The sequence below is a fragment of the Struthio camelus genome, chromosome 3 (assembly GCF_040807025.1).
Source record: "Struthio camelus isolate bStrCam1 chromosome 3, bStrCam1.hap1, whole genome shotgun sequence".
Lineage (NCBI taxonomy): Eukaryota > Metazoa > Chordata > Aves > Struthioniformes > Struthionidae > Struthio > Struthio camelus.
Genome location: NC_090944.1, coordinates 101,615,355 through 102,138,342, shown reverse-complemented (window position 1 = coordinate 102,138,342; position 522,988 = coordinate 101,615,355). Strand labels below are relative to the sequence as shown.

Below are 522,988 nucleotides of genomic sequence, written 5' to 3'. Positions count from 1 at the left end.
ACAGTCCTGTAAGTATATTTTGTTTAAATGACAGTAATTGCCTTTCATTTGTGAACCTCTACTCCAGTACTTGCTGAAACTGTACGACAGCTCAGCATATCAACAGACAGTACAACAGGAAAGGTTCAAGCAAGAAACTCTAGCTGTGTTACTACTGAATAACGATCCACAATTTATTTGGGGGACTCTCTTAGTGTAGAAGTTCAGGCTTGCCATTATAGTCCCTTGTGAGGCAGAATAAGATCTCTTGGGTGGACCGGCAGAAAGCCTGTCTAGATAGTAAATCTGTCTAAAAAAAAAAAGACTAGCTAATTGAAATAAATACTTTTAGAATATCATCATCATTTTCATAATGCTTTGTTAGGTTCCTTTATTCTGATAACTGGGACCAAGAGCAATGAAACCTTAGGGCTAGAAATTTAAAGGCACACAGGTGCTGGGTGCCAGACACAATCCTGATCTAAATATTGGGGTTTTGCAGCTAAGTGGCGATGTGACATTTGCCAGTGCTAGTGGAAAGCTGAAGGTCTCACAATAATCCCTTACCTATGGATGTCGATAGAAATACTCTGAAGTTTTTGGGCCCAGATCTTCACTTGTATTTAGGGACTTATTTGCCACTCAGGTAGCTTATTTTCCGAAATCTGTAAGCATCTATAGGCATCTATGTATTAGATGCCTATATAGCTTTAAAAGTCTAGGGTCAATAGCTTATCTGTTTTGGGTCTCTGGAGCCCAAACCAATTAAATCCTGAAGTGATATTATAAAAAACTGTGTGTCGGGGAAGGAGAAGAGGAGAAATGCTATGACGGGAGTGCCGAAGAGCGAGCCTCCCGCAAAGTGAGACGTTGCCAGGCGGCAAGTGCCCTGGCAGTGCCTGCAGCGCGCAGAGCAGCCCTGCGCAGAGCAGCCGCGTCCCGGCGCTGACTGGTGGAGCTGAGGCCTCCCACGCGACAGATCATCAGGACAACCAGCACAGCACAGGCAAAATGTCCTGCTGATGTAGCAGTGCTGCTCCTGGTACCTGAGTCGGCTCATTCGGAGCTGTCGACGTACACATACCCAACACGGCTGGCAAGATGTCAAAGCAACAGCTACTGTGCCTTCACTGAGGCCACCACGCTTCGTCCCCACCGCTGCGTGGCAGTTTTGCAAGAGGAACCGCTGACAGCTCCATGTCTCATTTTCCATGGCCGGATTATCTAATTTGTGGGTTAACTGTACAAAGGGCAAAGAGCCAGCTTGGACCTGGCAGGCCTGAGCCCAAAGGCGGTGGTGGGCGACGAACACAGCTCTGCTGCTTCCAGACAGGCAGCCGTGGTGCAGCTGCGGCCACGTAGCGCCCACCTGAGCAGAGGCGCTCGCCGGCCGGCTCCTCTCGGGGCCGGGGTGCGGGGAACAGCGCCTGCGGGGCCGGCGCTTTTCTGCATCACTGGCTGTGAGCTCATGCGTCATGCTGGAAACCAGCATGCTGGGAAGCGTGGTGCACAAACACTGAGTGGGCAGAAGAAGAAAAACGATCTTAGTTTGTCATTATCCAGGGTATTCAGCCTCTCATTATCTGGTGTAACGGAGAGCTGAAGAGCATCAAAACAAAACCCTGAGGAAGGCACTGGTTGTCTCTTTTTATCACAACATTTCGGAGTGCTGCCGCCCCTGCTCCTTCCTGAGAGGGGTAATTTCCAGCCACCGGTGAGGCAAAGTGCAGGGACCAGAGGCGACCTGCGGTGCACGGCTCCACTTTGGTGCTGGGGTCTGCCACAGGGGAGGGAGGGAGCTCTTCCCAGAGGAAGGGACTGGGCCATCAGGAAGCTGCTAGCTTGAAGACCGATAGGTATTGAGCACTATTGTCTAGGCCATGGACAAGTCCTCTGTATCTGTATGTGTTTCGTGTCACCTACTGTCACTTCTAACTTCCATTCGTGTTTTCTGTTAACTGGTAGTGTTGTGTGTGGTGGTAGTTTTTAAGTCTTACTATACCATATTTTCATTTGCTTGTTAATTAAAAGGATATTTAGCAGTCTCCAGTTGATAATGTTGTTAAATATGTGCATCCATATTTAAGAGCGGGTGACTAATTTCAGGGAATATTATCTTTACTACTTTGTGACATCTATGTATTTATATACACACTTAGCAAGTAAGACATATTATAGCCTCACTCCAGCACAGCAGCAGAAGCCTACGAACTCCATTTCAGTAAAATATTTTACCAAAATCGCTACTCATATTAATTTTCAAGTAGTCATCACTGACAGGCCAAGTAACTTTCTTTCCATGTAATATGAAGCAAGAAAGCAAAGAAACTCAGATCCCTAACCGGTTCTCTGAAGGTCTTAATGAAGCAGCTAATGAGCATGAACAGTGACTCTAAATACCTATAGATTTCAAAGAGAGTTTGATAGAGTTCTGCTTTATTGAGGAATATTTGGTGACCACACTGAACTAAAAGCTAGTCTCAGATTACCAGCATACTGAAAGACAAACTGCCAGAAATTCAGAGATGCAATAAGATGTATGTAAGTAATGTGAGCATGGAAAGGGGAGGCAATCTGGCCTGAGACTCAGTGAGGAGGTTTAGCATTTTTGAACAACAGAGTTGTTAGCAGTCCTGGAAGATGAGGCAATTGCTGTTGGTGGCTGGATCCTAGTCACAGACCCTTAATAACTCTTCATTTTGAATCAGCTGTCATGCAGGACTTTTATAATTTTTGTTTAAAAATCATTGCTTTGGGTAATAGCTGGGTAGATAAAATTTTGGGTAATAGCCGAAAATCTAACTTCATTGAAAGGAAGCTCATTTCACTTAATGTAATCCTCACTACAAATCTAACTTCACCATTTTTTAATGAAGCTTTTATTTATAATATAATTAGCATGTTTATGTGTTTCAGCCAACACAGAAAGGTAAGATCCCTCTTACGCAGTGGCTAGCCTTCAGGTGGCGCCCAGGGAGGATGCATGCCATTTTTTTCAGACCTCCCCTTTTTTTTCCTCCAAGCCTAAAACCTTAGGAAGGTAGTTGGCCAAGGACTGAATGATTTGTCGCTGGAAACCTTTCAAATATTGTATCAATTGTTAAGAAATCTTGTGCCTGAGGCTAGTTTAGCAACTGATGCCGGGCGCAGTGCCCAAAGGGCTCAGCCAGCATCTTGCAGTCGGGGTGCCCTCTAGTGACTGAATTTTTAAAGGTTGGCCTGAGTCCCTTGAGTGCCAGGTGATAAATATTTATTTGCCTTTTGAGAAGCTTCAGTGGAAGGAAAAGTCGGTTTTGTCCTAATGTGAAGTGAGGCGGAGGGGGTGAGCGCAGGAGCCCGATCCCGCTGCCGACGAGGTGGAAGGAGAGACTCGGTGGTGCTAGCGTCTCTCTGGTTATCCGTGTCCCTTTTTGCGTCACGAATTAACTGGTGCTGATAAACAGTGACGTGGCCTTGAGACCTGAATCTGGCATGGCAAAAGCTGGAGGAGGGCTCTGCCAGCCGGCCGCTGTGAAAAGGGGGTTTCTACATCCCTCTCTGCTGCGGAAATGGGAAGGAGAGGACTGTAGCAGCATCGGGAGGCTGTTTGCAGGTGTTTGGCAGCCCTGATGTGCTGGCCAGGTCAGGTGTTTTCAGGAGACACCTGACTCTCCGGTGGGACCTAGATCTGTAGCTGCTGGGTTTCTTGGCCTTGTCCTGTCTAGCTCTGGGCTTACTCAGTCACACTTCACTCTGGCTCTGGGGCACTTGAAAATAAAGAAACGATGAGGTTTGGGCACCATCAGGGACAGGAACAGTTTGGGACTCAGGTATCTAAATTCAGTTCAAGTTCATTACTGATCTGGCCTGTAATCTTTGGATCATAGCTGGCATTTCTGTAGTGATTTACATGAATAGGTCACACTTTTGTGGAAAGAGGAGGAGAGAAAAGAGTTCCCATGCTACTGCTGAACAGGTCACATAGTAAGTCAACACCTATGTGAAGGCAGAGGATGGTAGCTTCAAAGGCCGTGAACTACTTCGGAGAGGCCTGTGTGAGGTGATGAAGGAGGTTTCAATCCTGCAAAGCAGGTGCGTGCTGCAGTGCAACCCGCAGTGCTCATCTCCCAGCCGCACAGATAGGACTCCTGGGTCTAGCAGTGTGGGCGCAGGCAAAGAAGCTATGCATGCAAAATTTTTAAAGGGGTCTGAACTTCAGTTGGGAAGTTGTTAGGGAGAAGACTCAGTGACTCCTGCGCACTAGGTCTTTGTCCCACCTGTGGAGCCCAAGTTGCATGCTGCTTTTCTGGTACGGGACTGTGAACCACCCTTTTAAAATCGTGAAGCCATTTGCTCTCCAGGTTGCAAGTGGTAAATGTGTGAGGAATCAGAGAGAGCCACGGCCGAGCTAGCTGGCCTGTGATCACTGTGCAGAAACTATCATCGAATGTATCTTCTCAGTCAACCACTGCAGGCTAAGGAAGTACTGCAAAGTCCTGACTCTGCATATAAAGACATAAAGCACAGACAAATTAAATGATTTCTGCAAGATCACATGTAGCTATGTCACTTCTAATCCCATTCAAGTGCTTAAACAGCAAAGGAATAAGTTTTCTGCTCTCAAACAATTACCCTCAAGTCTTTCCACCAAACACTACCGCAGGAATCATAAAGCAGAATACTCTCCAAGTTATAACACCCCAAGATGTCATGCATAGCCTAGCAGTGCTGGCTCTGTTCAAAGAAGATGTGGAAGCACGTGTTAGTGCTAAACTACTAACAAGTGACAGCGGGGTTTAAAATCTGCAGTGCTTCTGGATTCCTGAAAGTCTGTGAAATAAAACATTAACTTATGCATTACTCAAGGCCATCTGTGCTTAAAAAGCATTTGTATGTGTAGAAAGCCAGGCATGAGGAGAACACAGGGAAAATTAGAACTATAATTGTGACCATAAGGCAACTAGGGGTTAACATTGTTTGGCTTCAGCTGCTTAAAGCACTTACATCTAAATTGACCTCAAGTAAATAAAGTAACCAACGTCCTGGAAGGCTTCTATAAAATACACTGATGCATTTGTCTTGTGTTTGAGAAAGGTACGAAGGCTGAATTATGTATGCGGTAGCTGTTGCCAGCACCAAAAACTGCTTTAAATAATTAGAGCAATCGAGTAGCCAGGCATCTGGGATTTTTTTTTTTTATGAATGAGGAGACCTCATGGGCCAAATGAATGCATAATGTTGGCATGCTTGGCTTAAATGGATGGATACCAGACTTACACAGGGTAAATTTGACCCATTGGGTGTTTCTCAGCTAGGATGGCAATGGTCGTATTTTCTGAGACTGCAGAGAAACTGGGCTCTCTCAGTAAACCTCAAGCCCCAGGTCCATTTGTACGCCCCACCAGGAAGAGGCCTGGGGGGTAGGGAGGAGGAACAATAAAATTAGCCTTTTCAGGTTTGCCAAGAGGAGGTGTTCAAGGGAGAGCTGAAAAGCACCTTGCCCTGGACTTCCTGCCGTGAACGCTGTGCGAGGCAGCAGTGCGGGGCCACGGGGAGCAGGAATACGGGTCTGTCTGGGAGCGCCCCCATCCCACCAGGCGTACTCAAAAAATGGGGATTCATAACGGGAAACAGGAAACAGACCTTTTTCTGTGAACGATATGTGAAGAGTCTGAGTATTGTCCAGTTTAAATTTCTGAGTGTCACAGATTTGAAGTGCATTTCTGAGTTCTGGGTAGTCACTGTGGAAACTTTTGACCTCATAAGCCTTTGTAATAATCAAAAGATGCAATGAAAAATGAATGTGTGTTTGGACAGAGAATGTAATAAGGTATTTGAGCAAACCCAGAAGTTACTGTAATCTGTAAAGAGTGTTTGTGTACTTTGAGAGTGATATAATAGGTAGCGCACGAGCTATAAGCATATGCACAATGCAGTTAGGACCAAGAAGTCAGCTTGGTTTGCTTGCAGATCATGGACTGTAGCAGAAAGCGGCAACGCTCAGATGTTGCTTTCCTTTGATTAGTTCAAAATATATCTCTGTAGACAAAAATAGAAAACAGACAGAGGATGCACTTGCACTTGAAATACAACAAAGAGCTGTCACGGGCGTCAGGAGAGCTTCATTTTTTTTTTACCCTGCAGCTGAATCTACCCATACCATGTATCGCCTGTATTCCCCATGCCAGATTTAGAACAGAGGCTGCCACAAATACGGTGTTGGAACATAAATAAAGCGAACAGTAAATGCCAAGGCTGAACAGTACCCGTTATATTCAGGATCAGGAAATTCCAAGGGTTGCTGTATGGGAGGAGGTTTGTACTGATCATGTCCACAGGCTTTTGAAACTGAAAGGATTGTAACCAGCTTTAAAAACTGTTATATTAGGGAGGTAGACTGTGATGTTTTGCATCTCGGCACTCTGCTATCAGAAGCTGAGCAATGACCACAATGGAATTCCATTTTAAGAACTGTTTTTTTCTGCCAGAATCTCCCGTTGTTGCAAACTAGAACGTATAGTGACTGAACAGAGCTCAGTCTGTAGAAAGTAGAGCATTCGGATTTTGTTTATCTCAGATCTAGTGTAGGTGCGGATTGAGTCTTCCCGGGATAAGTGGGATATATTGTATAGCTCATAAGAAAATGATTCATCAGCATAAACATCCTTAAACGAGGAGGCATGTCATCTGCTTAGGAGAGAGTTCTTTGTTAGTCAAAAGTTTCGGCCCTACTGAATTCAGTGAAAAAGTTTGCAGATGAGGATGACAGCTCTAAGAAAATACAAACGGCTTTTTCTGTTTGACTTGCCATAGGCAAGTACTTGCAGCGTGAGCCATGTGCTGTCGTAGCCACTGTTAATGCAGTTTCGCAAGCATACCAGGTCTCACTCTGGATCCTGGAGCACCTTACCTCGGCAGTAAAGCTTAACTATTCACTGCAAATCAGGCCTGGAAAATGCAAACCCAGTAACAGTCTTCTGTCTGTTCTTCCTGACCATTTTGCCTATGTGTTTTCTGTTTACGCTCTGTAGGGCATCAGGTGTCAGAGCAAGGAGGTGATGCCAGTAAAAGCCACTTCACAGTAGAGAGCTCGTGGCTGCCTCCCAGCAACGGACTGCATCCCCTCTGTGGTGCCCTTATCCTTGTCTTCTCCACAGCTGGCTCTTGGCACTGAAGGCCGTTCAAAGCGCAGGTTTTTTCTGGAGGCGACACGCAGAAATCGTAGTGCTGCTCTGGCAAGTTGAAGTGTCCAAACATGCACTAGGGCCAGAACTGCCAGTGTGTTTAATGGGTGGATTAATATATTTTCTTTACTGGTATGTATCTTTAGAAAAAAAAGGCATGTGCCAGAGCTCATAAAAAGCCCCTCTGCGTGCAGCCCTGGTGCAAAGGCTCCCCGTGCAAGGGCTTAAATCGCACTGTGACGGCTGAGTGGCAGCGGCTTGGCCTCTCGCCAGGGCCTCTCTGCCTCTGAAGCCGCTGTGCTCGCGGAGGCCCGTTTGCCTTCAGGGAGGCAAAACTTCCAGGAGGGACCTGGCTGGTGGAGGAGGGACTGGGCTGCATGAAGCTTGCCCCGTGTGGGAAGCAGCGAGGACACACAGGGTCCCCCCACCTCCTATAGGGTGCTACCCCCGATAAACATCTCCCAGTGTGGAGCCAGGGGCTGGTAACACCTCCCTGAGGGACGGCTGGCGTTGTGGAGACAGACCCTGCGGATGCCGCTGGGAAGCGGAGAAGAGAGATGGGGGGGTCCTGGCACTGGTGATGGGGAGGCCGTGGGGCAACGGGCAGGGGACATAGGGGGCATTGGAGGTGGTATGGGTCTGCTGCCCACTGTGAATGCAAAGCGAGGATGCAGAATAACGAGGTAGTCGTCTTCCCATCACCGCTCTGCTTCTGCTTTCCGCTGCTCGGCACACTGGCACGGTGTTTGTGAACAACCTCCCCATTTCCACCATTTTATCCAAGGATAAAGTCATTTTGGGCTCTTTCAGCCACATGGAGCAATGTGGTCTACCACAAGCTACAGAAGATGTTAGACACAATTTTCTGTACCCATATATTTTGTAAGTCGGTAATTTCTCACAATTCATTTCAATTGAAAAAAAAAAAAACAGAAAACAGAGAACATGGGTAAACCTCACTCCATGTTACAGCAGTTCAATTAATGATGAACTCAGAATGTAGAAATATAATGGCAAAGAAGAGCCATTCCTATTTTTTCTGTGATGCTGTTAAGTACCATAGAAAGATCCAGCGCAATTTTCAATCCTTCTTTGAAATCAAAGCTTGAAAAGAAATGCTGCTCTTCTGTTAGACGTAAAAGAAAAAAAACCTTTTCAAATCTTATTAGAAAAATAAGTCTTTCTGAATAAGCTCAGTCCTCTGTTCCTTGCCTCCAGTGCCACAACCATACATTATAAGGTGAGCTCTGCATTTTGATCCCCAAATAAGGTAAATTACTTCTAATAAATTGCTTAGTCACATGCATAGTTAAGCTTCAAATACCATGTGCATTCTTATAATTGCCAGCATTAAATCTTTGTAAAAATTGCCAGGGAAAAGCCTCATCATGCTTACTAACTCCTTGGAATGTTTCATACTGGGGAAAATACTTTCAAACTGCTTTAATAATTGACATTTTCCACCTTAAGTTCTCAAAGCTCTTTGCAAAGAAGGGCAAACACTGAGAGAATGTGAAAAATGCTTTTGGGAGAGAGTAAATTAAATTACAGGCATGTTCTTATAGAGTATCAAGAAAAAAGGCAAGCTGTTTTTGCAGATAAAAAAGCTGAGAAGCACAGTGCTTATGGAGCAGAGTTGGAAAAGGCATTTGGGCTACTGAAGATGCAGCTGAGCACATGCATCTAGAGAGATACTAGGAACCTACTTCTTAGCACTAGTTCCGCAAAAAGACATCTAAGGGGTTACTGCCCACAGCTGCTTGCACCATCCCCAGGTACTAATTACCACCCCCTTCCTCCAGTTTGGCCTGGTTCAGCCCTTTTGTTTAGGAGAGGCCTGCTGTCTAACCTAGCCTGGTTTGTTTTGAGTGATGTTAGTAGGGCAACTCTACACAAGTAGCTGAGTACGTGACTCTGAAAAAGTGGTAACTTCTGGCAGAAGAGATAGTGGTGTATGAGGCAATCACCTGTTTTTATCTAGCAACCAAAAGAAGATGCTGTGGACAGATTCTGGGTTTTGCAGCCCTGTGGGTGGTGCCCGCACTCTGCCTGGCTCCTGGAGAGGGTGCCTGCAGTCTGTGAATGGGTGCTGCAAAGGCAGGCTGGCCAACAAAGCAGCTGCTTAGGACCAGGCAAAAGGGAAACGCTTAGTGCTGCTACACCTACAGCCCTGGGTGCTGAGGTCAGTGCCTGCACTTTAATTTGCAAAACCCTGGGGGGTTTTGCTGAATGCTGGTAGGAGAAGGGGAGACCCAGGGAGAAGGTTGGGAAATAACTAACCTCGGAGGAAGGTTGAGCTAGGTGTCTATGGAGTTAATTTTGCTGAGTTACAGCTACAGCAATGCTGTGGTAAGTCCGCAGGCTGGTTCGACATCTGGGTGTTCCTGGGACAGTCAGGGACAGCTGGCTTAAAATCTCTAGAGCAAGTTAATCATAGCTGTTAAGTTCTGGTCATGGATTCTGGGGTCCCTTACCACAAAGTGCAAGATGTTCATGATCAGGGAGGAGCACACACTGCCATCTTGCATGTTGTGCTTGTTGGTGTAGTGTAATTGCAGTGAGATCAGAAGAGACAGTCGTATTGGTTAAATACGATCCTATATCCTCTGTTACGGCTCACTGATTTCTTTGGCTGTTTGCTTGGGTTTGGTGGAGGTGCTGGAGGTGCTTTTGACAACGCATTAACAACCCAAAGGAGTTGTTAAATATTCTCCATCAAGGCCTCTGGTGCATCGTGCAAAGGTTCTCCGGCTGTGTTAGCTGTACTTCCCTTTCATCACGTCCTAATTATGTAGGCTTGCTAACATCAAGCAGTCTTTGCCACTGATTTTTTTTTTTAAGCAGTGTTTCACAAGTCGGTGAAGGGTTCTTTTGGGGACACATTTATGGCTTTTAGTCAATGACAAAAATGTTCATTAATGCAGAATTAAGGTCACCTGGTGATGACTTGCAGCACTCAGACTTATGAGAACTTGGAAATGTACGTCCACCCAACCACTACGCTGCATGCTGGGCCGGTATGCTGCATCGTGTGCACACTCTCTAGCTGCCTCCCTAGCTTACACACTGAATAGCATAAGCCTTTGTTACAGCAGCTTGTTCGATCTTGGCTTGCGACAGGAAGGTCCTAGTCTTTCTCGTATGTGAGCCCGCGGTGTGATCATTCACCATGAGGTCAAAGTGCACCAGTCAGAGTGTGTTTTTGTGGATTTGGAGGCAAAAACATCCAAGTTTTTCCTTGCTTCAGTAGTTGCTTTTTTCCAAAGGATCTTAAACAGCCCAGCCCTGGGATTCATTCAGGAAAGAAGCAAAAGACCTCAGCTGGCTGTCAGGCAAACCAAAAACTTGCAGAGGGAGCTCTGGAAAGACAGAAGCTACCCGTGTGAGATGCTTTTGACGACATATGATTTGTGTTAATACGTAAAGGGGTTCATCTGCCTGATGGGAGAACATGAGAATCTCAGCTTGTCTCCTTTGTGTAATTGCATAGGAAAGCCCGTAAAGAAACCTACATGTGCTAACTACAATTGTTTTTGTTCAGCTAAGTTTTTGTCCACCTAAGCAGACAGTGATTTTTGGAACAACTACATTTTAAAGCCTCTGCTGCTCTAAAGTGAATTTCCTTGGACTTTCCCTAGAACATCGATGCTTCATAGCCCAGACTAGACCCAGATTAAATACAATGTCCAGTGTTCAATGAGGCTTGGGAGATTTTACCATAACTTCTTGGCCCTGTCAGTAGTGTTCGACCATGAGACCTCTCTGTTGCTACTTCACCAGTATGTGCCAGGCATCGAAAATAGTTTGCAGCAGTGTAACTGAGAGCATATGCTGTTTTCAAATGATAATGCTATGTCATGTGATGATATCTTTTATTCACTCTTTCACTGAGAAGAAGCATTATGGGATAAGTAGATCCATTTCTATTAAAAGGAAGAGACTTTCAGTCTTCCTCTTCATCACTCTCCTTTTTCACGTCTCTGCAGGGAACTTCTCCAAGACAGATGCGGTTGTAATGTTGTTAAGAGGAAGGACTTCCTATACAATATCGGCTTTCTGTTTTCTTTCTTTCCGTAAGTGAATACATTCCATGATCTAGTAGGAAGCCAACCTACAAGAATGAAAATGAAAATTAAAATAGGTACTGATTTCATGTAATAACTCAGATTAATTAACAAGAAGTAATTATTTGCTTTTAATTTGTTGTTCTGTTTTTTACTTTTCACATATGGGGGAAACAGGAATTGGTGCTACTGCAAAGGATTCTGTTTGCCAAACAACTCTGTTTAGTTATGGGAAGTCCTGGGTAAACTTCCAGTCTAGTTTATTTCATATTTCCAAGGCTGGACTTTCTGAAGGTCCCAAGCTTCAGGTCACAAAATTAGGCTGACGTCAGCTAAGAGATGCAAGAAATGAAAAGCAACAGACAAATGGGCTTCAAAAGAAAACCGAATAGTGCCCTTTGCGCACCAGCTTCTTCCATCATCATGTTTTCTCTTCTACAATGTTTGTCTTTGGAAAACAGAAAATCAAGAATTTCATGAATATAGCAGCATCTATAACTGAGGGAAATAGTACAAATGCTAATTTTATTTTAGCGCTCGTGCTCTCTCTCTCTCTCTCTCTTTTTTTTTTTTTTGCACATACTTGTTTGCAAACATTCCTCGGATCTTGAAGGGGAGTTTCTGAAAAAAAATCTGTGATGTTTTTGGTATTTCTTTTGTGCGAAACTGTGATAGTGCAAGAGTTCATCTTTCAAGTGAATCTCCATGGAGTCAGTTGCTATGAAAAAGATGGTGCCTAGAAACTAGATGTTAGTGCTTGGGCCAGTATCTCAGGAGAAGAGATTTGCCACATGATCACCTCTGCCCATCAACTTCTGCATAAAGTGCAGATCACCAGGTCACATGAAGACATTCCCAAAGACCCTATCAGTGGGATGGTAGAGATGGCGTGTCTGCCTTTCAAAAGCTTCTATGCAACAAAATTTTGTTGCAGAGTACGTAATTTGCTGCGGTCAGTGTGACTATTGTTTCTATTGTACAAAACTCTTAGAAAATCTGAGACCCATTACAGTGTTATACAAAACGACTTTGATAAGAGGGATTAACTGTGCATAGACCCTTGGCCTTGGTGCTCTCATATTTCACTTCAGTTTATTAGTTCTGTGACTTGGCCTCATCTTGAGACACTGTGGATGAAATCTTTGCTACTTACGATTAATCAGAGTTTTGCTGTTGCTTCCAAGGGAATCAGGATTTCTGTCTCATAACTAGAATGAAAAGAGATATATTTTTTCTGCCCCTGCTGTAAGTGGCAGACATAACACCATAGCAAGGGCATAACTGAAAAGGGAGGAGGGAGCTGGCATGTTTCCCCTCTGCTACCCTTTTTCTAACTCCCTGAGCAGCTGTAGGAAGCTGTAGGGAGGATGCAGGCATGATCCTGACTGCCTTGGTCCAGACCCAAGAACAAGTGAAGCCATCAGGAAAGATTGTGAGTTTTCCTCATGGCCTCAACGGCCGATCTTACGGACTAGGCTGTGTTTGTAAACTGCCATGAGCATAAGCACAAAAGTTAAGCCATTATGCAGGGCTGGGACAATTTGGCCCTGGATTTACAACGGATAGCGTATGTGATGACTCTTTCTAAATGAAAGCACGTATTGTGGAGTTTATTACAGTCATTTGGCTTCTTAGTCACAAGGTTTTACACAGTGAAGGTCAAGACTAGAGTAACAGTATAAGGACTTTGAGCCAAAACTCTGAATTTTCATTGCTGCAGGAGGCAGAGGAATTCTGTCTCCCTCTAAATGCTATTTAAGGATTTCTGCAGCTGAATGCTATTGTTAAGTACCACATTTCAGATGAATAGCCCTACGCATATATTCTACTACTGCAGTGTGAATAATTGTGAAGGTTCCTCAATTTTCCTCTTGCCTCCCCCAGCCTAAGCGCAAACACTCACTTCAGGGCTAAAGATATACTCTTAAATCCCTTCTGACGTTCCTTTGTTGTCGACCAACGAAGTCTGGTTTGACGGGCTAGGGAAAAGTTATGTAACCCATTGCCCGGACTTCATTGTAGAGTCGGAAGTGGGCAGCAGTTGCAAATGTTGCCATTTGTCTCTGGAGTTTATTTAATTGCAACCCTGAATGTCTGCATGGTGTGCAAGGCTCTGTTCCCCTCTCCCCACCTTGTTTTTCTGAGTCCCAGTGAAATGTCAGCGTCTCGAGTACCGCGGGGTTCAAAGAGCAGATACGCTACTGTCCCTGCTGAGTTAACAAGGAGCCTCTTTGAGCTGTTGTTCGAAGGGGACGGTCCACGAGGGACGTGCTGGCTGCTGCTCCGTGTTTTTCTCAACCATTTCCAAGCACTTTTACACTCTGCTTCTTTCATTAATTGGAGTATTTGTTTTTCAGCTCATTGCTGAGCAAGTCAAATTGTCTCACGCCTGGTTAACAAAGGCCGAAATAATTGTGACTAGGTCAAAGTAGTGTTTAAACGGGAGACCAGGCTCACAGACCAGGCTAGTTTCCTGGCCCTGCTGTGAGTACTTAATCCATGCTGGGTTTATCCAGATGTCAAGGAAGGGTCTGAATGGCAACCAGCAGCTCAGAGCGTGCCCCTGCTTGCCTGAGAGTCTGACATTTCTAAACTGGGCTAATATAGGGATTTACAGACCAGACTAGCGTTCTTGTGGGGAGTCCAGAAGAGCTCGCTCTGCTGGGTCATCCTCATCCTAAGGCATCGAGACAGCCAGTTCAAAAATGAGGACTTTCTTTGCCTGGTTGGGAGAGCATTTTCTACCGATAGTCAGTTGTAGGGTAGGATGACAGGACAGTTCTGCTCTGGCGATAGGTCAGTTCTCTATAGTGATATGCTGTAAACCCCCAAGGTCAATAGATGAGGTATATCTGCTGTTCTGCTTAAGTAGAGAAGAAAATTTCAACACTGTTCACTGATTGTGGCTGCCCAGACTACACCTGGTTTTCACTTTACTTACTGTGTAAGATCCCATACTAAAAGATATGATAAATCTGACTTACATGGCAGAAGTAATTTTGCTGTGCTCTGCTACTGAGAAAGTGATCACATTCTTCAGGATTAGAAGTGGCTGAGGCATGTCACATCCATTAAAACCCTTTGGGATCCCAGAGCTGAGAGACCGTAGTCAGGTATCCCTAGACCTGACTGTGCCAATTGAACTGCAGTAGCACTTGCTAGGTAAAGGGCAATTCTGGAATTTGTAGACAGAGGGATTAGGAAAAAGCCTCTAAGCAACTGAGTAGATCCCCTGAATGAATCTTATTTGTAAGATGTAAATTTATGAGGCCAGCAGTATTACCTCAGGAATAGATAGCAGCAATTATTTCTGTTGCATGTGGCATGGCCCCCAAATCCGGGTTGATTTTGCAGGAAGACTTCAGGGAGAAATACTCTTGGTAGTGGTTTTTGAGGCATATTCTTTGTTCTAATGCCTGAAGGGATTTTTTTATGGACTATCAGAACAGTTAACGTTGTAGGAATTCAAACCATTTCCCATATTTCACTACCTAGAATCTCATTTTATTCTATTGCTTGGTGATGCACCACTTACTTACATTTGTAGGTTGGATGAGGAAAAACAACTGTGAAAGTTTGTGCCTCCTTTCTGGTAAGAATTCTTATTAGAAAGTATTTTACTGTTGCATTTGCCTGTGCTAGCATTCCAGGTGTTTGTTTCTCCCTTCCTTATTTATTGTCAAGGAACCTTCACGCAGCATATTTTGGCACAATGCAGCAATAAAACGACCTGCAAACATGAGGTTTGGAGCCTGGATTTCTATTAGACTAGAGATGTGAAACTAGGATGCTGTTTCCCCTTAGAATCACAGCCATTCGATAGAAAAACAGGTGGGCAAACAGTGCATAGACAATGTCTAAAATAACTTGAGGAAGACTCAAGTCTGCTAAAATGTGCTGCAGCCCAAAAGCTGATAGAGCCTTGCTCTTCCTCTCAGTTTTAAGTTGTGACTTTGTGGTTGTCTGCCCATCTATCTGCAAACATAGCTGGCCGGTTCTCCTAGTGCTAGCCCCGTTTTTCTCACAACCCCACAAGAGATAGCTACTTTCTTCCACACTTTCTGAGTTCAAGTACTCCAGCCTCATGTTTTGACCTCTTGTAAATGCTCTGACTTCTTTCAGCAGCTGAAAGGTTTAAGATCTTCTTGTGAATTTAGCCAAGCCCTAGCTGTGACATCTGACTTCCAAATAAAGGATACTCAGTTCAAGCAAGAGCACAGTTCCTCCTTGACACCATTGTGACCTGCTCCTGGTCTCCCTCCTCACGTTCTTTTTCTGTATCAGATTATTTGTTCATATCATAAGTGCTGGTCCCATGTCCCTGTGTTGTCATGTCCCCCTGTCACGCTGCAGCAGACCCCTGGCACCTTGACCCCATGAAGGCCAGAGCTCTAGGCAAGCAGGTGCTTGGCCAAGCGAGCGTCTTTCCTCCCCAACTCTCCTTTGGCCTCCCTCTTCACATTTTGTCCTTCCTTGGGAGCCAAACTCAGAGACACACACAATAACATTCATTGTAAGCCAATCCTCACGCGTATAGAGTACAGTAACACAACAAACGGGCAACAGTTCATCTCCCCTGAGCAGGCACAACATGAGTCTCTAATCTGTGCTTACAAGATCCTAAAAAATGAAAGCAATTTGCAAGGCGAATGCATTGCGCCTCTACTCCTTGTAGGTGTTTGCACACCTCAGTTGGATTACATCATCCCGGGAAACAAACTGAATCATGAGATAATCACAGCAACTTTACATTCATGGTAGCTGCCTTTTCTTTATCCTTACGTATGTTGTACGTCCAATCCAATTCTTCCTTGACTTGCAGAGCTGATCTTGTTGTGCTTTAAAATTCAGATAATGATCAGTGACTTTGTTGATGTTCCACCCTCCCTCCTTTGGCCCACTTTCCACCTTACCACATTAAATATATTATCTTTCCAAGAACAAGTATTTCCAAGAACATATGTAATCTTTCAAAGAACAAGATATGTTTCCAAAAATAAATGCTTTCCTTTGCCATGACTCCCAAGGATGGAAAATAGTCTGGTAATAGCTCTCCCAGATTGTAGGGTGAGATGGATCTCACCTTTGGAGCTATAACTTAAACTCTGAAATTACTGGTCATTTGCCTGGAATGACCTTTTTCTAACAGGACACTTGGGAACACTTCTACACTTGGCTGTCCTTGAGTGAATGAAGTCGAGGGCTGTGTTGTCAGGTAACATGGTGCCAGTTAAGTATTAATTAGAGCTCATTTTCTGTTTCCTCTAAATCCACATATAGGCCAAATGTTATTACAGGGATTAGCTAGCTTGTTCTCAGAGAGGTTAGTGTTTTGTTCATTGCACAAAGGAATTTCCTGGCGGTGCTAAGCATGCAGCTAATTTACTACATTTCTCCCACTTCACTATACAAACAATTTTGTATCCTACGTGCAGGATTATGGCCATCTCCCACAGTGACAGGAACAGTTACAGATTGGATTTGGGATTTCCTTATGAATTCCTTTGAAATTTGTCTTTAGCACTTGGCAAGACTCTGCCAGATCACTACACCAGGACATACGTTCTCTCATTTCTGCTGCCAAACATTACTCATGAATTCATACTTTCTTTTGCAAATAATGTGGCAAATGTAACATGCAGGCAGCCTACTGCTTGGGTAGCTGGCCTTGTGTTGGGCCTGGCAAGTATGCCACTAGCCTGGTGGCTAAATATGCTCCCTCTTTGGTCATCCTATATTTGCTTAAGCAGTAGTAGTTCTTTGCAACAGTCCAGCTGACTGGTGTACAGTGTCAAAGGCTAGTCTAGACTGTCAGATATATCAGCAAAAGAACTGCAGTTATTTCAGTGATTTCTGTAAGTAAGTCCTACCACTCCTATTTTATTAGGATACATCCTTCAGCTACATAATTAAATGGTGTTTGTTCGTTATCCCCAAAGGTCTCATGCAGTGAGCATTAGAGATGATGCTTACCGGCACAGACTGCTGGTAGACAGTAGTTTAGTTTTTCCTCTCTGTCATCCAGACTGTGGCCCTGATTTTTGTACTGACAATTGGATTATTACTTTCCATATGGTAATCTTCAGATGTGTTCTTATTGTAGTACCATTTGGACATCTTTTGAATCTTGAGTTCATTCTTATGCTTCTCCTCCACACCAAGAAGGATGCATTTTTGTCACCCTTTTATGATGAGCTACTGTTGTATGGAGAGATAAAAGCCCTCCCCCCCCCCCCAAACCCCACAACCCATAAAACAACCTTTGGCAGAGGGACACTTACAACATTGCAAGAGAATCTGATCTGCAAGGCTGAATTCTATATAACGGTTTGCTCTCCGGGTTTATCCATGTTTTTGTTATTGCTGAGGGGTGAGAGCAGTCAGCAGGGCAGCAGGAGACCAGACTTCAAGTCCAGTCCTGCCCTAGTATCGCGGAGGAGTGGGAAGGGATGCACTTCACTCATAAGAGAGAAGCAGTGATATGTTTTGTTGAGATAAGATAGTGATTTAACAAAGTTCAATTTTAAATAAGACAGTGATTTAACAAGGGTCGATGGTGAGGTTCACTTGGTTACTTACTCAGTGGAGGACAGGCTCAGACAAAAGTGTCAAGGAGACTCTCCCGCTGAGTTACGAAGTTTAGAATGGACCCCCTTGCTTTCTAAACTCCTTCTCAGAGGAGTCTAGGTTCGGCTGGATCCAGTCTTAGTCCCAGACTTGGTCAGCCGTTTATGTCTAAGGATTATGAACACAATGAATCAAAGAGGTAACTTAGCAAAGCTTGCAAAGTTTCAGCACGCTATTAGTGGCTTACTGAGGATCTACTGTGGGTAAGGAATCTCTTGACCTCAAGGAGTAACCTTGAGAGGCATCTCTGCTCAAGGGGAGGTTCTGCTGTGCAGCCAGCTGCTGGGCAGCAGAGCTCAATGGGCTCTGGGCTGCAGCATTATTTATGGGGTAAGATGATTGACTCCTAGTCATATATGCATACCACCTGTACCTTGGCTGGTGCACGTTCAACTAGCCCTTGGCTATTGTGCCAGATTCCACTCTGATGCAGCCATCCCGACCACTATTGATGGCTTACAGCCTTACTGAGGACTATGGTCTGAGCAGGGCTACGTGCAAAGGGTCAGGTTGGGGCGGGGGAAGGGAGCCACCCTCACACCTAGGGATTTTATCTCCATCTCTCACTTCCAAGAAAAGTGCCAAACAACAGGACATGCCTGGATGGGCACATTCTGTATCTCTCTTATCTTGTCAGTCTGTGCTGCAAAGAACGAAGGGTTGGAGAGAGTATGCAAGAGTCTGCAGGCTGGTGTTGTTTGTACTGTAGTAAAGTCACTGTCCTAAGGACGGTAGGATTTCCTGTTTTCTGGTCTCTGCTACATGAAATTTGTTTTGCATGACTCATTAATTAAAAATGCATAAATAGCACTAAGAACAGGGACTGGACTCCATTATACCATCCCCACTCCCTCCAACTATACACACAAGTTATTCATGTTACCCCTAGAAATGTCAAAGCTATTAAGAAAGGTTCTCTGTGTTTCAATGCACCCAATTCAAAGGGTTTTTCGACTCTGCAAAAATGTCAGCAGGGAAAATGTGGGCCCAAAAGGGTTCCTTGGCGTAAGTAAACAACTTATAGCAATAGATTTTTTTTTTTTTAATAAAAACCAAAGAGGCTATTTTTAAACGGGGAAATAGAACCTAAGTAGTCCTGGGTTAACTTGATTATTTGGATTGTGCAATCCAAGTACTAAGGTTTGTTCAGTAATAGGAATGTTGATAATCCACCGGCAAGGGCAGGTTGTACATCTGCCTATGAATAATATATGCACTATTAATATCTCCAGTAGTTACAGTATAATAGTAATATCTTAATAATTATAAATAATAATGATAATAAATAATCAAATAAGAGCTGATGAGAGTTTGACATATAAGTAAATACACAGTTTGTGCAGCCATTAAGAACTCACCTGCTCAATATCAATAGCAAATCGAAATAAGCAATTTTTGGAAACAAATATGTAGAGTACATAAAGATACATTTAAATGGTAGCTTAAAAGCATCAAGCTTTTTACAGAGTGACTCTTACTGTCCTCAGGCATATCATTTTTGCCAGAGTGCTGTAGTGATGTAAACAGGGTTGTAAGCACAGAAATGGATACTGAAGAGCTATGAAGGTTTGTTGGCTGGGTTTCTTGCATCTAACAATAAAAGAAGGTTAACCTATGTCTCAGCTTCTGCTAGAATAAACCATCAAGTGCTGAGAGCATCCTTTGGAACTGATAGGATTGCTTGTCCTGCCACATTCTGCCAGAAGAAGCTACTTGTTTTTAGTATGTCATACATGAAACAAACCCCAACAATTGCAAAATCTCACAGTAAAATCCAAGACTGAGCAAGAGAGATGGAAGGAGCCTACATGCCAGAGTTTCTATGTCAAAGGGAGGAACATCTGCATACAACTCTTCTACCTCATGACAAGAGATTCCTGACCGCTTGGCAATGGATAGTAGTGGTGAGACCCCCATTAGTGCACGCTGACAGCAGAGTATCCAACAGAAAACACAGAAAGCGTGAACATATTCATTGAAAAAGGCACCTGGTAGAGGTAGGAGGAGACCTGGGTCCTATATGAAAGCCCATGCTGCCTGCTGGCCATATGCCTTCATGTAAGGTGAAGTGACAGCACTAGTACAGGATCTCTTCTCTCATGGAGATGAGGGATCTGGTCCCTGCATTTGACACGCCACCTGCTTTTTGCATTAGACTCACTAGATAAAAATGTAGTATTTCTAAACAGATAGCATCAGGGGCAGATAGTCCTTTGCTTCAGCCAGGAGTGGGGGACCTACACACTAAGATCACCTGAAACTGAAAAAAAGTTCAAAGCTGCAGCTTCTCAGGAAAGCTGCAGCTTCTCAGGAATCCTGGTCACCAGAGGATCACTCAGGACAATGGCCTTTTAATACCTCTCCTGTTAAAATTGATCCACTGTAAAAGAGAATCCAAGGTTTTGAGGAGCAGCAAGGTGCGGGGAGGGAGTAGGAATCTGGCTCTAGACCTATTTTTGCCATTTGCATTGAAGTGTTGGTAAGTAAAAAGCACAAAAAACATTGAACCTATGACTCCCTCATCCCCCTTCAGCACATCTAGATTATATCTTCCCTCACCGACTCTCTCAAGCTCCTGAACTTTTCATTCCTTCTTTGAACAGTGGCCCAGCTTTAACAGAAAGATAAGCCTCCTGTGGAGCCAGAAACAGGAGCCAGGCCTTCTCTTCCAGGCCAGTGTAGAATTACAGACAAGGGAGGAAAAATGGAACAAACAAGCGGGATGCAGACAAATTGATTTGAATCGATTCTCACGTTTTAAATCCTGAAGCACGTTCCCTTTCCTGCACTTAGGTGGTATCAGATTCTGGACATTTTTCCACCTTAAGTCACTTGCTGGCATCTCACATGCAGTTGGAGGATGTGTGTTGCTTTAGGGCTGGAAGCTTTTTACCTGAGTTACTGCATGCTTTGGCTGTTACTGAACCTGGAGCACAGGTTGGTGCCTGCAAAGGCATCCATCCTTTTTTTCCGCTGTGTAACCTGCAAAACCAGATATTCTGCTCTACTGTTATGCAGGCTTATGGTACTGCTGTACATCTACAAAGGACTGTAGCCTCAGGCCTTGCAGGAGGGAGGTCTGTTTTGGTGAAGTCAAGGCTTCTGGGGTATTGACTGTTTCTAGTTCACTTTTAGCAAGTATGCGCTCTTTGGCTGCTCTTCCCTCGCTCCCTTGTTTATCTGGTTCTGCCTCTCATACTTTTCCTCTGTTCTGCTCCTATTCTGGTTCCTTTTAACTACTCCTTCCACTTCTCCCTCCGCCCCCATCCCCTTTCATCTAATCTCACTGTTTGTATATGTACAAACTCATACAATCTAGCTGAGATTTTTGGTTTGCCTGCTGGGGGAGCGTTGTTCTCTCTGCCCCATGGACATTTTCAGTTGTCTGCTGGTCAAAGTCTGAATCCTGTAGATCAACAGTATTACTGCAATGCAATGGGACAGGAACTATCCCCAGCAATCCATAAATTAGAGGAAATACAGGTTAGATGGTAGCCTGTTATCAAGGGCCATGGAGGCTCTAATGATAGAGGTACAGCACATCTGTGACTACATATACCTCCAATAATGTATCTGATCAGGATGTGTGACACTCCTCTTCAGAGGAAAAACTGAGCACACTCAGCGGTGAGACAGCTCAGTGCACACTGGGTTTCTAGACTTGGTACTAGACATAGGCGCTTTCACAACTGTGCTCTAGCCTTGGCTATCCAAGCCTGGCTTCATCCAACCATGATAGGATTTTGTCCTAAATGATTTCATCTGTTTCTGCAGGTATGGCCTACAGTTTTATTTGGAAGCAAACAGTTTATTTATTTGCTTTTAATTATTTATGGTAATGAAATGGGCGGGGGGGAGGGAAGCACCCATATCTCAAAATTTTCCACAAAAATGAATACACTTGTAGTTCAGATCTCTGCTCATGAAAGAAAACACAGTTCTCCACTATTACTTATAATGTTTATTTGCTTTTAACTTCTAAATACAGTTGAATTTCTCAACACAAATACAGTAACGGAGGAAATCAAGGGGAGCTCTTTGTGTAATTTTCCCAAGAAATACATATTTTAAAATACGCTTTTGCAAAACAACTACATTTTAGTACACCTGCACAGTGAGAAATTCCAGTCACAAACAGCAATGCGGTTTGCAACTAATGTTCTCCCCGCTCTCCTTGTTTAACACACAAATGGCATTAAATGAACCCATAACACCTGCAGGGATAACACAGAGTCATTTTTATGGAGGTCTTTGAGCATGCAGTAACTAGTAAGATGGGGAATTAATGAACTTATACCTCCATACTTTTATTGTATAAAACAAACTTGATGGAATAGTGGGGTATTGCTAGTAACACCTGTTAGTCTTGCTACTGATCGATCCGAACCCTGCAGCTTAGGTTTTAAATCACTGTTCTTAACTCCTACTTAATTACATTTATCAGAAAGTCAGGTTTTTTCACCCATAGGCAGGTAAAAATACCTTTTTTAGAAGCAGCAGTAATGTCTGGGTTTGTATTTTATAAATAGCTCTGATGCTACACTTTATCAGTATTCTTGCAAGTTTAGCGTTGTTGTCTGTTTCATTGCCTGTACAATAACTGTTATTCCAGTTTAAGAGTCAGAAAACAATCAATTTGGAGACAGATGAGTGAAACTAAAGTCAGCTTTCCTGAATCTGAATGTTACAGCTGGGCCCTGCTCACTAGAAAGATCAGGAAGAGGGAAATAATTCCACAAACCAACAAAGAAAAGTGTGAAGTTACTGTTCTAACTACAGTGACCAGAAAATGCCGGTATCTACAACTCCTGGTACTTGCACAGACACACACAGAGTCAGGTACAGAAACATGCTCACGGTCAGGCACAGACGATCAGACACACACACGCACACACACACACACACACACACACACACACACACACACAGCTTGGGAGTGCCATGGCGGGCAGCCTTCGCTGCCCTGCAGGGAGCACATGGCTTTGCCTATCATCTAGCGACCAGCAGTGCAGCGGCTCCATGGCAATCTCACCAGGGCACATCTTCTCCTATGGCCAGGGGCACTGCAGTGCTGTGGAGCTAAAAAGGTCATCTACAGCTAGGACAGTTCAAGATTTATAAATATATTTGGAAATGTAACTTCTTAATAAAATTTGGATAAGAAAGTGTTAGATATTTTTGCTAGCTAATGCTTTTTCTTCACAAATGAGTTTTCCTTTTCTTCCTTTAGTCCTGCATATGAAAATGAAATGTTTCTGGCTCTGGGTGTGCTGTCCATTGCTGTAATGCGCTTTATAACATTTTGTACCCTATGCTGAAGGAAAATATTGCTTTATCATCTAATTTGCTTGAGCTGCATAGTCATCAGTGCTACAGTAAGAAACTGGTGGATTAGAAATTAGGAAATCACTTCAGCAGTGATCTGACGGGTCTTTCTGAACACAGAGTGGGTGCATGTGTGGCCACAGAACTTACAGTCTATCGCATTCAATATCAGGGTTATTAGATGGAGTATCAAGGATACCATAATACACTTCCTTGTTTACTGGAGGTGGGGTGTTGGTTGGACTTCCAACCCCAGAATCAGGGCTTGATGCAGGATGTATTTCTTCTGCATACTTCTCTTCTTTCTGAGTAGGTTCTTGTTTTGGCTTGAGGTTTTTGAAACGTTTGAGCTTCACAGGGTCCTTGACTTCCTTGGCACAATGGAACAAGATGAAAATGTCCCTCCGAAATTTGGAGCTCATTCCAAAGTAGATAATGGGATTATAGAAGCTGGCAGATTTAGCAAATAAACTGGCAAGGATGCTGGTAAGATTGGGCACAGAGTGACCACAGGCAGACCATATGGAGATGACAGCATATGGTGACCATGCAATAATGAAGGCTGTGCAAATGACAACAGAAACCTAAAAGACAGAAGAAAAATAGCTTTAAATATCTTCTGGAAGCCTTATAGAGAAGACTTTACCAGAGAAGTGATATACAGTGAATAGCAGCTTGAACCTTGGCTGGAACAGAAGCATTTAGGTTGTCCTGAAAGTCTGGCTCACAGCAGAGTTACAGACAGGCAATGGTTTGCTTGGATCAAGTCAGGAAGATCAAGAAGCTAATCTTAGGTTAGCACGGTGTTCTGCCTGAGCAATGCCTTATCTAATGGAAAATCACTACATTCCTTTGTATGTTTATGTGAATTCAGAAGCTTTAGGGCAGATTTAAGCCAATGGTAAGTAATTGAAAGTTCCACTGTAACCTATACGTATGCTCCGAAGTAATATAGCTCTGAAAGAAAAGAAAATATGCCAAACCAAGATTTTCTTTTTGTGCTGTACAGTGCACTCCAATAATATTTAGATTATTTTTCACATGTGATGTAGCACTGAATATTAGCCTACCAAAGGGGGAAAAGTTTTTTAAAATCTTTATGTTATTCTGAGCTCAAACTCTGTCACTACAGATTGCAGAGATATGAAACATGACTGATCTGTTTGGCTGTCTTCCGTCCTAGTTGAGACTAATTTTAAGATAAAATCCACCTATGTGAAACCCAAACTCACCCTTGTCACATCTCGCTCCATTCTCCTCTGTCTGTCTGTTGGATCACCCAGGCCTGTTAGCACATGGCTTAATTTGACAGTATTGATAATTGACACATATGAGAAAACCATAACAATTACAGGTAGGAAAAAACAGCAGATAAAAATGGAGACAATGTAGGACTTGTAGATTGTAGAGAAGTTGGCTTTTGCCCAGTCTATCTCACATGTTCCGTACATGCGATCTGGAAAGCAAAAGTAATTTGGTTAGCAATTTTAGAACATTCATCTGCTTTTGTGTGTTCATTTTTATCAGTTTAAATAGTGTGGTTTTCCTCTTTTAGAAAGTAAAGAATAGAGGGATCTTGCTGATTTTTACGAGCTGTGACATAATATTCTACATAAAGAAGTTTTCAAGACACCTAGACAACAAGTATTAATGAGGATTATCATCCTGTTCAGTTTAGATTTCTAGTGTGAGTCACTAATGAACAAACTGTTGTTTTAGAATAGGGAATTGTGATACTTTATAATAAGAATGAATATTCATTTGGTAGGTTTGATATTATTGAGGATTATCTTCTCTTATTTGACATCATCTTCTACATAGTAACTTCCTAAGATGAGCACTATAAAAAAGCAGTTATAAAGAGGCAATATGTCAAAGAACGTAAAAAGTCATCACCTATGTAGCAAAGTAGGAAACAAAAATATTAAGGTTTCTTTTAAAATAGAAGCCAAAAGGCAATGAAAATTTTACTGACTGTAGTAAAAGGGACATGAAAGCAAGTTAGTTCAGCTAACAATAAAGATTACAGGAAGATAAAACATAAATACTTAGATATGAGGCATTCTCTTAAATAGAAAGTGTACAATTCGACAATTACAAAGGAGCTGCAAGATCTTAAAAAAAAAAAAAAAAGTGGATTGCAAGATCCGCAGCTAGTGAGATTTACAAAAGGACCCTAACTGATCAGGCACCTAAGGGAAAGACAGTGGGAGTAACATGCAATCTCTACTTAAATACTTTTATGAATAACATTTGACCTCTTCAGATGTTTTGATGTGCTTGCTAACATGTCCTGATATCAAAATCTTGAGTTTGATAACTATACAGATTTTCTGTAGATTTTAAATTGTTGTTCCAAGTGGAACAGGCTGTTGTTTTCTGATCAGCAGTGGCAGCAACCTGCATTATAAATAAACGAAGCATGAACCAAAATTACCTAATCAAGTATTAACTGGTCCTGGAAATACAGAACAGGTAAAGCCTGTGTGATTTAACGACAGAACTCTCCCTGACATTCAGTGATAAGTCTGAAGAAAAAAAATCCCTTAATTCCCTATGGGTGATCTGACAAGTGGCGTTTGCAAAACTGAATGGGCTCCTAGGGACCCCTGCAGCTACAGCGCAGAACTGACACTTCACATGCAGCGAGGTGTAATGTCCTGTGGTCTGCTGAGACGTGTCCCACTCCACTGACTGCTGCATGACTTGGCATTGTTGGGCTCCCCATTTGCCATGGTTGCCCTCTTTGGTGTCAGGAAATGTCTTTGGAGTCGGATAGCCCGGGAATTGGAAAGTGCTGCGATTCTCAGTAGGAGAAAGTGCTCACAGATTGGTCTCGAGGACCACTGTCGGGTGCTGAACCCAAAGCACAAGCAGGAGCCATGGGCACTTGGATGCCCTGACAGGGCAGAGGTGCCCAAGAAGTCCCTGGCTCTGAGACTGTGTTTAGGGCCAGCAGTGGATGTCAGAAATCTTTTCAGAAATGAAGGGGTAATGAGGATTCATGTACTATGAAAACAGATTGCCAGAAGATACATCGAGAATGATAAATCCAAACACCCCAAGTTTTGTGACATATCCAGAGTACAAAAAACCCAACATAAAATTAGAACAGTTATCCTGGCTAAAACTGAAGATCCATTGAGCCTAATATCAGGATATCAATATCAGGAGCATCAGTCCTGATAATGGATTGATTTGGGAAGGATATAAGAGAGAACCATTATAGAAAGGGATGCTTTTCTTACATGCACCTTTCAAGGGTACAGCTTATGTATTTAAGTCAGAGGACATATTGATGTTGCTGTATCTAATAGACCTTGTTAGGTTTTGTGACTTCGCAAGGACACTTATTTAAATAACGTATACTTCGGCTGCCAAAATATCCTAAATGCCTAGCAACGGCCCCATGAACAAACTCTCCAGGGAGGAATTTTTCCACTATCATGGCGCAGACACTTTTCATCACCATAAGTGCTGGAGTTAGTTACAGGCTTTCTCCTGCTCCTAAATATAACCGTAAGCCCCATCCTCTGCTGAGCCTTAGCCCCCAGCAATGGCCCCCATGAACAAGCTCTTAAGGGAAAATTTTTTTTTGCAGCCCTTGCTGTTTTGCAGCCCCATATCAGCCCCACACCAGCTGCAGCTCTAGGCTTGATCTTTCTCCTAAACCTAGGCTTTGGACTCTGCTGAACCTTAGCCCCCAGACCCCTAGCCATGGCCCCTGTGAACAAGTTCTCAGGGGAGAAAAATATTTGCAGCCCTCACAGTGCTATTGCAGCCTCTCTAGTCCCATGTCCCCTTCAGCTCTAGGCTTTCTTCTTCTCCCAAACCTAACCCTAACACAAACCCTAGGTCTCAGTCTCTGCTGAGCCCTAGCCCCCAGGCCCCCTGCTATGGTCTACATGAACAAACGCTCTTGGAAGAAGACTTTTTGCAGTTTTCACTGTTGTTTTCTAGCTCCTTTTCAACTCCATGCCAGCTGAAGCTCTGGACTGTGTCGTTCTCCTAACCCTAACCTTAACACTAGGCCTTGGTATCTGCTGAGCCTTGGATCCCAGGGCCCCAGCAATGGACCCATGAACAAGCTCTGAGGAGAGAAAACCATCTGCAGTCCTCACTGTTATATTGCAGTTCCTTTTCTGCCCCATGTCAGCTGCACCTCTGGGCTTTTCCCTAACCATAACCTATGGGCTGGGTCTTGGCCTTTGCTGAGCCTCAGCTTCCACATCCCTATCCGTAGTCCCCACGAACACCCTCTCCAGGGAGAAATACTTATGATGCAGATGCTATTATTTGCAGACCATTTTCAGCCCCATGCTATCTGCAGCTCTGGGCTATCTTCTTTTCTAACTCTGACCTTAGGCCTCTGCCGAGCCTTAGCCCTCAGACCCCCCCAGTCTTTATCTGCATGAACAAGCTCTCCTTGGAGAGAGATCTTTTTGCAGCCCACACAATTGCTTTACAGCCCTGTTAGCCCTATGCCAGCTGCTGCTCTAAGGTTTCTGCTTTTCCTAACCCTAATCCTAGGTCTTGGAGTGTGCTGATTATTAGCTCCCCCCTCCCCCTCCCCCATTTTCATTTTCCCCATAACACACTCTCATGGGTAGAAACTTTTATTTTCTGCTGTTTCGCAGCCTCTTTTTAATCCCACGCCACCTGGAAATCTAGGCTTTACGATTTCTGTTTGTTTCATGAGAGTACTTCATGTTTTCTCTGCCTATTTGTCCCACTCTGAACACTATGCTTATATTTTCACAGACTGATACATGACCTGCATCAGCACATGCGTGCAGACACGGCTCCACATTCTCTTTTCTACTTGTTTGTTAATAGCTATTTTAGATGCACCAAAGGTAAGGTTGTTTTTTCCTGTATGACTTTGCATGTCTCGGCTCTGAATTCTGTGTGACTTGCTGCTGCCCAGCAGCTCAGCATTCTGCAGTCCTCCTGCAGGTCCTTGCAGTCCATCTCTGCTCTTACCACGAAATGAAACTTTCATCTCGTCTGATATTTCATGAATACGTTGAACATCACAGGTCAAGTAACTGTTGCCTATAGGATACAGGCAAATAATTGTTGGATAATTTCCGTTGTATGATTTCAGTTATTAGAATTCCTGTATAATTACCATTTGTTCCTAGAGATTTGTTAATGTTTGCTTTATTGATCTGTTCTACAAACTTAATTTGAGACAATTTCTCCAGCTTTTTCCCTATGAAGAAACTTTCTGGTGTGGGAATCTCCCTTAGCTATTGAATTACCTCAGTGTTCACAATCCACCTTTTTTTTCCTCTCTTTTTTCTGCTATGGCCTTATTTTGCACCCTAATCATTTCTTGTGTTGACAGACTTTCTGGCGTCTTTTTCTTCTTCCGCTATATTAAGTGTTCATGCTTTCAACAAACTGTTCCACAAAATTTTTGTTGGCATATCTTATTATAGTTTTATGCTTAACTTGCCAGAACTTGTGTTCTTTTCTCTTTTCCTAATTTTGACAGTTTTTGAAGGATTTCTTTGAATAGTTTCCTTTACCTCACGGCTTAACCATGCCAAATATTCCTGGCTCCTTTTTTTCATAGGTAATATACTTTCGGTCCAAGTCTCTGTTATGATATCTTCAAAAGATCTCCTGATAGCTGATAATAAAGCAGACAATGCTCTGTACGTAAGTCATGCATGATGAATGATTTTCCCAGTTCCACTGATAATCAGTCTGGCTTCCAGCAAGAAAGAAACGTAAATATCTTTGTTCAGTTAAGTAGAGAGTTGCCAAATAAGTACAACTGAAAGATATCTGTTACCTGTATAACTGCCCCAGCCAAGTAATGGAGCTGCTGACCAGAAGAAAGCTGCTATCCAAATGAGAATCAGAGCCACCGTCATACTGCTGTTGCTGATACAATGACCTGGAATGGCACGGTTTATTGAGAAAATAATACTTAATAAGTCAGCCATATCTCTGCAGATGAAATCTAAACTCATTCTTTACAGTTATACGAAAAAATGCTAAGGTGAAAAACACATAAAGCTTAAATTTGAAAGCATCTGTCAGACTTGTAAGTGTTCTAGACGATTACTGAACAGTGGAATTGAATGGCTAGTTAGAACAAGACAAAAATATGTTTGTTGAACACTGTAGAATTAGCAAGTTCTATGTTGGATTCATGTTTTGCAATTTTGTAAAAAGCAGGAAATAATTATAGGTTAAGTTTTACACTAAAACAAACAAGATAAGCCTAAATTCACAGCATTTTCTTGATCACTTCAAAGTTTTCACTGTTAAAAAGGACAAAAAAATTAGATGCTCAAACTACATTATTTCTTCAGTACAAGTGATTTAATCTGTCTTCCTGTTGCCATATATTGGGATTATTTTTTATCTAAACTGGAAATCTTCATACAGCCACCAAACTCTGTTCCTCAACACTTCTGTGAAGTTATACTGAACACTTACTTAGATTTGCTTAAGAGGTAGATTTAAATTATGCACATCCTCAGATTAACATATGATACAGCTTGCAAAAGAAAAAGTCATGTTTTACATGTGGCTTCATAAGATGCAAAGAATATGAGATATAGAATACATTACAGCCAAATTCTAACACCTCCAATAGCAGGTTATGTAGATAATGAGCTTCAACAAATACATCATTACGACAAACTGCAGAAGAACTTCCTGTGGAAAAACACGTTCCTGCAAAAGTTATTTTCACAGCTAATGAGAAAGAAAAATGCATATGATGCATCCAATGTATTTATGCATGTTTTATATTTAGATTTTGATAGTTTCCTACTTGAAAGATGGTGCAAGCTAATCATAACAAAGACAAGAAAACTGATAATATATGATCTACGGATGGGTGTAGGAATCACTGCTGCCTGGAAGACTAGGGAGAATTCATAGAAAATGTAAGTGTAAAGGAAAGAGATAAAGTAAGACTCTCAGTGGAAAAAGTTTTCAGCAAAACAGAAGGTCCAAGATGAATGGTAAGGAAAGGTTACCACTGATTTAATGAAAGGGAGTGTCTGGGATGAGTGTGGTGATATAAAGATGTACAAAGGCAAAAAAGGTAGGTGGCATGTTTATATTGGCTTGCTTATGAGAGCTACACAGTTAGCAGAGCAAGGAGCAGGAAACATGCAGAAGTTTTCAGACTAAACTTGAACAGTGAGACCCTGATAGGCCTTTCGAGAGGCATTTATACAAAAAGTTAAAAAAAAACCCCAAATTCAAAAAACTAGAGCGGGAACATTTAGTAGAAGGTTTTTAACACTGGAGATGGTAAGGAACAGCGACTGTCTGAGATGCTCAGGTTGCTGATCAACAGGGCATTACAGAAGGAAGAAGTGTGGAGGAGAGGCTGTGATGAGGACGTCTCACGGACCTGGGAGGCAGGCAGGACACAGCGGCCATCTGGACAGAGTAAGGTTGTGGGGGTAATTCTCGCCTCTCTCTCCACGAATCTGTCTGCAGAGGAGAGACTGGAGAGGCTTGCTGGGATGTCAGACTGCACCACGCCTCAAAGCTTGGGGGGCAGCTACGGAGGCTGAATGCCCCCAGTGCCATCTGAAGCACTCCACAAAGCCTGCTCTGAGCAAACCCCAGCAAAACACCACTAAGAGTGAAAGTATTTGCATGGAAAGCAGCCTTCCAAACCAGGTTTGTTATGAATGACTGGAAACTGTCCTCAATGTCATTTCATAGGTTAGACACGCTGCTTTCAGTGTGGTCCCACCAAAGATGTATGCATCACTTAGGAGTCATTTAAGTTGTATTTTGAGGAATACAGAGGAGCAGTAGGACCTGTGATATCTTTGGCACAGGGGCAAACTTTAGCCAGTGTGACCAAAGTGTGCTATTAATAATTTAGCTCTTATTTGGGTTAACTCCCAAGAGGTCTGTGCAAACATGTTTCAAACAGACATGAATGGGTTAGGTTATGGTTTCCAATGCATCTAATTTATATTTGATAAATCCACTGATTGAATGGAGTACAGATTTACACTGTGGTAAATGAAGGCAGAATTGGACCTGCTTTTATTGCTTACCTCTCTCAGGATGGCAGCCTTTTATGTAGCGAGTAACACTGATTACTGTAAGGGTATTAATGCTAGCCAGGCCAAAGAGAAGCGTCAGGAATCCATCAACCTAAAAAAAAAAAAGAGTAGTAGTGCAGGAGGTTCTCTTACTGCAGGGTGCCAAAGGGGAACTGTTTGCTCCTGTCATTTTCATATTCATGCTCTTAAAAATTGTTCCAGAAACCAAACTAGCAGGGAAATAGAAAATGTCAGGATCAGTTATCTTCTATAGGATCAGTGAGCAAGGAAATGTTCAAAAATTAGACAAGCGCTCTGTCACGTACATAAAATAAGCAAACACACCCTCAATTCTACGTTTTCCAAAAAATGGTTTGCCAAATGAAGGAGAAAAAGGATGAAATGAAAACAAGTAAAACCTTGAAAAGGCAAAAAGGGACTGGATGCAGTCAGCCGTTTTAGGTAGAGCAAATATGCAAAGTGAACCCATAACTTTTAGCCCAAAGTAGAAAGAAGGCAGGAGGTAATAGGCTTGGCCGGTGGGAGAAGTAAAAAAAAAAAAAAAAAAAAAAGCCCCCCTCTCCCCCCAAACATAGTTAAACTAAAAGTTAAACCATCCAAAGCTAAACCAGCCAAACAGACTGACTCCGAAGTGATGCTGGTGTTATTGATTGCATGCTGTTTGTTAAGCCCTCATTCTCATCTCTGACTCATACAGGCAGAGCCTTATGGCTGTGTGGACTCCTTTTGACGTCAGCATCTCAGCAATCTACGCACCGAACAGTTACAATTCTGCTAGCTTCGTTTCTGGGTATAGGAATGAATTTGCTGCTGAATGCAATGAAGATGGATGTAGCCATCTGCTAGGGAACACTACATGGCTGGGAAGCGATCCAGGCAAAACTTTGAAGGCAGTCTTATTTTTGAAAGCTTGGAGTCATACATCAAACCAGCAAGAGCTGGGGATCACTTGGAGGTACCAGTTTTACATTGAGTGAGGTAGAAACATGGAGCAAGTGTCACTGGATTGTGACTTGGCATTCAAGTAGTAAAATTATCAGAGGGAAGCCACGTCATTATTCTAAGGGAACAAACTGAGTCTTTGTGTGAATGGGCACAGCTCTCATGGAATTCAGTTTATTCCAGAGCTGAATCTGGGGCTTTAATCCAGGCTTAAAGCTGAGTCCATGGTGGACTGTATAAATTAAATTGGGTGAAGGGTTAGGAAAGGGGGACTTTATCATTTCTTCCATTGGTGTTTTTTCTTGCCATGCTTACATTGCCTCTATATACTTTTTAATGCTGACTTTTACAGACCTACGACATTTTAAATGCATGCAAGATGTGCTACTACAACAATCTAAATCCAATCTAAATCTATAACTATGCTCCATTTATGATCAATTGATACTTGGTGTATAGCTGTTACTATGCTTTTATCAGAAAAGAGGATTCCTTGGATATCTCAGCTGCTTACTACAAGCTGCACTTGATTGAATTTGGCCAATTGTCAGCTTTTGGGATTAGTGAAATACCTGGAAACACAAATGCACTCTGCATTTCATTAGCCTTATGAATGCAAACAGCTGCCACTTCCCTGTGTGCTCTAACTGTACTTTACAAATTCAGGAAACAGCATGGTCAAGAATTACCGAGTAACCGCATAGCATAAGATTAAACAATTGCATTAGTTGCTAGGTGAGAAAGGAAATAGTGTTTCAACAGTGATGTAAAGAAACACGCTGAAATTAAGCCTGAAGAGGTGTGAGATTTAATACTAAAGTACTAGGACAAGCTTCTTAGTGTATATCGATTAGCCTCTCTATGCTGAAACTTGCTGTTTTTTTTTTAACTGAAATGCTTACTGTATGTTTGGTCACCTGCAGCTGTGAGCGTTATTGTTCCATTTCCACTTTCCTGCTGTTAGAACAAAGGGAGACAATTATATTAAATTATCGATTCAAATAGTCCTTGAGCACATTTACAAAGGGAGGAAACTAGGGCTAAAAATACGCTCTTGCCCTTTATTATTTAAGATGAAACCATGTCACCATAACAAAGAACAAACCAAAATGTTTCCTTAGATTGGTGGTCTGCTAAAAAATGTAGTTTTACCTAAATCAACATATTTCATAGGACTGAACCATTGTCAGTGCCGCATGCCAGTTTCATAATATTTCACAACAGAACATTTCAGCCTGAGCATGTCAAAACACTATCGCTTCTGCTTGTGTGGGGGCTATTTGTCCGGGATTTAACCAGAGCCATACAATTAAAATGAGGCTAAACTGGCAAGAGTCTCCCAGATGGCAGTTGTGCTAAGTCCCCTCATGCTAACCACAGACCGTGTGATTTAGGAACAGGTGACAGAGTGAAACACCGAGGAGGAGGAGAAAACAGTCGGGATGATAAAAGCGTGGCGATGAAATGAAAAAAGGAGACATAGGGGTCAAGCTGCAGAGCAGTCCCCTGTGGGAAGCTGTGTAATTTGGAATATCAAAGCATCCAACAGGGGGAAGCGCTGCATGGAGAGCTGGACCCTCAAACAGGTATTTTCCCCGCCAAATTTTCTGCAAATCTACCAACGAAGAGTTAGCTCTTGAGCTAACGCTTACACGTATGCCACTTCCCAGAAAGTCAGTCGGTTTCTCAAATACTTTTGTACCGGTGTTACTTCAGCAGAAAAAGAAGGCTCTCACTCTGGCTGTAGCCAGCTTACTCTAAGCATATACAAATAGGTATGGAAGAAAGATCTCTTGCTATTGTCTCTGTTCCTAAAAAGACAACACTGATTGTAGCTAGCAACTAAGGCAGCTCCTTAGTATCCAAAGCAATTAGCAACAGAAAAATTAGTTTAGCACAGTGCCAGTTTCTGTAGCCAGAGATGCTAATATATGTTAATAACAACAAACTAAGATATTCTCAGTTTTTGCAAGTTTAAAAATATATGGAATGTCAGCCAAGGAAATACTGGAATTCTAGACAACATTTCATCACTTTGAAAGAGTGATGCTTTTTCTCTTCCCCAGTTCTGTTTTTCATTTATTTTACCACCAGCCAGCTCCTTCCTTCCACAGTTGTAACCTATCTGAGGATCCTACTCTCACTGCAGCTCTTCCCCCTGTTGCATGTCCCTCCATCTTTATGTAACGCAATGTTGTCCTTCCTATTATTAAATATGATCAAATAACAGCAGTGCTTATAGGTAATAATGAATTCTGATAAAAATAGGAAGTTGATCTTTCAGTAATTTTGATCCACTAGCCTTTCCTTATTGAGAAATAGTAGTAAATCAGCAATTTCTGAAAGCTTTTTTCTCAGTGCTATATCAACATTGCTCCCTTGGCTGTACAGATATTCACAGAACTCGCTCATTATCTTTATTGCTGTTTGAAGCTAAGACACAAATTGAAGAAAAGACTGGGTTTATTCTTTGTACTTCTTGTGCCTTGTTTTAAGTCTCAGTAATGCTCTTGAGATTTTATTTACAACCTTTGTACTTCTTGTGCCTTGTTTCAAGTCTCAGTAATGCTCTTGATATTTTATTTACAACCTACTGCATGCAGATTAGTTTTTTAAGGTTCGCTTCAACACACTGAAAGTCAGGAATCCCCCTTGCACCAATAAACTTTTTTAGCTATGGGCTTGGGTGTGCCCTGGTTTTATTACTTTTCTATGTATCCCATCTGACTTCATAAGGATTGTCTTCATCTAAAGCAGATGGAGCCTATCGTTCCTATCCTTGGATTAACTGAAATTTAATGGCACAAAAGCAGATTACAGTAGTAGCTATTGCTTTTCAATTTAGACTGAAACACTAACCTCACCAGCCAGAAAGGCTGCATCATTCCCTTCTCTGGCTATACAAGACAAAACAGACACTGGTGACAATCTGCTGCAATTTCCTGAAGTACATTTACTTCCCTTCAGAACCACAGTGTCTTATCTTTCTCCTCTATTAACTATAAGATAATGAGTAAGTAATGGAAAAGATAAACTTTAACCAGGATTATTTTTCCATTGCATGCGTTGAAACATCACAATAAGCTCACTCAAAATAGTTTTATGAATACAAATCAAATTATTCCAAGAACATAATATAAAGAGATAATGGTAATAAACCTCCTTCAAACCCAAAATACAAAAAAATACCTAATCAATCTTTACAGAATCCACTTGGGAAAAAAATAGGTAGGAACTTTAGACAATGACATGTTTTAAAGTTTAACAAGTTCTAGAAGTCTGCAGTAAGTAAATGAGAAAATATTCAAATCAAATCTAATGACAAGACTGTTCTCCCATTTCTCTGGCACATCAGTAGAGTGTCAGCGAGACGATTTTACTGTATCTAAACTCTTCTGTCACATGGAAGAACTGTCAAGGGACATGATCAAAATAAATCTTCACAGCAGACTACTCAAAACTTGCAATGTATAGTATTCCTATAGCATTCAAATTACTTTCTTAAAATTTACTATAATATAGAAAGTAAAAGAGTTATAATCCATTACAGTTTCCACAGTGCCTTTGATTCATGCCAGATAGCTGTGCGGAGCGGTTGCATTCTACCCTTTTAAAATATCTGATCAGTCTTTAAGGGTAACCGTTTAGAGATCATTATATTAATCCAATCCATTATGGGTCTCTGAACCAAGCAGCACTTAATTTATTGAAAAACAATGAGAAATGATAAGATATGTGATTAGAGAGTTTAAGCCATTAAGTGAGAACATCAGACACTCAGTGTTTTGCCTTCACCAAGTGATTGGACCTTTCTACTGATGGTACACATAGACAAATATTTTAAATACAGGAAAAATATTAATGCAATATTTAGGCTATACAGTTAAGTGTTCAGGTATATAGTCACACTGCACAATCAAATGTACAGTTAGTGCCAGCTATTCACATAAGTGGCAGCTAATGTATATCAGGTTTTGACCTTAGCAATGTTAGTGAACCCAGAATAAGTCCACTTGCTTGCATGACGTTATCTTAGGTTGGTATACTGGCTTAATCAAACCAGATTCAAAGTGATTTTAATTTGGGCTGGCTTTTAGCTGCTTGAGTTGTAGCCCTCTCATATCATCATTTATACTCATAGTACACTCATACCCCTATAAATGAGTACAGTTAAGTCAGTTCCAGATCAATCACATGAAGCCTAAGTGCATGCCCTTTAACAAACAAACAGAAATTTCTTTCAGAATTTCCTCACAGAATCTCCTTGCAGTATCTTATTGCAAGTCATGCTCATGAGATCCGGGCTTATGCCACGGGACCATGACAGGTTTCCTGCCTCCCCCATCAAACCATAGAGAATGGAGGAGGTCGGAGAAGAGGAAGCCACCAACCATGTCGCTCATACCACCCAAATCCAGATCCAACCTCAGGTTAAACGCTGTATTAGCTCCTCTCCAGGGAAGTTATGACTGGGCCTGCTTGTTTATTGTTAGCACCATCATTAAAAATAAATAAAGAGATAAACAGATATATAGATAAAAGGAGGAAACAGCCTCTTGAGTCATCTGTCTCATCTTTATGTTTCCATGGAAAGCAAGGTGGCTTTGTGGCCCATAGTGAATTAACCCTGATAACAGGATCCTTTAATGTTAGAATAAGTCCCAGTTTTATTTTCGAAGTAAAGAAGCACTAGCTTTTCCTTTTCAGAAGATTATGGTAAATGATCTGTAGTTTTACAAACCTCTCCAGGGAAGAAGGGGTCACACAGACTGTTCATGGGCTCTGCAAAATAGCCTGGAGATTACAACTGACCCTCCAAAGTCTCCAAAGTACAATTGTCTGTGTTGTTTCCCAGCAAGAGGGAATCTGCTTACGTAGTCACCATCAGGTTAACACTAGGTCATTTCTGATTGCTGGCTGAATGCCTACCACTGGAGTTATTTTCTGCTCACAAAGCTGTTAGGCACAAGGCAAGGCAGGTTAGCAACGGTGCTGGTTCAGCTTTCAACGGCCAAGAGTAGAACACGCTACATCCCTGCAAGTCTACAAAAGCACCTCTGCTACTTGGAGCTCTCCTGATACTCTTGGTTCCTCTAGATCCCTTACTCAAATAACTGGAGAAAGAGAATATAACTGAAAGAGTCCAAGAAAATGCTTATAATCCTAAAATGGGTAAGGGCTGTAAGGATCTTCACAAGCTGTATATGATAGAACCTAATAACTCCTAACAGAAGAGCCACACTCATTGCCAAAGTGTCTTAGTAGCCCAGGGAAAGCCCTAAAAAGGAAGTACAAAGGATGTAGATTATTCTTGGCCTAGTACACTTCATCTTTTCTCAAGGGACAGTTGTGTGGAAACTAAGTGCCACATACTGGAGGCCATGTCATAAAAAATCATCTTGTCATTGATTCAGTCAGCACCAAGTCTGGCTCTGAACCTGAGCAGGAATCACTTCCTACATGTTAGCAGTGTACTAAATTAATAGAATATATGTTTATGAGATAGAAGATAAGTAAATATGAGGCAAAAATATTTAGGATACTTATAGACATTATCATAGTGATTTTTATGTTTCACACGAAATTTTGGTGAAAGTCAGTGAGAACATGGCACACAGGCAGGAGCCAAGGACATGATTGTCAGTTCAGTCTTGTGGTGAGAAGATCTAGAATGATGAAGATAAGTGATGAACAACAGTTTTTGAGAAGACATTTAATCTCTTTGAAACACTCATCAGCATCAGAAGAATGAGAAAGACTGATAATTTTCCATGTAAGGAAGTGGAAACAAGGAAAAGATTCTTCAAAGCCCTCAGAGAGGAAAAGTTAGTGCAAGGATTAGAATTTAGGCTTTGGAAATTCCCAGCTCTGTGCAGTCACTACTAGACAACAAATGCCCTCTACTAGACAATAAATGCCCTTTCCAGGGCATTTACACTGTACTTAGGTGGCATGGGAGGGGCTGCATCAAACTTACTGAACAACCAAACAGATAGTTTCACAATTTTTCAAGTACCTAATACATAACTTCCCTAATTTGTCACAATAGGCTGCAGAAATAATAATCTACAGAAAAATGAGAGAGAATTCATAGCTAATGAAAACTGGCATAATTTCCCCGCAGTCGCATTAGTTACACTAAAATGATCTTCTATGTTGCTAATGATTGTTTGTGCAAAAGCACGGCTTTTTCCCCCTTCCATGCAGATGAAGTATTTTTCTCATTAACATTTACCTCAAAGATATCTGCCTGAGTTGCTTTTACCTCTTTGACTGTAACGTGAACACTCTTTAGATTACATCAAGGTGGACCGCAACTAAATAAACAGGAAAAACTCTTGACTCAGTTTGCATTTTTTTCTTTTCAGTATTCAAATCTCAGTTGTGAAATAAAACAAGAATGAGGACACATTCTGGTATTGATAGTATTTCAGATATAAAAATCATCCAGAAAAACATATCTGAGAGAGGAAGGTCTGTGTAGCACAGTGTGGGCAAAGCAAAGGGCACCTTTTTCGGACGTTGCTTTATAGATCAGTCTAGGTATCTGCCTTTTCACAGCCGCCAGGGTGCTAAAGTGAGCTGAATATAGAGCTGTTACACAGCTTTTCTTCAGCACGTTTAACAACTGTTTTATCTGTTAATGCTCTTAGTGCCAGTTCCATGATTTAACTTTAGCTTATTTTCATCTTACCAAAATGTCAGAAATGATAAGCAATATATAAGTAAAATCCCAGGAATATCATACTACAATACTGTGCTGAGATGTGCAATAATTATTGCTCGGTCCCTTTTTACATTTGGTTTAATTTTTTTGGCTCTTTAATTTCTTTGGTTTAATGTCTACAGCTCATAGGTAGATAGCTGACCATTTTTCAGCTAGGCAGACACTAGAATAGATTCCTGTGCTATTATGATTTTGGAAAAATATCCATTTTCCTCTGTCTCAGAGGCTGTAGTCCTAGAGCTACAGCCTTGGATGATGGGATATACAGTGATGCTGTGAGATTTTTACACACCAAGCAGGGTTGAGCTAGCTAAGTCTTTGGATCAGAAACCTCTACCAGTGTTAGTGAGCTGCTGAAAGCAGTACTGAGAATTAAGGTACTTGTGTTCTTGCTCCATCGTGCGCAAAAGCTAGTGAACTCAAGGTGTGTCTGTGCAGACAGTTCCCTAGAGAGAGAGAGAGGAAGAAAAACATAAAGGAATAGTGATATAAGTGTTGTCTTGTTGGCAAGGACAGTAATGGGAGCCATCACTACCTCTCCCTGTAGCCAGCTGGGAGAGAAGGAGGGAAGGTGTGAACCCTCACCCACCTCAACAGCTGTTGCTAGAGGTGAAGGCAAATGTCTCACAGATTTGTCTGGGTTTTATGAGCAAGAGCTCTATGGTAAATACCATGGCCATATGGTCAGCTGCTGGGGAGAGTGAGAGGGAGAGATGGTGGGGAGAGACATATGCAAAGGCTGCTTCGTACATATGAATGTGTTAAAAGTGAGATGATTTTGTGAAGGGAAAAATGAGTGGATGACTGGAGTAAGGTGGATGAGTGATTGTACTGGAGGATGTTTGATGAAGAACGCAATAGAGATAGTGGGATGCAGTGATGCTGTTTACTCGTTTTCTTCAGCAACCTCCCAAAATACCAGCAGTTGAAAGGAAGCCCATGAAGCTTACATTTTGGTCCTTTCCATCTGCCATTGCTTTAATTACACAGTCACATTGACTGCTGAGCTACCACTGCTCAGTCAACTCACCCAGAGCGTGAAGGAATATTATACCGCATACATAAACCCTGTCTTGGCTTTTATAAACACACAACATCACAGACTGAGTCAACGGAGTCAATAGTCTAGCTAATTCTCCGTTTCTTCAAACACAAGGATCTAGTGGGCAAGAAACGCAGAGCAAAAAGATTAGAAACATAGTTAAAAATATGCACAGTGAATGACCAGGCTGTCATGTATTTTTTCACACAGCAGGCTAACCATGCATTTTTATATCCACATGTTTTCCCTGCTATTTTGCTGTGCTTCTATAAAGTGTGCTGGGCACCCAGAGCCTCTGGGAGTCCTTCCCTTTTTAGACGTGAAAGAACCTTATGGCAAATATAGGTTTACTAATATGAAAAAACATCAGAAATGGGCCTTATGCAAGATTTTCAGAACAGGTGGCTTAGTAGGTAGCCACTGATTCCAAAGCGAGCCTTCTAAATATAAATGAACTGCTTTGTAGGCTACTGACCGCTAACGAAACCTGTTGAGTACAATGGAAACTGTAAGCCTTTGGCACGACACACAATCAGGCCACTGTTTTATAAGACTCAACAGAGCTTTAAGGACCTGCCGTTAGCCCATTTCGCTTGAAAATGTTGGAATGAATGCATTTTTAGAGGACTTAAGTAACTAGAAAAAAAAAGGCCTATGTAAACCATATGACCAAATAGCTCTTGTCTGCTACCAGTAAATGTTCTGTCAGGTCCAATATAATTTTTTAATATTTCCTTATAAATTCATAATACTTCACTCAGTAATGAGCACTGAAATGAAGGCTCACCTTTCATATCAGACTCTATAATATTATCATTAAAAATCCGGCTAAGACATACAAAGCTGTCAAAGTTCTGTTCTCAGGATAAATTAACAGGATTTGAGATTTCAGATCTCTATAGTTTTTTCTTTTTTTGAAAATATCAGACTGTTAGACTGTTGGAAAGGACAGAAATACTTGGTTTAATACTGGGGGAAAAGGTAAAATTCCATAACAACAATGAAAACAATAGGAGGGAAAAATAATTAATCATTAAAATAGGAGTTTCACGTTAGGCCACATCAAATTTTAGATTTATTAGAATGAGATTAAGTTTTAATTATTTCATGATGTATAGTCATAAATACAGATAATCTAGTAGTATGCTACACTGAAGCATCAATTCTTTTTGTTTATTTCAGCATTGTTAAAGCAGGGCTATTGAACATCCAGTTCTTCTTAGAGATCTACATTTGTCTGGGATTGAGCTGACAACTTGATCAGCTACAACATCATTCTTTTAAAAAAGGCTATTAAGGAGCTAAAAATCCCAGAGACTTCCACAGGTCACACATTCCTCAATGCACACACAGTAGACATGGCGCCTCTAGAAGATTTTGGACTTTCTGGCCATCCAACACCCTTTTAGGATGCACACATGCCACAGATCCGGTGCTTGAGGAGGAGTCAGACAAACTGTGCACAAGTGAGTTTGCGATAACAAAGTGTGCAGTTAAACAATATGCCCATGCAATGTTGGGTTCACTACACTGCCATTATCTGTGTCCTGGATACACCAGACGAATATGGAAGCAGTGTATAAAGCACTGAAACATTAAGGGCGCAGGAATCAAAACCAGGTCTCCTCACTGCTACATAAAGAAACCAGCCACGGGGAGAGACAGTCATCACTCTACAGCTCCCCTCAGTTGCTTAGAAAATACTTAATTATTCCACAACAGCAAAACAGCTTCTGCAAAAGAGGATGAAAGCATCTCCTTCCAGAATGGCCCTTGCTGAGATGGTTAGGGCAGGCTGCTGGGAGAGCCCTGGTATGGGCTGAACCCCCTCAGGCAAGCATAATAACTGAACTCACTGAGTGGCGCTCACTGAGCTAATAGATAAAAGTTGAACATTCGTAGCTGTTGTTCTGCAGGCGGTTTCTGTGCAGAGCCTGATCTGTTAGGATGCTCTGACAACACCCGGCTCGCCAGGTGGACAGAGGAGTACCTACACTGAAAAGCTTTAAAGTAAGGTGAGTATACTTGTGATAGTCACGCTAGCGAGCATATCTGTGACAATACAGTGGCCTGGAGATATCTACTCTATAACCCTTCACTCAGACTTGGTCCCCGCTAACAGTCAGAAAGTACATGTGCTTGCAACTTCATCTGCAGATTTCATTGTGACTTCTAATTCAGTAGAACATGAATGAAAAGCATATGGAACACGCAAAAATATATGCTGAGGTAGCTATTAACTAGAAATACGGTCAGTGGATGATAGATGGCTATGGGTCACTGGCTTATATTCACTGACCTGAACTTCACTATATGAACCTGTGGATTTAATGATAATCTTACCAGAGGCAAAAAAGTTAATATGCTAAAGCCTGGCTGGCATCCCTCTCTCCACATCAGGATTGACACACAATAGTAGGGTAGGGAAGGGATAAACAAGAAGTGAGAAATATAAAACAGTCAGAAAAACATCCCAGGAAAACTGTATCTGTACAGAGTAGTCAATGAGGGCAGTAGCTGGATATAGACCAACTATGCAGCCTCATTCCTGAAAAGAAGCTCCTTCGAATCTCCAAAAAGAAAAAAATTTTGACATGGGGAGGAACAGAAGTTCTTCTTCTGCACAAAGGAAGAGAAAACAAGCACTTATGTGTCCCATTTAGCAGGAATGCAATGAGGTGGTCCTTTTTTTCTGGAGACGCATCTTTTTTTTTATAGAGAGTTTGCACAGACTAGGCTGTTTCAGAATGAGGAGAAATATCTGTCGTTCTTATTCCTGCTCCCTCTAACTGAGATACACCAGTTATGGTAAACCTTACATTTAAAAAAAAAATTACCTGCGGGCAGAGAAGAAGGCCCAGGACAGAGGAAAGGAAAATAGGTGGATTAAGGCAGGTGAACTCTTGAGGTAAAGAGAAATGACAGGCTAGCTTGCAAAAGTAGTTTCCCTAAGTATACCTGACAGCAGAAGCTGACTAATCAAATAGGAGTGAGCATTTAGTGGAACAGACAATGGCAGAAGGCCAAAGTGAGGCAGTTCTCGGGATTCAGCAGAATGAACCAAGTTAGGGAAAACGCACTGGCCATGCTGATGAAATAGCTGTATTTGTGTGTGTGTAACAGCCCAAACTGTGATCCCAATTACTTTGAGAGGAATTCAAGAGAAGCAAGGAGACCAAACAGATATTGACTTAGGAAAGCTGTCATAGAAAGGATGGTCTACAGCTTCCTGGCATCTAGCTTGACCAGGGTGAGACAAACCTGCCAGCTCTGTAGGGCAGCCCCAAAGACAAAAAAAATATATATTTTTTTCTCCTGGACCTTAACCATGGTATCTTAGATCCGAAGTAAAATTTGATAACATGCACGTACTGTACCAAGCTTCTTGCTTCTTTCACTTATGTAATGAAGAGGAGCTGAAGCGAGCTAAAATGGAAGCCCAAAGCCTTTCTGTGGACTTCAGTGAGAGCCAGATAGGAGCGCCATCGAGGGCTTGCTCAGCAGAGCAGGGGCCACGGTTCTCATGCCAGAACCACCCAACAGAGGCAATACTCATTCTGGTAGGGCTATCAGGTTAATGTATCACATTTTATAAATACTAGAACAAACAAACAAACAAAAACCTACTGCTGTTCAGAGCTGAATATTTTTAGAAAGAACCTTTGTGCTGATTGCCCACACATCCACAGAAAGATACGCATCTTTTTTATGCACAGAAGCTTCCTGCTATTTCTCTACAGTACTCTTCCTAAAAACCTAAAAATAGCCATGCTGCTCCCATAAATTCTGAAATATCTTAACAAACATTGCCTTTCATCACTGGCTTCTGCTTTGACAAACTTACTTAATAATAAAGAAGATGGATGCCAGAGTTTAAACTTATTTTTGAGACTCCCGACAGAGAACAAAATCTTGACAGAAACAGGACTCCTGCCTGTTATTGGTGTAGCCTGCTTTTCACTCAGCAAGTCACAACCAGCTCAAATAATTCATTCAGACTGAAAATTGACTTTTCTAGATTTCTCTTAGCTTTTTAAAATTAAAAATTAATGGAGTTGTTCAATAAGCAGGAAAAAAGAACCTATTGTGTGATGCATTCCATTTAGCACAGTTATTTAAATGCAATAATTGTAAATAAATATTTATCCAATCTCTCACCCAGTGCATGCTTGTTTAAAACTTTGACAGTGAGTCATTTGTTTACTCATTCTGCCAAGAAAATGGGCTATATTTTGATCTTGTTGGATGATGATAAATGGATGGTGTAGGTCCACTGCAGGAAATAGAATTGTTTGGATTTACATCTGGTAGATGTAAATTTCTGGTAGAAATCAGAATCTGATCCAGTAATTGTAAATGTCCTCCTCCTTATATGAACTATGAGCTGAAAATTGCTCCTGTATTGCAAGTCCTGTTTTGCAAGAGAGAATTAGAAATGATGCTTTAGATGTATTTTTCCACTTAAATTCTGCTGAGATGTCTGGATCCTTTAAAAAGATTCTAACTATATCCATACATATGGTATATTATGCATATATAATATAATTTTCAAGTTAACACGTATTAGACTAAAATGCTCTAGGTAGGTAGGAAAAATTTTTTGTTTTTAAATCCCCTACTTTTTTTAAAACTTTTTTTTTTGGTCTAAAATAGTTACAACATTTACAACAGAACAGACTGTTGCACAGGTAAACCTAGAGTACCTCTGCAGAAGTAGAAATGTTGATTTCTACAAATGCAAAGATGATGAAATTTCTAGCCATTAAGAACAGTTTTATTAATCACAGGACAGATTATATCTTTATATACTCCAGTAACATTCTATATTCTGCTGCTGTATTTCTTTTTTTACCCTCCTGTAATTGAAATCAGTATTTTTTGCCCGTCTCTGCACAGGCCTCTGTTAATATATGGGGGAGAAAAAAAAGGTGCTAGTATGAATACACTGTCAGTTCCTATTTGAAATGATGAATTTTAATTTTTAGAGCCTATCGAGGATTACTAAAAAAGTAACTTTAATATTTTACAAATCAGAGTGTTTCTTTAGAAAAGCCAAGTGTCACTAATGTCCTGAACTAAATCTTTGGATCCCAATAGCTTTAAACTTTGTTTGATATCCAGATTTTGCAAATGGATGCTCTTTAAAATCAGGAGAGCCAAATAAAACTACTTAACATACCCATATGGTTAAGAGACTATATGGGTGCCCTAAAAATGTTAAGGACCACTTCCCTCCTTTAAAAGGCAGTTCAAGTACAGTAAGAATAACGGTTCTCATCTCCATCCCAGCCTTTTCACACCGGAAAAAAAATGCCAGAGCTCTATAAAGAGACTCTAAATAGTCCTAGTCAGCCAAAGAACTCCCAGGCACACAGTAGGATAAAGCCATAAGACTGCTGTCAGAAAACTCCCTTGCAAATGAAGAGGTATGGACACAGACAACCATGAAGTGTTGTTTCTTGTGAATGCTATGTTTTACATGGCAGCCCAAAAAAACAGCCATATCACAGACAAGACTACAAACTATACTAAAAATATCAGGGGTTTCTTGGCTTTTGGATAAGCTTTGATCGGGAAAGCTGAATGGTCATTTAAAGTTGCCTCTTCTCACCAGCTGGGTTGCAAATTTTATGTTATGCCATTGATCTGAGTTCAGGATTTCACCAAAGTGGTTTATCCTGTCTCACATAGGAAGTCTGTGGCAAAGCTGGGACTGAACCCAGAGAACCAGACTTCACCTTTCATTTCTTAATCATAGGATCATTCTTTCTGGACATACCGTGCAAAACAGGAATCTTTTTAATTCTGAGGTTGCATGTGAATTTTACTTTTTGCAGGTAAATCTCTTTTGTTTTCCTGATGACTTTCAGGATGACTTTCCTGAAGGCTTCCGTTAATAAAGAAAATTAAGGAGGTTTCCTGAAGTTTCTCCTCAATAGACCTTAAAATGCAATTGTAGATGCTCTCATTAGAGAAATGATGGTATTTTGCTGAGGAAATAATTACCTTCCTTTTGATAAATCCTTTTCTGCCTAGTGGGTATAGGCATACATATTTTGAAGAAGCAAACAAAACATTTTGTGAATTCAAGGTACAGCCTTTAGGTTAATCAGTCTTCTGTGGGAAATGTTGCTCTCTGAGCAAACTAAGCCTTTGCATTGAAGGGAAGGAGATGCAAGCTGTAAAAGTTCTCTCAATTATGTTGCACAATAGTTCAACCTCTTCTCTAAGCAAAAATAAATAAAAAATACAAGAGGATTATTTCTCTCTGCCTTCTCCTTCATCATGATTTTACTTCTACCTTGCCATAGGCTAGCTTGTCATTTTCAGGATTCTGATTCCCTCATGAAACAGAAACTCACACTGAGTATCATCTTTCTCACAGGTACTACTAAAAGAGCCAGTGAGCCAAGCTTGTGCCTATATATCTGTGGGACATATTTATATTCCCTCTGTGCAGGTGTGCATTTTTCAGAATTAGCAATAGTAACATTCTCCAATGTCTCCAGCAAAAAGCTGCCTCTACGTTCAGGGATGATTGTGTGATAAAGGAAGTCACTCATGCTACCTTAGGCCCTGAACCAACAAAGACTTTAAGCATAAGATTAACCATACGAGCAGTTACAACAGACTCAATATAAGTAGCTGCATGTCAAAATATACCGGTATACCCAAGTGCTATGTTTGATGAGACTGACCAGTATAAAGTGATTAGAGGAAATGAGAAGGCTTTGCTCTATACAACACCATCAAGTAGTAGCCTACATTGCTTTGAGTCAAACGTTAAAGTGCCAACAGTCAGGCTGGATTGCAAGGAGCTGAGGAAAAGTGGAGCCTACGTCTTTGCTTCTAACATGACTGGTAGCAATGAAATGAAAGCAAATAAAGAAACTTGTAAGAACTATTGCAAATAGATGAAGTTAGAATCCGTTATCATTCATGTGGAGAAAAAGAAAGACTTGTTAACTGTAGAGAACAAAATACTAGCTAGTGAATACCTGAGAAGTAAAGTAAGGCAGAAAGGAAGGAAATGTGTACGTCTGCCTCCAGAAACACAAACTCCAGCCAACTCACTGTCTTTTTTTTTTTTTCCTTTTAGCTTAAACGTCTAAAATACCTTGCAGAACATAACAAGTTCAAGTGCAATAATAAAACACTCTACAAATGTTCTTTTGATCCAAGCAAGATAAGGAAAAAAGGATATAATTTCCACTATGGAGAAGAACACAAGTTTACATAAAAGAAGTAGTATTACTGTTGAAGCATAAAACCAAGACTAAATCCCCCTGCAAAGTGAAATTTTAGGCTGATTTACTAATAAATCCTCTGTTATGGTATTTGTGGATTGAACTGATCGGTTGAAGAACACAGAGGAGACAGATTGTAACCATGCTGTAGTGAAAGACATTTTTTATGCAATAACTGTGAAATTTGCATTATACAAACCTTCTCTTGAGTTTACAGACCCTCTCCTACAAAACAAATAATGAATCACTGTTTTATAGAGTTCCCTTGTTAGGAGCAGAGCAACGCTTAAAGAGCATCAGCCAGCATGTTGGGAGGGTGGATATTGTGTGGTAGCAAAAATCACTGCAAACTGGTCAAGAAGTGATCAAACGTACAGATTTACCGATGCAAAGAACTCGACACTGCTCTTCGGAAGGTTACTCAGTGTTCATCTTCATTCATTTAGTCCTGCCTAGTTATTTATAAATAGCGCATATGCAGAAATAACTGTACTTATTTTGTCTAATTAAGTGTTCCTACATGTAATCCAGTCTTACCTGGCAAGTCCATATTGATGTGATAATGAATCCATCATCTCTAAAGACATTAAAGATTTCAACAATCCCTCGTGAATAACCAAACACTGAGATACTAGCATCTGATACCGCCAAGTTAAATGTGAGGTAGTCTGTGGGCTGGAGAAGAGCTCTTTGTTTATACAGGACAAAAATCACAATGCTGTTTCCAAACCAAGACAGCCAACCTGAAAAAAATTAAAATCCATGAAATCAAAAAGAATATAAAGCAAGAAGCAGTTCAGTATGTAACTATGCAGTGTCTCCTCTAAAATTACCCCTGTATTCCACTAGAAATAAATTAAACTGCTTTATCTTATCCACTGTCAGACCTGTGCATGAAGACTTTTTTAGGAGCCAGGTGCATTTCAGAAGCAGGAATAAGTGAATAACTCTGATAATAAAGTAACTCTGACAATAAAACCGACTAACCACAAAGAGCTGGTGTGCCATGATACATTTGTTTGTTGAAGAACCACCATTTAAAGGCTCGGAAAAGTGTTTTTTTTTTTTTTTCCCTCCCCTGAATGGACAGATGAGACCTATTAAACTTTCCCCTGCAGAAAAAAGAAGGGAGGAAAGACTGGTAGAGTGGAGCAGAGAATACAAAAATGCTACCAAAAGCCACAGCTGCTTAGGTACACTCTATAAAATAATGGATATTAAAAGTTCATGCACATGGCCAGAGAGTAGCTTTACTAGCCTTCTCTAGAGAAATACTGTCCTTTTCAGCAAATAAAAATTAAGTTGCTTCTCTCAGAACACTCTAGGATCTTCTTGTGGTAAGTACTGTCCGTGCTGGTCATATTTTTGTATAGGAACACACATGTTAATCTATACAAAAAGAACATTTAGAGCAGATCTTTAAGAATAGTTAAAAAAAAGACTTCAAAGCTTCCAGAAGAATATTGTGTCCCCTCTGACAGCCCAGGCACAGAGAGATGTCTGACTTGCACAAGTCTAGTTTCAAGAGGAAAATACAGGAAAAGGAGATGACTGAATCTGATACAAAACAGTCACCTACTCAGTTAGAGAGGCTAATTCGTCAAAATGTATGTGGCCATTGCTCTACTCATCAGTTTAAGACCTAGGCAGCTTGCATCTCACTTTCTGAAATGATGCAGACACGCGAAAACTAATGACTTCTACAGAACGTTTGCTCACAAGCATCTAACTCACTCTTGCAAGTGGGGCTTAGCCGGTTGTGAGCATGGCTCCAGAGCTGCTGGAGAGGGATGAGCAGCAAGCCTCACACAGCAGCACCAGGCTCCCTGTCGGCTCACACGTCCACCCTCCCAAATCAGCTCTGTGCCTGCAGCGCAGATAGCCTTGAGGTCACTTCATCTTTGTAATATAGAGCAAAACAACACCTCTTTTGGGCATCCACAACGCCCAAAGCTGGTGTTTTTTTCCCCACAGCTGGTGCCAGGGTACAGCATTACATACCAGATCAGGGAGAAAAGCATTAATCAGTAACCCTCTATCCAGGGACAAGCAATAGATAACTCAGCATATGGATGCCCTATATTGACATAGTAAAAGGTGAATGTATACACTGAAGAGGGAGGCATCTCTGAACATTCAGAGCAGGTCACGAAATGACAGACTGCTGATAGGTTTACTGTCTTAGCAAGAGGGCAGCTTCCTTCCTTGAGGAAGAGTTAATAATCTCCGCAGCACGGGAACCTAGTGTTTGTCAGCTGGGCTGCCTTGGCTAGGAAGGCTGTAGCTCAAAAGCAGGGGCTTAGGAGGAAATTATCTCTGTTATCTCCAGACCGTCTAGGAATATCACTAGCTGAAATGCCAAAGACCAAAGCCCTTGTCCTCCAAACACAGAGGTTACATACTTATGGCCTGGTCAGGGTGCTCTTTGCAGTCTGGAGTGTGAGGGGAGGTGGTTGACCTCTGCACTGCAGCATGAACTATTTCTTCTACGAACAGTTTCTATTCCAGGAACATTGCCGTACAAAACTGCCACGAAGCTGATGCTTGCTTAGCAAATGCTAATGGTTTACTATTGAGCTTTAGAGCATGGAAGGGCTGGCATGTGGTATTAATCATAGTCACTGATACAATGGTGCCTAGATACTTATATATATGTATGTGTACATACACCCTGATACATTGACTTCTATATGCATACATATACATATATTGTTATAAGGATAATGATAACAATAATAATAAATATATCTTTAGTTTGGCCACTAGGTGCCAATGTTTCTTAAAGGAGACTCATTTCCAATGAGTGCTGTGTGCACTTTAAGTTAAGAATTGTTTCTGCCACTTCTCTGAATCTGGTATTACAAATAGGCACAGCAGTGGACTGGAGGACTGCTTACTTTGGAAATATATTAGGATAGTTTGCAATGCAAATATGATATTTGTTTGTATATGTTAACTCTACCTCCTGGAATATATGGTAGTTTCAAGGCAGAAGGTAGGAAAGTGTTTTCCCTGTCAATATTAAGATACAACGCTAAATGGCAGACAGAAGATAAAACAGAACTTCCATTGTAAACATTCAAAAATTTGTCAAAGCAGTGTAACGGACAGGAGGGCTAGCCTTAAAATGTCTGCATTTCATACACGTGCAGTCTACTTCCTGGGAATATATAGACCAAACGCCTCCTAGTCTGGAGGACTAGGGAAGTTTTCTATTTAAGTATCTTAAGGAAAACAAGAGTGGAAGAAACTGAGCAAAAAGTCATCTAAAACAACAGTACAGATATTTTAAATGGAGATGACAGAAACACAAAATGTGATCACTTTCGAATATGTTCAGACATTGAGGGTGGGGGTGAAGGAAGTGTTGAAGAAGATAAAATTACAGAGCACTTGTGTGCATAGCACTTCTGAGGATAGGAACAATTCCTTCTAACAGAACCAGGCTGGTAATTTGCACTGCCATTTCCAGTCCTTCAAATGCAGGATGTGTCTTGGAAGTAGACCATGTTAATATTCTGATTAAAAAAAAAACAAAAAACAAAAAAAGGAGAAACTCAATTCTCGGTAAACCATACAGTAACTAGAGACAAACAGAGTGGTCACACAAAAGTACTACCAACCAGAGCAGTAACTATGGGACGTTGGATCTCTGTACCATCAGATAGATGTGCTCATTTGAGGTTGCTAACTATACTGACTTATTTACTTAAACAAAACAAAACCCCTCTGAAAGCATAGTAGAGAAAGTATTTAAAATATTCCTTAAAAAAGGCAGAGCAAATAGAGCAAATAGCTCTGACACTCTCAGTGAGGGCTGGAACTTCCTCAACTGTTCTGCAGGCAGTATGTGCATCAAGGTAGACCCCGAGCAAATAAAGATCCTGGAAAGAAATTTCTGAATCTTGAAATGCTATGAGGCATTGTTGTCACCAGGTGGCATCTCAACAAAACAGAGGATAGAAGAGAATCAACTGAAGGAACTAGTTTCCCTTTTTGCAGGCTGCCAGCAATGTTCCCTCCCAAGAGGATTTAGGGGGGAAAAAAAACCCAACAAACCCCCAAATCTTAAGACAGTCCTAGATAGAAAGAACAGGTTCCAGCTGAGATCAAAAAATGCTCTAGAGAGAGAAAAAATAACGGATAGAATGAAATTGAACATTTAACCCAACATAAGGTTTAGAGAGGAGCTGCCGCAGTTCCCCCATTAAGTGTGATGGTGTCTAATATGAGTAATATGCTCATCAGTGAGAGATGTAGATGCTTCCGAAGCAGCAAAATCTGCAGAGAACATAATTACTGAAGTTTGGTAACGCAGTACAGGATTGAGAGTAACTGCCGTAAGACTTGCAGTATCATAGTAGAATAGATTAAATGAGTGTTGATCATTACTAAATATTGAGTGATTAAGGAGTCACCTTCACTCCTCAGGAACCTGCTTAAATCTATGGACAGTTCTGTGAAGACCTTTTCTCAGCCCACAGAAAAGTATTTGGTACCACGTTTGCAAGCATCAGGAGGTAGGAGAAACAGGATGGAAAAAAATACTGTATTGCCCTTATATAATTTAGTAATAATCCTTCCCCTGGAATAATACCTCCTAATGGAGCTTTTTAATCCATAAGTGTCAAAAGCAATCCACAAAGGAGGTAGATGTTATTATCCTTGATTTGCAGGGGAGGAAGAGGAAGGTTGCCAAGCAAGCTGGTGGTAGTCAGGAACTGAAACCCTATTAGCAAAGTCCTACATCAGCATACTGTAGGTCAGTCCCTGCAAAGAAATCATCCAAAAAGCAGACAACAAGAGTCATAGAGAACACTGAAAAGAGTAAGACTGTTTAGCTCAGAGAAGAGCTCAGAGGAAATGTGACAAGGTCACAAACATTCATCCCAAATCACTCAAGCCTGAGCATGCAGACACGCTCTCTTTCTCTCATATACCTGAGAGACTGTGCAGCTTCTCTGTTTGCATTAGATTTGTCATTTTGCAGAGTTAAGTTTGGTGTAATGGAACTGATGGCTCTGAGCTGGTCATCCACATTTTTAATAGATGACAGTATTCAAAGCCCAGCTAAGTCAGTTTATTATGCTTTTTACTTAGACTTGTCCTTACCAGACAGATCGTTGCAGGGCCCATACTTGTAAAATCTTATAAGAATGCATTTAAAAAACGGAAATCACAACTCACTAATTTGCAGCTTAAGGTATATAGAGAGCTTTAAATGGAAGAACTGAAGAAACAACAGCAAAAGGTGAAGGCTCAGTGTCACACAACAAACGTGACACTACACTTCAAGTGGCAAATGACCCGATTTCTAGGGCAAAAATTGGACTGAGCATCTAGATGTAGAGCAGTCATGAATGAAGTCAATTGCTGATTCAATTGCCTGTACATAAAGACATAAAGGTCTATCTGAAGAGGTTTGCTGTAAGACATTTTCAGATTAGAAAACTTCATTTAAAATAGTGAGAAAATCAAGATAATTTGCAAAGCTGTCATTAACTGTTCCAATTGTGAAGTGACCCTGCCCTATTTTTAATCTTCGCTACTAATTATATGTACACAATATCCTATCCAGGGCACGTTGCCAGTTTTGGCAGGAAGAAGAGTCATCATATTTTAGACTTGACAAAGCGTGAAGAGATTATTTGTTCAATAAATGCAATCATTTTGTGGATGAATGTTCCGTGAATAGCTTGTTTCCTTTCCCACCTTCCCAGATTTATCTGTCAAGTAAAGTCCAAAAATAACACCTGTTCTGTCACTTGTCGAATAACAGTTTACTGTCACCATTCTGAAACACGTGCCATTTAAAGGCATGGGTGGGTGACATGGTCCGTTCCAATTTTCTGATCGGATGGGCAATACTATCAGCATGCCTTTCTGGTATAAGCATTCACAAGAATTTAGGATTTGTTCTCTGACAAATATTCTATTATTCTATTCTATATTAAATGAATTAATTCATAATCAAACAAATATAAGAGAATATTTGCAGAGAGAAAAGATTGATTAAATTATGGAGAACACATTTTGGTATTTTCTCAGGTCTAGGTTTGACTTAGCTAGTACCTGTGGACAGCACTTTTAAATTGTACCTGATGATGTAACCTACAAAAGGATTTTTTTACAATACTGTATAATTTTTTTTTTCTCTGAAGGACATAAATGCAAACTCCTTTTTCTGTAAACTATGCCACTTAGGGTAAAGGACATAAAGGGTCAGATAATGCTAGCAATAGCACAGGTTCCCATCTGTCAAAGCAAGCTCTGAACACATGTGAAAGAGCAGGGAAAACAGACTGCTCTGAAGGGGGATGCTGATGCTGACCCAACAAAAGGAGATGTAGTTGTACCGATCACCTTCAGCTAACCTCTGTGATTGCCCTGTGAGGGGACTCTGCTATGCAACGGTCATTGCAGTTTTTTCCCCACTCTGTTGATTCTCTAGCCAAAGCATTGGTGAGAAGAATGGTGACATGATGACTCAGGTGCCAAGTCCCACGCACTATAGGGATTGCAAAAGTCATTTTCATTAGCAAAACGACTCTTGCACTTTGATACTGGTTTGCTTGTAATGTTAGCATGCGATACCTATTCCAGTGTGGTCTGTGAAATCAGATTTCCATAACATATTCTGAGAAGCCCTCTATCTGGGTCTGATGGCTAACGTATGTGTCCATCAGTGTGCTTTCGTTTATAGTCTCCATGGTATCTGTGACACGTGAGAACCTCCAGAAGAGAACACATAAAGATGCCCCAACTCAGCAAAAGGTTCTTCAGTGCTCACACCCTCTGTTGAGATGTGTGAGTGTGGGAAGACCTGGCCAAAGAAACTTAGTTTTGGGGGATTTTATCTTATGGAGGTGAAGAGATTCAGAGGAGTCCCATCTTCTAGGTAATGCTAGCATCCCTCATATGCATTCCTTCGGTGTAGAAAACATACATTAGAATTTGCAAAAAGCTGCATTAACATATTTAGATTCAAAAGAGAAGGGGACTTTTAGCAGTTACTGACATATAACAGCTGAAGCACTGAAGCTGTTCTCCATAGGCATCCAAACAACAGAAGTATGAAATATAAACATCTTTGGGACTCTGCCTAAGTAAATGTCCCCAGGCTCCTGCTAATGCAGACTGCCTTTCCAGACTCCTTAGAGAAACGCAAAAACCAGAAGGTAACACACTGATTGTCCTTTGCTCTCTGTTCCTGAAGAGCAAGACGCTCTCTGTGTAATGAAGAGCAAGACGCTCTCTGTGTAATGGAGTATTTTGCTTTGCGGCATCCCTGCTCCCCACCTATAGACTCAGTTATTGGTGTACATAAAAATAATAGCTATAAATGTTTATTGTTAGTGCTTGCAGAAGTGAGGCAGAAGAGCTTTAAGAAAAAAAGGTGTGTAAGCTCTTCTGATTTATATACTACTAGCAGATTTTTTTCTTAAAGTTCCCATTGCAAAAAGGTGTATCTACTTCCATTGTCTTTTAACCAGATACTTCAACCACTACTTCAACTAGAGTAGTGTCTCTACTGGTTATATGTAATCTGCAAGGAATGCAACTTGAGTTTTCAAGCTCTAGTTAAGTGTCAAGACTAGCAGTTATGAAAAGTTCATGTATAAGGTTTACAAAAGGATCTAGAGCATTCAAGGAGCAACAAACATTCAACCACATAGTGGCTGTATTAAGGACTAAGTGGTTGTATTAAGTGGTTGTATTAACCACATACAGCCACATAGCGGCTGTATTAAGTTATCATAGTAGGACTGCAGTTTTACAAAATACATGGCAGAAGAACTTGGTAACAGACAAACTTAGGTTTCAAAAAGTAAGCTCAGGTAGAGGTCAGACTGCTTGCAAAACCCCTTTGATATATAAAGTATAAATAACAATATAAATAAAGTGTAAAAATATTGATTTTTTTTACATAGTGCGTAAGAGCCGTGGAATTACATTTTCTACTTCCTTTAAAAAAAAGCGTTATCTGACCATTCTTAAGAGATGCCTGGGAGAACTGGGATACTGAATTGCAACATCTTAAGCTGGAAAAATGAAAAAAAGGAAAAGATTGAAACATTCCTGCCAAAACTTACTATTTCCTTGTTATGTGTGTTTCAGCTGATAAACCCTGAAAATCATTCTTTTATCAGGATTATGAGGCAATTTTTTAAAAATTTATCTGTCATTGATTGTTTTCACCATCTCTCAACAGCAATGCTAAGTAGTCACTTGAAAGATAGTATGGCAGCTTATAACAGAAACAAACCCAACTGAGAAGTTTCAAGCTTTTCCTGTGACAACATATAAATTAAAACATACTGCTTCTGAAGAGGACCACTGACATAGTCCTATTGCCTCCACATATAAAACACTAGAATCAATGACATTGTAAGATGGATAAGTTGAATCAACAATCTTTAAGCAGACCTAGAAAATTTCGGGGTCGATGCGTGGCATTTACAAAGGCCGAAGAAAATGTGCTTTTACTTTTCTTCTTTCTGCAATACCTACTGCTTAACAAAACCTGCCATGATGCAGCAGTCAGGAGGAATACTCCCTGCATACTTTTCTCACAGTCTTTGCAGCTGAATTTTGGATCTGATACAATTTTTCTCTCACCACTTTAAGACCTTACTTGTAGATACTTTCAGTTATCTAACAGTTCAACATTGTGGCTGCAGGTCCTTTAGTCAAAATTTCAAGCAAAGATGAAGATTTGGCTATAAAATGGAAAACTGGATAAAAGGTAATAAGAGCTTCTGAAAAGTAGCTCATGCCATACTATTATTTTTCGAAGAAACTGGTGCAGAAAAACTAAGCTACTTTTTAAAATAAGTATTTCATAAGCCATCATATTGGAAATTGTTTTTTTCACTTGGATAGGTAAAGAATAGAAAGAAATTGCAAAATGGGTGTGGAACTGAAAGGGAACAATATATGTCAGGCAGAGTGTTAATGAATTGTCTCCACGTCAGCCGTAAAACTGAGATCTTACTCATGATATGTTTAGCACAACCAGAAGAAGCCACAGTGAGTGTGAAATTCCTAGCGAAAGCTGACAAGAACCATCAAAATATAGGATTACTGAATAGCATATATAAATAATTAGGTCACCTCGAAGACTGCAGTAATAAGGGAATGAAGGAAACTTAACAGAACAGCGTACAAGCTCAGGCACATAGGTACTAAAAATGTATTTGCTACAAGAGGTAGGGTCACCATTTGGAAGCAGCAGAGGATAACACCTCTGTTAGTTGACTGAAGGAAGAAGTATGAACTACCAGTGTAATGCAAAGGCAATGCTAGGAGGTATCAGGAGAGCAAAGGCAGTGTTAATATTATCATTAATGGCAATGGCAAGACCTTGCTTGGATGCTGTATGCAATCCTGCTTATGCGTTCAAGAAACAGGAACTCATTTTAGAACGGATAGGACAAAAGGCTGATAGCATGATAGTATAGAACGGTAGTGGAAAGGATATTATGAGAGCAGACGAAAACAGCAAACTCATTTGCGTAACAGAGGAATACAAAGGTTGACCACAGGGTTTGACTGTTCCTCTACAAATACAAGGTGGCTGTGGGAGACTAATTGCAGCCAGCAAAATTATTTCAATTAAAAGAAGTGACAAAAAGGTATAAACTGGGCATGTACCACTTCAGCTTAGAATTTAGGAGAAGGCTTCAAACCACCAAAATCTGAAGTCAGGAACAGCCTGTCAGTTGGAAGCGTGGTAACAACAACAACAACAACAACAAAACTCCTAGCCAGCTACAATGGGAGCATGATAGCTTTGTGAAGGGGATTATATATCATCACAGACTGGGACAGGCCTGTTGACCCAAGAGGTTCTTTCTAGTCCTAAATGCAAGTGACTAATGCATTAGCTGACGGTGTGGCCAATTCCCAGATATTTGTGAAGGGTTGCACACACTCGAACAGATCTGGGGCAAACCAGAACATCTCTGCTTTATCTTACTTGCACTCTTTTAACTCAGTTTCCTAAAATAAATACATACATTTTTCTACTAGAAACTCAGTTTTTTATTCCAAATACAACTCCTTTTTTCCTAGATCTTACAGGTAAAGAGGAAACTCTTGTATGAATACATGAAAATCCTTAACATTTTACGTTGCAACTTTCACAGATCTTTCTCCAGCATTAGCTGAGGGCTAGTAGGCTATTTGCAATACGTGATAGGCTTAGAAAAGAAAAATATACTTAGCTCATTTATTTAAAAACAGAAACATTTTTGTTTATGTTGTTTGGAACAACAGTTTTAATAAAAGCAATCTTTTCTGCTATTTTCCTGTGAGGTTGTATGGTTATAAATTTTGATTTCTGAGGAAAACTATATTCTTTGAAATTTCATGCAGTTTGCTTACATCTTGCAGTTAGCCTGCTCTAAATAAACAATATTTAAACAAACAAAATGAAACTATTCTAGGATCAAAGTGAGTTCATAGTAGGTTCCATTTCCAAGCCCTTGTTACATTATTTATTACAGCTGTCTTGCAATGGACCTGAAGTAAACACCTGGTATCGTGACTGCTAACAGGGGATGATGTCCTAGGACTTAAATCCTCAGTAGAACCCATTTGAAGAAGTTTTCTTTCCATGTCCATAGAACATATTTAAAGCAAGAGCAGTACAAATAGTTTAAACATTTTAAAAACTACCGAAAGGTATTTCCTGTCTCTGCAGGAGATAGTTGTAGGATGCCAACTGACTGGCAGCAGTCAAAACTCTGGAAATCACAGAATATTAATTCCGTGCTAATGAGACATAGGAAGAAGGCACAACAGTATCATGCATTTCTGATAAGGAATTTTTTTCTCTTCCTACATTTTAAATTCTATGAAAATTAGTTAAAAGTTTATAGACTTATCTTATTTATTTCTTCTCAATATTTTTGCATTTTTGCTTTTTAACAAAAGAAAGCTGTACCTTTGATCTGTAATAGCTGAAGAAAAGGTCTGCATTTTATAACATCTTGTTTCTTTATGGATGAAAATCAAAGGAATCACTTTGAACTTCATACCAAACTCTACTAGGAGCTTCATTTCATAAGCCAGGCAGAGATACGGTACATACCTAAAGCCAGTAGGTAGAAACCTATAATAGTCTCTCCTTGTTCTGTCACAGGAGCCTCTTTGTTCAGAAAACTGATGTTGTTGTTCCTCCACGGTGCCTGCGGAGAAAACTGGAGAGACATTTTCAGCAAAGCTTATGACCCAGAACTTGCCCTTTTCCCCTCGTATGTCCCAAATTCCCCAGTGAAATAAGATGGTTTCCAGCCTTTCCTTCAGTTTTTCCACTCTGTATTCTAGGAAGCTGTTCAGGGAGACTGATAATCTAAGGAAGGAAATCTCAAGGGACAAGAGCTTTGCAGCCTTCTGACCAGTTCTTATTCACTAATCCTATCTATTAATACAGCCTGTGAATCTGTGACCAGCCCAAGGCAGCAGATTTCCTCACATCCTTATTACTGCTACGTGTAGAAGCCTTTAATGATGAAGAATGTGTATCTGACAACACGATGACCTTTCTTTAAAATAGATTGATACCACATAACATGCAGGTTTACAGACACACTGACACACATAGTGTATATAGGTATATTGCAAAAATACCAGTACTCTTGCCTTCACTGAAGACCTTTATAGTTTTAGTTCAAACAAAGTTGGAGGAATAATTTATTTACAGGATGTGCTTTGCTACATTCTAAAATCTAAATTGATTTTCTTTTAAAAATAAAAAAACAAAAAAAAGGTGGGGAGTCACTGCCTGAAAAAGTGACTTTAATATAGGAGAGGAAAATGGCTATGAAGTTACTTTACAAGCAGAACAGTTCATAATTAGAAGGAAAAAAAAAGAAAAAAAAACACTTTCAATATGTACTGGAAATAATGTTAAGTACTGTGGATCTTGTTTTCACATTGCTAAGTACCTGCCAATCTTGTACATTCCAAGTACAGCTGGATTTTTCCACACTGTTGAAAAATGAGATTTTGTCTTGTTGAAGAGACATGTTATATGTGATTTAACTGAGTTAATCTGGAGTATTTTTAGTCTTTACTGAAGTACAATCTATCAATGGTTATATTTTGCATTCGGCCCCTCTTACCAATCAGGTTATGATCATAATTCAAATCCAAGTCTGAATTAATACTTCTGAAGCAGCAAAATATTCCTTCCATTTTTTCACCATGGCATAAGATTGATATCTACCTTGAGACTGCTCAAATTCTTGCTGTGATTTATAGTTCCCCCTAAGTGCATGGTGTACACTTTTTTCCCTGTCTCTCTCTCCCTCCTTACTAAAGTAGGCGTTTCTCACAGCTGCAGAACAAAACTCTAGTGGAGCTGCCGCAGAGGTGTAAACACTAGTAAAGATATTACTAATTTCAAACTGGGGTAAACAGAGGAGCAAGGGACACGGCTTTCCCCAGTGTGACGTTCTGGACTTGCAGGAAATGCAGCAGTGCGTAGGAGTCCTCCTGGCCTTATACGCTCACCTAAACCTTCCTTCATTCCCTGACTGAAGGAAAGCTTTGGACTCATGGACCTTGGCTTCAAAAGATTCAACTCCAGTGCTGAGAGGGAGAGCTGAGGGAGACTCTGGGTGCTGGGGAAAGGGGAGCCTAGATTCGGCACAGACAGTTCACTGCAGTTTCTGCCCAGCTGTGGGTACAGTCCTGTCCAGTCCTGACTCCCTCGCTCCTTTGCTGCCTAAGCCCACAAGATCTCTCAGGCCTGTTAAGCTAAATAACACATAAATACTCAAAGTTAGATTCTGGACAGACATTAAGCATCTTCATGGTGAGCAACACATTTTTATTCCCATAGCAGCTGTGTCGAAATTCCCCCTGCCCCTCTTGGTGCCCCGACTGGCTTATCTCCCACACCCAGAGGCATGGTCTTGTCTCTTCGCACTCCAGCCCTAGGCAGCAAATGAATGAGCCCCCAGTGTTGGGACCTGGCTGAGGGAAGCAAAGCATCTTACTGGGAAACTTCCAAGTCCATGAGCTGTTCTCTCTCCTGCTGCAGATTAACTCTTTCCCCCAAGCTTTTCCTTTGCTTATGATAGCCATCACCTTGAGAGGGACAAATAAAGGAAAAGTGACAAGTATAAAAGGGGAGAGCAACATTTTACAGCAAGAAGGGAGAAATAGCCACGTTATGGTTAAAGACAGGAAATCTCCCACGTACATGCTAATGATGAGGACAGAGACCCCTATACTCGCTTCATTAAATTCCTTTGCAGGGGTGCTAGGCTTGACTTTTCTCCAGCCATCCTCTGCTCTTGTACCAGGAGCAGTAACTAAAGTTATGTGCTTTTTCTCCAAGCTAAAGCCTGCCTCATGGATCTTGCATTTTAAGCAGCTGAGTTGCTTGATTCTTCCAAGCGGTAACCTCAGACCAGCTCCTGCTGACTTTTTGTGGAGTCCTCTTCCCAAGTCTATCTCGAAAGAGCTAGAGTACAGCTCCAGCAAACCTCTTAAAACATGTTGCTTTGCATAACTGTACCCAGAGGCCACACAAATGGCAACGTACCGAGAGGCCACACAAATTATACAAGTTATATCTGCTCCAAATTACAAATTACACCTGCTCCACAGATGCACACATGTAAGCCCCACATGCCCCTCCAGGCAAGAATTCATATCTGTGACCCTACAGTTTTATCTCAGGGTAGGAGCAATCATTATGAGACCTGTCCCTTTTGGCTATGCATTTCTAAAAACTACACATGTCTACGTGTCCAGGATCACAGGATCATAGAAAAATTCACATTGGAGATCTCAGGTTATAAGCTAAATGCATCAAGATTTCTTATTTGCACTTGAATCATTCCTCCTGAGAACCTGCCTAAAAATTCAACTTCTGTAGGGCTGCAATGCTGCCAGAAAACCGGTCTATCATCTCTTTTGGATTTTTTTTTAAACTGTAATTCCCAATAGATACTTATTAATAACTTTTAGCTCTGATCCTGGTCATGTTGAGGCTCAGCTAGCCAACTCGAGTTTTCTCTTCTTGTTAGGCAGCTAGAAGTTGGTGTTTTGAAACTAGATACTGATTTCCACCTAGCAGAAATTCACACTCATAGCAAATAAGAGGACTGCCCATCTCTTTCAAGTTACATCACAGGTAATGCTGAGATGATAGAACATGCTTGCTAACCAGTTCCCTTTAAGCACAATCAATTTTTTTCATGCCATTTAGCGCAGCTTTGCAAGTCTGTATTTGGCATCTGTTGTCACACAAATGTCAGGCCCTGTGCCTTTGACTAAACAGGGACAGTGGCAACCGGTGGAGGATAATTTTCATACAAGCTGTTCCAGAAAACTGTATGATTTACTTACTTGAGACCTCTTCAGGCATAGTCGCTTTAAGCGGTAATATAGTAACACTGATGGCCATTTCCATTTTGTTACAATAAAGGACAGATTGTATTATTTGCCTTCATATCCTAAACTTGAATCTTGAATTTTCCTAGCTCCAAGTTTCTTTTGGTTTTATATAAATACCACTGGTTCCATGAACACTTCAATTCAACTTTCTGCAAAACTCTGCTGAGGTCTGAAATGCAGTTTAGGGTATCAGAAACTTTAGGAAGACTTTCGTTTCAATGAGACAGTCTTTTGCCAAGCTTTGTACCCTGTAATTATAATGAGATAATAAAAATAAATCTTTTAATAACAAAGAGGAAAAAAATGGATGAACTGTTCTCCATAGTCAAGCATCCCTTTTGATGCCTTTTTTTTTCTCTCCAATCTTCACATACTGCACTGAAAGACCAATACTGCGGTCTGTTCTCAGTTTCCTCTTTACTCCCTCCAGTGGCATCTTTCAGTAAATGACAGTCTTTAACAAACTCCTGTGGTTTATCTCATGTGTCCACAGTTCTCTGTGCTTCTGAATGAGGCAAAGGCTCCCTCTGCAGATTATAGCCACCTTGTTCTCATGTTTCTTAGTACTTTAGTTGTGACCAATTTACTGGCCTCATGGAGATTATCCCTAAGTGCCTCCATTATCTTTACAAAGTGCTTTGAGGAGATTAGAGCAGTATATCCTGTAGGCAATTCTATAAAAAGGAGGAGGAAACTGAAAGGCAGTGGTAGTACAGAGAAATCAGTGTATATTCAACACAGCTATGACTGTGTGGGAAGGCACATGAAATAAAATGGATTTGGACATAAACAGAGCCTAAACTGGCCCTTTGCTAAATATGTAGGAGCTACAGACTAGCTCCGCAGAAAGGACATAAATGAAGCAAGCAGGCATTGTGAGACTTGTGCAGCAGCTTCTGCTATGTGGTCCCTCTTGTTGCATCCAAAGCTCTTATACATGCAGCTGAACCCTGCAGGATTTCTCTCCTCTGTGACCCTGCCTGCCAGATACAGCAGTGCAGCTACGACCCATCTAACATCAGCTCAGGTAAGAGAGGCTGTGGCAGTATCCAGAGACCTGCATGTATGTTTTCTCTCAGCAGACGACTTTACCCACCGCTCCTCCAATTCGCCTCAAGAGTAGGCATGCACTCATCGCACAGGCAGTCATCTCTAGCCGACTTGGAGACCTGGAAGTAAGAGAAATGAGTTGTCTGATCTGAGTACTGCCTGTCTGAGCCTGACTTTCTCACTCTTTGCCACACTGTGGGTCTTGACCTGGGGCTACCACTCCAGGGTCCTGGCACAGTGCAAAATGAAAGTGTAGTGCTTTAGAGCAGCAGGGTGCTCAGTGGAAAGGCAGCTCCACTAGCCACGAGAAAAGGTAGGAAAAAGAGTTCATGCCTGAATTTCATTCTCCACAGGAGGTAAGTGTCTAATAAACAGCCTCCTGCATCTCAGTACTCCCAGCCATTTACTCCCCGCTGAAATCTGTCAACTAAGACAGTGCAGTACTTTCTTGGAAAAAAAAAATGGAAAATGCCCAGTATGATATGAAGGAGACTATCCCATAATAATCAGCAACTGAGAGGTGAGAGCAGATTTGGGATGTGGGACATCGAATCTGAAATATCGTTTCTGTCTATGCTGCAGGCAGAGATACCAACCCAGCACATCCCTAGCCCAAACCAACAGGGTATTTCAAGCGGAACTTTCACTGTGTCACACTTTGGATTAGTATTCACCAGGAGTGAGAGAGAAAAGTGGGAACCATTTTATCGCTAGGCAGTTAGTGCATGTATACAGTAAAGTTTGCTTTAGTCCTATGATTTTGATTATTCAATATAAATTGGACAGTAAAGCAGTACATAGCAAGACCTCCCTCTCAAACATCGCAGACCTCTGGGCTATGTTGAAGAGGATCTGGGCTAACATCTCTTCTCCAGCTCAGGCAAATAAAGAATTGTAAATTTCCAGTTAATGCACTTACAGGACACAAAGGGCAAAGGAGCGGATTTTCTGATTTGTTTTCATGCATGACTAAAAGAATGTCAGTTGTGAAACTTCTTCGTCAGATCAAATAAGAAATCTGTTTCACTGAAAATCCTGCAGCCTAACAGATCCCGCTTCTTGCCAGAAGCATTGATACATTTAGTAGCTGGTAGTTCTTCCAAAATATCTTATTTCTATTACATTAGTTCTGTTTTTATTGATAAGCATAGTGGATACTTTAAAAGTCTCCTTTAAATGTGCAGAGCTTTTCTCTCCTGACACTAAGAAGTTGTGGATTTATTTCTTTTTATTTCCATACTTCAGTCTTTTCTGCACTCTCCCTTGTTTCTGCTAAGAGTTTTCAGTCAAATTATTATTATTATGCAAAGAAACTAATTAATAGGCAAGTCCTTGGCATAAGCTAATGTCTCCAGTATGGCTTGACAGTGTGACATGCTAATAGTGATTGAATATTGGCATGCTAGAGTGGCTGTGGATATTGCTGGAGCATTAGCAGGCTGCGTGTAAACTGCTTTGCATTTTTTCTTCATTTTAATGATACAGCTTTCTCAAATTTTCAGCAATGCTTCATATACCTAAACTGGCCAAAGATTTTGCAGTGCAGAGCAATGAGAAGGCCAAACGGTTAATCTCCTAACGGAAACATCTAATTTCTAGGAAAGACACTCTAACTGTCCTACCATTTGCAGACTTCACATTAATCTCCAGAAGCGTTGAGAGGTGGGGAGAAGAGTTCATATTCCCCCCTCATTTTCAGTTTTCTTTCCCATGTCATCTTTTATAAGTTTCACTGCATAACAGAGAATATTAACTTAAAATCAGTACAGGCCTTGTACCATAAAAATCTTTTTTCTCAACACAGGGTAGCATGGTAGGAACTGTGCCATAAATGCCAGTTTTAAAAAGTGAGAGACTATGTAAATTGAGCATAAAATCACAGTCAGTAAGACCTTACTTTGTCAACAGAGCTACTGACATGAAGAAACCTTATTTCATTGTGGTATTTCAGTCCTGACCTGAACTCATCTCCACAGACTTACACGTCGAGGAAGGTACTACACAATCTGTAAGTGGCAGAAATCATCCCTCTATGCAAAAAGCCCAGGCTATGAATGTGGACAGAGAGGAACCCTGTCCCCCACTATACCAGCTGAAATTGAATGACCTTACTGATGCAAGGAAAAGCAGAATTTGGATATTCAGCTGCTCAGAAAGACACACTTTCAAGACTGTCAGAAGCTGATTACTTCTATGTTACATATAAAAGAATACAAGAAATTAATGCTCATGGCTGCAGTTGGAGGTTTAATGTAGTTGTTACTGGAATGTTAAGGAAGGAAGAATCCTTCGGAAACCACCAGTACCTTAGGATAACTGATTAAAGTGGGTAATAAAATTACTAGGTTATGACATGACAGGTTAATAAAGCATTTTTAATGGGGGCTCGGATTAATGATCTCTGATGTGGCATGCAAAGACAACTTAGAGTGGCTGTAAACCAGCAGATAGCTCCTATTTGGGCTGCTAAAAACGTACAATAGTCTTTTAATCCCTATCCACCTCTCTAAACTCTGTTTAAAGTGACACATATGGCAGTGTAATAAGCCAAATACCACTGCAGTATTAACTGGCCTGAGAGAGACAGGCTAGTTACATCAGAGTAGTTTACCGGGTATTTCCAGTACCTCATAACAAGGAAACAAAACTGTAGCTTATGTGTAGCAAGAAGTTTATGATGTCTTACGATTCTAACAAGCACCTGTTTTCCCTGAATAGCACTGAGAAGTTAGGAAGTTGTCAAAGGAATGATTTTGTCAAGAAACTAGCATAAGTCCTCACTAAACTATTTTTGCATGATACTCGTTACACCTGAATTAAAGAAGCTGGAGTAGGGGGAAAAGAAGAGGGAGGACAAAAGAAAGCTATGCAAAAGAGAGGGGTTAGAATAAGCTATAAGCAGAGAGAAATCAGTGCTGCAGAATGAAAATGTGTTTTATCTCTGGAAGGGCATCTGGAAATCAAACAAAATTTTGTCAATTTTTACAGAAATATGAATCTAGGAGGATTTCAAAGCAAATCCAATCGTATTTGATTAGCAACATTGGTGCCTATTATTTAACACAAATTATATTCTTTTTCATTTCTCATTTTTCATTGCAATAGTCACTACAAAACGAAAATTCCTGTCAATATCTAACAATATGGCACTTGATCTTGCAAAGAATAATTTTGCAAAGATCAGTTATGGCTATTGATTTCACTGAGGTAGCCAAAAAAATCCATTTCATATCAGTAAGAGATGATTTTCCAGTATCAGATCATTTAGTTGTTCACTGCTTCCAAAAAAAACCCACTAGTTAAAATGACTTGTGTAGAGTCTTTTCTAAAGCTCACTGAATTCAAAGAAAAAACTCCTGTAAACACTAGATAGTCCATAATACTTAAAACATGCCAATGGATCGCTGTGAATGACTATGCTAGCTATGTGCCACTTGGAATATCTACTTTCACTGCATGGTCTCTGATGCTCAGTTAGGTGGGTCTACAGGTGTAATTCATCAGTGGCTGTATTAGACTGGGAAGATCGGGGCTGTCAACACTACAACACTAAGTACAAACGTTGTTCTCCAATTCCATCATCTTTTTTTGCATTAAGGCTTGACCATGACAACTACTTTTTGTAAGACAGTAGGAGTGAATATGCTGTTTCATTGCTGGGATTCCATTGATAGCTACTTAGTGGCCTTCAATTGGAGAGCAAAAAAACCCATACCTGACGTTTATTAATTGAAGACTTGTCATAATATGAAACTTGCTGGACAACATTTGTGATTCATAACTTGGCCATTTAATCCTAGACTATTCCCTTGCTGTGACATTGCAGTCAGTGCACTCTACAGTCACATGCCCAAATCTCATTTCAGCTCCTGTGTCAGGTTTCTTGGCAAATTCAGTTAAGGAAACTATATCATCATAATTAATATATCATAAAATCCATGCTTCTTCCACAATTTTATTGGAGTTTAGCCTGCCCTGCTTCATATTTTGCTCTTATTCTACTCAATCTTGAAAGCTAATGTTTCTTCAAGGAATTATGTTCTGTAGATGGAGACAAATCTGGAAAATCTCTTGTCAGAAAAGAGATTAGTGCTCATCACCACAATATACAGTTTGAAATTAACAGTTTCTTAGGAACTTTGTGTTGAGATTGATGCTGATGTGAAACTAGACTATCTTGCAACTTCAAATATGTCCTACTTGTATACTGTAAGATGATTCAGCAGAAGGGAAACTGCCTTGAACAGATTATGTGTCTGAGGCATTATTTAAACTCCCTGCTCTGAGCTGAACTTACTTTGAGTAAGATGGGTGATGCTAAACAAAACTAAAACCCTGTGGGAAGCTGAGTCGGTGCATGAAAGCTTACAGTGAGGAGCAGGGAACAGAAAGCCAGGTTTCTGAGACGAAAAGACCTTCTCAGGGAAGAGAGGGGACCAAGGAGTGTTGGCTGCCACTGACATAGAGTGGAAATTTGGCTGCAAGACAGGAGCCTCTCTGCAGGACACAGTGGTTAGGAGGAATTTTAGATATGAACTTCTTTATTTCTGATCTGTCTTCATAAGCTGCTCTGATTTCTCTGTTTAAAAAAAGTTATTGTAGTTCTTGCTCCAGATAAACTTGGCTTTTTGGCTTTTGAGGCCTTTCAGTCATCCTTGGTGAGCTCACTGTAGCAGCAGGTTTAGACAGACCTACTTCAAAGCTGTGACTGACTTGGCATCCTGTCATTGGGACACTTTTACTGTCTAAATCACAGCAGTACTTCGGTGCTCCAGTTGAGAGGGGAGTCCAAAGAGGATAATATTTTTCCCCAAAGATGAGCTTGCACAATGTTATATACCTGCAATTTTATGCAGAGCTTATGGACCCTGGCAACATTGTGAACCTTGAAAACTGAAGATGTTACTACTTACAAATAGGATCAAAACATAGGTGTTTTTCACAACCGGATTTATCCAACACAGAGCATGCCTGCTGGCTGCTACTGGTAAGTGACAGTTTACCTCCAAATTACAGTTAAACAAACTTTTTTTCTTTGAGGTGAAATCAATTCCTTACATGTTGGTTCACAAATGTAAAATGTTCTGTTTCCTTTCTGCTTACCAAACTCTGAAGTTTACTGTGAGAGGCAGCTGCACCATATGAGCCATCACCCCAACTCATATGAAGAAATACGAGTTCTGCCCCTTGCAGAAGGGCAAAAATCTAGTCTCAACAAGAAAAAAAAAACAGCATTTCACGTATCAGCAGGACACTAATGGCAGTAGAATCTTAAAATTCCATTCTAGTGCCTAGAATAAGCGATTGCAAATTTGGCAAATTAGGGAGTTACCAAAAAACTGAAGTTTCTTAACTTAAAGCTTTTCTAAACTAAACTAAATTTAAGGAGGAGCATGAAGCATCACAAAACGTACTTCATTTGTGAAAGAAAGAAAAAAACCCCCCAAGAATACTAATACAGGGAAAAGTCTTTATAATAACGCATTTAAAACACACAGCTCTTAGCATCTACCCTTGTCCCTGATGTATTGCTTGCCCTTCCCCTCTTTCCCTTGAGGTTGTTGGCTTCATCGGGGGAAGGGAGTCATTACAGTGAGTCATCAATTTTCCAAGTTTTTCAGTGGGAGGAGTACGATGTTGATGGTGCTTTTGCTCTTTCTCTTTTTAAGGGCCACTTGGGGCTGTTCTTCTACATTTTCTGTCATGCTTTACACCTCACACTTCTTCACTAGTCTGTAACTCCACATTACATCTGAATTTACTGTACATGTACATCTGTACATACTGTACTGTACATCTTATATACATTGGATACTAGTTATTTATTCTCTTTGCTACCCCTAAGCCAGTTTTGCCCAGCTTCCAGGTCTGCATTTCTTTAACTGTTTGCTGCTGAGCTATATGTAGCCTTGAAGTCTCCACTGACACCCTGTGCCTCCTTCTCTTATCACTCCATGCCTGTACTCTTCTGCAGTGCATCCTCTGTCGCTACTTGCAAGGTCTCCACTGTCATGCTGGGCCTGTATTCATATACACTGCAACATTGTGCCAGGATCATAAATATTCTGTACGGAATAACTACTTGCTACCACTATCTATTAAAAAAAATTACAGTTATACCACATGATTATAAAAAGAAAACAAGCTAGAAAATAGCCATTTGATCATTAAAAAAATTGCTGTTATAGCTAAGCCAACTAAAACAAAGTTCCAGGGAGGCCAAGACAATTTCAGAGAAAATAAGCCCGGCATACCTCAATGCTGCAACGTTAGTACACAGCCTGTAGCCTATTACTAGCAACAGCAATGATTGTGTTTATGGATTGATTGTGTTATGGAGTATTACATAGCCTATTACTAGCAACAGCAATGATTGTGTTTATGGAGTTACAGGTTACATAAGACCGCATTGCCAGAGAGCAACTTGACAAAGCTGCGTTAACTTCAGCTGAAGCTCAGTTCATTCATACCATGAAGGATCAGTACTCCATTACCAAAATTATAAAACCAAATGAACACCCTACTTAACTCCATCTTCTTTTCTTGCCTTGTGTGAAACTTCAAGCACAGATTGATTCTGATCACTTTGAAGAAAGTGTGACAGTTTCGTTTTTGACAATGCTTTTGCTTTTCATGCTCATCTCCACTAAAGCGCAGACTTTTATCTTAATGTGTTCATAGGAGATTATGTGCAGACTGTAAAAGTGCAAGCAAAAAAAAAAAAAAAAAAGGCACTGTACTTTCATTTCACTGTGTCATTCTGTCCAAGAGCACAGCATGCAAGAATTCGCTATTCATTCAGAAGAGACCTTGCTTTTAATTCGTGCTTGCTTTGCACAAAGGTCTACAAATTACAGGACATTAAGAATTACATCCCACAACTTCCCATTCAAACCTCTGATATGCTGGCTTCCTAAAAATCCCATTCAAATTGATGAGCTTTCTAAGTACTTAGCCACAATTAGTATTTAATCCTGGATTAAGAGAATACAAAGCAGGAGGAGGAAATCGCTGAAAATATAAATAATCTTACCTTGGTATTATGCTTCCTTCAGGTGATAGAAGTTAATTATTTCCAGGTGCTGGTTGTTACTATTATAAACTATATATACTCTAGACTACTAGATAGTCTAGTAGTCTAATATTAGTTTTCTAGCAGGTATGGGAGCAGATAATAGTAGAAGCCTGCCATGAAAACAACATAGGAGACCGGCATAGCAGAGAAGCCCTGAGACACACTGGGCTTTTTTCCTCTTACCTTTTCTGAACCTCCTGTAATACAGGTATCTTTTTTTGTACTTGAAAATCTGAAAGAGCATATCCTCTCAGGGCAATCTGATGCTAAAACAATATGTAATACATTATGCTTAGCGGTCTTGGCCTTGCCTGTGTCAACAAAAGATCTGAGTCGATGACACTTACCTTCTCTTAAAGGCTATATCTTCTCTATGGACCACAGAGCAAGCCGAGCTGTTTGCACCTTTTCAGTCAAAGAAGCTACAGCAGACGCTTTACTTGCAGTATGTGGATAGTCATAGAGAAGCCCCGCGGATTAATCTTCTTTTGTTTGTTGAAGGAAAATCAAAGTAATAAATGTGCCACATTATATAGTGTGAAAGAAAGTATGAAGGCAGAGCAGAGTCAAACCCAGCACTTCAGTGGTTGCCTGGCAAGGACAAAAAATTCACAGCTAGGCCAGGGTATGACCCACTAATGCCATAATGCTCTAAAGGAAAGATGTTTTTTCTTCTGGTCTCTAGTTCATCTCCCTGAACCTCCCATGGACTAACTGGACTAAGACGTTTCTAGTGTACCAAGAATGTGTTGTCAACCCTCCTTCTCCCCTTTCCCATAGAGAGATTAAAACCTGGAAAGTGTCTAGCATATTACTAGACCACCAGAAAACACTCACAGGTGGTCAGAGATCCACCCACGAGCTATATAACAAGATATAATCAAATCAGAGGCATAAGCTTTTTACAGAGTACCAGCCACTTGCCTCTTCTTCCATACATCTTTCCTTAGCATCAGATATTACCCCTTTGTCTTTCTCTTATGTCAGGCCTAGGCTCAATCACTAAAATATCAACACTCGCAAATCTTTATGTCTAAGCTCCCAAGGAAGAGGAAAATAGAAAACTGTTTCCCATTATGTGAATTAGTTTACTTCAGGATAGTACTTTTCCGTACATTGAAAAAAATTATTTAAAAAACCTCAAACACTGTACTTGCACTTTACATAATGGTAAACTTCCCTTGCTGAACAGGATATATAACACTAATGTCCATGTTCCGAAAAGTTAGCAGGAATGCTATTTTTGGACAAGCCACTCTACTTTCTCTTCTAAACACGAGGAAGGAATCATGAGTGCAATTTCTGGAAAGCAAACTGAGGTTAGGACTAATATTAGGTAGCAACTGGTTCTTTTGTGTGGCTGCCAAAGGAATTCCTTATAAATCTCAGGTATTTGGGCCATGTGGTAAAGAATAGGAGTTTTATCACAGACATTATTTCCTCACATTAACAGTTTTAACAGAAGCATCGTTATGTCACAGAATACAAGTGTTTTGTGTAGTGACTCCATCTCGACTCAGAATTTAGTTTGACATTTTATAGCAATCAGCTTTCTGCCAATATACAGTATATACAATATTTTATAGCCAAAGTAAAAATATACCCTCTCTGTTAGAAAGGAAGGAGTCACATAGACATATAAACAGTGGGATTTTACAGAAGAAACTTTGACCTCATTAATCTTTTATTTATTAAAAACAAGTCTCATGCTTATTTGCAACAGGACAGAAGAAAGAAAATGAATATATCACTATCCTTGTATATTTTATAATGGTAGGAAATTCTGTTAAATGTTAGGGTTTAGGCTTCCCTATCTCTGCCTAAAAAATACTTTGGAAGCATTCACTGATTTTAAAGATTGCTTTATGCCCTCAGAATATTACTGAAAACCTTGAGATGACAGATCTGAAGAAAGAAAATGGGGTCAAAAGACATACAGTTCTCTGCTGGTCCTACTCTCAGGCAAGTCAGATACTTTTACTTCCTGATATCCCCATTCACCACAATAATATGTGGAAAAAGATCAGTAATTTCCTTCTGAACATGGGAATTTTCTGTTGCCTTATGTAAGTGACTCCCAAATTAAATTTGGGGATACAATTCCTGTGCTCTCCACATCAGAGTATGACACTACTTCAAGGTCTGGTGTTTCTCATAGCAAGGGTACAAATGCATTTGCCTTTTCACTCCGAGTAAATTTTGACATTCCCTATTCCCAGGCTCCCCAAATTAGAAATCCTAATAGTTCATGGAAACCACCTAGTTATATTTTGCTGCTGTGCATGCTTTTTTGCATGCTTTGAGAAAGCAGGCCCCTGTTGTAAAGTCACTGCTGTCTCAAACCACTTTTCATCCTCGGAATCCCTCTGTTCTAATCATGTATTTCCTTGGGAAACTTGCTGAATTCTATAAGGCCTGCGTGGATCCTTTTCCCCTTTCTTTCCCTGCTCAGTTCCACCTCTCTCTACCTGTAGTTTCTTCTCCTGCTCTCCTCGCTCCATCACTTCTTCGTAGCTCGGTAAGCTAGTACTCAAGTACTCTTCTGACTCTTTGTCAAAAAACACAGATTTGTAGGCACAAACTAAAGGTAGCAATGTATCCTTTTGAAAAACTATAAATAGAACACAACCAAATCGATTATTTCAAATCAAGGCACCTCAGTGTCAGATGACAGAAGACAGCATTGCTGCTCCATCGACTTTCTATCGCCTGAGCCACAACACCATCAGTCAGCCATGCTTCAGCTCAAGCACCTGGAACAAGCTGTTCAGCTTATGCCACTCAGATTTGTGATATAAGAGCTCCAGATGCATACACAGGCATTCCTTCGCGTTTGTTTGGTAAATGATGGATTAAACTGTGCACATGACTGAAAAAGTTTGTCCAAGAAGCCTGAAAAGGGTGATGAGGGCACAAAAGTGGAAGTCTGTCTGTTACAGCACATGACCCATGTCTCCCCAGCCCATGCTCCACTCTCTCTTCCCTTTTGTCTACAGGGAAAGGCTTATTATCTTTACAGTCTGTTCTGTAAGGAATCTATGGAGCTGAAGTGCTCATTTATTTCCTTTCCCATTCAAAAACAAGAGATTTTTACAAAAACAGGAAACAGATTCTCTCATTTTGCTGGGGTTTTATTGAAGCTGACTGCTTTTCAGCTTGGTTTCCTAAAGAGATGGAATATTTGCCATCACTCTATCTATCAGTCTGTCTCTCCCTGGCAATTTGAAGCTATTAGCCATTTTCAACCACCTGTAACAGAGAAATAAAAGTTTTGGATATACGGATTGCAAGAAGTCTCATGGAAAGAAGTGGCCAGCTGAACAAGAGAGACTCAGTCTGCAACATGAGCTCACAAGTCATTGGTTAGTTTGCTTGCCAGCTGGCCAGCTAATGCACAGGTGCCAACCCTGCCAGCTGGAACAAGTGCAGACCCAAAACTGGGCAGACCATGTGCTGTTACCTGGACGCTATTTAGGAAGTGCAAAAGAGAGCCATGAATTGATGCTGTGTGGGGGAAGGATAAAGTGGAGGAAACAGCTGCAGAAACAGGTGAGGGAAACTGAATCTGTGTTTTCATCTGGAAGTTGATTTTATTACTACAGAAAACATCACTGCCCAGAGCAGAAATTATGGTAGGACAAAGTGTGCAAAAGCACTTTCCCCTAAATGTGACAGTTATCTCTGGCCATTTTGTATCCATGTGAGGAAAGAAGGAAAAAAGTGATCAGCACACAGGAGCAGGCAAGTGCTGAGGCTGGCTGTGTGATCTTTTGTAGCTTGGCTCTGAAATAACGCACACATCTCCTGGGACTCTCATGTGTTTGGGAGAAACAATAATTGCACTTTGTTCTTTCTCCTCTCTAGTGAAGTATGGCTACCCTGATTCCAAGAGCTGTGGCTTCTCTGCTACTCTTTAAACCGTTAAGTTCAAAAGTCGCTCTTGCTAGCAATTCAAGTGGAACAACATGTTGATTAAATGCGTTTTTAGCAAACGCAAGCTAAACACATCTCTCTCTCTCGCCAGAATAATAAGCATCATTGGATGCCCCAAATTGACTGCTGTTGATTATAAAGATGATTTCCACACCTATGCTTCTGTATGACTTTGCAGTAACTACTTTTTTGCCCAGCAGAATAACTGTGTGTTGCGTGAGGATGCAATACCACAAACTCTTATTTTGGAAGAAAAAAAGAAAAAAAAGAAAAGATTAGCCACATCTGTGGATACAGAGAGTGGATTCAATTAGTAAGCCTAAAGAATAAGTGTAGAGGGCATCTAGAAGTACATCCTTTAGAGCATAAGGCAACCTTTAACTTCTGTAGCCCGCCACAGGTATTCTGCCTCTCTTTCCACTTTTGGCAGCTGGATAGTGTGCTGCATGAAGCAACTATCATGGTCCAGAGAGAGCAATCAGTAAAACACTTCAGCAGACACAGGTGCCATGCAAGCTAAATGCAAAGTACCTCCCAGCTTTCAGGAAATGCATTGCCACTGATTGCAAGAAACACAGGATCCCCCAGTAGATAATGATCATGTCTCTCTTCGGAGGCCTTTTAGCCTAATTCTAGCAAGGACTGCAATTCTGGAGCTGAGAGTTGTATGTTGGAGTTTCATGAACAAGCAACATGGTCATTATGCATTCACTTTCCAATGGTGTTTACAGAGCAGTGGAAGGGAGAAGCCAGCAAGGCTGAAGACTACTTCTGCTGCCAACAGTAGGCAAGCTAGTTTGCCTAGGGATGCCCCCTGAGAAGTCTGAAGGGACCTCTGCTGAAAACAGCAGAAACTATGTTTTCTAAGACTCTTCTCTGGGGACGTGGATACACTAATGTCCCCTGGGGGTTGAATAGAGTCTCTAGCCTTTTCCTCAGTGGTCTCCCATCAATAGGGTCTGTGTTCTCCCACCAGTTGCCTATTTTTCCTGAAAGCTGGAGGAACATCTAACTTTGAATTTAGCTGAATTAATAAGAAACAGGGAACTCGCTGCGTTTTCCCTCTGCTGCAAAGTGCCAAGCTAGTAGAAGCCACAGACTGTCACTCAGTACCATGCAAAATATGGATGTTACTTACAAGGAATCTGCACATCATCTGTGACATCTGATGCTGGTCACCCAGTGTCATTTGTCTGAAGGAATTCTTGGACTGGGTCCATCCCGTGATCTGTGCAGACTCTGCTAAAGCTTCTGCACATACCTGAGGAGGAGAGAAGACACAGGGAAGAGTATCTGAATGGACAGGCCAGGAATGGGGCTCATCATCACCATGAACAATGAAACAAAAAAGCATAACTGCAGTAAGAATCAGGCTGAGTCCTTAGGTAGTCATGGGATATAGGAAAGCAAGTATATGAGATGTTAGAAACTCCTCTCTCTGCTGCCATGCAAGAGTTCATTTCAACGTTAAATCCATGCCATTGAGGGGATGAGGGACATTGCCCTTCCCAGAATTACTCCTTTGATCTCCCAGGAGGCAAGCACTAGAAGCTTTGCTATCTCAGTTCTACTCTTTGCTGTCGAGTGAGATTTACCTCAGTGACTATTTGGGTACTTACAGCAACAGGCTGCAGAGGGGTATCATCAACGGAGAAAATAACACTCTCTTTTAGGATCTGTTTCTCCTTCACCTTTTTTACTAAGACATGAAGAATGCTGAGAGCACAAAACACATCTGCATGCACTGCTCATATGATCCGTGCTTGTGCGTTAAATCCAGTATGGGCTGAAAAGTGCAGGATGGCTAGATCAACACAGGTGCAGTAGCTCTAATGCTTTCTACTGGCGGCACATATTTCTCCATCTAGTAAATCCACATCCTTTAAGGCAACTCTAGCGAAAAAGGCAACTGGAAAGAAGTTGCCATCGCTCTAGTAATTCTTTCAGCCTGTTTCCAGATTCCCTTTCTCTACTGCAGGCATCATATTGTTCTGGTGATAGAAGTGCACTTCTGGGTGCCATCTTTCCTGTGATCATATCTGTCTATGTCTGTGACATAAACAAAAGGGCACTGAGAGACTGAGTTGGCTGCCTAGTTTTCATATTCTTTTGTGTTATATTCACGTCACTAAAAATCAAATGCTCACAAGAGGAACTTAACGTCAAATGTGCATGCTGCAAAAGAAATAGCTGAAGGGTAAGTTTTCAGCAAGAGGTAGACAGGGATTTAACCGTGCTGCTCACACTTAATCCCACTGAAATTTCTAAGAGTAGAAGGCTGAACAAGCTGAACTAGTCTATTCTTTTTAAGAGAAATAAATCAAGAGAAAATAGCAGAAACAGTTGAACAGTCACCTGAGAGAAGGGAGGGAGGGCATACTGGGATCCTCGTGGGCCAGCTGTGCAAGTGACTTACACCTACCGTACTGGCTTTACATATTCAACTGGATTCAACCTCTATCAAGAAATGTGGGTTATTGAACGCCTACAAAGGGTCTGATGGAGTAAGAAAGCAAAAACAGTCACTGTAAAATGTGCTATAGGGAAAAAATTGGAGCAGGCTGACTTAAACTGCAATACCTTCACAGCACAAACAATGAAGGGGAGGAAATAGACTGGAAGGATATTTCCAGCTGACTGGAAAAGTCAGCTCAATCTGACTTTTCTAAAGTGTTTTTTGACCCTGATTTCTCAGGAAGGCAACTTGTTGCAATTAGTTCCTAGAGAAGCCTTAAATAATTCAATTTCAGAATGAACTGATTAAAACTTTCTTGTATCAAAGCCAAGTATTGCCTCAAGCTGGAGGAAGGAGGACCATAAACACTATTTTTCATAGCCAGTTCTAACCTGACATCTAACCCAGATGTCAATTCTGTGCCAATAAAGCCTGGCCTCCACAGTTTTTACTGTCATTACCTAGAAGTAGAACAATTCTTAAAGAATTCTCAAAGGCTTTTCTCAAGACTTGGGATGATGACCTCATGTTTATGTCCGGTCTAATCCTTCCTTATAATTCCTCAAATCACTGGTCGAGATCCCAGTACCACAGACATCGTCTTTACTGGTATATATGAAAGCACTCTACATGACAGCATCTTGAAGGCACTGAATGTTATTTTTTCAGATGTGTCCTCAGGCAGCTTCCTGGCTATAGTAAGCAAATGAAAATTTGACATTGACTTCATTTAGACCAGTTTTTCAGTTTTAGGAGTCCTGATCATCCTAATGACAAATCAGGGAAAAATTTCCTCCAGGTTGAAGGCTTGTTTTCTACAGTGTCCCTCCCTCTCTCCTCATGATCTGCAGTGGGTAAAATAACAGTGATATAAATTCATTCACTGAAGGGGTCTTCTTTCTCATATTCTACGCTTTTGATCCATACAAGTACCGAAAGAAATTGGTTTTCGGCTATTGATTTAGCTCAGCTTCTTCAGAAACAGTGAGAACTGCTACCGCAACCCTCTGTGAGGAAACAGGGCCTGCTGGTACCATACTGCCTTCCTGTTGATGTATTTTCCCCTTGCTAACTTTATTTATATATATACATATACACTGTGTGTATACAAATATACAATTTGTCTGTTTAGGACTTTATGTTACTTTCATTACAAAACTACATAAAAAAGGCAGAAAATCAATTTCATCGTCAGTGCTTACGCAGCAGGAAACAATTCATACTGACATCCGATACCTGCTGGCTGCTGTTTGCAATTATGCCAGATGTTGGAGAGCAGGACTGTCGAAATAACAGTGTCGATGGTGCAATCAAACTAGTTAAGATTCTAGAAGCGTGTTGTGCTTGTTTCAGAGCATCATCACATTCCCACCACAAGCGAAATGGTGACACCTACTCTTTTTTTTGTTAACTTCTTAACTGGCAATGAGATACACGTTAATTCAATGTAAAGCTGCATCTTTGGATATATAGCTGACTCTACCCTGAAGCTGAAAATCAAAAGATCGGAAGGAATGTGAATAAAAAGTGAAATAAACATGATAAGGATTTATAATAAGACATCCCTACTAGATTCTACTACAAGGCTACACTACAACACTCAAGGCAAGATCACGCATACTGCTTGTCCAATGTCTTGCAGTGTATTGGGGAATGCTGGGGCCAGCTTAGGGAAGATGCGAAAAGACTATGATCATGTATGTGTTTCCCTGGTACACAGACAAATCATAGTTATTTTGATGTGAGAATACACCACAGATATTGGTTATTTTTTTAAAATCCTACCAAAATGCACTTGCCTTAAGATTTGGAAATTGTTGTGACATCCACTCCATCACCGCCTCAAAGCCCCAGCTACCTTAGTTTTACTGCTTGTAGGCACAAGCCCACTAGCCTATGTTAGAGGGGGAGACAGTTCTGGAGAAGATTCAGTCTTTTCTTTCCTTCCTTCCTTTCCTCTTTCCAGCAGGCTTCAAGATAAGACATCCCTCAGTGAGGGGACTATGGAGGTCAGGCTTATCAGCCAGTCTTGTGCCACGTGGATCTCATTGCTCAAAAAGAAGAGAACAGAAGCACAGGACATCAGTTTAGCACAGTCCACAAGAGAATTCTACTCAAAGCTCCACTTCACCTTAGCTTGTGAGTTAGCACAGCCAGAGGCCTTCCCCTGCAGACACTTCATGGAAAATTGTGGACTACATCACTGACAGCTATCCCTAGGATTAATTTCTTATTATTATTCTTATTATTCTCTCTGCACTCAAAAAGAGTGCAGAGGATCCTACTGAGATGGGGAAGTGGACTAACCTCTTCACCAAAGCTCTCGACCTCCTTTGAGTCTTCTCTGAAGACACACAGGAGAATATATTAAATCTTCAAATTGTATCCAATTCTGCTCACAGATGTAGGCAGGAAAACGCACCAAAACTATTTAATTAATTAAATGTTGAGCATGTATTGCTCAACAATACATGCTGAGCACGGTATTAACGGTATGGAATGGAATCCATATTTCAGTGGCAGAATATAGTGTATATGTTCTGTGAACAATTTGTTAAGATGAGGACAACATATTCTGTTTAAATACCTTGACTGGAAAAAATCTCATGCATAGTTTGATTGATCACCCAACCAATTTTTCTTGTTCCAAGAACAAACATTATCTTGCTAAACATCAGTATATATTTGATTTTCAGACTTACTGCTACTAATAAAATTAGTACATGTCTTAGATCTGATACATAAACAGAATTATAGCACATCTGGGAGATATTCAGCATTTAACAATATCTTACTTTTATAAAATTAATCCGTTCTCTTTCATTTTCCTTTTCAAATTCTCTATCATACTGTCTATAAAATCATAATTTATTTCACCATTTTCACCATTTCACCATAAATTTTCAATCCAAATGTAAGTTAGTTAAAAATAGTTGGGAGTGAGGCAAAGAGGAGGCACTTTCATGCATGAAAAATTTTCATTAAAAATTTTTGCAAGAAACTCTCTAAAACAAAGAGAGATCGTAGCTTATTTTCCTTAACTCAAACATCATTTTCTACTAAAAAGAAATCTTTTCTAAAATATACAGATAACAAAGGAAACAAGATATAACTGTTCATTGTTGTCAGGAGTTCCATATAGAAAAAAAATTCTGTGAAAAATGGTTTCTAATGAGATTCTAGTTCTGTCAGACTTTCATTTTCATTTTTCTGTCAAAATTTTTGATCATTTTTAGCAGACATTAAAAAGTGTTAAAAGTTTGTTCAACATGTTTGTATCTGGTCCTTACACTACATCAACTTTTTTGCCCAGCATCTACACACTGCAGTTCATGCTTTCTTTAAAAAAAAAAAAAAAAAAAAGAGAGAGAGAGAGACAGACATGCAAGCACTTACTTCATGCAAGATTATGTTATGTCCAAAATTAAACTCTACAGAACAAGAGTAGCTACCAATATGTGGATGTGCTGAAAAAGCACAAAGGCTGCAGTAATAAGATCACATAGTTCATTTCAGGCTCCAGTGCCTTATAAGCTCTGTGACGCAGGACTTTGCCTGAAAAGGGAGAGACCAGGGAAGAAAGATCTAAGACTGGGCTGGAAATTTTTTAAGAACAGTTTCTCTCAATGTGTTTTGTTATTTATGTTTAGCTTCTCCTAGAACAACACTGAATAGAGAAGCAAAGATAAGGGAGAAGGGCCAAAATATATCTTCAAAACTTGTCCCTCCTGTTTTCAAACCTCAAAAAGAGGCAGAACTGTGTTTGGTTCTTAGGACAGTATTCAGCTCATCCTTCCTTCAGCAAGCTCAGGAGTTCGCAGTGCTTATGTACTTATTTTCAGACCTCTAAAAATCCACTGAATTCTGATTAATTGTCCAAAGACTGAATCAATGAATACATAAAAATAAAGTTAGACTTTCTGTGAATGCAGAACACAGAAATTTCCAATAAAAAACCAAGAGTCAGGTCTAAAGAGCATAGGAATGAATGTAAAATGAAATTAATGGGACCAAAGAGAAAAATACCTCACTCTCTCTTCCCCTCTTACATGACACAGATAGTTTTCCAGATGAGGAGCAGCCTCAGAGAGCTATCATTTAAAAAAAAAAAAAAAGTAGGCTCTTATTATAAATCACTTCAGCCTGTTTTTGCAATTCTGGGTCTTAAAACTGTGCTATGCCATACACGTGGTAGCCAAAACCATCTCTGTCCTTCCCAGGGCAATTACACATCCAAAACTAGACCCCAAATTTAGTGAAAACCTTTTGAAATGCTTCTAGAACTAAGATGTTTCTCATTAATTGTGGAAAATCATAGCACGTTATCGATTGGCTATAGCCCAGTAATAGTGCATGTTGTGTCGTTCTCTCTGCTGGCCCTGGAAAAAACAGATATCAATGATGTAAATATACTTCCCACTGAAAACGGTAAAAACCCTGCCATGACAAAGTTAAAATAAAATTGTTTTGAAAGAAATTTCAAAGTAACGCCTTCACAGACAGAACTAAGAAAAAAAGGTGTAGCATCTCTTCCACACCCAGGTTTTCCCAGCTGAACCAGGAGAAAGAAAAAAGCACTTTCCATTTCATACCCACTTCTGAGAAATCATTTCCCTCCCGTTCAGGTCGACCTTCTGAATCATACCTGGATATGATTGCCCTCTCAAGGACGCAAAAGAAATAATATACCATGCGCGTCGCACACAAATGACTAGCCTTTGCCTGGCCTGTCCCATTCAGCCTTGCCTCTACTATTGAGAAAAAAACATTGTTACAAAAAAGGTCAAAATAACAAATTGCTAGAGTATTTTTTAGAAGAAAGGCAATTTTGCTTTTGAAAATATGCTGAAAGGATATCTGCAATGCAGCTCTAGCATGCCAGTGTAGTTAATGAAGCAGCAGCACCTTGTTTTCCATGTCATTTGCACTTTCTCCTATCAACATCTTTTTCTTTTTTTTCTTTTTTTTTTTATTTGTTAAATTCCTCCCGTGGTTTGTACGCAGGGCAGGAAGTCCTGGCATTCGCAGTGGTGGGGCCAAAGGGAGGGCTCGTGAGCTGGCTGCGACCAAGCAATGCTACATGTTAGTCTGCTGGTGTGACTTTCAAAGCACGCGAGAGACCCACAACAGCTAATGGTCCCAAAGCAGCATCCGGATTTGAAAAGCCCAGACTTGAAGGGATACATTTCACAGCCTCTGCCGGCTGCCCTTGTGCGTGACAGTGTCAGGCAGCTAGAGCCTATTCAGCCGGCAGGTCAGTGGGTAAATTGAGGCTCCTGATACCTGGTCAAAGTGGACCCAGTTGAGCAAGCGAAGGCAACCCTTTTTGCACATCCTGTGAGTCTTACAGAGCTAACTCTGCAACACTGACTGGCACTGGCACCTGTCATTTCACATTAAGGCAGGGAACACTTGAGGAACAGAGTGAAATCGAGCCTGCAGTCTGACCTGAGCTGTGCCATCCCCCACTTGCACTGTTGAACAGTGCCTCCTCTGTACAGGACAAGCTGAGCTTTTTCAAACAGGGCATATTTCTTCCATGTGTAGATACATACCATCACCACAGCCTTGAGGGCTAAAAAGCACTAGCTTCACCACTACTGCCAGTAGATTTCAGCTCCTGCTTTTTATACACCCTTCTTTATACACCCTTCTCAAAGGGTATATAGAGACCCTGGAGGAGTTATCAGCTCAATTTTAATGTTAGCCAGATCGTACATCTCCAACTTTCCAAGTCCCTTTCTTCCTCACATATATAATAGAGAGAGATAGATAAAGATATATATTTTAAAAGTCTTCTGGTTTAGATGAATGCAGACATAAAATCAGTTTTTGAGTCTATGGTCTAACCACACCTTTGTATGGCTTAAAACAGAAAAGTCAGTAGTAAAATTAAAATTAACTTCCAAATGGCACTTTCTGTTGCTTTATACTTCGCATTACCAACCAAATGGGACTCATTCACTTTTAACAGTGGTTTTCTTTATTTTTCCTACAGTACTTCTTTAGTACTTTTTCCTTTTATATGACATAATGATACATTATTCAGTGGTTTTATGTCTCCCTGCACAGTCTGTGTGATTTCTTGTGCTATTGAACAGTACTATTTATGACCAAATGGCCAAAATATCTTTTTTTATTAATGTTTTTTGGTCATGGGTTTGCTTATTTGTTCTTTTGTTCTCTTGCCATTTTCTAAGCCTGCCAGAATGTTGAACTTCCCAGCCTCTGTCTGGAATGGCTCACCCCAATGGATCAGACTTTGTGTGTATACCAAAAACTCAGACGACTGACAGAGGTTGAAAACATAGCAGACCCATTAATATGCCCAGAGCTGTTGTTGGTGATAGTCCTGTTACATTACGCTCACAAACGAGGGGATACATATGCATGGCAATCATGGCAATCCAGTTCCCTCTTTAACTCTTGGGAACTTCTAGCCCTGAGTTCAATGCAAGCAAGGTATCAACCTAAATTTGGAAGGAGTCTTGCCAGACACTTACGCTTTCTATTTAGCCCGCTCCTTTGAGGATCTACCTCTCCCACTGGCTGGCCTCAATGCCGAAGGTGCCTGCCCCATCTTTGGTGGTCCACGGCGCAGCTACTCACACACTGCCCAAGACCAGCAGGTCCAGCCCCCGCTCCCAAACCTGCCTCCTGCCAGTGCCTCACTGGGAGGCTGAAATGAAGGTAGCACTGCACAGGCTGTGAGTCCAACTGCAGACTGCCTGCAGTAGCTGCAATTTAAAAAACCCAAGCATCAACGCTCCTTTGTAAACATTTGTTTCAAGCATGTACCACTTGGTTATCAAATTCTAGCATGCACTTCTTAACTGATTAATTATTTATCTATAGGTTAAGCACTCCCTGAATCCAATCATTATCATCATCACACATTCAGTACATGGTCTACATCCTTAAATGCCATTTCTGGGATATTTTCCATCCGTACATCCGCGTCAGGCAATACAAGAGGACATGTAGGACCTTCATTATCCCTTTGATGGACTACAGACATGCTGGTTGTTAGTCTAGTATCTAACCGCTTATCAGTCACATTCTCAAGCTCTCATTATTTTTACTTTCACATTGTGATAATTAGACCCTGTATTTTTCAGGCACTCAGTGACCTTGCTTTAGCCTACACGCATACTCGTTGTACAGAAATGACGTTCAAGTGCTGATGCCATAAACACAAACTTTTTGAAGGTGACCTGTAAAGGACTGCTTATAAGAGAAGCTGGAAGGTGTTTTTATATTTGTTTTCCTTTCCCGAGAGTAGACACATATTCTTGTACTCCAAGCTGTCTGAACATTGCCAGGGAACTAATCCTGCCCACCTGTCTGGTGCAAATGATTTCATTGATTTAATGTAGCTGCTTACAAAGGGTGAGCAGGATTTAGCTGGACTCAGGCAAGGAAGACACACCCTTACTTGTTCCATTCCTTCTAGGTATCTTATCTCTCTTTCTTTAGTATTTTTTAAAGACATGGTCTCAAACACTGCTCTTCAGAATATATCTTCCATCCTAGAAAGAGCAAGGGCGATTATTTGGAAGTATTAGGCGGAAATGTAATCTACTACTTTCTCCAAGGTCCAGTGCTTCCCTGTCATAACCAAGCTGTTATGACATAGTAAGACACGATGTTGGATTGCACTTTAGAAGGCCTGAAATGGTAATAACAAGAATAAACATTTGAGCAAAACTTTAACTATTATTAATTCAAGAGGAGTTGCTGCCTTACAGTCTGACTCTGTCAACCACCCTCTCTGCTTTCTTGTTGAACAATGGAAAAGCTAATAAGCAAAATACACTGCTGCTAAGGAACAGATTCAGCAGCAGCACCATGAAATCATAGTAAGCAAGAAAAGTAGATAAGTAAGGAGCCTGGATTCTCGTGAGTTCCTAAGAGTTGCATCCCAAGCATCCGGTGTCTTTCTTTCGGCTCCTCTGACTTCTTCTGCAAACTTTTTGGAGTTTTTCTAGGATCTCACCAAAACAGAGATCTATTCTCATCCTTGTTTTCCTCTCTGAATCCAAACTGCTTGCATCTTTTCAATGTAATAATTCTCTTCTCCCTACACTTTAACTCATCCCAGTTTATACAATGCTATGAACTGATATTTCTATCTATTATTTCTCTTCCTGTGAAATCGAAGTGATCTCCAGTTCATTTCACCAGCTATGTTTTGCCTTATTCAGCAATAAGCATCTCCCAGCACTGAGATTAAGGTGTAGAATATAGATAAACCCATGAGATGAATTCAGTTTTACCTCTCTGTATTTCAAGAAAACAAATCATATTTATTATTTCAGTTATATAAAGCACCCTCCCTACCATGCTCACTACTCTTTCACTGTTGTTAATACTATCAAAGTTAGCAACTTATGTTTGGGCATTCCAGCCTCATTGTACTCAAATTGTAGATGTTTTTTACGAAAGCCACTTGCAAACTGTAATTATGGTCTGCCAGGGAGGTCTTAATTAAAAATACCACTTCCAGGGGATTCATAACTCTGCCACAAAGATTTGCCCCAGGCTGAGCACAGCTAAGGGGTGTTCTTTTTTCTGCATCAACACCATGCAAGAACAGAGTATTAGCCTCAATTTATCACTCCTTAACCTTCTGTATATTACTACAGAACAGCAGAATTTGAGCAGCTGGCAACACCTGCAGCAGGGTTGCCCACTGTCTTCCATTCCACTTTGGTCTTCATCTTCCATAACTGCCAAATTTTACTTTTTAGGCTTAAAGATTCTGGAGGTGAGTTGCTACGTCTTAGAGACTGAAATGCCATGGAAAGTTTTAGCAAAAGTGATTTCAGTCAAGTAATAAAAGAAAACAGCATTGTTTTGCTAGCAATAACAATGATTCCTTCCTCTTGCCCCCCCCCTCCTCCCCCCCAAGAGGATGTGCGACTTCTCCACTGAGAGACCTCAGCAACACTCTCTGTTTTACTGCAGGGACTGGATTTGATAGGGATCGATATCAAAAGGGATTGATATCAAAAGGGATTGATAGTTATCATCAAGAAACAGACTAATTTAGTCAATTTCCAACCATACTGAGGCACCATCTGAGTGTCTGGAACAGAGGAGGGACAGAAAAAGTACTTGGTGGAACCATTAGTACCCAGAAGAGGATAAGAAAGAGTTCAGTAGGCCAAATGCAGCAGAAGCCACTGAGGCCCACATCTTCCTTCTCAGGAGCTGGTAGCCCAGGAGCAATTTTCAGTGTGACTTTTAAACTTGAAAGACAGCTTTCATGCTCTAGAAATGGCCACTTTTGTGAATAAGCTCCTCCTCCTGCTACTGGGACTAGTTAACATTGTCCCAAGAACTTCACTGTCTCTATATTGTTATAGCTACTGTGTGTAGTGTGGTGTACCAGTAAAAATATCAATATAGCATCATATACTGATGAGTTGGTCCAATCCTCTAGCAGAGAAAAAGAACGTGGGGCACCACAGTGAAGAAATAAAAGGGGAAGTTTGGGTTAATATACAACAGGCATGACAATAATCAAGGGCTGTAAGGGGACAATATAATTTTCTTGAAAAGTACTGGAGCTTCCTGAAATGCCCTAACTACTGAGGACCCCACATCCTTGTGCTTTGTTAGACAAAATAATAGTACAATGAGCAGGAAAGAGTAAATCCTTCACCTGCATCACACAAGCATTTCTCTGTCTGAAGCATTCTTTCTCTAGTTAGTTGGATCCCGCTAAGCAGTATCACTAAGTAAGTTTATGTCGCCACTCTTATTTCTCCAACTGTATTTCTGCAGAGGGATTGGAATTGGGTTTTTAATGACAAACAAAAGAAGGAGCCACCTCAGGTCTCTAGCTTTCAAGTTCATTTTTCTGTGAGATTCATGTCAGAACTGGTTTGCCCTTTCAAAAAAGCCAAGGAACACGTCCACAGCAGCATTCACTGTGATGCTGAGGCATAACAATTCCTCCTAGCCTAAGAACTAAAATGGCTTCTTCCTTAGAGGTTTCTGATCTGCCTACTGAATTGATTTCCTGCTAGATAACATGAGAAAAACTCAGTCACGAACTTCCAAAAGTTGTCTTACCACATATCTGTTTTCCTTTTTGAAGTGTGCCATAGATTGAATCAGGTTATTTTTCATGTGAGCCATATGAGGATCTGAGAGAAATAAAAACAAGTTTTACATGTTGTCTAGGAAGGTCCTCAGTCTTTTTAACCTCTGCTGCTAGAATTCTTACCTTTTTGTGACTGAGAGGAACAGCATAAGCTCTCCTTATAGCTTTTTCTATAGGACACAGCGTATTCAAACATGTAATGAATATAAGCACCTTCATAACGTGAAAGCATTGCATCATTTCCAGAAATAGTTCACTGAGGTCTCCCAAAATATTTTTCTCACGTGAAGGATGTGGAACTGCATCATCCAATCAACTCTTTCTGCTGAAATGAAATTATAGCTATTGTTTTTTCTGTCAGAGGATCTCAGTCTCTTAATATGACAAGAAATGTCAAGACTGTCAAAGTTCTGCCTCAGTTCAGGATTAAAAGATACTATTGTGAGCAAATTCAAACATCATCTTTGAATTGTAATTAAGTTCTTACAGTGCTGTGACTCAGCATAATGCCATTGAAGGCCGCCAACAGATTTGCCTGGGGTTTGCATTCACAAGCACAGTTCATTCCTACTTTTTCAGGATTGCAAGTGCCTCTGAAGCATGCGAAAAGGGAAAGCAACTGCTGCCTAGAGACTAGGCTGTGTCTGTCAAGTGCTGCGAGTCCCAGTCCAGCTCTGACAGCACATATTCCTTCAAAACTTACCCTCCTGGACAACTTCAAAACAGTAAGAGCTGCAGTATATTTTCTCTCTTCTTAACTCATTAGCCCTTTCATTAGGAAGGCCAAGATTTTCTTTTGATCAGTGGGGCCTAAGGAAGATAGGTCAGATCATTGACAAGGAAACAGAGGAGATCTAGCCTCCCCCTGCACTTCTACGGGATGTTCTCCAGAAATGTGAAGAACAGAGGATTTCATGTCAGTGTTGCTTTCTATTCTTACCCAGAATTCAAAAGGCTTGCAAAGCAGATTCTTAGTTCCTCTTGCTTTACTCATCCACTTTATTCTCAAAGCAGACCCAAGAAGAGAAGCAATCTTTTTACAGTTACATGCCATAGCAGCCAAAGGGATTTAAACATATTTAGAAGCTGGAAAATGTGACAGTGTGCCTCATCCTTATGCTCCCAGAAAGAGCATATTGGTGTTTCCTACACTTAGGGCAAGCGTTAGATATCTCAAGGCTATCTTTAAGCAAGTAGTTACCATGATTCAGAATGGCATTTTGTAGAGATATAAACTGGATTATGAAAGCTATGTCAAGACAGCACCGCATCTGGAGGCCAACTGATGCTCATGGCTACAAGAGCTGGCTTGCGATGTCAACAAAACAGCAGTCTGTGGTTTAGGACTCATAAATTTCTTTGACCTTCAAATTTAACTCCTCTCCTCCCCCCAAAAACATTAAGCTTTGTTTTTACATGTCATACTGTCGCACTATAGGTGCACATAAGAATGTTCTGGGCTTCAGGTGGATTAGCTATAACAAGAAAATGTAGCAGCACAGGGAATCCTTGAAAGAGTTGCCCAAAAATATTTTTTCTCATAACAAAATTCTTGATTTGAAAATGTTGCTGAGAAAGCAATGTTCACTTTCACTGAGAGCTAAACAAAGCCATACTGAAAGACACCCAGGTTATTCCAAGTGACAGAGACAAAAACACAAAAACGAGAGCAGTAGGTCATAGATAGAAGGTTGTGCCTCTGCTCTCTGACACATCCCCCCTTTCCTCTCAGCAAAACAACTAACCAAATCATTTATAGCTCTGCAGCTAAAACAGCTTTATGCATAAATGCCAGATTTTTCACCCCATTTGCGATCTCTGGGAAGAGAAATAGCTGCCAGCAGGAGACTGAGAATGTATGAATACAAAGGGGAAAAACAGCTGTTAACCAAGAATGAAAATCTTCTGACCTGTGTGAACAGTGGATGGAAAACATCTTCCAGACACTTTCTCAGCCCCCTCCCTATAATGCAGAGCACTGCTCAGGAGTGCACAGGCACGGAGGGAACGAAGAGCAACGAATTCAGGAACTCCTGACAGAACAAATCTGACTGAAAAATCTCTTCCCAAATCTGTAGATTTATAGTCTAAATTTGTACTATATACTGATATCCTCGAGCTCTTGACAATGGCTCAATTATTCCCTGTCCTTCTGTATTTTTGCTAAAATCTCAGGGATAAGGAGGAGGAATACTTTGTTAAAGAGGTCCTTGAACTTGCCTCTGGTCAACACTGAAAATGATGGTAGATCAGGGCTATGTCCTTTTTTCTCCCCTCAGGATTTTTCACATGTCGTTTTGTTTTCCAATAGCAAGTATCTCCATCCAGTTCCTTAGCGCTTTCTTACTTTAGATGTGAATGTGCCTCAACCTACCCCCAGCACACATAGCCAACACTGAGAAAGAAGAGGTCTCCCACATGATGTTAAAAAGGGTTCTGCAGTAATGAAGAGCAAAAGTAATTCTTCCCCAAATGCTATTTTTGTCATAGCCTTACATTATTCACCTCTGTGATATATACCAATTGTGCTATGCCAGTATTATACTGCCTCAGGATATTTGTCTTCAAATACTGAAAAGGACTTCTCAGACTCTGAAGAGACATGTCAAACAGTTGGGCAAAGACAGTGAGAACATATTTTGTCACCTGCACAAGGAAAAGAATGGACAAAAATGAGCATATTTTTTGGTAGGCAGCTCCAGAACAACAATTAATATATTACTATATGGGCTAGTAGAGGAAGCCACAAAAGTCTACCTGTCAGAATGCTGACCACTTAAAGATAGTCTTATGCCCTGTCTGGTGCTAGGCTTTCCAATCAGTCACACAAGCTTATTATTTTTGACTTTTCCAATTCACAGCACCCTTTTTGGCTCACTGTGAGGCTCAGATTCTTCCTTCATATTATTCTTCCCCTGAATAACTGCATTTCAGATTAACTCCCAATGTCAATGTGTATTAGTCCTCCCTTTCCCAATCTGAATCTTCTTCTTCCCTGTCTCTCTCCCTCTCTCTCTTGCTCTTTTTTTTTTTTAATTGGTCTAAATTCATTTGCATTTCCTGGCCAATCACCTGGCCAGTGATTGCCATACACTGCAAGTGCATTTCATACAGCACGTGCTCCAGCTCTGTCCTCACCTTTCTGTGTTCACTCTGAATGTCTTTCACAGGCTGAGTTCTTTCAAAGCACCCTCCACCCTGCTGGGCCCAGGGGCTCCTTGCTGCCTGAAGCAGAAGTGAAAGCCACGTGCAAACAGAGAGCACCAGGCTTAGAACTTGTCTAGCACTAGACTGGCACCAGAGCAACTCTCCAGCCAAGCTGCAAAAGCTGGATGAACATAAAGCTAAAGGAAAACACTGCAGTGAAACTATTGCACTGACTGAGAAATAGATTAACTGTTTCTACTGAAATTAGAGGAGGAAAAGTCAGGCGGAGACAGGTATCTGTGTGGCACTTGTCCAAAGAGATAAAGCTTACTACAGGTACGCCAGAAAACTCTAATTTACGAAGGAAAACATCAGCAATCTTTACTATAGCTGTCATTCTGAAGCTGAGCAAAATCCTAGAGATTATTAACCCAAGTATTTTAATAAACAAGTAACAGACTTCTGCCTAAATAAGTAACCTGGAACTAGCTAACAATATTGGCATTTGAGATGTCAAAGGCAGCAATACAAGAATTGTTACTGGTGGCTCAGTCCAGAAATCCATTTGCCCGCAAGCTTTGTCTCTTGCAGGCGTTCACAGCTGATGCCCAGAAAAGACTACAGCAACAATATAGTAAAACTGTTAAGATAAGGTCCCACATTTCAGCTACATACCCAGATATGACTGGGAGGGAAAGGATGAGAGAGAGTCCATTAGCCCGTATTTCAACTGGGAAATTGCTTTCTACCCTCTCTACAAAAACTGTAGGGGAATCATGTTTTAGGTGGAAGATGCCAAATCTTGATCGGATGTTTCTGCTTTGTTTTTCTGCAATTTGTTAAAAGTGAAGGTAAGAACACAATTTTACTAGGAAATGCATGTTTGTTGTGGAAAAAGGTCGAGATCCAGAAGATGTCACAAGCCTTTATTTACCAAAGGCACTTTACGATGCATTTCTTAACAAAGGTTTTCTTTCATCTTCTTGTGTTTCCCACCAACAGCCATACAGTCCTGCCTCATTCAGAAATGTCCCCTCCCAGCTGAAAACCTGCTCTCAACACCTCCCATGTCCCTGGCCATTGTCAGGGGCCAGGATTAGCTGCTGAAAGGGAAGGCAGAAGCACTAGCAGGGCAGAGACCAAAAGCTTAAGCCATAGGGCTGTACCAAGAATTCAGACCATAAAACAACATGCTGTGGAAGAGGTAGACTGTGCTGTACAGGTGATGACTGGTGCTAGCAGCACTGGGGATCTCCCTTGCTGTGAGAGTGTTTGAGAAGAAAGTCAACAAGTTACACAGTCCGGTTGGATGGTATAACCGGCAGGGGACTGGATGGGCAAGGGGGACACAGTCACTCACCAGGGAAACCGCTTGGTGGGATGCAACATCTGATACCTTCCAGTCTAATAGGAGGCTCAGTTAAGAGAAAATGCTGTCTCTTTAAGAAGAAACGTCAGACAATACCATTGTTTTGGCAGAGCGTCTCTATTATCTTGAAAATGTCACACTGAGGCATAAGCTGTAGCTTGAACTTGTCCTTTAGCACTTCTATGACATCTTCTGGGAAGCCTCTTGCAACAGTCACCAAGATAGAAGGGATGACATCTGCAAATACCTTGTTCTGCTCCTCGATTAGCACAGAGAAGTTCATGCCCCATTACACTCATTCGATATTAAACATTACCTAAAAGCTAATACAAAGACAATAGTCTTTGGTCTGATTATTAGGGAAAGAGAAAGGCAGCTGTAACAGTGAATTAGGAAACAGAACAATACTACTGTTTTGCCTATGTGATTACATACCGAATGGGCTGTGTCTTTTTGTCTTTGCTCATGTTTTGGACCAGATTCAATCCTTCTACTTTGTTCACAGAATGTAAGTAAATCTCAGTGCAGGGCTACTGGTAAAATTTCCTTCCCTTCAGTAAACTTGCACGAAGGAAGAAGTGGAATAATTATGCTAGTACGGATATTAGCCTGAAAATTAATTTAAATGCTTGTTTCCAATAACGATAATGAGATTTCAGTGCCAGCATTACAACCTTACAGCTAATCACAAGGAGACTGCATTCCATTTAGCTTCCTGAAATGTCCTCACATTCCCCAGCAATTATACATTGTAATACATCTAGAAATTATAGTAGTACCTTTGAGTCCACATATTCTAGCAAGCTTATAGTAATATTAAAATGACAGTTTTTACACAGTGAGGGAAAAGATAATGTTTGTAACCTCAGTTTATGGGTTGCCTTGATGATAAACTTGCAAAAAAAGCTCTATAGTTTTTCATCATTTCCTCTAGTTGCTGAGTATATCCAAGTACATTGAACTCATGAGAATGAGCTACTAAATTATGTTCAGATTCTGAAATAACATGAAGAAACACATTCAATAGCATACCTGTAGCACAGATGTCCACTCTTTAAGCTGCTCTTAAGAGTAGAGCAGCTCTTCTTTAGGTAGAAATGCCACGACCAAGAACTTTGGTCTAACATACAGAGGTCTTCTGTTCATACTTCCAAGCATTTTCTCTATTAAAATACTTTTTTTCTTTTTTCTTTTGCCTCATCCCAAGTTAGATGGGTAAAACTGCTTTTAATTATCAGTAGGACAGACCACAGGAGAAATCAAAGGAACTATGGAGTTTTCTCTGGAGTTTTCCAGAAGTCAATCCCTCAGTCCTCAGAATGCTGGAAAAAGGATAGAAGACAGAACGGGAAGCTAGCAAACTGACAGACACAGTGAGAAAGGTAGGTTTACACATGGCTTCCATATATTCCTTTAAATTACATGTCATGTACTCTATTTTCCATATTGACAGACAAAAAAAGTCAGCTGAAAAGTAATCAGAGTATAAAGTAGAGCTGAGAGAGAAAGATCATATGGAAAAGCAGGGGATGTGAAAGGAGAACATTTTATTTACGGAAAAAGCAGTAAAGCAACAGAAGTGGTCTGATTCATATTATTTTCTCACTTTATAAAGAAAATTTATACTGACAATAGATCATGTAGGTACTATGTTGAGGTTCGACGTAAAGGCAGCTTTCCTCTCACCCCTTTGAAGTCACTGGAGAAAAAAAACAGTGGTAGCTAGAGAATAAAACCATGCGCAAAAAGTATGACAAATGTTCACGGAGACAGTTTTAAGTATGATACTGCTGAGGGCATCCATTTATCTACAGATATTATTATTACCCTTTTAAGGGCAGCAGTTACAAACCACAATTCCATCAGGTCTGGCATTTCATAGAGATACTGGCCAAAATTCTTTAACAAACAACTTGTGAATCTTCTCCAGATATGTAATTACTGAGCGCTTCCAACAAGAAGCCTTATTAGGAGGGAATGACTTCAGCATCTTTCACCCACATGGAATAAGTACCATCTTCTACTGCCAAGTTCATTTTCTCAAGTTGAATGTGGTGGAGGAAAAAGAACCATTTGTGTAAGGGCAGTAGTACATGATTAAACAGAAAAAGTTTAAAAGCACGCAGTAAAGGAGACAAAGAAAAATAACTCAAATCAGGTGATCTAAATTAAGACAATAACAGGACCATAGCACAGGTTAGGTTGAAAGGACCTTTGGAATCATCTAGTCTAAGCCTCTGCTGAAAGCAAGCCCAATTTTGAAGTTAGATCAAGTTGCCTAGGCCCTTGTTCCAGTGGAGTTCTGAGCATCTCCAAGGCTTGGCTGGCCCAGATGCATCCTTGAAGACTTGCTCCTCCTCTTTACTCTCCAGCTGAACATCTGCATGTGAAAAAAGAGCCTTTTGCTGTTGGAAATCACCAGTTTCCAGTCTCCACCATCAATGGAGCCCTGTCTTTCCCCTGCCTCTTCCTCCTATGTAATGTGGGCCTTGGCCTCTTGCTTTTGCCCTTGCACCTGCAGGGTCTCTGTAATCTCCTGCTCATCCTTCCTGACCTTACACAGTCTACTCACTTCCTCCTGTAGCTCCTGTGGCTGGCAGCTCAGTGCCTGTACTGAAGCACAACTCCCACAGGTAAGACCACTGTCATCCCCAAGCCTGATTACATGGAGCAGCACCCAGCACTCCCTGCAGCCTTGCACCTCGACAATCAGATCCTCCATCAACAGCTCCATCTGGGTCAAGGCCACCGACGTAGCTGGATGGTTGCTCCCGGTGGGCAGGGGACTGTATTTTGCGGTACATCACCACTATGCTGGTCTCAAGTAGCACCTTCATGTCCCCTGCACACTCCCTTCCACACCAGCCATCACCTTGACTGCCTTGCACTCCTGTTTTCGTGCCCTGTTGGGAGTTCCTGGTCTCTGGTGCTCCCTAGGTGTCAGCTAATTAGGAAGACTCCTCCACCTTGGAGGATGTCTCCCATTGTTTTGTGGTTCCCAGCTGTGGCTCACTCGCCTCGTAAGTGCTGAATGTGCTTCATACTCCTGCCTCCTGGGCTGTGCTCCAAACAGGAAGAGCTCTGCCCCACTGCAACACTTCCTGCCTTTCTGACTGCACACCAAGGGATTTCATTTCAATTTTTGTAAAAGCATTTGTAAAACTTACTATTCCTGGGGAGGGAGAGTGGCCCTGCGCTCCAGAGTTGTAGCATGTACCTACAGCGATGGAGATGGAGTTGCAGATCCCTGGCTGGAGACAGCAGCAAACACTCTCTGTGCCAGGGCAGAGAGCTTATTGGCTAGAAATTCCATTTTTACCTCTGCATTTTTTATTTTTAAAATTGCATGTTTTAACAAAAAGGCTCAACTTATCACTAAGTAGCACTTTCAAAGAACTTTAATTTCACTAAATCCTTTTCTATGCGTAGTACTATAAATCCCCTTCAGCCTTCATATAAAGTCTTAATGAGCACAGTGCTTTTACCAGCCAGCGCCAAGGCACGTTTTGATCACAGCTGATTACACTGTTCATAGAATCACAAAAACATCTGCTAATCAGGGACCATTACAAGTAACTTAGAAGAACCCTGGATGTAAAAATGAATTTTAGAGTATTGTTATAAATGCTATGAGAAGAGATGATAGCAAACTAACTTCAATTAATTTTAAACAAAAAATAAAATACTAATGATTGGCTCCAGGCACTGAATGCCTTCAAATTGGCCCTGAATTCCAGGGAAACTGAGGGCATATTACAACTGGGCATCATACTGAAACGACCACACCACACTGCAAAGACAGACTCATTTAAATAACCTTAGATAACCTGGAAGCCCCGGTTTAAGGTGAGGCGTGTTCAGAGTTTGATCAGAACTAAACATACAATCACTGGAGATCCTGAAGAGGAGTTTATATATCTCACTCTCGGTATTTAATCCCTAAAACAATGAACTCTAAACCATTTAAACTAACATATGATATGCTTCTTAGAGCTCATATCCTAAGCAAGCTTCTAGAGTTAAGCAAATTATTATACGGTAATAAACTCTGTAAAACATAATTTTCTTTAATAATGAAGAAAAATACAAAAAGGTTTCCCTTTTTGTCACACCATGAACGCAGCGATTTACCATAAATAGATTAAAAAACAACAACAACAACAACAACAAACCTTTCCCCTTCATTTCGAAATGTAATATTCGGAACAAAGAGAGAATGCTTCAAATGTGCCCGACTGCTGCCATCCTGTGGCAGGCACGTGCATTTCAGATCGATACTTAGAAACTGGAGAGCAAGAAAAACGTCCTTTAAAGATGACATTTTACAAAGACCTGCTATTAACATATACTTAAATACTACAGAAGGAATAGAAATATACTCAGCTGTAAACAGCAGTATCCAGATCTTAGGAAGCTATGGGCTGTTACAGAACTTAGGAGAAGACTCTCCTAAGTAGAAAATAAGGATCAGATGACATGGGGGTCAAGTTTCCCTTCTAAATCTACGGCTACTGCACTCTACTTCCAGAAAGGATGCTAACCCTCACTGAGCTCTAACCCTAAACCTGTTGGTTTATCCTGAGGACCAAATCACAATGAACAGTAGAACCACATGAATAGTACATTTTCCGTAACTCTGAGTGAACTATATTATCTTGTAATAACCACAGTTGTTAAGGCTTTAGATTTCCAGCCTGGAGATTTCCTACCCTGAATACTCATATTAGTTATAGCGGTGATACTAATCTTGACTGGAAAGGATGACACAGGTTGCAGGTAACAAGAATCATCTTCCACACGGTAAAGAAAACAGCAATGCAGTGGTAGCTCTGAATGACAGATTTCTACAAGTTTAATCCTAGCTGTAATTTAACCCTGAATGCTACTTTAGGAAGCAAACTTTATTGAAAAGAAAGAAAAAAAACCCCACTGTATCTTGTCCCAGAGGGACAGCAGAACTTAATTGTATGAAGGAATACCACAGTCCTTGGAAACATTACAGTCCTTTATGCTTTTAGACATGATGCTACACATCAGTGAACCCTCACAGAAACTGCAGCTGTGGTGCTGATCCCGACTGAAAAATACAAAGAACTCATATACTGCAAGTATCATTTCCAAACCCTACTCTAATTCTACCCTACTCACAAATTAAACTTCATAAAACCTGTAACTGTGGGAGCAATTCCAAATGGGAGGAAATAGAAAAGAGATGCCAGGCCCAGTAACACGAGCTGTCTCCCTGTCTGCAGGCAAAGCAAAAAGCTACAAGGGACCCTCACAGCTGTAGATTTCTGAATCTTAAGCCTACCTTTTCCATAGACAAAAAGCATCTCTGCCTAGAAGTGATAACTCTGGTACCAGCCCCAGCTGGACAAGACAAGAGATGATAGATAGTATAAATTGTCTCCCTACATCCATAGGCAGAGTGGAACACTACAAACAAGGATACGCAGAGCTCTGCATATAAGCCCTCATGCTAATCATAAAGTGAAAGCAAAATATAAGCAGGAAACTGGCAAGGACAAAATACTCATGACCCCATCCCATCCCACGTGCAAAGTAGCATTTTGCTTAATGAAGGGAAGCATCGTGGCAAAAAGGGAGCACCACTCTTCTCAACTTGGGAAGAGGGAGGTGGAGCCTGACTCTTGGAAAAGAAAAGAGCTGAGGAAGCTATACATTGCAAAACACTATCTTTTCTATAGCTGAACACTCAAATAAGCTGCAGGTGTGGTACCAAGCTCTATCTGAGATGACAACAAAAGAAACTGGAAGACTTCTGTATACCTCTTCAGGCAAAGCAGAGGCAAAATCGCATGGGATCTTCAGACCTGCAGATTTCCTAACTTGAATTCTAAATTAAGTTATCCTGGAGATAACTGTTCTCAGAAGCAGTGCTATGGAGACTCTCCATTCCAGATCGCATTACAACTATCTCTCTTAGTAACAGCAGCCAGAGATCTAGGCATGTCTGGGAAACTGTCTGAGAGTTCAAGGTAAAGCAGTCATATTCTCAAGTTTGCATGCATAACACAACAGGGCTGTGTACGGAGGATGCTCCAGGACTAGATCAGTTTTTTTCTCACTAACCGGTACTAAACGTCAGTTTATCCCTGTGACCTTGGTCAAATTAGTACCAATGACATATGAGATTTGAAACCTAACTGACAATGACAAAATAGAAATACTTAATGTGACATAAGCCTACTTTGCTTGTGGGGCATGCAAAATGTGTCATAATTTGAGTTTCACTTCTTCTGGGTTTACACACCAGCCTTTGCCTATAGACCCCTGAGAGTGCGCACAAGAATTTACACAGAGTGACAGCAGCATCCCTTCTAATTCCAGATGAACTGGAGGCTCCAGAAACAGACAGAAGACAAACTTAAGGCTCTGAGATCCCAGTCTGAGCAAGACTAGAGCCTTCTAAAATAGCATGGATGATGAGGCTATCCTGAAGAAGCTACAGTCTCCAGAAATGACCAGAACTATTGAGGTTAGAGATTTTTAAATCTCGCCCTTGGCCAAGACTACATACGAAGTGGATCTCAGACACGAAACCTGAATGGAAAAAGGAAAAGTAGAGAGTCTGATCTTTCTCAGCAACTCTGCAAGCCCTGACAAACACAGCTACAACTGAGACTGAGATTCTAGTACTCTTTAATCTGTAGTCTATTCTCCTGAAAAAAAGATTTCATAGGGATTGGTCCAGGTAAGGAGCTGCATAACTCTCACTGAGCTAAGGACTCCAGAAAGGAACAGGGTTGAACAAGTTTTATGTTCCCAAAGCCTAATCCAGAACAGAACCATTGTAAGGCTACAAGGGGGTACTGAGACTTATGAGAAAGCATGAGACTGGACCCAAAAGACAGGAACCCTCTTAATGGTAATAGGAGCTCCCCTCTCAACATTTGAAATATTCAAACCCAAACTCTTTTACAGTAGCGAAACCAGCTCATCCTCAAGAGGGGAGACATCACAAGAAATTGGTGACACACTGCTTTTAACTCTGGATAGGCTACAGATCTGAGAAGAAATTTTGAGACTTAAATGTTCAACAGCTATGTTGGTAAACCAGCTAGCATCCAACACAAGGCAGATGTATCCCATCATTAGTTGGAACAGACCGTGGGACAGAACAGACACCTCAGGAGACTTTGTACCTAGTCACCCACACTTTCTTCTGGCAAGAAACCCTCCACCGCCATGTGCCCCTAACAGGCGTAACTTAAGCAAGGACCTCAAAATACTCCATAGGACCCTGACAGTCATTCACAGTGCTACAATACGCAACTCATGACTGCTACTGGTGTGTCTTAGAGCACAGGAGCAGCAGGGTCTTAATTTGCTTGTGCTGATTCTCAGATGCAGAGTAGCCTTTCTCTAGCCAGTCTCTGTGTTGCTTGAAAAGGCATACCCAGAACCTGCACTCACCAGGCACTGCTCTTGACACACTACTTGGGCAGCTGCTGCAGAGAAGACATGCATCTTGCCTAAGATGCATGCTTGCCACCACAGAGAGGGAGGTTAGGTGCCCTAGGGCACAAAAGTGGAATCGCACACTGTTATTCCACCTGGGGTGATCAGGGTGGGCACAGAACTTTCCTAAATGGAGTGATGTTCCCTTCTGGGAGTGGACATCCCTCACTGACTGCCAGAGCACCACCTTCAGCTGCTCCAGCACATATGTACAAGCATGGCCAGTACTCCCTAGAATCTTGCCGCCAGGCTCTCACTGGGGACTGAGCAACCAGTTTCAAGCCAAAAGGAAAGATGTAATTAGCCAGGATTCTGGTGGAGGTTGCAAAACCACCACTCGGTTCATCTCCTCACAAGCAGTTCACTAGTGCAATGTTGAAAAAGCCATGAATCCCTCTGAGGGATTCACAACCCTATGTGGCATCCTTTGCAGGACTCTCATACATCCTGCAGCTAGAAGGGCACTCATTCTTTCATAATGGAAGTCCTTGGATGCACCAGGAAAGAACCACTGTTGCCTGTACCTGTCCTACCCTTGAGGCTAGAGTCTGAATGCTCTGATTTCTGAGAGCAAGGTAAGTTGTTTCTCCCCCTCAACCCTGCAAATGCCAACCTTGCAGGGGAGGGGGTCTAAGCACCAATCCGCAGCACAGTAAATACCACTTACCTGCCGCTAACTTTAGCTGTGCTGTCCAATACCTCAGTAGAGCATTGAGCCAGATGCTTAAACCCAAAGGACAAGAAGGTACTAGGAAGGTTGACAGGATATGCATCATCTCTATCCTGCAAAGTCTGTACAAGGATGATGACAAGCCATTCCTGATCACAGCAGGACCGGGCCACCCAGAAGTACATGTGGCCTAACCTTGTTTTCCTCGTAACACATGATGACAGAGAAAGCAGAAAAAATGTAGGAGTCCCTCTGTGCCCACCTGAGAATCTGACAGTAACAGCCCCCACTAACAAACCAACTTACACCAATAATGACAAAATGGGAGTTTCAGTTCCCCTGCACCCTCTGAACCACACACACACACAACACCCTCGCTTTTAAGCAGATCTAATGCTTCTCAACAGCCCCTTCCCATCTTTGGCACTCAGGACTCAATAGCTTGCAGCAGCCAGGCAGATGGATTGCATTTCTTTGCGTTAACCTCACACCCACCGCATCAGCGGCTCCCCTCGCTCTGGCAGTGCTGCTCTGTGCTACCAGCCCCACTCAGTCAGCCAGCCAGCCCTTCAACTCATTGTTTTTCTCAGTGCTGCTAACACCTCCCAACACACACTCACTTTCTGAAACAGTTCCTTGTATACCCAGACATGGCAACTTCCCCAACACTCAGGCCCCTTATGAGCTGCCCTTCTTCCCGGTCATGAATATGAACTATTTATGTTCTACAAGGGCAAAGAGACTTACAGCCTATAACACAAACTAAAAAGTTTGGAGTAGCTGGGGGAGGCTGGTGGGCTCAACAACGTTCTTCACTTATTGAGGCATTAAGCAAGGTCAGCAGAGAGGTAGTCTCAGGCACAGGAGCAGAAGTAGGTGTAGGGAGGAACATGGACAAGAAAAGGGGAACGAAGGGCCACAGGGAAAGAAGCATGCACAGAAATAGGGAAAGTGGGCCACTGTGGGACTCAATCCTGCCCAGGGAACACAAGGTCATGAGAGGCAAAGGCCAGCAGGAAGCAATGAGGACCATCTTGTTGGTCCCACCACTTCATCTCCTGAGTCAGTAAGTCACTGCTGTGGATAACTGAGGATCCGGTCTTACCTTGTGAGGTCCGTTCATCCACAGCTGATCTCAACCTGCTCCTGACCGAGCTCCTCCAAATGGCAAGGAATACAGCTATCTCCTGGTCTCCTATGTCTCCCTGCTATGTCTCACAACAGAACTGTTTCCCAGCCCTTGAGAAAAGGGCTTTTACAGGAGGATGCTAAAGGTATGGCTGGAACGTTCTGGGGGTGCATACAAAGCACAAGGCCTTGTGGGGTGTTGCTGCAGGACCCAGGCCAGAGTGGCACATGCTCATCTAATGTTCCTGATGCTGCTTAATTACCAAACCATGCTTATAAATTGCTTGGGGAGAATGCTAATGGGAAGGGCATCTAAATCAATTCTGTATTCTAGACCTCAACTTCATGCTTGGTTCTTAAATAGGCTTTTCAAAACCATGATCTTTCCTTTGAAAAGAATTCTGGCTACATAGCTAACCTCCGTTCCGAGAGCTGCTTGTAAGAGAGTGCAGAATTGCCTGTAGGCAGCCAACAGAATTGTTGACTAACAGCTCAAATGAAAACGTCACCGTTGATAACTATTTTGATACTGAAGGGTATATGACAAAGAGTGATCATTAAGAATTTGCAAACTGAAGCATACAGAGTTAGATACAAATCTCTTGTAATTGCACTGAAGACTATGGGGCTTTATCCCATTTTTACCCCAAATTCCAACACATATTGCTCTAAGCCAGTCAAATCATGTTTAACTTTACAAGTCAGTCCACAGCAATATGAGTTTTTTTTAAATGGGATCTGCATTGGAAAAGCAATGTCTACAGAAATAGGAGAAAAAGACCTCCCTATCCTTTATGGCTGAAATGCCCTCTAGAAATCATAAGGATGGAAATGGCCCTATCCTACTGAAGCTGTCAACACTGTAGAATGCAGAGTTTCTGCAAAAACTTCCTTCCGTACCAAGCGAATACACAGCAGAGCGCTCTTTTTTTTGGCGCTATTCAGGGCCACAGGCAACTGGACTATCAAAGTCTGTGCTTCAACAACCAGAATTTTCAGAGGAATCACTCACTATAGCCAACACAAAGTGAAGCTTTCTAAGGCTGCATCTTTTACGATCTCGGATATACTTTCTGAGGAAGCAGTTGCTCAACTCTAGGCCAAAGTTTGGTGGTTCAGGCAACAATTAGGTTTTGTCTAGATCAGGCTGATGTGACTGTTTTCCCCATGCAATGTCAGATGCATGTAGAAGAAAGCAGCTCAACTGCTGAGTTTTCATGTTATTACTAACAGACAACATCTCCTTCTTCTGGAACTGAAAGTGACAGAGCTTCTTTATTTGTTTTTTTTCAGATTTAGCTCAAGAAGTTCCAGGACAATTTCTATCCCTCAGGTTGTGAAGAGAATAATATAGTATGTAACACTATGGAGAATTTTGATGACTGAATAGCTGGAAGGTCATCTGAGGGATCTTTCAACCCTAGATTCCAAAATTCATAGACAGGTAGCATGAGGTATGTGGGATTTAATGTGAATGGTTAATTTTCCTGTGAGGCTACGACAAAGAGAAGGAGAAACATTCCTGAGAGTGACAAATCATTTGTCTGCAGATTAAAAAAAAAAAAAAAAAAAAAAGCGACATTTTAACAGCAACAGTGCCATTCACCCAAAGCCTGTTCGAGCTGGGCAATGGGACTGCCTTCCTGAAGGCCAAGAAGGCAGTCCCTGGGAAAATCTATATTGTTTTACTTGGCTTGATTACAATTATCTGAGTATTATCAAGCCACAGACTTGTGTAGGACTGTTTATCAACATAAGCTCTGACTGCATATCAGTTTCTTTCCAAAAGAACAACAAAACACACCCACACATCAAACCAGGCATTTTCCAAACACCTTCCTGAATAAGGAAAACCCAAACACTTAACACGCTACCTTCTCTGCTGAGTTTTTCATCCTGTTGTACTGTATTACTAAATTATGGCATATTGCTTTCAAGAAACGTGCACTTGAATTTGGAAATTTGCATACAGCACTAGAAAAAATTAACATTAATGCTTTATTCCATAAAGTTAACAAAAACCCTGAACACAAAAACTGGTTTGAAAGTGAACAACAAAACAACTATGAGCTCTGCTGAAATTAGCATTCAGTGTAGAGGATTCTATTCAACATTTGCAGAGTACAAGGCAGAGAAAAACAAAATGTAGCTACAAAAAATATATATATTAACTAATTCTCCTGGTTCACAAAGTTTCTTCATTAGTTATGGTTAGGACTTGAGACTGATCGGCTAATGACAGCCATCACTAATTAATACATGAAAATAGAAGAAAAAATGTCCCGAGTCAAGCCAAGGCTAGAAAGAACATCAGCAAAGGAACAAGATAATACGTTTCGCCAGCAAAGCTAAAGCGTGTAAAAGCCCAAAGCGTTCCTTTTTGTTGTTCAGTTTAAGTGATAAGAAAACCTCTGCAAGGAAGCTTCTAACACCTCTCCATCACTGGATGTGCTTCATATAACCCTCTTATAGCTCACTACTATCTATCAAACTTACAATGCAATTTATTTTCAAGGTATTTACCTTAAAATTAGAACAGGTGGATGTACCTTTCTGACAATCAGAGTTTCTCTTTAGGCCTAAAATAACATCCCCTGTGCTCCTAAGAGAAAAAACACAAGGTTCACCTGACATAAGACTCATGATTCATGTCGCTTTGAGATTTCATTTTCTACTTGCTGATTAGAGTTTTTAAGGTTTCTGGAAGTACTTTATATCCAGGGATAGCCTGGAGTCACACATGAAAGATTAAAAATTAGGTCAAATAGCTAAATCTTCCTAACCTCCCCAAATTTGGTTACCATTTCATTACAGCCCCATTGCCCAGAAGATACATTTTTCAGAATGATGAAATGGTCAATACATTTTGGCTTGGATGGAACACAGCTGAGAATACCTCACTAAAAAGCTTTGCTTCTAGGCCCTTCCCGACTGAATGGGGCAGATGCTGTTTTAAGTGAAGCCACTGATCACCACTGCCCATTAATGCCGTAGCTAGATAAGTAGGCTTTGTGCTACACAGGCTCTGTACTATTTAGAACCTCACGAATTAAAACCAGTATCTTAAATTACCCTCTTGGGAAGGAGTAGGCAGCCACTGTGAGTGATGAAGCTCACAGGTATGAGCTTGCTTATGAACACTGTTCTCAAGTACACAGGATACCGTTTGCTGGACTAGCTGCAGTTTCCAAGTGACATGCATGCAGAAAGGATACCAAGCTAATCCAGTCTGGAAGCAACAAAGACATGAACTGCCGCAGTAAGACCTGTGCTCCAAGATAAAGGCTGCAATTACCTGCCATAGTTCACAGCAGATATTCTTTATCACTGATAATCTACACCAGCTGAGAGTCCCATTAGACCAGTATCTCTCACCAGAAGAGAACTGACATCAGTATTGTTCCCCCTGAACAGGAAAGCATACTTCTAGGATTCTTGACTATCTGGGACGCACTGCCCTCACTCAAAATGTAATTCTAGCTAGCAAATGAATGAGCTTATAAAATGAAATATCTGAATCCCATGAAATGGATTGGATAAAAAACAACTGCTAAATAAATTGATCTATACATACACATACCTAATTTTAAGTAATTTAAGATCTACTGATTTTAAGGAGACTTCTCTTCCAGGACTCTTCATATTAAAAATGCTTATTTTCAGCAAGGGATAATCCTTGCATTTTTACCAAATCTCTTCTAGTGTACTTGTCAACCACTACTCTTGGGTGGCCATTTGCAGCTATTGCACACTGAAAATACAGAATAACGATGAAATCCAGCTCCTTGGAAGAACAGAAGATTCGATAATGGATCTGGAAAAAGGATGCATGATGGAGAATGTGAAGTATATACAACTCAGTAGAAAAGCAGACTTACATAGCTCTTTTTATTCATCTGTTTTGATATATACTTTTATATAGGGGTGTGCGTATATATATAAAATATTTGCCACCGTTGGCAACCGCTGTTTAACGTCAGGGTTCTATGTAAAAGGCAAGCAGGTACTTTCCAAAGTGGTGTTTAGTCTGATGAGGGACATAATACACTCAAACAGATGCTTAGCTAGCCTAAGCTGCTTTTGAATTGTTTATGTTTGACTTTCTTTCAAATTTTACTACTTTTAATATTTTGTGACTTTAAGTCATCCAATTTGCTATAACACTACAAACTTTCTGTAAATGCTTCTGTAATTCTCCCCTTAATTTGCTCCTTTCCTGTTCTATTCTAAGTCACCTCAGGCCTCAACAGTAGGACTAGCCATCTTTGAATATATCTGATTTGGAGACAAAATGTGTTTCACAACATGCGCTCCTTTTGTAAAAAGGAAACAAAATGAGGCTACCTCCTTTAGTCGATTTCCAGGTGTCAACAGTCAAAAGAGCATTTCTATACAAAAAGCATGCCACAATGAGTTTATAACACCTCGGCTGAAGAAATAAATGGTGTTTTTCTTTTTATATAAACCACTAGCAAAGTAGAATGAAGCAAACAAAAAGTCCTTCAGATATGGCACACTTATTCAGGAAATCTATTATTTCAGGTCAGGCTGGCAAGTTGGTGGTGAGGTGGTGTAAGGGGAGAAGAATTTTAAATTCTAAAAATTTTGCAAACGGTTACAACAGTAAGAGGCACAAAAGACAAAATAGCGAGGCTTCTAGGAAAAAAAAAGAAAAAACAAAAAGTAGAGAAAGTGCTATTAAAACCATGCCAAGTGTTATTTTCAAAATGAATGTGTTTTATCAATCAAAATGAATACTTGTTATATTAGGCAGATTAAAAAAAAAAAAGATACTGTGAAAGTATTCAGGAACAAATTTTTCCTCAGTTAAAAAAAAAAACACTAAAGACTTTAAACAGAAACAAACGCTTGAAGAAAAGACATATGTTTATCTCTAGAAACTTATCTTCCAGTGTTCTTATACACACAGTAGGTAGAGCTGGGTGTAGAATTCATAGGAATTCGACCTAGAAAATAGCTCCTTTATTTTTATTAGTACTCTTTACATATCAATCTAATCTTTAAGACTGGCAAAGTGACTTGTGACAAGTTTTTAATGTTGAGGTTATGGGGTAGGTTTGTTTTACAGAATTTGTAAAAAGAAAAAACAAAAAAAAAAACATTCTCATCTGTTTGAATGCAGATACATCATCACAGAGGAGACAGTGCATACAATTTACAAGAGAGATTTGTAGTAAAACTTAGAGATACACAATGACAAAAGTCTCAATATAATACCCACTTGGAACCTCGGTGCATGTCTTTTTAACTGTACATATAACTTTAAAAAGATACAACCTTTTAAAATGTTTATACATTGAAGCTTTTTCATTAAAATCAAACACTTAAGAACAGTAGAAGTATAGCAGCAATATGGGAAAATGTCATCCACATGAACATTAATAATTAAAATAAAACCAATAAATATAGAAATATTATGTTGGTTTGAAGTTTGCGTTAAGCAACACGGGTAGGTAACATACCAGTTACTTAAGGAAAACTGTCAAAGAATCTGGATTTGTTCACTTTATGAACAACACTGTTGTATAGTTCAACCCTAAGTTACTATTTTAAAAGAAGTGTTGAATATCGATTTCCATCAACATTGTCCCGGAGTGCTTCCTGAAAAACTCACCTGAATTCTTAAGTGCAAGCTTGAGTATGATCCTTTTTGCATTTTTGCTATAAGAACTAAAGATGGTTTTAAATACAGATTCCTTAAAACTAGGCTTATTTTATTTACACTATTCAAAGTTTACTTTTCCTTCCAATAACAAAATGTGCAGGAGGATTTACTACATGCTATACAATGTAAAAATAGACTTTAAAAAGCCAGAACAATGTGAGTAAAACTGTACAGTGTTTGTTCCCTGCTCCAGTTCATTGCACTATTTAGTTTATGTGGACGAGTTGTCATGCCCAGAAGACTTACTGTAGGATCAGAACATCCACACACACACAGAGGAGGTAAACGCATACTGGCTTAGGCATAGTGCCAAATGAAAAAGATACTATGAGTTATATCCACAGAAAAGCTTCTCATCAAAGGAAGGAGCATGGCTAATTCTGAAGAAAGGCAGCCCTCTTCATGTTGGACACAGCACTGCAAAAGAATCAAATACATGTGGATAAACATCTGTGAAGTTAGCCTGCGTAAAAACATTGTATTGTGTAAACTGAAATACTTAACTGCCAAGTTCTACTCCAACAGTCACACTGTAAATCTAGGCTTCAACTGAGACTGTCAGATAGCATCCTCTTCTCAAAAGAGAATTAAGTGACAAAACCCACTATCTTTAACTAATATTACCCAGAAATGAGTTAACTAAAGGTCATGTCTTAAACAGTGCTTTTTGAAGTGTTCTATCAGAAAACAGAACATTCAATAAAAAGTGACTGCACGCAGCTAAGTTTTAAAATATGCACTGACAATATGGGATTCTAATTCTAAATTTGGTGTGTATTTGAATCACAGAGAGTGGTAAGACAAGACATGTCCTTCATGTGTTTCTCATTCCTTTCACGTGTAAGAGACACAAACCTCAGAACAATCCAGCTTTCAAACCAATGCTAGCACAACACAAAAGCAAATAAAGAAGTCAGGTGTAACAATTAAACAGAAAAATTTCAAAGATAAGAAAACAAATGTTCTCGTTATCTGAAATACTTGCAAAATTTAAAAGAAGAACAAGAGGTAAATTCTTGCTTCATTAATTTAAAACAAAAATCTGGGTTTTTTTTTTTTCAGCTTTTAGCAGAAAGTCCTAACTTTTCTTTCTGTCAAGCTGCATTGAAACTGGCAAACAGTATTTATGAGGCTGAAAAGATAGACAACATGACTGCATAGCAGCATTTTGTTCAGAAAGAAGTCTAGATGTGCATACTTCTAAAAACTACAGAAAGATGCTACTTTGCGCATTGTGATTTATCTGTCAAGTTCAATAATGCATCAAGGGAAAGACAGACAGTCTCTGTAAAAAAGTTAAATGCATACTGCCAATACACACGTGCTTTCATCTAAAGACCTGGTACCTGAGGTTGTCCGACACCTAAAAAGAATGCAACTAGAAGAGATATCTGTGCTCCCTGTTGCTTGTGTAGATCTTTTAATGGAAACAATGTTTTCAAAGCACATTATATTTGTTAAGCTATCAAAAAAGATCAGTAGAAAGACAAGCATAAACAACATTTAAATACAGGTAGCTCACTTAGCTGCCAGCTTCAATCTGAAAATATGTTTTCTAAATTAAGAATTTCTTAATACTGGTTTGATACTTCTTTCCTTATCAACAAAGGCATTCCCCCACCCTCTCTCAAATCTCAAATTTTCTACTTCACGATCCCTAGGGATAAGGCACAGTAGCAATATTAACACATTAAGATAATTATACTCAAAAAAATTAATGCACAGTTGCAAATACTTATCAATTCCATGTTACCATATAACCCTATTCTAAATCTACAAATTATAACATGAATCGTATCCTGGTGGGGGGAAGAATTACAATAAGCTTGCAAAGCAAATCACTAACTCCCTTTCATTATTACTAACTTCAGGATGAAAATGCTATCTGCAAAGTAAAAAGGCGTAAGAAAACTCCAAAAAGCAAAAACCTCCTCCAACATAAATTTAGGCTGCATCAAAAGCAGCACAAACTGTACAAGGCTACCTGCAATGTGTACCCGGTCCACCTTTGGGAATTTACATCTGAAGACACATTCCCTGTGGAAAAGATCCTGGGAAGAACTAACTGATCACTGGAAAAAAGGGACTTGAGTATGAGGACAAACGGAATGGATAGCATTTTTAACATTTTGGGGGACACAAGAGGGCAGCAGAAATTGGGAAAAGAGGATGCTTAAACATGTAAACACTACCAACTATTTTAAAACTAATAATCTCACTTGGAAATGCATATAGATACCCCTCCCCCAGCACAAACAGCATAATGCCTATGTGTAAACAGTGCTGAGTCGCACTGGCCTTTTTTGCTTCTTTATTATGCTACGTTTCTACAGGCAATTGAGCCTTGTTCTAAGGATTTTTACTTCCAGGTTTCAGATGCTTTGGCTGACGTTTTTACATACAACAGGTTATGGCCGGGGGGGGCGGGGGGGGGGAGGGTGAGGGGGAAGCATAAGAATAGCCCATGGTGACACGGGAGGTTGGCAGATCTCGTTATAGAAGTCTCCAGTTCCAGTCCCATGCCCTAGCTCTTTGACCAAACTGCCTTGCCTAGACAGACCGACTCAATCATCATTAAATGAAGATAGTGAACTTTAGGCAATAAACACTGTGGGTCTTCCTACATGATCCAAATTTAGTGTCTCACAAATTTGAGAATTGTATCCTCATTTAGATCTGTTCAAGATGTTCAAGATGGTGACATTTCTATAAAACGCTTCATGAAATTCAGAAGAGATAAATTTAATACACTTTTTGTTTCTATCAAAGCAGCAGTGATTTTGGCAAGGTTTCTTGTTAAACAAACACTCGCTGCTCGATCTTATGGTTCCATTTATTTTTCAATGTTCACAACACTTTATTTGTCCCATTATATTATGGGAACGATCCTATGGCAATTGTTAGAATCACATTTTTCCTCTCATAGTTTTCTTCAATGTATGATTCTAAACAATCTAAATAACTTCTCAACAGTAATTGACAGTATCTGGACAAGATCACTGCTAATTCTGTGGACAGCCATAACACACAGAAGGGATCAGCTTTAGACTAGCTTTAGACTTTTTTTTTTTTTGTAAAAACATAGCATTTAGAAAATTAATCTGCTGCTTTAAAAAATATGGTTAAGGACTTCCAAAAGATTCTTTTTTTCTTTTTTCTGTGTGAAATGCTAGAAATGCTAAAGCTAGAAAGAAGGCTGCAATTGCTGACAAGATCCCATACTAGCCGGAATTCCTGATAAAGCTACATCTGCCCTATTGTCATATACATATACATGCCCGCTCTTTTGTCTGAAGACTGGGAAGGCCTAGAAACGGTTATCTTTCTGCTTCTTTTGGAAAACAAATTCAAAACCCTAAGTCCTCACAAACACTTTCACCTCGCCAATACATCTTAAGCTTTCTCAGTGAAGAGAACAGATCCTTCAAAAAGCAGATCACTCATTTTACTTCGAATTTCAGTCAGTAAGTTGGAATTGCAGGTACAAATGCTGAGGTGAAAGTTGCTTCAAGCGATTGTTTTGAAACTTCTAATCCCCCTGCCCCTACCTGTCTTTAAAAATAACTTCCAGAAAATAAACAGGCGGCTATGCCATGTAGGAAGCATCAATGAGACATGAGGCTGGATGTCTTAGTGGCAGGAAGAGGAGAGAAGCAGACTGCAACTTCAGAAACAGCTGGAAGATTTTGCATCTTCCACAGGATACTCATGCACTGCAATGTAACACTGCCAGCTGGGCTAGCAGTATTTATGCAATCTAAACACAGCAACATGAAGCTCTGTGCTGACTATTTTGTATATCTGTGATGGCTGTAGCGCAGACCCACAGAAGAGCAAGAAAACATTAGTTTCGTTCAGTAATAAAACTGTGGTAGCAAAGGGGGAAAAAAAAATCCTTTTTCCTTTCAGCATCAAGTGACAGTGGCAAAAGGTTACTTTTTGCACTCCAGCCATTTCTGTTTTACAATTTAAAAGCAACATTGCTTCTCAGAAAGTGATGAAAGAGCCATCTGATCTGACATATTTAATGAGCATTATGTTTTTGTAATTGTCGTAACCAGCTGGTAGAACATCCCTGGTCATTTTAAAGTCATGAGCACGCAGAGGCAGAGGTAGGAGGGGACCACAATATCAAACTTCACTAGATCATCCTGTCATGGGTTCAGCTAATCTGCTCTTATAAAAAGTCTTCTATGCAGGAGATTCCTCAGTTTCCTTAGGCAGCCAGTTCCTTAGTCACTATCCTAGTAATCTGAAAGCTTTTCTGGATAGCTACGCCTGAAAGTAGGGGGCTCTATAAAAGGCAATAAGCAAAAACATCTATCTAACATAAGAAGGATTTTTAAAAGGGTAAGTAAAAACTAGAACAATCAAGGGGATCAACTGAAAGGATCTCCATCTCCATGCTCTTACTCTACCACAGTCATTCTGCTAAGCTACAGAAATGGTCCTCTTTCAAGAGGAAGCCTGTCAGAGTTTCTACAATACCGTGTAGCCCTCTTTTGGGTATTCTTGAGGCTAACAGCACACTAAATTTTATCTACATCTTTAAACTTATGGTACTTTCAAATGCCTGCAAGATGAGAGTGATTAGAAATCATACGGAAGGAGTAAGTCAAATGATAATATTTGAAAAAAATAATGAAACCTGGAAAACATGATACCAAATGAAGATAATGACTTAGCATCATACGAACTTGAAGCAGAACATAACGAATTTTTGGGCTGCAAAGCAAAAGGCATCCATCCTTCCTTTTGTACACCTGCTTGTCTAGACCTTGTGAGTTCTGATGCACATGCTAAGCCTTAAAAACTAAAGAAGATGGGACCATTTCTATGCCAAGAATTAAGCGAGAACATAAGCATTAGTATAAACTTGGTGAAAATGAAATCACAAGAAAAAATGCTTAGAAGTAATTTAAGAATGTGGAAACCATCTGGAACATTTCCTTAAAACTCAAGACAGCAGTGGTTCTCATTAATATAAGTGGTTCTCTCTGTTAGTATAATCGATACATCAGAGAGCAAAAAAACCAAAAAAGATTAGTAGATAAGCCTTATAACATGTAAAGTAAGTATGATTTTCCTATTGATCAGAAGGTATCATTTCTTTTTTTAACAAGGATATAAGCACTTCAGTTAGCAAATGCATTATTACCATAGGCAGTTTGAGTTCTGGTTCTGAAAAATCTGTACATTACATGTTTTTAACTAAACCACTTTACTTTGTAAATCAGACTGCTCTGCTGCTATTGATATCCTTCAGCTAATTGAAAATATGCCACATATTTTTGCTATTTTATACTATCACAAATAAGATCAACACAATGTTTCATTTATGAACTATATGCTCAGAAATCTCTGACAGGAATGTAACAAAATCTAAGTGAGAGCTCATTTGAAAAAAAGATAACATAATTCATGAGTGCTGCAGGACTACTCTTTTTCAAACACATATTGTATCCACATCAATTTAAAATAAAAGATCCTTGTTAATGACTACAAGCTAAGAATCACACTCACCTTTTAAAATATAGTCTGTTAACAAGCTTGGCACTTTCTCGCTATCCTCTTTCATGGCGTGAAGGACTAAAGTAGATAAAGACAAAAACAGTAATTCAGGTATTGACTCAGAAATCAAATACATCACTGTTGAAAAAACAACACAGTGAAGCTGTTTCAACTATTCATAGGGATATTACTACCAGATCAGCTAGAGAACACTTAGCTGCAATATCAGAACGTACCATGACATGCAACATCTGCACCTTTCACTTGTATAATTCTCACTGAACTCCACAGTAGGTGGATGCAAGCGACCCATTTCCCATGGTTAAGTAACTACGGCAAATGTCACCAACCTAAAAATACTACACTTAATATTTCATTGTTCTCTAACAGCTGAAGGAAACTACATTTTCTATTTCATGTATTTCCATGCACTATGAGAAAAAGAACTATTTAACATAGAAAAAAGGTATGAATATTTTCTCCTTGTTCTACTTCACAGGTGGCAACATTTAGGAATTTTAAAATAGGATACTTACAGTCAGAATTCTTTTTAACTTTATATTGCAATTATAAACCCATTAATGTTTTGTACTTCTTTGTTATTCTCCCCATCAGTTAATTTTATGAGGCCAATTTGTCCTCGGCTTCAAAATCTATTAAATTCTATGAGGTCTGCCAAGGCTTTAACTATTTTTACTTTACCTTACTATTTTCACCGTACTTCAGATTTGACTACAGAAAGTCAGTTTTCCAACACATTGACATTTAATCTTTCCTCACGTTTTGTAGTGAGGACTGCAACTCCATATCTGGCAATCAAACATTTACGCAAGGAGGGTAAGGAGAGAGCTTTCTTAGCATTTCTGACTGTATTTTACCAGAAACAAAAAAACAAGAAAAGCCCCTTCTCCCCACGAAAAACCTCTTCAAAAGAAAGTCACCGTATCCAAAACTGAATTGTACTAGCAACTGCTGGAAGGCTGGAGATCTCAGATAAGAAAAGCAGGCTCCATTACTTAAATTCTCTCTCTGATCTTCACTCCCGAATCATACAATAACATCACTTTTCTGAAGAAACACTGCTGTAAATGAGCTGATGAAAATGTTTTTTCAGCAACAGTGAATGTTACCAGCTGTAGCCTAGAAAAGCCTTAAAATACATTACTGAGTTTGGAATTTACTGAGAATAATGTCAGAGTGCCATTTTCGTGATTTATATGCAAGCATGATTAATTTTGAATTGACATTTCTGAAGGAGAAAAAGCTTTTAGAATAACTCTTAAGCAAGAACAAACTTGCTAGCTTGAACTTTCCAAAGAGAATCACGTCTGAAACAGAACATGATGGAAGTAAACAATAATCATCTAAAGACTGAAAAGGAAGAAGCATTTTTAAGACATGTATATATCTGTCACACTGTACTTGGCATGAAAACCTCTGTAACTGATGTTTTACGTGCATCTGTGCTTCAGTATTCAATATACCTAGTCTAAGCAGCCTTCTGAAAAACCCCTATCTCCTTCCAAACAGTATGCAGAAAACTGAAGTTTTCCAAAACTTTGACTTTCTGAATTGAAGCTAGGTTACATATGCCTGAAGTACTCTAGAGCAGGTGATGCATATGTTTTCCTACACAACAAAGAAGGTGATATAAGTAACAAAATTACCTACTGTTTTGAGAGTCTGTTCCACTGACCAGTTCTAGTCTTCTCAAAGACTCAAAAGAAGCTAATTCTGAATGTGATTTAGGTGCCAAATTTCCCTTTATGCTCACAAAAAGTTTCCTACTCCAGATAAAAGCCTGAAAATAACCTGAGTGAAGTCTGACTACTGAAGGCCATGAGTTTCAGAATGACGCACAGCTTCACTTAGTATTTAGAGTTTTTCTTTTCCACATATGAATACATTGCCCTTTACTGGTCCAGCAAAACAAGAACGAATCATTGCGGATTTATTTTTAAAGGGATCTGAGCTTAAAAAAAAAGAGAGATCTTTTGGTTTTTCATTTGTTCAAAACACATGGTGTGAATGATAAAAAGTTTTAATTAGTCTCTGGACAGTTCAAGAAGGTATAAAGAATACAACATTTCAGGAGAACGCTGATAGAGGATTCTTGCATAATACTTCTCTAGTCAGCATAGTTTTACTTAGTTTGCTATACCCAGTAGCAATTACTAAAACTAAGATCTTCCAGAATACATAAGACATTCGGCGTTGAAGAATTTAATTAAGACTGATCATAAACAGCATTCCCTTTTTTAAATAACAAAAAATGTTTAGAAAATACTGGGCTCTCTTTCTCTAAGAGGATGCTGCATTGACTTCAGCAGACTTTCCTAGTACCCTGAAAGTATTCTTATTTTGAAGCATTTAAAGCTCTTGTTCGTTCACAATTTTCAAGTATTTCAAAGGGATGAATTTGCCTTCTTCAACAGCTGTTACCAGCAACAAATATTAGCTCGCAAGGAATTAATTTAAAAACTACACTGACGAGCCAAAAAGCCTTGTAGATCTGGACAAGCACTCTTAATCAGAGTACACTAAACAGCTTACTGGCAAACACCACCGATCCCGTGTAATTGCCGGCTGTAGATCTCTCATGAGCATGTTCCACGGCTGATACTAGAACATTCTGATCATTAACAAGAAGATTCTCATTTTATATGCAATATCTGTTTTATGTTTTGAGAGAGACAGAATCACTTTCTAGGTATGCATGCTACAAAACATCAGGAAATATTTTTAATCACTAGTTTATGGAACATGATCTTTTTAATTAAGACGGTACAGCATTAAGCAACTCGACACGTGTAAGCTTGTCTGTCATTCCAATTTGTTATGAAATATTCTCAACGTGACTGAAAGAATCAAAAGCACAAAAATCATAGCACACAGAGATACTTCATAAACTCCAAATCTGTTTATAAATAAAACTGTTTTAATGCCTGCCTAACAGCAGCACAAAACACGAGTCTGCAACTGAACGCGAGGATCAAGTTTCAACCAATCCACCGAAGGCAATACTGTTAATACTCTTTACAGTGTATTTGTACAAGTCATTTTGTTAATAAACAATGAAACAACAGAATTCACTTTCAGAATGCTTTTGCCTTTTTTTCTGTTTAATGTCGACAGCTGGCAATAGCTTCAAGTGAAATTTAAATATAACGAAAGGATAAAACTTCTCTGCAGCAGTAAACACAAAAAATATATTTGTTACAGTGTAACTACAAACTCCCAGCTAAGAGAGCCTGTGCAGAAAGATATAAAGAATCTAAATTCTCTGTTTAAATGTTTCATTTACTTCAGAATGTATCCCATATTTAATTTATCTTTCAAGAAAACATACAAACAACCTTCCCCCATCCTTCAGCCACCAGTGGTGCAACAGACCTGTGTAGCTCGAAAGTACCTTAAGAAGTTCTTTACATCCAAAGCCCTGCACCGAAATCTGGTCAAATGGCGTTCCACCACCTATTTCTTTAACCTGCTCCTACAAACTTCAAATGAGAGAGATGCCATAATCCCAGAGATACTCTGCTATATTTAATCACCGCAATAATTAATGATTTTTTAAAAATAACCTTAATTTTAACGCCAATTAAAGTAACACAGAGAGGACTTAGATTTTATAAGTAATTTTGAGAATCTAGCCTAACGAATGCTAAAAGAACCTAATTTAACAGGGGTATTTAAAGCACTGTCAAAACGCAGGCTTGGTTTATATTCTGAAATTACTGTAATTTATTAACCCACAAAGCAGAGACAAGCAGGCTATTTTAAAGGTACCCAAATATAACCTTTAGATGGCTAATTTTAAGTGTCCCAACACCCATTTTAATTTTCAGAACTTGCTACTATATAATAACCTCAACAACACACAGTCAGTTTAAACAAACAGGAAAATATCAGCTACTATAGGGCAGCAGGGAGACAGTATTGCCAACTTGATGATATAGAGCGTTTCCAAAAAGCTCCAGCGGTTGAAGTAACATGAGAACCTTTGGTTTTTGATACATACAAGTTTCTAGCCTTCAGGGTTTCAAAGAACAGCTAGAAAAATATGATGAAAACAATCCCTAAGACAATTAAAGACCAGCCAAGATGCACAGTTAAAAATCACGCTATTGTAAGTAAATGACATAGGGTAGGAGGGAAAGATAATTGAACGATTCATTGTTTTTGAGCAACAACAGTTGGCAATACAAGGAGGAAAGAATGAGTGGGGAACATCATATGCTCACTTTTGGTTAATGTTTGAAGATCTTCAACAGATGGGGGTCCATTTTTCTTCTCATAAGGAATGACGGTTGTTAAATACTGTCAAATGAAAAACAGAGTTACTTGACAGCTATTTTATGTAATTTATGTTGCTTGAAATTTCTTTTTCAAAAATTGCAGCAATTAAAATTGTTAGCCACAAATAAAAGCTTTTCAAAATATCGTATTTTACAAGACATTAAGATTCTACCTCTCTCATCTCAAAGCTAATCTCACAGCAGCCAACTTCTGTTTCTTGGCAAATCATGGAAAGATCATTTTAAAATTCATGAAGTAAACATTAAATTTTTTGGAGCTTTTTACAGTAAGAAGTTTCTCTGTTGCGTTTCACCCTCAAAGCCTAAGCACACCAATGGCAAAAATCTCTCTTCTCTTACCCTAAAAATAAAGTCATCAACCAGAAGTCCTCCAGGAAATATTGTAAGAAGTACTTTAAATATACACAAGCTGAAAGAACAACCTTCCCATCACCTCCCACTCCAACAACAGCTTCCAACACTATAAATGTAGATGAATAATTTTCACATGTTCTCTCTCCCTCCTACTCAAAAAAAAAAAAAATCACCAAAAAACTTAAAAAAAAATCAAGCAAGTGATACTGGCCGTGCCAAAATCTGATATCAATTCCTTCTTTCCAGTAACCACATTAAAATAACATTCTTTCCATGGAAATAGTTCTTATTTATGTTGCTTTGAATTTGTTTGTGAAACTCTGATAACATTCAGCTTTTTAAAAGATAACAGGCAAAACAGATAGAGGCTATATGGGTGCATAAGGTAAGCTGCTCAGGTTTGTATAAGTGTGATAACAAGTATTTGAAAAAATCTTCAAACGTGGCATACACTGTTTGGACAGTCTCAAAACAGCCACGGGATTTTTCTCAATGATTGCTCAACTCTTATTAAGTATGTGAAACACTCCTAGGATTCTGACAGATCAAAGAGCATTCCCTACCACCATCTCTGAAGCTGTTCTATAGTCCTCATATACTGATCCCCTATACTTCTAACCAAAAGGAACAAGACAAGTCTAACTAAACCATGATAGTCCATCATTTGGATTTTTATTTAAATTCTCAATTTTAATAGTCAAGATGTATGCTAACAGATTGCCTCCAATTATCTCTACTTTTGTTCCATTTACCCTTGAAAACGTTCATTCTCAGCTTTGCCAAAGAAAATCAAAGTAAAATTTTTCTTAAGTCTTTCAGGACTTTCATATCTGGAGTGCAATTAAGAGTTGTTTTCAAATTACTGAAGCAACTTTTATTGTTATTTTAAGATTTTTATTAAGTGCATTTAGGCTCCATTTTACTTTGCAGCCTGTATGAATGCATAATCTTCTAAAAGAAGCATTTCAAAAGTCCTGAAATCACTGGAATTTTCCTCAGTGAAAAAAGCTTTCTGAAATCTCCCCGAATTTAATTTTCAGGGGAATTTCAGGGGAACTTTTTTCTGGGTTAAGAGATATAAGACAGAAGATAAAACAACCTTCTCTCTCTCTCTCATTCAAGTCAAGAGAGATATGGTTCAATCTCCATGTAACAGTCAGAAAATACATCTCCTTCTTCAGACCCAGTAGTAGCACTTCAGCAAGGGCAAGGGTAATTCAGACTCCTTGTGAATAGGTTCACCTTGCAGACCGAGAGTTAATGCCAACAGGGTTTAACTGTAGGCATATTTAGAGGGGGATCATGCACCTCATGTCCAGTCATATCCTCTGTCTAAAAGCCAGACAGACTCTGCTGCATATAACTTAAGGGAACATATTGCATGGATGTACTGACACCAAAACATTATGAAAACACATGGCTTTTTATTTCCTCCCTTTTTCTTTAGCATTTTCTCACATCCACTTGGCACTGCAGAGGAAAACATGCAACGCTTCTTAGGAAACTGTCCAAGAGGCAATTTTCAGTTTCTTTTCCCATGGATGTAACCAACAGGTATCACAAAATAGAAATTCATATTCTTCCCAAAATTAACTGAAACAAGAGCTAGATAAGGCTGTTGAATCTGCGTATGTCAGAGATGAAAGTAAATCTAACTCAGAAATCAGATATCAAAAAGCTGTGATTCCCAGCCTTCAGAACTAAGTGGCATTTCGTCCTTTACCTAGGCCATAAGTTACCGGGAAATGTTTCACTGCACCAAATACATATTCCCTATTTTCTTTCTGCTTTAAAAAATCCACCTTTCTCCATAAGTTTTCCTTTAAAATGAAAAAAAGGATTAAGCAATTTCTCTCTTAATTTCCAAAATCATCGTATTTTTGTCATCCATACTTGGATGCTGGGATATTAACAATGATAAGGCTTTACAGCAGTACTTTAAAACTCATTCCTGGAATAGCTATGTGAAGGATAATGTTATGAAAAGGAGGGGGGGGAAGGGTCTATCCTACAGCTTGCTGACACACTCAAGTGTTAAGTCTACTGTTATTTGTAAAATTTTGAAACAAATTTGGCCATACGATAAGCAGCACCTCCACTGTAATTTTAAATCACTCATAAGAAGTACACAAGATGCCTGAAAAGCAAAATGACTATCTTGAAATTTATTCTGGAAATATGATCACAGAAGGAACTGCCAACATTTCAGTGATTTTTAATGTATTTGGAAGTAAGTAATACCAATGGCATATCAGATGAAAAAGGGCTGTATTTTCTGTAACTGTCATTTCCTATTGGAAATTTCTTTTTAAATTTCACTATCAGTGCAGATGATGAAAAATTCTAAGTCAGTGTCCCTTATTTTTCAAAATAACAACAAAAAAAACCCTCCCACACACGAAGGCACCTACCAGAGTAATACTACCCAGAAAATAGTAAAGGTGTTAAATACCATTAAAATTAATGACAAAGAGTTCTGAAATAACCGAACCAACAGCATAAACTTTGACACGTGACTGCATGTGTTTGAAAGCCTAGCTTCTAAAGCACACCAAATGGAAACTGCCTGTACTTGTTAATTTTATCTTCAAATTTTTTTTTTTTTAATATTACTTCAGAGAGTTTATTAGCTAGCAGAAAAAACCTGGATATGAAGCTATAATGACAGCCCACCTAGAATAACATTCAAATGCATATTTTAAAACTAGCACTAAAAAAAATTAAGATGTTCAACTGTATCTGAGCATCTAATCATAACGTTTTGACTTTGTAACTTCCTGCAGTAAGAGAATAACACCTGAATTTTAAAAGCAGGGCCATGGTTTAGTAATGTGACCAAAACAAACAAAACAAATAACCTTCAATCAACAGACTTCACACAAATCCCATACAAGCCTGGCTTTCCAGGACTAAGCCAGGAAACAGCCGAATAACATTCGTTCCTACCTTTCTCCCCTATTTTTCATTTTAAGGCCTTGTTATATCCATGGTTGGCTTTAAGATACAGGAAGGCAAAAAACCTTAAGCCTTAACAAAGATATAGCACAAGGTAAATTATGGAAAAAGCATTATCATCATGAAAAAGAGCATTAGCACATTAGCTGGAAAACTGATCAGAACACTTACCAAATCAATGATAATGTTAATAAAAGGATTATCCTTACCATGGGGGGGAGGGGGGGGTGCATTTGCAGAAAGGCAGGTATACAGAAGTCATTGGGAACCAAAAGTAAGAGGGACTAGCATGGCTGAGCATATTCCCTTTCTGAAAATACATGATGCTTAAAAACTACTACAGATATAGGTAAATGGCTGCAATATATTATTATAATATAAAATGGCAAGGGAAAAACAAAAACAAAACAGTACAGCTAAAACTCAACCAGAACTGAGATTACGTAGAGCGCTAAAAACTCTGTTGGGGTAGTTCTGTGAATGTGTTCAGGTTCCCTGAAGTTGAGGACAAAAAAAAACTAGACCTATGTATTCATGAACCTTGTTTGAGAAAGAGGATAATCCCCTGATTTATAACGTTGTGATTCAGGAATGACTTGAGAACAGTCATTTATCTCCTGAACCCCTCAGCAGGATACTCCAGCCTCCTCCCAGGCAAAGGCCCAATCAGTGATGACGTTTAAGCTACTGGTAGTTTGTAGCCTCAACAGAAAAAAAAATCTAACCTACTCTTCTCACGCAATTATGCAAACTACAATGGGTAAGTACACGGATATTTTTTGAACACCAAGTAAACAATGCATCAAATACAAATACATGCTGTCTCATTTTCAGAATACTGAACAAGAACATGTCTCTGAAGATATCCAACGTCTGCGCAAACTTCTCTCTATATGATCTATTTCAGAGCAGATTCATATAAAATACATACAATTTATACTGCTGAAATGATAGCTGAATACAATAAGGTATCACTGAAATGTCACCACGTCAGAGCATCTCAGCATATCTGCCATCCCGCCACAGTGACAAAGGGCATTTTACAATCAACGATATAGCAGAATCATCTGGTTGCCTGACTTAAAGGTGCATTCCAGAAAATAGCAGCATTCCATAGCATGTGGCCATCTGCCTCCATACCTGCAATACAGGAAATTCTGGCAAGTTTGTCGTCATACCAAGTCAGCTATATTCGTTACTCACTGGGGGGAAACGAAGGCTTGAATATCTTTCTGGGCTTAAGGAACAGAAGTACTACTGTGCATTTTACCTAGTTACTAAAATTTGCATTTCAGGCACTTTGCAGCATTAAAACAACAGTTCTCTCCTGCCCTAAATGGTCAGATTGCCAAGATAAAAACATTTATGTATTCCTATTCTGCATTTGACTACTACTGTGATTACTGTGACTACTTGATATCGGCACTGTGTATTTTGTGTTGTATAACTTTCCAGAAATCTTTTTTTTTTTTTAAGCCACCCTAAACGATAAATGGATCCACTACTACGAACAAATATACTACATATGAAATCCAGAAAGCACAGTCTGCCTCATTTTCTTTTTATCAGTCCTACAGTTTTTGATGACCTGGGACAAACTGCTTGGTCTTTACTGGAAAATAGGACAGCATGACTAAGGGGAAAAAAAAAAAATCAATTCCCATAAAAATCTAACTAGAGATGTTTTCTACTACCAATGAAGCGCACAGACTAGCCTCCTCACAACACCCCATCTTTTTGAATACTTAAACATTAAATACCAACACTTTTAGTATGTGTGCCAAAAGCCTAACAATAGCATAAACATCAGCACTTTACCACAATAAAGAATGTACTTTATAAATATTGCAGTACTGAAACAAACAAGTATTACTTTGAAACACAGAATAAAAATCATGTTATTTAGCTATATGCGACATCTACACAGATATCCACTAAAGCTTGGCTTCTGTACTGCACATGTCAACATTTAATTAGTCAAGAAAAACTTACCTTTAGCTAATGTACTTATATTTTTTATATATATGTATGTATGTATTTCAATAATCTCCATTGCATACAATTGGCTGCTTTTAGTAAGACGTAGTTTTCAAAGACAAAAAGACATACAGTTCATGCACATGTGTAGATGCTACTGTTTTTAGAAACATCAGCTCTGAACATTAGAAGGGAGAAAACACAAACACACAAATAAGCCCAAAAAACAACCAAGCTCTGTTTTCCGTATCAGACATCACCCAAGTCCTCAGTGCTGAAGGCTGAAATGAAATCTATAACCTGATATATATCCTTATTTTGGACGTTAGATATTCATACATATGCAGTGTACTTTAAGCATGTATTATGCCAAAACTCACTTTTATTCTTGGGTAGCAAACAAAAGCTATTATTTCAGTGCATCAGGACATTAAGTCCTAATTGTCTCAAGCTGTTGAGGAGAGAAAGAGACTGTAGGCTGACCACAGTCTTGAGGCAGGGTAAGATTACATGTATCAACATATTTACTCTGTTTTTTCCCCTATTTCAGCATTTACTTTTGGCCTATACGTAATATAACTGTCAATTTTCAAGATCTCAGCTCCTACCAACAATGCAAGCAAAGAATGAAGAAAAGAGAGCGGATAGCCCAGCACCTGTTTCTCTCCACCTGAGTTTCCAAACGTGTGGCGGAGGCCATTCTGTATGACATTTGAGATCCCTTCCATGCTGAAGCGCTAAAGGTAGCAAGAACATGGCAGAGAGGAAAAAAAAGGGACAGAGAAAAGTTCAGAAGACTATTAGTGAGCACTTATAAAGACTACAAAAGTAAGATGATTGACAAAGACAAGCTGTAAGATGTATTTCAGCACATTTCTTCTGCTTGTTCATTCATAGAATCAGCTAAATTGTGTTTTTATATCAAGATTTAAATAAACAAAACCTTCACATTGAAGATCCAAAAATGTATTTTATTACTTAATCTGATTTGTGCTTTAAAAATGCTTTGAGGCTGTTTTGTTTTTAAATATATGAAGTAACATTTTTCAAAGTTTAGTTCTGAGAATGGTCTCTGTTAGCATTTGAGCAATATGCTTTCAGAGATATTACTGACACTAATCTTTCAGATTTTAAGCACCTATCAGAAACACTGTTTAGAGGCAGTCATTCTCACCTCTACCTCTTCAAAGAATTTTATGCTTTCATGCTTCTTTCTCCACAACAGAAACAACTATTAGCTACAAACTATATTCCCAATTCTTTCATGCTATGATAAAGCATGTAGTTAATTTTAAGCTCCATTAAAATATATGGCATACAAGTGAAGAAAAATTTATAATTCAACTACTGTTTTTCTTTTGCACTTTGTGATCATTTTTGCTTGGCGGACAAAACAAGTATAAAACAGATCCAAACAATTCTAAGGTTTTACATGAGATATAAGATTCAGCAACTGATAAGAGCATAAGAAGTTGTTAAGCTACTGACATGCACACCTCAGCATACTTATCCAACTGTATTTATTTTTGGGGAGAGAGAATAAAGTGCACTGAAATACAATATTCCTTTGCATTTTTGAACACGAGGTCAGTAAATACAAACACACGATGCTCTAAAGCCATCTTAACTCTTTTAGGACATTCTACTTAAAGTAACTGGTATCTTCAAGCCCTGAATAATTTTAATTGCTCCCCAATGTGCCCTTGTGAAATAATAAAAACATTTTTTGAAATAGACGGAAAAGCGATTTACCCAAAGCCTGCACCAAGGAAAAAGAATTAGAATAGCTAACTCTATTTGTTAAACTTCAAATATAGCATCTATAGTAAAACTGATTTTCTTAGGATATGAAATTTAACCCTGCTTCCAAGCTTTGTATTTAAATGACACTTTACTATAGAAATTCTGTTAATTGCAGTTACTAAACATTATTACTAGAACAGAAACTTTCTCAGCTATCTATTTCCAGCTGAAGGTTCCTGAATCTTTCTTTAATATTAGTGGAAGCTATTTTCAAAGGAACCATGCATGCTGAGCCTATAATCTTCTATGGGAGCTAATTTGTTCAATCCATCCGAAAAAGCAGATGATCTGACACATATCTTCAAGCAATCAAATTTAATAATGTCCTATAGTGGAACTACATATATTGATACTTCAAAGCATCAAATCTCTAAATTTGAAAATAACTAGAACAGTTTATGAATCGTTTGGTTCAAGTTCAAAACAAAACAATTTTTTTTTTTAGTTAGAATACCACTTTTTGTTCTTTCATGACTGAGAACCAAAAAGGAGAACATCTGACCTTTTCAATTTGTTCTTGCAAAGGAATGACAATTTTTTTATTGTTTTCCAGACGCACAATTTGTTTCTTGAAGTTCTGTTAGAACTTAGTAGGTACACAAGGGATGACTTTTCATTAAGCCTGGTATAGGTTTTCAAATCCTAGTCATTTACAGACAACTGGGGGATAAAATGCTCTCATAATGCCCTCCTTATGAATACTAAGATTCACCTCAACCGGTCTTCGCATCCCAAAACTTTTATGATTCTAAGGGCCTACCTTCACATAGATCTTGGAACACTTCACAATTCAGAGCACACATGAACTTCTAGCTAACAGCAGGTATGAGGTAAAACTTCTTAACCTCTAGAATTAAGTTCTGTAAGTTTTACTTTAATCTTTTCTGTTTTGCACACGCAATGACCTAATGCATTATGATTGAGTGATCACAATGCATTAGGTTACAGTAAACACACTGTTTGAGTTCTTAGGTGGCAGAATGATAAAGATTAGCATGATCCCCTGTGTGGATCAAAGTTTAAAAAGATGAACGCTTTAATTTTAGTAAACAATGTCTAGATCTTTACATAATGGTTAATAAACCAGGTCCACATTATTCTTTCCTTTTCACAAGTCACAACAAATGTATCAGTTGGTCTAAGATCAGCCAGGAAATCAGTCCTGCTTTCTGTTAGGACCTGTCTTTCAGAGGAGACAGACAAGATCAGAACTACATTCGGGTTACATCACAGTTATTTTATTCTAACTTTAGGCAAAGTTTCCAAAGAGCTAAAGTTTCTTTAAAAATGTTTATCCCTCACACTTTGGAATATCATCTTCTGAAGTTAAACTGAAGCATTCTTTCCGGGCTTCCTCCAGGCTCAAGACGAGTGCATCCCTATGAGTAACAAGTTGAGCAAAGGGGGCAAGAGACCTGCACGAATGAGCAGGGAACTCCCGACAAAACTCAAACATAAGCAGAAAGGATACAGAGAAGGTAGAGATACTGAATGCCTTCTTTGCTTCAGTCTTCATGCTAAGGCCAGCCCTCAGGAATTCCAGACCCTGGAGAAATGAGAGAAAGTCTGGAGAAAGGAAGACTTTCCCTTGGTCAAGGAGGATCGAGTTAGAGATCATTTAGGCAAACTTGACACCTACAAGAAGGCCATAGGGCCTGATGGGATGCATCCGCGAGTGCTGAGGGAGCTGGCAGACATCATTGCTAGGCCACTCTCCATCATCTTTGAAAGGACATGGAGATCAGGAGAGGTGCCTGAGGACTGGAAGAAAGCCAATGTCACTCCAGGCTTCAAAAAGGGCAAGAAGGAGGAGCCAGGAAACTACAGGCCTGTCAGCCTCACCTCCATCCCTGGAAAGGTGATGGAACAGCTCATCCTGGAGGCCATCTCTAAGCACGTGGAGGACAAGAAGGTGATCAGGAGTAGTCGGCATGGTTAAGCCTGATTTCTCCTTGGTGAAGCCAATCTGATAGCTTCTATGACTGGCTGGGTAGATGAGGGGAGAGCAGTGGATGTTGTCTACCTGGACTTCAGCAAGGCTTTTGACACTGTCTCCCATCACATCCTCCTAGGTAAACTCAGGAAGTGTGGGTTGGATGAGCGGACAGTGAGGTGGATTGAGAACTGGCTGGATGGCAGAGCCCAGAGGGTTGTGGTCAGTGGTGCAGAGTCTAGTTCAATGTATTCATCGATGGATTACCCGGAAGAAGGGACAGAGTGCACCCTCAGCAAGTGTGCTGATGATACTAAACTGGGAGGAGTGGCTGGCACACCAGAAGACTGTGCTGCCACTCAGGGGGAGCTGGAGAGGCTGGAGAAATGGTCGAAGAGGAACCTCAAGAAGTTCAACAAAGGCAAGCACAGGGTCCTGCACCTTGGGAGGAATAACCCCAGGCACCAGGACAGGCTGCGGGGCTGATCTGCTGGAAAGCAGCTCTGCAGAGAAGGACCTGGGAGTCCTGGTGGACAGCAAGTTGAGCATGAGGCAGCAATGTGCCCTTGTGGCCGAGAAGGCCAATGGTATCCTGGGGTGCATTAGGAATAACGTTGCCAGCAGGTGGAGGGAGGTGATCCTGCCCCTCTACTCAGTGCTAGTGAGGCCACACCTGCAGTACTGGGTCCAGTTCTAGGCTCCCCGGTATAAGAGAGACATGGAACTACTGGAGAGAGTCCAGTGAACGGCCACAAAGGTGATGAAGGGGCTGGAGCATCTCTTGTATGAGGAAAGGTTGAGAGAGGTGGGACTGTCCAGCCTGGAGAAGAGAAGATTGAGAGGGGATCTGATCAATGTGTACAAGTATCTAAAGGGAGGGTGTCAAAGGGATGGGGCCAGACTCTTCTCAGTGGTGCCCAGTGATAGGATGAGAGGTAATGGGCACAAACTGAAACACAGGAAGTTCTGTTTGAACATGAGGAAAAACTTCTTGACTGTGAGGGTGACGGAGCACTGGAACCAGAGGGTTGCCCAGAGAGGTCGTGGACTCTCCTTCCTTGGAGATATTCAACAGCTGTCTGGATGCGATCCTGGGCAATGTGCTCTAGGGGACCCTGCTTGAGCAGGGGAGTTGGACTAGAGGATCTCCAGAGGTCCCTTCCAACCTCAACCATTCCGTGATTCTGTTAATCAATATCTGTACAGTAACATCAATGAAAATGAATTTTCTGCAAGACTAATACTGCTATATACAGTATCATTCTCACAGCAAAACCAAACAGACAAATAAGTTTGCTTTGTCTTACAAAGGAGCACAGACAGCACTGCAACCAAAGACAATGTTTTGTTAAGAAAGGCATGCTGATTCCAGGCTAAAGTGCCAACAACATCTCAAAAGAAAGAGCACGAGCCTGACTGCAAATGAAGGCATGGAAGAAGGTGTACCAATATGTTGGTATAATCCAGGAGTATTGCTTTCCCATAGGGAAAAACAAAAATTTTGAATGTATAAATAGTTAAAAAGATACTCTTACCGTTCCAGGCATATGACCTCTTTCCTGTTTGCCATTTTGAGGACTACCATTTTTCAGCTTTTTTTTCTTTTTTGCTGTTTCTTTGTGCTCTCTCTGTTTATTTTGTACTTCAATGAGGACAGAAATGAAGCTGTTTTTCACTTCCTTCTCAAACTCCAACTCATCTCGTAAGGCCAACTGCTGTACCAGCTCTTCAGAATAATCCTTAATGGCAGTCTCAATTTCTTCTAGTAGTTCATTTAACTCAGCAACAGACAATCTTTTTACTCCTGTAAATAGTTCATATAAAAGCAATCTGTCAGAATTTTAAGCACGAGAATACCTGCAGGAATTACAAGAAGAAAAGTGCTCTGAAATTTTTCAAAACAAAAATTCAATTCTGAAACTACATAAAACAAAACAATTCTCCTAAAGGAACAAACTCATCACAAAGGAAACTTGACTAATAATCAGAAAACTGTTAAACTTTTTGCTTGTTTCTGGTAAGTCTGAGATAATCTGCAAATATGAAGAGTGCTCTGTACTTCAGGAAGCAGAGATAAGCATTCACCTTACAATACTGACAACTCTGTTAACTATTACTTTCCATCTGAACTCATTTTCAAAATAAAAGGTCCTCATATTTTCTGACAAAACAATTAATCCTGTGATATCTCCAGAATCCTTGAATGTATGGCCTGCAATAGTACAGAAACTACATATACTCTACATGTGAGGGAATCTTCTTAGGGATATTGGTATGGTGTACGTGCAAATTAATAAAAGCTTGTGTCAAACTTTTAAGACAAGCTTTTTAGATGCATTTAGTAGAAGAAAAAAAGTCACTTCTTTTTTTGTCTGGGAATTGTAACAAAAAACGTGGCCTTACATCCCCTGAAATGAGGGCCTACGCCAAAAGTAGCTGACATGCTCAAAGCTATGCCTGCAGCCTGTAAAATAATGGTTTAAAAAACCAGAATAAACATCCCTAGTTTGCATTTTAAAGGTACTATCATTATATGCTACAGACAGTGAAATCATTATCACGAAGAATGTGCTGAGGCTGAGTGAGAAAGTTCTTTGAAGCTACTTTCTGTTCTAGAACTCACTTGTTCAATTAAATGTGACATAGCTTATCTAGGTGTGCCAGATATTTTTTTCATTGACATTTGAGAAATAGATCGTCTCAAAGATCTGGTTACACTGAAGAGTATAATCTAAGGACACCGTATAGATGGTTGTAATTATTTAGTTATGTTCAATTAGCCCAGTAAACTTTGCTACGAAATTGTTATAAGGGAAAGCCCACGGACAAATGCTGGAAAATAGAGAAAAGCTCACAAACTACTATAAAGCATAGCTGTCAGAAGCATCAAAAGGTAATAGATGAAACAAGATTTCATCTCTTAAATTACAGCAGGGAAAACTGGTTGGAGAAAGCTCCTTTTCACTTATTTACTGAAGGAGAGGCAGCGAAACCTGCCTCTCCTGTGGCAACGAGCCACAGTTATCTTCAGAGTAGTTCAAGCCTTAAATTCTGTTACAACAATGTAACAGTATAGGATGCTTAAGGCTATAAATTTCAAATAGTTTGAACAGTCTGCTGCCTGTACTGTTGCGTAAACTATTCTAAACATGCAGCACGTGGGTTGTGGCCTCTACTTGTAACGCAGCATCTGGGCCATGTCACAGTTATTGCATGCCACAGAAGGTCTCACCACAGCAGTAACTTTTTGCAAAGTCAACTCTTGGTTGTCAGCGCTAGCAAACAGCAATGTCAATGCAAACGTAAAAGGGGGTGAGGGAGAAAGACAAACTCAACGGTAAGATTATCTGGTGCTCTCTGGGTGCAAGTAGCAGAACAGGCCTTCCAGTCTGTAAAACTCAGCATACTCTGTGGTAAAAATTAATACGAGTAAATGCAACACACATTCAGTATGCAGTTCAGTTAAAAACATTTCTCTTCACTTTCAGCATGCATTAAGTTGCACCGCTCTATTGTTTGACTGTTTGAAAGAGCAACAGAGAGTACGAGGGAGTCCCAACATTTAAGAACCAACTAGACAGCCTAAAAAGCAGTTGTTCAAAAAAGACAGAGGCAGAGTTACCCCATCGTAATCCTCACTTGTTCACGACAGATATGTCGGTAAAATTATAGCCTACAAAAGGGCAACACAGAAACTACTCACCTGATGCAGTTAATGAGGACAGAGTAATTCAAATGCAGAAAGTCTACATGGATTATACCTTAGGTTTGTGGGTTAAAGGGCTTATCTGTGGAACCAGAATTATGACTGTTTTTATTTCTGGAATGTTTTAATGCAAGTATTTTCCCATCCAATAAGAGAATAAATAAATAAATAGAATAAAGAGAGCTTTGATTTCCTGCTCTCAGTCCTAAAGATTAACAGCCCTGATTTGTCCTACAAAAGCCAGAGTAAGCTTCGCACACAGAAAAGTTAGCAAGAACTCTCCATAAAACAGTGATCTGAAAGATGTTAAAGCAGATCCTGAGGAACTGGTGACGCAAAGTTAAGACTATCTGCCAACGTAACTCAAGGCATCAGTTGGTCAAGACAGACCTTTCAGCCATAAAGAAGCAACAAAGACGAACCCCTGAGGCAAAGCAAAATAAATAAGATATGAAATACAAAGCAAGCTCGATTAGCTCAAAACCTAAGGGCATATGGAACTGTCAGAAAAGTAGGCAATCTTTTGGAACAAGCTGCACTTTGCTTTCACATTCCTGAAATGTATGTTTGAGACAGCTAAGAGACTAAACATGAAAAAGGAATCTCCTCCATAAATCTGAAATGTAGCAGAAATTGTGGGTCACGTCATGGAATCTCAGACAAGTCTTCTGCATCATCTGTACAACTTATTGCTAGGCCAGACTTCAGCAAAGAAAGCACCAAATTTTCTAAGACGGACCGAAATAGGAGGATCTGATAACAGATACTTTGTGTCACAGGTTAGTTAGCTACAGGTTTCTTTTAATTATATTTCAGCATATTACAAGGAAACAATAAATGTAAGCTCTCCTTTGTTTTTGTATAAGAAAGAAGAGATGTTTCTCCTTAGACCAGAAGATGATGCAAAGTTTTTTTTTTAAACCGTTTAATGTTTTTGAGGAAGAATGGAAGTGGAGAAGAGAGAAATGGTCAAGGTCCTTACACAGAAAAAGCAATGGTTTCCTTACTTCTGTGTTGCTGTGCATCAAGACAAGTGATTGAAAACCCCAAAGAAAAAATATTTTCTTCATCTACTACACAGGGAGATCAGCTAAAGCTCTTGGAAAGCTAAACACAAGTAGCATACTGCCCTCAAGAAAGTGTCTCACAGTGCAGAATATATACATTAATAAAGTTTAATGAATAACCTATTGTTAAGTCCCTTCATTATCTATGAAGGGACTTAATTCCAGGGAATCAAGCTTTAGCACATTTGCTTTCATTTTTAATTCTATAAAGTTTTATTTTTATTCTAAGGTGCATCAGTTAACAGAGGTGAATTTTTTATTTATGCTTTAACTACAGCTTAACTTTCATGGTATTTTGAAAATATTTTTGCATGCAGGTATTTCATAAGTAAGACTTGTTACAAATTAAGTACATGGCAAATGCACGCATTAAACTATTTTCAATAAGCATAAGAACAAAATATTAAAGAAATACTACTTACTTTCTTCATAACTGTTGTTTGTACTGGATCTCTTGAGCGTCTGAATTTCCTGGGAAAGCATGGAGAGCCGATCTGACTGGGTGGGTGTTTCATCATCTTCTGGATCAGGTGATTCCTGCATCATCTCCTCTATTTCTTCAATCACCTTCAGAAAAAAATGAAATCCTTATGAAACTCTCACTGAGGAAGACAAACATCCTGCAATTTGAAGTGAATCTGTTGAGAGCTTAAGTTTACTTTCTCTCAATTAGTGGAGATGCTGCAGGGTGGAACTAATGCTGAGACTAGGATTTGGGAGGATCAAAATAAAAACATATTGACATTTCTTCCGTTCCTTTCTCTCCTTGTTCTCTGAAAATGAGCCTACCTTATTAAGATAAATTGGTGATCTTATAACAAGCAATATGCTGAAACCACAGTTATTTCCATATGAAATTACAAATGGTTCTGCTCAAGACAACTGATTAAAGAATGAGCTTGAATACCTTTCTTGAATAGTCAGTTGAAGGAAAAAAAAGCAAAACAAAAAACAACAGAACCAATTAAAAAACTATTTTTTAATTTCACTACACTTTTCTAAGAAGAATTACTTTGTCCTTCTACAGATACTTCTACAGATACTTCGTTACATATAGAACAAAGATGATATTAAAGAAAGGCACCCAAAGACATTTAGGAGAAATGGAATTCCACGTTCTCAGGTCTTGTCAGTCTTTTTCGACTATTCTTCTCTGCATCACCTCCAATTTGGCAACACCTTCCTGTTAATCAGGCACCCAGACCAGAATGCAAGATTCCCATGACGTGATTATCAAAAGCAGTACTAATACCTTCCAGAGCAAACAAGATGCCCCATCCCTTTTTCTGCTACTATACTATAAGGCATATTGTATTTGCTCATTCAGATTTGTATTAGCTTATCATCATCTTATAACTATTTTATCATTATTATGAAATTATCTACAAATGCCTACAGGCAAGATTACAATGAGAGACCAAAGAAGGCCTGAATAACTTAAAATTCTACTGCGCTTGTGTGAATGGAAGTTTTATGAACTGCTCTGCTGCAAGTTGAAACTGATATTCATCTCTGGGCATAAGGATCTGAGCCAGATAAAAAGCATGAGAACAGAAATGCATAAAGGACTTATTTTTCATCATAGAAATGACCACATTTCCACAGGCTAAGCTATTAATTGAATACCTGAATAAACAATAGATCTACCTTTGCAGATCTGGAGGCTGTAGACCTTGCTAAGATCCATCTTGCAGTCAAGAAGAGCTGAGGCAGGTCAAGCTATCCCATCTCTTGTACGCTCAATAACCATGCTCATCAGAGTTCCCATTAAAACCACAAGAAAAAATACACTCTTGCATTTGCTTACTAAAGCAGGATCTTAACAGACAGCCATTCTCGTTAAAATTGCTCTGCTGAGTAAAGTTAACGTAAGTAAATTCACAGCTTTAGAACAGAAGCCTTCAGAGCCAAGTAAGTTCACAGCTTAATAGCAGAGCTGTTGATCTGCTCTAAAATTAGGCAAAATTTCCAAGGACTTCTCACTAACCACAAAGACATAGGGAGATGCGAGAATTAAATGTCTATGTTGTCACATCCGAAAACCCCAAACTCTACAGTAATACTAACATTCTGAAAATGTTTTTGCTACATAACATGCATCTTTAACCTAGCAGTATTTCTAACTAATTTATGGTAAGAAGCAACCAAAAAAATTTGAAGTGGAGAACTGACATAAGAAGATTTCAAAGACCCTGACTATCAATCTCATCTGAAGCAGTGGAACACTATTTTCACAACGAAATCTGAATGACATGGTAATATCGCATACATTATTATGTGCTTTTAAATAAAATCAAATAATTTAAAAAGCTTAGCTATTGTAAAGATTTGTAAACAGCAAGGAAGAAGAACAAAGCTGCACTAAAAAGAAATATAGCTACACTAAAAGAAAATATTATAACAACACTACCTTTTTGCTGAACATTTTACCTGTTCTGCTGTGAAAAGTGGTTCATCATTGATGCAGGAAACAATGATAGAATGCATATCCAACTGTTCTCTCAGCTCTTCATCATCTGACAGGTCAAGATTCAAGTTGTCATTTACCTAGGAAGCATGCATATACATAAAACAAAAGAAGAACTAGCATTAAAGTTTTAAGAAAAAAAAACAGGTTCCTTGCCCACAATAACAGAATCAAATGATTCCTGCTGTGAAGTACCTGAAAGTTGAAGTACCTTAATAACTGAAATCAAAAGTGTACCTGGAGAACGTTAAGATATCTGTTACCCTAAAGATAAAACCCCGCAGGATATAAAAACCATGTGCACAATGATAACACAGATATCTGCGGGGAAGGCAGTCAATCCTATATAGATATTTAAATCAGGTTACTGTCTTAAATGAAGACAGATATAGATCAATCAGTGTGGGGTGAAAGCCTACACAGAATATTTAATATTGCATAAATTTTATTTTACTAGCTTTATATACTTACTCCTTTGCATAATGAAGGACATCAAAAATGTTTTTTAAAAAACAGAAAATAGGTATCTGCTCTGATTATAAAAAAATGAAACTTTGTTAAAGATCTGTCTTAAAAAAAAAAAAAAGTAACACTCTTCCCACACAATTATATCTATCCTTCAAACACAAAGATGTAATTATAGTCTGAAAAGTCTTGAATTCACTGAATAAACCAAAAAACGTAAGTCCCCTCCTTTGTCAGTTAGGTTTATTTTACTCTCACACACTGATATACTCTAGTTTATTTACCGTTCCATTTACTGCTCATTTTTTCTGCACTTTGTCTGTTACCAGATTCCAGCCAAACCAACGCAGAAAAACTAAATTCATCTAGTATGACAAATGTCAATCTTAAAAACAATTAGAAAAACCACAAACACACAAAGCCCATACCCCTCCATCGTCAAAAAGCCCCACCCCCTACCTGTTGCCATTTTCAGTTCAACTGTTCAACTAATTTTTGGACTAATTTACAAACTTTGAAATCAGCTATATAAAGTCCACAGTCTCACTGTATCAGTTTTTAATTTTTTTGCTTGTGTAGTTCCTCCAATCTTCACAGTTTCCTTGGAAACTTACATAGCTCTCAGATTCATTTTGGAGAAGCTATTGAAATCCCCAGATAGCTAGTCTATCATACGCCACATTTAGGGGAACCCATACAATTTGTATTTCTTCAGATATCAGAAGGAAGTCAGATGTCCAGAATCTGAATTTCAATAACCATGCAGTGATAGGACTCCATGAAAAATATCTGTTCACCTACCACACGGATACAGTTTTGACAGTCCTTAATGTCTGCAGTCCTCAAACAGTTTTCCATTTATACAGGAATACGTTAACATCTATGAGATAGTAAGTGAGAATAACAGCTTATCTAGAAAGAGGCCAGATACCCTTCCCACCCGCCCAAGAAACAACATTCTGAGAGACCATCAGAACACATTCCGACAACTTATGCTAATAAATTACCCCAAACAGCCCAAGCTAGAGCTGATACCAAAAGGATCATCTGGCCTTCCATCCACACTCCATGCCTTTGTTTCTGCCCTCACATTCCTACTCGTTGCGCTGGCAATATGGGTGTTTGAACTCGCCTAGTTGATCGACTCAGCGAATAACCTGGTTAAAACTGACCTAACAAAAAATATAATAAAAAAATCGCACAATCCTGTTCATTGTACCACTCAACTACTTCTTTCAGTGTCGGAGCTATATAAAAATATTCACAGATTTGTAAGGTGAAGCAGCAAAGATTAGATAATCAACCTCATTAACCTTGCAGTTTTTCCCTCACAAAGCAGGAAGAGAAATATTTCAAGCCCAAGTCCAATGGCACATTATTAGTTTCAAACGCATCAAGGAAGTGCTGCTTAGCTGTTAGTATTCACTGTAGAGAAAGCTAAAACAAGCTACTAGCTGGACCAGATGTGCTGTCACATATCCAGAAATACTGCTGAAGCACAGAGAAGTAGAAAAAAATTGCGTCAAATGCTCCCAAACAGATGCACTTTACACATCAAAAGGCACACCAGGTGGAGTGAAAGCTGAAGAAACTTGAGATATGTTTAATCCATTAATTGATTTTCCTCTGCTGGCAACATACCTAAGATTCTTTCTAAGCCAGTAACATCACATTTTTAATGCAGTTCATGCATTGCTGTCTGTAAACAACTTACAAAAACTATATTAAACATCTTTCCAATATCATACCTAGTTCCTTATCAAGAAATCCATCAGTCTTCTGGTTCATCTTTTCAGTCATAGAACAAGGGAACAGGCAACTGTTTTTACTTTACTGTAAAGACTGAATTACTCTAAAACCACTTAGAAAATATTAACAAATCCTCTATTAATAAAAATCAGAATAAATCAAGTCAAATTCAAGAAAATAAATAATCAGACCCAAACAGAAACAGAGTTCCAGACTGTCATCCTCTCCTGCAGAAAAAAATAATTTTTTTTCGGGTATCCTTTTCACAATCTTTTTTTCTGTCACTGTAAGAAAAGTAGCTGTGGATTACTTAACGGATAGCAAAAGTCAAACACTCATTTATTTTCAGGTTTCACACAGGCACGTGTTTTTACAACTAAACTTCAGTATGTTTAAAAGATAAATAACCTGTTTACTCAGAAGACTTTGGAGACTGGAATTCCTCCCAGCTTTGCTTCCTAAGTGTTTTAACTGACTTTTCAGAAGATCACAGGACAACTGTTTCTTTAAATCTCTGAAACTTTTCATTCTGTACTCCCTCTTTAGACAACTATTTTGCTTGTTAAATACAAACTGAACTGTTGCATTTTAGTATCTCCTGGGTCTTCTTTCCTGCAAATGAATTCACTTTAGCATCTATCTGACTGTCGAATGAGGTCATCACTGAAAAAGTCCACAGTGGATTTACTCAATAAGAATACCCCCTCCTTCCTTGCCCCATCACGGACTACTTCAGCATGAAAGGCCAGGAGAAAGTTTTTATGCCAAACACTTTCACGATTTACAATTTTGCCTATCATGCTCTGCTCTGGCGAACGTTAGCTTATTCACTCATCTAAAACTAACCCTTATATACTTCATATTGAAGAAAAGCAAATACATATCAATGGTTATCAGATGGTTATAAATCCTCTCATACTTATGCCTAAGGCCAAGCACAAAAAATATTTTAAGTCATTTAAGATCAACACTATTTTGTACAAATATAAATTGTTTTATTTCCCCTGCTGAGCATAAAAGAGCCCCAACAGGGTATTTTTGATAGTCAGAACTTACCCCTTTTTCTGAAAGATTCAGTGTTGGCAAGTGCAAAGCTCTGGTGTGGGAAGATTTCCAGTCAACTGGCATTACGTTACCATAATTATCAGTCAAAGCATTCCAAATCCTGCAGAGAGGAATAAAGGAACAAAAATGCAGACCTTCACATGAATAGCAACTGATCAGCAGTTAACATATTTTTAATGATAATATATTTCTACCAATAACTATTTTTCTCTCTAAATACTCATCTACAAGTTACTGACAATATTTTAGTAATATTCTGAAGTCAAAGAAAAAAATGTTTTTGAAAGGCATCCTGTATCTCTCTTTTTAAATCTCAAGTTTATGCATGGCAGTGAAATAACAGAATAAAAAGACAGCTTCATCAAAAATTATATAACCATATTTGAAATCTCTTTTGGAAGTGGATGAGCCCTTCCTTTGATGAAATCTCAGGCAAGCTATAAGCTCTTTTCCCAGTGTTACTATTTTCCTTGCCTTTTGCACCTTGAAATTCGGAATTAGCAGAGGCTGAAGAGCAACTTCCAAGCCAAACCTCAATTTTTACAGCTTGTTTTAACTGCATCTGTAAAAGCTTCTTTTTTTTCTATTTAGCTCAGAATAACGAACAGGCACAAGTTATACTAAGATCCAGCAGAATTTCATTTTATCCAGACGCACTCTTGCTCAGCTCAGCTCCTCACTCTTGTTTACAGTTCATCTTAACCACGTTCACACTGTACAACAAACTCTGGCCTTGCATGTGCTGCAGTACTTTGAGACACCAGTTCAGATTTTGAAACAGAGCAGCCCTATTAGCAGGTTGCCTCAAGTCAGCTAACAGTTGATGCATACTTGGAGTGGTTGCCTAGCTGGGCTCAGAGGAGGTCAGAGACTCAGGCAGACTCCGAAGGGCAGGCAGACACCCTAGCACTGCACAGCCACTCTAATTCAGGGTTCTCTATACTTATCTCACTCTTTATACCATAGATACCTCGAGTGTGGTGTTTTTCTAGATTATTTTCTTAGGATAGGAGATACAGTCTAGTTATGTCAAGGTAAAAAAAAAAATGCTGCAGTATTACTAAAGAAGATAAGCCAACAGTGAGATTTGCAGCTACAAAATAACGTGAAAAGAAAAACAGCATAGCTCAAAAAGACTCTGTTACTCAGTGAATAAAACATAATTATAGTTGCGATTTTCTCCGAGATTCTCTTCCGCATCTAAACTGCTTTCCACATATGATTTCAGACAAACACTGCCCTGTGGGCATTTTACAAGAAGCTAAATAAATATTACCTTCAGTCACTTTGTGCTTCAGAACAGTTACCCAAAAGGGAAGAGACACTGAGATATGCACTTTTTTTTTTGACAGTTACAAGCCAAAAGGCTTAAAGCCAAACTAGCGCCAGCGGCTCGGCCAACCCTTCCCGGTTCAGGTCGAAAAAGCCCGTCTGAACTGCCGGTGCCAGGCCCGCCGGCCCCCAGGCCCACGGCGAGGGCAAAGACCTCAAGCCCTGCTCAGACTGGGCGAGAGCAGCCGACCCCTAAGGCAGGATAAAGGGCAGCGCGGGGGCTCGGGCCAGAAGGCCCCGAGGCGACGCTTTCAGACAGCAAGGGCTGAGGCCGACCCACAGACCCCCTACGGCTCCCTCCCCCCCTCCGGCCCCACACCCCTTCCTGCTGCCTGCGACGGCCGCCCCCGCGACGGCCGCCGCCGGGCCCTGCCCCGCCGGGCCGCACTCACTCGTCGTCCTGCAGGGCGCTCTGCTCCGTGAGGGGCCGCAGCGCAACGCGGCTCTCCCCCCCGCCGCCGCCGCCGCCGCCGCCGCCGCGGGCCTGCGGGGGCTCAAAGCAGAGCGACAACTTAGCCGCCAAATCCCCCGCTCCCCAGCCGCCTTTGTCGCGGGCCGCCTCGGGGCCGCTCCCCGCGGCGGGCTGGAAACCCGAGAAGTCCTGCCAGTCCCCCGGGTCTCGCTGCGAGGCCGCCATCGCCGCCGCCGCCGCCGCAGCAGGAGACACCGGGCTGCGCGCCCCCGGCAGCGACACTCGGCGCTGCGCGCTCCCGGCCCCTCCCGCAGCGCCGGCCGGGGACGGAGGGGGGCGGGGGGAGGGGCGGGGCGCTTGACGGCGCTGGGCGGCCCAACGGCCGCGCCCCAACGGCCGCCGCGGGGGGCGGGGCTTGGCGCGCGCCGCCGAGGGGGGAGGTGCTGGCGGCGGACGGGGCGGCGCGTTATCCGCGGCCGCGCTGAGGCGAGGTCGACCCGGCGTCTGCGCCCGAGGGTGAAGCGGTGCCTCCCGGCCACGGCGGGCACCGAGCAGCGCTGAACCTGCCTAGAGCGGCCGTTTGTAGCCGGCGTGGGCTCGGGTGCGTTGCCCGGGACCACCCAGCCTTTGCCCCGGTAGAGGCACGGGGCGCGGCCCGCAGCCTGCCCTGTGGCGGCGGCGTGGAGACTTGCTGCGAAGGGGGAAGACCGGTCCCGGAGGTGCTGCTGCCGCTAACAAAGACGCCTTGGAAACAGGCATTTCAAAGGATACCGCCGTGCTTCTGTAAAAACTGGAGAGTCGCTGCTTAATTTTACCACCGCTAGAGAAAGCGGAGAGATGCGTTTGCGGATTTAAGCTTCGACAATGAAAAGCATCGTTTCTGGAGAACTGGGGTTTCTCTCCAAGGAAGGTGATGGCTGTGGGCCTGAGGCCTAAACGCAGTGCTTCTGAACAACGGGGCAGTTCACTGGGGAAAAGGGAGGGAAGGGAAAGGAGGAATGTTTGCTGTAATTTCATTGTAACCTGGTAAGCTGGGGATGCGTGGGTTTCGGGTTATTTTCAGAATTTGGCCATCCACAAGCATGAAATGAACTTTTGGAAATACTTGGTTTTTATTAGCACATCGTCACTCCCCTTCCAGTCCTTTTCTGTCTTTTATGTGACATCTATTTGTACAATAGCTTATGACAGGCTTTTTTTAATCTAGAACTTCTTTGATCCGCTGTAAACTTTTGGCATCCCCAGTAGTACCTGGCAAGAAACTTCTCCGCTTGAAGAAGACTCAAAGCAAATACAAGATCTTAAGTTTCTTTTCATACTTCCTACTTGCTATTTTGAAAGAGACAGCAAGTGGAAAATCCATCCCTTGTTCAGCTTCTCCATGCCGCACAGACATTTAAAGACATTTAAAGATTTATCCTGTAACATGCAGTTACTGCTTTTCCAAGCTGACGCTCCCTAGTCTATGTAGGTATTCCAGATACGATCCTTTCTGATACTGTGAATAGTGTGAGGGAGACCAGGACTACTTTCAGTGTTCACACATGGGTGCACCATGGATTTACACATTGGCATAATGTTGTTCTTTGGTTTGTACCTGCTTCCTAACATCCTAGTTAAGTTACTGGTGATGACGTATTTTCACAATACTGTTTATAATAATCCATTTTTTTAGCAGTAAAAGCATGCACTGCCCGTTACTACGTACGTAAATTTTTTTTTTTTCCTACACATGCACGACCTGAGGAAATAGTGGAATGTTTGCGGGCAGGGTGAAGAATATTTAAAGACACTATTCTGGAAGACATATGACCTCTCAGAGCAAAAAAGCTGGAATAGTTAACTAGCAAGCGAAAGGAAATTACTGGACAGAAACAGACATCTTTCAGACAGTAGAGCTGCATCCAAATGAGGAAATCAGTACATAGTCTCCAGCAGGTTAAATCTAAAAATATAGCAAGGCAAATCAAGAATTTAAGAAACAACTTGCAAAAGTCAAAATACCATAGTAAACCCCTTTCTGGATTATATCTTGAGTAAAAAGTTTGCTGGAGTCCATAGGGCTAAAATGTGATGAAGGTATAAAAAGGACTACTTAATAAAATGATATCAAACCCCTGAATTTAGGTTTCTGCATCTGTTCACCTGGGAGAGGTGTGAATACTGGGTCTCCTCTTTATGGGTTACCACTAGAGTCCAGCAGGTATTCTCTACACTTGAGGACATGCTCTTAAGCACATGAAAGGATGTGAACAGGAGAGGGAATAGCAAAGAAACAAAAGGTAGTAAGTTATTCAGAGCAGTAAAAGTAAGGGCTGGCTGTGAGAATTTCAATATATTATGATATTGAATCATTATATAAAATATGGATGAAATTCAGCATCCATAAATAAAGGGATGCATGTGAGAGGGGAAAACAAAACAAAACCGCTGACCTGTCCTAGTCAAAGTCAGTGATGGGCTTCATTACTACTACTACTACTTGGGCATTTTCGATTATTACAGCTACCTCTGTGAGAACACTGACTCGGTGGTCAGTAGCAGTCAAGCCAGTATATAAAAGGCTATGTCCAGGGTGCAGCATGTTTAAACAATGTGGACATTTTCAGTCCTTCTGCCGTTGATCTAGAAAGGATGTAATAGCATGGGAAGTGATACAATGAAGAGCAAGGATGACCAAAAGGTATGGATGGAATGGCTCTCATACAAGAAGCCTAGGACTCTACAGCACAGAAAAGAGAAGACAAAACAGAGAGAAGATGGAGGTCTGTAAATTAATGGGTGGCATATAGATGCTGATCCACTCCTCTAATTAGATGCTGAAAGTAGGGGATACCAAATGAAACCATTAAGGGAGTACAGTCAAAGCAAGAAAAGGAGGCAGTTTTTCCACACATCATGTAGTTAAGCTGAGAAATTCCTTGCCTCAAGGTGCTACAGATAACCAGAACTTTCCATCAATTCAATTATTTTACAAATTAATAGAAGAAAGAACATTGTGGGCTAATATGGGTGTTCTCTATGGCTCAGGAAGTCCTTGAAATGCAAATTGCTGGAAAGAAACCATCATTTCCTCTTTTTACACGCTTTCCTACGTATCCACTACGGGTCACAGTTGGAGACCACGTACCAGCTTAGACAGACCTTTGGTTTTGTTGAGTATAGTTTTTTTTTTTTAAACATACATACGTTTTTGCTTTTCTGTGTTTTAATTGTGACAAAGCTAAGCTTCATTTCTTTTTGGCATGAGAAAACTTAGCTGAGATTTCTGGCCCTCTTGTTGCTGTTGTTCTCCTCGCTCCATGTTATTATGTATCAAAAATAAACAAGTAAAAAAAAACAAAACAGAAAAGGAGAGTTTAAGCATGGTCTCTGATTCTACAGACCTTCTATAGGACCTATAGGAGGGCCATTAAGCTCATACCACAGCCCCATATGATTATTTGTGACTCTGCGTGATAGTTGTGATTAGACCAGATGGCATGGCGGAGGCCTAACTTTGAGAGATTTTTATTTACTATATGCTGAAACTATCTGGGATTCCACAAACCCCTCTAACGTGAAGGTTCTTCTGTGTAAAATTCAGAACTTTCCCTAACTGAAGGAATAGTTGCTGAAGTAACTATTCTTTTCCTATAGTTTTCCTCAATTGTACTGGACTAAGGTCAGCTTGATGACACGAATTCTTACTTCAAGGGAAAAATAATATCAAGATAAAAACTAATGCCTCAAGGACCACTTCAGGGAAGTAATAAATACAAACATTAAAAAAAATATGCATCAGTAGGTTTAAAATTTTTTTATTGTGCTGCCAAGAGCCAAATTACAAGAAACCGCCTTACAGTTAAAAAAGTAAACAAGCAATCTGCTGAACCGCAGTGCACTCCGAGTGCCACATATGCATCTATTTTTCAGAAAATTATATCTGCATTTCTCTTACAAGAGCACAACAGGAACCAAAGTAAAAGAGTGTAATGGATACAGCACATAGGATAAATCATATCTTTAAAATAATAATAAAATAATAATAATAATAAAAAAAACATTTTACACCATGTCCTATATCCTGCTAATATTTTCAGAATATGGCCTTGATTGTAAAACAAAAGCAAGCATTTACAATTCTGGATAAAGACTGCTTACTCTTAATGCAAGGAATGGATGTTTTGTCTTGACAAAATCTTTGCAGTAACTGGAGAGAAACATCTCTGTTTCAGTATCAGATTGAGTACAAAACACTGGGGAGACTACATTTTTTCTTACGTGTGTTTGGAAACTGAAGTTATATAAGCAGAAAAAATGTTGACCCTTAATGATACACCTATTTTTTTTCTTTGATGCAAACAGCTAGAACACCTTTTTGATATTCTAAAACAAAAAAATTGTTAATCTTCAGATTAATAAATTAGGTCATTATAATAATAAATTAGTTTTTTTTTTCAGTTTTAAAGTTCAGCAACCTCTGACCAAGTATTTACAACAATACTTGAGAGTTCCTTTACAAAAAATACATTTTCTTTTCACATTAAGCATACTGGGTATCTGTGTCTTTTATGACAAGCATTTGTAAAAGAAAAAAGGCAATGCACAAATGGGTAATTAGTATAAAAGTGCCAAGACCTGTTTGGAAAGTTAACATTGTATTATACAGTCAGAGTTATAAATGAGGCAAGCTACAACAAACTTCCAGCTTAATGTGGACAATATTCCAGTAGTTGTTTCAAACAATTGTTTGAAAGAAAAAAAAAAAACAGAAAAAAAAAGAAAATCCAGGAGCTGATGGTGTTATTCTAAGGAGCTGATTAGTGCTGCATGTATATTGTCATCAGTGTCTCTAGCCAATGCATTCATTAAAAAGCCTTTTTAAGGCTAAGCAGGAAAAGAAAAATAAGAAACACCCTGAAATGTAGCAAGTAGCAAGAGCAACGCTTACTGCTATATTCGTGCACATACTGTACACACGCAAACACAAGAGTGCACGCGCACACACACACACACACACACACACAGACACTTTCAAATCAAATCAAACTGTAGGTAGAATGAGATGCTCTTTTCTTGTCTTTCCTAAACTCACAAGCGATTAAGCATTGATATGGAATGCCTGTTTATCTGTTTCTGCTCTGGGTAAAATCTCTCTCAGATAAAAATACATTCAACAAGAAAAAAAATAGAAAAAATATATACTGTATATATAGCATTTTATATATACAGTATATATGTATAGTGTATATACACATGCACGTAGGTAGACATATGTAAATTACATATGTCTACCTACGTGCATGTGTATATACATAATATATACACAAACATACAAATACTTTTTGTTGTTTTTAGCATAATTATATTTACATAAATATTCCTATAATGCTAAAGTTTAAAGAAGCATGATCTCCTTTTTTCTGAGCTTCAAAAAAGGTGCTTGAGTAATATACAATTAAAATTAAGCAGCTTCCTAGCATGGAAGTAGTTCTAAATCTGCATACCAGTAAATAAGAACAACAACAGGAAAAAAAACAACCTTAAAACAGTCTCTTTTTTACTCTCTTTTAAGCAAGAGCTTTGTCCAACAAAAATATTTTTCCTTCTCCTGTATGAACAACCAGAGATTGATACAAAATAACAAAACAAAACCACAACAGACAAAACAAACAAACAAAAGCCCCTGGAACTGCACGGTGTTCTTGACTTTTCCTTCCTTCCTTCAATACTGCTGTCAAAAGATCCAGTGCTCATATCAGGAATTACTTAGGCCTCAGTCATTTGCTAACTCTGCCAAAGTCTGGCTAATCTAGCCAATCAGCTTTGAAGAAAACAAAAATAAAAACAAAAAGCAGCACAAGGTATAATTTTATACATCCTTAATAAACCCACCCTTTATTTTCTGCTATAACCTTTTCCTCGCTATTTCATTAACTACTGCAGCTTCTCATCATATAGAAAAATATTTGCAGCTACACCACACCTGTGATGTGACAAATTCTGTTCTAGGAGTATATTACTGTAGCAACAGCTGGAAAAAAAAAACAGACTTTTTTTTTCTTTTCTTTTTTTTCATCTGGGGTTAGACTTTGCATCAACAGATGCCGTTTCAGAGCAGTAAGAAAAGCCACCATCCTGCTGCTCAGCAATACTCTTTACTCATTTTCTTCTCCAGCCAAGCATGACCAGCTTTTCTTCTCTGAAGCTTCCTTTTTTCTCACTGCCTACCCCTAGCTCCCGATTCCCCCTCCCAAGAAACCTCTACAGCTATGTTACAAGCAAATACATCTTAATAAGTTTTAAAACTTTGGTTCTAAGAAAACACTTGGTCAGTTATCTCAAGGAAAAGTGGGAATGCTTTTTCTGGCACATTGCAGGAGTCAGAGCTCATCCCAGTAAGGTCTTAGAGCTGTACATGTAGTCACAAATCCAATACAATCCACTAAGCAAGTGCACAATTCTAGTTTTATTTTAATAGCAGACTTAGTCTCTCTCTCTCTCTCTCTCTCTCTCTCTCTCGCTCTCTCTCTCTCTCTTGCTCTTTCTTAAATCCTTGACAAGGGTGCAATTCTTCAAACTGTTTGATAGAAATTATCTGCCTGTAGGTTGTTCTGTTTCTGCATGCTGTAAAATCCACTGTATCTTGAATCTGGGTCTGCAATTCTTAGCATCCTCTGAGAACTGTCCACCTGGACCATGGTACCTTTCTTGCAGTCCACATATACCAGTTGATTGTTCAGACAAGAAGGCTGTTAAAAAAGAAAGGAAACATTAAAACAGTTCAGAGATTTTTGTGTTCCACCCATAATTAAACATATGTTTGTGGTACAAGTCCACAAACACAAAGGAAATCAAATTGATGATGAAGCAGGCTGGCAAAGGTTTATGCCAGGCACAAAAACAGAGCAACACCCTCTTCTGAATCACCAGTTTTCATCCTCTGAGCGGAGCTCTGGTATTCTCACATGCCAGATGGAGTGGTTAAGTTGGACTGTATTAACCTAGCACCACACGAGGGCTTAACCTTTTTACTCAAGAATACTCACGCACTTATCTTCAAGACTTTAACAGTCTCCTTAGTGCTAATCATTTTCAAGAATGTTTTGATCCTGTTTGCAATTCCACTAACAGGGTGGGAGAGATGTCAGCGTTACAGTGAATTCTGCAGGCAGAGGGTCTCCCTGGGGGATCCTTCTATACTCCTTTCCAAGGTGGTTTGTGCACTACTTCCTTTATTAGGAATTCATCCACCTTTTTTCATGGCATCTGCTAGGCCTTACACCCTTGCAAAACACTGTACTATTGCAGAGATACCCAGAGGCGATGTGGCACTTTATCAAGTTGTCCTTAGTTGCCTCTAAGTGCAGAATTACGAGATTTAATTTCAAGTAAACGTAAGTGGGGGTTTGAGCATGTAGCGATCTACAAGCACGAGTGCACACACAAACTATTGCTCAAAGAGTTGAGCTGTGCCTACAGTCTTCCAACCCTTCTCTTCCTCTGTTTCAGAACCCTTCAGCTGAAAGTTTCTGTAGCTGAGCATAAAGGAGGGCAGGCTGCGAGCGTTCTCTGTGGACACCTCTGAAGATTAAAACAAGTGATTTTAGTGACAACGTGTACATACACTCACACTGCAAGAGTACACGTGGACTCCGCTTCTTAAATATTCCAGGTCCACTAATGTAGGTTCTCTTTCTAAGACTTTCACCAGAAGGGTTTCATTATTGAACACTTACATTCAGTAATCCTTTTCCACCCCTCCCCAATTTATCATAAAACAGTATATATTATATGCACATTACATTTAAAAAAAAATCTTCCCAGTTTACACCTTGCTCTTCAAAGAGTCTGTGAACTGGATTTACAAAGAAGTCCTCAGGTTCACTGAAGTTGACAGGACTTGGCACCGACAAAGTAGGCAGTGCGAGTAGCTTACTGCGGGCAATCAGCCCTAGGCATTCACAGCCAACTATCGTTACAAACATCTTTTCCATAATCTTTCTTTCAGTATTGATATGATGATAAACTTTTTTTCTAAACCTTGTCTTTCTGAAGGAGTGAGGCAATTAAAAAATAAGTGAGTTGTTCTAACTTTTTATACTGTTAATATCGTACATACTAATGCTGCACAACAGTGTGCATCAGGTACCTTTTTTCTGGAAAATCCACTGTGTACCTGATGTGTTGTCTATAAGCGGATAAAAAGCTAAGCAAATGAGAGAAATGCAGCATATCTAGTATTTCTCAGCTCCAGCAAGCTATTTTGACATCACCGTGTGCAATTCCCTCATAGATTAAACACAAAACCTTAGATTAAATGGAGCTATTTAAGACATAACATACAGCACACAGTAGTGGAGTACATAAACATCTGCCAAGTCAAATGACTTTGAAGGGAAGTCAGACAGCATTTGGCAGACCTGCAAACTATTTTCTAACTCTGCATAACTGCAGTTTCACAGAGAAAAAAAATGACAAACATGTATTTACAGGAATGTTCTGGAACCACACACCTTTCCCATTTTTAAAAATGATGCACTTAACACACTGTTTAAAAAACACTGCTACCTGAGAATGATTATGTAAACAAGTAAGAGTAGACAGCAAACAGTGATTAAATTTAAGCACAGTTGTTCATCTGTTCTTTACTGAACGGCTGGACTATTTTGAACAGGAAAAAAAACAAGCCAAAAGAGGTTCAGCTTGGCAAAAGTTATCACCAAGAACCATCAGCCACCCAGCAAGGAAGAGAAGAAATCAATTAGCGGCACCTGGTGGAAGAAACCCTAAAAGAAAGATATAACAAAGATTCACAAAAGAAATTTGAGTTTTAGTATATCCATAGTCTTATGCTGGATGATGCGAGTGGCTTAAAGTAAGCTTTCTTCCAGGAACGGGCTATGCCTTTTAGTGACACTGGAACAGAAATGTTTTAGCAACGGCAGCATTTGAGGTAAATGATGTTTCTTAAATTTTCTTACTGAAACTAGATTTAAGAGATCCCAATTGTTTAGCAAATATGAGTTGAATTGCACATTTTTTATTCTTTTATTTATGCGACTGAAGACAGATAGTCTCCCATGTTAAATACCAGATTCTGATACCTTAACTTAAGGAGGAATTCTGTGGAAACCAATTGACTCACACAGGATAAGGCAGTTTAAAACAAAACCAGAAATAAAAATGCGAAGCAAGGCCATGTTTTACAATATTTAAGGGGTATTTTATGTGACAGGAAGGTACAGGAACTGGAGTAGACAAGATCTCCCATTCATTTGCTAGACTAAATTTGAGACAGCATAGCACCAGAAATACAAATCTCTCCGTTAGTCACAGAAGAAACCTGTCCTTCCTCATAGAGAAGATTGGGCTCTAGCAGTTCGTTCTCTGCAACAATGTACCAGCTTCTGGCGTGTCTTATTACCATGCCTTAAAGACTGAGTCTTCTCAAACTCTTGAATCCAAATGATCTAACCCTGCAGGCTATTATATATTTTACTACTCATAATGTTGGTTTTTGTTTAATAGCAAATATATTTTTATCTTTTTTTGTTGTCTTATCGTATTTAAACATGTACAAGCTTCAAATCTCTCCTACAGCCGTCACTGCAAAAGGAGAAAGAACAACTAATGACACTAGACAAAACTACGGAAGGGAAAATGCACCTTTAAGAGCACAGCGTAGTAAGTTCCCCTCTGACGAAAGGTATTTCCCATCCAAAAATTATTGGGAATCACTGATCTTGGGAATACGTTTGCTCAAAAGACTAAATTAGGTTATCCCATCAGCATCAATTTTTAAGGGACGAAAAGCTACCTAGTAACATTTGATAATTTCAGTAACATTTCTGGAAAAAGTGAAAGTGATCACCCCAAATAATCGGTGTGCCAAAAAAGAAACTTCACGGGAACGTGTTCTCATTGGCAAGACTGAACTAAAGAGTTCAGTCTATGATATTTCTGGTATAAATAAATACCTATGTTGTTTCAAATTTATTAAACTTTTTGCAACCAATCATGAACATTCCACTAAAATTGTCCGTGAGGACAGGGGTATTTCTGCCTCGTGGAAGGAATTAAAAATTTCTGTCTTCCATGAAAACAATAAATGTTTTCATTTCCCTAAAGGAAATGCTTTTAAAAGTTTCTGTAAGTGTTATTCTAGTCAAGTGGATCATTTCTTTTATGCATGTCCTGCATTTCTTTTAGGCATGAGGTAACAAATGCAAATGCTAGTCAAAAAGCATGTAGAAGTATCGGCTATCGTTCCACAGTTAGAAAGCTGGGATTTTCACTTCAGCTGCAGTGATTTTGTTGCATATAAATAACGCCTCCCCAACATTATAGTACTTGAGTGGAGAATGGCTTTTCTGAGAGTTTAGGAGTAAATCTGTTAGAGCTAAAAATGAATTTTTCAATGCATTCCTTAACAAATTCAGAATCTGATATCACTTACTTGCCTCAAAAGACCTGAAATAGAATAATGCTGATTCTTCATGCTTCCTATTTAATTTAAACTCATTTAAACTTCATGTTCTACCAATATTTGTAAGCTCTTCAGAAATGAGTATTTTTCGAAAGTTTCTTTTTCAATGGTGATAAAAAGAACAGAGATACTTTTAAAAACAAAAAATTATTGTATTACTGTTCTAGGTGGAACTTTCAAAAAAGATACTACTCCCAAATCACATTCCAAACGCGAAATAATAACACGTTAGAAGTGAGGACAAAATCTGTTTGATTACAGACTTGAAGTACAGGTGGGATAAACTGGGTAACTGACAGAAAATGGAATTTGAATATGGAGTGGGGGCTTAGGCTGCTGATAAAAGGATTACTTAAAACAAAAAATGTTTTCTCACTGTTCATTTCCAAGCTGCCTGCTTCTTCCTATTTGTAATATCGGAACACTTAATAGCTACTTATTTCCTGAGATGTTTCTTTAAAATATTGATTCCAGAATCATATGATATAGTTATTAGAAAACGTGATAAAACACGGTGGTACATGCAGCACCTGGATGCTTCCTTGGATAGTGGAAGCGGAAGAAAATTAAGAATGCAAAACATGTTCTCTCAAAGTCTTTATGACTGCAGATATGAAAATTGCATGCATCTGTCTACATAAAAACAGTTTGGCTTTTGGGGGATTTTTTGCTGAGCTTGATTTCTATCTAGTGATCATTACCATATGGAATAGGAAATTACTGTTTTTCATTTGAAAATGAAAAAAATCATTTAGGAGACTAAATAAATACCAACAATCTGATCGGTATAAAATGGTTTAAGACATAAGGAGAAAATAATTTAAGAGAGTTCATGTGATATGAACTCAGTTGCACTCTACACCCTACTCTAGTTAATACTGTTGTCCCAGAAAAGTGAAAGCCTAGACTTAAGACATTAACACTGCACCTTTGTTGGAGCTTTGTAGCAGGACACTGGAATCCACTGCTTCTTCTGATTGACGAGCAGAAGGACTATGATAAGTAAGAGCGCTATCATGATTGGAATTGTCACCAAGGCAACAGAGCTGACAGATGCATCTTCACTTGGGTGCGGTCCACTGCCACTCCGGTACTCTCCCTGAAGATGACTTACGTCTGCAAGACAGAGGTTAGCGTTTGCTCACAGTGATGAATGTGCCTGGACCATACAGAAGAATACAGTTATAAAAGTACCAGTCACAGATCTTATCACCCAGGTGAATTTGTACTTTACCTCCTGAAGCGATACCTTAATTTATACTAATTGGAACAACTGCAAGCTAGCACCTAATATAGTGATTATATTATCCAGGAAAAGGCCCTGAAACAGAGAGGAAATAGAATGGCTTCAGTAGTCCACAGGCTAGAGACAGATTTGCCTGAAAGAATGCATAAAACTGCACTTCCTAAAATTATAGAGTGAAAATGCAGAGCAAGAAGCACTATCATCTAACTCCATTTTATATTAACTCATAGCATAAATAACTAGAATTTGAGAAAGAGTAGCTTGCTTTGTTGCATTTAGGTTTCCTGCACAGCAGAGAACAATCAGGGATAATAGCTGTTGCCTAGCATCTTACCTATGTCTGTGTTTAAACTAATCTTGGGGCTGACAGTACAACTACATAGATGGATAGCCTGATATGGCCCATACATCCTGTTTAGTTTAAACACTTAATATTAGATTTTACTAACTTGGATCATTTTGATGGAATCAACATATGTACTTATCCTGGCAAAACTGAGGAAGCGATAACAAGCAAGTCTGGCAATAACCTCTTAGCTCAGTTGCGTTCAGGTCATCTTATCTGACCATAACCAAATTCTTTAGCTGCTAAAAGTAAGGAAAAATAATACACTTTAACCTTCCACTTTTATTTCATTTGACCTCATTCCATGTTACCAGTGCACTTCATTATGAGGTATCTTAAGAGTTTTATTTCTTCAGTACAGAATTTCTGGGGCGACATCCCACCAATCTCTGCAAAAGGCATGACTTTGAAGTGCAAGGTGAAAAACAAAGGGAACGAAGGCAATTTTGACCAATCTTTTCATTTATATAAGAACCTTCATGACGTTCTGCTTGCATCTGCAGGACAGAATATTCTTATTCTGAAGGGATCCATTTTAACCTTCAACTGCCTTTTGTTACACTATATTTAATAGGAGTTGCCGTGAATTTCTAGATCTCTACTGGAAAAGACACATTATGCTGTGACCTCTTATCTCAGTATAGAGAAGAACTGGCAGCAGTTCTTCCACGTGTGGCTATTCTTCCATTTGAACTACATATTTGCATAGCAAGTTAACTTTCTGACTTCAGCTCCTGGGGAGCTTGGACTCTGGTCCAAGCATTCACAGAAAATCAGCCTGTTCTCTTCTATGCTAAAAAGGACCTTAGAATAAAAACAAATTATTTGTAGTATTTTTTTAAAACTGGTAAGACAATTCAGACATGTATACTCTCTGTGTGCTGTAATATGATGATGAAAACATACTACATTTGCATCACTCAGCCTGTGAAAACACATCAGACCACTAGTAGTCTATAGAACTTTCAAAAGTTTTTCAGGTAATTGCAAAAAATTGTAGTTTTCAGTGGCATAAACAATATTCCCATACAGTTTGCAGTGTGTGTTTGTACTTCCCAGGAAGGATAGCTGCAAGCCTGTTACGAGGGCCTTTGACAAATTAAATTGCTGAAATCATAAAATGGTAAGCTTACAATTTTGTAAAACAGTCATTTTTCCCGTATCCCTTCTGTCGGCCACCAAACAACACTATGCTATTAGATGAGCCTTGGTAGTCCTTTAATTAAAAAAGGTTAACAAAGAGTGTGTCACAGAGCATTTTTCCCTACCCTGGAATAATGATTTCAGCCCAGTTTTAAACAAAAGATGGATTTACCTAACTTTATTAGCCCTATGTCATGTTATACCTGAAGTGCTTTTCCCTCAAATAATCATTTTGTTAATGATGTATGTTAAATTGTGGTACACATTCTCCTGTTTTCGAATTTTTTCAATGTAAGAATGTCAAATGGATCAAATCAAGGTTGACCTACTCCAGTGGCCTGATAGCAGCCTGCTTCCTAGTTTTTGTATCAGAAAGCTACTGCAGAATCAATTCTCATTCATCACTTTATGCCATTCATAATTTTATAGAACTCTATCATACCAACACAGATGTCTCTTCCAAGCGGAAGATGTAACGATAATGAGACCAAATTGCAGAAATGTAGTTTAATAGTCTGACTCATCTTTACTCAAAGCCAAATGCATACAACAGTTACTGCACTGTAGAATATTCTAGGATACCTACTTTTTTTCAAAGCAGTACACAGATGCTACCTGAACAGAACAAGTAGATGCATTAAAACATGGGGAATAAACACAGACTGAAGTTAGCCCAGTTTATATCAGATCTTACCTCTATGAATGTGGATGATGTCATTTTCACTTGGTGTTGGCCAGTTTGGTACTTCTACCTCCATGTCTCCTCGATGATTTGTCTTCTCAATGGGGATGTTAGTAGGTTCAGGTACGTACATCTCTGCAAAATGAGATACACGTGTTTCACAATCTACAGACTTCTTACCTTTCTAGCGCTGCTTTTAATTAAGAAAATACATTTGGACATCAGCAGTGCTTTGTTTCTTGTTATAGGATTTTCACCGCTAGTGATATGGCATTTTGTTTTAAATTTGACATAACATCCTTACATATTGAGAACACTGGTAAGATTTTAGTTTGTGTTACAGATTTTCCACTGGTTCATAGGGGATGCAGGATATGTAATTGCTGCTGTTATCATTATCCTAATGTGAATGGAATGATATAGCCTTGCAAACACAAGTTTTTGAAAATTCCATTTCAGAATATATATATATATATATGTATGTATATACTGTACTACAGCCTTGCTCGTTTGTGATACTTTAACAACAAAAATGCCAAGGGAAGAGCTACATCTTCCCAACTGATACTTAATTGACACTGAGGGTTCCTTTGACTTCCTTTTTGTGTAATCCCCAAAGTAGGAGACATGCAAGAGAGGGTACTGCTGAAGCTCACTAATTGTTCTGTCGGAAGTTATTACCTGCTGACTGAAATAAGAGCAAACACCTGCAGAAATATGTCAGGAGTAGAATTAAAGAGGAGTTGCAATTCTTGGGTCCCCGGTGTCTGCAGTCAAGAAAATTTCATACTACGTTTAAGCCAAGTTAAAATGATAAATACAGCAATGAGTATCTGAAAAGTAACCAGACTCTGAAGGGACAGAAATGTTAATAACCAACAGGATCTGCAGAGGTGTAAAAATATTCATTTGCCTACTTCACTAATGTGTTTCCATAGCCTTGTGAAAGGACAGACGGAGAGCAGGGGCAAACAGCTGATTTTTGAGTCCACAGTTACGCATTTCTGCATGACTTCCCTATCTCTTAAAAACATTCATTTGCCTGAATCCTTATACTAAATACCTATTGTCTCCTAGACACTGTTCAACATGGACTAAAGTTTGAAAACCAGTAAGAAAACTCTGATTATCAGTGTTGGAAAATGGCACCACAATATTCTGGGTCACATCATATTACCTGGACACATGGGGCAGCAGCTTCCCTCCACGTTGATGGGTTCAGCACAAGGGAGGGGTGGGCAGCTGACAGTGGAGCAGAGAGTCTGACCCTGCAGGCAGTAGCAGTGTGTGCAGCTGTCGATGTCCCAGCGTTCTTCATCTGCGTATGTTTTCCCATTGAAGTGGCAGACTACTTTCTTTGGTACTGTATCTTCTGTTGAAGGAAAACAGTGAGATTAGTTGTAATGGCCACTTACGTACAAATACTGTCTTCTTCCAAAACAGAAAAGGGAAATGACAACTACAAAGAAATCTCAGCTATAAGTAGAAGACCCTTTCCACAACTTTCAAAAAAACAGAAGTGCCACTTAGCTTCTTTATGGATTATATAATTAGCTTGAGCTTTTTCTCCTCTTTTTCCTCATGCAAGAGGCTGAAAGAAATGATGATATCAAAAACACAGTTGATATCAAAAACACATTAAGAAAAATTGATTTTGTTTATGAATGACTGAGAATCCCAGCTCCTACTTCCTTTTTTCCTAATGAATCCTATTTAACTAAGAAAGGCTACTTTCAGTTATAAACTACCAAGGCTCAAAAAAGGTGAACTCAGTCCAGAATACTTAAATAAAAGACCAGGCAGCATGCTGAGGAAAATAAAGTAATTCTCAGATGACATAACTAGAGCTTAAACTATTTATTATGATAAAACAAAGACTCAAAGGGGATTTGATTATTCTCTATAACTACATCAGTGGAAAACCCCAGAAAAAGAAAAGGACAATGATCAAACTCAATATACAATACTAACCATGACAAAATTTAAGCTGGATGATATGATGATATGATCTTAATCCTCAAAAAAAGGTGAGGTTCCAGGATAGCTTTCCCAAAGATTTTGAGAGCTCTAACACAGTATGTAAGAGGGACCTAGACTTCATGAGGTAAGTAGGTCTTATGAAAACACTTAGAAGTGTTCACTTTCTGCCTAAGCGTTCAATACACCAATTTTTATGTTGCATCCTACCAAGCCTTTCAGGTGGTCTGCACTACTGTGGCAGACTGACAACATCCAGGATAACCAGGTTAGCAGTCAGCACAACAGTAATATGGATCTGAACCCAGCAAATTCAAGTGCAAAAGAAGAAAAGCAAGAAGCATTATGAGAAAATACTAATGAAAGTATCTGAAAAGCCTGAATGTTCCAGAGGGCTTTGGTACGAGTGTACAGTGGCTTCCATGGCCCTACGTATGGGTGCCAACCTCTCCAAGTAGAAGATATTGCAAGTGAATATGGGAGGGATACAGGAAAGGAGCAGTGGGAGAAGGCTGCAAGATGCAAAAAGCACATATAATTTTACTCCACAGATAGACTTGCAGGTTGGGAAGGTTCATAACGAGCCAGCAGAGCCCTTCGTTAGTTGGAAAGCAGATGTAGTTGGGGAGACAATGAGAGGCACAGCTTGAGCGGTCCTCTGCTGCTGTAAGAGGAATAAGATCACCAACTTAATTTTTCCCTTGTGCAAGCTTTGTTGTTTATTCTTGAAAACGTTGCTTTCATGTCTCATATTGTTCTTTTAGTTTCTTGAGCGCTGTGAAATACCTCTTGATAAAGTCTTCCTTGATATTTTTATGTAACACTTGATAGTATTTAGTATTTGAAGTATTTAGTAGGCAAAACCTGTAGAACAGGTCATCTTCATTTACTGCAGTTTCCTAAATGATGCTGGTTTTTAGCACTGTATTTTATTCTGCTTCCTTCTGGATCCAGATCTCGTTAACTTCTAACAAGTATAGCATAGATTTAAATATAAAATTTTGTGAGCCTTGGATGCTTTCTGCTGCTTTTCCAAATCTTCAAATTCATCCTGTTTAGCAGTCTTTTTTCATGTAAAGAAAGATTATTCTGGAAAGCTAACCTCCCTACTTTAAAGAAGATAAAGGGATATCTGTTTGATTAGAAAGAAGACTAGTCTTAAGCAGGAAACAGAGCAAAGACTTTTTTTTTTTTTAAATCAGATGTATTTGATTCACTGGTGAAGTAAGGGGAACCTTTGAGAAAAGACAGGTAGAGCTATGTGCTATCTCCTGGACTACACTTTTGTATATGGGTTTCTTAATGCACCTCTGCTTTGCTTCCACTGAGTTTGTTGCTGTTGCGGCCTCAATTCTTCTCCCGTGTTTCTGTTCTCATAGCAATGGACACCAAGGGTCAAAGGGTACAACACTGCTATTCTGATGTTATCTTTGTTCATTCTTCTAAAAAGCACTTACTGCCTCAGTGTTACATTGTGATGTGTTGTTTCCAAACTTGCAAAACGCGAGCAAGTTAAAGGGCTTTTCCAGCCAGCCCAGCTGCTGACTGGAAGAAGGTGTCCTGAGTGGGGCAAGGTAATACCACTGGGAGCAAATCAGCCCTGTATGCACAGGGAACGCTCAGCTGTAGTTATGCATAGGCAGTCAACATAACACACAGTCAACATAATACACAGAAAGCTTTCAAAAAGTATGTTCCCATGAATTTCAGTTATTTAGACCATAAAATATTCTGCTAGGGACAATATAGTCCAACCTGGATTAAGAAAGTGCATCATCATTGAAAGTCTTCATATACGAGCACTAACTAAAACCTTGCTTCTATATTTTGAATTGCTGAGTAGTTGCTACTAAAACAATTCACAGGTTTTAACTGCTCACACATTTAATTATTTGACATATTGTGCTACTAGATGGGATTCATACTAAATCAACAAAACGTGTGTGTGTATATGTATATATATATGTACATGTTACTTTTATACACACACACACACACACGCATCTATAAATAAAGATAGAAAATATAAAGGTTAATTGGTATCTAGGACTAGAAGACAGCCTGCTCTAGGCAAAGGAATACGCTGCAGATGTACCCTGACATATGCTGTGTCTGCAGTAGCAAGTAGTGTGATATAAAATAAATGGTCGCAAAGAGATCTGCAGCTAGTGCCTGCTGACCTGACACCTTGCAGGGACCTCACAGATCCTGCAGGTATTGTGCTCCAGAAGTTTTATTTTGAATTAGCTGTAGATCATGGCACTAGTTCGAGCAGTGCAGCTCTCCCTTGACCAAAAGAATTCTCTAGGACAGTATTAAGGCTTATGTTTTGACTATACCGGCTTGTAAATTGTGTGTGTGTGTGTTTTTTTCCTTTTTTTTTTTTTAAACTTTAAAATATAGTCTGGATTTAAATGTTCTTTAGTGTTGCAAAGTCAATCTTTGGAAGAAAAGGTTGCAGAAAGAGTTGTCAAAGGATTTTTAAATCCTCTCCCTTTTGTATGCAAATCATGATGACAAAGTAGTAATAAGATAACGTAATAGTTTCCACTCAAAATGTAGGAATCCATATATGGAGTCCTTCAGTTGCATGGGCAACTGAAATTTTGATACTTTCTGACTTCTCCAAGCTTTCCTTTGACGGAATTTCTTGTATAGCCTATAAAATTGTATCACCTACAAAGGTGATACAGACACAAGAAAGACAATTTCCCTACAGCAAATTAAAGATGTCAATAGCTTATCAAGGTTACATATCTGAAAGGACCTCACAACGCTCTGACAAGATGGCTCTGAGGAAGAATCATATTGTTTGTAGATGGGCAAGCTGAATCACATGTTCAATTAACAATCCTCAAAGCCCATCAATTCTATGGTATTCTTTTTCTATTGCATTCTTTTTCACTGAATATATCCCTACTGCTTTTGGAAATGAAGCTTATAGAAATAAGTTCTGAATGCTTTCTCATTAAAATTAAGTCTATGTAGTATTTGTAAGTCCATTACATCTTTTGCATCAGCAGCTTCCATTCTACAGCCTTTGCACATACTGCAAAGTCACTACAAAGGCACGTGTAAGTAAATACTCTTATTCAAAATATAATGACAGTAATCAGTAACGTCAAATTCTACAAAGCTAAAAATATGTAGCAATTTTCACCAACTACAGCATCCACTGTTTACCTCACTCCAAATTCAAAACCAGTGTTGTCCTTACTTCTTTATGCATTTTTAATGTTTTCAAAATTTTATTTTCCCTAATTTTTTCTCAAATATATTATTCTGTACTCTTCCATAACTATGTTTAATGAATTTCTTTTTTCCTTGTATTTTAATGCAGTTGCCTTATTAACACTTCTCTATTCCATAAAATGTACAGATTTCAGAATACGTCACAGTTTATCATCTTCTGCAGTTGTTATTAATGTTTGACTAATGTTATATAACATATATACCTAACATATATAACATATAACATATATAGCATATATATATAACATATATAACATATCTTTACCTAACATAGGCATTATCTTGCTTTTTTTTAATAAAACAATTTTTATGTAATATTTTCATCTACTAAGCTACATTACCAACTGTAAGTTTTTAAGAGGATGTTCTCTCAGGTTGATATGCAAATTACATTTATATTTTCTTGTGTTTCTACTTTAAAACCACAACACCTGATCCTCAAAACTCCCTACGCAGATTTTGCTCTCTGGTTCAACTGATGGCACAAACTGCAGCCCCCCCCCCCCGAAATAGGGAAACATATTCACATTTGGAAATAGAACTTCTTTCTTATTCCCAAGAAGGGAACATCAAGCTATCAAATATTTTTATTTGCTCACCAATACAGTAAGGACAACACTGTCCCTTTCTCAAAACAGGTCTCTCACAGGATACTGGTGGGCAAGACTCAGAGTAGCATCTAATCACCCCATCCATGCAAATGCAACTAGTGCAGACATTGGGCTTCCAAGACTCGGCTGTCAGAAAAATATCTCCTTCATCATTTTTGCAGTAGCTGGGCATGCTCTCATTGCTTGATGAAGAAGGCTGAAGAGGCTCATCTGTAAACATAAACAGAACAAGTTATTTAACTAAGAGTCGCTAGCTTCCCTGACATTTTCTCTCTGAAGAGTTCACTCTTGACATACATGTTTCTTAGGTGCCCAAGACTGCAGTGGAATCATAACTTAATACCTCACGATTTCAAAAGCACAGGAGAAAGGACAGACCCTTATGCCTGTTCTGTCCCTGCATCTGATACGGATCTCATGATGTGCTCTAGAATAAACACAGTTATGTAGACCTTTGAGTTAACTCAAAAAAACAGGAGGGCAAAGTTTTCTTAACAATCATTATCAGAAGCACTCCCTCAAGAAAAGTACTTTGAATGCTCTAAACCGAATGGAATAGAGAAGCTGAAGAAGAATTCACCTTAAATTAGAGAGATTAAATTTTAAATTTAAAACTTGAATCCCAGCTTCTGCCTTATCAGTTCAAGTCCTTGAACTGGGAATGATGCAATATCCAAAGCTATCATGCAGCTCTTGTCTTCATCAGTGGACAGCCATGAATTAATCATGAGCTGTTGAGAAACAGAGCTTGACAGGTCACCACCTTGATTCCAGTGGGTCTTGTCATGCCCACATGTGGGGGAAACACATTTCTGCAATAAAGCTGTGCCTTAACAGACATTACAGACTAAGAATTATGATTGCATGTGCACAGGGAACATGGAAGAAAAAGAAGAAAACAAGGATTTATAAAGGGACTAAGATCAGGTTTCCAATTTTACTGCGTAAGTTAGGAGACAAAACTCCTCATATAGCCAGTGAAGAAAGATCTACTACTCCAAATAGTATTTTGAGGTTAAGCAGTATGAATAGTCACTGTTATTAACAACAATAAGAAAAAAGAAAGTCAGGAAAACTGATTAACTTTTTCACTAAAAAGTATTTTGTTAGAGAGGGAAAAAAACTGTTAGAAACAGCAAAACTAGCCTTTTGAAGTGAAATGTTTAGATTTTGGTTTTAACAAAGGCAAACATATTTTCTCTGTGAGCTTATATACCACTCCTGAGGTTGCACTAAATTTCCACAATGAACTCCCATATTTGCTATGTAAAATATGAATTCACGCTTATTTATAATTGCATCTCTCTCCTAGGGGAAAGCAAATCTTGCTGCTTTCTTGACACTGTGAGGTAGTTTGTGAGGAAGCTGGCGTGCACCTGTAGGGGTGGAACGCTTTGATATTAGTCAGCTGCTTTCAAGTCACTCTCAAATCATGCCGGGTGAAGGTAAAAACAAGCCCAAGTATTTTTGTTACCAAATCCCATATAGGCAAGATAGTAATAAGAAAAGTATATAGAAACCAAAACATAGAGAAATGAAAAGAAACAAGTCTATAACTGCCTAGCATTTTGATTACTTTCACAGTTTCTTTCATCCTGTGTGTTTCCATAAACAAGCCAGTGCCTATTTCATAAACTTCCTAACACAGAGTGCTGGTTCTCATCCAACTCTACATTATTAGATTGCCTTCAAAGAGGAGAATTCAAACCTCAGGACCACAACTCCCTTACACATAATATAAATCTTGTACCTAGTCTGGTTTTGTGGCTGAAACAAAGGACTGCAGGCTCTCATTCCAAAATGCTAAGGAAAAAAGGCACCACAGCAATCAACTGCGTGCGTGCTTCAAACATTCAACAGTCGTATCATAAATTCCAGGTGCAAGAAGGGCTATGATGAAAGTTGGTCAATAATATTTACCTGGGCATTGTGGACAGCAGGAATCCTGTGTGCGGGTGGGGTTTTGACAAAGAAGAGGTGGACAGACTTCAGTCTCACACAGGACACGTCCACTGTGACACGTACATTGTGTGCAAGAATCAATATTCCACGTCTCTCCTTCTACAAAGTATTCCCCGCCAGGAGCATGACAAATAGATGGACTGGTGAGCTCTGGCTTCTGCACAATTATTTCATCTAGAATGACAAGCAAATGAAAATAAACAGAGATTATACTGAGTAACAAATGCACCCAACCATCATTAATTTCTCACTGTTACTATTGGTAATGCTAGGATCAACAAAAACAGCTATAAAGTCAAAAGAGTTTTATTAAGAGCGTATTTATGTCACTGACCTATATCTCATAGAAAAATGGGAAAAAGAAAAATCAAACAAGAAACAATCTGGGAATCAATCTGAATAAACGCTAGTTAATATAAATCTGAGAGAACTTTAAGCAGTCTTGGCATTTCAGAGAAATTCAAACCAATCTGTAATGTAGGAATTCCATGGGACAACTGCTGTTTTCTGAAAAAAATATACTGATAGGATAGTTTCTTAACTGCTGTGTATTAGCATTGGTGCTCTTCGTGAGAGAATGTGCAAGTATGTTTCCAGTCCGGGATTTGGAAAGTCCAGATTCAGTCTACCATAAGCTCCTTGAGTGATCTGTGTCAGTATCACTTGATGCCAGAAAAAAACCAAACAGAAATAAAGTACTTAACATCAGTGGATGTATTTCATCTAATGATGTTCCATATAAAATCATATGTAGTCTTTGAAGTAAAAACTGAATCTCAAGGAGATCTTAACAGCATGTAGACCCATATTCCGTGTAGCTATGTCTCACCACATGAACCTTTTCATACAATTAATTATACCACCTCTACAACCATGGCTAAAGACTCGCACAGTTTTTAACCAGGTAGTTCAGAAAATAGATTTGACCTCCCTCAAGCTAAGAAAGGAATTGAAACCATTTCCCATATTCAGCATGAGTGCTCTCCAACCATTCATGTGTTAACAGAAATGGGGGAACTCTCTCTTTACCTATTGGTGTTTTAAAAGAAAAAAAAAATGCTGCTTGCATTTTGGAAAGAAAGAATTTAGCACCTACCATCAAGAAAAAGTTCTGATTAAAATGCTGCTGCCCCATTTAAGAGGTGGGCTTAAAAACAAATACGCAACTCTAGAGTCTCCTTTTCTACTAAATTCAGATAGTTGCCAGCTTAGCATGCTGGTTGTTTTGGACATGGAGTAAGTATAGGACTTTGTATAGGAATCACGTTACCTCAAACAGCATGCTTTATGTGACTATATGAGCCAAGAGCTTGAAAGCTTCATGCTGCAATGAGAAGTTTCAGGCTTTTAAGTGAATGGAGTCAACCCACCAGCCTGGAGTCAACCCATCTAACATTAGGTGACTAAGTTAAGTGCCTACATTAAGAACCGAGATGCCTCAGGTTTCCTCTGTTAGGAACGGAGAGGAAGAGAAAGTGCCTTCCAGGTAAGGACTCAGCATCTCTAAATCATTTTCTGAAGAGCCATCTCTCCCATTCAACTATAAAGAAGCCTAATGTGAGCATCATTGTAAGCCTGATATCTTGATTAAAGCAGAAAGTTTAAAAGGCTAAGTTCCTCTAGTCATTCATGCAGCCCAAGGCTTACGAGTCTTTTGCCTTCTCTTTGCATTCTTAGTACTGCTGTACTTTTCGGGAGAATGAAGTTTGTGCCCTTTGCTCCCTTACATAGCTGATAATAGATATATAGCTCAATTATTTGCTTTGATTTCTCAAGAATGATAGGTAGCACTCAAGGAAACTGATTCCGACTAATCTTACCCTACGCAGAAAGGGCTCATGCATTTCTTCTTTCTCTGCTGCATCTGCAAGGCTAAGGGATTGTGTTATCCCACACTGATTTTCTTATGCATTACTTTCCCAGTTTCATACATTTGTGAACACCATACACAGTCTGAGAACATTTACCATACCTGAAGTAAGATAGCTGGTCTGCTGCCTTGTCTCTATCTGATTTTCATTTCAGCTGTCATGACATATTGTTGCCATACAATGCCACAACATTTTCTGATGTGCCACTGACATCAGAAGCTGCCACGGCAAAGGCAATACTATCTCTGAAAACTTTCTCAGTCCTATCTTTGCATTTAGTCCTCTGCAAAGTCACAAGCCTGTTTTACTACAGCTCATACGCTGCTTATTATCAGGAAAGCCCAACCATACAGTGTGGCTGTACATATGGTATTGCTTACAGCTCCCTTACCAGCATTATTGTAATTGAAGTGCTACAAACATACAACTATTATAGTCCTGAAAGAATAACTAGTTAATCAAATACAGTCTTTCTAGGAAATGTGGTTCTGCAAAACACTAGAAGTTAATAGCTTTCTAAATCTTACAGGAAACCTAGAGCTTTCCACAAGCATTGCTATCATCCACTTCAACCTCATAATTAATAGGTAAAAACATGGTTATAATGAGAGAACAAAAGGCATAAACTAGCAGCCACCAGGTGCTATGTTTTCTGCAATGCCACTGTTGTAAAATTTGCCACAGAACTTTAAGAATCTCACCTTTCACTAAAAACAAAACAAAATCCACAAGAACGAGCCTGAATGCTTATGACTGCAATATTACCTTTGAAAACCCAAAATAGAATGTAAACACTTTTTCTTCAGTCTCAAAAAAGATACCTCTGAGAGCTGCCTTTTCCCTGGTCAATAGGTTAAAAACGCAATTGAAAACTCAGTACATCAGGATTGCCGAGTATTTCAATGTTCTGATATCAGACACATTCAACTGACATGCTCACAATCTCTCATTTCCAAATTACATTCCTATTTACTGAAAGCCATGATGTTCATTTAGCAACACCAGCGGGGAATCGACACCCTGCCAAAGAAAGTCAGAAGTACATTACTAACAAACAGAAGACCTCAGTGGGGGAAACAAGCTCATAGGGACTAACTTGGCCCCACTAATTCATACACTTTCGTATACAGAGCCACTTCTAAGAAACTGTGCGTCTGCCCTAGCATTGTAAGAGTTCCACCAAATATGCCTTTGCTAACACAAAATCTAGATGACTAGTACTCTGAAAACAGGAAAGGAAGCCAGAAAGAGAAATCTAGGTAGACATTGTATCTCAAAGAAACGGACACTACTGGGTAAGCAACTGTTCTTTTCGTCAAGTGACCAACATTGCTGGTACTCAGAATCAAACAGTGATTTCATCCACAAGAAATGGACATCTTCTAATGTAACATTAACTGGGGAGTTGCACACATTTTAAAGCTTCCTCTGTTTCAGAGGTGTTGTTGTTCAGGTGTTGTCTATGCAGGTAATGGAGATGAAGGTGATCATATACTCCAGAAGCATTAGGAGCACAGCAGAGAGTACAGAAAAGTTTGAGGTCTGCTGTGATCTCAGATCTCTGTGATGGTAGATATGCTCTGGCTAATTCAGATTTTGGATTTTTCTGAATATCAAAATGATGAAAAGTATAGCATGAGATGACAGGCAATGCTAATATCTTTTACTGATCTTCCTTCAATGAATCAAACATCACGTTTATGAATACATGCACCCAGACTCTTTCTCCATAGACAAAGCAATCAGCAACTGTGGGAAAATATATCTGCTGCTGCTAAAAGACCAAAATCACCATTATTCTTATATGAATGTACTGAGGTATTCTGTACATGCTAGGTAATTTACAACTATGCTTATAGAGCAGTAAAATCAAGAATTAATCTTGAGGATCTAAGAACAGAATTGTAGAAACTCGACTGACCATCCTAAATTTCTAATGCTGAATGAATCATGAATACATATCTAAGGCAAGAATGGCATGTTCTTAAAAGTTGTAAAATAATAAAATTTTAAGTTTTGCTCTGAACAACAGAAATTTTCTTCCTTTACATCAAGCCTTAGATTTTTCTTAAAACTGTATTTCAGAATAAGCATACATGGAGGAGGGATATTCAGCAGAAAACTGATGGTTAGAAGTCAGCGGAATTAATTCTGCATCAATAGGATGTAACTGTTCCCCTTGCAATAATACACAAATCGTGAAAAGATGAGGGCAGGTACTCCAGTGGTTCTGTTCCGCCCTGAATTCCAGTGAGCGTAAGTGGAAGGTAACATCCTTCTCCAGTGACGCGGCTTTAGGAATACAATATTCTGTATTTCTTCTTTGCTGTTTGGCTGCTCGTTCTGGCACAATATTCACAGTCAAGCCAGCTGTCATTTTTTTCTTTTTGCCATTTGAAGTTTCACGTTTGCTTATGAGTAGATGCGGATGTGGGGAAGGCAGCCAGAGGAAAGAATGACAATATGCGATGGCATGCATAGGGGTCAACACTGCATGCTGCTGTGGCAAAAGATTAAGCATGGTCCTAGCTGATAAAACACAACAGTGCCCTCTGAAATCTTACAGTTTCTAGATTCCCTGTCGGACTAGTCAGATACTTGGGAGAGAAGCAAGCGAGAAAATGACAGTTCCCCTAGTGTGCACAATCGGTGAGAGCATCCTTCTTATGGTCTATCATAAAAATCAATCTCAGCTGAAAATATCATTAATGCTTGCCAGTACTAAGACAGTAAGCCCTAAAAGCTCAGCCTCAGCAGCTGTGGCCTGATTACTTAAGTGCTGAAAATAGTTCTGGTTCCACGAAAGGCGGTGTCAAAAGCAAAACTGTGGCTGGCACGGGAACTGCAGGAACCACAGATCCTGACACAGTGTGCCCAGTTGCCATACTGGGAGAACAACAGTGGTTCAGACTGGGAAAGGCTAAAAGGCAGTCAGTTCTTTTGAAATCCTACATCCTTTTGGTGACTACATTTCTCAAGTTACCAAAAGCTGTGAATTGGACCAGAGATCACCATTTGTCTAAGCAGATTTGTTATCTAAGGTCCTAGGGAGGATGACACTCTCTCTGACACTTTCAGAAAGAAAATCTGGCTGCTTATTTTGTCCCTAGGATTTCTTGCACTTTACAATGAATTTTAAGTTCATAATTGCTTGAATTCTGCCAGTGCTTTCTTACTATTATTTTGTTATTCATATTAGTGTCCTGAGTCTCTTTCCTCCTACTTATAATGTGTCTTCCAATAAAGTCATAGCCAATTAATATCTCTGCATTACAAATTAATCTATTTAGCACATGAAATGCTGCGGTAATTGGTTTGAAGGCAGAGGGTATTAATCTTGTGCCTCTGGCTACACTCTAGAAGAGTAAAGCTCTTCCACAGATTTTTTTCATATTAACATTCATTATGAAGATCATATTTGAATGCAACACTGATTGTACTTGACCTTCCCACCTAAAGAATTACAATAATCTTCTACTGCTGGTGGTATAAGATCATTCACTCAGAATACAGGATCACAATGTTCAATTACTTAAGACATCTGTTTAAAGATGTATGCCTTTGAGATGTTCTGAAACATGCATCAGCTTTGATAAAACTCCTGATTTATTATAATATTTACTATTATAGATAATATAAAATTGTATATGAGTATATATTTGCTACTATAAGTAATATAAAGTAGAAACAGTATTGCTTACAAAGTTCAATGGTTCAGAGATTAACAAGTTAGGACCCATAACATGCATATGCTTTATACATTTAAGTATCCATTTTTCATGTCTGAGATCTTAATGAAAGTCGCTCATTACGTTACCCTTCGGCCCAGAAGCTTCCATTTATACTTATTACTGAATGATGTATGATATTTCTTTTCATATATGACGAAATAAAACACATACATGAAATATGACACTCGATTATAATGAATACGGAAGAAAGCATACTACCTGGACATGATGGGCAACACTGTCCTGGATGTATGGTGGGGTTGCCGCAATTAGGAACAGGGCAGGTGATCAAGGCACACATTTCCCGGCCATTGTGACAATAACATTCCCTGCAGCCATCGTGCCAGCTCTCCTCATTTTCGTGTCGGCGCCCATCCATTGACAGGCAAGAGCCTGTTTTAACTGGAGGCATAAGAGAAGCTGTTGCCTCTGCACAAAATCAAAGGAAAATGTAGTGTCTTGGTAAGAATCTATTGCTTAGAAAAACGTAAATGCATCATGCCTGCCTGGACTGCATTTATTTTTAAAGCACATGTAAAATCAAGTGACTAACGAACGATTCTATGATTTGCACTTGGAAATAAAGTAAACCTAAGGGACACACGAAACAGTTAAAAGGATGGTAAAGGTGTGGTTGAATTTATTTCCTTGAAAATAATCATCACTTCTTTCTGTTGTGCCTACATTATTTTTAATCATACAGAAATGCAGTACTGGCTAAATAACGGAAGAAAAAAAAGAGGTAACAGAAGGAAACATGAAGCATATTTAAAATGAAGTAGAATATCTAAAAATATTATGGTACACTATATTATCTATAAGGTTAACGTCTGGCAGCAGAATATTTAAATATTTGCAAGAATTAAGCATAGTCTTATATATATTATGTGTGAAAAGAAATTACAAGTAAGTTTGAATGCGGCCAGGCTACTAGAACCATATCATAAAACAGTACCTCTGAGAAATTATTTGTGTTAGTTACTATGATATATTGTGTTTTGAAGATAACTGTTTTGATCATTTTATCCCTTTTTCCTGGGTTTTACTATGACAAGACACCTGTAGCTTGGATTGCTGTATTATTTAAATGCAGGCAGAAAAGGCAAACATCTGGTCTAGGAAGGATAAAGTCTCCTTTCTATCTTAAGGGGGCATTTAACAGTGCTGAAGAATTCAGCCTTATATTCTTTGTTAATCAGCTGAGTGAACCGCAGACAGGCTGTTAACACTCCTTCTCATCATTATGATGAAGGACTTAGGATCAGCTTGTCAGTGAAGTCACTTGTTTTCAGTGGATATCAACCATGTTTGGCTGACGCTTATGCAAGGTTATTTGTATTAAGCTGCTTATTTCAAAAATTTTGGTTAAAAAAGGATGCAGTATGAAAAGCAGCACTTTTAAAATTTATTTTTAGTAAGTTTCCTTTTTTAGTTACATGTAGGCCAGCAGTTCTTAAGCTGTGGAAGATCTGTCTGTGGTAGTCTGAGAACCACAAGCAGACGGTATTAAGTTGGGGTTGGATGTCCATTATCAGAATAAGAACCCAATACACAGACTTTACATTAGCATACTATTTTACGAATTCCAATAAAAGCCATGCTACAGGGAAAAATGCTTTTAAGAACAGACTTCACCTTACTGCACGAACAGAAATATTATTAAAAATATACTTTACACATAGTTAATAAACTTTTACAATACAGAATCACAGCTGATATATTAATTCCTATTTGCAGCATATGAGTGGAATACGATCTTACATTAAAACAGTACCCATACATGAAAGTCTTAGATGGAAATAGCCTTCCCCTTAATAAATATTTTAAAGCATCTGACACAATCAAACTCTTTTCCTGAAGTATTTGAAGTACATTCCAAAACTGTAAAACAAACTATGCTTAGAGGCAGCAAAGGTTGCAGAAGGCAGATATTCAAAATGAATTTGACAAATTGAGGAGGCTGTGTTCACTTTTAAGTTTCTAACTAAAACTAGCACAAAATATTATCCTGAAAGGAGAAACCAAATGCCCAAATACAAAATTGGAATAACTACCATGTGGTAATGATATGGTTGAAGATATCCTGGGAATTATAGTAGCTCAAAAGGAAAATACTAGTCAGTAATGTGATACCAGTGCAGAAAAGGCGAGTTCAGTCTGAAATACAGTAAAGGAGTGTCGCATCTTTAAAGGCAGCACAACCAGCTCTGCTAGCTGGAGTTCTGGCTGCAGCAGAAGTACAACATCCAGTTTTCGAACTGTGATGAGAGATCAAAATAACTGCATTTATTTAGCTTAGAAAAGAATAAATTTACGGGCTTTAACTGCTATCTATTAAATATTGCAAGAATTCTGAGGGACTGGTGATTACCTCTTCTCTACGTCCACTGAGCATGGGACAAGAAATAGCTGGTTTAATTTGTAGAAAGGCAGACAGAAATATTAGAATTTTTTAAAAATATCACATACTGGTAGCCACATTGTTTAGGGAGTCTTTTGAAGTTGGAGGTTTAAGAAATGAAACCTTAGACAAACATCTGGCAAGGATTATCTAGATACACTTGATTTTATGTGAGGGCAGAGGGATGGACTTGCTTTTTTCCAGAGATCTATCCCAGCCCTGTACTTCTACAGTTCCAATTTTATTAACCCTAGCATAAGCAATTTCTGGCAGAAGCAATTTAAGAAGTGGAGCTAACTCACAGGCAGGGGATTTACCCTTCCCTTCCTCTTACTTAGGGATTTTGGGAGAAAATGAAGGACTCAGGGCTCCCCCCAGAACATACTGGTGATTGTTCCATTTATTTCTGGTTGAGTTGTTAATGATCATGTTTAACTGATATAACTCAAGGCTCGGCATCTTTGTGATCATGATAACAACTAATACATCTATTTAGTTAGAGAGGGATCAAGCTACTTTTCTAAATATTTGTACGTATTTTAAAATCCATCCTCATTAAGGAAAGCACTTAAAAGTGCACATATAGTGTAAGTTGTAGCCAAAAAGCTGGATCTGTGAATAGTCTGGGATGCAATTATTGCACATCTAAGAGACTATACCTTGTACATATTTCATCAAAGCATCCTGACAACTAGGAAACTTGTTGACTGTGAACATGGATACATAAAAAAGATAAGTGATGAGAACTTTTTCACTCAGCAATTATACTGTCTTACTTGTTTCGTTTTTACTTCTAGTGAAAAACTTATATATTGCAGGTTATGTCAGTGAAATCTACCTCTCCGCTTCTCATCGCTGCAAAATTTATTTGTAACGTTTAATTTCTTACTAGAACATTTAATTTCTTTAAGTTTTGTTCTAATTGCCTGCAGTGTACGATGCCACGCAGAGAAAATATAATGAGAGATCCTCCTGAATAGACGATTGCATGTTTGCCTGCAACTGCAGGGAGACTGACGTCTAAGACTTGTATAGCTTCTTTTAGTCCTGTGTTCCCATAGCTTGTCTTATTTTATCATTTTTTAAAAAGCAAAAGCAATAGCTGCTAAAAAAGTTAATAATGGAGTCATTACACAAAGCAATGGGAAAATATGAAAACTTTCTACAGCTAGAAATCAAAGTATGCAAACAAGAATCAAAGAAAAGCAAGAAAGAGCTGTTAGGATCAGGGAGAGCTGGAGCACAAATAAAAATTTATAGACTGCAACACATAGAGGTAACTGAGGTGGGAAGTCTAAACCCTAGACTAAAACAAAGCACAGGTTGAAAATGACTGAACGATACACAGAAGGCAAGATCACTGAAATGAAAAAGAAAGAATATAAGCAAGAGTGATTTTTTTAATAGTTAACAATAGTGAATTTTTCATTTAAAAAAACTGATTTGCTGCAAGAAAGACAAAAAGTTTCTAAGGATATTTGAGTCAAAGGAGAAAAGAACATATACTATCTACTTCTAAAAAGGAGAACATTTAATTAAGTGAGAGGTTAACATTTGTAAGTAGTAGAGGAAAGTATGCAAGTACTTCTCACTGCGCAGCCCCAAATCCAGCAGGTAAAGCTGCAAATCCCTCTCAAGATTTCACTATAAACTGCTTTAAAAAGCATGGTAACTTGATGAGAAAATGGACATAAAACAGATATGAGGAAAGATGCAAGGTCTGTTTTTCCTGTCCTGGACTTAACCCAAGTCAGATATTCCTATTTCAACAAAATGCTTTAGGTGCTTTTAATAATTACTACTTAGTGAACAGTAATCCAACCCAAAATAGGTGTTCATATTCCATACGGCTGCCATTACTAAATTAGCCATTACTATCAGTAGCTTTTCCACACAAACAAACCCTAATTCACATAAGTTCTTCCCGTTGCTCAAAAACACAATTTCAAGAATTATCAGCACTGTTATCTTCTGCCTCAGTGTCTTAACTGAGTCCTACTGATTGCATTTACAAGTTTTGGTAAAGAGTGGTGTAATTCTGTACTATTGCCATGTTATTAAAATTTTACAAAAGCTTTTGCAGAAATGTTTAGAATATTGTTGTGCGTCTCTTGCCATTTTGCTGAAACGCACAGGATAAAACAGCTGTGAACAGAGCACAGCAGTTGCTCTAGCACTCTGTGAACCTGAAACTTTATGATCTATACCACATATTTGGTCAATTAAAAGTGATTTTAAGGTTCCAAGCGTAAAAGAACTTGCCTTTTTGCAAACCATTTTAAGCAAAATTTCTAAAATTACTCTTACACGCTACCTTCCTCAAAACTGCATCTGATTTTCCAAATTTATTTTTCATCAGCTGAGACTTTGATTTCTAGGTAGATATGCACAGATTGGTTAAGTACAATCCAGGACGCACATCAAGGCAAAACATAAGCCAATGAGCGAAGCATATCCACACCATACTGAAAGACACCTTTACAAACTGTGTAATATACAACACGAACCAAATTCCTAAGGATAACATAATTTCTTTGCTTTGCAACTTGTACATCGTTATTCTTGTCAGACTTTGACTAGCACACTTTTTTTCTTAAAGCATAGCGTACTGTCATTAAGTGATAACACACAACACAACATGCGCAACAATGAGTAGGGCAAATCTGTCTAATGACATCAGATAGAAAGCACTTCAAAAACATATTTCCTACTAGAATATTTTAATTCTAAAACACATCTGCTGACACTGAAAGGGAATGAGGAACTTGATCTGCCAAAGTACAACAGAATACAATATAGAGCACAACAATAACTTGGGACATGATGATTCAACTTGAAGGCTGTGATTATACTGTCGTTCATTTTACTCTGGCAGCAAGTAAAAGGAAAAAAATGTGTTATATATGTAGAACGCCCCCCCTCCTCGTGCCTTTTTATCGCTATGTATTGGAAACATCCTACTCCTTTACTTTTGCTTTATTTATTTGTAACTAGCAAGTAGATGAGAAGAAGGCACTTGAGGTACTGCTTCTTGGAGAGGAAGCTACATCTATTGCTCAACATTAATTGAACAGATTCACATATTGAGAAGAGTTTTGTTACATTTTATGCACTATGTCAAAGCAAGGCAAAGTAAACTGCACTTGAAAGAGGATTCCAGCTTTTTTTACTATAAAGGTGCACGTTTAAGTTGATCTAAAATGTTTGTTGTTCGGAATCTAAAAATAACTGAATTTTCAGAAATCGTTTTAGATACGAGGCAGGACTAAAGGCAGATTGAGCCTTGAGAATTTGCTTAAACATGGTCCTCTTATCCGGCCAAGCAAAAATAGCTCAGAAAGCTAAATCACATTACTGGCCAGAATCTGCTACTTCATCTTTCAAAAACAAATTAAAGATAACAGGAGATTCTCCAATAGATGGTGCTCACATAATCTCACTCGGTGATATTTTCTAGAAAGCTTTTGAGTCTAAGCAACTGATTTTATGTCCAAGATCCTTGCACTAGCTGGTTCTGAAACAAGAAAGAGTAGATGGATCAGCAGAATGCTCCAGCAGAGATTATGAGTAGTTATCTGTGTAGGACAGATGCATTGGCTTGCACGATGGTAGCTCAGTATGACACGATCTCTAATGTTACTGCACTTGAAACATAAACCGGTATAACTTCTCAGCATGCGCACGAAGCCAGATTTTCTGCCAAAAACTGTTTTATAACTCTGCAAAAGCCAATGAATTTTACTCTGCAAAAACGAGGAGGATTTGGCTTACAGAATGGTTCTGCAGACACAGTCTTGAGAGATTCCAAAATAACTTTTAATTTATTTCTGGTTCTACATGCTTTAAATTGCTTCATTTCCACTCTGATCACAGAGCAAATTTAAGACTGAATTGATAGACAAAACAACAATCTCTCATTCACAAAATCAACCTTCATATCTTAGGCTAAAATATATTGATAAGATGGTCTACAGAAGAAAAACTTTGTTTTCTGATGTTGCATAGCTAGAAAGAAAAATTCAAATTTCAGAACCATCAGTGTAGTCCTTTCCTACAAAACTGCTTGGGCAAAGAATGTTTTGAGGTCAGGCTTGAGGAGCAGCTTATTACAAAGCTCGGACCAGAGGAGAATAGTAAAATACATTATTTTCTGAAATTAATATGTGAAGTTATCAGATGTCTGAATTAGGACTGTCATCTGGAGAAGCATACACAGAATTTCATTCTTTCTGTGAAAAGCAATCACCAAGAAGAAAGAGAGCTAGCTGGGGTTTATTTATGACAACAGCTGCTTTTCAGGATCTGCCTGTTCTAAAGGCTGTTCAGTTAACCAACAGTAATTATACTACTACAGTGCTGAAGCACCTCAAATATCTTAAATGTCTGTTCTTTAAAGCAGCACACAACTGAAGCACATAACTAATGAACATCTTATCCCAGGCTTCACCTCTAACTTGGTCTTCAGAACAATCTCCTGGGATGTGGCAAGTATAAGATCTATAGTGTAAGAAGAACATCCAGCCCTTTCTCCTGGGTAAGCGCTCCCAGGCACCACCTCACAGACCAAACACTCCTCCCACTGTGCTCCAGCCTGCTATGTTCACACTGCCAGAGCTTCAGCATCCCAACAACAGCCCATTACCTTCTGTCCACATCATGCTAGCTGTCTACCCCCGCAGAGATTATTAAATACCTTTCTCCAGTGCCCTCCTGCCCCCACTAAACTTTTTAAAACCCTGGTTTCATCCAAGAGTTGGAAGGTGAGGAAACTTTAATCTAGGAAAGGGGGAGGATGATAGACAGCAGGAGGGAAGCGGGCAGCAGTCTACTATATAGACTTCCACAAAGAGGCAGTCTAGTGCATATAAAAGGAGCAGTAGCTGACTTACGTAAGTCTAAACTGTTACACAAATCTGGTGGCATCTTTGACGCTTCCTTTTCCTGTAGCTGAATTTCTACACAAAGATGGCTGAATGGAGTGAGCTGTATGTTACCAGTGTATCTTAGATAGGTTCTGAGCAGAGAGACAGTATTGGATCCCTCAGAGAGCTCCTGGTTCAATATGCTGCCCTAGAGAAACTAATATCCTTACAAAAGCAATACTGGTCTAAACTCTCATTAGAAATCTGATAGATAAAATATCTGAATACAATACATAATTGTATAACCTTTATCAAATGGTGCACATTTTTGAAGAAATTCTAGGCACAGAGAAATTCCTGTGTTAAGCACTATTCCAATGAATTTAGGCAAAACTTATATTTCGCTGTCTTTTCTGTAAAATGCTAAAATGTTTTTGCCCTGTTAGCAAGTTAAAACAGTTCACAGAGAGGTCTAGTGAGTACCAAAAGCAGATGTGAACCAGCACATGACTATGTAGTAAGAAGCAGGAGAAGGGAGTAAGTTCTTGCCCTTTTAACAACACAAAAGCACCAGTTAGGTTCAACTTTTCATTAAGTCGTGGGCTACATTTTGTGATTTTCAAAAAACGTACACAATTATAAAACATCCAGATGTTCCCTGGCAAAGTTGCTTCTGATCCTCATTTGCCTCTGTGCTGGACCTTCCTAGTATGATAGTTCGTGACTTCCTATTCTCTTGGGAAAGGAAATGGCACCTAAGTCCCAACATTTCTGTGTACAATCAGAAGAAAGCATCCAAGAAACAGCATTCTAATTTTAGTGGTGTACGGGGCACCTATCAAAGGCAAAATTGAATTTATAAAGAAATAGTGATGGCAACGAATCTAAGATCTATGCTGCTACAGAGAAAAGAAATTCTATCAGTTTATCAAGAGCCTGATCATATTTTCATTAATGATAACAGACTTCTTGCGACTTTGCAATGGAAGACGGATATGGAGCCGAAGCTTTCTGTTGAAGCAGAGATGAACACAGATATTACAAAAGAAAACAACCACCTGCAAAAGAATACGCTCCCTTGAGGAAAGGACTTTCCCATCGGTTCCTATATTTCAATTCTTATGCATACTGTGTGGTATTCTTCTTCTTTTGAATTGTTTTGAAAACAAATTATAATCATAGGTGGCAATTACAAGCATAAGTGGCAACGCATTCACACCTACCTCTACACTTGCAGATGAGGCACCCATGATTGTTCTGCTGGAAGCCCATTGGACAGATTTTACCACAAGGCAGTTCTGGGCATTTCTTACACCGACAGATTTCGCAGCCATGCTTGTTCTTCCTAGATAACCAAAATAATTTGTGAAAGGTCAGCAGATCACTTTAAATGCCTGATAAGAACGTTCACGAACTTTAAAGCAAAAGCTTCCCCTGAAGAAGCGACTGAGTACAGAAAATTTTCTTAACTGTCACCCTGAACTTAGCTCAGTAGATCTGCAGGGTACAGAGGTCTCCATTCCTGGCATGTGCTCCCTCCATGTGACTGGCAAAAGTTCTGCTTTTAGTATTTTCAAGCTATTAAGCCACCTTACTTGCAGATAATATAGCCATATATGCTTATGTCTACTATTTATAATCAATTTTTTTCAAGTGAAACAGTAGAAAGAATAACTTCTAAAACTATGAAGAAGTTAGAAGGGTGAGAATCTGTTACAATTACTGTTTTTAGAAAAGAAAAATTACTGGTAACTTTTTTTCTCCAACAGTAAGTTCCACTCTAATAGATTCTAAATAGAGAAAATAACAAAAATAGGTATAAAGTTTACTTGAAAATGACAATAACCCATATAAGAAGTAACAGGTATATCTATATATTTTTAGAAAGAGAGAATTAGGAGATTTTATCAGCAGCTAGACAAGAGAGAATTAGGGGATTTATCAGCAGATAGACAATATGCAGAATCAAGGACAAAAGTGTTTCTCAGGTTTCTGGAGGAAGCTAGGTGGGAGTCTAGCATGTCACTAGACAGAATCTCTTCACATTGTTTCTGGGGAGCCTGTATCAAATATCTGCTTGCCGTTTTTCATGAGTACAGATTTGTTCTGTTTTAAACTACAGTAGTGTTAAGACTTTTTAAAGCAACCCCTAAAAGTATCAGTCACGCATTGTGCCTAATTAAATTACATTCTGCATTTAAACCCAGAATTTCCATAGTAACGATTTTCAAATTAGTTTCCAGAAAGTTTCAAGTTAAGTTTTTCTCAGGGGTAAGAAAATACAAGTGAAAGATTATCTCAACGAAAATGTTCCTAAAACAACGGTGCTAGCTTAAAATCAGCTTGTTTTTAAAGCGTCTTTGTCTTCTACAACTTTTTCGAACGGGATACAGAACAGTGGGGCAGGCAGCACGCCTTCGCCCGACCAAGCTCTTCCTTCCCCTGAGCAAGGCTGCCAGCCCAAAACCCGTGGCTCTGTAACCACTTTTTTTTTTTTTTTTTGGCGTGGTGATCAACAGTCCTGGCATGCACAGGAGTCTCTGGTTATGTCCGCTAAGGCAAGTAGCATAGACCAGTAAGAGCAGCCACGTAGAGCAAATCAGTGCCGACGTTCACTTCAGGCACACTTTGAGGTTTTGCTGTTGTGACTTTGTGTTGGCTGTGGGCTAGCTGTAGTCCAGTCACAAGGACTGAATGGCCACGGCAGCTAGAGTGCAATGGATCCCCTCCTGGTGTAGATCTTCCAGTTTAGTTTCATCAAAAAGAAATCCAGTTCACTTGTTCTGATACTACTGCACAGTGCGAGCTGAAGTACAGCAAGTTGGGACAGTCAGGAGATTTGCTTCAAGAGCACACTCCCCATGCAAATCAAAATGCTTGTTCAGATGCTCCTAGTCAAGCCTTCTGCAGTAACTTTCACCTCCTTTTGATCAGCTGTTCAGGTGGTCTACTTGACCATAACCTGCCTTATTTATTGATTTTGGCCCAGATGTAGAAAAGCACTTAAGCAAGTGCTGGTTGAAGTAACTAAATTTGTTTAGCATGCAAAGAAAAACAATTTCTCTTGAAGTAAAAATATTATCACCACTTGTGTTTGAGTGGGTGTTGAATATATGCACTCTTCAAGACTTCTACGGAAAGAGCTCTTAAGCTAGATGAAGTGGAATTTATCAGTTCAAGTACATACTCTTTGCTTTATGAGAATTCAGTCTTAGAATTTCTAACACAATAGGATTAGTAGATGAAAATACTCTTTTCTTGGCCGGTCAAGGCAATTCACTGACAGTTATGATGACTGTCATCCAATGACAAAATATATGAAAATCATCTTCCAGTTTATTTGTGAGGAAAATCAGTCTAGAAATGTTTCAACCTCTCAGCCAGGCTATATATACAGTTCGTCACTTTGAGGATAATACTTCTTCCTCTCTTTAATGCAAGTACAAAACGTTAAGAGTTAGCTACTTGTTTGTGATCTCAAACATAGTCGCTTCTCTCACTAGGCGAGTAATGTCTCATAGCGCACAGCATCAGCATGATAAAATTGAGATCCCTGCACAGTATGAGGATCACCTCTCATTCTCTGCTTGTAATTATAAATCACAGTTTGCCTATTTTAAATATAAAGACTCTGCAAGCCCACATTTCATACCGATAGGCACTCATGATCACAAAATGCGAAAGGCATCATTCATTGTCAGGCTTTACAGACACTAAGCCATTTCAGAATGGCTCTTTTATGAGCCCATGGATAGGCATTAAGTACCAATATAAACTGGAAGAACGGGGAGTGCCTGGACCACTTATTAGATGGTCCAGATCTGAGTACTTTGTGAGTCATGTCTGATCCGGATGTCTCTTTATCATGTCTAAGGCTTTAAGTAAATAGTTGCAAATTGCAAGATTCAACATCTGCACTTTTTTCCCTTCAATCTATTTATCATTTTTCTTCTTTTTCACTAAATCCAGATACTTCCCATTTCTGAAGATATATACACAGTTTATTTTTTCTAAGTCACGTGTGTAGGGAAAATGTGATTATGCCAATTATTTCGCAGACGCTACATTCTCTCTCTTTAAAGGTTCAACCTGGAATGGAATACAATGCAAATCTTTGTTGGAATACAATGCAAATCTTAAGGGGCTGTTTGTTTTTTAAAGAGTGTTCATTTTAAAATGAACCTATCACCTATCAGAAGCACATTACAGAATCACTAAAGACTATTATTAAACTCATTCTACACCTAATAGATACATATGTTTCTGTACTCCTACTTTGTATGTGATGTCATGTTAATATTTAATTTGAAAAGTGGCCCCCACTCGATAACTGCCTGAGAGCTAGAGCCATCTGCAGTCACAGCCCCTGTGACTAAAATGTTTGATTAAACTGTTTGATTATATAATACTATATTTGTTGAAAAAAAAAAGAAAAAAGAAAAACATCTTAAAACAAGTCTCTTCTTTTCTTGATAGAATAAATAATGATAAATGATTTTCTCCTTATTTGCCCCTCTCTCCTCTATACTTCCCAGCTCCCTCTGTTCTTTGGCTGAAAAGTCATAACAATATGCCTGAAGGAAAAAAAACAAAAACAAAACCCCCCCTAATGTAGCAAAATGCACAAGTTCAAAAAGCTTTTCCGAATAGTTTTCTCAAATTTCCATTCTCATCTGTCCTCTCTACTTTTCTGCAAGCCCACAAGATGCATGAATTACTGGGAGGTAAATACATACATACATACATATATATATATATACACACACACACACACAAAATTTGATCTGGAATCTCCTTCAGAGTTCTGTTTTTAAAAATAGAGCAGTATAGTTTTTTTTTTACAATAGTATAACACTTCTATAGATAGAACACTAACATTTTATCTGTGACAAATTTTTCAAAATATCAAATCATTTTACAGCTGGTAGTTCAGATTTGATGAAGTTGATCAACAAAAGACTGGACTTCAGTATGATTTTTTTCTAGTATTGTATTTGAGTACTCAATTAAAGTCGAAAATGAGCAAACTGTACTATACTATGGTTTTCAGCTTTTATTTAGAAGATCTAAGACTAGAAGTTATTAGTTACAAGCTGATGTTGCTTTTCTTCTTCCAGAACCATAAGGATGGCCATAGTCTATCAGAAAAAGGTCTGTAACAGCCCAGTAACTGTCTCAGACAGTGGTAAGCTGTAGATACCTATGCACCGAGGGCAAGAGCCAGTCAAGCACACAGCGTTACTGCACCTGGTGCAACCTCCATGCTTCCAGGAAGTTGAGCTTAGGGACTTCAAAAATATCTTCATGGCAATATCTTGTCAATTAACTATTTCAGTAACTTTAAAAATACCTGAAGATTTTTGCTGATGAAAAGGGTTTACTTATGATTCTTAACTTCAAAATGTTTAAGATCTGAAGATGAAGAAAAACCCAAATCTTCACTTTGAAGCTTATTAATTGGTGGTTTTAGCCTTCCTCAAGTGTATGGAATAAGTACAGTAAACCTTGGAAATGAAGGGTGCTTTATTATTCTCTTCTTCAACATCATAAACATTACTGTTTTTCTAAATTTCTACTATTCATATGTGACAGTGCCACACAGAGTTCCAAACATACTATGCTTCCTCCACTAGTTTAGATCATCACTGGGATTAGTTCCCGAAATGTATGTCCTTTAGCAGATTATCGTTAACACATGATCAACACTGAAAAATACTTGGTCCTGGGACTAATCAACTGAATGTTTGAAGTGCTCTTGCAGCTCACGGACAATAATCACAGACCTTTTCCTATCCTTCTCACAAACTGAGGCATCAATTCTTCATTAGAGGAAGGCATTCCAGAAAAAATAATAATTTGGAAAATTTCTTTACATAAGGCTAGCCTCATCAATCCTTCTTCTCTTCAATCTTCTTCGATTTTCATTCAGAAGACTGAAATGTTTTCAGAGAGATGGAGAATATTAGTACAAGCTTAAGTTATGTCCATATTGAAGATGATGGCACGGACACCTTTAGTTTCCTGCATACAGTCAACTAGATTACCATTAACATATAGCACGAATTTATTAACAATATTCACCTTACCTGCTTATACACAGGCAATATAATACACAGATGACAAAACAACTAAAGGACTCTATAGGTCAACAGGATTGCTCTCATACATAGAATATCAGTTTATTAAAGCACACAATAAATTAGGCCAGATGCTTGACTATGGATTCTTATCTTTTTCTGAAGAGATAAATGTAGAGTAAGTAAAAGCATCACAGTAGGTGATGTGATAAAGCTACATGAAAGATGAACATCAAGTGAAATTGCATCAGCTTATAGGGGATACTCTTCTCTGGTGAACATCAAAAGGCAATGGCATGAAGACTTCAACAGCTTGGTGTCTGTACGCTTGTCTTCAGATCAGATTTGATTCACGTGCCTTAAGGTTTAGTAGAACTCAAGAATCTACACTTCTACTCTTAAAGGAGAAAAAGCAAGGAAAGTTTCATTTTCAAAATGGGGTAGTAATAGTCATTTTTACAGATTTCTCCTTTAAGGCTTTTCATAACAATGCAGGCACACGTCATCTGAAGTGCAACATGAAAAGACCAATAGAATTATTTCAGTTTTTTTTTTTTTATTCCAAAATATATTCTTGACAATTTATAATGCTGTGTCAGAGTTCAACCCTTAACATCACAGGTCAAATTCATCGAGGGTCATCTTCCTGTCGCACTTAAGGATCTTCCTGATTCTTATTTAAAATGGTCTTCATTGGGAGGAGGGGGATCTCTCCAAAGGAGAGAGACACTGTGAAAGTCAGACCTCTCAAATCAAGTAATAAGTTTCTGAATTAATCAAAGACTCAACTCATTTCACATGGAACACCTAACTGCATTGCAAAGCAACACAGCAAATAAGAGTAACAAGAAAAACTCACTTAAAAAAAAATGTAAAAACTGAAAGGCACAGAGGAAAAATATACGTAAGCAGATGTCAGGGGTGCTTTTTTATTGAAAGCTAAAGAAGAAAACAAGACCAAGGAAAATACTGACTATTATTTTTAGCGGTTATACATGATCTGTTCACTGATTAGGTGGATTTAAACGAAGAACATTACTGCCAGTCACACGCTGGGAGCACTGACGGAGGAATGGAAATTTACTGTCTTTACTTAAGAGAATATTTGCCTTTTTCTGAAAATTCAGCATTTTAAAGTTACAAAAATGTTAGGCTCAACATAGATTATTTAGGTCTCCATTTTGTTTCATTTAAAGTGTAAAAGCACTGTTTAGTCTCCTCTACACAAAAATTACAGTTTATACCACCAAACCAGACAAACCTGCTCATTATGTAAAACAGAGTATTTCTTACCAAATTAATATTGTTGGGAAAGGTATTGTATAATAAACTAAAAGAATATAACAGTAAACTTAATAGATTTACATAAATAAACAAAACACATAATAGTAAACTACTTTGCTAAGTATATTTTGGAACAAATCTTATCAGCACTTCCCAAATGAATGACGGCAGAAAAACATTTTTAACACATCAATATATCATCCAAGGTTGAGACTGCCAGTGAAGTAAAACAGAAGTAGTGGATTTAATAAAAGAAACCATAGCGAGAAACTAATTTGACTGCTTTATATACACCACAAAAAAGCCAAGGAGAAGTGTTAGTTGGAATGGAAGGAGAACATTTAGACCTTGGTTCGTGAATACATTTAAACTATTTTTGTGTCTGAGCCTAAAAAGGCAATGACAAAAGACATTAAGCATTAGCCTTAACGGTTTTCTCATATTACAATGTTTTGAATAGGCGAAATCAAATGGCCTTAAAAATAGTAAATTATACAAGCACTTGCAATATTAACATAAAATTTAAAAAAAAAAAACTTTTTACTTTTCCAATCCAAATGCTGTTCAATCACACTATAAATTTTTTTAGTTTATATTGAGTGTCTCTGTTGTTATGCAAATACATGCACACACACATTTCTTGAGCATGTGAATGGCAAAAGTCTTCTCAGATTCTGTTTTGACGGTTTTAAGTTAGTACTGCTATCCTGGTACAGACAATTAACTAACTACTTCAATATGGAAAAAGTATTAAAACCAAGGTCTAACAGTCTCAGTGTGCTCTTTAAATATCACCTTAGGTTATTCTGCTGAGTATATAAATCAATTTGAAAAATGAAAAATAGGTAGTAACTGAGTACTGTTTGTTGCTGTTCATTTCTCTCACTTTATTCTATTTCAAATCCAGTCTTCCAAAATGTTGTTCTGTTTTCTCTACATAAAAAAGAAGCCTTTTGTCATACCTAATTTCAGCTCTGTCCTTGCAGCTTCTCACTCTCTCTACTCTTAATTCCATCCTAACGTACCTTTATGGTTTCAGCACGTTATCCTATCGGCCCGAATACCGGATTTGGATTTTTTTCAACACGGAAGACAGGAGAAAATCCAGTATGAGGCATAGTCACTTTTCCCAGACCACAGCTTCTTTCCAGAGCCCCAAAACTGAGTCACAGTCTGACTCAAATGATGCAAGCACAACTGTTTAGATATCCCACTGAATAATTAAGTTTAAGCAGGCAACTGAATCAGAGCAGGAATACACAGCAGCATTCAAGCCTGGACTATACAGACCCGAAACTGAACCACGAGGCTCAGAAGGACCCTGAGGTTCAAAAAGGCCACTTGACTCAATGTGCTGGCATGGTGCGGAGGCAATCACATTAGAGCTGCCCTCTGTGCTACTTGTTTTGACTTCATCTTACAAAGTATGCGTTATCTTACATTCATGGCAACTGCATTTATGTCAGTAGGGTAACTCCCTCCTTTTATTATCATCTTTCAATTACTATTTTTTAGGTTGTAGATACATAATGCTTGAACTGTTAAAGCATCTCACTAAAATGAGATGTATGAATTCGAGCTCTGCTCTGGATTCATGCCAACGACCATCCCAGTTGACGAGTTGTAATAGGTTCTGTCTGGGGAATTGAAGGAGTTAGCCATGTTGTTGGCCGTAACACTCCCATGACTGCTGTTTCCTGCAAAAATTTTTATTATTTAACCAGGGGCAAGCCCAATTCTGTACTTGAGATAATGGTTGTAAAATTATACTGAAAGATATTACTTTGTTTTGCTGGACTGCTGTTACGTAGATGTTTTTAAATTACACCACGGATTCCTTACGGACACAGTCAAGCACCCTTTCTAATGTTGTTAAAAAAAAAAAAGTGACTGAAATATTGTTTTCAAGGCAAACAGACTCTTCAAAGGGTTTTCATTTCTAATTTTTGGCTGTACATTGCAGCATATTTGTGCCTTTATAATCTAATGTTCCATGACATATGAATCCGCTTTTTGTTTGGTATAGTCTACCTTTGTTTAACGTTATATGTACGCTGCAAGAGCTCTATGGACAAGAAGGAGGAGGTCAACCAGAACGCTACATTAACGTAAGTGGAGCAATATTCTATGGTCAAGAAAGATAAGGCAATAGTATGAAAACTAAAAGGAGGTAGAAGGCTGGTTTGCTTTTTTTCATTTGGCAGCACCACCAGAGAGAAAATATCTTATTCGCTGGTCCCATTTATGACTGGAGCACTGATTAAATTTTTGAGAATGCCACTATGCTACAGCTTGATTTCTGTTTTTCTAAAATTTCCAGCATCTCTCTGGTCACTCACTCACTACCATATTTTGATTACTCCAGACGTCATAAAAACTGTGAACTAAGAGGACATAGATTAGTATTATAAATAAAAATCTGCAGCACTTATGAATTAGTGTGAAACAGAACTCCGAAATGAAACGGAAATTAAAGGAGTATTAGTATCTAATGCAAACAGTTGCAGCATCAGTAAACTTCACCATAAAAGAAGAAAACAAATTATATACGAACATTAGCTGAAACTTAGCTGTCATGAGGTAGAAATTAAAACTTCTATGTACAGAAGGCAGTAAAATGGAACTGAAACATTAAAAATATCTGTAAACTAGACATCGAGGCCACCAAACTGATTCCAAAGAAATTTGTGACAAAAGATTTGCCCAATTTTTGCCATCTCCTTCCTAAGTAAATGAATATAACAAATAGTTCCTCTTATGGAAAAAGAACGGTAGCAACAATACAGGTTTGAATACATTCACAAAAACTTAAATAAGAGGCAGTACTGTTTTTCACTAATCCTCTAAAGTAACTATCAGAAATGTCCAACCAAAACTTGTCTAACTAGTCCACTGTCATATTAACATAAAAAATCCCCTGAAATATTGTAAGAGCATTTTAGTACAGTAAATGAGCTATAAAATGAAGGAGTATTACAGCAGTACATGCAAAAAGAACTTCAAAAACCCACATGTTAGAGACATTATTTGTAAGTAGCTTTTTCATCTTGGTCATCATATATTCTTCAAAAAGATTTAAACATTGTTTTGTTTTTGTAATCTGTTGCTGCTGTTTCTTAATTTGTTTGATTGCTGTTTCTTAATTTGTTGGTCAAATTCCATTTCCACAAATTCAGTGCTAACATCCAAGCTAGTCTGAAGAACACTGCAATCTCACCTAAGGTATGGACATTTCTGTCTTCCCAAATTTCCCCCCGTTTTGCCACAAAGTTAACACAAGTACATATTCAGGGATTTTGCATATTTTAAATATGCACATGGATTGAATTAAATATGCTTTCAGAATAAGAATACGTACAAGTATCCAAAGGGACAGTACTTGTCACATACTATGGGTTTGCATTTCTTAGGCCGTGGACGGCACTGACAGATCTCACAGTTGTGGGCATCAGTCTGGAAACCGAAGGAACAATCCAAGGAACAACCTGATATGAGGCCAGTACACAGCTCCTCTCCTGTGAAGAACACATGCAGCTTAGCACAAAGTGAAAACTGTTTATACCAGAAAAATGCATCTTCAGTAGACTAAATCTTTTGTCCCCTTTTAGTTCATAATGTTTTACTTTTAAGAGTGATCATCCTTACCTTCTAACTGTTCTAATTTTAAAGCATTCAGTAGAAATCTACAGTAATGACACAAACCATATGACCAAATACTACAGCAGGTCTTCAGTTCCAGTCAAGATCTTGGGAAGTACCATCTTTTATACCTTATACTAAAACATTTCCATGGATAAATACACAGACAAAGGAGTCCCACATTTATGACTTGGTCAGCCTTTAGTAATAAATTTAAAATAACATACTTTCAGCACATTACATACATTTAATAAATCTCTGTTCAATATAAAGCATCCTTGTTTTCTACTCTATTTTCACTTTAAATAGAATTGAAAGGTTGGGATATTAGCCTTCATTCCCTACTTCTGCTGTTCACTGTCCACTGTTTGGGGATTAAGACCTGCTTTTAAAAAATATGACTACAATATCCAAAGAGGTGTTATAAGCTTACCAATACCAGATCAAGAGACTCGTCCCTTGGAGTCCGCTACCATGTTTAATTAGCCTCTCATGGCAGTAAGGGAGATGCTAGATTGATGGCATCTGATTTTCTCCAGTACAGGGATAAATAATGGTCATTATATTCACTCTCACTGGAATTTACTGTTTTGAGAATGATTAGTTTGCTTTTGTGCTCCTTGGAAGAAAAAGTGCCAGAAAGACCACTCTTAACATATCCTATGATGTGAAATTTGTTTATTGATTGTGGAGGTGTGAGGCAACAGGAAATAATGATTTTTGTTACATTAGGAGATGCAAAATACAGATAAATAAAGTGACTATCATTATAGTAGCCAAAGAGAGATCAAAACAGAGGGAAATAATTTGAGATTCCTCAAGAGACGAATGTGATGGGTGATATCCAAAGGACAGAAATGAAGGATGGCTCGTCTGCAGTTGAAACCTCCACATCACTACAAAGTGCTAGTTATACGGACGGGAGCTACAGAGGATTCCAGAAACGTTGCTCGTTAGAGTGCTCAGGACTCTCCCACTCCTCAGGGACCCGAAAATTTAGGGGCTGGTTTTCTCAAAGACGAGGTCAGTACATTGACCCATTCTGATCCTTCCACTCCTCCTGCAGGTCTGAAATGCAAAGGTAACCCCCAGATCTGCTTAGCAACCCTCCTTCTTATATTGCCTCTTCTTGGAAGAGTTAAGCAAGCAAGACTAATCCCTGTAAATGGCAAGGAAAACTAATAAAATAGGGATAACAGTACCTTACAAAACTCTGCATGCACCTACACACTTGATGCAAAAACACCGTGTCTGAAAGCACGCATCCGTGGAACGCAGCTCAAGTTCCTAAAATGGTAATATAACACAGGCAGACCACAGATGTAATCTTTGCTTTACTTAAATAATTTCTCTTCCATTTTTGAAATGTTGCACTAAAGACTTCAAAATACAGTATAATGTACTTACAAAGACAATGGATACCACTGTTAGATTTAACCAGATGTGGTTAATCCAAGTGTTTCCTAATCTGTTCTACCAGGTCAACACTCATTTGGTATTGAAAGAATATTGCTTAGTACCTCAGAGGAAGAGAGAAATCCAGGAGAAAACTCTGACAAGTTCACTGACTATTCATGATGCAGAATTTGGACATATTTGCCTCAGGCATGGCAATGCTGATGGTGCCTATCAGATTTCGATAGCTCGACTATCTTCAGGAAGGGGAGAGAAAAAGACTCTCACAGTTGCTGCAAGTATTGCAGTAGAGTTTTTATTTTATTTTTTATTTTTTGGCTCTGTGATGGTGACTGCTCTCATAACCAGAAAGACTGAAGAGTAGGTGGAATACTGTGTTAGCTTAAAACACCTAAATTTTGGCAATGACACCTGCGAGATCAATCTCGCACTACAGTCAGTGCACATTTAGTCAGCAGAGTCAGTGGAACCTAGATGGTGTTTCAGCTCACCCCCAGGCAGAGGGTCCGAACAACACAGAGAGTGGATCGTGCTTGTAAGCTCTCCATCAAGCGTAACGGGAATTTAGCTATCTCACATATTTTTGGGTGTCAGTCTGCTGCTGAATCCCAACGCAGGCGATCTCACTCGCTGTCTGTAGGGAAGTCTGCAACAACAGGCATCAGGCTTGCCATCGTCTGCTGCCATTCTGAATGTGGATTCCACAAGAGTGCTACAAAGATGCTCACCTAGCTACGTTAAGATGAAAACCAACATATTTCTTTCTAATGAGTCATGAACAATTTCAGGAGGTTGCTGATAATTGGAAGAGATTTCAATAATATAAAAAACAGGTTAAATTTTCATTTTTCCTCTTTTCTTTGAAGTAGAGAGCTTACTGTTTTATTCTTTCCTCTATCTGCAAAGCTCTTAAGAGGAAAACAGGTGTAACGCAACATAAAGCATAAGAATGGCTTATTATCCTAACCAGCAGTTCTTAAGCTTAAGCAGGATGAGGATGCCGGCTCCCACCTCTACCTTTTTACGCAGATTTCATGTCTGAAGCTAAAAGGGTGCAAGTTTTTTTTGTCATTCAGAACACAGAAAAAGAAACGCTAGGTCCTTTCACATAGGCTCTGGAGGTTGTCTTTTGCCAACAGAGTACCAGCGTTACAAGATTTAAGTATTCAGACTCAGTCACTACCCTTTGCACAGTGATAGCAACCTGTATCTTAGGTTTTTGCTTTAAGATAGATAGATATATGAGGATCTTCACAAACTCCTGAAGGACAGAGTTCAGGCTGACCTATCAGGAATCCTAGATCTTTCTAACAGGTAGCCACTAGTGCTGCTTTAAAAACATTATAATGGAATTATAAAAAGGAAAGGAAATTCTGATGCTCTTCTCTGGCAACGAATGTTGTACATGTAACATCAGGATGAAAGACTTTCCTTGAAGCAGAAGAGATGATAATTTATGAGCTTCTGCACTAGTCTAGATGTTTGTATACAATTCTTCCCTGACAGCACACAGATATAATAAAATCAAATGAATTTTTCATTATATATGACTTCATAAAAAGTAAACTTGAAGGCAGTCATAGTTTTTGAAGTTAAGACTTGAACTTTACGAAGAACGAACAGGAAGTACATCTACACCGGGAGATCTCAAAAAAAGAAAGCAGCTCAGTTATGAGCTTTGAGATCAGATAAATTATGCTATCTACCTGCTGACGCTGAGAACTGCAGTGAATAATCCCATAATTAAATAGGTAGGGTTGAGTGAAACCATTCATTTTTTTGAAGTGTACTTTGTCACATAAGAGAGGACATGTTTGGTTTAGGTAACTGTTCATAAACATCAGCTTCATGGAAGACAGATAAAGGAACAATAAAGGACAAATGAAAGGGCATAGGAAAAATTAGTATGCATCTTAAAAAAAAAGAGCTGAATATAAAAAGAAAAAAATCTAAAGAAATAGAAGCCACATGATAATTTTTTACTTGGCGTATTTTCTTACTTTACTTTTCTTTATCTTGTGTCCAGATTTTGTGTTAAGCATAGCTATCGAAGTGTGATACTCAGGTCTGAATACGAAGTTACAAAAGAAAGCAGAATTTTTGCCATTAGAGGCAGTCTCAAATTGAAGTACCACCATGGTACACATACACAGCTTATGTCTGCTGCATAGGCCCGTCAAAAACCCTAGTCCATAGTTTAAATTAGGACATTTTTTCAGAAAACAGAGCAAACCTATCAATTTTCACAGATCATAGTTTAGTTCTAAAAGAAAGGAATAAGGAAGAAACAGAGGGCAAACCTATAGATCCAAATGTAAAATAAATTCAGTGTATGAAATTGTCTTCCTGATAATATCTCTATAGCCTATGCTATAGCTTTAAAGTCATCATTGCAAGTAGCACAAGTTCATTAGGAAAGGATAAGTAAAAATTGATTGGCTACTAAGATTTTGCATTTCAAATGAGAAATGCTGAGGAATAAAGGCAACTAGGCAACTAGTTCATGAAAATCAACTGCAATGAACTCAGGAGATTTATTACAGGAAAAGATAAAAAAAGTTGGAGGAGGAGTTACTTCTTTGTGGGTTTTTTCCCCCACCTTTGCTTAGATAAATCTCATCAGAAACCCAAATCCCAGATCATGGAATGTATTTGCAAAGAAGAGAGCCAGCCCTAACTGGGCTAACAACTGCTTGAATGGCATATCAGAAATCAGCAGAGTCTGAAAGGAGAGTATAGGAAACATTTTTAAAAGCTTATATAAATGGAAAACTACCTTTTAGAGATGTGGAAATCTGCATGATGCACCCGTATATCACTGGAACTCTACCTTTAATAAACTAATCAAGTTTACCGATAAAAAAAGTTTTCTTTAAATAATTAAGAGAGCTTTACCTATGAAACAAAACTAATGGTTAGATAGGAGATAGAAGACTACAACAAAACGATGAGTAGGAAACTAATTTTAGGGAAGATCTCTCTGATTATGCTGCATAGGGAAGTATCTGGCTGGAGAGCAGAGTTGTTCTACATAAGTAGTAGAAACATGCTCATCAGTTTTTCTTATGAAATATGAAATGTCCGTGAGGTAACATCAATACAGAAAATAATCCTTATGCACAAGGAAACCGGAGGACTTAAGGGACTAAAATAATAACAACAGGGTGAAATGTAATACTGAAAATGTGTAAAGCTAAGCCCAGAGGGAACAAACAAGAGTCTGTGATGCAAGCTGAGAGTCCAGACACAGGTATTCTGAGACGCAATCCCAGAACGTTTCTGATACCTGTGATGAGACTTTGAAAGGGATGAATGTGATCCTGAATGTCTCAGGCAAATATACCTGTATTTTTTACCACAAATTCTTAGTTGCTTCATGTGAGGACAGGCCTTAGGCAGACTACTGCATAAAATTCTGGAAGAATTTCGACTGAACGAAGGACAGCAAAAGGCTAACACAATAGTCGTGGAATGGTGGCTGTCCTTGAACAGTAACGTTATCAAAACAGCCTCCTCTTCAGAATGAACGTTCGCTTGAGGGCAAACATGCATCAAACACTTATATTAGAGAATTCAGCCTACACAACAGACAACACCATTTTCTTTTGCATGCACATCAACAATTGCAAAAGCAGCAGAAAGAACAATCAGTTACCACCAGGTTCCATGTTTCTAGTCACCAATTTCATTAGATGCTTACTATACTGGCAAAGGCTATTACTTAACAGACTTTGACCCTTCCAAACACTGCAGTTCTAACAAATACTTTGTTCTGTAGTTTGTAACAATTTAACACTATATAATAGACTTGGATACAGGGATTTCCAACTATTAGATTTATTTGGATGAGTTCAATAAAAAGCTGCTGGAAAAAAAAAACCAGCAGGAGGGAAAGAATAGCTGAAGATGAATCAGACTTTCATAATCACTTGTGAACTATTAATGAACAAATATAAACATTAGTATCAACATTTCTAACTCTAGTCTCCATCAACAATACATTGCTTTTAAATATAGCAGTTTCCTCTCCCCCTCCCTACACTTTCTTCATCCGCTCCCAGACACACAGTTACGCAAACACGCACAATAATAAAACCAATATTAGAGAGTTTCAGAAGAGTATCCTACTGTTCAGGCGGAATCAGATTGGAGGATGGGACAAGACTGTCTGAAGAAAACAGTCTTGTCTTAAGAACAGGGGATTACCAATTTATGATGAGACTCTAAACAGTAGACTGCACGAGAAACAGCTGGTGCTGTAAAACTCGATACTAAAACAAATTTCAGTTGAAAAAGTTGGTTGGATCCCTGTAACGCCTCGTTACTGGCCACTAAACAAAAGAATGATGCGTACCGAGGTCAAGTAGAGTGTAGGAGTGGTTGATATATTGACATGTGATATGCTACAGTCCAGGGCCTAACCTGCAAATAAGACAACAAAATTCTATCCTAGAATACATAAAGTTATCAAATTTTTATACTTGAGAGGATTCACTCAGCAGTCAGAAAGGAAACACATGCAATAGCCCTGCAATGGTAACGAGCCGTATTTCAGATACAATGCGATCTCTCTTTCTCAGCTATGACATCTCAGAGGCAATATATCTCAAAATGAATCACAATTCTTCAGCCATAAATTCAAATAACTGTCAGATGTGTGATTTATTCCTGATCTTCAGAGTACTCACATCCTGATCTTGCATGAATCTAAGAATATCTGCAATGTTATAAGACGCTTCTCAAAAATCAAACTGTACAGTAGACAAAATTCAATAGAGAATTGCATGCCTAAGTCTCTAAAAACAATTCTCCATTTTGACCTTCTATTCTGATAGCTGTATTGTAATTCTAGTTAACTCTTATTTAAAAAGACTTCTCCGTTGCTTTCATCTAATGTGTATGGCACTTTTAAAAATTCTAAGCTCTTATACTGGGACATTTACCTCTCCCTATTCATTATGTTACATATGGACACTTTAATTGCACTGCAGAGAGTGAAGAGACTGAAAGTTTAAATTTTGTGAAAATGCATCTAGAGATGTATATATGTATAAAGATGCATAACTGAAAATACTTTCAGTTTTTAATCCTCTAATATGCAGATAAAAAGTAACTGCCAAATACCATATTAACATACATACATATGACAGAACTATGTCAGTATTGCAATTTGGCTTAGATTGATGTCCATTTTTTAAAATTTGTAGCACCGCTACAGAGAACTATCTACATACCTTTACCATCAATATTTTCTTGACGCTGAGGCTAGACCATATCAGGAGAACTGTTTCACAGTACCTTTACAATTAAGCACTCCTCAGCCGTCCTCTCGGTGTGGATTGCTACTGCTGGTTAATCTTCAGGGGTGGGGATCTGGGGAGGCAAATTTATGAAGGAGAAAACTAGGTTACTTATCAGTAACTGGAATTCTCTGAATATATTGCCTCCACAGATCCACACTAACCCTCCCTCCTTTCTTTAGAACTTATGATTCACAATAGTGGATAAAAATGAAGGGCTTGGGCACTGTGATGCTAGAAAACCCTGTCTAAAATAATTTCATGAGTCCATTGAGGCAAATTACCCATTTGGATACTTGCTCTAAACAACTTCAAGATTCACATATAACATATGACTTCATGAAAATGGATTTGTAGCAGTGACATCTCAAAGGCAGAGTTAACTGCCAAATGATCAAGCTTCTAAAACCCTTCAAGCTGTGTATTTTTTTTTTTTTAACTGAACATGAGTCAAGCCAAATGATTTTTTAAAATTTCATTATAAGCATTAAGAAAAATGATATATTGTTGTAACTTTCAGAAAGTGCTCCTTTTTTTTTTTTTTTTTTTTTTTTTTTTTTTAGAGAAACCTGCATCATCCCAAACTGCAAAAAGATAATCAAAAATCTTATTTCTGCCAGGTCTACTCTGTTTTTCAGAAATCCAAGATGCCGCCTGATTGTCTTAAGTGAGGATAACTAAACTGTCTTTGTTTTTATCAAATTTATATACATATTTGTACTTGGTAATACAAATTTATTTGGATTTTCATGGAACTTGCTTCTCGTTTGTGATAATAATGGGAAACCATTGCTATTAAAAAACACGCTACCTACCTTGTATTTTACTATTTTAAGGAACTGTATATTGTTTGAAGGGTACACTCTGTGTGGTTAATGCAGGAATAACTTTAATTTGATAATAAAATTAATTTAAAATACACTTATTTAAATGGACAAGTAATTTACATTCAGAGAGCTTCAGAGTGTTTAGAATCCACTACTAAGCAAGGATTTTTTATAGGAACAGATTAAAGAAATGAAATATTCAAATTTTGGCTAGGAAGAAACATAAGAGTAAAAGGTTAAAAAACAACAACAACAAAACCCCCAAACTCTGTAAGGTTGAACCCACGGAAGAGAGGAGTTAAGTATATTCTTTCAATATAGTCCCTGCAAAGCTTCTCTTCGGCTTTTTCCCATCACCACTGCACACATCTTTCCACAGCTTTAACTGTCTCTATCTATAGACAGTCTACAGATGTACCTACCTAACTTTTTTCATACCTTCAAATCCCATGCTTCAGTCTTTCAAAGATACCTTCAAGTGTCTCATAGCTAACCCAAGTTCCAATTTCTTGTTGGAATTCCATTCCTCTTGACTCCTTCTCCCTTCCTCTTTGCGTGAGCAAACACATAATATACCAAACTTCTAATTTTAGAATATTAATTTCATGATTTGCTTCGACAGGGAAAGAGACCACAACACAATGTGGATGATGATGCATGGTAAAGCACAGGGAAAACAACCCATCCCAGCCTTCTACAATTCAGTCTCCCCAAGATCATTCTGGAATTAATGAAAGTGCATGACAATTGCATCTTGTAACTGCAAAGGTAAGTTTTCTAAAAGAAGTGAACAAATTTTTTTTTTTTTTGAAATTAGAGCTTTGCCTGCAGTTTTAATCAATTTAGATACTCTTTTGTAGGTTAGAAAATACTAATGCCAAACATGCTTGCAGTCGTCCCCTGAACAGTACTTCACTTTCAACTTCTTAGGGGTAAAAGCCCGTAGTCTACCACAGATGTTACAGGAAAGATTTTAATGACTTTTTTCTTAACATGAAAATATTACAGGGACAGTACCTCTTAGAACAGATAAAGCTAGATAAAATCTGGCCCTTATCACTGAATCTCACTAAAGAATGATTTACTGCTCAGCAGCAATTTTCAGTTTTTAAATCATGCTACTGAAATCAGCAGGCATTATTCAACGTACCTGTTACTCCTATTTGGAGCAACAGGAATCTTGCTTCAGAAATAACGGACCACTGTTCTTGTTTCATTTCCTGGCTGTATTTCTCCATCTAAAGACCTAAACCCACTCTGCTTCTCCCTACAAAAGCAAGGATGTAAAGACACCCCAAACACCAGGGCAATTGTTGCATCCTACCACAAATACAATTTATTTTGCCTTTTTGCAATTTCTATTTATTTCTTGCTTTTATATTATCTTACTTTTTGTTTCATTTTTTTCATTTCATATTTTTCCTACTGTCTTAAATTTACTGTTGCTATTTTGCAATGGTTCTTCCTATACCCTAGATTATACTCTTTTGCTTTTGTCTTCACAGTGCGTTGTTTTCTGCGTGTTCCCATTCAGTATTATCATTCTTTCTCCCTGCTCATTTGTGGCACTATCTCTCCTCCCTCCGACTTTCCCCCCATATTTATCTTTGCTCACTCTTCACTCAGTGACAGTTTTCTCCTCCCTTCACCATGCAAACAGGAGAAAGGATAAAAGACAATGCAGTATCTATTACGCCAATGTCTACTGAAATCACACCCTCCCAGAAACGTTATCAACTGCTTTATTCCTTCATATGTTTTCTAGTCCACTTGAGTCAATCTAGATAAACTTGTATCTTAATTACAATAAAGCACCATACAAGTTTCATGATATCCATGATATCATACTTACATAATTATTTCAAACAAACCTGCCATGATGATTTATGGCTAGAAGAATGTAAATGAAGGTAATAAAGAACAATTTACAGATTTATTGTGCGTTCTTCCCTTTCTTCTTTGTCATTTTGGTTTTATTTTGATTGGAGGTAGATGGATTCGAGTGTAATGAACCTTCAGCAGGGATATCTAAGAAGAAATCGGCAAAAAACCCAACCCATATTGGAAAGAGATTAGTAGAGCTAGGATATACTAGCTCTAGCTATGATGACTTCAAAGGGTAACAGCAGGTATTTGGGCTTCCTTCCTCCGGTTCTTTTAACCTGACTTAGTCAAGTAGCTCACACCAGCAGGAAAGAAGTGGATGCACAGTACAGATACTGAAGATCACAATCTAATTTAAACTAAGTCCACATAAGCCTCAGATAACACACATATTATACTATTAGCGAACCAAAAGACATAGGTTCTTACACATTCACAGAATCACAGAATCGTTTAGGTTGGAAGGGACCTCTGGAGATCATCTAGTCCAACCTCCCTGCTCAAGCAGCGTCACCTAGAGCATATTTCTGAAGAGAAAAATTCCTTTGAGTAAGTTCAAGTGGTATTCCATCAGAAACAATCCAAGCAAGAACAGAGTCATTCCCAGGACGTGGCAAGAGTAGACTTGTAATTCTGCTAATCTTGGAGAAATGAAATGATTCTCTGGAGTGATGGGCCTCCTGTACAAGAAACTGGAGGAAAGGACTGAGCACAAGAATAGAAATTTGATGAGCATGTCCATCTTCTTGTTTGCATCAAAATCCTTGTAAGGTATGGCTAAAAAAAACCCCCAAAACTTAAATACGAAATGGGGGAGGGAGGAAATCAAATTACAACGCTAAAACCAGACCTTAACATTTCTAGTTTTGGAGAATTCAGTATGGCATGTTTGCAACAGCTTAGATGCAAAAAAAAATACGTGCCTTACACTTGCAGAGGGTGCTTTTACCTTCCCTAATTTCTCATACTTTTGACTTGTCAGTTACAATGACTTTGTTTCAAGGCATCATTTCCTTGTGTTGCAGATCTCTCCCAGTCCCTATGTTAGAAATTGATCACTGGTTCCCTCTGATCCTTTGAAGGAATTTTTTATTCTTACTCTGGAGAGGATGCATGAGGTTGTGGTACAACTGCTGTTATAAGCAGCTGAGACAGAACTTAAGCTAGTAGGAAGCTGGCTAAATGGCATACTGGAGAAAACAGCAAAAAGGACATATGACAGAACTTTTTAACAAAGACTTCTCATTCTCCTAATCCACCTGATTTAAAAGTTGTGTTTTATTGTTTGCAGTTTTTATGATCGTAACTTTTTAATGGTAAAAACCAAGGCTAATTAAAGTGGAGAAAAAAATTGTCCTGTAAAAATCCAACTCTTAGCTCATCTGGCCTGAGACGACCTAAAACCCAGACACTTTATTAGCCAGTCCCATTATCAGTTCTCCTTTCCACATCTACTGATGAAGGACTGCACCCACTTTTTCTTAACAGTAGGATCTGAATGCAAGAATTTGTATGTTTTCATTTCTAATTTGTTTAAAACCTATTAACCTCTTTAGTTCAGAGGCTAAAAACAAACAACTATCAAAATAATTGATCACAATAAATTTCATTAAGTCTTATATCACTTCTACTTGTGAAAGAAGACACAACTAATACAAATCTGAAAAAAGGGATATAAGCAGCAGTGTCTGCTTTACAAATTAAGGGAAGTTTCCATCCATATTTCAAAAGATAGAAAATAGATCTGGACTTCAGTCCAGTTCCTGTGGAGATCTGCAGAAACTTGCTCTTACCACGAATACACCTTGCAATCAAAAATATTATTTCTGCATTACCATAACGACATTATTGCTTGCTGTATACTTATTATTAAAATCTCCTGTCATTCTCCCTTATGGAAATAAAAGTAGACATGCACGTTCCCTCAGAAACAAAACAAAAACAAAAAACCCACCACACACACCAAAAACACTACAACCTCCTTTTCTTGCTCGTTAAGCAACGCATCAGATCAATCCTAAAATTCTTCAGTTTAGACCAATTAGAGTGTTATTTTGACCTCTTCTTCTAGGGACCCTTAAATAGTCATATTGGCTGAGAAAAGGACTGAAAATGGATGGACTGAAACCAAGAGAAGAGGAACAGAGTGAAACTTCAGCTGTGAAAACTTCACAGATTACAGGGGAGCTACAGAGCTACAAAGAGAATTTAAACTTACTCTATTTTCTAGGTTGGGCTGGCAGCTACACTGTGTTACATCTTCCAGCTGAGACTAATTCAACACAGGTGTTCTTTTTTGGACGACTGAGACCTGACCTTACCTTACTTTGTATTTCATCTGTAGACAATAAATTCTAAAGGAAGTATGTGGAGAAAAAGTATTTTTGATGCTTTCTTATTAGGATGCTATTGTCACTGATATACAGAAAATTCTTCCAAGGTACAATATTTCCTCTGGGGACAATTACATGTTAATTAAAGTCTGCATAAATCCTAACTCAAGTATTATGTATATATTACATAAGTGTATCATAAGAATTAAACTATATATGGATTATATGTATCTGCATATAGATATACACACACTTTTAGAAGTCTCATTTTCATTTACCCTCATAATCAATAAGCTAACTTAAAAAAACAGACTGTTTAACAAGTTTTTGATGTATGCAGAACTTGGTGCTCTTAAACTCTTTACATATAGAGGAAAATGGAATGCAGAAGTTTGGTAAGATTTTTCAGAGGGATACTGTCAAGAATAAGTCCCAAACCTTTAAAAAAAAAAAAAAATATATATATATATATATGTATGTATATATATATTTTTTTTTACCTTAGCTGTTAATTTTTACTTGGATTTAGAAATTTATGTTTTTCCTCCAAATGCATTTTAAGCAAGCAAACAAATATTGTAAGAAGCTAACAACCCATCCTTTAAAAATGAACCACCATAAAAAGTACAGATATACTAATACTTCATATTGAACTTTTAATGGCTTAGTCAACTCTACGAATGGAAAAAACAGCATACAATCATTTTAGGTACAGCTTGATATGAAAGGTATAAGCCACAGCGCTTTTGCATACTCACTCGTTTTGCACTGACAAATGCGGCACCCATTTTGATCCAGTTTGAAACTATAGATACAGTCTTTTTCAGTCAAAGTGCAGTTCACCAAAATCTCACAGGTGGGTGGACCTATCGTGATGTATGTGGGTTCTAAAATACAAGAAATATAAAATACATGAATAAATTTGAAATTACTTTAGTATTTTACTTACGTTCACAAACAGGTGTACAGGATGCAACAGCGCAGAGATTTTTGCTTCTGATTAATGAATATTCTTGGTAACTTCCAAACAATTCATAAAACTGAGGTTTTGTTTTGCAGTGATGCATACTCATCATGTTTGACATGAAAAGGGGATGAAAGATACAGTGCGTGTGAAAGATCTCTTAAAGTCATTTAACAGGACAACCCATTTAAGCTATCACTTCTTACAGTATATTTTGCAATACTAGGTCATTCTAAGTTGAAGAAGATATTGCCAGTTATTAAGCATTTATGTACAGTATAATACTAATTTTTAACAACACTTGAATACATAGGAATAGATATATGGTAGCCAGAAATGTTCGTATGTTTTAGTTTACAGAATTATTAAAAGAAAACAATACCCAAAGACACATAAAAAGAGCAAGCAACCTCAGCACTACCATTGTTAAACAGGACACAGGAAGAAAGAAAATACATGGTTTTCCAAATGACTTTTTGCTGTGTGAGACTAATTTTGTCTTTTTTTTTTTTTTTTTTTAGTCAAGCCATTAAGAGCAAAAATTTATAGTTATGGACATTATTAACATTATACAAAGCATCTCGGAAACACAATTTGAATAACCTTTAAAGAAATCACAGCTGTTTGTGTGATTTTGTTTCACAGTTTCAGTATTTTCTGAATTTATCCTGTTCCTCCCCCTCAATTCATGAAACTTTTAAAACAATTATATTTTAAATAAACTAAACAGATGAATTGATATATTATGAAAGTATGGAGAAGTGCTACTAGCCATAAAGCCAATCACTCATAATATGTTTTATACAGCATGCACATTTTTAGGGACTGGAGGTGGTAACATTTCAGTCTCGCTTCCTTAAACTTAATATGTTGAAAGTAGATTTTGCCACCCTTACACAAAGGTAGTTAGGCTCCACTCTTAAGACTGAGAAACTAAAAAACTACTCAATATTTATGAAGTTGTTAGAAATGCAAAACGTCAAAATATAAAATTCTGTGTCTACTGCTCTCATGTCCAGCATGCAAATTTTGCACCCACGCCTTCCAGTCAAGCAAAGTAAGTTATCCCATTAGAACAACATTGCTTTCTGCTTTCATTGTCTTTTGCAATTTTCTGATTTCACAGCTTCCTCCAGCACTATCTTCCCTTCACAACAATTTACAACAGTGATTGAATGTTTTTAATCCCTTTTAAATTAGATTAGCTAAGTACAGATTTTGGAGGAAAAAACTCCATGAAAGGCACTACAGGGAACTTAAAAGATTTCAATCTTCTGCCTCAAGGGTCAGGGTTCAGATTCCTCACTTTGCCGAAGCTTCAGTGTAACATTCAAATTCTGCTAGTTGTGTAATTTTTGTAGGAAAAGTTATCTGTATACATTATACGTATATAAAATGTCACTAACAGCCTTGCTCAATACAAGATAAAAATTTAGATAATGGCATGCGTGTGCGTGTAGATCTCTCAAATCATCTAAGTTAAGTTACAATTATTTCAGACTATGTTCTTTCTAAAAGAGATTATTAGGTTGCGGGGTAAGTGAGAGGTTTTATAACCTCTGTGATTAATTCATTTCACAGCTCAAAGTTTCCAACCTTTGAATGGAATTGTAACCTTAATAAGCAATTTATTTTAGAAGCCACGAGTCTCCAAACTAGAATTTTTTTAATCTCAGTGAATGCTGCATTTGTTTTTAAGTTCATTCAGTAAAACTATGCCTGACAATCATATTCATGTCTCATCATTTTATAGTTTCTAAAATTTGCAACTTCAGCTAACCATTAGTTTAGGAATCCAGAACATACTGATATGTACCAATAATCGAAAAACTCCACGTATTAATCATATCAGTTTAGGATATACAGTATATAACTTATTTCTGGAAAGAAACTGATTTTCAGCATCTGTACCTACTCTGAAAACTTCCTTTCAATGACAGTGAGTTTACTCTACATTTGAATCTCGAGATGTAGCGAAACTTGTGAAGGTCATATGAAAAGTCTTTCCTCCAATAAGCTTCCCACTTAGCAGTGGAGCTAAGCTTTTCTTTTGCCCTCCTTTACAATATTCCCTTTACCACATTGCATTCTCCAAGCAAAAGACTCTGGACAAGCAAAAGATCGCAGTACAACAGTAACTCCGAAATCACATGAGGCTTCCTGGCCAGCTAGCTCAAACGCTACACTTTAAAGGACAAAAAAGGCCAAAATAACACTTATAACCACGGGTAGTTAAAAGCACTACGTAACATACGAAACAAATGCAATCCGAAGCAAAATTCACAGGCAATAACGTCAGCTGGACAACTGAAGAAGACCATAGCTTTGTCCTGTCACTGAAGGACAAACATGTACCTTTGCACATCTTGAAATAGGAAGGAATTCTGAGGAACTGAAACTATTAAATTATTTTTGCAAAAGAGTACTCTAAATATACTTCAATTTGATGAACATTTAAAATTTAAGTCTGTCCATGATGTCCTGCTCTTAATATCTCACTTTATAACACAACAACGTTCTGTATACTTTGTGCTATATTGATCTCCTTTCTCCATCTGAACATATTCACAAATAAAGGAAATAAAGTAATCACTTAAGCTATTTCGGCTATTAAACTGTGGAACTGTCTCACATGAGAGTTGAACGGCAATATTCTACCAAGGTTTAGCACACTTCACAAGAAATAACGTACAAGCGCTACAGTATGATGTAACAGACTCTCTGTGCTTTGGAAGGTCAAAAATAAAATGCAAAGTAACTGATAAGGGAATAAACTTGCAAGTAAGCATGGCTATGTAAGATCCTTATTTCATGATCCAATTAGTCTTAATTTAAATGGTGTAGAATAGTTGGGTAACCTAACTAGTTCATTCATTTTAATTATGAGGGAATGAGTCACTAAATGGAAGGAAGAAAATTCTGGAAAGAGATGCACAAACTATGAAACTAAATCCCTGGATTATCGTTGGAACAGGGGAAGGTATTCTATAGTACGTCTACCAGTGTACAGTGCTGTACATAATAGCGCTATATAAACAAGACTGAGGGACAGATATATATGAATATATACTAAAAAGTTTTTAAATTTATTTCAAGTAGCTAGTGTAAGGACAATATCACTAACACCTGGTATGACGCTGAAAGTAAAGAAACAGGACAAATCCCCAGTCTGATCACTAGTATTTTCTCTTACCCTCTTTGTCTTTTCCAACCTATAAAATCTTCAGGTATGTAACATACCAAAGAATACATTTAGAAAATATTTAACACAGACAAATTTACAAATATGTTTTTCCCCCGCTCATGTCCCTAAAGGTAAGCCCTGAGACACAGTAATTTTATATGCATGCCTGCTTCTCAATGAGCTGCAAGTAGAGGACAAAAGAAATAATTTAATGCCCTCCCCCCACATCTGCCAAAACGCATTGGGGCGGGGTGAGGGGGGAGAGGGAGAACTGGAGGGAAGTATCAGCCTTTTTCACTTCACTAGACAAGACTCAACAAATAAAGCCAGCTCTGCTGTTGCCAGGCTTCTGGCTATTTGAATAGGCAGATAGTAGTTAAGCTTGAAAAAGCATGCAAGACCACATGATCTGAGATAGGCTTTCACTGCTGCAACTTGGTAGAAACTGCAGAAGAGAGATCCAGCACACAGACGGGTGGGAAGAGCATTTGCTGTTTCTGTTTGTATGTTTTATAACAATACAACCATATTGTAGAAAGAAAGAGTGAAGAAAAATTTACTTTGAAGCAGATTGAAGAGATGGTCTGAATGAAAACAATGGTCACAGGTTTTGCTGATGTAAAATGCTTATTTTTAAGGTTAAATTCAGATTTTTATTACAATATCCTGTTTCCATGTCCTCTTTGAGCCTGAAAGTTTCTATGCGGAATTTCAGTGCAGAGTATTATTTATTTGCTTGCTGTGAAGTTGATAACATTTTTCTCGATTCATTTTCGACACTTTTTTACTCCACTATAAGTACTCTTCAGATAATAGAGGAAATCATAAAGCAGTCACTCAAGCAGGCAAAAAAAAAAAAAAAAAAACAAACCAAACATCCCAAAAAACCTTGGTGCCTGGATACAATGTCATAAATAAAATTTTCTTGACATTAACTTTGAGAGGAGAAAAGACACAAAAATTGCAACATATCGTCATACAAACTGTTAACATTTAATCATATTCTAATTAATCCTGCTATATGATATCACCTTACTCTCTTCCTCCTCATTTTAGTAGGAAGAGTGATGCTGCTCTCAGGCTGAAATCAGATTTAAATCATTCTTTGATTTAAAGAACCATCAAATAAGGCATAAATACAGATACAAAAAAGTTACCAATATGCTATTTTACTTAAAAATCACATCAAAAGTTTTGAAATCCTGAGTGGATATTTCAGCCACTGATGCTCAGTCAGTGAGACTGGTCATTGAAAAACCCTATAGTACGTAACAAAATCCCTGAATCTCATTCATCTCAGCTTCAGACTGAAGCATTTATCTACAGGGAAAGTAGGAAAGGAAAGATGGTCCCATCCAAGTGATGGCTGGAACTGCCTTTGTCCTTGCAGAGCCTATGTTAGCAATATCACTACAAACCCTGGACATCACACAACAAAGAAAGGGAAGTTCTCAAGGTGGAGTAAGATCATATTTTCCTAGCTATTCTTCTGTCTTTCTTGCAAAATATGAACAAAATCATTCCTAAAAACGCTTTTCTACTATGGTTTTCTCAATGAGACCATTGTCTTCTCCTATAAGTAGTTTGACAAAACTCGTGTCAAAAAGACCAGACGCTTTCTTCTGTTGAAAAAGCAAAATTCATGAAATATACATAGTTACAAGAACACAGGAATATAAGTTGGACAAATGGTGCATCCAGCCTAGTACTGTCTAACAGTGGCAACAGTCAAATCTTGTATCTCATCATGCCCAGATGAACACTGAGGCCTTGGGATAACGCTCAACAGTGTTTAGAAATTGAGAGAAACTGATGCATCCAAGTTTCAATGAGATCGAGGAAAAAAGATGGAGTTTCTAAGTACTAGCACTTTATTCTACACACAGTTTGAGTAATTATCAAAAAGAAAAAGAAAACTTAAATTCATTGTTGACTGTCGAAACCCTGAAAAACAAAACACTCCTCCAAATCAGAAACAATTCATTATAGTCTTATTGACTTCCACTCTCTATCACACTCTTAAAAATAAACAGTACACTGAAGATTTCGTTTTACCTGTTACTTTGAATTTTCATTTACATAATTCTTTAGTTAATCTTATGCAAAACCAAAGAATAAAACCCCCAGAGCTGATATTGAAATGAAAGATTGCCTCCGTTTTCCCTTTACAACCATAGTTGTTCAAAACTTTAACTTTGGCTGTTGAGTGCCTATCAGAAAAAGAAGAGAAATCCCACTTAACAGTATTATTGCACAACTGTATGTATTACGAGAGAACACCAAGCGTTTAGTTTTGGTTTGTATAAAGGGTAAGAGGGACCTTGATGGGCTGGAAAAATGGGTTAACAGGAACCTTATGAAGTTCAGCATCTAAGGTGGAATAATCCTATGCACCAGTAACGGGCTGGGTGCCAAATGGCTGAAAAGGAGCTCCAGAGAAAAAGACCTGCGGGTTCTTGTAAACAGCAAGTTGAGCATGATTAGCAGGGCACCCTTGCAGCAAAGGTGGCTAGCCGCATCCTGGGCTGTACCAGCAGGAGCGTAGCCAAGAGGTCGTGGGAGGTGACCTGTCCTATTTGGCCCTTGTGAAAACACATCTGAAGTAGCGTTCAGTCTTGGGCTCCACAGTACAAGAGAGAGATTGACATACCAGACTGAATTGGTGCAGGACCACCAAGCTAGTCAGGGGGCTGGAGCATGTGGCCTAGGAGGAGAGGCTGAGACCTGCGTTTGCTTAGCCAGGAGAAGAGAAGGTGAAGGGGGCATCTCACTGCTGTCTACAACCACCCAATGGGAGGGTATTAGGACAACAGGGCCTGGCTTTTCTTGGAGGGACTTAAGGGTAGGAGGAGAGGAAAAGAACACACGTTGCAACATGAGAAATTCTAACTTGATAAAATATATATTTTTAAACCATGTGGGTGGTCATTAGAACAGTGCTCTAGAGAGGTTGTGGGAAGTCCATCACTGGAAATATTCCAGGCTTCACTGGAACAAGGCCCTGAACAACCTGCTGTAACTGGATCTGCTTTGAGGAGAAGGTAGGACTAGATAATCTTTGGAGGTCCCTTCCAACCTGCATGGTTTTATGAATTTCACTTTCATACAAATTCAGGATATTTCAAGTTGAAAGCAGCAATGTCTTTAATAGACCCTAACCAGTTAAATGAAATCCGTATGTAAACGTTACAGCTTCTGATCACTGACTACCTTCCTTACTCAACAGGATACGTGTTTGCCTAACACAATTTCTCCGAAATCCACGTGATGACTTAAGGAATAGCTTTCTATTCAAGAACCAAAATTTCTTCCAGCTAGTTATAACATTTAAGAGAGAATTACTGTTCTATTTGCTGATAGGAGTAACCACCCTTGATCAGTGTCATTTTTTGTCCTCCTGTAACTTCATATTTTAAAAAGAGCTTCTTTCAGCCTTTCATCTCATACTTCATCTCACAGCAGGGTATTTTTATTATTATCAAATAAAAAATACTTAGAAAAAGCATCAATTTTTTTTTTTCACTTTGGCTTTATTTAATTTGGAATACAATATTCCAACTCCAAACAGACTTTGTTTTACACTTTCAGTTATAAGGGTAGCACCTACTCCAGTCTTTTACAACATTGCTTTTAAGTAAAGAAATAGTTATTGCATTTTATTTTTCTCTTCTGCATGTTGGCAAATACAAGTGAATTTCAAAATCAACACAGAACTCATATTTCTGCTTCTAATCAACTGTTAAAGCCTAGATCACAACATATCTTAACCCAGCACTTGCTAGAAATGTAGGTGGGCAGGTTTTTGCACTGGCAAATTCTACTGATGTTTAGCTCCACTCACAATTGTTGCCCTGCCAACATAAAAGGGAAAAAAGCTAACTGTACTGCTATATAATGAGTTTATTCTTCCTTGGTATAAAAGTATGACGAAAAGTATATACTGAGTACTTGCTTCAACTAGGTTGTTTGATTCAAGCACAATGGTCAGACCAGCTAAGCAGTCCTAAGGAGGTCTGACCTCTCTAGAGGTCATCTGTGCTCCCACTGCACCTCTACTCAATAGCACTCTAAGCACTAAAAGCTAGTGAAACCGACCAGTGTTTGGCACAGAGTGTCTCAAACATATCACAGTATTACTTGCAAATGCCACAATAACAAACTGCAAGACAGTGTGGGTTGACAGCAGTTTAAAGAACATACATCTACCAAATAAAACCATGCAAACACAGGATGTTTTGGACCCAAAAGCAGAAACTGAATCTGCTAGAGAATAACGAACACACAGCTTGTTCAGCAAATAAACACATCAATAAAATATTTGATGCATCCTAGTGCAGTGAACAAAAACTCTTACTTAACATCAGAGCCTGGCATCATCCATCATTTTGCCTGAACAGAATATATTTAACGTACAAATAGATGATTTTTTTCTAAACTCCAAACCAGACAGAATCAAAAGCGTCCTTGCATTTACAGTATTTTGCTTATGAAAGCCTGATAAAGCATCACCACTACACAAATGAGCGTTTCATCCACATCAGATGTGTTACTCAACGTTTTTTGATGCTGCCACCACAGGATTGAACTATTCCACACAACACAGAAAAGAATTTACAAAGCAATACTATATTACTATGCTGTCATGCCTATATCAATACATTTAGCCTAGGAAACTGTGGATTGCGCTAGTGGCTTTATGACTAGCTCACTTTTTTTCCTGCTGAGTGACCTTGTGTCTTTTACAGCTGTTAATTTTAATAAAAACGTCATTCTGCTTTCTAACTTTATAGGAGATGGAAAATATAATCCTGCCACTGTACACAGAGACTGCCAATCCCTGTGCACATGGCATCACATTCACAGATCTACGTAAACCAGATTTTGCTTCTGAAGGCATGTCGTATTGCCTATCGTTTGACTATCTACAGTCCAGAAGGATTGTAGTGGAAGTCTGTCATTCCCTTTTTATCTCTTTATAGCTGTTTAAAATGCTTTAGCTTCAGGAGCTTCATATTTTCTTCTGAATAGGTTTCTGTGACATGTTTGTGGCTATGCAAATATGTCCCATCTCTTTTCACCTTCCAAAGAGCATGGTTCTCGAAGCCTACCAAGATCTGCTTTAATTCCTGATACCCATTTTTGTAAAACTGTTGTGCTATTATGCATCTGGGCCTGAAATTTTTTGGTGCAATAGGAGTAAACCAGACTTAACCACTCAGATAAAAGAATCTGCATGACAAGGTTAAAAGTGTGATGCAACCAGTATGATCCATGCCCGAGATACAGCTTTTAATACTTCCACTGTTGGGAGAGAAAGATTAACATAATCAGATTTTGAAAATCTTGGATACAATTCCTTAAAACCCCTCCCCCTCAGCTTCATATCTTTCTCCTGGGTCCTTATCCCACACGTTCCCCATTACTTATTTTTGAGAGAGTCAAAACAGATCATACAAACACATCCCTAATGTATTAAAGATTAGCTAGAAGAGTGAGACAGAAAGCCAAGAGGGGAATTAATCAAAACACCCAAGAATTTAAAGATCCTGAGAGATAACGGCAATGTGATTAGAAAGCTGTTCTCAAGAGTTATCCACACTGCAGAGAGCACAGGAATCCCAGCAGCACACCTTAGAGGATTGTAACATCCTATATGAACACGCACCTTAGCTTCTCAATACTTTACAGCCTCAAATTGCTTTATAAGCTATTTTTTAGCTGGAGGTTTTGATATGTAGTGTCAAATTTGCTCCTATGTACTGTAGTTCTGTAAACATGCAAGTAACAACTAAATGCATTCAACGAACATATTATTTTGTGTTTGGACACAGAACACTTTCCCTGCTGCATGTGATGCTTTCCAGTCTATCTAGGTTCTCACATTGCCACTTACTACTACAGTATTGTTTTACAGACAAAGCTACAAACAGCTGTGAAAATGTCTGTGTGTGTGTGTGTGTGTGTGTGTGTGTGTGTGTGTGTGTGTGTGTGTGTGTGTAAATACATATATGTATTTAAATAGATACACATACGCCTATTTTACAGCATTTCCAGTCAACTTCCCAGTAACAGAAAGGTTTCAATCTATATCACAGAAATATGTTTCTTCATCAAATTTAAAAAATTACAAGCTTTGCAGGTACATCCAAATAGAAAGGTTGAAAATTATCTTTTGACAAGATCTCTGTCTATGAATACCCAAAACACTATGGATTTAATTAATTTCACTGAAAGCCTGCAAACTACTACACAAGTATTTAGCTTGTATTAGGAATTTAAGAGATCAGTCCTTTAAAAAAGTTCACTGCCAAAGAGACAATTTTTAGAGCTCACAAAATGCAAATACTTTGTATTTTATTTGCATTTATTCAATATTTGTAGCTTGAATCTTACTGGCATGTTTATAACAAAGTTTCAGTTATTTGCTTTGGTAGCTACTATGTAGTACAAATTCTAAACAAGCTATTTCAAGGAACGATTTGGAGAATATTGATCATGCAACCAGAAGAAAGTTGTCAGTGATTTTTTTTCCATATTTTCAAAAAACATTCTGTATCTGTTTTGGCATATTTATGATTCAAGGGTTTAGTCAATCGTTTCTATGAAATTTATGTAGCTTCTTAGACTGAAAGGTTATTGGACTACTAATTCTGTAATATTTTTAATTTCTTCTGCAACTTGCTGAACATTAAATGAAAATTTTAGGACAAAATTCCGCCCACTTCTTTTGAACACAGACAGGATTATTGCTATTGGAAGTCACAAAGCAATTCCAAGGTAATTGCAACATACAGGTCCATACCAACAGTGACATATGAACTTTAGAAACACACCAAACTACTTGTTATGCAGCACAAACAGGTTATCAGGCCTGAAAATTTTCCTAAATTTACACAGAGATTATATAACCATAATTGTAGCATAAGAAGTGGAAACATATGGCTGCTCCAGTCAGTGCTAAAACTCCCCAACCTTCTCTTCCATATTCACATACTGGTAATGTGAATTAGCTTAGAGTTTAGCTAAAGACAGACACATAAAATGGATTAATTTGTTCTCCGGATTCTTAAATAGGCTGGAACATGGAAATACATGTTCAGTGTATAATATAGGGAAGCTTTACATCTAGCCTTGAACATCGCAGTGTACAACTTGAGGTTTATCTCCTTGGACCAGTAGTATCGATCATAATAAAAACTTTTCAGTTTAAGTGGGAAAACAAATCAACTAATTCTAAAAATTCCATACATAAATCCTGCCCATTGCTATTTCCAGTGTGTGTGTGTGTGTGTGTGTGTGTGTGTGTAAAGATTTTTTTTTTTTTACAATAGTAAACTATATATTGTTCTTGGCTGTACAACATTAAGAAACGTCAAGCAGAAAGGTCTTACTGTAAGTCATATACAAAGAGAAAGTATAACAGTAAAGGGTTCTAGGAGGGCCAACGTTTCAAAGGAAACAGCAAAGGAAAATGTATTCTGCGGGAGGAGAGCAGGAAAAATGACTCAAATATATTCTAGACATGAAAAAAGACCTCCAACATCAATAATAAAGAACATGTCTGTGTTTGGGGAAAGTGAAATAGCTCCCTCTTCTGTACCATTTTATAATACACTCTGCCTCTAAAAGGATTAATACTTTCCGATCCTAGGAAACCAGCACCAACTGACCTAAACATAAAACCAATGCATTCAAGCATTTATTATAAAAATTAAAAAGAAATATGTAAGTGAAACAGGAGTCTAACTTTTTTCCTAACACCTTACCTGATAAATAGCTAAAAACTGGTCCTGAAGGGTGTGCTGCTTAACAGCCTTTCATTAGGGTCGATATACTTGTTTGAATTTTGTCTGCTGTCCAAAAAAGTTAACTGCAGCCGACTAAGCAGCAGCATGTGTGTTTACTTAAGCTTCCTGGAAAAACATTCATATCATTCCAAGAGTGACTAAATGTTTTCCATCCTCATAGTTAGCATTCCAGGCTGCCCCCGCCCCTTCACTTCTTTACATGAAAAAATATCAGTCCCAAGCCCAGAGCAAGAGAATTTCCTTCCTGGGTTGGAAACACCTAATGTTCATGCCTTACAAGAATTTTTCTTCCCAGTGCTTAACTATCTGTGTGAACTCTCAGTGTTTCACGTAACTATTTATAAAACGTATGCAAGGATATAACAACGTGAGATAATTTTCTGAAGTCACAAATAGGTAACTATAAACATGCATTCACTTACAGTTCCAAATACATAATTTAGTCTGGCAGAAAGCTTTTTGTTTCAAATTATATTCATACTATCAACCTGAAACTACTCAAATATATTTTTTTCCTCACAACTACTATGCTCAAAGATTATTTTCTACTGTGGCATACTAAAGCTCCTGTGAGCCTAGTGGGGAAGGAGGTTGAGGGAGGGCTTCCATTTCTGCGCAGTACAACATTGCCAGTGAGGTAATCGAAATACAAACTTTTCTGTTCCCAAGGTACTAACTTAAATGCTTTCGGCTGTTGTAATCAATTTTTGAAGTGTCCAGTTTTCAGTTTCACAGGCATACGTTCCCTTCAGCTATGTTTTAATACAGATGAGGCTTTGTTCCACAATTTTAGGTGGAGTGATAGTGAGAAATAACCACTTCTGTTAAAACAGGATCAATCAGCCTATTTATAAAGAAATATCCAAAAAGATAAGAAAGCCTTTCAGTTAGTGTTACTAGACAGAGATACAGCCTTCACACTAAATTAGTATACAGCTGGGGCAAAACTATGAATGCTATAGGCACTAGAAAGAATTAATTAGAGGATCTACTGGGTTCTTTAAGAGCTGGACATCCTTAGCTGCCCTGGCACATATTCGTTAGGATTATATTATTCATACCACTGAACTTAAGGATGAATCACTGAAAACTAGGAAAAGGTTATTTTTATAGTAGTATAATCCCGATTTTCTTAAACTCGGAAAGACTTTCATTGACAGTAGATTTCATTATATCCTCGGATGTATGGTTCAAACAGTCTCAGCTGTCCTACGTGACAAAACTGTATTAACTCATGATCTCACTAATATAAGCATGCTTGCTCTCTTGTTTCTTCTTTTCTTCTCCCCCCCCGCTTCAGAACTGCTGGTTTCAGTTTGGCAGGAAGCTTTTATTTTATATTTTATTCATACTGTCATCCTGAAACTACTTAAACACATATTTTCCCCTAAAAGTTGACTACCATGCTCTAAGATTATTTTTATTGTTAATAAACTTAAGTAATATGTCATCTCTGAATCGACTCTGATGGAAAGGCCGATTGAGAATTTTAGCACTGTTGCTGAACAATGACTTTTACTGTATAGACTAAGGTAAATCTGTGGGCCCAGACTCTAAGCTGCTGAACGGTTTGCTGCACCACTGACTTCATTATGAATGAATCAAATTTCTTTTAACTGGACTGTGCCTGTTTTAAGTTAATGAAGTGTTGGACATGCGAAAGGAACCAAACTGAATCACATTCAGCGCTAGAGTTTGGAGCCCTTTATTGATGAAAACGTTAATTTCTTTTTTTGAAGATAAAGTGTCAGCCATCATGACAGCAAGGTAATGTAGGCCTTATTCATGAAAATCCTCTGAGAGGACTTTGTTTAATACTTAGTTTCTCATTCACAGCGTACGTTGGAACCCTTCCATCTGTACCTGAGGGCTCAAACACAGAACCGCTTACTGTGAGATAACAAATTACACTGTCAGCTGGTTTCGTTGCAGTTTTCCATATGAATACTTTTAGCCTGTGGGAGAAGCAAGGAAATTTAAGTAGACTTTAGACTTTTTTTCTGGGTGACATTTTCAACATCAATGCCTGTTCCAGTGCACTTACATTTACTGTTTTGTTTTCAGAAAAACTCTCATTCTCCTGTTATCTTACTGCATATTTTACTTCTTGCAAACACAACTAGATGGCCTGAGGAGAACATGATTACTTCTATTGTAGTTTGTTTGGTGTAACTCATTTGACATTACATATCAACACTGATTAGCTGTTTTAAGCTCCAATATCCATTACTTTTATTTTTAAAACTTCATTTAAAACGTGGCTACTATTTAAAGCACCCTCATTTAATTTAGAAGATACAAGTGTTAGGCCAACTGAGAAGAGAGCGTTTCTCAAAGTACTGGCATTAACAGAAGCCTGATTTCCAATGGGTTCCTAAAGGTGGGACCTGTACATACACCAGCTCCTATGAAGCATCCCTGAACCTAACAAAGTATGAGTCCATAATGCAGCTTCAGACTCCCTTGGGGCCCATGACACACTCTCCCCTGCTTTACCTAGCCCTCTGTTTTCATAACATCTGCAGAAACGGGGTATGGTCGACACTTTTGTGTGAAAACCTGTTGCAAGAAGTCATTGGCTCTGAAGTAGCGGAGAAAGCACAGAGGGACAGTGTGATTACCCAAGCCTTGGTTCTTAAGGAAGACAGTCCCGAAAATGGAGAAAGAAAGAAAAAAAGGACTATGTGGATAATAGATTAAACAAGCAAAAGGCAAGCCCTAAAGGGTGAGTATGATTACAGCTGCTTTATAGAAGCAACCATCAGAAGCTTAAAACTAATCTCTGTGTTGCATCCACAGACGAGGACGGGTCTGTTTTTCCCAACTCTCACAAGTGAAAGGAGGTGCCCATCTTGAAAAGCTACGTAGACCGAAGAGCTCAAGACGGGGAACTGGCCGCTAAATGAACAAACGGCACAGAAAAATTCTGGGCTGTGTTTGGAACCGCTCCTATTCTGCGAGAGGCTCCCTTTTCTAGGGAGAGAAAAACACTCTGTCTAAAACATTTTAGCAAGATACCAGCTTTGCCATTATAGCTTTCTTCTTACACCAACTTTAGCTTCTTACTCTCTGGTCTCAGTGTTTGACATTGCCCTCTCTTCCCCTCCCTATTACACTGTCTCTATGTGAGTATCTCTGAGTATCTCCAGCTCCGTGCCGTACCAGCGCCCCTTGCTTTCTGACCTCTCCCCACTCACACACACGCTCTCCTCAATTTTGCAGTACCTCTGCTCACATCTTGGACTTTTCTCACATTTATCTACACTCTCCTTGCACAAGTGCCACTAGCATAATCCACATGTGCTGCTTTGTCAGAAAACTGGCAAGAAGTGCCAGTGGTAGACACACTGTAACAAGAGATCTTGCCAAAAGAGCTTTGATCACTTTGATGTTTACTTAAAAAAAAAAAAAAACACCCTATATATTGATAAGCCACAGCTGTCACCTGGGTAAACATCAAAACGACACATGAATTACTATTACTGCTTTCAGTTATGCATGCAATTTCCTGTGAGAATCTCCTTTCAGTGAGACTGAAAACACAAACTGTGATTCCCTGAAGGAATCAAAAGGACAGCCTTAGTCAAAACATTCCATGGAAGGAATTTTGTGTTTTCCTCAGCAACTGCATGTTTTCCTCTAAAACACATCTTCCCCCTTTGCAAGTCAAATTAATTTTTTCTTGTCCTATCTTCTAGGGATACAGCCAAATATATCACTTCCTTTTTCTTTACAACAGCCTTTTAGGCACTCAAAGACAGATATCATCATTCCAACTTCATCACCTCCTGTTTAAGCTAAACCAACCCAATTTGTACAATCTGTCCTCACAGGACATGTTTTTCAGACCTTGGACTGGGCTCGTAGCTCTCCTTCAAACACTTTTCCGCTTGCCTGCATCTTTTTTGAAGGAATGGTGTCCAGGAAAGGACCTAGCATGCCAGCTAAAGCTTTATCCATGGCAAAGGGAGCAGCATTACTTCATGTCTTGCAAACTGCACTAGTTTGTAATTTCAGTATGGTGTTTGCCTTGTCAAGGCTCCATTGATCTATGTTCAGCTTTTTCCCTTTAATCATCAAACTCTTCTCCCAGAGAACTGCTTTTTAACAATTACTCCGATTCTGGACTCAGGAAAACTCTCCTCCAGATGTAGTACATCATATTTTTCCCTGTTGAATTCAATTAGCATTTTTCTGGCCACCATTCTGTTTTAAAACAAGCGTGTGAATTCACGTTCAGCTGAGATAGGCCCTTTCCAGCTTTGCTGCCTGTAGATTTAATAAACTTATCTTCTATCTGAGTTTGCAGATTTGTCAGTAAAAATATCAGACAGAACCAGAGCCAGTACAGAGTCTAGTGGATACCAACTATGGTTAAATTCAAAAAAGGCCCTCCATGGATTTGAAGACTAAAACCAATATCTCAGGTGGTATATAAAGTCCTACACACATAACCCTTTCCTGCACGCGTTTTCAACATGTTCCTGCCCCACTCAAACAAAAACCCTCCAGGGAGCTCTTGTGCAAAGGATTTAAAGTGCTTTACTCACCCACGCTCCTTCCCCAGCAGCTTCAGTAGAGAAGATATAAAGATGGAAGGGGGGAGGGCAGCTGAACAGCTTACCCTTGTGTCCATGTAAAACAAACCCCAGACAAGCGTTCAGAAAAATTATATCTTTCAAACTGATTTGGCTGTCCAGTCAACACTCAGACGTGTATCATGTGGGCTACATATACATATGGAAGACATACACTACAGGTACGTACACTGCAGAGAGTGAACAAGCATTAGAAAGGGCTTACCTAGAAAACTAATATAAATAGATTCTGTTTGGAAACATTGTGTACTATGATTGCTATTCCTTGATCTCTAACGTAGAGAGCTGTGAACAACGTTTTATGTACATCTGAAATCTCTACCGTGGTTACATTCAAGTTTCCTCGCCCGTGTTGTCCCAAAGAATGCCGCAGTTTTCTTTATGAGGGAGCAGGAATGATCTACTTTGATCTGAATTTCATGTAGTCAAAGGATTGAATATAGTCATGTGCTGACATTTCTTGGGATAATTACTGATTTTTTTGTGATTAAACATTTTCAAAATTTGAACTTACCCTTACAAAAAGAAGTGGCTTGTCCAAGATACTGTGATCCACTTCAACTCGTTTTATCATACCTTAGTGTACCATTTGAAGAATATTCCTATTTAACACTTCAAGGAACTTGTATTCACAGAGTTTCTACCACATTATTTTTAATTTGAGACTGTAATTTTTTTTGTAAATTTAATTCAAGAACAATTTCATAAAGATCTCATGCCACCTCTATCTTGGAGATTTAACCTTTTTCTTTCAGTTGTTGGAGTGTGATTCAACCACACTAATCTAACAGAACTTAAGTCTTGTCAACCAAATCTTTACTTCAGACTTTAAATTAAAAAAAAAAAAAAAAAGAGTGTCAGAACTGTCACACCCAGCTCTATTGCAAGATTTCTAGCAAGGATTTCAAATCCAAAGACAAACATCAGAAATTAGGTTATCAAGCCTAGGTTCAATAGACAAACATGGTGAGAGTTAACAAATATCATTGTTTCTCATGTTCCACCCTAAAGATTTATGTTGTCTTGAATTTTGTTTTTTTTTTTTTAAATCACTTACACATATCATGGGGAACGTAGTTGTTTGCATACAATCCAGAAATGAAAGAGCATTTTTCTTTAGGTTGCCAAATATTTGAAGAAATACTTATCAACCACAGAATACTTTTTTCACATACAGCTATCTCCTGCCTAACCAGAAATCTGTGAAACGGACGTGCATTTAAACAAATGTTGATTTGAAACCTACTTGCATGTTAAGGGTTCAGAATGGCAATTTACCTCCATCTTTAGGAGGTAAAAACAGCTATAGTTATAGTAGAAGTAAAATTAGGCATAAGTTTTAAGCGTGCACTTACAGGACGTAGCTTCATCGTACAACTACTTTAAGAAGCTTTCGCCCCACAAGTAACTGCTTGTGGCTGCATGCTAAATGAAACGGAGTTAACATCATTTGGTCCCAGCACTGACAGTCACAGAGAGGAAAAACATGACTGGGACAAAACAGCAAGACAATAGTGGAAGAGAGCAGAAACATCTTCAGCCAGCTTTGCCATCAGAAAAAAATGCAACGTGGAGTTATAGCTTACAACCACAACTAGATGAACTGTAGGAATTTAAACCTATCTACAAGAATAGGTGTCTCCTACCTAAGTTTCATTGAAACTGATCACAAAACATGCAGACAAGTAACTGCACTGGTACAACTGCGGGTGCCGCAGTATTTAGTTGAAAGACAGAGCAAAGTCATCACAAATGACTGATACTAATAACCCCTCACTCTGGATCAGCTGTAGCCAGGTTAGATCCACAGATAGCTTTGATTAGAATTTGTCAGGCAATTTCATATCCCACAAGCCACTCTATTCTCCAACACTCAAACAATGAGTGTTGGAGAATAAACGAAAGATACATATTTGACTAAATGCTTTCTTCAATATACTAAAGAACCAGTATCTGATATGCTCAAAGTAAGTTCTCACAATTGAATGTGGCTGCTGGCAGGCCAGACTTCTTTTATATGCAAACAGAAGTCTGACAAGAAATAAACGCATACTTTAAAAACAGTGATAAGCTTCTTAAGTCTCTGCCTTATTTTTCTTGATCTGATGCCTATTTTATTAATCAAAATATGGGCTTGAATTGGTCCATCAGCAGCTTAAATTGACAAAAATCAGTAACAGAAAGTTTTCAGTAGGCATTAATCTTTCTTCCTGTTTTAGAAGCTGAAGCATACTTAAGATTCTAGCACAAAATAATCGTTTCCTACGGTCTGCCTTATTTCCAAAAAGTGAAACAGAAGTTCACGCAAAAAGTAAAAACAGTTTATTAATTAGGAGACATAACATGCAAAAAAATAAAGCATGTTCGTGATGAGCTTGCATAATCCAGCTTGCTTAAGAATTACTATACATGGTCATTTTAAACTGAGCTATAAAAAGAGTGTTATTTCACTACAGTTTATTCTCTTAGGGCCATACATTTGATAGTGTGAGTTATAGAATTCGAAGCCATTTAAAAGAAAAGCTTGAAAACAAATACGTATACTCTTAAAATCACTAGTCAACTACTGTCTCAAACTCACTAGCTAATTTACATACATTTTGTCTATTTATTGAAAAAAATCAGTTTAAGTTATACTGTTTTCTGCCTTGCATCCCTTATTTGAACAACTTGCATAGTTGAAAATAAGATACTGTATAACATAAGTGATCCCAGAACTTAGCTTTTTGAAGTGTAACACTTTACAAAGACTTATTATTCACACTAGTTACGGGTTTCAGTTTCCTATGCAGAATGGCAGGAGGCAAGAGAGGCAGAAGGATGGAAAAAAGGACAACACGATGGAGAGTGTAGGCAATGGGTTGAAGCTACTAGTGCAACATTATTAGTGCAAACAGAAGTTTGAGCTTCTGTTGAGTAAAATATTTCTGCTCCTACCTTACGCTGCAAAGTTAAGGTTAAACTGTGGTTATGCAGATTGAATGCAGTTGTGGGTAGAAAAGCAGCACATGGCCGACATTGAAGGTTTTTTAATCTCTCTTAGAAAAAAACTTGTCTGGAAAATATTTTCTTGGCTGTAGATCTTCATGTAAAGGAACTAAAAGGAATTAAGGGTTTTAACTGTCAGCCAACTTCCTAGTCAGAACTTTCTACCATGATAAAGCTCTAGATGTTTTACCATCTAGATTATTAGCATTATCATGCTAATCACCATCAGTACCTCCCTCTCTGCCACATAGAAACCTAGTGCTGGTACTATCTGGAAAAAAATGAATTTAAAGTTATCTCTGTGAAGACCACCTACCTATTCAAAGGACATATTGTCTCTACTGACAAGTAACTTTTCTTTTCCCCTGATACCATCAGCTCTGCAGGTCACTGCAGGATCTCAGTGAGCCCTCAGGAAAATCAATGAGAAGCCGATTAAAACAAGAGTAGAGCGCTGACCCGTGCAGCCTACCTGGCTAGAGAACAGAGATGTCAGCTGGCTGGATGACAGCAGAAACAAAATAGCGTGTCAGATCAGATCATTTTGTCAAGAAAACAATTATCAGAATGTAGGCGAACAAGACAAGCCAAAAAGAAAAGAAAGGCTAGAAATGTTAAGATCTCACTTCCCAAGGCATACTTACTTCTCCATTTTAGTACTACTATAAGGGGAAAACAGGGAACAAAGATCTGATTATCCCCCTCGCCAGCTGGATTATCAAGTGTAGGGAGAACACCTGCAGAAGATCTGGCGAGTAGCCAGGTGACTGGCAGAGTACGTGACAGCAGCCCCAGAGCATGCTCTCTACACACTGACCAAAAACTTGTCGAGGCTGGACATGCATATTCTGTTTTGTCAACAATGCCTAGCCGCTTCGCAGCCAGTAGCTACCCAAGGTTAGCACAGCTGAGATAAGGAAATAGTTCTAGTAGACTTAAGGAGCCCTTATGATACCACAAGTTGAGTCCCGCTGGGGCGTCTGACCTCTGCGTCCAGCAGCCTTCCGTCAGTGACCCCTCGGCGTGGTTCCCAGGGCTCCCTGCGCAATTTCGAGCGCAAGTCCTTTATTAAATCTATCCTCTTTAACCCCTCATGAACACTGAGTGTCTCTCTACACCTGTACCCCACTCTCCCTTTCCCACTTTGCAGTCACATCAAGCAACAGCTGTATGGCAAAGAAAGCAAACTAATTTTTTTCACTCATACACCAAACAAAGTAGAAATGCTATTAATCTCAGATTTAAGGCTTAAGACATATCACGCTATTATCTACCCTGGTAGTGGGTAGTCTATGCACAAGTGCACAAGTCTCTGACTGATGCACAAGTCTCTGCTGCCATCAAGTTTGAACTTTTTTAATTATTTTTGAAAAAAATATGCAGAGGGTCAAGATCTAACAGCTTTTGTTTTTCTAATGTTCTAAGATTCTCTCGAAATTTTTCTTTTAAATCTTTTATTAGCAGATTAAGAAAGAAACTCAATTATCCATAATTAACAAATTTCCCTTTAACGCATGTAAATATTCAGGCTGCTAAGCACAAGGCTTAGCAGCCTTGAGCTCTTTGGATGTCCTAAAATATAACTTCAAAAAGCTTATTTGTACTCCTGATTGGTTCACCTCTCAGTGATTTTATTATTATTATTATTGCAAAATAAGCTGTTAAGTCTCTGTCGTTAAAGTAATTTCCCACAAAGCCATTAGAAACTTCTTTTTGCATACCACAGTTTTTTTATCTTGGGTTATAGCACCTAAACTCACTGCTGAGTTTAAACAGTTCTGATTTTTGATTCTTCAAATATTTCTAAATATAAACTCCTGAAATTAAATATCTTGGCGCTATGTAGCATGATCGTTTGTTTTGCTTGCTTTTGTTTGTTGAGGGAGATGGGCAGGAGAAAGGGCAGAAACAAGTGTAGTTTCAGGTGTCTTCTGACCACTGGTGCCTAAGTATGCTCAAATCCTCAACGGTTCCTCCCTCCCAGCATGAATGAGAATTATTTTCACTAATTGTTGTTTCCATCATTCTATGCGATTTCAGTGTCCCTTGATCGCTGACTTGGCAGTATGTGCTATCAAAGGGACACCAAGTTGAAACAGGATGCTTTCAGGCTTAAACTGAGCTAAGAGCTGCTCATTCAGTATAACATTCCTGCAGATGATATGCTCTAAAACAGATCACTACAACTAAACGTACAGCATACAATAGCTAGTACGACAAACAAAATGACAAACAGTGAAACGTGGATTATTATTTTTCAATAAAATACAATTGAGATGACACAAAAAGCATGTTTAAATATTGATTCTATGACGCTATTATAACATGTTAGGCTTGATGATTTATTTGACATAATTTGTATAATAAGTACAAATAAAAATTTCTTAGAAACCCAAATAGCTTTACGGAGTTAAGCAGGCACTACATCTGCTTCTAAGAGTATAGTACGTTATAGCACAGAATTATCTAATCTAGTTCAGATGAGTTAACTTGCGTGCTGAAAACACTGTAGAGGCATTAGTGTGGTACATTAGCGAAGCATTAGCTTAGCTATGTTGTGGCCTTTAGAAATAAATGATGGATGTCTAAGCTATACCCTGTGTTCACTTCCCACAATTCATCGTAATTATCTCAGTGTGATGTTGATAAGCATTTAATCCAACTGTCTCTCATCCATTTTCTCCAACACGGAACAGGAAAAAGTAGACATTTGTCTATACTTCTCCCACTGGAGTAAGAACTCCTCAAACTATTGAAAATATTCCTTTCCATCTACCTCTCCATGCTAGCTTCCAACACTCGCTCACATACACACTAAATAAAGAAGGGTGACAGCACATACGCTGTGCATCACTGAGAGCATCATTGGGGCTTAAAAGCAGCTAATCTACTTCCTCACCAGGATAAAACAAACACGGTGACAGAAGTAACTCTCTGCACTTCACAGGCATCTTTTGGACACGGTCAGACACCTTTTTGATAATCTCATGCTGCATATTTTGGAATGGAAGAGCAGCAGTAGGAAGTTCTTATGTTTCCTAGATCTATCCTTAAAAGTATCACAGGGAACTTTGATGGATATTACAATTCAAGAAGGGCCTGAGCCACATGCAATTATTGCAGAATTCATTTCATTCCAGAGATGGAATAGAAAAAAATTTAAGCGGCAGCTCATTGAGCACACATATCCTCACGTATTTGTGCACTGCGAAGAAAGCTCAAGCACAGGCAATGGAAGCACAGACATGGCACAGCTCATCACGTGTGACTAGCAGCCAGAAATCTGCCCTAGAAAGCAATTCCCTAGAAATACTTTCATGAAGAAGTCAAAAAGCACGTTCAGCATTTTCAAATGGACGAACTGAAGCCGAGCTATAGCTGCTGCCATCAGGAAAATTGCCTTTTCTTCAAACTTAAGGTACAAATACTAGCCTAAGTAATAGCAAAAAAGAGATCCCAATAAGTGTTTGAAACAAGACTCCAACCCAGTCCAAAACAGAAAACTCTGCTGCAGCTGAGCATATGGCTAACTAATTTCCTATGGCATAAAAATTCAGATAAAGAAGTTATCTCAAATAGTCTTTGAGTTAAATACCATAAAATGATTAAGAACTGCTGGAAACCATAACTCATGCATCCCAGATGAATTCAAACACAGATCCTGCATAAGCATTAAAAGAAAGTTTTTAAACTTTCTTCTTGGTCAAAAACTTCTGCTGGTAAGTATCAAATAGGTTTGGATAATTCAAGTAGTTGGATGATAACACCGCTATTTGGTCAAGAAAGGATATGAGAGCTGTTCAAGCCTGACCTTTCTAATGCCATCGTCCTTTTTGGCATTGCTGGCCATATTGGACACAACTTAAGGAATCTCTGCAGCAAGTGATCAGTGCAGCTTTCCCGTTCCACATAAAGCTCAGACAGTATGTGATGATGGACAGGTTTTTTTTCCCCTAACTGATAATCTAAATGAAAATAGTATGAAAATACTCAAAAGAAAAAAGGTATCACTGATAAACTACATGCTGAAAACAGTATATGGTCTAACCTAGCTTAGACACGAAGCACAACGTCCTTGAGAGTTTTCCAAAGGGGACTTTCAGAGGCCATTCAAAGAGGAGTTCAGAAATTACTCTCAGTCCCACTCATTTTTTTTCCCTTTACCAGCTTAGAGGAAATGTGTAACAAAAGTGACCCAAATAGTCCTCTAGAAAAAACATACTAAGGGAATAGAAGTAGCCAACACTATTTGATTCTCTAGAATAGCCATTTAGAAGTTGAACAAACTGTTTAAAGAATTTGCATGTTATAAAAAAGCCAGTCCTACCTGGTATTTTTCATGATGAACTAAAACTGTAAAATATAACTCTGATGATACAGAATGTTTTTATTATTTTGCAGACCTTCACCCTTTCACTGATTATAAATGATCATGAAGTGTGAGGTTGAGCAAGCGCTCCCATACAGCTAACTAAAAATCTCAGTTATACAAGATACAGGTATTTCCATAAAGTGATGAAAAATTACATTTCAAACCCTAAAAATTAAAGTCTATGGAAAGTAACACTGCTTTTTGTTATTTTGTACTATGACATACTTAACATACTTGTATTTTAGCTTCTTTCCCTTTTACTGTGTAGAATTGAGGGATAAATGGAGAAGTAGTTCCAGCATGATTCGGTGCTAGGCCAATGACACGTTCTCTTACCAGGACTGCCTCATTACATGACTAAAACATTAGTAGGTTGAAAATATGCATAATTTTCCACAGAGCAATAGCTGAAGACAAGGTTCATATCCTTTCGTCAGCAAGATAACAAACATCAGATTTGAATTATCTCTTTACTGTCTTCATAAAAACAGCATAACCAAGATTTCTCTTCTTCCCCCCACATATTTATGCAATTTGTCTCAGGTAAGCTTCTCAAATTTGTTTTCTGATGTTTTCATATTTATGTTAAAAATATACAAGTACACGTTAGAACTGCAAGCATTACTGTAAACTCTTGCCATAAACAATGCATTAAAAAGCTCATCTCCCAAATATAATCATTCAGTAAAAAATTGAGTTTTATTCATAATTAAGTCCAACCTCAAACTACATTGCTCAAAGATTTGGCATTGTAAATATACAGCACTGATGAGGAAAACGAGAAATAATCCAATCATCAGAAATACTTTTCGATGTACATTTGGATCCAATTTCCCCTAGAACTGTTAATAAGCACCAACCATAACTAAATGTAACAATTAGCTAACAATGCTGATCTTAACTGATCTCTTGCTCCATGTTGGACCAAACACATATCGAACATTGCTGCATACAGTTGCATTCAAATCATGCCATGGTCAGAATTCCAAAATTAGCTAACTCTTTTTTCTTTACAAAAAAACGAAACAAAACAAAAAAAAACCTTGTTTACTCAGTCACAGACAATGCTATAACAGCTAATTCAACCCTCCAAAATTTTAAAGTAAACTAGCAATTACTTAATAAAAAGTAGCTACTATTGGCTTGAAGCAGAACACAGAAAATATGTATCTTACCTTCACATACTGGGCAGCACTCTCCAGGTACTTTAACAGGATTTAAACAGCTCTGACCACAGGCTGTTGCAACACAGTGAGGATCTCCATTGATACACTGGCAGAAAGTACAGTCATCTTCTCTCCAGCGATCTCCATGAGCTTGGATCTGACCATTGGCATAACAGCCAGCAGGGTTATTTACTGGATAAACTGGGTCTGAAATGAGACAAATTGCAGTAGAACAAGATGCTTTACCTTCCCTGTTACGCCTAAACGCTGTAAATAACTGCAGTACCATAATGCATTACATAAAAAGGGGTAAGAAGTGAAACTACTATTAAACATAAAAAAAAATACATTGTGGTTATTTAGTGATAAAATAACATGGGAAACAACTTGGGTAGTTTGATATCGCAATTTAATGTCCAAAAAGCTAATTCAACTCATATTGAATATTCATAAATTTGGTGTTCTGTTTTTAACCATTTCAATGAAATTGTCCCACTTCTGCTTGTTAAATACACAAAAAGGTATATCTACAAATGGCTTTTTTTTTTTTTTTTAAAAAGAGGCTTAATTTTGGCATTTTCTCATTTTGTTCTTCTGCACAAAAAATGCATACCTAACCTTGCGTCAATACATTTTTTTGTACTGACTTAAACTTCTCGGGAAACTGAAACTTCTCAATGAACTAGTTGAATGAATCTTGTCAACATCACACCACTATTCCATAGAATTAGCAAAGATGAGATCCCTGACGTGTTTCCTACTGGAACAAGAACACTGCGTTAAGTCGTATCTCATCACATTCTTGGGGATATACTACTTCTTCCAGAGAGACGATCTGGCTCAATTTGCAGTCTCGCTTCAGACGGAGCTTTTTCACCTTAAAAGCCTCAAGGCCTGTTTTGCTGCTAGTAATCACAGACAGACTCACATATTTAAGCAAGAGAATTTGGAGAGTGTAAGGTTTCTTCTGAACTTTCATGCAAATAAAATATACAACTCTCTATATATGCTGATTCACAACTTGGAATAAATACATTTCTGAAACTTGTGGACTTGTTACACTCAAATGTTTGAGAACGCACAGTAATTATGTCAAATTTTCAAAACAAGAAATAATACAAGTTACATATTAAAGCATATTCAGTATCTTAAAATGATGAAACCAACTAAAACTGTGAGATGTCAACTAAGTACAAGACACAAGTCAATTGTCAAGAAATGTTAGATTTGAAGGACTTGAGAAAAAGGCTGTCATCAACAGAAAAAGAGGACTCAGTGAAATGTGGGATATTTCTCCAAAGTTTCATCAACGACTTCTGGAAAGAAGAAATTCATTTTAAATGTAGACAAAACTAACGGCAGCGTTAGTAGCTCTTATCTCATTATTTTATCTGTTTATTATCCTTAGCATCCTAATAAACTCAGAACATTCAGACTGAAACAATTTCCAAACTTTCTCTGTCATTCAGTCTCATCCTGGGCTTTGCTTAAACTCCATTTAAGTAAAATGGGTTAAGCTATTTCAAAAACAGGTGTTTGGGAAAATAATTAAGATATGTAAAAGTTTAAATGTTTTCTAACCTCTTAACTTTACAACTCGTGTGTCTTAAGGTTACCTTTCATCTGTAACCAACTACTCTGGCCCAGCCAATATCAAATCACATTTCCAAAAAACAAAGTGCATTTTAATGCTAAACTCATACATAGGATTGTAACTGCTATATGAATGCAGAGGAAGCAAAGAAAGGCCTTGCAGACCCATGTTATTTGCAATGGTCTTTTAGGGGAGTAAAAAACCCAAAGTTTCTGCTGCCTGTAAAAGGGCAACATTGTGTAAGGCTTTAAATTAAGCCTTGCAAATTACACATCCTTATTCTGAGAAGTCCTACATGACTTTAAGAAAGAATTCCCTCTAGAGCTAGTGCAGGAATGGCTTTGTGCCTATACTACACAACGAATATAATTCTTAGCATTTGTTGGTTTAAAATTGTTGCAAAAAGGAAGAACGGAGCATATTTCTTCATATTTCCATCGCCAAGAAAATGTAGAGTACAAAAAAACTAATCACCTTGAAAAATCACTGTCAAGAAATAATCAGACAGAAAGAGAGTAGGTAGAAAGAAATAATATTTCTTTACCAAGTAGAAGAGTGTGCATAGGTGCCTGGCTGTTTAAGCATACATTTTGCCCATTTAAAAGAAAGACTTAATTAGTCAGTTTAGATGTCACTTAACATAATCTGAGTTATTAAGAAACAGATCACAGAGCTTTCTTTCCTCCCTTTTTTTAATGCTTAAATGAAGGAGGAAACTTGTAATACTTTAAAGGGAGCTAGGTGTGTAACCTTCCCTTAAAGAATATAACTAAATCAAAAGGGACTCCTAGCAGAAAACAACATGTATTTTTCGAATGTTTACATCAGCAAATGACCAGGATGAAGGATATATCTAGAACTGTAAGTCTAATCACGGAAAATCTGCACCAGCATTTGGAGTGCAAGAGCTGATAATACAGGGCCTAGCATCAGTGTAATCATACATTGTTCTGAGATTAAACATTGCAACAGCGAAAAGAATAAACTGTCACATTTGGAAATAATATTAATAAAGTCAAAGAACAACAGATCTCATGTGTTCTATTAAGTCAGCAGCTCATTTTAATGTAGCAACATCTTCAAGAGTGGACCTGCAGTTGCTCTGGAAGGATTTCACCATTTCAGATGCCATTTCTAGATTTTTTTCAATCTGTCATTAAATAAATGACTGTATTCATAACTACTTGCATAGCATAGAGTCCTTTTTTTTTTTTTTTTTTCAGTTTGAAGAATCTTATAAACATAGGCACAACTGGACCGGCAAAGACCGAAAAGCCATTTAGTCTAGCATCCTATCTCCCAATATAGTCAGCAATGAACAACTAGGCAAGGTCTTAAACACGGGGCAAGCACGGACTGCTATTTCTTTAGAATACTTTTTAAATCTATAGCTATTTCTATTCCAGCTTCTGTACGCACAGATGCCATCTATCAACCTGATATAAACTACAATATATAGTTATAACTATAAGTTATAACATAAATTAAAACATATAGTAAAAGTATAAATCTAAAAAGTAATAGAAAAAATCCTAGCTATTTGTGAATTAGGGTAGTGACTTTCCATTGAGTAGTCTTTGATGGGCATAATCCTCTCCTGAATCTGGGGAATCATTTTAGGCCCACATAAATTGAACAGTCTTAGAATCCTGTGTTCCATGTTGTAACTTTCAGCTTAACACCACGTTGCATGAAGAACCTTTTTATTCCTTCCCATTTCGACTCTACTAGTTGCATTTGATGGTTCTTAGTTCTTGTATCAGACAGTGAGACAACAGTTCCTTATTCATGATGCTAATAATTATAATGCTCTAACTCCCCACTGTTTGTTTTTCATACTGAAGTTTTAGTCAATTTAATAATTCCTCATGCAGAGTCAATTCCCTCCCTTTGAGCTTTTTTCTAGACCTCTTCCAGTAATATTATACTCTTTTAAAGATGGATAAGCCAAAATTGCACATTATTTAAAATACAAGTGCACTGTGTGCTACGACAGTCACGTAACTCTTTCCAATTTGTTTTCTCTTCCTTCCTAGTTTCTAGTATTAAACTTCCTTCTCGGCTGCTAATGAATACTGATTTCATTTTGACATTTTCATAACACTATTTATAATAACCCTAAAATCTCAGTCTTAAATGAAAAATACTAGCACATGGCTCAGTACACATGTACGACTGAAGCTTTTTTCAATATGCATTATTATGGCATTTACCTACACTGTCATTTTGCTATCCAGTCATTCAGATTTGTAGGATTCTTCTGCTATTCTTCATTCATCTGTTATCCTAAACCATTTAAGATTTTCAGTAAATATAATCACCTCAGAATCCACCCATTTCCCTGGAAGCGTCATAAATTTGTCAAAAAGCACAGGACTCCACTGGTGACTGCAAAAACTACTTTTTCGCCACTTCTCATCTTTTAACTAGCTATTTATCATGCAAAGATCTTCCCTCTTATTCCATGCCTAGTTTCTTTAAGAGCCTTCGGTGAAGGATACTTTCAAATGCTTTTTGAAAAATCCAGGTAGCCTACATTACCTGTACGTTCTTTGTCACGCTTATCAGTACCTGGAGCGAACTCCAAGAGATTTGTGAGATATGACTTCCATTACAAAAAGCTGTATTAAACCTTCCCCCCAGGAGGTCACATTTTTTCACACTTTAACTAGCTCTATTCTTCAGAATCATTTCTGCTAATTGCCGTGCTATGAACCTCTGGCTTACTAGTTTGCAGTCCTCTGGATTTCTTCAAGAACTCTTTTCAAGCAATTGTTCCATCGTAGCCAATACTGTGGTACAGTCAGATTTTGGGTGCACACACACGCATGCGTACACACACACACAGACCAGTTCACATCTTTTTATACCAAAGTTCCTTTCAAATTTCTAGATGCAAGTGTGGGTCTTCACTATTTCTTTTATTGTTCATTGTCTACCAGTGCTTAAATATCACACAGGTCTTTGATGCATCCTTTACAGGGAGAGGTTCCAGTGCTGGAACTTCAATGGTAAACACAGATGCAAAAAAAAATTCACCCTAGTTTTTTAAGCTATCGCCTACGGTCCACTATGTTTTGTAGGATATTCACTCCCTACTCACTTTCATTTAACCTGCCAACATCCACAAACTTTTCTACTTTCTTCATCTAGAAAAACTTTCAATTCTTTAAAGAGTGCCTTCCCAAGTTCTAACCTCTATCACCGTATTTCATTATTCAGACTTTTTTTTTTTTTTTTTTAAATCTCCTGTCTTTTTTTGATAGGAGGTAAACAATTCAAGCCTCCTTCAGTAGATTCTATGCTGCCTGGAAAGGTTTGACTCTTATGGATGATTAGATTCGTTTGCACAAGGTTCCTCATTTTTAAAATTCTTTGTTTGGAATTAAGCACAACTATAATTTTGGGCTTTTTTGCTCCTACAAGCAACTAGAGGGGTAACTACAGGGGTACTGAAATTAGGTATGCTACAAAATGCTTCAAAGCACTATATATAAAGAAATAATTAGATGCTTCTCCTCTTATGAGCGCTCATGACAAGGAAGCACTCCTTGCTTCCTTGAGAGTTCCAACTTATTTTGCTTACTTGGAAGTCATGGTTAAGTTTACATTTAAATACCTAGGAGTGCTTCACAGGCCTTGACCTATGTCGTGACCAAAGCCTGACCCAGAACAGGGCAAGATCTAAGCATACAGCACCTGCCCCCACCTTCCTCTGCTGGACTCCTTTTTGTATTCTGGCAGAAGATGCGCATATATTTCCCAGTATAAGCCCGAGGGTCAATCTGAAATTTTCCACAGAATCCTTTTTAGGACTGCAGGCCTAACAAGCAGACCAGAAGGCTGTCAACAGGAGAAAGAAGGAAGAGAAAAACACTGAAGTCAGATTATTGCTAGATTTCTTCTGCCAAAAATTGGACAGAAGAGCAGATGTATACATTGCTCTACTGGAACAGAAAAAAGACCGGAAAATCTGAAGTAGGTTGCAAAGTAATAGAAATGTGTGTAAGGGCCACCAATGCTGCTTTGGAGGAGCCTGTCTACAGATGTAGTGCAGAAATTAGGAATAGCTTTTGATATACATGCCCTCTGGGAAGCAGGCCTTAAAAGTACTGCACATGTGACTATATTTGTGAGAAAGTTTTGAGGCAGAAGGGAAAGGAAACTTTAGCATCTCTATACAAAAAGGGCAGGCTCAGCATCGCAAAAACATCGCAACTAGTCAGACAGCATACTCAGGCACAGCCTCCACGAAATGGAGATAACCTGAATTAAGAAAGAAACTGCCAACTTACATCTGGAAGAAAAAACAAAACACTGCTTTCTCATTTCCATTCAAAAGGTAAATAAAAAAGCAGCAAAATTAATAAGTGAGCAGGATTACATAGATACTGTACCTTCACAGACTGGACAGCACTCTCCTTCTGGCACATAATACCTGTCACAGTGTAGCTCACCACACTGGGCAGAGAAACAAATGGAGACTCCACCTTGACATCGACAGAAACGACAGGCATCCATCCGAAACATGTCTCCATCATAATATTCCATGCTGTTAAATATGCAAGTTGGCTTCACTTCTGAAAGAAGAAAAAGAAAAAAAGAGTACTGTAGTTTACACACATTGATGAAGGGAAAGTAGTCAAACTTATGTTGCTTGCTACTGACAAAGAGAGATAAAGAGACAGCTTTTTTTTTTTTTAATACAAAAAAATATATATTTTTAAATGCAGAGAATATTTTATGGTCTGTTTCATCAGTGGAAAAAATACTGTTCCAAATTATTTTCAGAGCAGTTAGTCATTTACAATTAAAATTTTGCATCTTTACAATTAAAATATTTAACAACAGTTAAGGCATTCATTTCTTCATAAGCATTAACTATTTTTCATTCTGGTAAGCTAGAAGCTATTTGGAATTTCAGCACATGAAGCAATAGCTGTTTCTATTTTAAGAAGAAACAGCAGAAACTGATCTCTTAAGTATAATCTTGCTTTCTACAAGGCTCTGGTGGATAAACAGCACTACAGTTATCTCATCTATAATGATACGGATTAAAAAAAGATAAATATGTGTATTTCATGATTGCATGACATGGTATGAAGAACTGAATACATCTCCGTTCAAACAACCTAGAATCGTGCTACTCACATCACCATCTATGCTCTTTACATAAAAGAGAGAACCTCCATTATAATAACGTTATTGTATGATCACTTTAGGGTTTTAAAAACACAGCAAGACTATTTCCTGTATGCTTCCATCTGCAGCTGAGCCTTAATTTACAATTAAATTCATAATTACATTTAGCGGGAACGAAAAAGCCTCTAGAAATTCCTAAACGTTTTGGAAAGGAATATTTTGGGCCTATTTACTTCTGACACGTGAAAAAATAGATGCTAACAGAAAGAGCAAAACACGCTGTAGGTTTAACCGTCCGCCCCAACACACTGAAGAGGTTTGACTCCAGATTAGGAAGCAGAGCCACACACTGTGGTCCACAGGGACTCCTGAGGGCACGTGACCTTGCAGTTACCGGAGCGCATACAAACTTCCACTCACACCACGTACTGCCAGCAGCACTAGAGATGGAGGAGTACGGACCACTGCACAGATCCACAGCCTAAGGGACTGAGACTCAAATACTCCAAATTTATACTCAGCTAGAATATACCAGCCCATTTCCTCGGCCATATTAGTCACTAAGAAATTAGTGCTTCACAGTGCAATCAGTATATCATTCCATGACTTAAGCTTCCTCTCTCTTCCCCCTACTTGGGAACAACTTAGTTTTAACCGTTTTGGCCTTCTATGAACCTACTCCAAAATACCTGAAAACACGTATCTGCAGTAAAATAGTGCCCATTAAGCAGAGAGATTCATAGTTTCTGAAAAACCTATCAGTCTCAAAAGCCAAAGGTTCTGAGAACAGGAAGCTACTTATTTCAGTAACAATGTCATGATTTAAAAACACAACCACAGAGTAGATAAGAACGTCAACTCTCATTACGCTGGAGCTTAATATAGCAAAGGAAAAAAAGGAAGAAAGAAGAAAGTGAAGAATGAATTTCTGGATCGTACAGAGGACACTTAAATCTGCACTGATTATTGCCCTGCTGGATACTAATCAACACTTTAAAATATGAACGTCTGAACCAGAGTATCCTTTAAACTGTTGAGTCATTCAAAAAAGCAGACTACTGTATATGTTGTTGACTTCTGTAGATGATGTGGAAAAAACTATTTATGTGGCTAGGCCTTATGCACACAAGTAGTGCTGAAGATTAAGCCCACTTTGAGGTCAAGTGATTTTGGGGGGGTTACTACTCAATCTCGAGTGGGGCATGAAAAACACTTAAGTGGAAACTCAGAATTTGCAGATTCTTCCTCCTCCCCCTCAGTCCTCTAACTTTTGGGAAGTTCGAAACTTTTCAGCTGAATTACTTTTGACACTGATGCAGGTTTTCTTTAAAATCCTAAAGCACTTCAGTACTCTAATATTTCTCCCCACACACAGTTATATTCTGCTCCAGTGTCAAGTCATTTAATGTGACTGTAAAATATTGAGCCTGAAATTCAGAAATATCCTAAGTAATATTTGATTTTTATACGCCTGTTCTTCTCTGAAGGCATAACTTTGAAAGCAGTGTAAAAAGAGAGTAAAAAGAGGAAATACCACAGTGTCCAGGAAAACAGCTATGACCTCATTAGAAAGTTATTCACATAAACAAACACTTGAAAAATATTTCAAGTTTATGTAGCTCAAGCTGTTAGTCTAAAAACTTTCTCAAAAAGGAAAAAGTGCCAACTCAAAAAGTCTTTAATCCATTTGCTCCTCACTTCACTATTTTGATTGCAGCTTTCCAGATTTTTACTGTTTTTTTTTTTCCTTCCCCTCCAAACAGCAGACATGCCTAGTTAGGAAAGCAGAAACAAATCCTTCCACGAATTATCATTCATTTTTAAAGTGCCCAAACTGAACTTAACAAATAACTAAATCCTGCAAGGAAACGGTATGTTTTATTCCTACAATGAAAGACATCATAGTATTTTTTTTTTTCCTTAAAACATCAAGATTTATGGTAGTGGTTAAATTACTGAGTTAATCATATCCACTCAGTTGGGAGGCAAGAATTACTTGTGTTAGAACTGCACTTAAGCCTGCAGTTTAAGGCTCTCTGTCAAGTCAAAACAAGTACTGTTTGCTAAACAAAGAACCCTGGCTTCAGTTATTCATAAAGTGAAAACCTAATATCATAGGTAACTCTCATGCTGCGGAATACATAAGGCAGCCACAAAAGAGTAAGAGAACATTGATAATTAAAAGGTAACATTAAATAAATGTGTCTTCTCCTAAAGGTTGGTAGCCTTAAATTCAAGGAGGCTACTAATAAAGAAAATACTAAAGACAAAATTCTTCAAGTATCCAAGCTTTGCTGTGTGACAAAGCAGTTTAAACTGACTGAACTTTATAGCACAAAGCACTTAAAACTTCCTAAACACCAAATCCTTTTTCTGATGCAAACTACCATCATGAAACAGTAGGCAAGGGACAGACACTCAGGCCATGGATTCATGAACGTTGAATTAATGTCTGCCAACTACCACATAACCCAGCAAAACAAGGTTGGTCCAGACCAAGCCCAGACGGACAAGGGAATATCTGTGAAAGGAGCCCGAACAGAGTGGACAGTACCCAGAACAATATCGAGTTTATGCTGGCTTTATACTAGCTGCGGTAGGACAGATGATATCAGACCTCTGATCCCATACAAAGTTAAGCATTACTAAGAGACACTGTACTTGATTTGGCATAAAAGTTCCTGCCCCGGAGTTAAATGAGAAAGAATTTTGGCACAAATTTAGCTCTGCATATTGCCTCATACAGCCACAGCTTTTTTTGTTCTGGGAGCAAGAGCCCTAAAGTCAGCGTCGCACTGAACCACACAGCCGCACACTTCAAAGACATAAACCGTGCTAATTTTTAAAGATCTTTATCTTCAAGCTGAACTGAAAATGGATACAATCTGCTTTATCAAATCAGTCTTCTAACGTATTTTACCTTGTACTTTTAATCCTAATCACACATAGTTCTATTGGCCGACTTATTCCAAAATAAAATTTTTGGTATCAAAATTTTTGGTGTTTGCCATTGCTGGCGTTTTTCTTTGATTGAAGTCACGAAAGAGCTCAGAAACGCATTTAAGTTTTGCAGTCCATTCCTTGCTAGACAGTAATTCTGCACACAGTTATTCCAAGCACATGAGATGCTTCAGCATCTGTTTGTAGGCAAGTTTTGTCATTCTCTCCTGTAGTATCAGAGAGATTCTTGCCTGTGCAAAGGGGAAGTGAGATTCAAAAGTTTTCTGTTGTTTAAAGGACTAAAAAGCACATGACTCCAGCGCTTTGGAAATTCCTTCAGCATACAGAAGGATATGTATCAGGCTCCAGGAAGGAACTAGTGCAAGTACTGTGGACTTTCCATTAAATGAAAGGGAAGGAAACTGATAAATTTAAATCCTGAGTCAGTATAAACAAAATGCACAAAAGCTTTCTCTTTCCCAAAAACTATGCTAATAAGGAGATTAAAAATATATATGTATAAAAAATATGTTTTATGGGAATTAGCCATTAACAGCGTTAAAGAATAACACACTATATGCTTTTGCTTGCTTGCAAATATCTCAAAAGAAGCTATGTGGAAAATAAAAATCTTTGGGTTCTTTGCTCTTCAGAGTGTAGGAAAAATACTACTTTAAGTAGTACAAACAATTGCAGAACCATTGTAAAAGTCCTTTGGTCCTGCATGTTCTTAAAAAGGTAATCTAGAAAGAGAGAGCCAAACTAAAATTTGTAATTATTATTTGTAGTGGTCAATGCAATTACTTATACATGTTTTCTACTCGCACAATCATTAATGGAAGAAACACTGTTTTGTAGCACCTGCAGTCTGTAGAGGGCAGAGGACACTGAGGAAAAACTGCAGTAGCAGAAAAAGTCAAATTCAGCAATTCACTTTTAAAACAACATGGAAATCACTACATTTACATAGTAAGGTTGCTAGTAGAGAAAGTCTGCATCACCACTTTAGAAACCCCTTTGTGTGCAGATGCCACAACGCCTACATTGCCATACAGTGCCTACCTTCCATGCAATTCTTAAACTAAGTATTTTCTCCGGCCGTCTCACCAGCAGATCCCAGTCCAGTAAGCTTTAGAGAACTTCAGAAGACAGCCAGCTGCTTTGCAGGCTGATGTGTGTGCCTCGTTTTATGCACAGTAGACAAGAGCTTAAGGAGCTCCTTTTGGAGAAAGAAAGGGTGGAGGATGAATCATAGAAAAGAGGGCTAAAAGACACCCAAACAGAATTAAGCTCTATCTAAAGTATCCCTGGCTTAACGTTTTCTTTAAAACCAACTATAAGGTAGAAACCGCAGCCTGTCTATTAAATAATTCCACAGTTTAACTGTTTTAACTGAACTCAAATCGTAGCAAGGGTAGTTCAGGCTAGAAAGAAAGAGCAAGCAATCAAGGCCACTGCTTCTCAAGTTTCATTAACTTTTCCTACCTTCAGGGTACATGTAAAATAGCTTATTACCTTATTTCAATGTGTGAGCTGTTGCTAAGAGGACTCTGCGTATGCCTGCCTCCATCTTCTTTTACAGATGAAATGCACACATTTCTCTCACTGTTTATTTTTCTTATTCAGGTCATGCTTTTAAATGTCTGTTTGTTTCTGTTACTTTCTCCTAGGCTCTCACCTGTTCGTCCACACATACTTCTTGAAATACGGTAGGACTGCTTTTTAACATCCTGCAGTAAGTTAAGCCCTGCACCACAAAAAAAATCAACTAGAACGCCCAAGGAAGAGCCTGGGTCTTCTACAGGCACCTTGGTAACGCTCTAGAATCACAGATAGCCACGGATTTTCTAGATCAAATTGCCAAGCAATTCTTGAAAGTAAGCCATGTCCTACATAACAGAGAAATACACTTAAATCCCAATAGTCTCTGCCAGTTTAACAGAGAGAGAAAATACATGCTGTGATCACCTTACCAGGACATTGCCATCTGAGAAAATCTCAGTACCACCAGAAGTACTGACACAACCCATCATTTATCCTCACTCCATCTGTGATAAGCCTCCACTGCCTGAGAGAAATTAAAAATTGCAGAGAAAGAAAACCCCAAAACTTAGCATAAGGCTGTGGTTTGGCACTATAGCTAAATGATGATGCTCAGCAGTAGGATTCTTGCATAGGTCTGGCCATTTTTTCAGTTCTTCAAGAAAAATACTGAATTCTAACCTCGTCCTCCCAAGTGTTGGCAGCCTTGTTTAAGCATCTACAAATTCTTAACAGTCATGATATTACTGAAGATATTAGCTTATCAAGAAAATTCAGTTTGATAAAATTAAAGTAACACTTTTGTTTCAGTGAAGTAGTAATGTTACAACTACAAAGATCTGCACCACCCACCGTCTAATATTCTTTGTACACAACATACCATCAATTCCACAGAATTTACCTAGCCTCTCATTTTCATTAACTGATATGAATGACTAAAGTGATTTAGATTTTGTCCTTATGTTATTCAAAACTCACTGAGTATTTAATTCTATCCTTTCCCATATCGTAACTTAATAACATATAAAGGGAATAGGAAGATGGAATAGCAACTGCTGTGAGGAGTAATTGCATCAACAGACGACAAGATATGTGATTAAAGAGGAATTTAATCTCCCCTCATGCTGTACAACTGTATAGAGAAGCAAGTCTGAAGAAAACCAGGAGGCGCAGAGAAAAGAGAAATGGCTCATTTACATCAGTGGTATCTTCTCAGATGAATTAAAAAATTATAGAGGTAATTATAAAGCACAGATTATTAGTCACATAAGGTGAAAGAGCTTGATGATAGAGGAGATTACTTCCATAATACCACGTGATCAAGAGTACTGCCTGAAACAGCACTATAGAAAAGGTGAGAGCTTTGGTCCCAGCAGAAGTTCTCATCCTTGCTCCCTCCTATCAATGCCTGTTCCTTTAGGGCAGACATCAGCTACTCCCAGTCTCAATGGACAGGGCAACCAAAGCCCACACCTTCTGGGAAGGGGTTTGAAGCGGGGCTCCAAAGCCACTACTGGCAAGGCAGGATTCTCCAATTACTGCTCACACGTGGTCGTGGCAGAAAGAAGTCTGGTCCACTAGACCTTGGATCACATCGAAGCAGTAACTAGGACCACTCTCATACCCAAACAAAACACATGTAATTTACCATCTTTCACAAGGCAACTGGAGACCCCTTTAAAGTAGCAGTTATACTCAAGGAATCTCACTCAGAAGCAGAAGCCGTGGTTGACAGATGTGGGCAGCTGTAACATGCTGAACAACTGCTCTCAAATTTCTAAGGCAGAGCTCTAAGTCAGTACGCACTTTAGTGCGGCTTAGATTCAGAGACTGATGCGTCAATACCCAATCAGAGATCAGGCATTTGCGATACTCTCTTGTTTCCCAGCAGTTCCAGTCTTCTTGCATATGCACCTTTCAGTCTCTTTGGACTCAGCTGCCGATGCTCTGAGAGCTCTTAATTTAATGCTGAATCTTTTTTTTTTTTTTCTTTACGACCTCTCCAATTAGAAGAGGCAGCACAGACCAGGATTAGTAGAGAAAAATCACAGTGACTAATAAGTTTAGAGTGGATCAGAAAAAATCCTGCATTCATTTCTGTGAAGTGCAGGATTTTACAGAGAATTGCATCTTGGGAATCTCTTGCTCCGTTTTCCTCAAATTTAAACCACATGCTATCTAGTACCCTCTAGAAGGAAAGATTTCAGATCAGTATAAGTAGGAAAATATCACAACAAGCAGAATAATCTATGCTTAAACAAAGCAATATACAGTCTTAATTTCACTGAAACTTGCGCTGTGTTCCAATGCTGGAACGACACAACAGGCAAAAATCACATTTTCAGTTTCTTATATTAAGATGAAGTTACTTTCTATAGATTTCATAGGTTGTCTTAATTTTCTCTATATCTATCTCATACTGTTCAGAAATGAGCACATGTGAGTATGTAGGTAGCTATTCCCTGGAAACTGTTAACTACTAAACACTGCTATACTAATCTCCAGATTTCCATGCAGCAAGATGTAACTGTATATAGTTATAGCAGATATAGCTCTATTTATACCATTTTATGTCAGCTAGAGATTTAAATTTAGCAACTCATATTTTTTCTCCATCATGCTAAAATCCTGTTGCATCCATTACCTGGGGTTTGCTCCGAAGGCTACGAAGAAAATAAGATTAGAAGTAACATGCAACCCCCGTCGTCTAAGCAAAGAAAATCGATAACATCATATCACTCTATTGCTTTGTATATTAGTGTTCACCACCAACTCTAGAGAGTTGCAAGATTTTAATTTACAAAGCCCTGAACAGTGTAAAAATGTTGCTTTTGACAAAGAAAAGAGCAAGAAAAGAGCAAGAAAAAAGGTGCTGCTGTCATCACTGTGTCAGCTATAATTTTGACAGTCAAAGACCAGCGTATACTTTGGGATGGCCCAAACATTCATAATGGATAAATCATGGCAGAGGAACATGTCATGATCTGGCACTGCGTCAAGAAGTGAGGTTTGGCTTGATTCCTGCCACCATTTAAGCAACATAGAATAGCTTTATTTATGTAGATACCTTCTTTCAAAATGAAAGAAACCAACACATGCCTTTCAGTTTCACCTTTTAAATTGACTGACCTGGGGGAGACGAGTAGCATCTGAATGACAGTAATACTTATTCCTTAATTTTAATGGTGAATTATTTTGCGCACAATGGTGCTATGTTTTAAGAAACACATATTTCCCCATTCAGTTCAATAGTTCTGCACAAAATACTCTGACCTCTGCATATATTCATGATGATTAAAACCCCACACAGAACCACTAGTAACACCATCTGTTTGTGATACAAATATATTTTTTCTTGACACCCATGAGAAAGTGGTTCTCAGCACTTTCTAAATGATTTCCTCTAACATAGGTCCAGAAAAGAAGCTCAGCCTATGCAAACACGGAACAGCTACAGGCACAGTAGAAACAACATAGTAAGAAACAATAATTAATAAAAAACTCCAAGTAAATCATTAAATTGAAAAATGAGGACTGGTCACAAGCAGAAGGAAATAGTATTTCAGTGATTAATAACATTTACATAGTTTACTATTTAACAAATTATGAGAAACAGCAGATTACACATGATGGGAGAAATAAGGAATCACCCAGCGTGAATCTGAAGCACGAAAATAATGAATTAACTTACTGACTTATTACTGTATTTATAGTCAAACAGGAATAACTAGAGAAACTTCAGTATCTGGAAGGAATGAGGATTGTAGAAGATTCTTTCCCCACACATGAATATACTTTTCTAAGATAGACCAACCAAATGCAAGTTTGAGACATTTAAAATGTTTATTGGTTACAAAGACCTACATACAAAGGTCTACAAATGTGTTAGGAGCTTCTAAAACGGTTTTATGTTAAATCCAGAAAAAAAAAAGTTTGTGAAACAGACTGCTCTGCCCACCAAAAAAAGAGAACACGCTGTGAACAGTTTTCACAACTTATCTTTCATGTTACACTTACTTTGCTGTTCTTGCACGCTACCTACCTCCTCAGCTGGCCACAACTGCTGTTCTGCAGCAACACACCTCTCTCCTCCTCATTAAAGGAAGCCTCCCCAGATTCTCTGCGAAAACGCAACTTTGCCGCTCTGTCACATTAGCATATTCTTGCAATGACTATTACAGAAGGCGGGCCTCCTTTTACACTGTGCACCATCCTTAGGGCTACCTAATCCCCTCCTCCTCGCAATACACAAACCTGATTTCTGCAGTCTAAGCACACTTACTCTTCGCACATTCCTTTGATTTCAAGGCAACTCAGATTATCAGTATTGATCCTGACAACTTTTTCTTTCCTCCACTTTCTATCATTAAATAGATGTGACAATATCAGGAAAACTGCAGTGATGTCAGTGTGTACGTGTCCTCTCGACTGTCTTCAGAGATTGTCAAATCCAGAAGAAACTAGTTTGACTAGATGGTAACACTGAACATACAATTTCCCCACTTACATATAAACCTAATAACTTGCATTTGATTAAAATACATCCCTTAAAAAGGCATCTGATCTGAATTTTATAACATCAAGATAAGGAATTCCACACCTTCCTGACAGTTCAGGCCAATAGTTAACCGTCCCCACTCTTGAAAACATCGTGCCCTATATTTTACTGTTTTGGCTTTCATTATCTCAATGGCAATTTCTTTTTACTGAAGTGAAGATATTGATTGAAGCCTATCACTGTAAGATATTTTGTCCATCTGTCATTGAGATATGCTATATGCCTCTTCTGTATTTGCCTGTGTTTTCAAGGCCCTTCTAAAAACCAGAACTGGATATTTAACTATTAGTTTCACAAAGAGAGAGCCTTTTGAACTGACAAAAGTAACGGTAGGGATTTTTTTTTGGTTAACAGTTTATTGTTGCACCAGACATTTTATCTAGTAAGTTCTTGTCAGAATTACTTTCACAGGACATCACTGACTATATGTTACAAGTGTGGCTTGAATTATTTGATATATGACTTGCACTTGACTACACTAAACAGCACTTGAAAAAACCCAAACTGTAAAGCAATACAGGTTAAGTTCTGACTGTCCTGTCCTCCTTACTAACTATCTGCCTCACAATCCAAGTGTCACATGCAGAAGCCTCATGAGCAGATATTCCATAGTTGCTCCCAGGTCGTTGATAAAAATATTTAACTTCTTTTCCTTTTCCCATTCTGAACTATCATTAGCAACTGCATCTTGAAATATCTAAGTTCTAAATAGATTTAAAGCATATCCAATTGACATTGTACAGGTTTTTGTTGTTGCTGTTGTTGTTGGTGGTGTTTTTTTTAAATTAGACTGTGGTATTGAGACAAATGTCCCTAAAAAAACCCAACAGATTATATCTATGTATCTAATTTTTCCCATCTAGTTTCTCAGAAAAAAAAGTTTTCATTTTTTAAAAGAGGAAGAATTTTTTAATATTTTTCATATCTTCCTGTATTTCACGTTACAGTACTTCTAGTATTTTAATACTGATGTTTTAAGGACATAAACAAGACAAAAGATTATCTCAGCCTACAAATCTTATCTTTCCTTCCATTTGGCCTTTCTGTTCCCCTCTCTGGCAGCAAACTCCCTTCAAAAACTCATCTTTTTCCTTCCAATTGAGTGTGTCTTCATAGCCTACACCAAGGTGAAGATTAGGAATGGAAAAGGCTGAGAGATAAGAAGAAACCCTGACCTCATACCACATTGAATCTTTGGAGTGAGTCACAGTAAACAATAAGGCAATGATGCCAAAGCAATAGAGCTAAGACAGTCCAAAACTCACTGTTAACTATGCAAAATGAGTACAATTTCTTTTGGGAAATGAGATGTAAAAATGACAAACAATGAAAGGAAGTGGGCAACTGAAAGAAGCTCTAACACATTTCTGAGCACTGCATGATTCAGACTGCAACAGCTTCAAGAGCCGTACCCACAAATAATTTACAGACCAAAGAGAAACAGGAGAAGAAGGCTGTTTGTACCTCACAGACTGGACTTACAGATGAACAAGGACATCATATTGGAAGTTTTCTTAGCATTTTCTATTCAAAGAATCAAAGTAAATCCTGAACCAAACATTATGTTGAAGTCTATCACACAAATCAAATGCTTAAAGCTTCACAAATCACAGGGTTCTAACAGAACGTCAGGAACACAAAATGAAGTAAGATGAATATTATTTTACTGTAACAGGCAGTATACCAGTAAATTAGGCAAACTGCATTTAGTTCTACAGTATCTACAATCTTACCCCAAATATTGAAAGAATTGCTGTGAAAACCTAAACGACCTGTGATTCTTTTTGATGCAAATTCTGTTATTCATATGAAAGAAGTTAATTTTTTAATCTCCCCTACCACTACTAGAGCAAAGTAGGTACTATATATGTGCCAAGTATGATTTTTAAATACGCATTTGAATATTTGTATTTATTTTAAAATCAGCATTTGCAATATTATTGCCTGTAAATATCAAAACCGTTCTCCTGGGGAGATGTCTATATATATGCATGTGGATATGTAGTAAAAAAATACAAAAGTAAAAGCTATTTCAAGAATATAAATGCACAACTGAACAAGATTACGTGTTTGTGGAAGCACAAATGTGCAATTTTTTGTTCTCAGAAATTATCTGAGCATACATATGTTCAAGCATAATTTTCCTCTTCCATCTATCATTAGTCAAACATTTAAGTGCCCTTCCAATACACCATGCAAATAGCATAGAGCAGTCCTGAGATACACTCACCTATGTAACAGATTTAAGGCTTTTAAACAGAGCTTTTTCAAAATATTTCCATCTAGAAGCAAAGAATGAGACTCAGTCTGCTCTTGCACTCGCTTACAATTTTCAAAGGTTTTAAATTCATGCTAAAAAATAATTTGCAAGCGTTTCTTAAAGTGAACCCAATTGTCTAAACAGTATGCTTTTGTTTAGAATCTTGCAAATAGCAGTTTCAGTGCTTAGCAAAAAAAATTCACTGTAGTGAATTTTAATGAACACTATAGTGCTTGCCACTGGCAAAGGAGAACCCGAACAACTCAGGGCGATAAGGCGTCTTTTGCTAAAGCTACAAATCCCTGAAGCTATAAGGAAAAATGCTTCAGAAGTTTAAAAAAAACTAGACATCGCTTTTAAATGACACATTTTCCCACTTAAATACCTTCAATACAACTTCCAGTTCCTTCTTGCTGAACAAACTTCAAGTAAATTATTTCCTTTAAATCTTGACATGTTAAAAATAACCAAATATCCAACTTCTCCCACGGACAAATAAAATACTCTTCTGCAGGTGCAAAAGAGAACTTAACATACCATTGACACATTCAAAGACATCACAGCACTTGCCAGGTGTTCCATCTCCACGTGAGACTATCTGGGGAACGGAGCCTGCCTCGCACACGGGGAAACCACATAAACCAGAGAGACACTCGCATCTGAAACCAAAGAAAAGGGAAAACCCCATAAATAAATGAAGTCACGCAGGAATGGAAAGAATAAGCAAGGAGAAAATGGCAAGCTATAGCTGAAGTTCCAGTTATTTAGTTTATTCATATTTTAGAATCATCTTCCATTAACCCAATGACCAAGTTGAAAAACTTATGTTGAAAAGTCAACTACCTGAGTTCTTTTGCTATGGTTTTATGATCCAGCAGGCGAGATAATGGTACTGTGCAACATCAGCACTTGTCTAGTACTGTATGCACAAATTTAGAAAACTATTGTTTCAAATTGAAAATAATTTTATTCTCTAGATTTTCTAAAGTAGATTTCTCCTTCAATTCTGTCTATGAAAGATCTAAACCAGTAAAATACTAATAGTAATATCCAAAACTATTCATCAGAAGGAACAGTGTCCTCATTAGGAAACAGTCTCCTGTTTTATACAAAGAATAATCAAAGAGAAAGGAAGATAAGTAATTCACACCTTAAATATTTTATGCAGAATCATTACATCTGTAGCAAGTCAACAAATGGCATGGTCTCTTTTGCTTTTTGAGGCTGCCACCTCTAGTTTAGAGCAGGGCAACCAATTACACAAGACGTCAAATAATGGAGAAGGCTAGGTATATACAAAATACTAAGCTTAGTTTTAGAAACTGGATCATTCTAATAGGTAAAGAACGTTTCATTAAAGTGAAGGGCAATACTTATTTATCTATCTAAGAAAACAGCCTAGAGAAGCAGAAGACATAAAAATGCAGATAAGCAGTAGTCATATGGCTGTTTCCAGATTCTTTGCTTCATGGAATTTCAAACCAAGCTCCTCTGTGACATCCAGCAAGTACTAGCATATTAACAGTATTGTTTGCAAGTCCAGCACTTCAAACTTGCATAAATTTACATTTAACAGAGTTCTTGCCACAAAGAGGTGACATACTATAGCAGTAAGCAGTCATGATTCAATAAAAAGTATAGGACAAAATGAACAAGGACAAACGTGCAAATATCACAGCTGAAAAACATGAGGGAACAGCACTCAAAGTTTTTCAGTTCAGTTTTAAACAGATTACAGATTTATTTATTTAAAAAAAAATAGATTTAGATTAATTTGGCATCCGACAAATGCATATGAACTTCAAAAGAAAAAAAGGAACTAAACATGATCCTGTAATTATGAGTTGAAGTAAATGAAAATAGGAAGTCTACTTGTTAATAACTAAGTATTCCAAATAACCTCCAGGTGAAACCAGCCATTAGCAAGAAGCATCATCCAGCACTCATCTGGTTTATTTATTCTTTATTCTTGAAGAGCAAGAAGCTTGGTTCTCCTCTACCATGTATGCTTCCTTAATTCCCCAACAACAATTTCATCTCGGACCAGGGTGCAATGAAAGAGGAAGAGCCTGCTCCCAACAGATAGGTTTTGAGCATCTCTCCCATTAATCTTATTAGCATTAGTGAATGCTGTTATATTCTCCCTTATAAAATACCACTCAAAAGGCAAATAGCAAGAAGAGACAAAGAGATATGTGCAAAGAAAAGTAATCTCACAGGACCTTTCTTATAATACCTGAAAAGGATTTTTAAAATACTGCATTATAATAGACTATTATCATCAAGGGGTAAATTAATCCTTGAAAAACCAGATTATATCACATTTCACACATAAAACTGTGCCAAAGTGAAGCAATCTAACCCTATGAGCATGTATACAATAAAGTATAGCAACAGTTACAAAACAGGTATTTCATGGTTTCTGTTTGATAGTATTGTGTTTACCATAATAGTCAAGGATAATGAACTTAAACAACAAAAAAACTGGGAGTCTAGAAAACAAGAGTTTTATTCATCATATCTTTGCTTTTGACAGTCAGGTTTCATGGCAATTTCTTATTTGTAAATACAGAAAAAAGTGGGAAAAAAGGGAGAGGCGGAAGGAACAACGGTAGTATGGTTCCTACTACAAGGGATCAAAAAGCCCCCAAAGGATTTGTGATAGCGGCTTCCCTTGAAGATGATTCAGTCAGTGCCTTCCCTGTTTGGCTGGAGGGCTAGGGGAGAAGCACGGAGTAGAAAGAAAGAAGAGGGGTGTAGGAGGTACAACTGAAAGAGAGGGTTCTCGAAAGAAAATAACAAGAAAACACGTATCCCTATTTTGTTTTTTCCCCTTTTTATCTCATCGTCCAAAACAAAAAACGAAAACATCACCCCTCGCCCACCTCCTAACAAACAGTACAGAATACTGAAGAATATATCCAGATGACCAGCAGATGAAGGCTACGTGTAACACCTTTTGGCCAAAAAAAGTGTTCTGAAAGAAAGGAAAAGGCCAACAGTGCATAGAAAAGACATGAAAGTAATTTTACAAAGTTATGTATGCTATCTCACCTTTTACTGCCCCAATAATAAAGATACTTAGAGAAGAAAAATGACCTCTAGAGATCAGTGGAAAAGAACGATTAGCAGATTCAAGAAGTTTTTGTACTTTAACCCATCCAGCAGACATTGGTTCAGAAACTGCTTTTCCCTCATGAGAACAATAAAAAATAGAAGTAAGTGCTCACATTTTCCTAAAGAAAAAAAATCCCTTTAAAAACATTTATGTATACATACGCACACACTCTGAGAGTGATTTTAAAAGCCTCAATAAAAATACTAAGTTTCACCTCAGCTAGCCTATGTTCACCACAAAAAAAAAATCTCAGAGATTAGTCCAAAAAGTCCAAATTCATGAAAATTCACACAAATGCTCTCAAAAATAAAAAGGTAGATGTCATGAAAATATAGTTGTGCACATCGATTTCCATGTCTCAAGAGCTGAAATTACAATAAGCTTTTTCACATGTGCCTACATCTTCTCTATTCTTTAGATCATATTCTTTTTCATAAAGATCCGAGTTAAAAATAACTAACCAAAAAAACCTCAACACACACAAAAAATCGCCAGAAGACTCAATAACTTAAGATGGGACCATCTCACAGAACAAGGACTGAAAAAGATGTTTAAAAGACCGGTGGGAGCCAATGTTCCTTTCTGCAGAGGAGGATCCCTCCCATTCAGAGAAATCAAAGACTAGCATAATCATTCAGTAACAAAAAACCCTGTAACAGTTGTAAGCAAACAAAACCCCAACCTGTTAAAATTTTTTTAATTGACTTCTCATTGGAATTAAAAAAAAAAATCCAAGCATAGGAGAATGTCTATATATAATCCAAAAAAATCCGTGCACAGGAGAAAGATTTAGATGGACTTTTAAATAGTCTGCATAGTTTTCAGCTAGCTCTGCTGAAAAGAATCTTTGACCATATTCCAGGCTATTAGCATGGAAAACATTGTTTTGGAGACAGAAGTCTTTCAGGAAGAAACGCAAGGAAATCTGGTAGCAGAGCACAGCTGTAGCATTGCCAAGATAACAACATCTGCAAATGCTGAATAAGAGACTGAATTCTTAACAAGAGAGTAAAATCAGTTTTGTACTACTAGATTTTTCTGAAGCACCTTTTAAAGAAGAAGGGTGGAAGGGAAGAGGTATTCCATCTCTGTGCTCTGTCACATGCAGCTATCCATGTGCAGGAGGATGTCTTTGCCTTGGTATCGTGGTAATAGGTTCGGAGAAGTTGAGTAGACTAGGTTGTGATAAGCCTGTTCATAGTGATCATGCTCCAATTCTACATAATTCCTACAAAATTTAGCAGTTCAGGCTATTGACCTGTAGGCACAGTGCAGCCTCTAAGTTGCTCTCTGTATAACCATATCTTATCTAACGAAAATGGACACAGCCTAAGTTACTACAAGGAAAGCTTCCAAGAGAAAAGGAGGACTTCACACATTGCCTCATCTCTTTACACAGGCTATAGCTACACTGCTAAAACTTCAAATAACACAGTGGAATTGAAAGGTTTCAAAATTAAGAAGAGTTCAATATTTGAGGTTCCAAGAAGTTGGCACTCAACATCTTCCCCCCCCCGCCCAACCTTAAGAGCAAAGGCTCTAAGCAAACACGCTGCCGAGAACACTGCCATATACCATTATGGAAATTGAGTATGGAAGGAAGGACATAGCCTTTAAACAAATGAGAATGGTCCCACAAGAGAACAGCATCCCCAAATAACAGGGCTCGAAAGAAGAAGGGGGAAAAAAAGGAGAGAGAGAGAGAGAGAGAGAGAATTAAACAATCAAGAGACATCATGGAGTAGACCTGAAAAGCTGGCAGAATGGTGAGGAAGAGACGAAGCTTCTCAGCTAAGAAGGCATTTTCACTGAAGGGTGACAGAAATTTTGCAAATAATCAACCTGACTCCAGTTTTTCAGGTTAGCAGTAGAAATAATAGTCCTAAAAATTCCACAACTGGGGAAGAGCTCCTTGAGAATACACAAGACCAAAAAGACTACTTTTGAAATCCAACCACGTTCATTAACCATATGAAAAGGTTAATGCTTTACATATTCATGAGGGTAACTGCTTCACTAATACAAATGGCCTTTTTTCATTTAAATTTCCTTCAATTTCAAGATAATATCATCACTTCTTTCTTTTATGCTTGCGTCTTCTTTTTTGTATTTCTATCATCATTTTCCTTTTTACTTTATGTCAACGAAAGTGCAAAAAGGAAAAGGAAGAAGAAAAAATTAAATGGAATATTTGTAAATGATAGTATTTAAAATCTAATCTTCTTTGTTCATTTACTTCTGTTATTAAACGGATGAAAAGAGAGAAGGGCTTAATAGTCTCAGAAAAGATGTTCTGATGGTAGGATCAAAAGATAACTCCAGGCAAAAGGCACACTGGCTAGGAGAACAAGAACAGTCATCTTGGAAAAAAGATTTAGTACCAGTGAACGAGAAGGATGAGGTGGGGAATATTTATTTGGAGGATAAAACAAAATGAAATCTGAAGCACTGAGGCTGCAGAAAAGCATTCCTGAAATATGCATCAAATTCCTGTGGAGATTTTATCATGGTCCTTCTTTTCTCCTTGCAGGAAAGGTATCTAATACACTTTGTGTTAATATCGGCTGCACTAGCATTAGCTAAACATAATAGAAAAAATTCCAGAGAACTGTCAACAATATGAATACTTAAGGATACTATAAAATCAGGCACATTCAAGAGAATTCTCAGCATTATCCAAGCTTGATAAGCTACTAGAAAGGAGAAGAGATTAAAAGCAAGACTCTTCTGTCATGAAGCACAGGGTATAAGCATAGGCTATTAGGCTGCAGCACAAAGAAATATTACCATGACAATCTCATGAAGTCAGCAAAGGATTATTTCCATGTTACTGTCCACGCTTGAAGCTACAACATGAGTTAAAGTAGGCAAGATGGTGAGTTCCTAAAACTGGTCAAATTACAGCCTACAGAATCAACCAAATGCCAGTCTTGGAAAAAGTAACTCCAGTCCTAGGTAAAAACAGTAATTCTACAGCGGCAGAGAATGTCGTTCTGAGACCTCCATCCAACAGGTTCAGCTACAATTTTTCTAAATCTTCAGAAGTAGAGATTGAAACGTTCCAAAAGTTCAGGGTCACTGTAAGTTTCGCAAGTATGATTAACTAGATCAGTAATTAATATTATTTTCTCCGAAAGCTTTTATTTCATTTTGAAAATCAATAATAATACTATATAAAGAGATGGCAGATGAACTGCTAAAACTGCAGATAACACTTATTACCAGACCTTTACCAAAAGCTCAAAACTTTGTCTAACTTCTATCTGAACTGACTCAAAGTTCTTCTAATTCTGTGTCTCCGGGTGGTTTGCCTATCTAGAAATCAAAGCTAATGTGTACCAAATACAAATTCCTTTCTGAAAGTTTGGATATAGACATAAATACAAATGTTATTACAAACAGATACCCAATACAATAGCTATTTTTTCCATGAATACACTAATTGCTATACACAGGGAACATTTAAATATTCCAGAAGATGACTATCTAGCTTTTAATTAAGGATACTGCATACAGGAACTGTTTTTGTGTATGTTTTGCAAATTATTAGCATTAGGAAATAGCAAACAGATGCAAGCAGGGGGCAAGGCAGTAAAATCAGCATTCACACCAAGGAAATCATCATCTTTCCAAGGTTTACTGGAATCCCAACAGTTCGTCTCACTAAAAGATTCGATTTAATCCTCTGAATAAGGTTAGGTATGCTCTGTTTTATCTGCGTGACAAGAATGGAAAAGAGAATAGTCACAAAGAAGTCATGCCGTGGAACCAGCAGGCACAAAACCACTGGCCAATTGCACTGACTTTTCAAGTACAATGGTACATGTGCGACTCCTTTTGAATTCATCAGTATATGAATAAAACTGTAATATAAACCAGTCTATTTTTCTCATATTTCATATTTTGCCTTAACAAGTTATGCTTTCTCTGTTTAAGATGCCTTCATTTTTTCCACTGTGTATATCAGTCTATATCAGTCTTTCTTTAGTAGATTTATCAGCCTCACCTTCGACAATATTATGAGATAACCAAAACCAAATTTCAAAACGAAATACAGAATATTGGATAAGAAGTCATACCAACGATAGTTAACCAATGATAGACAGTACAAGTTTCTATTTCTTTTCTTATTTTATTGCATTTAATGAACAATTATGATATCTGATCCTCATAAAAACAAAACAGAATTCCTACAGACTGCAAATCAAAAGCCACTTACAAACAATAGCTTTATAAGTAATTCACTGCACTAACTTCAATATTCCTGTCATTTCAGTCCTTCAGGAAAACACAGAAACCGGTTATCAAATGACATTCAGAACCTTCTTCCTTTTTGCAAGCTTGCTGATGGAAATAGATGGCCAGCACATTATTAAGAAGGGATAACTGGAAAAGTAAACATAAATGGCAGGGAAAGAAGAAATAACGTTTTTACCAAGGCAAGATGCGCCTTCTCTTGGCTAGGAATGAATTCTTGGCCAATTTCAAATACTTTAGCTTGTATTGTAAGATGTTAACTCATTGCTCGTGAAATTTAAATAGCATATAAGTTTATTCTTTTGTGTAACAGATCTCCCCGGAACTAAGCTATCAAGATTTTAAGCTGAGCAATCCAAAACAATATCACAAAAGATACTGTCAGGTAATTTTTCTGAGTGAACTAGAGAGCTATTTTTAAATTCACCTTGGGCTTCCCTCCTCCCCCCATTATGTTTCAGGTCAATACTTGAAAATTTTGTTCATCTTTCATATAACACTGATATGAATTATGAGAGTCTGGAATTAGATGAATTAAAGGAGGATACTAATACCAAGTATGTGTTGCTTTACCAAAATAGAAATGCTTTATTAACATACACTGTTTTTTTTTTTTTTAAACCTAAAATAATAGGAAACATAAGTCTACTCCTCCTGGTCACTTTTTTCTCATTTGAAAATAGTTTAATCGGCTAATTTATTCCACATTCCTGAGTATACTGCTGTTCTGAGATGATTTCTTCTGTTTGACCTATGCTGCTTATAAGAGATTATAATTATTCTTATAGTAAATAATATAATATTATAATAATATAATAATACTCTAATAATAAATATTCTAATATTTAAGTCAAAGTAGCAAATTGAACTTAAGTCAAAGTAGAAAAAAATCATTTAAAAGGTATTCTCTTAATTTTTAAATATTTTTCTTCAAATTGACATACAAAGGAATAACCATAAAAGGTCAGACCAAAGGGTCATCTACCACAAAATCTCTTGAATGACATATCTCACAAAATTAACCCATCAGGGATTCAAGATACAAATCAAAACAATCAAAAAAGTTATTTTTGAACTTATCTGATGATTTAATTTGATGTCCACAGGCTCCTCTTTGAAAGGAAAAGCAAGTAATTATTCTGCATTTAGCTTCTCTATGTTATTCACAGTATTAAGCATCTTTCTCATATCCCAGAAAGGCAACTCTTTACAAGTTTAGAGTCATAGTCAGTCTATCCTTCCTAGTTTGGAAACTGGTCCATGTTGTGATCACATCTGTTGTCATTTTCTTTAATTCTTCTAGTTTTACTATAATTTTTTTACATTAGAGAGGCCAGAAACTAAACTTTCCAGAAGGGACAAATATGATTCTCTTCCCAAAAACATGGTAAACCATTAGATGATCATTTAAATTCTGAATGCCCCAGAATCCCAGCGTTTCTAAAAACCAAACAACTCCATTCACTTAATATCAGATCTTTCCATGTAGCAGGAGCCATGTTTGCAAGAGCTGTAACCCATTTTTAGAAACAAGTTTCCTGAAGTTTCACCAATAAAATTTCAAGGAAGAGTGGTGGAGCATTTATTGTTTAGAAAAGGCCCACAACCTTCAGTTCCTTTTCTTAAATATTAAATAATTTGAGAAGGGAAAAAGCAAGCAGTGGTTTGTGGCTGTTGAAGTCCCCACACTAAGTTCCCTGCTATTTGCAGAGAAAATAGAACTTCAAAGTCTTTTAATCCACAGTTATGTTGATATTATTACCTGCTCTGACTAATATTGAAAACTACTGGGAAATTCTCATGCCTATATCCCTTCTCAACTGCAAACATCCAGGGGATAACTATTTATAATCTAAATGGGTCTCTCTCAACACGTCTACAGTTGAGAGTCTAAAGGGCCATTTTCAAAGATATTATTGATCACTGTGATAAAAATACAAATTTGCCTGTTAATTTCAGAAAGTAACTTGGACTTAATCATCTACTCAATTTCCAAACAAGGTAGTAGTTGAAAAAGTAGAAGTAACAGAGTAAAATAGAGCAGGAAGCTGGAAGGGGGAGGGGAAGACAATATCTAATGTGATCCAGTTAGAAACTAATTCTTAGTCTATGAAGTGAAAACAGAGATTCATAAAAAGAAAGATGTAGCCTAGCAGCTTGTGTATTACAACTGGAAGACTTCAAACGCCAGCTTGTTTATCAAGAACGCAAGCAAAATCGAATTCTATACACACTATAGAATCTTACTCTACTTCCAAGTATAACATACTAGTAGGGCATCTAAGTAGCATCTAAAATTAGATAAAATTAAGAGCCACTTTAAGTTCTCTGAGTTAAAATTCCTTCTAAAGTTTAATAGCAAAGGAGTAAACACACTATTATTGTAGCATAGGGTCAGATAAAGTACTATATATACTTTTTTCAAAAAAACTCATATAAAGAAGCTGCTTGTGTAACTATGACTAATGCTTCTCTATTCTCTGCTTAAAGAGAAATGTGCTTCTTTGTTTAGGCACTCTTGTCTTGACAGATTTTGCAATTCAATATTTCCTTAGAGTTGGTGGAAAAGAGTATGGATATAATTTTTAACTTGTACAATGCAAGTACAAAATACTGGTCCTACACAAGATGCAAGCAGTGACCCCTATATTTACATTGTCCTACCGCTTCTTCCATAGAAGAACATACGACATTCAATCCAAAAAGGTTCTCCCATGTCCCGTCATTGTTAGAAGTCTTCTATACTCCAAAGCTAGTCACCCAGCTCCAGAAATCTTTTTCTTGTCTAAAGAGATTCCGTTCAAGTTCTACTAAGATGGCCTTTTTTAAAAACAGACAAAAAATAATCTTGTGTGTGTTTGCCGACTTGAGGAAAAATGTGATTGTTTGCCAAAAGAACGCTTGTGAGGCAGGATGCAAAGGAAGAACTGAGAAATTGCTGAAGTAACATAGAAATTGCTGAAGTAACTGTAACAAGGGAATGAAGAAAGGGAGCGTTCCAATTCTGGATCTAGAGGTTCACTGCATCTCCCGGAAGACCAACATGAAGATAGACATGGAATATGAGTCGTCCATCAACTTCATACGTGCCCTATCTTTATTTTTATTCTTTGTGGATATTCACTACAGTAGCTTCTACAACAAGATTGAATATTATTTCCTCATTTAGCAGACCTGCATTAAGAAAAATGAAGTTCTCCTGGGAAAAACATTTGCTGTTTCCTAACTTTTGAGGATTCTTCTTTGTCTAAAATACATTAAAATGCTTAAACATCTATTTCTAAATATTATGAAACTTACTTATAAAATTGTACAGCATTCCATTTAGTCTTTTCACGAACTCTGGTGAGTGTGTAATAACAATTATTGCAAGCCAGAGCTTGCCATAGGATGGGTTCAATGAGCATCAATGCAAGGCCTTCCTCTGATGGAAAACCTGTCTCTTCAGTAAGGAAGAGCCTCACAGGCTTGAATAGGCTCTTGAATAGGAAGCGTCTCCTACTCAGCCCAAAGTGTTAGAAAAGCATGGTACTGGACGGTCAGATGGACTTGAGATAGTAAAGAGGTCTGCTGGAGCAAAAGTACAGGAGGAACAACCTGAAGAAGGTGGCCACGGCAGCTAGAAAGCAGAAGGAAAAGTTTTAGCATTTTAATGAAACAACAGAAGACATGGCAAAGCTTCTGCAGTTTATCTTAACACATTTTTGTTAAGCCTCTTGTCCTGCTATCCAGGTTACTCTGAAGACAAGCGCTGAACAGAAATCTCAGGAAGAGACAGGTGCTTGGATTTATATTTTGTCTTACCAGATCCAGTTGAACTTTCCTTTAACAAAAACTGGGATCCACATCCACTTTCTCTTTGATATCAATTCTTGAGGATGAGATGGGTGGAGGAGAAGGACCTAAACACTCTAAAACAAATACAAGGGAGACCTCTGTATCAGCAAAAGTTGCTTAAGAGAGGCGACTTGTACAAGGGGAAGAGAGAAAAGGTTACATCTCCTAAAAATTGTGACTGGCCTCTAAACAAGGTTGCGAGAAATGAAGTGGTGAATCCTAGTCCAAATACCCAAAGAGATGCATTGTAAGATTAAGGTCTTCAAAGGTAGGAAGACCTAAGAAAAAATGACAGACAAACAAGAAAGAATTATGATGCATTATGAACAGCAACAATGCAGAAAAGATCTGGCTGAGTTAAGGAGAACTAAATGTTTCGAAAAGGTCTGCTCCCCTCTTACGAAGTGGGACAGATGCAAAGGTGATCAGCGACTCAGAGCTCACCTCTACAGTTGACAGCAGAGCAAAACGTCCAACCCAGTCCTGTCTGGGTACTCACCAAATAAGGAAATGTAGCTGAAAAGAGAACTTAAAAATTCAGTACTCCCTGTTATGATTCAGATGCCTGCCATAAAATTAGGAAAGGATAGTGCTGGTCTAGCTGCTACTAAGATCCCCTAGACTACTGTAACAACAAATACAGGATATACATCAGTGACTGGTATGTATAATGCAGTGATAGCTTGCAGACCCAAAGGATGATGCAATGACAATAGGGTCCGGTGCCACAAAAAGAGCATAAAATGTCTTAAAAGCAATTGCTTCCTGCACAAAGTAATCTAGAAAGATAATAAAATCGTAAATAAGCATAAATGACTTCTGAAGAGACCTGATTTTTGTAGGAGTAGCTGCAACAGGATCTCTGTTTCAGTTCACAAAAATAACAATACCACGTGACTTGACTGATACCTACAAGTTTTCTGAAAAATAAAACTGAGAACTCTTAATGAAGAATTTTTCAACTGGCATCTATGCCATGCCCAAGATAGCAAAGTTCTCTTAGAAACACTACTACTAATAAAATCAAGCATTTTTTTCCTTTATAACCAAAGTCAAATAATACAGTAATTGTATAAGAAATTTAGACTCTTTCTCTAATACAAATCACTACCGTTCCTTACTGTGGTCTTTAGAACTGCTAAATAAAGCATACTCTTTTTTTTTTTTTTTGTTAAAGTATTTCACTGTAAGATAGATGCAGAAGAGCGTTTCCTTGCTTTATAATACAGTCTTAAACTTGTTTTGGTAAATTTATACTTTCTCCTACTTCATGTCATGGTTTTGTGCAGTTCTAAACAGCATTCAAATTCTATTCAAAAACAGCTTAACGTAAACCTTGGGCAATGATCAGCTACTACACAAATATCACCCATTTCCTTAAACTGCCTAAAAATGTAAATATTTAAGAATCTGAATAAACCTACAGTTAGCTCTGTTGATATCAAAATATGCAACTGAAGTGTATTAGCTGATATTAGCAGTAAAAAATTAGTTTCAAAGTACGTTAATGGTTATGCTCATAGATGAGATTAAAATCTTTCCAAAAATTTCAAATAAAATCTAATTCAAATAAATGCTAATGAAAATACTGAAACATTATTGCGTTTTTCATTTGTTCAAGAAAATGCTTAGAATAATTTTTAAAAAAATCTTTGTTTTAAAAATAGAAAATGACAAATCTAGCAGCTAGCGCTCTCACTCAACAAATATCTAAAAGTTCCCCTGTTCTCTTTCTACAGCCGTATTTCAACAAAAAAAGTCTTTATATTGAAAAATCCAAAGAAATATCATTATTATTGGCAAAATCAGAGCACTAGATTTAACATAAAATTCAGCTATATTAGCTAGTAATCCCTTATAGTAATGAGGTTATCCTCATTACTGACTCCTAATATTTTGTAGCAATATGTAGCTTCAGTACTAACTCAGACTATTTCATCACTACGTTGTACAAACATGTTAAAGTTCAAAGCATATAAATGTAGGCGCTTCAAAAATTAGATAGAAAGTCTGAATTGACTGTAGTTATGTTTTGGAAATTTTGTGTTACTGTACATAAATTGCAAAACAATGATTTATTATATGTTAACACGTGCTTTAATGAAACAGTTCAGCTTGTATTTCCTTGGAAAATTAAACAGCTGTCCTCATATTACATGTTGTATTATTTTTGTTTTGAGGTGTCTTCCCTCCCCCCCCCCCCCAATAAAGCTCTATGAATTGGGAAACCAAAATGCACGTGTGTATTGCCCCCCAATAGGACTGAACAGGTGATTACAATGTAAAAACAACATTTTATCATACCATCTAGGGAATCAATATTTTTGTTTTTAGGATTCTGCAGACCAAACTCTGGCATTGCTTTTCACATCAACCTTAGACTGAGATATTTTAATCATCTACAAAGAAAACCCTCAAACTAGGGGAAAAACTTGTTAAAACAAGGAAAGAGCTCTCTTACTAATTCATTTAATAAACTTGTTCAGAGATTTCCTTCCAAACAATAAAACCTATATTTCTACTCCTCCATGCTACTCTACCCAATTGCAAGTTTTGCATTTTCAATGTCATCCCACTATCTGTAACTAAGCAACAGTGAACTGATCCGATCCAAAAAGTCTTCATTCCTTCATCTCTCAAAAACAAGTCTTTTTGGATTCTTCATTTGTTGTTACTGCCCATCAGGCAAAGAAATAACTTAAACTGTAGAAAGCCTGCCTTTATTTTTATCTGAAAAATGAAACAATTAATCATCACAACTTATATCCCTGCAAACTTCTTATTGGTATTTGGTGAATATATTATTCCTGGATGCTTCTCTCCTCCCAAAAGGGGAGACAGCTATACTATCAGAAAGATATTTATGCCAACATGTGCATGCTGTAAGAGCTAGTCGAAGGAGATAAAGGGTGGTGATACTGACCCAGCACTTCACCATGACTAATTCCCAAAATTCCTCCAAAACTCTGGGGGAGGTAGGGTGTGGAAAATACATTTCTTCAAAAGTAATTTGGGGAAGGGGATGTGTTTCCATTTTGCCAAAGTTAATCTTGTGAGACAGTATTAAAAAGCTCTGTTTTTTTCAGTTAGAATTCAAGGTGACGAAAAGGACCGGTGACTACAGAAGCCAGAAATTTAGGAGGAAGGAGTTCAGATGGTCAGATTAGGGTCCTCAAAAGGTAAAAATAAAGTTTCATAAAACTGTCTCTATCAAAGTAACATTGACTGGTATTAAGGACTGAAGGAAGACAATTTAGTTATCAGTTCAATTCTCTATCAATGTTTCCATTATTTTTCTCAGCAGAGATACCAAGATAATCAGGCTTTGATTACTAGCTTCTACACATTTAATTACCAGAGAAAGACATAACATTTAGTTCTCCTAACACAGTATCAGGAAATTTAAGGCACCTATTTCCTGACAGGCTGAAGAAAGCTAAAACAACTTGTGTTTTAATATTAATGCCAAATCGCTATGCTGCTGTCTGCAGTATCACATCAGAAATCACTCTGAGACTAAATGACACTAATACACTCTAAACAGAAGTACAAGAACCTTAAGATATCAGATATTTCTTTACTATTCACATTTTGTCTCGGAGCATTGCTGGAGGGGCTTTCAATATTTCAAAATTGCATTCAAGAACTCTCTCGTATCACACAAGCCAGCTAATGCCAGATTTAAGGAGCTCTGTTTTCCTAGCAGATTGCATACAAGAAATTGGCCAAAAACTAGATGCAGGACAGAGGTCCATCTACTCCTGCTGCAGATGAGGTCAGGAACTAATTCTTAATTTTGAGGAAGGGGCATTTATCCTAAACCCTGATACTGTCGTTGACAGCTCTCCACTTCTACTGTTACTAAGCTATTATTTTAGTAGCAGTAAATGAAACAATTAATCATCATAATTTTTAGACTTCATTAAACTATTTTTATTGGTATTATGGACTTTTTCAAGAAATGAGTCAATTAAACACTATCTCTTTGCTTTAGATAAATTATTTTCAACCTTATATTAAAACACATAAACTACTTCTTTCAGATTTAATTTTAGTGGTTAAAATTAAATGGCTAAGATATGGATTTAGGCAATTCTGAACCGAAGCACGGGCAATTTATTGCTAATATTCTTTATGAGTTTAGGAAGAAGTTGCAAAATTATGGGGGGGAGGGGGAAAAAGCCCTCTATCCCCAGTACAGAGCCATTCCTCTGTGAAACTCCATTTTCTTTGCCTTCTTCAATGGCTATGAAACAGAAGTCTCACATGGGATTATTTTGAGACCCTAGCTTCAAATAACAACCTCCAATGCTTCTTAAGTTTCCATCTATTTCTAACCTAAATTCATGAATCTTGATTTGCATGCTCAAAGCCCTTTAATAACTTACTTTCCCTTTCTGTTCTCTCTTTTCATATAGATACTTCTTTCCTCTAACATTCATCTTAAATTATTCTTTCCTTACCATTCCCTTGTCTGTGTTCCTGTACTCCCTTCTTCATGCATTGCGGTATCCTATGATACATGAATGATTATTATGGCACCAGCTGTCTTCCTTCAGAGACACAGTAGTATTTCAAAATCTAAATAATTAAATATATTTATCTTCAGCATGCATACAGTAAGTAAAGCATCTATATGACATGATTTCAATGCTGCCATATGTGACTTTCCTTCTTACATACTCTACTAAAAAGATCTTTATTGGTTTGGCTGAATTAAGGAAATTCAAAAATTCCAGCAACCTACATAATGACTACAGGCTGCAACACAGCTGGCCACAAAATTAATGAAATAGTATAAGACCTCTATAATTGTTTCAACCCGTCTGCAGACTCGGATTAAATTATGCTACATTTTGCAGTTTTATATATCAAACAGGACTACACAGAAATTTTGACAAATATTGCCTTAAAAACAAACAAGCAAAGAAACCCTCCAAATTCTGACTGCATCATAAGACTCCAGGAGATAAGAACTCATCCACCCTAGCTTTGACCACTGGTTAAACACTGATCCCAGTAATGCACAGAAATCTAATTTCTAAGAGGTTTCAGTGCAATTCAGAATTGTAATTCACACATACTATTAGCCTGCTTATGCGATGGTGCGCTCCTTCCCCCAAGCCCTCACCCTGACTTCTTCGTAAACATCCCCTTGAGACAGTGCTCTTCCTCCCCCTCAGCCTGACCTCCGCATAAACAGCACCTGGACAGGGGCTAACTGAGCATGCACCAACTAAAATCCATCTAGTATGCAGATATGACTATGAGTCAATCATCTTACCCCCATAAATAGCAGGGGGGGGGAGGTCCCAGAGCCCGTTGAGCTCTCCTGTGCAGCAGTGGGCTGTCCTGCAGAACCTCCTCTTGAGCAGGGACACCTCTCAAGGTTACTCCTCGAGGTCAAGAGATTCCTTACCAGCGACAGATCCTCAGTAAGTGACACTGATAGCATGCTAAAACTTTGTAACTTTGTTAAGTTACCTCTCTGATTGACTGCGCGCATAATCCTTAGACACAAGCTGTTGACTAAGTCTGGGACTCCTTGACGTCTGCTTTGCAAACTTTGCTAGGTTACACCTCCGCTTGATTGCGCATATAATCCTTAGACATAAACTGTTGACCAAGTCTGGGACTAGGACTGGATCCCCTGGATCCTTTCTGAACCTTGTAACTCAACAGGAGGGTCTCCTTGGCACTTTCACCTGACCCTGTCCTCCACACAGTCAATAACCTGGGTGAAGCTTGCCATTCGACCCTTGTTAAATCACTGTCTCTCTTATGATTGTACTCTCTTAAATCATTATCTTACCTCACTAAAACATATTGCTGCTTCTCTCTAACCAGTGAACTGCATCACTCCTCCTCACTCCATCTGTGACAATTTGGCGCAGCGAGCAGGGTGGCAAGTAGTATTACTGATGATTTATGGAGGCATGAAGTGAACCAGAGTCCCAACTTCTCAGAAGAATGCGCTCGTGACAGTTGGCATAATTGGGAAGCTGCTGAGGAACACCTAAAAGTAACTAGGGGCCACACAAAGGACAAAAAAGGGAAAGGAGTTATCTGCAAGATGATAGGTACCTGTTTAGAGGCTGTATATCAAGAAAGGAAGAACAGAAATAGAAAGGAGCAGGACCCAGAGAAAGAAGTAGAAGGCAGAAAGGCAAATGAGTTGTTACTGTCTCTGCAACTTGAACAGCTGCAGAAACAATTACAGGAGGAAAAGAAGGAAAGACAAAAGTTAGGAGAAAAGGTTGAGATGATGCTTATGCAGGCTCCCCACCCCCTGACATCGTACAGATTAGGAAACCAGTAGTATCCCCTGAAGATTGGGATGGAGACATATGGGGTGACCCTGATAATAATGAGCCAGGAGGAGATGATCCTTTGCTCCCCTTAAATCCCCCAAATATGAAGTTAGACCCATTGTTACAACAGCAAGAACCGAGGCACCTCAAGGTGGTGCTCCAAGATATACTATGTGAATCATCTCCTGGGATCCGTTACAATTGGCAAATTTGCAAGAGAGATACAATAGAAAACCAGGTGAAACTGAAACTGAATACCTGTGGCAAGTATGCCTAAACAGTGGCAACCAAGTAATGCTGAGTGAAGACAAAGCAAACGGCTATTGGGGTCTAGCAGTTTTCTTAAATTTAGGACCTGACTCAGCAGATACACCCCGTTCTATCACCAGGTGAGTAGCTTATTGGGCTGGGGAAACAGACACCACAGAGTGGGGTGAACCCTCTATAATCCTCTTTAAATCTCTAAGCAAGCTCTCTACAGCCATCATAAAAGCCGCTTGCATACAAGCTATGCACGAACAAGGTCCCACTATCTGCTACAGTAGATTTTGCAATGCTAAAACCACTGATTCTCTAATCAGCCCCAGCAATTCTTAAACTCTATTTAATTGCAAAACAGGATGAGATCAAAAGACACACAGAATACAATAAAAGATGAGGTAGTAACTCTCGCAGGCAACTCCCTACATGGGCAGAATTAATGCACAGCACTGTTAACCACGGCCGTGAAATGGGCTGGGATGATGCACCAGCTGAAAAACCAAACCTGAAGCCCTGGGGAGGAGATCATAAGGTGAGACCAGTGATGCAGGTACCTCCAAAGAGAACGGAAATTAAATCAAACGGAAATAAATCTAAAAACCTGCAAACAGAAACTGGAGAACAGAGAACTGAATTATGCAAAAAAGTAATAGCCTTACACATTCCCAGAGCTGCAATTCAAGGTCAGCCTACTGGCATGATCTTGAGTTTGACTGAAGCGTTCCAGAAACGAGATGATGGCGAAAGGAAGGAGCATGCTTTGATTCCTTCAGTGCTGGTTTCCAGAGAAGAAAACCACCCCTTCCTCCCCTTACGGGAGGAATTGCAGGGCAAGAAGCCAAAAATCGAGCAATGCCCAGAAGGCAATTGGGCCTGGGGCAAGGGGAGGCTTATCAGTGGATAAGTGATAATGGCCCATATACTTTGATTCCACTTGGGCCTCAAGGACAACTGGTGAAGTTTTTAATAGATATGGGAGCACAGATTTCAATACTAGCGCAACAAGACGCCGAGAAGCTGGGCGTGTGACCCAGACGGCAAAAAGTCAAGATTACCAGTGTAAACAGAGCAAATGTTGCGTGCCAAACTGCCAAGGTCAACTTACGGCTCCCGGGCGAGAAGCGCATATCGTCTACTTGCTTTGCAATTAAAAATAATCATGAAAATATTTTAGGTTTTGATGTTTTAAATGGACAAACTTGGTGCCTGCCAGATGGCAGCGTGTGGTCCTTCGGCTCATACTTTGATTCCAACCCTAGTAGAAACAGGGAAGTTACAGTGCATGTAATTTGCTCAGCCCCACACTCCCCGATTCAAAAATCACTAACATAAGATAATATCTGATTTCTGCCGCAGCACAAAATGGAATTTCTGAAGTCATAGCTGATGTAGAGAAATGACAAATCATCTCCAGAACCCACTCCCCATGTAATTCACCTATCTGGCCAGTTCGGAAACCAGATGGGAGGTGGCATTTAACAATTGATTATCAGTGCCTGAATGTTAACAAAGCCTTGCTAACAGGTGCTGTACCAAATATTGCAAACTTAACTACTTTGCAAGCAGCTGCACATCCATGGATGGCAGCACTAGATGTAAAGGATATGTTCTTTATGGTCCCCTTGCAGGAGGAGGATAAAGAGAAGTTTGCTTTCACTTGAGAGGGAATACAATATACCTTTTACAGACTCCCACAGGGGTATACACACATTCACCCATGATTGCTTATGCTGTACTTTCTGAACTTTTTATAAACAGCCTCACTCCCTCAAGATGTGAGACTGTACCAATACACAGACGATATTCTGACCAGAGGAACTTCCCCTGAGAAGGTAGAGGAAGCAGCAGCAGCAGTATGGCAAGCACTAAATAAAGCAGAAATTGAGATTCCACCTGAAAAATGCCAGGGACCAAGCAAAGTAGTAAAATTTTTAGGTACTTGGAGGATAGCAGGCAGTGCAGTGACTCCTCTAGACGCCTTAAGAAAAACTGAAGAGCTGCAAATGCCTCAATCAAGGAAGGAGTTACCTAACGGGAACTTTAGGATACTGGAGGAAGCAGGTACCTAGATTTTCTATTATTGCTCATCCATTATATCACTCTTCAGGAAAGGCAGACTCCGGGAGTGGAGATCAGAACACAAAAAGGCAGTCAAAACTCTAACTGAAGAATTAAAAACATATCAGTCCTTGAGACCAGCACACCCCCACGACCCTATCATAATCAAATAGGGTTTTGCTGAGTATGCTACTTATTGCAACCTGTTCCAAACTGGCCCTAATAGATTTAAAAGACACGGTGCCTGTGACTCTAATGAAACCTTGTGACCCACTTGCCTAGGAAACTACCAGTAGCAGTGGTGCAAAACAGAATTAGTGCAGAAAGGCTTTTCCTTCTTTTTAATGGGGTAACTTGTCCGGACAACCTTACTGAGACCGGTCTACTCCACCCTTCTGTTTTGCAGCATCCAACAAGATGAAAGGATGTGTTATTCTGCTGCTGTTGAAGATTTTGTTGGCGACGACATCCGTACCTACTGTGATTACTCCTCCAGTTGTACTGAGGAGTTTAAATAAGGATGCTGGGTTCAGCCCTAAATATATTACAATAACTATTGCTAACAAGAGCTATGATTTTTCCAGAGTCAGGATTTCTAAATCCTCACTTAAACCTAACAGAAGGGAATATAAGTATAATATGTGAAATATAACCCCCAAACCTATAAAGAGATTATGTCCTTACTTAGTCATCAAAATAATCTTTACAAAAAGAGGCAAGATTGTAAAAAAAACTAGCAGTTGTTTGATGGATGTTATGTTACACAGAAATACAAACAAACGAATACAATGTCCATGGAGGTTCAGTTGTACTACACCCACTGGGCATACGTACACCCATGTCTCTACTGTTATAAAAGATGGGAAAATCCTATCCCCACAGACTTTTGACACTGGACCATATGCGATCAAATATGCAGGCCAATAAGAAGTGTTATTTAATCCATCACGGTCTCTTAAACGAGTAGAACTATTGATGCAAATTAATATCTCCACAATCAAACAGACCTGTTCACCATTCCTAAGTACGTCCTGTGGAGGATGGTCAGCGTGGTTACAGGGGGGAACCCTCACCTCTCCAAAATAAACAAGGAGAGATGTGACCAGTATCAGAGGAACAGGATGGGGAGTCTTAAATAGTATAGATGTTGAACTGCTCTTAAATAAACAAAGCACAACAATAAGTGATTTGCACAAATTAGAACATCCATTGCCATCTTCTCGATTACCATTGGAAACTAGCCAATGGCTCTTATCTGATATATTGCGTCATCAGGAAAGAATTAATGAAAAAGATCACCAATTAACTGTGAATGCACTTGGTGTTGCCCAAGATAATGCTTCTCAAGCTCTTAGTTGTATCCAGGCTCAACTGTGGATGCAACCTACAGTAGCAGCAATCATAAAAGAAGGCGAAGGGGGCACCTCACCCACTGAAATTCAAAAGGTAATTTGGGATAATGCAACTAAATTTGAAAAGGAATTCTGATCTTGGCGGTATTTAGGCAATTTTACTTAAGACCCCATCAACAATAAGGCCACAGCTTTTGTCTTAACGATATGCAATGCTTCATTATACACCATATACCCAATCATTGCCTTGGGATTAAATCACAATGGAACTATACTCTAGCCGTTAGAGCATAGAGTATGGGCCCAACGAAACAGAAACAAAGGGCAAACTGTTGATGTTCACGCATGCGTTGTATGTGAACAATAAGGATTTGTGAGGATAATGCCAAAGCTCAAGACATTTGTCTTGACACTGAACAAAATGTTTGCCATTTTAAAATATACCCCAATGAAACCCCTGAAATTGTGCTTGTATATCTTGGAAAAGGATGTGTCTGTATGAGAACCCTTTGTGATTTTATATTTGTAGAAAATGTTACTGTATATACAAGCAATCACTCAAGTATTTCTGTTTGTAACTTTACTGAAATTATCGGATGTGAATTCAATTATTCAACTCCTGTTACATCTTATCAATTCTTACAATCTAATTATACATCAAATCAAAATTTAATGCCTACTGCCATCGGAATGAAACTCATACTGGTGAAAAAAAACACTTTTACAAAATGATGATTTGTGTCAACTGCTGAAACTCATCCGAAACAATGGACAAAGAAACCACCGTTCATCATGACACAGAACAAATACACCATGTTCTGGAAACAGTGAAGGAGGATGGAGAATATCACTGGTGGGAAACTCTTCTTGGATGGTCAATGACAGCAATGGGAACTTTTAACCTCATGCTTTATCCAGTTGTGATTTTACTAACTCTAACACTATGATGTCTATCACTTATAATCATATTGTATGTAAGGGCCTGGTATATGATAGAACAAATAACTTGTATTCAACCATCCAAAACATATAAGTAATATGCAACTAATAGTAATGCCTTATGCTAAAACTGTTTGCTTACCATGGACCTGTAAGCACAACAATTATCAATGTACTATTTATGGCACAGAGGCAAGAGGTGATGCAGTACCACCACTCTGTGAAGGATAAGATGGATTGACTACAGTCACAGGGTGGAGCGTGACACTGCGCTCCTTCCCCCAGCCCTCACCTTGACTTCTTCGTAAACATCCCCTTGAGACAGTGCGCTCCTTCTCCCCCATCCCGCAATGTGCTCTTCCTCCCCCTCAGCCTGACCTCCGCATAAACAGCACCTGGACAGGGGCTAACTGAGCATGCACCAACTAAAATCCATCTAGTATGCAAATATGACTATGAGTCAATCATCTTACCCCCATAAATAGCAGGGGGGGGTGGGGTCCCAGAGCCCGTTGAGCTCTCCTGCAGAACCTCCTCTTGAGCAGGGACACCTCTCAAGGTTACTCCTCGAGGTCAAGAGATTCCTTACCAGCGACAGATCCTCAGTAAGTGACACTGATAGCATGCTAAAACTTTGTTAAGTTACCTCTCTGATTGACTGCGCGCATAATCCTTAGACACAAGCTGTTGACTAAGTCTGGGACTCCTTGACGTCTGCTTTGCAAACTTTGCTAGGTTACACCTCCGCTTGATTGCGCATATAATCCTTAGACATAAACTGTTGACCAAGTCTGGGACTAGGACTGGATCCCCTGGATCCCTTCTGAACCTTGTAACTCAACAGGAGGGTCTCCTTGGCACTTTCACCTGACCCTGTCCTCCACACAGTCAATAACCTGGGTGAAGCTTGCCATTCGACCCTTGTTAAATCACTGTCTCTCTTATGATTGTACTCTCTTAAATCATTACCTTACCTCACTAAAACATATTAGCTGCTTCTCTCTAACCAGTGAACTGCATCACTCCTCCTCACTCATACAATTGGGTCGTGTTCAGGAGATATATTACTTTTGTCACTTAAGTACCATGCACATATATAAGTACAGTTTATTAATCAGTTACAATTAACACATAGCGAATCAAATGGTTGTGTTTTATTTAAAGATCTTTTTTCACGTTATACTGTGTGCCTTAGAAATAGGAAATATTTTCAAATAATGATTTTTCTAAAGCTAAAAAAAGTTTGATTTTCTCTGTACTTTATGTTCCTTGACAGAAGGAATACTAAAGGTATCATCTGTGAAAGGTATAAAGAATAAAATGGATACTTCTCATTTCCCAAAGCAATATAGAACAAAATACAATTTTTCACAGTATTTAAGACTGCATAAAAATAGAATATGACTTCATTTTTGGGAAATAAAAATAGATTGGAACAAAATCAACTCAAAGTTGTCTAATTTTTCTCAAGTGTAGTAAATTATACCTACTTGGAAAATAGACTGAAGTGAGCATTTGAAACTTCTGTTTATGTACCGTTGCATACAAGCCACCCTCTTTTAGCTTCCCACAATGGCCTTCCAGGCACAAAAAAATACTTTTTATTATAAAATAAAATAAAAAATACTTTTTTATTCTATAACTAAGTAAGATTTCCTCTGATTTCTCTTCTGTCATCTCCATCACGTAATTCCTTACTAAAGACCTTCAAAAGTTTCTCAAAATGATTTAGTCAGCTGAACCGCATATACTGCAAATTTGCTTAATCTAGAGGCCCAAACACTACAAAGTAATCTGTTAAGACTCAAATTCATGCATTTGTGCTGAGAAGAGTTTTCTGTTTGAAAACAGATGGATTTAATATTTCTATCAAACCGATTTACTTTCGACCTACTCATATAACTTCTACTCTCTACTAACATTTATTGCCTCAGAGGTATGCATTGTTATCCTGTATTTATAGTACTGAGATTTTAGCATCATGAATTACAGAGAACAAGGAAAAAAAATACTCAGCCATCAAGACAAGACACAAACCTTGTGGGAAGAGTACAGCAGCCATCAGCTGTCAGCCTGACTTGGGTTTCATAGCTATCCAGAGGACAAACAACTTGCTGAACAGGAGGGCATTCCACCGTGCTGCAATCCACGCTGAACACTAAAGGAGAGAAGAGAAAATTTGCTTTATTCATGCTTTAGAAGTTTTGTACAAATTAATTCATCATGAGCAACCAGGTATGCCTCCGTCAGAAAAAGGATTTAGTGAATGCATTTTCTGTCGTAACATTACAGAAAACTTTCATTCTCTTTAACATTAGCTTTTTAAAATTGTACAGTGAGGAAACAATTGAACTAATACTAGTTAATAAAAAAAAATACAAAGTTGTATAAGCAACCTTAAACAATCATTTTATTAGTGAATCAGATTAGTTAGGTACAGGAAAACTGGAAACGCTAGCATCTAAGACTGTTGCACTACCAGCTAAAGCACTTTTACCAAAAACGTGTTTTCCCTGCACAGTTTTTAATACAATTGACAATTTAATAATTTTCTTTTATTTTTCCTGATTAAAAACAAACTGTTTGAAGAGTAAAATACCTGTGATACAAGAAAAGAAAAAATATAGAAGATGCACTTTGGATGAATGCCTGCACATGTAAACTACATCACTAAGGATTATTCCATAAGGCTGTGTTGTTTAGGTATTTATATATGACAAAACGCAAATGAAGACTAATGTGTTCATCTGCATCAACAAACTGAATTCCTCAGAACTGATAAGACTGACTCTTTTTAGGAAGCATCCAATATTTAGAAAAGCAATATGCAGGCTGAATATTTACTTAACCCTATGATTCATACTTAGGATCCTAAGTTGTAAAACAGCTTTATCTTATTTTGTCCTAAATCTCCCATGTTAAAGCAAACAATGCTAGTTCAGACAATACCTATTTGCTATTTCTGTACTAGCCAAGTACAGAATTGAAAATACTTCCTTTTTTAAAGAAATAAGCTATCAACAGACTGAGTAGGCAGGATGAACTGAATGTTATCAAACAGAAAATTACGTGGTAAAATATCATCAATTACCAATAAACCTTAATTTCACATCAATATTGACACCATTACTCTTACTATCTTTTAATATAGTGATTAAGTAGCTTGGCAATGCTAAGCCACAATTTCTTCCAAGAGCTAATTATTTTCAGAAGTCCCATTTTCTGCCTTCCTAGTCTCACCCCTTTCCAGGTTTGATTCTCAGAGGTGCAGAACAATAATTCAACTGGCCACAATGAGACATCAGTCTCAGAATTACACCTAGAAAGTATAGTTCAGCGAGCATTTGAATAAAAGCACAAGTTCCATGAAACAAAAGTTTTTAGCTCCTCAAGATGAAGAATAGCAGTCTTGTCCTCAAGACCATTAACTTTCAAAGTATTTATGAATGTGAGTATTCTCTGTACAAGTGATACTCAAAATCTGCCTTTTCACATTTATTTGGGAGACACAGCCATCTCTTAAACCATAAGAGCAACCTTAGAAGTTCAAGAAAGGATTCACTAATAAATGCACAAACGAATTAAAATCCATTTGGTGGAGCAATTCAGCAAGATCACTATACTTAAAGGAAAAGATCCCGGCTACTAATCTAGACTTCACTACAATTATCAAGTCAACTTTCATCTCTCTTTGTAAGCACACAAAGATACCTATTTGGTTTTAAGATAGAATTTTAGAATTTATCACAAAAAAGTAGCTTTTTATTCTAAGTTATTAGAAAATAAAATGGTTGAAACAGCTGCCACCTTCATACCACGTATTGAGAACCAGTGTCATCCAGCAGGAGCTGCTCAATTTTGCCCAACATGACCGATAAAATTGACACGATTCTGTTGTGCTAGATAACTGCCAATGTCCAGTTTCCTGAATTTAAACTAGCAGCCTTTTTACCACCCTGGATTCAGTCCCCTGCCCCGCAACTTAAGTAGTCTGAGAAAAAAATAGTCAATGAATTCTGCCAACAAGCTGCTACTACAGAGATATTTCTGTGGCTATTTCCATTTTCTGGTAGTGATAACGAAAGAAAAAACACATGGAAACTCTGATCACGCCACCGAATCTCAACCAAGGCGCTTGCTCTTGCTAAATAGTTTAAAGTCTTTCCAACGGCTACAGTGCTCTAGTATAGTGCCTAGCACCAGAGTGCACTCTAGTTTTTGTAAGGATTAGTTGGATTTGATGAGCAAGGAATTTGCATGCAGCTTATCTACTATCTTCAGAATTTTATCAGTCACATTCATACCCCACCTCAGCATTCCCTCCAAAGTGGGAGATCTTTATTATTAGATTAGGAGGAGGAAATAAACGTTCCTACTTATTTTAAACTTCAATTGGTTTTTATCAAACTTGAGTAAATATTGAGCCAAACTTCCGGATAAGCTGAAAACGTTGTAAGGTTGAAGAACAATCTGTAATCGTATTCTTCGTTACTTCAATAAATAAATAAATTACAACTCCCCCCAGATTAATTGCACTATCATCCTAAAAAACAACAAAAAAAAAGTACAGCAGACATTTGCCACTGAAATTACAGTTCTCTTTTCACGCCTTACTTCTTTGACTTCAATAATTCCATAAAGTATACATTTCATGAAAGGGTTGATTGTTAATTAGCTAAATAAAATTAAAAATAAGTTATTTCTGTTCATTCTGGAAACGTAAAGCTTTAAATATATGGTTTGACTAATACATCACTTCAAGAACTCATAAATACATCACAATTTCCTGTCATTGAACATGTTACTTCACCAGTATTTGCTTAACAATGTTCACGGATTTTCTTGCACACCGAATTTGTATACAGTAGCACCTGTGAGTTACTCATTTTTCTATCTGTGAAAATGTAGCAGAAACCATACGATGGTTGCAGACCATGACTTAGCTGCAGTAATATGCCACCTCCTTTCTGGACTACAAAAGCTAAGCTCCCTTTTCATGAAACTGTTAATATTCAGGTGAAAATAACTTTATAGTAGAATATGCTAACATAAGAACATTAAGTTCTACCCTCATGTACTACAGTCTTTTCAAACAATAGCATGTACAGCTCAGGGACAATATCGAAATAGCTACCTACGCATCTAAAGATCCGGCACCAAGGCAGTACCTGCATCTCCGACGTAGCAGAGTGGCTTCGCACAGGAAAGACTAAAGTCATAGCTTTCTGAGGGTCTAGTACAAGAGCATAAAGTCAGCTTCTACAGCAACTAAGAATCATCACATAACACCCTTTGTTTTGAGTTCTGATGCACTTCAGCTGCTCCCTCATAAATAACAACATGCCATACGAAAACCTATGAGAATGTTAATTCCACTATCTCCTTTGAGAGAAGTGGACAGGAAGAAAGCATGAAAGCCAGTTCCTCCTCTTTCCCTTCTTCCCCCCAAAAAACAGAGTGCCATGGCATCCAAGCATGTTTCAGTAGTGATTTAATATTTGGTTTCTTTTCCCCTGACAACCTATCCTTTTTACATTTCTTCACATTTTAGCAGCCACAAAAGATGATGTTCCTAGACTTTCAGTGCCACTGTGTCACGGTTTGAATCACTTCATTAACATCTCCATCACACATATTTCCCAGTACGGCCCCTCCACTTTTGCTTATTTTTGCTGATTAAGGAGTTTTGGTTATCTTCTCCATCACTATCTATGTCAATTTATGGGTAATTTCTCCAGCACTGTCAGAAAAGTGTCTGATTTTTCCAACTCATTTCCTTGAGTCCTTTGCCAATCTCATCGCCTAAGTCCTCTCAATATCACCTTCTAAAAAAAGTATCCAATAAAACTGTTGGAAAGTAGCTCTGCCGAGAAGGACCTGGGAGTGCTGGTGGACAACAAGTTAAACATGAGCCAGCAGTGTGCCCTGGTGGCCAAGAAGGCCAATGGTCTCCTGGGGTGCATTAGGAATAACGTTGCCAGCAGGACGAGGGAGGTGATCCTGCCCCTCTCCTCAGCCCTGGTGAGGCCTCACCTGGAGTCCTGTGTCCAGTTCTGGGCTCCCCAGTACAAGAGAGACATGGCACTACTGGAGAGAGTCCAGCGGAGGGCTACCAAGAAGATTAGAGGGCTGGAGCATCTCTCCTATGAAGAAAGATTGCAAGAGCTGGGCCTGTTTAGCCTGGAGAAGAGAAGATTGAGAGGGGATCTCATCAACGTGTACAAGTATCTGAAGGGGCAGTGTCAAGAGGATGAGGCCAGCCTCTTCTCCGTGGTGCCCAGCAACAGGACAAGATGCAACGGGCAGAAACTGAACCACAGGAAGTTCCATCTGAACCTGAGGAAAAACTTCTTCACTGTGAGGGTGACAGAGCATTGGAACAGGTTGCCCAGAGAGGTGGTGGAGTCTCCTTCCCTGGAGATATTCAAAACCCGTCTGGATGTGATCCTGGGCAATATGCGCTGGGTGACCCTGCTTGAACAGGGAGGTTGGACTAGATGATCTCCAGAGGTCCCTTCCAACCTAAACGATTCTGTGATTCTGTGATTCTGTGAAAACTATACCGGTATTATTTCTGTAAGTAGCAAGGAATAATAAAACTATACATGAAGAGAAATTATTACATAAAGTCTAATTCTCTCAAACATGTATAAAAACTTGATTTTTCTGACCCTTGTCCTTAGTACAAGACTAAAAATTCCAGACCTGATTTTCAGTACTGAAGTGGTACCAGGGTGGAGCAACAGTCATTTCCCTCTCCGTCACTCCACACCACCTACAAAATTTCACTATTGAGCTCAAACTTTTCATTGGACCCTGACTGCAGAGAAGGCTAAATTCCCCAAAGCAATAAGCCAAACAATAACATTCTCCTTATAACTGTAGCGTTTAAACCAAGATTAGGTACCGGAAAAACCTCATCACTTCAGTTAGAAAAACTTTAGGTCATGAAGGGGTGCAAAAGAAGGCGAGTAATGACAGTTCTGTTAAGCAGACAGTTTGAGAGAAGTAGAACGACAAAAGAGTAATCTTTTCAGTAGAGATTCTGCTCAACACAGCAGACGTTTTCCAACGCTTTCCAAAGGATGCCAGAAACTAAAAAATGTCACTCACCAAGTCAGCAATAAAGGTGCTAGAAACATGTTGGATCACTGCTATTGAAGCAAACTAACTACTTTTCTTTATTCAGAAGTGGCAGGTATAGCCCCTAACCAGCTTCAGGAAGACATATTTTAAGATTTTAACTCCATCTTTAAATAAACTAACTTGCTAAAAACCAAAAATCATTGTTCATAACGTTTTCGCATTCTTAACAAGTGAGGCACATATACTGCCACAATTCTTGTTTCAAGTTGTTTTTATTTTTACTGTTAACATGTCATGCAGCTTCACTTACGACTGCTCATTCAGAGTATATTTAAACAGAATCTTTATTTTTGAGAAAATGTTCTGAGAACCCATAATTTCCAGCTGAAAACCCTAAGTGAATTCAGTGCTCACGAAGGGCTGTATTTACGGCCCGCAGAAGCAAAGTGGGTCGCTTACGACACCAGACTGGTGTTATCTCAGTTCGGAGCTGAAGAACAGCACTAAAACAAAAGGGGCACAACATAACATAACTTTTTCTTCAGTAGATGCCACAACTGTTTTGAGATGTTCAGTGGAACACTGGGTAGAGAACGTTCAAGACAAATTAATCTGGAGATTAACAGATACATATTATTAGGTTACTAAGTTTCCTCACTGTGCCCCTTTAACTGAATACCAATGCCCTTAATCACTGCCTTCCTAAAGTAAAATATGCAGAAAAGAAAGAGGAATGCAAAATGAAAGATTTCGTTCTTACACTACCATTTAATGATATGGCAACACTTCTTATTTTCCTTTCAGTAAAATCAAGTGCCACAGTATTTGAACATATGCAGTTCTGAACAGAAGAGTCCAAATTTCACTGTAAGTTGGGGAACAGTGACAGCTTATTTAAGGAATAGAAATGAATAGAGTTTATGTTGTAACTCCTTGGCATAAACACTTATTGGCATAAAACAGCACTACTATCATAGGAAGCAGTCCCCCTGCCATGGGAGATTTGTTTCCACCAGAATCCCGTTGTTGGTGCAAAGTCTCAAATGAGGTGGGTTACGCAGACATGCAAGCGAAGCCAGCGAGTTCTGGTAGCAGCACTCACAGAACTACAGTCTTCAGGTCTGCACTAAAGCATGGAGAACTGTTTCCCCTCTTTGACATGTAAACTGCACAGCCATGCTGACCGACTTCAGTAAAACAGGTGACATCAGTCCCGTAAGAAACTTGGCATGAACTTTTATCTACCAAGGCTTCCACAATCCATTCTCCCATTTGTCTTGGGCAGCATGGTACTAAAACCAGAGGCAACATGAAACAGAGCATGGCTAGTTCAGTTCCTCTCTATTTCTTTCCTACAATAAAAGTAAATCCATTATTTGGGATATCAAGTCTCAAACTCTGCAGACAGGCTTACCATAGGCTGAAAACAATATTCCTGATGCATTATGTCAGGCCTTTAAAAACTTTGGGTATTAAGAAACAGTATCTGTCTTCTCATTTCGATCAGCGTTTCAGGAAACACATAAACGTAATTCACATACTATTCATACGTACAGAGAAACAGCAATATGCTACTGTATATACAGTGGTATGGATACATACATAGAGAGAATATATGGTATAAAACAGCATAGGAGAGGCAGGTTGGATTAGGTGACCTCCAGAGGTCTCTTCCAACCTGCATTATTTTATGATTCTATGAGTCTATGAACACACAACACTAATGAAACAAAAAAATTCAATGCCTTTTTTTCCTTCTTTTGAACAAGTGAAAAGATTTCACTTACTATATTACTTAAAAACAGATTTACAGCAATGACCATGATAGAACAGTTTAGATGGAACGAAATATCAAAGCTCATGCTGACCTGAGAATTTAAAAGTAAAAACTTCAACTTTCCACAAACAAATATTTTCAAAGAAATGATTTCACTATTTGACCAAGCTATCATTTTCTTCATACGTCAAGTACAAAATCTGTTGTCTCAACACGTGCTTTATACTCATTGAAAACAAGGTCCCTCTGAAAACTGAATGAACTTCAGATTTGAGAAGATTTACCATTTAAAAAAAAAAAAAAAGCTCCTCTACCCCACAACATACAGCTTCATTTCTTCAGTCCCATGTACATTTACCTCCTAATTCGCTACAATTAAAGAAACACTAGCCGCTTCAGGAAACAACACGGACAAAGTTACACAAATATGCTGATGAGAATAATCACATACTCATTCCAAATATTCTGTAACACCAAGAGGTGTTTTACCTCAACTCAGGACTCGCCTTCAAGAAGTAACCTACAGAGGTTAAGTCCTGAGTTGAGCTCTTTAGAAACTACCAATTGGGAAGCTAAGTAACAGTTGAGAAGATATGATCAGAGCTAAAATTTATTCTGAGAAACTGAAAAAATAACCCAAAAGTCAGCAAGGCAAAATTAAATAAAGACATATTTGAAATATATTTTGAGAATAATTCAACTGTACAAATACGACGACTCAGGAGCAGTCCTGCAATGGAAAGATCTTGGGGCCACAGTATTTCATAAATTAAGTACAGCTCTTGCAAAAGATTCAATTCTCATTTAGAATTTTGTATGAGACCCCCCAGAAAGTAACTATCCTTCAGTATTGTGCTGACGAAGACTCACCCAAAATGCTAGTCTGCCTTCAGACATCACATTTCAGAGACATGTGGACAAACGCAAGAGAGCTTAGAGAGGGACAGCATAATAATTAAGAGGCCAACGAGCTGATGCCATAAGAAAAGCTGACTTGCTCATTGATGAAAGAAGGCCAGGGCAGACAAAACGTTCCAAAGCAAGCTGTAAAGACTTGTTTGCCAACTGCTCCAGGACAGAGAAAGTAGTAGTTTGCTTAAATTTCCACACAGGTTGATTTGCATTAGATACTAGGAAAAAATGAAAGAGAAGTGCTAGAACAAAGACTATAGAATAGTCTTCCCTGGAGACTGTTAAGAACATATTAAACAAACATAGGTAAGGCATGGCCTATGCATACTTGAACCTGCTTCCGTGAGAGATTTTGGATTATACAATTGTCTACACCTATTTTCAGGTCTATCTTTTTATTAACCATCTCTGCTCAAGCCTGAATCACACAGAAGATTTAATTACATCTTCCACTTCACTGAGAAAAATAAATCACAAGAAAGGGTTATTTGTGATCCCATGAAATAAAAAAGAAATGGAAAAAACACTGAAAATATTGCCAAATGCTTCATTATATTTTCCTGCAATCCTTTTGCTCTCCCATTTTAAAGGGTCATCACTACAGAAATTTTAAGGCAGAAATCTTAATTCCATGTCCATTCACGATATATTCCTATATAAAAAGCTTTGTATAATGTAATCAGCATGTGAAGTGTGCCACTTTCACTAAAAGTATTCAGTGCAATACACTATTCCCCTTAAAAATTAATTTAAATGGAGTAACAAGGGAAAAGAGAAAATAAACTTACTATGATATTTCTCATCTACTTTGCAAAGGGACATTGCCCACAGAATCATTGGAATCTTGCAGGCCTTTCAGAAGAATTCAGATGATATACAGGGCTTATTAGATACAAATCATATAAATTATTGTGCTTACTCAACATCGATAACGGAAAAAACTGCAAAATGAAAATAATAATAAAAAAAGGGTCCATTTTTACCTGGTTTACATTCATAGAGATCACAGCATTCCCCTGGCTTTCCTGAGGCTTTAGAAACCAATATATTCAAATAGCCAGGCTGGCAAACTTTCCTCAAGCAACCTGCAGGGTTACACACACAACGGCTTGGGAGTGGGCAGCATTCGCCAGGAGGAGCATAACCTTCGATCAAGATGGAATCCTCTGGACAGCGAGGAGAAAACTGGACCTCACAGCGGGCCTTGGAGCAATCAGGTTTCTCTTCTGAAAGAGAGAGGGAAAAAAAATCAGCAGGCCATATACATCAATAAAACACCGAACTGCAAGCTTAAGCTGTAAAGACGACTTCTAGTCAAGTTCCCTCCTCCCCGCCTCATCCCATAAGGAAATTTTTTCTAGTAAAGTGTTTAGCAAACATCATGGAATATACTTGAAAACATCTTAGTATTTGCAAGAGGACAAGCATGTTACAAATATGATGCAAAAATTCCCATTTGCACTACACTGAACCCACAGTCTCAAAAGCAACCATGAAATTAAGCATTTGGCCTTGACATTAAGAAGCAACTTGTCACATCACGCACAGCCCTGATGTTCACACCTACACCTTCAGTTTTCAACAACTTTCCTTCACGAGAAACCGGCTTTAGCCGATTGATTTATTACACTTGAACGACCTAAACTGAAATTTCACAAACTCAAAAATGTTGTTAAAAGTTTAACAGCTTATTTGGAGAGCCCGTAGAGAACCGGACTGATTTTTACTGCACGTGCTCCCAATGCTGACATCGAAACACTGTCATTCCTGTATGTTCTACGGCTTGAAGAGTGGAAGGGAAAAGGCTTGGCCAGCAAGGAAGGATGAGGCACTGGGTGCTATACCAACAAAAGGAATACTGAGGAACACTGTCAACAGGTTGTTGGGAACGGTGAGAAACAGGACACCACTGAGATGGACAAAGAGAGGATGAAGACACAATGGAAGGTTCTCAGACAGCTAAAAGTTGAAAAAGTTAAGATTCCTCATCCTCAGAAAACCCAGTCTCAATTCTGGCAAGAGTTGCGTCACAACCTGCAATGACCAAGCCTTATGGGCAGAATCAGACGGCTCCTGTGATCTATTTACTTCGTAATGCAAATAGTAAGAAATTTTGTATCCAAGATGATATCATTTTGCTAAACACATCTCAGCACTATCATAACACAAATGCATCCAAGACACTCGGAAGATAAGTATCCATAGGGCAGGAGTATTTAAAGTGTTTGGAGACAACACAGGGCGACTTTCCAGGCCTGACAGAAAGCAGGGTGGGGGTGGGAAATCATAAAACAAGAATTTGATTTATAAATTGTTTGTACCACTCCTTGATTATTTACAGGTTTATAAACTAGATGATTCTATTAGAAGTGTGACAAATTACTCCCACATAACTAATCAGCTACTTATTTTGCTGTTGTTAAAGCTAGATGCAGAAGAGTAGAAACAAGTATCTATACAACACCAACTTTTATTAATCTATTTAATCCCATTTCAAAAGTTAATCCCTAGTGAAAACATCAATGATAAATTAAGACATATCAAATAGCATCTCTGATTAAAAAAGTCAAGAATATCTATTCCAACTCATTATTTTGAAAGTTACTAAACTTATTGGATATATCTCTTTAAATTAAAACAGCAAATAGGAAATTCTGCTTCTGATCATATCCTGAACATACTTTAGAGCAAAAATTTTTCCAGAGAATCACTTCTATACTTCACTTTAGTATTTTGTTTGGGTTCCACTATTCCAGGAGATACTGAAAATCAAAGAAATACTGCTTGTAGAGATGGCTGATTTTCTAACTGTGATTTAGTTTCACTTAGAGGGACATAAAGGCTGCATATTCCTAAGTACTTAGGAAAACGGTATCCTAGGTAATTCTATTTGCCTCAGTTTTAGTTGGCAAATATAGCACAACAGAGTCAAAAAACAATTTCACGTATTCCTGTCATGTATAAACACTTTATATTTTTCTTACAGACTATATAGACTAGTAATTTACATGCGATACCAGACAGTGTCATAATTATTCCAGCTACAGACAATAAAACACAGTACTGTTTCCATCTACCTGATAAAATTGCTTTGGCTAGATATGTACTTTGCCTAGACTCTTATTTAACATTTCTAACTCCTCCCTCCTTTTTTTTTTTTTTTAAGCTTTGTATTGCCCTAATATTTAAGCTCTTACCTGCTTCATTAAATACATTGTTCAGACTGAACGTGACTGGTTACTATGATTCACTGCAGAAATACAGCTGTATATATACACAATAAGACTCCATATTGTACACATTTAAGTAAGTTTAATCATGATTTTTACTCGACTGCATTTACCTATATTTTTCTCTACAAGCTCTTGCTGTCTGAATTTCGTGCAGACCATGCTCATGACAGCACTGACCAATTTAAGCTGACTTTCAGAAATGCAAGAGCTGTCAAAGATGCAAGTCAAACTGTGGCATTTGGGCTATGCAGGATTTTAGATATATTTATGTGGAACACCAATGCAAAGCCTGCTGTTGGAGTTGATAAGATCACCTAACAAAACCTGTGAAGAAACAAGCCAGAGCCAATGGGAGCATGTCCACAGCCAGTGGAAACAAAAAAATAATTCTAAGTAGTACTGTTACATGAAATGTTCACTCCCTGTTCTATAGTTACTTTGATAACTTTTTCCACATTAGAGTCCTGTACCCAATACAGCTAACTAATAGAAGACAATGAGACTGCAAAAACTGCTACTACTTAATAAAACTTGCATCTTTTGTAAGAGGAAATGGTTGAAATATCAACAATCACCACCTTGCAAATATGTGTTGTATTCTTAGATTACTAAGAATACTAAGATTACATAAGGGCAGCAGATACTTACAAATCAAATGCAAAATTTTTTTCTGATTGAAGTGCCACTACTGCTTTTGGACTTTATACTGAATAAACAAACAAACCCACCCTACTGCTACTTCTGTAAATACCTTGCTTCCAAATTGCAACCTCAAATGATATACATTGTAAAATATTGCCTTCCCAGTATAAAAGTGATGAAACTGAACAGCAGAAAGATCAGATGCATTAGTCTAAGTCGTTTTGGTCAACAGATGATTTTCATTCAGGTTCCCTATTGCTAGGCCATATCAAAGTCAAAGGCAACAAAAGATCCTTTCCACAGGCTACGTCATTATTCAGTCATTGATTTTAATGTGTTTTTTCTGTGGTGGAAAGGAGCAAGTAGCTAAAGTGATCTGTGACTTCCAGTACTGAAAGCGTGTCCTTGAAGGCTCCCATACTTTGCACTTCTGGAAATAACTGTTATCTGAAACATGAGAAGGCAACAGTTCCCACAGTAGGGCTAGCGTGTTTTAGTTAAAACTGTAATCAGCCAGCACGTTCTGTTTTACTAAATTTCCATAAAGGATAATGAGGGCTTCTCATTTTGATACCAGGCCTGAACGACAGAGATTACTTTTAAGCAACCATTAAGAGAAGTTGCAGGATTTTTCTTCTTGTCGTCTTGGCAAATTGCAAACTTGCACGGATATCCACTTTTTCTTATAACAAGGACAGAATTTTGTATGCAAGGCATATTTCTAAAATCCATTGTGCTAAATTTATTTACCTTTTCATTCCTTGATCCGAGAAGGCATCGAAATTGAATTTGTTCCCAAAATAAACAATGGCAAACATTAATACGGCCATAAATGTCACTGTTCTAATAGGATTCCTGATTTAATTCCATTACCTACAGCTATTTAAGCTTTCATCAAACAGGAGGAACTGCTTGTTTAATAGCTCTTCTCTCCTTTATTAAAAAACACTTCCAGCCCTTATAAAAGTAACATAGAAGAAAATACCTGTCAGGGAAGAATAATTAAAAATATGATAACAGACTATCTCAGACGGAAAGTTAGGACAATGGCAAACTGCATTCCATAAAGAAACAACTGTAAGTTAACTCACTAGTGATATTTTTGCTACGCTACCTTTTTTTATACCATGCCTATTTCAAGGTGGCTTCTCAATAGACCAAAGTACATTCACAACAAGAGAAACCTACTGCTTCTGGAAGCACAGCCAGCTGCTCTCCATTACACAAATCAGAATCTTCCCATCCAACATCTTCAAAGTCAAGCAAGGTATCAATACTTAAGCTCTACTGGATTACCTTCAATAAACAGATCCTAAATAATTATTTTATTATAAAACTTCCCATTCCTCTGTGTGCTCAGAAACAGGACGCCTTCATTTTTCAAAGCAGCGTATCAAAAATCACGTCTTCCAGGAAGGGGAGGACTATACACGTGACTATAAAATAAATCAGCGCAGCAAATATAGGAGAGACTTACTCCTCAATAAAGAAATATCCTGAAACATATTTATTATGAGGCAAGAGGATATGCATGGGTCACATTCTCCTAACCCATAAAGTAGATTCCCCCACAATAACAATTTTATGCAGCCACAACTGCAAGTAGGAGGAGAATAAAACTATCTGCTACAGCAGATGCCTTTTTTAATTAGCATTTTGTGCTCAGGACACTTATTATACTAATTAAAATATATATTTATAAAATATTGCTCTCCTTCTACCCTTTGAGTAGCTAATAAGTCTCATTTAATAAACTGTCCATTTTAGCAAGGCAAGCAATTGCTCATCCAACTCACAAATTCATGTAGTGCAGAGTTGCACGCACTTTTGCCACTTAACATCAAGGATCAAACAGTTAAGGTAAAAAGGACATACAATTTAATCGCATTTCAGTCTCTCCAAAAAACAAACAGAATATAAAATAAACAAAATCAGAATGCATCGCAAGAATAATAATCAGTTATTTGTCAAGGTTGTATACGTCACACTTCTGATGAACTAACTTTGAACAGATAACCTACAGCCTAACTAGAAAAACTCAGTTAGCTGTGAATGTTGCCTTCAAGTTCAAAAACAACAAACACAAAATTCAACACCCAAGCCACCCAGCAATTCAAATCACTTCACAAAGAACACAGGCTATCAGGTGATTTGCTGATGAGCTTTCCTCTATGAGCCACACTTTATACAGTCTTTCATCAAAGACCACAGAAGCTAGAAGCATTCAGCATCTTTGAAATCTGTTGATATGCACCAGCCTGTGCCAGCAAAAAATCTCTACAGAGATAAAGGGAGAGCCTGGATCCATCAAGCTGGGAATCATATGAATTACCTATTTGGAGCCAATGAATCTTCCAAATATATTTTGGAATGTATCCGGAAAGATGACATTTTAATAATATGCATACAATCTAAATAAATTGACTGACATTCTGAAAAATTCAACATAAGAATCTGATGGAAACAATCTTGAGACTATCTACTCAAGAAGGCAGCTTTACAGCGGCCTGTTCATACACAATTGTTCAGTTTACCACTGACAGCGCTGCCTTTAGGTATACATTACTATCGGTACGAGATTTGTACAGACTTGTATTTCATAATTAACCTTCTATAAATCTGAAGGATCATGCTTACATGCTGTTACTTTGCAACCAGCCTGCAAAAAACCTGCTACTAGTAAGCATATGACAGAGGAAAACGTACAAATACCAAGAATAACTGAAACACCTCAATTACAATGTGTTGTATGTTTTAAAATAAAAGAAGCTGCGCACGAGGATCATTCATTTAAAAGTCAGAATTCATCAAAAATCAAATACAGAAATCTTAAGATTTTCACTTCAGAAGGACACAGGGAAGTTCTGGTACCTCAGAAACCATGGTATAACGTCATTCAAAACGACCTTTCACTACAATCACAGCGTATTTGTTCTAAAGTTCATGAGGGGTAGGAGAGCACTCTTCAATGGGTGGAAAAATAAAAGTAAGGAGAAATTAGAATTTGGATGTGAGGGTGTGGGTGGGGGAGTACCATTAACATTAGAGAAGGTCTGTCACGAAACAATAATCTTAAAGCTAGAAGCAAATACCCACATTTCAGAAATTTTCTCCATCTCAAGGGCAGCTACACATACTTTTAAAAGTATGGTTTCCCATGGATTTATGAAGTTATCATGCAGAAGTGAGGATTTAGTAGCAAGTCACCTTTAGAGCACTAAACTCCACTTTGCAACCAATGCTGTCTCAGAAAGAGGTAACTTCTTTACCATCCTGAAAGGTTTACACAATACTGGACATTTAAACTGGCCTATAGTTAGCAGTATTTATCAAGACTGGGACTGAACATAGGAAGTCTTGATCTGAACACAATTTATTTTTGTTAAAGTAAAGCACTTGTAACAAAACCCACCCAAACACAAATCACATACGTATACACACACACACACACCCCCGGAGCCCCCTGCGCATCTTGGCTAGTACCAAAGTACAGAAATCAAAATGGTTCCTGCAGGAGAATTAAAAACCTAGCTTTCACCTCTGTATCAAATTCTTTTCCTTCATTATGCTTGCATGCTCTGCTTTGACACGCAGAGAAAGTATATGCCAAGTATAGTTAATGAGAAAAGCAGAACAGTCAAAGCATTGGTTAGTAGAGTGAAAAGACCTTAAGGTATAATGTAGTGTGGGAGAAATTGAGGGAAAAAAAGCTGGAATGGGGGCAGGAAGGTATGCTCCTTATTTTTCGGGTGAAATGAAACACATCCCTGCTTTTCTGGAAATCCTTTTAGGGAGCGATTTTTATCATTTTGTCAAAACTTCATGTGACCAGATGCCTTTACTCAGTCACCATAGAAACAAGGATAGAAGGTTTTCATAGAAGGAGAAGGTCAAAGACAGCTACAGTAGACTCAGGTCCTAATGTTTTCACGGAGATACTTAAACCATTCGACAGCTGCTCTTTTAAAAACAAGTTTAAGATGCATACATACGTATACCCATACAGACGGATTAATTTTTTTTTCCTGCTATGCCCCCTAAGACAAATACACAATAAGAACAATTTTGAAAGAGGTAACTTCACATTTGACAGGTTTTATTTTTCAACGAAGTTCTTATTCAAAACAGCATATGGTTCACTGACATGAACTTTTTGTATGACTAAGCAAAGTGATGCAATAACGTAAGCATACGTGCTTTGAAGATACATGCTGTGCAGTTTTGCATTTTTGTTCAGTTGTCAACTGTTTTTGTGGCATCTAGGCTAAAATTTTTGCTTGACGGTCTTACAGCTGTCATTGGAACACACTCCAAACAATAGGCATATTGTACGGTTATACAGTGGCAGGAAGGAAATATTAAAAGGATTAGGGATAAACAAGAAAAATGATTACCCAGCTGAAGCAGTCAGACAGACAGGGATCGATACAGGAATGCAACAAACCCAAAAGGATTTTCAAGAATCAAAAGGACAGTTATAGTAGATTAAAAAATGAGATTATCTTACACATACAATATGTACATTACTGTATACGGATGAACTGCTACAAATAAAAAAGGAACTAGAGACTGACCTTTTACCTAAAACTGAACTTCATTTAAAGTCCATTCTGTTTATTAAATGAGTTTTGCTTCGCTTTCCAGCTTTCTGACCCTCTGGATTTTGCATACCACGCAATGGAGCAATCTGTCCGCCCCATGTTTTAGCCTCATTTTCTTGTGATATAACAGCAACAACCGGCACTTAATATGGGTTAAGAGAGTCATACCATAAAGACAGTCCTAGACACAAGTTATACTAAATACAAACTGGATGATCAAAGTACATCCTTTTTGCTATGGATTTGCCAAAGATTTTTCATATCAAGTTAGGGCCAAATATCCAGGTACAAGGGCTAAGCCACTCAAGACAGTGGCTTCATTCAAGACATTACTTAATACAGAATTTTAGTCTGAAAAAAGACAGACAATAATCCCATTTGGATAGCAAAGCCATTAGTATATTACACTCCACTTCCTGAACTTTTCTCTTTTCCTGTACTCAAAACACTAAAAAGAAAGGTGGTGTTCAAAACCAAAACGCACATCAGAATGGAAATCAAGTCTCAGAGTTCAAGGTGTTCTCTGCCTCAGAAAAGGTTTTAACGAAATCAGTGCGGATTTATCAGAGTTCAGATGCCACTGAATCTATATGCAAGTGCAAGCCCACTGAAACCAGTGCTGTTTTTTGAAGTAGGTGCCACTGCGTTCAAGCCTCCCAGCTCAAAGCATTTCTGAAATAGGCTTGGAAATTGTCCTGTCTGGGTGTCTCAAAGTTAGTCTTCCTACTGCTCCTGCTCCTTTAAAACCTGTTGTCAGGGAAGAGATAATTTATATTAAAAAAAAAAAAGGGGGGGGGGGGAGTAACAGCTTGACATCAACAAAATACTTCAGTTAATCCAAATTTGTAACTGATAACATTAGCTTTCTGACAGAACTGTATGAGCAGTATGGAAAAGAGAAGGCTAATCAACCCAGCCTGCTGTTGCCCAGAAAAGGGGAAGTAAACAATTTGAAGGATAAGATCCATACTACTGACAACTACTCAGCTTTCAGAAGAACTAAAGCACTTCTAAACCTCAATATTGAAAATGTCTCAGAAGCTAGATGGAGAGATGAGTGGAAAGATACCTGTAGTCAGATGTATAAACATGAAGAAAATGCTCAATAACGCAACTATGTGCCTAACGACATTTGCAGATATGCTGAGGTACCCAGTAGACACTGAAGCAGCTGGGTTACCCCCATTTAAAAACAAACAAAGTTTTATGTACTATCGTGACTAGAGTAACAACGCATTGCAATTTCTTTATATAAGAGAGGCTGCTGCTCTGGGTGAATGATACTGCTCATAGTATTAGTCAACCTATTTATTTGCACATCAATTGAAATCTCAACACAAAGGAGCATGTACATAGTAATGAGGAGGTATCAAGTATGGAGCAAGGGCTTTAACTAAAGAATGCCAAAAAAATTTGGAAGTAAATCAAAAATGAAGAGACTAAATTCATACAACCAATATAAACTGCACACACTTAATGACTTAGAAAAATGTGCACTAGTAGCAAATTTCCCTAAAGGGAACAAAGTATTTTTTTACTGTATGATACAAGCAGCTGCAAACCAAAGGGAATTCTGTATGTGTAACAAATAGAGTAAAGCACAACTATTTGAAGCAATTCTGCTTTCTATAGTTTAAGAAAAATATAAGCTAATAGACATCTGGAGAAATAATCATAAGTATGCACTGCAGGAGAAGTACTGCAGTTGAGGTGAGCATGAGAAAGGATTTGAATTAGAGTACGTAAGTAATATTGCACAACGGGCAAAAGCACTGGAGACAATTCTGGACACGAAGAACACAGCACTACTGACTACACCTCAAACCAGTATCCAAAGTAGTCTTCCCAAACCATCACCTTTGCCTCCTAAGGAAGATCTTAAAATGTAAGCAAACCAATGACCCAGAAAACCCTTGCGTCTGCAATAAATTTAATCTACAATCAAAATAACTACCTAAATTTACAAAAAATAGTTATTCACATATATAAAAAGAGATAGCAACCAAAATAAAACTCGAAGCAGCAAGAGCAGCAATCAGTTATCTACAGCTAGACCAAAAAAAGGAACTGAGTTATAGTAATTAACTTAAGAATGGAGGGTTTTGATATTCACAGTAACATATTTTGTTCTTATTACAGTAATGGAATGATCTGCTGTCTGTCCTTCAGTCTAAAGGAAATGAATCAAAATAAATTTATGATATGTGATTTCTTCAGGTTCTCTGACCTCCGTTAATACTTAAAAATAAAAAATAAAAATAAGAAAGCAACAACAAAAAAACCACCCTCACCCCCTAAGGACTTAAATGCCTGAAGATACTTCTGGCAAATAAAGGCCATTATGCAAACTAGCTCTCCTAGCTATTAATTTGTGGATATTTTCAAAACATCTCTGTATGCTTGTTAATAGCTTAACCACATATTTCTTAAATTCCTCTGTAAGAAAACTCAAGATACATAAGGAAAGTTATCTCTGCCCAACACTTCATTCTTTTTCTCATCTTTATTAACCTCTCAAAATACTGTAGTATCAGACAGTAAGAAGAGAGAGGCACAGCTACCTCCCTCGCTCCCTCCAAATACTTTAAGAAATTTTCATTCTCTAATCTGCTATGCTTCAAGTTCTCCCTTGGCTTCACTGGATTGGCTTTTTCTTAAGTTCTTCTAAATATCCTATCTAAATTTATATGCATTTCTATTCTTTAAGATTTGCCAAACTACTAAAGATCATTCTTAACACTTTTTTTTTTTAATATACGCTTATTTTTTATATTACATGAATATTCTTGTAGAATTCTTCTTCCTTGAAGGTTAGTATTGACTATAGTAACTAATACTCTAAAATGCATCAATTATTGAACTTGCATCAAGTTACCGAACAAAATTTCTATGCATTAAACAGGATAACAGAAAATAGCTCTAGTTATCTGAGGAAATCTGACAGGATAGCAAAGGACAATATAATTTGAGGTGTAAAATAAATAAATAACACTGCAGAGATAAATTGTTATGTAAAATTCTTGGCGCGTTATACTGAAGAAATCCTGTAATGCTTTTCACCATGTCCAGTTATCAAAAAAAGAGAAAAGACACTTACTAAAAGTCTAATTAGCACTGACTGTGAAGGTGGTGGATATTCTGTACAAAATATTTTTCTCCAAATACAATCTTCTAATAAACTAGAAGAAAATCACATCACAGAAATCACATCTGAACTTTAAGAAGCACAAATAAGTGTTCCAGAAGAAACAGATGTAAAGGTGTTAAAACACTTAATTCTTTGGTTATATTGCATGCAGTTTCTCATAGTTTCTGTTACAAATATAGAATATTTAAAATATAATGTTCTATGGATATAGGCTTTCTTGTATCCAAGCAACACGTGCACCAGGCAAATTAAAATTAAAGAATGCACTTCATCCGACCCATTCCACTAAGTTCTTACTTGCAATACTCATTTTAAGCACTAGCAAGGAGCGGTTTCTGCCCCCCCCCATCATCGCTCAATCACACAACCACAAGAAAAAAAATCTTTACTGAAAGAAACAACATTAATCATTTCATTTACCTCCAGACCCTTTCATTTTTAAGCTAAGAGCAGCATATAAGCAACTCAAAAAAAGAAAAAAACAAACCCCCAAAACAAAACAATGACAGCAAAAAAAGGAAACTTGACCAAGACCACAAGCAAACAGTGCATTACAGCAGCCGTCACAAAAAAATGCAATTTTAATTTTAGGGTAAAATTCAAGTGGTATAAGGTTGAGAAGACATCTGTCCAAGTGTTTTTTTTTCCCTCCATTTTTTTGGGACCTGATTAAAAAAAAAAAAAGTAAAAATAGAAATCACAAGGTCATGGGAAATGTGAGAAGCTTCTTACTCTTCCTACTTCCAAATTACAGCAGTATTCTCTTCAAAAACATTTACATATTTAGTAAAGAAAAAAATATATATATATATTTTTACATAAGTCACATGCACATGCATATATAGATTCATAACCAGCTCTCAAACAAAACAAAGAACACAAGAAACCACAGTATGGAAGGAGCAAACATATTGCTCCATTCTGTATTACTGCCATACAAAACCAAATGTATTAAGTGGGTTTTTTTTTTTTTTAACATACACTGAAAAGCATGTAAAATACTCAGCTTTTATTCCTTATATAGTTAATAGAGATCAACAGGTGCCCACAAAAGGCTATTCAGGTACCTAAATGAAATATTTAAAATAAATAGTATGAATTAAGTACAGCTTAATGTCCATCACATATTAAGAGTTGCTAGGTAACATCCTCCCTGTTGCAGCATCCCTTGTTCTACCTCAAAGCAGCAACACCATACAGAGGGAATTAAATGTCGAAGCTACAAAAAAGAAAAAGTTAGAGCTTACACAGCACTGAGCTTCTGTAAACACTAGTACAAGAATTTTGCTGACTGCAGTAGTCATTAAACTCGTACCCCTGTATTTCAAGCTGGACGAAGGCTAACACCTTATATTAAAAAAAAAAAAGTAAGTCTGGAAATGTGGAAAAAGACCAACAATCCTACACCAAATATATAAAGATAATCTCTCAATTTCACAATGTTGTTAGCTACATCAATATTTAAATAGATTCAATTTCTGGTCTCATTTGAATTATACAGTGGAGTACTAGCTAGAATGCTCTCTTCTAAAAACAGTTTAAAGGGCAAGGATCTAGAAGACTGCAAGCATGGCAATCACCTTTTCCCAAATGCATTTTTTTTTATTTCCATTCTTTACCCTTTTCTTTCCTTATCCCTTCCTCTTCAATGCCCTTTCCTCTCATATCTCCAAGTTATCCATTTGTTGTTTACGCCTTCTTAAAACAATCTTCCCGTCTTTTGTAACCTGTTGTCTTGCTTACTATTTATCTCCATTAGTATAAATTATAGTAACATACTTAATTTGTGTAATAATCTGCCTTAACACAAAACAAATTATTTTATCTTAAATACCCAAGAAAGAAGAACTGTGGAATTTTGCATACCAACTTGCAAGTGGAAAAAATCCTGAGAAACTGAGCTGTAGTAATATTTATTAACAACGTTTCTTAGGGTAGTTTGACTAAGCATTGAACGTAGAATTGATTTACAGGCACTAATAAGCACGTTATGCACCCTTTGTGAAACACTGCATAACAATACAAGTTAAGCCAGGAAACTACAAATATCATGCATTTAAATAAAGTGAAGCAAATTAGTATTATTTCCAGTAAGGTTCTTGTTGTGGTATTCCTCACACAGCTTTGTGATTCAACGGGATTTTTAGATCAAACTCTGCATGGTGGATGACCTAATCAGGAGTCACTCATGATCAATGCACATTAATCCTACATACAAATTTGTAGCAAACATATTAGTTTGCAGAGAATAAGGTGATCAGAGAGAGATAAGTCATACTGAAATGTACCTTGTGAGAGAGACAGCTGGGAAAGGAGGACTTTCTGCTCAACTGAAGAATTACTAATAAACCAGTCAAATATATTAGATGGCCCGTGATCCACTAAAGTGATGTTAGTACCTCTGAAACAGGTAAGAGCAATCAATGACTTATTGGAAGAGCTGATAGACTCCTCACAAAAACTGGAAACATTAGCAGCAGGAAGAGGATAAATGCAGTTTTGAATGATAACCACACAAAACTCCTGGAAAGGACTTCTATAAACTGGTTACCATGAAGCGATCCTACCTGATACACAGACTCTGAGACGCAGGACAAATAGGAAGGCCAGAATTTTAACTGACCAGTGACTGATCTCCTTTAACCGTTGTGAGTAAAATCATCCACTCAAGTCAGACTACTGTAAAATGAAAATAAACTATTTATGGTTACTAGCAAACACCAGGGAATTTTCTGTCAAAAGATGTAATGATCCTTACAACTAAGATACCGGGCTAATCATGTAAACTCAAGCAACACGTTTCTTGAAGAAATCCAAAGATCAAGAACATATTTCTTTTACGTAGGCCAAGTTGAGAACCGGTATTGCATAAGTCAGTTAAGATTCAGCAGTGCTGACTAGGAAAGCCCTTCAACATCCAACAAGATAACAGAAGAATAAACATGCCAGAGCTACCAAATAACTCCTACTAGAATAGTCTAAGATGTTTATGCATCCCAAAGCCAAATGATGCCATTTTAAATAATGATGTACTTTCATTGTTTTCCCCCCCATTTGGCTGGAAAGAAAAACAAAAGAGAATAAAATACTGTTATATGAAAAAGGTACACCTCACACGTCTTTTTAAGATAACTCCTCCACTGTTCACTTCTCATTAAATGGCAATCCTCACATTCTTTCTAATAAACCACCAGCAACTGAAATAAACTGGAAAGAACGAAGAATACTTCTTTACTCAGCTACTGCTACCCAGTGGCACAGTTACTAATTTGCATGCAAATTTGATTTTTCCAAAGAAAAGACCTAAAAGAATAAGTAAATTTCTCATTCAAAATGCTACACACCATTGAGAAACAGTTAGGAAAGGCAGGAAAATTTAAATCCCATGATGTAATTGAAGAGGGCAGAAAAGCTCTTGAAATTTTGAACTAGTGCTCAAATTCACACTTGAATGAGTAAAAAAATCCCTTTAAATAACTTTCCCTATAGATCTTCTTTTCATCAACTACGGAAATATCAATTTAACTCCATATTGAAATGCTTGCCACTGTGTGAATTTTGCCTAATTCACTAGACAACTATACAATAATTTTTGTTAAACCCTAGAGAGAATGGTACAAATACACAGATACTTGGAGATATTTTATAAGTATGGGGGTTAAAAAGCCCGCTTTCGTAAAATAATTTCCTGTACTTATCGTTAGAAAGCCCTCATCGACGCCATTTCATGCTAATCGATCACAACGGAGCAGTCCTTTAATACGTAATACATAGAGGACCCGTAAGCTGGCATGAATGCAATAGTAATGAGGTGACTTTTAAAGTAGATTCTTCATTAGCACAGCTCAAAACGCAGTTTTTCAACAGAAAGACGAAGTTCCATAACATACCATCTACGTATGGCTGCTGACAATCAAATAGTTCTGCTCTAATCTTTCTTCCAATCTATGCAATGAACACATTTTCTCAAGACAGATCACTACTTGCTTTCAGGGAAGTCTGGATCAAGATTTATCAAGGTTTATTAGAAATCTCTCAATATAAGTATGCAGAAGAGATATAATTAAGTAATACTGATATTTCAACAGCGTTGAGACAGCACGCAAATAGTTCAACTCTGCCTTCCATGAAGCATACCTTCTGAATCTCATCACTGTAAAAAGAGAAATTGAAACATAACACGAAAAAGTTATATATTTCATTTTACATTTCTTAACACATGTACCTCCCACACACACTGTGCATTTGCCCCCTTTAAGCATTCAATTAAGACATTAAAGGAAGCCACGGAAAGGAAGCAGCTGACAAGTTTAACACAGTGTTCACGCACTGAACATGCGGTTTTGATCCTAATCTTACCCTTATCATAACTAACGTCTGGTGGAACAGTCTTTTAAGCATCATCTTTAAAATTTAATATGCTCCCTTTTCCCTACTTCATGTCGTTCTGTTGAATCATACTGTAAATCTCAAAATATTTTAAAACAGCAATTAAGCACCACCTATTTCTGAAAAAATTGCAAAAACTCAATTACTAAGATAAGGTTAATTCACAGGGCTGACCTAAGAATACAACCAAAACCATTTTAGTCAGTCTCACCTTCAAGCCCCAGCTGCTATTATGCTACTATGTAGCAAACCCAGCAAACAAAAGCTGGCCCTATGAAAAGCTTACCTGACCTGTGAATGCAGTTTAAGAACTACTGAAAGATTATCCTTAGAAATTAATCTTTTATCTAGCAAGATTTATGAACAAATTTTCAGTTAACCTAAGTTTCTTGGATGCTTGACTTAGTATTCAACTACTTAGTATTCAACGACTTCAATTCCCTTGAAGTGTTTGATTATTATCTCATGTCCTGCACGCTATAATTTGGTACCCAAGAGTACTGACCAGATTAAAAAAAAGATCTGTACCTTAATGAAAGAAAAAAAGAATATCTCCAACACTCAGAGGCTCTTATGAACTAAGCAGCCAAACCAAGAGATACCAAGTGGATAAAAAGGATGCTCTGACAGACTGACAATTCAAGAAAACTGAGACATAACTAGCACTATATTCAACTGCACTAGGTTTCTACTTCTAGCTTCAGCAATTCAGGCAATCTATTTCGCTCCTGTTTCACTTTCCAATCTACCTTTCCTTTTAGCAACTTAATCTCTTCGCTACTTCAGGGGAAATGCCTTGTTATGCATGTGTATCGTACAACAGGATCCTTTTTTCAGCTGAGATCTCTAGATGCTACAAAAAAAAAAAAAAGAGAGAGAGAGAGAGAGAGAGAGAGAGAAATTATTTGAGAACACTACACAGCTGTTAGAAAATCTGGAAAAGTTTATCTTCAGTAAAGGAATTGTATACGATTATACTGCCTTGACTGGAATCATCTGAACAGAAGTTAACAAGTACCACCATCAAATGAATATTCACTAACTAATCACTGGCAAGTAGTTATGATGGGTGTTTTGCAATTAATACCAAAGAGAGGAACTTCAGTTTATGAAGTTTTAAAGAGTCAAAATTCAGATTAAACCAAAGTATGTTACATTGTTTTCATTTTTCTTGTTTTGATTAACCCTTAAGAGCTAGCTTACATCAGTACTCAGTGTGTAGTTGGACAGCCTGCTAGAAGCAGATCATACTGATTGGAATAAAGCAGAAACAGAAGAAAACATTTTGGGTAATCTTTCATAAACAAATTTTTACAGTAGGCAGATACTTCTCAAAGTAGAAGGGGCAACCAATCTCCCAGCAGTGAGAGCTCTGTGGAGCACGTTTTCAAGTGCCAAAGCTGTCTCAAATACACCATAAGAAAGTCTAGGCACAAAGGTAAAGTGCATGTGAACCTCTTAACCAGGAGATGCTTGATGGTCCTGAAACAAACTATCGGAGACACACTGGGGCCAAAAGAACTAGGAGACTGACCTTACCTAGAAAGGAGCTATAGAAGAGGCAGTTAGCAGCTACCTCAACAACAAAATAAGAAGCAGGTAGAGAATTAAGGTCAGATAGAAATTGACTTTGCAGCAAAAAAAAAAAAAAAAACCAAAAACCAAAACTATTCTAACAGACATTAGAAAGAGAGCGAGAGAGAAAAATAACTCAGGGTGGCCGTAGTCTTTAAAGGCTTTTCCCACTGTTTTATTATATTCATTATTGCATTATGTTTTCATCAACAGAAATAACTTAGGTCATTCACCAAGGGGATCAGATATTCAAAGACACAAGTCTGCTGACTGGAGAACTTGATGTTCAACTCCACAGCATTACAGGTTCACCAAATCTTGCTGAGGAAGGACAACTTTATTTGCAAATATAACACACTACTAGTAAAGATACTTACCACCTTTTCCTGTCTGTGTTGACTCACAGAGAAGTTCATACGCAACAATCAAACCACAGGTCTGAGCCCTAGTACACTGATACGAAGCCTGTGCTCTGCTGTGTATACTCTGAGCTCTTAAATTTCCATAATGAGCTCCCAGTCTAGAAATAAGGCATCCATCATCAAGCAGCTGGATAGCTGAGGGAAATAACATGGCCTTCCATTCCAAACATTACTCTGCACCTGACATCAACAGAGAGAGTATCAGACTTCTCTTGAAACAGATGCAAAGGAACGTGTATCGCAATGGTAAAGTGTTCAAGACCCTGACAGTGTGCATCACGAATACAGTCTTGCACACGTTGTCATGTCAATACAGCAGCCAAATGCCTCCCCTGCTGCCAAACAGGCGGATTATTGTCCTTTACAGTGATTGCCTAGTCTTTTTTTTTTTTTGGGGGGGGGGTGGGGGGGTGTAACTAAAGTCTAGAACAGGTCGTGTACAAGGTAAACCCTAGCTGATAACGAGCAGAACATAACTGTTCTCAGCAGTGTCGGAGCATTTATGCCAAGGCAAGCCAATTTAGAGCTCTCAAGGTAAGACTGACTCCCTGTGCCACTTTCAGTGAATGCTTACCCTTCCTGAGCCTTAAAACTGAAATGAAGTGATTTCAGTTAGAAGGCACCTCTGGAGGTCTCCTGGTCCCATCCCCTACTCGGAGCAGGGCTGATGTCAGGTCAGGTTGTTCAGGACCTGGCTTAAGTGAGTTCTGAGCAAGTCCAAGGATGGGTACTCTACCACCCCGCTCTGGGAAGCCTATTCCATTGTTTGACCACCCTCACAATGACTCTCCCCCCGATATCTAACTGGGGCTTCTCTTGCTGCAATTGATGCCCGTTGCCTCTAGTCTTTCCACTGCGCACCTCTAAGTAAAGTTTGGCTCCATCTTCTCTGTAACTATGTATCAGGTCATTCTGTGAATCCCAAAACCAGATGCAGAACTCCAGATGAGGTTCCACCAATGCTGAGGGTAAAAATCTCTGGCCTTCTGGTCCTGCTGGCTACATTCCTTCCTGTCAATGCAACCCAAGATGCAGTTGGCCTTCTTCACCGCAAGGGCACACTGCTGACTCAAGTTCAACCTGCTCCACTGTCAGTCTCCACCAGGACAAGTCATTACTCCTGCCTGCAACAGGTAAGCATTTACCCTGCTAAAGTTGTCATAAGGGTACAATTTCTACAGTCAGTAACATATTGCACCAACGCAGGCATTTACTTATTAGGGATAAACCTAAGATAGATTTCATATTCCATTATAGATTCCTGCAATCCAGCAAGTCAAATAGAAAGACCAGTAACTTGAATTACTTGCTTTTGGAGCTAGGTGTTTATGGTCAACAAATGTGATAAGGGAAGTTCAAAGAGAGATTTCTTAATCTTGAACTCAGTTTTTATCTTCCCTCTCTCAGTCTCAGTTACGTCTCCTGAAGCTGTTCAAACAGCCAACACCACCACAGGCTTATGCACTGCAAAGAAAGAATTCATTTTGTCCACAAATTATTACTGCAATAGGGAATTTATGTCCTCCTAACCTCTTAAATCCTGGGCTGGAAATTCAGCTCTACCTGCAGTAGAAAAATTGTGAAGCAGCAAGAATAAGTTTTCACAGAGGACTAAAGATTGTTTACTCTCTCTGTAGACAGCAGTATTTATTATTTTGGGAACTTCAGCTTGTTTGGGTTATGAAGTAAACAGTTCTGCCCAAGATCTTGTCATCCAGCCTTTCCACTATTCTGCATGTAATACAAACTCCACATAGTCAGATGCCCTATTCTGCTCTTGACTAAAATATTAATTCTGAACATTGTTTAATTTGAAGTTTGTTAGATAAAACAGTGCCACATGGACACTAATGTGCAAGTAAACTTCCTTCTAGAGTTGACACACACTCTTCAATAATTTGCACACATCATTTGCTCTAAGGGACATCTGCCAGAAGCATCAGAACGAGTTAAAACAACTCTCATTTCAATGCTTCAATTTTTAGTATTTGGGGTGGGGGAGGGGAGGTGGGAGTTGAATTCAGTTGTTGAATAGCAACTGAAAAGAAATACCAGCATGCGCCCCTCGCCTCTGAGCTTCATTTGTGCCCACATATTTCATACAACCTTAACTTATCCTGGAATCGTATCTGCTTCTAAGTAAAAAATCCTAGACTTAGGAATTTTGCGTATTCTAGGAATTATCATCTCCTCCATCTTCACTCAGTCAATACAAACCCTCTTTAGGCAAATGTTCTTGTTCGGACAAGTCTGAAAAGACTATAGCCTTGTCAGGCTATACAGGTCAAGTAAAAGGCATGCCCTAACATATCAAACCTCGATAAAACAGGTTACATTCTTCCACTTAAACACACCCACATTCATTAACAACTGAGGTTAAACTAGCAGAAGCTTTCCTTTAAACTGAGTGACAAGTTTACCATGCATGTTGTATTGGCACATACCAAATCCAAGTGACAATTTTGAATAATTAAACAGATATGTATTATTTATACCAATATTGTGTTTAACTATGTATGTGACTGCCTGGTCTACAGTACCATTTTTTTTCTCCCTGTAAAAACTTAATATAAGTTCATGAGACTTCTAATAAGAAACCCATTTCACTTCTGTTACAAAGCTCTTGCCTTTAAAAAACTTGGTTGCAGTGAATACTAAAATAAAAAAGGAAAAAAACAAAAAACTTGAACTCATGCCAAAGATCAAAGCTCCGTGTTTACCCTCAATATCAGACATATGACATGGCATACTGATTTTCCAATAATGGATACTGTTGATTACTACAAAACACAGCAGCGTAGTTGAAAATAAATGATCTGAAAATAAAGGGATAAAAGTTGCATACTAGCCACCAGTAAGTGGACAGCATTTGTTATGCTAACACAACTCAAATACTATAGTTACATAACTTCTGTGCTCTAGTGCACAGTCATATTACAGTTAAATAAAACGCATGACCTACTTTGCAAGTGATGCAAAATGAAAATAATCCTAGTAACTTTACAATATAACAAATCTTTCTTTCAGAGATTGCAAGTATTGATTTTTCTTAAAAAATATAAAGTATGTTAAATCAGATCTGCATACTGAGCAAGAACAAATATGTAATGCATTTTTCTGAAAAGAAAAAAGAACATTGGAACTTCTCTCCCCCTCTTTTAAATTACTTACTTGCAGTATTTCTTAAACAGAACATAAATATTGCTTTGACTTTAAAGGAAAGTGTACTCAGTACATAGTAAGAGGACACCAGAAACCCACCCACCGGAAATAAACACTTTGCATATTAAGTAAAACCTAAACAACATCTCGCAATAATCACTGCGTGTGGAAGGGAGAGATTACAACTCTAATAGGCTCGTTGCAGTCTCAACTTTATTAGAGTGATTCAATTTCATAAGCACTAGTATCAGAGTTCTGCAATACTTTTAAGATTCCAGAGCAAAAATTCAATGTGAAATACAGAAGCAAGATATTAGGGCCTAACATGAATTTGGTGATATTTTAAAACAAAAACAAATTATTGAAGTGTGTGGAAAGGAAGTGATACAAAAAAAATCATTGGCAGATCCTGAAAAGACATAGTGGTCTAGAGTACTATTTCACCTTGCAAATGCTTTAGCAGGCAGTCAGCTCAACATTTGAGGACTTCACTTTGATGAGCCTTTGTAAATGAGTTGTAGTTAAAATCAGAATTCAGTCCGCAAGGTAGTATCAAACTGTTTAGCTTATATATGGGGTACAATTTAACCCTAAGGTACACATTTTTAAAAGATTAACTCTCCCTGATTATTCCGGAATACTCAAAGAGGATTAGAATTAGTTAAATACCACGTTTTCCTATTAGAGGAATGTTTTTCCTAACGTTCGCAAGACCAATTCTATCCATATCACGTTCTGGACATCAGGTTAGGCATTTCCAAGCTCTACTACCGTTGCCTAGTAATTAAATACAGAAAATATTTTACTCCATGACCGAAGTAGGAAGAATTTACATATATTTTTATATATATACACACACACACACACATATATACACACACACACTATAGTCTCTCCTTAACGTAAACTTTTATTTGTAGCCTACATAAATCATAAAATAAATGTCACCTCAAAAATGTTTTTAATGTTGCATTTATTTTAAAAATAGAGTACAAATTGACATCATTTGGAATTGTACTAATTGATCAACAGGAAGATTCATTAGACTAACCACAAACGTACAATGTTCGTAAATAACTTAACAGTAACATCTTGCAAGAAGGAGCAAATTATGAATTTCTATCTGGACTAACATTACTGTGAGACGACACCCAGTTTTGGGGGTATTTGCTAAAAATATATGAAATTTGTTTATTATTCCAAACTTGGATTGGAGAGAGAGAAGGTAATCAGAAATGGAGGGTGGAAGCGGGCAGGAGAGTATACAGAAACAACAACAAAATCTGTAGAGTTTCTTTAAAGCTTTGATTATGTATCCCATCATTGCACCTCATAAACCCATCTCTTTTCTCCAAGTTTTCGTTTCCTGTTCAACCGTTCCTGGAACTTCCTCCTCCTTCCACCTTATCTTTTCTCATTCTCACCCAAGCCTTCCAGGATCCAATCACTTCATGTCAATAATGTCTATTTTTAGTAGGTTCTCCCTCTCCCAAACTCCTCTTCAAGCACCAGTCCCTCACCCTCCCCATCTATTCCCGCTCCGCCTTTCTGAACTCTTGCTACTGTTTCCCTCATTTCCAGTCACTATGTTCCCAGTGTTTTTCCTTTTCCAAACATTTTTCCCCTTCTTGAGATCCCATCCCTACTCCATTCACTTCAAGTAAATTCTTTCTCCACGCTCTACAAGTACGAGCAGAGTAGTAGGGGCAGAAGTCTGCCCTTGCTTTCAATCTTTACACCTGACAGCAACCCAGAGCTATAAAAACACAGAAAATCCTCCTTAGCCTCCCCTCATGCCCAAAGGAGATTTAATATTCAGAGAATTAAAAGGGGATTTTTTTCTCTAAAACTTGATTGAGCCTTTGCAAACATTTTTCAAAGGTTCATAACTTGGCCAAGTACAAGCAGTGTCTCCTTTGACAGTTAATGTCATATGAAAAATAAAAGGATAGCTGGGATAAAGGAAAGAATGTATAATAAATACAGAATCCATATCAGTTATCTCCAAGTATAAAAATAATCAATGCCAATGGTGATGGCAAAGTTTTTCCATGAAAATACTGCAAGAAAATTTTAACATAAGCATCGTAATGTACTTTAAAAAAAGTCTCACACTCAGAAATAACCAACTCTATAATGATTTTATTTATTTGCTTTGGGATTGTGTTCTGTGGTTTCCACTTTGGCTTTAAATCATCCAGAAGCCGACACAGCAAAGAGCACTTCATGTTACATGGTCAAAGTCAAGTAAAGATCTAAGCAACTAAGAACAAAACCTTTAAACTGCTAAGTTGGCTCACACCCTACCTACACAATCTCGCTTAAGAAACAACACAAAAATGCAACAGAGAAGTACAGCAACTGTCATGCTATCAATGACAGTTTTAACAGCCTTTGTAAGTTACACGCTATAGGGCGAGCAAAGAAATAGCAGAAAGAAACAAACCTAATCAGGCTTCTTAAAATGATTTTTAAGTGATGCATTTACCTACTTTGAAAGGAATACATGCAAAGGCACAAGAACTCGTCGTCACTGGCTTGAAAAAATACTTGAAACGTAGAATTAGAAAAAGAGAAAGATAATCAGACCTTTGCAGCCACAGGACCCAGTAAGTGCCTAAATTTTTACAGTGATAGTACCATAACGGAGAGGACCAGTAATTCCAAATTTGCACCCGAAAAACAATATAGAACAGGGTCCTTACCTAATCACTGAACATAAAAGAAAAAGTACCCAGTATATTTGCATCACACAGTACTGCTGACTGCAAGAATGCTTTAATGGCCTAATTCACCAAAATTTAGGCAAGTAATTTGAGTTGCTTCTAGTTCTCTTGGCTTCATCAGGGCTAGGCTGTTAAAATACCCATATTTATATGTGCTTACACAATTGGATCACTCTTGTTTTTTCCAGACTCTCCCTCAGTCTCTTATATTATTTTTAGAAAAGTGTTATCAACTGCCATCAAGCTGGTATCTACCGCAAATCCTTTAGGTATTTCATGTTAGTAACCCACAAACAAAACTCAGTGTCCTGAAACAACTAAAATACTGTCTTTTTTCCTGGCATTGATAATTAAATAAACATGATACAAGAAATGTACTATTCCTTCTTTTACAGTTCTTAAAATAAATATAATTTTTTGAGCTGTTAACTGTAAGTACTTACACATGGAAGAACAGATGTTTATATTAACAACACAAGAAGTTTTAAGTAGTTAAAAACACACATGGATTTCACACAACTTATTTCATTACCAGCAGCAGATAAAACTCATTTCTGTGGATTTTTGTCCCCTTTGCAACACATCCTGGCAGCAACATCAGCACCCCTCAAATTTTCTCTCATAAAGCCACAAACAAGACGCAGCAAGAAATGGGACGAGGGCAGAGCAATGCGTGTGCAATGACCAACTCCAAGAACATGTGAAGCATGAAAACAACTTGAAACATCAGTTCTTCCATTAACAGAAGGAACAAGTACAGTCTAACATATTATGCTTTAAAGTAAGGATCTTATAATTGCTATAGTGGTTCAACGATGAACTTACAGAGAAACACGGCAGGTTCATACTGTATACTCTATTCAAAGAGAACACAATTAAGAAAAACTATTCTCTTAAATTAGATTCTGAAGGAGTTTCTGCTTTTCATGTCACAGCACAACACATTTAGACAACGGTCTTGACACCTAGGGCAAGTCAGAAGCTTTTCTGTGGCTCCCCCTCAGTCTCTTCAGGCACTGTTCAGGCCCCAGAAGGGGTTCATAAAAGCTTGGATGAGGAAAATGAATGACATGTGGTGATTGCCACAGAGGGTAAAGATCTTCCCTAGGGACTCGGTGCTAAACCCTCTCCTGGAAATCAGCATCTAACACATGCCAGCACTTTCTCATCATAAAGTAATAGGCCATTTCCATTTTTACTCAGAAATCCATGCTCAGCATACACTTGCTTTAAATGTGGAAATAAACAGGTTCAAATCCTTTTTCTGCATATGGGAATCTGAACCCATATTTGAGTAGAATGCCATTTCAGAGAAGTACAATTTTTTTCCAGTTGAGGCTACTCCATTAGGCATTAAAAATTAAACACTGTCTTTCTGTCTATACTATACTGCTCAAGGATTAGAGGCTTCACTTTATTGTAAAACCAAGTTTCAAACCTTTCACCAATTAATGTTTAAGTATTTTATACAAAGTAAAAGAGCTTCAGCAACACCCTCGAGAGCCCCATTCAACAAATCTATTGCAGTTTACAGTAAGAATCTGGAAAGAAAGAAAGACGGGCCAAAGCAAGTTACCCTAAGTACTTCTGGGGGCCAAGCACAGGTACTTTTGAAACTGAGTAACAGATGTTGCCAACACCTGAACATTAAAAGTAATGTACTTTTTATATTTTGTGTGTGTGTGTGTGTGTGTGTGTGTGTGTGTGTGTGTCTGTATACACACATATATATTCATGCTCACACACACATACATAATATAAATAAAACAGAGATAAGACTTTAGCCATGATAAAGCGTTGGAAAGAATGGTTTGATATAGCTGAAATTTTATGCTTTAGACAGCACAGCTGCAACAGTAAAACTGGTAAATATCTGTTCTCAGTGAAAACAGCAAGAAAATTGTCATTGTGTTATTAGTCACTAAATCAAAGAAAACATGGTTATGAATAACAGCAGCAGCAGAATACAACAGGCAGAGTTCGGAGTAGAATGACATTACTTCGCGTGCAGCTTCCCTGAAAATGAGGAAGTTTCTTATGCAAATTTTCTAAAGATACCAAAAATTCACATTAAGCTTAAAAAATAAACAAATCTTTGACGTGAACAATATGAGGAAAAAAAGAGGGAAAACATTAAAAAGAAGATCATGCTGTTAATAGGTTAAAATCGTTATTCTAAGTAACAAATGAGAATGGCAAGTGTGCACTTCTTCTGCCATCTGAAAATGTGACTTATTGAAAGCCTATCTTTTCTCATATAACATTATCAAAATGACACAATAAAAGTTAATTCAAGTTTCATATGAAGAAAATTTCGTAAAACAGCAGATACACTCTTATTGTGATAAACTCTTTATTGGCAGGAACTTAACTGCTACTACTATAAACAAAATTAAGGGGTTAGACTGCTGTTCCTCAGGTATTTGACCACACCTACACATACATAGTGCTCTCAAGTAAAATCAAGTTAAGAAGTTTACCTCTCAAAGCATCATAAGCTAGCCCACCGTGAGTGCATTACGGAAAAGTGCATACAGGCAGTCATCTCCTAGGGATCTGCTGTGAATTTACACTCCTAGCTTGCACCAGACACTACGATAAAAATTATTTCTTCTTGTGTCTGCTATCAGTTTTATTTAAGCCGTGTAGTTCCCTGTTTTTGGTTCCAGACCAAACGTGTCAGCGCTGAAGATTCATCACTGCTGACTCAAGAAAATAACTATGCAGTAAGAAGAAAGTCATGAGAAGTGCTAGCAAAAATGAGAAGCTTAAGAATACAACTTTAAATAAATAAATAAATAAAACCCTCAACATGGTTGCATCAGGTTTCAAGAAAACAAATTTGGAAAAGGAGAACTGAGAAGGAGAGAGACTGCTTAAAAAGACTGGATATTCCCTATGTATTAGAATAGGAGTTTAGTTACCACATCATGCATGATGCAATTGAAGCAACTACAACACACGCAGGAATGCGGAGGCAAATTATATAATTCAATAAAGTGCAAAGCACAGCAATTCTTCTGAAAACAACAGAAATTCAAGAGAGGAAGCCTGACATTAAAGGTTCTGTCTAAATATAAGATAAAAATGGAGTTTCACTGAAGAGTAAGAAAAGGAGTTGGAAATATCTTCTAGAATACTGAACAAGCAAACAGCAGAGTGATTAAAAGTACCTTTTCTGGCTATGCTAAAATAAAAACTGAAGTAAGCTAGAGTTGCAACTGATCTGTAACTGAGAAATTTACTACATAAACTGTAAAACTTTTTTCCATTTTGATTCTTGAGGCTTTAATTTTTTTAAGTTGGTGTAAAGTTTTCAAAAAAACTCAGTACTGAGTCTTGACTTAAACTCTGCTCCCATTTATATCAATTAAAAGAGAATTCTTAAAATATAGAGATGTGCCACAGGATAGCTTTTTTTAAAATGGTACAGTAATTTCTTTTTTAGTAGTAGATTATTCGATGATAAATAAAGACATTTTTCTCAATGAAGTTCAACACAGTGCTGCAAACATATACTAACAAAGCCAGCTTCCCTGAATCCGCATGATTTACCGACAGGTTATAAGCTCCATGAAATGAAGTTTAAATTAATATACAGGATAAATATTTAGATGTTTCAAAGGAGCTTGACAGTTTCCTGAAACTTTAAGTCAGGTATATGCTATTTCTAGCTTTCTTGTGTACAGCCTCTTTCTGACGCTGGAAACATCATTTAGATATAGTCCAGCTAGACTTTCTTTATATATGCAAACAACTGAGTCAGTACGCTTGAATTCAAGTTTCCTAGGTGTGAAGAGAATTATCACCTGAATGTTCCAGCCTTCTCAGAAGGACAATTTCAAGCAAAATTTGAAAGCGACTTTTAAGTGCAGTATTCCAGAAATGCAAATTAGAATAGTAGGACAGAAAAATTGTATCGTTTTTAAGCTTATTCAGATTAAATGTAAGTGTTCGACATTTGATTTTAGATTTTGATGTTGCCCCAAAAATAATTTGCTCAGGTAGCAAAATTAATTTATTTACCGTTCAATTTCCTTTGCCTATATTTTCTTACTAATGATTAAAAGCAAAGCTTTAAAATTATCTAGTATTGATACATACAGGCAGTATCACTTTTTCATAACTAAAAAACTTAAAACTAATTAAAAAAGGAAAATATAAGTAGAAATATATAGGTTTATAAGAACAATCACACGGAAACATATTTACCAATTCAAGCTGCAAACAAATATTACAAGCATACAAACAATGCTTAATATCCTACTCTCCACTTAATCGTGCTGTTGTAACCACAAAATTATCATTCAATTATAATAGAACATCTGAAGTACGATGCAGTCAAGTTTGAGTGTTTTGAGAAGCGGGAAGAAAGTAATAGTCAAATCTTGTTCTGGTACAAGTGTCAGTGAGCGTAAAGCTGCCAAGCTGCTTATAAAAACATGAGCTTTACACAGCCGGGAAATGCTTATAGTTTATAACACATATTCATTTAAATCTTGGAGGTAGAGTCCCCTCATAGTCATTACATAGTACTTTCATTACACAAAGATGACTGCCTTAAAATTATTTTACAATAAAAAGGATTAAAAATATAATTGATTAAAGGGAAGAATAGAATTGCTCTATCACTATCTTAAGACCATTAGCCAAACCTGGAAAAACAAAATCTTTTTCAGTTATAATCAGTGCATTTTTTCCTCATCAAAAAACATATTGTTTTGCTTCATGCACTCCCGAGCATGCTAAAATACGCTGTTCTTTTGAAAAGGTTCAGAAACAAAGAGCTAAGTAACTGTGTTCTTTTAGAATTCAAGCAGTAAGATGATTGCAGCACAAGTCAAATAAAAGCCCAAAACAGTGGGCTATATTGCTTATTCTAAAACAACCTACCACCCACTCCCAAAACCCGTATAGATCATCAGTAGTAGCCTCTTATGTCCACAAAGTTCGCACTATAAAAAGCATAAAAGCCTTCAGGAAGCAGCTGATACATCAGGGTTGCAACAAGTGCTACATCAGATGGCATTATTCAAGTCAGACAGGTCTATTTATATAGTTTAGTATTTTTTTTTTAATTGTCATTTTAGCAAGTGATGATTATTAAATATGGATGCAACAATACTGTTTGCATACCTGCTACAACTGATCATTTTTACAAACTGTGCTGGTGACTTTTTGTCCTATTTACTACGGTTAACTGCAAATCAGAAGCATATAAAGTGTAACCGGAAACAAGCACTGGAAAAGAAAAAGGCAGTGGACAACAGACATGCATCTTCAGAAAAAAATAATCCAGCGTCACTTCCAAATATATAGTGCTAGAGTATTTAAAGCTCTCCAGACCTTCAATCATATTCTAATTCTCTGCTTTGCCATAGTTGTGAGTGAGGAAAAAAATACACATTCAAACTGATCAGAAAAAGCTCTACTGTGTTTAAAACCAAAGGCATCTGTTACTGCACTGTATCTAAAGAGGAAGGCAAGAACGGCTCTGCCAAGGACAGCAGACAAATACTCAAAGTGCAACAATCTGTAAAGAGTTAATGAAGTCTGATACAACATGAGGAAAGGTACAACTGCTAAACACAAAGACTGAGAATAATCCAGATCTTCAAGCAGAAAATGTTGCAATAGCAAGAGCTGTTTGCAGTCTTCACAAGCATTCTCTTTGCTAACTGAACAGTAATGATGGCTGACCTCCCAGCAAGATCACTGGCATCACTGAAACCACATGAAATTAAGATATAAAAGATGCAATCAAAAGCGTTTTCTTTTTAAGAAGGAAGCTAAAATTGGAAAAGCACTACACATCACTCATTGTGACAAAGAAAAAGACCCCATCAGTAGATAAACTTGGCACAGAACCTAGTAGTAAAAAGACAAGACTGGAGGGGGTCAATTAAGAGCACATCAAAATATAACTGCAAATAGGCTAAGGCCTGTTCAGCTCTCACAACTACCTCCCACTTCTCTTAGCACACCTGTTTCAATCATATGCTTTCTTTGCTAAATGTTATCAGCCAGGACAGAACAAGTAAGGAGCTCCTCCACTTTGTCTATAAAAGCACATAGAGCCAAAAAACAAAAAAAAAAACACTCAAAAAATTCTTGTGCTGTGAACAAATTGTACCATCAGATGTGCAATAACCTAGCTTGGGAGAAGTTTAAACTAGGGGTGGAAGTGATAAAACAGAGAAGGAATATCACATTGTGTAAATGGATTTTTGCCTTCATTCACTGGTGCACTGTCAAAACCCAAACCCACGGTTAATGCTACAAAGAATAAATAGAAAAGAATTAACATCACAGTTTGGTGGTTTGCCTGAATGCAGCGACAGGGAAATACCTCTTCCACGTTATCACTACATGGAAACAACGCAATAGCACTGTCTGGAGCAGAGAAAAATCTGCTATAGATGCCTGCACATCCAAAACAATCTCAAGCTGGACTGGGTCAACATTCTGGTCCTCAGAGGTGTCTCAGCAAGTCAAAGCTGTTTTGGCTACCTGCCTTCTATCAGCTTCCCTGCAGCAGAAGTGTCTGCTCTCACTTGCAGGATGAATCACGCACGGTAGATATCTGCAGGTACTAAAGCTACTAATTTCTGGATCTGACCACACTTTTTACACAAAGGCTGCAAGAAGATAACTTAAGAAGCACTACAGTATGCTTCAAAACATCTGCCGAAAAAGTCATTTTCACACCATTGTCAGTCTTTGGTCTAATAGCAACAAATATTTTCAAGATAGATCAAGAATTTGTAATATATAGCTTCATACTGCAAAGAGTTTTCCAGAGAGTAAAGAAGGGTCATAACTATGCAGTGAGAGTCCAAGAACCTCCACAAACAGTTCTCAACACGCAAAGGATTTCTTCCATGGACACAGTGAAGCTAGACTGCCTATATGGATGTGGTATCTGTGTACTGACAATGTCTGTTACACCAGAAAGACTTTCTTCCTCAAATCTTACATCTAAAGTGTAATTCAGTTCCCTAAAAACAGTACTAATGTGTATTTCACTCCTAGGGTTTTTTTTTTTTTTTTTTTTTTTTTTAAACTGATTTGGTGGGTATCATGCAGGATTTACTAAGGTCATCTATAAAACGAACTTGGATACTACACCTAACTTTCACCTTTTCCCAGCTGGTGTCCCGTTGTTGTCAAACCAATGAATGTCTGCCTTGATAACATATTAAGTGTATAGAGAGATGCAAGTTGGGAATCCGTATCAATCAAAAGACTGATGTAGAAACGGATAGCATAAAATATCATTTGAATAAAGTAATTTTTAGTTTCTTATTTGTATTAAGAGACTATTTTGATTTAAAAACTTGTAAAATATGCACTAAAAGGTAAAAAATATATATTATCAGAGGGGAAAAGCATCATCACTTAGAATACAGTTAGAATAACACTGCCACTCATACTAATAAAACAGTGCTACTGTTACAAAAATCTCTGCAGAGACTATAAAAAAAAAAAAAGACACAAACATCTTCAGATCCTATCTATTATAATTTCCCACCCTGGACGGCATCAGTACCTTTTTTTTCTTTTTAAACCTTGCTCTGTTTTTAAAAATATTAATACATGGACAGCAATACATTTACTTAACAGTAGAGGACAACAGTCCAAAGAGTATCTGTTAAGTGACCTTTTTCTTGAGGGACTTTTTGTATCATTTACTTTATAATTAATTTTGATAACAAGAAGCAACGTGCAGCCAAAGTCAAGGTCAAGACAGAGCTAGAGGTGAAGAAACATCAGGTATACAAAGCTACAGTCTCAAGTAATTTCTTCAAAGCTTTAACAATTCCCGCTTGAAAAGAGAACAACTCCAAATTGGCATGAATAAGGTTGATCTCTTTTTGTAAACAATGCATATGTTTTTGATCTGAATTTAACATAACTTTTACTTACATTGCCCTGAGAAAGGGCTCATTAAGTCTAGTTTAACTGACTGCAACTTCACACATAGCATGGAACATCATGAGGCTCCCCATGCACAATTATGTACTATCTGATTAAGTAGAAGAGAAGAGGCTTTAAGAAATAAGTTATTCTTAAGCATATCAAAAGACACAATCTTCGTATTAAGTGAAAATTATTTCTGTTTTACTTACACAGAAACCCTAGAAGCCTTCTCTACCTCAAAGTACCTTTACTTCGAAAGTCTTCCTGTTCTGCTTGATTACTCACACATTGAAGTTTTTCCCATTATTTGGGCATGTTCCACGATCCGTCCCTACAACCTTTGGCATTCACTGCTTTTTGTGGACTTCAGGCGCCATGTTTTAGATAACGGTGCAAGATGCTAAGTAATAGCAGTGATTCTTTTGACATTACTTTCTTCAGATTCTCATTAGGCATCTTTGCAGTCTCCAAAAATTTCTACTGAGTGCTGTAAACATGGGTCAACTGATTCCACAAACTCAAGGACCCGCTTACTAGTGGCTTAAACAATAACAGATTACTATTTCTACATGATGAGTACACAAAGCTGAGATGCTCAGTTAGTATTAGCAGCTCCCATTTAGCTTTTGAATTGTACTTGCTTATTTTAAGGACCTCCTTACACATACTTTAAATGGAAACACTAGCAAATTAAATAACACTCAGTGTGAAGGTGACTTTCATCCAGCCTTTTTAAGGAAGGGAAAACTCGTTTATTTGAAAAAGCTTGTCTAACCTGTTGATTCAAGCACCACTTCCAACTGTCGAGAAAAACTTCAATGAATAAGTATAATGTTGAACTCCTTCAGATCAAAGATAGGGATTAGGGCTTAAAAAGAGATGGAACTAAATAGGTTACTTTCTACCTATTTCCTTTTAGCTACTTCAACCGCCAAAAATACACAGAATTTTAGAGTCCTATAAAGTCCTGTAGAAGACCTTAATATTTTGTAAAGAAAAAAGATTCTTCTGTTTGTTCTTCCTTCTCCCGCTCTTAAATAGCAGTCCTCCACCTGTCCACCAATTTCTACTAACAAAGCAGGACTTTTCCATTCTGATGCAAACATCTGAGCTAGATCCACGAAGAGGAGGAAACAAAGAAAGCATACGTTCAAGTAACAATCTGAAACATTCAATTATCTTTTATCTTCGTGACCAAGGTTACTGATGGAAGGAAAGAACCACAGAGACAGAGAGAGAGGCAAGTGAGCACGGATGCCACCTTCTCAGTGTAAGGAGAACAGAGCAGTTAATGGATTAACATAAAGTTTCAGAAAGGCACGGTTTGATAGCCACATAATTGGGAGGCTATTCCAGGTTTCTCTCCTGATGAAAACAAATGTCAAAGACCTCCACTATGCTGGTAACCTGGAGGGAAATACAAACATTGCTGCATGCCGTCTTGTTAAAAGCAGGGAAGAATTCACACGCTTCCTGGGAAGAGCAGAAGAGGCAGGTACCACGCAGGCCTCTGTCCGGATGGGCTCCACTCACCCTCTGAGCTGCTGATGCTGCTCCTCCCCAGCGAGTCTGTCTCAGGCATCAGCAGCAGAGTGAGAGAAGTCCCACTGCGCAACCAGGGAAGCGGGGAGGGAGAAGACCTACAAACAAAACAAAACAAAGTTAAATTTAAGGAAGCCAACATCGGCCAAAAAAATCCCAAAAAACAAGAACAAAAACCAAAACAAAAAAAACACCCACATATACACACATACCCCACCACCTCTCGCTATCCAAAGAACTTTAACCTTGGAATTCCAATTGCCTTCCAATGTGTTTTTTAATGAAATGGAATATTTTTACCCCCCCAAAATTTCTAGAAACATTCTAATTAATAACAGCTATCTAAGGAATTTATTTTAATTATGAACCACTCTCATAAGCCACAGGCACAAGTAAAGAACTTAAACTATGAGAAAGCCACATCCAATAACTTAAATTATATTTTATGAAGTAACATTTCCACACCCACTTCAATCTATAGTAAAGCAACAATGTCTATGCAATTATTTATGCCTTCTAGGACCAAACCAAAACAAAAACATAGATGCTACTCCTAAAACGAGACAGGACTCGGGAGAAAGCCAAGGAACATCTGTCTATAAGAAGATTTCCCCCCAACTGCCAAACTCTTAATACGCCAGAAAAAATTATACAGGGTACACTGAACAAAGTGATATTCATTCTTTCGCACTACTGCAATCCTTGTGTTCGGAACTACTGACATGCAGACAAAGCAGCACGAAATTACCAGTTTATGTTCCAAAACAAGGAAGGGAAGAATTTTTTTATACCGTTTGGTTTAAACAAAGGAAATTACAAACTCTACTACTAATCTTTTTGCCTATATTGCAATATAGACAGACCTTCAGTACATCTCTTGCCAATAACTACTGTTAATTACACAAGTATACAAAGTGAGTATATTTTCTTCCATGAAAAGAGACTGCTGGATAGCAACATTTTAATTAAATTCTAAAATCTGTATCAAAAACATTAAATGAATAATATTTTAAACACCCTTGATAATCAATCTCAAAGTAGATTTAAAAAAAACTTATCATGTTGAGGATAGATGCGTTATTTAAAGTTAACAGTCAAAACCAATCAGGCCTCACACAGCTATTCAGAATTAACATAACGACATTTTCTGCATGAGTAGTGCCTGCAACTTCAGAATCCTTGGAATGCAAATTCAGTTATGAAACCAATCAGTCTTTTGTATAACTTAATTATTTCTCAGATCCACAAACAGGCAATTGCAGAATATAGGAGAAATAGGAGGCAAAATGAAGACATTTTTAATTGCACTACATCTAATCTACTTCAGAAGAACAACTGCTCTTTGAACATGACAGATACCCACTAAACGGCTAGGAACCCAAATAGCGCGCAAGCAGAGGGGCCGCTCTGGCTGGAGGGCTTTGAAAGTTTGAGTATACTCCCTATAAGATTTGCATGTAATTTCATCTTAAAAGATGGACATGAAACAGACTGGGAAACAGAAAGAAGTGGCTCAGAGTCAGCTTTGATTTCAAAAGGCTCATTTCCACCCTTCTGAACCAGAAGGCTCACTTGTTTCCCCTAATATTAGCATCAAAAATTAGGTCTTTATCACTATTTATCAGCATTTCTTTTTATTTAACACTGAACACTTACCAGATTGATTTTTTCATATTTACTTATTTTTGATAGTTCCCTCTTATTTTGTCTATTCAGCATATTAATCCCTTTTCAACTGGAGAAGCTTACAATTCTTTTCCTTTTAAAAAAAAAAAAGGAGTTTTCCTTTCTGCCATCTGTCACTGTTCTCAGTGTTTTATATATGAAACTGCTGCATATTCTCAAAATCAATGCAGTGCTCTACACACTTGACTATTATAGCATCTCTACCTTCTCTTCAGGCCTATAGTCTACATACATTGTTTTCTTTTGCAAACGGGAACACTATATTACTCACTTTTTTGAAATCGTCTACATCAAGATACTTGCAACCAGGAGATGGTTTGTTTGTTTTTTGTTTGTTTGGTGTTTTTGAACAGCAGCAAGGGCCAGTTCTACTAAAAAAAAGTCTTAAAATGCTTATTTTATATTCTTTGCCATCCAGTCGCTAGTTCTGCAAGATCATTCAACATAGAGCCCTTCAGTTCCTGATTTTAAGCACAATACAGATGTATTCATCTGTGATGTTCTCTGAAAGCCAGCCGAAAGCGTCATGGAGATTTCCCAGAGCTTTAAAGCAAAACGTGGATTGTATTGAAAAACTATCTAGGAAAAACAACAAAATAAGATAGCATCAAAAGTCTCCGACTTGGTCATAGTTTCGAATGATGAAATTAACTATTTATAATTTCCCTCTGAAATCCTATTTTGGCTACTTATAACTGACAAACCAAGACCTTTAACCTGGAATTCTTCACACTTTATCCCCAGATCAGGCTTTACTATAAAGAAAAAAAAAATTCACCACATTTCAGCAGTATTAACTTGGATTCCCACAAGAAAATTATACAAGAGACGCAATATTGGCATTTTTGCCATGGCTGAAAGTAAGCTGATCCTTTTTTTATTTTACTTTTTCAAATTTAAGTAATCTGCCAGCACCCCTCCCTAAGACCTTTTAAACTTGTTGCTAGCTTCAATCAAAAAAGGACAGAACTTCAGATATACAAAGAAGTTTCCAAAGGGTGGGAGGGGAAGGGTGGAAAGAGAGTAAAGTCAGCATCTGATTATTGCCATTAACTAGTGTCCTGACAAAGGGAAAACTAGGTATTTTCTTTTATCAATACTGTTTTTAAAACAGTTGGCAGACAATCAGCATTATACATATAGCTGTGGATTAGCTTCTGCACATCTTTCTTTGGAAGTGCCATAAAAGATATAGAAAGAGTTGCGAAAATGCAACATAAAACAAATCTTCAGGGAAAAAACAAGCTTGCATAAGAATGACTAGGAGCTAGACAGAGACTCCCACAATTTTACTTTGTGGATTTATTTGCCTTCAGGCATCCAACCGCAATATCTAAATCAGGAAACGAGTTTCCCCACACTGACACGAGGCAGTAGGCAAGCATGGAAAATGCAACAAGCAATTCAGACCTTTGGTGGCCTGTATCATCTCCCTCAGCTTCTCCTCTTTTTTCCCTATTAACTACAAATACAATGACTCCAGACTTCTGACGCATTAAAAAAGGCACAATATATCAAAAGTGATCTAACTCCAGTAGTCCAGGAAAATCTTTAACTCTTGTCAAGAACAGGAGTATCATTGCATTTTAGTTATCTACAGCACCGAGTTACAGTATAAATGGAAAGAAAGAATTGAAAATGCTATCCATATTTCAGGAGAAATGAGGAGGACAAATATAGTACTGACAAACATCAACAATTGTAAGGTTTTTTTCCTTAGAAAGGAGACACAGAAAAATAGAAGAATAAGATGCAAGAACACAATACTCTAGAAAGAAAAAGATTAACCTCTTTAGTTTTTCAGTATTACATCTATATTTGAACTTAATAAGGCTGAGAGTAAGCTGCAGCATTGCTAAACACGGTCCAAAACCAGAAACTTTGCTATGGAAAAGACTACTTTAAGTAGGCTAGAGGTAGGGAGAAGGGATATAGTCACAATTAAATCTATTCTTTATGAACTTTATCATCATGGTTTGTATAGGAGAGCATGGAAGACGGGAAAAGCCACAACATAAAATGAGGGAGAGACACTGGCAAACAGCTTGGGAGAGGTTAATCTGAACAGACAGTTAGAAAGGGGGGGTGAGAGGAGCTGGAGTCAGTCACCCAGGAGAGGGAAGAAACTCTCTAGCCTGGAAGAACCTAGCATTAAATGCTGGATGGTTTAAACCATTTCTACCCCTGTTTGAAGGATCAGCTTTAAGCTCTATGGCTCTTTACACAGCTGCTCTGTCAAGGCCTTGCACTTCAGTGATAGCAGCTCAAGTGCCCTCAAAATCAAGCAGCAGCTCTGTCAATCTCAAAATATTGTAATATAGACAAGGGACAGATGATTACTTATCCATACGCTTTGAAGCTGCCCTGTGAACAGCAAATGAAAAAAAATAAGCACAACTTGAGTTGTGCACACCCTTCAATTAGGCTTTAGGAAAGACAGGAAAGAATTACATAGGAAACACCTCACACACTCAAAAATTGTTTTCATCCTGCTGAAAATCTCCTGGTGATGTGACTTGAAAAGCATTCTTAAAAAATATAAGATTTCCTTGGCTTTAAAACAGCTCCATGAATTAAAGAATTAATCTCCTCATAGGGCAACTGAGATCAGTCTAAAAAGCTTTACAGTAACTTTTCCTGTATCTTTTTAAATTTAATAATTTGTCTTCATATTAAAGGAAAGTTAAGGCTTAACCTACCTGTGGAAGTCTGGATACACACACTGTTAGAATGATAAATTTTATAGCACTTTCACTAATCCAGAAAAAACACCAGAAGATTACTGAGGCTAAAGAGAACATTAATGGAAAGGAGGGAAGAGAGGTACAACAAACAAGAAGTAGAGTAACAAAAAAGCCTTTGCCTTAACTCTATTTCTATTTGCAAAAAAATTTTTTGGAAAAAATACTTTTAGATGCCTGCATTTCTTGTGCGTTCTCCCCACAAAAAGTGAACAAATGAAGAGATTAACATAAGTTTTCGTCTTTATTTTCAAAGATTTTGTTTTAAAGATAAGATGTTAACAACAGGATTTGTTCAGGTTAAACTTCATGGCTATTTATACAGTTTAGAAACAAGCTAAGAAAGTCTCAATTGGACTTTGAAGTGAAAATCTTAAAACATGAATGGGGAGCACACGCTAATGGTTTTGTATATGAGATGACACGCCCCACCTAAAGCCATTTCCTTTTAAACTAGAATATTGGTAGAGTATCAAGCCACACCTTAAGGATGAATAATAACTTTGTGGGGGTGCAGAGGGGGTAAAACTATTGAGATTGCCATAACTATGTCCAAAATAATTTTCGTGCTTTTTTTTTTTTTTTTTTTTTTTTTACAATTTTCTCCAATATTATGACATTACACCATCATTAATGAAACTATTATTTTATGCAGGATATATTACTGATATTTTTATATAATTGGATAATACTAATGGGGGAGACGGGGGAGACTAAGAAAAAAAATTCATGACATTCCTAAAATCTTGATATATGATCATCACAATTTCTGAACTGGATCATATTTCTATCAGTTCACAGTTCTTTGCAACAAGCAAAGTCCTTGAGTCTTTATTGTAAAAGTAGTACAGACAGCAACGATCAGTCTTTGTGTTCCAAGGAGATAAAGAAAGGGATGATCCAGGAAGTGCCTTCCTGTCTTACAGGCCATTACTACATCCCCAAAAATCTCCCCTACAGTAAACATGGCGTCCTTTTTAGCCAAGCAATAGAAACTATGCATTGTCTTCACTTAAAACATACGCAAAAGTCCACGGTTGTGGAAGAGGGCAGGAGAAAAAGGAGAAAAAAAAAAACAAACAGGATTTTCATGGCAACCATGCATATTTAAGAAAACTTTTTTTTTCCATAAAATGAAGTCAGTTTCACCTGCAACAGTGGTGTGCATTGCTAAAATATTGCCACACAAGCTGAAGGTTTGCTTGCAGCATAGAATCTGCTTTTAAAGGTTGACAAGCGGTACTATTTTGTTTAAATCAAGAACACAGAAATACACAGACTGCAATTTCAAACCTGGAGATTTCAAGCCCTCGAGTTTTATTGTATACATAAAACAACATGTCTTCAAGGTTAGCAAAAAAAAGCCCTATTTATCGGTTTTCTAAAGGAAAAAAGTATTTTGTAAAATTACAGTTCACTTCATTCCTCCACCCTTTTACACTACATTCAAATACACTTTCAAATTTTTCATTGAACTATTTTAATACCAGGAGAAGGAATCAGTATTACATAATCTGACCTTTCTAACATAGAGATGATAAAGTTTCACTGAGGAAGACATCAAGGCTATTGTCTCCAGTTAAGCTCAATAATCTTTTTAGAAAGATATCCATATCTTGAATTTTAAGCTACATGTGGTAGAAAAATCTACAGCTTAACTTTAGCATTCACTGGAATTTTCCTAACTTTTAGCTTGCAGGTTCTAGATCTCTGCTACACCTTCATCAGCCAAATCCACATGCCTTCCCTACATAGAGCATTGTTTCCTTCTCTTATGGAATTGCAGGAAAAATTATTGATCAGTCATCCTTTTACATACTAAACATGCTGAATTAGCCTTACAAGGTTGAATGAACTTTTCCAGATCTAAAAAAAATTCTAAGCACATCTAGAAGTCTTTTCAATCAGAATACTGGAGAGCTACATACTCGTAACAAGTCGAAAGAAAAAAAGTAAATAAAGTAGAATGCACGTTTAGCAGAAGTGCCTAACACAAGGGAGTTTGCTTTTTGTGGGTTGTGGGGGGGCACTATCCAATCTATACCTGTAATCGATCTACAGTTGACCACCGATGAATATTAAAGTAGCATAATTACCATCCAACTATGTTAGTTTTGTCCCACAATCTAAATAAAAATGGAGGAAATTATGACGACAAGCTGAAAGGCAAGGCTGAGGGACAAATGGAGCTTTAAGAAATGCTCTCTCCCAAAATGAAGTGAAACCCTCAGATTTGGAGGCTGTCCCACAGTGTCATTATCCCTAGACCCTTAATCGCTAAGATATCTATCAAAAATCTTGACAGTGCTACATTTCAATCACTAGCCATGCTAACCCACTTCTTCACTGATTCTTTGTACCTGCATGTTTGTTGGCATCCATCTTTACTTATAGTATAAATTAAACAGAAATCATATTTTTGTTTTGCATTTATATAATCCCTAATGCAAGTGGAGCCACTCAGCCAGGGAGGCACACATTATGGCAATGACTCAAAAAACAAACAAACAAACAAAAAAACCCCCAGTTTATTCATATTACTAGACACATTGATCAATCTGTTTAACTGCTACACTTTAACACTGCAACTCACAAGAAGGAATAAATATACATTATTATATATATATACTGTGAATAAAACAAAGTAAATGAGGTATTCAGGAGTATGTGATTGCAGTACAGGATCACGCTGACAACGTAATACTGGCATCATTACCTTCCAAAGTTCAATGTCTGCCATAGAAATGGCAGTGGTTAAGAAAAAGGAGTTGCATGTCTAGCCATATCAACTGAATTTTGATAAAAATGAAGATGTCAACCCAAAGCACCTGGTAAGTATGCATTTTAATACAGTACTGTACATGAGAGGGAGGAAGACCAGGGCGGATGACGATGTGAAACAGAAGAGAACAAAAATCATTAGCATAAGAGATAGAGGGGGCCTCATGTTTAGCCGCCACAGGGAAGATTCAAGTTTTCGCTGAAGAGGATGACTTTCAAACTGAAATTTAAAAATATAAATGCAAGAAGCTGTGTTTAAAATTGAAATATCTGATTTTTAGACTTAATTTTATTTTTCATTGTTGCTTTGGCTGTACTGGTTGTATCACCCTGCGTTATTAACTCTCTTTTCATCTCTGGACGCCAGCCAGCGCTCAGAACAGCAGCTGGTGACAGTCTCAAGTCAGACTTCCTATGGTTCACCACAAAGCAACTATCCTGTGGTGAACCGTAAGAAGTTAAAGTGCTGTGGGGCTACCATGGTAATCAAAGGCAGACTGCCAGTCACGGGGTAGTTTCCATTTGGTAGTTTGCCAGTTTCCGGTATAGACATGTCAGAGAGAGCAGAGACAACACCGTGGATTAACCTGTCAAGTGCTCGTTAAGATGGCTACACTGCCACAGTCTTTCAGAACATGCAAGGGTATCCCCACAGCAACGCACTGTACTCAGGGACATACTCTCAGCGCTCTTGAGCATGTTATTCTTAGGTTAGGTAAACACTGGTATGGCGGAGTAGCCATGAGGAAGGTTGTCTGTTTGACTTGCCCAGTTTGTTGAACTCTTTCAGACGAAATCTTACGGGAGGAAAAAAAAAAAAAAATTACTCCTTCCCCTGGAAGCAACTAACCATACCCAGCCAGGAGAAGCTGCTGTAGCACCGGGAAGAGATGGTAGGCAGGCAGAGCTACAGCAAGTCAGGATCCTTATACACAGCGGACTCCTGAGGAAGCACAGAACAGATTAACACACAAGCCACAGATGTGAGGAAGATGAGAGGATTTTCCTAGAGTCCAAATGGGTACTTAGTAATGTTTGCTAGAACTCAGGAAGCTCGTGAAAATGCCTGCTTGGAAAGCAAAACTGAGGAGAAGGAACGTTCTGCAAAAACAGAATAGATCGTTTCAAAACCATTAATCTTAACATCTCACCAAGCACACATGAGTTTCCACGGTACACAGGTTGACTTATTTAGGTCAATATTTTGTAGTCTTACATAACCTACCTTTGAAAAGAAAGCTTAGGTATGTCAGAACACTCATTGTAAGCAGGACGGTTCTACCAAGGCATCCAAATCGGCCAATCCAATGTAGCAAGTATAAAAAATAATCTTTCCTCCTCTTTCCAAAACATTAAAATTATTGTAAGGAAAAATTTTGATGTTATATACAACCAGTTCTTTACCCAACACGTTTACTGCTATTATGTAATCAGAAAACAACTAGCCTGAATGCCTGTTTTGTTCTTAAGAGTAAGATCCCAATTTCAATGTAAGGTTTCTGTTGAAAGAACAAGAAAAAGTACTAGGGTTTAAGGTGTGCATTGCATTCCACTATTCTCACTGGTCAGTTCTTGCATATTCATCGTCTTGCTATTAACCTTTTCCATTGAATTTCACTAAAATTACGCGGATCATTTTTAGATGGATATCAGACTGGATGGTAACATCCGGCTTAAATTAGGAATTTGATGTTTGGAAGTGCTGTAACCTGATGACAACCTGAACTCTACGTATTAAAATTACTTGTAGACGAAGAGTAATTAAACTAAACATACTGGAACTACTGCTCCAAATTTAAGAGCTTTCAGAATTCCCTCAAACACTGCAATCTTCTTATTTTAGAAGAATGTTTGGGAAGCAGATGCTGCTCTTGCTTTAGATTCTATTTCGGAATCTAACCTGTTACAGCTAGTACAGTACTGTCTACTTCTGAACTGTTGCACAAGGTGAAAGCTGACGATTTGCAACTTTTTTTGAGGATTCTCCCACTAAGCTGCTAAAGTCCTAAGCTTTTTCTCCATTTCTTCTTTGCTAATCACCCCCAAAATATTATACTACGCTACTAAAAGTATTTCTCCTTTCATTCCTATCTTCTAAAAAATCCAGAAGCTAAAAATTTGAATATGATTTTAAGATGATGAAATTTCAACTAAACTGAAGAGCTCCTCTTAAGAAAGCACAGAGGGCAGAATTTATAATTAATGACTATCACAGTTGCACATGAATAATGAATTTTAAGGACACAATAAAAATAAAATGCCGAATTTCCCTGAACGCTGCAGTTTCCAAGATTTTCTTTCACTGTAGGTCACTGCTGCATCAGACTGCGTTACAAGTGAGTCAAAGAGTTTTAAAAGATATAAGCTGTTCCTTCTCATTCTAAAAATGCCTGAATTTATACATGCCTGTTTCACTGATCATCATATTCCTGAATCTTAGAGAGGAGAAAAAGGTTTATAGATATACGCTTAATCTGATGATCATCATCCAATTCTGGTTCAATGATAAATTCTGAGATAGTAACACTTATAACCAAATCCCTAACAGAAAAACCAAAACCAACAACAACAAGCACCAAATCAGCCTGTAGAATACTACAACACATCCAAACCCCCCTCCTAAACAGAAAGCAAGCTGAAGCAGCCGAGTAGATGTTTCACTGTAGACATCTACTTGATGGGAGCGTTATATTGCTATGTTAAAATCTATTTAAATAAGGTAGTACAGGAAAATCAACATCTCCTTCAATAACCATATCATCCACCAAAACCAAAAACAACAAAAAAACCCACACCCAAGAGTGTGAAACTGCAGAAATTTGCATATGCAATAGAAATTACAAGAGTAATAATTTGTTTATAAAAAGTAAGAGTGAAATGATATTTCAAAAGTTATGAGCTATAAGAAGTAGAATTTTCACTTGTGAATATCTCAACACTAATAGATGAAAGGTATATATATTTGAAGCAGGAAAAAATGGAAAAGGAAGGAAGATGAGAAATACGAAGATTCTCTGCAGAGCTTCAGAGAAGATCACTTATTCCTGCTCTAATATACAATGGCTATTTAAACAGCTAATCAAATTATATAGTCAACAGTGTGTTCTTGCAGCTGTATATAGACTTTCACCTATTCCATTGCCCATTAGACGATGATAGCTATTTTTTCCAATAATTGTTTCAAATTTCTTCTTCTCTTTTGCTCCCACCTAAAGTATCAACTAATATGGACACAGAATTTCAGTGAAGAGCTTGTTACATATTTCTAGCTTGTCTGTATACTTAAAAAATATTTTACTTCTTGCACAATTTTCAACTGACAATCATGTGGAATGTTCAATACATACAATATTAATTACCACTTCATACTGTTTATCACCACTGACATTACAAAGAACTGCTCTATCAACGCTATGCAATATCCCAGTAAGCATCTACCCCTACATTCTGTCTTATAGCATTTAGTATTACCATTCATTATCCTTAAGCTGCTTTCCAGTTCATGTGAATATTTCAGTTTCAGGTGTACTATTCTCATCTACTTTATTACATTAACAATTGTTTAAAGTAGCCTTATTCCTCAAATACTCCTCAAGAGTAAGGTGGATAACTGATGATACGAAGAAAACATCGGAACTAGCGAACATAAAGTCAGCCTTCTTGCCACTCCTCCTTTCCTATCTTGCTTAATGTTGTACAACACACAAAACACCTATAAGAACTCCCATCATCAACTTAATACAGAAATCATTAAAATGTGATATTGTTGTTGTAAATTATAGCCAACAAAACGATGAAGATGCTATGAATGAGTGAGTCAGTGCATCAGTGCAGAATATGTACAAAGCACAAACTCCTTTCCCCAAGTGTACAGGCAAGGTGGAAAACCTCTACTGGAGAGCCTCACAGAGATGCTTCTTATAAGAAACTTCTGCCAAGGAACTGACTGTGGGAAGAAATGCTTTGCCCTGCAGTGCTTACGGGTCGCAGGTCTAAGCTCAAGGTAAATTTCTCGCTTACCTTCATTTTGTACAGCCCGTGTCCTATACATAACATTGATATTAAAACATTATGCATGCTTAAATTTACTAGTAAAGCGTAACAATAGACTTAAAATTATTGATGAGAGTATTATTGACATCATTTTCTTTTTGTAGATTTTCTCAGTTGTACTGAATTAAAAATGGTTTCTCCAGCTCAAAAAAAAAAAAAAAAAGAAAAGAAAAGTTAAAAAAAAAAAACCACGAAAATACCCAGGAACGTTAATAGCAAATAACCCTAAAACTCTCCTCATCTGGACACATTTTTTTGAAACTTTATACATAAATTTCATCAAATGCTGGTTTTCGAAAGCTTTTCTATTACATTTTTTTCTGTGCATTTTCATCAAGGAGAGAAAGTAGCATTTAGTATCTTGGAAACTAAGATAGACAACCATGATGCTTTTCTCTGAGTTTTTAATGCTGATAATTAATCCCACTGCTGCAAACTAGTTCTTAAAGTTTGCTCTCCGTGTAAAAAGGGTCAAGTTTGTCTTAGCCTGTGGAGTTACATTCAGTATGCAATAGTCCAAGTACGTGAACTGCTAAGAAGCAATAAACCCAGCCTTTCCCAGATACTTCCTGAACGGGAAACCCCTGCCTGAGCTCACATTCAAAACAGTGTACAGAAGCGGAGTTGGGCTACTCAGGATAGATACAGAGACACTGCCCAGGCAAACAAGGACAGAATTAGGAACAATGAAGTTTGGCTGTAATTGAAACTGGTAATGAGTGCAAAAGCTGCAAGAAGGGCTTTGGCAGGCTATGCTGACAGCAAAGAGAAGATTAAGGAAAGCAAGGGTGGACTGCCCAATGGACAGGGGTCCTTGCAACAAAAAGACATGGAAAAGGTTAAGGTATCCTCTCTCCTTTGTCTTGGTCCTTCATTGTGAGGCCTACCGTTGGGCCACCTTGATCTTGATGACTGGAAGAAGGTAAGTGGCCTATTTTCAAGAAGGGAAAGGAGGAAGATTCAGGAAGCCACAGGCCAGTCAGCATCAGCTCCTCAGTCCCCAGAAACACATGGAGGAAGTCATCCTAGAAGCTATTTCCAGGTACATGAAGGTGGTGACTGGGAAGAGGCATCATTGATAAATCATGCTAAGCACCTTTTATAATGAAACGACCGGCTCTGTGGATTAGGGTAGAGCAGTGGATGTTGTTTACAGTGGCTTTAATAAGGTTTTCAACATGGCTCCCGGACAACATCTTTGTAGCCAAACAAGCAAGATATAGACTGGATGGGAGAGTTGCAAGATGAGCGATTATGTGATTAAGCTAGACTACCAGGCTTAAAGAGTAGTGGTCAGAGATTCAAAGTCCACTAGGCGATCCATTGCTAACAGCACTCCTCGGGGCTGATGTTCTTTAGCATCTTCATTAAGTTCAATGATGGGACAGTATACACTCTCAACAAGCACGCAGATGACATCAAATTGGGAGGAGTGGCTAATAACTGGTGGGTAGGGTTGTCGTTCAGAAGGATCCCAACAGGCTGGAGAAATGGGCTGACAAAAATCTTCCGAGGTTCAAAAAACACAAAAGCACTGTCCCTGGGATGAAATATCCCATGCAGCAGTACAGGCTGGGGCTAGCTGGCTTAGAAGTAGCTTTGCAGAAAAGGACTTGGTGGACCTGGTAGATAAAAACTTGGATAATAGCAAAGTACCCTTACGGCAACACAGGTTACCACGTACTGGGCTGCATTAGTAACAACACAGCCAGCAGGTTAAAAAAAGTGATTATTCCTCTCTCTTTGGAACTTAGGATATTATACATGGAGTACTATGCACATTTTTGGAATCCTCAATACAAGACTCTGAGGCACTGGAGCAAGTCCAAAAGAGCTGCTAAGACAAACTGGGGCTGCAGCACATACATAGCCTACAAGTAGAAATGAAGAGAAACGGAAGCCTCAAGGAAGAGACCGAACTGGATCTAACTGCTGTCTTCAACTGCCTAACATAAGGTTATAGAGAAGGGAGAGCCAGGCACTTCCTATAGGTGGCACAGTTGAAGGGCAAGAGGCAGCAGGGTCACAAACTGCAGCATGGGATGTTCCAATAAGGAACATCCTTTCCTATAAGGAAAACATTCTTCACAGCAGGATGGGTGGTCAAATACTGGATCAGGCTGCCTGGAAAGTAGCCTGGGACTTTCACATTTTAAAATGTATTACTTCATTTGCTTTTACTTACTTCTTAACTAAACAATCCTTTTGGTTAGGTGCCAGGTTACTCTCGAACAAAATGTTCTTTCAGCCCAACGTACAAGTCACAGTGGGCATTTCTGGTTTCTTATGAGGTTGGTTGAATGTTTCGTTACAGAGAATTTCAGAGTTTTTCCTCTTTAATTCAAACTGCAGTGTTACTTCTCATTGCATATCACTGAACTGTTTCACAGTGTCTTTTCCGCAAACCTGCTCATCTTTGTTTCCATAAGCTTTTAAGTAACTGACATGTTGTCTTGTTCTCCCTCACTCCCAGTGTGAGCTATATATCTAAAATGATTTTGTTCTTGGAGGATTATTTTTCCTTAAAGTATATCTGTAATTTATAACAAACTACCATTAAATATAACCAGTTAAAAGTCTTCAATTAACATTATTAGTCAGGTGACTACCTATTTCCTTGAGCATCCAACAGAGTATCAGTAACTGGCACTTCACATTCGGTCATATACTATTTCCTAGCTAATGTATTTTGTTCATCTCCCTGTGAGACATATCACACAAACAAGAGTCATTCATCAAATCCATAGATAGTGCTTTTGAGAAGAAAGCGTGAGCTGTTGCCAGAATGAGGAAATATAACTTTTTTTCTGAAACAAGTGGGAACAGTAAAACGAGGAAGAAAAGTTGCACAAAAGCCTGCAGGAATATTATCACTACAATTTTCTGAACAGCTGGAAGCTGGGTGGGAAGAGGAAGAATAGCACACTTCTAGTGTTTTCTAATAGGGATAAAACATGTAGATGAACTGCTTCTGCCTTGCATTTATTGTCTTTGCTCCTGCTTCCAGCTGACCATCATGCTCTATGCTCCCAGTTAGAAGTGATAAGATGGTATGGTGCTATTTGCATGCATCACAGCAGACAACAACGCCATTTCTACCAAGAATGGCTACAGGACAACCTGCCAGTAGCTTTAGTGGGACAGACAGACTGTGAAAGGGATACTGTGCAACTTGTAGTAAACTATGGGCTGGAGGCTCGCGTGCCGTAAGCCCACCATTTGAGAGGTGCAGCCAAAAAGTTTGTCCTTCCAGGCTTTTGGAAGTTTATACAAATTGATTGCTTATGACTCTGAACAGCTCCAAAATTAGGTCAATAGTTTCTTAGTCACAACGCTGCTAATGGAACTTTTCACCAAAATCAACTATGGGATAACAGTATTTCTCTCCGGACTCTGCCAAACCCGGCCCTTTAACCTCATCTTTTATTAGAGACGCTAAAACACCTGGGCACCCTCTAATCTTTACTAAGCTGCACAGAGATCCATAAAATGTGTCTCAGATGAAGCAATTCAAGTAGCAAGATTATATGCTTTGCAAGCGGCAAAGTCTGCCACAGTTATGGAGAAACTGATATTCCGGTTTTCTGCGTCTGCTCAGCAACTAGGTCACACTCCAAAAATCCAGAGTTGAAGTAAGGCAAGTCTGATCAATCATTAAGATGATTATTTCAATGCACTAATGATAGAAATACATCAGAACATAATAATTTTGCCAAAATTAACTCTAGCAAGCAAAAGCAGATGACAATAAACATGAGAAAAAGTATTAAAATCTGAATTCTTTAAAATTATTTAGTTGATGAAAGAATTATGAAGATAATGTTTTCATGTAATTGAAGGTCAAGGAAAAAATCTGTCATATGCAAAGATTACCACACAAGTTAGCAGAGCAAGCATCTCTCATCCTCCAGCATTTCTGATACTTGATAACGTGTTAAAAGATATGAGAGACAGCAGTTTAATTTAATAATAAAACCTTCTTGTTTAGCTGGTTTGTAAAAAGGAACCTTGAATATCCCAGGTCCTAAGGTAAATGCATGTGATAAACCTGCACCCTTGCTTTGTTCAGAATGTCTTTCTGATTACTGTGCAGATTTTAATACGTAATGTAAAATTTTATCCCCCTAAGCAAATTTCCTTCTCAATGCAGAGGTTTACTAGCACCTTACCAACTCTGCTCAAGGCTTTCTGAAAGGCTTCCATACTGGCTATGCAAACTTACCCCACCTTACTGCTACTCTGAAAGATGGCAGAGTCTTTTGCAACGTGCTTTTGCGATTACACTTTTGAAAACATATTTTAACACTTTCACAGGTTACTATGACTGAATTTATTTCTATGTACTATCATTACCTTCTAAGACATTACTAAAGTTACTAAGGAGCCAGGGGCAATCTTAGTGTAAAAACACATGATCAGGATGATTCTTGAAACCTTCCCAGTCAATTTTTAGCGCTGGCTCTAGCACAGTAACCTTAGGCATGTACTTTCCAATGAAAATAATAATTGAAAGAAATATTGATGCTCTACGTAAAACTATTAGTTTTCCTCATACAGCATCAAGATGCTTCCTATTCTGCAAGTGCATACAAAGGGTGACAGAGGCTGAATTTAAGTGGTACCACTCATTTTCTCACGGGTGGATGGACAACACAGGCAGCTGTTAAAATACGTTATCACTCCTTTCTCTGCTTCTGAGTGCAAATAAATGCTCTATGGACTAGACCGACACTGATACGCAAACATCAACATGTAATTCTCCCTCAAGCCTATCACACCATCACCCAGCAACCTTAAAGATATTCAAAAAGTATTAGAATGAAATACATTACCCCAAACATGTATCAGAAGCAATTAAATTAACCAATATGAGTTAGCATACAACATCAGAATACTATATAGCCAGCAGCAGAAGACTTGGAAATGCTGTTACTCATTCTAGAGGGAAAATGTGTTCTTTCATCTGATTTTGTCAGATATTTTTTGTCAATGGTGGGCTTCCTCTTCTTAAACTGTATAAAAACATATTTGAACTCTTCAGATCCAAAGATAGGTTGGAGATCAAACTCCCAGGATTCTGAACCCTCCCAGATTCAAAGGGCCCTTAGCACTACCATTACTGGAACAGCTATTCTTAACTGCTCTGATTCTCTCACAGTTTAAGACTTGTTGCTAAGTAATATATAAAGTTTCTTGGGAAGCCTCCGAAACAGGCATATTTTCATCTAGAGTCACGTCTTCAAAATAATCACCGTATATCTTTGAGGACTTTTACGGAAGGGGACGAGGAGTGTTACTCACCGGCAGTTCTGTTTACTGCAGTCTTCCTCTTCCTCCAGCCTACAACAGAGTTCTTACACTAAGTGTTACGGCTCCACCTACCAGGAAGCAAAACAATTGTCAATCAAGGTCATTATGGAAGTACCAGCCTGTCCACTTCCATCTCAGTTACATTTCTACAGCATGGAGACCTAAGCTGCATATGAGAATCTAGAAAACAAACTTCATCACCAAACTGTAATGAAGAAGAAACAAAAGGAAAGTAGTGGCTGGAGGCATTAGGAAGCTGGACAGAAGAGATGGCTTGTCAATAATTTCTTTCTCACCTGCCCCACATTTCTTAAACAGGAGCCTCTGCTAAAGGAAATCAGAAAGAAAAGACAGACTGCTAACAGTAACTAGAGATTACATGCACGCTCGAGGCATGCATCCAAAACTGTGCAGTCTAAATGCTACTAGAACATCCAAAACTTATGTGGCATGACAAGTTACACAAGAACAGGACTTTGTTCCCATTATGGACACTAACTGTTTCTGCTGCACTGATAAGATAATTGGCAACTAGGCCAACCAACTACAAGTATCTACAGTATTTAGATTTGCTGGCTACTATGCTTTGAAGACTACAGATAAAGGAGGACTTGAATTTCTCTGCTCATGCAACTTCCAGAAGGAAGGCTGTACAAAGGATCTATGCACATAAAGCTTCCACTTTAAACTGTTTTGTCTGTACCTGCGAACAGGTGAAAAATCCTTCAATTGCATTACATGCACATGAAAAAAGTTGTGAGAAAGCATAGGTCATACTTACCTATTCCTTGACTTGAATTTTTTGAAAGTATTTTAAATTAATCTAATTTTTGTACAGAGAGGAAGATAAACCTATTCTCAGTCTCTGAAGGGGAGGGAGGCAAAGTCTGTTCAGCAGCACAACAGGGAGACTGTGTTGTTTAAAAGCGTGTGAGCTGATGTAAGACAATTTACAGTCTAAAATGAGGACACCTCACAAACTCATCATAAGATTTTATGCCTGTAAAGTGCCTTTTCTAACTATTACAACTGCTTTATCTAAAAATTTGTTTTTCATTTTGAGATAAATGTGATAGGCATCTCAAATGCCAAACATACTGACATTATCACATTTGAAATTCAAAATCTCTGTGGAACTCAAAGCTATAAAAAGCTTAGTTACAGAAGAAAGGTTTCTGTGATGATACATCAAGTGATGAGAGAAAACAAGAACAAGATCATCTTTCAGTTGTGGTTCATCATTCCCTAGTGTTAATAAGTAATTATTCTTGATGTAGACAAATTCCTTGATAAGTTTTTGAAACTGCCTCATCTAGGGACTGAAAAATCAAAAAATGACCCACTGATTCTATAAGGATTTAAAATACTCAAGGACAGTCACATATTATTATCATTTACAGAAGCTATTTCATGAAGCTAGAAAGCTAAAAAGAATTTAGCCTTTTATATTTTTTGCTCTATACAGCATGTGACACGTAGTTTAAAGCAACCAGCAACTACAGCTATTTAAGAAAGAGAGATGAAATAAGAAATACTAGTAAATGAGAAAATGGTCATTACAGACGAAATAAACCACAGAAAAGAGCCTGTGTACCAGAAAAAGAATCCAGAACTAAAGACAGCACATCACTGGAGCAGTATCGGTATGAGTTGTTGACTGAAGACACCCAATAAGCTCACTACCCTTAACATGAGCATGGCCCTGACAACACTACACCAAGGTGAGAAACCTGAAGGAATGAAGAATGAAGGCTCTTCCTCACAGACTGTTAAGGAAAGTATTCTCAAAGGGACAGCTCAAAATGATTAAATCTAATTTCTCTACAAAATGGAGTCAGACTCCTTCATGTAGGCACCCTTTCTTTAAGGCAGAGCTTAAAAAAAAGCATCAGACACAACAGTGCCATCAAAATACAAGCATTTTCTACATAAAATTTTCTTTACAAAGAAACATTAAGTAGCATATTAAATGGAGAAGGAAACAAGCATTTGGCTTGTATAAGACCACAATAACAGCAGGAGCACCCATTCTTCCTACTATTAAAAAACACAACACCCCGAAAAAAGCTGAGAGTTTCACAAATGGAATTAGTAAGGACAGCAGAACAAGCAGAACAGGACCTGAAGGTTCCAAATCTGAGGCTAGAAGCTGTGTACCTCTAAAACTTCAAAACTGATTAAAACATGTCACATTAAGCATGAGGCCCAGCAGCTTAAAAAAAAAACAAAAAACCTTGTTTTTCTTATTTTTGGCAATATCTCTGAGAATCAAAATGATCAGGTAATGGGAAGCAACCTGCCTGGCTTCCCAAAAAATGAGAGAAAGGAAAAAGAGAAATGAATATTAGAGAGCGTGAAAGTGAAAGAACAAATCTGTAGAAAGTCTAACTACGGCTCAGATAGGACAGAATCTGTATTGACATCAAATTTTAGCGTCTAGAAAGCACCTGTAAACACACAGTTATAATTAATTAAACATTGTAATACTATCTGTTACATTACACTTTTCCAGGAGCATATTATACTCATATCCTTGCACAGCACAACATGAAAGTAAGACCATAATTTAAGAACTTACGTAACTAGGCCCTGTATTAGCTACTCTAAACTGAACGGAGAAAAAAAAAAAAATCAGGAAAAAATGCAGATAAAAAATTTGCATCTGATAAGTTCTTGAAAATTCTCCAATTGCAATGCATGGCAATGAATATTGCCTACTAAAGGAAGATCAACACTGCAGTCTTTGATGAAGACAGTTGTCATCCTCCCAGCGGACTCTACCCTACCCAATTTAAAATGGAAGCTTTACTTTTAATTTCTGACAATAGCTTCAATTTCTGACCAAAAAAAATAAGTTTTTGAAGTTCCAGAGAGAAATCTTCAACTGAACTCTCAACAACGTAGTTAAAACAAATGTGTATTTGCCCAGTTTACACAGATTAAGCAAAACACGATGAAATGAAGCAGATGAATGTATCAAAGTGCCCTCAGAGCACTGAAGATTTAAACTGCACTATATGTTCAAAAATCTCAGTCCAGCAGATAGTACAGGAGAATCACTGGAAAAGTGCCCCCAAGCAAATCAGCCAGATCAATCCTCACACCAGAACAGGTGCTTTAAATGCTACTACATTCATACATATTCTTCCCCCCCCCCCCCCATATACAATTATTTGCAATGACTGTATGAGTGCTTGTTCACAACTGCTATGTAGACTCAGGAAACAAGCTAGTAAGGGGGAAAAACACCGTAGCTCTTCACTCTGACAAATAACACTGCCACTACTTAGTATCCATCTTATCAAACGCTTTCTGAAGACATTTGCAAAACATTAGACTGTCAAGAGCCCTTCAACAGATATTTAACACTGTAATGACTTTCCAGCATGGTGATATCACTTCTTTCTATCAGATGTCATCTGTCAATAACAAAAGGGAGGGGGAACTTAATTCCCAATCTGCAGCTGATCTTTCTGCCTCAGAGAATTAAGACTCTTCATACCACTCACAGTCATTTCTTCTGTGCTTTCATTGTCAACTGACTCATCTCGTTTCCCAGAAAGACAACTTTTCATAGGAAGAGTGAGGCTTTTTTCTTCCATCCACGGTGACGGACATTTTTTGAAAATCCTCTTGAGCAGCACAAGCCTCATACAGCCTTCTTATGACTTATTCTTAGCTAGTATCACAGCTGCAGAGTTAAGATTTCTCTTAGTGACTGCCCCCTTCACTCTTCCTGCCTTTTTCTTCCTCTTCTCAAAACTGCACATCACATACCCATCTTTTCTCGGTTATCCTCTTCAGTCATGTTACCAACACCTCTCTTGTACTCCATTCCTACACAACCTAGTTCCTTTCTATGTACCATAACAATTAACATGATTTTACACCTCAACCTTTTCTCTTTGATTCTTGCTCTAGCCTCAAGTTATCAACTTCATCGTGCATTTAGTTTTTTCTCGTTATCTTAAAAAAAAAAAAAGAAAAGAAAATTCTGCCATGCCCATAGATTTTTTTAAAAAATTAAACTTCTCAATTAATTGGCATCACTGCATTTGCCACTTTCCCAATTCAGTTTTCAGATTCTGCGTTATGGTAACAAAAAAGCATATACAGACACACATTGACACTTATCTGTAACACGGCTGTACATTTTAAAGGAAAGGATTTCTGTGCAGATGTGACAGCATCTCATTTATTTCGGCCCTTACTGAAGTTGACACAGGTTTCAAATCATGTGTTTAATAAAAAATTGTCTACAAAAGCTTTTTTCCTCGTCAAGGTTCACTTTAGCCACATCAATGACTATAGCTTATTTTTGAGGAGTTCTAAGAGAATATGGAGTAGTTTTACCAGGAATGACACTATGAGAAAAGTTTGAGCTTAGTAAAATGAGGTTAAGCTCTACAGCAGTAAGGATAATCAGTATTTCAGCAAGCATTTTTGTTTTTGTTAACGCAAGCAAAGTCTGCAATACAAGCAAGCGGTAGTTTGCTTAAAATACAGAGATTCAAGCCATCGAGATACATGTCTGAGAAAGGCAGAAGGAAATAATGATTTTAGCTCTACCGATAGCCCAATATATGCAGTTCTCTAAAAAGACTGAAGTGCACAAAAGTTGCGTGTTTCACTGTGGTACCATCATTATGGGATTATGAAAAACTTTCGTGAAAGTTTTTTGGCCAATGAAACAAAAAATCTAATGCCTGCAGGTACTCAGATAAGCATCTGAAGACTTTTGAAGTCAACAGAATTAACTAATCAAAAATACACTGAGATTTTTTAAAAAAAGGTAAGGATGAAATCAGAAGCAGTAAATAAAAAAGGGTAAACTTTTCTAGAAAACTACTGCAAGCACAATTCCCCCACAAGAGTTTTAAAAATAACATCTATTATATTATTAAAAGAACTCTCTCAGGCTTTTACAAGAAGAAAACAATTTTTTTGTAGAGTAACAATATCAGTTATCACAGTACCGTACAGAACAAACACAAGATGAGAACAGAAATCAGCAAGATGGACAATATAGGTCATATTTTAAAGTTACAATACTTCCACTGAGGCTAAATACATGAATATGCTACCTAAACCATAGTAACATCAGCCTCTCTTAACAAGCTATCACTTATCAGCTAAGCAGCAACATGAAATCGCAGGGTGCTTACTCTGTCCCAAAGGCAAATTCCAACTTTCTAGGGGATTAAACTTAAAAATTTTAATTTGCATTTGCAGCAAGCTAAGCACGGGGACAAGAGTAGCTACTGCAACTCGTTTAGCTGAAACGCACTTAACTATCATCAGATCACATATCCTGTCTTTGAAAAACAAATCCTTCTGATCACAGAAGGATTCAAAAGAGTTTAAGTGTATGAAACAGCTTTGGTAGCCAGTAATAAGCAAGATTTAAGCATAGACCTAAGACACTATCATACACACTTCCACAGAAGCTTTGCGAAACAACATTCCCCCCATCCCTTCTAGAAGAACTGTGCTTTTAAGATCACATGTGAGTCATTAGAGCTGATGATAAGTATTCTTACTGTGAAAGAAACAGGAGAGCATGCTGTAAGGAAGTAAGCCAGACAAGAAAGGCACCAGCCTGGGGAAAGTAATTTCTTGGATTATCTGAAAGAAATGCACAATCTTAGATCCAAGACAAGAGAAAGGAAGAATTAAAGACAGAATGATTAAATGAACACCATTCAACTTGAAAAAAACATACATACATTTTCATCTAAACACTGTAGCCCTATTACAGGACTGCTGAAATTAAAAGATCAGAGACATTTTTTTTTTTTTTCAGTTCAATTAGTACACTTACCAGCATTTGCTGTATAGAGAATGTCACTGATGGGTCAGTTGTACTTCCTCTCTAAAGTGCTTTGAGGGGAGCTCAAGTGTATCTTCTTCCTCAATCTTTGAAGTGTTTACCTGTACCACCAACTTTGAAAGTAAAAGGCAACAGGCAGGCAATGCAGAGATAGCAATGAGGCTGAGTACAGTATTATATTACTCCAAAAATGTTTAGCGTTGCTCTCCAAATTTTACAGGGCCACAAAGTCTATATATATATATATATTTTTTTTTATATGTATATATTTTTAAGTCTTTAGATACTATTTAAAAGTGCTTAAAGAATTGACACTTTGGAATTAAGTCAGCAATATATTCAGTTGACAAGAATATAAGAACCGATAATCTGAAATCATATACATTATATACACATACACATAAAATAGAGGATTCTTAATAAATAAAAATCATCAGTGTGCTATAATAAAAAGCAATCAGAAAGCTCCTAATGTTAAACAATACAGAATCATTACTGGATGTTAAAAAGTAATGGGAGCACATTATATTAGGGACGATGACTGAACTATGAAAAATTAGTATAATTTTATAAACATATCAGCGTAAGAAGAACTCCAACCGTGGTGGAAGTATTACAGGTATGAAGACTGTAAAACTGACAAAGATTTATCGTCAATGCAGAAAAATATATATACACACATTTAACGAACACCATGTCAAATCTAGTCAACGCTCATATCAAATATTTCCCTACTTCAAAAGTGACTAGAATAGATACTGCTACTCTGCTCTGTCACAATTTTAATCGTACTAAATTATTTCAAAACCCACAAAAATTAAGTATGAAGGATTAAGTACTTCACACAAGAATTTAAAAGAACAGGCTAAATGCCAATTTGGATAACTTCTGATTATATTACTTACTTTTCATATAAAAGGGTAAGCATGCTGCAAAAGCATTAGAATGAGCTTGCTTCTGAGCTAACGACTGCAACTAATGAAATTTCTACCATCCTCAAAGGTTATGGAGCACTCAGAGAGCTTGATTGTCATAGTTCTCTCTCTTACAGCTCTGTTGACTTAGTAGACCTGTTTCTCATATAAAATGAACCTTAGAAAAGAAATTGAGAAAATTCACTTTTAAAAAAGGAAATCTAACTAGTAGACAAACGGTACAACACTTGAGGATCTAAAATATGACTACACATGAGCAAAATACAGGGAATGAATTCAATTCAGGCTTTATCTCTTCTCTTTAAGGAAGGATTTAGCAATTACATAAAAAAGGTAGTGGTTGTTGCTTCTCCTACCTTCTCCAACCAGTTGTTTCAGGATAAATACATTTTTAAAATTTTCACGAGTGAACTATACAAATAGGTTAATTTTTTTTTTCCTTGACCAGGCAGTATAGAACCAATAATATCATAAGCAGTGGTAGAAATTTTTATTCTGTACTTCTATATGCAATTAGCAAGGAATAATTCTGGCATAATATTAAAGTAGGAACACTTTATGGTTTCCTGGGGAAGTACAGCACGGAATGAAGCAGATGTCTTGACTATAGAGAGGAAAGAACTTTTTACAGAGAACAGTGAGCTTCTCCCTAAAATGTTAAGCCTAGAGGTGAATTAAGCGAATGATAAGGATATAAAGCTTCCCCTTCTGGCTGAGATAAAGTCAGGACAACTGTGACCATACAAGAGAAAGACCGACTACAGGAAGAAAGGCACAATAAATAAAAAGAACAAGAAAACTGAAGTAGATTCACAGTCCCCACTGTGTTTGCTGAACACCTGTGAAGTTTCGAAGTTAAATAACCAACAATAGAATATAGATCATATTAATCTCATACTTGTTACAAAAGCAACTTTAGAAGTGAAAACTACAGTGCACCAATACCATAGCTTACACTGAACACCCGAGACAAGACTCAGCACCTGTTTTCTAGGCAGAAGGACCAGAAATCTGGCAAGACAGTAACGCAGAGAAGCTTCAACCCTGTCCAAGTAAGAAAATCGAAATCTCTCCTTACGAATGCCTAGAAAGCAAGTTAGTGAAAGGTTTCAACATTCATCCCTCTTCCCTGAACCTTAAATTCTTGATCCATTATTATTTTCTTAATTTTTCTCACACATACACACCCTTCTCCCCACCTTTTTTAAACTGTTGTTATTTCTTGTGTTATATATGAAGAATTGAAAACTAAGTTACAGCTGAACTTCTGCGTGGCCGGGATCTCAGGTGGGAGTAGGTGAGTTTGTTCATGTAGACACTAACGATCCTTGCTTCCTAGCAGTCTGTCATGTAAGGCAGGCCCATGATTACACAGGGTGACTGTAGAACAAAGGCTGAAAATATGCAAGTATCTAGATAGCTTTTTGAGACAAAGAAAGTGGAAGTCTCCATCATTTTACCTGGTTTTAGACATAAGAAACACGAGGAGTTTCTTTATGAACTTTTTAAGACAAACAGGGAGGAAAGGCAACTGTACCGCATGACTATAAAAGAGAGAGCTCAAGTTTTCACAGAGAAAACATCCGTACGTTTAGCATCTTTCCCAAAGCTTCAATGGGACAGGGAAGGCAATAACCACTTACTATGCCCGAAAGAGGGACAGGGAAGGCAATAACCACTTACTATGCCCGAAAGAAAAGTGTTCTGCCCTCACCCTCAGGAAATAAAGTCAACAGTTTCTTACTGACGAGCACAATGGCTGAAAACTTTTTGAAAGTATGGCCCTTATTTGGCTCACTTTTTATATGCAAGTCTCTGGATCAGCTGCCACAGAGTGAGGGGAGTGAGGAATAGCTGTAGGTCTATCCCTCTGCAAGCAGAGAACAGCTGCCAGTGGTTTTAGTTAGCAGTTCCCCAAGCTAGTGTAAATACTTGCAGGCAGTAACTACAGCCTATTCTTAGTCTTCCACCCTAGCTGAACTGAGCAAAGCAGGGCTACAGCAGGAAGAGCTGAAATAACACTATTTAATACTTGGTGATCCCCATGGAGTCCTTCCAAAGCTCTGAGAACCTCCAAGGGCCATATTTGAGAAACGCTCCTTCCAGAGAGCCGATATGATCACAACATGATCACACAGCATCTGCAGCATTACTGATGGACCTTTAAAAGAAAGTGGATTTCAGACAGCCTTCTGAGGAAGGAAACTCATTCCTAGAGAAATGAAAACACAGCACTGAAACTGTCATAGTTACATCCTTGAAAGCTAACTAAAAGTGATGCTGGGTTTGTTTTTTCTGTTTTTACTCCAAAGAAAATTCGCTTTTAAGGGACTTACCTTCTCCAATGCTAGCGAATCCACAGGCTCAAGACTGACGGAAGCCAAGGGCTGCAGAGCTGACAGACTTAATCCACCTGCTGAAAAGGATCATGCTGGAGCTGGTAAGAACCACTGGCTGCACAGTCCAAATTTAATTCACTTAACCCAGCATGAAGTCCCTACACAACTTTATCCTCCAGCTCCTTGTCCAGGCCGAGTGACAGAAGCAATCTGAAACCAAAAGCCCAGGGTGACACCAGTCCCTAAGTGAGCACAAGACATAAGACCAACATATTGCTCCCCAAAGGTACTCTCATAAGTAGGGAGAAAAAGATCTCACATCTACCTATACCGTAGCGTTAATTAAAACGTGTGCAGTCCAGTCAGCAATTCCATCTCCCGGGAACTGGAAAAACAAGTGTATGGCTGAAATTAAACTTCTTCACAAAAAAGCTGGCAAACTTATTTGAACTCTTATCCCCAAAGGCTAATAAGAGACCACAGCCACAATCTGGGCACACAAAACAGTATTATCAGTCTCCTCTGTCTCCAGTTTCATAATGACTAAAGGATCCTACCATCATTTCAGGAACTGAGAAACACCCTTTCTAAATAAAGCCCATTGCTCTTAATAGTCTCAGTTAGTACCATCTTGCATATTAAGACAAAACGGTGTTTTAAAGCCAAGCCCCTATTCAAGCAAACGTTTGTCACAGTCTCACAGGCAAACACTTAGTAATGTTTCAGTCTCCGAAACAAGGTCTAACGTAACCCAGTGATACTACAACATTTTCATCATTGTGGATTTCCAGCTCCTTTCTCTCTTAACAGTCAAAATCCATCAGGACCATATGCAAGTCCTCTACCAGAAAACAGAAGTTCTCTTCAACATCTTCAGGATGTTCTCTCATCATTATTAGGACAGAAATACACCTTCACCTCTTAATACTTAATGCTTTTCTGAATGCATGCTCCAGGAAATCTTTTGAGTTATGCTCAGGATATTACCAGTAAAATAGTATTTTCAACATCTTCACACGCCAACACTATTTCTTTTGGTAATCCCCTTTGCCAACACTATATCCTATGGGACCCTGAACTCTAACATCTGAGGCCTGGCAAGACCTGCTGTGACAGCCCAAGAAGCTACTCTTTCTACATCACTGCTATAGCTTCATCAGAAGTCATCATCACTGCAAAAGAGCCAACAGAATTGGGATGTTACATCCATGCATCATGCTCGTTCACAGTTCATCAAGTTCAAACTTGCTCCCATCACCAGCTTAATATATTAGACTATGAATGCCTTAAATGACAGTACTAGGATACACCAGGCATCTCTCAAATCTTGCATGCCTGAGCTCTCAAGATGCCAAGGTCCAGTACCAGCTATTTGCAACACAACACAGGAAGAAACTGAAGGGAAGCACAGAGTCAACATCTATAAACACATTTATATCTGAAAGAAAGACTGCTTTCTATGCAGAATTTTTACAGAAATATCAAGTTCTAATTAAAAATCACAGTTTTGTTATTCACATGGCTATCACCATAACAACCAACCTCCTCACAAACTTTAAGAAATATCATCTTCAAAATACTCTATACGAAGAACAAAAATAGTAACTTCAGGTGAGAGCCTGAAGGCGTGTATTACAGATAAGTACTCCTCAAAAGCAAGCCTGTATTATACATATATACCCGTAGCTTTTACATCAAACAAAATCTGCTGATTATCTCTGTGATTTTACTTTACGGCTAGCCATTATAGAGAGCTGGATGACATAAACAGGACAGAGGAGAGAAACCATACACATAACCCTGAACACCAAGATGCTTTAGACATTTCTTTCAGCATAGCATATCTTTTAAAATATATATTTAATTAAAAATAGCTGACTTTTTGATATTTTGGAATTTTATTTTAACTCATCTTCCTGTTACAAACAAACTTACAGTCTAAGTAGCTCCTTGCTGCAAACAGCCCTAGTTTTTGGCATAATTTCTTTCTTTCGTAGTGCTTCCTTCCACGTTTCCTTTCATGTTCATCAAAGACTCTCCAGTCAAACACTAATAATTTTAAAGGAATGGTAAAAGACAAACCAGCTTCAGATATACGTACTCATAAAGAGCTTTGTAAGGTAGGCCCACACTGCCTTGCATTTGACAGTCTAAGATCTTCTTAAAAAGACCACTACCCAGATCAGACTACCAATTGCTGCTCCACAGCTGGATGGTGACTGCAATAGCACTTGCACTTTCTGATCAAGCATTCAAAGCAGATCCAGAGAGGAACACGGTGTCTATGAAGTGTGTAGGCATGCCAAAGAGGATCAGTGGAAAAAGAGGATGGACTTCATGCAGGGGAGCTAGCGGAAAGATGGTTAAGAGTAGGCGCAACAGGATGCTTCTGAGAGGTCAAGCAGTAGGAAGGCTGACTTGAAGAAAATCACAAGTGGGGAGAAAGCTTTTGCGTGAGAACTTTTGTTCAGACTTGCTGAGAGAGAAGACACTTGTAAAACTCCTCCAAGGCACTACATTCAAAAGGTCATTCTCATTCACGTAATTATTCCAGAACTGCAAAATAAAATTGTTTACTGACAATCGGGTATCCAATAAATGGCACAAGATAACATCTATTAACGGTTTCTTCACAGGGGAACAGAAATATCTGTATGAACAAACTGAGTTCCTTTCTTTCTCCTCCTCTAATTTCTGTTTTGTAAACTCACCATCAAAAACCAAATTTAAAAGAAAAGGAACAAAGCCTTAGATTCCTTACCAATTTAAACAGTTTTTTAAAATGTCAGTATTTCTCCCACTTTCAAGTTGCAAAGAAGGTATATGTTTGGCTTTTATCCAAACAGTTAAGTTCTAAAACTAAACACTTACACAAGAAAACCAGAGCTAATCTAAATCAGCACAGCACACCTTGACCAAAACACCGCATTTGATTCCAGACATAGGTATCTAAAATAGTAGTAACACAGAACACACAGCATTCCAGGTATGTTTAATAGAAAGGACAGGGGGTGGCAACGGAGGGGAAATCTTCTTATAAGTGCCTTTCTGGAGAATCCATCTTCAAGTAACCAATTGTAACTCTCCTTATAGGAAAATTCAAAACTATATGAGAAAAGGAAAGTAATGATCTGACACCAAAAACATCCATTCCTGATCTAATGAAGGATTCTTCCGCTCTCTCTTCCTTCCAAATTCTGTTTTATTTGTAGAAGCCAGAAATGTCAGCATAATAGATGTAACTGATTGATGTTTTCATGACAATGATCTACACTTTAAGGTATCTTTCTCTGAAAAGATGCGATGTATTAAACCTGAGAAAAGGGGAGGGAAAACGGTATCCAATAGCATGCTCACACAGTACAATCAACTTAACGTAGAAAAAGTAAAATCAGAAGCAAACCCATCATCACATTCCCATTTGTACACTGCAAAACCGCACAGGAAACCCTATACTCTCAGTTGCCAGAAATTGTTTGATCTATGTAAATACCTGTCTGTTCTACTGTTTACCACAGAAGAAAAACTTTCAATTTAGCTAGTTCACCCAAAGTAATTTGCCACCAAAATCTGCTCATCACATCAGGATAGCAGAAGCTCCTGCACTATGTTTTCCTTCTTTTCAGTGTATGGTACCATTACAGTATATACCAGCTGCTTGTCATGCACAAAGGTCTAGTCTTCTGAATCACAGCTAAAGGGAAATATTTTAAAGGAACAACCGTGACCAGGGCCGCAGCTCTTATTGCCCAGGGTACTCTGGATTCACATAGGATTCTTCATATAAAGCCTATGAAGAGATTGTTTGAAGGCCGTTGACAAGACTCTTTCTGCCCTTATCTTTGAAGCAAAAGTAGTAATAATAAGGCTCCAGCTACTCCGGAAATTAAAAGACCTTTGCTCTCGCAATTCCTAGCAGAACCTATTTAATTTTTTTAAGTTTAAATACCTTGATTTTTTTTGAGAAACAAAATCAATTACTTAAAACAACCTCGGGAATTTGATAGGTTTCCAAGCCTTCCAGTCCAGTCGGTAAAAACTTTTGTAAAAATTTTCAGAAAACAGAAATAAAAACAGGTAAATATTATACTTGCTCACACCAACAAGATACTTTGCTCAGGTTTTAGTTGCCCAGCTTTCAGTATCAGCTGTTATAGCAGAGTATCATCTTTGCCAAAACTCAGAATAAGCATCACATTCTAGTAAGTGATTCTAACCACTCTAAAAAGCTTAAACAAGTTGCTTTAAAATCTGATACTTCACTTGAGTTCTAATCAGTATTAATAGCTCAAACTGAAGTAACTAGAAGACATTTCTAAAAAACAGCACCCCAAAAAATTCATACTCGTTGTCTCCATCATATTCATTATATACATAATGTACTCATTATATCATTATTCAATATTTATCAGATTCATTACTAGGCACCCACCCAATGAGATGTATACTGTAACAGAGATGGTAGACTTAAGAAGTAGAACACAAGGAAGTATGTGAGTGTCTTTTGGATTCACTGCTCCCAGGATGTGTCCAAATGTAAAATTTGAGGAATATACACCTTAAGTACTGCAATATTCACCAACAAGAATGTGACACTTCACAACACTGTAAGCTTCCAGCACCCAAAAATCATGCCTTCCACCACAGGTTAAAACCAGATTCACCATCTCCTTGTCCCTGCCACTTCCTCCGGCCCTTAAAATACATTTCTCCTAACCGGTATTTTGTTATCTCATTTCTGATCTATTAACAATAGTCATATGAAACAGGAAGAGAGAAGGAAGAGTCATGTGTGAACAACTCAAAGCAGCAACTGCAAGCAACTGCTGTGAGTAGGAGGCTTTTCAGAAGGGGTAGAAGTCTAAACAACAAAGGATAATTTAGGGTATTGAGCGGATTGGCTTCACTTCACAGCACAAGCCCTTCACATTTACTGCAACAAGAACCAAACCTGGGCCCTATCAGGATAGCATCTAGGTACCCTCCTCTGATGTCTTTCTCTTGACACTACAGATGAACAACGTTTTTGATGTACTCACGGACGAAGAACCAAGACAGACAAAGGCATCCTTAAAATAGATGTAGGGGCTCTGCCACCTAGTGGCATCCAGAGCCTCAAGTTCTATTGTGTTATTTTTTTAAACTACAAGCGTTTGACAGCACGGAACAGGATATAGAACAGTTTCACTAGCATGAATTACCAAACTACCAGGCCTGGTTCCCTGTGCCTTTGTTTCAGAATTGCATTCTGTAGCATCTGAGAGGACAAGAGTTCCAACTGGAACTTTTCTAGATGTTAGGGTGTTCATAACGTGCCTCCTCATCCTCACGCAGATTCTCTGCTGCCTAACATTCAAGTTGATTTCGTGTTGCATTCTCTCTCATATAGCCAGCTGTCCATTTTCTATACTTCAAGTATTATATCATCTTTGAGATCCCCATCCTTTTGTCATAACTGCTAGAAACCGATTTCAAAGGTTACCATGGGCAGGAGACACAGGGAATGGCAGAGACTGACAGACCACAACAGCAGAATCAGAAAAGCCTAAGTTTTGCACGGTATCGTCTGCATTAGTTTGACAATGAGGAATCTTTATCAGCCCTACCAGCCTAAGGATTCCCTGATCCTGCTCACAGCATGGGTCCACAGACAGTTATGTCAATGCAATTAAGACCGGGACAGTATAGCTCAGAGGCAGGAACTCCTTAAGGTAAAATTGCTAGCAGAAATCTCCCATTTTGTTAGGCCATAAACTCATAAGCCCCCTTTTCCAGTAGGGATTCAGAGCCAGAAGCACTTTGATGCTTAAACTAGGTCAGTCTTTGTTTACACAAAACACAGATGAGAAAGGAAGTATCACTCACTCAACTTTACTCACTTTCATTTCCCAGGATCAGTCCAAGTCATTGGACTACGAAGTGCAGAGCAGTATACCACATCTCTTTTATCATACTATTTTATACAAAATCTGATCAAAAGAACATTCAGAGAATGCATACCACAGAACAGATAGCTAGCTACCAGATAACTAAATGCCATTTGGAAGAGACGTCGTTCTTTTGTGGAAGTCTGGAGAACCCAATTTCAACTGATCAAATCTCTAAACACTACCCAGGCTATACCTACACCAATGCTTTAGGTTCCAGTCCTGATTAGTCAGCTTTTGCGACCTTGGCTAAGCCATTAGCATTTCTGGGCTAGAATTACTAGATTCCTTAGCAGTTAGTTTTGGACATTTTAGCTTCAGTCCAGTAAAAAAAAAAAAAAAAAAAGTGAGCAAGATCACAAACACTACATAGTTTTAAGTCTTATACTTTTGAAACTTTTTCCCTCTAACTCCATCATAATCCCTCCACTCTTCCCAAAGTTCCTCATCTTTAAGCTCTATGGCAACAATCCCTCTCAACAGACAGGGTAAGAGGATGAAAATCGGCCACAGGAGACCACAGGTGAGCCAATACTGCAGAGCTAGCAATGACTTATAGATCATTGCCGGACTTTTATCAGGAGGTAGAAGGGTGTAAGAAAGTTTCATTTGTTGTTTTGTATTCCACAGATTTGAATTCCAGCTGTGCAAGGTATAACTGCAAGACAAGCAAGTGAAAACTATCACAGTGATGAAAAGAGGCACATGTACCTTGATGTAAAACACATTTGATCACTCAGTGATGAGTTTTGTGGACTGCAGCTGTAAAGATGCACTGGATTTCTGCTAGAAAGCAAAGCTCTTTCCCTGTCAACAAGCCAGTAGCTTTCACAGCAATATACCCTAGAATTGAGAAGCAGAACAGAGATTGCTCAAATAAATGTGTTGGCAAAGCAACACTTCACAAATTTAAGACCGTTTGAGTAGAGGCCCAGATGCAGATGGCTCCTGTCTGCAATGCCTGAACCAAACCAAGTATAGCTTAGCATAAAAAGGTGTTAGACTTTAAGTGAGTATTCATGCTGTTGTCTAAATGTAGTAAACTACTCACGTTACTGAAACGTCAGGGCATCGTTCATAAGAAGTTAGGGGTGTGCTATAGCTCACTTCTCCAGTTTCGCTTAATCTCACTTCATGTTTTAGGCACTGAACAGCTCTGTCAACGTTCAATGCTACCCTAAGGAACTCTCAGGGCACATCAGCAGACATGTCTCTTATGTAGAGGCACTCCCCATGCCTTAACTGCTAAGCAGAGGTTAACCAGAGTCCTCATTTATTTCTGGTTTCAATGAATAGTTTGCTCAGACAGAATGGCACAGCTGCAGTTAAGTTGTTTACAGGACCTGATTAATATCAGTGCATATCATCCCCTCTATACAGTACTAGCTCCTACAGACCTAGTTCAAGAACCTCACTACTGTGCTACAGAATCTTTAAAGAGGCCAAGGAAATGCACAGTTATTTTTAGTCTCGATAAAATGCAAGTTAGTATAGTTGTATGCAACAACAAAAACTTTAAAAATAGTACATATTTATGTTGTGGAGGATAACAAGTTTCTTCTCCTCTCATTTCCGTCAATAGGTCGCTAGAGCTGCGCCTTAGACTCATTCAGTAAGCCTTGCATACGTCATGGTTTGCAAGAGATCCAGACCGACGAGTGAACTGGTCAATCCTCCTGTTGTTTTTTGAGCGACAGAGCTCTACAATCGAGTTAAGATCCTGGAGTCAGGATGTCAGTCCCTTCCACCCTCTAGTTACTTATATGTTCCACAAAAAATTCCACTTTCCTGAAGTACCGAGTTTCTTGCTTAACACACCTAGAGTCAATACAAGGCACAGTGTTGGCAGACTGATTTGTTACACGTTTCAACTCTCCAACGCTAGGAGGAGATCTTTGGAAAAAAAGATAGAGACGTTCTTTCCTCCTCCCCCCAGTTTCATCTTACACAGCTCACTTGCTGTTTTCAGCTTCTTGCAAAGATGGGATGAGGGGGTCCTGCCTTACTATGGTCTTATTCAGCACTTCTGGGATCTACTAGCTTCTTGTTCAGTGACGTATCCAGTTTAAAGAGACAACATTTAGCTCCTGTTGCCTGTATAGCTCTACCAAGTGGGTTGCAGGCTCAAGGTGTCTGTTTTTCTATCCAGTCTATCTACTTTCCAGCAAAGTCAGAAGCCCCAGTAGAAGGTACCCAGTTATTCCAAGCTGGAAGCTGAAAACACTTTATTACACAAAGATGGCAAGTAAGGACTGAATGTTTGTAAAGGTGCCACAGAATTAAGGATATGCTCTAAGTTCTACACTGGGCACAGCTGTACAGAACTTCTGAAAAACAGCAACATTCAAATTGTCATTTTATGTTACATGGGAACTATCCAGGAAAGGAATATCCACACTGCCCCCAAACTATAACACCACAACAATTAGAATACTTTGTCTAACAAGAGATTTGCTTTATTTCACACTGTTTCTTGACTGCTATACTGTACTGAATGCTAGATAAGTGTTTACTGGACAATTTTTGAAGCTTCAAGTGGCTTTCTCCAAAAGCATCCAGACTGGCGTTCTGAAAAGCAGTACTTTTACTGAAGTTGTAAAATAGACTTATCTGCTAGCCTGGCTTCTAGAATTCAGAAGAGATTAAGAACTGTCTTGTCCCAGCCTCTTACAAAACAATCAATTCATATTACAGAAAGACTCAAAGCAGTAAGAAACATGTTGCTTTTGGCATTACTATTGTCCCCTATTCACTTCCACAAGAAGTCTGCAATGACAGCCGGGGGGGGGGGGGTATCAGACCTACACATAAGCGTGCCAGACATTTGGAAGACTCAACTCAGATGGCTAGAATGTCAGGCATTTCCTCCACTGCAGTATGTGACTACATCTACTAGCCAAAGGTCAAAAGTAGATTTAAGTTTCCAGCTTTTTTTTTTTTTTTTTTTTTTAAATCAAGGGAGTTATTTTCTTTGCCCTTCTAAAGTTATATGCCAGTACCAAACATGTTTAACATTTAACATATTAATTCATTCATTTACAGAAGCTGAGATTCTGGCATACGTATCTGACAAGTCATTTAAATTCCAGCATCTTAAATTATGTAGATTGGTTTGTCACTATGACAACGATTTTTACATGTCTCTAGAACAAAGTTGATCATACAAGTACTATTTGTTCTCTTCTGAACAGAAGTTAGGTTAATGAAAGCTCTCTCTTCTATACAGAGGGGCAGAACTAACATTAAAGGAAGTTGAGCTAACATCTTATTCTAGATGAGCTCTTTAATGTACATTGCACAAGTTACTTCAAAAAGAAGAAAGGAAAGTTTTTTTGGATTTCAACAACAAGAATTAAAAAGCCACCTTTAAATACAGAACACTCTAGGGAACAACAGGCAGAAGAACATAAACTGGAATTAAAGAGGGTGTAGTGCTATTGCTTCTCTGAACTAAGGCTAAAAATGCCTTTATTTTTTGCGGCCAACCTCCAGGTCAGTGCTTCACCTATAAAACATCTGCTTTCTCTGCAAGCATTTGTGTACAGGAATCCTTTCCCTTATATTCACTGTAAGAAAACAGATGCCCCTGTATTTGGAACCAAGTCATTTTGTTTTTAAGTATCCATAGAGGGCACACATGTACCATCTGCACTCAAGCTCAGCTGGTTAGGATACTGGCTGGAGCAACACTTTATTGCAGAAGCATGGGAAAAGGCGTCAGGAACTGAATTTTTGAAAAATACAGCTACAATTAGGTAATTTATAAATCCTTAAACATTCATTTGGACTTTCATTTGTACTGTGAGCTGTACCCCGGCTAATACTCTGAAGTGGGATGAAAAATTCTTCTTAGAGATATTTGTGAGAGGATTTTTTTTTTTTTTTTTTTTAAAGTTTGCAACCAAGCAACACTTGCTTATATTGAGCCTAGAAGGGCACAGTAACAGGCAAACTTCAGTGATAAGCTCAGAACAAGAATTCGTCCCAAGATCACTTAGATTGGTCTGCCAGTGACAGATTACAGCTTGCTCAATTGAAGTAGTCATGGCTACAGAAAAAAACATGAGGGAAGAAACCCCAAAACTGTTTCGCACTTCTCCCTTTATATTTCCCTCCTTTTAAAGGCAAGAACAGATCTGGCTGATGCTGTGTGACAAACCTTAATCTAAAACAGCTAACGTAATAAGAACTGATAACATGGCAAAGCAAGGTTAGCAATACAAAGTTCCCTGAATAATACATCATTCTCCAACAGTCCCTAATTTTCCCATAGGGATGGGCAGAAGCAGCTAGCCATGTCTGTCTAGCCACAAAAATCTCAAAAGGTTTGAAGTGATTTCTAGTTGTTATAATAGTAGTGGTGTTCTCTGAAGAAATGATGCACCTCTGTCAAAAAAATAACCACATCCAAGTATAAAAGGGCAGTTTTCTAGAAAGGTGCCTTAAAAATAGGTGTAGCAGGAAGCTTTTTCCCATTTCTAGATATGGAAGCGGTCCCACACCAAACATCCACCTCCAACAACCTTAGGAGTTTAAGAGCAATAGGATGAAGGAAGAGGAACAGAAGCAGCCTAATTCTTGAACTTGAAATGATTCTGAACATACACCAAGACATATTTACCAACTGAAATCAAGTGCAAATGGAGTATGACTACTCAATGCGCACCCTCAAGGTCAAAGTTTAGGGCAGTATCTGACTTAGACTTCACTGTAATAGCTCTTGGAGAAGGACGGTTCTTTGATACACTTCTGCCAAATACGGATTCATCCTCTACAGATCAGCACCGTTGTAGATGGCAGCGTTGACAGGAACGTCAGGTTGAGGGACAGGGAGGCAAATCAGCTGGACCCCAAGAGTTTGACCAGCAAAAAAACCCCCTCTCCTGCATTTACCAGGGTATGTCAAGTCAGTGTACGTATCAAGTCCCACATAGGGTAAGTTAATGCACTTTAAATACTGTTTAAAAAACAACCTCATAGCATATATTATTTCTTTGTGGAGGAGGGAGGGGCAGGGAGGAGAGGGGAGAGGAAATGATTTTGTTTTTCTTATCACCTTAATACCACAATTCTATTCCAAATATTAGTCATTTTGCTTTCATCCAGGGCAACAGCAATTTCATATTTGCAAATGATACTTAACAGGAACATCTTCTACTGCTGTATTAGTTAGCTAGTGCTTTTGTATATGGGGGAGGGGAAGAAACATTTCATCTTCTAGCAAAGCATATAGATAACAGAAGAAAACAGATATTGTTTGAATACATACTGCTGGAACGTTCAAGCTCAAAGCACTAACAGAGTTAAACTCTCGAGCATCTTGAAAAGGGTGAAGTTGGAAGAGCTATACAAGTATTCTCGCTATACTTAAAGCTCTTGGGGCAAACCAAACGCATGAAGCATCCTATCTACTGTCTGTTCTGAAGTAGAGCCAATGGAAGTTTTCCAGCACTGCTCTTTTCTTTCCTCCTTTCCCCTCCACACTTTCCATCTTCTGCAAGAGATCATTCAACTTTGACTAAAGTTTCTCCAGAAACCAACTGGGGTTCAGGATCTTGCTGAGACTCCAGGCTCCATCCACAGAGGAAAATAAGTTCAGTTCCTATGCAGTAGAAGCTGCACATATTTACCTAAAACAGAGGTACAGGAAGGTATAGAAATGTAAAGTTACAACATCAGTTACAACTGTAAGTAACTTCTGTGATGCTAACACTACCAGTGTTTTTAACCAGCTGTTCAGTTTGGGGTTCTTTCTTCAATCTTCCCTCCTATCAGTTTCTGCAACGCAGTTTTTCCCCACTAACACAAACAGCATTGTTCATAATTCAGTTAAGCTTAATTTTAAGTATCCAGATACATCAACACAGAAATATGAAAGTCAGTTTCTGTTTATGATGTCTTTCTGAAACTTCTGCAAACGTTTCTGTTAGCTTGAAGTTTCGTGGCTCAGGTGTTCTGCGTGTGATGCTTCATTCTAAAAAAAACAGGACATGCCAAAAAAGCCTCAATACATTAGAAACAGATCACACTTCCCTGATCAAGGGATAGCTCTCTTGAGGAGCTGGAGTCAAGAACAAGTGACAAGTCTTGCAAATCTAACACTGTTCAGTTATGCCATGAAGTTAACTGCACTGCCAGATGTGCCACTTTCACAAGACCCTCTACCAATTAGTGATAATTACTGTTCTCCTGTTTGCATTTTTGAATATTTTTGTATTCAAATTTACATCAGTATTCCTAAGCTCTACTGCTTCCATGTGAAACAGTTTTTCCTTTTGTATTTATGTCCATGATTAATACTCATGTATTCAGAAAATGTGAAAGCTATACTGCAACTTTTACCCTATATTTCAGGTTAAGTTTGGTCTTCAAATGCATTTACTTGGCTCTCATAAGCACATTCAAGGGTAAAATCTGGACCTTCGCCACAATCACATTCCTTATTGGAAATACATGCCAACCTTCAAAGTTCAGTTATTTAAACAAAAACATACATTAATTGTTATGCGAGAGGAGTGGAAAGTGTATCAGATTAGGCACATTTGAAAGAATATTTCACTCCCCTCCCTGCCTGATAATTCAATACAAAGCTGGGTTTATTCTGTTAAAGTTTTTCAATATAGCATCAGCCTTTAAGACCACACAAGTGAAGCTTAACACAAAGTCAGACTTAACAACAACCAAACAAGTATTTAGAGTAAAATTACCTTCTCATATTTGTTGTTCCAAGACTGGTCTAACAGGTATTGCAACATTTGCCAGTATAAAGTTATTCAGTTACATGCAAAAAATAAAGGAATGCAACAAGTATGTTGCAATAAGTACAGCCATCTTAATAGAGATCAGCAACTTAAAAGGCATCTTCCTTTCACCTGTGAAGGATAGGAATATAAAAGGCTTTGAAAGGTGCAGATGAGCTGCACAGTTGAGAATCTACTGTTTTAAAATAAGAGTTTCAATAACTTAGTATCAGCAGCAGGTTTTACATTCAGAGATGCAAGTGAAGGATGCTGCTTTACTGAAAAAGTTAATCACTTCTTCCATCAAAAGAACACCCAAATTTTATCATTCACCTATATTCCAAACAAAGACTGAATTTAGCTTTTACATGACACTTTGTGCTTTCGGTAGGGTACGACGTGATATAGAAAGCTGACTGGTTTCTCTTAGTGCTTAAGTGATAGAATTTGGGGGGGGGGGGGGGGGGTGGGGCGGGGGAAGTAACACCTTGCTATGCCTGGTAGCACTTCTAATATGTTTTTATACTTTTTGCAGTACCTAAGGATACCTGTGCTTGTGCTTCACACCAGTTTCTAATACTATCCAAAAATAAATACTGCTGCTGAATAACTATAAAGAAGCAGTCTAGTACAAGAAATTTCTTCTTCTTTGAAGCAGTATGCTTAGGTGACTGAAATCATTTGGCTGGATTGGATTTAAACAGCCCAACTAGTAAAAAACTAGATGCCTCTGACCCATCACCTTTTTGCCCCACTTTCTAGAGAGAACAGGAAATAGCGGTTCTAGCAGTGCAGGTTGTTTAAAGAGCTAATTATCATTCCAAAGAACTGCCCCTTCAACCATGCGGAGGCATGCTACTTATAGACCACAGATCCTGAACTGTTCTCCTAGAAGAAAGGCAATGAGCTCAACAGCATCCTTTAGTTCCTGTTCTTTAAAGCTCTTCTGGGCTATTTAAGCTGCTAGCAGAGCCTGGTGTAAAGAGAGAAAGAAAAGGATACCAGAACTGGAACAGAGTCTTTGAAACTATCGAGACTGGGTCATTTCAGATCAAGAGTCACTAGGAAGTCAACATACGTGCTAGGCATAGGCAGCCTTTCAAGATAATTGGACTGGTACTACACGTCATCACGTTTTTAATGCTACTGCCTACCAGAGTGCTACAGAACTAGGTTGAGGCAATAAAAGGAAAACTTCTTCCACATTTTTTCAAATCCCCAGTCTCTCACACACAAAATCTGAAAAACTCATTCTTCTATACTGTCTACAGTTAATTCATAGCAGCTTATTACATCTGTCTGTTATTGCGGCTCAGCAGACAGATGGCATCTCATCATTTTTCAGCCTCTGTCTGCATTTTTGGTGGTCCACTCTGGAGGACCACATCCATCAGCTTCCCCAGCTTCGACCAAGCTGTCGTCATTAGCAGCCTCACCGAGAAACATGCATTCTAAGCTCATGAACACAGGATTTCCTGAACAGTATCAGAGCAGGAACTCATCAAGACAATAACCAGCAGCAAAAGCATTAAAAAAAATTAATAAAACACACTTATTTAGCTACATGGCAGCTTTTCCAGACCGTTTCTCTCTAGCCCTAAATGTATGTGCATTTCCTCATAATAAGGTTCATGACCTCTACAGAAACCATCTATATGAGAAGTCACTAACACTCCATGCTGAGAAGCAGGCACTTAAAGCCTGGTATCGGCATTTGGAGACCTCTCTGGCACAAATACACTTTCTGTTGTAGGACACTTTCTGTTGTACGATACTGTCTGTTCAAATAAGTCTTTGAACATCTGCAGTATGCTCGCACTCAGAGATTAGTTAGAAGTTAGCTACCAAGCTCTATGACAGAGCCAAATCTTCCAACAGTATTCAAATCCTTCTGTTTCTCAGGAAAATAAGGAGGAGGGCTGGGAAGGTGGGGGAGGGAAATAACATTCCTTCCAATGCCTGTATTATTCAGAACCTACATTATCCTCCCAGTACTTTCTTGCAAATGAACATAAGCAGCCTGCAAAAGTTACTTCCATTTGAGCAGACTAAGGCTGGCTCTCTTCATTAAAGGCTGCTCCATTCAGGACAGAGCAAGACTTTGGGAGACAGACTGAAGAACCTTTCTGGTCCTGTCAATGACACCTAAGCAACACAAGCCTGGGACCCACGCGTGCCAATTTTGAGAAGAAATGAAAGGGACACAAGCCACACTGGGCAAATGAGAATCACAAATTAACTGGACTGCAAAAAAAATATGAACTAGGTAGGCAGAGAGAAAGAAAAGGAAGTAGGGAAAGATGAAGAGAAAAAGATATGAGGAGATATGAGGGAGACAGAGAAGAAAGAGAGAAAGATCATATGTGAAGCATTCAAGAAAATTTTGGGTTAGCTAAGTAAGCTAGAACTGATAGCAAGCCCAGAAGGGAAGACCACACACAGACAGAAAAGCTTAAGTAGAAGGCAAACTGGAGATAATATATGTGTATATATATATATGTATGTGCACATGTGCTTTTTATTATGTGTGTGTATATATATATATATAAAAACATTATAAAAGAGAGACTAGAAAGACATTTGAAAGGAAGAATACAAGATGACAAAGGAAACTAAAGTACATGGAAAAGCGTGATCCCTTAAGGGTATACTCCTTCGTAGCTGTAAATGGGAGTTGAGATTTTGAGTCACAGTTTATTGGTGACCATATATGGAATAGATTCCATACCTGCAGACAGAAGGTTACCTTTTTGTCAGCCTCCACTGCACAGGTTGATAAGAGGTGGTAACTACAGCCAACTGCCTAAGTTAGTTCCAGCACTTTGTGCCCATGGGCCTATGTATATTTGGTATAGATGAAGCAGTCTAACCAAACCCCTCCCTTAAAAAAAAAAAAAAAAAAAGCCACCCACACACAACAAACCCCACTCATTTTAGTCAGAACAAGCTAACCAAAATCATTTAACAATACTGGCCTCTACGATGCCCTTACCTCAATTGTTGAGGGAGCTGAAAGCAGAGTTCTCACAGTTAAATGAAGTGACATAGCTATGGCAGAATTCAGTTATTGTGGGCTATGAAACGTTAACCAAGTTCCACGAATCCAAATTTGTCTAGATGTCACTATGCTACTGATTTTCTAGGTTCTAAAGATATTTCAGCTGTGTTTTTAGACCAGTACTACCAAAAAGATAAGGTTTGACAGGACCTTTCCCCCCTAGACTGTATCCAAATTTCTAAGAAAAAGCTACCTTACTCATTTTCCCCTCAGCGGAAAAGGGTCAAGTACCTACCCTTGCCTCAAAGGTGTTACCGAAGTTCATGAAGATGGGAATGCTATACACATATTAAAGTGAACACCATCAGATTAAATAAATAGAAGCGTTTCTTGCAGTCACACCAGCATGAGGATATATGTTACTTAACAGCACAAGCCAATCTTGTTACTGTTTATTAAGCTTCCTCAGTACTGGAAGCAGCCAAAAGCATGTATAAGCAGCTACTTCTACACAATGCTTCTGTACGTTTTCTTCGTGAATGTACGTTTCTTCATGCAGTTACTGTGTATCCCATCTTTCAGGTACTCAACTTAGGCCTTTGTAATCACACTGTGAGTTTAAATATCAGTATTAAGTGTGGTGAAGGGAGGGAAGCTATACTTCAAATACTTGGTTTCACTTTTTGTGGCAGCAGATTCCCTTAACTATATCATTTCAGTATTGAAATGACCATTTAAAGTTCTCCTGCGGTTGTCTTCAGCAGGCAAGTCAAAGAGTGAGTATGCATCAGTAGCTCAGATTTCAATAAGATTTGAATTTGACATCTTTAAGAGATCTTATGAATCACCTCTTTTTACATGGCCCTGCAGTTGAAGCTCACCTCAAAAAAAAACCTGAGGGAAGTTTTCTCTGTTTTAATGATCTCCAAGAGCACTCTGGTTTCCTTACTACCTAAGCCACATTTCAGCTGGACTTTCCAAGTGGCTGAATTTAACTTTTAGATTATCCATGAGCTTTGGTAGCCTGACATACTCAAACAGCAAATACTGCATCAAACACACATAGGTGACTATCCCATTTTACCCAAGGGATTTAACTTGCTTACTAAAAAAGAATGCCACAAGCACAAGACAAATCAGAAACATTTTTACTCCTCTTTTCCATTAGCTTCTATTAAATTAGGTACAGGATGAAGCAAATTTTGTCGCTTGAACATGAAACATTTAGTAATGCATTTAAAGAAACAGCTTCCATAAGCAGTTAGCATTCAATCCCTAATCCTAGCATAAGAAACCTGCTCACATGATTCCCAGTTAATCTCTCCTTGTAGCACATATTTGGAGAAAGAAGGGATAAACATTTACAATTCAAAACACAGTAGGCAAATTTGACTGACCAGGTCTGTTAATTTCAGATAAAAGAAAGCTATGCTGGGGGGCAGGGGGAGATACATACATACATACATATATATATATATGCATACACACACACATATATATATAGATCACACTTCCTCTCCCTCAGCTATGTAAAGTTTGAGTACAAACACAATTTTAAGTAGCAGTTGAAAAAGCAAGTTACCATGCTTGAAGTAGCATTTTCTGACATGAGAGCTAATCTCAGACAAAGATTCCAGTAGATTTTAATTAAAAGAAAAAAAGAATTTAAAAAGCAAAACAGAAAAGTAAAATTGTAGATTTGCTTAGGATTTCAGTCATTACGAGAAGGTTAGCTCGAGTATTAACAGTTGCACTTGTTAAATTTGGACTCTTACTGTTATTTCAACACAAACATAGTCACTGGAGTTTGTTTCATTTTCCTGTTATTGGTATTAGTCAAATAATGGCTTCTGTCCATATTTGGAAATATGGATGGATTTAATTCTTAGTGGTAGGGTTTGTAGCCACGACGGCCTAAGGATTCAAATTCATTCTTATAAATACAGAGCTAGACTGCTATAGTACTGAAGTTACAACTGCCAGATTTTTGATATTTAGGGGTGCTGCAGTATATACGCCAACTCCTGCTGTTTTCAAGCATCAACTATCAATCCTATCTGAAGAATTAAAATCAACAGGTCCTAAACTCTTCTACTGGTGCACTATAGTTTTAGGCTTCAAAGGGAAGAAAAATAACAACAAAAGACAACAACAAACCAGAAGACAATTGTACTTTGTTCTGTTAAATTATGTACTGTTGCGCTCTTATGGCTACTTCACTTTGAGATAAGAAACTTAGTATTAAAGACAGTAAGCCTTAATTTGCATGTATGATATTGTTACCTAATGGCTAAGCTTAAAATTCTTTGTTTTAAAATGGAAACTTGGCTGAAACAAGAAGTTGCTGTGAGCAAGCTATTCAAAGAAACAACCTGCCTTATTTATGCCATTCCACAAACCAAACCCATTTCTTCTTGCAGAAAACTAAGAGGCATCCGCAACAGATTCTCTTAGCAAAGAAATTAAAAAATATGATGAGTTGTCATGCCTACAACAGACCTAGTCGCACATTCACAAAGAACAAAAAAGGAATCAGTTCCATTCCAGGCTACTTAAGAACCCAGGTATGCTACTGCGGACTATTATAGCAGTCAAACGAAAGGCCGACATGAGTTATGTCTCTCCTCTGCCTACAACTGAAAAGCAAGGCTCCTGTATCCCTTTAGCAACTGACATCATGACAGGAGAAGGAACACGTTTCTGCCAGCTATATTATTCTTACAAGATCTTAGTTCAACGTCTGTAGCTTGAGATCAACTTTTACTGTCACAATGAGACTATGGCATCAGATTAACCTCACTTAACTCGAGAGATAAGACGGCAACTTTAAACACGGTCGGTATCCTTATAAACGCATCTAGTTTTGCGTGCAATTTTAAACATTGGTTTAAAGCAGAGTAATTAAGCAGGTTCATCCCACTAGTTGTATTTTGTGTGTTCCTGGACACTTTGGAAAATAAGCATTAATCACAGCATCACAAAAAACTACCAAGATCAAATCTTCGATGGTTGCTCAAAACAGCTCTAAAAAATACACTACGAGAGTGTCATTACAACTGGATATACCTGAGCCAACTCATTTCAAATTCAGCCATGAGCAATATAAACAAATCAGACATTGTGTATGCGTGCAGGAGCATAAACATACATGGTCTAATATAAGCCAAACCAAAGGAACAGGAAAACTGAAAAGTACTAGCATTAAAGTAATCCTACATCACGTAAATGCAAAGAAAACACCAATTCATCCGTTAAAATAAGAAAACGGACAAACATCAAGTTTTTATACACTTTTTCCTACTCTTTTTCTATCCTTTTATTATTAAAATCCCCTGCATTTATCCATGGTTCAGTTAGTTACCTTAATACAGCTGCTAAGGCTCATTTTCCACATAGCTTTCTAGTTAAAGATGCACAAAGGTAGCTACCACAAACTATTCACTCACAGAATGGTTTTAGTCTTACAATCTGCAGACATTAGGACACACTTAAACATGAAATATCAATTTCTTCCATTGTTAAACCTAGAAGTTTTGAGGATCAAGCTTACTGAAAGCATGTCTTAAACCATACATCTGTCTTCTGAAAAGTACAAGGCTACAAATATCTGAAACTACCTAAGTCATAAAATATTAACTTGATTCTAGGCGCTGATTAAATGCACAGAAAGGCTACAACCTGAAAATTACTAAACACAAGTGCTTACCTTCAATCCTTTTTAAGGCTGACAGGCAAGTATCTCGGCTTGGGAATTCAAATGGATTATTACAGGTCCGAATGGTGTCACATTCACATTTCCCGTTAATTATGTTACAACCTGTTATAAGGTTTTCATTGCATGGTTCAAATCCGAGAAGCTGATCATCATCCCAGTTTTCGTCTAGAATAAACAAATATGTAAAAGTCACCATTGCAATTCTGTTATGGTATATAACTTCAGCTGCTTTGGAGTTGAGCGTGATTTATTTCAAATTCAGCATTTTGCCAAGCAGAAGATAATGGATTCACAAATAATGGATTAATCTAAACTATGGGATTTGCCAAATACCATGTTTTGCAGCTCTTCTATTGCCTATAGTTTATTTCAATCTGTATAGAAAACTATTATGTTTGGGGGAAAAAAAGCATAGCTGTAGTACAAATGAGTGCTATTCTAACTGTAATAACTTTTGTAGACACTTGAAGTTATGTTTATCGTGAAAGTGAGAATGCTGGAGAGAATATGCAGCTGTTGTAGAAGTCAAAATTGAGTCAGAAAGAAAGCCTATTTAAACCAGTTTAAAAATAAATCACAAAGCTCTCTCTGTGGAGCGGACTCTATTATTTAGAAACAAAACAAAAATCCTGTAAGCCTTTGATTCCATAATATAACCAAAAGTGAGTTTTCCAGTCCACCTGCATTCCCATTATTTTTCCAGGGGAATTGCTCACGCTCATCATGCTGCTTGCTGTCAAGGGGCAGGGGGCTAGAAAGAGGAGAACATGTCTCTTTGCTCTAACAATTTTACTGCTTTTGAATCAACAGTCCAGAAAACATGCACAGTTCTCATGTTCCCACTGTATAAGTTTCCAGGTTCTGACAAGAAAAATAATTGAATACATGCAACAAGATTTTCTGCCCAAAACAGATAAACTTGTCTATCCAGAGTTCTACTACAAGTTTCACAAAATGTTAGCTTCCTCACATCAAGGGCGCATATAGCAATAAACAACTCACTCAGTTTATAGAAAGTGTACATCTTCTTTGGAAGATCGTAAGAAAGTGAATTAGACATTTAGTACTGTTCTCTGGAGAGTATCAGATCATCTTTCAACCTGATTAGTCTACCCAATCAAGCACCATGAAATAACCACAGAAACACTTAATTGACTTCTACTGATGACACAAGAAACAAGTTGCTATTTTCAATCTTTACATCTTTATACTCCACAGCTGCTTTCATTTTGGCTGCTAGTAGTTCATCCCAAGCTTCTATATTATCAACAAGCAAGCTTCCAATAATGAGCCTGTCAAGAAGAAACTTCAAAGAAGTTTAAACATTTTCCAGCTATAAAGCCTTATCTTCTCCTTACAGTCCACAAATATTCTCTACTTGTAAGATTCAGAACTTCTAATACTGAAATACAGAATTACAGATGGCAGGGGACACAACAAAACTAGAAGCCTACAAGTACTGACAAGAGGATCCTTGAAGAACATGTATGGAGCCACTATTTCAAGAAAGGAAGAGTAAGGAGAGGCCTTGTCTAAGTGTGTGGGTTGTGCAATATTAAGTACCTCACACAGATGGACGTGTTGCCATATTTCTGCTCATAATGCATTAAATCTGAACTTCTGGTGCACAAAAAAGGCAGAGTCCCAGATGCACCACACTCACAGTCAAGCATGCAGGTACACAAACCTTGAACGACCAGCCTGGTTGACAGCTGTAAGGCAGAGTTCCTTCCAAGCTACATACTGAATATCTGAAAAAATCCACCAGCTGAATATATTGAGTCAGCTAGCACTAACGGGGACAGAAGCATTAATTCTTGTTAGCTCTGCATTTAAGCATTGTCCAGCTGACTCCTGTCCCAAAATAGTCCTATTGGTACAAAGAAACAAAAAAAGAAAAGTTAAGAGATCAACAGGCTTCTTTAAGCAGTTTTTAATCTGATAGGTATTCCCTTCAAGATAGAACTTATGGGATATCACAAGCCACACTCCAGTATAGGAAGACATAGCCAAATACGAACTGCTGCATTATTCAGTAGTCTCACACTGAATAGAAGTCTAAAAAATAACAGTAAATGACAGTATATATACACACTGTAGTCTAGGTTCAGATGCATTCCATTCAGCGATACGCAGACTATATCTGTTAACCCGCAGTTATTATTTTGGGGGTGGAGGGTAGTGGGAAGGGGCAGGGCAGAACCACACACACTGGAAAGAGTAATTTACCAATTAAGTACTGTATGTAATCTAGAGGCAGTGTCACATTAGATTCTCATGGGTATGTTTCTCCCTGTACCATCAGGTATTTGTTCTGTTTTTTGCTAGAAGTGAGCAAAATATCTTGCCTGCATATCATTAAATATCTCTCAGGGTACGAAATACATTGATAAAAGCACTGAACAAACTACTAAATCAATTTTTGACATCAAGCTGCCATGGAAACATCATGGCTTTTTTAGTTCAGAAAAACAGCAAAGGAAGAGTAGCCATTAATCCTAGGAACTAATTTCCCCTCTCCCCCCTTTAAACTATTGTCTCTTACTGTGCCCAATTCTGGGCTCCCCAGTACAAGAGAGACATGGCGCTACTGGAGAGAGACCAGTGAACGGCCACAAAGGTGATGAGGGGACTGGAGCATTTCTCCTATGAGGAAAGGCTGAGAGAGCTGGGACTGTTCAGCCTGGAGAAGAGAAGACTGAGAGGGGATCCCATCAACGCGTACAAGTATCTGAAGGGAGGGTGTCAAGAGGATGGGGCCAGACTCTTCTCTGTGGTGCCCAGCAACAGGACAAGAGGCAACGGGCAGAAACTGAACCACAGGCAGCTCCATCTGAACCTGAGGAAAAACTTCTTTCCTGTGAGGGTGACAGAGCACCGGCACAGGTTGCCCAGAGAGGTGGTGGAGTCTCCTTCCCTGGAGATGTTCAAAACCCGCCTGGATGCATTCCTGGGCAACGTGCTCTAGATGACCCTGTCTGAACAGCGGAGTTGGACTAGATGATCTCCAGAGGTCACTTCCAACCTCAGCCATTCTGTGACAGCAATTTTCGTCAATAAACTCTCAACAGAAGAGTAGAGGCTCCTGAACAGAAATCATTACAATTCTTCTAAGAGAAGATGCAGCTTTTCAGTTGTGAAGGGGGCATACATGCACAGGGGGAAAAACCATGAGAATTTTGAGACTACTACTTTCCACTTTTGAGGGGCCAGAATACTGTCTATACCATTTGTATTTTACGAAAATCCGCAGTAGTCTACGCAACAAGAACAGAAGAGCTTTAGCTAGCTATAGCCTAAGATCAAAAGTGTTTCAAATTCTCTAATCACAGGGACCATTGCTTGATCTAGATCAGTCCAGCTTATGGTCTTAAGGAAACAATTTAATGTCTGTGGATCGATTTTTTCCCATGTTTCTAACACATAAGAGCTAGTCCCTCACTCTCATTAAAAGGAGGAAGGGAGAAAAAAAACACAAACTTTTATCTCCTACCAAACTTAGATTCGAACAAGCGTGCAACCAGCTTCACAACTGGCTGCTGAACCCGTTACACGCGGCACCCCAACCCAGGGCTCCTAGAGCTGCTTACTCCCATGAGGCTCTTGAAATCAGTTGTTACATGCAGACAGATGGGGCACACAGACTGCACTGATGGTCAATTTTCGCTTTTCCTGCACACCAATTATTCTACCATTTGGGAATTTTGCCCTGTGGTATTCCAGCAGTAACTCTTGTCAAGGCTGACAGAGGGATCAGCAGACGCTCTGAGCGGCACAGTCCCTGTTGCATAAGAGCTATCTACTCACCACAGGTAAGGGGGATCCCAACTGCCCTGGCATGCGGAGCCATTCCTTACTCAAGGCAGAATACTTTCATACACACCTAGTACACACCATAGTACTATCCACAGCACCACCCATTTTCTGGTGCAGGTTAGAGTTAGATACCTCATCTGCCACCCTTTGTGAGTTTTCAGATGGGAGCAGAAAAGGAAGCACACAAGTCAAAGCCCAATACTACGTTTTACTTCAAACACTAGACCCCACAAAAATGGCTCAGTAGCCATAGATAGAAGAGAAATCCCTCAAGAATACTTGCTGACTGTACACGTCTAGTGTTGAATTCTGAACATTACTGGGAACATTACTGAGAATCTTGAACGTTACTGGAATTCAATTCTTAAATCTCACAGAGAATGAATATCAAGAGTCGTGTTCAGATAGGAAGAACGCAAACCCATTTCTAGTCTGGACATCTTTTATCAGACTGCCTTTCACACACGCGCACACACACACACACACAAAATCCATCAGCGAAGAAGCAGATGCATATAACAAGATAAGCTCTTATTTTCATTTAGTAAGTCAATGTAGAGTCTAGAATGAGTCTTCAGTCTGCATGAAAAATCCTTTTGCTAGCTAATTTCATGCTTTTATGAACAGAAGTTAGTCAAGAACTCCTTTAACAGGACCTTTACTAGAGTAAACCCTCAGAAGTCACATCAGTATAGACAGAAAAAAGTTATTTGGAATGAAAGGTGGTGCGCATATGACTAGAAGGGATGAATTCCGTGTCTCATTTCTATTCAAAACTATGTACTTGATGCAAAAAGCATTTAGTGCACAGCTTGATACAGTTAAATGATGGCCCAGCACAGCATGCATGTTCTTTGTCACGGAGCTACAGCTCAACAGTATTTCAAAAGATACAGAAACACACATTGACAGCGCCTCACCTCTACATACCACGTACCTATCTTCTATTATGCCAGACTCATGTCCTTCGACTGCTCCGAAACAAAATTTTTACAAATCAATAATCCTGAAATCTGGGAGAGCTCATGAACAATCACAGAATACAGCACAAGTATATTTTCTTGCATGCCCTGTTTAATTTCCTCTATGGCTTCCTCTTCAGGAAAGGGTTTATATCATCCAGACTTGTGAAAGGTATGCATGAAAAAGGAAGGGATCAAAACATAGCCATTTGTGAACGCTTTACTTCACCATTTGGTTTAAGTCTTAAGCAAGGACAACAACATGCATCCAATCCGCTAGCTGCTTTCTAGGATGCACACACACACAAAATGAAAAAATCAAGTAAGCGTTTAGCATTGAGTTTTTAGAAACAACCCAGCTGAATAGCAGCCAAACAAAAGTAATCAGCTGGTTTTCCTCCAGACCGATCTTTTTTAGTTTCAACTTCTACCATCTTTCTCACTGTGCTGGCAGGAATAGGTAGGGTCAAAGAGGAAAGGGTCACTCTTTCTAGCAGTCCTCAGTTTGTGTTGAATAGTTGTTATATAGCTAACCAATTACCTTTTGAATGCACCCCAAGAATTAGTTCACAGATCTCAAGTAATCTAGTAACTACAGCTTGAAAGCCACTCTTTCAAATCCTTTCCATTCGCAGTTCCTCACCCTTTCCAACTCATTCAGGCAAGTTTCCTTTTCAGAGAATAAACTCAGGCCAACAATTTACTCAAACCAACAGAGTAAGTCTTGGACCTACTGAATTCTTGTTACGTGTGCTTCCATACTAAAAGGAAGGCAGGGTGAAACCCATCATATTAACTCCAAAGTTCTTTTTCATTTTCTTCCATCTTTCATATAATCACTTGCTTTCTGCAAAGTAAATGTTTCAGCTTTCAAATAACTCAAGTACAGCTCAGGGTTGCCGAACTCCAAAGTCCTGCCTTAGCATGCTTCTAAAGCAGGGAGGAGGATTAAAGCATTAACAAGTTGAATAAAGGTCCTTAAACAACAGCTCCAGTCTGAGAAACAGTCACAGTTTGAGAAATTTGCCTCTAGGGTTCAACAAGTAGCATTCCACAACTTCTTCCATGCTAAATCCTACACACAGGCAGTCACAACACAGCACCACAGAAGCGTGCAAGGTACGATACTCACGACTGAGGCAGGTACGCCGCCTTCGCCTGAAGTCAGAGCCTGCCTTGTGCTACAGCTGCACGCACAACGCGAATTTACGCGCAAGTGTGCGGTGACCCGAATTTTTGCTGGACTGCAACTCCCAGTCCCAATGTCTCCAAACACCACATGAACGTAGCAACTGGAGTTTGACAAATTGGGTATATAGTCACAGAAGGAGATGCAGGTACAGGGCTTATACCTTGGTTTGAGTAGAATTAGAAGATTCAGGAGGAAGGCCATGGAGAGAAAAAGCAAGACAAAACACACCTGAGAAAGCTTTTCTAGCTATAGGATCATGAAGTTCAAGTATTGTAGCCCTACAAGCCAGTATCTGCATTACATTATTCCAAGAGTCAGATATGTCTGTTTGCAGTATGCAACTGGTAGCCACCAACCTGGAGCCTTATTGTGCACCTTCAAGATGCACTGTAGCTCACTACAGTTCATTCATCATGCCCATCCTGGAAAGGATCATCTAAAAACTGGTGCTCTGAAGAATACAAGGAAAGACTCTTTCAGAGACTCCTTCCTCCCGTAGTTTTTGCTTTCCTTTCCTTCCTGCAAGTTTTCAGGTACTTTTGCACCCCCCCCCCCCGAGAATCTTCTCTTCCATGCCCCCATTTTTCTTCTCCTTTCGGGACGTTCAATGAATGTCAGCTCTTCTTTGGACGTCCATATGCCATTCTCCTTCACTGTTTATACAGACAACGTAGCATCTCAAACCAGCAAGCATATTGGAACGGTCACTAAAATATCACAGTTGAAGATGAATACCAAGCACTGCATCTGCAACAATACAGCTTACATTATAGTCATTCAAGGAGGAGGGGGAAGCAACATAACTCGAGTGAATGAGTGAGCTCTCGTAATTTAAATTTAACTGTAGTATACTACTCAAACTCCTTCCAGCTTTTCAAAGCATGAAAAAAACCCATCAAATAACATTGCCAGTCTGAAATTGAAACAGACTTTAAGTTACAGCTTAGAGACTTCTTGCATCCTTTTAAACCTTGCATTTGAGAAGGACAGGGAAATGGATTTCACAGTGGTACAGAAGTGATCCTTACTGTGAGACTCTTACTGTCTGCTGGAAAGGGAGGGGCAACCTTTCAAAAGCTTCCCTGTCAAACCAGATCCAAGTTCTGAGCCACTGCCACTCTAAGGCAGCGTTAAACGTTTTTACACAAAAGTATTTGGTATTCATTAAGATGGTATGAGACTCTGAAGGGATTCTACAGACTTTCTAAAATAAATTTAAAAAAAAGGAAATAGTTCTTGCCAATAGGCTCTGGCTTCTCTTTGAACAGGAAAAGAGAACGATGGAAAGGAAATTCATGTTTTGGAGAAGCTGAACAATAGAAATGACTAATCACCACTAAGGAATGCTTGAAACCCAGCCCCAGACCTTGAAAAGCAACAGAAGGAAGGGCTAGCCTTGAAATGAATTTGTGCTTATGTACTGGCTCCAATCATCTCCCATCTCTCAGCTTATTTCTCCAATGAAGTCATGAATCAGGACCAGAGCCTGCAGCAAGTTTTATGGTGAGACACACTGCTAAGTTTTATGACAAGGCAGTTTTTCCACCTTAGAGGGGTGAACTTTTCAAGATCAAACGGGGAAAGCATGTTAGCTCAAAAGGGCTTTCCAGGCTCCTGATAAGAGTTTCTGGTCAAAACTAGCAAGAGAAAGTGTAGCATAGTATTTAGTTAAGGAACACCAAGGAGGGAAGGCTCATCCCAAATCTGGGTACCTGCTCTATCCTACAGAAACTAGAACTTGCACCTCAGGTGAAGGGGTCCCCAGTACAGAGCTGCTGCTGTGAAAACCTTTTCACTGAATACATCTCAAGGCAGTTCTTTCATACTAAAGAATGCAAAAAGTATTTAAGCAGAACAGTTTTCTGCTCAACTATGAGACATGCTCCACAGACGCCGTGAGAAAACCAGAGAGATAACTGGAAGCGTTAACCAAAGCATGTAGCTTGCCCAACTCCTTCAAGTTTTAAGGTTTCCCCTCATCCTTTTTATTAGGGATTCCCCCCCCCCCATAAGATTGAATGGTATTTCCCATAGCCTTCTGCCCCAAAGATAGTTTGAAACTGTAAGAATGAAAGTTTTGCAATCTAACCTTCTACATATTTAAGCATTTGCAAGAGACTGGCAAACAAGCTGTTTAAACGTTATGACTTAGAACCAAATCTTGTTTGTAAATAGTTGACTGAAAACATTACACAGCATACCAGGGTGGTCAGACAGCGCCTCTGCCAGTACTCCATTCATTAAAAAGTTTATGGAAAGCAGTGTTTCAGCCACCCTGGCAGCTTTTGTTATACCTTTAGAAAACTCATTAAAAACGTTGCTAAACCCTCAGGAAAGGGCCAAACACTCCCAGTCCTTTTTCTGTGTTTAGCCTAAAGTTTTGTTTTTTTGTTTTTTGTTTTTTTTGAAGTTGCATGCTGTACCCATGCACTTCAAAAGCCTGCATATGCAGCTACGTGCATTGATTTCAGTGCAACCAGGTAGCTGACTGGCAGTTTGCTACAATGCTTTTCAGAAGCAAAGCTGACAGCAGTAGGAAAAATTTTGCCTAAGACAAATTCTGGAACATTACTATGAATAAATAAGCCTGTACTCAAAATAATGATAAAAGATCTAGAATATAAACTCTTTTAATAGTAAGGATTTTTACCTCAAGTTAGTCATGCAGTGTCACTGAATGCCAAAATTACACGTGGAGGTTTCACAGGAATTACAAGAGTCAGAAGCTTGCATCCAAGCACTCAGTCACACAAGACTACGAGAACAACTTCCACACACCCTGACTGTGACAGGGCTGCAATGTTTAGCCCCATGATTTGATAATATCTTCAAAGACAAAGAGAACTGCATTTTGAGTTAGCTGCAGGAAGGCAGGGCTGGGTTTGGGGAAAGGGGAGGGAAAGGAGAAGGAGTTTCTTTTGTTTTTTTAATATCAACTTGAGGTAGGCATCAGCTAGGCTAGGCTCTTTCTATTTTCAAAGCAGCGTGTCTTACACTATCACACGTAATACCGTTATCAGGATGACCTCTGCTTTTTGCTAACAGCTTGTCAGTGAGGATTCAGCCTTTCTGAAAAAAATCCTCAACAGAGCACAGCATCTTCTGTAGCAAAACCTGGAAGTGTACTTTAAGGACAAGTGACCCAACAGAATGGACTCTTGGATTCAGAAAGATTACACTCATTAGAATCTTTAATTAAAAAAAGGTAAATAACCCACTATTACCACAAGGTTGTACACGGAATGAATAATCATATGGGGATGGGAACGCCTCTGTGATACAGTGCTTTTTTCCCTATCCCCACCCCATGCTTTCCCATTTTATTTTCTTACTGTAAGATTTACACACTCATGACCCACAAAGGATTAACATAATTTAAGATTTAGAAATTACATATACAGCATACTCAGTAAAAGCTGCTGGGGACTGAATACTAGCTATGGCAAAGGTGCGAACTGTTTCAGTTCATCTTAATATATCACCACGGGCTTATATCCTCTAAACATGGCCCAAATAATTATTTAGATAACTGCCTCAGGGGCCATCTTTTAATTCATACGCTTATGTGGAATTTAATCAAGGTGGCCTTTATACAGAATTACCATTATATATTAGCTTTTACTGGTAAGTTTCTCCATATAGATAACCTTTGTATGCTAGTATTAGACATTTTCAAAATCATGTGTATATGTATATATACATATACACACACACCCCCCCCCCCGAAAGGTAAAGTTAAAACATAGTACTATCACGTGAAACCAGTGACATAGTCTGACATCTCAGGCAAAACTTCATAGAGTTTACCATTTCCATGTTTACTTTTTTGTGTATTAAACACAATCTTCACGTGAAAGTAACTTACAAGTCATAAGACATTGTATACATTATAAAAACAACCTATTACATCAGTTGAAATAGAAGTATTTGGTCCTTTTGCAAGAAGGATAAACTTTATTCATTAAGAATCCTCAGGAGGGGAGGGAAGACACAAAGAAAGGAAGGAGGAAAAGGCAGGCATTTCTGATTCATATTAATGCATTAATTGTTACATAATATGACTGCCACCAAAATGACATTTAGTTAACTAAACAAAATACCATGCAAAAAGTTAAATTATACGAGTACTCTTGAATCAGCTAGAGGGTATTTAAAGCAGCAAATATGCCTAGGGGTGCAGAAATTTCAGAAGTAATCATTTTACTAATTCTAGCCAAACTATCTGCCAAGACTGAAGGTAGTTAAAAAACAAAAAAGCTTTTACAGGTAGCACCATTTTTAGGAAGTTCAAGAAACAGCCCTTCTGTATGGGCAAAATTTTCACAGCAGCAGAGGACGCCCGATGCATGATCAAGTTAAAAGAAATGGATAAAAAAAGTGCTGGAACACATTTCCCAGAGTGGTAGAATACCACAAAAATACAGACTTGCCATATATAAGTTCATATATTTAGTCATCAGCCTATTCACAGTGAAATTTTAAGTTTCAAACTAACTGTGTTGGTCCACAACAGCAAAAACCTGCCCACTCCTGCATCAGTATCCCTCCTCATACCTTCTGAGCTTTTCCATTTCATTTTTGTTGAAATATTGGAGCCAAACCAGCGACGTTTAAAATCAAAATGCAATGCCCAGAAAGAAAACTATTTCCCAGTCAAATCTGAAAGACTGAAAGACTTGGGGGGGGGGGGGGGGGAGGAGAAGCTGTTTTCACAATTTTGTTTCTTCTCATCAGCTTCAGTGTCACTGCATTTTGATAAGTACAGCAGCCTGTGCCCTTACATATCTTACTATATGACAGATTTCTAGGAAGAAAAGTATAGTCCACAGTAAGCCTAAATTGCATGGTGAGGAGGGAAGGGAAGCCACAAAACAACAACATCACACAAAAAAGCACACCCCCACAACCACCCACACCAAGCTCTCCCCGCTCTTCCCAACAAGGCATCAGACAACAGTGCTCCAAGCTCTCAAAAAGCTGCAGTTACCCAAGACAAAACAAGACTAGCCATACCATGGCAAGTTTCTACAGTCCCCCCAGTTGATACAACCTGTTAGTATTTTCCAATACTTGCCCAAAGTCACTCTGCTCTAGCATCCTTCTCATGGTCCCAAGGTTCAGAAGCCATGCACTAAGCAGACAGGCCTCAAATTACCTACAGTAGAAGACAAGAATACAGTAATAACTGCGAAAAAAAAGCTTTGCTGGATTAAACTCACTAGCCTGAAGGGTTTAATGCATGGACTTTCAAGGGAACCTCAATCAAACTCTACTAGGCATTGGAGGGGGAGGAACTATATGCTACTGGTAAGCTACTGGAGCAGAAGTGATACCCTTCTTTCAATGGCTACTTAACGGCTAACTTATGGAAGTATATTGTTAAGGAAACCTAATGACACGGTGAAACTATCACTTTGTTAACTCTGCATTAAAAGTATTTCACAAACACTTCAACTATGCTTCTTTTACAGAGGTTAAAGAAGAAAAAAAGCATTTCAGATAATTTTCAGTTATTGAATATGTTACTGTTACTCTTCTACAACAGTTTAGCAAAGAAATAGAGGTCTCATCACCTGAGAGCACCAGAACTTGAGGAAGCGTCAAAACAGACAAGAAAGTCTTTATGATAAGAAATACTCTGACAGAGAAAGCCAGCTTCTTCAGTTCAGTTCTTCCAAAGCTCTGCCGTTGCCCGAGAAAGCAGGAGTTGTGCACAACCGAACACCGCAGCGGCCGAGGCTCGTGAGCTCTGGAGATCAGGAGGTGGTTCGCAGACTAGTCTCAAAGACAGAGCAAGAGCAGCGTTTGCTTTGAACTTCAAAGTTCCTCTGTTCAAAGACAGTTTTGGGGACTGGATGCCTGCTCTAGTTGTAGCTACCTCAAATTAATTCAACAGCTTACAAAGTCAATAGAAGTTGGAGGTGTTCAGAAAAACCTCAAGATCGCCCTTCAGAAAAGTTGCCCCATCTATGCCTGGGGCAGCCCGCTTAAGAATTGCTCTTCACCAAGACTCTAAGTCTGCAACTACGTTTGGGAAGAACATTTTACGTACAACTGCAAAACGCCACAAATTCAGTCTCAGAACTACATAAAGACCTGAGTGGTTGAAGTGATCAGACGGATGAGGATTTTCTTCAGGTTTTAGAAGGATGAAGAAAAGAACCTGAAACTAGTATTTCAGGTATTTCATCAGTAAAAGATGGTTTAACAAAGAAGTCATTTCTAGTTTTGAAGAGAATAGCTACCATTGACAGATTCCACAAATTTCTACTTCAGGTGTCACAGTTCGGCTATGATGAGTGCGTTAGTATTACCATTTGAAATATCAATACCAAGATAAGAGACAAGTATTTTTACCTACTCTAATTACAGCTCTTAAAATAAGGTTTTCCATAGCAAAGTGCATGTTGATACTCTGCGCTAAGACACTTGCTGAAGCTTCAGAAAAAAAGTTATAACTGTAGCCAGTAGGGGTCATTTCAGTGTAAAAAATTGAAGTGAAAGAAGCAGCTGGAGACAGGAAAGAGTAAGAACATCAATTTCTATTCACATAGTTCTATAAGACACTTCCATTTCCTCCTCACTCAAGAACTGGGGCAGGAAAGAGTTTTCACTCCCAAGTTACATAGGATTTAAAAAAAAAAAAAAAAGTGTGTTTTGTTAACAGATGAAAGAAACACATGTTTAGTACCACTGATAGTAGACTAGTGATATCCAATGTCTGTTTCACAAGTGCCCATAAACTACATAACTCTTCAGGTCACTAAGGCTGATAAGCTCTTTTTTATTATTATTATTTTAATGTGACCAAAAGGTAGTACATTACATCCTCCTCTTCTTGTTGCCCTCCTCATGCACAACATATACTATTAAGAATAATACTGTTTTACATTACTATCGTTGCTTAGCATGAAGCAGTTTCCTGACAATTTAGTAATACGTATCCCAGTACCATTTATTAGGCTGACAGTTCAGCTCAAATGCTTCTTTCATTTAAGATAGAGAAAATTAAATAGATAAGTTATCTCACCAACTACTACTATAGGGACAGCTGGAACTAGTTTCCAACCACAACAGTAATTGAAATGCAATCTTGCCGACAAATGCTTCATACCATTTTCAACAGTATATGGGACGTGTTATGAGTTGAACTACAGCGACGTACAGATTGCATCACTTCAAAGGAATGAAATGCTCCTAAACTGCCAGAGACGTCCGTCCTGTGATACAGTAAGGGAGCTGGAACGTCAAGACGTTTAATGACTGCAGACTTTTAGTTCCTCCGATAATAAATAAAAAGGTAGTTTAAGCTACGCTTTTAAATAAAAACATGCAAGAAAAACTTATCCAAAACTAAGTAGGATTTTTGAAATACTTTTTTTTTCTTAAACAGAAAAGTACAAGCAGAGAACTGTGCTATATACATAGAGTATGGCAACGTACATATCCAGCAACAGGGAGTCAATCAAGCCTTTGGAAGTAGCTTAGGACCGTTTTTAATGAGTTAAAGACAGAGTCTAATCCTAAAGCTGATCCTACCCAAACAACTGTAGTGAAGCTGATGATATTTGTTCTGGTATACACAGAATACACTGGCCTGTCATTTTAGTTACGCTGTGGTTTGCAATTTACTTGTGAAGAGAGAGAGTGGAATTCTAAATTAGTAATCAGTGCTAGAATGAAGGTCAGCTGTCCACTAAGAAAAGAAAACCTGTTTTTAGTTCTCTTAAAACTGTATCATGTTTAATGCAAGTTTTGGGACAGATGCTGTCTCAACAGCTTTCTGGACTTTCTACCGCCCTCTACCGGCCAAGAGGCAAAGCCTTGCTCTTACTTTCCAGAACTGTCGAAGCTCGCACTCCTAAGTCTCACATACATTTATACATACTACAAACTACTGGTTATTTGTAATCTCCTTACAGCGCCATGTTTTCCCTTTCCTGAGGGAAAAGGGAACTAGAGGGAAAAAGAGAAGACAAGAAAGACTAAAAGAGTCTTTTTTGGTCATTTCTTAAATTATAAAAAAGAAAACCAGCACATTTAAGAATTCTGATAGCTACAAGACTTGGTGGGTCGTCCCCCCCTGCCCCCTTCCTTCAGGAACTACTCCTTAGGAGGTGATGAATTAGTACAAAATGCAGAAGGAGGCAGGAAGCAACAGTGACTTTGAGAAGAGTCCTGCCATAGGGATTCCTCCCTCCTCCTGGATGCATGAGCAGGGAAAATACATGTCTTATCATATTATCAAATATGTGCAGGCAGACAGGCAGGGAGATATTAAGTGACAGGAACAGGAAGGAAAACTTTACAACAGATGATCAGCCTTTTGTGTTTCCTTACAGAGGAGGAATCCGGAACAGACATCATGTGTGTACTACTGACCTCCGCTGATTTCCATCTGGCAAACTGCTCTCAAGTACTTTCTCAGCAAGGAGTTTTCCTAGGGTATCAGCAGTTGACCGACTTGACATAAGCAATTAACAAGCCCAGTGAGTTATTAACGAGAGCGCGTGCGAAACTGGAAGAGCCTTACGTTAGGCTACCAAAATTAAGGCTAACACTTTTTAATACGGAGCTTCCTAGGCAGGCAGGCTTGGGGAAGGATTTTAAAAAAAAAAAAAAAAAAAAAATCACACTCGTAGATGACCACGAAGGAAGCAAACAGGCTCGGAGGATACGGCTTCACCCCCGCTGGCTGGCGGGCGGACCCTGCCCGGCGGCACGCGCGCCAGGAGGAGCGCGGCGCAGGGAGCGCGGCGCAGGGAGCGCGTACAGCCGGCGGGAGCGCACCGTGCGCGCGGCCCCGCGGCGGCAGAAACGCGAACCCCGGTGCCCAGCGCGCCGGAAAAGGCAGGCTGCCCCCCTCCCGCAGGGCTGCCGACAGGGCCGCGAGTTCAGCCTCCTTTTCCGCCCCCCCCCCCCCCCCCCAGCGAGACTGAAGCAGGGAAATCCCCTAAGTACGGGCACCGGGAAGCGCCTTCCCCACCCCGGGGGGGGGGGCAACCCAGCGGCGCCCCCCACCCCACCCCGAGGACCCCCGACAGGTCGGCCCGCGCACGTCCCCTCCGCGGGGCGCGGGACCTGCGCCGAGAGGCGAAGGAAAGGCGCTGCGGGGACACCCAGCGCCGCTCCGCGCCCGCGGGACCCGCGCAGCCGCCCTGGCCTCCCCTCTTCCCCCCCGCGCGGCGGAGGGCCGGGGCCGCGGAGGCGGCCGCCGCCGCCGCTCACCTTCGCAGACGCCCACTTCGTACTCGGTGATGGAGTCGCCGTTGAGCGGCGGGCGGATGACACAGCGCAGCCCCCGGTCGCAGGCGCCGTGCAGCCCGTAGACGCCCCCGCAGCTCTCGTTGCGCTGCCGCGCGCACATGAAGCAGCAGCCGCAGATGCCCAGCACGATGCTGCCGGGGCAGCTCTTGGGCTCCTCGCACTTGGACTCGTCGCAGGGCAGGCAGACGAGCGCCCGCGTCCCCGACTCGCCCAGCAGCAGCGCCAGCAGCACCAGCCACCCCGCCGCCGCCAGGTGCCAGCCGCCGCCGCCTCCTCCGCCAGGGCGCCTCCTCCCCGCCGAGACCGCTGCCAGGTACATCCCGGCCGCCGCAGCCCGGCCTGGGCCGGGGCGAGCCTCGCGGAAGCCCCGCGCCGGGCGGCGGTTGCGGGCGCGCCGCGAGAACCCGCCGCGCGGCGGCTCCTTCCCGCCGCCCCCGCCTCCGGCCCCCCGAGGAAAGTTTCCTCTCTCGGCGGCAGCGGCGGCTTCAGCCAAACTTCTGCTCCAGGCGGCGGCGGCAGCGACGGCTCCGCCCGCTGCCCCCTCCGGGAAGCGGCGCCCCTCAGTCCGTCCCGCGCCGGCCGGCCGGCTGGCTGGCGGGCGGGCGGGCGGGCCCCGTGCGCGCCGGCGGCGCCCCGCGCGAGCGGCTCCCAGCCCTGGGCGCGGCGGCGGTAGTAGCGGCCGGCTCTGCCCCGCTCGCTGCCCGAGTCCCGACTCGCCTCCTGCCTGCGACTCTCCCCGCTCCGAGTGCGCCCTCTGCCCTTCCCCCATTGGGCGGCGAACGCCCTCGCCCCGCCCCGGCTGCCCGCTCGCGCCTCCTCACTGGCTCCCCCTGAGGCTGGCCCCGCCCCCTCCTCCTCTCCCCCCCGCAGCCCCAGATTCTGGGGCTGGGGAGAGACGCAGCAAAGGCAAGGAGCAGCCTGGGCCCCACAGCGGCGGCCGCCGCCTCCCCCTGCCCCTCCCCCGCCTGGGGCTCCAAGCACGGAGCGGAGCGAGGCGGGTGCGCCAGACCCCGGGGACGGGCCGGCCGCCGCGCCAGAGGCGGCCGGGGGGGATCCCTGCCTCCGGGGGATACTGGCGGTGGAGGGAGCAGCCGCAGCAGGACGACGACGGCGGCGGAGTCGCGAAAGGGGGGCCTCGCGTCCCCGGCCACGGCGGCGAGAGCCTCCGCCTCCCCCGCCTCCCCGCAGCGGGGCCCGGGGATCCGGGACGGGGAGCGGCTCGGCGCCCTCCCGGCCCTTCGCGACGCAGCTCTCCTCCCCGTCCCGTCCCCGCACCCAGGCCCGCGGTCCCGCGGGGTCGGGCCGGGGGTGACGGGCGGGCGCGGAGCCCTGGCTGCGCCCGCTCCTGGCGCGCGGCGGGAGGGGGCCCGCGCTGCCGCCCGTCACGGCCGCGCTAACGGCTCTAACGGCTGGCGGCGGCGCGCCGGCCCGGGCGGCGCGGCGGGAGTTCGCCCTGCCGCTCGTAAACAAGCCCCCGCGCCGCCGCCCTCCGCCGGCGGGGCTCGCCTGCCAGCCGCGGCGCCTCCGTGCGCGCCCCGGGCCCCTTAGCGGTCTTCCCGGGCGCGCTGACGCTCAGGCTGCGCTCGCCGTCCCCAGCCCGTCTGCCCGGCCGGCGGCTGCCCTGCCCTGCCCTGCCCTGGCTGCGAACAGAGGAGCGCACCGGCATACGCGGCAGTTACGCCGCGAGAGCGCGTGTGCGTGCGGCCGCGGCCCCGCGGGCAAGGCACCGGCGGCGGCGGGAGCCGGGGCCGCGCTGGGCCGCGCCGCGCCGCGTCCCGGCCCGCTCTCAGCGGCGGCCTGCGGCGGGGCGGCAGGGAGCGGTGCGCACCAGCCTGGCACGAGCGAGCGGCCGCAGGGAATACAAGGAATGACGGTGCTTAAGGGCAAACCGCTGACTTGTCTCTTGTTGGCTGACTAAAGGCGGCAACGTCCTGGCGGGGGAGACCGCAGAGAGGCGAGGGGTCGTGGTCTTTACAAAAGGGCCCTCTCCCAATGCAAAACAGAAGAGGAGGATCATCTGCTTAGAAGTCACGTCATTCCTAGGGTGCTAAAAAGGTTGTGGGAGTAACTTATTCCACTATCAGAAATGTTTGAAGTTGTGGAGATTGAGAGAACGAAGTAATTTACTCAGCAGGTGGGATTATGTCAGCTGCACAATGCTGAGCCTGGAAAGTCTTTGGTTGTGCATGTTGGCGCCAATGATGTGTGAAATTTTAGGAGAGAGGTTCTGGAAACTGCGTATACCTTATTAAGGACAGTGCCAAGGTATGGCACTGTGGCTTCCACAGTTTTCCGGCTCCAAAAACTCATCCACTCACACAGGAAGAATTGGTTCTCATGTCAACTGAAGGTCCCGCTGTATGTGGGCAAAGCTGGTGACTAGCAAGGTAAAAGACAAGTTGCTACCAGGAACAAAAGCAACTGTAACCATGCTTTAAGTCTACAATGGTGCCTCTTTCTGGTGTATTTAAAAGTGCTGCAATTCACTGCCATTCATTCCAGCCTAAATGTCTATTGGTAGAAAAGGCTCTCTATTACCAGGGCAGGCCCACTACTAACAGAAATAGGACACTTGTTAGTAGGATGCTGAAAAGTAAAGTATTTTTCATGTTTTAGTTCTGTATTGGAAATTATAATGTTTCACACACATCAGAAGAGCTGACTACATTCTGGTAAATTCAGGATTTAAAATACTTGTAAAATACTATTTTGCATTGGCTACAGATGTTTTCATTAGCTACAGATAGTTTGCAAGGCATTTGTTTCGGGTCTGTTTTTTTGGGGAGGGGTTTAAAAAAATATTTCTGGTAAAACACTATGAATACAGCATACATGGATGGATTGAATGGATTAGGATCAGTTAACTGACGTATCTCAAAAAGTAATGGACAAGCAGAAGTAGTCATCTACTGCGCATCAGTATTAGACCTGACAGTGTTCCATATTTTCATACAGATTTAAAAGGTAAAGGATAAGCTGATCAGGCATTGTGTTTTGGTGTAAACAAAAGCAATTCATACACTTGAGAACAAACAAAAATATTGTTCATGCTGGTACTCTAGAAGATGGTAAGTCAGAAAAGCATTTCAGGTCATATTAGACAAGCATTCGAGCTATTAATGTTATGGCAAACTAACAGTACCCCCAGGTCCTTAGTATTAACACGCTGAACTGATCAGAAGTTTTTTAAGATTTGTTTTCTCAAAAATGCCAATTCCTTCAGCCCAAATCCGATGGCGTCAGTTTCCCGAAGCACCTGCAGGGGTCAGAGTACTTTTGATTCACCAGAAGTTTCCACCAAAAAACCCACTCCGACTTGGATGAGAGCAGTTAGTAAAAACATACTGTTTCCTATGAACAGCAAACACAGCTTTTTGGACATATGTTTCACTGACAAGGTTTATGAAGGGGATTTTACCTTCTACATATAGCACTGCTGAGATTGTTTCTAGAATAGGGCATACAGTTCCTGTGGCTGGATTTTTAATGCAATATTCACAAGCCCGAAAAAATCAGGAATCAGAAAAATGATTTCAGTGCTAGAGAGGATGCTGCACGATACAGTACATAATGCGAGACTTGAATTCAGTAAGTTTAGTTTATCAAAAGATGAAAAGTGATCTGATTACAGTGTATTAGTGTGGAAAAATGAATTGGTCTGTGAAAAATACATAGGCACTTTTCCAGGATTTATGAACATAGCCCGCATGGAAATCCCAGACACGTTAGATTGCGTGCCCAGTAGGTTCAACGTTTCCCAGACATGCCAGACCTACCAGTCACGCACTTTACCGATGTGCAGGATACTCCACTCACAAAGAATTCACTGGACCTACTGTGTCTGTTGCATGTGTGGGAACAAAGAAGCATTAGAAGCAGTACAAAAACAGATGAAGAGGGAAGCTACGGACAGCTTAGATAAGAATGTTGTAAGGCCCTGAGAAAAACAGAGCAAACTTTTGAGCTGAGTGCCAAATGAAAGAGGCTTGAGCTGTGAATAGGATTATTTCCCCGCTTCATAGACTGTTTGCCCAATAATAGCTTCGTGTAAGGGAGCAAAACACAGAAATGTTTATGGAACGAGGACCAGAGTTTAGGGTTCTTGTCTCCTCATGCCTTGGCCTTTAGGTAAAACTCATGCACTACTCATGCCTGTGCTTGTACTTCCCTTTTCTGGCCCAATGAATGTAACTGCTTTGTTGCACAGCGGCACAAGATTCAACAGGAAGGGTAGAAAATGCTGCTGCTCCAAACCTGGAATAGTCCATAGGGACGATGAGGTGTTCCTTGGAAATCAGCAAATCCAAAATTTGATGACTTTACAAGGAAAGTGAAATTATCTGTAAGGATCCTTCAGTGCTTCTTGCTGCATCTTGATTTACTAAGGGTAATCCGAATAGCTTAGGAGCAGACTCAGCTACTGAAGTGAAATCCAGCTCTTAACTTCCCCTAGAAAGAGGCTAGTAAATACTGCTAAATACAAATGTGGGGGGAAGAAAACCTTTCTGATAAACAGACTGCAGCAGCTGAAATTTCCTGGACTTGTTTTTCTGTAATGTCAGTTATGTACTGAAGCAACATCTAGGCTGGATGATGTTGCAGTAGTAATGAGAGTGGAGCTGTCACCAAGCTTTCTTGGTCATCATGTAATGTAGGGCTTTTGCAAAACCAGGCAGTGCTAATGAGAAGGCTGCTACCCCTTCACTAACTCCTTAGTTGTCTACTCACTCTCCTTGCTACTGCTAAGTCTCCCCAGGTGAAAAATAGGTGTTCAGAGTAAATCTGATATTCTGGTATGTCCAATATTCACAGTAGTGACAACTGAAAGATAGGTTTCGTTTTATGACATAGGCTTGGTGAAGACAATATTTATAGTACCAAAAAGGTTTTTTTTTTATTATTTCTAATTGTAAGTAAAATATCAAAATGTCTTCATTTTAATTAAAAAGCTTGTTTCTACTGCACTGATATATACCAGTAACTCCTTAAAAATCTCTGAATTTTGGGAACATTAGTGACTAATACCAAAGTTGTCCTCTGTTCTACACAAACTTTTTGTGCCTCACTGTATCTTTGTTGCACAATGAATTTCTTTTCTATACTTTAGTTTGTTAAGATGGTTTGTGTCTCCTTTGTAGCAGTCTCTTGACACCAACTCTTCCGCAAACAGCTTATACACATGAGCAATCCCTACTCCCAGAAAAAAAGGATCGAGATGAAACCTGCCACTATTACAAGCAGTGCTGAATCAGTCTAAAACACGAGAGAGTAATTCCTCTTTTCTTCACAGAGATATCATAGGCTTATTACATTACCAGCTGCAAGGTGTTTCAAAATTCTTAAATGGGAAATGGTGTCAAACTGGGAAACTGGATATGAGAATTCATTCTAATAGCAAAGAACCTTTTTGAGAATTGTTTTGAACTACTTCAATTCAAAATAAAAAAAATCCCATCGGATAGTCACTGTTTGTTTCTCAGTCCTCTAAGCCTTTCCTCTCTGTTGAATCTCTAGCCTGGGACAGCTCAATATTTGAATATTTAAGTCCAGGATAACTGACAGAGAATTAGAATTATTTGTGACTTTTTCCTAATACATCTCAGATTGCTCGTATGGAACATAGAGTAAAAGGGTCTGCTTTTTTAGTGGACTCAAAGCAACTGCATATGCAATTTAAAAATGCAACTTTGACTAAATTACTTTTACATGCTCGTTCACAAATTTAGAAGTCAGTTTGTAAACTGTAAGTGAATAGGACTGGCCACTTACAGTTGCATTTATTCACATTGTACCTAAATCACTGAAATCACTGTGCATTCAAGCTAAGACTTCTTTCAGATCTAACCATTTTAGAATATAGATCTTAAAAATTATAAGCTTAAAGAACTAGGGAGTCAATATCTATTTAAGGCTATCCACCAGGAGCCTGTCGGGAGAAATAACTGCTATGTCTAGAAAAGCAATTTTGTATTTTAAATTGATCATACTGAAGGTCATGTTGCTTTTAGCTTCTCTAGCGTGAAGAAAATCTTTTTAACAAATAAGCACAGTTAACAAAGAAAGACAATTTGCTGTCAGTTTACAAAAGTAAAGTAAAAAAATTTTAAATTGGCGTATCAGTCTAGGGAGTATATTCATTTTTATTATGGAAAATCTGGCCACCAGAAAAGTAGGTAGATTAGATTAGCCTCTACATCTTTTTTCATAGTGTTGCAAACTGACAAGTTTTTAAATGTTAACACATAAAACTGAAAATAGTGAGTTTATTTCACTGCAATCTACTGCGTATCAATAACGATAGTATAAAATAAATAAAATTAGGGAGGATGAAAGATATGCTGGAATGTGATCCAAAATCTACCATAGCTTGTTCCCTAGCTTGGTATGTCCAAGGGAAGTTATCTTCATGGGGCTCTAGGCATTGTACTTCTTTTTCTCAAACACACTTGTGAGCTCTGAAGGAAAAGTGTGAGGCCCTAAAGTTAGTAGGACTAAGCTTGTGGCTGTCTGTTTATTAGGGTAAGTCAGGCCCCAGCTGAAATACTCTTTATTTCTGTTCAAATTCATGGAAACTTGACTGAGCTTCAATAACCAATTCAAATAGGGGTAAAATGGCTTGCCCTCTGACTTGTAGCTGAGTCGAGTGATAAAAGGAAGGATGTCTGATTATGAATGATTTACAGCCTTATTCACAGTAAAAAGACCACTAAATAAATTGATCTTTTCCAGGAATATTTTCGAAAGTTTTTTACCAGCAACAAAATTAATGAAAATAAAGGTATTTCCATTCTTGTTTTTTAAGAGGATTATACCTGTAAAACATATATCTTTTGCGTCAGAGAAGTTTTTCTTCATCAGGTACATTCAGGCGTGTGGGCTTAGTAAGCTCTGGATTATCAAAAGTATCCTGAAAAAGAAAAAAAAACCTCAGCCCCCAAACCCACAGGTAGTGCAAAATGAGTGTAAGCTGGTCTTTGAGAACACACAATGAGAATATAATGGAGAAGAAAGTAAGCTGGTGATACTGTTGACAGTAGAGGGTGGGGAATCTCTGAACTAGCACTAACCCGGCGGGTATGTCTGTGTAGCAAAACGGCATGCAAACACAACTATTCTGCCTGCAGAACTGAGCTGGCTCATTCGGGGCCCATTCAGGTGTCTCTGGATTTACAACATGGTTAATCCATAACCCAGACAATCCATTAGCAATTAATTGAGAGGTAACTATAGCTGATCCTGCTTTACAACAAGGGGATATATAACCCCTATAAGTTTCCCAGCGCCGTTTCCTATAATTTTTTGAGGCAGCATTTCATGTGTTGGCTGTATTCTGACTGCCAGAATGTATAGAAGCCAGGGGTTCCTAAGGCAATCTCAGCATGGGCCTCTACTCTTCTAACAAATTAAAGCTATTTTTGATGTCTTTATTAAAGCTGGATAGAGCTTTCGTTCCAAGAAATCACATCATATTTTCATTGTTTTTCCTAACACTTTCTAGATTTAAACGTTGATAAACGTAACTGGCCATAAAAGCACCTATCCCTACTGACTTGCTCCCATTCATGTCTTTTATCACCTTCTTGATTTCTTCAGATGATGTGGTTTGGCAAAAATGTTTAGGGCAAAGTCAAAGCCTGTTCTGATTACTACAATTTCATCTACACCTAATTTAAGAAATTTGGCTTCTGATATCTACCAAGTATATCAAAGAAATCAGATTTTGCTAGTTTGTCAACCCTAGCAAGCTAGTGTTGCTTATGAGAGTAAAGCAGAGACATTTTCCCAAAGTAGCACAGTAATTCTATAAATTATTTGGGCTTTGTTTCTCTTGATAGATAATAAGTAGCCGATCTTACTATTTACAGATCTGTTTCTTAACAGATTGGTTAGAACACTGCACAGCTTGGATACCATTTGCAAAGTCTGTATGTCTAAAGTCACATTGTGAGGTGGTTACAGTACAAGAAAAAGACTGGTACAGATCAGCTTTCATGTTAATTAGTGTTAGTTTTTATAATGTCTTAGGGTAAAAACCAGATTATTATATTTTTCACTTAAGGCCTTACTCTGTCCCTGCTTGTTTTCTCTTAATATTTTTTTATTCGGTATTGTGATATTAGTTGGCCTCCCATGACTGATTTCAGTATATTAGCAGGAATTATTTACTAACTTTAAGACTGTCATTATCCTTTAAATGATTAGAATATGGTGACTCATCTTATAAATTGCTAAGTAGACTGAGAGATTTTGCAAGTCTAGAGTACAGGTAGGCTTCAACAAATGTTAATGCAAATGTTAATGCACTTATCACCCTATATCAGAAGATACTCAACATTATGCAAGATCATATTCATTTTCTTTCTGTTTGCAGGGAGGCATGTTCAGGAGATTTCCTGATCCAGGTCGACTGAAAGAGGAAAATGAAAGTTGCTGGATGCCCGGTGTTTTGAACAGTGTGAATCTTAGGTGTGGGGGCTCAGGTGTGGTTAAGGACACAAACAAGACAGCTTGCTTGTAACAAGGGCAGCAGCAGAGTTAGGAAGAAAACACAGCACCTCCTGCCTCAGAGACATTTCTGTCTCACAAACTTAACGTTTCCTACAGTGCAAGGAAACTGTGGTAAGTCTTGAGCAACAGAGAAGTCTCAGCAATAAGAAAGATGGGAAAGAGGCTGGCTTGATTCATGTGTACTGCTAGAGAGAAGCTGGATAGGAAAGTTTTCTCCATCCAGAAGGGATGGAGGCAGTTAGGTGAAATGACATCTTGTTATTGGTAGGAAGCTGTAAGGTTTTAGCAGTTTCCTAGACGTTTTAAGTTCTCTCGCTTCCTAGCAATAAAAACACAAGACATCATCACTGTTATTCTCTCAGTCCTTCCTTCTTAATATACAGGGAATTAACGTCAACAGCCTACTAACTCATTCCCTTTAATGGAGAAAGATTCTCCTCTCCTGAAATCTTCAGGTCACCATTGCTTTTGAGCTGAAGCAGATCCCCCATTCTAGGAAATCCTTCTTTATCTATGGAATTATATAAAAGCAGAAACTCCTTGCTTCTCCCCCAGCTGTGTGTTCCCCACAGCTGCTTACAGCCTTTTATAACCTCATCCCCCAGTTCACTAGGCTCCAGGTTGACTAGGTAAATTTTTTCATGTTTTTACTGATGACAGTGAGTTTATTCATCAGAGATACTTTCTAGTGGTTACGATAATTACTATGTTCTGTTCAGTGCTTTGGTTGACATATTTTTGCCTTTTTACATTTTTATTATAAAACACACGTTTTTTCGTTTAATTTCCTTTAGAAAAGAAGATACATTGAGTTTAGGTGACAAGTTAAAAAAAGGCATCCTTTGAATCCTACCAGAAACACTGCTATGGGGCTCCTATTATTCTGTTGCAGTGAAACTGTTAAAGAGTTTTCCTATTTAGTAATAAAGGGAAAGAACTGCTGTTATCCTTTGTCTGCTTACTTCTTCGCAGCAATGCAGACTCGCAGTGAAATCTTTTTTTACTGGCCAGTTAAGCTGGTTCTACAGGTGATTTTTATTGCTAGATTTGCCAACAGCAGCCAGATCATTCCTGTGAATATGATACAGGATATGTACAGCCTTTTCACAACTGCCTCAGCGAGAATCCATCATGGGAAAGCATAGCACCTTCACCATCTTGACCTGAGTATTATAAATGTTTTTCTCAGCATCCAGACAGATCTCTTGATCAGAGTGAGACTAGAGTGCTGCTTCAGTCCTGTTTACATCCTACTCTGTTTAGCACTTTTTAGAGGGGTACAACCACCGATACCACTCATATTTCCCCACAGATACTGTCTCAAGAACTTGAGCACGTGAGCAGGAGGAGGACAGTTCACAGTTCCCCTTACATATTCGGAAGAGACTCAGACCAAGAATTAAACTCTTTTAAAATAAAAAAGAAAGTATTCTCAATTCCTCAGCTGAAGCTTAGAAATGATGATTATACATATGCATTGCTTAAATTCTGCTACAAAGTATTCCATGGTATCTTTGAACTTTTAACTTTTGTAAGAAAGGAAGGCTTTCCTATCTCTACAAACATATATTTTTAAATTAAAGTCATATTTACTCACAGTTGAGGTTGAATCTCTTAAGAAACACTTCATCCTGCAAAATTCAAAGGTATAAAAATAAGAAATTAAGAGAAAAAAGGCCTATGCATTCCTTTCTGCCTCCATATTGGCTACAGTGCTATTAATAGTGAGCTGTAATATTTCACAAAGCTTAATATTTCCGCTCCCCCCCAGAAACCAAAAGGGAATGTAAACCTCAAGTTTGAACTTCCACTGTGACGTAGAAAACTTCGGTAACGGTCTGCTATGTTTCTAACATGTGGCGTCAACTGATCAACACATCAGCCTTCCATATATTGGCAAAGACATTTTCCCTTAATTCTGTCGAGGTTTTCTGTTTCAGCTGAAGTTGTTACAACTGTTATTTTGGCGAGCGACCTCCGGAACCGAAAGGCTGAATCTTTATAACTTCTGCGGGAGCGCCAGCCTCCGCGGGCCAGGGCTGCCGCAAACTCGGAACTTCTGTGGGCTGAACGCGGTCATAGACACATACACGTTGTTCGGCAGGAAAAGAAAATGAGTGACAAATAAATGAAGAATTTCTTCTGGGGCTCTTACCATGGTTTATGGGTGATCAGCTTTTATGTACGTTCTTACAGTGTCAGCTAGGCAATGATTACAAAATCCGCAGCAGTGTTTGGATCTCTTATCTTTCCGATCCAAATTTCAAATGCCTCTCCCACCTGTGGCAGAGAAGGTTAGGGCATTATTTTGCTCATTGTAGGGAAGATATCATGAAACATTTTAATTTGGTATAAAAATTCCTACTGAATTATGCATCTATTCAATAGTTACCGTTAACAAACATATCAGGAGACCTTTCTAAAGTCTTAGTCTCTATCTCAGTAGCAGGAGATAGCATTCAGTAGCTCTTCTGTATTGGAGTTTTTGGCCTTGTCATAAAAGGGAACAAGCTGCACAGGAATTTTAGATAGCACTTAGAAGCAGTGAAAGCTGGTATTTTTCCTCTTAGAGTAGGAAATTGTCTCTCCAAGCTTCTAGGGTATTAGGAAAGTCTGTTTTGTTTTGTTTTGTTTTTCTTTGTAGTAATGGATAAGCCAGGGCAGATTTGTCACTGATATCTGTGGGTTCAGTCTGACTGAGCAGAGAAAATGCAACAAAGAAAAAATGTGTTGGTGCAGGAGAGAGCTCAAAGTAATTTAGATTTTTTATTTTATTCTTTCACAAAATAGGCAAAGAAAGTGAAAATTATCAAAAGGAATACTCCTTGGACATCTATTATTCTCTCTGTATCAATTAATTTTTCCTCACATCACCATGAATAATTCAAATAGACATCTTATTTTATATTCCATACTTTGTCTTTTTGCTATTTCAATGCAATTTTTAATAAGTGAGATTTAAAGCTTAGGTTGAAGAGTGAGAAAAGGGTATTGGTTTAACTATGGCTATCTGATGAACATAATAGAAAAATTCCCATTTCGACTTCCTCATAAAAATCACTAAAGTTAACTTTCCATTAGAAAAACTTTATGCACATAAATGGAGGACTGAATGCATACTGAAGCTGATAGAAATACTCTAATTAACTTCATCAAGTTCTATCAAATAATTACCTAGGTGAAATACACATGTCTTTAATCAATTATGATTTTGATTTCTCTTTTTTTTCCCTGAACTTTAACACAACATAAGCTTTACTGTTTGTAGTCGCAGAACTAATATGTAAGGCTGCAGTGCTCATTTTCATTCTGTAGCTAATTGGTCTTGGAATGTTTGTTTACATATGTATGAATTATTTAGCCAGACCGTAACCATGACGATATTATAGAATAAATAGGACATAAGACTGTTTACTCAGGAAGAGTCAACATTATGAATATTATCAGGGTATTTGCAATTCTCAGATCTGGACTAAATTGTACTTATTAACATTGTTTCTTACATTAAGAACTATCAGAGCTGAACTTTGTTACCGGTCAATACTAGTTGCTCAGAAATCTCTCGGCTCTTCAGATAGAGCTGAAGAGGTTCTACAGGATCCTTTTTTCGCCTATCTATATCTTAGATATGGTTGGCTATCCTATCTGTTGGATCTCTTGAGTGGCAGCCTGAGAGAGCAGAATTACATCTGGAGTTACTGTTTTACTGTACGGCCATAGGGATATTGCTTCATCTTTGCTTCTGTTTTCATTTGTTTATCTATTGTCTGTCTTAGATAACTGGAGCATCCTCCACCACCTGTATATTTAGTGTATGGCAGGTTGGTCTTAAATAAATAGTCGGTAAGAATAAATCGGTGGGTTTTGTTGCCGTATATTAAGAGACTCTAGGAAGAGAGGATAATAGAAAGGGTAATAACAAAGATCTTCAGTTTGCTCACATTTCAGTCTGAGTTTATGGTGATTTAAGAGAACTAAAAGGAGGTTAATTTTTTCTTTGTTCTTTTCCTGTTACACATTTGTCTATCAATATTCTCATCCACATAATTGTCATGACACGTATTAAAGGTTAAACTTGACAGTTATCGTGTAAATTATATGCCTTTACACTCTAAAATGTATTTCTTTATTTAATCCTTCTGCTGGGGAGAATAGTCACTGGGGAACTGGGTTGACTTGCTTCTTCCTTTCAGATTCTTCTTAGGCTTTGTATTTAAGCCCCCAGAGAAATTTTATCACGCAGAGCAGCCAGGGCTGATTTTTCAGTACCCGAGACCTCAGTGTGAAGCACTTCATATTTGATATGAAAATACTTGATTACATTGCAACCATACTATCTGAAATTGTTTGGAGTTCAAATCAGAGGAGTCAGATGTTCAGAACTTTGACTCTCTTCAGTCAATACAGAGATTGCAACAGGGCTATAAAATGAGCTATGGTGACAATTTGGGGACAGAGCAGACGACGCTGTACCATCACTTGTGGCATGCATTTCAGGTGAGTCAGATCAGGGTGAAGATGCTACCATGCACTGGCAACTTCTACCAGGTGGAACAGGTTATTGATAACCTTTACTGCTGGATAAAACCTAAAAGAATCCAGAGACCGTCAGTATTATGTTGGGGAAGGGGGCACAGAGAAAGGATTCTCTGACAAGCCTAAGACTGCATTTTGATATGTTTTCCTGCTTCTTTCACAGCTACGCTTTGTACAGAACATTACTTTTCCTTTCTCTTTCTTACTACTGTTAGAACAACAGCAATGGCCACAAAATTACTAGTATCTTAAAAAATCTACATCAAACTGGCCAATATTAATGTCAGCCAAACTGCGGTTTCCAAATCTGCATATATTTGCATGTCCTCCCTCGGGATATAGGAAGGTCAAAAACTACACTCTTAAAATACACTCCCCAAATATCACAGACAGAAAACTCAGCAAATACAAATAAAAAAATACTTGACCTAAAATAAGAAAAAGGAGATAATTTCTATGGACCATTAAAAAATATTGAGCTTCAAAAACAGACTAACTATTTTCTGTCACAATTGTATGTTAATTTTTACTTAGTAATGCTTTTAATACAATTAGAGCTTAGGCCGAATCTAACTGAATACGAAAGGAAGTGGTGGGGGCAAAGGGTGCGGTGGTCATCACTGCCTCGCATGAACAAGACGATATGACAGGGAAATTAGTACCTTGTAATTTTGTGCCACCCTTTGGGTAGCATATCTGCTTTCACAATTCAAGGTGCCACTGGTCCCTAACTCTGTCAAGAACTGAGATCTTTTGGGGAAAACACATGCGAATCTTTAATTAGATGGAGCTTCCCTGTGTTCTGAGGGGAGCCTCACTGAATATGGACAAAGTACGTCTACAGCCTGGGAGAATATGCTTTCAAAAGCAAAGGACGTTTGTCCGTTTAGGGGAGCTATTTGTAAGCTGCCTTTGCAGCCCTAAGAAACCTGTGTCAATATTGTCCCTGCAGCATCCTCAGCCTTCCTTAGTGTCATGGCTTGAATCTCTCTCTCTATTTTTTTTTTTTTAATGTGGACAGTTATGGAGAAGTTTATGGTAGGCAAGATTAAAAATCACCAATTTCTACAGATTTCATTGATCTGTAATAATCTATGTTCAGACAGTCCTATGAAATTGAATTTATATTGAGCCTGGGGGGAAAAAAAGGCAAATATTTCCATATTTTGAATATCTAAGATAGCTCAGTTCTTGATTGAGTTTCCCCTGCTATGTTTTATTTAAGTTCCCCCAAAGATTTTGGCAATTATTTGAGGAGTTGGCTCTGTACATCACCACATCAGCTATGACTGTCCCAAGCACTTTCACTAGCAGCCCCAGGATAAATTCTCTAGGGCAACTGAGTTTCTCCTACACCTTCGTATCTTTGAAATTAATTTCCTTTACAATTTTGACAGATCATAAGTTTTGCTAGCCTCAGAAGGCAAAGAAAAAAGCATTTATTTAGGTGAACGTTTTTGGTTCTGCAGTTTCATCTGGAGATGGAAACCTAGCCCAGACTCTACATGCAGTCTTTGCAAAGTACAAGGATTTTACTGTCCTTTCACAAAACAGTGAGTGTAATCTTAACAGAGGAACTGAAGTAACAGACAAAGGACATAGGCAGTAAAGGAAGAAAGCACAATAGCTCAGAAGAGAGACTGAAGATGCAGTCTGATATGTAACATCCTCTGCCACCAAATGCATAACGGACAGAAAAATCGAGAATGAATGTTGCCAGTTGATGAAAGTAGCAGTGAACAGACTAGATCCTCTTTTTGCATCAATTTACCCCTATCACATCAGTGAAAGATAATATATTCAGTTTGGAAGAAAACAGAAGTCTTACAGCATTCATTAAAATTTAGTATTAATTGAAATAATTTGTTCAAATGTTGCTTTCGGTGTGAAGCACATTTTGTAGTAGATGATATAATTAAATTATCCAGATTCTTGGAAATAAAAGCATTTGTGCTCAACAGATGACATTTTTAGTTTAAGTCTTTCAATTTTACACAATAGCGAACAGCAGCAAATGCAACAATAACATTCTTCTAAGATATGGGAGGTATGGCAGCAATGATAATATTGTGCCTCAGTGACCATTCACCTACATCAGCAAATGTCAGCTGGAAATCTAAAGGATACTGAAACAATTTTCATACTCACAGAAATGCAAATGACAAAGCTGAATATCCTTACATGTATCCAAATGTGCATTATATGATCACACGGATTCTTGACAAGTCAGAACAGTAACATTAAACCAACTGTTAGGAAATTCAGTCCGAAAACAGAAAATGAATTATTCAACACAATCTGAAAGACGTTTTCTCTGACGGGTGACACTCATTTCAGCTGCATTATGCAAAGAATTTTAGTTTGGCGTGCAAAAAATGTGATTTTTCTTTTGTTCAGCTGTCAAACAAACAAAATAAATAATAAATTCAGGTTGATTTGAAGCTATTAGAACATTTTTATTTCTTCTCACCAAGTTTAAAATCCAGAAAATGAAAGAGAACCCAATTCTTCCAGACTGAAGAAATCTTTTTTTGAATCCCCAAAAGCTGACGTGTCTTAGAACTGTTGAGTCTAACAGTTTGCCATTTCCAAAGCATTTCAGTTTTCAAGTACACTGATAATCGTCAAGGAAATGAAGGATTAGATTCCTAGTGATATTACTGACTGTGCTTCTCTTCCTATCAGAAAGCCCAGGAAGGGGGAGAGATGGTGATGAGATCCTTTCTCTACCTGAGAGGACTTGAACCTGTGTTATTCTCCTTCTTGAATAGTGCTTCTGCAATGTGGGACAGATTACTCTGGGTAGATCCTCTTCTGTCTCTCCAAATGGAGATGTTCCACTTTGTATTAAGGCTTCACGTGTGAGCCTAGATGTTTCACCCCTTTGCCGGCCACCAACCACCATATTTTCTCTGTATCTCTCTTTTTCTAAATGGGCCACTCAGCAAAATTAGCAACCAGTTAATGTTTCTGTTAGCGTAGATATCTCCAGTATCTGAATTTTAAGCAAAGTATCTTACCTTCACTTTTCCAGATATCATTTGACAAATGCCATTTAGCAAGCTAAGCTCGTCTGGATAATGTGAAAAAAACAAGTTTGGTTTTACTTCAAGAAGTAAACGTAAATATCAACGTTGTGACATTTTCCTTCCTTCTTTCAAACACAGTTACTACAGTAACCTATAAAAGTTTATGGAAAGTGTTTTAATGTTCAATTTTAAGGATAATGAAGTTAAATGCTATATGTTGTGAACCTGGAAGAATTTCAGACATACGCTTTACTAAAGAAATCATCATCTGAAAATACTTCATACAACTGAATGCTGTATGTAAGTGAAAAACAGGTAAGAAACAAGGATTTCACCTACTGATTTTAGTAAAATGTGTGTAAAAAGTAGATGTATTATCCAAGCTGAAACCAGAAGAAGTCAGTACCTGACAGTTTATAAGCCTTCAGTTTATAATTTAACTTTATGAAGAAAAGATCTGTTAAGGAACATAAGCACTAATTAGTAAGTAGCTACACTAGAACTGACTATGTGTTCCCTTAAAATTGGCAACAGCATCTCTAGCTTTGAGAAACAATAGATCCTTTATCAATGGTCCATCTTTGCAGAAGAAATAAAATTGCAGCTGCCTGTTTCAGTCCGCTTTTTTACTGCTTCGTTAAGGATATACCTTGCTATTGCTCTCATTTAACACTAAAATTGATACTGTCATGAATGGAAACAGACCTGGATCTTAAGATTTCTATCGTCTGAGAATTCACAAACTATAGTTATATCCCAGGCAATTCAATCATAATTTCATTCAGTAGGGAACTGAAAAAAGTACACTAGCAATTAAATGATATGTAAGAACTGAAGTGCCCTGGTTAATTAAGGTGCTTAAGCACTCTGTGTTCAGAAGTGGTAATCCTACTGAGGAACCTACATCCCTTGTGGCTTGAACAAGACACAGTGTAGATTTTTTTGAGTGTGTAAAGCTGATTAAGGTCCTTTGAGTACACTCCTAACTACTTTTATTTACTTAAAATCAGGACCTAGTCTTCCAAGTCATTTAGGCTCTGTCAAGGCTTACTTGTATTCTGCCAGGTACCTGTGATTATCCAGTTCAGGGGATGTGATGGAGCATGCCATGGTTCTGTCTGGCCTATGCCAGGGCTTTCTTTCTTGGGAGCAAGAGTAGGAATATGGGAAAGAAGGTGTCACTTACACACTCACCCTGCTATTCCTTCAGGATGCAGCCAGGGCACATTCCCAGACTGGAAACTACTCCTGTAGGCATAGTTTATATTTAAGCCTCTTTCACTTTTCCTTAAAAGTATTTGGTAAGCACACATACATATTGACACAATGATCAGCAGCTTCAACAGCCCAAATGGTTTCCAGTAGCAAAAGGCATAACCCCAACATGAGTTCTATAGATGGAAACAGTGCTTCCTTTTCAGGAACATTCCTCCTATTTTTGGAAGCTCTTTCCTAAGATTGAGGATTTGCTGTGGAGAGGCAAAACCAGAGACTTAAGCCTCCCAGCCAAAGTTCTTAACTGACACTAACTTAGCCCTTAGCACATTTAAACTACATAAATTTCTATGACCTCCCAAGCTTTGCTTCTGGTTCAGTAGCAGGTACTGAGGGAGTCCTCAGTAACAGAGTTCTCTGGGAGATGTGAACCCAAAATGCAATCTGAAGACGCAGAAGTTCTGTGTGATTGATCCCAGACCCCAGTGAATCCCATGATAGCCACCTGGACGGAAACCACTGCTCATTCTGTGGGAACACAACCCCTCTTTACTCCCTAAAAGAACAATACAGCGGAAACTCTGCAAGGAGCATACCATGGAATTTCCATTTCCCCATGCAGGATTTTCCTATAGAGAACTAATTTGGACAGTTAGTGGTTTCTTAGCTGAGCTTTAACATAGGTTCAAAAGCATATGAATGCTCTTATGTGTGGAATAGCAGGCTACTGGAGGATATGAAATATTTCCTCTTTGGAGGCATTTACTAAAGCCTCTGTAGGACTTCCATGAATCTATGAAAGCCAAGTCCTCTGAAAATTTTCATGCTCATATATATAGATGTTTTAAAAAGGGAGTCATGGAATTCCATACCTCATATACATTAATTTTCCATCTAACAGAATAACTTTGGACATCTTGTACTTCAGTGAAAACCACCTCTGTAAGCAGAGTGTGACTGAACGAGAACTAGCATAATGGAAAGTTTCATTTCCAAAATATAATAATCTTGCAGGAGTAGTGAAGGAAGTGAACATTCCTGGCACTTATGGTACACTCATTTATGTTTTCCCTTTATGCTGCTGTTTGAACAAAAGAAATCTACCATAGCATTTAAACTGGATTAAAATGTCTCTTTTGTTTCTGCTTTTGAAACTTCTACAGAATAAATTATATTTTAATATTGCTTTTGTAAATGTTTATGATGAATAATGCTATGCATGGCTCTAGTCCAACTCCTACTTAAGTCAGTGGAAAGATTTTTTGATGGTGATGGGAGCTGGGTCAGGCAATCAATATATCTTGCTGTTTAGATACATTAGTGTACAAAAGTGTTAATGCTCTATAAATTTGTAAAGATATTATTACTATCTGAATATCCAGTATAGATCATCTAAGACAAGTAGTTTTATGCACAGTGGAATTAATGATGCCTAATTTTCTATGATTTGTATTTGAGGGCGAATTTCCACATTGATTCTGTTATGCCTAGTAATGGCTGCATGCACACTGCAGCCTTTACTGCCGTGGGGGCATTGACTGGGTCTCCATCCTCTCGCTGGTCACTTATTTTCAAGAGATTTGTAGAAAATGAATGCAGATACATCCTCTAGCTCTCTTTTGAATTCAGATAAAAGTTGCCAAGAGGTTTACCAGGGACTGGCATGTAGGTAACACAAAAGCTTACAAATGCTATAGTTACAAGCCACTTTCCAGGGGAATCCAGGCTAAAAGTAAAGGAATGCACAGGCTGGACTTTGTAGCATCAGACTTTGATAATATGCTAAAGGAACAGTTAATAAGAAACCACAAAGATTTAAAAGGAGTAAGAAGTAATCTGAGTTTTAATAAACAACACAGAAAGCTCAGTTATCCCTTTAAGCACAACTATGCATTACTACATAACCTCACAACTTCCGGGGCGTGCGAGAGGCATCCTGTTCCAGTGACACCCAATGCCTCCTGGAGCTTTCCCACGTACAAGCCGCATCTGAAATATTTATGATACTGCTACATGCCTCTGGGAGCAGGTGACTCTCCCAAGAAGTAAGACTGGCTTTGTGAGCCAGAGCAGAAGGAGAATATACCTTGGCTTGGTTCTTCCCTGTGCCCTCTGGCAAACGAAATAGGGGATGGTCTTATTTCATTCCTGGGGAATGCACTCCCTAAGATCAAATGAGCCAGAAGATGGAAAGGAAGAATTCACAGTGACAGACTTTGTGCTCTTCCTTCTTTCTTTCCGTCCTCCAGATCTACATCTTCAAAAAGGCTCTATTATCTAATATTGCTAAAATAATAGTAAGCGTATTGAGCCAAAGTGATCACTACAATTGACTTTGGTTAAGTTATTCTGGGAGCAATTTGATCTCTTTTTTTTTTTTTAATAAATTGCATTAATACTTAGCAATTGAGAATGGATTATAACCTATTCCATACATTTAACAGTCTTCGTACCTACATATTTCCTCATTATGGAGCAGAGTAAATAACGGTGAAATTTAGGTGGAAATTTAGGTATTTTAGGTGGAATTGGTAGTAGTACTCAAGGCAAGGTGTCCTAGTGCTTTTCATTACGAGTATCCACTTTCAGTTGCTTATTTCAACAGTCTGAACTGAAAATGTCTGCACTTCTGTTAATTTCTATTCAAAAGAAATTTAAATGACAAATTAAAGGACCAAGAAAAAAGAAAACTTCACAAATGTCAGTCATCTACCTCTTCTCAAAAAATCAATGTACTGTAAAGTGCTACCACCTCCATGAGAGTATTTTGAAAGGCAGCAAAAACAGTCCTGGAATAAGACAGGTGAATGTACCGATCTGAGGAATATGAAGGTCGAACTGGTTGAATTGTAAACCTTTAAGATCATCCTTTGTACATGCCCAGTAGAGTTTGTTGAGGGCTTACTGATAAACGACTCAACACTTCCCATTTGTACTTACCTGACTAAGCTCTTCAACTAACTGGCATTAATTTTGTGTGCACCACGCTTCACGTCACTTCTGTTTCGCTAATTTGTGCACCTCATTTTTGATACAGCTTTACTTCCGTAAGGAAGTAATCCATTCTGTCATTTACAGCGAGAGATTGATGGTGGATGAAGTAAAAGGTTCAGAAAGAAAACTAATATTTTGTTTTATTTTTCTGTACCAAAGCAGGACCTGCACAAGCTTTACTTTGCCAGAAGCTTTTGGGCACTGTAGAACAAGACTGATTCATAACATATGCTCAGGGAGGTCAAATTTACTTTAATCATGGCATTTTTTCATTTTTCTACTTTTATATTCTTTTTAGAGCGTTTTGATTTGAAATCAAATGTATCTGATTCCTTTGTGATCTACTACTTCAGTTAATATAACATACAATTTACCTGTGACTAATGCAATGTTTGATGAATTACCATTCTCTAAAGGATGTTAGAATGTGTGATGCTCTTGGAAAGAACCTCTCTGCATATTGTTGGCTGCTCAGGAAGATAAATTTTTAAAAACTGTAAGTATATCAGCATTTTTATGGCACATGTTTTGTTGGACATAAAAAGTAACGTAGAATTTTACATGCTAAATATGGTGATTTGTTGTTCATCTACGTAATGTGTCATCCTATGAAACTGCTCACATATTTTTGTGACTGTATATCCATTTCTCTTTAGATTGTCCTCTCAAATTAATTTGTTGTATGTTGTTTCCACAACATGAATGCCTAAATAGTCTGAAATTAATTCTGCATCCGCTGTCGTGTGGGTGGGATCCAAAAATCTCTTCCAAATTTGGCTATACTTCTCTCAGCACCTGTTTCACAAGTTCTTAGCAACTGCTCTCCTCCTGGGAGTATTAACATTTATTTCAGTGGGAATAACATCCGGTGTCTTATCTGCTGGTATTCTCATACAATATGAACCGCTATCCTATTAGAAGAAAAAAATAGTATGTATTTCCTTCATCAAAATAAATGGTCAGGATATACTGGCCCACAGATCCTCCTTCCCTTAATGCTATGGCTATTCCTATTAATCAGAGTTCATAACTGTGAGTAAAGTCAGCAGAATGCAAAACCTTACACTTCCCGCTGTGGTCTTGGGGACTCTCGCCTGGTGAAAACAACGTGACGTAGGGAAAGGGTATGCAGCGTATGGATTTCATAGTATATATGCATTATGCAATCCTCAACATTGTTTTTTGTACCGTAGCATGCAACTGACTTGGGAAAAGGTTATGGGGCTGACAGCAAATTTGTACACAGTCTGACTCTGACACTGTGGAGGTCACTGTAGCTCTGGTCTCCATTGCAGTGCTTCATTTGCTATTACTTGGTCAGGCTGTTGACATTTATCCAGTATACTGAGTATACTCTAAGTATAGAGAGGAGCAGGGTTTGATGCTTAGCAATTCATTGCATGAATGCAGTATTGGAGGGCAATTAGGGCACAGGGCTGCATATATAAATGTCTGCATTTGGCTGTTGTGATCACTTATGTGATTAGAACAATTTTATGTGGAAATTATCAGCTGGATGTCTGTCTTCTGCATATGAAACGCTTACAGTGCAGAGGGGGCTTGCAAATTATGCCTTCCAGTTTTTTACTACTGTTTTACAATACATGTATATTACATCCCTAGACAGGCCATGATCTATGACACTTCTGAGGTTTAAGTTTTGAGATTCTTTAGGTTCTCAGAGCAGAATATAAATTGTTAGCGTAAATGAGAAACGGGAACAGAAAATTTAAACTTTGCTAGTACATACTGGATCATCATTGAACAGACTGTCAGCGACTGTTATTTAAAAGCAAACCTGCTCTAACAGTTACCACAATCCTGCAATTGTTTCCTATCATTTCTATTATTAATGAAGATAAACAATGTAGCATTTTTATTTATAATTGTAAAGCACTTTTTACGAAGAAGGTCAGAATAGTGATCCCTTTTGATTAATCAAGAAACTGAGCAATCAAGAAAAAACAATGATTTTCTCAATGTTACCAGGTAGGTAATATAGGTATTACCTGGTGCCACTGCAGGGCACACAGGAGCGAAGATGAAACAGGTACCTGTGTTCATCTTGCTTTACAGCCCAGTGAAATATTGAAAGTTGAAACTAAGGAGCAAAGAAGCAGCATGTGCACTACCTCCTTCTGCCCCTCCCACCTCAGGAAGAAAATGAGGAAAAAACGTTCTATACTTGCATTTTAAAGGCATAGTCTAGTCCTTGACATAAGGTCTGAATTGGAAATACTTTCCTGAAGCTAATATTAGCTTTTTCAAGAATACTTAGTTTACTTTTTCTTTTTTATTCATTCCCATCTTTAAAAATTCCAAATTCTTAATTTTGAATGTATAATCATTATTTAGTATTAACACTCTTCTGTGTTTGAAGAGCAAGTAATGTGAATTTTAAATGACAGTGGCAGATAACTACATTAGCTAGGCAGAGTAATTATAAGAGATGGTCCCCATTTTGCTGGATAGCACGTGCTGATTTGTATTCAGTAATATGGATTGGATTTATATTGCTGTATTAGAAATAAAACATGTGAGGTTGGCTTCAGTTTTTCCCGGACTTCCCATCTGATCCAGAGAGCTACAGATTTGCTGGTAAAAATATAAAGTAAGTGTTCATTATGAACAAGGAAAAATAACTCTGAAGGTGGATGACTGGATACTTGGGAGTTATTCATCTTTTATTTTAAAGACACTGAGGATAGTACCATCTGTATCTTTAACTATGTCCCTGGTAAAAAAATCTGATTTTTTTCCCCACAATTATGAATCTAAGATGGGCACAAATTTATTTATTTGTTATATCCTAATTTGTTGTAGGTTCGCATTACCTTAGCTGTTGTAGTTCAGCTCTGAGTCAGAAGAAATGAGGAGTGCAAAGACACTGTTTTCAAGTCTTTCCCAGGAAAACTAAATAGAAGTTTTGCCATAGTAAGAAATTCAGGATTTGACCTTGTGAGCAGATTTCTTTTCAAAAAGGTTCCCAGAAGCCTCACAGAAAAAGGAAACAAAGCTAAAAATGGGACAAGGTCAACTGGATTTAGAAATGACTGTAACAAACTTAATATAGTTTTGTTATTTTTGTTTCAACTAAAGTTCACAGAATTTTTATTAAGAATCTAACCTAGATATTTAGACAGGAATCAGAGAGAACAACTTGTTAATGACTGCCCAGTGGGAAGGTTATATTCATAACTGCTGTCAGCTTAATACTGACCGATGGTGACGCATATTATTATTGCTTTAAATATTCAAAGACTGAGAAGTCTCCATCTACCAACACCACAAAATATTAGAAAGCAAGAGACTTAGAGAACATCTTTTGAGTGTTTTTCTCATTATTCATTGCTTGGAAATGCGTGCATGTTATATGTACACATACAAACTCAGAGACCATATCTTTTATCAGAATCAGCTACAGTTCTTTTCTATTATAGAGGCTTTACAACCAATGTGAGTAGGAGAAAGATCGGGTCTAACTGAATCATGATACAAATGCAAACAGTGCATATTTTCAAAACTGAAATACATAATTTCAAAGCAATAGATACAGGTAATTCATCTCTATGAAAAAGGAAGATGTTCTTTTTACTTTAAATACTCTTCCTCTAGAGTAAAGTTCTTGTATTGCAGATGTAGCAAATACCTGCATACTCGTTCTTTGGAAAATGGCCTCCTGAGGGGGAACTCCCCCCTCCCCAAAATCTCAGCTAAATATAAAATGCAAAACTCAGCCAAGGGCAACCATATCCCTTCCAAACTGCTTTTAACAGTAACAAACTACTAAATCCTTTTACAATAGAATTAAAGTGTAACTGACAGCTGAAGAAAAGTACACCTGATATTTAGAGATAAACATGTATCACTGTCACGCTCATAAACAGATGTGCTAGAACAGATCTAACCTTCAGCCTGAATTCAGAACGCCATGGTGCACAATGAAATGAAGTTTATTCATTTTGTTCTTAGTCATTTAGCAGCCTGGCTAAGCTAGGAGCTGCCTGTAAGGCTTTCTGAAAAACAGGAGCTAAAGAGTAATTTAGTAACATTCTAATCACAGAAGTGCTATAATAAGCTGCATACTTTGTCAATAATCCTAATGCCTTTGAAAGGACAGGTCATATATAGAACTTCTCAGTGGGATGACTCTTATTCTTAAAATCATGAACCTGTTAAATATCTTACCAAATTATGGTCTTTATTATAAAATTAGGGAAAGTTTTTGATCCTAATTGCTTAAAATTCCAGTAACGTGCAAAGACGATCAAGAAGAGATGGGCTATTTTCTCCATTTTGCAGAAAAGAAACTTGGATGAAAGAAGGATGAGGGTCCTGCCCAAGGCCGGATATGGAATCCTCGGCAAAGCCCTGAACTCCTAAGTTCCATCTGAGTGCTTCAACCTCAAAGCTGCACTTTTTATCTGCCTTTTAGTTTCATTGAAAAAGCCATTTAAAAACTAAATCAAGGTAATGACAGGTGACTGAAGGATAATCTTCAGGTAATTTGAGAACAGAGGATTTTCCTGCTGTCCACCTTAAAAGTGCATGGGTAAATGAAACAATTAGAACTGGGGACAAAGATAAGCTAAAAGCTAAACATAATAAGACACTGTTTTCAGCGTTTCAAAAGAACTAAATACAACACATCAGCAGCTTCAAAATCCTTTTAAACAAGTGCACTCAGAAACAACTAACTAGCAAACAAAGCTATTGTGAAGATGACAGTGTAGTCAGTGAACTTTTGGCATGTCAACTCTACGAAATGTAGGCCTCTAGAAATATTCCTCAAATTTGAGTAAAGAGAAAAGAGACAAATTTAATAAAAGATTCTTTGGATAGCGTAAGATAATTTGTTGCTTTTTACAAAGTTTGACAGATGAGAATCTCCCTAAAAAGAGAGTATGTTCCTCATATACTGTTGAAAGGATTTGATTCTTGCCAAATTTTAAAAGATCAAGGGCAATAAAGTGATCAGAATCTCTAAGACCAACGATATTATTTTATCACATTTTTTTATATTTAGGTAAACTTTTATTTTGCTTAAACAGCACAGAATTATCTATCATGGGATAGCTATTCTACATCCTATCACATATCATAATTTCTAGGTGATTAAGCTCATTTTATTGGATATATAAAAGATTATTCTTGTCTAAAATAGTGGCTCAAATATTACATGAAAATGACAATGTTCCTTTAAAAATTAAAAGTCTTTTTACAGTAACTACTGATTTCATACAAATATGCACTGTATGTACCAGAAAAACTACTTTGACCCCAGTAATAACAAATGTTATGAAAAATAGGTGGGTAGTCATGTCTCATTATCTCTGGGGAATGTCAGAGCAGAATCAACAAACTTTCAGTGAGCAAACTGTTAGGCTGTTTCCTTTCTCATATCTTTCTGAAGGTCTATTTTGTACCTGTCTATTTTGTACCTCCAATAAGAAATCTTCAGAGTTTATGTAGGATTATAAAAGTGCTAGTTTAGAATATCAATTATTAAAAAGGATAAGGAATCAAGGTGGACTGATTTTCTAATTTGATAAAGATTGCTGTGCCCACAAAATACATCACAAAGTAGCAAATTGCAGTAACAAACTGGAGTCTCTAGGCTTTCATTCAGGAAAGGGATTAAGCACAGACTTAGAGTTAACTTTCCTGAACAGGAGACTTTTAAGGATTAAGATGGGCCTCTGGACATGGGATACAGGATGTTCTGAAGGATGTCTGCTCCTGAATAAAACAGGGCAGAGGCTATGAATCAGTCTCTAACAGTCTCTTTTGTATTGCCAGGCCCACTAATAGAGCACGAACAGCAAAGGTAAAGCAAGAGCTGCAGCTGTCCTAGTCTCAGCTCAGGACCAGTAGGACCTTATTTTTCTGTTTTTGCTCCATACTAGTTCTGAATTTTCACAGAACTCAGAACGGTCTTACTTCCACTGAAGTGTGGAATATATTTGCAGATTTAATACATTTTGATGTAAATTTGAATTATTTCAGCACTTCCATATTTTATTATATCTTTCTTCATAATTGTGCATTTAGTTTAGAGTTGCATGCTCTATTCGATTCCTTGACATGTCTTTTTTTAAGGTTCAGTTTTACATACATTTTGAAATATGAAAAATGTCCTTAAGAATGTTAGTCCAAATTACCATGTTGCATGGATTCCTAAAATAGAAAAGATACCGTGTACACTCCTGTCATTAGAACAGATCTGTTCAGCACGTTGTGTCCTGAAGCAATGGATCTGTTACACAATTTTAAGGGCAATCACTGCAAGAGAAGCATTTGTTAGCTCTTCTCAAGTCTCTGTTCATTTCGTTTCCTGTTTCTTTAGAAAGCCTTTTTTATGATTTCAGGGTTCTCATGAAATCTACCTAGGGATATGATGTGTCAATATAAAATATAAACAAAATACAATGTTGATATGAAATATGACATGCTGATATAAAATACAAACTATGGGCAACATATTTCAGATCTTGACAATTAAATAATAGAAAGGTAGCAATAAATGAAGAAGAAAAAAGGGGGTAAAAGGAATTTAGAGAGCAAATCAAAGCCAATAAAATATGTTTAAAAGGACAATCTTTTTCTCACTGGCATGTATAAATCTAAGCTAAAATAAGCTCACTAGTCACTGTCTTTGCTGGAGATAAACATACAATTTACAATGAATATTTTATCTGACAAATATAACCATTCTTCTGCTTGAGATTTATTTGCAACAGATCACAGTTTCCTCCAAAATTATCTACAACGAGAATGCATTCAACACATTTTTTAATTCACTCATGGATCACAAGCAATTTGCACAAATACCATTTTTAGATATTTAAAATGTGAGCTGATTTGCTTAGCTGAGCAAGCATGATAAATCGCACATTATAAGGGTTATCAGATTAGAGGAGCATGCTAGCAGTTTTTATATAAAATAATCAAAGGTCTAAAATTCTAATTCTATGACCTTAAACTCGCACCTCTGAAATTCAGCAAATATGAATGTTGATAAATTTACGTTGCTGATAGTTTAACACAGAAAATGTGTGCAGGACTTTTTTTTTTCTTTAACAAGTATGATCAAATATCTATGGAGGTTTTTGCAACAATATGCTGCCAAGCTTTCAGTTGCTACATAATGTACTCTATTGCATGATCACTGTATAAGGCACAAGCTGGAAGTTATTTATGGAGAAAAAACCCACAACAAAATAGAAAAGAAAAATAGAACATAGAGATGATACAAACAACTCGATGGGTTTTGTGTAATACTTTTAGAAACAGAAAACAAACTAAATTCTTTAGATACTCTGTTTTGCTAAATCTACAAATAAATTACAGATAGAGGAAATTCAACTTAAGTGAAAAGTTGCTTCAGACCTTGAATCACCAACAAAGTTAAGTATGTAATTAATGTGAAATATGTATGCATTTCTGTGGAATGTAAGGACTGACCTGAAAGAAAAATGTAGAAGAAAATCTGTGGCAAAAGGTCAAATTTTTCACGAAAGATTGTCATTCCTGGAGGAGTTTTGATCACGGCTCAGTTGTATGCAAAAAATATTTTCCCCTTATTGTAAAAGTGCTGAAGAGTGGAGAGATACATATAGTGCCTAGGAGACATAGAGACTTCTAAGCATTGTTCAGAGCACCTACATTTGACTCCAGCTTTGATTCTCTAATACTGTTTCATGCCTGGTTTAAGCTGATCCAAAACTGCGCTGCTCTGGAAAGGACAGTCCAGTCTTCCCTCTCTCCCTCCCACCCACAACTGCTCATTCCTGCCCCCTCCCTCGCATGAGCTCTAGTGACAGTGTAGTCACTGGGTGAGCAGATCAGCTCACTGATGTTACTGAAAACTGGTAATGTCTTAACATTAAACTGATTTACTTGGGTGAAAGAAGGGAAGCAGCAGAAATAAGGTGAAAGCTAGACCCCCTTTTCAGCACCGGGCTGGTCTTAGATCAGCTTAAATTAACCATGAAATTGAATCTTTAGTAAGATCCCTAAAAAAGCCTTTGGTTTCTCCCGTTAATAAAAAATGCTGATAATATGAACTTTCTCAGACAACTCCGATTTGGGCCTTTCATTCACTATTCTTGACTAATAATGAGTCAAGGAATATATAGAATATTTTGAATTGCAGTTCTTGATCTTACATTTGTTGAACATAAGTTTCAGAGTCATATACACCTCTTATTTCCTCTGCTATATCCTCTGTTTTCAATAACGTTACCGTGGGGCTGCGTTTTATATCACCAGTAGATATTACTGTCAAGCCTCAGATTGAAATATATTTTCCTTTTTATATCAGAAATCATAGCTCACTACTTCACAGAAAAAGAGATTCCACTTATGATGCTCCCAACAAAACCTCTTAAAAACCTCCTCGTATGCAAGCTCAGAAATAACTTTCCATCCTTATCAAGCATGTTTGTCCTAGACGACCGACAACATCATTTTCTTTAATATCACACAGGCCTATAATGTCACTTAAGCATTTCTAGAGCTGTGCAGTAGTGGTGTGCCTAACTCCTGCAGGTTTTTGCTTCATGGAGTCTCTGTAGTACGGCTTTTCTTTCTATCTTTCAGATCCCTGTTACGCCTCAAAACTCACATTTTCCACCCCCCCCCCCCCCAACGTTGACAAATGGAGTCAGATCCACGCAAAATGCTGCTGCAAAGACAGGTTTCCTCGTTCTCGTCTTCGATAAAGTTATCCCTTCCTGTGCATTACCGCACAGCCTCCCGGTTCTTCGGCACTTGCAATGCGGTGCGCTGCTCCTCCCGTTCAGACTTCTCCCACCAGGTTCAAGCTTGCTCATCTCTTCAGCTCAGTTTTAAGATCTTTCCTCCATTTCCTGGCACACTAGAGTTTTAGCATCTATCGTCCATGCGCCCATTAAATTTTTGAGGCTGCTTCTCACACTACATTACGTTTTGGAGGTTTTCCCTGTGAAACAATGCAAAGTTACCCCATTATCCTCCCGCAAAAACTTCGTTAAAATTCTCCTGTGTGAAACTGGACTCTCTAAACCACTGTCATTACACTGATGAAACTGGCGTTATTGTTTTCTTGCAATTCCCTGTTTTTAACCCCTTTACTTACTTAGTCTACAAAGGACTTACTATACCCTTGAATTTAAAGATTTTGGGGAGAAGGCTATCCTTTCCTTTTTTTACTTGGCCCAGTACTTAGAACAATGAGATTTTAGCCTATGACAGAGTTCATGGGTGCTATGGTAACAAGAATAAATTATGATAATAGAGTAACAATTAGCAATCTATTATTATAAAAATTAAATTACCATAACCAATCTCAATTACTATTACTTCAGTCTTAAATTTGGCACCAGACAAATCTTAGTGCTTTTCAATTTAAAAAACCTCTTTATCCTCTTAATAAAAAAGAGTACAACAATATTAAAATTCTGGCTGAGGTCCTGCATTTTAATGTTGTAAATGATGAAGAATACACACTGGGATCAACGTTGCTGGATGTCACCTGCAGTTTAGGAAAAGATGTTTTCTTCCAGTTCTCTTGGTATAGCCCTTTGTCACATAAAGAATGATCATGTGTAGTTATGGCTGCTAGTATTCTTATGGTAGAAATTCTATTAGATTTAACTTTAAACACTTTATTAGATTTTAACTTTATTTATCTAATTATCTAAAAGCAAAAATGTAATTAATTGCAAATTTGAAGTGGATGTGTGAATGGAGAAGAAAAATTGTTTTTCCAGTCTGGATTAATTTTTCCCCTCTGTAATGCCCCAACGCCAAACACATTCTTTGTGTTGTGCGACCTTCTGTGTACATGCATTATGTTGACAACTCTGATTTTTTCGTATAGAGGCCCTCTTGCTCCATCATCACTTTCTAGGAGAAACTGGACATGATAGCAGAAAATGAACAGAATGTTCTTTCTTCAGTGATGCTGTCAGAGAGAGCTGTTGTATGACCCCAAGCATTTGCGGGGTCATAGAATAGACCATAAAATAATCTGTGTGCATTCAGCTGCAGCTCTTCCACTTTCCCAGTTCAGACAGGAAGCGGAGACTCTCCTCAGAAAAGGCCAAAAGGACGGACTCGGGAAGATGAGGACATCCCGTATCTCCATTAATCTTATTTTAGCAAATGAAAGAGATGCTGAGACTAGAGAACAGGTGAGCTGGATACATTCTCTTATCTGTATTATTCATAAGGTTAGATCTGATTATGCCTTGTGGCATTAAAATCTAGTAATCCGTGAGCACAGCCCCCTTTCAGGGTGGGGGGGGGTCTGCCTTTTTAAGGACCCTGTGCCTTTCAGTGTTGTCTTAGATGCTAGAGAAGAGAGGCATACTGCTTCAGTGAAGCTGCTCAGAACTGCTTCAGGGCTTTAGTCCCTTCATTCTGGGTAGGCTAGGTATGGTGTATGATGTAGAGCTCTGTAAAGAAGGGGGTCTACACTTAAAACTTCATATATTTAATAAGAGGAAGTGTGGAGGAGTAGTTTTTGCCTTTGGAAACTTATGGGCATGTTGATAATCTGCACCAGGACTTTTGAGCTGCTTGCCAAAAGTCATGGAGCCCAGATTTACACTGAGTATATTTGCCATTAGGCTTGGTATTCATCAAACGTAACCTCCTCAGTATCCTGTATTACTAACTATCTTGGTATGAGTCGTCTTAATTTTCCCAGAGATAACCCAGGAATTATCTTTAAAGCAGCTGACATTCAAATCCCTTCCGTTTTGCCTTTGCTCAACTCCTAGCTCTCTGTGTTGACTGTGATTGGTGACCTTTTTAAAGAATGGCACCATCACTAAAAGATCCCTCACTGACAGCATCCGTACTGGGGCTAATGGAATTTGGGGCTAATGGAATTTTTGCTGTTTCAAATGTCATAAAAAGTTTTGTCTTCACCGATCTCACACTCCTATAATTGATGTCTGCAACTTAAACGAGTGGCCTCTAAGAGCCTCTGGCGTATTGGTTCTGCGTATTAGGGTCTGTAAAGGAGATACCACTTGCCAAGATTTACAGTGTTTCAGGACCGCGTGTGCCAGATGGTAAAAGCCATGAGTTGCTGAGTCCTTAGAGATTTTTTTAGTTTGTTTTTGTTTATCATGGGGAATATGCTTCTGGGTTTATACAGTTTCAGCATGTTCTGGCTACTGCGTCATGGAGAATATTAACTCTATCCTGAGTGCAGGCCACGAGGAGTTTTAAAAATAGTATTTAAAAAAGGAGGTAGGCAGCCCATTCCCTGGGAGACAAATAGTTGTTTTAAAATACATTCTTGCTATTTTAATGCTAAAATTAATAGTGTGGTTGCCATACTCTGAAATGATCTGTTCAGAATATGAAGCAGGGTTCTTCAAAACAAGTACATTTAAATACTCTGCTCTTCCTAGTTGTCTGGAAATGCAATATTGTTCTTGCTATACAGCATAACTCACATTTGGGTTCGAGCATGTATTCACATAGTATCACATAGGGGCTTTCCTACTCACAAAGGCAAATAATTGGCAATGTTTAAAAAGCCTTTGTGATTTGTGGTCACAGGCTGGGAAAAGTCAATGTTATTCATGGGGCACACTGGCTGTCAACAAGATTTCTGTATCTACCCTGCACTGGAGTAAGGCACACTGCATATGGTTTGTAGCGGGGTGATAAACCCACAACTGTTAGTTCAATAGATCTACTGCAGTAAAAAGGACGCGTCATCAAGTCGTTTAACCGGACGGTTGAGCGTTCATCTTCTGTGAGGCCTGCCAACTCCCATGCTTGGGGAAATTCACCTAAAACCACTGTCTTCATATGGAGAAGAAGACGCAGGGGCCCTGTGGAGACACAGGACTGAAGCGACCGGGAGGGCGGCGGGAGCCATGAGGGACCCGCTCTCCCTCAGACCGCCGGCCGGCCTTGGGTCGACCACGCAGTTTGTACATCGCTTTCACCACCGGCAGGAGGAGGCTCCTGCCTACTCCGCCACGGTTTCTGTGAGATTTCAGCCGCCACAGCCACGGAGCTCGGCGGCGGTTGGGGCCGCTCAGGCGACGGCGGCTCCGCCTCGGGGCCCGGCCGCCCTCGCGCCCGGCCCGTGGCCGCCAGGTGGCGCCGCGCCCTCCCCCTCCCCCCTCATCCCCCCCCCCTCCGCCCCGTCCGAGTCCAACGGCCGCGGCGGGGGCACGTGACGCCCGGCGGCGCGCGGGCGGTGTTACCACGGCAACTGCCCGGGATTTCTAGGGAGGAGGCAGCCACCACCATGTTTTCCTGTTTATTGTACTTCAAATAGCTGACCTTGGGAAAGACACCGCGCTGCTTTGAACAGTGTCCCTCACCGCCCGCCTAAACGTTATCAGAGGTTTGTTTTGCTGGGTTGGGAGGCTGAGAACCACGGGCCGGTGCCTCTGCCAAGCCGAGGGTTTTTCCACCGGCTACGCTAGTTTCTTTCTGGCCCCCTTGCCTAGGGAAGCCTGTTGACATACGGAGTAGGCCCTGGTTTTAAAATTTGTTTTCCTCAATGGCGCTTTCGAGAGTGGAGTGCTATTAAAATGACCAGAGCTGGCTAATAATTACACCCAGATCTCTGCAAGTTTATATGGAAATGAAGCAATCTTAGATTCAGCAAGAATATCTGTGTTAAAATCCTCACTTTGCATCTTGAATCTGACTGAGTCACTTCAGCTAGGCTACAGCTACTATTGACATACAGGCTATGGACGCGATCCAGGAAAACAAGGTATTTTGAGACTGGTGAAGGGCATCGCAAGTTTGTCTTACTTACTGGTAAAATTATTTGTTTTTACTGAAACCTGCAATTCTGGGTGAACCACTCTGTGATAAATAGGGGTAAAACGTGGTTTGCTTAAGTATTAATAGTAAGCTGCATACAGCTCTGTGTGAATGAGAGTTCAGTGCTATTTATGGAGGTGTCCCAGTTTAATCCTAACCACAGACAAAACTGACAACACAGCTACGTAATATGCACAGCAGATGAAATGCATGCATGTTTTATATCTATATGAGTAGCTTCAAAATGTAAATTGGTAGTTGTAATTCCGTTGTAGACAAGGCTGAACTTTTAGGATGCAGTTGACTAGATAAGTAGCTGAAACTCGGAAGAAATCTTTCCTTTACTACTTTACGTCTAAGACCTGGGAAACAAACTAGCCTGCAGTTTACGTGCTTTTGAAAAACCAACGCTACGTGTTACCTGGCTGTGAAAATACTCTGCTTTACTCTCTGTGTTATTTAATCCTTGAAGGTGTCTGCGAACCGCCTACAACAAAACCCAGTACACTGCCAGCATTTCATACAGTTCATCACAGCAGTAGAGAGCTAAATCCATGTGAACGGCAGCAGAAATAACCATGCACTGTGTCAGTTTTCCTCCAGGTTTCCTTGTCCATCTCAGTCTTAGCTTCCTCTTAAGCGTAGAGTAAACGTGGAAGCCTTTTAGTCATTCTGTCAACCACTTAGGTTAATTTTCTTTTTGGGCTAATCCGTCTAACATGGTCCTGTTTGTTTTTTCCACTTGGACAAGGACAGCTCAATGGACATGAGTATTTATGCTCAGAATGCAGTGACAGCCCTCATTTTACTTCTTGGAGAAATAATTTTCTCACTTCTTATTTAATTGAAGCCAGTTTGCAGGCTTATATATGATAATTGTACATACTTGAGTGAGTGTTTTCACTCTTTTCTGTTCCTATTTTTCTGAAAACAAAGATGTTATCAGTCAAAAGTAAATATTCCACAAAAGTAACTGAGGTGGAAAGCACCTAAGCAACTCAGTGAGACGCTACCCACCAAAGTGCCTCAGAGTAGGAAGCAGAAAGTGCTACATGGAACAGGAGTTCCACAACTGCCTGTTACAGTCCGCCTGCATTCATCTTGGATTTAAAAGATATGTTTAAAATTAATTGGGAGGCTGTAACCATTCTTGGCAGAGATGGAAAAGAGAACTGATATTTTCAAAATAAGAATACTAAGCAAGAAAGATTCAGAGCAAAAGCTCAGTAGAGGGAGAGCGCCACATTTGTGGGAGACAGGAGAAATTGCTAGCTATGTTGCTTAAAACTTAATTCAGGGCCTCCTGAAGTCAATGTAAAGATTTGTACAAGTGTTGCAGATTTTTGATCAAGAATCGGCATACCCAGGATTTTATCAGAGACAAAATTCAGAGTTGTAGTTTAATAAGTAATTGAATAAGTATGGGGGGAAAAAAAAGTCCTGGCATAGTACTGTATTTGAAAATGCAAAGAGGAAGGCCCAAATAGTTCAGAACTTTACTTTCAAACAGCAGAAATTATACAGCCCAAAGTACACAGTGTCAAGAAGTTCCCAGTCAGTCCCAGACTTGCAGCTGCTGATCTAAAGTGTTAAGCCAATTTTTGACTTAGCCCTTCAAAACAGTTCGTGTGAGGGACAGGTGTATGTGTGAATGAGTCATCACCAGAAGCCCTTTACAGCTGAACAAGCAGATGTATCCTGTATTTCTAGAAGAGAACAGATCCATAAACTCAGAATCAAAGTAAGTTTATAAAGAGTATATCTTACCAAATATATTAGGGTTTTTTTTTTTTTTTGGTAGAACAAATTTTGGAGACATTTTTCAGAAGTTTATGCATCTGATAGTTTAGTTGGCTAAAAGGAGGTTTTGGCTAAAAAAAGATGGAGATGTAAGGTGATTTCATGCAAAAATCAAAGATGTAGGAGATGAGGGTAGTTAAGGGACAGCTATGCAGTAGTTTTTAAATCTCTGAGTGGGCTATTATCCAACCAGCTGTTATGTCTGTGATTGTGACTACCGTGTAACTGTTGCCCTATCAATGAGTGGAAAAAAATGCCTTGTGCTTTGGACCAGACCGATAACCAGAGACTAACACTTAGGAGTCCTTGTTTCCATGGGCTGCCTTATCCTCTAGACTTCCAAGAGGCGTGATCTCTAGCCTTCTGTCTTCCCACATCTTTCTGCCCTAACAGGAATGATTTGAGAATCATTTGGAGGGATTCAGATTAACCACAAGGCTAGGGGTTAAGAAACTTTCTGCTCATGCTGAGATCAGTCCTTGGTCTGAGCGTTCAGTTTACCTTACTACCACATCTGGAGATATGTCCTGAAAGCATGTAGAAGAATCTGTAGAAGAGTGTTTTTAGGCTTCTAAAAGCCTAGTTTTGAGAAGAGGATTTGGAGATCTCCACATGTAAAGAGAAGTGCCTCCCTGCAGCTCTGCTATAGTGCCTCTCTTCCAAATAGGAGAAAAGAAACAATTCCAGCCCATCCCATGTCACCTACACTTCTTTTTTGGCAAGCTAAGTAGTTCTCCAGCTGATGTGTTGACTCCACTGAATCTCATTTTCAACTGCCTTTCTCTCTGCATTTGATCAGGTGACCAGAGGTCTAAGCTTTGTTTACAGAGGCAGCAAATTGTAGCCCTAAGGTGTTACAATGCCTCTTTTTGACATCCAAGTGCTTCAATGGTTCTGGCCACAGCTCATCTCCCAATCTGTTTTCTGCCCCAGTGACTGCTTCATGTGCTTTCAGAGAGCAGCAAGAGTGGGCCGCTCCATAAGGGCAGGCAGATGAGGAGCCAACAGAGGTGAGAAGGCAGGCAAGGACAACGTCTTCACCTGCAGTATGTGAACAGAAGGAAGAGAGCAGGTGCAATGTCAGTAACTACGGTCAGCCCAATGACCACCAGAAAAGTCTACAGTGACAGGGCTGTGTCAGAGGTCAAGCCAGCAAGGCAAGGTCATGATCAGTGAGGTACACAGCTATATATACCATACTGCTCAGGCAACAACCAAGAGTGAGGACCTAAATCTATAGGTGACTCTCAAGGCAATGGGTGGGGTCCCCCAAGGAGGTCTCTTGCATCTCTTTTCCAGCAGATTGAGCCAAGGTGATGCTGCCGCGCTGTATCTGAGCTGGCATTATGTGCAGGCAGCCAAACACTGAGGAGTGGGGCAAGGAAGAGGTTGCAGAACCACTTGGTGTGTTCATGGCCCTAACAGCCGTCACCTACCTTCCTAGACATATGAAACAAAATAGCTGTGCTAAGATTAGTGCTCTCTTTCGCAGTGTTCCTTGACATGTTTACACACAGCAAAGAGTAGATATAAGTTGTCACTGGCACAGAAGAAGAAGAAAGCACAACACTCGTTATGCCTGGAAGAGCCTTACAGGACCTTCAACCTGAAATCCTACAGTTCACTTACAATCACATTGCGAATATCATCTTAGCTTCCTGCCTGAACTAAGTACTTCCTTTGGATCGCCTTGTTTTACTGAGTCAATGTACTGCTTTTTGTCCTTCACAGATCCTTGTTCCTTTTGTCTTGTCGCAGCAGCCTGCTTCACTCCACCAATGGTGCACATTTGTCAGCCTCTGATACGAATATCTCTATGCTTTATTCTGTGCTGCTCTATATTCATGGAGAGCCTCCCTTGAAATGATGTAGAGAACGATTTAGAGATTTACTCATACTCTCCACCTTCAAATCTTTTACCTTAAGATTCTTTTTAAGGAAGGAACACTTAGAAAATCAGGCAGTTACACTAATGATGACTAACTTGAGGGGCAGGTAGGTTTACCTTCTTTTTTTAGCTATTTATTTTAATATTTTAAATATAATTATTCACAGGTATTTCTAAAATTTTTTTTAAGTTCTGTGCTCTTTTTTTCATTAAGCCCTTTCTCCATTTCTTAACTTGCGTTAGTACTCTAAGTACGCTCTGTATTTGCTTTGATCCTAAAAACATTTTCCTTCACTGAGTAAAAGTGGTGATTAAGAGCATCTTAATTATGACCCTGATTTAGAAAGGCAACCAAGCAAATGTACAAATGTGTATTTTTAAGTGAATATTCTGTCAAAGTGCTTAAAATTAAGCACGTCCAGAAGAGCTTTGCTGAGCTGGAACCAAAATTCCTAAATCATACTTGTAGCATAGTTTTTGCCAGTATAATGTTGTTACCTTTTTATTAATTGTAAAAGATATTTCCTTCTCTGCCAGGGATTTCAGCAATGAGAACATTCAAACCATCAGATTAGGCGCTGGGTCGGTCTTCTATCACTTTCATGGAAACGTTGTTTATTTGCCTTAATTTAAGGATCACCACTAAGTTGTCATAAACAAGAAAAAGGTCTAATCCACAGGCAAAGATGACAGTATTTAGTACATTTGGAAAAATGTTAATAGGTCCTTTTAATACCCTTCTGTTGTTTAAGAACGTCACAGCAACCTAGTATTTTGTTAACTAGATTTACCAAAGGAGATGTGTTCAGACCTGGACCAGTTAATACACTGCTAGAGCAAAGAAGAGAATGCACTGAAAGAGTGTCATGCGTTAGTATGCAGAATTAATGCAGGATTTGATTAAATAGTGTTTTGAAAAAACAGCCTCAGAAAATACGGCGCTTCTTGAGAAAGTTGTTGTAACTTTCATAATTACTGTGAGTGGCAAATCATATAAAATGAATGAGACTGAGATTCTTCGCATCATCACAGGATACAGCTGAGACAGAGATTACACTTGAATTTTGCAGAAATGATTAAGCAAACTCCCTGATTGATATAGCTGATGCTTGTCCCAGGTGTTCAAAGCAGTGCATAGCTATGCTAACTGCCAAGAATATCAAAACCTCATGGAGTTTATTTATTGTTTCTCTGTTATCTTAAGAAATTGTTTGATAACAGTCCGCAATTGTTTTGAAACAGTTTTAGATACGTTCACTGAAGCATGTTAGAACTGCTGCTTATCTCCTAGAATCAAATGGATAAACAGGAAGCTTTTGTACACACGTTTGAAAGTGCACTGGATAAAATGAAGTAGAACTTTATTTGCAAATACTCTGTCACACAATCCACCATCCTGGTAACTTTACAGTGTTCTTCCAGTTCCCGTGCAAAATACATCGTATGTCTAATAAATCATAATATTCAGAAATACCTTAGAGGAAACAGAATCTATAATATATGGCTCCCAGCCATTCTGCATCCATCAGTAGGATATGCATAAAATTAAAAGGAATGAAACAGTTAGGACAAAGGTGTTGTCAAGAAGGTATATTATTGGGAGCATGGAATAGCTGCTTTAAAAAAGGGGGCATAATGAAGAAATGTATTGACCAGCTGTTACCAGACAAAAAGGTTCAGGAAGAGAAAAGTGCACTGAAATTGAAGCTGATGGCCATGCAGTTACTGGGGAGGAAAATGATTATACTTTTTATTGGTCCGAAGAGGATGTAAATGAAAATGTTACATGTTAATGTGAATCTTTTAATATAGATGAAGAGCTGAGAATGAGTAAATGGCAAATGCCCTTTCTAACTAGCTACCTTCAGCCACAGGGCAAATACAAAAATGTTCAACAGAATAACACTTACTTATAAATATTTAGGGGGAGGAATATGTTACATGTGGTTCTCTTACTCATGAATCTATTACAATGAACAGAGATTAAATATGTATTTGTGTGTGTGTGTGTGTATATGTGTGTATATATATATATATAGCTTCTGATTCAGGAAGGCTTTTAAGTATATGCTACAACAAAGCATGTATTTAAGTCCCATTGAAGTTAGACCCATGCTTAAGTCCTTGCTTGATCTGGAGCCTTAGGCAGTTACTTTTATTTTCTGGGCATCTTGATGTTACTTGAAACTAGCTATATGTAAAGGCAGCTGCCATTTTTTAACACAGAAGTGTATTTTCCTCATAAAGACTTTACTGTTGTTTCCGTCTTCTTCCTTTCACCTAAAATAAAAATAACTCATGCTGAAAATGCAGTCTCTGTGTGCTAGCTATTAAAAACAAATCGGGGAATCACTGCTATATTAAATCACACATGCCTAGTTCTGATTTAACATGCTGGACAATTAAACCAAATTCCACCCTCCCATGTGTTTTTGAGACAGCAACAGCAATGACTTTTTTTTTTTAAAAAGGCTGATTAGAATATGTATTCAATGTCTTCATTGCTCCAGCATTTTTTTTTCCCCTGTAAGGACCATTTTAGCTGAAGTATCAAACACTGCTTTCATAAACAATAGGCTTCCCACTTTTTTTTCCATTCTTATACCATTAATGTATGCATCCAAAGATTCCTGTGGAGAGTGAAATTATTGGGTTACCTACCAGCAAATATATGTGGTTCCTGTTTAAAAAGATATTCCAGGTAAGTTAAAATGAGAAATCTTGGAGAGCAGCCAGATGTGCTTTTTCAGATGAAAGCAAGGTGTCTTGCAATTGGCTATGCTTCTTCAGTAAGAAGGCAGCAAGGTAAGACATTAACAGCAGGAAGGAAGTGAGAAGAAGCATGCGCAGACCTAACTTGGCACACGAGGTGCAAGTTCTGCCTTTGACTGCACTGAAGCAATGCTGCTGAGATCACTACTGCTGGAATTAAGCCTTGATTTTCCAGATATTTAATAAGCGAAAAATAATTGAGTCACAGTACCTTAAACCAGAGGAAATGGCCAGAAGATGCTGCCATGGGCCATTCAGACAAGCTTCTTGGCCTTTTGAATCAAAACAAGTTAAATCACTTGGTTTTTACAGAACTGTTTCAACTATTGTTTCTCTCTCTAAGCAAGGAGAGATTATACTGAGATTATGTAAAACATTTTCTATGACTAAGTACAGAATCATGAGGCTGGGATCCAAAGAACCATTACACATGCAGGCAGTTGATGAAATCTGTTAGGGAGAATTAATATTGAAAAAGATGATGATTATTATTAATACTAACCTCCGAGGGAATATTGAAAAAACAGCTAAACGTAGATGGCAAATTCATATGACTGTGATGGAATATGGCAGTAGTAAAAGGGCATTGTAATTTGATGCTGCACACAGAGAAGCTAAAGGGGAGAGCTGTGGAAAAGCACCAATGCAAACGGTACCTGGAATTCTATGTCCATTTTAGATTGATAGCCAGGGGTGATTTGCAAGTTAGGGGATGCCTGAAGAACAGGAAAATATCTGGGAAACATTTGAGAGAATCTCTCTTACTACTGTCTTAGAAGGTGGTGTTTTGCTGAGAATGACTGAAGGGAAACATATTTCAAGACTGTAGATTTAAATGCCAAGGAAATACAAGGAAAATGATTAAACAATAGGCATCAATTAAAGAACGAGAACAAGAGCCTGTCCTCACTTGGCATGAGCCTGGCAGCATCAATGACTTTGATGAACATACGTACATTTTTCTCGGCCTTTAACATATAGGCTAACTGCTAGGAATGATCTAACTGCAGTGAAGTATCGCAGGGCAGAATTGTCATTTGTGATAATTTGGAATTAGATTGGTCAAAACATGAGAAATACAGACTGTAGAGGATATGCCTGCAGATACAGGGGAACTGCAACAGGCAGCATCAGAGCCTGTCTCCATCATTGAAGCTGGCAAGGCAGTTTGCAAGCTAATGCACCAGTGAAGTCCCTCATTTTTTCAGTGGCATCATTCAAGACAGACAGGGCTGACTTCCTGCACAGGCAAAGCCGGAGTAGCAGAGTCAACAGCTTTGCCTATGCCAAAGGACACAACAGTCGTGTGTAAGAGGAGTGTGTGCTGCATAAACAGCAAATTCCTGCCTCTTCCTCTGCTGTTGCCACCAACGAAGGGGTGAAGGTTTGCTAAGTGATGGGCAGCCTTGATCTCTTTTTCACAGATACCTGAAGAAAGCTCTGCTGATCTATCTCAGCTTGACCTGTTTGCCTTCATCCTCCAAGGCTTCCCCAAATCCTCCCAGCCCCACTATCCTACTCTCTGCCCCTTAACCTTCTCTAGCCCTTCACTCAGCTGGTGTGCTGAGTTGCCTTAGTTTTTTTCCCACCACCAGTTTCCTTACAGTAATCCCCCCGGCACCTCTCAGTTCTCCCTGCATAGTAAGTTGCTTTGAGGGATTTTATTTTACCATGTGGGAGGCAGATGACTGGTCACATGAAGACACATCCTAGCTTACGATAGGTGAAATTGGTACAGTAACTTTTACCTGATGAACAGGAACTCCAGGCTAGGTCTCTATCAGCAAGCAATGCAACTTAACAGGTCTATACGTCTATAGACCGTAACAGTAAGGGCTGAGTACCTGTTGTATATGCTTAATGCGTTTTTGGGGGTTTTATACTCAACTAGATCTATTCTGATTTTGGAGACTAAACACTCAGTAGTATTTGAAGTGTGGCAGGTCTGCTTTGGCCTGCAACATCCAGTTTAGTTCTGTCTGAAAGGAAACTTGATTGTGCACTCTGACTTTGCTCCATAGTGCAACCCAAAGCACTGAGAGTGGGGGTGATATGAGTTGAAACTGTAATGTGGGTGCATCCTTAAGCACATGTGATTTCCAAATAGTCTTAAGAGCCTCTTCTAGGAGATTTGGTTTAAAAAAGCCTTTAGAAAGAAAAAAATAATTGTATCCATCGATTTGCTTTTATCTGTCATTGTATTAATTCTTTCAAAGAATTTTAATAGGCTAGAGAGACGTGTTTACTTTTACAGAAGCTGAATTGTTTAGTTCTTATCATTTTATATTAATCTGTAGTGCTTTGCATCTCTCTATTCAATTACTGTTCTCAGCTGCTTTCCTTAGCATTGAAATAAGAAGACCATAAAGAGAGCCCACAAACACTTACAATAATATTTACTGTATAAAGCATCTCATTTCAACCTATCAGGTGAACAGAGTTTGTTTTATGAGTGGAGACAAGTGGAAAAATTGGAAAGAGATGGTGGCAAAGGAAATTAAGTAACTTTCTTTCAAAGACTTCTTAAACAAGGCTTCGAATACCATTCAGGACCTCATGTAGAAGAAAGTAAGATACAGAACACAAGATAAATTTTCTTTTGAAACTTGAAATTAGATGGTGAATTGGCAAGATACAGAAATATAATGCAAATATTTCAGACAGAAGGTGCTGCAAAAAAGAAGTCCCTGTTAAAGTTATATAGTTATATATAGATTGTGTAGGTAATTACTTTTATACTTTCTAGATAAACCTAACTTTGGGTTCTTTTCTATAGATTTACAAATAATTTTCCAATAGTGTTTGTGGCTCAGAGGATCTTTCATTATTAAAGTTAGGGACCAGTGGCAACGTACCAAGAAAATTTTAATTTCTGAAAGGCATTTCTTATTTATAAAATTCTGGCTTGATTAAGATGTAAGGCGATATTTTTTTTTTTGCAGACCAAAAAATAATCAAGACAAGGAAAGGTAAAAGATTTGGGTTTTTTTTTTGGTCAAAGCTGAAGTCTTTGATTTTTCTGAGAGGTGCTGCTCTTTGAGGGTGCAGAATATCTCAGGTCAGAGAAAAGGATAAAATAGAGATGAAATTCTGGATGGATTGAAGGACATTGATAAAATGTAACCAGTTCCATGACATGAAGTTCAAACGGCTTTGTATCAATAGGTGTTTGAAACAAGTAATAAAGACAAATTAAGAAAAGGATAAAAGTGCAAACAAAATAAGATTCACCAAAAAAAAGCTGTTTCTGGATTACTCTAGGTTTCATATATCTCAGCCTGTAAAAAATATATCGGGCTGCTGGCAGTATTCCTTCCAAAATTTTCCGTTGTCTTTCTGAGAAAAACAACTCCAAACAAGCTTGGGCTGTCTAAAACAGTTTGAAATGAATCAGCTAGCATTCATATTTTGGAACAGTTCAAGAGAATGTTGACAAGCACTGAATTCTTCTAGCAGGTTTCTGATTTGACAGATTTGGGTCTTTACACAGAGTTTTGGGGTTATAGACTGAAATCTCTTTCTCTTTTTGCAGCCATCCAAATTGGGTGTTGCCATTGTCCCTTCAGCTCTCACATTTACAGAGAGAAGGATACAAAATAGAAGTCTGTGAATTGATGGAAAAACAGACAAGCTGACTTCACTCAGCTGCAGAGGAAGCATCTATAGGAGGAGGAATCCGGTATAATATTCAAGCATAAAAAGTACCCAGTGAAAAATAGTCAAAATGAGATGCACACTTGCGTGAAGATTTCAGTAGAGGTTTTAACAAAAAAAGTGCTTGAAACGTATGTGAGGGGGTTCGTATGGCCCACCTTTGACAAACGGCCTGGATAACACCACCTATAAGAATGTGTATAAAGGGCATGTGTGTGTATCAAATACACAAAACCATCTGGTAGGGTGTTTGCCCAAAACTCATCAGGTTAAAGAGGAAGGTAATCATCAGCTGGATTGAACAGCAGTTGGGAAATCACAAAGAGACTTTTGAAACAAAGAAGTCATCCTGAAAAGAAGTGTAACAGGATCATGAACATTAATAATGGAGGGAGACCTTCAAGTGTAAACAGCAGCTGTCACATCCTGGTTTAACGCTGTCAGAAGTCACCCCGTTCACGCCACCATGACCTCTGCCCAGGCCAGACAGCACAGCCTCCCTCTCGGACACTGTGGGTAGCTTGCACCCAGCCAAGGGGCTGCCACCGCAGGGTGCTTACACCTGGGCTGTGTGTGTGGGTCTTGTGGGTGCTTTCTCCCCAGTGTGCGCATTAGTAGAGGGCAGGGAGCAGCATGGGTAGAAATAAAGTGAGAGCACCCACATCCCCTCCAGGAGGTGTGTGCCGGAGGGGGAACCTGCGCTCCCAAGAGAGAGATGTTTGTAACCCACACCTCCAGCATGTGTGTGGGTGCACGTAACTGTGTGTAGGGGGGATGAGCACTTCTTGGGATTAGTCATAGAAGGGAGCTGAGAAATTTGAAGGTGTTTATTAGTACTATATAGTATTATGGTTTATCTGTTGTATTACTGATATTGATCCTGAATGTAGAGTTCACTGATTACCAGTTAATTATCAGTCATTAATAAATCAATAAATGGCTTTGATCCCAATTTGGTTAAACTGTGCACTGAGAAGTTTTTCCTTGTGACAGGAGGAGAAAGGAGGAATCTCTTCTATTTCATCAGTGGGAGAGGGTAAAGGTTTCCAAAGAGAAGCGGGTAGGCAGCCACATGTTAGTAACATAAAAAAGTGGCAGAGGTGGATTCACAAGCTACACAGAAGAAAAAAAAATCTAATCAATAGAGGTCATGTTTATGATTACATTTTCTGACGGGAAAATGAAATGGAGGAATGGGACCCGGAGAATTTTAGGAAAAGCCCCACAGAAGCTTTCTCACACACTTTGGAGGGATCTGAGTAAAGGTGATGCCAGAGTTGTGTCTGGACCAGATAGACGGTCAGTGTTAGAGAGCTGCCTTTGAAAGCATCGGGAAGATGCATCCTGATGAACCTGAGACGTTTAAGGGAGCAGATGGAGTAATCAGCTGAGGTGATGAATGGATGGAAAGGGCAAAGTCTGGGAGCTGAGTAAGAAAGGGACTCAAGAAGAATGTTCTGGTAAATAATAGGAAAGAGCAGAGACAAATAGACTCATTTTAGACATTCAGGAGCAGAGAGAAACTGGGAACCTGTAGGGAATGAGAGATGCTTGGAGTTAGCCCAGGAGCCTAAGCCATGGTGTCAAAGTCTGCACTGAGTTTGAGAAGTAATGAGCCATCACAGAGTAGGAGTTCTTGTCCATGGCTTTCAAGAGAACAAATGCCCTAGCTGTGGACATAAGTGGTAAGAGCTAGATTGCTCCAAAAAGGAGGAACATGACTGCTCCATACCCTTTGACTATGGCTATGCCTCTGCTGCATCATTCCTCTTCATGTCTGCATGTAGAACTCTGGCAACAATTCTAGGAACCCAACCTTGGAAGAAGTACAATAGCATGATAATTCTCAGAAAAATTAGAGAATGCATGGTGTCATTGGGAATAAGCCAATAATAAAGTGTATTATGGCTGCATCATTTATGGGATGCTTTACTATTTACATGGTGATGTTGTTTATGTAGTTAGACTTTAGCTACTCCTTCAAAATTTCCCACTTTTAATAACCTCTACAGATTCTTGACTACACTAAAATGTTACATGCTTGGAGATTTTGTGGCTTTATCCAGTTCTACCAACTGTAGAAAACCTTTAAGTTGCTGATTTGTGATCAGAGACTAATGATGCAGATTGAGGCCAAAAAGAAAAAGGAAAATATGAATTTCCTATTACAAAACTGATTGATAACTGTTTTGTAAGTGCTGATTTAGAAGTATGAAATGGCCTATTGGGACTCTCAGTGCTATTTCTTAGTGTGATGGGATAAATATAATTGCTAAATACTTTCTCAACCATTTAAGTCACTCAATGATAGGCAAAGCCCCTTTTTGTGTTGTTTAATTTTGAAGAAGTCCATCTCTACAAAAAGATATGAGTGAGAATATTAAGATAGTTACTTCCTTCAGCAGAACGTTGGAGGATGTGTAGCTTTAAATCATGGAAGAAATTTCAGTGGAAAACTTTTGAAGGAGAATATAGTATTGTGATACTTAAAAAAAAAAAAGCCTATGTAATTGAGGAGTTATGATTAGATAGGTAAAATAATAACTTTATTTAAAAAGTCAGCTCTTACTGTCCCATTTTCTTAAAAATCTGATGTCAAATGGGCCAAACTGGCAGTGACTTAAGTATTGTTAGAGGAAGTTAATTCAGCATGACTTCTGGCACCTTTTGTTCCATGTCTGATACTTGTTTGAGCTGAACACTTTTTCCTTTACCAGTTTTATAAAAGTTTGTTAGTTTTTATAGCTCTTCCCCTCCTATCATAAATTAAAAGGCTTAGGGAGGAGTTGCTCCCTAGAGTTACTTCTAAAGTTCCTAAAGTTTTGGTGCAGCCAACTTCTTAGTGTTCAATAACTTTCTAAAGAATATGAGCTTTCCAAGAGACCTGCAACAGCTTCATCCTGTAACTTTGGAACTGCATTTGTTGTTCCAAAGAGGAGTTGCCTTTCAATTTGGCACAAGGACAGTGATCAGTGTTGTCAAGTGTTTGCTGCTCAAAAGCTATTGAAATGGGTAGGTAGCCAAGAAAAGTTGCTATGGTAAAGAATTGTTTTGATTAAAAAAAAAATAAGGAGGAGGGCAGCACAGACCTACCACCAAGAATAACTGTTGTGATGATGTATTATGAATCAAAACAATGTAAATACTTCATTACTAAACTGGCAGTTCTGAAGGCAGTGGTGATGTAGGGGGAAAAAAAGACTATGAGAAGTGATAGTAGATGGCTCAGGAATTAATAAAGATGAGATGGAAGATTTTGTTTTAGATCAGAACTTCAATTAATCTTCCATTCGTAGGAACTGAACTGTGTCATATGAACTGTAGTAGTTGAAATGAGTGACCAAAATTTTTGGGGGAAAACATTCCGGTGAAACTGTCACCAATTATTGCATATGTTGTGAGCCTTCAAAGTTTTGCTTTCTCTTGGAATTTCAAGGCCTCTAACTGTGCATTTTTTAAATTTGATTTTCAGCTAATACAGATCAGTTCCATCCTAAAACTGCAAGATTTCTCACAATGTTAATGAGGAATACATCCCCACAGATTCACACACATGTATAATTTTAGCCACATACACAAACCATTGTCTGTAATTGGCGTGATGGTGGTGAATCTCACTGTATTGGAGAGCGCTCCTTCTTTTGAAAATCTTTCTGATGAAGTAGGGAACTAAGTTCGATAGAGTGGCTGCCTGGACATCTGGGCAAACCAGCATTCATCTGATTTCTAATCAATAGCTTGAAGTCATGCATTCCCTTATCAGCCAGTTACCTTGCTTCCAGACAAGAAAGCTGCATCAGTGCTTTGCCATTGGGTCTTTTTTCCAAGCTGTGGCAGCCCTCAGTGGAGAGCATGAGGAAGCTGGAGGGTGAGGTCCTTACCTCAGCCTGCAAGGTGCAGGTGGTGTCATGGGAATTGCTGCCCTTCTTACCAGATGGTGCTGCAGGGAAATCTTCTCGTAAGAAGTTAACTTCACGTAATGGATGTTTGGAAGGGGAAGAGAGCACCTGGGCCAAAGCTGGTTGGGGGACTGGAACGAGCCGGATTTATGCAGGCAGGTTCCATCTCTTGAGTTATGGCAGAAATTTTTAATGGCTCTTCCACCTGTTAGCTGTAGAAGACAGGGGATTCAGAATAAGAATTTGGGCAGTGAATGCAAGAGAAGTACTCTAAATGCCAAGAGCATAATGTTTATTATTACCATTGCTGTGGTGCAGCAGCGGATAAAGCGGACTAGTATCCACACAACTAAACAATAAATAAATTACTAATGCTACCTTATTCTTACATAATCACAGAATCACAGAATGGTTTAGGTTGGATGGGACCTCTGGAGATCATCTAGTCCAACCGCTCTGCTCAAGCAGCGTCCTCTACAGTTTATTTCCCAGGATCACGTCCAGGTGGGTTTTGAATATCTCCAGGGAAGGAGACTCCACCACCTCTCTGGGCAACCCGTGCCAGTGCTCTGTCACCCTCACAGGAAAGAAGTTTTTCCTCAGGTTCAGATGGAACTTCCTGTGGTTCAGTTTCTGCCCATTGCCTCTTGTCCTGTCACTGCGTACCACAGAGAAGAGGCTGGCCTCATCCTCTCGACACTCCCCCTTCAGATACTTGTACACGTTGATGAGATCACCTCTCAGTCTTCTCTTCTCCAGGCTAAACAGGCCCAGCTCTCTCAGCCTTTCTTCATAGGAGACATGCTCCAGTCCCCTCATCATCTTTGGAGCCCTTCGCTGGTCTCTCTCCAGTAGCGCCATGTCTCTCTTGTACTGGCGAGCCGCGAAGTGGACACAATACTCCAGGTGAGGCCTCCCTGGGGCTGAGTAGAGGGGCAGGATCACCTCCCTCCACCTGCTGGCAACGTTATTCCTAATGCACCCCAGGATACCATTGGCCTTCTTGGCCACAAGGGCACATTGCTGCCTCATGCTTTCCACTCACAAATTTCAAAGCTCTTGCCAAAGCAGACTAACATTATTATCCATATATATCTGGGGGGGAAGCTGAGGTGAAAAAGATGGAACTTGGACTTACTCATGGTTACCCAGCAAAGCAGTGAAACACCTGGGATGAGAACACAGCTCTCCCAAATGCCAGTCTGCAACTTTGCACAGGAAAAACCTGCCTTCCCATGTATGCCTGTGGCCTGTTCTCTAAAAAAGCTCTTGGTTAAGAATCTCTCTCTAATATTCCAAGGTAAATGCAAATAAAAAAATCCTACGCTAAGAACTAGCATAGAAAGATTTCATATTTGAACATAGAGTGGAACCAACCATCTTCACAGTTGCTAAGAGCTTGACCAATAAAGATAAATTCATCCAGCTTTTCTGTTCTGTGTATCTGTGTGATTCTCCTCCAACAACACCTATAGTGAGAGGATCATTGATGGCCTCTAATTGTCATCCCAGCTGTATGTGATTTACTCTTCTTTCTTTCTTGGAACATATGAGGAGCAATACAGGACTTTTGTCTTCAATAAATAATTGCTAGTGTTGCTGTAGGCTCAAAAGCCCAAACTCAGCACCAAAGTATTGTTCTCTCTGACTAACAAGGAGGCTTTTTTTTTTTTTTTTTTGATTGGCTAAAACGATAGACCTGCATGGATGAGCAAGGAACTCCTGGCAAAACTCCAGCAGAAGAAGGAAGTGTACAGAATGTGGACAGGCCACTTAGGAGGAATACAGGGACGTTGTCAGAGTATGCAGGGATGCGACAAGGAAGGCTAAGGCCCAGTTGGAATTAAATCTGGCAAGGGATGTCAAGGACAACAAGAAGGCCTTCTTCAAATACATCAATAGCAAAAGGAAGACTAGGGAAAACGTGGGCCCGCTGCTGAATGGGGCGGGTGCCCTGGTGACAAAGGATACAGAGAAGGCAGAGTTATTGAATGCTGCCTTTGCTTCCGTCTTCACTGCTAAGGCCAGTCCTCAGGAATTCCAGACCTTGGAGACAAGAGAGGAAGGCTGGAGAAAGGAAGACTTTCCCTTGGTGGAGGAGGATCAGGTTAGAGATCTTTTGTCCAAACTTGACATCCATAAATCCATGGGCCCCGATGGGATGCACCCACGAGTGCTGAGGGAGCTGGCGGATGTTATCGCTAGGCCACTCTCCATCATCTTGGAAAGGTCCTGGAGATCAGGAGAGGTGCCTGAGGACTGGAAGGAAGCCAATGTCCCGCCAGTCTTCAAAAAGGGCAAGAAGGAGGAGCCAGGAAACTACAGGCCTGTCAGCCTCACCTCCATCCCTGGAAAGGTGATGGAACAGCTCCTCCTGGAGGTCATCACTAAGCATCTGGAGGACAAGAAGGTGATCAGGAGTAGTCAGCATGGATTCACCAAAGGGAAATCGTGCTTGACCAATCTGATAGCCTTCTATGACGGAATGACTGGCTGGGTAGATGAGGGCAGAGCAGTGGATGTTGTCTACCTGGACTTCAGCAAGGCTTTTGACACTGTCTCCCATCACATCCTCCTAGGTAAGCTCAGGAAGTGTGGGCTAGATGAGTGGACAGTGAGGTGGATTGAGAACTGGCTGGATGGCCGAGCTCAGAGGGTTGTGGTGAATGGCGCAGAGTCAAGTTGGAGGCCTGTGGCTAGTGGTGTCCCCCAGGGCTCAGTCCTGGGTCCAGTCTTGTTCAATATATTCCTCAATGACCTGGAGGAAGGGACAGAGTGCACCCTCAGCAAGTTTGCTGATGATACTAAACTGGGGGGAGAGGCTAAAACACCAGAAGACTGTGCTGCCATTCAGAGGGACCTGGACAGGCTGGAGAGGTGGGCGGAGAGGAACCTCATGAAGTTCAACAAAGGCAAGTGCAAGGTCCTGCACCTAGGCAGGAATACTCCCATGCACCAGTACAGGCTGGGGGTTGACCTGCTGGAAAGTAGCTCTGCAGAGAAGGACCTGGGAGTGCTGGTGGATAACAAGTTAAACATGAGCCAGCAATGGGCCCTTGTGGCCAAGAAGGCCAATGGTATCCTGGGGTGCATTAGGAATAACGTTGCCAGCAGGTGGAGGGAGGTGATCCTGCCCCTCTACTCAGCCCTGGTGAGGCCTCCCCTGGAGTACTGTGTCCAGTTCTGGGCTCCCCAGTACAAGAGAGACATGGCAGTCCTGGAGAGAGTCCAGCGGAGGGCTCCAAAGATGATGAGGGGACTGGAGCATGTCTCCTATGAAGAAAGGCTGAGAGAGCTGGGCCTGTTTAGCCTGGAGAAGAGAAGATTGAGAGGCGATCTCATCAACGTGTACAAGTATCTGAAGGGGCAGTGTCGAGAGGATGAGGCCAGCCTCTTCTCCGTGGTGCCCAGCAACAGGACAAGAGGCAACGGGCAGAAACTGAACCACAGGAAGTTCCATCTGAACCTGAGGAAAAACTTCTTTCCTGTGAGGGTGACAGAGCACTGGCACGGGTTGCCCAGAGAGGTGGTGGAGTCTCCTTCCCTGGAGATATTCAAAACCCGTCTGGATGTGATCCTGGGCGATATGCTCTAGGTGACCCTGCTTGAACAGGGAGGTTGGACTAGATGATCTCCAGAGGTCCCATCCAACCTAAACAATTCTGTGATTCTGTGATTCTGTGATATCCACAAAGACCACTCCTTCTGAAGAGGTCAGCAGCTTTGGCTACATCTCCTGGCCATGGAGAACTGGGTAACCAGAATTAATATAGGCCAGTGACAGCAAGGAAACAAGAGATAAAAAAGCTATACAAAATTTGCAATGAAACAGTCCCACAATCATCCTTCTGGCAAAAAATTCAAGTGCAAGAAGAAGACAATTGATGTAAATAATTCACCCAGCTCTAGAAAGCAGTTACTATGTTGTCCTTGTTTTAAATAATAGCTAAATGATGTCTATCCAAGACTTTGTGTGCCCAGTGGGGAAGATGTAGCCTTGATCTGCCTAGAACTTCTGGTAAACCCGTGACTGCCTTAACACATCATTAACAGAACAGTTTAATACCTACAGTATTAAACTGATCAGATCCTTTGAAAGCCAGCCAAACAGCACAGAAACTCATTTCCAGAACTGACTCCCACCCCTTTACAGTTACCCTCCCAGCCCTCTCTAAGAACTCTTACACAAATTTGCTATATGCTGAGAGAAACGCCTTTCTGCATGAATTCAGGAGCAAATTCTTGAGTTGCTGTGCATGTCTTAATTATCAGCTACATGTAGCCTGCGCTTTTTCTCAAGTCCAGGCTTTTTTATGCACAAGTATGCACTCTGGCAGTGGTGCAACCCAAGGTATGGCAAAAATTTGCCCTACGAGCCATGGCCGTCACTACAGGGCCACGCAAGCAACTGCAACGGGGCAGTTGTGGTCGGTGCTGAGTCTCATCGTCAGTGTCGTTGTGTACTTTCACTCACCCACCACCTCGTGTAGCATCACAAGACCTGGGGAAGATCTGGTCCAAACTAAGGTGAACTCTGGTGATCTGTTTTTTTTAATCACCTGGTTCATTCCCTGGTGACTCCTCTGGTTTTAACTGAGCTACTTTCAATTCATTCTACTGCGAGTGAAACCTGTAAAATCTGATGATCTGAAGCAGAAGTGAGAATGGTCTAGCAGGGAGAAAAATAAATGTAGGAGTCATAGACTAATCCATTTTATTATCTTACTGAAAACTAGAAGTAGGTGAGTATATAATAGCGAGAGTGGATCTGAATTAATAACAGCACAGCAACACCGCCTAATGATACTGGCACCCCCACACTTGTACTTCAAGGTCTCCAGTCAGGATATATTGGTTTTCCCTTAATCAGTTATGCACTAAGCCTTACCACTTTCTCAGGCATGAATACACACATGAACTCTCTCTTTCTCTGTCTCACAACCCCCTAAACATCTTTCTTCTTTCACCTGTTCCTTGACATGCTATCATCAGTTTTCTATTTTGTCATCCAATTTAATCAGAGTTATTTAATATTAATGTAATTTAGAAAAATGCCATGTATTTCAGTGATGCCCAGACTAAGAAGACTAGAAGAGGGGAAATCTCCTATTAGGCAAATGGCTATGTGAAGCACAGAAGCAGTGAGACCAACAGTAAAAGTCATGCGTGTCTTTTGACAGGTTACTCAATACATTAAAGAAAATATGTAAAAGCCTCTCTTTCCTTCATGTTTTTCCTTAAGTAATATTCCCCCTTTCTTCCTGTTCTAGTTTAACTGGCTACCTTAAAAGCACGAGAAGCCTATTGTCTTTCTCCCTCTCACACATTCAGAGCTGGCATCTTCCTTTATCTCTTTCTGGGGCTGGAGAGAGGTCAAGTTCCTTTATTGGGCCGTATATCATACATAGGGAGAGAAGAATTTGGTGCCATCTGCAGCTGCTGGAATGGGAATAAATTATACCTGTATTAGGTGACTGTGAGCTGCTGTCAGATCAGACTGGTTCCGTTTTTCTTGTCTGTCTTCATTTTGCAAAATGATAGGTCGTGACCTGAACTGGAAAGCTATTGAGTATCAGGCTCTTTTCGTTTTTTTGTTTTGGCCACACATTTTGAGAGATAGCATACTATTTACTGAGGAATTTCATCTGAAACCTGTAAAACTGCTTGCCAAAACACAAGTGGGAAGAAAGACTGAAATGAGTACTTTATATTGCAATCTTTAGGAAACATTGGGTTTAGTTTGCTTTTCGTAATGGCTGCTTATTGCTGGGTGGCAACAAAGCAGAGGGTGACAGTGGAGGGGTCACACTTCCACAAAGCCATTTACTGATTTCTAATCCAAAAGCAATCTTTAAAAATAATTGAAAAGTGAATGCAGTCTATATGAATTCAGAGATGACCTAGCACACTGTTTACTGCTGCTTAAAAGAGGAGAATTTGGTGTGTGGGGTGGATGCTGGAGAATTGCCCTCTATTTGGCTACGCAAAATAAAGATCTGTTTTTCAGAGGAGCTGAGCACCTGGAACTTTCTTCTGGCATTAGCCTATTAGCCAGATAAAACAGATAAATGCTAATTTAATCAGTCTCTTAAAGAATTATGTTTCAATGGAAAAGAGACGTAAAAAAATTCTTCGTAGCAAAGCTCCCCCCTCTATAGCTTTGCATAGGTAATATATGAGTAAGGAATGCGCAGAGACTGCACTGATATTTGTGTGTATACACAACATGCACATACATATGCCTTCTCCCACCCCTATCTATACTGGAAAAGAGAAGATAGGATAGCTGCTGTAGGAGCCAAGAAAAACATTTATTTTGGATGATACCTTTTTAGAACTGACTTCTCTGCAGAATTCAAAAAATGTGTTTGAAATTAGAGAGGCCTGTTTATGGAGGATATAAAAAAATAGATGGAAGAAGAAATCACTTAGAGAAATGCTAATCCCCTCCTCCACAAACTGCCCTTTGCTATGACCCTGACCTTTAGTTCCGTCACTTGAAAAGATCCTTAAATATTTGTTGTGATATTTTGGGAATAGACAGGTACAGACAGAGCTGTATGCTGGTTACTCTGACTCATTCCCTCCTTACAGATGAAGATAGAAAGTGAACTATATCTAACCATACATACAGCCACATTTTTTTCTTGCAGTAAGACATTCATGTTTCAGTTAAGACAGTCCCTCAAAGTTACTCATTTTTCAGTCGTGCAACACCAAGCACTGAAAGAATAGGAAATAAACAAACAGGGATTTCAGTAAATCATTATACTTGTGTATTTTCTTGCTGCGTAATTACTTAGTTTCCTATGCTGTATTTGGTCACATGGATACACACTTAGCTGAGCATATTTGTTCTATCACAGTCTCAAATCATCCTTACTGTTGATGTCCAGTTTGTCTACGCTAAATGTGATATGTTTCACACATGCGACTGTGAGACACGCAACTGTGAGAACAGTTTCTACTTTTATTAACACTAACTGTTACCATGCCTGCAACTGCCAAATGCTATGCAGCAATTACAGCAAGCTACTTAATATAGTGGCCAGTGGGAAAGGAGGAGACTCTTTCTCTCTCCGTGGCATGGTCAAATGCAGCAGCTGCTTTAGAGATATAACATGTACACAGCTGGCTTCTGGGTAGTTACTTTTTGTTTTCTAAAACACGAACTTGCTAAGCAAACACTCGTTCACCTAAGCAAAGGATGGATTGCAGATTCTTACCATTATGTTTGAAGATCTTTTGTTGATTCTTGCAGTGCAAGTTTCAGTCACACAGTTTTTATTAAATGAACAGTAAACAATTATGTTTCTTAAACTCACGTTTTCTAAAAGCCTTTGCAGTCTGTCCCTCTTTTCTCTTTCATTATCTCAACATAGAACCACAACACGATACCCCTTTGAAAAGCAAACTACATTGAAAAGGATGTGTTGATTGCTAGTCCAAAGTATGTTGACTACTGGCCCTTTAGAAATAAGACTCCTTTAAAAAGAGTTGCTCTTTCTACACCTGAAACTGCTGCTGGTCTGCGCAAAGTAGGTCACTTTATTTAAATGAATGACACAAAATATGAAATTAATTGGATAGTCTGCACAGAATATTGTGTTTCTTTTTTTTTTTTTTTTGTTATCGTGTTTATGTTGTATCAGTACTTTGAAATTACTGGTGAGCCAAAAATACTTATTTTGGTGAGAATGATAACTGCCATTCTGCGATCATTTTTGGTATGATTACTTGGTTTTTTGTAGGGATGTTACCAGGCACATACAGTTTCTTTAACTGTTTCTTTCCCTGAGTTCAGGTGTAGGCTCTGATTTGGTAAAATTTCACACATACTTTGCACAAGCATAAATGACCTACACATGTGACAAAAAAGTCAAAACCCAGGACTGTAATTTGAAGCTCTTGCAATTTTAAAAACTTTCAACGGGGCGTTGTGGCCTCCTCTGCTTATTTGTCATGTCTCTGCAGTTAAAGTCTTACTTATTATAACTAAAAGATAGCTTTCATAAGCTAAAGCACTCTAAGCTGAAATGTGACCTATCTCCTGTGTGTCACATAAAGGAATGTGCTATCTTTTAAAAATTAATTTATCTTGCTTCTTGGAATTGCTTTGCAGCTATGTTGCAGAGGTAGCATAACTATCAAACATGCCTTCTATCCTCAAAAGAAAACAAACAAACAGCTGGGAGTGTTTCTCGGAACATTCATTCATCATGAAATGTAATGCAAGTCATGTGAGGAGATGCTAATATAGCTCTCACTTCCAGCGTTACTGTATATATATAGGACAATTGTCTTCCTTAGAGTAGCGATTGGAAAATTAAAGCTTCTGCAGTTGCTAGGTATTTTTTTTTACCCTCTAATTATCAATCCAAAATCTCAGAACACGTCTAATAGCAAACAAATATACAAAAAATATGAATGATGTACACTACCAGTTTTAGCCTCTGTCTTTATACACAGAAAAAAAAAAAGAGAGCGATTCAACTATATGTCCTGCTAAAGCAACCTAATTAACGAACATCCTCTTCTAATATTTTAGAGCACACACATACAGACAAAATGATAAGACCTTGGTTGGAAAAACTGAATATTGATTAATTAGTTCTCTTGAGACCTCATCTTTAGATGATACATCTCGATATTTTGAAAATTTCTAGAATGTTATTCTTGTTTTATAAACACCATAATTGTCAATTTAAAAAATGAGGTTCTGTGACACAGTATATACCACACTGTGAAGTCCACATGCTATGATTTTACCAAGAGTGAAAACTTACTTTTACTCTAGAGAGTAGAGAGAGTTCTTGTAGTTCAAATAATAGAAAAAGCAGAGTGCTTTACTGACATTTTTAGGTCATATTTTAATACATACTGAAATATTCACTTTTATTTCAGAGTTGTTCCAGTTTGAATTATTTTCTTATTTCTCCCAGCAGATTCTGTTAAGCAGTTTAGAAGTCTCATTAGAAATATGATTTATTATGTCATTTGAGTTGTGTAAAGCCATGGAGCCATGGAGCTGTGCGGCTAAGCTGGCAGCTGACTGGGTGGCAGAGATACACAGGTATAATTAACACAGTACGGTCCAAATGCACATCTACCGTAAGAATTATAAACCATAAGAATTACATTTGCATTTAATTTAATATATATTCATAGCAGGAGTGGGGGGATGGCCTAAAGGATAAATTTTTACTCTTTCACCCTCTGAATTTAAAGTCATAAAATTGACTACATATGAAAAACACAACAGTGTGAATATAGAGCCCAGTAACCAAAATGAAGGAGAATATGCTTTCCTTTTTACATTTAAAGTCCTATGTCTTTTTAAAAAAGGAAGACCACTATGACAAGTGCTGTTATGTGTGGCTATAATAGCTTTCCAAGTGAGTCATCGGCCAGGTTTGGATCTAGACTTCTAGTTTTACTGTGCAGACACCTGCAACTTGAACTAAAGGATTTTCTACGTTAGCTAGCAGAAACAGTAGATTTTTATAGTCTAAGGATCATCTGCCTGAGAAAAAGAGCTAACACCCTGAAAGTATGAGTTACATACTTAAAAATCACTTCATACCTACATCTGGTAGAGTCTTTCTCTGAGGCCACGTGGTGACATGGCTGGAGGAATGGATTGACTAGTTTCACTTCCCATTTTGGGAAGGGGAGCAAGGTACAGCTCCCCTTTACTCCCTGCGCGGCACCTTACACCAACCCAGCGGGCATGAAAGACTTTCCTCCATAATGGATGCTGCAAAGTACATGGGTTTACCACAAAGAGGTAGAATATCTCAAACCACGCATGATTCCCTGTTTCAGATCTAGTATCACATGCTACCTGGACCTGAAATGTAGTGTAAAAGGATCTTTCTCCAACCGCTGGAAATTATGTAGCTTGATGATTTTGGAAACCTCATTACATGCTTACCTGCCTTTTCCAACACCTTTTATTTAAAAAAAAATCTCAACTCTCTGCCTGTTTTTACTGGGAAAAGAAACTTAAAATACATATAAGGCAAGTATCACCACTGCAGAAGGATATTAATACTTCCGTAAATATTCTTAAATAGAGGGGAAACTGGCTGAAAGTTTCTTATGACAACCACTTTAAAGGACAATATCTCTTTAGTTAAAAAATAATACAAAGCCTGTTTTCAAAACAGAAACATATTTGGGTTTTGGCAAGCCATTTTTTTATTTTAAACTGATTTTTATGTGAAGGATTTTTTTAACTCACTCTATGACAAACATCAAGAATGGAACAAAAACCTGACAAAAGTGAAAATGTCAATCTTCTAATATGAAAACGTCATATGGCAAAAAACCCTCTTTCTGAACAGTTTTAATGAGGTTGGAACTATTCTGTTCATCTCAGTGGAGTTTTAGTAATTTCATGTTAATTTTGTTCATTTTTCCTGTAAGAAAGGAGAAGATTGAGGAGCTGCACAATATATTGTGATTGATACCTCATTTTGGCTGTCAATCAGTAACTGGCTTTTGTTGTCAGTGTAGGTCAGCCTCTAGAAAGAAGAACGATCATGGATACACTATTGTCTCATGAACTAATGAGGCAGAGCTTGGTCAAAATTTCCAAAGTCCAGAGGAACTCAAGTGTCTTCTGAGGTGACTGTAATGAAATCTGGTCTCACACATACAGTTTATGGATACCTTTAAAAGTAGTCATAGCAGATAGTCATTTGTTTTGTTCAATGTCCCAAATTTAATTCCTTGCTAATAGTGGCAGTGTCGATACATATGCTATCGCAACATATAAGCAAACTTCAAATTACACAGTAAGGTACTTGAAAGTAAGGTTGTGTAAGCGTAACCATACTGTCTCCCAAATACTATTACAGCAGAGCTTTACTCATTCCTTCATGATTCTTAAACTTACTCAGCTCTAATTGATTAGAGCCTTAAGGGCACATTTCCCTTCACGTGGAAGTCTCACTGAGCGTTCTGTTTCATGCTGATTAATCTCATTCAGTTTATGCCTGTTTCGTTCTGGGATACATGTCAGTCTCTGGGAGTAGAAAGTCCATCTGAGACTATTGGGATCAATCATTTGTGTGCAGTTAGTCTGCAATAATTTTTAGCCTCAGATCAATTCTGTACAAGAGTGCTTTTCACAGCTGCCTCAGACTTGCTGGTGTAAATTCTGATAAGTTATTACAAATTTCCCAGCAGATAGAGCTTTTAGCTGCTGGACAGAAACGAATATTCATATCTCAGTTTCTGGGGATATTTCTGAAAGGTTTGAGAGATTCTGTGAACACCTTCTCTCAATTGTAAGTACAATGCTTTCGTTATCCTGGGTTAGGAACAAATTCATCCGAAAAGCAGAGTTTTTTTCAAGTCTTCATTTATTACCATCTTACCCACTGTAACTATGTTTACTTTACTTTTCCTTTCGAAGGTTGAAAAGAAAGCCCGCTCTTCAGATCTTAATAGCATTCAAATGGATAAATACTTTCGGCTTTAACTGTACTGTTAGAGTCATATATTGCAGATTATTTTTATTCAAAGTCAAACATTACTTATGTAAGCACTATTTTCCCACGTTATCACAGGTTTCCGTTGATTTAAAGAAAGGTTAAGAGGGGGATTTTGTGAGTTTAGAGAGACTAGTGTTTTAGGCTACTAGGCTAGACGAATGCTTAGTCTGACACAGGTTGGTCATTCTGATGTCCATACATAAAAACATGGAACAGCTAAAGTGATCAGGGAGCACAAATCCACCTTCTGACCTTAAAATATGGTAATATTGACTGTTTTCGTATTCCAGACCAAAAATGGCAGATCTTTGGTATCACACTGAACTGATTTATTTGGTTATGTCTTCCACCGTAGACTGTTATTCTGTACTGTGGAAAATACAGTGTTTATTAGTCCACATATCCAATACAGGGTCTATTTACACCAGCTGTTGCAATCTTGCCTCTTTACCTTCTTGAATTGCAATAGAAATATTCCATATAAGATTATTTTTCAGAAAATGAAGGCACACATCATAGGTTGATAAGACCTTCTCTTGTATTTATAAAGGCAAGTTTCACTGTGCTTCTCTGTCATATAATTTAATTAAACTTATGCATCTGTGTCTATAGCACTATTGTTTAGACTTTCATTTTGCTAGTCACTGATTCAAAATCTTCTCAGGAACTAGCGGCTCAGTGAAGGCTTGCCGTCAGCAAGTATCTTTAGCATGCAGAGAGTCCAAGTTATTTGAAATGAAACGCCTTTTTCAGCAAAAAAGGGCTGTTGTTGAGGTGAAAACTCAAAGTTGCACACACTGTGCTTGAATTATCTAGAAAAAAATTCTTAGATGAGTGTCATGGGGTCTCTGTGTGCTTACAAAGAGGCAAGTTAATGGAAAATATATTGGCAATGCAAACAAAATCAACTCGCAGTGTGCATCGTTAGGAAAACAAAAAGCAGGGCACATCTGAAAACCTGAAGATAGCTGTTGGCCCTGCCTCCAAATAGTGAAATAAAATTATTAAGGAGAAAAACAGAAACCTTTTTTTTTTTTTTAATCAATAGACTTCAGTAAAGTAGCAAAGAAAAACTACACTTGCGCTAAATGTACAGCTGGAGCCCTGTGTTACCTCAGAGCTGCAGAAAAGCAAGCCAAGAGTATGGATGCTTACCTACAATAAGAAGTAAGAGGGGACAGGAAAGCCCTTGTTCCTTCTGAGCCTCGCTGGAGCAGCTGCAGGGGAGCACGAAGGAGTCTGCACTACTCTGCCTGACAAAGAGGGTCGAAGTCACGGGGACAAATGCTCGGAGAAGAACCTCTTCTTTGGTCTTTTGGAACATACACTGAATCAGATCTTCAGTTCCCTAGCCTGAATAGTCTTAAGTATCACTGGACAGGCAAAAATTTGTTTACTTACTTGCCTTTCGGTTATGACTTTAAGTTCTGTCTTTTTTTGATCTCTAGAAGGCTGTACTGAGTAGTTGTCCATTCTGCACATTTTGGCCAATATTGGGCTATCTCATAAAACATCGTTGAAGCTGTGCTATCTAAAAAGAGAAGGAGACAGGGATTCAGGGTGTAACCAAAGGCTGAAGAGCATCAGTTAAAATAAGTGGCAGGACTGAAACTCTTCTGCTTCTTCCCCCCCAGCCCTTTTGGGCAGGTGAAGTCCACCTCACTCCCAGCCTGGTGGGAGTTCTTGTGCAGCGCTACCATTGGCATAAAACCAATTAACCCTGGCTGTTTATATCAATGCACAGTAAGCAGGCAAAGGGCATATCAGACCCTGAGTGTTTTAAATTCTGAACAGAGTATTTTACATGGCTGCACTTGGAGATCTTCATTCATTTCTATAATAGCTATATGCTTTAACTGTATTAAAGCTAGTTTATGATTCTTGTAGTTTGACACTATGGTCTATGCAATTCCTAAAATGTTTTCCTTTCATAATTCCACAAAGTAATAATTATCTAAAAGGGAAAAAGAAAATAGTAATTTCTGTTTGAGCATAAAGAAGAAAAGAAGAAACATGGTCAGGACTGAATGTTTTATCTTCCAAAGGCCTGAGATTCTTCAGGGATGTTCTGGTCTTGAAGTTTAAAATCTAAAACATTAGAAAGGCATACACAAACTATTTAGACAAAATACTCCGCCTTTCCTATTTTCTCTCTCCCTTTTCCTATGTAATTTTATCCAATGTTTTACTGAAACCCTAATTATGAAACTCAGTCACCTAACAATAGTTTTACCAAGTAGGTTGTCACCTCAATCCTTAAGCAGGATTTATTGCTTACTACTATATTCTAGACAATTGTGTAGATACTTTCGTATGTTCCAGTAGAGGAAAATTATCCTGGAGGATGTTCTTTGTTGTTTGGGGCGTGCACTGGAGCCAAAGCAGTATTGCCACGGATAATCATCAAAATAGAGATGCCTCAGACTAGTAGGTCTCCATAGCAACTTTAAAAAAATAATGACAGCTGTACCAAGAAATTTACTAATAGAAGCCCTTAACACATTTGCCTAGACTCAGTCATACTTCATACTTATTATAACCAGCAGAATGATTGTAAGAAAATGAAGTGCGAAGGAAAAATATGAAACATCTGCTTTTCTGACATTTCATACTGACTTTCGTTAAGTTACCCGACCTGTGATCTGAACTTATCTATGGCCCATATAACCATTAAATGTAAAAATGGTTAATAATCTTGCTTAATTATGACCTAATTTCTTCTAATGTGTACAACATTTCATTTGTTATGTGCTGGAGCTGAAATTTCTCATTTATAAACATAAATCAGAGCTAGATGTTCTTAAAACACATAGCAAAATTCCTATGCTCCAATATTCATTTCCATGTAGTAGTTATAACTAAAATACAACAGGAGGAGAGACGCTGTTTTTAAAACGGCATTACCCAAATCGAAATAACTGACATCTGAGAAAAAAGAAAAGGATCCTGTATATTTATAGATCAAAGTTACCTTGATATAGTACAAGATAGATTACTAGCTTCGGCGTACTAAAAATGTTCCAAACACACTAGAGAATAAGGCAACTGGCTTTGGAGCCATAGAGCTACAGTCTGTATCAAAAACAAATATTTGTATGGGTGCACATCAGTTTGAGAGACATACGCTGCATATGACATAGGCCACTGATTTTAAGGCGCCCTTTGAATTTCTAAAATTATATGTAACAATTTCCTATCTCAAACAGAATTACATTTAATGTGATAGAAATCCAAATGGGGCCCTATGAAGTGAAGAATTAATTATAGAAGTAAAAAATCAGTGGCTGCTTAGATGAAACTGGTTTTATCTTGATTACATTTTTACTGTGACCTCTGCCAATAATCTTAGGGTTTTCAAAATGACAATTTAATAAAGCTGAAAATAATTTTGAGACAATAAACTAGGGGAAAATGTAAACAGAGAAACGAGAAAGACAATTGTCCGTTTGTTGAATAACATTTTACTGGATGCCAAAATAACATATTTCTGAATGATATTGTCATAGTGACCTAAAGAAAGAGCAGTGTGGATCAAAGTAAAATGAAAAGCATCTGTAAATCCTGGGGGAAAAGCAGAAAAAAGCTGAAGTAATTCATAATGACGACTGCGCTGGCAATCTTAGAAAGTAGATTGTGGAAGCAAACTGGCAAAGACAAAAGCTATGGTTAGCAGATTTAAGAATGAAAAGTTAACCAAAGGAGTTCAGTTGCACTAGGGATTATTATCCTGTGACTGTATGACAACAGTAGAACTTACAAGAATTCATAAAAAGCAGAATCTCAGTAACTTTGTGTCTGCGTTTGGGGAAAGCCAGACGGTATAGTCATATAATATGATGATGTAATCCTTTTAATTTTAACCAGTTGCACAGCACTTATTAATGTTAGACATTTTAAAATCTGCATGTGTAATTAATATGTGTCTGATAGTTTTAATAGAACTAGCAAAAGACCTGCTTGCACATTTAATGTTGATTATTGAAGTCCTGAAACACTGGGGGAGTTTCAAGGAGCTGGAAAAAATCTAATATTGTACCAATATTTAAAAATGATAATAGGAATAACCCAAGAAATTAAGGGCCTATCAAACTGAAATTGCTCAAACATAATTAATGTCCATCGATGTGAGCTTCTCAAAAAAAAAAAAATTTGTCTGACTAATTTGATACCATCTTCTGATGAGATTACAAGTTCTCTCCAGCCACATTAATACTGCTGACGTAGTAAACTTTTTAAAAGGCCTTGCAGTAACACCAGAACACATTTCATTAAGAAAATAAAGCAACAGAAAATCCACCTGACACCTATGAATTTATTTGAAAAATAATAGGCCTTAGAACTCTAAATAGGGAATCATCACAGTGAGGATCCGTTTCTTGTTAGGTTCTTTTTCGTCTACATTATTTAACAGCTTTATCAATGAGACATAAGAAAAACATAACATTTTGCTGATAAAGTTTTTCTTATGTCACTAAAACTGGGGCAGAATTAAATGATAGATGAGGCTGGTGAGTGACAGAACCGTCTAAATTTCTTGGTAAAACGAAACAAGATGTTTTTCTTTGTAAGCCCGTGCAGTGAGGAACAGTGTGAGCCACACTTGTAGGATGGAAGAGACTCCATGCCGGCAAATAAAGACTAAAAAGGATTTGATTTTATGGTGGATAATCAGAAACACATGGAGCTCCTGTGGTGATCCATGGTCAAAGTGCTAAAATGATCATTGGACTATAATCAGGAGAATATGAATAAAAGTGGGGAGGTTATACTAGCCAGGCCCAGATTTACTGTGAGGGGAATGGGAAGGCGCTACAGAGGCGATAGTCCGTTAGCAAGGTCTGTGCGTACTTTGTGTGTTTGATGGAGGAGAAAGTGGGCTGCTGCACCGCTCCCCCCACACGCCTCTGCGTCCATCCGTCCCTGCCACTTCTGTTTTTCATCACTGCTACTGGTATCTATATGGTTCTGCTGCTCTCTATTCAAAAAGATACTAAAAAAAGTTTGAAGGGGACTCTGGATACGCCTAGGGGATTGGAAAATACGCTTAAATTGGGGGACTTGCACTCAAACTCTTTTAACTTATCAAAGAACAGAAAAATGGCATACAGACATCTTTAATTTCTCTAAAGATTAACAAAATTCACAGCCTGGAATTAGACAAATTTAGGCTCAAAGCAATGTACAACAGTGAAAGGAACTGTCCACTGGAAAAACCTACTGAACTTTGAAGTGAATTTTCTCTGAACAGAAAATTTGGAATCAAGATAAGCTTCCAGAGACGCAGTCTGGCTTAGCTGCGCTATTGGTCAAGATGCAGACATTAATTTAGGGGAGCCCTGTAGGTGTGTGGTGGAAGGATTCAGTTTAGGTGATCAGCAGATCCCTTCTAATTTAAAATCTTTGAGTCAAAAATGTGAAGTAATAATGTTTTTTTCCACTGACATGACTTAGCGCAAGGACTTGATGGCCTCCTTAAAGAATATGTTTCAGAAGTAATATTAATTTAGAAGCTAAATATCAGACTTGTAAGTCTTAAATTAGCTCATTCTTCACTAAGTAATACAAGGTTGATTTTTCTGATTCACATAAAGAACAGAAAGTCAGCTAGATTACAAAACCTTAACTTCTGTTTCTATAGAAGCATATTCAGAGACGCTCATGTCCATTCCTGTGCAAAGGGAGAAGAGTCCAGGGTAATGCACTACATCTCTAGAGGTTAACTCTAAAATTTGGGATGGTCTGTCCTGCTGCGAGAACTATGAGCAACAGCTCCAGCCTGCCTGCTTATAATCCCTGTCCCTCTTGCACGTTGTCATGCAGAAGATACGTTACAGCTGGGGTTGGGGAAGAGGGGAGGAGGTAACTGAGGGGAGGGAGTCAGGGAGTAGATAGACTCCTGTGCCTACTCTGTTTTTAGAAAATATTCCTCTCTTTGCTTTCAGATGCCTTTATTTGCTTAAAGTTTCTTGTTTCCAGTCAAGTCTTTCTGCTTAATGGTATATATTAACTCAAGCCGTTTTTGTTTCTCCTTTCTTGTTTCAGATTACCTGCTGGAACAATTTTGCATGCTGTTGAGTCATAGCTCTTATACCTGATTGAACCGTCCATTCATCTTCCACCCTCCCCTTATTACTTCAAGTGATTCAGAGCGCTGTCTTCCCATGCAGTCTCCACAAAGAATTTAAAAAAAGGAAGAAAGCCTTTTCAAACACACCAGCACACCCAATCACTCTCATGGTCCGTCATTTGTTCTGTATTACAAGCATGCTATCTGCAGTTGCCTCAGTGAAATTAGGAAAAGCATTCCTTCTTGAGCATTCGTTGTCTTGCCTGAAACTCAATAAGTGATCTATACCATTTGTGAACTTCTGTTGAGCTAAAACAAAGAAAGGCTGGAGTGACTGTGCAACAGCACAGAGAGGACTGCGGAGGGCAGGGGAACGTGCCATGGCCCTTGTGGGGCGACATTGCTGCGGGTTACCCTTAGGAAAAGCCGAACATCCCAAAAGACAAGCATCCTACAGAGGCCAACAGAGAAAGGCAGACTTCCTGTGGCTTCCTGAGCCATCTGGTAGGATTCATGGACAACCTGGAGAGTCAGGTCCCTTTAGAGGCTGCCGGAGAAAACATACTAGGAAAGTAACCTTCTTTGCTTAATTCTGTAAGGCTGTTTTCTGTTTGTTTGTTTAGAATAATCCATACAGACCTTATGAAATTTCTGTAGTGCTCTCTTGGTTTGAACTCTGTTTCAGAGACGTTTATATAAAGGTGCAGCCTCAGCATTTTGTTTTGCTTATATGTATGCTTGAGCGTGCGTATGTACTATCTACATCTGGAATGAGGGCCTGTATTAAAAATAAAATAATTATAAAAATAAAATGAAGCGGCCTCACATGGAAAGCATTTGGAAAGGAAAATACCGGAGTTAAAATGGAAAAATAAGTACTTACCAGGCCAGCAGCAGGTTAGAAGCAACTCTCAATGAAGCCAGTGGGATTTGCTGGTGCCCTGTGCAAGGAGGCTGAGACAAGGCAAGTACAAGCAGTCTGGTGACCAGTCATGCCTACAGTCATGTTTTTAACTTTAACCTTGCTGGCTTCAGGAGTATTTCTCAGAAGCTAAAAACACCCATTTTAGCAAGACTGTGCCCATAGATAGTAGCAACCAAGAGGGAGATTCCTGGAGCAGGGAGCAGGAAGCTGTTGAAGATGCAGTCCCCAAGGGATATGTGGGGCTTGAAGGAGCATCCCTGACTTCTTCACTTAGAAAGAGAAGTTCCCATAATGGTTAAATTCATATATTAAACCCTTCTCACTTTATTCCTGCAAACAAGTCATCATACACGGAGTTATTTGTCAGCGTATAGATTAAGAAAGGATATTAATACCTCCCTTAACAGGATCAGTCACATCACTAAAGTTATGCAAGATTTTAGGAATCGTAGAAAATCAGCCTCCTAATATACTCTCCATTTCAGGTTAAAATAAATTACATTGAAATAGCATGTTTCATGACAACCAACATAAAGAAGAGATATCACAGCAACAAAGCTTTGTCCTAAAAATTATTAAATTATTTGGTCCTTCAATAATTGAAGAAACTTCATTACCATGCAAACAGAAAACAGGCTGGCTATTCACCTTTGGAAGATGGCATTTGCATTACTATAATAGAAGACCTTAGAAAACTAATGAAGGAGCATAAAAATGCAAATCACTGCAGTTAATTGGCTGTGCCTTCTTACACCTTCTGAATTATTAATTTATGACAGAGTAAATCTGCCCCTTTTAAATAATATAATAAAGAACAACATTGTGTTCTACGCTGTTGATTAGATAGTATTTGTTCCCTAAATTTTATCGTAAGTTGCTCTTGTTGTTTGTACTTGCAAGATACTTGCAGGGTTCTATAAAACTGTGCAGGTCCAGAACTCTTCTCATACAGAATGGCACCATTAAATTTCTTACTTCTAATTCCCAACTGGAAAACCGTGTTACACTCTTTGCTGTGCATGAGCACAGTTGTGCGAGTGCTAGATATTGTATCTGGAAGGCCCCATACATTCACTATGCACGGTCACGGAGGCTGTGTAGGGCATGAACGGTGGGTCTAATACTTTAAAAAGGGGCTAGATCTACAGAACTTGTATTAGGCAGACCAAATGCTCTGTGGTTATCCGACAAATCCTGGATTCACGCATTTAAGTCTGTGTGACAAGGCTTTAAAAAAATGAATCTTAGATTGCATGATTTACTTTTTTCCCGATAGCTTCATGTACATCCCAATAAGATGCCTAAATTAACAATTTTCAATTTTAAAAATTATGTTCCGACCCTTTGTGCTAGGCACTTTTTCGTAAGTGAGGCATATGTGACCAAGATCAGAAGAATTTGATCTTTGGGCTGGATCATTGTTTTACAGGATACAAGCAGTAATCATCATCAGCAAGTAAGAATGCCTATCCATTCCTCCTCGTATGAAGAATAATGTTAATTTATTTTTCAAAAATCTAGCTTTTGAGATTAAATGTCTCCATTTTAGCCCCCAAATAATTTATGTTTTAAAATATAGCTGAAACAGGTTAAAAGTTCTGTTCTGTTGATTACATATTCCTTGGTACATGATACTTTAAAACACAGAGAAGTCCATGTCCCTTGATAAAGTCTCAGCTGCTGGTGTGGTATGGGTGCGTAAATCAGCAGCCGCAGGGAGGCAGCTCATGAAAGAAGCTTCGCTCAGGGGTAAGTATTTGCCAAATCAAGGCTTGAGTTATGAACACAATAGGAGTGAATAACATGTCCAAGGGATTGACAGTGTTAGAGGCAGGTAAATGAATGCCGAAGTATATACAATCTGATTTACTTTTGTTTTATTTATCTTTTAGGTGTTTTGTAATTTGATTGTACACAAGTTTTTGCCCAGTTCTCCTTCTTTAGTATCCAAACAGCTCACTAACATCAATGTATTTTCTGGGTGGGAAAGGAATGTTATCTCAAATTTACAATGGTTGAATTGAGACATGTAGGGTAAAATAGCTGCCTAAGGCTGCCTATGAAATCTTGGACTGGAATCTGGATTGCTGTCCCAGTTGCAGCAGAGCCACTAAGCCATCTTGTTTGCAGCCTGGATTTTCGCAGAGTATTTTATAAATAAAAAGAAAGAAAACAACCATCCCTCCAGATTAGTAAAAGAGGTCTTATTATTATTTTTTTTAATCAGCAAAAACTCTGCCTAATTTCAGAGAAACTACAACTGCCCAGGATCTCATAGCGGCCGCAGCATGGCAGTTCTTATTATACAGAATTCCCTATAAATTTCAATGAGAAGCTCTCTGTGAAGGATTGCTGGAATATTATAGTTCAAGATCAGGCTCCAACTTGAAAGAACTTGAAATTTGAAAGACCTATGCTAAGCGTGGGGTGCTAGTATACATTACTTAAATATTAACCAAATATATAATAGCTACTAAACTAGAGCCAACAGAGGCAGTGGAGAATGTAGCTGTGTGTACTACCTGGAAGAACAGGGAAGAAAACACCCCAGGGGTAAGTATTTCAGTAGGAGTCTATAGGTGGCAATTAAAGGCATTTAGGCATATAAGGATTTAGGTCAGAGAGATGTATGGGGAATGTGGCATTTACCTACAATTTGCTGATAGTGTCTGCCACTGCCATCTCTGAACACCTGCAGTTTGCTTCTCTCTCAACGAGGAAGAAGTGTAACAGATGTGTTTGTGCTTTAGTAGTTATTGAAAAAAGACCAAGGAGAGATAATAACAATCTGTAGATCCACAGAGACAGAGAAGAGGAGTGTAGGGACTAGCCATTTTCATTTGTCAATAGGCCAAAAACTAAAGGGCTTAGCCTGCAGCAAATTAGATTAAATATCAAGGAAAATATGAATTAGTCATGAGGGGAATATTTTAGAATCGACATCACTGCGACTATTTAAGGCTAGACTTCCTAAACCACAGCTGGAGATGGTTTAAGATCATTTTAAGTCTCCCATCACAAAAGGGATGGTGGAGCTTACTAGGAACTGATTCCTCTCATGTTTCCTTCACAGAAGGCCCTTTGAACTAAAAGGCTACTTCTATCTAGCGCCTGATTCAGGCCTTCTGGAAAGGGACAGCCTAATGGAGAAACCGTCTTCCCTGCTTCATGTTTTAGCCCATTAACTGTACACTTTCAAACTGTTTTCTCATTTACCTTATGCTGCAGGTCCTGAGGAAAAGCAAAACTCTGGGAGCTTTCAGTTCTGCCTGCCTTGCTGGATGGAGGATGGAGGATTTGCAAAGGCAAGACGTTTTCTGCATGATTTCTGCCAGCTGAGCTTCTCTAAGAGTGGGCTTTTGGAAGCGAAGCTAGAGCAATATTTGTTGCCCCACAAGAGAAGAAACTCGGCATATTTGACTAAGACGTTATGATACACTGATCGTTTGTGTGGGATTTCTTCATGAGCTCACTACTTTATACCTGAAGTGACCGTTATTTGCCTATGCCAATAAAGCCATTATACCACCTTGTCAGGTATTCGCTATACGTACAAAAATCTCCTTTACTGCCCTGAATGTCAAAAGTACCTAGCTTTCATAATGCCAAGGCTCTAATGATGGGACATTTAGCTAGAGTGATGCTCAGTCTGATCCACAATGATTGCAGCACCATAACAGTAAGAAACATAAAGCAATGCTATAATATGTTAATCCAAGAGTGCCCTCTAGTGCTAACAATTTTTTGCAACTCAGATATGGCATACGAGAGCGGGTCTCCAACATGGCTGCCTTTTGGACACGACATGAATCAGGCTTACCACAGTGGAATGGAAATAAAAAAAAAAAATCTGAATCTCTGCATCTCCACTGCAATACAGCTTATGTGGTACCTACCCCTGTGCAAAATGAGTCCAAACTGATCAAAGTCACTGCCACTTTTTCTTTTGCTGTAGGTATTCCTATTTTACATTAATTTTCCGCAGAAGTAGTTGACTACAGAAGATGCAAAGTAGAGGAGAACCCACACTTGCCATATTAATGATTAAGTGACTGAAGAATAAGAACAAAACGTTTTCTTTATGAATATTATTTTAAAGAAACCCATTAGAGTCTGCAAAGCATGTTAAGTAAATTTGGACAGGCCAGGATGCTCTTCATAGCGGTGTCAAGAGCTGCTCAGCAATTTGTGTACCTGGAACCCTTTGGCCTAAAAGACGATGATAAAGCAAGTTAAAAAGAAACTGGGAAAAGATTCTTCTTTACCATCACTTCCTTTCCACTGCCATTTAACTTCACAGATGCTAGGAATTTTAGTTTTCAAATGACAAAAGCCAGGAAACCCGATAATATCTGTCACTACCAGGTGGCTTCTGATGCCACATCTCGTCTTTCCATCTCTTTTCAACTTCTAAGTTCAATTTCTAAATTCTTGGTAGAATAAAATGACATTCTCTACTTCAAGTTAAATTTAGGTCTACTGCTCCCAGCTGGAGAACAAATCAACAAGCAAGTCCACTGGTGGGTGATAGCAGGGCAAAGTAATCTGTGTGAGGTGCTGCCTGTGGGACGTAGCAAACCTTCTGCTGGGAAGCTGCCACTGTGTGGTTGGGTTCTCTTTTCAAAGAAGATGGTATTGCCAATTAGGAGCATTATGGAAATAGACTCGGAGTATAGGTCCTGCGTTTCATTTTTTGTGGTTTTACACATAGAGAGATAGGACTGTAAATAAGCTCAAGTGACTCAAGGAAGGAAGTAGTATTTGCCTTCCATGCCCACCGAAGATGAACTGGGGGCTGTGCATCTCTTCTCAAGAGGTTTGCCTGTGTTAAACATGCTGCTATTTTGATGTCTGAGGAAATTATTGACAAAATTTCTTTCAGCGCTTCTCTGGTATGAATTTCCATTTTGCCTAGTTATCTTCAGAATAATTGCATCTAGTTTGTTCCAGTTGTCTGAAATATCTCACTTTTGTGAGTAAAGACCGCTATTGCAGTTGCCAACATTTGAAAAAGAAAGGATACTTTGCGGAGCAGATCCTCAGAGGGAGTAAATTGTTTAGAAGTCAGTGAAGATATGGTATTTACCTTGGTTGAATAACTTGCTCCCAACTGTGTAGTCTGTACCAAAGTGTAGCTAAAAGGTTTTTATGGGCTTGCTAGGAAGCATTTTCTGGCATTTGAACTATCTTTAAAAAATACCAAGATGTATTTTCATATAATAAATATTTTCAAATATTTGACCATATCTTTCATATTTTAGAAGCGGAACTTAATTATTTCAAGAAGTTAAGGACATGTTGGGGTGGGGGACCATGAAAACTGGTAATAGTAGTGATGAACATTAACATGCTATTGTTGAATTAAAATGCATAATCTTTTATACGATGTTTGAAGTAGCTAAAACTTACGTTAGATTACTATTTAATCTGTTAGTTGGAATACCAAAGTGGAGCTACAACTTTAGTACAGTGTCATGATAGCATTTATCTTTGTACTGAATGTGTGCAAAGCCCTAATTAACCAAATAATTGATTAGGAGATGAAGGGTATTTAGCTGAACGACTTGGATTACATCATGGGAAACAGTAAGGCAGCTTCTTAAGATGTTTTTCTTTATCTTGCTCTATAATTTCCTGAAGAACTGAAAGTTTGCTGAAGTGTCAAGAAGTCCATTGGTTTGGGAAATTTGTGGAAAAGTGACAGAGTGAAGTGACTCAGAACTCAGTTCAGAGTTTCTTGTTGAACTAAATGTTTAATCAGATTTTCTATAATCTTTGTTTATGTTTTTATTTTGGCTATTTTAGTAAGAAAAAATAAAATGCAATTCTGTTTTATTTTGACCCTAATGGGTTTTTTTTGGCATAATTAGTTACAGAAGTAAAACCAAAAGAGGAATATAGAGAGGACTCTAAACTAACCAATTTGATATGACAATATAATGCTTTTTATAGTTGCTTTGCAAATACTCCATCTTGCAACCTCCCATTATAAGGGAGGCTTTGGAAATGCATAAAAATAACAACATAGAAACAACAAGAACAGAATAAAGATACTTTTGCACGTTAAAGTTTAACCGAACTTCTTTAGCTTGAAAACTTGTCACTGCCAGGTGTCGACCAGAAGTAAGGAACTCAGTACTGTGCTACACCTACCCGATAAATACCGGAAGCTTGGTTTAATCATTTTTCTTTTATTGAGTGATAGTTTCATTAACTGAAGTTAAGTGCTTCCCAGGAAAGTATGTCAATGTGTATATATCTATAGGAAAGAAAAACTAAGGTCACTAGGGCCTTTCATTTCTGGGGTCTTTGTGTATGGTGTATTGACAACAGTGCAGTGGAAATGTAGAGGAACAGATATATATTGATCTATTATCTTTATCAATTAATTACTATCCTCAGATTTCCATTCTTAAAGTTGTTGCTCTTGAGTAGGCCCTAAAGCATATACAAAGCCCTGTTCCAGGCAAGGGAGCAGAAGCAGAAGGTCTGTTTGTTGCAGGCCTAGTTTCTTGGATGTTATTTGCTTGTTTTGGAAATTTGGAATGCCATGTAAAATTTGCCTTCCTCCTCTGCAATGAAATGGCAGAAGATTTTAAAATAATGGGTATCCAAGGTTATGCTTTCCAATATCATGATTTAAAAAATGCTGAGCAGTTCCATTTGATGCTAGAGAGATCACTGCTTTAGAAAAAAATCAGATTACTTATTTTTGAACCTCAATTTGGGCACTTACTTATATTTAAAAATCCCGATGAATACTCTAAAGAAATAAGTTAATAGAAAATTTTTATCACCCTGACACTTTAGTAAGATATACTTGATATAATAAGAAAGCTAGTCAAAAAATTCTACAGATAATGGAACACAGAAATGTGAAAATAGTTAAAATCTGACGTGAAGGCCACAAAGAAGCATTTCTTAACAGAGAGAGATGCAACAAAAAGTAGGAACATAAGAAAAAACCAGCACAGATTCAATAGCAAGGCTCAAGTGTTTTTTCTAAGCAAACAGAAATTCTTCAAAAAATGGTAATTCTATTCAACTGAATGACATAGAGAGGGTGGAAAGACGAGAAATCAGAGATGTAGGAAAAATGTGAAAAACGGGTAATCAGCGACATACAAGATCCAGTAAAACTAATTCTTCAGGCAAGTGAAATCAGAAAACCCACATGAAAACCTGTAAGTTTGCTGAACTATTTATATTTAAGAAGGATAAAAGCATTGCAATATGGTGAACGATTTTTCTTAATCTTCATCACATGCATTGTTGGGGAACATACTTTTCTAAAACCTATTCCTTTTAGAATACAAAAATAAAGGATGTTACAAGATCAGAGTGCTGATACCTGGAGATGCTGAAATAACATTCAGATATTTTTAAGCTAGGGCAGGCTTCAGTAAAAAGACTCTCTATAAAGACAAGTTGTATCTTCTCTTTAGAAGTTCACTGAAAAAGTTAACAAAAAACTAGAGAAGAATGGTATGACATTTTAATTGATTTTTCTTTTCAAAAAATGCTTTACTCCTCATGAGAGGTGGCTGAGGAGAATAGGTATTCAAGGATTGAGAGCTGAAGTACTACCGTACTGAATGAAAGACAAAAAAACTCACTAAGATGGGATTAAATTCTCATGTTTAGTATGGCCAAAGGTTAATGCTGGAGTGCCTCAGGCTCCCTCTCGGAACACATGCATGTGTTTACATACAGATTTTTCTTGAAAAGCAGGTGAGCACTGAGAGAAAAATACGCTGCAGACAAAATGATCCAGGTTAGTTCGGTTGGGAGATGACTGTGAGAAACTCACAAGGACCAAAGCAAGCTAAAGCCTGGCTTACAATGGAAGTGGAAAACCATTGCTGAGAAGTGCAATGCAAGGCATGCAGAAAGAATCAGTTGAGAAATTAACCTCCTCTACGCTGGAAAAAAGAAAACCAAGGTGTTGCTGCCATTTTCAGTGGAGATCAAAGTAAAAAGAAAGATGTTACATCTATGATGAACTTATTTAATAAATTAACAATAACTGTCATTCCCAGCTATGAGTGAAATCTGAGTGCTAGAGAACTAAATGGAAGAAAACGACCTGCTGATGACTGCAGTGCCAGGAATTCACTTGTTTTCATTCATAGCCATGCTTTAATCACGAGAATTTTAGGAACAAAAGCCAAGTTGAACATGCAGCTGCAGTAGTGCTGTGGTTGTTATGAACTTCACCAGGTGGACCAGTGGTCCAATTCAGAGTTATTTTCCTTCTGGGGAAATAAGCATTTGCTAAAACTAAACCATTAAAAAAAAAAGGAATTATCTTACATAAACATGTCACAGTTAGAGATGCTCAGTAAAGAAGTATAATAAATATATTGAAATGTGCGGAAAATTTCATTGATCTGTCACTCAGTTTTCATGACAGGATGACATCTCCATTCATTATATATCTACTTCTGAACTTAAATGCACGGTTTTAGTTGCATTTACCATATTTCTATTGTTCTATAAAACTGGCACATTTATAAATAATTGCATATTGATGTTTGGGAGATGTGAGTTTTATAGAAACACAGAACCTCGGTGGCTGTCAGTAAAATTACTCAGTTTTGAAGCAGAAAATGTAAAGTTATTCAATTTATTTTTATAGTAATAAAGCTGAAAGGCTGTAGGTGTGGAGTTAAGCACAAAGCAGGTGAGTCATTTCAGTTCCCCAATTATTTGTATCATATTTCTGTTCAATACTGATCTCTAGGCAGGGTGTTGCTTTACGTCTTGCTACCCAGAGCAACGGACACAACTCATAGCAGAATTCTCAATGAGCCTCTGAACTTTTACCAAGAGACAAAATGGGGCACAGCTTTGGCCTTGATCTTACCCATGTCAGTGCTCCTGCACATAAGAGTTAAGCATAGGCACCACCCGGCATTCCTCTGAAACAGCCATGTGAACAGAAAAAAAACCCATAATTCCTAGTCACCTTCAGAAAGCAAAAGTGACTATTGCACCTTAAGCAGGAGATAGATCACACCTTCTTCCTTCCCTTAGGGGTGCAAGCATGAAAGATATAAGGTTAGGAAGAGAAAATCCAAGTGTACCTGGACACTTTTACACCTTGGGCATGCTGGCCGTGCTCTCTAGAGAGCCAGTTTTTCTTGGTCCCCAGGGAGAGCTGCCTTCGGTGCCCACTGGCGGAAATAAGAGGCCGATGTGCTTCCTCACCAGGTGGAAGCCGTGCTCTGCGGGAGGGGGCAAAGCTAGGTGGAGGAGGAGGAACTTCTTTACCTTAACATGAATTTCAGACTGTGAGTTCACTAGCATAATGACATCCCCTGGTTTATGTTGTAAAGTTTTTAAAGGCTCCCAGTGAGCGTTTTTTGAACGGGTTACAGTTAACAGAAAGCTTGCTGCATAGGAAACCCAGCTCCTGGGGAAGCTGGACAATGCCACTTGCAGAAGTCATGTTTTGCAAGAGATATTTTGCTTATAAAATTTTCAGTCTCCACTTAATATAATATCTAGCACAGTAGAAAGGTTTTTATTCTTTTCAGGACTTAGTGGATATTCTGTGGGGTATAATGCACTTTTAGCTACCAAAACAAACCACTTCACTGGTTCTGAGGAGAGGCTTGTAATAGCACCATTTGTTCAAACACTGGAATAAAAGGATAGCAGTTAATCTAAGGAGCGCTGACGGACAAAAAAGCAGTAGCAATAAAAGCTAACTGTCTGTTAGCTCCAGGTATATTTTTATTGAGTATTTCAGTTCTAGCCTAAAAGCAAATATTAAAAAAAAGGCTCTACTCTCTTCACAGATCAAGCAGCAACAGGAGCGGACTGCAGTCTCATTTCCCTATAATTCCCTTCCTAGGCCTACCTCCGAGCCCACTGACCGTCTCCGCTCAGCAGAGCTTTTCACGGCTGCGCATACGTCCCACTGAAGGTCTGCTGAATAGTGGTCCACCCACAGCAGCAAGGTGATTTCCCTCCATCCCCACTTACGTTGTACAAAGCATAGATTTAAGGAGGGTGTCGTTGTAGTTCATGTTTAGAAGGAGGGGACAGCTTGTCTTCACATCAGTTTGATTTCTTCAGTGACAGCAAACTGAACATATTCTTCACAAGGTCAGTAACACAATCAGGACTTTAATTAATTATTTGTCATGGTTCGTGGATGGTGTCGCTTGTGACGTTAGACATTTGACTGAGAGCCGGAGGACCTACGGCTTTTCTGGTTAACGCTTGTTTCAATGCAGCCTTTCAGCCTGGGCACCAAGAAGTTTGCTGTCCTTTAAGATGACATGCCTCACCTTGTCTCCCAACAGCTGGGACTGGAGCCCAGGAGCTGTGCCTCTACTGCAATTTTATTCCATTGAAGCCTCCTCAGGTTTTCAAATAATTTGTTTATTTACCCAGCAACAACAAAACCCACAGGTTTCACTGATTTTATGCTCCAACACCAACCTTTAAATAACAGGACTTTGTTTTTCCTGGTCTACTTATGTTATTATTAATAGCAGATGCATTAATTGATATTGTCCCACAGTAATGGATCATGATCCGTGCCTCGGCTTGGATGAAAAAAATGCTATTTGATATTTCCAGTAAGGCTTGTGAATCAGCTAACCCTTAGCAGACCAAAGCTGGGAAATCTTTTTTTCCTTTGAAAGACTCTTTGTCATAACCCACATTGATCAGCACAGTTGCGACTGTGCTCTACTCAGTTATTTTTATCTAACACCTGGCTGCAACTTGTGCATCACTACCGAAACCATCAATTGAGCTATTAAGAAGGAAGACACATTTAATAACCCCTGCAGTTCTCATCGCAGCAGGGCTAAGTCTAGCAGTGATGCTCTTCTTAACACCAGCACTGAATTTCACTGCTTTTTGTTATGTTTGCCTTGTTTCATTAGAATTTAACGTTCTTCAGTCTGGTTGCAAAATATTTACACGGATTTTGCAAATTTTGTTGGCTAGCCTGAGTGGGTGGTGTGGTCAGAAGTCCAAGTGATAGTGTTTTCACAGAGCAGAGGGAAAAATCCATTTAAGTTTAAAATATAAGCACTTACTGTGCCTACAAAGGAAATAATGGAGGCAGTCTCTTCTGCCTAGCATGACAGTGGGATCTAAAAGCAGAATAAGACACAGCTGGAACGGAGTGGTATGTTTGTTAGGCAGGAAATCAATAGCCTTTGATGGGCAAGTCTTACACAAACCTTTATTCTGGACTTGCTACGTATGGAAATTACAACAAAAGAAACCAAAGCTTTTTACTTGGAAGAATACAACCTCAGGTTACCCATGTTTACCAAGCTTAAGGAGTGCCTGGAATCATTCTTTTGCAGAGGAAAAACAAGTGAGAGGGATTTTGCTAGTGAGAGCTGAATGCCTACTCCTATGGGAAAAGAAAACACATGGATTCAATCATACCTCTTCCCTGTACTTCCAAATATCCTCACTTGCCTGATGAACGCCACTTTTGCTGGGATAGCCAAGGAAACCCACATGGTCATTAACTTTTCCAAAGATTGTTAATGGTGAAGCAACAGCTCAGGCAATACAGTTGCTCTTTGTGAGGCAGTATAAAGCAAACAGGAGCATCTCAGAGGAAGGACATTTCAGGAGATGCGATCAGATGTAGTCCGATAGGGCTGGTGGGAACTGTACCTCAGGGAGCATCTGACTGAGCCAAGAGATTGTAGGATGATGTTTTCCAATCTGCTTGGTCAGATTGCAGCACTGCCAATCCCAGATGTTCACAAATCATAAGGAAAGTCTGACTAAAGCCTGAGATTGTTAAAAACTTAAAATCGAGATTTTAAAAAGAAAATAAATTTAGGGTGTGGTTTATTGCCTTCAGGTTTCTTAGCCTTTAGGGTGCACCTCACTCATATTTTTAAGTTTCTCTTTGCTACCATGAGGTCTAAGAAACTTACAACTGTAAGCCAAGATTGTCACCTAATCATTTGACCATGGGAGCTGAAAAATATAAAATCATGAGAGGTGCAGCAGTGACTCTCAAAGGGGCCAGGCATATGGCAGGTGCTTGGAGAAGGACTATCTGGCAGAGGTGGGAAGGCGGCCTGAGAAGTGGGGATGTTGTATAAAGGCCCAGGAAATAACCTAGAGAGGAGCATTTAGGTGCAGAGACTGTAAGAAAATGCCTCTTGAGAAAAGTAAAGCAGGCAGAGAACAAGTCTTGGGTAATACAATAGTGGTGTGGGCATGAAGTCTCTCATTAGGGTCTTTATTTTTATAGGAGTGCCAGGCTGAACTTCCAGAGAAGATGAGGAAAAAAAAAATATATATATATATATATATATTTTTTTTACAATAACCCCCATGAGTTAACCTCTGTGAGTCCTTGGTACAATGAAGCAAGCTGTTGATCCTGGACAGATCTATTTACTCTTTTACAGAGATGGAGATTATTTAGCTGATATACAGAAAGAATACTGCAACGTAAGAACTGCTACTTAGAGAAGCAGATGCTTGTCCTGAGCAGAGAGAGCTGGGGATGGCAAGTGGCAAATTCAGATTAAAACTAACTGATTAGAAGGTGACCTGTGGCAGCCCTGACTTAGCTGTTCAGTACAATGATGGAGTAAAAAAACTTTTGAGCCTGGAGAAAGCTAAAGAACAATTCAGCCGAAGGAGAAAAAAATCTGAAACAGTCTTAAGGTTGTGAACATTTACATTTTGCAATTTCTGTCTTTTAAAATATCAAGTCAAACCAGGAGTGGATTAGAGTGTTGAGAGCTGTGAAAGGTCTTAGCTTTGAATTAGTCTCACTTTAGCTGCAGGATACTTCAGAATTCAATGGAAAAGTGGAGACAAGATTGACTTGCAGATAAAGCACAGGGCTAAGATTTAGGAAATTACAGTCCTGTTGCCAAGTCAGCCAATGATAGGGCGATGAGTATAGTCTGTGTGAACAATTTTATAGGTGGAGGTAAAGAGCTATGTATGCAGACCTTAATGACTTTTCAATGTCCTTCACTATAGAACAAAGAAATGGAAGAACGCACACCGTTAGGTGTTTTCCTAACAGTCAAGGTAGCAACCCCTGCCTTCCACCCCAAAGTCCCCACCTGAACACAAAAATCATATTAGCATTTCTATACGCTCTATGGAATATTTGCACTACCCAGCCTTAGGCATATAACTTAATGAGCTGGTCTCTGGGAAACAGAGGAAAGAAATTCTTGCAGATGGCAAACCCACGCACGAGCTTCTGTCCTTTACAGTGCAGGTGGCTCATGGAGACTTACCGGCCTCTTTAGATATCTGCATCTGAGTATGAAAATATCCCTTTTTCTCTGGTCAAAGGTATTCTTGAGTAAGTTTCACTGTGATCAAGGATGGAGTTTCTGCTCTGTCTTAGATATTGTTAAGGAAAAAAATTGCATTTACAAAAAAATAAAAATAAGCAAAAAGGAAACAAAGCCATGTTTTTTCACCTATATATCTACTCCATCAGATGAAGTTTTTATTATGCCTACTTTTGTATTTACCAAACTCCAGTCAAGTTTGGGCTTAACTGTCTGGTACTTATCCATGTCTTCAAAGAGTCTGCAGTTGTGCTGCATATTGAAAGAATTGTGCAGATTAGGCATTTTTGAAAATCCCACTAGAAGCATCAGTAAACTAAAATAGAACCATGAAATCAAAGCCAATTTAGCATTAATATTCCACGAATCTAAAAACGGAGCATTACACCCATCACGTCAAAATCAAGTGAACAAATGGACTGCACCACCGGATCAAAATGAGACACAATTGCCAACTTGATGAAAACCCACAGTGTTTATGAACTCTGATGATCTATTGGAAATGCACGTCTTTTTAACTGGAAATTTCAAAAAGCATGTTTTCTCAGAGCTGGGAAAAAGCTTAGCATTGAACCAGGTTACGAAATGGTGAAACCACCATTTTGGAGCCAATTATTCAGCTCCTTCTTTGAATTCTTTTCCTGCACAATGACTAATTCCTACCTCCACCCCCATGGGTGGCATTATAGCACAGGCTTGAAAGAGGACAGTCCTGATAAATAGAATTTTGACAACTCTTATTTAACAGAAATTGAAGGCGACAATTTCAAGTCTTTCAGGATTAAACAGAGGCTCCAGAAAATACATTAAAGTACAATTTTATGCAGTATTATATATAACTTCTAAGCCTCGAGAACTTTTCTTTCCACCTCTTCTCTCTTTTTTACAGAAGTTTGTGCACATCTGGACGTATAAAGCTATACTTTAATATTAGGAAATGGAAGAGCATAAAAAGACCTGGGTGTCTTCTACCTAACAAAATAGAAAAGGAAAAAATAGATTACTTGGATAGAAGTGGTTTAACTACCTCTTGAACTCTCTCACGCCTACAGATTTATGGAACAGAGGTAAGAGTTACAGTTAAAGAGCCAAATGGCAATGGTCACAGCCTTCTTTGAGACCAGCACTTTCTTGGTTTAGAGAAAGACTGGTGAAAACCTGACGCTGCTGGCTGATGCTACTGCTGTGAAGTCAAAGTGTCCTACTTGTTTGAATTTTTGAATGTCCCCTCATGCTCTCCTCCAAGGATGAGCCATGTGTGACGCCTGTGCTGGCCTTGCAGTTTGGACCAATAGGGCTTGGACTAACTCATACCCAGCAAATCTCATTAAAAAATCAAAAGCACATAGAGTTTTGAATGCCACAGAAACTGATGTTTTAACGGGCTCAGATGTATCAGGCACTTGGATGCCTGAGACAAAATAATAGGAAAGCATATGACTGCCTTTGAGGAAGCTCCTGTTATTTCATGCGAGACAGAGGTCCCAAGATGACATTATTTTATTGAACATTCAATATTAAAAACTTATTTTTTAAAGTACCTGTTTGTGAAAAACAAACCGAAGAAAAACCTGGCAACAACCAGCGTCTGTCAGCAAAATTAAGAAAAAAATATGTACTATCTGTTTCATCACTTCAGCTACTTTTCAGAAGTATTTTCTTTCTGTTTTGGAACTGAACTATAAGTGAGACAGCTTCTCCGTGGGAATCTTCATCTTCATATGCTTTATACAGTAATATTTCTCTGTCAATATGGAATTTACTGTAAAATCTTAGGTTTTATCTGCAGTCTACATATGAGCTATTTTTTCAAAACTCTATTTTAATCCTATATTTTCTTAGTATTGTTTTGAATTTTGTTTTCATTGTTGATGCTCTAGATCTGCATCACCAGAATCACTGTTAAATCTTACAATGCCAAAGGCACCAATATATAACGTAAAGAACAACCTGGTTCTTGCTTGAGAGATAGCTATTTGACGAAATGCATCAAGAGTACACAATTTCAAAATGTAAAATATTATTAATTTTTCTATTTTTTTTTCCTTATGGATCATTGTGTGAATGGTCCACCTTTTGGAAGAAAATGTGCATCTGCAGCTTGTACCCCTCTTATAGGCGGTACGTTTGCACACAGAATTGCTTCTCTCTTTGAGCAAGCTCTTAACACTATAGACTCATGGCTCCTGTCTGTATAATGGAGAAACAATACATATTTATTTCAGAAGGTCTTCCTCTTTAATATTTGAGAATTAAAGCATTGTGTGTATACCATTTTATTAAGTATAAAATTAATGTTTGGATTGTAATTTTTTTCAGTGGACATAGATATAATATTTTTTCAATACTTTAATGGAAAGCCAGACAGAAAGAAGACCACAGAAGTGTATGGGGAATCTACTTTTTGAAAAACAGTAAATGCAGGATAATAACCTTGGGGTCAGTAATTTTTATTCTGATGATAAACTTCTTTCTTCAGAGTTAGGAGAGTATGAGGTTTCCTTTATTGGTTTTAACTTTTAAAATGACAACTCAGGATTACAGCCAACCAGTAAAAGACAAGCCTACCTTGAAGAACCTTTCAATTAAGGTCAAATTTATGAACATTTTCACCTGGCATGTTGAAAGTCTTAAACTGAGTTTACAATTGAGTTTAGCCTAGAGTGCACAGGAACATTAGGAAATCTTAAACCTAAAACCATCTCCAGCTGAAGAATCTCTCAATCTGGAATTGTTTTGAAGAGGAAGGCATAAAAATCTGAGATTATTGAAAATCTAGGACTGCCTCCAACTCCAGGACATGAGTTTTATATTTTAATAAAATTAAAAACGACAGACTTGGTCTCTTGCTTTGCAGAGACCAATTGAAAAAACAAACTGAGTCTGCAGGTTGTAAACACAAAGCTGCTATTTCTCATATACAAAGTTTTGCCTAGGAAAACGCAATTGTGTATAAAACCCTAGTTCAAAAATAGTTTTCCATAAAGGAACGTACCTAAGCATAAATACAGACAAGCAAGCTAAATTGGAGTCTTCAGGTTAGCATTTTTGGACTGAATTTCCTCTGTGGCAGAGAAGGGCAGCTGAGAAGAATGATAAAACAACTGGGTAAAAGTTTTTCTCCCACTGAAAAAACGTGATTATGTTTGTAGTCCAGTAGATTTTTTTTCCTATAATTGCATGCATGTTGCCTATTTTAATAAATGCAGAATCAACATAATAGCCACCTCTAATGACTACAAAGGCTAACTTTAATGTTTTTTTCCCATCAGAAAATAATTTATATCATTTTAATTAAAGAATTCACCACATATTTACATCAGTTGAAGCTAATGGCAAAATTCCCATTGGCTTCATTGAGGACTGGGACTGATCTTCAGTACTGTTAAGACTTCTTTTTTTACCCCATTCAGTGTAAAGAATAATTAGAAACAAGCTTGCTTTTTGATTTTTACGTTTTGAATCTTTCACAGAGTTAAAAGTGAAGCAAGTCTCATCATCTTAGGCTTTCCTGTACTCCACACTGTGTGGCTGTTGCTCACACTCGTCTGATAGTAAAAACAAGGCTCTCAGTAGTTTTTCAAGTTTAAAATATTTCCTTAGGAAAGTTCTATACTACAGACCCATAAATATTTCTTTGGATCAGAGATGTCAATCAGTAGCTCTGCCAATTTATGAACTGCTTCTATTTCCAAAATTACTTCTATTGTTACAGTCTGACAAACTACCCAAAGAGTTCAAAAAAATCACTTGCTGCAGGGGCTAATCCAGTTCCTTTACGTGGCATTTGGTTGTGTCCCCCCTCCCCCCGATTACTATCCTAGTTTATTTTTATGGCACTTCTTAAATCATCAGCTAATTATATATTATCAAAGTGACCCATAGTGGAGCTTGTCTTGCTCTTGATGAATATAAAAACAAGCTAGGTGAGTCAGGAAGTTAGGGTACTGAGGGCTACGTCCCTCCACCTGATGCCTGTGTTAGCCCTTATTCCCGCCTTCCCTTTGGCATTCTGGGCTCCTTTTACTTTATATCACGCATAGCTAGAGTAGGTATGGACTGCTGTATTGAATATACTTGCATGTTTCATTATTATTATTATTATTATTAAGGGAGAACAAAAGTACTCGTAAAGGTATATGTTCTTTCTGGGAAACTTCCTCAGTAATGCAGTAGCTTGTATGTTGAGGCACTTGAACCTGGACGAATGTGACAAAGATTACTAGATACCAACTCAGTTTTCCCAGTAGTTGCTCAGGCAGTTATTTGTAAGAAATGGAAAATCCCTGAGTCTCTTTCCATGCTGGAATGGGTTCAACAGTCTGCGAATATCAGGGTAGAAATTTGCACATTTATGCCTTGAGAAGCCTGTGCACATATGGTATTCTTTTGGAGATTATTTAATTAAAGCTCAAAAAGCATATGAAATCTGGAATGCTCACTTCCAAGAACACCTACTACATTAAATCAAATTCCCCAGGTTAAAGCACATTTTTTTTTAATGTAATTTACTTTCCCTTTCTGTATTAGTTCTTATTTTTTCCAGTTCCCTCATCTGGAGCAACAATAAGAGACTTACAGTCTCTTTGGTATCTACTCAATTTCACCTGTTGAACCAATGCAATACTGAAAAGTAGAGGCTGCTACCTTTACCTGTTAACTCTTTTTAATATAAAGATATAAGGAACCATTTCTGTTTTCTGTAGAGCCTTGTATATGTTGGTTTACAGAAATTCTAAACTTAGGTCTTGATGTGACTTCACAGCATTCCTTTTAACAATTTTATTTGTTTAGTACTTCAAAATCAAGGTAATACACAACCAAGGAGGAAGATGGAGATTACGCACGCTCACAGGAGGCTGGGAATTCTCAGCTATGTTGCCTACTATATTCAGCTGTCACTGCTTGGAAAGAGATACTGTACTTGCCAAAGTGCACAACCTGTAATTATCAAACCCATCAGTTTCTGCTTTGAACAAATTGGGAAAAAGAAAAAGAAAAAAAACCCAACTGTTTGTAGCTATTTTTCAAACAGTATGTTACTCCATTTGACAAGGCGCTTATCTTACCGGCCAACAGCGTCGGGAACAAATACTGCATATTTACCCTGAGCTGTTCTCAGTGGAACGCGCATTGGCGTTTGGCGCCGTTGTTAGCTTTTAAACAAATTCACGCAGCATTCATGTTGGACAGTGCATACGAACAGTCCCCAACCTATCCGCAGGATGGATGTGGGCTACTGGGCTGCCACACGGCCACACTGCTGCCTCTGTATAACATAACCCACTGGATGGGTGACTCGTGGGCCGAGCTAACCGTCTGGCTGCTGCTCTGTCTCTTCCTACCAACACAGCAGTAGAAGAAATAACCAAATGAGAAACATTTACTTGAAGCACCATGAAGAAGAAACACTGAATCTTTTCCTTACTACTACCCTTATGCTGAGATAACCCGGGCATTGTTGGAAAGGCTTTTCCCCAAATGTGTCACCTAATTTTGCAGACTGCAGTTGTTCTGCTTTTACCAGCTAAGATATTTTAGTTCAAAAGAAAACTTTAAATATCTGTTTTTGAAAAATCAACAGTGAGAACTGATTTTAAAATGCACAGTACAATGAACAACTCCGTAGTTTTTAAGGCTGGGGAAGAGGTTGCAGAGCCTCTTGGTGCACTCAGCCCTGGCAAGGAGTACGGCCCATGCCCAGGGCTCTCACTCAGTCTCAGCATAGTGCAAACATCATTTTTTGTGCCCAAACGGGTCCTCTGAAACTTACCCTGAAGTGATTTGTCCAAGGTCCTAAGGGAAGTCTAAGGCTGCCCTCACATCCTAGGTTCAACCTGAAGGAGCACATTACCCCGTTTTTAAACTTTTAATCATCTTAACATGTTATGGTAAAAGAAATGGCAGAACTGTGTTCTAACTGGCCTGTTGCTTTTATAATAACAAAACCAGTTCATAAAGAAATGGGATAAAGCCATACCCACCGCTTCCATTTCAGGTGTGAAATCAGCAACTTCTGCATTTTGATTTTGATATCTTTCACATGTGCTTGGAGAGGATCAATGTTTTTCAGTCTCAGTGTTTCGAACAAGCTCTTTCAGGAGAAAACTGGCTTCATGTAGCCACATCTATGCTATCACCACTGCTGGGACTGAAGTTCACCAGCTAGCCCTCTTATGGTATACATCAGCTTTTATCACAGCAGTGACAAAAGTTATACCTATATCCACAGAATTGTACCCATAAATACAAGAAAATGCAACTCATTGGAATCTTCCAATTCCACGAGAAACCCTGACCCCTTCCTTCTCAAAGTATCTCTTTAGAAAAGATGCAACTAATTGTAGCTAGCCACATTACTGAACCTCAGATAGGTTAGGTCATTAAGAGCAGTTTCGTTTTGGTTACTTTTGTGCAGGCTTTGAGTGAAAAAGATGCTCTGAAGTCTTTTTTTAGGGAGAACACTATCACAGCAACACAGATGGCAGTTTCTATCTGATATAATTTCTTTTGTGGTGTCAGAGAGGACAACAGCAAGGCTGCCTCTTAGAGCAATCAGATCTAGTGACCCTCAAAATTGGAATGGGAATGTGAGAACTTAATGATCACTTTCAGCTGTAAACAATCCTAATGGTACAAGTACAGGAATCATTAAAAACTGGAAACAAATCACGCTGCTATTTCTTTTCTGATTATATGAGCCATAATCAGAAGGCCCAATTTGGTTCTGGGGAACTGGTAGTCTAAAGCTCTGTGCTGCAATGTTTATCTGAGAGCGATGGCCCAGGGAGAGATAGGTTCGAACTTGCATGCACAGTCCTTAGATTATTTTAACGTGAATGTCAGAATGATATAATTTGTGACTGCAGATAATGCATCGTGCAATTACCAGAAAAATGGTATTTTGGCCCAAGGAAATTCGTGTTCAGGCAACAATTTCAAATGTTTTAAATTCTACACTTTTGTAGTAGGTGACACAAAATCCTTTTTTGGTAACGATTATAGCACCAAGTCTGTCCTTGCATGCCCTTCCTTGCTAGCTGTTCATGCACTAAAAAAGATTTATGAACCTTGCCTTATTTAGAATATCCTCTTTCTTCTACTTTTTTAGTTTGCAGTACTTGACATGCAAAATGTTATGTTTTTTTAAGAGAAGTACTCAAAGCAATAAACAATATTTAAGATTAAATACATAACTTCATCTCTGCTCACTTGAACCTAAGAATGGCTTTACAGTTATAGACACCCCAACGTTACCATACCTAATCAGACTAGTAGTCCATCTAGTCTAGTATCTTACCAATATTAGATGCTCCGGAGGCAAAAGTAAGCTACTTCAAGATGAACAATATAAACCCATTAATAGTTGAAAAAATGACTTAAGTATGATGTATGAATTTTCTAAATTACTTCTAAACCTATCCAATGTCTTTATGAAAATTTTGTAATCTGAATTAATATGCACACTTCCACGAAATTTTGAAAGAAATTCTCGTTTACCATGGTAGTATCTTCTTTCTTTCGTATTATGGAAGAAGAAGTAGCTGAATTACTTTCTTTCTAAATCTGTTATTTGATTTATCTATCACATATCATTTCTCACTCATTTCCCTCTCTAAATCTTCAGACTTTAAAACTTCAAACACATATTCGGGTAGATATTCTTCCAGCCTTCTCATCCTTTCAAAGTACATTTTTGAACACTTTATCACTTTTGAAATAACATGAAAAACACAACGTTCCATGTGTAACACTGGAAAGAAATAAAATCAAATTGTCAGTATTTTTTCGCATAGTCTGTGCTCTCTGTGTTTTGCGTCCTTTCATGATTGCTGTGTTGCACAGGTGACTCCCAGATCTCTTTTTTCTGAGCAGTGCTACTTATGTGCATAATATTTGAGGATATCAAACCCAAAATTATTCTAGAACAGAAATTAAAATCAAAGGTAGAAATAAATGGAGGTGCAGTAAATGACCAGAGAAAATAAAAAAAAATCAGCTGACAAAAATCCAGGCTTTTCTATTACACGTCTTCTGCAATAAAAATAAATTGGTTTTGAGGAGATACACATCCACATTTTCAGCTGGTGCAAATCTTTGCAGCATTACTGCAATTAGGAGTTAAGGACCTGTATAGTGATGTGCATTGAAAGTGGCCACTTAGCCAGTCTTTTCATCTGGATGTAGTCTGAAGAACAACAGATCTGCAGGAGAAAAACAAGACATGGCTCATCAGTTTACAGTAATAAAAAAGCCAAAGGTAATGTTTACTTCAGCCAACTTTTACATGACTTGAGGTTGCAGCTGCCTGTAGCAGCTGGTGGAGAAATACCAATGTGAGGCAGGAAGCCCAGCTGGAGCGGGCTCTCCTTGTCTACTCTAATAGACAGTGGTTTTCGGACAGACCCAAATATACCTGAAGAGCAGCAAGAGTCAGCGTTTCAGGTACAAATGCTATGGGTGTTATTTAAGATAATTAGTGACTATTCACATGCCTGAAGATATGGAGGTGCTCAAGTGCTGCGCTGAGCAGTCCCTAGGAGAGCCCCCCGTCACGGCTGCCTGCGGGGAGCTGCTCCGCCAGCTTGTTACGGTCTTTGGGCTCCCCGCCGTGGGAGGCCCCGTGCACCCTGCACAGGGCTGTGAATCGACAGCGTGCTGTTAGTTAGCTGCATATTTCATATATATGTCCGTATGAAGCTCTCTTGGAAGGGTGGACGATCCCACGTGCAGAGTGCGCCTAGTAGCCTGCGCCTTGGGGCAGCTTCCTACGCTGCCCGTGAGCTGCCTGCAAGGCCTGCTCCTGGACGAGGGGTGGACAAATTGGGGAGCATAGTATTGAGGGCTGGTGTGCTCCTGCAGTTGCCCTTCAGCAGTGAAGAAATTCTAGGCTGGGGTCAAAAAAGTGAGGCCACTTACTTCAGTTTCGGAAAGACTTTGGAGGATGCCTCAGAGAAACGCGCTCAGCGCACACACAGCCGACACAGTTGCAGCGGTGCCAGGCATTCTCCCACCCCTTTTGGTGCGAAGCGGTGGTTGTGGGGTGGAGGAGGCACCCCGGGACCCCCCCCAGGGCAGATAGGAAACAGTTTACAGCAGCATAAGCCTGTGAGCTGCCTTCAGTCAACAGATGGGAGATGCAACGCACTCTTATTTCCCCGGCAGTGCAGAGAAAGCATAATTCAGGAAATCACACATTAAAGATGCTCCTTCTGCCCCAAATGGGACGCTAGCAAGCACTATAATAACACGTCCTATAATAACAGCTGTCCACCTCGAGTATATGCCACATGGCTGGGTAGATGTTATTTCATACTGACCTGATACCATCTGTAAACTTTCTTTGGATAACAGGAGTCAAAGAACTGTTCTTCCAGCTGTAGATGAAGGAACAGCAGAAAAAAATGTGCATACATTGCCTATGCGCTGCGGATGTGTTAATGTGCTCTCTTCCCTCCTAGGAGCGATGTAGCATGACAGGGTGGGGATGTGATCAGTCACTGGTGTTACTGTTAGTTTTACAATAATGATCTTTTGATATTTACTATTAAACTCTGTCACATATTTTTATTCCATCTTCAACAGGTGTTAATCTCTTTGCAGAAACAGCTGAGCATTTGGCTTTGCTCAGCTGTTTCTAATCAGAGCCAAAGGCAGTCCTGAAGCAATAGTAGTATTTCCCTTTTTAAATTGGCTATGAATATTTAAAAGGAAATACTGCATTTCTATGCAGGCTAGGCTAAAAGCATTTCTTCCTCTGCCTCAGTAATACCTGCTTATAATAACACAGAGCCAGCAGGAGGCCAGTTGTCCAATTTTGCTCTTTCAACACACACTGAAACATCCAGGGGACAAGAAGGAGGGAAAAAGCACGCTACTGCATCCGCCCTTAGCTCTGAATTGCTGCAGGGACCGAGGTTGGCGGCCGCGAGGCCAAGCCGCGCTCTGCGGGGCGAGGGGAAACGACAGGCCAAGTCTCTGATAAATGAGGTAATCTGTACAGCGTGTGTGTGACATGCACTATGGCTATAGAGCAGGGTGGCTGGCCTTAATAACTGCAGGTTAATATCCAGCGAAACACCTCTAATATCCTTAAAAACTAATCACCTAGATAGCAAAGAATATAATATATGTCTCTGCCACAGCAACCCATTGCCCGGGCAGAGTTCGTGCTGTCTGTGCCTTGCTGAGCTTGTAGCTGCTCCTCTGGTGCCGTTGCATCTTCCTCCTGCCTATGGGGTTCGCCGGATGGAAGATCCATATGGGACCCTTTCGGGGTAGCCTTGGGGATTTGGCTACGAGAAGAAATTTCGTCAGGCTAAAACAGGCGTTTGCTGATGGTATGTTAAATGAGTTTAGGCCCTTGGTGTAGTTAACAACTGGCTGATTTTATAAGTCCCATCAGACCCTGTTGTCTGCCATGGTTAAGGTTAACCGACTTGCCCTATGAGGTGATATTCCATGCATCTGAGCGCCATGTCGTAACAGCAATAATAACACTGCCTGGCTCTGCTGCAGGGATGTTTGTCTATCTGTAAATCTAAAACCGCTTTACAAAGGAAATTCCAGAAACATAAATCCAGGAAATTCACAGTAAATGTCAAACTTGGAAGAAATCCAAACACGTACAAGTATGAAAATGCACATACCTAAGAAATGTTATTAATTTGGTTTGCAGAGCAGACCATGCGGTGAGCGGTCAGTTAAGCATTCCCCTCCACTGATAGCAATTGGCTCTGTGGAAAAACCCTGGAGCAAACTACCTTGCTGAAGCAGTTTGCCTCCCTGTGGCAAACAAAATACTTGTTTCTCTCTCTGTCTCAGTGCAGCCTCTCTGCACCCTGCCATCCGAAGCATCTTCCTTGCTTTTGTAAACGCTTTTACCTGGAAACCTGGAGCCATTCCTGGTGGCTGCAGAGACCTGGAGCTGCTTGGAAGGAGCTGGGAAGAAGAAAGTTTTTGCTGGAGAGGTGGGAGGTGGGCTACCAGGGTGAAGGGAAACCGCTGGTGCTCTCAGGTCACTGCCTGACGTGAGGCTCAGGGGAATTTCCCCCTTACTCTCCCTTATTAGCTGATGTGCGTGGAAGATATGGCACCCAGGAAGTCTAGGACAGGAAACTTTGCTGTGTCCTCTCAGTGTAACAGCAGTCCCCTGGAGCTGTTGCGGAGTAAATTACAGCAGCTCTGAAGCTGTCCTAAAGAGTACAACTATTTCTCCACAACCGGATTTTTGTAACAAATAGACATGGGTGTACTTGAAAGCCTTGTATCTTTAATTAGACATTTTTAAGTGTTTCTATAATCTTTGGGTTCTATGTTAAATTTTATTAATCATGTAAAGTATTATGTAAGAAATCTGTATTTTTTTCCTTACATTCTGTCACACTGGGAGAATCACGCTCCAGAACTTTCTTTATTTCATGTGAAGTGCAGTAATGGGGAGGGATACTCTCAGAAGTATCCTTAAATCTTACTGTTAGAGCAGCAAAATTACAGAGTCGATGGGGTAGTGATGTGCACCACGAAATCAGTAAGGCTTCAGCTCAGCTTCCCTCAGACTGCGCTTGCAGGTCATGGCCACGGCTGTGGTTGTAGGCCCCAGTGGCAACCAGCCCTCTGCTACATTCCCTCCACATCCCCCTTGAACCGGGGGCCCAGAACTGGACCCAGTACCCCAGGTGCAGCCTCACCACTGCTGAGCTCATCGGATCCTGACACCACATCCTGCTGCTCCTGAGGGAGGCAGCATTATTCTGGAAGTAGGGTCTGAAAATAGACTTTTTAAAATGGGTGTAGCCAAATCATGCTACCTGGTGGGAAGCAAGCTGTATTATTTAGAGAAATACGGTGGGCTGTGCCACCAATTGTTCTGGAGTTGATACGTCAGTGTCAGTGCGCTCAATATCTGTGTCAGAGATCCCCACGCTAGTACAGAGCAAACAGGTAGCTCGCTGCAAAATAATAGGCACTGTGTGGCAGTGCAGAAGTACAGACCTTTCTGCAGGGCTCGTTAGCCTTTTGACAGTGAAGCCAAGGCCTGCCTGTGTCTACTCTGTGCCATCGTTCCTTAGTGAGGCTTCTTGTTACTAGATCATTTGGGAAGGGTCCTGGAGGTGGAGGGAGCTTTCTCCACTGTGTTCCGGCATTTTCTGGTTAGCTTTAAGGAATTGAACAATGTTTCCTTATTTTTTCTTCTAGAATTATTAGACCAGCCAGTAGAATTATTTCTCCTTACCAGAATTCATAGATATTGAACAAATAGGTAAGTAATGAAAATCTGAATGCTCTCCAGTGGAGCATTTTCAGTGCTATTAAAACAAAGGCTGCTTCTGATAAAGTGTCCAGAGAGACATGTTACTCAGTGTATACTGTCAGAAAGAAAATTTTTCTATCCATATTTCTGCTCTGTTGTTATATGTACTACACAAAGTAAGAAAAGAAAATTGAACACAACGGAAAATGCATAGGGTTACTTTCATACAAAAGGCAGCTGATTGGAAAAATCAATATCTGAGTTTCTATTTGCTTCTTCCTACTCCCAAATCAAATAAAACTATTAATTAGTGTTATTCATAGCACCGTTGCCCTTTGCAAAATATACTCATTAAAAATGCTGCTTAGTTCAAATGGTATTTCATAAATTGTTCTCAACCACAGTTTACAAATGAGATAAAGTTTGAAGAAAAAGTACCTGATGTCCAAGAGGTAATCAGACAACAAGAAACAGAAAAAGATTTATTTGTAGGAGACATGTAGCACTATTATACTTCAAACCTAAACAATAAAATGAAGAAAATCATTAAGTAGCTACTAGGATTACCTAGAGCAGTTCTAAAGAGTCAGATAGCTCATTAAAAAAATAGCATTATAAAACAGCACCAAATTCCACAGCTCAGGCTAAATATTCTATTCTACACTTATATTTTCATGCACATGATTGAACGCACCCATGTGCTAGAAAGATCTCATTACAACATCTTTATACTAGAAAGTTCTGTTTGTGCAACACCTCAAAAATGTGACTGGACAAATTCCCTGAAGCCTGTTTCTTTGCAGCTTGAGCAGCTGTCTGAGGATGGCTAGACACAATCAAGCACTATACATAATTATTTTACCCATTGCTGAACTATAGCCAACTTTGCTTGAAATCCAACAGCTGTTTAATGGTACATAGTAAAATGCTATATGAGTTTGCTGAGGGAAGGGATAAATATAAAACCATGTTTTAGGTCATAGTTTAATAACCTGGTCTGGAACTGATTCAGGACAGAGAACTCATCCTGGGGCGTTTAGAAATGCCATAGGATCCTTCACGGCACCTGAGGTGCTCAGATGATGTCTTCCATCTAGGAGATGGTTGAGGAATATAGTGACTCAGAATAACATTCTGCTAAATACTCAGCATACAGTTAACAACTAACTATAATACTTCTCTGAGTATCATATTCGGACTCAAATGTGTTTGATATGGGACATCTTAAAAGCTCTGTTTGTCCTGCATTGTATTTGTTCTCTTAGCAGGGCTCCCTACTCAATGTTTTAAAAGCACAAATACGTGTTCCCTAAGTCTGGACAATGCCTGGTCATGCCTCAGGCATGAGTGATTAAGATAACTGGGGTTATTAAACATTTCGCAGTTGCTATTCCCAGATGGCGGAGACATCTGCAGTGATCGCAGTCTCAGGAAGTGCAAGCACATCCATGGGCTTCCTATGGTCTCATCTGTGCAAGAGGACAGAGAGGGGGTAGGAAGAGGACTGGGTCATTCGGCACTGGGCTTTCACACCAGCTGACTAATCAGACCCATAAGCTGGTCACTCTCCGGTGGGAAAAGAGGGGAGTACAATTTAGTTTCATGCTGGAGTATCTGCTTCTCAACAGCATTAAGAAATTTTTAGCTTTATGGTGATGACAGGAGCTGAGAGGAAGTGATTGTGGTGCATTAGTGCAGTTCTCAGTGCAAAACTAGGAGGGATAAGCCGCAGTGTCCAGGGGTGAAAGCTGGGAAGAAGCTTTCAGAGAGGTTTTGGGGTCTATAACTGGAGGCAGATGAAGGCTGTTCCCTCCTCCCTCACCATTTTCCCTTCTTCCCACTTTGGACAAGCTCATCGCATGGCAGACCTCAGTGCAGCTCCCATGGTTTGCTGAGCTTCTCCCCTAGCTGCTCCTACTCCTGGAGGGAAGGAGGGTAGGACCATCTGCCACACTGGTGGCTGCCTCCCAGCTGCTGGGGTGGGAAGTTCCCCTTGGCCTTTCAGGCAAGCAGGCAGCTGCTCAGCAGCCACTTCAGTGCCCTGCAGCACAGCAGAGCTGGCCGCAAGACCAACTACCTCTTTGGGGGATGACTTTGCCCTAATAAGCCCATTTTGCCTTTCCTAAATTCAGCTTTTTGGTAAATCCAGTTCTGTGTCCATATATCAAATTCTAGTCTGACCAATATTAGCATAAAGCAGGCACAGGTACAGCCAAAGTCCTTTCTCCTTGCGGACTTAGCAGTTTATGACAGTGGGTGCCCAATATTGCCATCCTACTTTTTCCCCTCTCCTGACATTGAACGTGGTTGACAAGGCAGAGAAGAGGGAGGCCAGCCAGGTTCCTAAGCCTTTTAACAATGTGGTGGGTCCTAGTTCTGACAAAATTTTACTATCTCAGTAGAGCTTAAAGAAAGGAGAAACTTGACTTTCTTCTGTCTCTTATCTTCTACAGCTACCCGTTCTGTTTCAAATTGCCCCCCCCAGCCAAGCAGTTTCAATCTTACCCCTCTCCTTCTGGCTCAGAAGGTGATGGGTTGGATGAGGACAACATGCTTACTAGAAGCTGTATGATTATTTACAAGGTGCAACGAACTGCTAGATTAGCAGTTGGTGAGGCATATTTATCAGATATGGGGAAATTGTTAGTCTGACAGATGAGTAGGGCAAAAGTAGGCCCTCCAAATGCTGCTTGAAGTTGCTCTTTTCTCTGCCAGAAGAAAAAAAAAATTAAACTTTCAACAGATTAGTCTTTCAAACTCCAAAAACTGTGTGCTTTGTGAATATTTTTTTGGAGTCTGAAAGACTAATTGTAAGCCCAGAAAGCAGTGAACCTAAAGTGTAAACCTGAGTGGCTTATAATACGCAAAAGGAGACTGTGTTTTTCTTAAGTGATTTTTTTAAAACTGAAACTATGAAATAGTTCCAGCTATATTAAAGTAAATTTAAAGCTAGTCTAAACCTTTTGAAAATCACTGAAAAATAATGGCATCTTGTTACTTCCCCATTATGCTTACCATCAGCTAGGGCTATCATATTAGACCGTTATCATCATGAATAAAACGTCTTTCCTGTGAGAGAAGAATCTCAAATCTGTGATTAGTGGCTCAGTGTGACAAACAATGAGGAAAGACAATCTTTGGCATTGTCATTAAAGAAAAAAAATCACAGCATTAAAATAATAAGTTCTTCTCCAAAGGAAATGTTAGGACAAATAGACAAGAGAAACATTTTAGGTCTTTCAGTATTTTAAACTATATTAACTGATAATAATAGTTCCAAATAATTTAGCATCTTTCAGGTATTCTTTAGTTTAGGGTAGTTTCTAGCACTGCATTCATGGTTCATTAGAGAGGAGACGTAAAAAGAGAGATTGTACCTATCAGCAAACGGAACTGAGAGATTTTTCACCTGAACAATGAATTAATTAAAAATAATTCATGAAGGTGTCTCGGACATCACATTCTGCTGTAGACAGAGTAGAGTACAGAGATGTAGATTTATGTCAATAGAGGAATCAGGCTGCTTTTAATTGGATTCTGTATTTCTACAAGGATCTCTTACTGATAGGTCTTGTGTTGAGATTGTATTCCTTTACATTAGCATCAAAATGGATGACTTTTGGTCTGCTTAGTGCAGCATACAGGAGTATTTTCACAAAAACCAGGCTCCAGTCACTGAATCACAGTAGCAAATAATTAGAAACGGAAATGACCTGCTGGGTTATTCAGTTCTTTCTTCTTATAATGCAAATATATTTCCTGTGATACATACTTTTTCATGAAGTTCACTCTTGAATGATGCATCGTGACCGTTTCATCATTTTCCTATGGGTATGGTTCCACAGATTCAACTATTAAGTGCCTTATATAAGTCTCATTAATCCTGGTTTTATCTCTTGGCTGTATTCTTGTTATCATATTTTTAAAGAATTAAGCAGAGCTATGGGAAAAGCTGTTTGTATGAAATGACATTTAGATTTCTGCAAAACCACAAATATAACATTTCTGAGGTGCAAATATTTTTGGCTAACCTTTCATGTTTACTCATCCTTTGAATTTCATGTTTCTGATCAGGATAAGAATCAGAAATAGCAAAATACATCAAGAAAATCTATTCTTATAATATTTGGGAAAAGAAAAAGAATTAGAATCTTTAAAAAAAGCCTTCTATAAAAGGTTCTAGGCAAATTTTTTAAGCAGAAATAAAATAACGAATTCTGTGCTCTTCTGAGTATCTATGGAATAATCCCCAGTAGTTTCTGGTTAGGTGGGCTGTTATCCATATGGTGGACATTAACTATGATCTATTCTTCCAAGCAAGCCTGAAAAATGGAAATAAGAAATGCACATCTTTAATCATAGCCACAGAGATTGTTCAAAATAAATTTCAGCATGTTGGTTTAGAGATACTCACTTAACAAGGGATTCTCAGAGGATAATGATCTTCAAATAGTCCTGGATACAGTTAGCAGAATAAACTAGGAAATTATTGATGTACTTTCCTAATAATTTAGTGAAATAGTCTGAGAATCTTTCTATGCAGGGTCTCCAAGTTATTAAAATGCAATACACTGATTTGGTGTTCTATACTTATACAAAGGACAAACTGAAAGAACTCAGATAGATAAGCTGAAATCATCTTTACTGATGTTTTTTGAGCCGCTCCCTGTCAGCCCAGAGAAGCCCATTTCACCAAGACAAGGCATACAAAACATAGCTGATGTTAAAGGTCTGATCCCAAACTTGGAAATCAATCTCTGAAAGTGACACTTTGAAGCTGGGAGTCAGGCTCTGGCCTGCTGTAATGGATGGTATTTGTTTTATTTTCTTGTTTGTATGTCATATTCCCTTAATAAGTAAGGGAGACTGTTTCTTCTCTTCAGATCCGTTGAGACACGCTTAGGGGAGAGAAGTCACTGGAGGCAAAGAAGTCACAGCATGGGGCCGAGAGAAGCAGGAGCATGGAGGTGGCAGGGGGAACTTGCTGTGGAACAGAGGGAAATGGGCAGAATTCGTGGCCCCTCATTAAGTCACTGGGTTAGCAGAAGCAAATGTCTGCCCTGCAACTGCATTGTATGCAGAGAATAAAAAAGAGTAGTCATCACCTGCTTGGTACTTGTTATGAAAAATGTGACTTTATGTGGAACTCCCACGGCCTTTCCTTGGGCAAAACAGCTATTCCTTTCAGGTCTCAGTAAAGATTCTAAATTCAAGTCCTGTTTCGGAATTATTCATCAATGCTGTCCTTATTTCTCCTGTTTCTCTGTGAGTGTCCTGTGATCCTGGAAGCGAGGGGTTTGATACACCGAAGTCCTACCTAACCCTCAGTGCAGAGTTCTCTCTTTCATCTCCTCCTTTCGTATACGCGGCAGCTCACTGGGGAAGTGTTGGGACAGCAATTCTTATTCTTTTGTCCAGCCACACTTGATTGTAAAGCAGATAAAATTTAACGGAGGTGTTAATTACTTTTTCCACTTACTGTATTCTTATTTTTAATTTCATTGCTGGCTAATGATCTGTCTATTCTTTTATCTTGTATGTCTGCAGGGCTGAAGAACTGCTTCTTGAATTGCTCCCAGATGAACAGATTGGCAAGTGGCTACTTCCTAGGCGTTTTATGATACTCTGCAACCAATTAAATCTGTTTCAGGAGATATAAAGCAAGGAAGGATTTTTCTTATCAAGCACTTTACAGCTGCATATCTGAGAACTTTCTGCAGATCGAAGGAAATGCTTTTATCCCTTTATGGCTACTGAAGCTTCTTTTTGCTCATTTCATTTGTACTTCAGGTGTACGCCTTGTAGATTGGCACCCTTACTCTTGGTCTCACTCTCAGCAACTGTCTTTGTCAATGTTCTGGATGCTTCTGGGCTGTGGACAGGGTTCCCAAGCAGCACAGATTATCACCATTATGGATAATTTACAGCTGGATAGCTGGAGACACAAAGTTATTGTGTGATATAGAAAATCTGCTGGGCAGCTAGAATCCTGACTCACAGGCTGGGCTTGACCATCACAGCTTTGCTTTTGGTCTGAGCCACTGTACAGACAGACAAAACATATAAAGCCATAATAGTTCACAGATGAGGAGCAGTATTTCTGAGATTAGACAAAACGGAATTCTATTTGCGTGTTTGAAGAAGACAAAGTGCTCTCCAGTCCAGTAATGCTTTTGCCAGCTTTTCATGGAGAAAGCCAGTTGTTAGGGGCCATTGCTTTCTTTTTTTCAGGGCTGTGCAGCCTGAGAGCAGTGAGGTGGCAAATGGAAAATAGTAGAAGTGGGAAAAGTGTGGGGAGGTGTCTAATCCCTGGGAAACAAGAGGAGGGGTTTCAGAGGGCTTTGGAAAATGGACAAGGACCTTCTCCTTGATTGTAATGCTTTGGTGGTCCTTTATCATTTAAGAGGAAGGCAGAGTTCATATCTCAATGAAACTGTTCCCACTTTCCGCATTTCCTATGTTCTCCCTCTTCTAGCTTATGGGATGCCACGCCACTCTTCCACCATTTAGGGGAGCTCAGTAATATAGGATAATCACATATAACTATTATGAATTCTGGAAGGCTTATGTCAATGTTAAGGAGCCAAAGTTCTCTTTTCAAAATGCTGCAAGCCCCTTGTCACACCATGCAGCTGCCCGTCTGCTTTCCTTTCTCTTTCCATCTTCTGCATTCATGTGCAGGTACAGTCCCTTTTTGATAACTGATCACTTCAAGTTTAGGTACCTAAATGAGATAACTGTTCTCCTGAGATGGTGACTGCTTACGTATGTTTGGAGAACTACAGTGGAAGCTTGCTTTCTTTTCCTGGACAATCTTCCTGAAGACCAGGAAATGGGAATGCAAATTATTTTTAACATTTTTTCTGTGTTTGCACCTCCAGACAATTATTTATTGCAGGACTTGGTTTGTAATGAACTCTCAACAAAATTGTCTGGGCACCAAAGAATAAAGAAACGTGATACAGGAGGCAGAGAGAGCAAGCTATGAAAGGCTGATTAGAGAGCAGAAAGGGTTGATACTAAAAAATGAAACATTTTCTTTGTCTTTTAACTGAGCCAAGGGGAACCTCTTTCGTTAGGGTTTGCAAGGTACTGAGTTACCTTACACAAATATTTTATATCGTTTTACTGCTGTTTTCTTCTAAATCATTCTGTTTTGAAAAAAGCTCCTGGTATATAGTCATGAAGCTAAGAGTCCTGCAGACATCAAAACTGTAATTTGCTTTATATCTTTTTCTGTGACTCGGAGCCATTTTTTCCCTCTCAGTTTAATTATGCGCTTTGAAATCCCTCTTGGTTTTGCCTGTGCAAATGTTTGTGGAGTTAGGCTGAAGAATGGATCAATGAAATACCCATGGGGAAATCAGCTATGGCAGTATGATGACAGGGGTTCCCTAGCAATCCCCAAATCAGGACTATCATTTTTTTGTAAACAACTAGGAGGCTCGCCCTAAATAAAGGGGTCAGTCGTAAGGGGGAAGAAGGATTTTAACCGTGCAACCATCCAGGAATGCAACAGGGCAACTTATTAGATGGGAACAACGGAGGGGAGTTGGTGATCTTTTTTAAAAAGGTACAGGAAGCAGAAGAGGGGAGACTTTTTTGGATTAAATTCTAACCTGCAGGGTGGAAGGGGCTGAGAATGCTGTGGAGAGAGGAAATGATGGAGATCTTGACTCTTGGGGAAAGAAAGGGACAGAGCAGTAAAAGAGAGACCATGGGCAGGCAGGAAGCAGACTCCAGCGGCTTCGGGGAGCCTGCTCATGGAGGTCCCCTAGGAAGCAAGTCTGGGAAAAAGGAATTGAAGCATGTTGGCAGGTCCTTACAGAAACAGTATAAGCAGCACAGCTGCAAACTATCCTCGTGTGGAGGAAAGGCTAGGAAAGGTAGTGAGAGACCCAACAGGCTGAATCACAGTCTCTTTACTGACTCAAACACGAGAAGAAAGCATACAGAATTTGGAAACTAGGTCAAATTATTAAGGGTGAGTATAAAAAGCTAACAGAGGCAAAAAAGAAGTCTCTATTACAAGGTTATAAGGTTACAAAGACCACTCTGGAAATGAACGAAAACTGGATGTGCATAAACCACACCAGAAGGAAAAAAGATTGTACTTGCCTCACCCTATCCCTTGATTATTTTTTCTGTTGTTCTGAAATATTTAGTGAACTTATATTTTTACCTCCTCATATCCCTGCCCTTTTAAAAAAGGGAATGTTTCCAGCCATATCACTATATTTGTTTGGGAGCAGTGGAACTGACCTTCAGTACAATTAAGGGGGAAAAAGAAAAACGACAAAAACATGTAGAAAACCTAGGATTCTTGGCTGAAAATCCCATAGCAATTCAGGTTATTTATGTTAAGGAATACAGTGCTCCTTTATAATCTACCCTCTGAAGGGGTGAAGCTGTCAACATTGACCCATACTCAAAATTCGCAGTTCCCCAGACCAAATCAAGTATCTGACATGCAAACATATTCGAGCAGTTTAAAACTCCTCTAACTATAGCAAAAACCTCAAGCAGACGGAGCCCCTGCTAGAGCGTGCTCCCAAGGTCAATATGTATGTAACAGAAGGGATGGGAAAAGTTGTGCCATGAGAGACTGCTGTCTCAGTTGAACTGTGACAGAAAGAAAGCGACCTCTTTCTCAGAGAGCAAATTTTAGGGTTTCTTAGCCCTACCGCCCAACCATCCAGCCCCGTCATCTGGCCCATGAAAGGATTTTACCTGAGACCAAATTTAATCTTTCCAGAAATCAGCTGTAGGTCTTCCCACCTGTCATCGGTGGCTTCCTTTGTAGCTGTCATCTGCTTCCAGGTTACTCTACTTCTGCTCAGTCCTTTACTGTAAACTTTTTTCTCCTGCCTTGTGTTTACCACTCTTTCCCCGCTGCAGTGACTCTCCCCCATATCATGCCTGCTTGTCTCATTGTCTCTGTTTCTCCTGTAGTGGTCTCTCCTAGATGCTTCTTTTTTTCTTTCTTTTTTTCTAGGCAGGTACTTGGCAGGTGAAGAAAGGTTCTGCGGTAAAAGTCCATGCACTGTAAAGACAGGATTGATTCTTCCTGGTACAGCTGTGTAATAGTCACCTCAGAGCTTATAAATCCCAGTGCAGAGGAAGACTTCAGCTCATGCCTTACACCAGTCCTTGTTCAGCAATAGGGCATGTCCTGAACCTCAAGCACATACTTATATTTGAAGTCAACATAAAGCCTTGCACCCTACACATTAATGATGTTTCAGAACCTTTCTTGTTTCCTCCATTGTCAGGCCACTGTTTTCAGTGCTCTGAATGGAAATGGCATTTTACTAAACTTTGAGTTGCTTCTAAAATAATCTATTCGTGCCATTTATTTGAAGAATTTGGGGACTGATGAAATATTTTAAGCTGTTTTCACATCAACGACAATGAAACTGAAGCAGGACCTGTGATCTGGAGTGCTTATCTTGTTTTGGATCTGATTTTTATTTTGACAAGAACATAAAAAATGCTTGTAAGTGCAAGCTAAGAGTTATAATGGAAGCTATCTTACTTTCTGCAAGTGTTTAGGGCTTCTGACTATGTCTCTCTAGTAGCACATGCTAAAATACTGTCATGTTTCTTGATTGCTCTTCCACCTATTGTGGGGAAGGGACTTGAAATGTCATCAGGTAAGGCATGCACCCTGAAAATGGAACCTGAATATGGAACAGTGATTTGAGTTGGGGTAGGTGTACCCAATGTACCCAATGTACCTTAGCGTGCTCCTTCAAACACCTTCTTGCTTGCTCATCATTATATACTTACATGTATGTGTGTATTTAAATAAAATACAGATGGTTTATGGAGACCAGTATTCACTTATACATTCATTTATACAGATATGATGAAGCTATTCATGTTGTTCTTGGCTACAATAATAAAGCTGTCCAAAATAATAATAATAAAAAAAGGGATGGAGCTGCCTGGTGACCCGCTGGTGATCCTGTTGATGCTTTTGGCTAAAATCAGAAGATGAAAGAAAAAGCATGAAGCTGTTTTTTCACTTGTTAGGGGCTACATACCAGGAGGTTGCAAAAAAATGGAAACAAACCTGGCCCCAAGCGTAAAAGCTGGCTGGAAGGTGTATGGAAAACATTAATTATGAAAAAACAAACAGATGCAAAACCCCACTTCTTAAGAGACTTCTTGCAACCTCTTAACATCATTATAAGTTTGAGGAAGAAAAACATTTCACAGCTAAAACAAATACAAAATAGGAAATATGATACTGTGTTACTTGAGTTCATACTTGCTATATTACAAGGATACGACATGCTAATAATCTGTTGTTTGAAGGACCTTGGTCACATGCTTTCATATAACTTCCTCTGGAACTGTTTGGTCATGTTATGAATCCCATTAAAAAATCTTAAAATGGTACAGTGTTGAAAATTACTACAAAACATGAAAAAAATCAAACTGAAATTTTTAGCAAGGATTTTAATTCTTAGGCTTTTTTCCTTTACACATTCTTTTTTCTTATTTAAATATATTAGGATCCTGATCATGGCTTTCATTTCCTTATTTTGGCTAAACATTTACTAATATTAGAGAAAGAAAGAATCTACAAATTGCTGTCATAATAATAGAGGAGTAAGTTGCTCCATCCATCTGATGGATCCATCAGTGCATCCATCTGATGCAGAGTCCCAGTTGTTTCCCCAAGGGCTCCATCAGATGAAACAACTTACTTTAAAGATTAGGTTTATTAAAGTAGGACTAATACTGAGTTAGAGTTCAACATTAAGCAATACATTAAACATCCATTTTAAAAAGTAGTCCCTAATACTAAAGAGGTAGGCTACCTCTAAAGGGTAGGAGGCCACATTGGCAGGTGAAATGACAGCAACTCTGCAGCAGGACCACATGTACAACCAACCAAAGCTCTTATCCCAAAGCCCTGTGCCTCAGTGCAGGCCATTTAGCCTGTTAGGATGGCAAAATCCTGCCAAAATATTTAGCTGTGGTAGCAAAACCATGTTTTCCGGTAAACTAGTGAGTTACCTTCATCTTCTGCCTTATCTTGTCCTGCCCTAAAACTGTTACTCTGTCTTAAACATATCTCCAGCATATCTTCTTTCTCACCCCTATCTAACATTCAGTACTATTTCTTCCGTACCTTACCTGGTCTAATGTATTCTTCCATTTTTGTGCCTGTCTCTGCTGCCTCCCCTCTTACCAGTCAGCTCACTCTTGCTGTCCTCTGCCTTACTGCATGCGGGACAGTGCACTTTCAGTAGCATTTCTGTGCCATCTCCTCAGGTGACCCTCCGCTCCCTGAAGTCTCCAATCTTCAGCACCTCTATTAACCTTTCTGGCAAGATCAGCTTCCAGTGCCTTTTCTTCATGAAATGTGTCTTAACGAGGAAAGGGATGCGGACAGTGACGAGGATGGGTCAGGCAGGGTGGGGGAGAATCTCATTTATTTCCTCCTGCTGTCAAGTCTATCGCTACTTCTGTGAGCTTTCAGAGGCAGCCTGGAAACCTCTCAAAGCAGTATCATTCCCCCCACACCTTCAGGGCTAGCTAGCTCCCAGAGAACACTTCCCTTTCGCTCTTTATTCAGTTTATACATGCTCCTTACTCCTCAGATCCTCCAAACATGATAGTAATTTTCAGTTTTCTGGGAAGACTCCAGGATATTGCCCTAAGACTGAAAATATTAAAGGTTTTACATAAAACTTCACAGAAGAGCCTATGGGATTCCTTTTGTTCTTTGAAAACACTCAAAATTTAGCTTCGCATTTTCCAAGTTTTTGGGATTGTTTGCAGTGCTATACTGTATCCTCTGGAATGTTTGTCTTCAAAAATGCATCCCACATTTTTTGTGATAGACGAAAAGGTAAATTGAAAGGAGGATCAGCTAGGTTTGTGTGTGATGGAGAATTGTTATCAGATCCTTTGGAAATCACCCTGGAGTGGGGTTTCTTTCCACTTTTTTGTTGATCATCCTTTTTGCACACTTTACTGGCTTCTTTGGCATGCTTTTTCTTAACGTTGATAATTTGCTCAAAACTTGGCTAAATGACAATAATTGCATGGACAATTTAACCACATTATTTTAAATGAAACTTAGGATTTGCTGTCTAGCCTAATATTGTGGTAAGAGAAAAGAAGAAATATTTGAGCATCTTGTTAGTAATGAGTAAACTGATTTCAGCTCGGTTGCAGAAAGCATTCTGAAGAATCTATTTTATTTCATAGGATTTAATGCATGGGAAATCAGGAGCCAGATTCTTTCCCCAAAATGAGTCAACTATATCCAGTGGAATAATTCAGAAACTATCCATCTGATGTAGCTGAAAGAAGAATCTGATCCTAGCATTTCAGCCCTGGGTTGTGCACTGGCAGAAAAGAATGGGAATAAAAAAAAAAAAAGACTCAACTTACTAACAATCTGCATGACACAATTTCCATAAATTGAGCGTAATAGAGCAATTTATAAAAATTGTGGTAGTATATTAAGGAGAGCAATTTACAAAATCCATTTAGAATAATAAGTTGAGCATTGCTGGTAATGCAGCTATATTTTCCAATAGTGTTTATGTATAAAACAAATTGACTGTCTGTTCTCATTCATTCTCTTTTATGTTAATACAAAGTATAGACAAATGCAAATAATGAAAGACTCTGATTTTTTTGTTTATCTACATACTGCATTGATGGCCACCACATATTTTAGAGGCATTAAACTGTGTTAAGTGAAAAAAAAATCTCAGCTGGGCTATTTCTGAGATTTTTTTCGTTTTTTGAGAATTACTGAAAAATGATTTTTCAGAACTGTTTAGGTTGTCAGTCAGCTATGAGGCAGTGTATGAGATGAATACATGAGAACTGCATTAAACTCTCAGCTAAACAAAATGCTTTAAAATCCATACAGAGTTTAGTTGTCCCTCCCCACACATCAGTGAAGATTTAACAGCAGATGCAACCGTGAAGTTTTACATGGCTGATGCTGCATTAGGATTTAATACAAATCCTTAACAGACAAAATAAATGAAAAGGCAGCAAGACGTGCTGCTTTATCCTTGCTCAAGAAGGGGCAAATCTTACCCCTGAGTTACATGACTCCTGGTGGGGGACTTTCCATGAGGGATGAGCACGTGGTAGGAGGAGCGGCACAACGTGGGGAAGCCCCGAAGGCAGCCGTGTTTGCATCCAGTGTGCAGGGGAGGACTCTTCAGCCGAGCGCGAAGCCGGTTAAAGAGCTGGTTGCACGGTGTGGGCTCTGTGTGCTCTCGCTGCCTGCCCTCGGCCACCGGTGCCTCTTGTGTCTTCCCATACCGTGGCGGCTTGCTGCGCTGTGTGGTGCCCCTCTCTTAATGACACCAGGCTGAATTATCCAGCTAAGATTAGGCAGATGATATTGTAAAACATCGGATATATCCAGCTGCAGATTTGGCTGAAAAGGCCAAGAAGAGGTGCTGGTGGGGAGAACACTATTTTCATAGCGCTGTTGTGCCCAGGATCCCCCTGGGCTTGTGCTTCCCCCTTGCTGAGCTCCAGAGTGCCTGCAACTCATCCTTGAGCAGGGACTGCCCACACTGGTTTAACTGAGAGGTCAGTTAGGGCTTGAAAGTGGGCTTGGACTTATGCTTAAAAAAATATAGAGGTAGTCATGGAGTTTCCTTTCTTGCTGGTTTAGTAGGAAATGGTAAACTAGGGGAGTAGGCACATAAGGAGGAATTGAGGTGGGCTGCTGTGCAAATGTGTTGGTATTTTAAGTACCACCTGCTTTACAGCTCCAGGGTGCTGCAGGGGGGATGGTTTGCTGCCTCCCACCCTCACATACCAGGGAGGTGGGATCATAGCAGAAAGCCTGGAGTTGCAAAGGCCCTCAAGCAAACGTCTTGTCTGATTCTCACTGCTTACAGGGATAGTCTAATTTGCTCTTTAAAATTTGCACTCCCCCTCTCACGGAGACGACTGCACAGCTCTTCCCAGGAGTTGGGGCATTCTGCAATGGCAAGACTAAGTCGGTCAGGGTCCTGGGGCAATGAGTGGAGATTCACTGTGTGATTCCTACTGGTTTTGTGATGGCTTACTGATTTCTTTTTAGTGTTAGCTGCTGCAAAACTGAAGAAAACTGAGAAAAGCTGCTGAGAAAAGCACCTCACCACTTAACTAAGAAATCACAAATCTGCTTATAATAGTCCAAAGGAGTTTTTTTAATAGTAGTATAACACTGAAATATTGCAAGAGTAGTCTTCCTTCTCGTTCTCCTCTAAAGAGTGCTACTTGCAGTTCCATCAATATCAAACACTTCAACTTTCAGCAGGAAATTAAATTGAATTTGTTTTAGAATCCATTGTTCAGTTTACTTTACCCAAGAGGCATAATAGAGGATCAGCCCCTCACGATTCAGGATAACGAAGACAGATATATTTGCATATCCTTCTGAAGCATGCCTGAGAGTGGACTTTTCAAACTAGCATTTTTAATATAAACCAGAATAATTTATCGCCCAGTAGATATACCTGAAAAAAGTCCTGTTAGGCGATGATATGAAGAAATACACAAAGGCAGTTACTTTGAATACATGATGTCTGATTTTATGATTGTATTAGGATTTATAAGTTTGTAAAACTTCGGAACTCTATTTTTGAACACTGGATAGTGCCAATTTATTAATCAATCATTTATATTTTTACAAACGTGTGGCATTTCTGCAACGTTTATTTTCCTACAGGTAGAAATAAAGTATCTATATGCCTTTCAAAGTGGTCTTTGCTCTTCTAGCTCCTGCAAGTTTATTTTGTGTTGATTCATTTTTTCTCTTGCACTTCAGTATGTAGGGGATTTCTGTGCTGTTAGCTTTTTGGTCATCGGCACTGTCAGTTCAAGGCAATGAGCGGTAAGTGGATGTCCCTCCCGTCGCTGCTATTCTTCACACAGCGATGCAAGGTGGGGAGTAGAAGTCAGACCGCATGCACATGTACGCACTACAAAACACAGTCTCCAGCAAGAAGGCATGCTCCAGCCACAAAGCCTGACAAAGAACGCAAAGATAAGAAAAAGACATAATGGGATTTTCTCATTAACTAGATGCAAGAACTTGTTATTTGAAGATAGCTTTGGAGAGACTATAAATATCTTGTGGAAGACTACAGTTTTCAAATAAAAAAAATTAGGACCTATTCTGTCTTCAACTGCTGAATCCTTTACAGAACAAATCAAGGTCATGTACATTATTATGTTCAGTCAATGTGCTCATTTGAGAAAATATCTTATACCGATATAGTTAAGAGCCTTATTCTCTCTGCAGGGAGAATTATAGAATGGTCTGACTATTACAGAAGCATCTGATAAAGGAAGGCACATTTTTCCTAATCATGATGCTTTTTCAGCCAATTAATGGGCAAAGGTATCTGAACAGTTTGATAATCTTGGACATTTTACTATACGGAAATTATAATTAGTAATCTGTTGGTAGGATTACTGTTAATTCTAAAATTGTCTTAAAGTTCGTATCAAAGTACTCATCTGAAACAAGCAGTGTTTCAGCTCTTTGCTTTGTGTGTGAATGAGCATGTGCAGGCACGGATCAAGAAAGAGGTGTTAATGAGGACTAAAAGACTAGATTTCAGGTCTGTTGGCTTGGTCCATAACCTCTGTTCAAGGGCAGAGGTGACAAAGATTCCTCTCTTTCCTTGGATTTCTTTAACAGAAGCCTAAAGAGTAAAAAACTTGCACCTTGTGACTGAACTTCAGATAAATTGTACCTTTGCATGTATTCTAGAAACCTAATCAGATGATATTTTAACATCTATTTTGATAATGACACTTGGGTATATAACAGAGTACTCAGCATAGGAAACAGAAGGTAAAGTGCTTTTTCGCTATGGATAACCTAAACTGGAGGTATTGGTCTCTGCCACTTCTAGATTGAATATGATCTGTCCTCTCAGCAGGAGCTAGCTTTTGGTGTCAAAATATCCTCAAAGCACTAGATGAAGAGGACAGATTCCTTCGCTGGTGTAGCACGGCAGTAGCCAGGGCAGTCACATTTTCTGGCTGGATAACAGGACTTTCGTGTCAGCTCAGGATCTCGTAGTTGCTGCAAAAATATCCCAAGATTTTGTTGGCTTTCATTGTCTGAGCTATTTACCCTTGAGAGAAAACTGGAAGTCAGGCAACCATAAGATGTTAACCATACAAAATTAGTAATTACTTCACCCAGCTGAGGTGGGATTTCCCTCTTCTAGTGGGGTAATGATCTCCTTTAAGGAAAATAATTGAATAATTTCAATGGGTGAGCTGGAGAGAATTGGGAGATGGTGTGGCAGACAGTACTTTTAAGGAGAGTGACTCTTCTTGTGGAAGCGTGGTCAGAGGGGCTAGAAAAGCAACTTTCAATCTAAGTTTTCAGAGGGCAAGAAAGTGTTAGAAGGCGACAAACAGTTTCAAATGCTGTCACCATACTATTGGTTAGGAATGGTAGGTGATTATAAGTGATTTCAAATAGCTAAAATTTTTTTCTTGGAGAGAGCACAGAGGGTGTGGTTAGGCAATAGTTTCATTTTGTTGATAGTGCTGTGAGCCTCTTTCATGTAGGGATGCTTTGGGAAAGGGATTGTGGATGGATGGGCTATTTTGTTTTCCAGTAAGGGCACGTTTTCTCCTAATTTTCTCATACTGAAATGATTGCTTAATGGGTGTGGTGGTGATTGTTGCTAGCGTTGTGTTTAGTGAAACTTTTAAAAGTGGTTTGAAAAGCTGGTTAAAGTGTTCTTAGGAGTCTTTGCATGTCTTATCAAGAGAAATCAAAGTCTACTTTTTATGAAATCTAATACAGTTGTCTGCAGAGGGCAGGTGGCAGTAGGCATAGTGGTGTAGGTTTTAGGAATATGAACCCAGCCATGACGCATGCAGCATGGTTTTGTCAGACCGGAGGCAAAAAAAGAGAAAACGTTACTCTTAAAAGAAGGAAATGCAGTCACAAACTGTGTATATCTCTAGTTTAAATATAATGAAAAAATAAATTACAGAAGATCAGAATTCTGCTCTCTATTCTCAGAGACTTCCTCAAAGAATTCAGGGAATGCTTTGTTCTGAGGTATGTAGAAAATAGATATCAGAGAAAGGAAAGTGCCATGAACTCCTTATCAGATAGAGAGAGTGGCCAAGGGAAGACCGAATAGGAAACTTCTACCAGTTCCCTTAGTTTGTTACAAGAAGCAAAGGCATAAATAATGTTTCTGTAAGCAGGCGCTGAAATAATGGCCAAACCAAAACAGGATGGAATTAAAGTGGAAGGGTGGTAACCTTCAGAGCAAGAATACACACCCCGCTACAGATGGTGCACTTCCTAAAAGGTGACGAAAGACAGAAAGCCATAAAGCTAGCGCATGCTGAAGACACAGGGGCCTGAATGAGCATGACATCCAAAAACACATCCCGAAAAGATTAGCCTTCCAGCACTGAAAAATGAGGAAATTGCTACAGTAATGATTACAGCCTCCCAAGGGATGCTGGCTCCTATGTTGTCTTCCCCCTCTCTCCCGGGTACCTGCTATTCCTAAACACGCTCTGTTTGCCTGGGGTACCCTGTAGAGCAGCAGCATTTTTTTCTAGGATGGCAGCTCCAACAGGTTTCCTGGAGGCCTCCTGCCAAACCTTTGCTCGGGGCTAGCCCTGGGTTCTTCTCTTTAGACATGGATGGTGTGTTTTGTGCTGAGCCAGACAAAGAGGTCCGTGCTGCAATGAGTTGCATGTGCAACGCTGGGAGCTGCGATCACTCGTCTCAGGTATATCTGAACAGTGTTGGCTCATGTTTCCTATTAGCGCAAAATAATAAAAATATTATTATTATGAAAGTCAGGCTCAATGACAGCCTGAAATAATGAGGGAAAATTCTTGGCTGCCTAACAAAGTTCTCCTCTGAATAGCATAAAAGTGTTTTTATGTCAGTTACTGTTTTATTCTGAACACAAACTGTTCTCTAGAAGTAGAGGGAATTTATTGTTTTGCAGTGACTCAGTATCACATTAGCTCAATAACACAGGAATTCTTTAATTTCTAGAAGAAAAATCTCAGTCCAAGTTTTGAAAAAATAAACAAACCTAGAACAAACAAACAAAATAGCCCCTCAAAACAGAGAAAACCAGATTGTGGCCTTTTGGACTTGCATGCTGCTTTTGTTCAGTATTCTACACCTTGAATTTAATTGATAATCTATAGTCAGCAATCTCCCTTGCTTTCCCTCAGCTACACACACAGTGTGGTTCACATAAAAGAGTTTTAACTCTTTTTTTTTTTTTTTTTATTAAAGCAACACTGAAAACACATTGGAGAATTAGAGATTTTGGATAAGAAGACACCATTTCTGTACACATCATGTTTAATACAGCAAATAATCATCCAGGTGGAGATGCTGGAGCCAGAAACCCAGCTGTGGCTAGAAGAGGGAATAGGAACTGCTACAGAAGAACTTCCAGAGAAACTACTATTTTTATGCCACCTCTCAAGGTGGTCTTGGGTAGGGCCATGTTAAATACAGCTGGATTATTGTCAGCTCAGACAGAGTGGTCTGAACCTGGAATAACTTCATTGACTTCAATGCCTTCTGGGCTGTACTGCTCTGTACAAAATGATACAAGGTGTGCGGGAAAGAAGAGAGAGAGCCATACTGTCAAGTCAGAGAAGATGCCTGTTTGCCTGGGGAAAGTGAACCTTGAGTTCTTCTACTGGGGTATGTGTTTAACAGCAGGCCATGCAAACTGAAGAGAGCACAAGACCCAATCTTTGCCATTTGAGTTGGCTTCTCAGCTCAAGAACTAAGGGCGGGCAGGTGGCAGCGAGCCTGTTTTTCAAAGGCTGTGGCTGGTGTGGTTCCTGTTAGGTACATTCGGGTTTACTTGTGAATACTTCACTGAATTAGTTTCGTGCAGAGCTGAGCCCAGCATGCCATCTAGTATTCCAGTGCCTTCATTGAAGCAACTTTTCTCCTTTCGGCAAGGAGGTGATAGTCCGTCTTGACACAAGGTGACATTTTGTTTAACACCAAAAAAAAAAGAAAAAAAAAAGAGGCCCAGCTTGGTTCTGCTTTATTTCAGTCACCTCCTGTAAGATTTGTTAATAACCACATCCACTTGAAGATGCATCCTCCTCTCAATTACAGCTGAAAATGCCATAATACCGGCTTTGGGATCATGCATCAAGGAGACCTGAGCGTGAGCTTAGTGTTCCAGAAGAGATGAAAACCAACATGCAAAAGCACTGACTTGATCCGTATGAGTGGGAAGGGTGCAAAATATTGTCACCCTCTTCTCCCATTTGCCGGACTTAGCCAAATCAGTGAATTGACCTGCTCTACCGCAGTAAGCAAGAAAAGACAGTGAAACAAAAGAATGTGAGAGGGTGAAAAGACGGAGACAAACTTCTCTTTTTATGGCACATATTTCTTCACTAAATCTCTGAGCATGCCTTCCAGTTAACAGGGTCTTCAACCTTCCCCTCGCAAGTCTGTCCAGTTCTCCCTACGTTAGGTAAGTGCCAAATCCCATATTCTGGCTACCCGACTGTTCTTCCATCTTCGGTGTGGGATCCAGGTTGCATGGGCTGTATCTTCTCAGGGATAAGTCTGTGGAAGGTATTGAAGAAGTTGAAAGCATACCTTCTACATAATTAACACAATCAGTAAGAATGAGCATTAGTATTCAATTGATTTTTAGGTTATTTCTGCTTACTCTAGGACATTGCAGTTTGGTGCAGAATTCAGAACAGGTCTGAGGCAGAAGCCAGGGAATGCTGATGTGAAATGAAGTCGAAGCAGAATACAGTCCTGATAAATGTAACGGGCAAAGTTCGTCCATTTGTTCCCTACCTTATGCTTGTGAGTCATGTATCAGTGACTCAACCACCAGGTCTTTCTTCTGATTGGGGTCCATATGCCAACTGGAACCGGCTGCCTTTTCCCATGGACAGGGTCAGAAGAAAGTTGAGAATTTTAAATTTAGATTTTAGACTGATCTGAGCACAATGACTAAAATATACTGAGATTATATTCTATTTTATTTCATTCACATTTTTTGCAATGGAAAAATAGGGACAAATTGCAAACACATTTTACTGGAACTATTGTTTACCTACTGTAATGTAACCTTTATGTTCACACAAATCTACCCTCGTAGCTCAGAGCTGACCACTTTATGCTGTGTGTATGAAGCATCAAGTCAAGAGATTGTTTTCCCAGGCATAAGAACGAAATGCATTCATAGTATCAGTATTAAAATTCAAACCTGTTCACCAGTGTGCTCAAGAAATTAATTGAGAATCTTACCAGCACAAAACTGATTTATGTAAAGTTTGCCAGTGTGTTTACTTAGAGAGGATTTTGTGCATGAAATCTCCAAACAGGACTTAGAAAAATGGGAAGCTCATCTCAGGAATGGCTTGGGGAGATGAGGGGAGATATGATAGCAAGAAAAAAATAAAAATAAGAGAATGAAATTTGCTCCTCATAATTTGTTTTAAATTAAAGTGTAAAAGCTTGGGACCTGTATTCTCAAACAAATCTGCCACAGGACCTGATTAGCATCTTCTGAAGGAAAAAAAATCCTTTTCTAAGATAATACAGTTTATGCATTATAATTAATGCATTTAAGTATGTGCCTTCCTTAAGGGCAGATACTATGTTAGCAATTAGGGTTTTAGCATTTTTTGCAAAGAAGGCTGCATCTCATTGCACAGTCTTTTAGACTCACGTTATTCTTTCATAAAGAAACCAGTTATCTTGTTTATGGATTCTGGAGAGTGCAGAGCTGGAAGCATTAAGTATTTATGCAAATGCTTGAAAGTACACCACTGGAAATCCAAGGTCTTTCTGTTCCTTCTCATTTTCTTTTCTTTTCTTTTTTTAACTGTTTTTGTTACACGCAGAACGTTACATCTCTCTTACAAAAGCAAGCCAACAACTGATTTATAAAAACTATAGATTGTAGCTCTCTCTGAGTTTTCACTCAAGCGTAACTCCTAACATAGGATCTTTCCCTCTCAGATATCCCAGTAAGTACATTTTAATAGTTAAAATAAGAAATCACAGCACTGGTATAAAACCAAAATAACTTTTTAATATTGATTATGAAGAAATAATGCCTTATATTACAGTGTTAAATTTGTATTTAGTGTCTCCTGGCAGTTACAGAACAAAATAGAATGGGATTAACTGCTCTCAATTAATTCAACGTGGCTTTTCGGCTGCCATCAACAGAAGCAGAGTCAGAACCAAGGGGAGTGCTTGTAGCCATCTCTCTCTCACTGCCCAGTCTCTGAATTATACTAGATACATTGCTGACAACTTAGAATTGCATCTGAAATGTCACAAGTAGAAAAAGCAGCGGCAGTAAAAGCTGTTTATACAGAACAGATGCATCCCTGCAAATTTACACCAGGGTGAGTTTTATACACTTGTAGACCTCAAAACAAGCCCAGGAAAGGTCATGAAGCTGAGTTAATGCTCATACATGCACACTTCTTAGCCCTGTGCTTCCACAGCCATCCTATTTGCTGCCCGTCAGTCCTTATCTGCCAGAGCACAACCAACAAGGGGAAACACTGAAAACAGAGAATGACACTGGCTGTCCACAGGCAGAGCTGAACGGGGCATGCCCTTGGCGTGGGGTCAAGGCATAGCTCTGCAGAGCCACCCCAGGTTTCCCTAGCTGCTCTGACAGGTCCTAGCTGAGGAGCTTGTGCCTGGGGCCTGAGCCAGCATCGACTGAAGGTCAATGGGTATCTTTTCATATGTCAAATGAGACCACTGATATTTCCTGACTGAGTGTACCGCACCTTGGAGCTTACATTTAATGCATTTTAATTAATTAAAAAAAATATTCACATTACAGTGGGACTGCTACCCATCTCTAGAGGTCTGCATGAGCCAGAAGTGCACGCTAGCACATTCAGGGTTTCTCAGTAAGGAACTGGGGGCTCCTGCAGTCTCTTTCCTCATCCAGCTTATTCTGAGTTTTTCCTCCTTGCAGGTGCAACTGCAGAGACTGAGAATCCCAGTGTCCTTATTCACACTCATGCTGTAAAAAACCCAAATCCTTCCAGGAGCTCGAGGCTCCAGTTCATCTCATATCATGTAATGATCACCTTATAATCAATGGAAAGAAAGAAAATCCTTCAGGAGCAGGGTTTATTCCATCCTTATGTAGAAGGCAAAAACTGGTCAGATGAGACACACTCTGAAGAAGCGTATTTCTTTCCACTGTCTATAAAGGCATACATTTGGCTGAGATGTAGATATCTCTGCTTTAAATTTCTGAAGTTAAAAAGCTGAACGCCATCCTGAGTGACTTCAGCGGGCATTGGATCAGGTCTGCTACGTGGATTAAGAATGTGCATTTGAAGCTGGTATCTTTTGTTTATATTTGTTCTTAATTTTTTTATACCACTGTATGGTTTCAGTGCTTAATAGCCTTTTAGAAGGAGAATGCTCAACGTAATATAACTGTGCCTGGTTCAGTGATGAAACTGCAGAGCAGACTTGGCTAAACCTAAAGGTCATAAGGACAGTCTGTAATCCCTTGTTTTCTACTTCACAGTCTACAGGTTAAAAGTTTCAAAGAGGGAGGAAACAGACATAGTATCATTTGTGATGGCCAATGACCTCTGTGAATAGTAGAATCAAAATGACATTTTTGATAACCACCCAAAAGATTAAAAAGTGTTTTGCTCAGACTGTTCAGTAAGTCCTCGTGTTCAGACAAAAGTCCTGTTGATTAGCTCTTCGACCATTTGAAAATAAGCAAGAATCAGAAATGAACTATGTATCTGGCAGATACTTGAAACGTGAGTAAATATGCTCGTGGACAGGAAACCTAATGTTTACAGGATCAAGTTTTTAATTTGGAAAAATAATACTATTCCCAGGGAAAAATAATCAAGTATTTCTACTGATAACATTATATTCTCCAGTTTGTTGAGATGGAAATTCCATTTTACTTACTCAACAACTGCACATAATGCAATGGTTTTCCTAGATAGCTGTAATAGATCAAAACTTCCTTAGATAAATATATAAATGAGAATTTATCTTAGTTACGCTATAGTAATTTTCATCCTGTATATAACAGCTTTTTCTTGCATTCCATGTCTGTAATTGCCTTTTCTATTTTATAGTATGTAGTAAATTACTTTTTATAGTCAGGTACTTTCATTTAAGTGAATTGCAGTTTTATCATTATATTGCAAATGTGCATTAGACTTCACTTTCCTGCAGGTGAGACCGTTTCTGGCCTTCCCTGAGAGAGGCTGAAAGCTAATGTCTGTTGATTTAGGTGTTTCCCTGCTTTTAGCCATGGTCACATACAGCCAAATAATTGTAATCAGCCTTCTCCTTTGTCCACAAGCAATGGTCCTTGACGCTCTGGAGGTGAGGGCAGGCCAGGTCCTCCTCCATTATTAGGGACATGTGGAAGTGTCATATACTGCAGTTCACACACGGTGCTGTATGTGGGCATCTCCCAATCTCCATAGAGACAAGCATCCACGTAAATTCTCACCTGCAAAAGGGAGCTCTTGAAGAAACCTGCCAATATATAACTGGTAAAAAGGTTTTTATTTTTCTTTCATTGATTGACTCTGTCAATGAAAATTATTCTGGCTAGTTAGCAGGGAGCAGTGGTGTAAGGTAAAGGAGGAGACAGTACATACTCTTCACTGGTATTGTGAATGAATGTTTACATTTGCAGTTTCCCGCAAATGTTAGGGATAGAAAGCAGCCATTTTAAATATATTTGTAATAAAATAGTGGAGTTTATTGTTAATGGTCTCTATTCCTGTGGCAGTCTGGGAGTCTATTTAAGCCCTAAACTTGACCTGGATAGTGCAGCTGTGCATGTATATATGTATATATAGATATACACATACATATACACATATCCATATATTTACAGTGTTTCTGAGGATACAGAAAAGCATTCTGTTGAAGTCCAGATTTTCTAGGCTATGAACTTGCTAAGTCAGCTTTGGGTACTGCATCTGAGTTTTGATGTGGCAACCAGATAAGTAAATGTTGTGGAACAGGTGCAAGGAGGTGGTAGGTTTAAAAATCTGAAGGTTTAATATGGGCTGCAAGACGTCATGGCCATGGCTAACAATGTGATCATCACTTCTGGAGTTCTTGGTGTGGTGTTTCAAAGCAAAAAAAGGCATTGCTAATACCTCATAAAGAAGGAAGGGGTTTAGAATAAGGTACACAAAATACTTTAAATCTGGTTAACAGTCTCCTTTGAAGGTCTATTTGTTGGAAATTGTATATCCCACTTCTACAATCCCCATGCTGCCTTCCACTATCTCACTCTATGCTAAAGGGAGAGAGACAGAGAGACGTTCTGCAGCTATGACTCTGCCATTAACAGAAAAAAAGCTATTTTATAATGTTTGCTGCAGCTGAGGAGGCAAGGATTTATGGCTGCGGTGAGAAGGAAAGGGCAGTCAGAAGGGCTGCGGCTCCCCCACCAGCCCTTTTGCAGTGCACACCCCCAGCCGTGCGCTATGGCTAGGTTTGCACAGACTCCTTGCTCATGTTATGGTTCCATCTGCCCACAAATGATGCGTGTGTTATAAATGAATTAGCATAATCTTACATGTTATAGTTCCTAGGGAATCCTTGACCACCCAGTAGCTTTTACGAAGTTCTTTTTGCTAGGCCATGCTTTTCCTCTTTGAAGGAAGCCAATAAGTTAATGTTCCACAAATTATTGAAAGGTTTTTTTTCTGTGATTGTCCTTTGAACTGTCAATGGGAACGAAGAAGTAGGTGCATGCGTTAGTGATATTCATAGATTTCAGGAACGTAGAATCTACTTGTGAAATTCAAGAGGAGTTCAGATAAATAGAGAACTTATTACCTCAGCATAGAAAAATGGGTAGAAGTTGAATGGAGGTTATAGAATGAGATAGAAGTATCGATAATTGTCTATTGTTATGTCAGGAAATCAAGGTCCTAACCTGACATTTCTGTTCAATACTGTCTTTATGAGGAAAGAGGATCTCTGTTTCCTCTAATGCTGTGCTATTCCAGTCTTTCTCAAATGTTCTTTTACTTACAAATAGAGATACATGAAACCACTGGATGATCATAACATTCTCTTCCGGCCTTACAAATCTATGAATCTACTTAACTGTGGTGAAAGACCCATAGGGCATATGTGCTTTGCTCTCCCAGGTGCTGCGTTGTGAAGTGAATACTACATTGCTATACACAGCAAAGAAATCCCAGTATGTTGTTGCAACATGAAATATCGCAGACAGGCACGCTGACACATGAAGATACTAACAAAACATCCACATGAAGTTCCTGTTGGGAGCACTAGTGTCTGAAAGAAGATAGTTCATGTTTACGTTGGAGGGAAAAGGATCTTGATTACTTAAGAGCTTCCCCTAATTAAATCCAGCTTAAAACTTACCCAGCTTAAATCTCACCTAGATAGTCTACTGCATGCTTCTGTCTTTTCTTTTTGCATGGCAGAAGTTAACAAGTCAGATTTATTTGACAGATTACATACGAAATTTGATGTGGACTGTATGTGTTTGGGGGAATTGCATCATTCCTTTTTAAAACTGCAGTATTTGCCAAAAAATGAGTGGTTTTTTGAAAATGTAGGAAAGTAATGGGCATTTCAAGATATTTCCAGATCTTGAGATGAGCTGTGTGCCCCAGAGGAGTTTCTCTTAGAAGAACTCTTCTGAAATTTATATTTCCATTCAAAGCCACATAATCACCTGAATACAGGGCTGAGGACCTCTATATTTTGACAAATCAATGGTTGGTTCTTTCTGCTGTTTGTGAACCACCATGAAATACCAATGAGGTTCCCCGGGTTGTTCATTTTTTTGTATTTGTGGGCCAAACAATTTTAACAAGCTGCTCTGGTTTATTGAAATTTTATAAATTTTAGAAGAATGTTTCGTTACTGTATACAGCATGTCTGGAACTCAGTAGTTTCTTTTAACCTGATTTGTCTCTATTACTACAGTAATCAAAAATATTATCATAAGTTAGAAGTTCCTTTTTCTAATAAGACATCGAAATTCTATGAGCAGAAGGGGTGATTAAGCAAATAATTGAGAGTTATTCAAGCAGAGTGAAAAATCTTTGAGATCTTTATGGAGAGAGACAGCCTGCCTAGCGAATTACGGGTTATAAATGAAAATTTTTTTCAAAATACCTACATGATTCCACTATAAGTGCCAGAGCCAGCAGCGGTGCTGGCTTGGTGACTCCCTGTCCCTGCTTGCAGGTGTCCTGTGCTCAGCTCCCCTCTTTGGCACCTCTATGCTGAAGCCAGGCCAGTCTGAAAAGACAAGGTACCGTTTTATGTCGCATCCTCACTTAAGCCTTTTACTTTATAGTGAACTTTATATAGGGTCCATCCACATACCACTGTCTTTTCTATTCTTTCTATTATATTAGAATCAATTGGCCATGGATGAAAAGGCAAGATTTTTGGGAGTGTTGTTTGCTCGGGGAGTTGTTGGAAATGTGTTTAAAATAATGTCAAGTGGTTTCTTTATGACCAAGTCAATGGACAAAACTGAGATTCATTCAGACAATTGTGAAAAGTATGTTTTATTTAGAAATCAAATGTTTGCAAACACCTTGAAAGCCTTCAGCTGTATCTGGAGTTCTGCCTATTGCCATGTGAGAGTGGTGAGAGTGGAAGTTGTCTAGGAGTGATGTAGCTGTCTCACTCACTTTTTGTAGGAGCCAGCCCTTGGCTCTGCTTTTGCCAATCCAGTAAATTAACATAGGCATAAACTGCTGCATCAAATAATTTTAGTAAATGTGCTGTTTAATGGGATCATTAGCTACAGCTGTAGCATAAAAAAATGCAGCCTGTTTGCAATTTATTTTGTGTCTCTTCAGAGAATGAAGGAAACAGTGACCTTCATGCTGACCCTTTCCCTAACCTTATCAATCACTACTGGAAACCAAAACGTTGCAGCTAGCTCTTAATAGCGCAAGAGATTCATCACCTTCTCCCGGTTCCCTTCATCGTTCACTCTGTACAGTCTCTGGGGGGTAATCTTGGACAGGACTGAAGCTTTCACGAGTAGGATTGCATACCTGTCTGGTTTGTCACCAGGCTGTTGCAAACTGTAGCCTAGACTACAGAAACGTCTATTTTGTATGGCTTGCTGCCATGTTAAAGATAATCACATCTGGGATAACGCAGCCCCATGAGCTCCAGAAGCCCTTACCTATAGCTCTTCTGTGGTTATTTAACATCTCTGTATACATGCCAATGAAATCTTGAGGGTGGGATGCCGGGCTCTTTATCAGGAACACAGAAGAGGCTATGCTATTAGGTAAATATATATAGCCATGACCACCGGGAGACACAATGAAATATGAAAGCGCAGGAAAGAGAGCAAAAAAAGTAGACATGCAGGCAGGTTTACTGCCAGATTTAGGTGACTTATGGCTCTCCTGGTGTCTATGAGCTTCTGGAAAAGGTCAGAAGGTTCTTTCTATTTAGAAACTTGGACCCAGTGTTCAGTAAAGTGTGCTTCTCACTGCTGTACAGATAGCAAGAAAGTATAGCATTTTAGTGAGGAAATAATGAAGAGGGAGATAGTGAGGATGATCATCCTTGCTAACGGTAAATATGTTCCACGGTCTGAAAGGGGGCCAACAACTTTTTTCTTACTTCAGGGCATGGACAGAGCAATGCAACTGGTAGAATACGAATGGAGTGTCCGGAAGCCAAAAAACCCCAAATAGATGTTCTGTGAGGCAGTGCATTTACTGCGGGGGGGGGGGGGGGGGGGGGGGGGAAGGGGGGGCACTCAGATAATATGACATATAAAAGTGGTTCAAAAAGCACAAGTATAAAGCTATAGCTATGACCCAAATTTTCAGCAATTTCTCTTCATTTATGTTGACATAGTGAAACCAGAAACAAACCCTAACTTGAAGGAGCTTCAGATAGTGGAATCCTATTAATATTTTGATTATTGTAGTAATAGAGACAAATTCTTGATGTAAAATAATCTTTCTTGTATGACTCAGTTTCCTGTGATAAAAATAAATCTAATTTGGGAAATTCTTTTTGATCTGAGCGTACATTTTTGGCCATGTGAGAATGGCTGCATTTCTTGCAGCAGGCAAAGCTTGCAGTTCAGTAAGAAAAGAATTTGAATTTTTATACTAGGTTTGCATACGATCTATGCTTTCTGAAAATACACTTATATAAACTTTATATGGTACCACAATATCTTGCTTTTTATATCTAGCCAACATATAATGGAAAATTTGAAAAAAAGCCACAAGATTTTGGGAGGTCTTTAATCACTATTTGATGTAAATTATCATTGCCTGTTTTTGCCTGCTGTTCCACCTGTATACAGACATTTTGAATATTATTATACACAAAAAAATGTCTAGGCTAATCCCTTCATGAATTTTATGTGAAGAGTATTTCTTTATTTGGCTGCTGTTCTAGACTTTTCTGTGAAGAGCTGGGATCTGACGAAAGAGGAAAGAGGGAACTAGCTGAAAGTCTTATCTGCTCTTTAGTGGCATTTGTAGGGACACTTTGAGATGGGCTAGAAAGAAAGCATATATAATAGTACTATAATACCGACAGGAGTAGTGATAGCAATAACAGTAATAGAATTGCCACCAGGAAGCCCCAGCTGAGATCGTACCCTCATTGTATTTGCTGTTGCACAAAACAGCAGAGCTATTGTGCACTGTTCAGTTCAGCGAGCAAAGGTTAGTGGCTATGATGAAGAGGTACAACAAATAGTATGATTATCTGCAAAGAATATGGCATAATAGTCTTTTGTATCGTTTTGTGTTGTAGTTGTTTTTAGAACCACAGATTTGACCTCCTCAGTTTTTTATACATTACATACCCAGCACTTAAATGTTCACCTTAATATAATAAAGCATCTGGAATTTCATGGGGCATACAATCTTCTGATCAGACGCTATTGTCTTTCATTTTAAAGAGAAAGCATAGACTGTAATTATAGACCTTGGGCACATAATCAGCAACATACTTAATTGTTATCTGAACTTGTATAAAAGAGTGTAATTTTAACAACCCCTCCCTGTGGAAATATTACCTTTAATTAACCAAAAAGTATGAAGTTCTAGGGCAATTTGCATTATTTGCCTCATTTTAAGGTTAAATTTTATGCCTACACGACTGAAAACACAGTAGTAATAGCTTCAGTGAATGAAAAAACAACAAAAGAGGAGAAAATTAAATTCCACTTTACGTATATAAAACCAAGAAAGATACAAAGATTGTAATTTAGCTCAGTTAAATCAAATACATTGCTTCATTAAGTAATGTACTTCATAAAATGTAGGTAGTTCAGCTTATTTAAGTAATATAAAAATATGAAATAAGTAATAACATTCATTTGCAAAAACAAAATGGTAGGTATTTAATGAATGGAAATCCTTCTTAAAATCATCAAAATCCTCACTTTAGAAAACTTTTTATAGTTTTTTAACAGGATTTGTTAAAAAGGAAAAATTACATAGAACCAAACACTATTGATATTAAAAAACTGTACAAACAGCTAAACATGTACCTATCTTTCAGCACACAAGATAGCCCATTCATATTTCGCAAAGCATTTCAACATGCTTTTACCTTCGTAAGTGTGATATGTCAGATATTTGTCATATGGGGATATATTTTGACCTTAAATTTTGAAAAGTCAATCATGTTCTTAAATGTTTAGCAGAAGTTAGACCACATCACAGGAGAGGATTTGTTTGCCGTAATATTAAAATGAAATTGTCTGATACAAGCAGAAAGAAAAGATATTAGAAGCATCCCCCCCGATTTGCTAAGAGTTTTGGAACAGAAGGCTTTTGAATGGGTGGAGTGGCATAGCCACCTACTGTTTACATGATAGTAAACTTGAACAGGTTAAAGTTCATATATAAATTCTGAAGATCTGAAGATTCAGGGTAGCATGAGATCTATTTCAGAAGAATTTCCTTTGAGCAGAGTCAAGAATGTTCACACTTACCTTTATTAGTTGCTATTCTAAATGAAACTTCCACATAAGCAATTAAGGAAAATGAAAACATTGCAGATGAAAAATAAATGTTAAAGAACATAGAATACCTGAATATGCAGCTGCATAATTGTATTTCCAGTAAATCCAATTATCCTCCCAAATTTAATACATTTTTGCAGATTGTTTGGATAGTCCTGTAGATTTAAAATGAAATAGGGTAACCATGAAGTACCAGGAATTTCTATTTCACAGCCTCTTAAAAGTTGCCTAAAATTATAATTTCATTTAAACAAACACACTTTTCCACAAATCCCCTTTAGAATGACTACAATTAAGCAGAATTATATATTCTTTTTACAAACTGTTCAGGAAGACAGGATCGCTAAAAACTTACTACAAAAACTACAACTAACATTTTGAAAACACCTTTGAAAAATTACATTGCTCTTAAAAATATTTCCTCGGACTTTCCAAGACTACTAAATTTTTCCGTTTGACATGAGTGACTGAAAAAGGTGATCAAACTTGTTACCACCATGATGCATTAACTACCAGCACTTAACCATATTTATCAGGTTTATGGGAAAATGAAAAAATCTTTTTTTTCATTTTCATTCATTTTCATTCAAGCATCGCTTGACGGTCAATCGTCACCAAATCTTTTCTATTAGGGGCCGGGTCTCCCCGGCCCCTAAGGAGCAGCCTCTGCTCCCGTTCGTAGACGTGCCGCTGAGGCAGGCCCCTTCGTACGGCCCCTCTGGTAGAAGAAGACTCTTGCTTCCTGGAAAGGGCTGCACAGTCTTTGCCGCGTGTTTTATATCGCCTTCCGAGCAATCCTTATAAGAAGTAGATAACGTCTGGTTAAATTACACAACTGCAACCAGGCCATTAAAAAGCTTTAGGCATGCAAAACACGGCAGCAAACTGCAAGACAGAATATCTTCTTGCACTTGCATTACCTTTCTCAGTTAAGAGTACAAGTGTGTTTTTTCCCCGAGCATGTCATAGTAACTGTCTCAGAAGAGTTATGAGCTCCTTCAGCGTCTATGTCTCAGCAGTACTCATATACTTAATACATGCTTCAGGAAGCGCAGAGAGTGGATTTCCTCCTTTCTTTTGATGAACTGTAAGGATATCTGAAAGACTGACAAAAGCTGGTATCTGATAGCTCATGAACAGACTGCATAATGTTTTCCACAATATCAGACTGCTATGAATTCTCATAGAAAGGGTTATGCTCCAAGCACATACATTTCTTTTTAAATGGACGTGGCACTCCCTTCCTGTGTACTAAAAAGGCTTCCAAAAGACAATTAACAGATTCTTTCCTGTGCTACAGTGTTCCTGAGAACAGCGCTGAATTATTCCTCTCCTGGAACATGTAGTCCTTCAGGAAGGTAGAGGCAGTCGTTTTCCGTGCCCAGCATCACAAAACAGAGCTGTTGTTTGCTATGGAGTGAAACTTTTCAGCCTGCTTCATTCGGGGAATTTTTGCGCACAGATAAGTGCGTGATTTAACTGAATTTGCTCCGTTTCTTCACATGGTTATTCACAGCTGTAAATCCACTTGTCCTTTTCTGGGATTGTGTGCAAATCGTTTTGTAGTAGCCCACCTGGTATTTAGACTATTGGCTTTTGCGATAACACCTGTGCAAATGTACAAATCTGATCAAAGAGCTGAGATTAAATAATATCACAAGTGGGCAGAGATGTGTGCAAGTTTTACATAGAAAACACATACTCGAAGGGTCAGATTATGTCTTCTCAGGGAAATTTGCAGGAAGAAGGTTCAGCGGCTGTCTTCATAGTCATATATACCGGTGGAAGGAAGCACTGAAATTCCGGTCTTTAAATAGCCTTGTTGAAAATCACACTTTGTACTTAATTAAACAAAGTCAAGGTAAGCCAAGCTCTGAGTGTTTTTCCTAGATGACCTCTAGATCTACTGGCAATGTTGTGCTCTCCTGAGGGGAACAGTGGGTGTTGGCAAGACTGAAATGTCATCCCTTCATCCGAACCACTGGAAAATGCATCCCGTTCCTATTGCCGTGGCAGCCTCTGGGTATTCTGAGGGCACAAATGGGGGGCATGTGTTTGCATCTCAGCATTTCTCCTCTTTTTGCATCCAGAATGCAAATAGGTCAGGCAAAAGGGAGGGCCGTGGCTGAGGGTAGCCCCAAAACAGTTATTGGCTGGGACAGTGAGAGTAAAGTGTAGAAAGATTAAAAGCATCCAGAAGACACATTCGAAAATTGAGATCTACTTTTCTGTGGAAGACTTTCCACAGCAAACTGTAAAAGGCTAAATGCTTTGGTCATTTACAACTAAATTTAACAAAAAATTGTGTACACGCTGTTGGGATTAATTTTAAATTGTCATAGCTGCGAACAAGACGACCTAACTGTTATTTATAATATAATAACTGTTATACTATTATAATATAACTGTTAAACTTATAATATAATAACCGTTATTTGTAATAACTGGTATTTGCCATATCTGGCTGCTACACTCTTTAGCACACAGTAGATAGTTACAGTCTGTAGTGTAATATTTGAAACTCAATTTTACCACACTTGCTCCTATTTGTTACTCATTCACAGTAAGTAAACATGGAAGAATCAACACTGCCCACCAAAATGTATTTTTCCTATTTTGCATCAACTCGGCAAATATCAAGTAACAATTATTTTGTGTGTGTTGCTGCTATTGATAGAACTGTACTACAGTTTTTGTTACGCCTCTTATTCTTATAAGGAACAATATGAGCGCAGACAAAACTGGAACAAAATGATACTTAATTCCTTTTGCTTAGCTGAGGATATGGTGCCATGTAATAAAAAGATTTCCAGAGTACAAAGGTTAAAAGCATTAAAGTAGAGGAAGTAATTGTAAGCTATTGATTGCATTTAAAAAAAAATATTGATTTTATATACCAATTCACAGAAGGCATTTAACTTGACATAGTTGCATACATAGGGGATATACAAACTTTATCTTTCTGCTAACACTGTTGAACTGGGAAAATAAAACTGTCAAAGTCACTTACAATTAAGGTAGCAAAAGAACAACTTAATCAAATACAGAGCAACATACCAGCTTAGCTGCTCAAGACAATTTAGTGTTAGATGTGCACTGCTAGGGCTGCTTCCATTTGTGGACATGGCTAACAGGACACTAGAGAGCCCCTGAAATTTCAGTGATGAACCGCAGCTAATAAAAAGATGACTCCACTAAGAGGAATCAGCAGTAGCTCAGTTTTCAGTTGGCATTCAGAAAAGAATCTCAGTATTTCAGTTGAAAAGGAAGTGGGCCTCATAATTAAAAAGGAAAAAAAAAAAACCAACAAAAGCCCTCAAACCCCAACAGTGTATATTGTTGATGTTGTTAAAAACAACAGTTGTGGATATTCTTGAAACAGACTGTTAGTAAATGAAACGGCTTCCACTTGATCTCCCACAGAATGAGGAAATACAGAGCTGACCGGGAGAATGGGATGTAAACAAGAGGGTTCACGGCGCATAGGTGTCCCAAACCAAGGTTTTGGTAATGCTAAATCATCCCCTAGCTACTCGATGGCTCTCCTGCATGGTGGAAATAGACCTCAAGGACCTTGATTTTTGGCATCATTCTAACTGAGAAACAACTAGATCAATTCAATTCTACGCATCCAATTTACTCCTAAGCTGGGGACCCACTTGCCAAGATTTAGCCTGATGTGAATAAAAATGGCCGCATTATAAAACCCTCAAAAAGGCAGGTCTTAATGGGAGTGCTGAAAGACCTTACGACCATTCACTGCAACTGCCCGGCTGGGTGCCGCTCTTATTAACAGTGAGAGAAAACAGGCCTTTGGAAAAATCAGCAAAAGCATCTTTATAAAAAATGTTAATTACAGAGACACAAGATATAACATAAGAGCTTTTGGAACACAAAAAGTCACATTTAGTTCGCTTTTCAGGGATTCAAAGAAAGGCACCTGAAAGATGGAATTGAACAGAACCCTCTGGCGTTTTAAATAAACAGCACAGCTATTATACTGAGACATAGATTACACACTTGCACTGCTCATGGCTTTCAAGGAACGTACGCTCAATTGTATGCTGTTTTGGAAATGTTCAGCTTCCGATAGAGAAGAGTAGTAAGATAGCAGTCTGCTGCAGCTTTCAATATCGCACAATTACAATTGAAATAAAAGTTACTTTGTTTTACTTTGGTAATTAAAATCAAGATTAATGCATTCCCTCCATGTTCAATGACAGCCACGTTTTTAACATAAATGCAAATATAAATGTTGTACCGTTTTCTCCTGAAAGAAATTTTGACTGAAACACAAAATGTATACAGGAAGACTTATCTGAAATCAGGAAATAGAGAAAAACAACATCTGAAAAATAAAATATTTCCATTCTATTTTAAAAACATTGGTTTCCCTAAGCATGAGCTTCCACTGTATTAACACTGATATAAATTGAATTCTTTAATATATTATATATAAAGTTTTATCTTCTACTATTATTCATTACTTTGGTAATCTTATTTATTGTTTATGCCATCTTATTATATGGAAACTTCACACCAAATGTTAAGAATGCACACAGGTTTCAATTATAGGCCCTCTTTTCTTAGACTAATAAATTATCTGGACTGATTCATCTATGCAGATCATGCTTTCTATTCTTGGCTCTTTCCCAAATATGCATTTTTGAAGGCAGGAATAGCAATCTTTTTATCTGTCTTTAATCTAGCTAAGGAGAAAATCAATATTATCATCCACCTCCCGACACAAAAACATTACTGTCCACCTCCCAGCACAGAAACAAACTCCACAAACCATCATATTGCTTTATAGCAAATCTCTGTCAGCTGCTTAGCAGCCAGAAACTTGACATTAATTGCACATAGCAGTTTTGCTGTGTATTGTCTAGAAAGAGGTGATAAGAGTGGATAAAAAAGAAACTGGGTCACTATCCATTTTGGGAAGGCACACAACAAAAGTTATACTGGGAGAGTACTGCAAATTAGCTGTAGACTGCAGAGTCAGATCTGAATATGGGCAACATCATTTTGGGTGACTTTAACTTCCACGTTAATAGAGTGGATAAGAAAATGCTACTAGCAGTGGCTTGGATATTTATAGTTTTGATAACCAACAGGCTTTTTACTAAATAATCATTGCAACAACAGGAAGTAATTTTTCATTAGACTTGATTTTGGAAAGTTGCAAGTGATATTGTGGAAGAAATGACGTTATACAAAATAACCTTGGGCCAAGTGACCATGATGTGATCTTGTTTGAACTAAGTGGCTAGACAAAAACAAATAAGACTACTAAGACTACTAAACTCAAAAGCTTACCTTTGACAAGATAAGGGAGATAATTTTCATGAGACTGGAGTGAAGAACATAAGGACCTGAATGCGGAGGAGCCCTGCAAAGCTGTTAGTATCATTAAGAACTTATATCAGAACTGACATGGAAAGATTTTCAGAAAGAAGAACTAGATGTAGATGGATAAATAACTAGCAAAATGATACTGAGCCTAGGCAGGCAGGCAGAGAACTTCTAAGAAGTAGGAAAAAGTTGTGGTAAGTGAAGAAAGACATGTGTTATAAGTGAAAAATCATATTGCTGAGGTGAGAATTGCTAAGTCAAGCTGACTCATACCTCAGAAGAGTAAGATGTTCTTCACCTGTATATTTATAAAGAAAACAATGAAAGAAAAGGTGAAAAGGATACAGACCCAGAATAGTCAGGTTTTTCTCAAAACTCAAATTAATGTTATATCTTCCTTTCCGTAGAAGGAATGAGGCTGAATATGGAGGCAAAGATAAGACAAGTAACAGGAATGCATACGCGGAAATGGATACTGGAGGTAGCAGTGCAACTGTGAGAGGTTCTTGCAGTCAACCAAGGAGCAAACCCTGTCTGAGAATTCTGGCAAAACTGGTACATGGATTTGCTAGTCCAACAGTACAATTCTTCAGGAAAACTATTAAAATGAGTAGATATCATAAGGCTGGATATTAGCAAAGGTAGTACCTGTGCTTAAGAAGGGGGAAAGAAGGAAAGGTCTGGGCAACAAGAAGTCTGTTTCTTTGTATTTTCCATGGATGAGATCTGTGGAAATGCTTCCTTTTGCTGATCCATTTTGGCTCTACCGGACAAAGTCAGAGGTAAATCACCTTTGCTGTCTCCTGAGAACTAGATGCATTAAAGGACACAAGTGTCCCTTCTCTTGCCAACAATAAGCACTGTACAAGATAAAATTTTAGTAGAGTTTTAAAAAATGTTGAGGTTTTTAGCAGCAATTGATAGTAGCCTACAAAAATGTAATGTACAGGTGACTGAAGCGAAAGACAGGATATCCATAGGGGAGGGGAAGGTTCAACTAACTTTCACAAAGCTTGAAGAAAATTCTCAGAAGACTCAATAAATGCAAAAAGTTATTGGTCTGGAAAACAGGCCAAAAATAAAAAATATATGTTCTCAGTTTCCCAGAGGAAACCAGAGAGAGTTAATCCCTTTGAATTTATTTGAAGCCTTCATTAGTGTATGTTCCTCATGTAGAAATTGAATTTTACATGAATGATGATGTCATCCAAAGTAAAGCTAATAGTGGTAATAAAAGGTTCCTGAGAGACCTAAAACATTGAGTTTCAGAGGACAAGAAAATGTCTGTGTTGGGAACAAGGAAGAAAACTTCCTCTTTGCAGAAGTTATAATATAATTGATCATTTCAAGGGGCCTCTTGCACTGTTTTCTCAGCATATAGCTCTAATATCAAAGAGGAGATACTGTGCTGGGAGGATTACCTGCAATTTCTATGAATGTATGTCGTGGTGTTCATGGCTGCTGCACCCTGTCCAGAGGCTCACATTTATTACTGCGTCAGGAAAAATGCTATAGGCTAGAACAGGAGGCATGGAAAATCTATGTCCTTCCACCCAAACAATAAAGCATGGACACATGATTGTCTTCTGATAAAGTAGGAGATTAAGAGTATGGGCTCCTTTTGTGATTTCCGGAGTAGCTAGTGTATCAGTGTATCTCTGCAGGGAAAGAGGATAATGAGTCTTATTTTTTCTCCCATAGTTAGTTAGATCATGAGCTTTTAGAGGCTAGGACTTCTAATCATTGTGTAAAAGCACCTGGAAAATACAGCTGGGGCCTCTACATGTTACTGTAAAACAAATGCATACTAAATACATATTTGTATGTAAACACATCAGAGAAGATGTCCTGCCTCTAGACATCCAGTAAAAGAAGGCCTCTTTCAGTACAGCCTCGTACTGTTTATGTTGATAATGAAATTCAAAAAAGTATGCTTGTATGCTCTTGAAGCAAATCCAGCAAGGCGGCGTACAGGTCATTCCTTTACTCTGAGCATCAGTTGCTACAACACTTTATTTTCCTTAGAGGAACTCAGGAGGATGGGAAAAAAAGTGCCCAGAAGTAAACGGCAAAGATAAGGCCAAAGGCTGAGATTTCTCTTGTTCATAGAGTGTTGAGAAATGACTCAATGATATCCCAAGTATACAGAGGTGCTTTTAGACTGCCATTAGTGGCACAGCTGTACAGTTTTCTTTTCTCACATTTTTTTTTCTGTTCAATTTTTAAATCACCTTCATCCAAACCATCTCTTCCCTTTCTTATTCATGCTTGGAGTAAGCGGCAGCAGAACAAACCCGGTCAAAAAAATCTAGGTGAGACTGTCAGAAGAAGAAGCTTTTCCTGTACATTTCTGGACCTTCACGGTTGTAATTGTGAGAGCCATGTCCTGCCACCTTCACTCTGCCCAAATAATATCATTTTCCCCAGGTCATAGCCAGTGGGGCTGCAATCTGGCAGAAATCAGGGAGAATTTTGGAAATTCTGTATGATCAGATGACAGGGGCTCTCTTATTATCAAGCTGCTGGCATCTTAATGGAGTTTTAGAAGCATGAATCAACCTTGATGATCTTGCTCAGTCCAGCGGCGTCATACTAAGATTGGTTGGGGCGAGGAATGGCTGAAAAGTTCAATGAAGTTCTTATTTCTTGCTGCATTTATGCTGATCGCACTTAATCACACTATTAAATATTAATTTATAGAAATAGCTATTGTTTCATCCTAACCATGCTGTTACCTTTACTACTAAAATGAGAACAGCAGATCTGCAGCAACGCAAGCCGTCCCCACAGCGACGTTCGGTGGAACCCAGCCATGAGCTCAGCAAGGCAGATAGGGCTAAGTGGAGCTGAACAGGTTGCTTTCTCTATTCCCTCTCTCCTTTAGCTCACCCTTTGAGGAACCTTTTTTGGAAGATGGTTTCGGTCTGCATTGCTGTCCTGTGTATAGCTGTATGATCTCAGGACCAGCCCTGGAAATCACGTGCGAGTTGGACAGACACCTGTATGGCACGGATCCACCCCTGCCCCACTCCTGCGTGTGTCCGCCGGCTGCATCAGCTTGGCAGTGCCAGCCTCTCTGATTGCTAGTTATATGCTAGCCATACTAGTAATACGATTGCATAGCCAATGACTAATGATCATAGCCAATGATCTTGCACTTTGAAAACATGATTTCATTGATTTATCAGAATATGTCCAAAGAATAGCACATCTTTAAATGTTTCGCACTTAACTTGATGTAGGCCCCTATGTTTCACTCTCATATGGTATGGACATAATTAAAAATAATATATATTTTTGTTATTTTTGTAATTACTTAACAGGAGCTGAATATGTTCGTTTTTCTTCTCTACTTGAAATTTTGAAATCTTGGTCATAAAAGACTCAGCTTGACAGTAAGACTAGCACAGAAATGACTGTTGTGAGAATTTGCAGCTTTCCTTATACAGGATGTACTAAAAAAACTCTGTAGCATGGCAGTAACTGACTTTGTAGGAGATGAGGAAGAGATTTGGGGAAAATTGTATGAAAACCTCTTGGCACAGTTAAAATGCAGTAGCAATCTGGTTCCCTTTAGGGAAAAGATCAGGGAAAGAGAAACATTAAACAGCTTAGTTCAATCTAAGCTTCAATGAAAGTAAAGTTCTGGGCCAACTTGACATAACCAAGCCTTGTTTTCCTGTAAAACTAGGGAAAGATGATGATTTAAAAAAAATATTTCCCCATAGGAAAAAAAAAAATCCTTAAGGTTTCTTACAACCTTTTTTTTATCTTGAGTATGTTTTTGATTTTACCCACTTTCCCCACAGACCATCCCCTCCCTCTCACTATTTCCAACAAGAATAAAATGTGGAAGGATAAGAGGGTGGAACAAAAAACAATTCATTACGTACTTACAAAATCCCACGAATTTGAATAGGAAAAAGTCAAAAATAACAAAAATTCTACTACATGTTTCATGCAAAATCCCCTTTCACACCTTCTTGACTCACAGTCAACTGCGGTCTCATGCTTAAAGTGTGGGCAAAGCTCAGATGTAAATTAAAACTGGACTGAAGTCCTCATCCTGCGACAGGGACCTGTCTCAAAGGAGCTCACCCTCCAGCTCTGCTGGTGTCAAGCTCTACCTGGTTGCTCTCCTTTGGCCCACAGGTGCTTTAAAAACTCTTAGCCTTATGCCTGGTAGGTCTTCTCCTCCTTATCATCAGGAACATTGGAACAGAGAGATATCCTAACTCAGCTCTGCAATCCACTGAAGCTCTAGGTGTCCAAGCTTTCTGTGCTGGGCCTGTGTCAAGATGTGAAATGGATCACAATGAGAGGGGTGGTGCTTTACCCTCCTCTCACTCAGCCACTAATGGGGACTCAGGTCATCTCTGACGATTTGCAAAGGCTGAAGTGAGTTTTCTGCTGCGGAACTTATGCCACTTGATTGCAGTACAAGCTGCTCAACTCACCATGACTTTTTCCTGTGTGCTCTCTGGTGACAGAGAAGATATTTTTGGAAAAAGCTGAGGCAAATTACATAAGGCATTAATTTTCTGCATATTTTCTTAATGTTTTTCTGGTTCTGTAAGCGTTACAAATTGTGTGTCCTGAGATTTTAATTTCATTCTGATATAGTGCTCTGAGAAGATGACTGTCTCTTTTACCAAGTAGCTAGTTCTCTGTTCTTGAGTATGATAATATAAGACACACACAAACCTCAGGAAGCCCACCTGGTACCACTACAGCCCCATATAGGCATTAATAATTGCATATATTCAAATACCAAACAGATTTCAGTATCAGCCTGTTAAAAGCTGCCTTTCATTCCATAAGCACTTATTGAAGAGCAAAGGTTAATTGCAGCTGCTGGAGTCAATTTTCAGTATATGTGTATGAGTAGCCTGAAGAGCTGGTGGTTGGTGGGTGACAGTCATGTTCTTGGGATAAATGGTAGGGGATGCGTGAAAATACAGGAGATGAATTATGGCCTTTTCCTCCCCTGTCACTGTTATCTGTTACTGTCAGGGTCCTTACGGGATCTGCTGGACTACTTCTGAGTTTGGAGATAGCTATTTCAGATGCCCTGGGATATCAGCTATCTTTATATGTATTCCCATACACACACTGACTTGCTGGTGGCTGACTACTGCTGAAGGTAGCTGGGAAGAGACAGCAGGCTGTATTTTTAGAGTTTCTAAGTTTCTCTCTGGCTAAGATTAATTCACACTTTTTATCTTCCCTTCCTTCTGGCTCTTTTTTGAGAGTTTGCCACGTTTCTCTAACACTCAGATTGTTTTTTTATTATTATCACAAATTTTGTTCCTAGGACGCTGGTACTTGGAGGTACAGCTAGAGACAGCATTTAATCCTTTGATGAATAATGACACAGTTAAATTAACCTTTATGTTGCCAATCCAATAAACTGTCTTTCAGCTCACATCTGAACATCTCTATGATGGGAAATGGTCCTTGGTGTAATTTAAACACACATCAAAACCAGCAAAAGAGCATCTGGGAACTAAGCAAGGGAGCCTGTTCATCTACCAGAGGAATTCAATAATGCAGAAAACTACATAGCTGGCATTGATTCTAGTTCTAATTAAATCACTTTCCAAAATTCAGCAAATAATTCAGCTTCAAGCCTCAGTTAGTTGCCCTCATCTCTGACGTGGGCAGAGAAATTCTCACTAAGCACTCTGAGGTACGAGCTCTAACATTTCATGCGAGGGAGGCAGAAGAAGTCATCCCTGGCTGCCTGCCGCACTCCTCTGCTAGAGGTTACTGACCCCACTGTGGCGGCAGAGGACCTGCTCTTCTGCCATTACTGCTTGCAGTTCACCATATCAACCTGCATCATCATTTCAGTTTACATAAAGCTTTGCAAAGTACGTGGAAATCTGTAGACAGTAGATTTAATTGTTATTTTTGAAGTGTAGGAGTAAAAATTTTATGCAAGAAGTCAGATTCCTTATTTTATCAATTTTTTTATCAATTTTATCAATTTTATCAATTATTTTATCAAAAAGAGAAGCATTGGTTCACAGGACTCCTCAGTGGTAGAGCTGGCATGTTTAAAGTCATTCACCTGCCCGAGTGTAGGACCAGTAGGTCGAAGAATAACTGCATGAATAATTACAAGAATATTCTTCATATATTATTCATCTGCTTAATCAAATGACAGAAGGTTTCCCCTCACTCAGAAGATAAACAGGGCTATAAGGACTGATACCTCTAAGGACTAAAAAAGAGTATATTAACTTCACCGATGCATTACAAGTGGCAGATTTAATTCTTGTAAATATCTTCAAACAAAGGTCGCTTTACTAAGAATGAAGTTGTAAACATATGCAAACATAGGAATTTTAGTAAAAGCAACATTGCTAGAGCAAAAACTGCAAAATTTGGAATTATATTTATGACATGAGATTTACTTTTGTTTACATTTGTCTAGTTCTGTTCCCTTGTAGCTGTCTTACAGGTAGATACAGTCACTCGGCTGTGGCATAAGAAAGACTCTTTTGTCTTCCCCTCGTCTGTGGAAACGGTGGTATAAACTAAGGTAGCTCTCTGTGCCCCCTGGGGTGGAAGGGTCTGTGTGACAGAGGTGAAATAGCAGTCCACCAAAATATACTGAAGCTGATACCTGAGAATAAGAATGAAATGTTGGAGGGCAAGCTAATGGGGCAGAGAAATGTGGTGTTTTTGTATGTACACAACGCCTTTGGAAATGTTGAGACAGTATGCTAAGCCTGAAAGGTAGGCTGAGGATTTTGATAATAAAGCAAAGTATTTGCCATAAATTGAAGGGCTGTGCTTCATTTACCTGGAAGTTTGTTAGGAGATTAGCCTATTAGCCAATATGTGTGAATTCAACAGGTTTGTAGTCTCTCTTGAAATCACCTTTGATTTAAATGAAAGAGTATGTAAATGGCACATCTCTCCAAAATCCTCTTTAATTAAACATTTATTCCTCTTTCTGTGAAGGATACATTACTCTCTTTGGTCCAGCTCTGTACGGGTTCTGAATAGCGGCAGCTCTTGACAGAGATGTTCGCAGTCCTGTGCAGTCTATCTTACAGGCAGTGGCCATAAACAACATTTGTACAATCTCTTTGTGAATCTTCTTGTCTGTCACTGACTGAAAGAAATTCACACTTTCTTTCTGAGTTTCCTTCCCAGAAGAAATATCCTCATAACATACGAGTGGATGCTGCAGAGAATAGAATAGAAGAGGGACACAGAAATGCATTCAGAAAAATGTACATTTGCACTGTGAAAAAGAACAGAATGTTCCAAACCGAGTCCTGGCTTTTATTATATGTTGCTCTCCATTTGTAGAACTGTGTAAGCATATAGGAGACTTGCCTAGACACATTTTACTTGGGAAATGGAAGACAAATATTTGGCTGCCAGCAGTAATTAGAAAATTATAATCAGTAATCAAATAACAACCAACCCTCTTCCCCCAAAGTTAAGCAAGCATTAATAATTAGCTGTAATACAAGGGTGTAATTCATTACAATGACAAATTATTTGTTAATGTCCATAATGCTTTGCCATAGCAATTAGTCATTCTTGTAGTTCGACTTATCTGGAATTCTTACAAGACAACCATGAAATTGTAAAACGTAATTATTGACAATAGTGATAGCTGGCTTAAGCCTCTACATTTTTGAGGGCAGGTTTCAGAATGATCACAATGTATTAGGTACTATGTTAATAGCTTACCACCCAAGTAAAAGAAATACATGCTCAGAACAAAGATATATACATACATACATATAAGCTTTTTCCTTTTGGGAAGAAGTATGAATCGTAGTCCTTCAGGAAACAACAAAGTTTTGTTCTTTGCAAGAAAAGTAAATAGGCTATTTTGTCTGTATGGGATTCAGATATCGGCTCAACAATGACTGTCCCACCCCCTCACATGTTGAACTGATTAATTCTTTGCCGGGAGGGATCATGAGAAACCTGGATTTAAATTGCCTTTTAAAACTTCATTTGTTTACAACGCCTGCTGCAGTCGGTTTGTGTCGGTCAGAAACCTGATATCTGTTCTGTAGTAAATAGCAGAGAACAAGAAAATAGCTGTATGCTTTATTACAATATGTGGTTCAAACTAATTTGCTCCTCCCGCTTTTGTTTCCCATCTTATATGTATTTATTGTTCTCACAAATAACATAGGTGGCAAAGAAGAACAGGCGTCATTTTATAGAATGGATAGGCAAAGAGGAACGTCAGGAACCTGAAAACCAGCCTAGCTGAGTGCCTGGTTGTTGTTTTAGGTGGTTCAGTCTCTTTGCTTGTCTCTCTGTAGGAATTAAAAAATAAAAATAAGAATTATATGTGAGTGCTTCATATAAAACTGGTGGATACATTAAGAACTTGTTCCTTGGGCTGACCAGTTAGGGCTTCCATCTGTGTCATCTTTATTTTTATGTATTTTTCAAATAATTCTCACACGGTGGCTAGTTTGTTTTGGGGAAAATTTCACAAGTGCCTAAACAAACCATAGGTTTAAGTCCAGTTTTTAGATTTGACTTGTAATGATGCACAGAATCATTATTAGATGGCTAAGGATGCCATTAGATGCCTAACGTTACAAGCAATTTTGCACTGCAAAGAGCAATTTACTGGCAAATAGGAGCTTAACGCCCACTGACTTTCAGAGATACTTATAGTCTGGAATTCGTATTGTTCAGTGTAAAGACACCATTAATACAGTGTAGACTCCTCAGATAGACTGCTTGTGGACTACATGACTTGTTAGCAGGGGTTACTGGTAGCTGTGTACTAGTTGCACTTTGGAGCACACATGGGAAAACTGCGTTGCTGTGATCTGCGCTCTGTCCTACTGCAGAGAGGCCCAGGGGCCTCTCCGTGATACCGCACCCGCGTTAGTCTAGTCGAAGCACAGTGTAAGGATACTGAAACTACCTTTAAACTACCTACCTGCACTAATTTCTACGGGAGACCCTGCCCCCTGTTCCACAAACCGTCTTCACCTGTCCCCAAGGGTACAGCCTTCTTACGGAGAAGATTGCCTTGTGCCTGTTGTTTGGATTCTTCCGCTGGTTGGTTGTGGCATACTGCAATGCTTCTCTCTTCCAGGTAAGTGATGGACGCTCTTGAGCAAAGCAACGTAGTGAATGCCTGGTGGGAATAACAGAATGAACAGTTGCACTGAAATTTTAAGATTGGCAAGGACATTCATCAGTGTAGGCTAGACATCTGAATTCTTGTCGAATATCGAGTAATAGAAGACTACAAAATAGGGCAGCTGAAGTTTGTGCTTTTTATTTGAAGACGAGAAATTCAAATGAGTTCTTATGACAGTTTTCATCCATCTTTAGTTACAGGAGTGATCAATCAGAAACAGATCATTTTAAGCTAAAAGCAAAGACTGTATCTCCTCATGTGACCATAATATCTGAGGCTAAATGCCCACGATTATAACACCTATGTTTTAATTTGGGCCTGTTGCTTATGTTTCACTTAAAGATAGGATGTTACTGCTGGATAATGAGTTTCATTTTTAGGTCAACATTTTCTCAGCACGTTGGACTCCCAGCTGTAACGCAGAACTTTTGCAAAAATAAACAGAATACATGCAAAAGTACAAAAATATCAGTATGCTTCCAGGTGTCTTTATCAGCCTATTTTTCCCCTGTTTTCTGTTACATATTGGATCTGATACACAACCAGCTTCTCTAAGAAGATGCTGAGAGCTCCCACATCTTATATTACTTGCACAACTCTTGGGCCAAATCCTAGCGTTATTAAAATCAGTTCCCTTTTTATTCCCATAAAGCCAAGATTTTACTTCCAGAATATGTTATTTCAGTACAGCTGCAACACAAAAGTTTGTCAGACGAAGCAGACACACATTTAGGCCTATTACGAAGGAAAACTGTATTTACAGATCTTATTGCTTCGTTATGATGGTAAAAGCTCAGAGTCCTTAAATACTGTTCATTTTCTTCCCATCACAGTCACAAAAGGGCAAAGGGAATTTGCACTTGCCTATTTTAGGCTAGGTCTTGTGAAGGCATAAGGACTTCTAGAGGGGCTGATTGTAGAAAATTACCTTGTATTGTATGAGCATTTTAAGTTTAAAATAAATAGAGTAATTTCAGGAGAGCAAAATCTGAGAAATTAAAGGAAGTGGTTAGTAAAGTCAACTGGACTGAAGCGCTCAGGAGGTTGAATATGAAGAAGGCTTGAAGTCTTCCTTAATCAAAATTACAAAACGTAGCAGGAATTTGCCAAACAAGCAGAGGGGAGAAAATTGTAAGGAAAGGTTCCCAAGGCTATTTGAGTCAACGACCACCTCCAAATGATGGCAGAAAAGGAGAATAGCTCCTGGGAATCAGGAAAGGCAGCAGAAGGTATGACACGAGGGACGGAAACAAACTGTGAGGAGGAGATGTTGTTTGCTCTAGAATCCTGAAATAACTTAACTCTGAAATAGCAAATTGGTGTATGTCATGGTGGGGAACAGCACAAAACCACTACCACTACCACCACCAGCAAAAACTTAAAGTGAAGCAGAAAAAAGAATTCAGGCACCAAAACTTATGAGGTTTATACTTCAGGCACCAAAACTTATACTGGGTTTCCAAAGTGCAGCCTGTGAAGTGCAGATCAGAAGAGGGATACTTTATTTGGCCATCCTCTACCGAACGTGCTGACTGTTGAGACCTCAGTGACCACCACTCCTCCGCTCCACTAGGTGTGGAGGTAGCAGCAGGCGTGTCTGTGCACTTGTGGGGACGCTCTGCCAGCCAGGTGCAACAGCATTGTGCGTTTCAGATCTCAGCTCCTTCCCCAGATCCTATTATTATCTTCTATTAAGGAGAAGCCACCTGTATGCCTGTTTTCAGCAGTAGCAGGGGCCTGTGGTTATGGACCCAGGGTGGCAAGAGAAAGAAATGGAGTCAATGGGGTCCTCAGCCCTCTAGGAATTTGAAGGCAATCGCTGGAGAGCGCTGGTTTCTGCACATAGAAGGAGGCTAATGGTTGAGTGGCAGGCTGAAAGAGAGGATGGGATACAGAGGTGGAGCAGACACCACAAGCAAGAACAAAGAATTTGGCATGGGAGATCCCTGGAGGACAGCCCTGGAGTTTCTCCTGCTCTCCCTGGACCCTCTGTGGTTTTGTTGCAGAAGAGCAGAACCAGAAAACAAAGGCAGGGATTGAGACTTGTCTCTAAAAGTCAGCTTGCAAGTCTCATTCATTAGAAATTAAGTAATGGTGCAGAAGTCTCTGTATTTTAAATCTGTTCATTTTGAGGCATATCCTACCAAATATTCTGAACGCAAAATTATTGCACCAGAAATGAATAGCTAGCTTCTCAGGCTAATGACTCATTAAATGGCCGTCTGTAAACAAAACTTAAGGAGCCCGTGGTGGTGGAGGAGAGAATTTTGACAGAATTAATAATGAAAAACAGAGGTAAATGGAAAAGAAGATAGAATTCAACAAAGCCTTTCTAAAAACAGAGCACACCAGACTCACCCAATATTTAAATATTGATAAGGCTACTGATTTTCTAGAGAAATGAAATGCTCTCTCTAACTATCTATAACTATCTATCTACCTATTCTAACTATCTATACTAACTATTCTAACTATCAGTAGAACATCTGAGACATGCCACTTGGGAAATTATTACCTCACCTGGAGAAGACAGAGATTAGGCGAACATTGTGAACTGGCTAAAGAACAGGGTTGTGCTGAAAGGGAAACAGCCTCTTGGAGTACAGTCTATCGATGTTGTTCCTCAAGGTTCAGTCTTGGGACTGGCTGCATTTAGCATTTTTGTTAATAGTCCTGAGCAAAGTGTAAGAGTGTGCTAGTGCAAGTTCTTAATGCACAGCCAAAAGGCATTACCAGTGCTGAGAAGGCCTGGGTAACTGTGTAGCAAAAGAAACTTCCTCATGCAGCAAGAGGGCTGCCGCAAGAGAAGCAGGATGAGGTGCAACAGCACAGCTTGGTGAAGCACAACTTGGAGTGAGACCTAAAATATACACAGACAACATGATGTCTAAGTACTAGAGCTGGAGCTGGATGGAACTGAATAACTTTAAGGAATTAGGCACCTGGCCTCCGGTTTGCTGATTTGCTGTATAGTTAAGTGACTGTGTAGACACTTGCAGGTATTTATATACAGCTCTACAGCTAAGAAGAAACTTAATAGAAGCCATCACATTGAGCAGGGGAGCACAAAAAGCCAGTTAGTAGGAGGTGCAAAAGTTGTGTCAAAAACTGTTTCTGGCCTGATTTTGATAAATCTGTAACTGGGTTTCACAGCATAAATCCTCCTGCTCGGATTATATACCTAATACATCTTATTTGAAACCAAAGTAAGGGAACAATACTTTCTTAGGAAGTATTCCTGAGGAAAAACCTTTGGGTTTTGTAGGGACTGTTAGATCTTCTCCTTCCTCCCTAGTCAGCTTGTAAGATTTCTTGCTGACATGGCATCTGTCCGTCATTTCCTGATGCCCCATTCTATACAGTCTTATTCCCAGGCGGAGGCTATCTCTATCCCTTCTGTTGGCAGTCTGCCATGGGACAGAGGCATGTGAAGCAGCCCATGAGCAGAGACAGAAGCTAACCCGCTTAATTCTGACGACTCCCTTATCACTTGTCCTACAACAGTGTGGTGGGCAGGGAGTATCCTGACTTTCCAGTTCATAGCTGAAGAGCCTCTAGCTGCAATGGCCAAAGATCATCCTTTTGAGCTTTTAAATCTAAAACCTTCTCAGATTAGAAAGCAGGACATGTGATTAAAAAGGTACAGTAGAGGGAGAGGAGGGCAGTAAGGCAAGGAGTTAGGCTCCAGATCACCCCACAGCCACAGATCAAAGCTGAGGCCAATGCTTGCAACATGTCCTCCATTCTTGCAAACCAGAGCAATGCCTGCACCAAAGGGCCCATGCGTGAATTTGTTAGCAATACTTGAATGTTTTGAACTGATTCTTCTGTGGAAAGGCCCCATGACATGCTGGGGGAAGGCACGCTGCTCTGTTAGTGACCAGTGCTTGTGAGGCAATAAAGCATCTCAGAGGAGTGCTAGATGAAGAGCTGTGATCTTCAGCTCCTGATCCATCCTTTCAGGACTGGATATCTGCCTCAGCAGATTTCCTTGTAAGATCATTTCAAAGTCTGGGCATTAGCAATTGCAGACACTGTCTCCTGGTGTCACCTTGTGAGAGGTGTTAGTATAGGAGAACTGGACACAATGATCTTCTCTTAGACCATGAGCAACCTTTTGGTTGCTGAAGATAGAACGTCTTAATTGATCTTATCAAAGAAAGGTAAACTTGTCTTCAAGCACTATTTTCCTTTCTGAAATGCTGTACAGGATCCTTTTACTTCTCTTTAGCAAGTTTGCTTTTCAGAGCTGGCAGTAGACACAGCCATCTCAGATATATTACCAAACACAATCACTATTGATTTCCTGGTAAACTTTCAGCTCTTGCTAGGGAAGTGTTGGAGGGTTGTTGGTTGTGACACCCCATGACAGAAGAGTGTGTGAATCAGGGTGACTTGAGCAACAACAGCCATAATGAAGTGGAAGACACCATTCTATATTTGGTTGACGGTGTCCAAAATCCTACCTCATTTATAAGATTTGCATGTGCGGTACCACTCTGAGTATCCAGAACAAAGATGTGAGCATTTGTTTTCCAGGGACACCCACGTTCATCAGAAATGTATAGCACAGAGCTAGTGGCAAACACGTGATCGTTAGCTGTGCAGAGACAAATTCTTTGCACTTCACAAAGCTGAAGTTTCCTAGTTCCTTGTTTAGGAATTTGGGAGACAAAAGTGTTCTCCTTTTTGTGAATTTAGCACCCAAAATGGGAACATCTCCTATGGAAAATGCTGAAATGAATTGTTTCACCACGTCCAGTTTTTCTTTCACCTTCTCCTCAGCACAGCTGCACTTAAATTTTCAAATAGTTTTGACTGCCCCAAGGCTGCATTTATGGTGGATAAATCTTTTACTGAAAAATGTCCTTTGCAATCTCTCTGTAATTGCTAAGGCGTGGATTCCCTGGATCATAGTATTTTGTTCGTTCTAACTCAGTGAGATTGTCTGGTCTTCATCTCAAAGCCCATCTGCTGCTTTTCCTTTTCCTTCTGCACTTATGTGTAAGAATTATGCTACTTGTTCTTCTTCATCTAAAGAGGCCAGGATACGATAGGTAAATGGGGAAAATGAATGGGGTACTGGCAATATAATTAGACATGCATATTGGTTAAATATACACATCAGAATTTTCAAAAAGGTATTTTTCAAAGAGATACCTCAGTGATCTCTGCTCACCACTTATCCCAGTCATCATGAGAGGTTTTACACTTCTTACAGGCCTCACAGAATATATATGTCACATGGCGGAATTTGAAGGAGATAAGAAATATCTTTCTGGTTTGATTCAGGAAGCCTGTGCAAAGGGGTCAGTAAGGAAAATTTGCCTGAAGCTTTACAGATACACTGGCAAAAAAGAGAGCAAATATGCATTCAGGGTTAGCAAAGCTGGAGCAGGAGAACCAGGAGTTATGTGACAGGAGACATGATATATGTAACTATTATGGTAATACTGCTTTGGTCTGCTACAAGAAAACTTAAAACTATACATATTTTTATAACCCATTCATTTTACCTCAACTATTACAGATATGTCTTGACGTAAGGCAGGATGCTCTGCATAATGATACTGAGATATTCTGTTTGCCTGAAGCTTTCCAAGACTGCTTGTAGATAATTTCTTAATCCATTACCATAAAGGATTTTTGACACATTCTCTTGCATTAATTAAGCAGATGTAGAAATAGATGGGTCATTTTTCAAGAACCTGTCAAGATTTTTTGAAGAATCTGATTGAATAGTGTTTTTTTTTTCCTTAAGAAGCAATAGGAAATGAAAATTGAATAGATTATTTATATAGTTATTTAGTTAGTTGCCTATTTATAAGCATTTACTCACAACTTTTTTCCCCCTTATTTCTGCTGATGAGAACATCAGCTGCTCAGTGCTAAATAAATCCTGACATTTGGGGGTGAAAGTCCTCCTTCCCCACTAAAGGCAAAGACATTTATTTTTAACAGTAAATTATTATTTATATATTCCTTACATTTGCAATATTTTGCAAATCCCTTGTCAAAGTTATTTCCTTATATCCCAAAAGAGCCTTTGTTTGCTGAAAATGATTTTACATTTGCCTCCCACATTCTGCAAATAATTTAATTGTACTGAGCAGTATTTTCCAAGCCATTCAACATGTCCCGGAATGACTGCGGTGTAGTGTAGGTCTGATACCCACATTAACTTGGATATTGATAGAAGTTTAGTTAAGGTACCAGGGCTATTTTACTGCACAAGATGCACAAGACTACTCATGAGCCCTTTAGTGTTTTTTACATTTGAGAAAGACTTTTGTTTAGAGTGATACTCTAAGACATCGCTTACTTCCAAGATGGCTCCAGGAAGTACAAGGCTTTCTACATGGTCTACCTTGCATTGTCCCTAAAGAAAACCTCAGTCTATAAAAACACAATACACCCCCTAGTTGTCTTTTTCAGTAATGTTTCTTATTTAAAAACTGCTTATCATACTGTGCTTCAAAATCCTTTTCTTGTATATGCAAATAAATCTGGAGCATTACATGTTTCTCAAAAGTGATACTGGCTCTGCCCTGAGGAAGTGTAAGGCACCTAAGCTCACAATGAACCATGAGGAAAACAGACCTAACTCTACTTATTAATCTTTTTTTAGTAGTTTAGTTTGAGAACATATTCTAATTGGAGCAGAATTTCCTGCATATATCTACTATAAAAAACATAATCTCTTTTTCTGTGCTGTGAAAGATCTTTTTGATGGTTTCTTCTTTTCACTGTAGCTGCTTTTAAAAATAAAACCCCTCTGGATCTAAGAGTCAGAAACCATCGTAGAGCAATATGTATGTACTAAGGATGATATTTGTATTAGGCTTGTATTAGCAAACTAATCATTCTCACATTCATGCTACAAACAAACTCTGATCCTGTTCAGCTTGGCTACACTTCTTAGCTAGACCTGTCTGCTTCTTTCTGTCATTCACTGACATGGGAGAGTATATACTGAGATCTTTTCAGTGCTCACCTCTTTCCACAATCTTCTGAGGACTTGCCTCAGATTAATCAACAGGTTTCCATGTCTGAAGACCTCAGATAGTCTGCAGAAATCTCTAATCGCTGCTTTTCCTTTTTTTTTTTTTTTTTTTGGTAGCCAAAAGGGTTTGCAACCAATTTAAGTAAACTCAGTTAGTTCTCTATGAAGATAGAGAGTTCATAGTTCTCTATGAAGATTTTTTTCCTGTTTTGGGTTTGGCAGTGACCAAGCAAAGATTTTGAAATTTGGCCACGTTAGCCCTTGCAAAGATTAAGGGCCCTCTCCAGGGTCTTGCCAGGATACAGTTAGTTTTACCATGGGTTGGGAGAGCTCCTTTTCCATGGAGTCACTGAAGGATGTATTGACCAACCACTACAGTCACGACAGCTTGTGCTCTGTGTCTTGCAGCCTCATCCCGTTTTGTTACTAGTAGACAGTTTATTGGATGCAACTGGCAAAGACAGATGCAGGAAGACAGTTTGGTTCGTACTACTTAGGAGTTCATTTTGGCTTTTAACGGCTGGGCTGCATTTGGGGGATCTCGCAGCTGCACTGATGTAAACACAGCACTACACAGTTTTTGGCTCGAAGTCGGACTGTCTCCCCCACAGCTGTAGATATCAGGACAATATGCGTCCTGCACTATGTAGGAAGCTGCAGCTTCATTGACTGCCTATAGCAGATGAGGTCTCTCAGCTGGTAGAGAGAGTATGAGATCATGGTCCAACTTCCTCTTCACTCCCTCTCTATCTCGCTATGACCCTGGGACTGTAGGAAGCAGAGAAAATCTGACAGGATAAATCTACACTGCATTAAGTGCCAAATTTGCCTGCCGTGCATGTGCACGGCTGCAAGTATGCGGTCCAGCCTGGCTAGAGGGCCCCTTGGGAGCCATGCGGGTGGTGTGGCACTTTGCCAGCCATGCCCAGAGGTACATCAGAGGGTGGGAGGGGGAGAAGGATGTGCTCCAGGGATGGGTCCCTCGACACTCTGTGGACACAGCCTCTTAATCTTCAGCTGTTGTGCGGAGGAAATCTTTTATGTCTTCTTCCTCGCTCCCCGCATGCTCATGCAGTGGCCAGAGACAAACAATTTAGCCATTATTGTATTACCCAATACAGCTAAAATAGCTAATCTTGTTTTGCATCAAGGGAAAATAAAGTTGTTTTTGTTTTTTATAACTCAAATGAAATCATGATGCTTTATGGATATTTGTGTCATCCTAGGAGAATGATTCCAGTAAGACTAAAACAAAGGCTTCTTTCTGCTAATAACCTTTGAAATGAAATTTGTTTTCTCAGGAGTTCTTCTTTTAAATAGAAGACTTTCCCTCAACTCTAGGGAAGAAAAGCTGATATTATTTTACATATTTAATCAACAGAAACATATATTAAGGTAAATATACCACTATGTTTTTCACAGTGAACAACGACCACCTTACCTGGGAGAGGCATGCTTTTAAATTAATCCATTGTTTATCCTTAAAAGCTTAATGAAAGACTGTTGTTCAGACTTAGAGAAATTACCCTAGGTGCACTATAACCTAAGTAGCATCAGCTTGTTAAATTTACTGTGATTTTAAAAAATGATAATAAATCATTTCTTTAAACTCAGAAGAGAAAATAATTCCTATATGCAGCAAACATGGTCTTAGATTAAATTAAAGATCCAAGCAGAAACTTGAAATTTGCTTATTAAATAAGCTATAGCCAGACAGATGTAAAGAACATAAGATCTACATAGCTTTTAATCATCTCTCCTTATGCTGTTGTTCTCAGTGCAGATGTTTGCTGTGGGAACAGCAGCTCCTTAAGGGACACAACACTACAGATTACTTCCTGGAAAATTTGGCACAGGGTGGGTAAGAGGGAAACGTGCAGATTTTGGTTTTGTGCTGGCAAGTGGGAGAGAAAGCCAAAACAAAGCATGTAGTAAGTCAAACAAAAATACAGACATCTTATACATCCTTTGCCAGCTTTTAGGGGAATAAAAGCACTTGAGATTTTGCAGTGTTTTACTGGAATAATTAGAACTACATAATATTTGGAATGTTCAAGCCCAGGAAAGCTTAGGAAGATTAAAGAGGAGAAGTTAAATATCTCTTTCATGGAAGGAGGATGCTGGGCAGGCTTTGAGTGAATGAACACAAGGGAACAGCCATGACCTGAGTTTGGATACACTGCCCTGCTGCTAACAAACACATACAGACATGAGAGATACAGCATGAATGGAAGCTAAAAGAACTGGTAAAAGAAGATTCTTCTGATGAAAAACACTGTAAGGGAAAACGGAGGTCCATTTATTTATTTTTCCAGCTTCCTAAAGGTCTGGTGAGGCAGGCCTCCCAGCTTCCAGTTTTGTCAAACCAATCTTATAAACTGAAGCTGTACACCATCAGATAAGAACAGTGTGTTGAAATTTATGGGGAGATTGTTTGTAGCTACTCACCCATCTCATGCTGCTGCCAAGGGGTCAGTAGCTGTTTAATAACAGGAACTCTTGTTTTGAAAACCAGTATGAGAGAGCTGATGCCAGACCAGTTTCTAATGCCTTTATTGTATGTTGTGGGACTCTTCACAAACCAGACCCTGCTCATGTCTCTGTGTACTACACAGCACAAGTAACAGAAACCAGATAGGTGGAAAATATTCAGAGCTGTGGTGGCAACAATATTCGAGACCCTAGTGTCTCAAATATTGAGTTCAAAGACAGGAACAGGAGGACTAAAGTAACTACAGCTCAAGCACAAACCCAGGTAGGATGGATTATATTTAAGATTAGGCAGGCACTTTTGTTGTGTTTGATCCTGGTTCCACAGACGAAAGCAGGCTGCTAAAAGCTGAAAGGCTTAAGAGAACATAGAGGATTTTTATAGCAGGTGGGAAGTCACATTAGGTAAAATACAGAAACGATGAGTGAGATGACTACTAGAGGGTATTAACTGGCTGACACCAAACCGCACTGCCAATTCGAGTCATGCACAATTAGTGCTGCACTCTAACACTTTCAGAGCCCTTCCTTTTTACAACTGGATGAAAGTGAGACCTTATGGAGTACTGCCTGTCTAAAAAGAAATACTTTGACCATTACATAGAGATGTATATAGCTCCAGAAGGGTGTAAAGGGCAGTTTCAGCTGTTTGCTCTGCTATTTTCTTATATCCAGGGTGTTGTCTTAATTTAGGGAAAATCTATCTCTCTCTTTACATCAACAGTTGTATATTCATCGAACTAAAGGGAAAGCATTTGAGATGCTGAGAGCAAACTGACGCTTGTGTCGGCAGCACTAGTCCAGGTTCTCATGAAGCATACCTGAACTGAAATTCTTGGTCTGAGTAAGAGAGAGCAAGGCCTGAGAGGCCCTATTGGCTAGGCTAATAGCACTGCTGGGGCAGGTAGATGAATTCTCTCCCCTTCTCTTAACCTGGAAATGTTCTGTGGACTGACATGCCCACTCTTACGAATCAATATTTTCCAGTAAAAAAAACCTCTCACCAGGAGATTCCCAGCCAGTTCCATTCATAGTGTCGACTCTTGTTTGCCAAGATTTAACTGACACTAGAAAATGTTTACTTTAGTCTTAGCAGACTTAGCAAGGCTTAACTGAGGTGGTGGGTGACAGAGGAAACGCTCTAATGCCAACTATCTGTTGTGCTGGTTTGCAGGGATATGGATTTCAGTGTCATCCTAATTTCTCCAGATGAGGGAAGCACACCTATATTCAACCTACCAGCATTCATTTCTATAGCCTTCACACTGCCTGGCTCATCCTTTTTCATATCAAAGCTCAACAGGATCACTGGAAATATGAGCCATGCTTTTGTATTTGACCAAAGAGTGAGTAAACTCATTTGCCTGGTGTCCTAGATTGGGCAGTAAGAAGTGGGCAAATTCCTTAGCGAGCCCATAGAAGTGGGTAAACTTCATTTACCTATGTTCATGCTCCGCTATGCTGCTGAATTCAAATTCCTTCCCATCTGACTGCCCTACACTGCGTTGGAGGGAACTGAATTGAAGGGGTTTCCTTCACCACAAAGCCCTGTTTCCCTGAAAGCTTCATCTGAAAGCTTCAGTCCTTCACTCTCTCTTGGTGATCAGACCTATGAGACATCTTTCTGCCTCCTCCTATCTGCTTGGGCCAGTCTCTTCTCTGAAATGTGTTAAACATGCCAAGTGAGCCTTTTCCCTTCTAACATAAGTCACACCCCTGGTATTGCAGCATCAGCAGCATCTAACTGGATGGGAGCAAGAAAGGAAACGCTGAATACGTTTGAAAAATCACTGACAGCCAGGCAGCTCAAGGACATGACATATAAACTTTTCAGGAAATGCTTTAAGGGGCAGACGTTCACTTAACCCATTTGGAGCACATAACAACCTGTTTGTCTTTGTTTGTTCCTTTGGACTATTTTAGCGACGACAGCACCAGATACTATTTTTATGAAGAATATCACGTGGTGAACACCTGAATGAAAAATGCTCTCTATCCACAGCATTTTGCCTTACGTGCCTTTTGTAGTCTCAGTTTCAGTACTGAATTGTACAGCTTTTCCCTTTAAAGGATACAAAATCAGTATTTTCTAACACAGTGTGCATGACAAGTAGAAAGCAGATAATGTATAATAAAAATGGAGTGCTGAGAGCAAATGGATTCTTGCAGAATGTCACATAAAATTGACTCTGATTCTGACAATTTCATTAAGTTGTCCTCCTGTAATAGCAAAGACTTGGGAAGGAACAGGAAACAAAGCTGTGATGAGCATAGAAAACATTTGCTGTTTTCCGTGGGAGAGGTTAAAATGTACTAACCAGTTATCAGGTACACACAGAGGATATTGTGCCAGGTGCACAGACTAATGAGTTATAAAATGATTTGAAACTGAAGGTCATAGAGATGGCATTTTGCAAATTAGATATATAAGCAGATGGCATGGGTATTCCATCCTAGTCCACCTGACTGAAAAAGGGAATTTCTACTATACAAAAATGCCAATGAATAAATAAAAGTCAGGTGAGTGAGCTAAACTATGTCAGTTATTTACTTGTGATTTTCCACATTTCTAATCTTGGTCATTTTTCATTCATAACAGCTTGCTTTTTTGTAACATATCGACTAGCCTAGCCATAGCTGACACAACATATTAAATGTATGGGGGGGGGGGATTTCTGAGTGAAATTTCATGTCCAATTAATATTGTAGCTACCTTTGAAATTTTGCCTTTGGGAGCGAGAAAGTAATTAGAGATAGAAGGAAACGAAATTTAGATAGACACAGTTGTACCTAGTCCATGACATCAGTGACAGAGAGGAGGACATGGAAAAGTGAACAAAAAAATAAGCCTCCTGAGGTCAGGATAAGCAAGACACAAATTAATGAGACAGAAAATATGACACTGTAACTGCAAATTCCCTTAAAACAGTAAAGCATATTCCCTGTGCTGGGACATCATGTAGCTGACCTAGCATGAGGGCAGCACCATGCTGACTCTATGGAAAGTGGAAATAAATAAAGGAAAATGGTTTCCTTTTAGGGCATAACTAGGAAATTTCTGTTATCTGCCACAGACCATGGGTAGGACCTACCACTTTCCTATATCATGTGTTACGCTGTAGCTAAGAGAAAGCTATCTGCCACTCTCCCTTCTGAAACAGAGGCAACTCTAACAGAAGGGGAGGTAGTTTTCATTAGCGTGACTGACTGGTGGCCCATTCCTCTTCTGGGATGTGATTCATTTGCATTAAATTCAATAATAGCAGAGGGTCTCACTTAGGCAAGGAGAGATGCATAGCTGGATGGGAAAGGCTTATTTATTCTCCTGTTGTTTTGTTTTGTTTTGTTTTTTGTATCAAAATGGGGGCCCAGGAGGAAGTGAATGCGGACGAGAGCCACTACAGTGTCAGAGGGCTATGCTGCCACCAAACAACACATTACTGAAGCGAAAATGGAGATTCTTTCTCTGCTCGTTGAATAGTCTGAGTCTATTCCCGATAGCAGAAAGGTCAGAATAATTAGACGGAAGCACTTGGCTTCCCACTCAGCGGTGAGAAAAGAGAACTTTGTGCTCAGAGAGGAGGCATTACTTACGTGTGCTAGTTTAGCAGAGTTTAAAATAAACCTCAGCTATAAAGGACGTGGCATGGTTTCGGGATCTCTTTTCTTTGTTAAAAGAATACACAACTGTTTTAGAAATAAAAGAATTACCTAAAAACTCAGAGGTCCTGCCACATAAATGACATTCCCTCCACAAAAGGAGCGTACATGACAAGGCTTTTTCCACAAAGCCCATCTTTCTAGATGAGAAGAGAGGAAAGAAGGTAAAAGAGAGAGGGAGAAGAGAGAGGCATCATCACATGGATTTTTTTTTTCAAGTTGACACAGTACTACTTCAAGAAGTATTCACAGACCTATAAATGAGATGACAATGGACATAGCTGATTTTGAGAACATTAACTTGCCCCAGAAAAAATTGCTGCATTTTCAGGAGTGTGCTGAATACTGAAGGAAAGGGGTCTACTTCTCAATGTTTTGCATTTTTATTAGGAATATCTTTCATGGAAAAATGCATTGAGCGTTCATGAACTTAATTAACTGCCTGCCTGCCAGCTGGTATAATGAACTTGTTTGTAGTCCCTAATCTGACTAGAGGTGCAACAGGTCTACCTAGTAATTGTGCAGATTCTGAGATGTTCATTATTAGCTGTTAAAGTACAGCTTGTCCTCTGCCTTCCTTCGAAGGTGGGATATTAGAAGAAGATGTGATGATACATTGCAAAGAAAAGAAAAAAAAGGTCAATCATATTGACCTTGGCTAAAAGTTCATCTAACCCATCATCCTGTTTTTGAGAGGAGCCAACAGTGGATGCCAAGGGAAGAGTATAACACTAGAGCAAGAGTTTGGCAATATCTCCCCAGAATACTCTCCAGCTTCCAACAATTTGAATCTTAGATGCCTTGAACCAGGGATAATGTCCTTGTATTTAATGGCCCTCACTGAATCCTCTGCCATATCATAGCATCACACAAGGGAACAGGAGAAAAGGCCCCTTGTGGCACCAGAGTGCCTTCAGATAAGGTAAATGGGAGAGGGCAGGAGCACAGGAAGTGCTCCTCAGTTGCACAGCCTGCCAGAAGCTAAACCTTCACTGAAACCCCCATGCTCAAAATTTGTATGTTCTGATCTTTTCCAAGGTTTTTGTAGAGTGGTGGGGACTCCCTCAGTGGTAAAGCCAAAAATCTACCTCTTCTCCCCAGAGGACACTGATGGGGCTGGGTGTACCTAGAAAGATGCAAGGGGTACCCATCCCCTGTGGAGGAAATGTGCCCATGTGCGGCTGCCCTCAGCACATGACTGCTGATGCACAACCCTTGCACCAAAGCTCTGCAGCTCAGCACCATGTCCAATATGGGTCTGCGATAATCAGGCATGGCTGAGCTCTTTCTAAGTAAAAATCTGCATTAAACACGTCTTTTGAGCTTTGTGCTTATTTTTAAAAGCAGTATCTGCCACCAAGTGGAAAATGTTATCACTTCACCAATATTTATGGATTATTTCCAGTAATAATCTCAGCATTAATCTTGCTTGTTCCTCTGACAGAGTCCCACACAACCAGACAGAGAGAAAAATGCAGTGTTGAAACATACCTCCAGTTACCTTGATGATTCCTTTTCAGCGCAGGTTATAGAACTTGCCGTTGGCTTAAATATTGACAAATGTTAGAGAGCTTGTTATGTAGAGCCAGCATTTAGTTCTAAGATTCTGTAGCAGAGTCTCTTGACAGAGAAGACTACCATGCTGAAACTCAGAAATGCAGAAATTCACACTGAAATTTGGATTTCCCGGAGTCTTGATTTCTTCTTGTGCCAAACCTGAGCTGTGGCCTTTACTTAAGCGATTTTCTTCTAATCATATTGTGCAGTTACTATAAAGACCATTAATTCATTTAGTTGCAGAGGTCTTAGGATGAGTGTCCTGATATCAGAGGTTGATTGAGCTAATCAATCAACAGTGTTTTCTCCCTTTTCCATCTGGGAACTGATACTTTCCAGAAGAACTTCAATAGGGTCCAATGTTCCAAGAAACCAAACAGAATTGAATCCTCTGGCCTAAACATGTCAACTGTTTCCAGCTGCTCATTTAACCTCAAACAGCTAAAAGCCAGCTCTCACGCTTCTAGCTCTACTCCAGCTTCTTAAATACTTCCAAACACAGCAGCTGTAAAATAAGGGAAGCAAACATGGCATAATAGCAGAGAAAGGAGAAAACAGTGGAAAAGAAGGAAAAAACCCAAATAAATCAACAATGTTATTTGGATCTTTATCTCCAAATAGAATCTGAACTCTACTGTGATTGCTGTGACTCTCACGTACTGTAAGGAACAGTCTCAGCACTGAAGTCCAAACCGAAGGAGAAGATGGGCCATTCTGCTCGTGGACACCTGACGCATGAGAGAGAGGGCCAACAGAACATGAAGCCAAAACAGCTAGGGAGCTATGTTAGTGCTGGCTGTGCCTCTGCTCATAGTTCATTGAGTTATTGCTATAATATGGCTTCGGAACCAGCATATGGGTGGAGGCAGTGGGCAGCTATCTGCACTGTGACCACACTGATACAACTGAAACATCCAGCCCCTAAATCCCATCATTCAAGCTGGTCGTGGAGCTCAGAACTGAATTCAGGTGTCCCGAGCAGGTGTCTAGTGACTCCTCTAACGGGCTGGGCCGTGCTTCCTATCTGGCTTCTTCCATGAGTGAGAGGTGCTTTTGCTGAAGCCACAGAACTTAAACAAACACGAGGTGTTTAAAGAGGTTTTACTTGCTAGTAGCAAGGCAGGAGCAGCAAAGATGTAGTGAGATGTTTTCTTTTGCCAATGGCTGGACTAGCAGCTCTGCAGAATGACTTTTTTCCACCTGTTAAGCCAAGTGAAATGTGTAGGTACTTAATGACCTTTTAAAAATGTCTAGTTAAGACACATTTTGTTCAGCTAGGGGATGTCTGAGATAGGTTAGAGTTCCCTGCCCATAGAAAAAACTAGAGATGAAAAATTAACTGGGTAATATAGAATGTTTACTGGTCTTGGCTTTTACATAAAACAACTTTGCTTTTTGTGTTTGCTTACGGGTCACGCAGGCTGCACTCTGATAGAATTGAGGCTGTATATTAAGTACGTCCACCGTGGGAGGAAGGGATGGTAAGTGCTTTTATTTGTTTTCATTTTCTTTTAGTGTTCTTTCTAGTGTGGGAGACAGTAAAACATGTTTTAGTTAGAGGCCATATAGTGGCACTGTTGACTCCGGTTCATGTAGACATTGCTGGCTTGTTCCAAGGGGCAGGTTCAGACTTGCTTAAATATCATGTCTGTCAAGCTACTTTGGGTGGTAAACCTCATCTCAGAGCAGCAATGGTGGCCCTCAGCAAGAATGCTTGGGCTTTTGCAGGTTAAATCCTGGACTTTTTGGCCAAGTGTCCACTGCACAATGGAGGAGGCAGAGGAGAGACAAAATGATAATACTGGAAATATTTTAACTCCACAGAAAAACTCTACAGAAAAAAAACTCCGAGATCAGTGATGTTCAGTTCTTTATCAACTGAAATCTGAGTGAAGGTAATAATGATATACACTGTAAATAGATATTTTTTTCTATTCTACGTATACAATGCTTCACATATATTCATGTATTCATAATTCATGGTCTAATCTCGATATGAACTATTAAAACTGCGTGTCTGTATGTATTAAGTGCAACAACATAAAGCTGTTTGTCTCACTACCTATGCAGTCACCACAATTATCGACACAAATGCCTTGTCGTGCTCTGTGTGGGCCCAGTTTGCCTACTAATGCAAACTCAATCCACCCTGGGGTGAGCTTTCCAGAGCTAGTTAAAATTCAAGCTGTTGTTAGTTTTGCACAGTTTTGCTTTGCAATGGTAGCTGCTGTAGGAGAAATTCTAAGTAAACTATTTATATTTTCCCAGCCTTTTACAACATGTAAAAACCTTCAGGCTCTGGAAGCACAGTGAAAAAGAAAGTCTTGGTATATCCTGTTGTAGCTGCTCTTATTACTAGTTCTTCTGATTCATGATCTCAAGCAATACTGTGAGTGTGAGTGTCCATAGCCACACTGTCCAACAGAGTCTTTCCTGGCGTATCATGACTAAAGTGAACAGCACATGGGAGAAACTGAGCTCCTGGTCTTTAACCCAAAATTCTTGTTTGCTCTTTTCTCCCTCAACCGAATACATAATCTCCCTTCTCTTCTCTGCCTTCCTGCCCTCCGCCCTTCCCCAGAAACAGCCAGGTCAGGTTCAATTTTGTTGGTGGGATCTTGTTTTCCTTCCTATCAGAAGTCAGCTGAAATTGTTACTGCCTTTGCCTCATTGCTGGGAGCATCATGCCCCTCAGCTCTTTGACTCCAGATGTTCCCACCTCTCACCTGTATAAAACATATTTTGCAAGCATCTTCATAGTGCATAGGTCTCAACATCAGTAACACTCTCAGCTATCTGCCCCTTGCAGGAGTAATGCAGGTTTGTGCCTGCTTTCACTAAAGGCAGGTATTTGGCAGTCTGCACAAAGTTACTTCACGATATGGCATGAAACTGTCCCCAGACACTGTGTTTCCTCAATAAGCCCCTTGGTTTCCTTAGCACGTCCTGGACTCCAGGTCCTGCAAGGCTGCCTGCACACGCTACTTTAATTGCTTTGCTGCCCCTCTACCGCTCCCCAAAGACGGAGCACTTGCAGTGAGACATTTTTACTGTGGTTCATCCTTTTCTGGTAATGCCAGACAAGCTTAAAACAAAGTTTCTTAAGGTCAGACATTTAAGGATAAGTAAGACTGGAACCAGATAACACCGGAAAAAACCACAGTTCTAACTTAAACTTAGCCAACAGGTTCCGAGTTGTGTAGCTTTCTTCGGGTAAAGTATACGTCACGTACAAGACACCAGCCAGGGGCTCCACTGTCTGCAGCAGCGCTCTCGGTTCCAAGTAGCACCTTCAGACAGCTGGACTTTGTGGTGACACCTTATTTTGCGGCACTCCAACCCATGGGTAATGCACATATCCTGAGAATTGATGTTTCTATCTGGAATTGGGCACTGCACTTTGGATGCTTATTTGTTCCTTCCCAGCGTTGGCTAGGAGATGCCGTGATAGTTCTTCCTGGACAAGTATCTGGAGCTTTAAGGATTATTTCTTTAGCTCCTATACAGACTGTTGGGTGACTGGTGTGGGCTGTCTCACTCATGCCCCATACTAAAATACTAATACTATATATTAAATATTACACAAATATCAAGCTTCTTATACTTGGAAGCCTATGATCTCTGGTACATTGTTAGCACACTTGCTGTATAGAAAGCACGTTTGGCATGCCGCTAACATAAATGATAGGTCTGGTTAGAAGTTGTTTGCCTGGACGTTTCAGAGAGAATAAGCTCTTATTGAACTTCTAGGTTACATCATGCCACTCTCTCCTTTCTCTGACTCCTTCCACAGGATCTCCCTGCTTCATTGCTTCAAATTCTGGTTCCTCCACACCTTCAAAGGCGTTAGGTGTTCTTGCCTCTTATAACTCTCCCACCTCCCATTCTCTTTTTGATTACTTTATCCTCTCTCTGTTATTTTCCCAACAACTGCCTCTTTGCTTTCAGCTATCCCTATGTCCATCATGAGCCCGTCATCCAAGATACCCCTTTCCTATCAACCAAATACCTTAGAAATAATTAACAACTATGGTACTTCCTCTATACAAATAGCCAGCTAAATTTTGCTGAGTTACTGCAAAGTGGTTACTGCTGAGTTACTTTGGTGGTAAGTGCTAACCCATGACTTCCCTTCCTTGAACCCCACAATGACTACATGCAAAATTTCCAAGGAAGGCACTGTGACTGATCTCCATTTGAAGCTCCTAACACACTATGTGGTGCTTATATGAGAAAAATAAAAATACCCATTAAACTGGATTTGGTGCTAAGAATGTAGCAGTAATTTAAAGAGTAAAAGCTATCCTGCCATTATCACAAAACTAAGCTTTATCAAAGTGAAAACATCCAAGTTTTAGATTATGCTAAAAAAGATGTCTAAATGTGCTGAATCACACAAGGGCATGCTTACAGCACTCATACAACCTAATGATACAGAACAACCGTAGGACTGTCATTAAGATTAGTAGGCAGTATAGTCTGTAGTCCCTAATAAAATTTAATTGATTTTAAAGACACATTAGACTTATGTTTGTTTGTTTGTTTCATCATTTCCATGGCACTTTTCAATAATAATAATGAATCCTCTCAGTTTTGTTTTGAGACAATTAATTTCATATTTCTTTTGTCACAGGAGGAAACAGTTTTGTCAAAAGATTTGCCCAAAGTCACGTAAATCAGTGATTGTCACTAAGTGCCACCTTAATCCTATATAGGTCTAATCTATAAACCCTGATAAAGATACTATTCAATATACAACACTACAGTATCCTTATACCTTTGTCATCTGTGATGTGGCACAGCAGTACAAAAAGAGCCAATACCAGAAAAACAGAGAGGAGCTGAAGAAATAGAAAAGGAAGTAGGAAGAAGTAGAAACCATTCCAATTTCATTCAGTGTAGCAAACCTTACAGATTTTCTTTAGTAGATCTAGATAAGCAAAGCAGTTTGGATAAAAGCCTACCTTAGTCTGTGAGATGTCTAGGATATAATCTGTTTTATTCTGATTGCCTATGCTGGCCTATACTGGCCTTCACTTCTTTGCAGTGTTGAGTGAAAATGAGAGCTTCCACACAATAGATGACATATTAAAATGGAGGTTTGACTGAGCATACAAACAACATTAAAAATGAGAAAAACTTTTGTGAGTAAAAATACAGAAGTAACCAGGGGGATTAATCTACTTCAGAACACACTTTATTTCAATGTAAAAGTGAATTTGAAAAAATTGATTTCAATAATTTGATTTCAAATCATCAGTTATCAGCATATTTATTTAAAGTATTGCAAAGAAATAATTCATTACTTGCATCTGAATATTTGGGTACTTAAAAAACGCCTTTTAAAATTACTTTTCTGTGACATATTTCTTATGAATTATTCATTAAGCGTATGGGTAGACATTGTTTACAACACATTCCCTTCCAAATTGTGTTTTCCTCTAAATGTTTAAAAACTTTAGGGAACTCTGTATTGTATATAATAATGTGCAATGGGTTACCTTGAAAATAAAGCATTTTCCTTACTGCATATTATGCAGAACTGCAGGTCAACTTATTTAACACAACTCAGCAAATGCATTTAGAGATTATGTAGTAAGTCCTATGTTCTCATGAGTATACTAGAATTGCTACAGTATATGGAAGTATACTCCCCGTAGTATTTGGGAGTTATGGAAAGCATTATTATGCCAACTGCATGTGATTAGAGAGGGAGGACTAGTATCCATGCTTCTTAGCCCTGTGATCTTGTTTAATCTGGGGCTGTCTGAATATAAGTATTGTCTCAAAGGGACTTCTATTCCCTCTTCTTCGGGGATCATTGTCTTTTAATAATCCTCTGAAAATGCCTTTATGAGTACCTGTCTTACTGTACCTCATTATTGTAACCTATGCCTTGAGGACCTGAGCCCCCAGTGATGTACAAGTATCCAGTATGGACACTGAGTGAGCAAACCAGAATGTTGCTCCGAATGTCCTTCTGTGGCCAGCTGGGCTAGAAATTGAATGGGTCACAGGGAATCAAAAAGTTCCCAATGTTTTAACATGGTTTGAGATCATGCTAATCCCAGACTATGAGTGCCTAGATCTCACCCTTCCAACATGTCTGAAAAGCATGCAGGTCCATGCTAGTACAGCATTTCATCTTCCTTTGATACTGTGGGTAAGCGATATCTCTATACTGAAGCAAGCACTTCATTTATTCAGTGTTGCTCCACCGTAGCTTTATCTCCAGGAGAGAGGAGAAACTATAATGTGATCCTGCTATGTTCCTCTTTTGCCTTGCATTAGCTAAATCTAAAGCATGTTGCTGAACGGAACTGTCTAAGGCACAGAAGGTGCTCCGCATGGGGATCCTTTAGGACTCCTGCTCCTTCCACAGCCCCTGGTGTTCCCCATACAGTGGGACCACACTCTGCCATGGCACATAAGCACAGTACAGCTGGACAGGAGTGGATCTGGCAGAAGGTCAAGGTCCCTTATGCTGATAGAGAGTGTGAAGCATTCGGAAAATCCATCCATGTATGTGGGATTTTGGGGTTTTTTTTGTGCGTGTTTTTTTCTATTTTTGAAACCCAACAAAGTAGATACTGACGTTTCTGGGAAAACCATATCTAAGCAGCTGGGTAACTAATTTGTCATTGTTACAGCTTAGCAATTGGGTAACCTGAAGGCTATCTCAAGCTGTCTGGAGCTAAAAAATTGAGGCTTCCAGTTAATAATAGAGTGATAGGGAATCTTCTTTACACTTTGACAAAATATTTCTTGCATTCATCTTCAAGAAAGAAAGCCAAGAAATCTAGTTCTACTGTGATTAAAATGTGGTAGTGTAAGATGATCAAAATGTGACTGTAAATATCAGTATAACTTACAACAAATTTTTTGTCATTGGCTTTGTAAAAGGAGATAAGGGGAAATATATAAGATGATAGTGATAGCTTGCTTTTGCTTTACTGTTAATTGATTTTATCCTCTTCATGCTATAAATTGATACCTGATTATGGCTTCCTAATGCCAAATCTGAGCATGACAGAGATAGACGATATTCATGTCACTGACTTTTAATAGCATCTCTATATTCTTGCCAAAGTAGAATTCAGATTAGGATTCAAAATAGGAATAATTCAATTGATACTTCATTATTCTTTTAAAAGGGGATTGGAATATGTTTTTATTGCACTCAGTTAATATTGCAAGCAGTAGAGTATCTTCTTAAGACAAAGAATTTTAGTAAACGGAGTGGAAGAAATATTCCATGTGTCTCATGGATGATATTTCTGTTTATACATTCCAGTACAATGTTTGCTTTTTTTTTCAACAAAAAGAAATTCGTGACTGGTGTTCAGCTTTTGATTATCTATCACATGCAGAGATCCTTCCCCACAGGAATTGCTACCTTGCCAGTAATTTTTCATCCTGTATTTGGGCAGGTAATTATTCTTATCTTAAGTTTTAAAATGTTAGGAGTATTTCTACAGAACATTTCTTCAGTCTGTCAAGGTCTTCTTGAATTCTATCCCAGTTTTCTAATGTGCTGTGTTATGTGAAAATATAACAAGCATATGCTCTGTGCTGTCATCCATGTCATTAATAAATACAGTGAGTAGTATGAACTCAAGATACGTTTATGGTGAAAGACTGTTTGATGCTGCGTTCCGTTTTGACCCTGAACTTTTCTCTGCGTATCCCGGCCAGTTATTCTTCCCACATTTTAGTAGTTTCACCTGAATGAAGTTTCTCTAGCTCACATATGATAATGTCATGTGACATAGCGGCAAGAGCCTTAGCAAAGTGAAGACATTTCACATGTGTGCCTCTTCTGTCCATGATGTTAAATAGATTTGATTTGATTTGTCCTTGACAAAGCCACCTTGCTCATTACTTGCTTCCTTCTAATCATGATTTTTACAAATAGCTTATCTGATCTTTGTTTCAGTATTTTCTGGGAACTGATGTTAACTCCCTAATCTCTCCTTTTTTTTTAAATCTTTTTGGAAATAGGCTGTATGTTTGACTTTTTCCAATCTTCCTGAACTCCCCTTCAGAAAAGATTTTTCATGGTAATAACTAATGGTTCTGCCACTGACTCACTGTATTTAAGTACCCTAGAGGTGATCTCCACAAGGCCTAGCAATTTGGGGAAAAAAACTGAACTGCGCTCTAGCTTGTTTTTCCCTTAAATAACCTAGATTCTTGTTGCTTATCTCTGGTAGCATTTGACCCCATCCGGCTTTTTATTGAAGACTGGAGCGAAGGAAGGTGCTAAGCACTTCAGCCTTTTAGCATCCTGTGTTTTTGCGTTTGTTTTTGAGTTTATTTTTCACTGCTAATGGATTTTGGAACATTTTCTGGCGCCCCTTTGTGTTTGTTTCTAGCCATATCTCATTTCACCTTTCTGATATTAGTCGTCCTGAGTAGCCGAACACAAGAGTGGAGTAGCCAGACCTGGTTCACCTCCTTTCTTTCTCTGACGTCTTCATGATTTACCCAATTCGTTTCTCAGCACACTTCCTGCCTACCTGCCATGGCCCTGGGGGGCACTGCCAGCCCTCCCTGGGGTCCTGGGCCACGGGCAGGGTGGAGGAGGCCCGGGGGGAGGCCTGGCAGGCCAGGCCCTGGCACTAGCCTACAAAGTGGAATATTCTACATGTTTGCTCTTATTATTTCCCTAGGGATCAACACTTCTGAACTCCTATTCCCTGTTTCCCATGGGATCTTATTTATGAATTCTTTGAGTTACTTTTTGTAGTCTGTTGTCTTTACTTTGCTTTCTCCTACTTTCTCTTCTGGAGAATCTTAAACTCTCCCTTTTCCTCATCGCTCTCCTATTTTTACCTTCCGCACTGACATTTTCAAATAGCTCTTCCCTACAGGCTAAGTTCAAATTCAGACACACTTCTGGTTGTTTTCACCGTTTTCTGCATCACTGAATTCTCAAAATTCCTCCCTGGGAAGTTTCTGGAGAGCCTTCTCTGCTCTATTCCCTTCCCAAGGGATGCTTGGTGCATCCAAGTTCCCTATTACTGTGAAGCCTTGCACCTTGGAGATTTTCTGCTAATTTCTCACAAAAATGTCTTCTGCTTTATCCTTTGATGGTTGACATTTGCCAGGATAACACCTTTGCTCTTTTTCCTCATTATTATCAAGATGCTTTTATACGGGTCTGTATCTTTTTACATTCTGCCACTCAGCAACTCCTTTTCCCTGACTGAATAAGCTGTTAAATATTTCAATCGTGTGAATATTCCCATCAGGTCTCCGTTATAGTTGACTCACATTTTTGATCATGTTTAAGTACTTCCAGCTCTGCCAGATAACTCCTTGTGCTTTTTGCGCTAGTACACAAACAACTAAGACGTTCAGAAATGGGGTCTATTCTGTCCCTTTTTGTTCTTCCTACGATACTCTTCTCTGTTCTCCTATCTTTGTCCCTCATCCAAGTCAGCATTGCGTATACTTACTTTTCTCATTTGTTCCAGCAATCAAGCTTGTGTCCCGAGATGCTGTTCTTTTTGTGAGATGGATCCCTTTTCTTCTCAGAAATTCTCCTAACGCCTTCTTAACAATGTCAACTGGACGTGAAATTATTCTGAAGATTTCTCTGTCTGTGTAGCTCTTGAACATGAAAGATTATATTATCCTTTCTGTATAAAATGGAGGTTTTGGCATTGAGGCTGAAAGTATGTTTTGGTATTGTATCACTTCCCATTGCTGCTTACAGTTCCTCTTGTATTGTTATTATTTCAGATACTTCC

At 39.0% G+C, this 522,988-nt stretch overlaps 3 protein-coding genes and 1 long non-coding RNA gene across 7 annotated transcripts; all 4 read right to left on the bottom strand.

Annotated features, from left to right (window-relative positions):
* Window positions 1-21,775: 21,775 nt before the first annotated feature.
* Window positions 21,776-58,502, bottom strand: LOC104151671 (visual pigment-like receptor peropsin). The gene is made up of 6 exons (XM_009686644.2): window positions 58,272-58,502; window positions 47,714-47,919; window positions 31,210-31,309; window positions 28,962-29,066; window positions 24,391-24,614; window positions 21,776-23,742 (listed from the first exon to the last, which is right to left on the bottom strand). Exons 1-6 carry the CDS (start codon window positions 58,390-58,392, stop codon window positions 23,305-23,307), a joined length of 1,194 nt encoding a protein of 397 aa, XP_009684939.1. The 5' UTR covers window positions 58,393-58,502; the 3' UTR covers window positions 21,776-23,304.
* Window positions 58,503-105,047: 46,545 nt separating this feature from the next.
* Window positions 105,048-137,137, bottom strand: FEZ2 (fasciculation and elongation protein zeta 2). Its single transcript, XM_068939365.1, has 9 exons — window positions 136,793-137,137; window positions 135,060-135,168; window positions 131,753-131,869; window positions 129,745-129,889; window positions 126,085-126,353; window positions 121,470-121,550; window positions 115,453-115,528; window positions 111,221-111,286; window positions 105,048-106,114 (listed from the first exon to the last, which is right to left on the bottom strand). Exons 1-9 carry the CDS (start codon window positions 137,035-137,037, stop codon window positions 106,098-106,100), a joined length of 1,125 nt encoding a protein of 374 aa, XP_068795466.1. The 5' UTR covers window positions 137,038-137,137; the 3' UTR covers window positions 105,048-106,097.
* Window positions 137,138-140,596: 3,459 nt separating this feature from the next.
* Window positions 140,597-363,122, bottom strand: CRIM1 (cysteine rich transmembrane BMP regulator 1). Of its 4 annotated transcripts, XM_068939362.1 has the most exons (19): window positions 324,904-325,002; window positions 324,623-324,707; window positions 319,074-319,150; window positions 302,503-302,609; window positions 270,135-270,377; window positions 261,414-261,534; window positions 237,781-237,902; window positions 225,199-225,381; window positions 219,217-219,414; window positions 194,886-195,014; window positions 182,087-182,243; window positions 172,591-172,712; window positions 164,324-164,533; window positions 158,461-158,676; window positions 156,529-156,750; window positions 151,878-152,072; window positions 150,713-150,835; window positions 148,212-148,399; window positions 140,597-143,546 (listed from the first exon to the last, which is right to left on the bottom strand). In XM_068939362.1, exons 4-19 carry the CDS (start codon window positions 302,549-302,551, stop codon window positions 143,370-143,372), a joined length of 2,655 nt encoding a protein of 884 aa, XP_068795463.1. In that variant the 5' UTR covers window positions 302,552-302,609; window positions 319,074-319,150; window positions 324,623-324,707; window positions 324,904-325,002; the 3' UTR covers window positions 140,597-143,369. The 4 variants fall into 4 exon arrangements, with proteins under 4 accessions (XP_068795463.1, XP_068795462.1, XP_068795461.1 ...); XM_068939361.1 differs by lacking the exon at window positions 324,623-324,707 and having other exon boundaries at window positions 324,904-325,025; XM_068939360.1 differs by lacking the exons at window positions 302,503-302,609; window positions 319,074-319,150; window positions 324,623-324,707; window positions 324,904-325,002 and adding exons at window positions 347,558-347,731; window positions 362,765-363,122.
* A 5,805-nt stretch (window positions 363,123-368,927) lies between these two features.
* Window positions 368,928-390,843, bottom strand: LOC138066588 (uncharacterized). The gene is made up of 4 exons (XR_011139903.1): window positions 390,550-390,843; window positions 373,467-373,591; window positions 372,909-372,942; window positions 368,928-369,710 (listed from the first exon to the last, which is right to left on the bottom strand). It is a non-coding gene; the product is annotated as an uncharacterized lncRNA (long non-coding RNA).
* Between the last annotated feature and the right edge of the window lie 132,145 nt (window positions 390,844-522,988).

Excerpts from the sequence above, each read along its gene's own strand:
- LOC104151671 (XM_009686644.2), bottom strand. The coding sequence starts at position 58,392 with ATGTCTCTCCAGTTTTCTCCGCAGGCACCGTGGAGGAACAACAACATC. Across the intron at positions 47,920-58,271 it reads TTTCTACCTACTGGCTTTAG|GTTGGCTGTCTTGGTTTGGA; the intron begins GTATGTACCGTA and ends AATTTTTTTCAG. Across the intron at positions 29,067-31,209 it reads AGGCTGCCATCCTGAGAGAG|GTCATTGTATCAGCAACAGC; the intron begins GTAAGCAATAAA and ends GTGCCATTCCAG.
- FEZ2 (XM_068939365.1), bottom strand. The coding sequence starts at position 137,037 with ATGGCGGCCTCGCAGCGAGACCCGGGGGACTGGCAGGACTTCTCGGGT. Across the intron at positions 135,169-136,792 it reads AGCGCCCTGCAGGACGACGA|GATTTGGAATGCTTTGACTG; the intron begins GTGAGTGCGGCC and ends TCCTCTCTGCAG. Across the intron at positions 129,890-131,752 it reads CACTTTTCACAGCAGAACAG|GTGATTGAAGAAATAGAGGA; the intron begins GTAAAATGTTCA and ends TTTTTTCTGAAG.
- CRIM1 (XM_068939360.1), bottom strand. The coding sequence starts at position 363,122 with ATGTACCTGGCAGCGGTCTCGGCGGGGAGGAGGCGCCCTGGCGGAGGA. Across the intron at positions 347,732-362,764 it reads CGAAGTGGGCGTCTGCGAAG|ACGAAAACTGGGATGATGAT; the intron begins GTGAGCGGCGGC and ends TGTTTATTCTAG. Across the intron at positions 150,836-151,877 it reads CTGCTGCCCCATGTGTCCAG|AGATGTACGTACCTGAACCT; the intron begins GTAATATGATGT and ends CTCATTTTGCAG.